The 528,429-nt window shown below is 45.3% G+C and overlaps 1 protein-coding gene and 1 pseudogene across 2 annotated transcripts; both read left to right on the top strand.

The window, feature by feature from the left end:
- The first annotated feature begins 27,277 nt into the window (after positions 1–27,277).
- On the top strand, positions 27,278–28,993 carry LOC144825442 (18S ribosomal RNA; annotated as a pseudogene).
- A 44,700-nt stretch (positions 28,994–73,693) lies between these two features.
- On the top strand, positions 73,694–423,643 carry MACO1 (macoilin 1). Of its 2 annotated transcripts, none has more exons than XM_078682713.1 (11): positions 73,694–73,949; positions 115,194–115,335; positions 117,461–117,587; positions 146,889–147,012; positions 167,299–167,477; positions 203,960–204,455; positions 289,457–289,615; positions 301,886–302,068; positions 312,308–312,428; positions 394,346–394,520; positions 421,049–423,643. In XM_078682713.1, the coding sequence occupies exons 1-11, from the start codon at positions 73,870–73,872 to the stop codon at positions 421,249–421,251; spliced, it is 1,989 nt and encodes a 662-aa protein (XP_078538839.1). In that variant the 5' UTR covers positions 73,694–73,869; the 3' UTR covers positions 421,252–423,643. The 2 variants fall into 2 exon arrangements, with proteins under 2 accessions (XP_078538839.1, XP_078538840.1); XM_078682714.1 differs by having other exon boundaries at positions 73,704–73,949; positions 203,963–204,455.
- The last annotated feature ends 104,786 nt before the right edge of the window (positions 423,644–528,429 follow it).

Raw genomic sequence — 528,429 nt, 5'->3', positions numbered from 1 at the left:
TCCGACGCCACTTTCATTCGAGGCCAGTAGAAATGGGGGACAAGCCGGGCAAAGGTCTTGTCCTGTCCTAGGTGTCCTGCCAATGGTATCTCATGAGCCAGTTCCAGTAGAAAGGCTCTAAAGCATTGAGGGACCACCAAGGCTCTGGCTGAACCGGGGCCAGGTGTCTTGGGCTCACTGTAGAGGAGTCCATCCTCCCAGTAAATCTGGTAGCTCCCTTCAATGTTTCCCGCTGCCTGGGCGTTGGCCTGTTGCCGCAGCCCCTCGAGAGTAGGACACTCTTTCTGAGCTTTGCAGAACTCTTCCCGGGAAGGACCTCCCTCCACATGCCATTCAGTTGGGATGGGTAGGTTTTCCAGGGAAGCAACATTCTCCCCGGTGGACTCCAGATCCACCTCCGCAGGTGGTCCAGTTGTCTCACGAGGTGGAGATGTCGAGGCAGGGTCCTCCGGCCTCCTGTCCTTCTCCTCTCTGGCAGCCGGCTGGGCCATTGTTCCAGGCTCCAGCGTCAATGAACTCCCCCTTCGGGCAGTCGCGGACCTTGTGCTGACACAAGTCCAGTCAGGGGGTCCCAGCATCTCAGAGTGAGTCTGGTATTCCACCCTCCTCCAAGCATTGTGCTCCATATCATTCCCTAACAGGCAGTCAACAGGCACGGCAGGGCTTACGGCAACTCGAAGTGGACCTGCAACCCCTCCCCACTCAAAGGGAACCTCAGCCACAGGATAGTGGCCCAATCTGCCGTCAGCCATTACGGCGGGATGGAGTACATCTGGGATGACCTGCTCTGGAGACACCAGCTGACTCCTTACCATAGTCATGCTGGCTCCTGTGTCTCTCAGAGCCTCCCCTCTTCGGCCATTGATGGTGACCCACTGCTCATACTTAGTAGTATTAGAGGGCAGCTGGGTCTTGGGAACCATCTCTTTATCTCCCAGGGACACTAAGGTGACACCCGCCCGCTCCCCTCCATTAACCAAAGGTATCTCCTCCCCGAGCACTACACTAGTGATTCCCGGGGCTTTTCCTCCAGTGGGAGGGGGTGGTCTTTTTGGGCACCTCACATCTCCTTTATAGTGTCCCACACCACCACACTCAAAACAATGAACAACCCTTGGCTGCTGGCTTTGGCCAGGGGTAGGGTTGCGAGGGGGGTTACTCTTGGGGATGAATCCTCTGCCCCTTCCTTGCGAAGTATTTTGTGGCCCTTTTGAGAACTCCCTCTTAGTTTCCCCTCCCTCTTTCCTCTGGGGGGCGCCCTGTCCTTGCTTCTGGGAATTCCCTCCAGTCCCCTTTGTCGACACCCGGGTACTAACCCAGATGTCCGCCTCCTCAGCAAGCTTCCTGGGGCTGGTCAGCTTGCTGTCCACCAGATGCTGTCTTAGTTCGGGAAGACACTTCTCGAGTAGGTGTTCCTTGAGTATGAGGTCATATAGTCCCTCATAGTCTCCTACTTCGCTGCCTCTTACCCAACCCTCCAGGGCCTTCCTGGCGTAGTCCAAGAAATCTACCCAGTTTTGCGTGCCCAGCTTGTAGCTACCCCGGAACTTTTGCCTATATTTCTCAGGGGTCAACCCAAACTTCTTGAGCAGCGCTGATTTCATAGCCGGATAGTAGGTCTGTTCACTCTGGTCAAGAGCCAACAAAGTATCCCTGCCAGTGGGGGGCATGTATTTGTACAACCCACCTCCCCAGTGGACTTCCAGAATCCCATGGGCCCTTAGCGAGACCTCGTAGGCGGCTAGCCACTTAGCAATGTCGTCACTGGGTACATAACAAGCCATAATATCTTTTGGTAGGTACGGTCTAGGTTCTTTGATGTTGGTCTGGGTATCGCTGCCACCATTCTCTGATTTGGGGGATCCTCGGTTTAGGGCTTGTAAATCCATCTCTTTGATGGTTCGCTCATGTGCCAACCTCCTATCCTCCCTTTCCATGTCCATCCTGGCTAGTTCTATCTTCAACCTCCTCTCCTCCCTCCTATCTTCCAGCTCGGCTTCGGTTAAGCCCCTGTCTGAAACACTGCTGCTTGCCCTGGAAGGTAGCCTGGGACCTGTCAGAAGATTCCCTCTCCCCATTTGGTTCAGCAATGCAGCCTCAGTAACAGTGTCCCCATCACCCACTTCCATTTCTGGTTCCTCCCTTAGGCGAGCTTCTAACCATGCCCTTATGCTTGTCAGCAACTCTCCTTTCTTGGCACCTTTATTGAAAAATACCCCGTTCTGCTGACACCAATCCCTGAGTTGGGCCACAGTATTGGCTTCCAACTCTTTAAGATTCACCTCCAGCTTTGCCATGGTATAAAATTACTCACAGGAGAAAACCACGAAGTGACTTGAGGTTAACCTCCACCCACCACCAGAAGTAAATTTAGAAAAATCAAAAATATAAATTAGGAGGGCCGCAGGGAGAAAACTCCAGGTGAGGTCTTGTGGTTAGCACTGCGTTACTAATAAGTGAGTGTAAGTACAAATCCGTGATCCCACCGCTGAAACACCAATTATGTTGGACCTAGATTACCCAAGCCTACATATGGTAGCTTGGCACAGTAGTGGTCTACAGCTAACTCGAGGCGTTGGCTAAGTACTTACAAGTCTCACCCACAGTAACACAGTGATGAACCACTAAAATAAAGACACAACACCTTTGTTTGTAAAAATACCGTTACCTTTTATAAAAATAATATGGCTCTTTGGATTTGAAATCATACAAGTTACAACATCAATTACTTTTAGGAATAGTCATTACACTTCTACTAGAGAGATTACTTTTCACTCCTCCAGCTGTGGAAAAAGGGCAGAAAACCACATTCAAATAACAAGGTTTCAGTACGATATAAAAGTAACTCTTTTGATAATTTACAGGAAACCCTTTAGTTTCACCTTATGCAGGATTACTTACATTAGTACACCATGTCAGCAATACTTCAACAATACAACCTGCCAATTCACTGGTTAATTTACTACATTCAGGGGTATGCCCTTTATACTTTTATCTGCACCTTAACTTTGTGTTAGCTTACACACACAGAGTGATTTGTAAGAATACCACTGGTTTTACAGCTTCTCACAACCATTACTAGGAGTTTCTGAGGGAAGCTTCCTTCCAGCAAGACCTGTCAGCTCTCTACTGATATTAGGTTAAGTTCCCTACTAATTTCTAGCTTAATAGCCACTTGTCAGAAGCCTACAGAAGTGAAGTTGGGGTCATGTGACTCTTTTTCCCCCCTTTGCTTATTCTGACACAGTTCAGGACTTAACGTTGCTGGGTTATCAGGTCACTCGATTAAGCGCTGTGATTTGTGATACTAGCGCTACACCCAGAACGATTTAGCACGTTCCTTTCTCAACCCCCCTCTCTCCTTACTGTCGTGGCGGTCGGTGCGCCACAGTTCACAGATCTTTACTTGGCGCCCGCCTCCGAGGCTGTGTTGCAGTTCAGCACAATGGTCCGGTTATCATCAGGACGCTAGGGCTGGCCGGTCAGACTCCGCCTTAGGCGCTGGCCTCGTAGAGAGCGCTCGCACGCAGGGGGGGTCACTGTGGACGAGGCGGCGCTCTTGGAGATCTTCCGGCGTCTCCTCAGCTAAGCCGGCAGTCGCGCTGAACCTCCGGGCATGCGCAGACGCTCTCGTACCTCTTCCGCCTCCGCACTCGCTCATAGGAAGGACGCTGCTCTTCACGTTGACGCTGATCTCCTGGGCCTGCCCGACCCTAGGCCCCTCCTGCTCTCGATAGCGGGCGCGCTGGGAGCATGCGCGGAAGCACTACCTGCTCTGCTTGACGCAGCTGGTGCCCCCGGGGTCCCGCAATCCGCTAATACAGCGCCGCTGCTCCTCCTCAGTCACCTTCAGCTCCGGCCTCTCAGGAAGGTTGCGCAGACACGGCGCCCTCGCTCTTCAAGGCGCTAAGGTGCCACAGACGCCCACCTTTCCTACAGCTGATCCACAATACCGGTAAGCACAGCGCTGGATATGGTCAGTCAGGAATACCCACAGTTAAGGGTGTTCTGGGTGGTTTTGCTGAGGCCGCTGAGATAAAAGGATCTTCTTCTTTCAGTAGTTCGATTTCTTTGTTAGTAGGGGTTGTCTTGAGAGAGGGATCGGTCAAAGGCTGAAGGGGGAACAATCCTCTGAAGTAACTGTCAGCCTCAGTGACAAACTAGCTGCTCTCAGTGTGTCCACCTCCTCTCACCACTGCCTCACTCCTCTACTCTGGGGTCAGCACAAAATGGCTGCTGGTCACTGGCCTTATATAGGGTGGCCTGAGACCTGCAGAAGTCTCTAGTCAATTCTAGAAAGTTCCCTAATGTTATCCTATGGACCTGTCCTCCAGTAGTGTCCGTTATGGCAGTTGGTGGACACCATCTTAGGTTTCTGGAGATCCCTAGATTTTCAAGGGGGCTGACTAGGCCTCACAGGTTATGAGGGAAAAATGGCGTCATCGCCAAGGAACACCTAGCCCCCTGACAGCATTAAAAAATTCCTGATGGACATATGTAAAAATAAAAATAGAAACTCTGGGAGGCTAAGGGGGACAAAAATAAATCACGATGGTTAGAGTCTTCCCAGAAGCAGACAGGTCTAACAATAGGTTAGTCAGTTATTTGGATATGGAATGATAGCAGAAGGATAGAGGAGGACAAAGGTTTGTATTTATTTATCGCTTGTTGACGCACGCTATTCAGGAAGCCTATAAAGGATTAGTGGTCAATTAATATGGTGAAATATGAGGAAATTTCAGTGGTGGATATTAGTCTGTTACTTGGAGTGAGAAGGATAGCGGATGGATAAAAGAGGAAGAAAGATTAGCATTCATATAGCACTTGTTACCCCTGATGGGTGTTGAAGCGCTTTTCTGGCGAGTAGCACGCCACTCCGGAACCCATAAAGGATTAGTGTTGAAAATTAGTATAGTATAAATATGAAGTAATTTGAGTAGTAGATATGTTATTCAGGTATTTGGGCAGTATATTAGTATAGTTGAATATGGAATTTGAGAAGTGAACATGTTAGTCTGTTCATTTTTATTGAAAAGGATAGCGGAGGGATAAAAGAGTGAAGGACTTTTTTTTTAGGTCTTAGCAGTCGGAAGAGGCTTTTGGATGAGTAAAAAGGAGTTTTGGAGGGGAGGAGTCAGAGGGTAGAGTTTAGAAAGGTTTGTTTTAGGGGATCGGTGTAGTAAAAAGAGGTGGCAGATGATGCAAGCAGGGGTAGAGCAGGAGGGAGTCTAGGAAGGGTTATTTTGGCGATCATAGTAGTGGTATGGGGTTTGGGATAAATGAGAGAGTGGATGTAGAGGATATATTGATAGATGTATAGGATGAGAGATAGGGTAGTGCATTGGAATGAGTAGTAGAAAGAAGTTTGAGATGAGTCAGAAGGTTGGGCTAGAAGATATATTTAGCGAAGTATAGGCTGAGAAATAGGCTAGTGCGGTGGTTCCCAAACTTTTTTGACCTGTGGCTCCCTTGACCTAATTGGCAGTTGTCCGTGGCTCCCCCCCCCCATTTTATTTACCGGTGGACGGGTGGGTGGGGATGTAAGCCCGACCTCGGGAGTACTTCCTGTGTGCCTTCCTTAAATTAATTGGGATGCATTGAAGGTATTTAATCATATTTGTAACAAAATAAAAAGATAACAGTGGTAAAAGGGGAAAAACATACTATTGTTTTATGTGCTGATACGTTTTCTCTCATCGAGAATGTAAATGCGTCATGAACTCAGGCGTGGGAGGCTGTATTGAAGCCAGTGACCATACTGATGTTTCAGTAATATTTGAATGCCTTCCCCTTTCAGGGACCATCCGAGAGTTCCACTGGGTTTGGTCCAGAATAGACCAGAAAAAGGACGAAGGCCCTGCCTGCAAACGCACACCTGAAGATGTCCTTCAAACAAAACACACCTTACTTTTATCTAACCGTAAATGCATATTCTCTATTGAATATATGGAATATGCATTTACAATGAAATTTAAAAAAAGTGTATTCTGTCTAAAAAACATCCCCAAATGTGCGCCCACAGACAGGGCCATCGTCACTCCTCCAATCCACTCCACCAAACCCAGTAGAACTCTCGTTTAATCTGGAGTTAAATTCCACCAAGTTAAGACGGAGCCACTTAGTGTTATCATTGAATACTGGAGGAAAAATGCACCCAACAGGCAAACACGCACGCAGAAATTAATTTAATACTCCCCCCCTTCAACACTCTCCCCCTGTCTGCCAGAAGCCTGCCAACCCTCTCCCCCCTGCCACCCTCTCCCCTTGCCTGCCAGAATCCTGCCAACCCTCTCCCCCTGCCCCCGGATGTCTCCCCCGTCTCTTGTTTTATGCCTTGTGGCTGGCCCTGCGCTAGGAGTGCCCGTTCTGCTCATGGTTGCTCCCTTCGTGACCTCTCCTGCCCCCTCTACCCATGTCCGTCCCCTTCGTGTCTTGAGACGGTCATTTCTTTCCATGCCTGCTCCTTCGTGTCCTCTGACTTTGTCTTCTATCCATGCTGCTCCCTTTGTGTCCTCGGACTACCCTTCTCTCCATGCCTGCTCCCTTCGCGCACTTAGTCTGCTCCTAGTGTCCATGCCTGCTTCCGTCGTGCCCTCAGACTACCCTTCTGTCCGTGCCTGCCCCCATACCCCTGACTACCCCTTCTGTCCATACCTGCCCCGTGCACTCTGACTGCCCCCTTTGTCCATGCCTGCCCCCGCGCCCTCAGATTTCCCCTTCTGTGCATGCCTCCTTTCTTCATGACCTCCGACTACCCCTTCAAGTCCGTTCCATCTCCATACGTGCCTTCTGACTCCCCCTTCTATCCATTCCTGCTCCCTTCGTGCACTCAGTCTGCTCCTTGTGTCCAGGACTGCTCCATTTGTGCCCCATGATTGACCCATCTGGCAATGCCTACTCCCACTGTGCTTTCAGACTTCCCCTTCTGTCCATCCCAGCCCTCTTCATGCTCTAAGACTACCTCGTCTGTCCATGCCTTTCCTCCATGCCTTCTCCTTTCGTGCCCTAAGACTACCCCTTTCCTCCATGCCTTCTCCTCTCATGCCCTAAGTCTGCCCCTTTCCTCCATGCCTGCTGCCTTCGTGCCCTGAGACTGCCCCTTTCCTCCATGCCTTCTCCCTTCATGCCGAGACTGCCCCTTTCCTCCATGCCTGCTCCCTTCGTGCCCTGAGACTGCCCCTTTCCTCCATGCCTGCTCCCTTCGTGCCCTTAAACTGCCCCTTTCCTCCATGCCTGCTCTTTCGTGCCCTGAGACTGCCCCTTTCCTTCATGCCAGCTCCCTTCATGCTCTAAGACTGCTCCTTTCCTCCATGTCTGCTCCTTTCCTCCATGCCTGTTCTCTTTGTGCCCTCAGACTCAGGTGCGCAACACCCATTGGACTCAAAGGGCTTAAGCCCGCCACCCGCCCCTGCCGCCCACCACCCCCCCGTCATGTGTGTCAGCCGGGGATGAGACAGCTTACCGGGCACACACAGCCGCACCCAAGCACTTCACAGGTCTTTGCATGTTAATGAGGCCTTGCTGTTGTTTCACCCTTCTAAGAGCCCCTGCAGCTCCACTCTGCATGTTGCTTAAAGATCAGACTACCCCTTCTTTCCATTCCTGTTTCCATAAAGGGGCGGATTCTCCATGATTATGCAGGTGGCATTTCTAAATTTCTAGGGCTGCGACTGAAATTTCCCACATCGTGCCGTGGCGCCCCTGGCAACTCATAATGGCGCACCAGGGTGCAGCGGCGCACAGTTTGGGAACCACGGGGCTAGTGCATTGGAAATGCTAAATTAGAAGAAAGTGATAAATATATAGATCCATAAGTACATTGAAAGTATATAGATACATAAAGGAAGCAAGTATATTTAGATTAAATATATTGATAGAGGCACAGGATGAGAAATAGGGTAGTGCATTGGATATGCTTTTTCAGGAGAAAAGTAACAGACACCCAGATCCAAGTACCTGGAAGGTACATGGATGCACAATGGAAGTATGAACATGTAGACCAAAGATGATTTTTATTTATTGATTAATATTATTATTATTATTTTCTTTTTCTTTTATCCTAACAGCATAATTATTTTACATGTTTTATAAAGTAGTACACAAAGATAGGTACATATCTATAGTGAAAACAAATGCTTACATACAGAGAGATATGCTGTAAATTTCTGTTTCCGTATGGTGCTTATGTGGGGAAGAGCCAAATCTTGAGTAGTTTTCTGAAGGTAAGGTGGTTATCGGTGGATCTTATGTTGGGGGGTAAAGAGTTCCATAATTTGGCTGCTTGAACAGAGAAGGATGTGCCACCCATGGGTTTTTTCTTGTATGGTGGGATTTTGAGGCGAGATACTCCTTTAGAGCGGAGGTTCCTTTGTTGAATGTGTTTGGTGATGAAGAGTGGTCCTATTCCATGTATTGCTTTGTGGGTAATACAAAGCAGCTTGAACGTGGATCTTCTGGCAACCGGTAACCAATGCAGGGCTTTCAAGGCAGGGGAGATGTGGTCTTGCGGTTTGATATGCAAGAGTAGTCTGGCAGCTGAGTTCTGAATCCGTTGTAGTCTTTTCATGGTCGTTAAAGGTGATCTGTGTTAGAGTCTATTGGCGTAATCGAGTTTGAATAGAACAAAGGAAATGGTAGCTTGGACCTTGCGTGGAAATCCCAAATGAGGGAAAATTAGTCGCAGCGTTTTTATAGTAGCAAAGCTTGATCTTGCTAGTTTATCCACTTGGGCATTCATCGACAGCTTGGAGTCCATGGTCATTCCGAGGTTTCTTACATCCTTCGATACTTTAGGCAGTGATCCCAGTTCATCAGGCCATGTGGCAAGCGGGTTATAATTTTTCCAATCGCCACACGTGAGTATTTCCGTTTTTGAAGCATTCAATTTGAGATGGCTCCAAGTCATCCACTGATCCACGGCTCTGAGACAGCTAAAAATGGGTGATTTTCCAATGTCTTTGGGGCATTCCAGTTGAAGGAGTATTTACGTGTCATCTGCATAGTTGTAGCACGTGAGGTGAAATTGATTGATCAGTACTGGTAAAGACTTCATGTAGATGTTGAAAAGCATGGGCGAGATGATAGAACCTTGAGGGACCCCTGCTTTTGTGGAGTACAGTTTGGATGAGAAATGTGGGGTATGGATGACATTAGTTCTGTTTCGAAGGTAGGACGGGATCCAGTCTAGAGCAGTTCCCTCTATGCCGGCTTAATAAAGTCTTTGTTTCAGGGTGTCATGGTCAACCGTGTCAAAGGCAGCTGAGAGGTCCAAGAGGAGTAGCGCAGCAACCCCGTTGTGGTCAACTGTATTCTTTAGGTCATCCCAGATGGCAAGGAGGGCAGATTCAGTGCCTCTTCCCGGACGGAATCCTGTCTGGAAATCTGAAAGTATGTTATTCTCTTCAATGAATTGTGACATCTGTCCGAACGCTGCTCTTTCTATCAGTTTGCCCAGGAAAGGTCCATTTGTAATGGGTCTGTAGTTGTCAGGGTTCAGCGGGTCCAAGTTTGTTTTCTTCAGTAAAGGGCGTATGTATGACTTTTTGAGTTCTTCTGGAAATATTCCAGTAGTTAAGGAATCGTTGATGATTCTTCTTACTGGAACGGCAGCAGAGGTTGTTAAAAGAATTGTCTTGAAAGTTTGTGACTGACAGGGGTCAGAAGGGCTGCTGGCAGGCCTGCTTGCTTTGACCAGGTCCATATATTCATCGTGTGAGATGTGTTGGAAGGAACGGAGAGGCTTGATTAGAGCATTCATGGATAGTTGTTTTGTACAAGGGTTAGTGCTGGCGCTTTGTTTCTGTTTTAAGTACGAGTCCAACGTGTCTGCTTTGTCCGTGTAATGATTTGCCAGTTTGTCTGTGAAATCTTGAGTAACAGGATGAGTTCCTTCTATGTGATTTGGTTTTCGAAATTCATTGATTATTTTATAAAATTCTTTATTTGCACATTTACCGTTTTGCATTCTGTCTGAATAGTACCTATTCTTTGCTTTTTTGATAGCCGACTTATATAATATGTTAATTTTCTGTAGGTGAAGTTTGTCTTGTTTGGCGTTTGTTTTGAGCCAGGTACGTTGCAGCTTTCTAATTTGTTGTTTTATGTCTTTTATTTCTATGTTTCTCCAAGGCGCTTTTTTTCTTTTGTTCTGTCGTGTGGTTTTGAGTGGTATCAGGATGTCAAAAGCTTCCTGTAGCCACTCATATAGATTCTGAACAGAATTTATGGTTTCCAGATTTATACTGGATGTTAGTTGAGTTTCCAAGTGTTCCAAATTGAGTATGTTCCATGGCCGATAGGTGGATGGATGTAAGGTAGTTTAAGGTGAGTCGCTTAGTGTTGTTTAATGTTGGAAAGCAAGCAAGTGGTGGTCTGACCAGGTGACTGTAGTTATAGTTTGAAAGGTAACTCGTTCAGTATTAGCAAAAATGACATCTAGGATATGACCAGTGGTGTGTGTTCGATTGTGGACAATCTGATGCAGGTTCAATGCGTCTAGGCCGGTGATTATTGTTTTTGGATGGGTCATATTGGTTTTATCAAACCAAATGTTAAGGTCACCTAGAACGCATAGGTTGGAGTGTATTGTTATCAGGTTTGAAACTGTGTCTAGAAGTGTGTTGTGGAATGTTGCCTTGCTAGGTGGAGGTCTGTAAAGGAGCAGGAAGTTACAGGTGGAAGACGGTGTAGGATTGCATCTTGTTAGAAGAGCCTCACAATTCTTTATGGAGATGTTGTCAACTTTAGTGATATGTACTGTTTGCCTGAATACAACAGCTAGACCATCTCCTTTTTTGGCTATACGATTTTGGGTGATTATTTTATAGCCTCGAGGAATGGCTTCATGCAGGACTGGAGCCATATCCTCTCCCAACCATGATTCGGTTATGAATAGTATGTCTGGTTTTGCATCGGTGAGAAGGTCGTAGATATGATGCTTGTTTTTAGAGAGGAATCGAACATTTATTAGTAGACAGTGTAGAGAGTGGCCTATGGTGATAGTGGGACTTTGTTTTGTAGAAGAGTGATCAGTATTGTGTGGGTATGTAGCAGGTGTGTTTTTAGTGGTGGTATTAGCTGTATTAGGATAGCAATCGTGTAGCTGTTCTGTATCGTGTTCCTCATCCAGCATGCTAAGAAGACATTTTGATGGGTCTGCATGTGTATGTGTTGGAGATGGTGTTTGAGAGTGAGTTGGAGTGCTGTGTTGCTTTTGTGGTGTAACATTGTTGTGAGGTAGACTTGGCGGTGCCTTTGGGCCCAAGAGGGGGCAGCACAGACCACAGACTAGTTTGTTGGTGTGTAAAAGGCTGCTTTATTCGAAACAGGTGCACCTTACACATTTAAAAAGCCTTGGCCTTTACCGTACAAAACTATACCTCACTAAATAATGTCCTCCTATCTTTCCCCCACCCCCTCCCCTAAACATGTTCCCCCTAACCATAACTTGCAATTTCCTAACTTTTCTTCACCTACCTAACTACTTAACTTCTTGTTTTCCTACATAACTGTAACTATAAATCGTTGTACCACAAATTGACCTAGGAAAAGCGTCACTCGAAAGCTCATCACCAATGGCTTTCGACCCCCCAAAACTGGGCCTCCTGATGCTTCGGGTATCTGGACACACCTATAGCCTTGTCTTAAACCTCCTTAAGCTGGACCACTGCGTGACAGATGTACCACGTCTTCCCTGAAGAAATACACCACCGCATAACGCAGCTCTGGATGGACCATCCTTCTAAACCCTTCCTTGTCGCAAAAAACTCTCATGTCCCTATTAATCTTCCTCCGCACTCTGTCTATGGCCGCCGGCCTTTCTGCCCCTCTCCAACATCTCGTAGGGATAAACTCAGACCACATGACATGGCAACCTGCCCACTGTCGCTGAATCTCCAACAAATCCCTCTTCATTTGTTTCAACAACACCAGTCCCTTGCATTGCGCCAAATTGTTCTCACCCAAATGGATAACTAACACATCTGGGCAGGTGCCCCCCCTAACTACCTTACACAAAGCAGGAAATAACTCGTGCCATCTCATGCCCCCTTTTCCCTGCCAATAACAATGAAACAGCGTAGGGTCCAAGTCTAGATTCAAACTCCTGGTCGAGTCACATTCGTAACGCTCAGCTCGTTTCACAAAGGAGTGTCCCAAGATGAGAATGGACAATCCCACCCCCTCTGGCCCCGCCACCGCACCTGCAAAGAAAAAGGCGTGAGACCAGGAAATTATGTCATGCTTCCTCTTCCACGAAAACCCGCATTCTGATGTAGGTCTTATAACAGTCCGACTTCTAGTGTCCCAATCTCCACAGTTCGTACCTCTCCACCCTTGCGGTGCCGCATCCGTCGCCGCCCCTAAGTGGAATAAGTCCATTCCAAAACGTCTGGGATCCTCGCCCATGACCCGGAGGGCGCACCTCATGACTTAAAGCAACTGTGCCGCTGTCACCCCGCTCCCTCCGGCTCGGCAAAAAACTTCCCTGGTCTCCCCCCCGCCCAGGGTGCCAAAACTCCACCCCAAAAACTGGGGCACACTACCCGATCTACCACCGGTTTGAGGACCACCCACTGCCCCACTCCCCGGTGGTCAGTCTTCAAGCGTTGCGAGAGAACCGCTACATCCCTGGTCCGCAATTCTACCTCCCCACACCGCAAACCCTGCTGCCCCTGCAGCCTCAGGAGTTCCGACACCCGGAAAGCCCCAAAATACATCCACAACATTAGCGCAGAAAACAGACTGGCTTCCTCTGGGTTGCGGCAAGTCAGCAGCATGAGCCGTATCAAGCCTCTGAGAGTACCCGCCGTCACCAGGTGGCACTGCATTGTATTGGCGCCTCACTCCCTCGCCCATCCTTCCATCAAGCGTGTACCCAGTTCACCTGCTGACCCAACCACAATTTCTGCATGAATGCAATGGCTGACAGCTTGCCTGCCATCGTCACTTCGGACAATCCTTCGTCCATCATCGCCAAAACAAATTGCACCACTTGCTCTCCCCGCACCCACTGACAGTCGTGCGGCGCCACCCCACTGTCAAAAGATTCCCGCCAAGCTTGCTCATATGCCCTCCAGGTGGAATTGGCCACTGACCCTCCTACCAGTTGTACGAACCTTTTTCTCCTACTGACCACATCCCCATCAGCACCGGTGTATTGCAGTCGTCCTCCGTGGCTAGCCCATGGAACTTCTGCCACTGTGAAGGAGACAAAGCATCCGCTATGTCATTGTCCACCCCAGCACATGCCGGGCCTGAAACAACATGTCATGCTCCAAACATTACAGCACAAACACCCTCAACAACTTGAGTACCTGTGGGTCCCTGGCCGACTGTCTGTTCACAACATGCACCACTGACATGTTGTCCACCTTGAAAATAACCTTTTTGTGCGCTAAATCCAGCGTCCACACTGTCCCTGCCACCACCAGGGGGAACAGTTTCAGGAATGCAATGCTCCTTCCCCGTTCTGCCACTGTGATGGTCAATCCTCTGCGCACCACCTCCCTCGCCAATACAGGCCAAAACTGCCTACCCCCACCGCATCCGAGGAGATGGTCACGTCGCAGTCCCATGGGGATGCCATTAAATCGCTCCAAAAACACCCGCCACATGCGCAGGTCCTCCTTCGTACCTGCTGGCAAAAGCACAGATGATGGTGCGGTATCGTCAAACCGGACAGGGACAACCCCAGTCGTCTGCAAATCGTGCATCCTGCCCTCACCACTCGGCACGCAAAGTTCAAATGCCCCAAAAGAACCTGCACCTCACGCACCGTCACCTTCTGTTTCACCAACATGGTGTCCACCAACGACAGCATGTGCACCTTCTTGTCCCCAGCAAGAGTGCCTCCATGGCCACTGAGTCTAGCTCTATTCCCAGAAATGACAGCACCGTGCTGGGACCTTGTGTCTTCTCTGGTGCCAGGGGCACACCCAGGTAGCCCATAAGCTCTATAAAACCGTCCAGCTGTTGCTGGCAGTCCGCCGAACCGGGCAATCCCACCAGGAAAAAGTCATCCAGGTAGTGCGTCACCGTCTCTTTGCCTGTGCGCCACAAAAAAAAACACTGCAAGAAGGTACTGAAACGTTCAAGCAAAGGGCACGAAATGGAACACTCCAGGGGCAACGCTTGGTGTCAGGTTCTATAAAATTTGTCAATAACACAATATATTTTTTCTTACCAAGAACTTGCACAGGAACAGAGATGCTAGTTCCCGACTCCCTCTCAAGAATGCTCCGGAGATCAGAATAAATCTTGACTCCAGTCCACCCCCAAGGGGGAAGGGGGAGTGGATAAAACAACAAACTAAGAAGAGACTGGTCCTGAAACTGGTTCTCTCTGCTTCCTCTATTTTCCTCTAGTCCTACCAGCAGACTAACGTTTTTCTCTGAAAACCTAGAACGTAAACACAACAATTATCTATTATCCTATCTAACTCTACTCTATCCCTAAGCTGTTCTTACCTACCATCAGTTCCAAGATCTGTGCTTCTCTTCTGTCTACTCTTTGTGTTCCTCTTTTCCAATTCTATTTACACAGTGCGATACTCTGCCTATAAAATAAGATATTTCTGCTTTTATTCTTTCTTAATTTCTTTTTAGGGTATTTATTATTATATCTATGAGTGACTCTCAACTTACTGCTCCTACTGTGTTTCTCTATTCTTATAATACTTATTTTCTTTCTTCTATTCACAGTTTGGCTTAACCTATAAGACAAATGTGTTTCCTCTTTTAACTATAACATCTTCTCTTACTCTATAACTCTATCCAATTCTAGAACATTTCTATACTTACTTTTTCCTACTGTGCTGCTATCTTATTTATGTTTTCTAAATGAATGCCTTTTCTTTTACCTTATTAATAGTTCTAACTGTACAATATTTATAGGGTTTTCAATGCAGTCTTTTCTTTTCTTAGATCAACAACTGTCGACTTTTCTTCAAAATTGCAGGTAAGCAATTACAATATTCTTATCAGCTTAAATAACTTTTGTCACTTAGCTCTGGTTTTCTTGTTGACTTCTTATTTCTGCTCCTTCTTTTAGCTCCAGAAGAATCAGCGTGCGGATACCTTTCTCTCAGAAGCCGGCTTGCGAACTCCTTCAGAACCGGCTGTGAGGAGGAGCGACGAAGTTTTACTCTGACTTGCTCTCTCCTCTATGTTGAGTCAGAAAATAGAAGACGCCGTCAGGAACTGAAGCTCTACTCACGACGAGCAGCGGAACAAAAATACCGAACGGGAACCCGGCGAATATCTCCAACTAAGTTCCTACAGACTCAGAACTCCATAAATGAGGTGCGTTTCACGAAGAATCTTCAGTGTAGTGCGCATTGTTTTCTAAGTGCGCGCTCCACCTAATCTATAAGCACCTGTTAGAATAAAAGCTAGACCGCTAACTCGATTTCGAAATCGGTGGGCATCTTTAAATTCCAATTTCGAATGAGCATTGTCCAGTCATTAATCTTTGGCCATCTTTTACTTGTTGGGCTTGGATATGTACTTATTGCAGCTAATGCTCGATCTGAGGTTCTGACACTTTGACCACAAAGATAGACACGTCGAACTGTATCCCCAGCAGTTGGTAATCCTCCGGGTGTACCGGTAACAGCCGGAAAGTCGACTTAATGTCACATTTTGCCATGAGGTCGCCCGTCCCCACCGTCGCCACCAAACGCCGCGCCACATCCACTGAGGAGTAAGATACCGATGACAGTTCGGTCGCTTTGTAGTCATTGACCGACGCCCCTCCAGCCATGACAGATGCTGAATCAGTAGAAACTGACCAGGGTCCTTCTTCTGCACCACACCTGTGGGGGAGATAATCAGGTCCTGAATAGGGGTCTCTCGAAAAGGGCTTGCCATCCGCCCTTCCTGTCCCTCCTTGCCCAGTTTTTCCCAGACCACCGTCTTAAGCATATTGGCAGATTTCAGATTTTTAGACCCACCTGGGTATTCTCGGACCCTCGTACCCCAGCCGGAAACCCTCCCGAAACCCTTGTCGTAGCAGCCCTGCGTCTTCGGTCCGTGGGTAAGATGCCAAGAAGGTTTCCAGCCGATCCTGTTTAACTGGCATATGAGCCTTTTCTCAAAATCTCCTGTCCTCCCCTACCTCCGCTGCCCCCTGATGGTTGCCCCTTCAGCGCGGACTGCTGACCCTGACTGCCACTGCCATTCCCCCAGCATTGCACCACCGGGTGGCGCTTTGGCATTCGGAGCATTTGTGCCGGAACTTGCAATACTGTCTTGTGCAAGCGCCCTTGTTGTAATCCCAACACGCTCCCAACGTGGCACCGACGGTATTCCCTCCCTGCCGCACCCCACCCCAGGTGGGGCGGGTTGGAAAGGGGTGAGTCGCGAGCAGTAAACCGTTGGCCGTGTATATCGTTTTGCCAAATTTTCCCCCTCTCATGGTCTGCTGGTAGAAATCCGAGTCGATTTCCCCCCATTTCGCCTCCGGGTCCCAGGCCAGACGTGCCCGGAACTCCTCATCATAATGTGACCAAGCGTAACCCCCGTACATTACCTGCACCCACCTGATCACGTCCACGTATTTGAAGAGCGCGACGGACCTGTCAGGGTACTTCTCGCAGTACACACTGGCGAAGATCAAGAAACCCGCCGACCAATTCTCAATGTTAAGGGGCACCCTGGGCCTCTTGACCAACTCCTGCTCCTCTTCCCTGGACCCCACTTTTGACGTCAATTCGCGATGCAGGACTTACAAGATATCTACGCAAACGCCTTTCCATATCTTCTCCTTGGTAGCCAATGACAAGTGGACCCCCAAAGGCTTTGTGATGACCATGTATGGCAGCCTGTGCACCGGGACCTCATGGCTCTCCTTACCTTTTTTACCCTCCTTGCCCTCTTTGGGCAAGGATGGGCCAGGTCCTCCCGAGGCCCCGCCCTCACTTGGGCCCTCCGCCAGTCCCACACCTATATCCCGCACATACGTCCCTTTGCTCAAACGCACCCCCATCCACACCCTCCCCCTTGCGTCAGTGCCGACTGAGTCCACACTGGATCCCGCCACCTAACCAGTAGTGCAGGTCGAGCCGTCACTCTCTCCCCGTCACTCCACACTAGGGACTCTATTTCCCGTCATACCATGCCACCCCCCCGGACCCCTCCCGCTACCCCCACACCTCTCCATACCTTCGACGGCCCCGCTAGCCCCCCCAACCTCCCACGGATGCCCACTGATGGAGGTGGCCCTCCGGTGCTCACCCACACCCCCGCCGCGTCTAATGCAAACATGGATCCCCAGTGCGGAAAATCCCTGCCCCCCACCCCCGCCAGTTCCCTCCGCCCCTCGCCTGGTGCCCCCCACCTCCTGTACCTTTCCGGTGATCCCGCGCCCTCCCCCCATCCATCCCCTCCCCCTCACCCATACTCCGCGGCCTAGGCATCCCCCCTCCCCCTGCGGCTCCTCCCCCACACCCCCTGACACCTCCTGTCCCCCCTGCCCCCTCCCCGTCGTCCTTGCTGTCTATCAGCAGTGGAGAGGCCTCCCCGCCATTTCCCAGTGCTGTATCCCCCACCCAGCCCCCCGCTCCTGCGGTCTCTCGCCAGCTTTGCTGATCTCCATTTTCCCCTTTGTCTCCCAGGGTCTCTGCGTTTTCTCATACTCACAACTAAAGACCAGATTGCAATTTGGATGCAGTGGTATCCCAGGGTACCAGTTCAAGCCAACTAACAGACTCACATGTCCACCGCCCAAATTACTTTCATATTTCCTTATTCTAATTCATCACTAATACTTCTTGGGTTCCCGAGTAGCGTGCTACTCGCCGAAAAGCACTTCGACTCCTCGTCAGGGGTAGCAAGCGCTATATAAATGTAATTACAATTACAATTCTGCTCAATTATAACTGTCCTGGTTTTCCTGCACCCACATTTTCCAGGTGAGGGGGAAGTGAAGTCTGAAGCCAAATTTTACCTGCCTGAATTTCTTTCTGCTTGGGCTGCAGGGTTGCTCCTAGGGTAACCTGAATCCTGGTCCCTGGCTCCTGCCTGGTCCCCTACTACGGGACTTAGAGAGTAGGTGCGTTTCTTTCCATGTCTGTCTCATCCCGAGGTGTCTCTCTGACTCCCCTTGTCCTTCCCTCAAGTTCACCCGTCTCTCTCCTCGTGTCTCCATCGAACACTCGAGTGCCTGTGTTTGCCAAGCCAATCCGTCTCGTGTCTGCTTCCCATAGTCTCTTTCTTCCTAGTGACCCCAATGACCATTTCCAGGGTTCAACCGCAATCACATATTCCTTCCTCGCATTCATTACAGGCCCGATTCAGACAGGCCATTTCCTTGGGCCTGACAGAGGCCTGGGAAAAAAGGTACTTACCCATGCTGAGTTTGTGCATACGTCACAAGGGCTTAAGTGTGTCATATACATCTGCATAATCTACTCACTGGCGTGTAAATTAGTCACACGTCGTATTTGCCTGCATTACATTTGTTGGCATTCAGGTTTGACAGAGGACAGATCAGTTAAATCCTATGTGACAGTTAATCATTCTAATACATTCAACATGTAAGTGACATTTGTTAGATCCAAAAGTAAATGCTACTAGTGTAAAAACAACTGCATACATGCCAGTTTTCACACAAAAACTACTGCAGGAAGTATAAACATGTAAAGAAAAAACCCTAATACAAACTGAAATGAAACGATGTTGGCAGATGCCTGATAACCGTCCTTTAACTACATCCCTGGGACCTATATTTCCTTCGGCGAATCTAAATTATGGAATCTGTCATATAAGTGATATAACCTTGAGCCTCTAGGCATTCGCAGTCACCCTCAAATCCTCCTTCGACCCTCTGACTGAATGCATCCACATTGTACAAATAAAAGTATAACCCCCAAATAAACACTGGAAAAGGAAATAAAAGCTGTGTAATCCCCTAACAATGAGAGCCCATTTCTAACCCCCTCATTCTGCATCCAAGACACTACTCTCCCTGCAAAAAGAATTAGGTTGAAATTAAGAGACTGCTTGTCTGTAGCTGCACCATTCAACATGGCTATCCTGTTTCCCAGCATCACAGAACTTCCAAATGATGGTATCACAGTCTCAGTCTGGGGGGTGAGGGGGGAAATGCAGACACCACCCAGTCGGATCACAAGGGCTCACTGTGCAGTACAAGATTCTCTACTCCCTGAGGGTGAAAAAAGGTTGAGAGATTTAGTGTAGGCAGTGATCAAACCGGAGATATGAATTTTGAAAGTGTTAAATAGGAATAGTGCCAAGGAGAATAAAATGCCAAATATAGTCAATGGTCACGGTTGACCGGGACCTAGTCACAATTTGATGCTGCTGGAGTATCAAATCATGCTTGAGAGATCTTCTGGGGTTTATATATAACACTTGGGCTGAGAATAAAATGGCAAAAGAATTCCTATGTATTTACTGTCTGGTTGGCGGAAAACCCTTCTTTATTCTACCAAGCGTCTGTCTCAGAGATTATTGTGAGTACGGTGGCTTCCCCAAACTGAATTTTAATGTTGAATGTAGGAGGTCACTAGGATTACCATAGTACACTTCCGACACACATCCCCAGCACTCAGAGCCCAAGATTAGTGTGGCCAAAGACTTCCATCATCTTGAAAATGCCCAAAGTGGTTAGGGTTGTCATTGGTTAGGGTGTGGCCAGGATTCATTCCTACCCACTAGCTTTACAAGAGTACTTCTGTGGTGAATTGTGACTTAAAGGATTAAAAAAAGAATGATAAATCTTTGCTAAGGATTAACTTTGTTGGTGTATTCGACCTGCGCTCCATCGTGGTCAGCGTCAAATTGCACCTAGGTTCTGGTTTACTGAGACTATTGACTATCATTGGCACTTTATGTTTCTTGGAGCAATTCCTACTTAAAACTTTAAACATTCATATCTCTGGTTCCCCTTATTGGCTAATTGGGTTTTTGTCATCTTGGAGTCATTTTATTTATTAAATTGTATTCTATGTTTCTAATTCAGTATGGGATTTTTATTGATTTGCATTTTTACTTAATTTCTGTTTAGTACTGCATAAATAGTGTACACATTGTCCTAAGTTAAGCCTGTCTGCTTTGTACTATAGCTACAAGTGGGGCGAGCTAAGGTTAATTTAGTGACTAACTAGAGTTCATCCTGGCAAGGTCCGTGATTATTCCTTGAGGTGGGTAGTCACCCAGCCCAATTATTTAATCCAATTACTTACATCGTAGACAAGCACTAGCTTGGTCAGTAAACATGTTCTGTTTTAAACGCATGTAGTTGTTTACTAACTGCAAAACTGCTAACCTTTAGTTTTCAAGCTTTATAGATTCACTGTGCATAAATCATGGGCATAGTTTTACAATCATTGCCGGAACATACCTTCTCGTTTTTCTCAATACACAGACATTTCCAGAAGTATGCCTAGAAAACGCACCAAGCACAGGCTTCCAGGTTTACTTGTGAGAATGTCACGTGATACATCCCCCAGACTCCTATTCCTGCTGTGCATACTTCTACCTAGGCTGTCACTATGAGTTGTCTGTACATTGGTGTGTAAAATGACAAACCAATCACGAAGTTTTCAGGTGTGAAATTTTCAGAACCCAGTAATTCAGAGGGCCAAGGCTTATAATTTTGACTTGGGGTATTTGACCAGGAGTTGTTGCTCTAAGTGAAACATCCCAACTAGTTTTTAGGGCCATAGTTTAGAATTACACACAGGAGAAAGGGAGCATACCGAACAAATGCACACTTTGTTGTCTCCACTATTTTTTGGGGAGAAATCTCTTTCCCTCCCCTTCACAGCAAATCTAGGAGTGATCCATCCCCTTTCTGTCTTGAAACGGGAGTTACTCCAACCTTTGTCTGGAGGAACTGTATGACCATTTTCATACAAAGGGGTTGGATCGAGTTTGTGCATGCCCACAAATGTATGTTGGTGGGCGGGCGTTCATTAACATACAAGGCAAACCAAGCCCCCTTCCCATCCTGTCATAGGATTTACTACTGTGGAAATCATCACACTTTTGGTGTAGAAATTGACAGCAGCAACTCCTCCACTATGGCGGAGGAGCGTCACCTTCCCCTGCCAGCACCTTCAAAAACATGAACAATCAAATAATAATAAGACGGGTATAAAACCCATTTTATTATTGTTTTCTTTTTCTTCTAAGTGACCGTGTGCCGAGTTTTTGGGGTGGGCCCAGGAGGGTGACAGCACTGGAATGGGAGTGGTAGGGCCTCTAATCAGTGCACGTGACTGTCCAGCCATCTCTGGACAGCCAAACCATCATGCGCCCTGAAGCTCTCTCAAACCCGAACTGCGTTGCCAGGTTGGAGAGAGCAGGCACAGGTTCCCAGTCTGTATGGGAGTGCAAATTCACAGCACTCAGGCCAATCCTGAAGTTGCTCCAGAGCAGCTTCAGGACTGGCCGCAGGATGGTCTGGGAGCCTGTGCTTGCAGTAGAGAGGAGCAGAAGAGCGCGAAGCTGGAGGGCGGCATGTCATTTATTTATTTTTATTTTCTTTTTCTCCGTCTTCCCCCATCCACCGTCCCTGACCTCTTTCCCTGACACGAGCCGCTCCTAGAAATTCCTTGTAATACATGCACTTATGTCACCCAGGTTCATGAGGGTGTGTATTGTAAAGGGCTGTGATGGGCCCTAGGCCCACATGCTGGCAGGCACTCACACACAGACGCAGGACACACTAGAGGTCTGGTGCAACTGGCCCAGAGCACGTGGGCTCGGCCTCTTTTATTCATGCTGTATCACCTGACCAGTGACATCAGTGGTGGGTGGGTGTTCAGTGTGAATACAGGCTTCAGCACTAGACTGCTGACTTATACTGGGCATTACATCCCTTCCCAAATTGGTTAAAAAATTAAACCAAACAGAAAAAGTCCAAAACCTGCGGGAGAAAGAAAACACAGAAAATAACATTGGACTTGCGATTTCAAAATGAGACTCTTTGGCTGCTTGCAAGCCGCAGGCATTATAGTTCTTGCATTCAGGACTAACAGTTCTCGGTGGCACGGTTCGCAGTTGTTCGGCGGGTTCATTCTTTGTTTGTGTTGTCTGACCGCTGTTCTCAGCCCTGCCTTTGCTTCGCTCCGTTGGTGATGAGAGATAAATGGATGACACAGGTGTCAACAGTCTTCTGGTTTTGTTCTCTCTTTTGGCTTTGTGATGTTTTCCGGGCAGGCTTTAGTGTTGACTCTTGGCAGGTGAATAGAGTAGGTGCACACATCGCTCTCACTAGGATGCCCCTCTCGCCGGTATTCTTCTCTCACCAGAAGTCCGGGAGGACCTCTTTGCCAGGCTTCCACTGGGCTGGTGTTTTCGGTCGTGTTGCTCCACCATGACCTTCGGGCCGTGAGCAGGGCGCTCCACGAACCTCACCGTCGTGTCCTAGTTCCACCTGAAGGTTGAGTTGTCGACTCTTCTCATTGCTCGCGAGGCTTTCATCCCCTTGGGTCCTGCAGACGTGCATCTGTAGACCTGTCTCCCGCGCGGGACTTGCTGCCACCAGAGTCCCTCGAGGCCTCTGATTCTGGTTTGCCACGGGCTGGTGCGAGGTGGTCAGGTCCTCAACTTCCGGAGGCCTCAGTAGTCTCGCCATCCAATCTTCCGCTCAAACCCCAGAGGTAGATGTCGCCAACAGTCTGGCTTGCTCTCTTCTGCGATCGCCATGTGGATGGATGGCTCGTAGGTGGTTGTCCTTGTTCTGCGCTGCCGGTGCTCTTGCCAGGCTTGACTTCCATTGCACTCAGGTGTTCCAGTGCCTGTCACCTTGCTTCTTTCCACAGGAGCGGCTTCTTCTTGCAGTGGCAGCGTGCCATTCCGATTTCTCCCTTCTTCTTTTCTTCTTGGTGGCGGTGGCCACTCTGTTCTTTCTTCCTTCTTCTTGAAGTGGCTGCGTGCCACTATGACTTCTCCTTTCTTCCTTTCCACGGTGGCGGTGTGCCACTCCGATCTTTCTTTTTCTCTTCTCCTCTTCTCGCGACGTACCCTGGTCTCCTTTTCTTCATCTTCTCTGGCCCGGCTTCCCCATGCAGCGTGTGCACTCTGCACGTGTCATCCTGGTCTTGTCCTAGTCCTAGGACACTGTCTTCTTGTCACTCACTTCCCAGGGTTAGCGTCGCGACCTTCACTTCCTCCTTCTGTCGCTTTCAATAATTACGGGGTTGAATTTCGTGGGTCCATGTCCTTTCCTTTATGGCGTCGCGCCCTTCTTCTCCCTGTTCCTTCTTGCGACGTGATCCTGTCACTGTACTGCCTTGGTCTTTCCATCCAGTCTTCTCCAGGTAGAGTGCACTCCACCTGTTTCTCTCTGGTCTGGGCATGGCTCTCAGACACTGGTCTTCTCTTCCAGTGACTGGACCGGTTGTCGCCATCTTCTCAGTTGCTTCTTTTCTTTCCTTGGCGACCAGACTGGGTGGTCGGATTTCACCTTCGGCATGAGTCGTCATGCTGTGCTATCTTCTTCGTGGTCGCTATTCACCTTCACGGTGTTTTGCCGTTGGCGCTCCTGGTGCTTTCTTGCGCTTGACCACTGTCACTGTCTTTTCACCTTGCGCAGCTCCTGGGCGTGTCGCACTCTAGATCCTCCTCTTACTCCTTTGGTGCCGTGTGGCGTCGCTGCGCCAAGTTTGCGTTGCTGCGTGGCGTTGCTGTGCCAGTCCTCTACTGCCTATCCCCTTGACCTTCCTTCAGGGTTGGCTTGTAGACAACACTGTTCCTTTCTTCTGTGCTTCTGGCACAGCCTCCTTGCGCGTTTCTGGTCGCAGCAGGCTTTCTTGTCTAGAATATTTTCTGTTGGTTCGTCCAAGGCTTGTTCCTATTCCTTGGGATCCTTCCTTTGTCTGCAATTGCTCCCTCCGGCCACTAGATGGCAGTGCTACCTCTACTCCCGACGGGCCATGTACTTTTACTTTCAGGCTGCGTTCGGCAGCAGCCTTCGAAATCTCCGCTGTGTGCTCAGGTCCGACCGTCCCCCGAGACCTCACTGCCCATTCGTCCTCTCGGGACACACGGACATCTCTGTCTCCCCTCTGGTGAGTTGTGCTCCCTTTCTTGTTTTCCTGACTTTTTTTTTTCTTTTCACCCCTCGCCGCAGGCTTTCAGTCCTTGGGCTGCGCGGGGGGGGGGGTTCGTGTGGGGCTGCTGTCGGGCTATTCGTTCTCGCCGCCCCGTCTGTTCAGGTCGGCCCTGGCAGCTTCCTTCACGCTGCGAACCTTACCGGGCTGAGTTGCAGGGACTAGTGGGCGGAGTTCTTCTCCGACGGCTGCTTTCCTTCTGTTGCCCCTCCGCCGCCGCGGCTTCACTCTCCACATACTGCGCAGCGGGGGAAGGGTGTTGGCGCTATTGTCCGGGCCGCTCTGCCTTCGGACATGCACGGGCGCTGCCAGTGTCCTGAGGCTGCTTCCAGCCGGATGCTGAGTTTCTCGCTTCTCCACCCCGCCGCAGCCTCACGCCACACGCCGCGCAGGGTGGGTGGGGGTGACGGCACTGCTCCTCCCAATCGCGGGTGGGCTCCGCTTCTTAGTCGGCGCCTCGCAGCTTCCCTCACGCTGCGGGCGCTCTCGGGTATCGTTGTCTTCCCTCGCCGCCGCACTTCACACACACACGGCGGGGGACGCTGCAGGCAGGCCGCGGGTGGGCTCCGCTGGTCCTGCTTTACTTCCACATTCATTCACCCTCGCAGCGGCAGCCACGCACCACACATGCTGCGCTGCGGGGGTAGGAGGCGCTACAGGCAGGCCGCGGGTGGCCTCTGCTGGCACTGCTTCCTTCACAGTTCACCGGGGGCCGCCATAACTATGTGGGTGGGCAACGCTCTATTGTTCAGTCATGGGGGGGTCGCTTCTGGCTCACGCGGCCCCCCAGGCAGTCTATCGCCAGGGCTCACCTCCGGCCTACGGGCCTTTCACGTCGTCGCGGGTGGCTCCGCGTTGGTTGCCGAATCTGTGGGGGCATTTAGGTCCACCTCGATGGCAGTGAATGCGGGTGGGCTCCGCACGGCTCTCACTACACCCCAGGCAGGGGGGGCACACACGCTGGGCACGGGAGGTACGGGGTCCGGCTCCCGGTCACCTCTTTTCCTTCTCTGGCCCCGGGGCTCGTCACACGCCTCGTGGGCCTCTCGGCGGCCGGCTCGATTCCTTAGGGGGTGTGCCTTCGCTGCTGGCAGCTCCCCTTTCCTTTTTCCTCGATGTTCTTTAGCCGCGGCACGCGTGGCTAGCGTTACCGCCTCGTCGCCAATGTAAAGGGCTGTGATGGGCCCTAGGCCCACATGCTGGCAGGCACTCACACACAGACGCAGGACACACTAGAGGTCTGGTACAACTGGCCCAGAGCACGTGGGCTCGACCTCTTTTATTCATGCTGTATCACCTGACCAGTGACATCAGTGGTGGGTGGGTGTTCAGTGTGAATACAGGCTTCAGCACTAGACTGCTGACTTATGCTGGGCATTACATATATGAAGTACTGATGCTTAGGGCCTAAAATACATTGGCGAATAGGCAATTCAGGGAAGGCTTGTGCTTTTATGGCGGGGGAGGGAGGGCAGGATGCCTCTCCCCTTGCTGCTGTAGAGCTGCTGCAGGCCAGGTTAGGCTGCTGCCCACAATCCATGCCCCTGCAAGAAACAAGAGAGCTCAGGGCTGTCCGCAATCAGAATTATCCGATCCAGAGTTTGTGAATCTGATCATTCCAGGCCCTGAAACGCTTGGAAATCTGGGTGGAGGAATTTCCTTCACAAGTTTTCGCTCCAGGTGAAATTTCAACACTCATAATGAAGGTCCTGGTACGTAAAAACATGGAGTAAAGAGACAGGGGGCAGCACACACAAAAGTACACTAGAAGACAACATAAATAAAACGGATCTACAAAGATGTATAGCGTTAGCATTTGCAGCTATGCTGAAGGAAAACAAGGCTGCACCTCGGTGCACCAGCATTATGTGCTGCCTCGGAGATCATTTGAGAAGGCTACATCAGTTATGGTATAGTTGATGAGTGGAGAGAACACTTCCGAATTTAAGGTGGACTCCATTCAGGTTGGGAATTTTGTGGACAAGGGACTTAATTTGTATGGCATCTAAATGCATCATGTCTTAAATATCTACCTTAGGATTCATGCTTATAGTTAAAATAATAACATTTGATGTTGGTATAGTATCAAATATATTTTCCGTAATAAATGTAACCATTTTCATTTACCTGTCTGAGGAGTGGTCACTCACAATGTGGAGTGAGTTTCACTATTTTCCACACCATAGCCTTCTTTGTAGGGATTGTCATTGAAAACCCTGCACTCATTAATATACTTAAGCCTAACTAGGAGGTTCCGATAAGAGTATCAATACCATAAGCCAATGTAGTCCACAAGCTCAATGACATGGATCTTTAACTGCCCAGTGTACTTGGCTTTTCAATGTGAGATGTGAGAAATGACACCAATAGCTCCTCTAAAAAAGTAGTGCAAACAGAAATGTGGTAGCAGGCCATCGCTCTGGCATTATATTGGAAAATGAGCAAAATATAAACTCCCTGCCATACAGAAAGCTAATGAACAATTCCCCTGACCCTCTTAGGGCTCTGAGGGAGGCATGAGAGGGGAACATTGGATCTTGTGGACAATGACTGGGTGGAGGCCATTCAGAGTCCCACAGAGGTAGCTAAACATGGCAGTTTCTGCTTAATACAATTGAGGATACTTCATAGATCATACTTCTCTGGATCACTCCTACACCAATTGGGGAAATGTAACACAGCCCTGTGGACAGGGATGTGGTATTCTGGGTTCCCTTTTCCATATATTATGGGATTACCTGGAAACCCAACTATACTGGAAGGGGTGACAGAAGTTATGGTCCAGGTCACCAGCCACATGGTGCCGCTACACCCTCTGTGTCATCTCTTGAATGTAATGGGCGAGGAGGACTAGCCCAAATACCAAAACATATGGCTTGTACTGGCTGCTGGGGCCTCTAAACAGAACATAGCACTGGCCTGGGGAACAAGCTAACCCCCGTGTATAACAGAAAGGGAAACCAATTTGGACTGGTGCCAACATGCAGAGCAGGTGGTATATCAGAGCCGGGGTTGCACAAAGAAATGGGAGAAAGTTTGGGAACAATGCTGTGCCTACAGGGGTCAGTGAGTGGTCTCCATAAAAGATTTAGCAATACTCTGTTGGAGAGACTTGTACTGCACTGTACTGTACTTACACAAATGTATGTCGTAAATTTCCATCTGATTCTACCAACCACTGTGAATGTGCTGTGTCTTTATCTTTGCACTGCCTATAATGCAATTGATCCATCAATTAATTGGCGGTATACTGATTAACTGTTTAATAAAAATATGTGTTTTAAATGGCTCCAGGAGGTTGTAAACATTGATTGCTCCATCTGTTACTTGGATACCTGTGATTATTTTAGAGCTAATACATGCTAATGAGCATTGAGATCCCTGGATACATGCATTTATCAGGCCAAGACCAATCCGGGCTCGCCTGGCCACTTTAGTGACTCAAGATAACCTTGGTCTGATCGCACGTCTCCTTGATGGCGACGATACAATCGGATGCCTGACCTATCAACTTTCAATGGCACTTTCTGTGGCTATCTTGGTGACCACAGGAGATGGGAATCAGGAACTGATTCTGGAGTGAGAGCCTGAGAACGGCTACCTCATCCAAGGAAGGGATAAGGTGTGCAAATTACCTACTCCTGACTCAGGGAGGTAGTGGCAAAAAGTACAATACAGGACTCTTTTGAGTTCTTGTAAATGGAATGAGTACATGTTAAATCCTTTAACTCGGATTCATTGGAGGCAAGTCTGATGCCAGCAGTTGCGGTAACTCCAGCTCCAATGGCATATATTAAAGTTGCTGCAGTTTAAAAAATCATAGTTGGATCTTGGGATTGGGCTGGCGTTCCGCCATGAGGTGAGCTAATGCTTGTCCCAGCGCCTGTCTGTCAACACCCCCTTGATTCTATTGACTGATCGTCCTGGGGTTCAGATCATTTACTTTGAAAAATGTGAGTGTTCAAAACAGGCCATTTGCATGTATACTTCAGTTAGGAATAATGAAATAGCACTCCAGTTCTATTTTGTTGGTTTTCGGAACTGGGGCCATGATTAAAAGGGATGGCCAGGGCATTTGAATTGTGACACTAGAGGTGAAAATCTTGGACTGGCACAAACCAAAACAAAGCAAAATCATTTGCCAAAATGTTTTCATTAATCAAGAATGAAAGTCAGAGGTTAAAAGATGATGAGATACTGTTGTAGTCCTGACCATAAACAAACCTGACTAGGGATCCAACAGTGTTATTCCCATGACCCGCTGAGCAGCTTCCAGGAAATGTGAAAATTAAAGGAATTGGCGGAAGGGCACCACCAAGAGTGGAGCCTGCAGCTTAATTTGACTCAACACAGCAAAACTCAACTGGCCCTGACACTGAGAGGGTTGACATTCTTACTTGGTGGAGTGATTTGTCTGGTTAATTCTGATAACAAAGGAGACTCCTCCATGCTAACTAGTTACATGGCGCCCTGCGGTTGGTGCTCAACTTCTTAGAAGGAGATGTGGCGTTCCGACATATGACATCAACCAATAACAGGTCTGTGATACACTTAGATTTCCGTAGCTGCAAGTATGCTACACTGAATGGATAAGTGTGTGTCTACCCTTCGCCGACAGGGAAGGCAACGCACTGATCCCCATTCATGATAGGCACTGGGGATTGCAATAGTTTACCAAGAACACAGAATTCCCAGTAAGTGCGGATCATAATCTTGCATTGATTAAGTTCCTGTCCTTTATAAACACCATCCGTCTATACTACTGATTAGATAGTTTAATGAGGTCTTTGGATCGGCCCCACCGGGTCAGTAATGGCCCTGATGGAGCACCGAAAAGACAATCCAAGTTGGCTATCTAGAGGAAGTAAAGGTTGTAACAAAGTTTCAGTAGGTGAACCTGAGTAATTATTATTAATGAGTGAGCGGCCCCAGTGCCTGATGATGCCAGCCGGAACCCACGATTAAGGGCCAGGCCCTCCCTTTATGCATCCTGGCACTTGGGTAAGCACTGGGCACTGGAGAGGCTCCTCCACATGGGGGATTCAACTGACATGCAAGGAGTGGGCCGGGTGACTCCCCAGCCCCTCTGATAGGGGCATGATGCAAGAGACTGCCGTCCCAAAATGGAACCCATGCACACCCAACACACACCTTGGGATAACTGAATTGCAGTGGTTCCCCAGTCTGGGACCCCCTAAAGGCTCTGCCACCTGGGCCAACTCCTGACTGATCTCCACCTGCCCAGGTTTCAAGTGACTGTGAAGTGGCTGTGCTTATGCTGAGACCGAATGTCATGAACACTAAAGAAACAATATCCAGCAGAAGAGATCGACTATTCACGACTTGAAGATATTGCAAAGATGTATGTGAAAATACAGTATGTGCCAAATACATGTCCTAAAAAAAGAAAACAAGAAATAAAAGACACAACGAGATTCTGGAGCTACTCCTTGATTGAGAAAAAAGATGTGGTTGGCTAACATACAAAGAACCTTATTTAAACAATAGTTAAGGTGAATTAAGAAAACCTGTTGTAGTATTCGCCATGGATGGTAATGCTGAATTGAATGATGTGTCTATGTTTTACAATAACTTACACAATTCCCTTGAATAAGCATATTAAAGTAAAGTCAATTATTACAGTGAACTATCTCAAGAAATCAAAACTCTCAAAAACTGTTCCACTCTGAAATGTCATTGTTTGAATGTAGGTTGTCAGGAGATTTGGCGTCAATCTAACGATAGGGCGGGGGCTTGGCCAGCCGCTAATGATGGCGGACGCCTGAAGGGAGAGCCCCCGGGCCGGGACCACAAAAACCCGATAAATCCTGGGGCACCACTGCTGTAGCTACAGCGAAAGAACTATGGAACCCATACCTACTGCCCGAGTGACCCGAGAGCGGACCTGCACCCTGGTGAGGTGGAACAGAGAGCAGCAGCGTGACAGGCGTCTGCCAACTGTCACGAGGACGTGGCTTGGGCAGGGCCGGACTGAGCACTAAAACCGGCCCCGGCAAAGTGCTCGGCCGGCCCCCTGGGGGTGCGACCGAGCTCTTTGCCGGGGCTGGTTTTCGGCCGATTTTGTTACAGGGCCGATTTTGCAGCTATGCTGCAAAAACGGCCCTGTAACAAAAACGGCCCCCAGGGCCCAAAACCGGCCCCCACCCTTGCGGCGCACCGGGGGATTGCCCGGTGGCCGCAACAGCCAGTCCGGGCCTGGGCTTGGGGCCTGGGCATTCTGGAAGAGCTGGGCCAGGCCCATTATTACTACGCCCGGCGGAGCGGTGAGGTTCCGCGCTTCCTTGTCACAGCTCCTGCCCCTGTGTGTTGCGGTGCTGTGAGCTGGCCTGGGCGGTGTGAGTCCCTCCCGCCTGTAGACTCATGCACGAGTGTGAAGTGCGCAACATGCACCCTGGTGGTCTGCTGGAGCACTGGAAGTTCAACGCGGCTGGCGGTGGCTCGTGAGGGCATTGATGTGGTCCCGGAGCGCCTACCGGGGCATAGGATACGCCCTCCATCCCAACAGTGAGTGGCTGTGCTGACCCCGTAGGGGGCACCTTTTGTTGAAAGTGAACTAAACGACGGAAGATTGCAGAGGAGAGGGTGCGGTCCTGCACGTCCTTACTGCGAAACGGAACTAACGGCCACATGCATCATTGTAGGATTTTGCGATTCCTAAATTGCGAAAATTAAGGAATCGCAATTTAGGAATTGCAAAATCCTATACATCAAGAAATTGGAAACGTTTTTCCGATTCCTTAATTTTCTTTATTTGCGATTCCTTAATTGCGAATCGCAATTAAGGAATGGCATTACATTGATTCCTATGGGCCTAGAGGCCCATAGGAATCAATGGGAAGGCATTAACTTTTTGCGATTTTCATTTTGCGAATCGCAATTTGTTAATGCATTTCACGGGTGCTGAGGGGGGTCCAAAGGACCCCCCACCTGCACCCTTGAAATGTTTTTTTAAGTGCAAGTTTCACACACACATGTCCAAAGGACATGTGTGTGTGTAACATGACACTTTCAAAAATGCTTTTTTGAGCATTTTTGAAAGATTTCGCAAATTAACACGAGGGTCAACCTCGTGTTAATTTGCACCTCCTATTTTCGATTTCACATTTTTTTTTAAATTCATGCATTGCATTTAAGGAATCGCAAAAATGCGATTCCTTAAATGCAATTGCATTTCTAGAAATCGCAAGAAATTGCGATTTTTGAAAAAATGTATAATGCATCCCAAAAAGTGATTTTGGAATCGCAAACGGCCGAATTTTCCGATTCGCACCGTTTGCGACTCCAAAATCCCTTGATGCATGTGGGCAAAAGACCCTGAGGGCATGAATCCCTCCTGCCATCAACCCAGCACGCTCGGGTAACACACAGCAGGTGCTCCGGTGGTCGGCTGGGGCGCCGGGGAACGGCACGGCGGGCTGGGACCCGCGGCGGTGCTGGTGCTAGCATGTGGTAATTTGCATACATATACTACGCAGCAATGGTGGAGGTCTGTGCTGCCTTAGGGAGGGCCCTTACATAGCCAAGGGGAACCAGTTAGAGAGCTGAGAGGAGGAGGCGCACTACTGGTGGGCGTCTGATTGAAGAGCAGGGGACGGTGTGATCTTCTCCTTGACTTGCCTGTAGTGAAGGCTGGGGGCCAGGATCTCCTTCATTTACCTGCGGTGGTGCCTGAGACTGCCCTGGCCTGGGACTTCCCTTGCTGCAGCCCAGACCAGCGGGCACAATTACTGATGGGGCAGAGATCCCTGTAACATTATTGGGACCATATTAATGCAGCGGAGGCCCTGGCACAGAAGTTGCAGTACCATAATTCTGTGCTTTCTGTATCACCTATGGACACAAATTTACTTACTGGCGCAGATGTACTAAAGACAGACCTGGAATACTGAAAGTCACATGAGTCATTACTATCACGACGCTGGGATTTTTACGCTGCGAGCATATGGCTTCACAGCATGGGGCGGACAAAAGGTAAACCGGTGGACCAAGGCCAGAAGTCAGAAATGGATCCTCACACGCAGCGTGACTCTCCGCCCACCCAGGACGAGATCCCAGATACTCTAATGCAAGAGGAACAGACCCAGGACAAACTTGACAATATTTTGAAGGAAATCCGCAAATCTAGGGCTGTGATGGAGCAATAGCTGGGAAGTTTAATGGTGGATGTGAGTCTGCTCCGAGTGGATCATAAGAAACTGGCAGAGCGGGTGCAGACACATGCAACTACCCTATTAGATATCAGGCCCTGGCGGTAGGTACAGACGGAGACGGTCTCCCAACTTAAGCGGCAAGTGAAGGAACTGCAAGATAAGGTGGACAATGCTGAAGGGTGGGCTCGGAGGAGCAACCTCCAAATCGTTGGTATGCCTGAAAAGAGCAAAGGCCGGGAACCCACCTTATTTGTCGCAAATTGTTTGTGTACGGAGATCCCACGAGAAGGACTGACCACAATGTTCAGTGTGGAGTGTGCTCACAGGGTTCCGACAGGACCATGGGTCTCTGGACTGCCTCCTCGTTCTATAATGGCTAAGATTTTGAATTACAGAGACAGAGATACACTGCTCCGTAAGGCAAGGGAAAAGGCGCCACTCCTATACGAAAACTCGAAAGTTTCTTTGGTTCCCGACTACCCAATCCAGGTGCAAAGGCTATCGGAGGCTTTTTACTGAGTTAAACAACACCTGCAACAGAGAAACCTCCGATATGCTTTAATATTTCCAGCCAAATTGAAAGTCCTACACAATAATGCCAATCACTTCTTTGAAGACGCGGAGACGGCGTGGTTATGGATTGAAGAGAACTTCCACAATTTAGCGATACTGGAGGAACATCGACAGCCGCAAAGCTGAGTCAGCGCCGCAAGCACACAGGGTTGCGCAGCATGTCCAAGCAGAAGACACGTGAGGAGAGAGAACCCACCTTTGAGCAACAACTAGCGAGCAAAAGAGCGGCACTGATGTCCGTCGCTGCATGGAGAGCACCGAGAGGAACAGACAGTAGGCGAGATTCACTGTCAGAGGGAGCGCCGGCAATAGACTCGGAGGCCAGTCAACCATTGTTCCCATCCTTGACACTGCAAACAGCCAGGGAACTGGAGAACTAATCATGTTGTCAGGGTGGAATTTATGCAGCCATGTAAACTACTGGGGCTGTTGGTGGAGGACTCACCCACTTACTGCTCAGCGATACGATGTGATGTGAGATGACGAAGATATGGCTTGAGAGCTGGCACCTGTATTATTCTGGTTGCTGCACTATGTATAGTATATACTGATGGGGGGGGGGTGTCCCAGGCCCATGAAGCAATCTCATTTCTCCTACTAATTGTTGTTTTATCCAATTGTTTAGTGACTTTTCTTTCCTCATATATTTTACATTGTTTTGACAAAGTTTAAGTTTGCTAACACTGCAGTGAAATAGAAACGCGGCGTACAATTGGTGTGGCGCAACGATGCTTGTATGGGGCAGTATGATCCGCGGCTGGCATATCACCTCCCCCCTTGCAAAAGCAGCAAATGAGTTTCAGCTGTTACTGTTTGTAGCAGCTGCTTGGTCGAGCACAGTTTTGGGGTTGGACGTTCAAATTTGGGTAGTTTGGGGATTCACAATAGCAGTTAGAAGGGAACACGTGCGTATGCTCGACAGACAGCACTGGAGACTAGGTACGGGCCGTGTGGCAGGAAGCCGCATGATACATTTCAGATAAATGGAGGCAAGGGCAAAATTTAAGTTCCTCACTTGGAACGTGAAAGGTATAGGCTTCCTGCATAAACGTTACCGCATTCATGCTTAGCTTAGTAGGCGTAAAGCACAAATTGTTCTCCTACAGGAGACACATTTAAATGACAGTGGAGCGAATAAATTATGAAAAAGTGAAGAGGTCAACTTTATAATACAACTTATTCAGCCTTTGCGCGAGGTGCGGCAATATGGATACCGGGGGGTCCCATACAGATTGCTAGAACAGAGGGTGGATGCTGAGGGCAGATATGTACTGTTGAGGGGTGAGATAGATGGGCAGATGCTTGTGATAGAGTGTATTTATGCACCAAATTTGGAACAGGAGGGGTTCCTCCAACGATTGAATAATGCACTGGTTGACTGGGTACAATACACATGGATTCTTGGGGTGGTCTATAATGCAGTGCTGGGCGTGCGGATGGATCATTCTCACCCGCCTCTCCGTGGAGCATTGGCTATTCGGCAGGCCAGGGTGTTAAAAGTATGGATGGACGGATGGGGTCTTCAGGAGGCGTGGCGTGTCAAACATGCATTGATACGGGAATACTCCTTTTACTCCCATGTGCGCGCAGTACAAACTAGAATAGACCATTGTCTTTTGTTCCCCCTCCCTTCTCCAAAAGATGGTGCAAATATCATATTTGGGTAAAACGCTCTCAGACCACAGCCCGCTGGAGATGGTTCTTGAGTGGGGTTATGTCCCAACACTGGTCCCGACATGGAGATTCAATCCCCTGATGCTTGAGGATGGGGTCTTTCGGGCACATATGGCAGCTACAGTTGCAGACTACTTCGTTTGCCTCCGCCCCGCCCCTTTAATAGAATGGGAACCATTTAAGGTCGTAGTGAGAAGTGCTTCCATTGGAGCAGTGGTAGGAGCGTGACAGGAAATAGTGCGCACTGTGAAAGAAGTTGAGGGGCGATTGGAACCATTGGAAAAAGCAGCTGCAGAATCCCCTGAATCGGCGGGTGAACTGCAGAAAATGCGGATAGAGCACGCTGATCTAATGGAATGGATATGGGTAATAGATTATAAAGCATATGTCTAGAGAACACACGTAGAGGCTGATAAAGCAGGTACCATACTAGCACGCATTATTAGGGATCAACCCGAGTGACCCCAATAACACAAATTCGCTCCCCAACAGGAGTTATGGCTATCACCGAAGTTACAATTAATGAAGGATTTTTAGACAGTATTATACCTCTTAGTATAGCGCCCCCGGGCACTCATGTATGCCAGACATTATGAAGTACTGGGTTTTTCGGAACCCAGCGGTGCCAGGGACACACCCTAAGACTTCGGGTCCTTCTTGTTTCAGACTACAGAAACTCAGAGTCTTCTAGGTGAAGTCAAAGATCGCGTTTATTGGCTGCAACCAAGTAACAGGCGTCCTAGAAGTACAACACGGTGTATATTCTCAGGAGACTGCTCAATCTTACAAAGCCAGCCTTCTCTTTTTATACAAAATATTATGCTTCAGGCAAACATTCCTTATTTTACAGTTGACCATTCACATATTTTCAATGCAAAAAAAAAGCAGAGTCATGATGACAAGCCCATATTTCAGTTTGTTCAGCCCACAATCAATTACCCGGCAAGGCCCAGTATTTTCATCAGATATCGACGAAACCTCAATAAAAAGGGCGCCTCCTCCTCGTAAAGCAAGTCATAAAGAAAGAAAAAGAGGCAGGTGTGTGTAAGATTAGGAAGGGTTTGTGTGCGATGAAGGGTTTATGGCACGTTGTGCTTTGATACTATCTCGATCGGCCACTGGGAGAGGAACTGACCGAACAGGTTTTGCCTTGGGCAGTGGAGTCAGCTTGCCCAGGTCGTGCAGGAGTCAGTAAAGGTAAACGTGTCCTTCAGACTCGTTTTTGGCCTTAGTCACCGGCCTATGTGAGGGCAACCACAAAATGGATGCCGTATACAAAATGGAACCCGAGGGTTCAGGACGGAGTCCCTGATTTAATGGTGACTTCGCCGCCCAAATATGACGAAAATTGGAGTATGTAGTGTACTCGTCATTCTCGGTCTGCTGGTACCAAAGTCGTCATGATACGACGATGTTTATGACACAGGTCCAACATTTTCAGTACCGCAGACCCTCCTTTTGCCCTTACATAGGCAATAACCTATACTCATGCTAATCTGAGTCCAGGTCTGTATTCCTAAAATCATTGAGATGTTGCTGTAGCATCATCCTATTTATTAGCTCGTCCCTCGATACAGGTTTCCTTACACACGATGTAGCACAGAGGCCACATATAGCAGGAGCACACTGTATGCATAGACAGATCAGGAAAAGAATGGCTAAGATCATCCCAATGACCATCAGAATCTTCCATCCCCAGGCGGATATCAGTTCCCAGACCCATCCCATCAACGACCAATCTCCTTTATCCACATGAATAGATTCAGAGATCTTATGTAGTTTGGAGATGGCCTGGTACACTGTTGGAGCGTTATCTGGAATGAAAACACAGCAACTCGATTGGATCACTCTGCATACCCCACCTCGGTCTGCAAGTATGACGTCTAACGCGACCCTGTTCTGAAGGGTCATAAGGCGATCCGACTGGAGCTCAGCAGTCAAGTTACTAAGGGCACCGGCAGTTTCATCTACGGTGGATTCAACCACCCTCGTCAATTGCCTTATGTTCCTGCTGTTAACCATGGGTCCCCAAAACGGCAGAAACCCCTTCATGAAGTCTCCAAATTCTTGTCCTGCAGTGTCTTCTTTACTGAAGACACCTCTAACTATCCTTGTCTTGTGGTAATCTGCCGCAGCTGTGTAGGTGGCAGGCAACAGGAACGAAACAAAACATGTGCCCGAAAAGTCAGGGGGCAACCATGTATAGGCTCTATCATGGCAGATGAAATAGGTACCCTTAGCTGCTAAGAACGAAGGGGAAGTCTGAGACGCAAAAACATATGTCTCAATGCAGACGCTCTTCCCTAACTGAGCTCTGGGATTCTTGCCATTACCTTGCAGACATAGGTGACCCTGGTGGGGTACAATCCATATCGGGGAGGATCTCTTTGCTCACTGGTTCTCACTCAGAGTAACTCCATATCCGGTCACGTTCCATCCAATATATGCTAGTGTCTCATCTCTCGGGATAGTCTCATAGGAAGTATCTTCCCTAATCATAACTACTATACCCTTAACTAGAGCACTATTCTTAGGATTATCTTTCACAGAACGTAGGGGGTAGACTTCATGTACGTAGATGAACATTGTTCTGTATGCCCACACAGAACCATTTACGCTGAAAGGCAGGACCAGATAAGGGATACCTTTATCTGTTGTGTGAGGCATAAGACCACACACCCAACAGTTAGTCGTGTTCATTACTAATTGGTGTTGGTGCAAAAGCTGAACGAAGGAGTTATTAATAAACTCTAATCTCCTAACGGACTCATGTTCAGGAAAAGGGTGGAAAGAATGCGAGGAAACAGTAGGAGGAGGTATGGGCAGTGTAGTGGGTGCAAATGTAATTCGAAAAGAGAATAAAACATATCCTATTAAAAACATCATTACACTGAACAACATGAAAATGCATAATATCAAAAAACGTTTCTTGGTCATCATTCTACATATTTTAGCTTTAAAGTTCATTTTTATGGCAGGTCTCTCCATCTCGAAAAACTCCATCCTCTCTAATTGCTGCTCGCGATGGTAGGGTGTTCTATGCTAAGGAATGCTTCTGTCAGTCCAGGGCAACTCCCTTAGACCAACCAGAACTGTCGACCTAACCTCTTCAGCTGCACTCCAAAGACTTGGGCAACCGCGACCCTACAGCTGAACCCGATGGTGGTTCGAAAAACAAAAATAAAAAAAGTTTCTCAGATGAGAGAGCTGCACTTTCAAAAATAGCAAAGGAAAGAAAAATGTATTAGTCCATAGCTCTTGGCCTCAGGTTATAGCGTCTTTTTCCAGGTAATGTCTGGTCTTGAAACAGCAGTTCAGGCTCTGCAGTGTCCAATCGAATTGACGGTGGCACAGCTCCTTGCAAAAGTTTGTCACTTTCCTGTTCAGAAATTGTTCCTTTTATGCGTGCATCACTGAAAGGTAGAAAACGAGGCACAGTCTCAGTCTCAGAGTCAGCAACACCCTCCTGGACCCACCGGTCGTACGGCAGAGGCAAAGGGACCCTCTTGCAGTGTACGCCGTGGATCCAGTTCTTTTTGCCTTCCACTCGCACGGCGGATCTCGTTGACAGCAGGACTAGGTGGGGGCCGGTCCAACGGGGCTGATCATTCTTTGTCCGCTGGAAATTCTTCACCAAAATCCATGAGCCATGATCTATGATGTGACCTGGATCTTCAGAAACCTGAGGCAGAGTATCGTGAACCTGTTGGTGTAAAACACGCAATTTAGCCGTCAATTCGTACAAATAGTCAAGCAGTACAGGGTCTTCGATCTCACTGAATTTTGTCGGCCTTGGCACTCCCCATATGTTGGCCGGACAGCCGAACACGATTTCATAGGGACTAAGTCCCACTCGTGAATGCACAGTCATTCTGGTTGATAGGAGTGCCAAAGGCAGAGCGTCAGGCCATTTAAGGCCAGAGCTCGCTTGGATTTTGGCCAATTTCAGTTTTAACGTGCCATTGTAGCACTCTACTAGTCCAGCTGATTGGGGGTGATTTGCAGCGTGGAATTTCTGTTGGATGCCTAGCCCTTCACATACTTTCTTCATCACTCGTCCTAGAAATTCACTCCCATTGTCACTCCAGACTATTCTCAGCATTCCAAATCTAGGGAAAAATTCTTTGACAAGGGCTTTAGCTGTGGACAAGGCAGTGTTGTCCTTTAAGGGATATGCTTCTACCCATCTCAAAAAGGCACAAACAACGAGTACGTATTTCAAGTTGTTGCACCTTTCCATGTGGATGATATCTAGCTGCAAAACCTCGAACGGGTACGTTGGAGGCGCAAAATGACCAGCTGGAGTTGGGGTTCCCCTACCAGGATTGTATTTCAGACACACCATACAATTCTTGACCACATTCTCTGCACACTTGGGAATTCCAGCATTTTGCCATACTGGAGCCAACAACTTACAAATCCCTTTCACACTGATGTGAGCCATTCCATGGGCCATTGTAACCACTGCAAGCACATATGCATCGGGTAACAACCATCGCTGATGTTCTGACAATTCAACCCAACAACCATTTGCATCCAATTTACCCGTACTCTCTCTCCACACACTCAATTCTTTCTCTGTAGCTTCAGCTTGAATAGACTTCACACTCTCTATCGTGTCTTCACACATTCCAATGTCACCAACCCATCTCGCAGGGCCTGCAACATAAATTCGGCTCATCACATCCCTCGCTGTTTCTTTTGCGACTTCATCAGCAAATGCATTTCCACGACCAACATCATCAGTCACCTTCTTGTGTGCATTGCATTTTACAATCGCAACTTGCAGGGGCAACGTAAGTGACTCGAGGAGCTCATTCACCAACTGACCATGCTGTATCTTAGCTCCATGCGAAGTCAGGAACCCACGTTCTTTCCACAATCGTCCAAAACTATGGGCCACACCGAATGCATACTGGCTGTCAGTATATATGGTCACTTTCATTCCTTTTGATAACACACACGCTCTTGTAAGGGCAATCAACTCTGCTGCTTGAGCGGAATTATGTGGGACACGTGCAGCTTCAACAATCGTATGCAAAGTCGTAACAGCATATGCTGCAGTCGTATCACCATTCGGAAGCTTGAAGCATGAACCATCCACCCATAAGGTACCATCACACTTCACAAGAGGAGTATCCTGAAGGTCTACTCTCCCTTTCGTTTCTTCTTCTGTTCTGAGAAAACAATTATGCTGTTCAGAAGCATCTGTCTCTGTTACAATTGGCAACAACGTAGCTGGATTCAACGTGTTGCATCTCTTTATGTGTACATGACTCGCTAAAAGTGTCAACTCATAACCTGACAATCGAGCACTAGTTAAGTGCTGTGTCTTGGTCCTATTTAACAACGTGTCCACTGCATGTGGAACCATCACAACTAATGTATTATTCATCACTAAACCAGCAGACTGCCGAATAGAAATAGCTGCTGCCGCTGTGGCTCTTAAGCAACTTGGCAATGCTTTAGCTACCGGGTCGACGAAAGTTGACGAAAAATATGCGCATGGACGCTGCTTGTTTCCGAACAACTGTGTCAACACTGACAATGCAAAACCTTCTTTCTCATGGACATACAATGTAAAGGGCTTACTGTAGTCGGGGGTACCCAACACAGGAGCCGAACATAATGCATTGTGCAATTCAGAAAAACTTTTCTGACACTCTTCAGACCTTGGGAGGGGTTTCGGTGTATCTTTACAAGTTAATGCCACCAAAGGTTTGGCCAACAAAGAAAAATTCGGTATCCATTGCCTGCAGTAAGATGTAATGCCCAAGAAAGCACGCACTTCTCTCTGTGTCCTAGGCACACTCAATGTCGCTATTGCCTGAATTCTTTCTGGGGTCAGTTTCCTTCCCTCCTTCGATAAGAGATGACCAAAGTAGGTCACTTCTTGTGGACAATATTGCAATTTAGAAAGAGACACTTTGTGATGTAAATCAGACAAATGACGCAACAACGACAACGTGGCTTCTTTACAGATTTTCTCAGTATCTGCAGCAACAAGCAAATCATCAACATACTGAATAAGTGTAGCGCCATCAGGTAAAACAATCGTATCAAGCTGTGTTTTCAAAGCTTGACTATATATTGATGGACTTTCACAGTAGCCCTGGGGAGTGCGTTTGAAGCGGAAGCTTCGACCTCCTAAACTGAAGCCGAAAATATCCCTACTCTCCTCGGCAATCGGGATGCTGAAGAACGCATTCTTCAAGTCAATCACCGAGAACCAGGTCGCAGAAGCTGGAATCATAGTCAATAGGGCAGTGATATCAGGAACGACTGGAAATTGTGGCACAACGATTTTGTTCACTTCTCTAAGATCAATCACAAATCTGTAAACGGGTGGCTGAGAAGGGTCAGTACGCTTCAAAACAGGCAGAACAGGACTATTGCAAACGTTGCCTCTTGTCTCTTCAATTACATCTTTTTCAATCAAATCATAAATGATCGCTAGCAACGCTTTTTCACCTTCATTAGATATTTTATATTGGGGAATTTGTGGCATTTTAACATTGGCTTTCAATGTCACAACATATGGCGGTATTTCCAATAGACCCACATCATTAGGACCAGTAGCCCAAAGAATATCAGGAAGAAGCGACAATTCTGTCGGAAGTATTTCCTTTGACAAATACATTGGGGAGACCACTTTCTTACCTAGTGTAAGTTGCACTCCTGAAGGAGAACAATACAATGTCGCATACAATCTTTTCAACAGATCCAATCCTAACAAATTTCCACCACAACCTGTTGTCAGAATAAGGGGTGCTTCTAATTCACAGGGTCCAACAGAAAGGGACATAGGACTAGAAATCGGGTTCCTAACCGGGTCGCCAGAAAAACCTACTGAAACATTCATTTCGCCAGACAAAGGTGCGCCAGGGAGTTTAGAGTGCATAATGGAACTCTTTGTAGCACCAGTATCCAACAGAAAAGGCTCTGACACACCTGATGTAATCACCTCAACATAAGGTCCACTCTGATCTCCTGGAACTGAAACAACTCCCTCTCTTTGTCTATGGCTGTCCTAGCAATCATTACCTTCCATATTCTCATCTTCTGCATAGTAGTCATCAGCATAGTACTGAGGCGTCTTACCAGACACGTTATTCTGCTGATCAAAACTATTCATTGAGTTCTGTGGCGGAAAAGATCGCCCGTTCTGTAGGGAATTTCCACGTCCTCTACCTCTAGGCGCTTGTGGAGTACCTCGACCTCGTGCGCTAGAAACACCATTCATACGCTGTAATAAAGCAGGGCAGCTACTTTTAAAATGGCCCTCCTCTTTACAATATGTACACTGATTAGGGCCTACAGGAAAGCGTTGTTGAGGATATTCGGTCCTTTGCATGTTTCTCTGAAACTGCTGAGGCTGCTGATAGTTACTCTGACCACCACGAGGCGGGTACGCCTGCTGTAAAAGAACCTTTGCTTTTAATTCTTTCGTTTTCTTGTCTGCTCTATCTTTCTCATCTTTATCTCGATTTTCGTAATACTGGGCAGTAGCCAATATCTGTGCTGAAGAGGAAACGGCCCACGAACTTTCTGAATCTTTTAATTTCGTACACAACTCAGGAAGCAAATTATGAACGAATTTGTCAACGAACAACCGTTGACCACCTTCTGTACTCATATCTTGACCACTGTGGTCGATAAACGTTTCTTCGAACCTGGTGAAGAAATCAGACACGGTCTCATCTTTCTTCTGCTTACACACAGACAATTTGTCCCAATTCACCCGCATCGCAGGCATCAAAGTCTTCATGTAAGTAATTACCCTACCAGGGAGGTCTGCCACTAAAGGTTCGGGTTTAGCACCACCAACTTGTCTGCCATCAGCAGCAGCAATATTAACCCATGTATCACCTAACTCCTGATCATGATCCGCATGACGAATCTTTCCCCATAAAGGCTGTGGAACAACATTTCCAAACAACATGTCTATATCCGCTAAATTCTGTGACAATTCCTTGTAATATCCTGCAGGATTTTTACGGGGATCAGGCAAAGTCTGCTTAAGGGCCAAAACTTCAGCTCGCTTCCAAGGAACATGTACAAAAACACACTGAAAATGTGCTGGCACAGCTGGGGGATTATTATTTGGACCAGCAGGTACTTCTTCCTTCCATACCGGAGGAACTTCTCTCATGGGGTACTGTCTCGCTTTCCTTTTAACGGAGGAATCATGCTCAAATAATGACCGGGAAACACCCTCACTCCTAAACGACAATAATGTCGCAACTGCTTTTTCAACATCGGAACCCACAATTGTGCCCTTTGCAAACTCGAACCGTATACGACATAACTCAGGCGGATTGGGCTCCAAATCATTTTCCTCTAAATCCTCACAAAGGAAAGTACACATTTTATCAAAAACGTATCTCTGCTTTGGTGCTTCCCACTGATGGAAGACATTCAAAACAGAATCTATCTCATATCTTGTGGGGTCTGTAACCCATTTGTGTGCCAAATAATTTAATGTTTCCGTTCCCTAGAGTCGGGCATTTGACTACGCAACTGTTTGTGTGTTGAAGCAGGGGTCATAATTGCTGCCCCAAAAAGAGGATACAGAAGACTAGCAACTGTATCAGTTATTCTCTGCCGAACAGAAGGAGAAGTCGACGAAAGAACAGGAGTAAAAGCAGATTGAGGCAAGGCAGATGCAGATGCAGATGCAGACGCAGTAACAGTAGGAATATCAGAAGAGGTAGTCGGTGCAGTAGGTAAAGTCGTAAGAAGTACAGGGTGAGCAGGTAGCAAAGTCAGCGGCCCTTGAGGAGGCTGAGCCATAGCAGTAGGAGCCAACTGAAGATGAGCTGGCGGTTGTGGAAGATCCTGGGGCACAACAACCGGAGGTTGCACAACTAAAGGTTGCGGTGGTGCAGTAGCACTCAGCGCATACAGGGGTGGCGAACTTAATAAGTGAGACATTAAAGGATCTTTCTCAAGTTCTTTTGCTGCATCTTGCTGAAGAGGTGGCAAAACTGGATAGCATTTATCGATCGCCATTTTACGTTGCCTGTGCAACTGTTCACTCGCTTGTTCTTCCTCATCATCTTTATATTGCATAGCAGCTTGCATTATCGAAATACCCTTTTCTCTTTTATTCTTTTTAGCTAATTTAATTTCTTTCTGTTTGGCTTCCTTTAGCCATAGGCGGAAAGAGTCAAACATCGCCGGCCGGGCTTTCTTCTTAAAAAGTCTAACCTCTAGATATCTAATATCTCTGTGTCAAAACTACCATATTGGGGCCATTTTAAAACACCATCCTTTCTGGTGTATTGGATCCATACTTCATTATACGTGATGGGGCCCACGCCGTGTTTCACGTAGAGCTCATAGGTTGGAGTTCCAATCGGAGGAACCGGACACGAGTCCTCCAATCGGGAATCCCTATTACAACCAAGACAAAACAAGTTTCCAAGTCTGCTAAGACCAGGCATCTTCGCTCTCTAGTCTAGCTTCAAACTTCAAAGGATTATCGAAATATGATAGTCTCGTGAATACACGAGTCGCTCGGCTTTGGTACTTGCAAGTTCCAAATAAAAGATCCCAAGGGGATACCCAAACTAAGAACCAAACTAAGGATTGGGAGACGCTCCACTTATACTTAACTGAGGTATCGATGACGTCACCAGAAGACTCGTCTATCGTTTCGCTCTACCAATCATCTAGGGTCCAAAACAGGGCGATAGCCAGGGCAGCAGTCCTTCGTAGCCGTCGGGAAGCGGGGAACCTCGCAGCAAAGACTTTCGGACCACGTCGACATGCAGGGGTCGATGAAGTGGCGGCCTTCCTCCAGAATTTTCACACGAAGCTCCTCACGAACCTCTGGCTTGGACCGGTACCGCTGATATCGCCCCACGTTGCGCGCCAACTGAAGTACTGGGTTTTTCTGAACCCAGCGGTGCCAGGGACACACCCTAAGACTTCGGGTCCTTCCTGTTTCAGACTACAGAAACTCAGAGTCTTCTAGGTGAAGTCAAAGATCGCGTTTATTGGCTGCAACCAAGTAACAGGCGTCCTAGAAGTACAACACGGTGTATATTCTCAGGAGACTGCTCAATCTTACAAAGCCAGCCTTCTCTTTTTATACAAAATATTATGCTTCAGGCAAACATTCCTTATTTTACAGTTGACCATTCACATATTTTCAATACAAAGAAAAAGCAGAGTCATGATGACAAGTCCATATTTCAGTTTGTTCAGCCCACAATCAATTACCCGGCAAGGCCCAGTATTTTCATCAGATATCGACGAAACACCAATAAAAACGGGCGCCTCCTCCTCGTAAAGCAAGTCATAAAGAAAGAAACAGAGGCAGGTGTGTGTAAGATTAGGAAGGGTTTGTGTGCGATGAAGGGTTTATGGCACGTTGTGCTTTGATACTATCTCGATCGGCCACTGGGAGAGGAACTGACCGAACAGGTTTTGCCTTGGGCAGTGGAGTCAGCTTGCCCAGGTCGTGCAGGAGTCAGTAAAGGTAAACGTGTCCTTCAGACTCGTTTTTGGCCTTAGTCACCGGCCTATGTGAGGGCAACCACAAAATGGATGCCGTATACAAAATGGAACCCGAGGGTTCAGGACGGAGTCCCTGATTTAATGGTGACTTCGCCGCCCAAATATGACGAAAATTGGAGTATGTAGTGTACTCGTCATTCTCGGTCTGCTGGTACCAAAGTCGTCATGATACGACGATGTTTATGACACAGGTCCAAAATTTTCAGTACCGCAATTAAGGAGTGTCTTCAGGGAGTGCAGCTGCCGAGGTTGGCCACCGCAGACCAAGATAACCTGAAGTCACCCATCACTACAGAGGAAATTCTGACTGCGATCCGTGCCTTGCCGCGGAATAAGACCCCAGGGCTAGATAGCCTACCAGTTGAATTTTACTCCACCTATGCCAAGGAGCTTGTGCCCCCCTTGAGTGCATTGTATAAAGCCTCTGATGAGGGAGGGTTTCTTCCCTAGATGACAAAACAGGCACTGGTAGTGTCACTGCCCAAGCCTGGAAGTGATCAGTCTGATATCTCAGCCTGTCGCCCATTTTCGCTCCTAATGTCAAGGGCCTCACAAGTCTTACCTGTGACTTGCGAAGTAATCTTGCAGAGACGACATGAGCCACCACCACCGGACCCACCTACCTCCCAAGCTGGCTATACACAGGTTAGGATGCTGATGGGCACGGGGAAGGAAGCCAAAAGAATGCTGGGATGTATTTGATAGCTTGGTAAGAAACCTCCCTCTGTTTGGGGACCGCCGTGTATACGGACCACTATAAAGGAGAAATAAGAACCCTTGTTACTACAAAACACAAGCACACAACCTAGCCCCTTCCTTACTCCTCCCTCTATGCACATGCAAGGAATGTACCTGTGGAGGAAGTCATCAGGCATAAACAAGGAATCAGTGCTCCTGCGTGGGTTGGATAGAAGTACGTATGGTCATCCCAGCGTGGCGTGGAAAAATCAGCAAGTGCGCCCTCTGGCGCGGAAAGGAAAATGAAACAAATGCGCTCCAGCGCGGTGTAGTAAATCCCCACAAAATCAGCAAGGCGCCCTTTGGCGTGGAAAGGAAAACAAAACAATGCGCTCCAGCGTGGTGTAGTTATTCCCCACAAAATCAGCAAGGCGCCCTTTGGCGTGGAAAGGAAAACAAAACAATGCGCTCCAGCGCGGTGTAGTTAAGTAGATCAGGGCGTCCCAATGTGCCCCTACTAAATCAGCAAGGTGCCTACTGGCGCGGAAAGGAGAACAAAACTATGCGCTTCAGCGCGTGAAGAGGAGCAGGTGAGCAACTTGTCGGCAGAGCGTCCCCAATGTGACCTAACAGGGTAATGCCCTCACGCTGCGGAAGAGAAGGGGCAGGAACAGCAGCGCGTAATAGCGTGAGTAATACCTGGTATGTTCAGCAAGAAGTTCGAAGGAAGGCAGGCAGGGAAACGTTTCTCAGCGGAGGATCGCCGAATTCGAAATCCGAAGCGCTCAGCGGGGTAAAACCACGGGTCTTTAAGTGGTTTCCCCTGGAAGCGCTTAATGTCGCGGGCAGCCTCCGGAGTACAGCTAGACTGCTGACTCCCTATTAACCGGAAGTGGGTGATAAGCCGACTTCGTTAATGATACGGAGCGGCTTCTTCTTCCGCCTCCAGGCAGGGAAACGCAACCCACCGAAACATGCCACCTAAGCACCGAGTATAAATTCCTAAGTAAGATTGTAGCGACGCTTTTACTGCCATATCTCACCGGGTTGATAAATGTAGATCAATGCGGGTTTGTGCCATGTAGGAGCACGGCACAGAAAGTGAGGCGGTCATATCAAATAATGTGGGCCCCTTTGGAACATTTTCCAGTGGCTGGTTGTCTCTCCCTGGATATGCGGCAGGCGTTCAATATGTTGGGCTGGGACTATATGCTTGAAGCACAGGCATTATATAGGATACCCGTAGAATACATCCATTGGGTTATATTATTATACACCGCCCCGACGGCATGCATTAGGATGTGAGGCCATATTTCCGAGAAGGACGAGGTCCATAGGGGCACAAGGCAGGATTGCCCCCTGTCCCCCATGCTTTTTATACTGGCAGTTGAACCGCTTGCATACAAACTGTGCATGTCAGCCCAAAATTGGGATATACCAGTAGGTCCGTGATGCACGTCATGTTGCTCTATGCTGACAACATAATCTTGCATACTCGCGATTTATACAGTGGTATGCCCGTTGCGGCAGGTGTCAGGTCTCCATATAAATTTTGATAAGTCTGCGGCCTTCGTCTTTAACCGGCTAGAGACCCCGACCAAAGTGGGGTTTGGAGACAACGAACTACAAGTGGCCCCAGTCACGTTTACGTATCTGGGTGTGCATATATATAGAACACAACAAGACAAGATAGACGGCAATGTGCAGAGAGCAATAACTGTGTTGCGGTCTCAAATAGCGTTTTGGACTACTCTACTATTGTCTGTCATGGGGCGCTTGGCCATTCCAAAGATGGTGATGTTGCAGAGAGTGCTGTACTATTTTACAACAATCCAGATTTTCCTCCCTGCGGCCATATTCCGGGTCCTAGATACCTCGTTGATAGAATTGGTATGGGGCACGGGTAGGAGGAGAGTGGCACTTAAGAAATTGCAATTACTAATTACTGCTGGAGGAGTAGGAGCCCCCGATTTCAGGGCCTATTGTATGGCGAGCCAGTTGCAATGGCTTTCATTCTGGCTTGTGGGTCGTAACGTGCAGGAAATTGGATATAAGCCCAGAATGTTGACACATGGTAAACTACATGCGCCGTTATATAGCGCGCGCCCAATTGAGGCAACGGATTCCCCACTATTACAAATAGCGTTAAAATATTGGAATGCTACCAAGAAATACACACATCCTTGTTTACCTTATGTACCAAATATCCCATTTGTAGGATTGCCCCTCCTGTCGGAAGTGGTCACGCGGAGACAGATAATGGATTGGGAGGAAGGAGGGATAGCTACGGTGGGGACACATTTCCAAGAGGGAATAATGAATTCGCCCACTGACTTCACAAATACTAATGGCTTGTCAGATACTCTATTCCTGTTACATGCGGGACTATCTCATTACGTGAAACAGCTATGGGCCCCGGCCGGACATGAGCCACCCACGAACGAAGTGGTGCATATGCTCCAACTGATGGGAAATGGCAGCCATTTAACAAATTGGCTTTATGTAGGTATAAGAGGGACAGTAAGATCTCCAATAGAGGCGCTACAGACTAAATGGGAGTTAGATGTAGTAGAGAGTCTGACAGACAGAGAATGGGCAAAATTACTGGGGTACCCGAAGGTAGTGTACAATATTTGATCACACAAAGAGCATATCTCACTCCACACAGACTCCACAGGATGTTTCCTGCTGCCCCCTCGAAATGCCCATGGTGCGTTGAGGAGGATGCCGGATTTATACATATGCTGTGGACATGTCCAGCGCTATTGGACACGGATCGCACACATGCTTACTGATACAATAGGGGAGAATACTTGGAATTCAGCAAAGAGCAGCCTACTAGGGTTATACCATCGACCATGAAGGAGAGAGAGATATATGTATGTTCCTCAAACCGGGTGGTGACCGGGCTGACTCTGCAGCATACAGGCCACTCACAACGATTAACTCCGACATGAAGGACCTTTGCAAATTACTTGCTAATCGACTGACAGCCTAAATGACACAATTGGTACACGTAGACCAGTGCAGGTTTATCCCGGGCTGGAATAATCGAATGAATCTCAGGCATTTCGCCCATGTCCCCTAACGAAGTTGAGCATCGTAATGAGGAAATGGTGTTGATGTCTATTGACCTTGCAAAAGCCTTCAACACATTGGACTGGGGTTACTTACTCGAGGGGCTGAGTCATGGGTTTTGGTCCTCAGTTTCGTGGGTGGGAAGAGCTGCTGTATATCGATCTCAGTGTCAGTGTGTGCTTGGGCTGAACTCGCTCGGACAAGTGGGTTTTGGGTCATAGGACATAACAGGGCTGCCCACTTGCGCTTCCCCCTGTTTGCGCTCGCGATGGAGCCCCTGGCAGTATGGGTGCGCCATGAGCTGCAGGACTGAGGCACACGCCTGGGAGATGTTCGTCACATCATATCGCTTATACACGGGCCATGCCCTATTTTATCTCTCCTTAACCTGTGTCTCATTGGCAATTCTTCTGCATTTAGTGGATGAGTTTGGGACCTCTCCGGCTCAACCACATTAAATCGCTACTATGTCCTCTCACGTCCCTGGGTGGGATGTGAGAGTGTCCTGGGAGGCGTTGTAACGCCTCCCAGGACATCAGATGGCACTGGGAGCTGGCACAATTTAGACACTTGGGGATCAAGGTTGTGCATACCAGAACACAACAGCTACGCCATAACATACACTGGGGGCTGAACATGCTAAAGACTTCAGAGACCTGAAACATACTGCCCCTCTCTTTGATGGGTAGGCTGGCCATCTCCAAGATGGTTCTACTACCGCGATGTCTGTATGTCCTGTAGGGTGTTCAGACAACTGAGCTCAGTCCTCATCTCCCTGCTGTGGGCAGGCAGGCATAGTAGGTCTCTTGCACATGTCATAGTTTGTGAGTCTTGGGGGAACTGATCACCCATTGCATCATAGGAATCTCAGGTCTCAAAATCACATTGTGCCCTAGGGTGTACAGCTCTCCAGCATCTGGCAATTTCTTTGTCCAAAATCCTAAATGCACCCTCGTTTTCCTTGCTTCTGCCACAAACTCCAATTAGCATAGAGTCCTTGCACTGTCACATTCAGCTCAACATCCCCCTCCCGCACTGGCCACAAATCCAAAGCGTGCTGTATAGCCTCTTTTGATGATTCAAATACAATTTGCTATTGCTCCCCCCATTCAAATGCATTTTTCTTTTGTGTAACTTTGTACAAAGGGGCCCTCAAGTGAGGGATGTGCTGTCCCAAAAACCTAACAATCCAATGAACCTCTGGGCTTCCTTCCTATTTCGTGGCACAGCAAATTCCTTGATCTTTTGTTTCACCTGGGGCACCACCTACCTTTGTCCCAGATGCCATTGAATACCCATAAACTTTACATTTTGGGAGGGTCCTTGTACCTTTGCAGGATTTATCTCCCACCCTTTACTCTGCAAATGCTCTACAATCCTGTCCAACTGAATCTGTACTTGCTCTTGTGTCTCTCCCTGTATCATTACATCATCCATGTAATGGCAAAGCTGTACTCCAGGAATAACTGGTAACTCATCTAAATGCTCTGCCACCAGCTGGTGACAGAGAGTAGGACTGTGTAAGTACCCCATAGGAAGACTTCTAAATATTAGTTGTCTACCATTCCATGAGAATGAGAATTGCTCATGGCATTCAGGAGCTATTGGTATAGAAAATAAAGCATTGGCAATATCAATAGTTGCATACCAAGTCCCAGGATGCTTCTGTATTTTCTCAATTAAAGTAACAGTATCTGGGACAGTGGCAGTCAAAGGAGGTGTGTGCTTGTTCAATTCGCGATAAGTAACTGTCATGCGCCAAATATCGTCACTTTTGCGCACAGGCCACACAAGGTTATTCCAGGCGGTAGTGATTGGAGTCACCCCCCCTGCCTCTATCAAGTCCTGTATGGTTGCACTGCTCTCCTTATGCCCTCCTGAAATTCTGTACTATTTCAAATTAATTACCTTAGTAGCCTGGGCACCTTGACTGGAGAAATTTTCAAGTGACCCACTCTTACGGCACCAACTGAAATGTACCTTTTTGATCCAAATTGATAGTACCCATCTATCAAATACAGAGTCATTCCCTTCAAGATATCAATTCCAATAATATATTCAGAGACGGGCACATTCAATACAGTGTGCTCTCTTTTTGGTATTCTCCCTATTTTCATTTGGACCTTTGTCTGCACTGCTTGTGTCTCTTTTCGGCCTAAGCCTGTGATCATGAAATACTGTCCTTTAAACTTTTTGGGATTTCCATATATCAAAGTGGCCTCCGCTCCGGTATCTAGTAGGGCTCAGGCCCTCTGAACATTACGATGTTTCCAATTAATTTCTATGTCAACATAAGGTCTATTGTCTTTGCGAGCCCATCTCTGTACCTATTTCCTAATCTGCTTTAAATCTGTCAACCTTTGCCCAGGTCATATCCAGGTACATCCTGTCATTCTCTCGGGGGAACTCCTCCCCCTCCAGTTCTCACTGAGCCATTCACTCTCTGAATCTCTCCCTTCCTTCGTACTCAAATGGGCAGCTCTCTCACCCTCTTTTTCCTCCTCAACCAACGCTGGCTTTCTTCGCATTTTATTTTGTTTATTCACTCTCCTGCTTCCTTCCTTTTTGTCCAACCCTCTTTTTCGATACATCTTCTACAGACTTTTAGACTCTATTCCATCTCTCTGCTCTTTCTTCATTCCATCATTCAACAGAGCCAAAAACATGTCTCTTCTAGACAGCCTGTTATTGTCTGTACGAGTCTCAGACCTGGAAGCTCTTCCAGTCCCCAGCTCTCCCAACTCACGGACTGCCTCAATCACCTGTGCCAAAGTATTACCAGTATGACTAATTCGCAAAATCGTCATCACCTGTTTGTAAACAGGGGGAGCCAAACTGATTACTTTATTTGGCACTGACACAGTTAAAAGTCCATCCATCAACTTATGTGCATTATGCAGAAAAATGGCAGTTTTCATCACTTCCTACTTAAGTATAGTTTCTCTCAATGTATACTAGGGTTTATCATTCACTGGCCAGTCTGACTCTGTCGGGTATTTCTGACTGCATCCAACCACTGCCAATTGTAACAGTTGTAACAGGTTAGTTTGATTATTGCCCCCTTAATTCCTAAACTGCTTCTGCACTATGGGATCAGTAATGAGTGTGCAGAATTTCATTGCATCTCCATGGTCCAACTTTACCCCAGAGATACCCATATCAAACAACCGCGCCATCCATGTAAGCAGAGATTCTCCAAGTATCATTAATCTCCTGCTGAGTAAAATCCTCCATAGAATACAATTTGGACCACTCTGTATTTTCCTACGATGTACGGGCCGTGCCTGAATCACTGTGCGTTCTTCCGACTCACCATGACTACTGGCTTGATCACACTCTCCTCTAGAGTCTGAAAACTCTGAAGAATCCCAAATATTCCCATTCCACGTTTCAAGGTCCCAGTCAATTCCTACCTCTGCAATAGCTAAACATACTTTTCTCTTGTTAACCCTTCCCCTCCTTTTCTTGTACTTGTATTGCGCAATACGAACTGCAGCCTTTTCTGCCACAGTCTGGTAAGTTTCCAACTTATCTTGTAATAACTTATTCTGACAAGTTAACATCGTAGAGGTATTTTTGGCTTCAACAAACTGTTTTTCTATTTTGTCATGTTCGTGCTGCAGCTGAACACATTTTTCATACATTTTATGATAAGCACACAAGAGGATCCAGCCTCTTTGCCCTAACGTGCTAAGCTCTTTTCCTTTCTCAACAGGCGCTTTTTGCAAACATGCAACCACTTGTGCTGGCTCAGCGTCAGCTAAACACACTTTCCAATTCTAACTCAGCCCAATGCAATGAGCCCACTTGTGGGCAAGCATACCATATGGCACTACCTCCAATCCAGGTATTTCAATTGGTATCTGGGAATCTGCCTTCGTTTTTCTTGAAAAAAATTTGTTTCCCCTTTTAATTTTCTTTTTGTATCCTGACAAGCAATGCCAAAAAGGTAGTGCTTGTAATTTGACACAATAGAACACACTTGGACCTTGCACTCCCAAAAGGAGGCAGATACACTACTGCACCTTTAAACAACACACGTTAAACAGCACTTCCAAAAGACGAGGCGATAAAACAAGACCCAGCACTCTCTTAAGGCGAGACACGAAAACAAATTCAGGTGTATTTAAAGTGACACACACGTTTATTAATTCAATATTTTAGAAAGGAAGGCAAAATATATCAGTTAAAGCAGACTCCCAAATATCATTTGAAGTGCAAAACCAGAATAAAATGTAGTGTATATACATGTAGAAAAGAAACTTAGAAAATATGTACATAAAGTAAGAAACACCTCACTGATCGATCATGCAACATCCTTGCCAACTCAAGCTGGAGGAGCCCTTCGACAGCCTTGGAAGGATTTCGATTGGGACCCAAGTTCCGTTTGTTTCATGCTGTAAAACAAACGAAACTTGGGTCCCGATCGAGTCTTCGGGGTACGGGTAGGAGCTCATTCACAGAGTAGACGTACTGGTGTACGTCTACTCTGTGAATGAGCTCCTACCCGTACCCCGAAGACTTTCAACTTTAATACGTTTACTCAACGTGAGGCGCAGGTTCTAGAAACTTCACCCCCTTTTTTCTGTTGGAAAAAACCGAGCTAGCCATATTGGTCTGTGTCAAGGTCAAGACAGAAGCTGTCCAGGCTCCTGTATTTTGACTTTGAAACAGAGCCGTACATTCTGCACATTCCCTGAAAGGTACCAAGCACGCATCCCACACATGTTCCAGTTCACTCTGATCAGTGACGTGCAAAAAACAAGTGAAGAACGAAAACATGTCCTTCCTACTTTGCAGCTACGTGCGAGCACAGAAAATGGAGTCTGTTACACAGGATGGAATCAGCACAGAAAATTTAGTCAATTATGCCAAATGGAGCGAATGGTCAATATATCATTCTTAATATCAGTACAGATGCATACTTGCTGTAGGTGCCCTCTGGACACAGCCCCTATCCTCACTCTGGAGGTGACCCTGATGCCCCAAGGCATCAGGTGTGTCAAAAGTGGTGGCGTGTGCTCCATATGCAGGATCCTGGTTAATAGCCTACCTGATTTGTCGTCCTCTGTATGTAACTTCTGTCTATATTGTTTCAGTGTATACTTGTATAATCAGTCCCAGATATCTGCCATGCGCCTGCGCACTTTGTTCTCTCCTGCGTGTCTCAGGGTGGGTCTAAGCTCCACCCTGCATTGAGGCCAGCACCATTTCCTTCTTGCTTAACTCTGCAACTGTCGACGTACCCTGCATGTAAGCCCCAGGCAAGTTCCCCTCAGTACTGCTTTAAAGGCCTCTCAATCCTTGGCCGTGGAGCTCCAGTTAGCCTCCATGCAGTCTGTCAGTGTCTGTGATAGCGCCAACTGTCCAACTGGGTTCACTAGGATGTTGACCAGCATCCTCTAGGACCTCTCACTTCACATTGAGCCTCCCCATTAGATCCCACAACTAACTGGGGAGTGATCTGATAGGAAGCACACTAGGTGTGTTACCTCAATGTCTTCTGTTCGCTGAAATCCAGCCACCAGTATCCTATCCAACCTGCTGAAGGTGTTATGCGTCGTTGAATTACATGTGTATACTCTTTGGGTGGTGAGGGTCATCTGCCAGACATCTTCTAAGTTCATGTTTTGCATTACTCCGATGAGTGCTGCAGTCATAAGCGGTTTAGTGCCCGCTCTGGGTGGTGTTGGTCTAAATTGTCTAGGATGCAGTTTAAGTCACCTAGCCATATCATGAGCGACCAACATACTGCATTATCAGGCCCTGCATGCTCTGGAAGAAGGCAGGGTCATCGCGATTTGAGGCATAAGTCTTCAGTATGATTATGAGTATAAAAAAGGCTTTATTTCGATAAAAACATATCTTAAAAGCATAAACATGGAACAACACTTTAACATCATAACAGAAATCCATTTTTCGTCAGCATGAACACCGAGGTGCCAGCTTCTTACAATTTTCTTAAAAATACACATATTACATCAAAGATAAAACGTAGAGTAGAAAAATAAAACTACTCTCACATGGGTAAAAATCACAGATTAAATACTTTCTGTTAGCCTTTTCGATCTGATGGACCAAGCCCATCTCAAAAGCTTTGATAGTATGTTTAATGTCTGTCTGTCTGTCTGTCAAGGGTGTCCCCTGTAACAAGACATACCACCTTCCCACATCGGCCTCCATGATTATTGGGGAAAATGGCACTCCTGGGCCCACCCAGTTCCAGTAGCCTATGTAGAATAGGAGGAGTGGAAGACCTGTCCCCACCATAATTTAGCTAGTTGTGTGGCATCTATGTCTTCCGAGTATGTTCCTTGCAAGCATGCTACATTGATGTTATGCCGTTTCAAGAAGGTAAGTACCCTGTACCTCTTAATGTATGTTCCTAATTCCCTGACGTTCCAGGTCATCATTTCTTGTGTTAGACTCCTCTCCCCCTGCCGTGACATCACTGCTCCTAACTGCATTTCAACTGTAAACACAAATAAGTAATACAAACCAAACACTCCCCAACCACGGACAAACCTAGTACCACTGTTTGACTATCTATTCACACCCCTTGCTTGTACCAGGACATGCACAGCATCCCAGCCTGTCCAGCGGGGAACACAATCCACCGGCCAGCAACTTGGCCAGCCACTCACATCTGCATACTATATACCTGCTTCATTCCAGTCGCAACCGTTCTCACTTAGCAAGTCTGTGTGCTCTATCTGTAGGTCTTTGAGACACACGATCATGACCTATTGATTCTGTGTTGTCTGGCGTTCCAGTATACCTCCATGTACCGTTGCAGTTACGCCAGAGTCATTAGCTGTCAGTAGCATTCAAACTCCCCAGGTATGCATCATACCAGCCCCTAAATTACTACTTCACTGATTCAAACAGCAGGCATCTTCAGTCAGTCAATATTTTGTAAAGAATGGAGGTGCGCTAAACATAAGATGCACAGTCCAAAATGTTTCTTTTTCTGTTGACTTTTATTTCATAGATGACATAGATACAACAGCCAACGCGTTTCAGTCCTGTATAGACAATTAATAGAACTTCTTCAGGACTCTTTAGAATAGAAATGAGTTCAGAATTCGAGTACTGAATCTTGATTGTAACGTGAATATCTTCTTGTAGACAAAAGTCGGTATGACTCTAAAAAGCAAATGGAGGACCAATCAAAAATTTCAAGTCCGGACTCTTTTTGTAAGGAGCCAATATCGCCTTTAAGGCTCAACAAACAAAGAAACTAATAAAGTCTGTTTGTAGTCCTACTAAGATTTCAACATCAGTTTTCCCACAGTGGTATTAGACCAAATTCCCACGTTTGTGTACCATCCAAAGCAAATAGAAATCTATATATCTGGAGTGTCACAAGGCCTTATTTGGATCAGTTCAAACTAAATCTTATAGCATAGGTAGATCAATTATCACCATCTCTATTCCACAGGGATATCTGAATGGAATGAGTTCTAGTCGGTCGTCTTTTCAATTTGTGAGCACTTTAAATATCAAGCGGCCATCTTAATAAGTGGTTCTGTCCGCTGCAGTTGATCCTCAGTCAGTCATCTCCAACCCCCACCTCGGGGGCAACCGTGGTATCTGGTATAAAGTCCAAGATAGGGCTTGTGGCACCGGTGTAAGTTGCATCAACAAGCAACAGTTTGCCACTGTCCAGTTCCATGTCTTGTGTTTCTGAAGTGCATAGCTGCAAGGTACCCTTCCTCACTGATCATCACCTTCCGGGAGCCCAGGGGGGGTGTCACGTCCTCCCTTGTTGAGCAGTGATGGCGGGCCCCCTCAAGGGCGGGACCCCGGCTTTGTTGTTGGCTGCTTCCCGCTCAGGGTACGGCAATCTTGTCCCAGAGTTACTGCCATTCCCACACCTCCTCCGGAGGATCAAAGAAATGTGCTTCTCCTTGGAAAATGACTTTCAGTCTTGCTGGGTACAAGAGCATGTATTGTAATTGTAGCACTCTTAGTTTTGCTTGACATTGAAACAAGATTTGTGCGGCTCCTGAATCTGTTTTGTAGTCTGGGTAGATGGCTATTTTGCTGTTGCCAAAGACATTTGTTGTGTTGTGGTAATGTTCATATCGGCTGGGCACCATCACAATCCTTTTGGAATGCCTCCTAAACATCAGTGCAATGAGTGAGCATAAGGTTGTGCAGTGTGGCATGCTGCAGTAGACTGGAAAGAAATGTAGACTACATTCCACATCATCTCCTTGCTCCACCCCAAAACACAGTGCCTTCCTTATTGGAGATAAGAGTAAAGTGCTCTACATCCCTAATGGTCTATGACCATTGTGGCATGACTTCCCAGTGATTGATTCCTAATTGGTCCAAGTATTTGTCTAACTCGTCCCCTTGGAATGGGGGCCCATTGTCAGTCCAAATTTCTGTTGATAGACCAAATGTAGTGAATGTTTTTTCATCATCATCATCAAAATAGTCTTTATTGGATGATTTGCAATCATAAAAGACACAAATACATGCAATTTTATTAAATATATCAGATACATTAAAAACACTGATTGAATCACTTTTAAAATCCCTATAAATATGGCATTAAAAGGCTCTTTTGGCCATTAAAATCGTATGTCCTATCGGAATTTAGTATCACCTTTAATAATAAGATTTTAGACAAATTTAATATCCGTTATATTCAACAACAAATAAATTTAAAACACCAAATATTAGGCAATTCCCCCCGAGATGCAATACATACAGGATAGACCAACTAGTTTTATGGGGCGACTAATTATTGGGTAAAGTTTCTGCGGTTGTCTCCAAGTTTTTTCTTCTCAGAGCCCACATCCAGCTAAGGAATTTTGCCATAGCTAAGGCCATATCTTGACGTGTATCAGTTTTCATAATGCGCAAAGCTATTTTACACGCTCTCGTGCAATGATTGCAACAAATCGGCTTGAGCCACATATGTTGCGGACCCCTGTATGCTGGGCATGCAAACAATATGTGGGCTATGGGCTCTTCCACGGTCTAAGCCCCATATCAAATAGTCTACCCGTAATCTGTTGGAGCCATTTAATATTTGAAGACAAGCCAACTTCTCTAATGTGCTTGACTGCGTTAGCATATGATGCTAACTCCGGTATTGTCCAGAGCAGTCTCCAGTAGGCTAGGGTCTAAAATCCGCTGCTTTCTCAAATGAAATGCAACCCAGATCTAGCAACAGTGGTTTAAGGGGAGTTGATTGAGGGAGGCCAGTTAGTGATCTCAAAAACTTGTTTTGAGCAGGTACTATGGATGATAAATTTTCGAATCCCTAGAGCTCTGCACCATAAATTATTGATACCCTGATTTTCCCATTGTATATTGTTAATGCTGGTCCTACCGGTTTGGTGTGGGGACAATCAATGTTCCTTTAGTAGGGCACCTGCTAATTGTTATGTTATGTTATGTTATGTTATTAAAATTTCTAGAGCGCACAGCTGCCCCAGCAAAGGGGCGTCCTGGCGCTTTGACAGATGCTATAACATAACACACTAAAAAGATTAGCCAGAAACTGGAAAGAGGAAAGTTTTAATGGCCTGCCTGAAGGCAAACATATCCTCAAGAGCACGAATGTGGACTGGTAGCGAGTTCCATAGGCCAGCCGCTAGAACCCTAAAAGAACGGCCACCCATCCTGCTCAACCTGAAGCGTGGGCAGACAGCCAAATGGAGACCCTCCGATCTTAAAGATCTCGATGGCACATAGGGTGTAAGCAGAGTAACAAGTGCCGGTGGCGAAGAAGTTTTCAAAATTTTGAAGGCCAGACACAGCGCCTTGAACTTGATTCGCTGTCTGACCGGGAGCCAATGCAAGGCCATGATGGTGCCCGACACCGAACAGTGTCTGGGAAGGCCCACAATGGCTCGTGCCGCGGCATTTTGTACTCTTTGGAGCCTAGAGGCCTCCGCTTGATTCACCCCTAACAACAGTGAGCTACCGTAGTCCAGCCTAGATAGTATTGAGGCCTGAACTACGAGCTGTCTGGTAGGGGGATCAAAGTACTTCAAGACTGGCCTAATACCACGCAGTATTCCATAACATGTGGCAGCCACCTTCATGGTGTGGTCCTTGAAGGAAAGTGCAGAGTCTACCCAGACTCCTAGATTTCTCACTCCAGCCACTGGAATAGGTGTGACACCAAGCTCTGACGGCCACCACTGATTACCCCATAGCTCAGCTTGCTTCCCAAGAACCAATACCTCCGTTTTGGTGGCATTCAACTGGAGGCAGTTGGTGCGAAGCCAGCTTGCTACTGCCAAGAGACCCGCACGGAATCTCGAAGCTGCTACCTCGGGGTCTCCGCTAAGTGTCACCGCTAGCTGTGTGTCGTCCGCATATGAGGCCATCGTAAGGCCCCACTGTTTGACGACACCAGCCAACGGTTTCACATAGAGATTAAATATAGTCGGGCTCAGTGAAGATCCCTGAGGAACCCCCGTCTTCAGGGGGTAAGTAGTGGATTGGCCAGGTGGTATAGCCACTTTAAAAGTACGATCAGCCAGAAAGGACCGGAACCATTGGAGAGCGACATCCGTCACTCCCGCCTCCTGTAAGCGCTGGATAAGTATTTGGTGGGACACAGTATCGAAAGCAGCGCTTAAATCTAATAATATAAGCGCTGCGGTATGACCCATGTCAAGTACCTGGCGAAGATGTTCCAAGATGTAAAGTAGTGCCGTCTCGGTACTGTGTCCTGACCTAAATCCATTCTGGCTGGGGTCCAAGATCTGGTTGCAAGCCAGATGCTCGGACAGAACCGAGTTGACATGCGCTTCTGTTACCTTGGCAATCCACGGCAACAGGGAGATAGGTCGGTAATTTTCTGGCAGTCGGGGGTCAGAATTTGCTTTTTTTAATATGGGGGTAACCACTGCCTGCTTCCAGGCCGCGGGTACAGTTCCAGAAGACAGGGACATATTAATGAGATCCAGTATGGGATTACGACACAGCGGGGAGAGTGTATTAATGAAGGCAGGCTTCAGCGGGTCCGCCGGGGAACCTGATTTGACCTTGAGGCTGAGTCTGTCAAAAGCCTCAACCGACAATTCAGGTAATTGATTATGTTTAAGAACCAACAGATCTATCTGGGGTTTCCAGTTCATCTTCTTACCCATCGTTACTCCCCGATACATAAAAATGTCAGTTTGTTCCAGAGACACTTTATTCATTTCTACTCTGCCTATTACTATTTTATGTTTATGCAACACCATGAACTTGGTCTTATCAACATTAACTACAAGTTCATGGTGGTTGCAAAAGACAGTGAATCTGTCGAGAGCACGTTGCAGACCAGATTGAGTTTTTGACAAAATTAAAGTATCGTCTGCATTAAAAGAGGTACCCAAGAACCAGCAAGAGACGGAACATCAGTTGGGTAAGCATTGTAGTATGAGATAACTTTGTTTATAAACAAGGAGAATAGGGAGGGGGCCAGAACACAACCCCTGGCGAACACCCTTTGTTAACTGGAAACCGGTCCGTTAGTTCGCCCTGTTGTCCCCACCTTACCTGAGCATAATTGGACTCATGCATTTTAATGATGAAAACTAAAAGCTCAGGGGGCATCCCTGCCTCCTTGAGTGTGTCCCATAACTTGTGTCGTGGCGACAGATCGAATGCTGACCTAAGGTCAATGATTGCAGCATATAAAGTCCCCACTGCTAAGATCACAGTGCTCCAATAAACCATCATAAATCTACAAACTTGGTCGATGGTGGTAACATGTGGACGGAAGCCCGCTTGATAAGTGGATAAAATATCCTGGTCTATTATCCATGAGTTAACTCTACCTAGTACTAGTCTGGCCACAATCTTTTGTAGGGTGTCAATTAGACTTATTGGCATATAGTTGCTTGGACTGGCACAAATGTTTTTTCCAATAGAAGGCATACCTTGTGGAAGGCTATTGACACTGTGAGCTCAACCACTGAAAATGTGGGCGTGTCCACCACTAGCACCAGCGTTAGTTGTTCATCTAGGAAGCTGCCAAAGTCTATGAAGACCTTTGTCTATAGTGTCCTCCACGGTTCTTAAGTCAGGATAGGGGCTGGGCGACAAACTCCCCCGGTCAGCTGAAAGGCCCATCATGCTATTACCATGCACTCTACTGCCTCACCCATTCCTAAAAAATAAGTTTCTCCCTCAGGCGTGATTGTTTTTTGCCAATCCCTTGGTGTGGCAACTCCACTACCCTTTTTTGGAGTGTTTGTGGTATCATGATGCATCTCCTGCTTAGAGAAGCCCTCCATCAGTAGCACTCGGGTCCTCCCTCACTCCCCACAGCTGCATGAACCTTACTCTATCAACTGGTTTCCATGATTGAGAGTAACACAGGAAGTTCTTCCATTTGTGTTGCTCCATTGTCTTCACAACTATCTGTATACCTATGTCTTCAAGGGAAGTAGTGGCGATTTCTTCTAGAGTCATGGATTTGGGGCATGTTCTCTGTGCGATTAGGCAAATGGCCTGCTGAGTTTTGGCTTTTGCATGGGTGCTTAGGGATGTCTCGATATGAAGTCTGCTGGATTGCTGACCCCTGCCTTACATAGTATGTAAAACTGTATATGTAAAGCTGAACCATCCACCTCTCAACCCTCGGTGATGGGGCGGGGGTTCTAGAGATGTGTCAGCAAATAGGTAAACAAGTGGCTTGCTGTCCATTATGACTCGGAACTTATCACCACAGAGGTACAAGTGAAAGTGATGACGCCCCTATTTAATATCTGGTCTCAATGGTGGTCATCTGCCTGGTTACAAAAGCGGCTGGCATCAAAACTTCATAGTTATATTCTTGGACTAGAAAGGCACCCAGGTCGCAGGGTTGGCATCTATAATGAGTTCTGTGTCCTTTAGTGGGTGAAATTGTGGAATAATTAAGTAGCGCTTTTTTGATGCTGGTAAACACTTCTCCTGTCTGGGTGCTCCATTCCCAACAGGAGTTGGCCTTTGTAATTGCCCTCACAGGTTCCAATAGGGTGGCCAAGTTTGGCAGAAATATGCTGCAATAGTAGGTTATTCCAAAACTAAGGTCATCACCACTGTCACACTATGTGTGGTAGGAGAGTTTGGAATAACTTCTAACTTGTAGAGGTCCATCTTCAGACCTTGTTTCGAAAAGACATACCAAAGAAATCTATTTGGTTTTCAAAAAAGGAGCATTTTTCTTTGTGTAGGGTCAGGCCCTGTTCCATCACTCTTAACTGATACCCATAGGTTTCAATACTGTGAAGTAAATGAGAATATCATCACTCATGTGAGAATGCCCACAAGGCCTGACAAGGTCTCCTGGATTGCACTTTGGAATACCTCGGCTGCCGAGGATATTCTGAAATGGACACATTTGTACCTCCTTATAGATATGCTGAAAAAGTTATGTGTATGGTGGTTGGGTCTAAAGGTAGCTGGTTGTAACCTACATTGCACCGTGTTGAGGTCTAAAATGATATCATCCATTGTGGGTGTGATGTATCTTTAGTGATGTAGGGCTTTGTAATGTGTCTGCATATTGCTGCATAGAAAAATGCCCCCAGCAGTTTTAGCTTTGTGATAATGACAGTCGGCCACGGTGTGGGGCAGACACAAATTCGATATCCATCTTTTCTAGCTCCTCCAGTTCCTTTACCACCAGATGCACTGGTTAAATGGTATTCATCTGTGCCTGGGGGTTGTTAGTCTTATCAATATCTAGTTTGATGGAGGTGTCCATCAGGCACACTAGCCCTTTGAAGAGGTGGTTGACAATATTGCCTACCCATCATTGGTGTACTTGTCAGGTGAAGAATATGAACCTTAAATCTTTCAGTGTGGCAGCCCAACAGTGTTCTTTCACCCTCTTTAGTAACTTGGAAGCGAGCTTTGGTCTGGACAGCTCAGTTATATATGCCTACTTGGAAGGTACATGCCAAAATCAGAGACTGCTGACATCTGGTGTAGGTGTTGATCTGAGTGCATGTTGAGGTTTGCAAGGTGTGCTGTCTAAGGGCTTGATATTACTTTATGTACATGACATGGACCGTTGTGCCTGTGTCAATCAGCACTGTGTGCTTGTGGGTGCCACCTAATAAATTGGTTGGGACCATTTTTAGGTCTCGCAGACATTGCGCTGGAGCGTGCATGGGCTCCTCGCTCTGCGAGGGCTTTTTGTAATCAATACGCTTTCACAAGGGGACTTGAAGCCCCGCCCATGATTCCTATTGGCTTGCGTCATAGTGAATGGTAAACGCTCGCTTCTCCTTGTAAAGGAGGCTTCTTAGTCCCTCCTTGTTACCACCCTGTCCACTTTTGTCCTGCCCACTCGGACTGGATCGTTTACTGGCAGAGTTACACGGTCTTCTTTATAAATATGTAAGCACTCTTTTATTTTCATTTTCAGCGCGGCCCGCTTTGGCTGCGCTTGTTAATTGTATGCTTCATGCTTGTGTAAGTGCTCCATGCACGTGTGTGTCGCGCCCCCCCATCCTACCCGCCCTCTGTGTTGTCTGCTTTTCTTAAGCATATCGCATGTTGCGCTCCACTATGAGCCTATTATTGCTTCCGCTCCTGGGAATTAGGCAATCTTTGGGGCAGTTATGGGAGGGTTCGAAAATCGGGGGGAGGGGGTTCGTAATCTATGGTAGTAATCCTCAATTGGGGTAACATCGGTACAAGGGTGAATCTTTGCCACACCTTCTGAGCAGCTCTCCGTCTCCTCCACTGCCACGCTGGAATGGGATTCTATCTGAAGATAGTTCCAGTTTAATGTGCGATCCAAATGCAGGGCCACTCTTCGAGTTGTGACTGGGCGATTCCGCGGGCTGAAACTCCAGTGCTGTGCAGTGCTGCCATCTTCAAATTGCGAATATGGTGGGAGCCAGAGGCACGTCAGGCTTTTCAAGCTTAGAATGTGCTCTTCAGTTCACAGAAACATTACAAGAGCATGCTTAAAGTGTCATCATGCATGCCTCTCAACTCCACCCCATTTATGCCATTTTGGGCTTGTGACATCCCTCAAATGGGAGCTTCTTCAGAGCTTTGCGATGGCTTGGTCACAGGGAAGCTCTGCAAACTCGCCCCCAACTTTTGACTTTTAATACACCGTTTTAATGCTGTTTTACTTGTTTACACTGTCTTAATTGTGTTGTGATTATGTGGGTAATCTTCCATGAAGTAGTAAATTTGGGCTGTGAAAATAGTGCTTACTTTCAGCTATGCACTTTTCGGATCAAGGAAAGCAGAGAAAGATGAAAGAGAGAGTTGCATTTCTCAATCAGCTTTTTTCTTCCACAGAATTTCTGTTCTTCAACAGCAGCCGCCATGGTTTTACTTGTGTTTTTAGGCAGAGTCTCCCCAGAGCACAGTAATTGGATGTGAAAAAGTTGTCCAGGGACAGTAGACAGAAAAACAAAATGTTTTTCTGTCTACTTTGGCTCAGATCAGATCTTGAACGTTCAACTCTTAGAAAGGATTAGACCACATAAGGGAATACTCTGTTCTCTTGCTCCCTCGTGGCTCTGCCCTCCTCCTTTTCCCCTGGTTTCCTTATATCCCCCCCATCGCTTTTACTTGCTCAATCCCCTTCACGCAGCTTACTCTCTCCTGAAACTACTGTCTTTCTTTGCAAATGTTTTGACAGCACTTTTCCTTATTCTTTTTCCGCTTTTTCACCTCTCCTTCCTCTTTTCCGCTCCAGATTTGTTTTCTGTGCTGATGCCTTATACATTTTTCTCCTCACAAAAGTCACAGCCCCTTCTAATTTCCTTTCCCAAACTTAATTTATTTCACTTTACTGCAGTAAGGAAACACCATACAATAAAGGGCACTATACCAGCGAGTTAGTATGTCCTAGTAATACAGTGCCCTTGCCTCTGTTCCGTGACCAACAAAAGGAGACCTGAGGTTGCCCTTGCCTCTGTTCCCTGACCAACTAAAGGAGACCTGAGGTCTCTGCACCGTGTAGACTTTGCTTTCTAGAGGTCAACTTCACAAACAAAACTTCACTAGATGTGACTGAGAGGGAAATCAAGTTCTCCAGGGAGGTCAAAATACCCTTGGATAGTTTTCAAGCTGTCCTTGCCTGCCGTTGGCTTTTGAGGTGGCAGCTTCATGTCCCTCATGTCTGTATTTTGGGTTGGTGAAGTCTTGAGTGGGATGGAAGGAATGGTTGGAAGACTGGGAAATCAAACAAAGAATCACCCAATTGTATCCTGTTTTGGCTCACGTCTTGTTGTGGGGTGAGGTGTGTGTGATAGCGTTCTATGTTACGGTGTCATCAGAGTCTTGCTGCACGCAGCTGGCGGAACACGCTGCATGCGTGACCATGCCTTGTAAGCACGTGCACACAAAGGTGGAGGGGTTCATTTAAGGCACAGGGTGGTGCATATTCCTGAAAAACTGTCTGAGTCTCGTTGGCTGTTTGGATATTGACCGTACATTCCTATGGCAATAGGTCTCACCTACGACACAGCTCTTGACTTTGTCAATGTTTTCAGTCATGTTGTACAGCAGCGCGGCTACTGTGCAGTATGATGGAAAGTAACAAAATCAAGCATTTGCAATGCATTAGGTCTTGCAGTTGCAAGAGTTTAAGGTATTGGCATTGTAAATGACAATGCCTTTTATTTATGTTTGAAAAACCAAAACATAACATGGTAATTTACAACGTCAAATATCTTAACATATGCAAATGCGAGACCTATTGCATTTCCAATGCTTGTTTGTTCTTGCTTGTCTGGTGTATGAAACCAAGATGACTTCTTCTTCATTGTCAGTGTAGTCATTCTGCCTGTGAGGGGCCAAGTCAGTGGTAGCGGTTAGTTATTATTCATCATTCAATGTGAGCTGAAAGAGTGTTGGGTTGAGGCATTATCATCCTGGGAGATTTCTTCCTCTCTCACCGCCTGTGCATACTCTTGTGGAGTGGTTCGCCTTGACACATTTAGAGCACTGGGCGGGACACTTGGCTGGTGTGTGCGCTTCTAGACAACAGTTTCGGCATTTTGCTGTTGTGTTGGGTTGCGCCTCTGCCTGTTGTCAAGCTGAGCGTAATAAAGCAGTATAGATTAGCAGCACATGTGTGGAGAGCTCGTGAGATCTGGCCAGTATTAGTTTGTCTTCTAGCTTTATCCCAAGCTGAGGCAGTATTAGGCGTCTAATCAACGAAGATGTGCATCCCTGGATGATCTGGCCTCTGACTTTATATTGATCGTCATCTGTATGCACACTGGTCATTTCTCTAACGCGGGTTTAGAATCCACTGATTCTTTCACCTTTCTTCTGGTGAGTCGGTTGCCGTTTGCAACGTTCGCTTGTTCTCAGGATTGAGCTGTGGTTCAAAGTATGCATTCAAGACAGCTATGGCAGAGTCCTAGTCATGGTCACACAAGGTCCCGTCAGGGTCTCAACAACTTGTAATCTTCCTCACATGCAACGTGTAACAGAAGCAATCTTTTTACTGTTCCATCCTTCTATCTTGTGACATGGAAGTAATTATGGAGGCTTCAGACTCATGTTTTCCAATAAGGACATGCCATAGCTGGATCCACTAAATGAAGTCAATACTGTAAGGTGTCTCATGGTGACGCACCTTGCATTGAGGGAAACAGGGAACTAAGCAGGCACACGACACTCAGTAGTGCAGTAGGGCCAACTGGCCTTGAGCGACCACTACCCTTTTATTAATCGCCTAGGGCCACGCCTGCCCCAAGAACATATCAAGCTCACGCCGGGTGGTTAACTGGATCGCTAACTCATTACATCCCATCTCAACTCAGTCTCTTTTTCTTTTCTTCGTTGACTGGTTGGTGGCTTGGCACCTGGCAGACAAGTCCTTTAGGCGGGAGCTTGTGCAGGATTTTCTCGGAATCCATACCTGGTATGTTGACCTCAACCATAGGGTTGAATCTCTGACCTGGAGGATGTTGTACTGATTCCCTGGTTGACATCGGCACCCCGGGGCGACTACCCTGTGGAGTGCCCAGAAAGTCCCTCACATCCTCCTGCCCGCTTTCTTCCCTCACGGGCCCGCTCTCCCGCCTGTTGTTCAGGGTGCCTCCTCCACTCCTTTGAACCATGAGATGTTCCTGGTCACCGACTCTCCTTCCTTCGCCACAGTGACCATGGTCCCCTTGACTCCAGTCACTGTCCAGTGGCCTGGTTCATAGGAAGTCTGGAACTTTCCTCCTGGTCTCCGGTCCTTGATTATCACCTGGTCCCCTGGCCGTAGATCACAGGGCTTGGTTCTTCTCCTGACCTCTCTCTACGTTCCAGGGCATCGTCCTCATTGTAGTGCGGCGGGGCCCATCCGGGACAGACAGGAATAAGGTCTTGGCACGGACGGTTGAACATTAGCGCCCAAGTAGCCTGGTGAGTGGCGCTGTGTGGCGTACTTCTGTACTCTCCGAGGAACAGTTGGAGGTGGCACTCAGGGTCTGTCTCATCAGCCACTGCAATGCAAAAGACCATGTAAAGGGTCCGCATGAACCTCTCGATTTCTCCATTGGCCTGTGGCCATTGAGGGGTAATTTGGCAGTTTTGCACCCCGTGAAGTTGCATGAAGTCACAGAACTTCCCTCCTTGGAATGGGGATCCGTTGTCGCTCTTGATCTCTTACAAACCCCCGAACATTGCGAAAGTCTTCTCCAACATCGGGAGAATGCGGTGGAGCTGAAGACCTCCACTACCAGGTACTTGGAGTAGCTGTCCATCACGACTAAGGTCATCATGCCATCAGGGAAGCTCCCGAAGTCGATGCTCACTCTCTCCCACTGAGCCTTCCCATGCTGTATGTTCTTTCCCTCCTTTATTCTTATTTCTTTTTTCCCCCAAAACGGCTCCAATGCCGCATGTGTGGGAGTGGGGCTGGCCACGTGTTTGCTGCTTGGGGCGGGTCAGCAGCGCATCGTGCGCGGGCCAGTCTTCTGTGCAGTGCAGGAGGCCGCACTCTTACCAACTATTGTACGTTGTCACCTTGTGCAGGCACCTCCGTGGCCTGGCGGTGGAGGTTGGGGGAACGCAGATGGCGCTTCACCCCCTCCCGGCAGACAGGTGGTGGCCGCGAGACAGGAGGCGTGTTGCTGGCTCCTCTGCATTTGTGCCAGAGCGTGGGCTTGGCTCCTCGCTCGTCGCCATTGTAAGGTGCCTCATGGTGACGCATGGATTGAGGGAAACAGGGAACTAAGCAGGCACCCGACACTCAGAAGTGCATTTGGGCGAACTTGCCTCGAGCAACCGCTCCCCTTTTATTAATCACCTTGGGCCATGCCTGGCCCAAGAGCCTGGGTACGACATATTCGGCTCACGCCGGGTGGTTAGCTGTACCGCTAACTTATTACAAATGCCATCATGAAAGCACGTGGCGTCGCCTCACCACACAAGGAAGTCATGTACAGCAGCCCTCGTGGTTGGACTTGTATAACCTGTGGATCAGTGGCCATGCCAGATTCCATCTGTTAGCACCAATGCGTTTCTGGTGCAACAGGGCACAATTACAGCAAAGCACCTAGTGAAGAGTCATTGCTGGTGCTTCAGGGTACAATACAGTTATCTAGTATTTTAAAGGGTCCCCCATGCATTTTAAAGTAATTAGTGGGTGCAGGGCCGGCGCTAGGCATGGGCAGAGTGGGCAGCCGCCCAGGGCCTCGCGGCTGTGTCACTGTGAGGGGGCCCCTCCACGGGCCCATCAACCTTTGAAATGGTGCCATTGTAAGAGTAACAGGTGGGGAGCCCCCTCCCTTGGGGTTTGCAGCCGTGGTGCAATGCGCGAGGCCCACGGCGGGGGCCCCCTCACTCCCCGGCTGCCATGGACTGAAAGTGCAATATGACACCCCATCCCTTTCAGATGCTGCAGTGCAGATTGGGCACTGATCAGCCTAATCGCTGCATCTGCATAACAGCAGTTAGGGAGATGCTTGAATTGGCGTGAGGTGTGAAGTGAGCCCTGCCCCTGCATGAAAGAAACGCAGAGCAACCTGCAAGGCTCACAACACAACACAACACAAAAAGTGATCTCACATTACAAAAGGCGCTGCTCCTTCTATGGAAGAAATGGATAAAGGGCTTATTATTCTTTTCTTGCAACTCTGTTTTTTTTTTCTCAAACAAGCATGTTCATCCAAAACAAACATAAAAGGAGTTGAACATAAATAATAACTCCAGTTATAAGTGCTTGGTGTTTTATATTTTCATGTAATTTACATGAACCGAAGGAAGAATGAGCAATTCGCTCTTTAAAAGTTAAGTTGAGATGCTAACATTCAGTTAGGGGAAGCGATGGGGGGGTGATCCCACATCCATCCTTATCACCCCAATGGGAGTGCAATGAACCCTCCAAGATACACCCAAGTCATATAACTCCTCAGGCCACTCACCATTCATTGCTTTACGCATCTGAAAAGTAATATGAGAGCAGTTGTGTAACACAAAATGATGGGGTCCCTCACTGCAGAATGTGATAATGGAACCCAGAGTCTCCCACATCTCACAGATATTCATTAGCCCTAGGCTGAATAGGAGGCCCCTGGAGGGATGGGGCCCTCAGAAGTTTTGTGGGCCCATCTGTGCTGCAGGGGACTGTATTGCGCCCAGGCACAAGACGTGAAGCAAGGTAAGAGGCCGGAGAGAAGAGTGGTGAATAGCAGGGTATGTAGGGGAGAGGTGGAAGCTTGAGAAACAGTGAATGGAGAGTAGAGGTGATAGAGATAAAACATGAAGGGGGAGATTTTCAAACCTTTTGTGCAGGTTTTGCGTCATAAAAGTGACGTTAACCAGCGCACATTTTTTTTGCTGCAATTTTCTTTCCAGCGAAAACTTGTTTTGTGCTGGAATGCACCCTCTAAGTAGTGCAAAGAAGCGCAAAGCACTGCTTTGCGTTCCTTTGCGCCGAGGAAGTGGTACATGGGCGTGCCCATGTAACCACCCATGCCCTTTGACACAAAACCATATTTACAAAAATTTGTGAACATGGTTTTGCGACAAAAGTTAACGCCCCTTCAAAGGAGGCGCTAACAAGAGAAATGCTTTCATTTCTCCATGCTTTTACGACTTTGCATGCGCACTATACTGCGCAGCACGCATGCAAAGTGGGAAAAGCGTAGTATTGTACCCAGCATAGTATTTTGCACAAGAAGGGTACCCTTCTGTACAAAACCTATGCAACACTCATGCACACACCCTAGCGCTTCAGCACTAAGGTGTGTGCATGGCGCACAGGGCTGAAATGAGTGACGGTGCAAGGGAAAGGGGAGGAGAGAGCCAAGTGTTTGAAGATATGGTGCTCTCCTGCTCCCTGGCTGTCGCGCAGTGCAGCGCAGCCACACGGGTGGGGGGGGGGGGGAGGGGGAGGGGGAGGGGGAGGGGGAGGCTGCGCTGCGTCACATGACTTTTTTCGAAATATCCCCAAAAGAGTTGAGCATGGAGGGGCGAGGTGGACATGAGGGACGCAGAACCCGTGAACAAAGTAGAAGAGAAAGATGAAAGGCAGTGCTTGGATAGGCGAGGTAGATATAAGAGAAGCAGAACCCTCAGGAAAACTTAAGTGTCATAGAGAGGGAATGGTGAGTGTTGGATATAAGAGGGCAAGACAACCAAGAGCAGGTAAGAGGCTAGGGTAGAGAGGCAGGGGAGAGGTAACTTTCAGAAAGGTAGAACCAGTGAGAGAAGGCTAGAGACTGCAGAGAGATGAGAGGTGAAGAGCTCAGCAGGTAGGTAGGAGGTGGGTGTAATATAGGCAGAATTTGTGAGAAAGGTAAGAGACAGTAGTTAAGATAAAGTGAAGTGTAGAGCATGGAAGGGAGACATGGATTTATGAGACAAACAGTGAGAAGAGGTAAGGGGATCAAAGAGGAGAGGTGGATGCAAAGGGGACAGACCAGCAAAGAAATCTTAGGAGTCTGAAGGAAGAAATGAGAGAAGAATGGCAGTACATGGATGCGGTATGTAGATGTAAGAGAGGCAGAACAATCAAGAAACCTTATACAGAGAAGAGAGAGGGAATGATGAGATGTGGATGTAGAAGGCCAGAATCGGTGAAAAAGGTAAGAGGCAGGGGGAGAGACGAGGCATACATCATGGAGGAGAAAGATGGATATAAGGACATAACGAGAAAGAGAAGCAACAAAGCTGGGGATAGCAGAGAGATTGATGTAAAAGGGGCAGAATCCATGAAATAAAGTTTGAGGAAGAGATGATAATATGAATGAATAATGAATGGAAATAGGCGGTGTAATAGGCAAAATCTGTGAGAAAAGATTAGTGTTCAAGAGGATGAAAATCGAGAGAAGATGGAAATGGGGCAGAACCAGTGACAAAAGTTATAAGGATGGGGGAGAGATGTGCAGTGAAGATAGCGTAGTAGAGTTTGATGGAAGAGTGGCAGAATCAGCAAGAGGAGAGAGGAAGGAAGTAAGGGGAGAGTTGTATGTAATGAAGTAGGAGCAGAAAGAAAAGATAAAAGGAAAGGGAAGAAGTTAAAGGCATGGCTGGATTTAGGATGGCATAACCAGCAAAGAAGATAAAGACTGGGTAGAGAGATGGGATGTGAAGAGTAGGACAGAGAAGAGAGATGTGGATTTAAGAGGGGAGGAATCAGCAAGTGAATATCAGAGGCATGGTGGAAAGATGAGAGGTAAAGAGTAGAGCATGGAGGTGTGAGGGTCAAGATGGATGTAAGAGTGGCAGAACCAAAGAGTAAAGGTAAAAGGCCTGGGCATTGGGGAAAGATAATACGTTAAAAGGAGAGCATGTAGAATGAGGTGGATGTAAGAGGGGCTGAACCAGCAAGAGAAGAAAGTAGGCTGAGCAAGAGGTGAGGTAAAAAGTAAAGCACAGAGGAGAGAGGTGAATGTAAGTGGGCAAAACCATCAAAAAAAAAGTAGGAGGCTGGAGGAGAGGTAAATTGTCTTTGAACTAGCATGTGCTGCTAAGTACATTGAGCCTTCTGCCAAAGTTTTCAATTACCTGCCTCTTTATTTTCCAAGTGCCATCACATCCTCTTATTTGTGCTTTCTGTTTACTGAAGCATTTTCAGGTCGCTCACCCGAACCATCATGGAACCCTTTATGTTGATGTCCATGCCTGCTAAAACCAAATGCCTTAACCGTGAACTTCATTGGTGCAACTGGAGTATTAGGGAGCCACCTGAAGATCCACTGTATAGCTATGGGACAGTCTGTCTTAGAATTTTATTCATGCACTAATCTGGAAACATTGGTTTTGGAGAGATAGAGGCATAGCTTTTAAACCCCGTTTGACGTGTTGCATTTCCACATAATACAGCTTTAAAATATTTGCACTTATTTTATTAGAGCTAATATTTGTATTTTTGTAGCCATCTCAGTGATGTACACATTAGAGAGGTAGCTTCTTGCAAAGCTACTTCAACAGTGCCAAAAAATGATTAGTCAGTGGACACTTCTTATGATGTCACTTGCTGTGATACTACATTTTCTGCAAATTAGAGGGGCCTCACATGTTCCTATCCTGCCCGGGGCCCCAGGAATCCTAGGACCGGCCCTGAGTGGGTGTGGTGCTGGCCACACAGGCTGCACTCTCCACTTAGCGGGACGTTCTGCGCAGTTCCAGCGTTTGCATTCACTTCAGCAGTTGTAACGCACGCTGCGCTTCTAGTCAGCAGGGAGGGGCTCTGCTGTGAAAAATGAAGCGGCCAACCAACCTCTGGCCTGTGGAGTCTGCGCGTGCAAGACTGGTATTCGCCTACCTTAAATTTTAGGCTGAGTAAAGCAGCCGGGCAGATGAATACGGACAAGCTGCAGTGGCACAGCAATACATGATGTACCTGCAGCTTGCGCTGATCTTCGTCGCTCCTGTAACGAGACCGGCCGAAACGACACAGAAAGCACAGACACACACACAGAGAGGACCCCGAGCGGTCCTGGTCCCCTTTATTTACCCATTTGGCTGCGCCCAGCAGCCATCGGGGTGCGTGCAAAATGAGTGTCCCCCATAGGGCAGCAAGGTGGCTCTCCACAAATATGGTATGACCAGTCCCGAAACAAAGATGTTTACACAGGTTACTTGAGCCCCGTTATTGCCAAAGGAACGATTGCCATATTTCCAGTTGGTAGAACGCTCTTCAAGCAGAATCGTTGTTGCCTTGGTCGCCAGCTCTGATAGCAATTGGTGCTGTCTCTGATGGCAGAAGACCCGCCCAACCACTCGAACACACAGTTCCCATGAACTACGGAAGAACACGACCTACCAGTAAAGACAAATGTCCAGGCCCGCCCTGAATCTCAACAATGGGAAGCACAATTGGCTTAAACGCTTCCAGTCAATTGTCATATCACTTATTCGAATGTCCGCCCCAACTTCAACGGAAAGGGAAGGATGATAGTGGCGGCCATCTTGAAAAGGTTTTAGCTTTTCGTTTTAGTCAAATACGTTGCGTAAATAAATAAGGCAGGGATTCAGTGGATGGGAATAGTTTAGATTAACTTTATTATATGTATTTCCTGACTATAACATTTTCATGTATTAAAAGTAAAACATGTCTATAGTAAATAGCACCCTGCCAAAGTATATATTATTCGATGAGGAATTTTACAAGAGTACGATTCGTTTGTTTAGGCGAATTGAAAACTACGTGGAAGAAATATTTTGCTATTAAATCTAGCGCTATTTAAGATTGTGATATGCGCAGGCGCCCGTCTGTCATTGTTCAAAGTGAGACGTCAACTAGTCTTTCTTTTATACTTGCGGCTTTGGCTACCGGGCTTCCACTCTATGTCATTTTTCTATGTCTGTGAATCGGAGGCTTCTGAAGGAACTGCAGATCTGGTCCTTCTTCTACTTCTATGTTTCACTTCTCATTCCCCTTGCTAAGATGATTGGCAGCTAGGTTTCTACACCAGTTGGATAGCCACGCTGTCATTTGTTGGGCCCCCTTCCTCCGCGGCTGCTGATTGGTCAGCACGGCGATCAATCATAATGTTGGCTGGGGTTTACGCGTAGCATGTAGAGGCTGCACTAGAGGATGAGGGAGGGTCCTATATATTTATTTCTTTGTTTCAAACAGTAAATAAAATCTCCTTTTCGGTCCATGTGACTCGCGCCCGGTGCAGGCAGCGCGCGAGGGCAGCCCCGGGCGGGAGGATGAAGCGGCGGAACGCGGACTGCAGCAAACTCCGGAGGCCTTTGAAACGAAGCCGAATCACGGAGGGAATCTACGGCAGGTAATGGGGGCGCAACCCGGCGGGGGCGGGGGATGTGTGTTTCTTTGCAATTCAGCTTGGACGGGTTTGGGAATGAGGCAGTGCAGGCCTGGCGGGGACCCTGCACAGCAGTCAGGTTACGCCTCTTCTTAGATTGCCCACCAGGATAGTACTGACTGCTACCATCCCGAAAAGACAAGCTGCAGACTGCATCCCGACAGCAGTAAACTGCGGATGTCACCACCCTTAAGTCATGAAGTGCACTGACAGCTCTTGCCCCACACTGCCGCGATTTGTGCAGGCTGTCAAATTCACGAGGGCACGCAGTGCACTGCCAACACTCGCTCCACAATGGCGCCACCCTCGTATCATTCATTGAAAACTGGTTTCATTCTTCTAGAAATCAGTACTCGCAGTATACATCCTATATAAGTCACCTACTCTTGACTGTATGGACTGCTGAACGCAATCACACATGAGAAACACTCACTGCAGACCGTTGTCATCCAGCGGAGAGACGGCACAGATCGACATCATTGTAACTGCCTGGGTAGACTTCCACCACCCCACAAGTATTTACTGTGTAGCGAGAGCACCCTGAACACACTTGGGGCATATAGTTTCTCCCGAAGAAAGACTTGCTGGAGACTGACGTATAACCATGACAGCTTTGAGTGGGGACTGTCATAAAAATAGCAATACCCCATTGAATACTCTATCATCCTGCTAGTAGTGACTGCCGAGTGCAACCAATTTAAGAGGACCAATTGTAAACTGCTAATATTGTGACAGCTTTCTGTGCAGACTGTCACCGTACATTCAGTACTTCGTACAGACTGTCTCCAACCTGGCATCTCACAGTACAGTCATTCGGCATACTGACATCACTAAATGAAAGCTCGTGCTCTGATGACAGTATTCTGATCATCCTAATATCACTCAGAGAAGTTGGTCCCTATGCTGGTACCACAGATTGCGTTCTGTTTATTATCTCTGTGACTTAGTTATCGCCAGACTGACATCTCTTAGTTCAGACTATCATGATGTGAGTGAGCACTGATCAACCCTATCCAGACAGCAATCTCTGTAAGCTGTCATTCACCTGACAGAACTAGGTACTTATTGTCATCACCATCCTTGCACACGGTGCAGAATTTTACCACCTTGACGGTACACAGTGAAGACTGTGTTCACCCTAAGTAAATGTTGTGTTGACTATCACCATCCTCTGTGCATTCGGTTGTGTTATTTGCACAGTACTTAACTACCTGTTGCTCTTTTGACATCTGGGTGCCCTTTTTTGCTCAGGGATTCTAGTTGACTAAAGTGTCAGAGTGATCTGTTGTCATTTTATTATGTTTTTTTTTCACATTTAGATTGTGTCAAGCCGAGATTAGGTTAGTGTACTGTTTATTCTGATAGTCTGTACTGGAACATGGCAGTCTAATATGTTATGGATCTGTGTGGAGCATTATGCGCACAGAAGTGTTTATATCTGCTTTGGTGTCGATACTTAGCTTCAGGTGACTTTCATGTTTTCAAGGCATCTTTGCCCCTTATGTGGATGTGGTCCAATGACGTATGCAATATTAACGTTTTTCTGGATGTTTATTGGTGAAATTATATGAATGTGTTGTTGAAGACTTATCCAGCTGCATGGCTTGGAGTGACGTGTGAATGACTGTGCCAGGAGTTGTCTGCTATTATCTTTTGGGTCAAGGCTGTTCACTTTTATAAACTGTCTTCTTGACCTAGGGAAGGGATGTTGCACAAATGTACTTGTCCTGTAAGACAATCCACCTGTCCCTTGTAATGCCATGCAGTTAGGTGACACATTGTGGCAGCGTTCTTATAATGTCAGAGCCTTAATAATAGCCTTTCTGATTATGTTATGACTCTTACGAGGGTTTGTATTTTAGCTAGGCTCCAATTTCACCACCTTCTGCGAATTTACGTACAGGAAGGAGATGGAAGTGAACAGGAAGCAATTGTTCCAAGGTTGTAATCGGGACCACTGAAAGTATGTGATTGTGCGGTTGTTGCGTTTTTTGCATAAGTATACATTTGTTGCATTTGCCACGTAATCCATTATCTGCTCCATAATCTGCAAAGGATGACTGGTCACCTTTCTGTTGCTTATTGCTATAGTTGGGTGTTCAACTGGTACTAATGAGGTGCAACCAATGCCCAGACAGTGTTAACAGGTGTTAAAATTACAAAATATTGAAGTAATGTGGCCACAAAATGTGACACATTATGTCGCATAATTTACTCTACCCTGCCGCATAGCATGGCCCTCCTCTGCCACATAATTCCGGTGGCCATGGTTGTAATACATTGTGCATCCACAACTAACAGGTTTAAGGGTATTCACCATCTCCCCTCTAGTTTCTTCACAAACTGAAAAGGTTGAAAATTGACTCCAGAATAGGGAAGCAGGAGGTGTCAGAATAGTGAATTTTCACTCCCTCACAGATGTTCGCATCAACAAATGTGCACATGTATGTATAATTGCTCATTTGAAAATAGAAATCTCAAAAGTTTGTTTGGAATATGGCTTTAGGGACTGCCTCTGTAAATTCTTCTGAATTCCTGAAAGTTGTAAATCTGCAAATATGCAATGATATAAACTTGCTTGTGCACTTTTGTGATTTTTTTTTCTTGTTGTTAATTTTTTTAATTCTTTAAATAAAAAAATAATAATATATATATTTTTTTTTAAAGAATTAGGGCCTTGATTTATTTTGCTGTTGCCTATAATGGTTTTACACTGATTCTCCATTAATTCATCTTTTTTATATTGGCATGTTTCAAACATGTTTTACTAAATGATGCCTCAGACAAATTGCATTTAAAGTTGCACATTTGTTTAGTTAATATATCGTTTTTTCAAGTTATTTTGTGTACATTTTTATTTAGAAAATAATCATCTATTTTGCTTATGTGCATTTTGCAGCGTAGTAGGAAACATGTTTAAAAATAGCCTCATTTGTTATGTTTTGTAAACGTGTACACATTTTTATACTGGAACGACTGTCAATAATGCACGCTGTGCTCAAGATTCACTGCATTTCCTTAGAGTGCTGATTCCAATAGTAAAGACTTTAGTATCAATGATTCATATATATAAGTGGATTCACATTTTTCACTTAGTGGCACTCAAATCTCTTTCACAGATCCGTACTGTAAACTGGCAACTAAAGGGTGTGTGCTGGGCCTACTTGTCTAGTGAACAAAATAAACACAAAAACTTTGTTGTCAATGGGTGACTATCACTTTATATTGATATACTAAAAGTGGTGCCATTGATTTGTCCGCTAAATGGTTTAATGCTGGGATGTGTGCATGATGGTGGCAGAGTTGTATCTAATGGGTCCTGTTGGCATAGTGCGAAATATTTATCTAAATGTGCTGCTGTGTTGACAAATGCTTAGTGCAGATTATTGTGGGTATAAGATATTTTTTCATGGTTCCAGCCTAACAACTCATTCCATAATGACTGTACTCACTGCGGACTGCCACCTTCCTCCTCTTGGCACATCCTGTCACTATCCTGCCAGCCTTCCGTAAAGACCGTCCCCTTACTGTCAACACAGACTGTATACTGATAGAATCCTCACACCAATACAATCAGGCTTCTATTCCCAGGGTGTTCAATACACTGGCACCAGTCTGAGCATACTCACTGCAGATTGTCCCATGTTCTGATAATATTTACCTCATGCTGATTCTAGTCTTGACTTTATTCACTGTAAACTGTAACCCCCCATCCTTAGAACCCTAAAGACAGACTGACACCACCCTACGTTCTCACTGCAAATGGCCGCCTTGATTGTTAATAATGCAGATTTCCACCCCAAAGCTTTCAGCGACAAAGCTCTGTGCAGACTTTACAATCCTTAACTACACTGTGTAAGCTACCACTATCCTGGCGCCACTGTAGGCGATCTTTCACCTTACTGACAGAGCTGATTGTAGGTTTATATACACTAATAAGTGGTTTACTGAATTTTAGGCAGACATGTTTTTTCTACAAAATATACTCACAAACCATAAAAGGGTGCAAGGGCTTCTAACCGGGGAATACCTTTTTATGGACTCACCTACTACTTCACAGATATAGTAATATATTAGAAGACACCACACCCACAATTGATAGTGGCATACTTCCTCATAGGGCCCTTCCCCTCACTCGGGTACGTAGATACCACGCAATAGGGCTCAAACACTAGTTAGGAGCGTGCTATAACGTTTTATCTCATGGATAAGTGCTATGGTTTTCTAAAAATGACTAGGTATTTGGAGGGTTCCATGTCATGGTTAAAAAGTAACAATTGAGGATGTATTATGAAGAAACGTCCAATCAGTGATCCAAACTGCCTAGTTGTTTCAGCCGATTCCAACTAGCTCGAATGGGTCTCCAGCTTATCAGGGCCAATAAATCCCCTGCCTGTATGGTCCTAAGCTATGGAAAAAATTCAATTAAAAGTAGAGGTGTAAGGCTATCATACCTGTGTATTGCTGGGAAAACAATATTTGGGCTTTTGTTCCTATTTCATCAGCAAAAATTGATTGCGGATTTCCATGTAGTCAAACTTTCATAAAGGGTACAATCATGCTTCTTGCACCTAGTTGTTCTTGCCTCCACTGCGCTGGACTGCACAGCAGAAGTGAGAACAACTTGATTCAGGAAGCAGCACCTATATTCATTAAAAAAAACTAAAACACTGGATCCCTGCACTTATTCAGAAGAAATGCTTTTTAATAAATGGGTTCCAACTAGTGGTTTATCCCTTTCGGGTCGTATCTATCTATATGAATGAGGTGTAAGCACCTATGATGAAGCATGCCTCTATCAATTGTGAATGAGGTGTCTTCTAACATGTTATTTATATTTGTGACGTTGTAGGTAAGTACGTAATAATTTATCCCCTGGTCAGAAGCATCACACCCTTTTGTGTTAGTCATGGTAGGTTTATGCCAACTTGGCAGCATTTTGGGCATATTGTCACCATCCTAGCAGCAGTGTGTGCCATTTGGCATCTCCTTGACAACAGACACTGCAGTCTGCCACCATCCTGACCGAATTGTCTTCTTTCCTATCCTATCAGTAGCAACTAAGTTGCCACCATAGAAACAGTGCATGTCCACTGTCCTCACTCTGTCAGCAGTCAATGCAGACTGTCACCATCTTGACAGCACAGACTGCAGGTTGATGCCATCTTAGTAGGACTCCATGTCAAGTCTGCATCCTTTTGAACACCATTGCAGGCTTTCTGTACTGTCGCCTCATGAATGGCACCATTGGTGCAAACCCCAGATCCATTGTCATATTGCTGTATATATGTTCTTCATCCCCAAACAAAGCTTAAAGGCAAAGATTCTCTTCGTCCGGTGAAGAAGTGAGTGGGCAACCAGGGTGTTCTGCAACAACTGAAAGCTGAGTTTCGAAAAAGTATACACATAGTTAAGGAATCCTTTCTATTTCACTTGCTTAGAGAGAACCAAGTGACCACAAAGAATTCTCTATTTGTGGTTTATAGATTTGAATCAAGCGGTCAACTCTTAATCCATCTGTGATAAAGCAAATACTTAGTAGACATGGTTGTGATGACTCCTTACTGGCTTCAATAGCATGGTTCCCAGCACAGAAGATGCTGAGAATCTGTAATAGATCACTGGGTTATTTTGCACACACATTCTCTTTTAATAGAGACATCCATTAGGGCTGTGGCTTTACTGTGTAGCATTTAGCTGAATATGCTCGCCAGTATTCTGCATGGATTGTTCCTGGACTTCTCCTGCAAGGGTAGTATAGATTACCTAGTGTTGCTGTATTCAGGTGATGAAGTTTGAAGTGCATAAACTCCTACTGGGCTCCACAACCTTCTGTGTATTTTGCAGGTTTTTTCAGTGTAAACAAATCCTTGCTTAAAAGTATTTCCACAGTAAAGCTGATGGTCTTTGGCAGTGGTGCATTTCTGACCATTTGTCACTTGCCAGTATGAGAATTGGGGTGGTGGAGTCACATATATATATATATTTATGGTTGCCGCAGGTTCATAGGCCTGTCAAACAAGGCACAGACCACCGCCCCTTCAGAAAGGTGGCTGGGGGAGTTGTGTCCTTTAACTGCTCCTTTGTGTAACAAGTGATACGAGAAACCCTCCATGGCTACCAGTGGCAGCATCCTCTTGTGCTCCCATGCTGTGGGGACATGAGTGACATTCTGGTAGAAGAAAACCCGTTCGCCCGCTCTCTTTTTGGATTGACTTTGGGGACCCAATGATGTGTTTACAAATGGAATTGCGGGTTGGACTTACCCAAAGCCACCTGGCTTTCAAACCATTGATTCTTTTGTGTAGGCTGTAGCTAAATCCAAAACCCACCATCTCCTAAAAATGCCACTCTGAGATCCATGCAATGGCTTAGCTGTGCCGGGCTCCCTGACTTGGATATTTTAGGAAAACCTGTGTCATAGTCCTTGATCCATGTTCAATCTGGAATGAGCCATTGCAGGGGAAGAGGGGAGGGTTGCTGAAATTGGTAGGTGGGACCCATGCAAAAATAATAATGGAGGCAAAGGTAGCCCTTAGTGAGCAGGCCATAGTCTGCTTTCAGTTTGAGGCAACAGCAGGCTATGAACAATACCTGATATCAGGATTATTTAGTCGAGAAGTTAAGTGATAGATTCCAACATTTCGACAAGATGGAGGCACAAGCTGACCTTTGTCTCTGCCCACTTATTTAAGGAGGCCATTTAATTTTTTAGGGAACAAAATCTTGGGTTACTTAACCACGAGAAAATATTTATGAAGTTAAAGAAAGGAATTAAGAGGGTAGCCATTGTTTTAGAACAAACATTTGCAATGTAATTGGTTTGTGAGAGTTAGAGCTATTGGCTTTGCAAATGACAATGTTTTTTACTTTGTTTTTTTTCTTTGCAGTTAAGTGATTACATTTGAGTAGCGCTATTGCCGTTCGTATGAGTTCACGGTGCTGGAGAAATATGACATCAATGGAAAAAGGAATAAAAAAAATAGAAATAGAAATGGAGTTGCTGTAAAGGGTCGGGGATAATGCATGAAGAAAGAGAGCATGATACCTGAGCAGGATATGTGCGTGAGTTACTGAGAGACAGTAATGTGGAATTCCTATAGTGGGACAACCAGGACATATTGTTTGGGGTCAAGGGCAACAATTTTTTATGTGTATTTTGTCCTTGGGACAAGCAGGCCCAACCCCCTGCAGCACAAACTTTTTGGCTGCCAGTTTGCAGCACCACATTATGGATCAGGGAAGGGCACTATCTGCTGTTAAAGTAATATTTTTGTCCATATGTTAATGCTGTTCAAACTTGTATTTATGGTTCATTAATTGAAAGCGTTTGTTATTAGGTTGAGCGCTCTAAGTAAATGTTGTAAGCTCTGTCTGCACTACTGACAGTCGTTCTAGTATCAAAATGTGTACACACGTTTTCAAAGTTTAGCAATATGAGGCTATGAATAATGCTCCCAGCGTGCTCTGATTTGATGCAAATATTTGCAGAAGCTTGAAAGCAAGATTGATGAGTGCTTTCAAAATAAAATGTTCTCAAAAAAATTAAAGTAGGAAAAAAAAACATTTTGCTTAACTAATGTAAAATTTCAGGTACCATTTTTTTGCAGCATCATTTAGTAAAGTGTTGATGCATGCTAGTATTTCCCAAAAATATTCATATTGGAAAATCAGTGTTTCCAGTTTCAATAAGATTATGGAAACAAAAATAAACCAGTATTGGCAAAGTCAGTATGTCTGAAATTGGTTGTCAGCTTATTAGTTTTTTTCAATGTGTGAATTGATTTGGCATGGTTTTTGTAAAAACGTATTGGCGTGGGAGCTGCTGGGCCCTCACCATTATAACAAACATTGGCAAAAGCAAAAATTGCTTTTGGTCTCAAAAAGTACACACTGCCACAGTAGTTACTGGCACTGAATAAAACTAGTTTGTGTGCCGATATGCTCCTTGTGACAGAGCACAATGCTGTCACTCACAGGGAAGCCATCCGGTACAGAGCGAGAGAGACAGATTTTTATTAACCCAAAAGGTCATGGTAAACGCCAGGCCAAATTAGGGGCCCTATTATTAAAGAAAGTCTCAAAAGTGCACCCGTGGCACATGTCCTTGCACTAAGTGCAGCTATACAGCTTTCGCGAATTCCCAATAATTTACAGAAGTAGGACAAGAAATAGTACTCCTGGAAAATATTTGTGAACTGCATTTTAGCATGAGAAAATCATAGCTGCCAAGGTTTCAGATTGCTATGTGTGACATTTTCTTAAATTCATTGTAATTATGAGTGACATTTCAACCACTATGAGTGACACTTTCTCACGAGCAAAATCTAGCAATGAAAACAAGAAAAACATATAAATTACAAGAATTACACCCATCTAAGCAACAAGGACCTCTAAAACGAGTCACATCATAATCCACAAACTGTATTACGGAGCAGTGTGCCCTGGTCCTGCATGCCGCCCACTACCTGCCAAACCCAACACCCCACTCGCAGTTTGTCACACAGTTACACTACAAGCTCTGCTGACTCAGTGATGCTTGGCGCACTGAGAAGTTACGTTGGCAAGCACCACAGTGGCTCTCACAATCACCTGGACCAGGTGCGAGCGACTACAAACACAGTCACAGTCAGTGAGAAGACAGACTGCTATGTGATGTACAGTCAGTTCTCAGCTGTAACAGGGCAGACAGGTGGCAGCTCAGAAGAGAATCATGGCTGTGGCACAAGAAAACTACTAACTATCAGGGGTATTGCCAAGTAGTCCTGCACACATGAACAAAAACAAGAAAAATAAATATACACAGTGAAATTCGGCCCTAAGCTGAAACTTGCACTGCAGGAAAACTCAGAATACGACCTGCTCAACGAGTCCCTATGACGCCTTTGCAACACGTTATGAGATAACTTGCAAGTCTAACATAACGCCCAGATGAACAGAGTGGGCCCCACACACATTTGTTTTCAGAAGTATAATCGGATATATATATCTCCTCTCCAACCGTCTGCTTCTCCTTTGTCTTCATGAAGGGCAGGTACGAACCATTTATCAGTGCTCCACCCTCCCACATTAGTTATGTTTGGGTTTTATTTACACCTGTGCTTAGTCCCTCTAAAACAGATGACATGGCTTAAACAGAAACAAATCTCAATTCCAAAAATTCCACCTTTGACTGAAGTTCAGGAAGTGTACATTCCGTTCATCCGATCTTCGATCATCGGTATATTCAATACCTTCTCTGCTGTGGTCTGATTTCAGCAACCCCTGCTCAATGGAGACCTTTTTGCACCCCCTACTGCTGCATTTTGGAGGCAGAGGGCGAACGGTCACTCTTACAGTGCAGCGCCTACTCGGCAATTGATCATGTTTAAACCAGCCTAGTTTTCCCTAGACCTGCTCTATTGCTGCATGTAGTATCCAAACTCAATCAAATTAGTAAAATAATGTAGTGGACCGGCAGCACCGTGGCGCTCCATTAATAAAACAAATCGCAGCATAGAGATACATCACAAGGCAGTCACTACTTACAAACTTTGCAACACGAATCTTCTTACGGGCCGGCCGCAGCTTGCCTAACGACTCCTGCAGCAGCAAACACCGGCCTGGGCATGATGATATGGCTCAGCAACTCCAGTGGCTGCCCCTGTCTGTGTGGGGGTCTTAGCTGAGCCGCTGGTCGCGTCGGGCCTGTTGCCTGTTTGATTAATTAACCATTGCACACCTTTGTCATGCTGCGTGCAGCGCTGCCACGAGTTTGTAGCCGCCCCGCAATTCTTGGTTTGCGCAGGCGGTCGATCATCACCACGATGTTTATTTGATGGCGCCTCTGATGCCATGAAAGACTCAAGTGAGTGACAAGTTAGTCACTCGATGCTGGCCGCCTCCCGCCGATCTAACAGGGGTTTTATTGGGCAGAGAGCAGTGAACTACTACCAGGACTCGCCGACACTTGAATTCCCCGCCGTTTCGCTCCTCCAGGACGTGACGAGGTCACATCCAATCCCAGGGCCCCCACGGTGTCAGCTGCCAGTCTGATGAGAGTGCGAGGCAGTGGCGTCGGAAAGCAGCGCCCGTGGTAGGAAATTAAAATGCAGCCAGTCAGCAGGGGAGGCAGATTATAACATTGTAGCACTGACTCCAGAGCTGAACAGTCAGATATTTAACTATTTACTTACGGAGCCAGAGTGCTGCTGGCAACGCAAGTCTGTGGGAAGCAGCACAGTGCCAAGGAACAGAATATGCTATAGGCACCGGATGCGCGCGCCGGCACCACCGCGTAGCCAATCTCACAGTGACATGATGGAAAATGCGTGACAATGCATTTCAGTGCGGTGTTGCGGAACACCACACTGAAATGCGTTAGTGTCACGCCCAATGCGTGACACTTGGCAGGCATGGAAAATATGCATGCGTAAATTTGCTAAGCGAAAATTTAAGTGTTTGCATGTTCACTTTCCCTCCAGCCACTTTTCCCCCAACTTTGGAAGAAGGTTTATATGCCTGCCATTGTCATGAGTACATTTCCAACATTTCTCAATATGGGAAAAGATTAGAGAAGAGTTGTTGAAAACCCTTAAAACATGCACGTTAGTAGGTTTGCACAGACTCAAAAGGACATTCTACCCCTGGAACTATTGCTTACCACTACCATGAGCCCCAGTATGTAGATCTGCGGAAACGTGGCAACATAAGGGGATTACAAGTATTCAAACACTACTATGGTATGAGCCTTGGCATAATCAGAGCTCTTATGTAATGAGATTGTTGCCATCATTTGTCGCCGCACTACATGGCACCAAAGGGATTTTGTTACAGGACAAGTAGATTTATGAAGCAACCTGCCCCATGGACAAGTAGATATTTTATTAAATTCCACACCCCTGGAGAGAGTGAAAGAGAGTTTAGAGAGAAGTGTGCATGAGTAACAGAGAGAAAGGCATAGTAGAGAAGAATGAGGCAGGGGAAAAGGAATATGAGGGGGAGTCGGAAGCAGAGGGCAGTTGCAACTTTGTGAGGAAGAAACTAGAGCAGAATGAATGAAAGAGAGAGCTGGGGGAGTTGGTGCATAGAGGAGAGAGTGAGGAGTTTTTTGGGATTCAGAATTTAGGCGCTAGGCTAATTCCATAATTACGGCATAGTGCTATTTGAATGTGCCATATGAGCTGTAACTTAAAGTGGAAGTAGGGTGGTAACAACTGAATGCTAGGTGTATTTATTTATTTATTTATGGGTTTGTAATGCGCCGGAATCACACCCGGAGGTGTATCTCCGCGCAATGCTGTAAGAGGAGAGTGCGATGAAATGAGGCATTAGTATTGAAACAGCACTGTTTTTAAACTTTTCCTGAAAATTAAGTGGCTGGTGCATTGCCTAAGGGAGAAAGGGAGGCTGTTCCACAGCAGAGGGCCCATAACAGAGAGGGCGCGTCCTCCTTGTCTGGCCTTTCTGACTCTGGGAACCTGTAGTAACAACTGGTTACTAGAGCGGAGGTTGCGTGTGGGGCGATGAGGGACAAATCTATCGGCCAGATAGAGCAGTCCCAGATTATGCAAGCTTTTATGCACCACACAGCAGGTCTTCAATTCGATACGTTTTCGAATTGGTAACCAGTGTAGCTGGTCAAGAAGGGCCCGGGACGGAGTTCTAGGAGGGGCGTTTACCACCAGTCGTGCGGCGGTGTTCTGCACTACCTGAAGTTTGTTCAAAATGCCCTCATTAGCCGCCAATAAAAGACCATTACAATAGTCCAGGCGACTCAGCACGAGAGCCTGAACCAAAGTCTTCCTAGAGCTATCAGGTAGGAGGGGGAATACCTTCCGAAGAAGACTGATGACGTGAAAACAGGACCCCGCAATGATGTTGGTATGATATTGAAGTGTGAGGTCCTGGTCGAGACGGACCCCCAGATTTTTTACCACCTGTTTAGGAGAGGGGGCCGCTCCTAGGCTAGCAGGCCACCAGTCTGGAGTCCACAGAATTTTAGTTTCCCCGAACAGCATGACTTCGGACTTTCCCACATTGCATTGGAGAAAGTTATTGGCCATCCAGCTGGAGACCGCCGTCATGCCGTTCGAGAAAGCTTGCCTTACCGCAGGAGTAAAGGTTTTAAAGGTGAACAACAGCTGGGTATCATCAGCGTAAGATATGGGTACAAACCCATAGGATCTCATGATTCCAGCCAAAGGGGCAACATAAACATTAAACAGCGTAGGTCTGAGACAGGAGCCCTGCGGAACTCCTTTAGTGATTTTGGATGAGGCGGAACTAAATGCCCCCATGTTCACCCGCTGGGTACGATCTGTTAGGAAGCTAGCAAACCACGCCAGAGCAGATTTTTCTAGTCCAATCTCCTCCAGCCTTTTTAAAAGGATGGCATGGGATATGGTGTCGAATGCTGCTGACAAATCCAGCAGCACCAACACCTCAGACAGACCTCTGTCTAAGGACATACGTATGTTATCCGTGACAGATAACAGGGCGGTTTCGGTACTATATTTCGGCCTGAACCCAGATTGGGAGTGGTCCAGGCACTCGACCCGCTCAATGAAACTCAAAAGATGGTAATTGACATGTTTCTCCATTAATTTACTAAGATAAGGCAGGAGAGAGATAGGCCTCAAATTAGACATGTCAGACCAAGGGACTGATGTGTTTTTCCTAATGGGTTTTACTAGGGCGTTCTTCCACTCCGATGGAACTGAACCTTCAGATAGAGAAAGATTGATCAGTGTCTGAATAGTCGGGCTGAGTGTGTCTCCTATTAGATGCATCACTCGGGCAGGGACAAGGTCCGCCGGACATCCTGATTTAACTGTGCCGATCAGATTATTGACATTATCCAATGTGATCTCAGGTATAGAGGACATTTTTATGGAACTAATGTCTACAGTCCCCTGTAATGAACCCCTGGGGAGGGTCACTGGTGTCGGCTACAAGTCTTGATTGAGCGTTTTTTTTCGTAGATGGACTCAATTTTGTTCAGGAAGTATCTGGCAGTATCGTCACAGAGTTGTTGAAGACACAGTCTCAGGACTTTCACAAGCTATGGGTTTGGTAAACGTTTTAAGAACCTGATATAATACTTTCGGGTCCTTACCTGCCTCAGCCAATTGAGAGATAATGTGATACTTCCATGCTGCTCTAATATTTTTATGATAGATTCTCAAGGCAGAGTGATAATAGGTTTTATCTACTATAGTATGGGAGTTTCTCCAGGTCTTCTCCAACTTCCTACATACTTTCTTTTCAGATCGCAGCAGGTCCGAGTACCACAATTCCTGGCGGTGATTAGACCGCTGATTACACGCTCTTAAAGGAGCGATAGAATTCACTGCAGTGTCTAGAACTATGTTGAATTTGGAGAGAGCAATGTCAGAGGTATCAGAGGTAAGAATGCCCGGGGATTTAAAAGTGTCTTTAAAAACCTCTGAAGACACTTTGTACCACTGTCTGCGCCAGAGTGGTAAAAGGGCAGGTTGAGGGCGTTCCTCTATCAGGGTGGGTAAAATGAATTCTATCACAGAGTGATCCATCCATTCTACCTGTTTGGGAGGAAAACAGGTCAGCATGTGGGAGTTCGACAGAATTAAGTCTAGGGTGTGTCCGGCCTGATGGGTGGGGCCATTATTACACTGTTTCAGGCCCAAAGTGGCTAGGTCTGTTAACATAGTTTGAGCTTCTACATTGTCCAAGAGTTCGCTATGAATGTTAAAATCTCTGAGGAGTAAGAAGTTGGTCCCCATACAGATGTGGGGTGCCAAAGTCTCCATTAAAATCGTAGAGGCAGCCATACAGGGGCCAGGGGGACGATACACCAATTCCCCCTTCCAGCTGATCCCCATGTGGTTGCTTATTTTAAAAAACAAAATTTCAATGTCGCTGGTACAGCTTTGGTTCAAGATGGTAATCGTGAAAATCTCCTTATAGACAATGGCCACCCCCCCACCAGTTTTCACGGGGCGATCTAGCCTAATTATTTTATATCCCAATGGAATCCCAAGCGTAATAGCTGGGACCAAATGCGGTTTTAACCATGTCTCAGTACAGAAACAAAAATCTGGAAGAGCAGAATGAATCAGGTCCCAAACCTCAGAGTAGTGCTTGGATAATGACCTAACATTACAAAGAATGCCTGTGCCTATGGGAGAAGAAATCTTAAGGTTCTCCGGCAGTCTCTTATCCAAGCGCTCTTTACTGGGAATGGACTGATATTTACAAATCTTGCACGAGAACGGGCCATCCGGAAGAGGCCATGGGTCTTCCACACAACTCGAGAGGGAGATAAATTGTAAATTGCGTAGTTCTTGGGCTGAATAGCTTATCCTCCTAAGAGAGCTCGGGCATTGCGCAGGAGATGTAGGGATCATGGCCCCTGGCCCCGTCCAGTCGCGGACGGGCGCAGACGGGCTCCTCTCTGGCTCGTCTCAAGCGCGTCCTAGGCGCGTCCTAAGGCGCTCCCCTGCGCGCGACCGCTGCGTGCTCGGAGCGACGAGAGGGCTTAATAGCCCTGCCTGCTGCACAACTAGAGCGCTAACCGCGCGTGAGGCTGGGGTGGGGTGGGGTGACTGGCTCTTCCTGTCCCGCCCTCCGCTCAACGGCACTGGTTGCCGAGTCGGACCGGGGCGGGCAGGTGGAAGATCGAGCACAGCCCCTCTCACTACTGGAAAAGCTCCAATAGACCCCTAGTGCCCCCTGAATTAGTATCAGCAACAGAGGTGAATGAAAATAAAACGATAAAATTACAAAGAGCGAATTTTAAAAATAACACAGCTCAGAGGTATAGGGCAGTTTTTAGGAGCAGTGCGCACTCATGCACTCACGGTCCGCAAATGATGTACAAGCGGGTCGGGGAGACTCTGCCACCGTCCTCCCTACCGCGATTTGCCCGCAGCTCCTCGCCGCCTTAATAGCCCTGCCTACTGCACAACTAGAGCGCTAACCGCGCGTGAGGCTGGGGTGGGGTGACTGGCTCTTCCTGTCCCGCCCTCCGCTCAACGGCACTGGTTGCCGAGTCGGACCGGGGCGGGCAGGTGGAAGGTCGAGCACAGCCCCTCTCACTACTAGAAAAGCTCCAATGGACCCCTAGTGCCCCCTGAATTAGTATCAGCAACAGAGGTGAATGAAAATAAAACGATAAAATTACAAAGAGCGAATTTTAAAAATAACACAGCTCAGAGGTATCAGGCAGTTTTTAGGAGCAGTGCGCACTCATGCACTCACGGTCAGCAAATGATGTACAAGCGGGTCGGGGAGACTCTGCCACCGTCCTCCCTACCGCGGTTTGCCCGCAGCTCCTCGCCGCCTTAATAGCCCTGCCTGCTGCACAACTAGAGCGCTAACCGCGCGTGAGGCTGGGGTGGGGTGACTGGCTCTTCCTGTCCTCCGCTCAACGGCACTGGTTGCCGAAGCGGACCGGGGTGGGCAGGTGGAAGATCGAGCACAGCCCCTCTCACTACTGGAAAAGCTCCAATAGACCCCTAGTGCCCCCTGAATTAGTATCAGCAACAGAGGTGAATGAAAATAAAACGATAAAATTACAAAGAGCGAATTTTAAAAATATTACAGCTCAGAGGTATCAGGCAGTTTTTAGGAGCAGTGCGCACTCATGCACTCATGGTCAGCAAATGATGTACAAGCGGGTCGGGGAGACTCTGCCACCGTCCTCCCTACCGCCTACCTGTATCAAGGCCAAACTGAAGCAACCAGACATAATGGTCACTCAAAGCAAAGTGGCCCGTGGAGAAGTCCAGAACTAGTCAAAACTAGCCACTGGTCACTCTGTTGCACGCATCCCACACCCCATGGTTGGGCTCAGCCTGATTGACAGAATAAAAGGATGTTTGGCGAAGCCAGAGTGCTAAGGGCCCTAATGCAAGCAAAGAAAATGGCACCTGATCACCTGGCTTGGTAGTTTAAAAAAAACGGCTGTAATAGGGTGTACAGGAGGCCCCGGTGCCACTACATATGCGGTACCATTGACAGCTCAAGCATCGGTCCAGCACAGTGTGAAAAAGGGGCTCCCTGCTGCATGGCCCCCACCCAGTAGAACTCAGGTCAGCTTCAATTTACAGACCTACATCCGCCTCTGAGGCAGGAAATTGAATTGCAACTCTGATGGACAAGTAGTCGGAAGAGGAGTGTTCTGTCAATCTGGGCAGCAAAGATGCAAAATACAAGGTGCCCTTCTTCTCTTTTTACCTACATAAAAATGCAGCCTTTTACATTGCACCTCTTCTGCTGAAATAGTGTAGAAAGTTTTTTTCATCTTAGCAATTCCAAGCAAAACATCTGATGAATTGAAGCCAGTCTGTCAGACAGCAGTAGAGCTCTCTCAGCAATGTTCAACAGTCAGACATGAATCGAAGAGAAACATTGAGGTGGGTCTGGGCTTTGTGTAGTTGTGTGTCTGTGTGATGTAATAACTTGCCCTCACAGCTGTAATAGAAGCCAGGCAAGTTTCTGGAAATTGGTGCACTCATCGCAGAACGGAAGTATTTCACCTTCTATTCTGCGCACGCGCCCCCCCCCCCCGTCACTCGGTCAGGTCGGTTGCGGCTCACGGAACGGCAGAACCAGCAAGCCCTTTTCCAGCTGCAGCATTCTGAGCAGCAGACTGCACCTCCAGAAGGTGCATAAATGGTTACTGGGTTCCGTTTCTGTGCCTCTGAATCCTGCATGTGCAAGGGTTGTTTGTGTTTGGTTCATACTTCCTGGGAGCTGAGGCCAGGTAATAGCAGTAAGAAAGGAACACATAGGTCACAGCGCAGTTAGCGACCTTGTTGCAAAAAGAGAGGAATTGTCACAGAAGCAAGGTGAGCTGTAGAAAACAGGTTTAATTTCTGTTCAGGCTCAGAGCTGTTATTCTGTAGCATGCTATCCCCAGAGGGAGAAGATGTGTTGCAGTGCTCAGAGGTGCTTTTTCGGGAGCTGCGGATCAGTGTTTGAGCCACGGCGTTGGCTCCGCATTCTGTGGTTTTTGGCAAATCACATAATCTACCCCCTGCCCGTACTCTACTAATTTAAATTAAACCAATGTTGTGATCTCTGAGGGGCAGGCAAGCAGTGTTGTGGGAGTGGTAAGGAGAGACGACCCAGGGAGATTAAGTGTTAAGTGGTTTTTTAAATTAAAAGAAATAACCTGCACACCTCGGATGAGTGGTGGGTGCGGGCAAGCAGTGTAGTGCTCTCAAAGCTCTCTAAATAACCCTGACGAGTAAGAGCACATGTAACTTGGGCAGTCCCCATGAGAGGATCCAAAAGTCCAAAAGGAGGGACTAATACGTTTATCCACCATACAAAAGGCAACCTTTCCAAAGGACAGAAAGAGAAACCAAATACAAAGATGGGCTGTTCTCCAAGCCCATATTCTAGATACAGGATGTTTGGAAGAGAACGTGCATGTGCTGCCTAGGTGAGACCTAAACATGGAAGGGTAAACCTAATTTGGTATAGGGTAAGAGTAAATTGGATAAAAATAGCATTTAAAGATAGAAGGCAGGGTTGTAGAAAAAAAAAAAATACCTAAGTGCCAAAGCATTGTGTAATGCTTCAGAAATCTACTTTTGTGTTTTGTGCCCTGCAGTTGGGTGACAAATTAAGGCAGTACTCTCATTATGAGGGCTTTTTATAGTACCCTCTCTGGTTATGCTCATATTCTATCGGTTTAGATTCTAGCAAGGCTTTGATTTTCCCATATGTCTGCAAATCTACGTGCATGGGCTGAAGAAGGTGAAAAGCAGTAGTTTCACAGTTTGGCTGCCCAGCGAGTCTTTGAACATCCTCTAATTTGCATGTTGAAGGGTGTTGGAAATGGACCTTTTTAGGGTGTTTTCCCTCAACTTTTTACTTTTGTCCCTCCTGGTTTTCTGCTGATCTACTTGCTAGCCTTCGGACTTTGAGTGCTTTGATACTGCTAGTCAGTGCCATAGTGCCGTGCTTGTCATATATATACTGGTGATTGGTGTACACATGACTGGCTGATTTGAGTTGGTTGTAAGTCCCTTGTCCAGTGGTAAGACATATACCCAGCGAATAACTCAAATTCTACTTAGTGGGCCTGAAGCACTGGTTGTTCCATCCACGGAGGTAGCTCTTCAAATGTACCACAGGTTCGCATGGCGGGGCCTGTGTGTATAGGTTACTGTTGCTCTGCTTGGCATTTAAAAGCTACTTGCCAAAGTTCTACACGTCTTTCTTTCCATTTGAGCACTCCCTGTGGGCAGAGTGCGGTGTAGGAAAAATGGAGGGCATGTGCACATTTGCGCTACATGCCCTAGTTGTGAATACCACCGGATGCTGTGTTCAGTAGTGTGAGGCCTGCTTCTTGCGTTGATTTACATGGGGGATCTATGGAAAGTGTACTGAGCTGTATTTCCTAAGTACAGAAGAGCAGCAGTATGGTGTTTTGTATCGATGGATTGTTGATGGCAAATCCTCTCCGGTAGTGAGTGTGGATTTGATATTACTAACGTGGAAATGCATTTTTTTGGGAAAATGGGCATTTCAGTGCTTGTTGCTCTAGGAGTGGAATTGCCACTTGCATTCCAAGGGGCCTGCCCCCACTAGAGATCAAGCTTCCCAAGGTCGGGTGGCAGACAGGACTTAATTTAGAGGGGGCCTGTGTATTTCAAAGGTGGCCATTTGAACTGATCTCATCTTCAAATGCCATTGTGGGCACAACTACTGGGGCTCTGTTCTCAGGAGTTTAGAGACGCTTTTGGGATTGGAACCACACTACGCTGGCTTGACGCTGGGACATAGACGTGAGGAACCATTGGGGCATGAGAATGGGGCAACTGAATTATCTGCAGACTTGTGGTGGCCTGGGGCTTGTTGTGCTCCAGGAAGTGGACTATGACTTGGTGAATTTTGACTGGATGTTGCTGACCTGCAGCTAATTGCCACCGGTTGTGGCTCGGGTCCTTAAGAATAGCTGCATAATATGTATATTTGGCGACCTGCAGAGCACCGGCTGCGGGAACTCGTACTTGCCTTTTTAGAAATAACTCTTTTAGCGCACAGAAGGTGATTGCATGCAGGATTAGTATTCTTTGCTGCATTTTTATTTTTTAAACACTGCTTGTTTGTTTCAGAAATTGCTTTTAAATCACTCCCCTACCTCTGTGGGTGCCGTTTTTCTCCCTGATCCACTACAACTTGTGCTGATTGAGTCGAGGGAGTTTCTAAACGCGACCTGCTTCAAAAGAAATCCTCACTTCCGGTTGCCTATTAGTAGAGGCCATCTTGGACATGGAGACGGTCTAGTCTCCTGACTGGTTGCCTATTAGTAGAGGCCATCTTGGACATGGAGACGGTCTAGTCTCCTGACTGGCTTGCTGACAATCAACTATTTAACAGGGAATGGCGCCGATGCGCATCGTCCCAGGGCCAGAAGTGCTTTCTCTCCGCTGCCAGAACTGCCCCTCACTAGGGAATTTATATTATCTCTAAACAATGACCTACCTACCTGTCACCAGTTTTTAGACGCTGCTAAATGGGAGGGACCTATCAGCTGCAAAAAAGCCTTTAAACTCACACAGGCACATGTAGTTAAAGAGAAGGCTATATGTAGCGGCCTACGCGGTGGCATCATAAATGAAAGGTCAATGTGTAAGCAAGCTCTTCATATCTATGACTTAATAGTTAATGATGATCTGGATTTCCTCTTTGGCTGAAGGCCTGGTGCAACCCAGACATTGTGAACGCCCTCCCCCCCCCCCATATCTCATCCAGAGGGTAGACAGATCGGTAAACCGTGGGGGTGGCCTCGGAATCATTTACCTGATATTTGTAGGTGCACCGTAGACCAACTACCTGACTTGAAAGGAGCAGAGGGCATTAGTTTTTGCATTCAGGGGGTGGCCTCGGAATCATTTACCTGATATTTGTAGGTGCACCGTAGACCAACTACCTGACTTGAAAGGAGCAGAGGGCATTAGTTTTTGCATTCCGATACACGACTCCTTCTCCTTCGCGGGAGCACTATTTCATCGCCCCCATGGACAGCATAAAGAGTTCCTAGAGAATATTGGAGAGGTGGTTCGTGCTCTAGCTCTCATGTTTTCTAATTTTACCCTACTAGGCGATGTTAATTTACATATCGACTCACACAAGGACCCAGGAGCAATTTGTTTAAGGAGATAATGGACCTACTTGGCCTAGAACAATGCTCCCTATCTCCCACACACAGTGCAGGCCATACGCTGGACTGTATCTGTTTGAACTTGGAAACCCTTGAAGTCAAGCCTCCTGTTGATCAAACATGGACAGATCATAAATTAATTTCCTTTGAGATCTTGACAAAAATAGGCCTCTCAGTAGGGACTGCAACAAGGCCTCACAACAGGACAAGGCGGGATGGAAGTAACTAATAGGTTATCCAGATCTCCTTCCAAAGGCCCTTATGGGCAGACCCAACCTGCTAGGAGACCCTTTAGCAGACAACCAGCTGTTTGGGCAGTGGATACATGCCTCGAAAGATCAGCTGGTACCCCCGGTCTTACTTCACAGTTCATCAAAAAGGAAGCCCTCGGGCCCCATGGTACGCACAATCCCTTAAAGAACTACTAGGACATGTTAGGTTGTTAGAATGCAGATGGCGTCGTAATTACGATGTAAATGAGCTTAATAATTTAAAAACAACTGTTAGAAAATATCATGCCCTGATCAAAACCTCTAAAAAAACATATTATACGGAGGCTATTAAAACCACCAATAACCAGAAAGAGATTTTTAAAATAGTTAATCTATTTACAAATCCTAAAAGTCTACAACAATAGATTCCCCCCTCTCAGAGTCTATGTAATAATATAAAGTTTTTTTCTTTTTGAAGAGAAGGTTCGGATACTACTAAAAGACTTCCCCTCTCCTACTCTCTCTTTTACGAAGAAGGAAGTCTCTGGAGACATAGACAGAGCATGTATGCAGACTTTTAAACCAATTACAATGGAAGAATCGCGCCTGGCGAGCATGTCCATTGAATTGGGATCGCCCTTTGATCCCTGTCCCCCTACTCTATTACACGCTCTTATTGGCATTGTGAACCCTAATATAAATAACATAATCAACTCCTCCCTCTCCACAGCAAAGATTCCAGTAGAGTGGAAACTTGCTGCAGTAAAACCGCTCCAAAAGAAACAAGTGGCGGATCCGACTACTCTCTAACCTACGCCCCATCTCGCTCCTCCCTAGTCTGTGTAAGCTGACTCAAAAATGTGTCAATAGTCAACTTATAACATTCTTGGACAAAACAAATTCACTGCACTCTAATTAATCAAGTTTCAGAGCATAACACTCTACAGAATCTGCACTATTGTGTACGACTGAAACCCTAAGAGGAGCCCTTGATCAAGGAAAGCGAGCAGTCTTGGTGCTATTGGACCTAGTCTTGGTGCTATTGGACCTGTCCACTGCTTTCGACATGGTCTTGCATGTCATTCTTTTAGACCTGCTTGCATCATCTGGCACTGTCCTAAAATGGATAAAGAACTTCCTGCAAGATCGCCGTCAAGTGATCACACTAGGCCAATATAACTCTCAAGAAAAGGCACTTCTTTCAGAAGTACCCCAGGGTTCGAGTCTTTGCCCGACCCTCTTTAATGCCTATATGGTCCCACTGACTAAGCTAATATTGTCCTTTAACATACACACCATCTTGTATGCGGACGATACACAGCTAATCTTGGTCTTGGACAATGATACTACCCAAGCGGAAGAAAATCTCCGCAATTGTCTTACAGCGACTTTCAGATGGATGAATAATAACCACCTAAGGTGTAATTCTGGAAAAAAGCGAAACCCTACCATTAGGCCCACAAAACCATTTCGCACCCAAACTCTGGTGGCCAGAGAATACTAACCACTCCCTCCCCCCCCCCCCAAAACACAGTGAACGTGGTTAGAAATCTTGGAATATAATTTGACATCACCTTATCGTTTAAACAGCAATCCCTGCCAGTTGCCGGTACCTGCTTCCATATCATAAAAAGCCTTAAGAAATTCTTCGATCTAATTCCCTTCTCTGCTAGGCAAACTGTCGCCGTTGCCCTTATCACCTGCAGGCTAGATTACTGCAATAGCCTCTATGCAGGAACTAATAGATCAGTCCTGCACAAGCTCCAGATGGCCCAGCATGTGGCTGCACGGCTGGTACTGAAATGGCCCAGGAGATCTTCCGCAACAGAGGCGCTAGATATCCTACACTGGTTACCAACTCACAAATGCGTTCTGTTCAAAGTCCTTATCATCACTTTTAGGGCCTTCCATTTTCTGGGCCCCCAATATCTTTGAACTGGTTTAAAGCGCTATTTTCCCTCCCGAAGCTTAAGATCAGCAAATGCCAATCTGTTGAAAATACCTGCCTTCAGATTGGTGTCAAAGGGAGGAAAATCGCTCACAGACTTAGGATCAAAGGTCTGGAATAAACTTCCCCCACAACTTCGCCAGATTACATCAGAGTCCCTGTTTAGGAAGGCACTAAAAACCTGGATTTTTGGTGCAAAGGACACTCTCTGCAAAAAGCTGATCTGATCTCCCATCCTTACTGTTAGCAGTAAACCAGCGCAATTTTCCATCTTCGGGTTCCGTCTCAGCGCCAAGATGCTCCTCGGAGTGATAGTAGCGCTATATAAATACACCATTACAATACTCTTCAAGGGCTGGTGATGGCTGACCTTCTGTACGCGCGATTCCAGGGACAGAAAGGATCTGCCCGTTTCCACAAGATTGTAAGGACTGCGCAGGGTGCAACAGAAACCAGTGGAAGTTATTGTTGGTTGGGACAAGGACCGTCCTGACATATGCAGTAATCACACTGTGCAGAGGAGTGTGCTCTTAAAGATCAGTGGCCCACCAGGGGTGTCGTAAAATAAGAAGTTCAAGGAGTGCTGGGGAAGTTTGCAGAGTCTAAAGGACCCGAGCAGGCAACCGTAAACCTGTGCTAGGTCAACACTTTGTAGCGCGTGGTGTTCCGAGGTTTGTTGCGGGATGTGTCCAGAGTCTGCGTGACCAGAGCCGGAAGCCTGGACTGTCTCCGACCTCCAGATCAGGAGGACAACAGTGCCTGACCTTGCAGCCTCAGTTCTTGGTCGCCAGCTTTCTCCCCTCGAATCCACGCCACAAGGTACTCCTTTGTTGGTTACATCATGATTGTACCCTAGGGGTCTCATTGTGTTTTGTGCGCCCCCACCCCCTATCCCCAGCTGGCTTCCTGGAGAAACTGCGGCTCGCACCTCTGCTTGGGAGGAACCATTTCTCCAACTTGGAAGAGTGCCAGCTTCCGGGGTCAGTCTTTTGTCTATGCGGGGATAGTGATCCCGAACTCGTGAAGGTGCTGCTTGGTACCTTCATGGCCTAATCTGGATGGACAGAACCAAGTAACTGTTTCCTTCCGCTTTAGGTGGTCCCGGCAATCTAATCAAAGTGACGGCAGCGGGTGCAGTGTGTATCCTTAACTGGTGTAGTTTGAGTGACTGAGGGGTTTGGTCATGAGGCATTGGCAAAACCTGTGATTTCTTGACCATTACAACTTTACGGGCAATGCAATATTTGGGAATGTCGTGGTTTATGCTAGTGTTATAGCGGGAAAGTGGAATACCTCTGAACAGCCAGCATATATGTTTCTGTTGTTCTTGATGTGGGAGGGTTCGCTTGATTGTGAATACCTCGGGGGAACTGGAGGGGTGGAATACAGATGGGTTTATGTCGCTTTCGAGGCTCGGGGGATAATGGAGCAAGTGAATTCCTATGAAGGGTACATCTTTGTTCAGACTGTTCTGCTGCTAATGGGAGAGTTCGACAGTTGCAGCATATATCCCATTCTGTTGTTTTGATTCCAATTGTGTGTATTACAAAGACCAGTGTTTTATACATACGGTGTGGAGTCTTTTTGTAATGTACTCAGGTTTATGTCTCATGCTACTGTATTCTCCCTTAACAGATTGTCGTCTATCCTAAGGCTGTGATATCCCTTAGGATGAGTGTTGCGCTTTACAAATACTCAGTGTGTTGCGGGGATGGTGCTGTGCCAATACTATATAATTTTGACTCTGAGGATGAACCTGAATGCTCTGTGCCAAGCTACCAGATGTTGGCACAGGTTATCTGATGAGTGTATCGTCTTTCTCCTATCTAGGACAGTGCATTCTGTCTGGCTTCAGTGCGCCCTAGTGAGCTAGAAACCGCTGGGTTTAACAAAGGGAATGTACTAACTCTTCTCCAATCTCTCCCCACACTGGAAAAGGTTGGAACTTTTTCCAGAGTACGAGAAAAAAAGGAGTGTAAAAAAGTGAATTTGCAATATCGGCTGATAAATGCATGAGCAAATATACCCTCCCATAATGTGTATTCCTTAAACCGCATGTTCACCCTAGGGATTCTTGGCACTGAAACAGATGTTTATTTTTACCCAACCCAATGGTTTGCATTTTATTAACCCCAGAAGGATGAACAGTTAAGCCGCCCTGCCGGATTGGAATCCTGTGATCATGTATATTTCCTCATACAAAATTGGATTAGACATAAGGTTGCTGGAAGTACAGTTTCCAGCTATACTTCAGTAAACTTTTGCAAATTCCTAAAATTTCTAAATCCGCACCAATGCGAGGACACATCTGTGGGTGCCTTATGTGTGTCTTCTTTTTAAGAATTGGGCCCTGACCAATTTTCATGTTGCACACTATCGTTTTACACAGGTTCGTCCTCTATTTCAATTAAAAAAAATATATTTGCATGCCTCAAACACATTTATTAAAACATACATCCCTCCTCCCCCTTCACCCTACCCCTTCCCCCTTTCTGCTCTATTCTTTTCCACTTTCCAGCTATTGACCTTTGCCCTCACCTGTCCTTGCTCATAGTTCCCACCCTGTTTATCCACTGGACTTTCTTCTGTGAACTTTCGTCAGTTGAGACCTAGCTATTTGACTGATGCCCGATGGAGCTACCTTGTTTAGCTAAAGGGGAGACAGACTGTGGATTCCCTCCTCTGATGTCACCTACCCAGTCAGTCTTTGGGCAGACTTCTTTTCGTCTCTCCTGCCGTCCTTTCCCTCATACTCACCCCTCACACTTCCCCTTCCCCCCTCCGCTCTATTTGTCTCACCTTTCTTTCCTCTCTCAATGTGTTGCTTATTTTTGATGTAATGTGTAATTGTTATCATTTTCTGTAACAGTGTGTAACCTAATGTAAAGCGCTCTGATACCTACGGGCGTCTAGCCAGCTCTATATTAATCTCTTTAAATAAATAAATACATCATAGAAACGTGTGAAATAGTTTAACAAAACCCTTTTTTCAACTGGCAATTTTTTACGTATATTTTATTATTTTGAAGCAAAAAATCACCAGTCTTGTTATCATGCTTCAGCATATAGTCAGGATGAATTCAGTGAGCATTGCAAGTAGCCTCATATTAAATACTGCAAATGTGTATATTAGCCTCTCATTAAATACTGCAAATGTATATATTTTTATGTATTGGAACCACAGTCCGTAATGCAGAGTGAGCATGCTGCATTTACTGACGTTTAATAAATCGCGTATGTAAGTTTGAACCGTTCACACATATAAATACAAATCTTGCTTTAGGGCTCAACAGTCCTTTCACTGATCGGTACTGTAGAACGGCTGTCTATGGGTTTATGGTTCAGGAGGCTGGGCCTCTTTTCCTTCAAACAAAGTAAACATGATAACTTGTTGGTCTTCAATCAAGCAGGATTTATGAAGTGCTGCTATTCACCCGTGAGGGTATCCAGGCGTTTTGACCCCAAACAATATGTCCTGGGCGTCGGGCGTTATGAGTTACACACTCTTGATGGAAAGTGTATATTAGCGGGGAAAAACCCCCTGCGATTTACCACAGTATTCCCCCTCCCCCCCTGCCCCCCCCCCAATGTTTTGGTGAAAATATATATAAATATTTTTTTGATTTTTCATAAACCTTTATTGAAAAAATTGCACAGCAAAGTTACAGGGTTGCACCATTCCAAGGCATTATGCACTGTCATACAATATATCACAGCAAAGTTTACCTCGAACATGTAACACTTGATAGTAGTATCGGGGAGAAATATCGTGGAGACGCTGAGAAAGTGAAGGGAACAACGGAAAGAGGTACCATGAGTAGGGAAAGGAGGCTGATGGAGCAGAGGGTAGCGAGAGCGGAAAGGGAGCTACTCAATGACCTTCACCGGGGGCCCGGGGAAACGAGGGGTGAAGCTTCCTGAAGACAGCCCTGGGTTGATAGTAAAGCAGGGTGTCCATGTGGCCGGAGTCGGCAGCAAGTGAGGAGAACGTGTTCCCAGGGTAGAGATCCGACACTGTGGAGAGCCCCAGGCGAGTGGCGTGTTTAACCATCCCAGAAGATTGGAGAGGAGGGAAAGCCGGGTGATGAGCGATTGGCATTGTGTTCGCGGAAAGCGTGTCAGAGCCTGAAAATTTATGGAGCCTGTCCAGGCCCAGCGCATGGTCTCAACCGTGTCAATTTCAGTGTGTGGGAGTTTCGCTAGTGCGAATAAAGCGGTTGTGAGCAGCCACAGGCGGCAAAGTCGGCCTCCACCGCGACATGAGGCTGGAATGGAGTGGGGTGAAGCCAGAAGTGAAGAAAACTGGCCTGGCACTAAGGGCATAGAGCTTGAAATCCGGGGCGCCAAGCCCGCCGCACGACATCGGTAAGGTAAGGATATTATATGCGATCCTAGGTTGCTGACCGGCCCAAATCAGGGTGATTAGCAAGAGCACCACCACTTTGGCAATGGCTGTGTACTTGGCTAGAGACCAAGGCAACCGGCTCCAGAGGGGGATCTTGGACTCAAACCGGTCCACTGCGCGGCGAAAGTTAGCTCTCCAGAGTTCATCTACATCCCTACTCAGCCAGATGCTTAAGTATCTAGTGGGCTCTGACGCCCGCACAAAGGGATAGACCAGGGCAAAGGGCACCATGGCATCAGTTAGGGGAAATAGCACAGAGTTATTCCAGTTCACCTGGATTCCGGAGTAAACGCCAAAGCGCATTACCTCACGAACCAGTGGGCTGAGGTTCTCCTGAGGATTGCGGACATAAAGAGTAACATCGTAACATCGTCCATGTACATGGAGACTAATAGAGCGCGAGCTGCAAAGTAGATGTCTCTCTGGGTATGATGTTGTTGGAGTCGAGCTGCAAGGGGTTCCATTGCGATGGTGAAAAGCATGGGGGGGAAAGCGGACACCCCTGCCGAGTACTACGCCTGATGGAGATGGGCTCAGAGATTTGGCTGTTAATACGGAGACTGGCAGTAGGAAGGGTATAGAGGAGTAACACTTGACGTATAAAGACCGGGCTGAACCTCAAGCGGGGAAGGAGATAAAACCGGAAGGGCCACTCTAAGGTATCAAAGGCTTTGGTGGTGTCAAGCAGGGTGGCACTGCCAGGAGCGCTGGGTTTCTTTGATGGAGAACGGAGAAGATGATCCGGAGATTGCGGGAGGTCGCGCTCCCGGGGATGAAACCGGACTGGTCCGGGCAGGCAACGAGCGGCATGAGGGGAAGGAGACGGGAGGTGAGTAGTTTGGAGAAAATGTTATTGTCCGTATTAATTAGTGACAAAGGACTATAGGAATCTTGCACCTCAGGCGGTTTGTCCGGCTTTAGGAGTAAAGTGAGTAAGGCCTCGCGTAGCGTCAGGGGGAACTGACCTGTTTCAAAGGACTCATTACACATGGTGGCTAAATGAGGAACCAAAATCAGGGTGAAGGCCTTATAGAAGGAGGCCGGCAAGCCGTCCGAGCCGGGGGCCTTATCACCGGGCATACCATTTATCGCCGCTAGGATTTTAGTCTTTAGAGAAGGGCTCGTCGAGGAATTCTCTGTGGTAATTGCCGATCCAAAAGAGCTGCAGGGTATCAAAATATTGGTCGAGAACCTCACCTGGACCGGCCGTGTAGAGTTGTGTGTAGAATGCAGTAAAGCACACTTTAATTTCTTCAGGGGAGGTGGTTCGAGCAGGGCCACCATCCTGAAGGGCGGTGATGTATGACGCAGCCCGAGGCGGGCGGAGGAGATTGGCGAGGGTTTTACCAGGGCTATCGGCTTCACTAAAGTGGCGCGCCCGTGCCTTCCTACCAAGAAATACAAGTTCTCTGTTGGCCTCATCGGAGAAGTCGGTAAGTTTCCCACGGATCTGGGCAAGCGTGTCAGGGTTGGGGTCCTGGGAGTAAGAAGAGTCAAGAGCCTTAATTTCCTTTTCCAATTTGTCAAGAGTGCTGCGGATAGAGCGTAAGATGCCAGACTGTTTGGAAATACACTCCCCACGAATGACGGCTTTAAAACCTTCCTAAAGCGTGGAGGGGTATCTCATCACAAAAGACAGAGTCACATAGCGCATTAGGGGGAAGCCGCCAGGAGAAAGCACGGCAGTGGGAATGGGGAAGGCGAAGGCGGGGACATAGGCAAACAGGAGCATGATCTGAGAGGGTGCGCGCCATATGATCAACGGAGGTGAGTCAAACAAGGGCGTCCAGGGTGATGATCCATAGGTCCAGGGAGGACCAACAGCCGCGGGAGCCAGTGATGCTGGTGCCCTGGCGTGAATCGGGGCGAGTGTGGTGCCACACGTTGTATAGGGAATTATCAGTGAGAATGGAGCTGAGAAGTGAAGTCGTGCGTGGGTGAGAGGTGTAGGGGCCGGACCAGTGTAAAGTAGTGGACAGTGTTACATTAAAATCAACCCCCCCCCCCCCCCCCCCCCCCCCCCAATGAGCGCAGCAGGGCCAAGGGCCGAAATGTGATGCCAGACTTGCACAAAGAAGTCCGGGTCGTCACTGGTGGGACCTTACAGAGCAGCGAGTGTCAGGGCCTGGGCCTGCAGGGATATTATATGCGATCCTAGGTTGCTGACCGGCCCAAATCAGGGTGATTAGCAAGAGCACCACCACTTTGGCAATGGCTGTGTACTTGGCTAGAGACCAAGGCAACCGGCTCCAGAGGGGGATCTTGGACTCAAACCGGTCCACTGCGCGGCGAAAGTTAGCTCTCCAGAGTTCATCTACATCCCTACTCAGCCAGATGCTTAAGTATCTAGTGGGCTCTGACGCCCGCACAAAGGGATAGACCAGGGCAAAGGGCACCATGGCATCAGTTAGGGGAAATAGCACAGAGTTATTCCAGTTCACCTGGATTCCGGAGTAAACGCCAAAGCGCATTACCTCACGAACCAGTGGGCTGAGGTTCTCCTGAGGATTGCGGACATAAAGAGTAACATCGTAACATCGTCCATGTACATGGAGACTAATAGAGCGCGAGCTGCAAAGTAGATGTCTCTCTGGGTATGATGTTGTTGGAGTCGAGCTGCAAGGGGTTCCATTGCGATGGTGAAAAGCATGGGGGGGAAAGCGGACACCCCTGCCGAGTACTACGCCTGATGGAGATGGGCTCAGAGATTTGGCTGTTAATACGGAGACTGGCAGTAGGAAGGGTATAGAGGAGTAACACTTGACGTATAAAGACCGGGCTGAACCTCAAGCGGGGAAGGAGATAAAACCGGAAGGGCCACTCTAAGGTATCAAAGGCTTTGGTGGTGTCAAGCAGGGTGGCACTGCCAGGAGCGCTGGGTTTCTTTGATGGAGAACGGAGAAGATGATCCGGAGATTGCGGGAGGTCGCGCTCCCGGGGATGAAACCGGACTGGTCCGGGCAGGCAACGAGCGGCATGAGGGGAAGGAGACGGGAGGTGAGTAGTTTGGAGAAAATGTTATTGTCCGTATTAATTAGTGACAAAGGACTATAGGAATCTTGCACCTCAGGCGGTTTGTCCGGCTTTAGGAGTAAAGTGAGTAAGGCCTCGCGTAGCGTCAGGGGGAACTGACCTGTTTCAAAGGACTCATTACACATGGTGGCTAAATGAGGAACCAAAATCAGGGTGAAGGCCTTATAGAAGGAGGCCGGCAAGCCGTCCGAGCCGGGGGCCTTATCACCGGGCATACCATTTATCGCCGCTAGGATTTTAGTCTTTAGAGAAGGGCTCGTCGAGGAATTCTCTGTGGTAATTGCCGATCCAAAAGAGCTGCAGGGTATCAAAATATTGGTCGAGAACCTCACCTGGACCGGCCGTGTAGAGTTGTGTGTAGAATGCAGTAAAGCACACTTTAATTTCTTCAGGGGAGGTGGTTCGAGCAGGGCCACCATCCTGAAGGGCGGTGATGTATGACGCAGCCCGAGGCGGGCGGAGGAGATTGGCGAGGGTTTTACCAGGGCTATCGGCCTCACCAAAGTGGCGCGCCCGTGCCTTCCTACCAAGAAATACAAGTTCTCTGTTGGCCTCATCGGAGAAGTCGGTAAGTTTCCCACGGATCTGGGCAAGCGTGTCAGGGTTGGGGTCCTGGGAGTAAGAAGAGTCAAGAGCCTTAATTTCCTTTTCCAATTTGTCAAGAGTGCTGCGGATAGAGCGTAAGATGCCAGACTGTTTGGAAATACATTCCCCACGAATGACGGCTTTAAAACCTTCCTAAAGCGTGGAGGGGTATCTCATCACAAAAGACAGAGTCACATAGCGCATTAGGGGGAAGCCGCCAGGAGAAAGCACGGCAGTGGGAATGGGGAAGGCGAAGGCGGGGACATAGGCAAACAGGAGCATGATCTGAGAGGGTGCGCGCCATATGATCAACGGAGGTGAGTCAAACAAGGGCGTCCAGGGTGATGATCCATAGGTCCAGGGAGGACCAACAGCCGCGGGAGCCAGTGACGCTGGTGCCCTGGCGTGAATCGGGGCGAGTGTGGTGCCACACGTTGTATAGGGAATTATCAGTGAGAATGGAGCTGAGAAGTGAAGTCGTGCGTGGGTGAGAGGTGTAGGGGCCGGACCAGTGTAAAGTAGTGGACAGTGTTACATTAAAATCAACCCCCCCCCCCCCCCCCAATGAGCGCAGCAGGGCCAAGGGCCGAAATGTGATGCCAGACTTGCACAAAGAAGTCCGGGTCGTCACTGGTGGGACCTTACAGAGCAGCGAGTGTCAGGGCCTGGGCCTGCAGGGATCCATGAAAGATCACAAAACGCCCCCGGGGTCAATGATCACCTGGGAAGTCTGCCATGGGAGCCCTTTGCGTAGCAGGATGGACACCCCCCGAGTGTAATGAGAATAGGAGGAGTGAATTTCACCCTAGTATCAGGAAAGGAGTCTGGAGGAGGTAACAGGTGGGTCTCTTGTAAAAAACAAATGTCAACCTTGTGCCGAGTGAGATGGGCATGGACCAGGCGCGCCTTGTGGTGATCATTAAGTCCACGGACATTCCAGGTCCAGAGGATAGTGTATCATAGTGCCGTGTCAAGGGGGGTAGTGTCAAGGAAAGTAGTGAGGGAGGTAGAAACGTCATGCATATGCATGAAGCGGTGTCGTAAATAATGGAGGAAGAAGGGCAGAGCAATAACCTTGAAAGTGCAATGAGATAGCATAGTCCAAAGTACAACTAAAGCCTTGTAAGGAGGTGCCAATTCAAACAATACAACCCCCCCCAGTAGGAATTTGGGCAGCAGAGGTGCACGGGGGAAACATGACGTTGAGTCTAAGGGGTGTAGAGGAAGAACTAGCACAAATGGAGTGACGTGTCGTGAAGAAACCAGGTGAATGAACCTGTGACAGAAAGAACAAAATGGCCTCATAGGAGGCAACAAACCTCAGGAACCCCCAACCCAGCCACACTAACCCTCCCCCAAATCAAACAAACCCAAAGGACCCCCCACCCCGCTCCCACTCCAGCCCCCCAATCAGGCTGAGATACCACCCATTCCCACCCGGGAACCCACAACTGGGAAGGGAAAGGTCCATGTCTGTAAAGGGGAATTATCCCGTTGAGGCATGGCATCGCTCAGCGTACACCCCTGCCGAAGAGACAGGGTGGCCAAGCCGTAGGTCATGGCAGACAACAAGAAAAAGACATCTGGGAATGGAGGACGCCACGCCCAGAGCATAGGGATGGAATGGGATGTCCTAGGAGGCAGTAATAACCAAGAGGGCTAACTCGGACCAAGCGCCTAAGTAACATGGAATGAAATCAGCGGACTAGCAACAGTTAACAGCAGTTCAGTCATTATCACTGAGGTTATCATCAGCGGCAGCCTGAGAGTTGGCAGGCGAAGAACAATGCAACCTGTACAATTTCTTTGCAAATGCCAACGCTTCCCTGGATCCGGAAAGATGAGCGTCTTGGAGCCCTGTTTGACACGCAGTTTAGTGGGATATGCCAATGAGTAAGAGACCTCGTGCTTTTGAAGGATCAGTTTTGCTGAGAGGAACTCACAGCGAGCTGCCTGGACCGCAGTAGTGTAGTCAGGGACAGGGAGTTGCCCTGGTGACGAATTTCGCCCTTCTCCCCGGCCGCCCAAAGAATGGCGTTGCAGTCCCTGAAGTTCAGGATTTTGGCAATGATAGGGCGAGCCGGCAAGCCTGGGCCGAAGTGAGGGCCAAGGGAGCGGTGAGCCCGCTCGACAATGAAGAATGGGGAGAGGATGTTGCCAAAGAGCTCGCGAATAAGCTGTTTCACATAGTCCTCCATTCGAGAGATGTTAGTGGATTCAGGTACTCCTACAATGCGGAGGTTGCTCCTGCGGGAGCGCGCCTCCAAATCCTCATTTTTATTCCGAATGAAATCTAGTATCTTGTCCATCAGTAGCAATTTTTGGCGATCTCGAGTGTGCGTCGTGGGAGTCAACTCGGGCCTTTACTGTGTCCATGCGGGCAGACAATTGATCAAGCTGAGCCTCTATGTCTGTGACTGTGGATTTGACGTCCAACAAGATAGCCTTATGGTCATCCTCAAGTGTTGGAGCCGTGTCTGACAAGGCAACAGGGTTGCCTCCATCTGTGACTGCGCCCTCCTGACGCGTCAGATGGTGCTGCACGAAGCCGGTTTTAGGTGGTTTAGGGTCGGTTCTCCCCATGGTCGGTCAGAGGCCAGCGGGAGGCACTGCCAGGCAGCGGAAGGAAGGCTGCGGTGAGCGGAGAAGGCGATTTCGCCCAGGGCGGCAGAGCAGCGACGCTGCGCGACAAGATGGTGCAGGTGCTCAAGCCCACAGGCGGCGTTGCAGATGTGCAGTGGGCAGTCAGCGGTTAGGCCGGGTGCAGGGGTGGTGTGAGAGCCGCAAACAAAACCCCCAGCGATGGCGGGCTAAAGCAGGTGACCGTCGGGCCTACTGGTCTGATGGAGGTGTGGCGAGGTCTGGTGCGTGGTGGATCCGCGGGACTGGCGAAGCGGCAGGAGAGGTAGGTGAAGTGCGGGGCCACCTGATGAGAAGTGGGCACAGCAGTGCCAGCCCCAGCCGCAGGTGTCGCAGATGATGGTGCAGGCGAGGTACGGGCAATGGCGTGGAATGCTCAGAGAGCGGACCGCTCAACGGGACCAACGGGGGGGGAGTTAGCGTTGGAAAGGTCCTGGCGGGGGCAGACAGTCAACACTCCCCCAGTGGGCCACCGTAAATCCAGAACAGGAGGGGTGGGCTGCCTTCAAGGTCATGTCCGGGCAGCAGAGGCCAAGGTGCCCACTAGGACTGTCTCTGGTCGGTCCCGAGCCTGGCAGGAGGAACAAAACAGGCGAGAGATCCCAGGCCAGACGCAAAGTGAGAAGGCGGCCTCAGGAAGTCTACACCTGGGCGGGCGCAGCAGGCAGGCCGCAGAGGTATCGTGGTCTGTGGAGATCAAAGGCCGACACAGCAGCCGGAGCAAAGCGCCTCAGGGAGCCGGGGGCGGCACAGCAGGTGGGGGCAGCAAGTAGCGGGGAGCCACGGGGAGTGCGTGGTGGCGGATCCCGGCTCAGCGGCGTCACAGGAGGGGAAAAGTGGGTTCGGCTTTGCCCCAAGGTTAGGTGAGTGGAGATGGCATGGTGTCGAGCAGCTGCGGAGAATGGGTCTGCAGGATGACTGGCGGATTACCAGCTTGGCTGGCAGAGCCCACTCAGAGTGCGGCCATCTTGCAGCCGTCTAAGCCACGCCCCCCAGTTTGGCGAAAATAATGTAACCAAAAAAACTAGATTAATTACTCCGAGGTTCATCGCTCTTTGACTAATTTGGGAGTGAGTAAAGACACCACCCTCCAAAAAAAAGGCAAATGGAAACTTATTCTCAACTGAGAAGGATCTGTCTGGTTCAAGTTCTCAAGAAGAGGTGCTCAGCACTAGATGGGGTTTTCTGAGTCTGCTGCATGCTACCAGTAACTTGGAAGTGGCATGGTATCTAGCTTTATTGCAAGAGCATGAAAGCAGCACACTCACAAACTGCCACAATTCATAATTGGTCCACAGTAATTTTACCATTACTGGGACGTTTTTAGCCGTTGTAAGGTTTAAGTAGTGATCCCAATGATGTAAGGTATAGGTGTGATTGGAGTTCACATTTCATTCTTGTTTGTTTAATTTTCATAGGATTTTTAAAAATATTTTAGTGTTCTCTTTCAAAGTGTATTTCAAGGAAATATTGATTGATCCTGTAAATACGCATTGGGGTGCCCTCAAGACTACTCTAAGCAGACTTGCACTAATAAGTCTCTCCACTCTTAAAACATTTAATTTTAGACTGCCACTACCTTGGCATCATCCTGACAAAACTCACCTCAGAATGTGAGAGTTGTAAAATCACTCAATCCAGAGTGCATCCATCACAACAGCATGCTTGAATTATTATTTGCATTCAGCCACTTGCTTTTGCATATGTAATGCAAAAATGAGCATAAACAAATACAGGTAAATTACACCAAGCTGTGATCGTACTTTTGTGTGAAAAGAAAGAAGCACGAAAAAAGAAAAGCATGGGAGAAGGGTGAAAATAAGGTAATCCTCTTCTGGTCAGCAACAGTAGGACGCTAAAGTAGTCTGTCATTGTGCAATTTGCTTCAAAGGCAAATATCAGTTTGGGTGGATGGATGCCCCCTGTAGTAGCACCCATCGAAAAATGCTCCAGAGGAAGAGAACCTGTGCAGGGCTGCCTGTTGCCTTCTTCTGGTGACATTACTCACTCCAAAATAACAGCACTTTAAAAAGTCACTTTATAATCTCCACATTAAAAAAAAATAATAGTAACAGCACATGGTCGTCATCCAAAAAGAGATCACTAGAGGCGGTCATAATTTTAACAGTCTTCATTCCAGATAGTTACATCCCATCCACTCTCATCCGACTGGCAACATCCTTACTGCATTGTCCCCAGCCATACACCATGACGAGGGAAATGGTACCCTATTTTCAGTTCCCACTTCGCATCGGCATCAGACCTGGCCTACTCATTACATTGTTTAATTCTGGCATGTTCTCACCTTAAAACGTGCACTATAAACAGTACAATTCGCTGCATTAAAATGAAAAGTAATTCATAAGTTGTAGGTCTTCAGATAGTTAATAACTTAAGGGAATAAAACCTCTGATACCTTTAAACCAGCACCAGTGCACACCACTCTCCGCTGCCAGACAAACTCCATTCTGATAGAACTGGCTCCATTGTGTTACTTCTTGAGATGATTTAGTTCTATGCCCTTTTGTCCCCTTTTACAGACGTCTTGAGCAGAGGTGTGGAAGTACTACAGCCCAACTTTCAGGACATATTGTATGGTGTCAAGGACAACAAGTCTTCACGCTTATTTTGTCCACTGGACAGGTAGACCCAATTCACCTGCAGCACAAATCCTTTTGTCAGGCAGTTTACAGTACCATAGTATTGTGGTAAGAGGATTGTCTGCTGGTGAGGCAAAATAAGCACCCCTATGAGGAAGATGTTCATAGTGGTATATATTGGCCATTTATACAATGCCTTTAGTATTCAGGTGAATTCTCTTAAGGAAATGGGGTAAGCTCAACCTGCTTTTTAGGTCTGACCTACGCAGCGTGCATCACTCAACCGGAGACCTTTAGCCATCGTGCAGCTCTTTTACAAAGCACATACTCGTGCTTGTGGCAGCATACGCCTTGCGGGAGTGTGCCTATCTCTCCCGCTGCAGCCTGCACGCCTTTGTCTTTCTCTTTACCCAATTCCCTCTTGTTTCCCTTCTTTTTAGCACTCTTGTTCTCTTCTGTTGCTTTTTTTCTGTTGCGTCAGGCTGCTGCTTTTCCTGCATCTCTGTGTAAGAGCTTCCGAGGGAGGGATTCCTTCCCCAGGTTGCATCTGCCCTTTCTGCCGCTCTCCTAATGCAGCCGAAAAGAATGCGGCAAAACTTCTTGTTTTCATGGTGCCTGAAAAAAACATAAGCTTGCAGATGGGTGGGCCCGGGAGGAAATAGAAAATTCTCTGCATTTTTTAATGTACCTGTGTGTATGTGTGCGTGCGTGCGTGTTTTCGTGCGAGTCCATGTTAAAATATAGATGAGGGTGCATCTCTTGGCCCTGCTGCCACTAAAAGGTGTGCTCCTTCTTAAGGGTTTCAAAGTTCCCCATTTACTTTTCCCTATTACCAACCTTGTCTCCTGTCCTATTACTCCACTTCTTTCCTCTTTCTTCTCTTCCTTTCTTCCCATCTTGTGTCTCTCCCTCCCTATTCCCTCCCTTCTTCCTCTCTGACATCCTCTTCCCTTGCCTCGTTTGTTCATCCTTATGTTCTTTCTCTCATCATTTTCCCTTTCTCCAATCTTATCATTTTTTCTCTGCATTTTTGTAATCCTTTTCCTCTCCTCCTTCACTCATTTTCATCTATCTCCCATAGTACTCTACCCAAACTTGCGAAGAGTAAACCGACAGGCTCTGGGCTTACCAGTTTCAGAGTGGGTTCTAAAATTACTGCACTAGGTACAGGGCAGGCTCAACTCTAGGCCTGGTGTCACCAGGCAGCTGCACAATTGATCAATAGGCTACTATTCACAAAATATTGTGTAACGCTTCGAAACTTTCCAGATTTTAGGGACTGGTACAAATTAATTCGATTATTCAGTGAAAGTTACTAAATATACATTTGCATGCTAGGCTAAACCATCGCTAGAAATATACAAGCATTGGCATAGCCAATAGGTCTCGCCTTTGGGACCTTATAAGTGTTTAGCCATGCATCAGTTGATGTTGTTTCACCAAGGATATTGTGCTGCATAACAAAATACTTATAAGGTTCCAAAGGCGAGACCTATTGGCTCTGCCATTGCGTGTTTGACATTGCTTCCAGTATAAAAACTTATGTATGCATGTTTTCAAAATTAACGATTTGTGGCTATTTGATTGAATGAGTGAATGAAGGAACATTTAGAGCGCGTGGTTACCCAGGGGCATCCCAGCGCGAAGACACTAGGTAAGCTACGAGGGAATTACTGGAAGACATTTTTTTCACATGTTTTCTGAACTTAAGGTGGTCAGGTTCAGAGCGTATATACAATGGAATACTGTTCCTGAGTCTGGCACCATTATATGAAAACAATCGGCCTCTGCTGCGTGCATATTTGATCTTAGGCACACAGATTAAATCTTTTCTCAAAAATCTATGCTGGAGTCAATCCATACTCCTAAGCTCTTGACTCGATGTTTCGGGGGGGGGAGGGGAGGGGTGGAACGCCCAAGCAGTTAGGCCACAGATGATCAATATTTACAGGAGCGTATTTCCGAAAGAGCATGAGCTCAGTCTTGGATCCGTTAAGCTTCAAGAAGGAGCTACTCATCCAGCCAAAAACTTTCTGAAGGCAGGTGGCCAAATCAGGGTCTAATCGGTTAGATTGCTTTAGGGAGACAATCAATTGAGTATCGTCGGCATAACAAACGACCTGTACCCCAAATGGGAGTACTATTTCTGCCAACGATCTCATATAGACATTGAACATCGTGGGGCTCAGGGATGATCCCTGAGGCACTCCACAAGTCAATGAAATAGGTTTTGGTGAGCATTCTCCTTCAAAAACCGAATACACCCTATCCTGGAGAAAGGACTGTAACCACCTAAGTACCAGCCCTGTCACTCCAGAATCCCTCAATCTTTGTATCATGAGGTATCGAAGGCTGCAAGGGGATCCAACAGGATAAGAACAGGGCAGCCTCCCCGTCAAGGGTCTTCCTGATTTCTTCTACCGCAGCCAAAATGGTTGTCTCTGTTCCTTGTTGGGGTCTAAAGCCAGTCTGTGTAACATGTAGACTGTTATTATTTTCCAGGAATGCCGATAAGATTCAGTTAGTATATATTTCCGCTAATTTACTAACCCCTGGCAGCAAAGAGATTGGGTGGTAATTTCCCCAATTGTCTGGGTCAAGGTTAGGTTTTTAAAAAGAGATTTAACTCTGGCATGTCTCCACTGCGTTGGCACAATCCCACTTTTAAATGATGATTTTTTACAATCTAGTATAACCAGTGACACTACTTCAGAAACTTTTTGGAGAACACTAGGGGGGACAACATCTGAAGGAGAACAGGATTTAAGTTCTTTAAGCAACCTTTGCAAAATCTTGAGATCTCCTTGGTTATATGCAAACACATGCAGTAGTTTGGAAGCAATTTTGGTGACATTGTTTTTTAAGGCAGAGTCTGTGTAGAAAGTGTTATATCCCCCTTTTTAGGTCTGGCATAATTAAAGACTTTTATCTTTTTTTAAAGTAAGTGTGTAGTGGGCTTTGGGTCAACAAGTACCTGCAGACGGTTAATATTTCCGTCTTTTGAAAGTACTGAACTAAACCATATTTGGATGGATTGTTTCTTGTACATGCTTGTTTGGAATAGCCTTCTCAAAACTCTTTCAGACCGCTACTGCCTAGTTTCATAGGGCTGGCATGTTACAGATGGTGTGGAGCAGGCTGTGCAGTTGAAGTGTTTGATGCAGTGGGGTGGAGTGTTGAAGTAGTGGTCGTGGGTTGAGAGTCGCAATGTGGTGTGGCAGTCTTGGTGTGGTTTATGTTTATGGTGAACTTTTCTAGTCCTGAATGAGGCATGTTTCACCTTTGTGCTGTGTTTGGTAACTTGTTAGGTGGAGCCTGTGGTGTTCCCAGATGGTTACTTTATATTGGATGGACATTTGGTGGTTGTTATGCAAGATTGATGTGCCATGGGGCTGGGGTGGGTTTAGAAGGGTGTTGCAGAAAGTTGCGTTGTGTCGCCATGTGTTTGGCATTCGATTGTGTGGGTTAGTATGGTTTCTAATTTTATTTTCCTTTGGCCTAATTTGGGGTTAAGTGGGAATTGAAGTTGATGCTTTTTAACAAAGCACCAGTTCATGGGATATTTCCAGAATGGTCGAAACTCCCTATGTGGTGAAAGTGGTTGCCTGTAGTACATTGCCAACATTGTAATTATGTATTGGAGTTGTGGCATTTATGAAACATGGGTTGGGGGCTTATATCTTGGAAAAAACACATAAATGCCACAAATGTCCACCACTGGCCTAAATGTTATGTTATGTTACAGAGGTTTGTAAATTACAGTGGTAAAACAAACTGAATATTAGTGGAAATACACACTTTCTCACAGACCAAGAAATCTTTCCTTGCCAACACATTAATGATCTCTGTAGCTTTTGATTCTGTTGTAGTTGACTGCTCTACAATTGTTTCAAATGCTGATACAATGAGGGGTAACCGCACCTGGCTCTGCCGTGAAATGTGCTAGTAAACTGATTACATCGTCTCTGTCCGAGAGACTTTGCGTCCACAGTAAGCAATGTTAAGATGGCTGCAGCCCAAAACGGTTTATGTAGTAGATAAAACATGACACTCCCTGTCTGTGGCCACATGCTTCTTCCTGCCTTGCTGATGTACTGATGGCTGTGCTCACCTTTTTAGTGGAAGCGTGTTTCTTCTTTGTCACGTATTTATTTCTCTTCTTGATTTACATTCTATATGCAAGTAGCGATAGTATGCCATGATGCAAAGCTGGGCATTCAAGGTGTCTGGGTAAATTTTTTTATATACATAGTTTATATTTAATTTCAAATTGTATGCAGAAGTTTGTAGCACTATATATGTATAGCTTAATATTGAGTACAAAGCATCGGGGATGAATATATGATGATACAACGAATTCCGTTGCAACGCATGCCTTTACCATGCATGCGTTACAACGGAATTCGTTTACCACGCATAAACATTTCCTCGACTATTAGCGTGGTGACGTCATACGTCGTTAAGAGAAAACGGCATTTTTTTCCCGATTTCTCTTAAACGACTATGATGCCGACGTGACTTATGGTGAGTTGTTTTATTTGGGGGGGAGACCCCCCCAAGCCCCCCCTTTATTTTTTTTACCTTTACCACATATGCCTTTACTACAAACATCGTAGTAAAGGCATGCGTGGTAAAGGCATTAGTGGTAACCACGCATGCGTTGTACTGCATGCGTGGTTAAAGATTACTTGGATACGGCTTCGTTGTAAAGGCCGTTTCCCATCGGGGATGTGCGCAGATTGGAGTACTCTCAGAGGGAGCCAAAATGAGTCCGAATCAAAATATTAGACGTGACTAGACTACGAACAAAATAAAACAGCACAACAAAGAGCATAATCTACTAAAATGAAACCGAAATTGACGAAAGTTACAACATGAGAGGCTACAAGTGTCTGTAAACTCGGAACTAACATTGAAATAGAAATGGGTCAATCAGTAACTGTTGAGCTGAAAAAGGGAATGTCTAGTCTTAAAGGTGGCTAGATCACGGCTAATTTACTAGCTACAAAATAAATATTTAGATACTCGGTAAAAGGTTTTACTAGCTGCAACTAAAGTTGCGAAAAGTAGATCTGCAGGAGAGCAGAAACAAGGCTGCAGAGTAATGAGGCGCAAGCGCCACGTGTCTGTGAGAACTAAGACTATTCGGTTCTACTGATGAGGTTAAAGACCGGCTCTCCTCCAGGACGTGGTGAATAAATGGCCAACAGTGCTCAGCCGTAAGCTAATTCTGCTTAATACTCAAGATCTGGGAAGAAACTGTCTTGTGATAAAGGCAATTCTCGATTAGCGCATCTTTTCAGCAAGCCTCCTAATAGCCTCCTACGGAGCAGAACTGTAGGTTCCTGACTTCATAATGTATATTTGGTGGACTGTATGTGCATTCACCACTAGACAAGTATGACTTTAAGTAATTGACCAGATCTTGCATAAAAATATCTTTAAACAGGATTTGTTATTGGCGAAGAGAAATGCTCTTAACTAATTGGTCCAGCTGATGATCATGTGTTAGCTACTTATTTGTTTTGGTTGTTATTTCTTCCCTAAAACCGTTAGTAAACTATTTATTTTTAATATCAATACATTATTTCATTTTCATCTTCTGCTGCTTTGGAATTGTAAATCTTGTTTTCCTCTCTTTTCAGCACTTTTTTGTATCTCAAATTCCTTGTAGTGTGGGCACTAGTATTGCTGGCAGATTTTGTCCTGGAGTTCAGATTTGAATATTTATGGCCTTTCTGGCTGTTCATCAGAAGTGTGTATGACTCCTTCCGATACCAGGGATTGGTATGTATAACTCCACTTTTGCGGACTTTGAATGAATTGCAACTTTTAAATTTACTTATTTCTTTACTGTAGTGTAATTTTATATTCAGCCATTATAAATAGTTAAGTTTAAGAGAGCAATGCATTTTAATTGTTTCGAAATATTTATCTGCTAGCCAAATATTAAAATGTTTTTACCTTTTGTGTAATGAAATTCCTGTAAAATGTTAATGTTTGTAAATGCACATGTATTTGAAAACATTAAAAAAAAAATGTTTCTGCAGAAAATTCTTTGGCAAATTCTATGATGATATCTGTGGGAATCGCCAAGGAATATTTGATAGTTCGGCATTCTAGAAAAAAAAGTGTAATGTCAAATCTTTTTTAGGTCTCGCCTGGCTAAAGCAGCGCATGCCCTGCTCTCACCATGGAGAGGACCTTTTGCAATCGATTCAGACAAAGCTGAACGCACGCGCGTCCAGATGGACAAAGATGGCTGCTCTCGCCATTCACAAAGCTAAACATGCACGCGTACGGACAAAAAGATGCACGCGCATATGGACAGCCCAACCCCATCTTTGTTTACTTTCATTAGCGTAGGGATGTGCACACACACACGTGCATTTTCTTGTCCCTAAGCGTGCATGGCGGCGTGCTTTCGCAGAAATTGCGTATGATGAACACCAGCGCTTATGTGACTCGTAGTCGAGCAGTCTGTTTAGGGCGACTAGCTGCTGTGACCCATGTGCAGTAAGCAGTCTCATGTTCATGCCAAGAAGGTTAAATCCAGGCTTTGACCCACTGACTGGGTGAAATTAGTGTCATTCAGTTGCTTAATAATATCTATACTTTTTCTTCAGCGCTACGATGCCACTTCTGTAGCAGAACGCGCTATATATAAATTGTCATCATTAAACTTGTGATATCAATTCTCCTGCACATCTATCGCGAGACAAGGTGTTGTATTTGATATCGTGACTCTACAATCGGTATACGTACATGCACATTTTTTTCCTGTAAAAAAAAGACACCTTCGGCTGCAGGGTTTCTTCAATATGATAAGGACAGAACAAAAGAAAGTTTACAATTGCTTTCACCGTCTCTAGTTATCACCTGACTGCCTCTTTTAGTTTTTAAATAATATAGGATCTAGTTACCAAACTCATCGATTCCTAGTTTATCGATTTAGATGAATGAGAAGTTAAGAGTAGCTAACAATGTGATGTTCTATGCATAGACCTGATTGAGCCGCTGCTCACTAAACCACCTGGGTTTACACGCCACATGGACAGACCTGGCTGTAGTTTTTTCAAAAGCCAACAAATGTAATGCATGGCTTCGTATGTGCGTTATTCGCACATGTCGTTTACTGCACACTGGGCAGGCATAAAGGCAGGGAAACAACATTTGCGTCTTGATACACCCCCCACTTATTCAGACTGGTTGTCCTCCTTATATAAGACCTCCAAAACTGATTTGGTCAGATTGCAGAACAGTAGAAAGAAGGCACTATTGGACTGTTTGCTTAACTGGTCTCCTCAGTAGTTCAGGGGTGATTCTAATTGAGTACTGTTGCTTTAGGGGTTTAAGTTGGTGTGTTATCACTTTCGAAAATACATTTTTTTCTTTTCCTTTTTTCCCGATCCTATGATTATGCCTCTTTGAAATCTCTCTGACTGCTGGCTCTTGCTTTCTCTTAGCTGGGCTATCAGCCACAGCCATTGGTTACGATCAACCAGAAGGGAGTGCGACCACCCTCTCCTTTAAAACGAGAGGTCAGTTACATTTTGTAGGTTTTGTCGTCTAACGGTAGGCGGGCGGCATCTTTTGAGGCTCTACCTCGATTGCCTACGTCTCTAGAAATAGAGTAACTTTAACAACATCCTACTTTTTCTGTTTACTGGGTTCGGAGGCGGATGAGGATTGAAAAAAATATATATATGATTTTACTTTTTCTCCCAACAAGAAGGTATGGGTTAGTGATCTGCAATTCATAAATAAGTATTATCACATTGGTACATGTAATGAACGAAAACAGTAGGAACATTGTGACGCCTGTATTTGTTTTGCTTATCAAAGTACTTGCTAAATGCAATGTTATGAAATATTGTGTTCTAATTTATATTTTTGTCTTTTTTTTCTTCAGGCATTTTCAGTATTTTTTGTGTGTGTAGCATTTACATCGGACATAATATGTCTACTGTTCATACCCGTACAATGGCTATTTTTTGCCGCAAGCACTTATGTGTGGGTACAGTACGTATGGCATACAGGTGAGTACAGATGTTTGTCTTTTAAAATATTTTGACAGAGCTGTAATGTAGTGAATGAGATGTTTAGGTTTTCCATAGTAAAGCTGGTTCAGTGTTCAAATCGGGTTGAGCCTTAATATATGAATAATGGTCTAGAAGTTTCAAAATGGGCGTGCTGTGGATGTGATTTATCATCACACAGGTGCAAAAGGTGAAACTGTTAAATATCTATATTTATTACATACCACAGGCATTTAAAAAATATTAACCATTAAGTAAGAGGTGTATATTGGTTTACCCTAGATGAGGAAACACTACCTGCAAGAAACAATTCCCTGAAAAACGCATACTGCAACAATAGGAAAAAAGCTAACATTTTAGCTCAAGGAATCTATAATGGTATAAGGATGGTAACCAAGTTGTAATTTGGGTTTGAAAAGGCAAATCCCAAGTGCATATCTCCAATGCAGGCTGAAAATGGATCCAAGTATTATTCTGAAATAGAAGGGAAAATATGCTCTTGGTAGATCAAAATATCAAATTCTTAAGTATGTCCTATAGCAATTCAAAGTGGTGTCAAAAGCAATAAAAGCAGATGGTGACAATCAACCCTAAAGTCTTATGTTTAATCCGGATGTTTAATCTTGATGACATTGAAATACCTGATGAGTGGAACTGCCACCCTGTGTTAGAAAGGAATTGCACCTAACCTGTAGTGCCTCTATTTAAATTGTAAAGACTCCTACAGATATTTGAGGTTCTGCTAAATTTAACAACTCTTATGAGTTATTAGTGAACAGTAAAAGTTCGGCTACTCATCCATGTTTTGAAATGAGGGTTAGAAACCGATTAGTGTAAAACAAATAACTAAGAGGCTGAAGTCAGTGTTTTTATGTATACTATGTGGGTCAACTCTTTGGTAAGCGTAGTAGTGTATTTCCTTGCTCTAAGCTACTTTCAAGTTAACATGGGTTGGCGGATATTTTATACTACGAATGTTTATGGGTTAATATTGTGGCATACATCACACAGGATGATCACAGTGCATAACCCTGATGCTGTCCCATAAGGAACGCTGGCCAGTTCTTCTCTTTCCTTAAGATCTTTAGATGGCTTTACCTTGTTTGAAATGCTCCAGTGTATTTTCATAATTTTGTAAATCTATCTTGTATGGGGATAGTAATACTGCTGACCGTAACACCGTTTGATGCTAGTGGCGCTCCTCAGATGATTGCACCCTACCGCGAATAGTTCTCAATGGACACAACCTAATTCAACTTTCTATGGCCCTCCAATGTCAGTAAACGTTGATAAAATGAGAAATGCTTAACAATTGTCATTTTGTTTCATTTTCCTTTTTTTTTTTTAATTATCAAATACAGGTATTTTTGGTCTAATTAGTTTCCATTAATTCCCTCTGATAAGTTCAGAAATTGTAGCCAACGCATTTGTTTGTCGCAACCTATTTATTAACTGACATACCTGCATTCGTATTCATTTTCCATGTTAGATCGATTGATCGTCAACGTAAAAACCTTTGTTAGATCATTGAGTTTCGCTGAAAATTATTGAAAACGCAAGATGGATTTGGATGCAAATTTCATCTTAATGTTTGTCCAATTAAAATAGAGTAAGAATAATGTGAAAACGAATTCTGTATGTATTTCTTGTTTGGCCATTATATTTTCTATTAATTCATCATTCCAAACCTAAAATTTAAATGCATACTTCTGAACATTGTAATTTATGGTCTAACTTGATCAGTACTTTATTTGCTCAAGTGTACCTCTCTATATAACTTATGTGTTCAATTAAATAATGTTAATCTCTTCTAAATTCTTGAGTTACACAAGAGCACAATAAATTATGAAAAATACCTACCCATTTGATAACCTTTCAGCTATATTGGACGACTACCATAGGAGTACAGGGTAGAGGTGAACATTTCTAACCCTTTAACTCTCACTGTCCCTCTTGTAGGGTCTAAGTTGTACATTGGCTGCCTTTTGAGGCTAATGCTGCTACATTTAACAGATATCCTACTTTAAAAAAACGGAAGAAAAACGTCATTTGTTACAACCCAAAGAGAATGCAGTGTGTACAGTTTTGATTGAATTTCTTTGCTTAGCGCTGGGCCTGCTTATTCCTTTTGGTCTTAACTGAATCTCGTAGTATTAGGACTCCTGTAAAATGTTATTCTTTCGGGTCCTAAAATGTAAGTAGATGTTTGTGGTATACTGAAGTCATTTAAAAGATATAGGTAGTAAAATACAGGAGCTTACTACATAATCTAAATGCAGTTTGTACCTCTCAGGATGCAGTTTTTCAATCATTGTTTTTAGCCTTGTTCTCCTATCTTGTATCTGAAAGGTGTGGATGAGGCTCAAACATGCTCCTATGTCTAGAAGTCATTAATTACCCACCAGTTGCCCCTGTGAGTGCTCTGCGGCAAGACTAAATGGTTCACTAGCTGGCACAAAAAAACCAGTGTGAACTATTACCAGTCTAGCTTGTTGCATGATTCTTTTTCAGGCAGCTGCACACAGACTTCTACCAGATGGTGTGGATAGGAATCTGATTCCTGTGCAAGCATTTTGTGAAGGAGTAATGGAATGTGTAGCCCGTTGTCTGGTGCCACTATCATCCTTTCTGGTTTTTCTTTGACCATTGTGGCCAAAACCATTCTTATAATGACTTTGACACCAGAGTACTTTTTTGACAGAAAATCCTACCAAGAGGGCTTTGGAATGCGGATTATGGCCAGTGCATGTGCGACGGGCGCGCGCTCGCCATTTGCTCCCCCGCCCCCATCAGACTTGAAAGGAAGCCGCTCGCACACCACCATTTGTCTGAGCCTCGGCATCAGACTTCAAAGGCTGCCGCTCCCCCGCCTACCCCCCGCCACAGCAATGCCGAGAGCTTGTTTCACTCACACGCTCCGCGGATCATAAACAGGACCCCCCGCCACAGCAATGCCGAGAGCTTGTTTCACTCACTCTACCGCCCTCACTCACTCTACCGCCCTCACTCACTCTACCGCCCTCACTCTCTCTACCGCCCTGACTCACTCTACCGCCCTCACTCACTCTACCGCCCTCACTCACTCTACTGCCCTCACTCACTCTACCGCCCTCACTCACTCCACCGCCCTCACTCAGTCCACCGCCCTCACTCAGTCCACTGCCCTCACTCACTCCTCCGCCCTCACTCACTCCTCCGCCCTCACTCACTCCTCCGCCCTCACTCACTCCACCGCCCTCACTCACTCCACCGCCCACACTCACTCTATCGCCTCACTCACTCCATCGCCCTCACTCACTCCCTCACTCTATCTCCCTCCCTCACTCTATCTATCTCCCTCCCTCACTCTATCTATCTCCCTCCCTCACTCTATCCCCCTCCCTCTATCTATCTATCCCCCTCCCTCTATCTATCCCCCTCCCTCTATCCCCCTCCCTCTAACCCCCTCTATCGCCCTCTATCGCCCTCTATCACCCTCTATCTATATATCACCCTCTATCTATATATCGCCCTCTATCTATCTATCGCCCTCTATCGCCCTCTATCTATCTATCGCCCTCTATCTATCGCCCTCTATCTATCTATCCCCTCTATCTATCTATCCCCCTCTATCTATCTATCGCCCTCCCTCTCTTCCACCCACCTCCTTCTTTAACTCCCTGTTCTCTTCTCCTGTGCTGATCTGCTGCTCTCTTCCATGCTGCCTCCTTCTTAACTCCCTGTTCTCTTCTCCTGTGCTTATCTGCTGCTCTCTTCCACCCACCTCCTTCTCTAATTCCCTGTTCTCTTCTCTTCTCCCGTGCTGATCTGCTGCTCTCTTCCACCGCCTCCTTCTCTAGCTCCCTGTTCTCTTCTCTTCTCCTGTGCCGATCTGCTGTTCTCTTCAACCCGCCTCCTTCTTTAACTCCCTGTTCTCTTCTCCTGTGCTGATCTGCTGCTCTCTTCCACCCCACCTCCTTCTTTAACTCCCTGGTCTCTTCTCCTGTGCTGATCTGCTGCTCTCTTCCACCCGCCTCCTTCTTTAACTCCCTGTTCTCTTCTCCTGTGCTAATCTGCTGTTCTCTTCCACCCGCCTCTTTCTCTAACTCCCTGTTTTCTTATCCTGTGCCGATCTGCTGTTCTCTTCCACCCGCCTCCTTCTTTAACTCCCTGTTCTCTTCTCCTGTGCTGATCTGCTGCTCTCTTCCACCCTGCCTCCTTCTTTAACTCCCTGTTCTTTTCTCCCGTGCTGATCTGCTGCTCTCTTCCACCCGCCCCCTTCTCCAACTCCCTGTTCTCTTCTCTTGTGCTGATCTGCTGTTCCCTTCCATCGCCTCCTTCTCCAACTCCCTGTTTTCTTTTCCCGTGCTGATCTGCTGCTCTCTTCCACCCACCTCTTTCTTTATATCCCTGTTCTCTTCACCTGTGCTTATCTGGTGTTCTCTTCCACCCGCCTCTTTCTCTAACTCCCTGTTCTCTTCTGCTGTGCTGATCTGCTGCTCTCTTCCACATACATACTTCTCTAACCGCACACACACATATATATACAACCACGCACACACACACATACAACCACACACATACACAACCACACCACACACCACACACAACCACACCACACACAACCACACCACACACAACCACACCACACACAACCACACCACACACAACCACACCACACACAACCACACAACACACAACCACACCACACACAACCACACCACACACAACCACACCACACACAACCACACCACACACACAACCACACACACAACCACACCACACAACCACACACACAACCACACACACAACCACACACACAACCACACCACACAACCACACACACAACCACACACACAACCACACATACAACCACACATACAACCACACATTCAACCACACACACCCAACCACACACACATATCACATACAACCACACCCAACCAGACACACACACAACCACACCCAACCAGACACAAACACAACCACACCCAACCAGACACACACACACCCAACCAGACACACACACAACCAGACACACACACAACCAGACACACGCACAACCACACACGCACACAACCACACACGCACACAACCACACACGCACACAACCACACACGCACACAACCACACACGCACACAACCACACACGCACACAACCACACACGCACACAACCACACACGCACACAACCACACACGCACACAACCACACACACCCAACCACACACACACCCAACCACACACACACCCAACCACACACACACCCAACCACACACACACCCAACCACACACACCCAACCCCACACACCCAACCCCACACACCCAACCCCACACACCCAACCCCACACACCCAACCCCACACACCCAACCCCACACACCCAACCCCACACACCCAACCCCACACACCCAACCCCACACACACAACCCACACACACACAACCCCACACACACACAACCCCACACACACACAACCCCACACACACACAACCCCACACACACACAACCCCACACACACACAACCCCACACACACACAACCCCACACACACAGCCACACACACACAGCCACACACACACAGCCACACACACACTACCACACACACACTACCACACACACACTACCACACACACACTACCACACACACAAAACCTTACACACACAACCCCACACACACACAACCCTACACACACAACCCCACACACACAACCCCACACACACTACTACACACACACACACACACACACACACACACACAACCCCACACACACACACACAACCCCACACACACAACCACACACACACAACCACACACATCTATCTGTCGCCCTCACTCTATCTATTGCCCTTGACCCTGACCTCGGGTCAGGTCGCTCCTCGCGCCGCACGGCTCCTCTTGTGCACCTGTGACACCCCACTGCTGCCGCTGCCAGGTGCTCGCCGCGGGCGTGCGCCCGCATCCTGGTGACTGTCTCAGTTTCTTGCTACTGTATATCCTGCATTGTTCTGTATTTTGTCTTCGGTATTTTGTATTTTTCCTGTTCACTGTACCCGGTCCCTTTTGCCGCTTGCCCTCTGTGCCCTCCCCGCTTCCCGCCGCTGATCCCCTGCGGCCCGCCCCCTTCCTCTGCGCCCCGTCCCCATTGGCTGCCCCGCTCCTGCCTCCCAGCTGCTCCTCCCTCGCACTTCGCCTCTTATGGAGGACGCCGCGCGGTCGCACCCCTGGGGCAAGCCCGTCTGCGCCCGTCTGCGCCCGTCCGTGCCTGGACTGCGTCCAGCGCCAGAACCCCTGGAACCCGCGCCCCCCACAACGTCAGACTGCACTACGACTCCAGCACCCTCCACGCACTCAACACCGGACGAGACCACCCCTGCTACCTGGCCATCCCGAAGCATGCCCAAGGGCCTTTCACCTGCCGGAACTGCAGACTCACCAGCATCCAGCCCACCAACCAGAGAACTCAACCACCTCCGCTGCATCCTCCTCAACACCCGCTCCGCTCGCAAGCACACCATCAAGCTCTGAGACCTCCTAGACTCTACCGCCCCCGACGTCGCCTTCCTGACGGAGACCTGGCTGAACGCCACCTCAGCACCAGACATCGCCATAGCCATCCCACAGGGCTACAAGATCTCCCGCAGGGACCGCACCAACGGAGTCGGCGGGGGAATCGCCATCATCCACAAGGGCACCCTCAGAGTCTCGACCAACACCGAAGACACCCTCACCACTGCCGAGCACATGCACTTCCAGATCCACACCGACCCCAACACGACCCTCAGAGGAACACTCATCTACAGACCACCCGGACCACGACCACACTTCAACGACACCATCGCCGACCTCGTCAGCACCCACGCCCTCGCCTCCACGGACTACATCCTCCTCGGGGACCTGAACTTCCACCTCCAGAACAACAACAATGGCAACTCCACCGCCCTGATCGACAATCTTGCCAACCTCGGACTCAAACAGCTCGTGACAACACCCACCCACGCTGCTGAACACACGCTGGACCCCATCTTCTCCGCAAGCCCCCACGTCTCCTTCAACTACACCACCAAACCCCACTGGACCGACCACAGATGCGTCCACTTCACCTTCAGGAAACCCACCACACACCACCGCACCCAACAGTTGCCTCGCCAATGCTGGGGCAAGGTCACCATAGACCAACTGACCACCACCCTCGCCCTAAGACCACCCGCCAACCACACCGACCCAGACGCTACCAACCTCAAACAGTGGATCAACGACTGCGCCAACACCTTTGCCCCTCTCAAGATCTCCACAAACAACCACACCAACAAGAAAGCCACCTGGTTCACCGAAGACCTGCGGACCTCCAAGCACACCTGTCGGAAGCTGGAGAAGGAATGGCTCAGCGACCGAACACCAGACAACCACACAGCCCACATGAACGCTATCCGCAGACACCACCAACTCATCAGGACCACCAAGAGGACCGCCTTCAAGGACCGCCTAGACAACATCGCACACAACACCAAAGAGCTCTTCAGCATCGTGAAAGAACTCTCCAACCCCAGCTCCAACACCAACGACATCCCACCATCACAAGACTTGTGCGACTCCCTGGCTACCTTCTTTCACCGCAAGATCACCGACATCCACGACAGCTTCAACTCCGACACCCTCGCACCCACCACCCCTGCGACCTCCACCCGCACCAGTCGCCTGACCGCCTGGTCCAATGTCAGCGACGAAGACACCATCAAAACCATGAACTCCATCCACTCCGGATCCCCATCCGACCCCTGCCCTCACCACGTTTTCAACAAAGCCAGCACAACCATTGCACCCCACCTCCGGAAAACAATCTACCTCTCCTTCGAGACAGCAATCTTCCCGGAAAGCTGGAAGCACGCCGAGATCAACACCCTACTGAAGAAACCCAAGGCAGACCCCAAGGACCTCAAGAACTTCCGACCTATCTCCCTGCTCCTGTTCCCTGCAAAAGTGACAGAGAAGATTGTCAACAAACCGCTAACCCGCTACCTCGAAGACAACGACATTCTGGACCCATCCCAATCCGGCATCCGCAGCAACCACAGCACCGAGACCGCCCTCATCGCCGCCACCAACGACCTCAGGATCCTGATGGACAAAGGAGAAACAGCCGCCCTCATCCTCCTGGACCTATCAGCAGCTTTCGACACAGTCTGCCACCGCACCCTATCAGCGCGCCTACACGACGCCGGAATCCAAGAGAAGGCCCTAGCCTGGACCAACTCCTTCCTCTCTGGCCGAACCCAGAGCGTCCGCCTCCCACCCTTCCGCTCTAAAACCACTGAGATCATCTGCGGCGTCCCACAGGAATCCTCCCTCAGCCCGACGCTGTTCAATATCTACATGGCACCGCTCGCCCACGTCGCACAACAACATAACCTCAACATCATCTCCTACGCCGACTACACCCAGCTGATCATATCCCTCACCGAACACCCCCACACCGCCAAAGCCAACCTCCACAGAGGAATGAAGGCCGTGGCCGACTGGATAAGGGACAGCAGACTGAAGCTGAACTAAGACAAGACGGAGGTCCTCATCCTCATCCTCTGACCCTTCCCATCAGCCTGGGACGACTCCTGGTGGCCCACATCGCTACGCACTGCCCCGGAACCCACCGACCATGCACGCAACCTGGGGTTCATCCTCGACTCCACCCTCTCCATGACCAAGCATCCTGCTTCAACACCCTCCGAATGCTCCGCAGGATCTTCAAATGAATCCCTCCAGACACGAGAAAAACCGTCACCCAGGCCTTCCTCACCAGCAGACTCGACTACGGGAACGTCCTCTACTCAGGAACAACAACCAAGCTCCTGAGACGACTACAACGAATCCAGAATGCCTCAGCACGTCTGATCCTCGACAACCCCCGACGCAGCAACATCACACCCCACCTGAGAGGCCTACACTGGCTCCCCGTCAACAAGAGGATCACCTTCAAACTCCTCATCCACGCACACAAAGCACTACACAACACCGGACCCACATACCTCAACGACCGACTCAGCTTCCACACCCCCACCCGCAGCCTCCGCTCGTCCGCCCTTGCCACAGTTCCTCGTACCCGGAAAACCACCGCCGGTGGCAGATCCTTCTCCTACCTCGCCGCCAAGACCTGGAACACCCTCCCTACCAGCCTACGACAGACCCAGGACCTGCTGGCCTTCAGAAGACTTCTCAATACCTGGCTCTTCGATCAGTGGCAGCCCCCCCTCCCCCCAGCGCCTTGAGACCCTCACGGGTATGTAGCGCCTTTTATAAATGCATGATTGATTGCCCTCACTCTCCTATCTATCTATCTATCTATCTATCTCCCTCACTATCCAACGGGCAAGTGACCGGACCAACGCGTTGAGCAGGAAAATGCAAAAGGGCCACACGCAGCACTCGGTGAGTGTGGAGGGGTGATCTTCGGTGCACGAGCTGCTCAGGGCTGGGGCTTCTCAAACCCCAATGCACAGCTTCGAGGGTGCCTCGGGAGCTGCAAGGTTAGCACTTCGCAGTCTTTTCAAGATGGCCGGGCCCACGCTTCACGTCGCCTCCACGGGTCTCAGATTCGCTAGGACTGTGGATCGGGCTGTTAGAAGTCAGGGAAGCTGGGTCTTGTCGATCTCTGTCGCTCGAGTTCTGGTGGGAACTGCAACAAAGCAAACCGTTGGGTGCTGGATGGTGCCTGTTTGCACAGGGTGGTCACTCCTTGACCACAAGGGAGATTCTTCAGTCTTCCACATGGAGTGGGATGTCGAAGGGTCCAGAATTCTGTATCAAAGTTTCAGTCAGGATTATTTGATGTGCATTGGCACAGCTCCTACCTTTATTCCAAACCAAGGGGCTGGATAACCTGCTAGGTCCCTCCTATGGGTGGGACCCAGGAAGGGGGTGGTTACACCCCTTTCCCTTTGTCCAGTTTCGCGCCAGGACTGTGGCTGGAGTGCCCCAGCACCGGTTTGAACTGGGCTATGCATGGGGAGACTTGTGCGCCCCAGGCCGTGTCTAGTTTCACTCGCCCTGCCTGCCTCAATCCACTATCTCCTGTCTGGGGTGGTGTAACACCTCCCTGTGACAGGAAACCTTTTGTCCAAGCCTCCCCTGCCAAGTTTCGGTCAGCAGCAGGAGGCCAGACTTGTGTCTGTGGTAGCAGCATCCATTTTGTGATGCTGAGGCTCTGGTTAGTTTTAATCGCATTTACTGTTACCCACATGTCTTAGCCCTCTAGAAGGGTGGAATGCTACCCCCGTCGCCAGAACTGGCGAGGGGGTAGTATTCCAAAGTGTATGACACCTTACACGACATGTTTTGATAAAGCCAAACCAAAGTTAGCAATAACCGCGAGGATTATAATGCACTTAAGAGTATATGGTATGGCAATACCCTGGAACAGCCATAAGGAAATGGTTCAGAAAGCTGCAGACAGGCTCAGCTCATGCTAGAGCACCATCTCACATAAAACCAAACACTCTGCCTCCAGGATTGTTAAGGCCTGCCATAGAAGTGACTTATAGGTATATATGTGTCCAGATATAGGTTTAGATATAGGTACACTATATCTAAGCAAGGGGTGATTACACGACCTTGCCCCAGCTGAGTGATCAGCCAGTTGTGTCAGTTTGGATAGCCAGCCAGGGGTGGCAAAAGATATGCTGCCGCCCCTGGTAGGCCTTGGATGCACCTATGCCCTGGGTACCTATAGTACACTGTACAGGGGCTCATAAGGTGACCCAATCCAATTAGTTATGCACCTAGGGTACATGGAGTCAGGGCCGGACTGGCTACCGGGCAGTTGTGTGTGCTGCCGAGCAGGGGGATGATTTCGTTGATGGGGACGGGTGTGTGCAAAACGAAATTCGTTTTGCTTTTTTTATTTCAAAGCGCACGCAGGTCCCCATCAACGAAATAAGCCCACACCAAAGAGAAATCATCCCCCTGCTCGGCAGCACACACAACTGGCCGGTAGCCAGTCCGGCCCTGCATGGAGTCCATTTTAAAGAGAGAGCAGATAGCCTGGGGCCCTGATTAGCAGGATCCCAGGCCAACTAAGTCGAAAACCAGCTAAACACAAGGCAAAAAAATCTGGGGTAACCATAGTCGGGTATCCACTTTCCTACACGCCCTCACTCTATCTATCTATTATCTATCTATCGCCCTCAGTCTATCTATCTATCGCACCACCACAGCATCACTCAGCGCCACCACAGCATCAATCTGTGCAACTATTCAACAACAACTGGTTCAAATATGTCCTCTCAATGCTTCAAGCTTTATTACAAATGTCGCAAAAAGATGTTAATATTTCACTTCTGTTCTTGGATTTTCGTCACAATAAAATACACTGAACATAATCTTTACAAAAGTTTAAGCTATTGACATTATAAATGACAACTTTTATTTCAGTATTAATTATTTAAAAAATTAAAAGGCATTGTTATTTGTAATATCAATACATCTAAGTCACGTAAATACAAAACATGTTGCATTAGTTAAAAGTATTGGCATTGTAAATGACAAAGCTATTAATTTTGCTATTTTCATAACCAACACATAAATACAAAATTTGTCTTTTACAAGACCAATAGCTCAAACTTTCCTAATGCTAGACCTATTGCATTGCAAATGCTTGTTTTGTACAAATAGGTGTTAAGAAACTGAGCTGTGTTCCTGTCAAAAGGTAGTGGCACATTTTCATATTGTACAAGCTATCCCCCTTCTGACATTCTAGGCTCCGCTTCATGCCTCGAAAGAAGAAGAGGGAACCAATGGCTTGGACCCCAAAAGATAGTTGAGCTTTTAAATCACAGGATGGACCATCGACTGTCAACTCTTAGTGAGGTTCTTTGGAGCAAAGAAAGTAAAAGCGGACCATTTTATGATAGATAGTCCTCTTTATTAACATCTACTACTTATTGGCTGAGAAGCAGGCTCTACAAGTTCTGAGGGGTCATTCTACCAGAGCCAAGGCAACTGCCATTGCATTGGCACGCGGAGTGTCTGTCCTGGATATGTGCCAGGCTGCTATGTGGACCTCAGTGCACTTTTGCACAAAGCACTATAGCCTTGGCAGCCAAGTCTGTTGGAATGGGCATTTTTTCCATTTGGTCCTGCAGGACCTTTCAATCTGAGTCACTAGTCATAGACCCACTACCTTAGGAGGAATTGTTTTGAGATCTGTTCACAAGATGAGGAATGGGCTGTAAGAAGAATCTATCAGAAAAACATGTTACTTATTTTTGGTAATACTCTTTTAGGTGGCTAATCGATCTACCTGCAGATTCGTCACCATCCTCCCCATTCTGTGGAATGGTTTCCTTTTCCTTCTAAAAAGGTCCCAATGTAGGAGCCTGATTTACTGGTCCTTCCAGTTTACTGACCCGTTCTGTGTGTGCAAGTTTGGTGCTTATTTACAGCTCTGTTCATCGCCGCTGAAGGGAAACTTACTCGGCGCAGAGCCACTCAGGCCATCTAGCGATGCGCAGAAGCACTGCTTTTTGAGTTTGTTACTAGCCTAAGGCTATTCAAAGGGTTGGAGATCTGAATGAACTTCTGTGGGATACTGAGCCATTCAACTGGCTCTTGATCCACGGCTAATGTTTTGAGGCGGAGTTTTAGGTAAACCAAGCGTTTGAATGCTCACCCCGAACAGCACTAAATCCCGATCTCTCTTACATGTGTCCGAGAAAATAAAGTCTATTTTTCCATGTACCTATAACTTCCTGAAAGAGATTCGCAATGTCTGGCTTTGAATATATCCTCGGTAGATCGAGCGAGAAAAATGGTATGTTTAATAAGGGCACTCACAATGGACCATTAAAGGCTTGGAGAAATCCAAGATTTCCAGGAAAAAGAGCATGTTATCCTTCATTTTTTTTATGGTGCATTCATTGGCCATCTCTGGTGGATGCCTTCCTTCTCCACTGTAAGGAAATTTCTCTCTATGTTTATTTATTTCCATTTCCAGTCCTTTTCAATATGTATGAAAGGTGCACACCTTTGAAACAGTTCTACCAGTTCATGTACAAAATGCCATTCATTCCGACGCCCTCCCCTCTGTTGATGGCTTTGGAAGGTAGATTCATAAGGACAAACGTGAGGTTGTCTCACACTGCAGTCTGGGAATTATGCAGCCTTGATTAGCCTGCCATTTGTAATTTGCACTAAAATGTGTGTTTTTTTCATTGGCCAGTTTTGGCAAGAAAGTTGCGCCTATCCTTTCCTTCTCATGGAAATATGAAACGGTTCACATTCATTTTGGCAGATCTTTTTAGGTCTCGCGCCTAGCGTTGCAGTGCGCAGCCCTGCTTGCACAGCGCAAGACCTCTTGAACGGGGTTCTGAAAGCTGACGACACAGTAGTGCGTGTGATCAGGCTTTCACCCGCTGCTATTGGCTTGCTCGTGTTTTTTTTGTTTTTTTTTACAGAAATAAGGCATGCAATTGGGGAAAGGCGGGTGCATGTCCCGCCTTTGCTCCGCCCATTCCCGTCCGTGGCCAGCACTCGCAGCTGCGCGCGTTCGCGCACTGCCGCGCTCCCTAGCCCCTGCTTCTCTGGTGCGCGCTCACCACTGGTTTCGATTCCTGCTCCTCTGTGGCGCGCGTGCACCACTGATTTCGATTCCCTGTTCTATTTCTCTCGTAGTCCATCTTTGCCTCTCGCCACTGTCGCTGGCTCTACTCTTTTCCTCTCTTTTAATATCCCTTTCTTACTCTGCCGTTACTTGTTTTGTTTTAATTCAGCCTCTTCGCGTAGTTTGAAATTTTCCAGTTGTTCGGCCAGTCCTACCAAGCGTGTTCAAAGCTCTTAGTAAGCAGTGAGTCGCCCACAAGCGCGCTCCTTGTCTCTGGGCAAATTATTAGCCGTGTGCGCTGTCATCTGTGTGGAGGGAAATATGCTTCTTCGCGGTGCCTCCTTGAGCCCTCCCGCCCTGCCGTCTGTCGCTCACAGGAGGCATTATTCATCAACACGTCCCCAGGGCCAAGCGTACCTATTCCATGTATCTAGGAGCTTGTGCAGTGTGTTTTTGGCACAGTCCGCACCTGGCAGCACCGCAGCCCTCTTCGGAACGCGCGGGTAACGCTGAGGAGACGTCGAGCTGAGCACCGCCCACCGCGTGGCGAAGGAGCCTCTGAGAAGACGGCCCTCGCGCCTTCACCCTCTCAGGAGCTACAAGGCGGCACTCCCCTGGGGTTAAAGGCACGCATTTGGGGTGTGTATTGGAATGGAAGCTTTCCAGAGGGCCACCGGAATCTCTGATCTGCATCAGAGCCATGATTGGATAGCGGCTGAGCCTGAGGTTTGTGTGTAGTGCCTAGCGGGGACTCAGGCCACATCCCTCAAAGACACATGTATAGGGAAAGTACTTGAGTTTAGTTTTGGAAAGGCGGGTGGCAAGAGGAGCAGAAGGTGACGAAAACAAAAAGCACTCTAGGCAAACCCTCCCATCCTGGAGTCATATCCCTGTCCTGCACTCTATCTGTGGATTTCTGTGGCCCTGACGGTGTCTCTCAGTGAGCGTCTGCTAGGGCTTGTCTCTAGCTGCATATCACAGCCTCTCTGTCGGTTTCTATCAGAGACTTTTAGTGCCTGTGCATGTCTGTCGCTTTTTGCAGTCCTCCTGTGCCTACTTCTGGTGTTTGTAAGTGATTCTGGCGGGATTCGGTGCGCTGCCCAACCGCTTTGAAAGTTAATATGTCAGCTCCTCACTACGGTCGTCAGTCAGCATGAGTTTGGCTGTGCCTGTTGCCAATCTTTGTCTGCCCCTCCTCTTCCCTCAGCGCTCAGTGCCTGTCTGTCTCCATCTCCCCCTCCTCGGCCTTACCTTTTTCCACCTAGTGTTTCTGTTTATCTATGATTCAACATGCCCCCCCGCCCCAGCCATTCCATCAACTAGAGCCTTCAGACGCCTGCCCCTTTCCTCGCTGGCTCAGCCTGTGTGTACCTCTCCCTTCCTCTCGCCCCGGGCTCTCCTCAGCTCTGTCTTTACCCGCCTCTGTCACACGCTGTTTCCTGCCATTGGCCAATTCCTGATTCCACCGTCCTGCCCATACTGCCTCTCTGGGTGTTCTGTCTGTCAGTGTCTCTCTGTCAAACCCTGCCCTTCTCCAGCGACCCTCCAATGGTATTCCGCCTGTCCATGGTCGCTCTCTTCCCCCATCCGGGTCTGTCTATCCACGTCCCAACTGAGTCAGTCTATCCACATCCATCCCTCCCTCTGCAGCAATTTCCACCCTCCTGTTGAAATCGTATGTCAGACCCTTCCCCTCTATAAATATCTGGGGAGCAATCCTAGCACCCTTTCCCAAGATTCTTGTCAGCATATGCTTGCCCCTCCCCCCTCCACTGTCTCGGTCGGACCCTGGACCCCTCCATCTGAGGTGATCTGTCTACCCCACCAGACTATGCTCCTGCCCATGGACTCCCTCCGCAAGGTTTGCCCCGGGCTGCCCACCGCCAACCTCCGCCCCCACCCTCTTTGTCTCCTGCCATCCAGCGGTCGCTGTAATTTCAGATATTTTCGGTTGAGGAGCGGCATATTTGATATGAAATTCAGCTCAAACTAATGGCTATCAGTTTGAGTGTGCGTGTGTTGGGGGAGGAGGGGCGTTTCAAAGGAGATGGAGGAGTGGAGGTGCATATCTCAAAACAAAGGACTAGCATTTTGACAGTAGAGAGGGGCGAACTGACCACGGCTGCTGCCCATTCCTGGCCCCTCCCGCTTTATTACCCCAACCTCTGTCTATCACCAGGGGAGCTCAGCCTTACCTCGTTCAGCAGGAAGGTTGCACTTGAGTCAGATAAGACATAAAAGAAGCCGCGATGCCCCGAGTCGAGGAGTCACAGGCTCTTCCACAGTACAGCTCCCACTCCCTTCACAACCCACGCTTCCCTCCTCACTCACAGCTCACCACACACTTCTGACAGCTCTTCTCCCTCCCCACATTTCACCACCTATCCACTCTACCCTCTCTCACCCACCCGTCCTCAAGGCGTACCACTGCTGCCTACAGGCAGACCACCCCCCCACAGACCCCCAAACTCCACAACCCACTATTCTCACAGTTCTATCATCTACCTTCCTCACAAACCACCCTCCTCACATACCACCCCCATTCCCACAGGCAGCTCTAAACTCCACTTTCCTCACATTCTACCCCCGCCCTCCTCACTCACGGCTCACCCTCCTCTCCAGTCAACTCCCATCTTCACCCCCACCACCCATAGGTCAGTTCAGCACCCCACATCTCACCCTTTCCATTCAACCCCCCGCCGCCCTTCTCTCTGCCTGCGCGTGCTTCTTCCACTAACGGACTCCTTGGACTCTAAGTGCACTCTAATCACATCGACGTCTGGTTAAGTTAGTGGGATCAAGCAAGATGGATAATATGGGAAGTTGAAATTAAGTTGTGTCTAGAGCACTGTCATCAAGGCGACCACCCATTAATATTATGCACACCTTAAGCAAGGCAAGGCAACGTGTATTGTGGTAGTGGCAGCTTCAAAATGGACAGGAAAGTACTGCTACCAGGCTGGGTTCCTTAAGTAGCCTTAGTAGCATGCCATATACTGTTTTCCACTACCCTTGCACCAGTTAATAGCAATTATTATTTCATGAAGTTAATGTGGCAAGTTTGTTCGTTGCACACTGTAAAGATAACTATCTGTGTTGGTATTCCAAAAAGATGCACCTAAACATAACACCAGGGAAATGTGTACAATTGTAATATGTCACCAAGAGTTATGATGATGTCAGACACTGATTTTGACTGATCGTGCAAAACATGGAACACCAAGACATAAAACATTCAGGGCATGATGCTCGTAATGCTTAAAACCAAAGGTGCGTAGACCCAGACGAGAGCGCACTCAATGAAAGATAAAATAAAATACATTTAAGAAATTTGGGGCTTATTTTTTATTTTATTTTTTTACATTTTAGCAGTGCACTAGCAGCCGTTAGCATGGCTTTGCAATGGTCATGGTAACTGAAAGTGAATTTCCGTTTGGATCACCTATGCGTTTAATTTTCTACTGTAATCATAATTCCAATGGGCCTACTGCCTGGGATTACCAGGCCCGTCAGAATTAACAGGTCACTCTTAATGATCACCCTAGTGTGAAAGGCAGTCTTCCTGTATGTCAGCCGTCTGTAGAGGAAGCACAACCTGTTCCATGGCCCTCCTTAAACAACACATGCCAACCCCTCCATATTCGAACAAGCATTTGCAGTGCAATAGGTCTCGCATAACTGAATGTTTGAGCTATTGGTGTTGCATTATTAGCAATGCCAATAGCTCAAACTTTAATAATGCGAGTCCTATTGCATTGCAAATGCTTGTTATATTTTTCTGCCTAACAGGAAATTCATACGAAATTTGAATACTGACTTGAATTTTTGGGTAGGAGGCCTAACAGCAGATGACCCGCTGTGATGCTAAACCAGAAATGTAGAGCTTTTTGGATGGGTTTTGCTACAACTTTTAAAATGATTGAACTTTGACTTCTGTCCATGGTGTAACCTTATGTGATCTTCTGTGGATACATTAATAATGCATGCATACCCTTCTTTTTTGCCCAATCCCTATTTTATTTTTATATATTTGAAGGTATTGTTCCTCTTTCTTGTGTACTTTTAGTCTTGTGGAAGGATTCTTCATGACTGTAAACTACAAGTACTTTCAAAGTTCTTCCTGTCTTTTGTGCTTTTCTGCCCAGTGCTCTGAGAGTTCATTTCGAGGATCTACCATCTGCTTTTCAGAGAAACTACTCTGAATTGTGCTTTGAAAGTCTTCCTTAAAGATGATGCCCTGTTGGTTCAAGCTGTATTAAAGAACATTTTAGGCTGGCTGCTCCTTGACGGTTTCTACTTGCTTAGAGATCTTTTTTCCTTTTTGATCTCGGGTCTTGATGTAAGAGTAAGAATAAGTTACTAATTTCAGATTTTCTGCTTCTCTTCAATCTTGTCCGATTCAGCAGCACACTTGCCACTCAGCTTTAAACACAAGTATGTAGGTATGTATGTTTAACCTATGTTTTTAGCTGAGCGCATACAAATAGAGTATTGAGGCCATATGGATGCCATCCATCAGCAGAGACAAATGAGCAGGCTTACTCTGGGTCTTAATACATTGAATTATGCGCTTTTCCTGTGCGTCATAGTGATGAAATACTTAGATATTTGTGAAGAATGGTTGTGGTGGGGATCGTAGGAATCTGGCTTTTTATGTTGTGGACCAAAAATAGCTACACTTTGTAAGGAGTCCAGGCAAACCCCAAAGGAATTACAGAGGCACAAATGCTCTCTTTTGTTGTAGTGTGGACAAGCAGTTCAGCATATCAGAGGGTAGTGTTAAGCATTTATTACACACACAAAGGCAGTAAGTGAGACACACACTCAAAAAAGAAATCTGACACCAATATACAAAAATAACATGTACTTTAATATAAATTTAGATACCAAGCTCATCGGAATCGGGTTAGTACTTTTTGAATTATGAATTTATACTGTTTTCAAAAATTAACAAAGTGCAATTTCTGGATCCTTTATGTTATCCTATGGAGGAAAAACATATATATCATGCGAGCACTTAGCAGGTACTTGCAAGACTGGACTTAAGGACTTCAGGTGAGTTAGGGGAAAGGTCGAAGACTACACCAACGGGTCACCTCGGGAGGCTCTGGGGTGTCCAGGTGCAGATGTATGTCGTGTGTGCCATTCACTTCAATGGGAGAACGATCCGGTCAGAAAGAGACTGCAAGCTGGGACCGGGGGGCCAGTCTGGGGGAATCCACAAGTGGCTCGAACTTTGAGCTTCCAGGCACACAGGGATATCCTTGGTCCACTTCTCCTCGGGTTGTGGGGCTCTGGTGCAGTTATATCTTTTGGCATCAGATCCCTTGCTGGAGTTTCTTGTGGTTGGAGGGTGCCTGCAGAAAGAGGCTGGAGGCGGCGACTGGAAGTTCAGTATGGGCAGACCCAAGGATGGGCTTAGCTCTTGTGGGTCCCTGTTGGCCCCGCCTCCTCCCTTGGACTCGGGCTCTGGGTCACAGGTGCATAAGTGCTTTGAGGTGTTGGCGGTCACAGACACACTGTTTGTCTTGGTTTCTGCTACAGAGGGGCAAACCGGACAGCTGGGCCACTCACAACGTGGCTCTCACTCTCCCAAAGAGCCTCGATGTGCAGGTCAATCTTCCTCGGCGTTGTTGGACACAACACGCCTTGGTTGCTGCAAGGGATTCAGTACCCCAGGTATTGGCACTGTGTGGTTCCGATTGGTCCTGGCGTCCCCACACTTGGAGGGTGGGTGGATCTGACCTGTAGAAGAACTGCTACCTTTTCCTGGGTGGCTGCTGCGTAGGTAGTCCCATGGACGGCAGATCGGTGTACCCGGTCTTGCTTGTTTGGTGCCTGCGGCTGCAGGGGAGAAGCTCCTCTACTCCAAGGGAGTTCCTTTGGGAATTTGCAAAGCACTGGTAGCCTCCGGTTTCCTTGAGGTCTGCACAGCGGCAGAATTAATCAGTTGCTCCACAAGTGTCTGGTGCAGCAGGCAGGCTGGCTGGGTTGGTGCCAAGTCAGTCGTGCTCCTCAGTTCAGCAGCCTTCTTTATCTACTTCTTCTTTTGGCCCATAGAAATCTGTAGTCCTCATATCAGGGGGTCTCCTAAGTACTCAATCTAGGGGCGTGAAGGGGTGTGAGGAGTAGTAGCTAATGGGCTACTTACCCCTGGGTTCACTACACCCCCTGGATGACCGCTTCCTGTGTGGAGTGGGTGTCACCCTGTCCCAGAACTCCTAATTCTACCACACAAAAGATGGTGAAATCCTAAAAACGATGTTCACTTCCAGCTTGGTCACCCTAGGCGTGAGCCCAGCCTGGTAGTGAAGCAAGAGTCCTGCATAGCTTATTTTCCCGCCTGTCCTGGCGCCAGATGGCTCAGGGCAGGGGGGTCGGTATTCTCTCCTGTGAGGGAAGCCAGGTTCGCATACTAAAGGCAGTGGGCTCTTTGAAGGCCCGTGCCATGGAATGCTAATATGCAGGTCATCCTGTGGGAGGGGGTGTAAACACCCTTTGCCTGAGCAGACTGTTTCTGACCTCCTTAGAGCAAATACCCTCACCCCTGGGGGTTGGAAACTCGTCTGTGGCGACAGGCTGGCTAAGAGCAGTCCATCAGCACACTAGTCGTTGGTAGGTTTTCAGGGAGCACCGCTAAGGTGCCCTCGGGTGCATGTGTTAATAAATCCATCACCGGAATCCGTGTGGGTTTATTAATATGAGGTGTTTGATACCAAACACCATATGTTTCAGTGAAACCATTATATAGCTGGGGAACTTGTTTTGACCAGTGCCCAGTACATACTTTAAGATGGCTTCTCTGCTCAGTTGTAATATCTAGTAATAGAACTAGACATCACAGGGGCATATCTGCTCATGCAGAGATGTCCTCACATAAAATATAATGCATCCTGCCTTATGGCTCAAAGTCCTGCCATAGGGGTGACTTACTTATATTGGATGCAGTGACTTTAGCATAACATACAGCAGGGCTCGAAAAATCCAGTTGCCCACTCCGCTGTGGTGAGCCAGATTTATCAGGATGAGCTATCTTTTGTAGAGCCTACTCGCAGTTCTGGTGAGCTGACAACCGGTATTTACAAAGTGAATGATAAATAAAGATGCCTTTAAATCTCATCTTATCACATTTGCTCAGCTTTCAAAGACCGAGGTCAAAAGTCAGTTTGTCTTCCTAAATTGACTTTTCTTTCTGTGACTGAAGTTAGAGGATTTTGTAAAGTGAACTGTGTGACAATCGCTCTGTGCAAAGTATGTGAAATGAAAGGCTGCAAGACTTTTCTAACACTACACTGAAATAACTAATAAGTGACCGGTGAACAAATATTTCAAATATTTTGCACAAGTTATGAAGGCACAATTTTATAATTGTGGTGGAAAAAAGATTCTTATAGGATTAAAAAAAATAAGAACACTTTACTTGGTGATGTGCAAATTTTAAATATTCTTGTTGAAACCCAATTTCCAAACATTGTTTATGCGCTATGTAGTTTTATCAGTAAAACTACATGTTAGTGGGAATGTTTTGTGGCCATTTCAATGGAAAATGTGCTATCTGTACATGACAGTGCACTACCACATCATGCTTTAGTAATATATTTATGAAAAGTACATTTTTAAACATGAACTGCGAAATCCTCTTGCTCCCGTCCAGATGTCAATGCAATTAGTGAACTAAGAGGCAAGCCAGGGATCATGTGCACCCTATATGTGGGCCTGATTCTTATTATACATGGAGCCGACATTTAGTCTAGTAAATAACATTTTTTGTACTGCAAAAATTGTGAACTTGCATATTTAAAGGTGCCATTTTGTGATAATGAAGAAAAAGGCGGCTCCATAAGACAAAATATTTGTCTAGGATCACACAATTTGAGACCAGTTCATGGGTCAAGTACATAACAGTTGGGTCGAGTAGATTATTCAAGTTATTTGACCTGCAGGTCTAGAAAAAGTTTTATGATTTTTCGAGTCCTGCACAGGAGTGTGTCATGTCATGTTTTCGCACATAATTTGCACCATGTCACTCAGCCTGCAATAGCAGTCTGTGTGAAATTTTAATTTGGGGCCCTTAGGGTGTCATAAGATATGCTGCTGCCCTTAGGGGAGCCTCTTTAATGACCCTGCCCTAGCTACCTGGAGTACCATTTACTAGGAACTTACAGGGGTGCAAATGTACGTTGCCAGTTGTAGCACAATTAGATAACACCTTGTTATCCAGTATTTGGGTGTCTTTCATAGATTCACATGCCTGAATCATTCCCCGTCGTCGAGACGGGAGCCTCCGGTATATAAAAAGTAATGTCTTAATGACATACATAAAGAAGAATAGGCCCAAAGGTCTCACCTTAGTAGCCTATCCACGTCCTTTTGCAGGAAGGACCAAACAGAGCAGGCCCCAAGGGTCCCACCTTGGTGGCCTATCTGGGTCCTTTTGTAAAAAAGGACCAAATAAAGTAAAACAGCCAATCAGCTACTACCTCCTTCTAGAACCTTCCTGCCAGGAGCCCAAGTCTCTCAGATTTTCTACCGCACGTTGTGCTAGGGAGTCTCCACCTGAGTTCTCCTCAGGAATTTCTCTTTTTCTCTTTTTTCTTCACAAAAAACAACTTTAATTGATCTTACGTCATGTCGGATAGTCAGAAGAAGGGTCTTTTCAGGGCTTGTTCCTCCTGCAGCAAGAAAAGACTTCATGTTGAGGATAAACATGAGACATGTTTATATTGCCTCTACCCTCACCACCAGGCGAAGGACTGCAAGATATGTCGCACCTTCTCCAACAAGACCCTAAAGGACCGAGAAGGTCGACTTCTGTTGTGGCTCAACAGGCTAAGACAAGACTGACGACTTGGTCTCTGAAGGTGAGAGTGTGTCTGGAGTGTCGCAGTTTTCATTGAAAAGGCCAAGGGTTTCTTCCCCTAGCCCCACAGACACCCCTCCTATGAAGACTTCTAAAAAGTCCTCAGAGGGCAAGCCATCTGTGTCTTCCAAAGACCTGCCTGTCCCCAGGAAGCAGCCGCTATTACTGGCGACGACGACGATGGCGTCGATAGTGCATTCAGCACAGAAAACTGTCTCGACGACGACTGTGTCGACGACGACGGCGTCGTCGGCTTCCTCCTCGACGACGAGAATGACACCTTCATTGTCGGCGAGTAGACCTACGCCGTCGACCATCCCGGTCACTTCATCGACGACGACGAGATCATCGTCGAAGACACCGACGTCGACGACCCCGTCGACGAAGACAGCGCCGTCGACGAGGATCATACCGTCGACGGTAGGAAAGCCGTCGACGATGGGAACTTTACCGTCGACGAAAATGACGACGACGAAGCCACAGTCGACGACGACAAAATTATCGTCGTCGAAAACACCATCCACGACACTGTCGACTTCTGCGTCGACGTCTACAGGACCCTGGAAGGAGTCTGCACTCCTGTCCCATGCCATGGATGATTTTCCACCGCAAGTGAGCCATGTCACGTTAAAAATTACTAAACGGCCTATTGCGCCACTTCAGACATCACCGGGTAGGGTTCAGCAAATTCCTCCGGCCTGTCTTCTACAAGGTCAAGAGTCAGACGAGGACTCCTTTACACAGGCTACTAGTCCGTCAGACCTAGTGCTGAAATGCCAAACAACGGACGAGGAGCCGGAAGAAGAGGAAGACCATCTTCAACAACAGGTCCAACCTCCATCCCAGACTCAGATTACTCCTATGGTGTGTCTTCCCGCATCCATCGTCTCGGACCTACAATTCCTCATAAAAGATTACAAGGAAAGGTTCCCGGAGAAACACTCTGCGCCCGCACCTCCAGCAGCTCAGGCGCCAGTTCCTTCATCTCGTCATAGACCCACTCCCCTGGTCCTTGACAGAACGCAGGTGCCAATTCAGGACGCTCCCTCCTCTGATGAAGAGGAGAGGGAACAAGAAGCAGGGGAAGTTGATGACGACCAATCGGACCCGGATGGAGACCAGGACTATGTGGCACATTCTCCGGCCTCTCCGGATCCACAGACCTCGGAATCCCCACCCGCAGATATCGGGGGATTCCACAACATCATTGAGCGGGCTGCCAAGAGGTTCCACATGTCCATGGAAACGCAGGAAACAGAATGTTTCCTTTATGACTTTAAGGAGCCGACGAAGAAAACTTCGAGGTCAATCCCCATTATAGAATATATCTGGAAGCAGGGCAAACAAATCATGCAAGCACCTGCCTCTATACAGGTGATGGTGCCCAGACTTGATAAGAAATACAAGGCCACATCCTCGGCACCGGCATGCCTGACAGGTCACCCTAAACCTGATTCAGTGGTGACTCAAGCGGCACAAAAGAACTCACGCAATCCAGCCTCACCTCTGTCGACGCCACCAGACAAGGAGGGCAAAAAACTGGATGCCGTCGGCAAGCGCTTTACTACCACATCGGCCATGACTGTAAAGGTAGCAAATTCTATAGCCTTACTGGGCCGTTACAATCGCCAACTCTGGGCGGACATTGCTCCATATCTTTCAAATCTACCAGAGGATGTCCGAGAGGAGGCACATTCACTTCTTTTGGAAGGACAGACATCTGCCTCAGAGCTCATAGATTGTGCCATTGATGCCGCCATGACTGGTTTCAGGCAACTGGCAGGGGCTGCAGTCCTGAGGAGACAGGGTTGGCTCAAGGCCACCACTTTCCGCCAGGAGGTGCAGACCAGAATATTGGATATGCCTTACGATGGCCAGCATCTGTTTGGGGAACAGATTGACGCGGCCCTTACCACCATCAAAAAGGACACAGATACAGCCAAGGCCCTGGGTACTCTTCAATTTCGGAACAAGTCCTTTCGTGGCAACAGGGGAAGAGGACAAACTACATACAAAGGTTCCTATCAGAATAGGTCTTCGTACTCATACTCCCAGTCCAAGCCGCAGTTTCAACAGCGACAAACTCAACAGGGATGACAGTCTTCCTACGGCAAATCCAATTACCGAGGAAGGGGCCAAAAACGACCTGCTGGCAATAGACAATGACTTGTCTCCCTGGCTAGCCCCTCCACCATCACATTCTTTCAGACTTGGAGGGAAGCTAAAGTTCTTCCATCAAAATTGGCGATCTATAACAGATCGGTGGGTACTTCAACTCATTCGATTTGGACATTCCCTAGAATTCACCTCTATCCCCCCCAACAACACCACCGTGCCAACGGTCACACAGGCACCTACGATTACTTCTTCAGGAAATAGCTTCTATGCTGCAGAAGGGGGCGATAGAGCGAGTTCCACGAGCCCACGAGAATCAAGGTTTCTATTCTCACTTCTTCCTAATTCACCAAAAAGGAAAGAAATGGCGACCCATCCTGGATCTCAGGGCACTCAACGTGTTCCTAAAGAAACAATCGTTTCGTATGGTGACTCTGCAAGAAATCCTTGGTCTTCTGGAGAAAGGAGACTACATGACGTCCTTAGACCTTCAGGACGCCTATTACCACATACCTATTCTCAAAGGGCACAGGAAGTTCCTCAGGTTTGTGGTGGCAGGACAACATTACCAATTTCGTGTCCTTCCATTTGGCCTCAAATCGGCCCCGAGAATATTCACCAAATGCCTATCTCCAGTGGCAGCATTTCTTCGTCAGCAAGGTCACCAGGTGTTTACATACCTGGACGACTGGTTGGTGAAAGCGCCGACAGCGGCCGCCGCAGCCTCATCCTCCAGCGCCTGTCTGGATATTTTCCACCGCCTGGGTCTGACCATCAACACCGCAAAGTCGACTCTGGAACCCACAAAAGTCATTACGTTCCTGGGAGCGACTCTGGACACGGAGCGTGTCAAGGCTTTCCCCTCTCAGGAGAGAAAAATCAAACTCATCTCCTTAGCCAAGGACGTGGCTTCGAGGAAGACTCTTCCGGTCCGCAAGTTCAAGTCCCTCCTGGGCATGATGTCTTCATGCATACTGCTCATTCCACACTGCCGCCTGAAAATGCGTCCACTTCAAGAGGCACTGACAAAACAATGGACCCAAGCCACATGTTCTTTCGACGACCGCATGAGAGTCACTCAACCCATTATCAACCATTTGCAATGGTGGACATCACTTCGCCATCTGTCAAAAGGTCTGTAGTTCCTGCTCCCCGCAGAGCCGCACGTAATAACTACGGATGCGTCACTGGAAGGCTGGGGGGCAGTCCTCCAGGAACTCCAGATCAACGGCAAATGGACAACACAGGAATCGAAACTCCATATCAATCTGTTGGAGTTACGAGCCGTCTTCCTAGCTCTACGGGCGTTTCTTCCGCGCATTCATCACTCCCCGGTGCTCGTCAGGACAGACAACACCACGACGATGCACTACCTGAACAAACAGGGGGGAACACGTTCCATCTCATTATCGAGAGAATCGCAAAAAATCTGGAACTGGCTTCTGGAACACGAAATAGACTTGAAAGCGGAGTATGTCCCGGGCAAGGACAACGTCTTGGCGGACGCACTGAGCAGGGAGAAGTCTCCTTCCCACGAATGGGAACTGGACATGGAGGTGCTGGACAGTATCTTCAAGGAGTGTGGCACCCCGAACATAGACCTCTTTGCCACCAGAGAGAACGCCAAATGCCTAAGCTTCGCAAGCAGGCATCACCACTCAGGCACCCTCGGGAATGCATTTTCCATTGCATGGCGGAACGTCTTCGCGTACGCCTTTCCGCCATTCCCACTGATACCCAGGGTTATCAGAAAGATGAAAGCGGAACCCTGCACTCTGATCCTCATTGCTCCATCCTGGCCGAGGCAGCACTGGTTCACGGAGCTTCATCGCCTCTCTGCCCGGCCCCCTCTTCGCCTGCAGCAGTTTCCAACCCTGATCACAATGTCTCAAGGGCAGGTTCTTCATCCGAACCTGAGCTCTCTGAAATTGTCGGCCTGGCTCCTGAATACCGTGAATTCAGCCAACTGAACATCCCGCAGGATTGCAGAGATGTCCTTGCGAAAGCCAGAGCTATTAGCACCAACAAAACCTACTCCCTAAAATGGAAACGATTCTGTTCCTGGTGTCTGGATCGTGGCTTGCACCCCTTCAATGCTACTCCACAGCAGCTTCTGCCATACTTGTTACATCTTGCGCAATCAGGCCTTACGCATTCATCCATCAAAGTGCATCTAGCGGCAATTTCCAGGTTCACAAGGACGGCTACAGGCCCATCTTTGTGGGCGGACAGACTCATCAAACAATTCCTAAAAGGCTTATTCAGATCCTTTCCACGACCGAGACCTATTCCTCCATTGTGGCATCTCAATGTGGTTCTTCACCAACTAATGAAACATCCATTTGAACCCATCCATAAGGCAGAAACCAAGTTCCTCTCTTGGAAAACGGCCCTCCTCCTGGCACTCACCTCTGCCAGAAGGGTCAGCGAATTACAGGCTCTATCCATTCAGGATCCTTTTCTTCAATTCAGAGAGGACAGAGTCATTCTTAGGACTAACCCTCGCTTCATTCCAAAAGTCCCCTCGGACTTTCATCTTAACGAACCAGTGGTGTTTAGATCGTTCTTTCCGAATCCCTCCACGGCAGCAGAAAGAACTTTACATTCTCTAGATCTAATGAGATGTCTTAAATTCTACATCGACAGGACACAACACTTTAGGAAGTCATCCCAGCTCTTTATTGGATTCAGTAGGCCAAGACTGGGCATGCCCTTAACAAAGCAGAGCATTTCACGATGGATCTCTTCTGCGATCACCTTTTGTCATGACAAGGCCGGACGGGCTTTAGACTCACGAGTCAAAGCTCATTCAACTAGAGCCATGTCCACATCTGCGGCGCTGTTCGCTGGAGTGCCGATCTTGGACATCTGCAGAGCGGCGACATGGAAGTCCCCGCACACCTTCACCAGGCACTACTGCCTGGATACTGAGCTGATGAAGGATGCAGCAGTGGGCCGAGCAGTGCTTCGCAATCTATTCCAGTAAGGTGAGCCCTACTACATCCCTCCATCCTTTACGGGTATGCACATTCTCTTGTTGTATTTCTATGACATTGCATTTTGTGATTTAGTCATGAGTTATGTATTATCTACATGCTTGTACCTGATGTTCATACAGAATGTGCATAATGTATTGCTCACTACTCTGATTCAGGCATGTGAATCTATGAAAGACACCCAAATACTGGATAAGAAATGCGTTACTTACCTGTAACTGCAGTTATCCAGTATTAGTGTCTTTCATAGATTCACATGCACCCTCCCACCTCCCCTGGCAGGGCTCACCTTTCTCTCTAATGAGTTTACGCCTAACTAGTTTGGTGCGTACGAAAATCTGAGCGACTTGGGCTCCTGGCAGGAAGGTTCTAGAAGGAGGTAGTAGCTGATTGGCTGTTTTACTTTATTTGGTCCTTTTTTACAAAAGGACCCAGATAGGTCACCAAGGTGGGACCCTTGGGGCCTGCTCTGTTTGGTCCTTCCTGCAAAAGGACGTGGATAGGCTACTAAGGTGAGACCTTTGGGCCTATTCTTCTTTATGTATGTCTCTAAGACATTACTTTTTATATACCGGAGGCTCCCGTCTCGACGACGGGGAATGATTCAGGCATGTGAATCTATGAAAGACACTAATACTGGATAACTGCAGTTACAGGTAAGTAACGCATTTCTTTTAGGGAAGGAGCACTGGCGTATGGTATGGTTAGCGGGCCTAAGTGCACTGTCGGAGTCAAAAATCAGCATCTAATAGCTAAAAAGGGGGTAAGAAGTGGGAGGGTAACTGCAACAAGAGCCCAGTTCGCTGCAGGGATTTCTGAACGGCTGGACATATTGCTGACGGGAACTTCTTTTCACAATGTTTAAACATTATCTGCAGTTGTAAAGAAATTTGATGCCTGGGGGGCTTAGTCTTCATGAATTTTTTTTTAAATCTCATTGACTTGATATCTTTCATTCCTTCTTAAAAGTGCAGCCCGAACATCTCAACCTAAAACCTTCTAGGGTTTCTGATGGACATTTGACTGTGCTGTATTTTATTTGTAATAAGAATAATTACGCTATTTATTTCTGATACATACTATTTGGTTAAGTATATGTAATTGTAAATTACAGAATGTTGTGTAATAACATATACAAATGAATTCCTTCCTTTTAAAGCAATACATTCTTGAAAAACTTAATAATAAATTAATACTGAAAATTTTATAATACTTATTTTAGGGTAAGTCAACACAGATGAGCAATTTTTTACATTTCTAGATTCAGTCCCAACTGTGGTCACTAATGGGTTTCTGTAAATTTGTGAAAGTAGGTTTATGTTTAGTCTGTAGTATAATAGTTCTACTATGCCTTTACATGCACTTCATTCACGGATCCTAATCTAATAGTTTGCCGCATCTAACAATAAATTGTGTTTGACTCTGTGACAATACTTCCAGTTACGTCCATTAACACGGCATTTTCCTCACTCCCTCTTACTATCCGCACTCACTTGTGGGGGAGCACAATATTTCCTTGATAATCTGAGAAAGGAAAGTTAGGCAAACGTAAGTGTTGGAAAGGAAACAGCTCACTTGCCTCTGGCATTATGAAATCGAAAACAGTGTGTGTGATCAGGTCAAAAAGTACATTGATTTGCAGTTGTCATCGAGCTTGTCTTTAGTGCTCACAAAAACCAATCCCAAGAAACTCCTCAAATGTTTATTTAAAAAAGCCACTTCAATAAATGTTTTGATAACTGTTTGTTCTACTTTTTGCCCACAGAAAGGGGTGTGTGTTTACCAACAGTATCGTTATGGATACTTTTTGTTTACATCGAAGCAGCAATTAGATTTAAAGATCTAAAGAATTTTCATGTAGACCTTTGCCGTCCATTTGCTGCACACTGGTAAGTTTCAATTGTTTTGTTGTTGCTGCAAATGCATATGTTGATTACATGATCAGACATACTTGTGTTTGCAGGAGTGACCTTTTAACAGCTTGATAACTGCTATACTACCAAATTTTACTTGGCAGTTACACTGTTCTAATGTGAATGGTTAGGGGATACCTTGTGTGTTTTGTCTTGCATGTTCTGCACCTGTGCGCAATAAACGCCTGCATGCCTCTCCTCTCCATGCCATTTTTATTGCCTAACCAGATGAAATAAGTTGTGCCTCTTCCTGGTTTTTGTTTTCCTTGCTGTACATTGCTCACTTTTGCAAGTTGGATAATCTGCTCACTTTTGCAAGTTGGATAATCTGCAAGTGTGCCCCAATGTTAATCAACTTCCTCTTCAAGACTGTTTATTTTTAATACTGATGGTTACATAGCATAAACCTTGCCACATAGACAGTATTTTTATGTAAAAAGGCTATTTATGCTCCGGTTTTCTTTGTTTTGGAGACTATAAGGTAATAGCACTGGTCAAGCTCTAATTATCGCATATCCTGTCTGATTTGTATCATGGTCTGCGCCCTATCCCTTCTAGTAACGTTCTCTGCCTCTAGCTGTGATGGGTATTTTGCAAAACACATTCCTCATGCTACCTTGTCCCTTCCTTCATAAATGTAAGTCATTTGAGATTAGCTGTTTTTTCTGTCTCCATCCTGGTTGAATGAGCAACTCTTTCATTAAAGGCCTTCCCTTCTTTTGAGAATAAGTGGAGGAGATTGTGGGGTGTTCTCATTCAACTATTTGCATGGAGAAATCACCCCTGCTGTCCAAGGGTAGAATGCTTGTTTGTTCTGAAATCCCCATGAAAGCAGAAGAACTTGGATTCTATTGTTATTCTCTCTGCATTAAGCTGCTCTCTCCCCTACTTAGGCACAAAATGTGATGGTTGGAATGGTTAAATTAACCTCAGACACTAAAAACCTCACAGGGTCCCATTCCATTGTCTGTGCTATTAGTGATGAATATATTACATGGGCAACCCGATTAACCCATAGGCCTCCGGGTATAGAGTACAATCAAAAACAAAGAAAATGTAGCCTACGGAATAGTTATCTGTCCATCTAATTTCCTAAGAATGGATACCATAAATTATCCATTCCATGAAAAGTCGTTTTTTACCGGATTTAATCCAAAAAGTTATATGTAAGGAGCATCTCCAATTTTAATAAGCCATTTCAACACACTTAATCTACATGTATATGGTTTAAATATTTCTTTTTATTAAACCATATTTTATCTTAAAGTACTGTTATCTCACATTTAACATTACTATACACACTTTATACATATATACACATACAAATACATTTACATTTATATACACGTTATTTCGAACCCAATTTCTCAGGTTCTTTTGCCCTATTTACTTTTAACCAAGGATGTTTATCTACAGTAAATTAAAAAACATTCCTTATTTACAGATCACCAAAACAAACCAAAATCAAAAAGTGTCACCAGGTTAGAAGCTTTTAACCTATCTCTCTCTAGCACTCCTAATTAGTACTTATTTCATCAACTAAGTCAAAAGAACTTTTTTTGAGTTGGTGTCTTCAAAAAACAGTGTTGACGCGTTTCAGCCTCTTATCAATCCAGGCCTCATCAGGACTTAATGGCCAAATCAAATTCATACATTCAAATTCATGTATGACGTGCGAGTCGAGCACCAATCTCTTCCGGCAGGTTCTTTAATTTGGACTTACAGTGAAAGCCGCCACATTCCACACCCTAGAGGTCCAATTCATCCATTCCGTATGCTCCTTAGGGAGGAATCTTTAAACAGAAAAGCGGAAAACCTATCCGTTCGTTGCCACCGAAACTATTATTGCTATTAGTGACAGCAGCCAACCATATGCAAATCAGCCGTGATCACACTTGAAAAGGGACTTTTCCAGCCAAACTACTCTGCTACCTTCCCTCTGAATGGGAACGCAAGTAACTCCAGATTATTTACCAGTGGTTGTGATTAATTCATGCATTCCACCTAGTACTTATTTTGTTTAATTCCAGACATCCCTGCCAGTCTCTTTTTCCAAAGCTAGTGGTTGCTCTATATTGTTGTAAATAACTTTACATGTCGATGCATGCACTTGCGTGGACTGCTTAGCAATATTGGTTAATACTTGCAGGCTCATAACTCACTAAAACTGCTCCTCATTATATTCACCTCTTGGCGATGAAAGACTGACTGGATGCCAATTGTATGACAAGGTACTATATTGCTGGATCTCCCCTCTTTAAACAAGAAATGAGGCTTCTGTAGTGATAATTATTAGATGAACTATTTTCTGGTCAAGAGGCAATATCCTATACGGTTTCCAAATCTTGGTTATCTGATGGCATGTCGCTTTTGTCCTCTGCCTCCAGTTGAAGATAAGTTCCCCCTCCTTCTGTGGTCCAGTGTGAAATAGAAAGAGTCTGCATTCAAGAAGCAATCCCTGCCTCTATTATCTGTACACGGGTGCTTCAGAAGCCCCTTTTCTCATAGGGCTGTAAAACTAAACACTAAGGGCTATTCTATCGTTTACTTATGTGTGTGTAGGAGAAAAGATTAGGCTGATTGTTGTGAAAGTCAGCTTTGGTTACTCACCAGTAAGCTGAACCTTTTACAGTTTGCTTGCAATTTCAGCTGGCCTGCCATGTAATCTGTTGCTCAGTTGGGCATAACATTTCAATTTAGCAATTTTGGCTATTAAATGATTGATGTGCTAGACCAACAAAAAAACGTAAGTGTCTGTTCGAGGCATGTGTGCTGTAGATGCACATTCGTTGCATAAATCCTCCATCTAGTGTTGGGCTTGGATAATTAAAAATTGTTTTTGTTCCAATACGTTTTCTTTGATTCACCAGGGAGTGTGACTCCTCCTCTTGGGAATACTGCTCATGATCATCAACTTCATCTTCAGATTGATTTTTTTCCGCTGACGGGTCCAGTTGTAGTATCTCTCGCTCCGGTTTGAGTTTCCTTCGGTCTGTTATAGAACTCAACTGCATTTTCTCAATCGGTATAGTTTACGTAGCGGGTTTTCGACTCTAGATTGAGAATGACCTGCTAAAAGAACATACTCCGTTCCGTTTCTGTCCGAAGTGCCACTCCAAATACCCTCACACCGACCAACATCCCGTTTGCAACTTGCGTCTCTCGCCCAAACACTGAGAGGCCTGTAAGTCTTTTTGGTCAATAAAGATTCTTAGAAATCAAAGGGCTAGACGACAAGAAATGCAGCGCAAGCAAATGGACGATGACGACATCTTCGGTCAACAAGAGGAGGAAGAAGAGGCATCAGCGTTGCAAGAAGAATCCCTTTTCATGCATGAGTCCGAGTCGCAATCAGAAGAAGACTCAGCTACTCTTCAGCTAGCACAAAAACAATGTACCACCAGTAAGAATATCACTGCTCCTAAAACCAAATCCTCATCTTCCATAGAGAAAACTGCTCACGGGCTGCCACTTCACACAAGCCATGGCATGCACCACAAACATGACTCTAAAGCCTCGCCGTTAGGCTCTGCTCCAAACGTTCGGCCTACAGAAAGGGCCTTTATATCCCTTCAATCCGAGACCATAACACCTCACTCTTTGGTCTCAGCACCAAAAAAAATGTTCGGGATCAAACCTTCCTTTATCAGAGACAAAGCTACCTCCACCGAAATGCTTGGTTTTCGGTTAGAAATCTCATCCAGAGCAATTTCACCAAAAGCTCGATCTAAAATAGAAATCACTTCAAATTCAGCCTGGAAAAAATAACATTCTGGTACAGCCACCAAAACAACATACTCCTAAGAAGCAGTTGCGTTTTGAGGAGTCTTTGGATGTTCCTGTTCAACCCCTAAAGAAGAAAAGAAAGGATGCTGCAACTAGTCCATTACACACTCCCATTCCTACTTCACCTGTACCACAGTCAACACCTCCACCACCACCTCACTTACCCCAATTATCTTTGGCAGGTAATATGTCTCCTCAATCAACAGTAGATGAGGACCAAGACATCCCAGACGACACACAACCAGGGGATCCTTGGGAAGATTATAATATTGACCCACATGGTAATACTGATCCTGATTTTATATCCTAGCCGTCCATCACCTGATGATGCATCAGCTTATCAGGATCTCAGAGCAGCCACTTTTATTGGGTGGCTTTTATATAAGGACTCAATAGAACGGGGTTTCCTCTTTGAGACCTTATCTACTACACAAAGAGGGGCACAATACTTTCTACTTTTAAAGGGTATGATACTTCATGCAGATGACCTTTTTTAACAACCTGTCAAAGCAAGAATAATTACTCCTCACATTGATAAAAAATACAAACCATCAGACCCCATTTTTATTAGAGGTCAATTAACTCCTGACTCTTAGTGTTATCCAGTGCTAGAAAAAGGGCTAACTCCCCAAAACCTGGAGTAGCACCGCCACCAGAAAAGCAATCCAAATTTATGAATGCCTCTGGTAAAAGTGTTGCGGCACAAGCAGCTAATTATTGGCGTACAGCAAAGCATTACTTGCAAGATATGGCAGGGCCCACTGGGCCGAATTGGAGGGACTTCTCCAACACCTCCCAGAGGAGCATAGAAAAAAAGGTCAAGAGATTGTTAATGAAAGCAAACGTAGCACCAACAACTCTATTAAGTGTGCATTAGATGCAACCGACACTGCTGCTAGAAGTATAAATACCAGTGTCCTAATAAAGACATGCATGGTTAAGGGTGTGGGGTTTCAAACCTGAGGTACAACAGACCATATTAAACCTCCCATTTGATAAGGAACATCCCTTTGGCTCGCAGGTGGAAACAGTTCTTGAGAAACTGTGAAAGGGCACAGAGGTAGCAAAATCAACGGGAACTCTACAAACTAACACCTATAGAAGTTCCTTCCATAAGCCCAATTTCAAACCAAGGGCAAGGACCACTTCCACATATACTTCTGGTTCACAATATAAAACTCAGTGACAAACTTCAGCAACCAAAACCTTCTATGAAGGTTCTTACAGAGGTAACCATTTCAAAGGAAGAGGCAGAGGAAACAATAACCGTTCCTCAAATACCAATAATAAGCAGTGACTCCTTTTTACCTTTCCCCCACAACACCAAACACCGGTTGGGGTCCTCTTCAACAATTTCTCCAAAACTGGAATTCAGTTACAACAGACTTAAACATTATCCAACATGATAATTGTCTGGAGCTCATAACTCCTCCAAATATTTCACCTCAAACAAAAACTATCTATGCAACATCAAATCCTTCTGCAACAAGAAATAACAGGTCTGTTGCCAAAAGGAGCATCGAACCAGTTTCACCACAGTTTCACGAGTCAGGAGTATATTCACTATACTTCCTTATTTCCCAAAAAGATGGATCTCTCAGGCCCATTCTAGATCTCAGACCACTAAATCTTTACATATATCAGAACCTTTCCATATGGTCTCTCTTCAAGAGACCATCCCTTTATTGCAAAAGGGAGACTTCATGGCAACCTTTCGATCTAAAGGGCACATATTTCCATATAGCAAATGATCCTGCACACAGAAAATACCTCAGATTTCTATTTCAGGGAAATCATTATCTGTACAAATGTCTTCCTTTGGGATCACTAGAGCACCAAGAGTATTCACAAAGTGCTTAGCAGTTGTGGCAGCACATCTGCGCAGAGAAAACATTCATGGCTTGCCTTATCTAGACGACTGGCTAATCAAAGCAAACACATTCACACTTTGCAAACAGAACACTCAACCCTAGATTTACTACATCAACTAGGGTTCATTGTCAACCTAAAAAAATCTCATCTACAGACAGCTACTACTCTAGCGTTTCTAGGGGTCATGCTCAACACAAATCTTGTGATCGCATCCCCAAACACAGGCAGAATACGCAATACACTAACCAACAATTTCAAACATGAACTCACATTCCAGCCAAAACATTTCTCAGACTTCGGGGCATGATGGCATCTTGTATTTACATCGTCCCCCGACTAAATATGAGACCTCTACAACTATGTCTCTCCCAGCAATGGATTCAGTCACTTGGTGAACTTCACGATCTAGTGTTGGTAAACAGCAGCACGTATCTACTCTCTGCAATGGTGAAATCCACATAATCTATTTAGCGAGCTGCCGTTTCAAGACCCAGTTCTCCAAATAAATCTAACAGATGCATCCCTGACAGGATAAGGAGCACATCTCCACAACCTTTGTTCTCAGGAACTATGGGATTCCAAACACAAGAATCTCCATATCAATCTGCAAGAGCTGTAATCTGTTCCTCTAGTGATCAAAGCCTTCCTAACTCACCTACAGCATAAAGTTGTAATTATTCGAACAGACAATATGACAACAATGTCTTATTTACAAAAACAGTGGGTACACTCTTTCTCCAATTATTTGGCTTAGCTCAGAATATATAGAAGTTAGCAATACATCACAAAAATCGTCTGAACATGTACCAGGTACAAGCAGTCGGATTGCAGACTTTCTGAGCCGATCACAACAAGTCAGCGAATGGGAGTTTCACCCCAATGTTCTTCAGCCATGCTTTCGCAAATGGGGATTCCCACAGATAGACCTGTTTGCAACAAAAGAAAACGCACAATGTCCACACTTAGCAAGCAGATACCTCAACCACCATCAATCCAAAGGCAGTGCTGTATGGATGAACTGGTGAGGGATATTTGCATACGCTTTTCCACTTCTCCCACTACTTCTGTTAGTGGTCAGGAAACTCAGTCAAACATCGCTCACCATGATACTAAACGCTCCTACATTTCTCAACACTCATGGAACTATCTCTAGTCCCACATGAGAAGCTTCACCTGGACCCAGACAATTTTACGCAGAACCATGGAACATGAAGACATCACAGTCCCAAAGATGGGTATCTTGCAATTTTGCTCCTGAAGTCCTAGAGTTTGGATATTTAAATTTGCCTCGAGTGTACAAACACTCTTAAAGAGGCTGGTAAACCAACTACAAGGCAATGTTATGCAGCAAAATAGAAACGATATGTTGTGTTCTGTCGCAAACAACACGTTAAGCCTCTTCAGGCAAAGGTACAAACACTTACCTTATACCTATTGCATTTACAAACTTCAGGATTACATCTTTCTGCTATTGCAGCTTATCTACAAAACAGACAACACATATCAGTGTTTAAAATTCCTGTTTTAAAAGCTTTCATGGAGGGACTGAAAAGCATAATTCCCCGTAGACTTCCACCTGCCCCAGCATGGAAATTAAACATTGTCCTAACAAAATTAATGGGCCCGCCTTTCGAACCATTACATTCTTGTCAGCTGCATTATTTTTCATGGAAGCTTGCCTTTTTAACCCCTTGGCTGCTAGGCGCCCCCCCCCCCCCCATCCCTGTGCTAAGCCTTTTGGCTATTTGGGGTAGTTTGCGCTTAGGCCTCTGTAACTTTTTGTCCACTTAAGGCATTCACACCATATTTGTGTCTTTTTCATCATCATCTTGAGGGTTCTAAAGGTACCCAGGGTTTGTGGATTCCCCTGGAGGGGACCGAGAAATTGGCTAATTGTTGTTGTGTTTTTTTTGTAAAAATGGGGAAAAAAGGATTCAGAAGAAAGCGTCTGATTTTTCCCTGCAAAGGGTATCCACAAAGGGGTTGTGGTGCTAAAATCACCATATTCCCAGCTTTTAGGAACGTGCAGTTTTTTGTCAGAAAACCACATTTTCTACACAGTTTTGGCATTTTACTAGAATATAGCCTATTTTTACTTTTTTTGTGCTTTCACCCTCCTGGTAGAAATGTGCGGGAAAGCCATAAAGGATACCGGAGAAATATACATTTCTGAAAAGGAGATAGAATCCTGAATTCAGCAAGGGGTCATTTGTGTAGATCCTTCAAGGTTTCTCTATAGAAATTGGGTTGGAAAAAACTGCAGGTTGTGCCAACATTTTCACCTGTAACTTCTTCTAAATATGGCAGATATTTGAAAGCAATATACCGATATGTCCGCTGGCCCCTTCTTATTGCGAGGATGTATAGGACTTGTAGGTTCACAATGAACCTGAGGTACCCAGAGGCAATAACTGAGCTGCGTCTTGCAATGTTTTTTCATTGTGCAACGGGTATATAGCAATTCATTTGGTAAAATATAAAAAGATAAAAATAAGTACCAAGGAAACCTATATATTTCCGAAATGGGAACAAAATATAGAATTTAGAAGCAATGGTTATTTGCACATCTCCGAAATTGTGGGTACCCATACAAGCATGCGAGTTAGAGGACATTTTTCAAAATGGCTTCTTTTTTACACATTGCCTTACATTTGAATAGCAGAAATGCAAGGAAAGTCAATTGGCAATAACACTTGTTCTACTATTCGGTGTTCCCCTAAGTCGCCTGATAAAAATGGTACCCCACTTGTCTGGGTAGGTCTAGTGCCTGCGACAGGAAACAGCCCAACACCCAATGTGGATACATCAAATTTTTCCAGTGAAAACTGACCCTTTTTTGACAATATGCCTAGCTATGGACTTTGGACCCTAGGTCTGCCAGCACCTAAGGAAACCTAGCAAACCTATACATGTTTCAAAATTAGACATCCAGGGGAATCCAGGATGAGGTGACTTGTGTGACTGACCAGTTTCTGTTACCCGAAATTCCTTGCAAACCTTTCTGCGATGGAAAGTTCTGGAATTTGTGTGGATCCGCAAACATCCACCCACCCATCATTCACTCTCTCCCACCCCCTTGCCCCCCTCCCAAAAGTCTCCCGATAAAAATGGTACATCACTTGATCACTTGTGTGGGTAGGTTTAGTGCCCGCCACAGGCACTTCAAAATTATCGATTACAAAAAGACCTTGTTTTGCGAGGGAGTCACCTGCCTTTTTGACATTTTGGGCCATTTCCTGTCGCAGGCACTAGACCTACCCAGACAAGTGAGATACTATTTTTATTAGGAGACTTGGGGAAATGCTGGGTGGGTGGAAGTTTGTGGCTCCTCTCAGATTCTAAAAACTTTCCATCACAGAAATGTTTCTTTTTACAAAGTCTGAGGTTTGCAAGGGATTCTGAGTAACAGTACGTGGTAAGAGCCACACACGTCAATCCATTCTAACTTCACCTGGGTGTCTAGTTTGGAAAAATGTACAGGTTTACTAGGTTTCCCTAGGTGCCGGCTGCGCTAGGGTCCAAATTCAACAGCTTAGCACATTGCAAAAAAAAAAAAGGCCAATGCCTAGTGGGCTTCTGCCCACTAGGCACTGGCCCTGGCGGGGGTCAGATCAGGAGATATTGCCCCAGTATGCCCCCAAGGGGGAAGAAGACTGTAGCCATTTTTTAGAGGGGGAGTGGGGCATTGGCATGGCCATTCTGGAAATCCCCCACCCCTACGTATTAAAAAAAACTGCATAATCCCTGGTACCTAGTGGGCTCTCTGCCCCCCTGGGGGGCTGATGAGGGCCTAATGCCCCCATCTGCCTCCTGTGTAGGAGCAGAAAGACACTGGCAATTTTGTTTTTCCCTGGGGCATCGACATGCCCATTCTGGGCAGCAACCACACCTACGAATGATTAAAAAAAAATCCCTTGTGCCTAGTGGACTGTGGACTTTCTGCACCTCCCCCTTCCCCCCCTGTCCCCCCCCATGGAGGCAGATAAGGGGCTATTGCCCCATCTACCTCGGGGGGAAGGGGCAGAAAGACTATGTCATTTTTTTGGGGAACTCTGAAAAAATAATCCCTGGTGCCTAGCAGGCTTTCTGCTCCCAGGGAGGGCTGATTGGGGGCTACCGTGGGGGCGGGGGGTTCAGAAAGACTGAATAAGCCCATTTATATATAGGGGGAGCAAAGACCCTTGCCCATGGGACCGCTCCACCCATACGTCTAGTGGGCGGATGCCTGCTTGCAGCTCGCCCTCCTGGGGTAATCCCCAATCAGGGATCCACTAGGGAGGGGTACCATTGGAAAGGGGACTCTCCCCTTTTCTATGATTCCTCTCCCCTGTGTTTCGGTGCTCGGGCTTGGATAGCCTCACGAGCACCAAAGCACTGAAACTAGTCGATCGGCTAATTTCAGTTTTATTTCCAATGTAATTACATCAGCGCGCCATGCGCACGATCGTCATTGCATTGGAAAAAAAACGCCTCGGGAGGTTGGGGAAGCTCTTCCCCCACCTCCTGAGGCAAAAAAACAGAAGGAAATCCCTCTGATGTTTACAGCAGAGGGATTCAGTGCACTTGTACACATGATGGAATTGTTCAGTCATGAGCACGCAAGCGCTGGTGCTCATGACAGAACCATTCCGTCATAAGCACCAAAAGGGTTAATTGCTACTTCTTCTCTTAGACGTGTCAGTGAAATTCAGGCATTGACCCAAGAAGAGCCTTTCTTTCAACTACCCAGGGACAGGGGTAGTGCTCAGAACTAACCCTAAATTCCTACCAAAAGTAGTTTCCATATTAATCAGTCCATTGATTTACCTGTGTTTTTACCACAACCAGGCACAGTTGCAGAAAGGGCATTACAGAGTTTAGATGTAAAAAGGACATTAATGTATTACATTGACTGGACTAAATCATTTAGAATAACTAAATAATTGTTAGTTGCCTTTGCACCTTGTTTAGAAACCGCAATTTCTAAATCGGGCATTTCAAGATGGATAGTTAAATGCATACAGACCTGTTATACAAAGGCTAAACGACTTTTTCCTATTCCACCAAAAGCACACTCCACTAGAAAAATTTGAGCTTCCATTGCTTTTTAGGAAACATTCCTATTGCTTGTATTTGCAAAGCAGCAGCATAGTCTACTCCACACACCTTCACAGAACATTATTGTGTCGATGTATTTGTTTGCCAACAAGCCAATGTTGGTATGGCTGTACTTCAGACTCTCCTTCAAATAACTGCAGCCCCCACAAATTAACCACTACCTAGGGGAGGGACTGCTTTACAGTCTATGCACAGCATGCATATCTACAGCACACTTGCCTCGAACGGATTATGTTACTTACCCTGTAAGCATCTGTTCTTGGCCTGTAGTCCTGTAGATTCACATGCACCATCCCTCCTCCTCCACATATTCTTGTGTAGGCTGCAGTTCATATATTTTATTTCATACTAAGGCATGGCCATCTCAATGCTTACATACACAGTATTCTTACATTCTCACCTACCCACGCAAACCAATCTGCAGATGGCGTTGATGGACATGTGCAGCATTACCAAGATGAGGAGTCGCACATCTTCGAGACTTGAAGAAAACTTCTTGGAACAAAAACAGCTTGTAATCATTCGAGCCCAACAGAGGATGGCGGATTTATGCAAAGCATGTGAATCTAAAGCACTATATGACAAGAACAGATGCTTACAGGGTAAGTAGCATAATCTATAATCTCAGACAGTTCAATCATGCAAGTACCTTTGTCATCTGTGTTCACATGAATAGCAAAAAAAGCCATGGTTGTAAATGGTTGAATCTGTTTCAACCATTAGTATTTACTGTGCGTTTTTTGTTTAATTACTTTTTTATTTGAGCTTTTTGGTGTTATTACAGACAGGAACCAACCATTGAATGAGAACACACGCATTCCATGCATGTGGTTTGCCAATTGGCCTTCATCACTGAGGTGTAGTTTGACTTCACCAAGGCACATCTAGCTTCAGGCCCACGCCTTGCTTTCAACATCATTCTACTAAACAGATTGAATCGTGTTTGCCTGGCTGGTTTATCTAACCTAAATATTTGTTGTTACCAAAAACCATGCAGAAGGAGCGGCAGTATCATCAAAATGTTAACAATTAAATATTGAAGTCCATGAATGATCCAATTCCAATGCAAGCTTCTTTTTATGACTGAGTCCAGTCCTTTATTAATATATGAAGATTACTTTTTCATCTTGTTTTCATTCAGAAAATTCTTCAAGAGGACATTTCACAAAATAAATAATTAAATGCACAATGCACACTCCACAGCCTACGCATTTCGTCCCTCTTGGGACATCATCAGGGCTGTAAAAAAAAGACAAATAATAAAAAATCTGTACTTCATTGTCTGATTCACTTTCAGTTTTCTACATATCCAACGTGACCAAACTACAATTTCAGCATGACTATTAAAACTACCAATATTTATAATGCGGAAGCCTGCCTATATGCCATACTAAATGATATTAAATTCAAAATCCTGCCTATATAACAATCTATTTTACAATTGCTTTTAGACACATTACCAATATGGTGGGAACACGTACCAATTATGCTTAATGTTCCTAATTCATAACCGTTCAACATCTTTGACCAAAACCCATGCAAAAGCTTCATAAACTCTTTACATTGTAATCCCCGCTTTATACCTTCCAAATTAGTTAGTCCTCTGTGGAATATCTGTCAGTATGCCTTCCTGTTCTTAATCTGTTTTTACGCTCTCAGATTCTACCATGTCGTTTTCTGAAAATGTAAAGTTTTTATGTATAAATGTTGGGAAGAGGAAAACCTATTTCCATTTTATTCAATAAAATTTCAACACTGTTTAAGTTCTCTTTTTAGTATCACTCACCTCAATTGTTTAGGCTAGTTCTGATATTCCTCCGTATTTTATGCAAAATTTCTATCGATTCAAGCTAAGTATCTTTGTCTGTTAAAAGACAAGAAATTAGGGATATTACATAAACTTCCTGCATAATATACCTCCATTTACTAGCCCCTCTTTTGGGACCATCCCTTCACCTCTCGTTTGCGATCAACAATATCACTGGTAAGTCTTCTTCAATTCTGATACCTCCTATTTTTCCTCCTCCCCCTTCTTTTTCTCCTAACACTTTTTTCTTGCCTCGCTTTATTCTCGACATTTCCTCGAAAAAAGACGAATTAGTGACTGGTCTAGCTCCTAGTGCCCCTGTCACTGGTTCATCACTGGTTGAGATGCTGGAACTGCTGTAATTACCTGAACTTAGTTCCCCCTGACCATCCGTAGATGTAGTTTGGTTGGGTTTCGGTGCTTCATCAAAGCCTCTCGCAAATTTAAAAATCCTCCCCTGACTGTAATCCCTGTCATCCCGTCTAATCTTGCTTAATTTCTTATCTTTAATTTGTAATTGATGACGATTTATTACATGTTTCAGAATTGCATAATTCTTTTCTGTTGCTTCTTTTAGATTCATATCCTGAATCTCCTTCTCTAGTTCAGCTATTTGGCTTTTCAATTGTTCCACTTTCCTCTCTGAATTTTTAATTAAGATGTGCATCATGGTGAAAGATGAGGCATACAGATTCTCTTCCCATTCCTTGAGAAGATCCTCGTCAAGATCATCAAAAGTTAGAACATTTTGAATTCTGAGTCCCCTCGGTACTCTTTTCTTTTTTTATGTCATTCCGCCCACCACTTCGATAATTCAGATTTTTTTAGTCTTTCTAGTTTTCAAAATGTATTGCTGAGGCTGTTTTTTCCTGAATCTTTCTTAGATCCAATATCACTAGTTTTGGTCTGCTGAAATACTTCAGCTGTCAATTTCTCCCGATCATCCTCTACACTATGGAGCAAAGCAACCAAACACTATAGGTACCTTTTAAATTAGGAGCATTAAATCACTGCCATTTTTTCCTTTTTGCTTTCGTTGGTGCCCTGCGGTATAGTGAGGGGTTTGCCATTTGTAGGCATAAATTTTGACAGTGCATGTGTCTAAATCTGAAAAAGAAGCTCCGGGTTGGTGTGTGTGGTGCTTTTTGGCAGTTTGTCCAAATAGTAGCTCAAATCACAGATGTGATTGTAGCATTTCAGTCAGGTATGTGTATTAATAAAGTATTTACTTTGCACGTTTAGAGTTTTCTGTTGTACACCTCTTTGGCTATGAGAGGCTATTGCATCAATTTCCAGATGTGTGCTCTCCTTTAATGAGTTTGGGTACTTACTGAGTCCAGCATAGCAAAAACTTAATGATATAATGGCAGTCTCCATGGATTATGGTTCAAAACTGAACAAGAGATTCAGAGAGACCATTCAGAAATTGGTGTGATTTAAGCATGAAAGTTGAGGAAAACTGCGGCGTAGCTACAGTACTGTAGAAGAGTCATAAATTACCTAATTGGATACAGAAAAAAAGGAAAAGGAGTAGAGCAGTTCAATTTATTTATTGAAGGGGCCCCAGTAAAGTCCAGCAGAGTTCTTGCCGAAGAGAAAGAACCCTGGATATAGTGCAGCTGTCTGAAAGGTGCTGACTCTGAGGAGGAGGAAGAAGAAAAAGAAAAGAGATCATCTAGCTCACTTGAATTCAGGCATTCCTTGTGAGTAGTTATTCAAAGGGGAGCGTTTGGATGCATATTAGTACAGGCCAGTTTCTGTTCTGAAAAGTTCTCTTGGACTGCAGACTGTATTGTTTATATATTTGCCTGAAGAGTGAATTCTGGCTTCTGCAGGATATAAATGGGGCCTCAGTGTGTTAAAATGGACTCCTAGATATTGACCTGGGTAAGAGCTGTTGTTTGTTTCTCTGTACTACTAGTCGTCTAACACTGAATAATTTTGTAACGGTTCACCTACTGGGCAACTATTCTTCAAATGAAGTAACCTTTCCTGACTGAGAGAGTCGCCCCCTATGTGCCTGCCTATCTGTTAATTTCTTCTGTTGTTTATCAAGTATTCACCCTTCTTAAAATTCCCATGATTAATAAAATGAAGAGAACTATATTTTTTAAATGGACTGGCCTCAGTTCACAAAACATTGTGCATTGACTACCAACAATATGTAGTTAAGAAGGTGCTACCTGATGTAGTTTAGTGATGTTATGATGTTGGTATTTTTATAGCTCAGTAATCACCCGTTAGGATCTTCAAGCGCTCTGTAGCCAGTGTGTGAGGCCAACCCTGGAGGCCATACTCAAAACGGCAGGTCTTCAGCTTCTTGTAAAAGTCAAAAGAGTCTGCGGCTCCGGTGGTTTGTGGGAGGTTGCTCCAGGCTTTGGGAGCCATGTATGAGAAAGCGCAGCCCCCTGTTCTGCTTTTGTGTATGTGTTGAGTGTGTGCGAGTGAGACTGGCAGGGGAGTTAGGAAGGATGAATGAAAATGAATGCCGCCATTCATGTAGACAGGGCCTGGTTTGGAGTGCTTTGTAGGTGAGGGTGTGGAGTTTGAAAGATGCATGCTAGTGTATCGGGAGCCAGTGGAGTTCCCTACAGTGTGGTGTGATGTGGGGTTAGGGTGGGAGGTTGAGGACTAGTCTTGGTACTGCGTTTTGGGCAGTCTTCTTTTGAGCTGTTTGGTTATCCCTGCATACCTTTGTTACCATAGCCTAGTCCACTCCTGATAAGAGCTTGGGTCATTATTTTCCTGGTGTCGTTTGGTAGCCACTTGAAGATTTTCTTTAGCATCCTTAGTTGTTTATGCAGGATGAGAACACTGTGTTGACTTGTGAAGCTATGCCCAGTTTGTTGTCTAAGATGATTATGAGGTTTCTTGCTTGTGAGCAAGGCTTGGGTCTAAGGTCTGTTGTCTACTAGGTGAAGACCCCTTGTGGGGTGTCTATCCCAAAGACCACCCTTGCGACCTAGCCTGAGTTCAGTTGGCGGCAGTTGGATTTCATTCAGGTGGCCACTTTGATCATGCATGTAGTGAACTTGTTCCTGGTGTTCGTGTTTTGTCCGAGACAGACAGTATCCTCTGCGTGTTGTTGACATATGCGAGGATATTTATGTTGTGTATGATGTTGGCCAGAAGAATCATGCGACTTTGAAGAGCATCAGGCTGAGTGAGAAACCCTGCAAGACTCCGCAAATTAGTTCTCGAGCTTCAGAGGAGTAGGGCGTATGTTGATGGTCTAGGTTCCAACAGTGAGGAAGGAGTAGATCCATTTGAGGGTGTGTCGTTGGATGCCTGCTTTGTGGAATCATTGGATAAGAATGGGATGAAAGACTGTGTTGATGGCTAAGGATAGGTCTAAAAGAATGAGGGCTGTGCTTTCCTCTTTGTGGAGGATCATCCGGATGTTATCCTTTTCAGCATTGAGGTCCGTTTTTGTGCTACAGTTGGCTCTAAATCCGAAATGAGTGGCATTGATAAGCTTATGTTTGGCAAGGTGGTCGGAGAGATGCTTGTTGATTGTTTTTTCCAAGACCATGGCTTTGTAGGGGAAGGGGGAAGAGGCAAGAGGGATATTAGTAGGGAATTTGGATGGGTAGGCTGAGTTTCTTTAGCAGGGCATAGACTCCTGCGTTTTTCCATGGTTCTTGAAAATTGCCTGTCAGATGGAAGTATTGAGAATGATGGTAAGGGCCTCTCTGATGGAGACCATGCTTTGTCAAAGGCGTGATGGGGCACTGGTGTTTATGGCCTTAATGATTGTTGTGATTTACTCTGTGCTAATGGTGTCCCATGTTGTGATTGTGTTGTCTTTGTTTTGTTCGTCACTGGGAGACTTCTGAAGAGAGTCAGGGAGCCCGGTTGTGGGGTGAAGTTGCTGTATATGGTTGTGTTCTAGCTGCAAAAGAAGTTTGAGAGTTTGTTACACACGTCTAGTGATGTGCTGATGTTGCTTGTGGCAGGTTGGTGAAGTCCTTGATGATTGCGACTATTTCTTTGCTACTGTTGGAGCTGGCGTTTATTCTCTCTGCTAGTGGCTTCCTTGTAGTTTCTCGGATAAGCTGTTGGTACCTTCTCGGAACAGCTTTGGAAGCGTCTTTTTCCTCTGTCCCCTTTGCTGGTTCTCCATTGCTGTTCCTGTTGTTTGCACGGTCACTTGGTCATTGTGAAGTCCTCCTTGTACCACCTGGCTTGTGTTCTAGTTGATGCTCTCAGGCTTTGTACCTTGGGGGCTAAAGTGTTGGCACAGTTGGTGATCCACTTGTTGAAGTTTACAGTGATACATGTCAGGAGGTCTGTAGGTTCAGTTTTGTTGTCTTTGAGGTGGTAATCTAATTCACCTCTGTTAGATTGTTCCAGTATCAACTTGCTGGGCATGCTGTGGGGGTTCTTCTGTGTTGCTGAATGTTCATTGTGAAACTGACTGTAGCGTGGTCTGTCCATATGACTGATCTTGGCGTGTTGATTGTGATGTTGTTGAAGGATGTGAAGACTCTATCTAGGCAGTGTTCGGCGACATGGGTGGGCTCCGTGACGTGTTGAATTAGTCCCAGGTTTCCTAGGCTCTCAAGAAGGGTCGTTGAGCATATGTGAGCCCCGTGGGCGAGAGACGAACTGGTAACATAAGATCTCAATACTCTCTAACTGTGATTCTTGGGTTTTTGTTTTCTTGCTTCTTTTTCCTGTGTAACTCCTGAACCACTATCATGTTGCCATTATGTACCAGTCTGATATTTGTTCTGCCTGTCATGCCGTGTTTTCAATAAAGAGTTATCAAAAATAAAAAAGAAGGGTCGTTGAATTGGGATCGGCCCGAACTTTTAGAAGGGAATTGAGGTCTCCTAGGAGGACGAATTCGCCGTAATCAAGAACTAGGGGACCGATTTAGTTGGCTTGGGTGCCTGGGGAGCTGTAGACTAGGATTCCACCCAGGTTTAAGTTTGCTGTGATTTGTAATTTAAAGTTGAGGTATTCCATATAGTTTGTTCCGGCTGCAGAGAAGGTGGTGCTGTTAAAGGTGTCTTTGTAGATGATGGCCTCCTCCAGGCCTGTTTAGACTGTCTTTCCTAGTGACTTATATCCGGTAGCGAGAGGGTTATAGGGGTAGCAGTGTCTGGTGTTGAGGCAGTGGCCAGTCATTTTTCTATGAGGAACATGAGGTCTGAGGTGGCCGCATCCAGTAGGTCCCATATCTCCATGGTGTGCTTGCTGAGCGAGCCTTTAAGGAGTATGCATGATATTGGTGTGTGAGTGGTGCAAGTGTGTTTGTTGGCAGGTGTTTGAGGAGTTGGGTGTTATGAATATGATCTTGGTTGGAGTTGCGGGAGAGGTGATGCAGGCAAAGCGGCAGGGGGAGCAGGTGAAAGCTCCTTTTGTGTTGTGTGTTGAGGTGTGCCAGCAGAGGGTTGCATGATGCCAGGGTTGTAATGGCGAAGGAGAGCGGCAGGGTAGTGGTGGGTCAGGGAAAGGCCAGAGATTCTGGCGCTTGGCAAGGACAGGCTTGCCTTTGTCGTGGCTGCAATTAAATAAATCCTGGGATGGGGGAGGAGTGCATGGGGTGGTGGGCGGGGTTGAGCAGGATCATGACAGAAGGGAATGAGAGGCGCAAGGGGCAGGCAACGAGCAGCAGGAGGAGGGAGGGGTCCGCAGAGAGCGTGGGTAAGGGGCATGCATAGAAGATGGAAAGACACTGTACAATGGTCAAAAAAAGTGAGAGAGATGGTAAATATCAGAAAAGGAGCAAGAGAAATGGCACAAACTGCAAAAAAAAGCAAAAAGAGCAACAGAAAAGTTTCAAAGAGTGAGAGAGTAGTAGGCACAGAACGATAGAAAAAACACAAAGCACGAAAGAAATAGCAATGGTCAAGAAAGGAGAAAGTAAAATGGTAGAAGAAACAAGAAGAGGCAAAAAGAGCGAGAGAAGTGTCTCAAAGTTCAGAGAGAGCGAGGCGAGATGGGTGCCCGAAGCCCTGGAGCCGGGTCTGAAAGGACCGTGACCAGTCAGAGGGCTGGTCACAGGTAAGTCCAAGGAGGGCAGGGCCTATGACCATCTCAAATGCTGGTCCATGATGCGGGTGTTGTAAAGTAGGTTCTGGAGGTGGGGTGGACTTAGGAGTACCGGGGCGATTATTTGGGCTGAGGAGTGGCTCGATGACGGGGAAGGAGAGAGGTGAAAGGGACAAGTAGGAACTAAGGGAGGAGGGAGCAATCGCAGAGAGTGCGGTAAAGTGGCGCCGGAAGGGGTAGGCAGAGAAGGTGGAGACACACGGCACAAAAGTCAAAGAAAAGAGCTAAAGCGATGGCAAAGTCAGAAATGGGGTGAGAGAAATAGCACAGAGAGCGAAAAAAGGCTAAAGGAATGATAGAAGGGGCACAAAAGTCAGAGGGAGAGAACAAGGTGAGAGGGTGCGTTGTGAGGCAGCAGCAGGGTCTGCAAGGGCCTTGACTGGTCGATGAACCTTTCAAACTATTGCAGTAACTGAGTATTTCAACGTATTAATATAGTTTGCATTCATTATTTTTAAAAAACTGTACATTTCCAATGTACTAGTATGTGTGGGATCGGTAGGCCCGTGAGAGAAAGGCTATGATGTGAATGTCACTATTTGCATGTTAATATGTTTATTAATTGTACAACCAAGATGATATAAGTGTATTTAATTATAAAAAAGTGGGTTAATTTGCCGTTGGAAATATATACACCATATGCCAATCTGCTCTGCCGTTTGCGGGACTTCAGCAAAGCAGTTCACCCTGTATTTGTGGTGTATGCTGGTGCTGCACCTATGTAAATTTTGTCTAGGCAACAGTTTTGTGTTTTTGAGCTTTGAATCGCTGCAGTTGGAAAGTTGGCTTTCCCTCAAGCAAGAATTTGCATACCTACAGCTTGTATCAGGGCATGTGTTTTTAGGTAAAGTACACACGGCATGATTCTTTGGTGTGCAGATTTTCATATCTTTTGACTGTTAAACGTGACCATGTAGACTTCAATTTGGCCTACAGCATTCTGCTTCTTGGGGCATTGCTGTTAGCATTGTAAGCGTTGGCTCAAGAATCTCAGTGTACAAACTGCTATTGGCTATAAAATGCCTATACAGGCTGAACGTGTCGCAAGAGTCCAGTGCGACATGGCAGTTTTAGATTTGATCTTTTTTTTTTTTTGTAGTCTGTGCCAACAATATCTTTGGTTGCCCCCCCCCCCCTCAGAAGCAAAGAATGTTTTGGGGACTTAGCACTCTTTTTAGTTTGTTTTTTTTAACAACATTTTTATGGGTTCTGGTTATTTATTTCAAATATTGAAATAAACAGAATCGCTGTTTCTGTTTGTCATGGCTGGATTATTAAACTGAGCCACCCATATTGTGAATTTATGTTTGCTTTTGTACTTTGTTCAAAGTGCAGTTCATGATTTGATTATGAGTCACAAGGGTCTCCGCAATTGATCGATGTGTATGTAATTAGTTTATACACTCTTCAATAAAATGCATTGTTCTTAGCTTTTGTTTAACCGTTTTATTAAATGCACTGAACTATAATTTTATAAAATTCTAATTTCCTAATGACATGCATACAGTTTTCTTGGATTGTGAGCTTTAAATGCGTGTTGGGTTGCAGCAACACCCAACTGATTCAGGCCTCTGAATCTCGTGCGTTTCAGACACATCTCAAACCGGTATATATTTAATATTTTGTTGTTTCCTTCCTAGTATTGGCTACCCTGTTGTGACATTGGGATTTGGTTTCAAAAGTTATGTCAGTTACAAAATGAGGTTAAGAAAACAAAAAGAGGTGCAGAAGGAGAACGAGTTCTATATGCAGCTTCTTCAGCAAGCATTGCCGCCTGAACAGCAAATGCTACAAAGGCAAGAGAGGGAAGCAGAAGAAGGTATGTTCAATCTTTCCTTTTCTTGTATCCATCAGTACCCTGTTAACAAGGATACCTTGTAATACTGTCTGTGTATTTTTGCTTGAATAGCACTGGTTAGTTTTGCAGAAATAGATCTGTTCAGGTTCTCAACAAATGTTAACTTATTTTGTTGGTGAAGTATGCTGAATCTTGCATAAGCCATTCTTGTCTAAGCCGTCATTCTAGAGCACATTTGAACATTGTTTGCTTTTAAGTAGATTTCAGCTTGGATACAGAACAAAAAAAGTTGCTGAAGGTCTCCATTCTTAAATATTGCATTCTATTATCATGATGAGTCCCCGTAATTTCTTTTCAGAAGGCTATCAAATATGAAAAGTTGAGAAATTGATATTGGATCAAAATCTAAGCTGGATCCTGTTACAGGCATATGTGCAGGTTATTATCACTTGAGCAAAAATTAAATGCAGTGGCGTTTTTTGAAATGTCTATTTCAGAAATGAGAAAAGCAATTTTTAAGCGACCACTATAAAGTACATAATTAATAATTATGTACATTCTGTCATTAAACCACAAATATTACACAGCTGTTAGTTGATTGAGGTGTTTCACTTGCTGTGTCCCATGAAGATTGCATTTTCATATTATTCCCCAACTCATGCACTACATTTCTGATTGGACAGGGTTATGTGTATCCTGGCCTATTGTTGAAATATTTAGGTTATGGTAGGATGAGGACAAAAGTCCCCATGTTGAAGGTTACAAGGAGGACTAATAGGGGACTTGGCCTACTAAAGCACTGTTACGGTTAACATAACTGACTACTGAAGAATTAATGAGGTTTCGATCGGAAATTTGCTTCTGGAATAGGATGCCTGTTAAGGTTTTGATATAGGGCATGCACATTCAGAATGTACAAGGGATTTACGTTCCTCTTAACAGTGCGATACTGCGATTGGCAAATGGGGAGAGGCGTCTAGAGACTAAAACAGTTGGAGATGAGCAGGCAAGAGAGGAACTCATATAGACGAGACCCAGTTAGGTCAGAGCACTGAATGATCAACTATGACTGTGGTGAGACAGCTCAGTGAGGGACCTAGATTGAGGGGGTGGGGGAAATATTCTTAGCTGGCATGGGGTTATGAGAGATCATCATGGCATTGAGGTATTTGGATGGACGGATTATGCACGTCCAGTTAAACATAAATGTTGAAATATCGGCTTACTATGAGAAAGTCTACTCTTAATGAAGTGCATACTCAAACAATTGGTTTTATGTGTGCACACAATGAGGTTAACCGATTTGCCCCCTTTTCAGAGAGAAGAACCATGTCATTGGACGAGATTAAAACTGCAATCTATGAATTGGTGTCTGGAAAGATGTCCAGAGGGAGCGTACTCCTTGTGGAGTTATGTGGGAACCTACTGTAGCAATATTGCTATACATGGATTTAAAAGCGAGGATGAGGACTTATATGGTAATATCAAAGTCACCGTCAAGCCAAAGGGGCACCAGACAGAGCTACCTCCTTTCCTCTTTCCTGCATGCCTTAGCCATGGAGTCCTAGGCCATCATTTCTACAAGCACATGGTGGGGACTAGAAGTTGGAATTACACACATGATTCCCCTATACGCAGATGACCTGCTTTTCAATTGTAAAAATGCAGAGAAAGATTAGGACAAAGTCTTGGATGCTCTGACACAATTCTGCAACACTTTAGGATTAAAGGTAAATGCTAAAAAATAATGTCTGTACCCACTGATGTCAATCAAGGAGGTAAGGGTTGTCCCTGATCTGCATCTTGCCTGGAAGGATGTCACCTTCCGTTATTAGTGCATCCAAATTTATCACAACAATGTAGATTTGGTAGCAGAAATTTTGTTCCAGGTCCTTGCTAACACTGAAAGTTGTAAAGTTTCCTTAAAAACTCGAACACTGGGGAGAATGGTGGTTGATCTCATGTTGGGGGTGAAGAGTACAATATATAGAGCAATCTAGAGGTGAAGCAGATGTTTCTGGTAAATGGGAACACCGAAATCTTGACATGTTTATTTAGAGTTCAGATAAACACGATGCCACGGTCAAACTGATGGGGGTGGCTAGGTAATGTCTGCAACAGCTGTTGTCCTAGACCCGTGCGAAGATGCACTCACACCCAAATTACTGCTGTGGTTCCTATACAAATTTAAGACCGATGTATTTGTTTCACAGCCTACAGCAGGCATACACAGTTCGTTTGGGGTAGTTCTTTACATTTAATGCACTTGTGAGGAAGTTCAGGGGAAATGTGGGCTTTGCTGATGGCTCAACACCCACACACCCACACACACACGCACGCACACACACACACTCTCTCACTCACTCTTTCAATCACTCACTCACTCACTCTCTCACTCACTCACTCACTCACTCACTCACTCACTCACTCACTCACTCACTCACTCACTCACTCACTCACTCACTCACTCACTCACTCACTCTCTCACTCTCTCACTCTCTCACTCTCTCACTCTCTCACTCACTTTTACTGGACATGACCAGGATGAGCCTATTAACATCTGAAGGAAAAGTGGAGCAGAGATATAGGTGGCAAATTAACTGATAGTGAATCTTAGAAAGTGGTGGGGTTTGCTAAATTTCAACTCATTCAGCATAACATATTACATAGATAATATCACACCAGCTACCTCTACAAAACCAGTTTTTATATGCACCCAAAATATTGGACTGAAGGGGCTGACCTGAAACGTGTTCTGGTTATGCCTTTTGCTATTATTGTAATGGACTCCTATCCTAACGTTTATGGAGTGTGTGGCAGACACACATATTTTCCCCATGACCCCAATTCATGCCTATGAAGGTTGATGGGTAGGTTAAAGGAGAATAGAACAATGTGTGGATTTGTAACCCTCGCATTGCGACTGGACAAAAGACAACTGGCAGTGGCATGGAAGAGCGACAGTGCTGCGCAGAGCACAGTAGCAGCGCAAGCTTGTCTCGTGGGGGCAGGCAGAGGGTGATGCCACCTCCTGTCAGCAGAAAAGGGAGGGCAAACAAGTAATGGTGACTAAATGGGATATCCTTTGTTGAAATTATGTATTTAAATTTGATTTTTTTAAACAATTAGTACGGAGATAAAATTATTCAAATCCTTGGTCTGTCGCCCAAGGGTTTATTTTTGGAATATTGCCGAAAAATGGAATATCAAAATAGATACTAGACTCTAGGGCTAACAAGGAACAGCCATGTTTTCAAAAATCTCCTGAACTTCAATCACACAATTCCAGAGCCTAACGACTACTACTGAAATAACTTTGCCACCCAGAGTAGCGCATCAAAATCTGTGCAAAATCACCAGGTGTCTCTTAGAGTGAGAATTTTCATGACAAGTGAATTGCTTTCTAATTATTCAGTTCCTTATGTCCCAGACATACGGTTATACATTTCTCCTTTGCCTGACTGGGAGCCTGTGTAACCTAAATAGTGTAGGCAAAATAGATTCCTACTTCTTGATATTCAGAATCTGTCTCACTGCTGCGTTTTGAATTGATCTAGCTTCAGTTTGTTCAAGAATTTTTCAGAGAGACCCAAGGATATAGAGTTATATTAATCCTGGCAGACACTGAAGAATTCATAATTAGAAGTTATTGCTGAAAGTTGAGGCAATATTTAATTTTGTTTTCAGCAACCTCAGTTGACAGAATCAGATTTTTCCTACAGCGTTTATTTGTTCTCCCATAGTTTGTCTTGAATCTAACCTGACATCAGTGTTCTTTTCTCAGAGAACCAGGCAGGGATTTCTAATCAACAGAGAATATTAAACATGGTTCCAGATTGGCATTTGACAAAACAGAAAAACTGTTTTCATAGAATGTGTTGCTGTAGATACATTCTAATGAACTGTAAAGGGGTAACCCTGTATCCCTCAGAACCTGGGCGTTTATGAAATGAACAAAAACTGGTTCTGTCGGGGAAGGTCAATTACTTAGCATTCCATAATGAATATGCATCAAGAAACACAACTAGACAATAAATATTTGATTTCAAACAGAATGATGTCTTATTCTTTTTTCTTTTTTTGCAAGGCTATCACGCTGATATATTTTACATTGAAAGTGAGAGTACGTGACTTAATGGTGAATAAGTGATCAAGTAGTGACAAAAGTGAAAAGTGAATACCACATACAATGTGTATGGATAAAAAACAAAATGGACAATATATGTATCAAATAACATCCGTCCCTCTACAGAATAATCTCAAAACACCCTAATTCCCTGAATGGAGTCCTTTTTCTACTTTGGGACGAGGAGGGTGTAGGACAAAGGATTGTTTGAGGCATCAATGATTGTTTAGAGGGCGTCAACGTTTCGACCTCTCATAAACAATCAGTAGATGCAGTTACACCCTTCAATGACACCCACGCGATCTTCAGGGTTGAGGAAGGATTTTCGCCCCATAAACCATCCGTCCAATCCCCTCCACCTCTCCCCCTATCCCTGAAGGAAGACAAACAAGACTTTTTCCTCCCCTCGGCAACCTCTGACCCTTGAATGAAGGCCTCCACAAGGGTCACGAGTATGGTAGGCACCTACACACACTAAGCCTCTGAGAAGGCCTTGTGTAGAGACAGAGCACTGTCTCAATGCTGTCGGGCATGGAGCCCACTTAGCTTTTGGGCTCAAGTCCACACTGATCAGACTTTCGAGCCAAAGTCACTTCTGACTCCGGGCATCGACCCTCCTTGTCTGTTGAACTCCAAAAACTTCCATGAGCCCAAATTACCTTTCAGAGCTGAAGACTCCTTCAATGCTGGCACCGAGGCCAACCTCAATCCTCAGACCACTGTCTAAGGCACCTATCAGTGCCGAAGCCACCATTGGCACAAAGTGTTCTATCGACAGCGGCCTCCAATGACTTGAATGCACCTATCCTGGAAAGACAGCAGGAGGAGTTGGATGCAGGCAAAAGTAACTTTTTATCCATCCCCAAATGGGGAAAATCCCCACAAAGTTCCCTCCAACATCATCTCTGGAAACTGCCCTTGAATAGGAAACTAACTTATGAGGAACTGTTGACTTGGGAACCCCTCCAACTCCTAAGCTTAATAAACTCAAGAACAGGGGTAACAGCCCTCTCTAAATTTCACCACCGCCTTCCCTATCACCACTTTCCATATCCCACTTCAATTGCCTTCAAATTCACCATAGGGCCCCCCCCCCCTCCTCCTATTGAGAAGGCAGTCCCTTCAGTCCTGCTAACCTGTACAATGCACCAGTCGACCTATTGCCTACAGATGACCCATGGGACGACAACGATGTCAATCCTCTGAGGTGAGCAAAGCTGGATCATTATCCTATTAGGGCATCTCCTCCGTGTGACATCAGGGCACATCACAAAGTGTTCTAATGGGGGCACTTTCCACAAAGCGAAATGCCTGTCTTCCACATGGAAGGCAATTTATTTGTGGAAACACTCTCTCTAAATTGGAGAGAACTGCCCACTTCCTCCTGATGGTGAAGGACATGCTAAAATTAAACCAAGACGTCTTTAGCAGCCATCGAGACCAAGCTGATAACACCACAGGCAGAAAAAAATATAATACTTCTCCATACAACCTGGACATCAAGGGTCATGTCCCACTGGACTTTCTTATCATCCATAGAGCATGCAAGCCGGCTTTCGCTCAGGCAAAAGGTGATGCTCCATGCCTGATTAGAGTAAAAGACTGGACCTGGTCGATAAGAGGGTGTCGTGCTCTCACCTTATGATGCCTCAAGAGTGCCAGAGAAGTGAAGACAGGTCCACGACTTCCCTCAAAACACCACCATATACCAGAAGGGGAACTGGATATTAATAGCGGTATTCCAGGGGAAGAGGGGAAAACAAAACAAGGGAAGTAGGGGAGAGAGAGAGAGGTTCTGAGCCTTCCGACCAGTAATCCAAGAACTTCTGGACAGACCGTCTGGGAAGTCTTCTAAGAGTAGGGAGATGATATCTTGTCAGCAGACATCAGGGCTCTCAAAAGGAAAAATAACACAACATTGGATATCTGTCCATGTACATAAAGGAATAATAATGTGCGCTATCAATATAATATGTACCTTAGCCTTAGGGTCTTTCTTGCCTGGAATAAACAGGTGGTACAAGGCTATCACGAACTAAGTGGAAATAAATGTAGACAATAAACATCTATATACGTGATGCATCTACTTTGTATAATGGTACTTGAATGTTTCTGCTCTCACCTTAATGCTATCTGATGCACATATAAATCCCCCACAAGAAATATGCACGTTATCACTTTGCTCTTTTCACTACAGAGCATAAAGGGATAATTGCTAAGTAGGTAGATACTCCTAGTAGCCGGTATCTACTCAAAATAACACAATCAAAAGACCAAACAAGGTTCGCCTCAACTACCAAGCAGGCAAGACACGAGGAACGAATAAATATTAAACACGCCAGAAACTCGGCGTTTAAACAAAAGACCGGTAGACGCTCTCGCTACCACAGAAGTAGTACTCGCGATACCACATGGAAGTAGAAACGATAAGGCTTCCTAAACGGGAAAGATCCGAATTCCCGAATCGCCGACTCCCGAAACGCCGTCACCAAACACCGTGACCCGGAAGCACAGTGACCTAACCCGAACGCGAAGCAGAGAGGAAACAGAGAGGAGGGCTTAAGAGCCGCCTCTTTTCTTCATGCGCATGCGTTAGTCTTCGCGCATGCTCAAAACGACTCGGCGGCCATTTTGCCAACCAACCTGTCGTCCTGTTTTCGCCAACCAAGACGACAGGCACGACAGAGGGTAGGTGTAGGTGCTGCTACCCACAGGTGGATAGCTAACTCAGTCAGCTTCCTTTCCTACGGTGACAGGGCTCTGTGGGAAGAGATGCAAGAACTAGTCAAGCATTTCCCTGAAGAATTCAAAAAGCCTGGAGATGGGCATGGCTGTCTTATGGTCTGATTTGATTAGTACTACCTAGTTCTGAATAAGGGGGAAGGAAGGCTTTCAAGCCGCGATGCATAGCATAATCAAGGTAGTTAATGTGGGGTCCCTGATGATGAGGAGCCCACAAGGCTTGAACGATCCTGTGGTCCAAATGTGCTCCCCAGCTGGCTTGAAAGGAGTCTTTAGTAATGGTGACTTCAGGAACGGGGTCTATGATGGGCCTGCCCTGCAACAGATTTTTACTGTTCTACCATGGCAGAGAATTATTGGTACTTACCACCACTATATCTTCCCACTAAGCCTCTGCCTGTGTACGGTGATTATAGGCACTAACTTATCAGCCACATGTAAAGATAGATGTGGCGTACTCGGGCGATACATGAAGCCATCATGCCCAGCAGGAGGTTAAAGGTTCAGACTCAGAGTGGACAATTTGGCTGCAAAAGATGTAAAACATGCTGAAGTCTAGCACCTGCTGTAGATATGATTTGGCTTTGTCTGAAACAGAGTTTAGCACTGCGCCTAAAAAAGGCTGGATTTAAATGGGTTGTAGATTGTAATCTGGGTGTCTACTAGTCCCTTTTGCTTGCGCTCCGAATTAGCTGATCTTTGAAGTAGGGGAAAACATGCGTACCCGCCCCCCCCTTCTGAGGGGGATGGCTAACACTGCTAGGCATTTTGTGAAGACCTTTGGAGCAGTGGGGATGCCAAAGGAGAGTACCCTGAACTGGTAGGTCAAAGGCAGTCCATATTTTGAGTTATAGGCCCCTTTGCCCGAAGCTCCTTTACACCTGTGCTTATTATTGTTGCCTCTATAGGCACCCCTGTTATGCACTTGTGAAGCATTTTGGTGGTATGACTGCTGCTGCTTCTGTTATGAGGGGAAAGGGTCTGGGGAAGCGGCCTTGGAACCTGTCATGTATTGTAGTCAATGAAAGGTGCCCCTATGTGAAGGAAACCCATGGTTTTTGCAGTGTCTGTGTCTTGATTTTTCACCAACATCTGATCAACCTGAGAGTTGAACACTGACTCTCCTTCAAAGAGCATGCTTTTCCGCCTCTCCCACACCTTTCAATCATGGTCTGGAAGCATAGCTGCTTACATGCAAACAGGGAGCCTTCCTTCTCTTTATGCAAACCAGTGGTAAAGCATTCATGGAGGCTTCAAAAGAATCCTCCCTCCCAAGGTTCCCCCTGCACCAGTCTGGAATTTCAATCTAGTTCTCACCAAAGTCAGTGGGCGCTTTTGACCTTCTGCACTCTTGGGCCCTCCAGTACCTTTCCTGGAAAGAAGATTTTTGTGTGTCTATAATGCCTCATAGACTTATTAGTGAGCTGCAAGCCCTCACAGTGCAAAAGCCTTCTTTCAGTTTCATAAAGACAGGATGGTACTCAGCACTAACCCAAAGTTCCTTCCCAAGGTTGTTTGCCATTTCCACCTCAGTCAAACCATAGACCTCCTGGTCTTCTTCCCTTAGCCAAATTCGGTAGCAGAAAGAGCCCATCCCACTCTAGATGTCAAACATGCTCTTCTGTACTATATTGACAGGACTAAGCCCTTTCACAAAGCTGACTAGTTGTTCCTAGCTTTTGCAAAACCACACAAGGGTCAGTTTATCTCCAAAGCAGATATCGCCGAATAGATAAAGTGCATCTAAACTTGCAATTATAAAGCCAAAAGAACCCACCCTGTTACCCCCAAGGTGCACTTAACACGCAAAAAAACAGCAACTATTACTTTTCTATGAAACATTCCATTAGCTGACATACACAAAACATCTACTTGGTTAACCCCAGACACTTGTTACTAAATATTGTATAAGTATTTTTAGCCAGACAATAGAAGTGGTTGATCAGACTATCCTCAGGACACTATTTCAGACATCTGCATCATCCACACTCTAGCCACCTCTTGTAGGGGAGTTCTGCATTACTTATATGCAGAGCATGTGTATATACATCAAGGCATGCTATGAACGGAAAAGGTTACCCTAGAAGCATCTGTTTGTGGCGTGCATTGCTGTAGATTCACATTCGCTCACCCTCCTCCCCGGAAGTGTGTGGCTATGGTTGCAGGTCTCTCTACCAACTTCCCTACTCGGTGTACCATACTGCACTTACTCACCACTCAATACTACTCTCACCAGCTGAAATGGAGAAATATCGAAAACGAAAACGAGTGGCGTGCTGCCACCAAGAGAGCCCAAGGCCCTTCAGTTGGAAGTCTGTGCAAACTCGATCTTTGGAGGTTGTCGCCGAAAGGAACACGCAACAAAGGCTTTCCTGAGGACCAAAATCAAATTACACTATGTCGGCCTGACTAGAAACGTGGAGAACGTGTCGAACGCATAGCCCTGGCAATGCACGTCCCAATCTGATGGCTGAAGAAAACTTTCTAACATAAAGGCGGTACTGATGTGCATTCCCAAAGCGCTCTGATATTCTTCCGGATCTTGTTCGCGCTATATAAAACTTTATAAATAAGGGTAGTGTCACGCTCATCTTGTGACTCAAACGACTTTCTTTGGAGAAAAACAACTTGCAAGTGTCTGATCCCAACACTAGCTGGTGGGACTAGGCAGAGCATGTGAATCTACAACACTACACATGCTTACAGAGTAAGTAACATTTTTATTCGTTTTTTTCCACATTACATTTTTAAGTGGCTTTGTGTCATCAGCCACACATACTATGCATTGGTGCAGTTTTGTCTCACTTGTACTAGTGTCTCCCTGAGTCACCATATTCAAATGAATCAACAGGTATGAGAATAATGACCCCTCTGGCATACCACATTATATTGTGGATGGCTGGGGGCCTAATTTAACCTTCATAAATTAAGAAAACTCTTGAATTAATCAGTATCTCTCATTTCAAAAGCCTCCAGGCTTTCTAATAACACCTAGTGTTCAGGGGTATCCAGTGGAGTTGGTAAAGTCAAAAGAATCAAGGCCACTCTCTTATTTTTGTGGCTAAGTCATACCTATATAACTTAAGCAAATTTCTGCTAGTCACAACAATTACTCGTACCTGCCTATTCACATGCAGAGCTTTTATGTCATAACTAAGTGGGGTAAGAAAATGGTCGGTCAGTGGTACCACGACCAGCAATTTTTTACACAAGGCTTTGTCACTGTACGCCATATCCAGAAGAAGACACTTCTGTTTAATTAAATTTACACTGGGCCAGATTTTCTATAAGGATCATCTATGTGGTATCGGATAAATCAACAAAATTAACTTTTACGTTGAACATCACCTAGGGTGTCTGAAATAAAGAAATAGATTCCATGTGTTCTTCATTAACTCAACTATTCTAACCTCTAATATCTCCAAGTAGAGTTGTAATCTTCAACCATTTACTCACATTTCAATGTTTGTTTGGCACTCACTGCCAAGACCCCACAGCGCTTTACCTTCCAACATGCAGTGATCATTTGATAACCCCGGAGGATCCAGTTCATATATAATCATTCAACAGTCCTCCTTTAACCAGGACATAGTTACACCCACAACACCCTGGTCTCTTTCTAATCTGAAAATTATAGCTGTTACTAACCATGTGTTAATAAGCGCACATTGACATGTATTCTTCTCTTGTAGACATTGACATATTTTGTTTGTCACACATGGTTTACCCAAATGGTTGCGTGGAATGAAAACACACCTGAAAAATATCTAGATGAATAGATGTACAGGGGAATTGAATGCAAGACTTTTAAAGTAAAGTAGAACATGATGTTTATATACTGTACCATACATACAATTTGTAATACAGTGCTCAGAAAATCGCAAGCAATCATGCTGTTGAGCTGAGTACATCTCCAGTCACAAATAATTCAAAATGATTGTGGCATGAAACCGATGCCTGTTAATAATACCCAAAGATAGGCAACAACCTTCTCTTCTGTGTGTGTAAACTTATCCTGCCTTTTTAAAGACCCAGTCAAAGTGGTTCAACATATACGCAGGGCCTATAAATTAAATGCTACTAGTGGTCCTGCAGCACTTGTTGTGCCACCCACTTAAGTAGCATTGCAAACCTGTCTCAGGACTGCCATTGTGGCCTGTGTGAGCAGATCTAAACTGTCATTTCGACCGTACAAGATAAACCGTTTGCCAGGCTAAACCTTCCTTTTTAATACTACATACGTCGCCCCTAAGTTTGGCCTTGGATATCCCAGCGTGCAGGGTGCTGTGTATCTAAAGATTAGGACATGTACTTTTAAGTTCGACTTGTCCTGATCATAAAAAATCTTACATTAATTTTTCAGTATTGCAAGGCCTACCTCTCCCTTAAGATAACAATGGAGTTACCTTATTACATGTAATAAGCTATAACATCCAAATAGGAACAGGTTAACAGTTCATGTTTGGCGTCTTTGGAATTGTAATGAAAAGCCTCCATTTATAGTGAAGTCTTATTTTTCTTTTCACTACAATTTTGAAAATTGCACTTTTAGGGGCATGGCCTGTATGTGGACCCAAGATGGTGTGCCTCACATGAGCTCCAGATCCGAGGCTCTCAGAAATGCCTGTTACCACCGCACAGCGACCTTGGAGGGGGCTGGCAGTGGCCAATCGCCCTGCATGGATCAGCGGGGACTGTTGGGACAGTCAGAGGGGCGGCTGCGCTGACAGGCCATTAGCTGCGGCATATCCAAAATGGCCGCCCGCATCAGAGCTCGTACCTCAACTGCTGTGAGGGGCAGACCCTAAGTGACACTACCCACACCCTTATGGACTCAAGGCCTCGGGCCTGCAGGGCATCTTTGCTCTCCTTTTGCCACCTGGGGACTTCCAGAGACTCCCAACTCACTGTGCCATATCCCACATTAATTTGGACTACAGGGTGCCGGATGATTCCCACACCTATACTAATAACCTGTAGGTGACATTTGGGGAATTTCTGGAACATCTGGGGTCTGCTACAAGTTATCCACACCACTCGCTAACAACGGATCCTTTGAGAGGGGCGTGCTCTCTCTATGGTATCAACGCGTCCCGAGTCTCAGAGGCCCTCCACCATAAGGGACATATAAGTCTGCCACAAAATCATCCAAGAACACTGGCGGCTCGGAGGCCATAAAGGAGTCACCTTGTGGAGACGGCGGGTCTCTACCGCAGTTATATCTTCCTGCGACGAAGGGGGGCATTCAATCCTTACTCCTGGAAATGAGAAAACATCTTGCGGTCATGAGCACAAACTTTACCAAGGTGCTCACTGAACTTAACCATTTGATGAAGGGAGTCAAATCCTTCATGGACCTGGTTGAGGCAGTAGTGCTATAACCGGGCCAAGTTCAGGATGTCCTGGGTGAGATGGTGTCGGCATTGGAGTCACATCAACAGCTCTTGAGCGATGCCCTTCAAAGATACAGAGAATCTCTCTCGCTGCAACACTGTGCGGATCAGGGGGATGAGTACCACCGTCCCAATGCCAAACTGGAAACCTACGCACATTTATTGTTCCATCGTATCCTTCAGGTCTCTGATGGCAGGTTCCTTGCCTTCAACCGCACACAAAGTTTTCTCTGCATATGAGCAGCGGAACCAGCTTGCACCAGATGTTCTTACCAGAGTCCACTTCTATCAAGTTAAGGAAGATATCCTGAAGGTGGCTCTTAAATTGGACTTCATCACCTTCAGGGGCAACATCCTCCCCCTCTTTCAAGACATCTCGCTCCAGATGTTAGCAAGCACCTGGACTTCATACAGGTATTGTCCTACTTACTTGACAAGTAACTTCTGTACCGTTGGGGATTTACGCTGTGTCTGATCTTCACCGTGGATAATAAGTATGTGCCGCACATATGCCACCTGAGGTTCGAGCCTTGCTGCACATTGAAAGTGAGCATTGTTGAAAGTATTGATGCCCAGATGGCAGCCCCCAGTTCTTCAGTGGGAGATGAATGGTAATGGCCATTATCGAAGGAAACCTAAAAGTCTTCCAAGAAAGCTATGTGCTGGCAAGACCAGTTAAAACACCTGCCCCTATCAGACGTTGAATGAAGGCCCACTGCATGCTGATACCTTCAAACTAACAGTTTATCCCTGCGGTTCCTGGTTTGCTGGCCCGCAGGTCTCCCCAGATGTACTGGACAGACCACTGTGTTGGCCCTGATCGTGGTGGCTGCCACTGCCGCCTGAACTATGTGGCCCAATGGTTGTCCTTACTCGATCACCTCACGAGCACACTTTAGCCAATTTATACCATTTGGCTGCCATTTGGCGAGCATGGCATGCAGGGCATTCAAAACCTTCATCTGCTAGATATTTGGAAGCAACCCACGTTGGAGAGTGGGATTACACCCATTACTTCGATGTCCATAAAACCCACACACGGAATTACTTTAAATTGCCTCCTCGCTCCAGCAGCGCAACCACGATAGGCATCCAAATCCTCTCAGACCACCCTCCGGTGTTTTTGTTGTTAGATGCAGGAGCTTCCCTTCAATGGACGATTCAGACGTGGTACATTAACGAAATAGCATTTCTAGACCTAGCACTGCAGGACTTGGTGCAAGAATCTTTGGAGCACTACTAAGAAAATGACATAGAAGAGGTGTCTTATGCCTCTGAGTGAGAGCACAGCCTAGGCGATCCTACGAGGTGAAGTCATAAAGCATACATCCACCTTTGTCAAAGTAGCCAAAGCGGTTCTTGAGGTCCGCCTTTCCTAGCTCGAGACCCAACACAAGGTAAAAAGCTCACATAGGCTCCACAGGGAACTTGGGCAGGTTCATGGATGCAGGACTTTGCGTTCCCTTCATGTTGACCCCATGCTATTCCAGAAGCTGGATGAGCCTATGAGTCCCAAAGAGGTGCGAGCAGTCATTCACCAATTGAAAGCCAATAAGACTCATGATCTGGACAGGTTTTCAGTCTTATTTTACAAGGCTTACTGTTAGCTGGTAGTCTAACTCTTGGATTACGTATTTAACTCTTTCCTTCTCACTAAAATAGTAACACCAGCCATGGTGAAATCTATAGTAACACTGCCATTGAAACTAAGCAAAAATCCCATGGCCCATTCTTCGCATAGGCCTATTGCCCTGCTAAAATGTGATGTGAAAATTGTCACTACTATCCTGATTTCCCACCTCCATTCCATTTGTCCGTTGATAGTATCCAGTTGCCAGTCTGGGTTCTGAGGAATAGCCAGGCCGGAAACACTGTTCAGCTAGCAGTGAATATGATTGATATAGCAGAACGGGCCAAAACCACAACCCATCTTCTCTCTCTCCTTCAAGCGGTCCTCTCAAAGGCCTGGTCCCCCACGTAATGACCAATTTATTGGCCAGTTATAAAACCCCAACATCGCATATCCAAGTCAATGGCGCCCTCAGATACCTCTAGACAGAGGCACCAGACAGTGCTGCCCTCTGTCCCTGCTAATTTTCACCCTTATGATGTCCATAGTCTGGAAACCATCCGTGAGATCAGAGGGCGCAAGGTAAATGGAAAACCCCACAAATTAGCATTATTCGCTGCTGATGGGCTAGGTTTCCTTAAATGCCCAGCTACTTCTCTTCCAGTGTTATTGAAAGAATTAGAACAATTTTAGGAGGCTTTTTACTTCCCCATCAACTACGTGAAGTCCGAGGACCTTGTTGTGGTGGATACTGCTCTCTCCCTTTGGTCTCAACTGGTAGGCTTCCTCCATACGTTACTTAGGGTTCTCCTGACTAATTCTGTTCATATGCTGTTTGACTACAACATACCCTTGCTGCTGGAGGTTCTTTTAAAGAATATCTACTGCTGGAGTAGGTTGAAGATATCATGGCTGGGCTGTTTCAATGCTCTGAAACTCACTTATTTGCCCCCCAACTACTGTGCATGTCACACAACGTGCCCCTGTGGATCCCCGTAACACTGCCACACACACACAAAAACAGCTATTACAATTTGTGTTGCCTAACTCCACTCTCCAAATATTAGCGAGCGACACTGTGAAGAGAATGTCAGATGGAGGGCTGGGATTTCCCAATAAAGAACACCTTCAAAAGAAGAGAGTTTCCCAGATAAACCAGAAAGGACTGGGTATCAACAATCAAAAAGGGGGGGGGGTTCCTTTCTGTGTTCTTCAGTTAACTAATGACCATTTGGCACATAGCAGATATTAAAGAGAGTGTTTTTCCCTTGGCAGACCAATCTTACATAGGACAAACTTAAATGTTTGTCTCAAAACTACCCAATGTGCCCACTGAATCCCCAACAGGATCCTTCTTGTCTCATATACTAATACAACAAAACTAAAATTCATTCATTTTATTAAAACAGGAGGAGAGTTTGTACATTTCCAATCTCATGTTAAAAACAAGTTATACACATATATTAAAATTTCATGAACACATTCATGAATTGCATTAACTCCCGTACAAAAATATTTAAAAAAACAAATTGTTAAAAAAAAACACAGTTTATACACATTATATCGAGCTGAGAAATACAAAAAAAGGAGAGACATACAAAGACATAGAAATTGTCAGTAACTGTTGCAAGTTTTTTGAGATTTTTATCATAGACACTATCCTTGACGTCTATAATTCTTTATCTACGGGATAGGTATTTTTGATCTCTTGATCGTGCAGAGAAGCGTCGACGCGTTTCGATGGTTTTTACCGATATATTACCATCTTTTTCAAGACTATATTAATGAGTCTCTCCTACATATGGCACTGGTTGGTTGCCGTCAGTATAGTTCTCCTGCGGATAAACATATTGCCATCAGTGTTTTGTATGTATTACATTCAGCTTATTCATTCTACAAAACCTCTTCCCAATTCATAATTGTATTACAATCGTCCTACTGGTACATCGTATTCTAATAAATCGGCATTGTCATATTCTTAGTTGCCAAGCGATAGTCTCGATCATTAGTGGATATTTCACAGTAATTTACCCAGAATCATATTCCTCAGTACATTGTATCTTCCCCATTTACATCTTGTTAATTCTACCCCACTCTTTGTCCCGCATTGGCCACTTATTTCCTTCCTTATGTCCCTATCTAATTTCATCAATATCCTCAGCGGATCGGGTGTCTGTCATAGGGAACATTATCAATGGTTTTTTTGGTTACCTGTTCACATATTACACGATTTCCTAGTTAATCCAGTGAACTCCATCACAGTATGGTCCAGGACTGGTTATGCTGAAAAATAGATATATGATTTCACTTTATCACTGCTTTTAGTTAAGAGGACGGGAGGTGGGTTGTTTATCACTACTGATTTATTTACCATATTATCTGCAATCAGATTCTCTTATGTTATAAAAAGAGGATTCCTATAGCTGCCTCCTCTTTTTTGATATATTTGTATTTTTCTTCCTCCCTGTAAATGAGGAGAGAGAGAAAACACAGGAAATGGTGGGGTTACCTACCATTATATTACTACACTGTGTCAGATCTATTTAACAGTGGTATTCTATTCGGTTTTTTACCTTTATTTTTAGGAGAGATAGTCCACTATTTTTACTCTCTTCTTCAATCAAAAAAACATCTTCATTATGTATATGCCGGTATCCTGTGACCAAACGATCTGAAAATAAAAAACACGACCTATTTATTGCCTATACTTTATTGCTAAATTCACTCTAGAGTATATATTGTGCACATCTTACCCCTATCAGTGTGCTGGTTCTAAATTCACGGGGACAGGTCTTGTTAGTCTTTGTGCTTGTTCCTATCAGAAAATGAAAACAAGCAGTGCTTAGAAACGGCTTGGTTTTAGTTGTGGGGCTGAAAACGATCTACTTTGTGGCGAATTCTTACCGTTAGGTTAACAGCCAAAGAGTCTCCCGTGTCCCGTGTAATCCTCGGCTTCCCCTGCAGTGCCGGTCGTCTCGCAAAAAAACGAAGAGACCGGTTGGCGTTTTTTTTCCTCTTTTTAAACTGGGCGTTGGAAACTACCATTGGTTCATATCTTATTGTGATCAGGTGAACCTATTTAGATCTTTTTTCAATTGCACGCATCTACTGCGCATGTGCTGAATTGTACCACTACATTCCTGACGGGTTCCAAGCCTCGTTCTGGAACATGCCGAGCGGATTGCATGTCGCACTTTCACCAGAACCGTCGTGGTTGCTAACCTTAATATGGGTCCCTGCGCATGTGCTGTGATATAATGCAATATTTCTACGTGTTTCAAGCCTCGTTTTGACGAGTGTCTAATAAATCCCAAGCCTCATTTGTAGGACACTGCTATTATTATGTCTACTTAAGTTATTGATTCCATTCCAACTCTCGCTCATATGCGCATATACTGGCAGATGAGTTTACATATTAATAATCAGTTAACCTGTTCTATTTGATTGCAACCAAAAATAATGGAAATAAGCACATGTATTCCATTGTAAAAATCTACAATAATAGCGATTGTCCTCAGTTCTACAATTGTTAATTCGTTATAGGTATATTGTTGTTATTGTCACAAAGTATACTGGATCTCATCATATTGCAGGGGTATGTCGTTAGGGCTGGTGTGTTGTCCCTAGCTATTACTGTCTTGCCACTATTTTCATCCAGTCCTCCCTGGAATTTAGTCCTTTATCAATCGTATTCAGATGTAACATGAACCACTGTTCTCGTGTTTTGCGTATTATTTCCAAATTACCTCCTCTCCTACTGATGCTCACTTTTTCTAGAAAGAACCACATAAATTCGTGACAGCCATGATTCTTGGTTTTGTAGTGGTCTGTTAGTGGGGCATTTTCTTTAAGATTTTTTATCGCAGACCTATGTTCCAGCAGTCTAACACGGAGCTCTCTCCCTGTCTCCCCCACGTAGCCAAGGCCACATGGGCATATCAACAGGTATATCACACTCTTGCTCCTGCAATTGTTTAGGCTCTTGGGATTCAGTGTTCTACCATTGAAATTGCACGTCTTGCTTTCAATACAATTTGGGCAGATTGAACACGATCCACATTTATAATTTCCTAATGCTTTACTGTTATCAGTCAGGGTGGTTTGAAAACTACTTCTGGAGTTCTTATAAGTATGTACCAAAGAATTTCTGATTGTCTTATTTCTCCTAAACGAGAATAGCGGTTTGGGCAATGGTACTGTCAACTCGCTGTTTAAGATTTTCCAATTGCGGTTGACAATGTTTTTTAATTTATTGCTCATGCCTGAATACTGGCTCACAAACACTATCCTGTTCTCCATTTTATTAATTTTTTGTTTATTCATATCCAAAAGTGCATCTCTGTTATAAAATCTAGCACGTTTTAGTGATTGCTTTATTAATTTCTTGGGGTATCCCCTTTCCTTTAGTTTATTCTCCATGATCTCTGCATGGTGGTAGAAATCACCAAGATTCGTACAGTTGCGCCTTAAGCGCAAAAATTCCCCAAAGGGAATGTTATCCTTCTGGGATTTTGGATGATTACTTTGGTATTTTAGGAGACTATTTTTATCAGTGGGCTTTGTAAAGAGCTCAACCTCTAATTTGCCACCTGAGTCTTTCAGTTTGATATCTAAAAAATCTACACTGCTGTTGCTATAATGAGCTGTGAACTTCAGGTTTTTATCTCCCAGGTTTAGCCATTCTAGGAAAGAAACTAGCTCCTCACTGACACCGCTCCAGACAAAAATGATATCATCTATGAAACGGTGCCAGTGGGTGATGTTTTCAAAGTATGGGGCTGCCTCATTGTAAATATGTTTTTGCTCAAAATTTGAGACATAAAGGCAGGCCAGAAATGTTGAACTATTTGAAAGGATAGTAGAGATAGAAGTAAGAAATAGTTTAACTTCCCATACAGGAACAATAAATAATCTGACTCACAACCAAAGAACAGCATTAAAAGACCTACAGAGCTGCGACCAAATAACAATCAAACCCGCTGACAAGGGGGGTGGGGTTGTTGTTTTTAACATCTCTGACTATGACATCAAAATGAGGTCTTTATTAGATGTGAGAGATCATTATATCCCTGTCTCTTATAAATTAATTGACAAATTAAAAAAAGATGTCTCGACCCTTCTTAAATTTGGCCATGAAAATAACTGGATCTGTGACGATGAATACAATTTCATGTTCAATAGTAATCCCATAATTCCAGCAATGTATGGATTACCAAAAATTCATAAGAACGTGGACGATCCGCCGATGCGGCCGATCGTAAGTAGTATTGGTTCGTTACTAGAACCACTTAGCAAGTACGCCGACCATTTTCTACGCCCATTAGTACAGGCCCAAGAATCCTATTTGAAGGATACAGCTCATACTATTTCCATATAAGAGGGTATGGACTTCAATAGGGATACTCAATGTCTAGTCACACTAGACATTGAGGCCTTATATACAAATATTCCCCAGGATGACACCATTATGGTCATATCCTCTTTCCTGGAGGAAATTGATCTTTCACATGGACATAGGGAATTCATTTTAGGTTGTATTGAACTAGTTTTAAAAAATAATATTTTCCTCTTCAAAGAGGACTTATACAAACAAATAAAGGGGACCAGCATGGGGGCTACTTGTGCCCCCAGTCTGGCCTGCCTTTATGTCTCAAATTTTGAGCAAAAACATATTTACAATGAGGCAGCCCCATACTTTGAAAACATCACCCACTGGCACCGCTTCATAGATGATATCATTTTTGTCTGGAGCGGTGTCAGTGAGGAGCTAGTTTCTTTCCTAGAATGGCTAAACCTGGGAGATAAAAACCGGAAGTTCACAGCTCATTATAGCAACATCAGTGTAGATTTTTTAGATATCAAACTGAAAGACTCAGGTGGCAAATTAGAGGTTGAGCTCTTTACAAAGCCCACTGATGAAAATAGTCTCCTAAAATACCAAAGTAATCATCCAAAATCCCAGAAGGATAACATTCCCTTTGGGGAATTTTTGCGCTTAAGGCGCAACTGTACAAATCTTGGTGATTTCTACCACCATGCAGAGATCATGGAGAATAAACTAAAGGAAAGGGGATACCCCAAGAAATTAATAAAGCAATCACTAAAACGTGCTAGATTTTATAACAGAGATGCACTTTTGGATATGAATAAACAAAAAATTAATAAAATGGAGAACAGGATAGTGTTTGTGAGCCAGTATTCAGGCATGAGCAATAAATTAAAAAACATTGTCAACCGCAATTGGAAAATCTTAAACAGCGAGTTGACAGTACCATTGCCCAAACCGCTATTCTCGTTTAGGAGAAATAAGACAATCAGAAATTCATTGGTACATACTTATAAGAACTCCAGAAGTAGTTTTCAAACCACCCTGACTGATAACAGTAAAGAGTTAGGAAATTATAAATGTGGATCGTGTTCAATCTGCCCAAATTGTATTGAAAGCAAGACGCGCAATTTCAATGGTAGAACACTGAATCCCAAGAGCCTAAACAATTGCAGGAGCAAAAGTGTGATATACCTGTTGATATGCCCATGTGGCCTTGGCTACGTGGGGGAGACAGGGAGAGAGCTCCGTGTTAGACTGCTGGAACATAGGTCTGCGATAAAAAATCTTAAAGAAAATGCCCCACTAACAGACCACTACAAAACCAAGAATGATGGCTGTCACGAATTTATGTGGTTCATTCTAGAAAAAGTGAGCATCAGTAGGAGAGGAGGTAATTTGGAAATAATACGCAAAACACGAGAACAGTGGTTCATGTTACATCTGAATACGATTGATAAAGGACTAAATTCCAGGGAGGACTGGATGAAAATAGTGGCAAGACAGTAATAGCTAGGGACAACACACCAGCCCTAACGACATACCCCTGCAATATGATGAGATCCAGTATACTTTGTGACAATAACAACAATATACCTATAACGAATTAACAATTGTAGAACTGAGGACGATCACTATTATTGTAGATTTTTACAATGGAATACATGTGCTTATTTCCATTATTTTTGGTTGCAATCAAATAGAACAGGTTAACTGATTATTAATATGTAAAATCATCTGCCAGTATATGCGCATATGAGCGAGAGTTGGAATGGAATCAATAACTTAAGTAGACATAATAATAGCAGTGTCCTACAAATGAGGCTTGGGATTTATTAGACACTCGTCAAAACGAGGCTTGGAACGCGTAGAAATATTGCATTATATCACAGCACATGCGCAGGGACCCATATTAAGGTTAGCAACCACGACGGTTCTGGTGAAAGTGCGACATGCAATCCGCTCGGCATGTTCCAGAACGAGGCTTGGAACCCGTCAGGAATGTAGTGGTACAATTCAGCACATGCGCAGTAGATGCGTGCAATTGAAAAAAGATCTAAATAGGTTCACCTGATCACAATAAGATATGAACCAATGGTAGTTTCCAACGCCCAGTTTAAAAAGAGGAAAAAAAACGCCAACCGGTCTCTTCGTTTTTTTGCGAGACGACCGGCACTGCAGGGGAAGCCGAGGATTACACGGGAGACTCTTTGGCTGTTAACCTAACGGTAAGAATTCGCCACAAAGTAGATCGTTTTCAGCCCCACCACTAAAACCAAACCGTTTTTAAGCACTGCTTGTTTTCATTTTCTGATAGGAACAAGCACAAAGACTAACAAGACCTGTCCCCGTGAATTTAGAACCAGCACACTGATAGGGGCAAGATGTGCACAATATATACTCTAGAGTGAATTTAGCAATAAAGTATAGGCAATGAATAGGTCGCGTTTTTTATTTTCTGATCGTTTGGTCACAGGATTCCGGCATATACATAATGAAGATGTTTTTTTGATTGAAGAAGAGAGTAAAAATAGTGGACTATCTCTCCTAAAAATAAAGGTAAAAAACCGAATAGAATACCACTGTTAAATAGATCTGACACAGTGTAGTAATATAATGAGTAGGCAACCCCACCATTTCCTGTGTTTTCTCTCTCTCCTCATTTACAGGGAGGAAGAAAAATACAAATATATCAAAAAAGAGGAGGCAGCTATAGGAATCCTCTTTTTATAACATAAGAGAATCTGATTGCAGATAATATGGTAAATAAATCAGTAGTGATAAACAACCCACCTCGCGTCCTCTTAACTAAAAGCAGTGATAAAGTGAAATCATATATCTATTTTTCAGCATAACCAGTCCTGGACCATACTGTGATGGAGTTCACTGGATTAACTAGAAAATCGTGTAATATGTGAACAGGTAACCAAAAAAACCATTGATAATGTTCCCTATGACAGACACCCGATCCGCTGAGGATATTGATGAAATTAGATAGGGACATAAGGAAGGAAATAAGTGGCCAATGCGGGACAAAGAGTGGGGTAGAATTAACAAGATGTAAATGGGGAAGATACAATGTACTGAGGAATATGATTCTGGGTAAATTACTGTGAAATATCCACTAATGATCGAGACTATCGCTTGGCAACTAAGAATATGACAATGCCGATTTATTAGAATACGATGTACCAGTAGGATGATTGTAATACAATTATGAATTGGGAAGAGGTTTTGTAGAATGAATAAGCTGAATGTAATACATACAAAACACTAATGGCAATATGTTTATCCGCAGGAGAACTATACTGACGGCAACCAACCAGTGCCATATGTAGGAGAGACTCATTAATATAGTCTTGAAAAAGATGGTAATATATCGGTAAAAACCATCGAAACGCGTCGACGCTTCTCTGCACGATCAAGAGATCAAAAATACCTATCCTGTAGATAAAGAATTATAGACGTCAAGGATAGTGTCTATGATAAAAATCTCAAAAAACGTGCAACAGTTACTGACAATTTCTAGGTCTTTGTATGTCTCTCCTTTTTTTGTATTTCTCAGCTCGATATAATGTGTATAAACTGTGTTTTTTTTTTAACAATTTGTTTTTTTAAATATTTTTGTACGGGAGTTAATGCAATTCATGAATGTGTTCATGAAATTTTAATATATGTGTATAACTTGTTTTTAACATGATTGGAAATGTACAAACTCTCCTCCTGTTTTAATAAAATGAATGAATTTTAGTTTTGTTGTATTAGTATACGAGACAAGAAGGATCCTGTTGGGGATTCAGTGGGCACATTGGGTAGTTTTGAGACAAACATTTAAGTTTGTCCTATGTAAGATTGGTCTGCCAAGGGAAAAACACTCTCTTTACTTTTAAAGTACCCTATTCCCCTGGTTGTAGGGGGTCTCTCTCTAACTTGAAACACATAGCAGATATTCACAAACAATTTTATACATGACATGACAAAATATTTAATGCAAGAAACTCTATAGGTTCATCATTTTACACAAGTTTATTATTGGCAAATATCTTGGTTAAAATTATACAGTATACAATAAAATAATATGCATTCAATGGCTCAGATCAATAATATTCCAACCCTTGATCTATGAGTCGTTGGTTGCGTATATTACACGAGTTTGAAATAAAACAAAAAAGTTAATACAGTTTAAACAATTATTTCAATTGAAAATTAAAATCACATGAAGTCCTTTTGTCGACGCGTTTCGGTGCTTGGGTTTAAGTCGTGTAAACACCTTCCTCAGGACTGAACTTTATTAAAACCAGATGTCTTCTTTTTTTATTGCTTGTGAATCATAATTTTTCATGGAGTATAGGACCCTCAGGATTATTTTCTAGGTCCTCTTCGTGGGTATAATTCAACCACGGTGCTTCACTGTAAGAAATGTAGTCGTATCGTAATTGACACCATCAAGCTTAATTCTGTAGTTATACTCTTTTCCTGTACTTATATTCCACACTGCTTAAAATCATGGTATTCTCATCAGAACATTAAAAATCTTGGTACTGTGTAAGGATTCGGTGCTTCTGACTTTATTTCTGCGTTTCTTAGCGAGTCCGGTAGGTCTCGGGGATTTTTTGTCTTTCTCCCTCTTTTCCAAACCGGCCCTGCCTTGCAATTTGCAGCGGATACACCTGCGTCACGATGTCATGTCCTCTCGCGGTTCAATCAGCTAGGCTGATTGAACCGCAAGAGGACATGACATCGTGACGCTTATGCGCATACAGGTGTATCCGCTGCAAAGCTGATTGAATCGCGAGAGGACATGACATTGTGACGCTTATAATAAAGTTCAGTCCTGAGGAAGGTGTTTATACGACTTAAACCCAAGCACGGAAACGCGTCGACAAAAGGACTTCATGTGATTTTAATTTTCAATTGAAATAATTGTTTAAACTGTATAACTTTTTTGTTTTATGTCAAACTCGTGTAATATACGCAACCAACGACTCATAGATCAAGGGTTGGAATATTATTGATCTGAGCCATTGAATGCATATTATTTTATTGTATACTGTATCATTTTAACCAAGATATTTGCCAATAATAAACTTGCGTAAAATGATGAACCTATAGAGTTGCTTGCAGTAAATATTTTGTCATGTCATGTATAAAATTGTTTGTGAATATCTGCTATGTGCCAAATGGTCATTAGTTAACTGAAGAACACAGAAAGGAACTCCCCCTTTTTTTGATTGCCCATAAAGAACACTACATTCATACATCACAGTTGCAGTCTGCTCTTGAATGGCATCACCTCCGCCATACCAAGCCTTGGGTACTCTTGGAACAAGCCATCCCCTTACAACACATTATGTGGCTGAGGCCCCGAAACCGCTTCCCAACTTCACACACCTCACTGAATGCTACTGCAGCTCTCATTCGACACTGGAAATAAGTTAACTACTGTGAGGCAGCCACTAAATATCCCGCCCCTCTCTCATGTTAAACACAACCCGAAGTTCATGTCGGGTACGCTGGATACTCTCTTTATGGACTGGGGGAGGGATGTGGGGGGCAGAGAGCCTCCACTTTTGGGAGATTTGTACCAAGTTGGGGTTGCGTTACAGGCAGACTGTAGGCAGCGCTTTTACTAGACTACTGTGGACGAGTCTTGCCGTACCCAACTTCTCCATTGGGTGAAGACACCGTTAGTTAAAGGTTTTTGGTAGCAGAGCCAAAATACCTTTGGGGATTCTCTTCTCGAGGGGGGCCACCCAGGAAGGGTATCACTCACCTGTATGCGCAATAGGTGGCATTTCCCAGCCACTGCAACACCCTTAACAGTCACGATGGGAGCAAGACTTGTGGATCACTGTAGGCTACGACAATTGGTAGCCGGGCTGGATGCGTGTGGCCAGGACCTCTATTTGTCTCCAACATAAGCGTAATGCCTAGACCATACTCACCAAATGGTATTGCACATCTCTCTAACTTCATGAATGGTGGGACCCCCAGATCTTTGCTGGAGGAAGATGCATGGCCAGGGGCACTTACCCAGATGTGATGGCAATTCATAGATGTATTATGCTTCTGGTCGAAGGATCTTCTCCTGATCCACCAAATTTGCTGTGTGACCCTCCCAATAGAAGCCTTGGTGTATTTGCTGGGGAAGACGGGGGAGGACTCCCTTTTCATTGTATAATTTTTTTAAATAGCATTTGTGATTTCTTTAATAGAAATGTTGTCAATTCTTTCTTGTTTTTTGCACTTGGAATAAGTCAAAATCCTTTTTTTTTTTTTAAAGAAAACTAATTGTTTTGTATGTTCCCTCTACAACATTGCATTGATATAAAAAGAATGGGATATAGGAGACCATGTGCAAAGTGAAATTTAATTGTATGTTTTTTTTAATGATCTTTTAATGTTTTTATTTGTTTTTGTACATGCATGTTGAATTACTAGAACAAATATCATACGTTTTTTATATATATTTGGGTTCAGTGTGATGAGAATAGTAAGTCCGTGGGAGTTTGTTGATATATGAATGTATGGATCAGAGTTAGATTTTGTTTTGTAGGGGATTTCTTCTTGTTTATACTGCATTGCACCCTATCCCCTACATAAGTAAGGGTACCTCTCAATATTTGATAATTTTATGAAAGAATACAGGCCCTGGGACCTGATTGACAGGGACCCAGGGCACATCAAGTCAGGTTGCATCAGAAATCTGGCAAAAAGTTAGGGGGCGGGGGTTTTGCAACAGAAACCCACTTTCCCACGCCATCATTTGTCCCTATTCGAAAACAGGCATTCAAGTACCCCCCTCCCTGACAATTCAAGTATAATCAGTTTGCAGGGAGTCCCCCGCAATCCTTCAATGTGGAACTGTATCAGCTGGGACATCACTACTGTGCAAGAGGGGCAGTGGCCGGAGGAGGGACCGGCACCAATGCTCTATGCGCCCATTCCTTAACAAATCCGAAAGTCTTTAGGGCACAGTGTATGACTTATCCATTCTTTCCAGAAAGCGCTCGCAATACTGGCTCTCCACTCTTTCTGGGAAAGCCCAGCAGCCGCAGATTATTCCTCCTTGATTGTCCCTCAGTGTCCTCCACTTGACGCTCCAAGGTGCCTAAGACCTCTGTCAGCCGAGAGACCTGTTGTTTGAACTGTTGGACCTCCATCTGCAGAGAAGCATTCTGCATTCCACCTTCCGCGCACAGAAGGTTCACTTCAGTGGATCCCCTGCAATTTGACATTCAAGAGCCGTTTTAGAGCCCTGTATTGCCACCAAGATGTCACCACGTGATCGTTTTTCCGAATGCTCCATGGAATGTTCCGTCGTGCCCGAGGGACCCTGCCGAGTTAATCTATAGGTGATCTGGCAAGGGGTGATGTACTGAGTAACAGTTTTCCCCTGCTGTTGTCCCTGGGATCTGTCTTTCTCTATACTGCAGGTGCAAGCAGTAAGTACCAAACACTCATTAGACTCCAGGATATAAAGATCCCCCCGTGTCTGTCTGGACAGGCAGTGGTTGCTGCGAGGGAGAAGAAATGTAATATCGGGCCTATTGCCCAAGCGTGCAATCTGCCCCATCAGCGGGCACGGGCAAAGTAGTAGATTTGGGGGGAGCGAAGTACAGGTTCATAATAAGTAATACGCAGTGTCCTCCAGAGGCAGCATCCACATTGGGGCTGCAACGAGATCCAGGTGACCACCACCCATCAGCAGGACAGTTATCCGGCAAAGCAGCCGTCCAGGTGTCACCCCATGCTCCAATGGGTAAGGCTAATTCTGTAATATGAGCAAAGAGCTTAGGGACTGCTCCAAGCCTCATCTTCTCCTGGTCTGTCCAGCAGACTGGAGACCCAAGCGTCCAGCAGGACCCCGGAAAGATAGGACCCAAGGCCTCTCACACAAGGCAGTGTTCCAGTCCAACACAGGGCTCACACATCACCTGAGCACCCCCGCCCACCGGTCGCCCTGGGTGAGAGGGCTCTCCGGCTTCATATTTCGGAGTATATTACAATAATTGCATTTTCCAGTATTTCCAATAGTCGGTCCCCAGAGGGTCCCCTCAGCGATTCTTCAGGAGCACTACAGTGAGTAGGTTGTTGTGTCCACCTCCCCTCAGTCTCTTCCTGCAGTTCCACTGTCAACTGCGCCGCCCCCAGGGTGCCAGGCTGCCCAGTCCGTACAGTCATCCCCAAAAGTGAGGTCTGCCCACCCTCCGGTCATGATGGCCGCTCCCCCGAGGGGGCGCACAACAGAAGGTCACGCATGTTGCCTCTGGCAAAGTCGCTCTGCGCTCGAGCGCTGGCACCTTCAGGCCTCCGCCGCTCTAGTCCCAGGGTCAGTTCGGGCCCTTTAATCTCCAAGTGGCAAAAGGACAGGGGGAGGAGGAATTCAGTACACCACTTCATCAGGAAACCCTGATGGGGCCAGTCAGTCCATCCATTTGGCGTTACCAAGGCCTCACTGTCAGTTGGGGCATTCGAGATCGCTGTAGCAGTGCACCCACACTTCCACAGGGGGCTCTGCCGCAGCACACTCACAGGCCCCTGTTCAGGGCCTCACAGAAGCAGTGATGGCACCCTCTGAGGACTCCTCGCATCTCCCAGGTGTTTGGCCATACCAGTCCCTGGGCTGCGCTACAGTCCCAGTCAGGCTCCTCTGGGACGGTCGCTACTCAGCGGGCGACCTCCCCCACAAGCAGCGCAGGTGTGGGAGGAATGGGTCATACTCGGGTATGAAGCGTCAGTTTAGATAGGATGATGCAGGTTTCTGTGACGGAGCTCCCTGAGGATCTCGTCCTGTCGGCCATTTTGGCTGGCCACACCCTGGCTCCAGTTGATTTCTGATGATGATTGAGCTTGAAGGAGGTAAGAGAGTCAAGTACCCTCGAAGGACAAGTCCCAAAGAGAAAAGAACCTAGCCAACGTTGAGATGATGAAGAGCTCACTGAAGACGGAAATAGATGTACTAATTAAAAAGAAGAAAGTAATTGAGGAATCTATGGAAGATCATAAGGTACCTAAACCCTTGGTTGTTAAGAGACCAAGACCGTAAGCATAACTGCCCAAGTCTGCAGAACCCCCACAAGTGATAGGAGCAGGACAAGAGATGGGGAGGAAGAATTCATATACACACACCCTGAAGCAGTGACACTTTGGGAACACTTTTTAAAGCATATGCTGCCCAGTAGAAGGTATACATTTACCTGTTAGGACCTTCAACACTAGATGATATCTCTGTACCACAGCCTAATGAAAAGAGCTGCCAGGTGCCTGTGGGATACAAGTAGAGGTAGAAAATGAAAACCCCTGTTCCCTTTTAGAAACTTTGAGTCCTGCACTAGAAATAACCAATTCCTGCATATTCTACCCAGTATATTACAATAGGGAAGAGAAGTCTTTAACAAGTAGGCATCTGCTATAGACGTCTCCCCTAACATAAAGAAAAACTACAGGGATTCCACACAGGCTGAAAAATCCATCCATTCTCATGTGGAACCTGAATTCTTGATTTTCACAGTAAGGAAAAGAGCCATGTTGCAAGCATCCATGCCCTTCCTTCCTTCCCCTGGGTATTGTATAGAGTTCACAAAGATGCCATTTGCAATGCCACCAAAACAACAAATGCCAGAGATTTCAGGAATAAATCCTGCAAAAGGAAGTCTAAGCACTAACTGAAAATATAGCAATAAAGACAGTCCCTCTTCAGGAGCTAAACACTACTCTGTGTAATTTTTGTTCCCAAATCAAGACTTGACCATGCAGTTTGACAACAAATTTGTAAAAACCCAGATATTTCAGGTGACTGTACTGCTGGATGTCATACCTCTTTTAGAAAAGGATGACCTGACTACCATAGATTTAAAGGACGCCTACTTCCACATTCTGATTCGTCCATAACACAGAAGATACCTCCTGCTTGTGATAATGGTGGTACATTACCAGTTCTAAATGTTACCCTTTTGTATGAAATCTGCACAGTGTTTACCAGGACCCTGGCCGTGGTAGCCGCCCAACTTAGGAAGCAGTCTATGCATGCAAATCCTTTCCCAGAAAACTGGGCATATGGGACAACCAAATATAAGAGGACAATAGTCGGCCCAGGAGCCAAGCAAGCACATTAGGTACTTGAAGTTGATAAACATTGTTATGTCACCAAAAACATTCCTGTCAAGTTTAGGGGAAGAGACTACAAATTCGAAGAGGTTACACAACTGCTGAGGCGTACCGGAACAAGTGGCCGGGTGGGTTGGGGGAGGTTGCCCACTATCAAAACTAGCTCAGTCTATTTACACGTGGACAATTGCAGAAAAATGCAGTTGGTAACAGACCATGTTCAGCAGTAGACAAAGCTCATGTAAACAAACATTTCCCACAAATGGGAAATAAAACAAGAACTAGCAGATGCAGTATTGCAGCTGGTAGACCTGTTCGCGACCACAGAAAACATCCTTCAGAAAATGTAGCTCTAGTGGTCTGTGATGGTGTTGTAACAGAGCAAATGGTGGATGTTCACGTATGTGTAGTAACCAATAAAATTGGGTGGGGGCTGAGTTATCTGTGGGCTCGGTCATTGGAAGCAAGCAAAGCAATTTAAGGTAAGTTGGGCAGGTTCATTTGTTAAATTCGGAGTAGAGGATGTGAATGAAGGGTGCCCACATTTTCGGATAGGAGTCGCTTTTCTGATCAATAGCTAGAGACAGTTTTTCCGTTCCCACTATAAACCATAATTTATGGAGTTAAGCGGTATGGTCAGGTGCCCTATCAATGCAGCACGGAGAGAGAATCACCTGGTGGGCCGCTCCTAACGCTAGGGCAGTTTCTTCCCTCTTAGGGAGCAAATCGGGTAAATAAGGGGAATACGAAGCCCCTGGATAGTATAGGCCAGGAATCTCAGGATTGCAGTGTTGAAGCCTTTGTGTATGTCGTTTGCTATATGTTTCCAGTAGTGGTCTAGTTTTGGGCAGTGCCATAAAAGAGAACAAAGTGCCTGTATCACCACAACTCCGCCAATACTTTTTCGAGCATTCCAGGTTCCACGCCTGGAGCCGAGCTGGAGACAGGAAACAGTAGGATACTATCTTGTATCCTGTTTCAGTTCTTGCCATGTTGTGTGCTGGGTACCAGGCTCTGTACAAGATGTCCTCCCAATCTTTGTCAGAGAGAGCACTGCCAAGTTTAGTCTGCCATCAATTCTGGCCCATAGTTTTGGATGGTGATGTCCCTTTACCTAGCAGTACGTAGAGCTCTGTGATGAAATGCTGGGTGTCTTTTTTTGAGAATTACCCATTTCTCGAAGGGCATGAGGGGCTTCCCTGCGTGTGGCCTAACAGAGGACTGCACCCTTCACTGTCATACTTGAGTCTTGGATACAGCCTGTCTCATCAAGGGTGTACCCAGATTTTAGGTGTTTAAATGGAATGATCCCTTGGCCATCGAACATACATCCTATGTGTTTACACGCACCTTCTTGGCAGCTCCAGAACCTGTTGTGTTGCATCCCCTGGGTGAAATCTCGGTTAGAGTGAATTGGGGCCATTGGGGATGGGAAGGAGGTCGGGATGGCTTTGGTCACTACAACGTCCCATACTCTGAAAATGGAGCCAGTCACCGAGAAGGAACAGAGACCCCACGTCCACTGGGGTGCCAGGGCTCTTTCCATATACGAGAGCCCGCTACTGCCTGGTCCATGAAGCACCAGTGTTTCTCAGAGGCTGGACAGCTCCACTCCACAGAAAACAGAGCTGAGAGGCCTGGTATTATTATTATTATTATTATTATTATTATTATTATTATTATTATTATTATTATTATTATTATTATTATTAAGCGTTCTTATATAGCGCTCGATTACCCGTAGGCATCTCGGCGCTTGCCTTGGGAACCCGTACTGGTTTTTCCCTGTGAGATACCCGTACTGGGCATCCCCAAGGTGAAAGCCAGGCATCCCGCCGCGGGGGGCCGTAGTGGAGATTAAGCAAGCTGATGCCCAGAGCTGCAGAGTGTGAACCTGTGACTCGAGTAGGCACCGAAACGAGAATTATCGAGTCCGTGGATATTTGGGCTCAAGACCCTGTTGCGTCGGGAATTGAACCCTGGTCCCGGGTCTGACCTCTGCTTCAGGGTCTGCCGCCTCTAACCACTGAGCCACACTTCTCCACTTCTAGTAGAGCATTAGCATAGGCATGGCTAATCTGCCTTCCTGCGTTGGACGATAGAGTTGGTACTTTTGAAAGGGGGGTTTCTTCCCATCCCAGATACATTTGTTGAGTTCTAATTGCAAGGAGCGCAGTGTGTGTTTCAGTGGGGCTAATGGAAGGGTCTGAAAGAGATAGACAATGAGCAGCAGGGTGGTCATTTTGAGAGCAGAGATTCTACCCAGCCATGAAAGGCTGAGGTGGCGCCAAGTGTTTAGATCAGCGAGTATTTGCGAGATAAGGGCAGCATAGTTGATTGTTATTGTTTTCGAGATGGAGCAATCAAGTTTGATGCCGAGTTAGTGTATAAACTCCTTTGCACATTCGAAAGAGAACTCTGAGCGGAGGTGAGCTTCCTGATGTGAGTCTATAGAGAGGTTTAGGATCTGGGATTTTGCATCCTAACTTTAAACCTGGATACCTTCCCAAAAGCCTGGAGTTCTGCAACGAGGGCGGGGAGAGATGACACCTAGTCAGTGATGGCTAGAATCACATAGTCAGCGTGTAGACTGCTGAGATAGTGGTAGCCGCCTAAAGGTATTCCAGAGATTGCTGGGTGTGACCTAATCCTGGGTGCTTGGGCCTACATGTATAGAGCGAATAGAAGAGATTAGAGATGCCCCCTGAAAAACGATCAGCCTCTGGTGCGTTCTGTGACTGGTACACACCAACCTGCCACCTTGAGACATGTTTCTGGACCCCTGGGGTGGGAGCCTTCGCTCCCTAAGCCCAGAAACAAAGCCTTTCCTGGGCGGAGGTGGTCACACCTCCCCCAGGTCAGGAAGAGCCATCTGTGGCAGGGGTTCTTCAATGACCTTGCCGCCTTTGTAATGCTACCCCCAGCCTCTCCTGCTATCAGGAGCAGGCCCCCTTCTTGTCTACCCTCCTTTTTTGGCTGGAAAAATTAGCACAATCCAGAAGGTGTCCCCACCTCTGCCAAAAACCACGCTTTCAGTTGGGGGAGGCGAGGTGAAGCCCACTGTTCAGTGCCCACCATTTTGCAGATGACAGGCACTCTCCTATCAGGATTAGGGCTTGTGCCCACTCCCCCCATATGGGGTGAGCACACCAAGGGTGTAGTCACCCTAAGGTCAGTACCCCTTTGGAGACTACTAAAATAGTATTTAGGGGGCAGCCTTGAACCAAGAAGACCAATTCCCGCAACCTACAAAGGACTCTGTGCACTCTATACCTCATTTTGGTATAGTATATACAGAGCCAACTTCTTACACTGGCCTTCCTCAAAATATCCTCTTTGGTTTGAAAGTCATGTACACAGGCTAAAATGTCTGGCGGTTTGGCATTGGGGCCCCCAGATCAGCCAAACCGGTGTACATTATCCAAATAGAGATCAACATCTTCCTTCCACTCCAGAATGGATCGGAATAACACCTGGGTGTATCCTCGATTATCTGAGCTTTCAGAACCCAGGAGGACACCTCTGAGGCAAATATTGTTGCGCCAGGATCTGTTCTCATGGTTCTCCACCTGGGCCCGGAGGTCGTTGTGTTGTTCATGGAGGCAGATGATCTCTTAGCGCAGCTGTTCTTCTCCTTCGCCTCTCATGGTTTAATTGTCTTCCAGGGTAGCAACCCGCTCTCCCACTGAGGACAGGACTTGTCTTAGTTCACACATGTCCTTAGAGAGGTCCTTTTTGAGGTCATGGATATCAGCCTTTATTGAGTCAAAAAGAGCAGCCAAGAATGCCTGGGTCACCGGGGCCTGGTCTGAGTCGGAGGTCTCCTCTGACGCAGTTTGTGAAGAGTGCTGTGAGATAGAGGCTGAGTCTTTGGCACGGGCTGGTGTGGAGCCGGTGAGCTTTTCCTGCACTGATTGGTTGCGTTTATTTTTCGTTGCTACCTCATTTGTGGGGGAGGGGCTATGTGCAACGGGGCCCTGTACATCCGTTAGTTAGCAGGGCCTGCCTTTGGAGAGGCCCTCTTTACACCGCCACACTCCATAATATCCAGGGCGGTGGTGATCGGAGGATGTTTATGGAGCAGAAGGGTGCACAGTTGCCCTGCGCAGAGGCGGGAGCCTCCCGGCTCCTGCGAGGTTTGGTAAGGCTGACCTTATGCGATTCCCCCGATGGGTAATGTCCCAGACAGCGGCCTTTGCGCCTCTTTTACTTGCCCCATTTACTAAAGTTCATCCAGAGCATTGGGTCCCCCCAACGTTGGGCAAACAGTGCTGCATGCTTTGTACTCCCCGGGTCTTCCTATCCTGCCATAACGGTTCAAGCAGCAGGCTTCTCAATGTCTCACCCTGGGGGCCCCTGGTCGCTGCTCAAGAGACAGTGGGGCCAGCCTTGATGATACGGGCTTGAGGGGCCTTCTGCAGCATCCATTGGCGCTGCTAGTCAGTGGTGATGCCCTCAGGGGGCTCTCCGCAGGCAGGGTCCTCTTCAGTGGGCCCAGGCCTTGACGCATAACTGCCAGGGAGCAGAGCCCATGCCTTCTTCAACATCGGAAACACCTGGCAATCAGGGCCACATGTCTGGAGGTTGCGTCTGTGAGGCTGCTGCTTGTTGCCTCAAGTTCACCAGTGCTGATGGGCAAGGCGGGACTCTTAAGTGCGGGGCTGGGAAGGTTTAGGGCAATGGCCGGCTGCCCGTTTGCTTTCTCCTCTGTGGAAGAGGATAGGACGTTCTGCTACGCGGCCTGAGCCACAATGCCTAGACGGCTGCCAGTGTACTTTTCCGGCGGCATCTAACCAAGCACTGCAGTTGCTGCACAATGTATCTGCAGCCCCCAAATACCCCCCCTCCCCCCACACCCCTTTTCCCCTCCGCACCCGCCGCTCCTGAGCTGTCGCTGTGGTCTATGCAGGGAGATTCACTGCTATTTGTGGGCCAGGAACATCGCTTAACGCAACAAAGAAAGGCCTGGGTGGCGGAGGAACAAGAAAAGCAACCTACTCTGCTGCTATCTTGGCCAGCACAACTCCTACCCCCCAGACATTTGTTTCTATAGTCAGTTCTTCTTATTTTATGAGCAGGGCTAACCATCTCATTCAACAAGCTGACATTTCTTTAGGAAACAAAGCCCAGAATCAGAAAAGCAATTAAACTGATGTTGCAAGGGCACATTGTTTGGGGTTTTCTTGTTATCAGCCTTGTTTCTACAGGCAGTTCATCTTGTACATTTAAGAAGGCAGCCTTGCTCATAGGTGAATGCTTAACTTAGAGTTCGGTAAATTGGAGGTGCATGAAAAAATAACTGATTGTGAGTAAAGTGGGACAGGGTCAATGAGTGTGGGAAGGGGGTGTCAGGTAGGCATTAAAAAAAAAAAATTTCTGTGACTACTTCGTTGGTCTTATAACCTACAGACCTGAAAATATATTGTAATGCATATGCCTTAAAAGAAAAATGATTCCAAATTAAACTAACCTGTGATGCTGCATTGTTTTGGCAGGGAAGCTCAGCAATCACTATAGAATTCAGATGCCTGTGGTTGTAACCGGAGGGTTGTTCCTAGTTGGTGCACTGGGGAAAAGTGGTGCATTTTTATAACGCTACAAGGTCCCATCCTGTGGCAGCAATGCAATTCATCTATTTATTACATACAGTAGGCTATACAATATAAAAAAAAAGATCTGATCACACAATGTAAGCCTAGCTGATGCAAAATGTGTAAAAGATGTGAATTTTTTTTTTCTAGTAGTCTTTGAAAAAGCTGTGTTTCTCTTTTTTCTTCTCCATAGTATCCCACCCTACCCTGTATCCTTCGGAAAGTCACGGTATTCATGCAGCCCTCTGGCACTCTCAAACTACTTTTTGGCCACCGACAAAATGTTTGAGAGTACCTCTGATAAAGAGTAACGTGGCTGAAGGCAGTGTTCCTTTATAAAGTATTGGCTACTTTATCCCTTATAGTACATGGCCACTCAACCACCCCTCCTGCAAACCATTTAAATCCTTGCTGTCTTTCTCTTTCATTTGAAAGGGGAAGTATGGTTGCAGACATAAAGAATACCAGTGGACTCTATTTTGAAATTAATCACAACAGAAAATCAGTCATTAATTTGACGGACAATGATATTCAAATCAGTCTAATTTAAGTCGTAATTAAAAACTTCAGAGACTGAGAATTTCTTGATAAAAGGCAGAGGGAGTCTGTTTTTCCTGTAATTATCTTTAGTGTGCAAAAAATAAACATGTTGCTATAAGTATCTGCTTTCTGCTCTTCACTGTTTATTTGAGAAGAACAGACCACAAGATTCAAATGTCTGTCCTGTTTGTGAATTGTTTAAACTGCATTTGAAGTTAAGCACCTTAACCTGCCTTGCACCTGGGCTGCTTGGCTCTGGCAGAAGGCATCATGACAACAGAACTTCATTATTATAGGCGACTAGAGGCGTCAGAAGGCACATGTGTTAGGACAATTAGTAATATAAATCCACAAGGACATAGTATGCTAAAATAATCAGAATATACCTTTTTCAATTTAAAGCTTAATTCTTGTCATTGCACGCAGTACATGAAAAAGCGAAGTATGATTTAGTAATGCCACCATGTGAAAGCATTTAAAAAAACATTTTAATGTGAAACCTACTACGATTACAAGCTCTAATAATTAATGGAGAGAGAGTGGATGGAATCTGGGATTTTGCATGTACTGATTACAGTATTGTTTATTGTAATAGCTAGCAGAGATTAGGAAAGATATATTAGTAGTGGAGGATGGATGTAAAAAAATCTGTACTTGATTCACAGTTGAAATCTCATGTTTTAATGTATAACCGCATGGAAAGGTAAGGAAATTTATTACTGCACTTCTATTTTTGTGGCATGGAATTTGTTCTGTAATGTGTAAGGATATTGCCTTCAGTTTAATGAAATCTACACTTATGTGTAAGTGTAACTTGTAAAAGAGTTATATAGAATAGATTTATGCATTTGTTCTGAAACAATCTCATTTGAACAACTGTTTTAAAGGCAATAAACCTCTCTGTTGTGGATGGCTAATTTTAAATTTGCAACTTGAGAGCTAGGAAAAATATTTTTCATTGCAACTCAAAATATTGTTAAACTTGACACAGCTTACTAACATTACTATGCCTTATTCTGTTATTTTGCATTCACCTTTGCACCCATTATCAAGTTTCTTGTGCCAAGAAATACAATGTGGCTTTACTATATCTTTTATTCTGCAGCAGCCAAAGGATTATCAGATCTGGATTCTACAATCCTCTTACAGCACAACGGGAGCATAACAAACAGTAAAAAGGTCTCTACAACATTGCCAGAACTTGAATACAGAGAGAGGGCAAAAGAAAAGGACAAGGATGCCAAAAAACACAACCTTGGAATAAATAATAATATTTTACAGCCCGTAGACTCTAAAGTTCAAGAGATTGAATATATGGAAAATCATATCAATACCAAAAGATTAAATAATGATCTTCTGGGAAGTACAGAAAACCTCTTAAAAGAGGACTCATGCACTGCATCCTCAAAAAATTACAAAAATGTTACAGGGGTTGTGAACTCCTCGCCACATAATCACAGCGCTTCTAATGGGAGCATTCCTTCTAACAACAAGAATGAGAAAAAACAGAAGTGCACTAGCAAGAGTCCAAGTGCACACAAGGACATCATAGAAAATTGTATTCCAAATAACCAACTTAGCAAACCAGATGCACTGCTAAGGTAAGTTTGAGGTGGGCTTTGTCTTTGTAAGTTTTTCTTGTAGTATTGTAATTCTAACTTACTGATGCATCTTTTCTGTGAAGCCGGGTCTGGTGGCTTATTCGACTAAGGGGTCCACTGAAGGAGCCTGTGATCGACCTCATTTTCACAGTTTCAAATCCCGGTGGGTCTCCTCAGCATTTCATCCTTCGGAGATCGATAAAATGAATACCATTGAGTTGGGTAACAAAGAACATCTGTTAATCAGTGCCAAGATACCCTTCTGGGTGAACGTGCGCTTTACAAATACACATGTTATGATATTACTTTGTGCATCTTTTCTCATATATCACTTTGTGCATTACCCAGTTAGATGTATTTCACCATGTTATTTCTGTTACAAATTATATGTAGTGTCAAATGTTTAGAAGACGTAGTTTTCCACTGCAGGGTGTCTAGTTGCCTAATGGATTGAGTGCACATTTTGTATGTGTGAAGCTGCACAACCCTTGATGGCAATATGAATTGCAAGTTCTGGCTAGAAAATATTTTTAGCTACTTTTTTATCCCTCTTTGACGTGGGTGGGTGTGAAACTATTTTTCTCCTGCTTGTCTCTGTACACTATTGACCTTTACCACAATCTCTGATTTCACTGACTGTCCACTGCTGTTCTGACATAAGATTGGGGGAGGAGCAAAGGCCTGTAGAATTTGTCACAGAGTCCTATTAACAAGCACTTTGGGAACTCTGTCACCCTTGCCTCAAATCACAAGGATCCCTTGGAGTAGAAATTTGCCTAAACTATCATTGCTATAGAACTACCTTAGCTTTTTGTTTTTGACATCACATCAGCTGAGTTTGGCTTTCAGTCCTTGTGATCTACACTTTCTTCATACGTCTGCAGATGGAACACTAGCGGAGAGCATTCTTCATTCTACACTAATGTGACATATCATCTAAAAAACAATTACTAATCTGGGTATGTGTGGCTATAGATACATATGCTTAGCATACTCCTGCCATCTAGTGTTGTATTCAGACATTTGCAACTTGTTTTTCTTTGAAGAAGTCTTTTGAGTCACAAGGTATGGTGACTCCTCCTATAGTCTGTGTTGCACATGGTCATTGGCTCCTTTTTTTTTTTTCTGCCAGTGGGCATGGACGGCGACCTCAGAGCTCTGTGACTAAAGCTTCGAGACCATCCACGAGACCGTACCAGCTTCCCGCTTTATCACCCTTCGACTGAAGATTGGACAACAAACAATACCTACTAGTTTCCTTCAAGTTCAATCTGCCCGCCTGGTCCCGGCTCAACTTCAGTTTCCATTTCTGCCACCACCTTCTTCCACTCGACGACTCAAAGGGATGGAAAAATGCCTTTCAGTTTCTGCCCCAAGTGCCATGCCAAGTACTCCAGGCAGGATCAGCACTCAGTCTGCAATCTCTGCTTATCCCTGGCACACAACGTCGGGCCCACTCCACCATGCAGGTGCGCCGAGCCAAAGATATGCTCAATATTTTCGTGGAGCAGTCGATAGAGGCGGAAAAAGAACTCAAGGATGCAAGGCACAGGCTGTGCCTGTGGACAGACCCATACTGTTTGCCAGCACCGGCGACATAAAAATCATAAGGGTATGTGTGTACACTGGCAAAAGCCATACAGACTCCCAATAAAAATCCAAGATGGCTTACGGAACGCCACTGCCCTCATGCCACGGTGGTATCTGAACATAGGCAAATGCGCAGGCTTGCGTCCACCTACAAAACCTTCAAAAGGTTCATCGAAAGTTGCCGGTGTTGAAAATGCCAGCTTCAACCTTTGGAAAGCACAAGGCATCGGAACCTTTCCTGAGTTGTTGGAGCGATGAGGCGGTCTTGAGGTGGGCCATGGTGAGGTAGGGCCTAGTTCGGTAGGCTACCATGCGTCGTTCCATGGAGAGCTGTTCCCAAAAATGAAGATATCTGTCTTGTCCGTGTTGCGCTTGAGACAGTTGCCCTTCATTCAGCCGGCGACGTTTATAATACATCTGTGGAAGTTGGCTCTGATGGTGGCGAGGTCTTCTGACAGCGAGCGGATGAGCTGGGTGTCGTCGGCATAGGAGATGATGATGAGTTTGTGCGATCTGAACTTGGCTGAGGTGGGTGTGGGGGGGGTCTATCATTTATTTGTTTAAGAAGGTGGGGCTCATCAGCATCCAAAATCCTGTCAGCACTGAAAATACCCGTGGAGGCAAACACTAAAAAAAATTTCTGAGCCCAAACAGCAGCTTGTGGAGCCAATTCTGGAGAAACTCCAAGACTTGATAAAAAACAAAATACTTTGTTTATTAGCCCCGGCAGAGTAGTGTAGTGGTGAACACCCCCTCTTCCATCAACTGACACTTCCTAAAATGTAGAAGACTTTTAAGGAAGAGATCATGGGGCCAGATCCATCCAAGGCTCCAATGAAAAAGCTTAAATGCAGGGGCACTAGCCCTATCTTTTTTTTTCTTCAAACTCCACCTCCTCCACCCTCTTCAATACCTCTATCTTCTCCCCCTCTTCCTCCTACATTGCCACCACCAGCAATATCCCCAGTTAATATGCAATCACCTTAGCACCTTCATTCAGAACAACCGTGCACCTCACCTGCATCATCAACAGGTGACATGGACACTGGAGATGATATTCAACCATATGATACTCCATAATTTCCAGACCCACAGGGAGAACCGGATACTGTTCATGACCCATGGGATCAATATGACATGGACCCTGTTCATGATACTGATCCCACCTTCAACCCTTACCGCCAGATGATAAAACAAACTAATTAGTAGGACTGCACATTATCAGAATGAGGATGATCATTATCATTATGAAGATGATATCTGGGGGGAAACACTAAGTAGGTCTCATAGGGCAGTACAGTTCTTGCCCATGCCTCTGTATAGCCAATTCTGTAGGCTTACTTTTTCACTATAATACAGCCCAATGGGTTGAGGTACTAGAGTTACTCCAGCATCTCCCAGAGAAATATCGTCAGAAAGGGGCTCAGGTAGTGGAGGAAGACCATTATTTCCATTACCGTCATTCAATATATACTCGATTCAGCCGTTACAAGTGCAAGGAGTGAATCCAAGCATCATTATCCGGCGCCATATGTGGCTTAGAGTCTCTGGCTTTGAGCCTGATGTCCAACAACATTTACGTAATTTACCTTTCGTTGGTAAACATTTGTTCGGACTACAGGTAGATGACATGTTGGGAAATACACAGACACCGTCATAGCCATGGGTGCACTACAGACTTTTCAACATATGGGCTACTTTCGGGGGGAGGACAATATAGAGATGCATCAGGACCTGCCACATTTAGAGACACAGGCAATGCCTAAAATCAGCAAAGTTCCTACTAGTCCCAGTACACCGGAGGGACGTGCTATAGGTCATATTACAAAAATAATAGAGGCAGAAGTCCTATATCCACCTCTAAGAGCACCACCCCTCCCCATCAACATTTAACACCATTAGGGGGGCGGCTGCAACAATACCTGGAACACCGGGCACAAATCACAACAGATCAGGGTCCTTTCCTTCATAAAATATGGGTATTGCTGAGAACTTAGAGCTCCCCCACCCACAATACCACTGCAAACCCAAAAATATGTCACCAGAACACCTAACACTCCACCAAGAGGACGTCCCATCTCTGCTTCAAAAAGGGGCTATAGAATTCATTCCAAAACAAAACCAGTGACAAGGGGTATACTCCCTCCATCCTAAAAAGGATGGGACTTTAAGTCCTAAACTAGACCTCAGGCCAGTCAACAGATTCATCCTTTCAGAACACTTTCATAGGATGACACCACAGGACATGATACCATTGCTACAACAAGCAGGTGTTATGACCACTTTAGACCTCAAAGACCCCTACTTCACCATGACAGTCCACCAAGCGCTTTGCCGCTACCTTCGCTTTCAAGTAAATAGACTGTTCAAGGTGTTGCCATTTGGAGTAGCTACTGCACTAAGAATATTTACAAAATGCCTCACAGTGGTAGCAGCTCCTCTCAGTCTAATCAAGAGCCGACAGGACACTTGAAAGTTAATCAGCCTTCTATACAAATTAGGCTTCACACTCCATACACCAAAATCTCACCTGCAACCTTTGCAAGTGCAGCCGTTCTTAGGTGCAACATTAAACTTGACTACAGCCAAAGCCTATCCCAGTCCAGAATGAGTGCTAAAGTTTCAGTTAGCATTACCTTTTTTCAACCACATCATGTTACAGTGAAAACAGTCACGAGTTTCCTCGGAATTATGGCGTCATGTCTCCCCATAGTGCTGCATACATGACTGAATATGCTCCCCCTTCAACACACCCTTCGATCTCATTGCTCTCAAGCGGAGGGGCATCTACAGAATCTAGTGTTGGTAGGGCCAGTGACCCATCGCTCTCTGCACTGATGGAAAAGCAACATTCTGTTGCAGGGTCGGCCCTTCAAAGCCTCCATTCTGAAAATTGCCATTACCACAAATGTATCCCTGCAGGGTTGGGGGTCACATGCAGGACCTAATAGTCCGTGGCATCTGCCCATCAACTTAGAGACACTTTCACATCAATCATCTAGTGCTTCTTGCCATTCAATTATCTCTAAAAGCGTTTCAGCAACATCTTCACAACAAAGTAGTTCTGATCAGTTCCGACAACATAACTGCAATGTATTATATTCAAAACAAGGTGGGCACACACTACAGCTCTCCCACATAGAGCTAATATGGCACTGGGTCATATGTCACAAATCCACCTCCTTGCAGAATACCTACCAGAGTGGACAACCGCTTCACAGATTTTCTCAGCGGAATGCATCTGCAAGTACACGAGTGGGAGATCGACACAACACTTCTCCACTCATACTTCCAACGGAGGGGGGCCCCGAAGATGGACCTCTTTGCAACCCAGCAAAATACTAAAGCTTCGCTTCTAGTTTTCTTCCTCCTCAATCCAAGGGCGATGCCATATGGATCAACTAGTCCGAGATATTTGCTTATGCTTTTTCCATTCATTCTTTAGGTGGTTCAAATACTAACACAGACATGCCTCACTCTAATCCTAAGAACCTCAACATAGGAACAACAAGCATGGTTTACAACCCTATTACAATTATCAGTAGTGCCATACGAGAAACTGCTCCTCTGCCCACATCTTCTAACTCGAGAACAAGGGAGGGTATTGCACTCAAATCCTACACAACTCAATCTGACGATTTGGCTCCTGAGGTCTTAAAATTTGGACATCTTAATCTCCCACAGGAATGCAGGGACATTCTAAAACAGGCACGCCGACCAAATACGTAAGCCTGTTATGCGTCTAAATGGAAATGATTTGTACATTACTGTGTAGCCAAACAAATCCAACAACTCTCAGCTATAGTGCAAGACCTAGTTTGTTACTTTCCATTTGCAACAAACCTGCCTTGCATATGCCTTTATTAAATTACACTTTGTGCCTCTGGCTGCTTATATATAAAGCAGACAACATATGTTGCTCTTTAAAGTTCCAGTAATTAAGGCATTTATGGAAGGACAAAAAAAGTAATTCCACCTTCTACCCCCAGTCTGGAGCCTCAATATTTTTCTCCCTATACTCATGGGACCACCCTTCAAACTTCTACATTCCTGTGATTTACAGTTTCTCACATTGAAAGTAGCTTTTTTGGTAGCAATCACATCTCTGAGGTGAATAATTTAACTTCAAACTCTCACGCTGGAAGAACCTTTCTTCCAAATCCATCCACCTAAATTGGTACTTCGGTCCAATCCAAAGTTCCTTCCAAAAGTTTCCGCATTCTATGCCAAACAAACAATAGAGCTACCAGTATTCTTCCCTAAACCAGATTTAGTAGCAGAAAGAGCTCTACACACACTTGATATTAAACGACCATTAATGTATTACATCAAGAGGACTAAACCTTTTTGTAAAACACAATAACTTTCTGTTTCATTCTCAGTCAAAAAGGTGCCCCTCTATCCAAAGCTGGAATAGCAAGATGCATAGTCAGAGATATATATACATATTCAAACTTGCTACCCCAAAGCGATCACTACCTGTGAATCCACGAGCTCACTCCACCCTCATGTTTTTTCTTGGAAACATCCCATCAGCGGATTTCTGTAAAGCTGTTACAATAACCCACGTACATTCACAATACTCTATTGTGTTGATGTCTTAGCCAATCAACAAGCTAGAGTGGGTCAAGCAGTATTACCAACACTTTTTCAAACATCTACATAAACCACTAGCTAACCCCGTCTTCTGGGAGCACAGCTTTACATTCTATACTAAGCATATTTATCAACGGCCAACACGTGCTATAAATGGAATATGTTATTTACCAAGTAAGCATCTATTCGTAGCGTGTGGTTTCATACATTCGTATGTTTCCACTCTCTTTCCCGGATGCTACTGGCTTATGTATTCACTTATTTACTAAGACACTTCATCTTATCTTTATTCACAAACTCCTCTTTTCTGTCACTATACTACTCCTATCACAAGCTCTCCAGATGAGCTAAAAACAATCTAACAAAGGAGCTGATGACAATGTGCAATACAGACTATAGGTGCAGTCATCATACCTCATGACTCAAAAGACTTCTTCAAACAAAAACAAGTTGCAAACGTCCGAGCCCAACACTAGACGGCAGGAGTATACTAAGGATATGAATCTATAGCACTACACGCTACGAATAGATGCTTGCAGGGTAAGTAACCTATCCCTTTGCTTTACAAAGATGTGTTTGTCACATGAGTGTAAAGTAATTTTGGGTGCTCACTTATGTGACATCACGTTGATGGAGGATTATTTTGCCTCATGTTTGTTTACTATCACATTAAATGTGATAAAGTAGCTGTGGAGAATGACTCTTCCCGAAACAACTGTTTTGTCAAAATGTGTACAAAGAACTCGGTAACTACTTTTTTTTTACATTGATGCCTTTTTTTCTAGTTTCAGCACCGACTGAAAGTGCATTGTATATGCACTGATGTTTACATTAAATGTGGATCTGGCTAGCATGTCCCTCTTCCACTTGATATAGTGTATGGAAAAAGTGATTTTCTTCTACCATATGGTTCCTGGTGTGTGTTCCAAACTCTGCCTTCCTTTTGTGATGAAAACAAAGCCTTTTCTGTAGTATATGCAAAAATATTTGTACGCTATTAGTAAGTTGAAAAGTGTTACATTATCAGTCTACTATGGTGAATTCACGCTTGTTTTTAGTTGAGAATTCAAGGACTTTAAGGCATTATTTGTGAGTTTAGCACAATATGCTAACAATTTCTGATATGCAAAAAAACTGCAGTTTTTTTCAGGTATCACAGGAAGAAAGAGCTAGCGCTTCTAGAGTATTGATGGCTTCCTCATTGCCGAATCCCGTCCCTCCTTCTCTTTTAGCTTTGGAGCACATGCTCAACAATATTTGGTTTCTTTTTCCGCCCAATTATTTTATTAAAATGCAGTTAATGTTGAAACAATTTAAAAAAAACAAAAAAACTTTAAAGTTATAAATCAGTATGGCATCAAAAATCACTGGGGAATCCATCATTTTTACATATTCTTGGATCCTCCTAGCCCATAAAGTTCAAGTCACCTTTTTCAGCCAGGCAAGTAATTCTAATCCGATAGTGTTGAAGGTTTACTCTTATTGTGTTCACGAGTGATCCAGCTAAATATATATTGAGGTTTTTACCAACACCTTTATGAATTATACTCTAGCACAGCCAGGGGGTGCTATGAGAATGTGGGTTTGTTGCGATTCAGTTTCTTGAAAAGAAAAAAGTGAATGTAAACTAAAAGCAAAATCTTGTTGGGATAAGCCACTCATCTCATCTCATAGTTACCAGCAAACCCCATTTGAACTCTGTACTTTCAAGGCTTTTTTGATCAGATGTTTAAATTGAAAGATGAGCACTAGTGAAGATAGTCTAGACCTCTACCAGGTGCCTCTACAAGTTGGAAAAGAAGCTGAGTATGGAATGGATTACAGAAACTTTTTTAAGGTGCGATCTCTTTCATTCACGTTTATTGAAATGTATGACCTTAAGCAGTTTTATTTATTTGAATACGAGTTCATAATATTTCTGATTATGCTTATACATGGATGGTGCTGCCTGAGACGAAGGACCTGGAGCATATCATTTATTTGGTTGATCTGCAACAGAAATATATTGTTTACATGTATCCTTGCACCTATTCTAAAACATTGTTTGCACTTAAAAATGTATTCTCTGAGTTTTCAGTAATTAAGTTCTAGTACGTAAAAAATGCAATTGTATGAAAAGTATTTGAGTTTGTACTAAGCACAGGACTTTACATTTCTGTGTAAAATGTAGCTTTGCTTTTTTATTTTCTCATGGAATAAATAATTTATGGTATGCTGAATGAACATGGTTACTTGTGTCCTTGCACTTTCCCATTCTCACCTTCTAGATATCTACACACCTGTGCACATGCCTGGGCTTGCCAGTTCCTTTAAGTTAATATGGATTGGACTTTGCTTCTCTTGTGCTTGGTTAGTTCCTAGCATGGGCCCCACACCTATATCCATGAACATTTTTGTCTGCTGTGCAACATCCCTCGTGCCCTCCTCTCTTTTTATAGTGTAAAACTTTGGCTGTTAGCCTTCTGCATTGCGCTGTTGTGTATTTTAAGCTGCTGACTTGCGTGAACTCTTCGTTATTGGGCAACAGTCTTGCATTCTCTTTGCTACGTTTGGTTTGAAATTCCCTCAGGAAATGCCTCTCTTGTATGCAAGAAACTAGATTTCATCTTTAGGGAAAAGAGTTGAGTTGAAAGTACAGGATGCTGCCCTACAGTTCCCCTTATGGGAAGTGAGGTAGTAAGGCACTCCACTGGCCCCTGTATAATTTGTGGGGAGTAACCTCAGGAAAGACGAAAGTATATTCGGACAAGACCATTTTCTCCCCTCTGTACCACACAGCTTATTCAAGCCAGACCCTGTTGTTGTGGCCCAGGAAAGGCAGTCTAATGTGCTTGAGAGCTCAGTGCTTTTTGGGAGGACCAAATACTCTGATCTCCAGAGACCTTTCCTTAATAATGGCTCTGAACACCCAAACACAACAGTCTTGTTTCCTGGCTGCCCTGACACGAGAGGGAAACTGCATCAAAGTATATGTGACCCTCCACCTTCTTAGTTATTCTAGGAGCAGTAGTTTGTGCGCACCTAGCCCCCCCATCCTTCCCACTGCATCTACAGGGCTCTCGCGTGGCCCTTTTGATATCCGTGATCTGTCTCCTTATAACAATGGACACACTCCTTAGTCACCCATGCTCACTTCCTCCTCTGGCAGCGGGCTTGTTAAACCTACCAAAGCCATCAGGCCAAGGGCAGTTGGATGCAGGTTCACTCCAATCCAGCTACAGATTTTTCTCTCATGTTGACCTTGATTCTTCTCTACAACTCTTTCCTGCATGCTCTGATTGCGAGGTCAAAATCTGATTAGCCCCACCGCCTCCCCAATCCTGCAGCCCAAAGTCTTGATACATCGCCCAACCACTCTAGTGCAGCTTCCACAATCCCCAGAAAACCAGCTCAAGGCACAATGCCCACTGTCCCAGCCAGCACCACCATGCCTGACCCTCCAGCAGTACCTTCAAGGTTGTACAAGCCCTGCCATCTTCAATTTATACCCCTAGTCCACCACCATATTCATACAAGACCCTTTCACTTAGCCTTCCCCTAGAGATGCTTGACTCATCTGCATGTGATGAATGCCTATGTTCTATAAAGGCTAACTTTGCTCTAGTCTTTATCACAAGAATTGCCGCAGGAATTAGTCTCCTCCTTTCAGGAGCTGTCGAGCCAGTCCTGTCCTCAGAAAGGAAGCAAAGCCAATACTCCCACTGTATTTTGTAACGAAAGAAGGTGGAGGGATCACCCTAAATTGGGTCTTTAAGATTTAAAGCAGTTTCTCCCCTGCAAAAGTTTAAGCCACTGACAGACTTTTGGCTCAGCTGCTGGCAGCTGCCTAAAACAACAGTCTGCACCCAGTGGACCTTTAGGATGTCTGCTTGCATGTAACTGACTTATAGAAACCAGGAATGTGCTTTATTCGAGAACAAAACTAGCTGTTCGAGGCATATGAGCTGCAGATTTTACACTTTTGCATAGATCGCCATCTGGTGTTGGGCTTTGATGTTTGCATGTTGTTTTTGTCTTCGAAGAAGTCTTGTAGTCACGAGGTTGGTGACAGTGCGCATGGCCTTTGGCTCCATCGTTAGATAGTTTTTTTCCGCCATCGGGTTCGGATGTGACTTGCTGCGCTCCCGGTCGGTGTCGTTATCGAACCCCCTTTCGACGGTATTGTCTCGATTGCGTTCCTTTCGGCGCGCACCCTCGACAACAACTTTCGAAAAACTTTGACGCCTGCGAACTTTGACGCAGGCCATTGGGCCTTCCAGCACCGGTAAAGACAGACGTCGATGGAACGGACTCCTTTTAAGAAATGTCCCCAGTGTGGTGCTAAATTCCCACACTCGGACCTCCATCCTGTTTGTAATCTGTGCCTCTCTCCAGAACATCGAGAGGACGACTGTGAGGCTTGTCTATCATTCAAGTCAAAGAAAACCATCCGGGATCCTCGAGCTCGACGCCACAAGATATCCCGAAGCACAGGTTCCATTCCGGACATCTTCCATCCAGGTCCCGATTGCCTTCCGGAACCAGAACAGAAAGAACAGGTCCCAGACTCTGAAGCAGACGTCTCAGACGCCGAAGATGACACCACTCCGGCTTTAAGGGACGTGAGTATTGAGATCCCTGCCCTGCCCTACCCAAGCCCATACCAAAGGCTCGGGTGACACCTTCGCCAACGGGCTCAGGTCCACACCATAAAAAATATATGCTTGTCCTTCGGCGCCGAAGGACAAACAAAAGCCTTCCGGCTCAAGCCAGCCACCCGGTCCTGAAAAGCCATCTTCAGCACCGAAAGCTAAGTCACTTGAGATGCCGTGCCCTTCTCAGTGGGCACCGAAACAGGCAAAAGTCCCCTTGGCACCGAAGCAGCGGATAATTCCTCGGCACCGAAGCAGCCCGCTAAGACCTCGGCACCGAAGCAGCCGGATAACACCTCGACACCGAAGCACACAGAAAAGACTTCGTCGCCGAAAACCTCGGAGCCGAAAACATTAAAAGACAAGCCTCCCATAACTAAGCCTCCTAAACAAACACCTCCAGAGCCAAAACAACCCGCACTGAAGGTCTCGGAGCCAGGAAAAGCTTCCATACCAGACACTGTCACTAAATAGCCAAGACCAGTTTCCAAGGAGTAATCCTCCACACCAAACAAAACTATCGATGCCGAACAACTTTTTCTCCCCGATCCAAAACAAACCACCATCTTAATCCATCCTAAGACTGGTCATATAATTACCAAGCTACCTACAAAGAGGAAACCAGACCATTTATCTCAGGCACCAGTTCCTGTAAAGCAATTACACATGGCTACTAATACTTCACCACCACCTTCACCGCCTCCACCAATTAACCCTAATTTACTAATTTCTCCACCACATTCTCCACAACCAGAGGATAGTGATGATGCACATGGGGATGGGCAAGAGTATGAAGATATAGTGCCATTAGACACTGAGGATCCTGATGATAGATCCTGGTCTAAATAATGATCCGGACTTCTACCCCTCAAAACAATCTCTGCCAGACGACAATGTGGGTTTTGCCCAACTAATAGGGCCACAACATACCATGGAGTCAAATTACACTCAGACCCTGTAGAAGAGGATTTTCTTCTAGAAACCTTTGACCAGCCACACAGATCTACTCATGTCTTGCCATTGCTTAAAGGTCTTCTTACACACGCACCTGAGGTGTTCAAAGACCCAGTTCGAGCTAGGGTTCTTAACCCCAGAATAGATCAGAAATACATGGCAACTCCAACTGACCCTATATACATCAAGGGTTAACTTCCTTTAGATTCCATGGTTATAGCAAATGCACGCGAGCAAACTCTCAGGGATCAGGTGACACACCACCTCCTGACAAAGAATCTAAATTATTAGAAATCAGGCAAACGTACTGGCGTCTCAAGCAGCTAACTCCTGGAAAATACCCAACACACAAGCCCTTCTGGCAAGATATGAGGGGGCTCACTATGACGAGCTGGAAAAGCTCATTCAACATCTACCTCAACAATATAAGGACAAAGCCAATGACCTTATACAGGAAGGCAAACTAATCACTAATGCATCCATCAAATGTGCCCTCGACGCAGCAGACACCACGTCCCGCGCAGTAAATACCAGTGTTTTGCTGCGCAGACATGCCTGTCTCAGGGTATCTGGTTTTAAACCAGAGGAACAAAATACCATCCTTAATCAACTTTTTTACCAGGAGCACCTCTTTGGCCCTGCAGTAGACACATCTTTAGAAAAGATAAACAAGCATTGGCATAGCCAATAGGTCTCGCTTTTGGGACCTTATAAGTATTTAGTTATGCCACACAATATGCTTGGTGCTGCAACATCAACTGTTGCATGGCTAAACACTTATAAGGTCCCAAAGGCGAGACCTATTGGCTATGCCAATGCTTGTTTTTTTCTTGTTGTAGTGGGAGTTACAGTACACCGTGGGAGTCAGTGGGGCACACAACTCCTGTTAGCTGCAAAGCATAAACGGACCCTTGGAAGCTGTTCCTTGCTCAAACTCACCCGGATTGCGAAGGAGTGTGGACTCTCTGCTGCCCTTTGCGGGAAACGGACCTTCATCACCTCCCGACCAGCATCTCGCCGGACCCGCTTCGCGGGTCCCGCAGCGCGCCATCTGCTGCTGGTGACTGCTGTTTGCTGAGGAGGAGCGCGGGGAAAGGCAAGTCGACCAGCGGGGCTGCGAGCACAGGCAGGGACTCCAGCATCCAGGAGCCCCTGCGCGCCCAACCTGCAACACCTGGGCTGCTCTCCCCGCTGGCCACGCCCCCCGCCAACAGAGTGAAAACCGGGCTTCACTCTCGCCCCTGTGGGACCCTTGGAAGCTGTTCCTTGCTCAAACTCACCCGGATTGCGAAGGAGTGTGGACTCTCTGCTGCCCTTTGCGGGAAACGGACCTTCATCACCTCCCGACCAGCATCTCGCCGGACCCGCTTCGCGCCATCTGCTGCTGGTGACTGCTGTTTGCTGAGGAGGAGCGCGGGGAAAGGCAAGTCGACCAGCGGGGCTGCGAGCACAGGCAGGGACTCCAGCATCCAGGAGCCCCTGCGCGCCCAACCTGCAACACCTGGGCTGCTCTCCCCGCTGGCCACGCCCCCCGCCTATCACCTCACGTACTAACAGTTGCTGACTCAAAAGGAGGGAGCCGCCCCCGCTACGCGGGAGCGCGCCGGGAGAAGCCCGGGACAAGGGCGGGACCGTCTGTGGCCGTCCGGGGCCGCTGGAGGCCGGGCTGGGCTACATCCCCTGGTCCCTTAAAAAGGATATACAGCCACCAGGACTATGGCTTCAGGTACTCGATCCTGTAAGACAAAGAAATCTGCTGGAGACGTTGTTTTAGGTACTATGGACCAGTTCATAACCCGAGCAGTTTCCATAGTTGAGAAGGAGATAATCTTGGCAGAACGAAGGTTATCTCGGGATTCTTTGAGTTTGTCTAACAAGCGCTCATCGCTGGGCGCCATCGCCCTAGCTGACAGCCCTGGTTATATTCCTCTAACTCCATTGTTGATAGTTGATTCTCCAACTGTAGACGAGAGAGTGAGTCGGATTAGGGCCAGTTTAGAAAGGGTAACCACCACAGCACCAAGTATTGTACTTGACCCGACACACTCCCTTTCCTCCGCTCCTAGTATCCCATCTCCAGGGGGCCAGGTTTCAGATAGCAATCCCGAAATCTTTGACGTCCCTAGCCCCCCTGTGCTTATTAGCGAAGCTGTGAATTCCCCATCCACTACAGGACATACTGTTATTAACACTCTTAGAGTAGTAACTTCTCATACTGCACCTGTAGGGAACCCAGCCCTAGGCATAGTCGCACAAAAGAAGAGAAAGCGTCCCGCTAGCCCCCGCAGGGGAGGATCTCTAAAACCTTATAGTAAAGTAAGTAGGAACATTCCATCAAAAGGGGGTACTACTCCGAATCAGGTTCCTTACCTAAAACCTCACGCACCCCTGACCGGAGACTCCGCCTTGGAGGGTATTCCTGGCCAAATGGCTCCTATAGATACTAGCATTTTCCCTCAAGTAGAGAGCATCATTAAGTCCGTGGTGATGCCTCTCGTAGACAAGATTGACGGTCTCACTCGCAAATTAGCCTCACTTGAGCAGTCAATGCTGGACAACTTTTATGCAGTGAAATCGTTAGTTAAATTTCACGCTAAGTCCCAGGTTGAAGAAATTGGAGGGCCAAGGAGGGGTGCTCTGACATTAGTTCCCTCTATTTCTACAGCCCCCCCTGAGCCCACAACTTGCCAAAAAACACCCGCCATGGAAAAGGTTCCCCAATCGAAGCAATGCAACACTGGAACCATACCCCCCCCTCCCACTTCTACTCCTGAGTCTAGTTTGGCCCGTCCAATGAACAAATCTAGTACCCAGGCTCCCAAGGCACCTAAGGTCAAACTTGTTGCAAATCCCAAGCCTATAGTCTCTAACACTAAGGTAATTGGTGACATAATGACCGTAAGTAAGGGTGTTACAACCCCATCTACTCCAACTCCTGTTACACAGGCTGTGCCCAATCCTCCATTGAAAACCACGGTAAAATCCCCGGCTAAAGACAGGGTAAAGCGGCACACGCCAAATGCTAGCCTTCCCCCTGGCTGTAAGCCTTATGTGGTAATTTTAACAGGGGTCCCCGAGCTCGAAGAGGGTTCTTGTGAGTCCTACTCTGACCTTAAACACAAGACGCTCTCCTGGCTAAAAGCTAATAGACCCCTCCCAGGGCACATTGATGGTAGAATAGCCTTCGTCCGACGCGTGGGTTGTATTGGCAACAGACGTAAGGCTATTACTGGGGACTGTGTGTTGATTAACTTCAATGATCCGAGAGCAGCTGGTATGATCTGTAGCCAGCAGTCGTATCACAATTTCTGTGACATACAGACTAGGGATTTGGGGTACTTCTATCACCCCCCCCCCCTTGATGGGGCTAAACAAGTCCCCTCAAGATGGGGGTAGAGGAGCATGGCTCCCTCATTATCCATCCATGGACCCCAGAGCAAGGGTATGGACCCCTATTCAACCAGCCATTCCTCAGGGCTGGGGTTGGTGACTTGACAATTCAGCGGCTATTAATGTCTCCCCCCCTAGGGTTAATAAAATAAGCATAGCTGGGGAGGTACCCTTGTTCATTAACGTTGTACCCCAATCCCCGCCTACCGTTCCCTTAGGTGATGGGACAGATAAAATTGAGATAGTGGTAGGAACTCAAACCCCAGGTCCACAGGGGGGGAATGGTGGTTGCAATGAGCCCCAGCGTCATACATTCCTGAAAACCATTAGCTGGAATGTGGCAGGCTTAAACAGCAAGCTAGATGTCCCGGACTGGGTGGCGCTCATCGAACCCCACTCAGTCTGTGCATTCCAAGAGACGTGGTGTGTAGAACCAAGGTACCGAGTGGGTCATGCTACCTTCTTTGTCCCGGCAGAAATTCCAACTTCGGGAAGAGGTCGCCCCTATGGAGGTCTCTTGGTTTGGGTAGACATCTCTTTGGGATGGAGGGTACACCACCACCCCCAAAAATCTCCAGATTTGATGCGTCTCACTGTAACTTGTCCGAGGAGAGCTGAAAAGCTGGAGATTATTAACATCTACACACGAGGGGCCTCTGGGAGAGCCTTGTCACCAACGCTCTCGGACCTGGAGGTAACCCTGGGCGAGTGTAGCAGTGACTCTTTAATTTTGGTCATGGGGGACTTTAATTGTACATACGAGCCTTTGTTGCCCGATGAACCCCTGGATTTATATGATGAAGATTCTAGGAGAGGTGTCCCGTCACTTGACCTTCCCATCATAAACAGTTGGACCCCCAGAATCATCCAGCTAAATTCCCTCACTCTGGAGCACGGCTTAAGAGCAGCCAATGGGAGGACACCATCAGACTTAGCGGGGGCCCACACATATAATAGGGTCGGCCACTCATCCCGGATTGATTACATCCTTTTAAACTTTTCCTTGTGGGCACATATGAAGGATATGGTAGTCTTACCTTCCCTGGATAGTGACCATAATGCTCTTTCTTTGACCCTATCAAACTGGTGGAAAGAGATTACCCAAGCAAGTGGAATCCATGATACACTAGCAATAGGGCCATTGGGAGGGGTGGTTGCATCAAACTGCTTAAGACGTCTGAAATGGGACAAAGTGGCAATAGATGAGGAGAAATTGGCATGTATCAGAGCCGTTACTTCCACAGCCTGTGCCATTTTGGAAAGTGAGCCTGTTTGCCCAAATCAGATTACAGCGTTCTTTTGCGAAGTCTCGCTGTCAATTGGGGACCTTTTCAAGGCTAAAGTAAAAAATGGAAAGACTAATCGTGATAACCGGCATGGCAAGCCAGGATGGTACTCGAAGGAGTGTCGTGCCTTGAAGAGAGCTCTGATAGCGGCTGTAAAAAGTGGAGATGCTACCCTAATAGCATCCAGTCGGAAGAGCTATAAAACGGAGCTTAAAACAGCAAGGAGAGACTGGGAAGACAAATTTTGGCAGGATCTCCGAATTGCCAGCACCGGAAAAAACGCAAAAGGTTTTTGGGACTTAGTGCACAAGAAAAACAGACCCCTTGATACAGTCATAACCTGTAACATAACCGAGGAACTATGGTACTCACATTTTTCGAATTTGTACACAGCAACCGCAGCTGAAGCGACGGATTTCGTAGTACCACAGCCCTCACGAGTGGAGGAGAGACCCGAGGAAAGCCTGTTTTCTAAGAAAGAAGCGGAGGGTGCAATAAAATCTCTCGTCCCGCGTAAGGCGGCTGGTCCTGATGGTCTTCCGGGTGACCTGCTCCGTGTTGACCTAGATGATTGGAGTACGCTGATTTCATCTGTATTGAACGCTGCCATGGCGGGTGCTCCTCTGCCTGCTTCCTGGATGGCCGCTGAAGTGGTCCCCCTGCACAAAAAAGGTTCAAGAGAAGACCCAGGGAATTACAGGCCAATTAGCCTGATAGACTGCTCACAAAAAGTAGCAGGCAAGGTCCTTTTAACTAGAATACAGCAATGGGCAGATGAAAACAGGGTACTTTCGGATCTCCAGGCAGGGTTCCGTACTGGCACAGGAACAATTGAACAATCGTTAAGGCTATTTATGATTTATTGGAAGGTCGTTACGATTGGGAAGGGCTCATTATATCTTGCTTTTATTGACCTCCGAACGGCCTTCGATTTGGTCCCCAGAAATAACTTATGGAAGGTTCTTAATGACCTTGGCCTGCCACCCTATCTGCTTCATCTGATCATGAAGTTTCATGAAAATAACTATGCCCAAATCCGCTGGGGTCCTAATGGTCAAAAGTCTCGAAGAATAGATGTGAACAGAGGAGTGCGGCAAGGGTGTGTTCTTGCCCCAACACTCTTTTCGCTCTATGTCAACGGGGTGGTGGACCACCTGTCAAGGATACCAGCAGATGCCCCTCGCCTGGCAGGTCGTTCTATTCCCACCCTGCTTTTTGCGGACGATACTTTGCTCTTGTCAAAATCGCCAATGGGCCTACAAAAGCTTCTTTCGGGCTTTGACGATTTTTGTAAACAAAGAGGACTCTGTATAAACACAGATAAAACAAAGTATCTCATTTTGAACCCTCCGCAAAAGCTTGGCCCTCCGCCAACATTGGGCTCTGTGGCACTGGACAGGACTAAGACCTTCGATTATCTGGGTGTCAGGCTAATGGATACTATGAAATGGGACCAGCATTTGACTAAAATGCTGTTAAACCTAAAAAGAGTAACCGGGACCTTGCTGAAAGAGCAGAGAGCAGCTTCAACCAAACCCATAGCTGCAGTTATGGACATCTATGTGGCCAGAGGAGTAAGTGCCGCTTTGTACGGGGCGGAACTATGGGGAATGTCGAACTTGAAAGACCTCACTCGAGCTGAGAACATCTTCTTGAGAAGCCTGATGTCCCTTGGCCCCTCTGTCCCCATCTTGCCACTGCAATTGGATATGGGCTGTCGGGCGATTGAAGATCTAGCAAAATTACGCCCTTTGCTTCTGTGGGCCCGCATCTGGAGAGTCCCCGAACTCTCAAGTTATGCGGATGGACTGCGGGAGATATTAAGATCGACAGGTTGGGCGAAAATAAAGTGGCTAACGGACATTAAAGCACTACTCACCAACCTGGGGCTGGAAGAAGCATGGTTCCAACAGACAGCCCCGCCCAAATCAATAATAAAACAACTTTATTGGAACTGGGTGACAAATAGAAGGAATTCTTCCACCTCGATTTGCAAGTCGACCAGAAATTTCATGGAGTCTAAAGATACTCCTTTTAGAGAACTGTATTTGGACATAATCTCAGCACCTTGGGATAGGTCCCTGTATTTTAAATTTAGAATTGGCCTCCTCCCCGTAATGGAATTTACTAGTCATTGGAAAATCCCATACCAGACTGCTCCGTGGTGTCCTTTCTGCCCACAGCGCCAAGAATCCGTCCCCCACCTTTTATTTGAGTGTCCTGCATACAAAGTCCCACGGTCAAAATGGTTAAAACCCATGTGTCGCACATTGGGTACTAGGCATTGTAACGTGGCCTTAAGGATTCTTCTTTCAGACACTCGTACCTTTTACGCATGTGCCACCTCGAAGTACCTTGGGTGGGCATGGCGAATTCGGTCAAAAAGACTCAGACAAATTGTTTAATTATGTTTTTTATTAGTGTGTATCTAAATCTGTGGTTTTTATCTCTAAATGCATTGAAATGAATTTTATTGTATGTATGCTTTTTAAGATATTTTTATATGTCGAAATAAAGCCTTTTTGACTTGACTTGACTTGATAAACGGAAACATGTGACGCAGGCGAAATAGTCAAAAACAGATGTTTCACAGTGAAGCGACAGAGGCCAAGATGGCATAGGTTTAGTATTTGCAATGTTGAGGCTGACAGCACCACTGTCACTCCAGTTCGTCAAACTCAAACTGCAATAACATGCTTGCCTTTAAACCAGTGCTTTATTTTTATGAGGGCTCCAAACATTTAATACCGTTAAAATTACTAACTGCTGTATTTGCGGTTATACCATCTCGGAATTAATTTCAGCAATCTTATTCGTACCTGCGCTTGTGGCTCCTGTATCAGGGTTTGTAAGAAGATCTCAAAAAGGTTTCTCTCCAACAGGTCAAAAATATTGAAGAAAGAACCTCATAAAAACAGTCCAGACTGTAGGACATGCATTCTATGAATAAAAATAGGCGTGGTGCCAGTCAACCACAGTCATACACAAAAGCATCTGTTTGCACATGCACATCGCATATTTCATATTTTGCTCATGGAGAAACCTTTGTCTAAATCGCAGCACCACTCCACATCCAATAGGCGATGCTGGATCTGTTGTCATGACCCAGTGCACCATTGACCTTTGGTGTTTGCAGATCCTATTTAATGTGCTCAGATTTACCAGGTTTACTAGGGAATAATTTAGTGCTTTGTGTCCTCATTAACACGTCTGTGTTTAGTTTGCAGCATGACAAATTGTAATAAATATTATTAAAGTAACGTCGCAGTAAATTTGCGTGGTAAAATGTATGCAGATATGTCTTTTGATGCTATTATTTATTTCGATGTCAATAAAATGATATTACACTGGAAAGGAGTCCTCATTATACGACATAGGCGGGCACTCACAATAAGGATGTAAAAGATGAGTAACAATTCAGTCCATCATACTTTGAGAGCAATTAAATGACTGCTATCTAGAAATGCACTCACAGTTATTCTCCATCACATTTAAAAAAAATACAAAATATGTGTGAATAACGGATATTTGTGCACATACGGTCAGTCCATGAAGTTTAGTTATTTATACATGAGCGGTTCACATTTCTGTTGTAAGGGTGCAGAGTGAAGCCTTTTTGGTACATGTTGGTGACATTTCACAACTTTGCTTCATGTTAATATTTCCAGTCTCTCTCCTCGTGCTTCCGCCTAAACTCTAAAACGGGCAAAGCTTGTGTGTAAAGGTAATTTATAAACAGGATGACTCATGATGTCACGTGACATTCCCTCAACTTGCGCTGCGCGCGTAAGCACTTAATGAGCCATGACGGCTCGTAACTGTAAAACAATGAGATAAGAAAGGCAGATGGCGGCTGCGCGCGTTCACGCGCACATGCACGCAAGCTTTACGCCAGGGTAGCACTTTGAATCCCCCTTACTAAAGTCGAGCAAACCGCGCATGCGCTGCTCTAGGCTCGACCTAAAAAGGACACAGAGACTGCCAAGTCTATGGGAGCTCTACAGTCACCCTCTAACAGAGGCTTCTTTTGGCGTTCCTTCTATAGAGCAGGCTCCAAAACAAATACAACAGAACACCCGTCCTCATCCTACAAATGTCCCAACCAGGGCTCTTTTTCCAGAAGATACACTAGAGGAGGTTACAGGGACGACAACAACAAGGGCAGAGGCAGGGCTAATAATTCCTGCAGCTCCCCTAATACCAAACAGTGGCTTCCCTCTGACCATCCCACTCCTGACGGGGGACGCCTCTCACAGTTCCTGCCTTTCTGGAATTCCATCACAGCAGGCAAGTGGGTAAGACAAATTATCCAGTGTGGTTATTGCCTGGAACTCACTTCTACCCCTCCCAACATACCTCCCTAACAGCGTCCAATGTTATCAGAACATCTGGCGCTTCTCAAACAAGAGGTTCTTTCACTATTACAACATGCAATGGAGCCAGTTCCCTTGCCTCATCAAGGCACGAGGGTCTAGTCCCTCTATTTTCTAATTACAAAAAATGACGGCTCTCTCAGGCCAAAACTGGACCTTAGACCGCTCAACTTCTACATCCAATCGGACCACTTCCACATGGTCACTTTACAACACGTGCTTCCACTACTTCAGCAAGGCGACTTTCTCTCCACTCTATATCTAAAGAACGCCTACCTCCACATTCCCATTCATCCCGCTCACCGGAAATATCTCAGGTTTGTGGCAGATGGTCAACACTACCAGTTCAAAGTTCTACCATTCTGGGTCACCACAGCACCCAGGGTTTTCACCAAGTGCCTCCCAGTGGTTGCAGCCCATTTGAGAAGACAGCAGATTCATGTCTTCCCTTACCTGGGCGACTGGCTCATAAAAGCAAAATCCCACAACAGCTGTGTTCAACACACACTCCTACAATACAACTACTTCACAGTCTGGGATTCACAGTAAATCTGAGCAAATCCCATCTCCAACCGTCCACAATACAATAATAACTAGCAGCTACGCTAAATACTTCCACAGCCCTAGCATATTCCAACCCAGTCAGGAAAACCGCTATACAGGCGCTAGTTCAAAGATTTCAGCAACAACACTCACTACCAGCACAAGTGTTCATGCAACTAATAGGTATGATGGCCTCTTGCATTTTTCTAGTTCCTCATGCAAGACTACAAATGCGTCCATTACAAGAGTGCCTAGCACATCAGTGGAACCAAGCTCAAGGTCAGCTAACCGATCTGGACGACCGCACCCATCGCTCTCTGCAATGGTGGAACACACAGAACCTTTCCAAAGGGCGGTCGTTCCTCAAGCCAGTCCCACAGATAGGGCTAACAGGCGCATCGCTCACCGGCTGGGGTGCTCATCTGCTAACCCATACCATATGAGGTATCTGGACCTCCCAACAAAAATAATTTCACATCAACTACCTGGAATTGTTAGCAATCTTCCGAGTGTTGAAATCTTTTCAACTGCAACTTCTAGGCAAAGCTGTCCTAATCCATACAGACAACATGACCGCAATGTATTACATACAGAAGCAAGGGGGGACACACTCCCTACAGCTATCACACCTAGCTCAAAGCATATGGAGATTGGCCATTCTGTAAAAAATATACCTCTTGGCAGAACATCTACCAGGGGTACACAATCAGATAGCAGACCTGCTCATCCGTCAAGCACAACAGATCCACGAATCGGAACTTCATCCTCAAATTCTTCTTCCATTCTTTCGCCTGTGGGGACACCCAGAAATAGATCTGTTTGCCACACACCAAAACGCAAAATGCTCAAACTTCGCATCCAGGTATCCACACCCATTATCTAAAGGCAATGCGCTATAGATTAATTGGTCAGGCAAATTTGCTTACGCTTTTCTGTCTATCCCACTCATTCAGTTAGTGGTGAAGAAACTCAAACAACATTCCCTCACAATGATCCTAGTTGCTCCAACATGGGCAAGACAACCATGGTTCACAACTCTGTTGGAACTATCAGTAGTACCACATCAAAAGCTACACCTCTCACCCAAACTTCTTACTCAGAACCATGGAGAGATAAGACACCCAGATCCCAATCAACTCAACCTTGCGATCTGGCTCCTGAAATCTTAGAGTTTGGCTACCTCAATCTCCTGCCAGGCTGTATGAACATTCTCAAAGAGGCCAGACGCCCTACAACAAGGGAATGCTATCCGGCAAAATTGAATCGATTCATCATTTATTGCACGCACAAGATCAACCCACTAGATGCTTCCATTCAAAACATTATATGTTACCTCTTGCATATACAACAATGTAACCTAGCATATACATCTATTAGGTTACATCTAGCCGCCATAGTGGCCTACCTACAAAATAGACAACACTTGTCTTTGTTTAGAGTTCCCGCTATCAAAGCTTTTATGGAAGGACTTAAAAGAATAATTCCACCAAGAGCTCCACCCTCTCCGGTGTGAAACCTTAATGTAGTCCTTACCAGACTAATGGGTCCTCCTTTTGAACCTCTCCATAAATGTGAGCTACAGTTACTCACTTGTAAAGTAGCCTTTTTGGTTGCTATCACATCTCTCAGAAGAGTGAGTGAACTCCAGGCTTTAACCATACAAGACCATTTTTACAAATCCATCATGACTCCGTGGCAGAAATAGCCCTACACAGCCCCCCCCCCATTCCTGCTTGGTACCATCCAAAAGGATGCATGTTGTAGGGGCTGTTCTCCTCTCCAGCATGTCAAAAGTGTTCTGTCCTCTACTGAAGTTAACAGTCAGACAATGAATCACATTTTGACCAACAAAACCCTGACAGCTGTGTGTTTCCAGAGGCTTTTGAGACTGCAGGTCTTATACACAGACTTGGTTCCCATGTAAAGCTCTGCATGCATTCCCTGCAGCTTCATCTGGTGGTGTGCTTTGAAACCTGCACCTGGATAATTAGTTAAGCCCAATCCTGTTCACTCAATCCTGGGTCCACACTTGTGACAGTGGGCGAATGCGTCCTAGTGGGTGGTGTGCCAGGACTGCTTCTTCCGTTCGTCGCTCTTGACTGTTTTGACTTTTCTGAATGTACGTGGTAAGTGTAGTATGGAAGCTCCCCCTCAGTACTTTTTGAGGCATGTTGGATCCTCCATGCATGTGAACATGCTGAAGTGTAACACAATCCAAACATTTTGGATGCCAGTGCTAGCAATACTAGGTGGTGACACTGATACGATTCTACAGGTACAACACTAGAGTGCTGTTCGTGTGAGTAAACCAACATCCCCCCTCCCTGAAGCTTTGCTGGCTCGCAGTGACTTAGTGGGCATTGACCCTGAAGCTTACCATGTTTCTGTGATGTAGCTTTTTCTGAAGGGTCTTACCATAGCAGTCCTGTGGAGTTAAGTCCTATAGCCAACAAGGCTTCAATTGACTAAAACTTTTTACTTCATGGCAGACTTTGTTTACGGTCATTTCATTGCAGTATTGCTAGGTACATGATGGTACTTAGAACTCCTCCTTCATCCCAGAATTGCTGTTGCAGCACTGTCATGACAAAGATCTTTATCTTGATAGTTCTCCTCTTGTGCTGCTGGAGTAGTATTGCTCTGTGTGACATTTGAAAATTAAAATGTCTGCCTACCAACATCTAAGGCCATCATTGCTAATATAACCTAATGTATCAAATTGTTGCACCTGCCGTAAAGTCCAAACTCAGCCAGTATCCAGGCACACTTCCCAGGGCTAATGCAGCATATGTGGCATTCTCCAGGCATTTAGCAGTCCGTCGCGATCGCGAGCGGGAAAAAAACTCAGCTGCACATTGCAAAGTGGAGTGTTCTGCACTCTGCGAGCTCTGCAGAAAACTCCACGAACGGAGCGAAGTTTCCCGCTCATGCCTACAATTAATGCAATGCGTTCTGCGTGAGTGGCTTACGTACACCCTTGACAAATGCATCCCTGCCAAATACACCTACAGCTGTAGAATACAGACCTGTCCTTGTATTCTGCAGAAGTACCCGCTACATGGAAACACTCCAAGGTGATCCCGTTGCTAAAAAAACAAAACAGCCCTCAATAACTCCAAGCCAGAGAATTTCTGCCCCATCTCACTTCTTCCTTTTGTGGCTAAAATCACTGAGTCTAACCATATTTGTAGATGCCAATGAATATCTAGACCCCTTGCAGAATGGCTTCAAACCCTGTCACAGCACCGAATCTGCCCTGCTGGCAGTCACCGAACACCTGCGAAGCTCCCTGGACGAGGTCAATTCCTCCGTTCTGATCCTCCTTTACCTGAGCGCGCTTTTGATACTGTTGCATCAGATTCTTCTGTGGCGCTTACAGGCGATAGGTATTGGAGGTGCTGCTTTAAACTGCTTCACATTATTTCTTTCGGAAAGAACCTTCCAAGTGGTATCCCTCCCCCCCTTTAGCTCTCTGACACATTCCGTGGACCAAATTGAGGTGCATAGAAGATGTAGCAGCAGACCTTCCAATGCCGCACCTGAAACCCAGTTCCAAAATTTAAGAATTTGTGTGTGCAGCCACCCTCGACGTCAGCTGCTAATTGGCGTCGCTGTGCTAACCAGATCACAGGTAGTTTGTTTGTCTTGTATGAGGGCGCACCACAAAAGAAGCACAGTTACATCTCCCGCATCAGAGTCACGGCGTGGATGGTTCCAAAGCTTTGGAACCATCCACGCGTGACTTTGATGCGGGAGATGTAACTGTGCTAGGTTCATCACACTTTGAACCTACACCCATTCGTGTGAGTAGGAACTGATTCAGCTTCCCTCACTTTGACCACCAGCACCGGAGCGTGACAGATCACCATTAGAAAATAGAATATATCTTTACTGTCATATGGAGGATCATGACTAACTTTAGGTGGAATTGAGACACTTTGCACATATTACCACAGAACCGACAGGACGACTGGAAATCAATTCTGTGAGAGAGAAAAAATCTGTTTATGAAAAAATCTGTTTATGACCGTAAAGGATTTGGGCACGCGTTACCGGTTTAAATGTCCACGCCCTGAAGAAACTCCGTGGTATGGAGTGAAACGCGTTGGCTGATTTTTTGTTGCAAAATAAATTATGACTGTGACTTTTTTAAAAAAAATGAACATTCCAGAATAAAGAAACTTTTTTCACACATCTCATATTGACAGTTCTTTTTGGACTTCTTTTGTGGTGCGCCCTCATACAAGACAAACAAACATTCCGTGGACCAGGCGGTGCATCAGGGATTAGCGCTGAGCCCCACGCTATTTAATATTCACATTCAGCCACTAGCGGCTGTTGCGAAAAGTAGGGGCCTCTCTCTGGTCTCCTATGTAAACGACACTCTTGTGATTGCTTTATCTAATGACTCGGACCAAAACTTGGCTACGACCAGGATGATTTGGTGGCCATCGCGGATTGGATGGCAGCCAACTGCTTACAGCTGAACGCTAACAAATCTGAGTTTCTTCTCCTGGGAAGAAACACCAATTTATGCAGAATTCACTGGTGGCCTGCTGCGCCGGGGCCCCCCCATCACCCAAGAAGGCCGTAAAAAATCTGTGTGTCTAGGTTGACTGTGCTCTGACTTTTCAGGCACAGACTAAGTCTGGCTGGTGTCTGTTTCGGGCTGCTATGTGCACTTAAGCCCTTGCTCAGAATTGTTTACGCCTTAACTCGCCAGATCATTATTGAGTCTACCATACCTTCTAGACTTGATTACTGCCATTCCCTGTACTTGGGCGCCAACAAAGTAGGGATTCATCGCCTCCAGAGGGCACAGAATGCGCGGCTCGGACACTCTTTGCCCTCCCTAAATTCTGCACAGTTTCCAACCTTCTACGTAAGCTCCATTGGCTTCCGATGGAGAAGAGAATCCACTTCAAGGTACTGTGCATCTCACACAATATTCTGCATGCCCAAGCTCCCACCATTCTAGCCAACCTCATCATTCCTTACGTCCCTAACCGCTCGCTGCGCTCAGAACCATGGGGCTTTCTGGAAGGCAGCAGAGACCGGGCTTTTTCCAGGATAAGCTTACACCTTGGACTTCTCTTTTGTCTGGTCTTTTTGGAATCCGCGCTGGAACGCCCTGTTGCTGGGGCAGCCATGCGCTCTACAAATCATGTAACATAACAGGTTTAACCTATCCCAATGCTGCCAGGATTCCTAACTTTCAAATGCTTCTACTACGACTCCAAAGCAACCAGTATCTAACAGTCAGAACTTTCATGCAACTCCTAGGAATGATTGCATCATGCATTGCCATAGTGCCTCATGCCAGATTAAACATGTATCTTCTACATGAATCCTTAGTATGTCAATGGAATCAATCATAGTGTTAGCTAAAAGATCTAGTGTTCGTAGACAGCCGCACCCATCGCTCTCTGCAGTGGTGGAATACACAAAGCTATCCAAAGGGCGGCCTTTTATCAACCCTGTTCCACAGTTCGTGCTCACAGCAGACACATCCCTCACAAGGTGGGGTGCCCATCTACAACATCTACCAGTTCAAGGTCTCTGAGACACCAAACACCAAAATCTCAACATCAACTACCTAGAGGTTCCAGCTGTTCACCTAGTGCTAACAGCATTTCTACCTAACCTGATAGGGAAAGTTGTCCTAGTCCGGAAGGGCAATATGAAAGCTGTGTGCTATGTACAAACACAGGGGTGGGGGGAAACACACTCTAAAGTTATCACACCTCTCCCAGATCATGTGGCGTTGGTTGGGAAATACATCACAAAATCCAACTGCTAGCAGAACACCTTCCAGGGACAGACGATGAATTTGCCGACCTCCTTAGTATGATTTGGTAACAAGTCCACGAGTGGGACATCCACCCCAAGTCCTCCTCCCATACTTTCACAAATGGGGGGGTTCCACAAATATATCTCTTTACAACAGCAGAGAACTCAAAATACCCAAACTACGTCTCTAGATTTCCACACCCTCAATCCTGAGGCAAGGCCCTATGGATGAATTGGTCAGGGATATTTGCTTACGCTTTTCCGCCTCTCCCTCTTCTTTCATTTCTGGTTCGGAAGCTCAGGCAAACATCTTTCACCCTTATTGTAGACTCCCACATGGGCTCGTCAAATCAGAAGCTTCACTTCACCTCAAACCTGTTCTCCCAGAACCATGGAGAAATCGGACATCAAAACCCCAGGGAGCTCAACCTAGCAATTTGGCCCCTGAAGTCATAGAATTTGGATAACTAAATCTACCACCAAATTGCATGACAATTCTCAAGGTAGCAATGAAACCTACCACTAGAGCATGGCTATGTAGCAAAGTGGAATAGGTTTGTTATATATTGTATTAACCAGACAATTGGCTCACTAGCTGCTTCTATACAACAAATAATTTGTTATCTATTCCATCTACAACATGCAGGCCTTACCTACAGATCCATTCCCCTACACCTTGCAGTGGTGGCTTCATATCTCCAAAACAGACAACACTCCTCCCTATTCAGAGTACCAGTAATTAAAGCCTTTATGAAAGGCCTTAAAATAGTGATACCACCAAAAATTCCACCTGCGCCTGCATGGAACCTTAATATTGTTCTAACTAGACTATTGGGTCCACCTTTTGAACCATTGCACAATTGCCCACTGCAATTACTTTCTTGGAAGGTTGTTTTCTTGATTGCTATCATTTCACTAAGACGTGTCGGCGAGCTTCAGGCACTAACCTTGGAAGAACCATTCTTCCAGCTCAATAGAGACAGAGTAGTTCTTTGCACAGACCCAAAGTTCCTTCCAAAAGTAGTCTCTGCTTTTCATATTAACTAATCAGTTGAGTTACCTGTTTTCTTCCTTCAACCGGATTCTGTAGCAGTAAGTGCTCTACATACATTAGATGTCAAAAGAGCATTATTGTATTATATTGCTAGAACAAAAGATTTTCACAAAACAACTTTTTGTTGCCTTTGCTCCCCCTCATAAATGGAAAGAAACCCATCTCTAAATCAGGTATTTTTAGATGGATAGTTAAATGTATCAATATGTGTTATATTAAAGCCAAAAGAACTTTGCCCTTACCTCCTAGAGCACATTCTACTCATATAATAGGAGCATCTGTGGAATATTTAGGTAACATTCAAATACCTGACCAGCTGCATGGTCTACACCACACACATTTATCAAACACGATTGTGTGTATGTATTAGCATATCAACAAGCTACTGTTGGAAAGGCAGTGCTAAGAACACTTTTTCAGACAACTACAACGCCCTCTGGTTAGCCACCACTTTGCGAGAGTACTGCTATACAGTCATTGCAAAGCATGTGTATCTACAGCACACCTTCCTTGAACAGATTATGTTACTTGCCCTGTAAGCATCATCTGTTCTTGGCATGTAGGGCTGTAGATTCACATGCACCCTCCCTCCTCCCCTTACACCTTTGGTCGTTGTAGTTATTATTCCCATGGTACATGCATGAACATCTCTGTACTACACCTACTCCATTCTCACCCTTCTGCGGTAAAACCATCTTAACAGTGGAGTCGATGCCTATGTGCAGTATCACTGAAAGGAGGAGTCACCTTACCTCGTGACTGGGAAAGACTTCTTCGAAGAAAAACAACTTGCAAACATCCGGACCCAACACTTGATGGCAGGAGTATGCAAAGCATGTGAATCTACAGCCCTACATGCCAAGAACAGATGCTTACAGGATAGGTAACATACTCCTTTTGGAGTCCTTGCAGCCTTGGCCCTCAGCTGCTGGATGCTGCTTTCTCTTCTTTATGATTTTGAGTTAGATATTGAGAATGTGAAAAAGGCAAACGCAAGTAGATACTGGACGGAGCGCTGAAACTTTTAAGACTCTCACTCCCAGTCCCAAATCTGAGTTGAATCCATCATCATTCTTTAGCTCACTTCGCCACCTCAGTTCAGACCCAGCTATATGCAAATCAGTCTTGACCCTGTGCCTCATGGCCAGCCCGAACTGCTAAGCCATGTCTTCTCTGGACTGGAAACCAGCATCCTGGGGCCGGTTTCGGGCTAACAGCGCTCATCAGTCAGGCTAGCTTAAATCCAGTGGCAAAGTGAGCATACCCTGCCAACTTAGGGAAAATTAAGCAAACACAAGTAGATGATGGACGGAGCGCTGAAACTTTTCAGACACTCACCCCCAGTCACATATCTGGGTTATCCATCATCATTCCCTAGAATGTGAAAGAGCCAGGATGTAAGAGCTGGATTAGGTTACCTGTTTGATGGCTATGTTGCCCTTAGAATGTAGACCTATTCCTACTGTAAATACCCTTCCCCCGAGCCATCAACTTGCATAGTTAAGCTCTTTTTATTTTTTAGGTGAGGGTGGATACATACTAACTAATTAGTCATATTAGTTACATCTTACAATATTCACCCGTAAGGTCTAAAATAAATTTGATTGTGTGAAAATTGTCATACAAAATGTCACTTTCTAACAGAGATGTGTACACAAAAGAACAGTGTCCCTATAATATTGTGAGATATTCACCAATAGCCTCTGCGCTGGACAGCCATGTAGACTCTTTTTGCCATATTGGCTCTGATGCCGCCCTTCCTAGCAACACGTTACTAAGTGACCAACCCAGGAAGTGGTACTCCTTACATGTTTCTGGTGACACTTTTAAGTACCTCCACGCAAATGTCTTACCAGTGTCCCTTTGAAAGCCAATTTTTATTTACTTATTTTTTGTTTTATATAGCATAAACATGACCCAGATTGGTATGAGAGTACTTTACATAATACCAGCAGCAACTGCATGTAAGCAGTTCACTTAAGCTGTTTCAAAGTTAAAATACAATTGGTAAGCCAGGTTAAGATTTTCCTATTAACATTTTGAGGGCACCGCCACTGTCCGCTTCAAAATGCTCTATTATAGCAGCTCTGAAGGAAATGGAAGGGGTGAGTTGATCCTTATTACCCAGTTCTGCATGTGTGACAAAATACAATATCTGCCATTCTAGGTGGGCGGCCATTTTTCCCTCCAGCATGGCCTCTGCCATTCAGACTAGGTTTGTATTTTGTAGGAATAGTTCAGACTGCAGACTAGTTGCTGAATGGGAACCCCATCCCTGCTATGGTGACCTCTGAAAGCAAAAAGACCATGCATAGCCTACTTTACCTCACCGTCCATCTCCATCCATTGCGTCCGCTCGTCATCAACTCCCCACAGAGTGTCCCTATGTGGCTTATAGGACAAACAGTGAGAGCAGCCCATTGCCCATGCTGTAGACAACGTCTGCAGACCTAGGATTGAAGAAACTTTGTTACAAGGGAGAGTAGAATGCTCTCTCTGTCAACCTCGTTTCCCTTACCTTTCCTTTCCTCTTTACATTGAGGTACAAACCAGTTACATTTATATGGGTGGACTTGTTATGGTAGGAACTTTCTTTTTGTTTTCTGAGTTTTTCTAGCACCTAAGTAGACACAGTGCACACCCAGGGCCGCTGCCTTAGACCTCCAAACTCCCTCATTTCAACATAAAAGGAATATCGCAGTTGTTGTTGAAAATCACTGGGAAATGAAAACTATTATCTACCTCTGATGTGCTCTGTTTGAAGAGTTTGTTTGTTTCGTGATCCCTCTGTATTGACCACTCATGGCTACCTTTTTATTCCTCATTGATTACAGTGGGTAGGTAGATCACATGAGTCTTCCCTTTTCCTGTCTCCTTGTGACCAGTCTGGAGTACCTCTGCTTCCAACAACTGGCAATATGTAGCCTTCCCTCAAGAGGCCACTTACTTGATTAAAAGCCCATTAAAGTTTGCCCGGCATTACTATTGTTTTACCTGTGATGCCCCGCTGTCAACTGCATCGTCTACGTCTGGGTAAAGGCATTCATATTGTTTGTGTTACAGTGACGTTTTTAGATACAGCACATATTATCAACAGTAATGCCAGAAGTAAAGTCGGAACACTAGTTAAAATGGTTATTAATAAAAAATTGAAAATATGGAACAATGACTTAAAAGTCCCCTTGTAGAGCATTATGGCGGTGAACACTCTTAAAGAGCGAGCGTCTGCTTCCAAAACTGTGCTCTTGGAAGGGAGATCCCATGAGTGTGTTTTGTTCATTAACCTTAATGGCTTCTTGAATTCTGAGGCAAGGGTACTACACATAAGTTTATGCCGAACACATAAGCACCTATAGTCAGTCTGATTCTGCTTGACAAGCATATGACTATTCCTTCAGACATATGCTGTCACCCGTGTTTTAGGCAAACAGTAGTTTGAAAAACATCTTTTAGAAGCCCCTTCTTAAAGGAAGTTTGTGCAAGTGTGAGATTTACAAAAGCTCCTTAAACAATTTCCAAACGAGCTGCAATCAGATGAAACCTTCTTTAAACAATAAAGATAGTAAACGGTTTTTTTGGACCTTCTTGTTAAGAATCTCTTCTAGCAAAATCCCCTATAGTTTGTACTTTTAAGTTCCCTGATATCTTCTTGGCCAAAAAACGTAACAAGCATCTGATGCGAGTGGGCTGAACACAACCAAATACTGGCATTAGTAGTGGCAATGAACAACTGTGTATGCATGCCATAATTGTATGTAGGCACGCTTACTGATTTTCAGAAGTCAGTAAACCATCCACCCCAACAATAGTATACTCTGCAGAGGACTTGAAGCCCAAACTCTGAAAATTGATGATAGTTAATAGGGGTCAGTGGTGAATAATACAAAGAAGGGGAGATCCCTGCTGGGCTGTGCAATTTAATGTAGTATGGCAGATGGGAAGGCCAGTATTCTTACTGCTTTTGAACTGCTGGCCTGAAATGACTGAAAACCTGGTTGGCTTGTGACCGCTCCGGCCCCTGAAATCAGATTATATAAAAGGATTGAGTGGCCACACAACTCACTGCAGTGCACAAAATCAGCAGCAAAACATTGCTAGGTGTGTTTTGTCCATGACATGGTGGATATTTTTTCTGATATACAGGAGTGCAGTCTTTGTGCTGTATTGGGACTAACTTGGATCAAAAAGATCATAGCTGACTTGTATATACATTCACAAGAACTTTATGGAGGACTGGCAAACCAACATTGGCAGTATTTCTTTCTGTCATCCTTCAGACCCATGTTTTATTTATTTAAAAGCTGGTTCAAGAATGACCTGCTCAAGTGAAAATGGCACATGACCCTTTTGGAGGAAAGTAAAAGTATTTGATGACTTAAATTTTAAGAGAAATGATTTGTAGGGTTGAAGAGTCATCCTCCATGGTAGGAGCAGCATTATGGGCATTGTATTTGGATTTTAATTTACCTCCAATTATTTAGTTTAAATTATTTTCTTGTAAAAGCAAATTCAACACATCTGGTACACTAGACCCTACCAATCTATTTCACAAACTGCTCAGCACCAAACTCTTTCTCGGTGGGCCCAATCATTTTAGTAGCTGCTAATACAACCGAATAAACAATGAAACTGCTGTGTAGCTCAGTTTAAGCATCTCCTTTATAAACCATAACTAAGAAAATCATTTTAGCGGGCGTGGAAATGGGAAAAGGAACTCCAACCATTTTTAGGTGAAGGCTGCAGGAAGAGAGCTGGAGGTGTACATCTACTTGAAATACCACCCTTATGTGAAACTAGCCTAAAGAGAAACCTCTCCAGTTCTTCACATCAACAGACCATGACTAATGGGGGTTTGAAGAGGCCAAAACAAAGTTTAATAACCCCTCTGAAGGGCAGTAATGGGGGCACCAAGTTCTGTCTTTGCCTTAACTGCATCTGAAAGCAGTTGCTCCTCCTTCGGTAGAAAGAATGAATGCCTTTTCAAAACGCTCCATTTTAGTTTTTCATGTTTCCACAATGAGGCTGTGGCACCAAAAGGGCATTGAGACTGCCGTTGCCTTTGTTGTGTAATCTAAAGTCTGAGAAGAGTGGTACTTTCTTGACTTCCCACTCTTCTAAGGGATGCGAGTTTGCACATAATAGGTTCACAAAGTCTGGGTCCTGCAGCACAGTCATAACAGTACCACCATTAGGGGACTTAAACCAGCTCCTGATTCTTTGACAGGAGGCTATTGGTCGTGTAAAGTCCTCAGCACTTTCCATTGATGATACCAGGTGGGAACTAAAAAAGGAGTTCACTGAAATCATAATAAATGTTTTTGGAGGATTCTGGGGGAGCTCCAAGACGTAAATGTTGACCAATCACTTTGCCTCTATTTTACTTTTTAGTGCTTGCCATTTTCTTTCCCTTTTGCCTTTTAGTTACATCGTTCAACTTTTTAGATTTATCTATTTTTTTCAGTATGATGTCGAGCTCTATCATCTCTTTGATCATGGGCAGATCACCACCGTTTCTCCTTTCTCATTTACAGCAATAGCTCTCTTTTGGAGTTCCACATTGAACCTGTATGTCTCTGTTTCTTTCCCGAATGACTCCTCCCACCTAGGCCTAACTATGACCCACAGTTGGCCTGGGCCTCACAGTATTCTGCCAACCCCAATTAAACTGACTGTACCCTTTTGGTAATGGAGGACCTCATTTGAAGTCCTCTGCTCTCCTGCTCTCACGAGAGGCCGTGTTTTTACATTTTAACTCTTATACCAACGGAATCTGAGTTTTGATGCCGGAGTTAACTCTGGGAGGGACATAATCAAAGAAAAAGCAGACCGTTTTTTTTGTCTCCACTCCAAACGCTTTTAGCTGACTGCAAAAGGCTTTTTGGGGTCCATACCAAAAACATACAGCAGGCTTAGACCTCACCCATTGGTTGGCTTTACTGTCACTCTCATTTGACTACTTCTTCGTAAACAGCTTGCCCCCCTCTTCTTGGTTGTCCCCGTTCTGGATCATAGCCTCTTTACCACCCTTGTGATTGTCGACTGGTATCCTTGACTGCTCATATTTATGTAGCTACTTTTTTTCTTTAAGCAGTTCGGGAGTGCATGTGTTTTCCACCCCTCTCTCTCATGTGTTGCTTCCCCTTCACCAAATGCCTCCTGCTCTCCATGTTGCTCACCCAGTTACTCTTGCACTTGTACGCATACGTCATCACGCATGTTCATTCTCTCTTTTTTTTCTCCTCCACGTCACAGGTTTCCTCAACTTTTGCAGGCCTCGCCTAGAGAGTGCGTGCCCTGTCTCATTAAAACATTGTTTACTATCGGTGGGCTTATAGCCCTCCCGTTGCTTACAATCGTCGTTCGTAGTCCGTCTCGTATGCCTGCTTCTACGTGGTCAGTTTGTGGCGGCTTGACTTCATTTCCGTCTGCCTTAACCTTACCATGGAGCATGGCCCAATTAGTTGCATCTTTCATCAGCTTTTCTTGTGGGAACTATGTTTTTTCTTTAGCTTTAAACGGTCCTTGCAAGTGCCTTTCACCCACATTCTGAGTTTTAGCAATTTGATTTTTACATTCTTTTATTTCTTCATGCCTTCTGTATTTTCAAACAGTTTTTCGTGCAACCAAATGTACCATATGCCTTCATATTTCCCCTCTGTTGTAGTTGTCCATGTCCTGAGGTTTATTTTATTTTCCACATTGCCCGTTTATTTTTAATTAATATAACTTCCTTTTATGTACACTCCAGATTCTTACTGTAAATCATTCTATGCCACTGCACTGTGCGCCACGCCACTGTACTCTGCTCAACCCTATTTTGAACCACTCTATTTTACGCCACTCTGCTCTACTCTGCTCTGTTACACTCTGTGCCACTCTACTCTATGCCATTACACCACTCCTCACCATTCTATTCTTCCACTCAGCACCAGTCCACTCTATGCCAGTCAGCCACTTCACGCCACTGCACTCCAAGTCACTCTACTCCACACTTCTATACTGTATTCATTCTACACCATTCCAATTCACTCTCCGCACTCTACTCCGCTCCAATCTACGCCACTTTTTTTTTTTTTTTTGCAGAGTTTTATATAGCGCGAACTAGAACCGAACCGAATCAGTTATCAGAGCGCTTTACATAGCACCAGTTACGTTACATGAGGACACACTTTCATTTTTTTTTTTAGGCACGGGGAGATTAAGTGATTTGCCCAGAATCACAGGGGTTTTTTGGCGTCGTTACCGAGACTCGAACCCAGATCCCCAGGTCCGAGGTCGAGCGCCTTAGCCGTTAGGCCAACCCCTCTCCCCTCTCACTTTACTCTTTGCTTCTCCAATCTACGCCACTCTACTCTTTGCCACTCCTTTCCACGCCACCCTGTACCACTCTACTCCACTCTGTGCCACTCCGCTCTGTGCCGCTCCTTGTGCCCACTCTGCGCCTCTCCATTCACATTTGATAATTTGACATTTTTTATAAACAATTTTATTGTTTTCCGGTTACATATATCACAATACAACAAGTAAAACATACAGTCGCACCTTTGTCCCATTCACCCCCCAAATGGCCCTCCGTCTATATATCGTTAATATCGTGAGATCTAAGTAGCCTGTCCATAATATTCCATCCATTTGCCCCATATCTAGGCGTCCTTCCATGGAAAACCTCTGACAATGCATAAGGGTTTTTCAAGTTGCGAGCACCAGTCTATTTCCCTGCGCCACTCACAAAGAGAAGGTGTAGTGTCTGTTCTCCACTTCCATCGCATTTTGCCACCATCCCAATCAGGGATTGATCTCCACGGTAGTTCAAACCCTGTCCAATACATCCAGGGCTGCCTGTGTGGGTGTAAGAGTAATGTGGGCATCCAGTAACCGGTTCAGGTCATAAGTGATTTTTTTGCCAGTAGGATGCTATTGGGGGGCATTGCCATACCACATTATTCAAGAAAGGTGTTGATGTGCGTTTGGTACAGCTCTAGAGCGTGCCTCAGCTGATGGTATTTATGAAATTGCGTTTTAGAGAAAAAGAAGTGTGCTGCAAGTTGTGGAAGGTACCAACTGAACCACCTAGTAAGAAGTCCCCAAGTATAGCAATACTGATCTTGTCCCACTTAACAAAGCTTCACAGCTGTGTTTGCGAGGCGACGGCCCTGCTACATTGCCAGTAATGCTGCTGTACAACAAGGCTAAGTCATTGGCAAAGCCATTAGCTCTTGTATAGGTGAGACCTATTGGTTTTACCAGTGCTTGTCCTCATTCCCTGTCACACCTCTCAACCCTATCTTTCATTGTATTATATTCAGTGTTGTATGTAAGGGTTAGTGGGCAAATAAGTCAGTAGTGGATTTCGCGTGGGGACATTACTTTTGGTGAGAGTTCTGCTATGAAATCCTCACCAGCACGTCCATAACAATAGCAGGAGGAGAACTTCAGCATTAGTTTTATGTAAGCCTGTTGCAGAGTGAATGTTTTTGCATAAGTTGTATTAAATAGTTTGTCATTTGTTACAGAAGTATTTCAAATGACCTAAACGTAGAAACAAAACATTTAAAAGTCTAACCAGACGATTCTAGTTAATAAGACAAAGTTTAAAAAGATAATCTTGTAAAGAATTTCTGGCCCTAATCAAACACAAAATATGTTACCATTGTAAAGCTGATTGTGAATTTATATACCAGTATTAAAGCCAAGCAAAGAAGATAAGACCTTATATATTTAAGAAATGCTCCATGCCAAGAATATGAGAGGATTGAACACATTACATTTTAGTGTAAACATAGACCTGGCTGAAATGATTGAATTTCTTGGATAATCTATTAGGGGATACAAGTGAAGTACCCTTAAAAAGGACATAAAGAGAGAATAAAGCTAGAGATGAATTCCAATAGAGAATTCCATTTGAATGTGGGGGAGGTGAAGGTTTCATTTTTCACTCTTCTGTAGCCAGAATCATTTCAGTCACCAGCTCCAGAAATATTATAGACCAGGTTTAGTTTTCAGCAGTAGCTTTCTCTTTTTTTCAGAATTAAGTGGACTTTTCAAATTTGCTGTAATTATTGTTCATTTCCAACACGGTCTGATTTGGGATGTTTCCATTTATTTAAAAGTCTGAAGTCAACTTATGATATGGCGTGTGCAGTGTAACCAGACCTGTGTACATTGTGCGGGTTCACCACTTTCCCCACCATTTCTTACTCCAACGTATAGGCCAGCATACTTCTTTGACATTTTATTTTTTTGCCTACAATTATATTATTTTCCTTCTTTGATCTTACCATTCCTGCCCATTTGATAAATGGTGCAGGTGGGTGATTGATTGCATACAGTTGACCACATGTATCCAGCCAATAAACAAATGGAGAGGAACAAATAGAATTCTACTTAAGAGTTTACCTGAATCCTTTCTCCAAAGATAGCAATCGTGTTCCAACCTTGCCGCACCACCTACACACTTATGTTTTATGGCGTGAGAGTTGACCTAGCCACTTGGAGAAGAGTTGGAAAAGGAAGCTGTAGGACACTAGTGACCATGTTCAGTAGTGAATTCACTGGGCAAACACAAAGCATGATTTGCATTGCATGCAGGAATGACTAACTTCGATACTTGTTATCGTAGACGACTGTCTATTTCAAAACTATTCTCAAACTTCCTGATAGTCCTGTTCTGATGATAATGGGATTCCAGATTAGTTGATATGTTTTTCCTCTAAAGGAATCATTTTCAATTAGACAAAATTTGGTAATGAGCTCGAAAAACAAGATAGCAGGCTAATATTTATAAAACAGTGCCCTCGCTGAGCATCTTTTACATCTACCCTTATACAGCTTTAGGGTGTCTCTGGACTATTGTAAAGCCAAAATGAAAAAAATGCACACAGGCTACTGGTCAGGAGGCCTCTTCAGTTGGTATGTTAAACTGTCAGTCACATTTTGCTTCTGCCCACCCCACTGTACAGCATTGGGCAGTGGGTCCGCCCACTTTACCCTTTGGCTTCCTTTGCTTTGCATAAATACGCAACGCCTGTGTTCACATCTGCCAAAAATAGTTCCTTTCCGTTCAATTCCAATCAATATTCTATTTAAATTCCAGCACTCCTTTATTAAGTTTGTTATAAAGTGTTGGTGACACTGCTAAATTGTAACTGCCTGTGCTTGGTTAGATGGCAATTTATACTGACTCCTTCTTGAATAATAGCAATAAAATGGATAGTACAACTGAGAGGTGTTTTATTTTTTAAAACAAATGGGATGAATGTATGTTTTTTAAAATTTATAATTGCTATTGTAAGTGCAAGTTGGCCACATTTAGGTGACTGCATATTTTTGGTTTTTATGGCACATAAGTACAGTATTTGTTTTTAATTAGCGATCGGAACAGCTTGCCAAGGCCAAACATACTGACTTTCCCGGTGCTTGTTGTTATTAGGAGATACACGGCATATGCAGCGGTTCTCACACATTCACTCCAAGGGTCTTTGAACAACACACTGTGAGATTATGCAGCACCCTGTCTTTTTTTTTTTTTCAACAAACTTTATTGAGAAACCGTAGCAGTTTGACAGCATAAAGTTATCGCAATACGGTCATTTTCTTCTTTTTTTTATCCATGTTATGGACATATGGAAATAATACAGAGTAGGAAACCATTATACAGTGGTACAGATAATGTAGTTGTGGAGGATATGTGATCATTTAAAAGTGCAAACGACTTTAAGTACCATGCTGCATTATCATTCGAACATTTGCACTATAAAACAGAGTTTTCCTCTTTGAACTGAAATCAACAATCCCAACTATACTCTCCCACCCTTCCCAAGCTCCTGGTCTGAAGTATGGTAATGCCATTAGCATCTAAGGGGGATCTAGACAGTATTTACCTAAGGGAATTATATATCGCTAAAGTCACTGAGTGGGGGTGGTCTGGGGTTCAGGGGCTTCTAAATACGTGGTGGAAGGGTCGTGACTATGTTGTCGGGGTACCATGTAGGGGCAGGGGGTCAAGAAGTTCAAACTCCTGTAGCATGACATCCCAGTCCATCCTTAGGGCTACACTTTCAGCTTTCCCCCACTGTATCATGTCATCTTGCCAGCTAGACAGCGTTGGGCACCTGGGGGACTTCCATCTAATAGTGAGAGCTCGGATTGCCAGGACTAGGGCCAGGTCTGCAAATCTCAATTGCACCTTCAGTTTACTTGAACGTCTACGAAGACCCATGAGACAGTCTAGAACGTTATCTGTAATGGGAATGTGTGTGATCTCATCCAGACAACCCCTCACACTATCCCAGTAGTCCTGAATGCGAGGGCATGACCATAGCATGTGAAGGAAGTGTGGCTCACTGGTTAGAGGAGGCAGACCTGGAAGCAGAGGTCCGCCTGGGACCAGGGTTCAATTCCCGGCTCGGCGGGGTCTTGAGTCCTAAAATGTCCATGGACTCGACAATTCTCGCTCCGGTGCCTACTCAATTCACGGGTTCACACTCTGCGACTCTGGGCAATAGCTTGCTTAATCTCCACAACGGCCCCTCGCGGCGGGATGCCTGGCTTTCACCTTGCGGATACCCTTATCTCACAGGGGAATACCAGGACGGGTTCCCTAAGCAAGCGCTTAGAAACCGCTTGGTGATTTGCGCTATATAAATTCCTGTACATTTACATTTACAAGGAAGTCAGCCTTATCTCCCTCACAACGAGGACAATGATGGGGAGCCTCAGGAAACATCCGGTGGATCCGCTGTGGGGTGAGGTATGACCTGTGTAAGACCATGGTCTGTATAAACTTTAGTCTACAGTTACAAGACACTCTCTTTGGGTGTTCCAGCAGGCACTTCCAGGCCTTGTCCGAGATTTCCGTACCGGAGTCTTCGGACCATCTTGCTCTAAGGGATATAAGTGTTACTGCAGCATGTGTGCGAACACCTGTATAGAGCCATCTGACCAAGTGACCCCCATTCCCCATATAATGTAAGAAGTGAACCAGGGTATGCTGTGGGGGTTCAGTATGTTGCGGGGCCCAGGTGTTTTTAATGTAGTGGGAGACCGTAGCATGCAATAGGTATAAGTGTGTAGGTGCACCTGTGGCCTGTACAAAGGATTCGTGGTCCAGAAGGATTCTTACCCAAAAAAGGCCCCAACGTCCTCCACACCGTTCTCCACCCAGCCACGGATCCTGTTCCCTGAAATTCTGCCCTGTGGTGTGGGAATACCCAGTAGGGGAATGTTCCCTGCATATGGTGCTGCCGTAGAGGTATATGACAATGCTTTTCTCTGGCACAATAATGCTGATTTCAGGAGGGGCGGGCTGTCACTAGGGATCTAAGCTTTAGGTAAGAGCAGGGCATGTAGCGCTCTCCGATCCAAGTCCCTGGGAAGTATCCTATCTCATGTAAATTCCTACCAGCAGTCTAATAGGAAAGCTATAGTAGTAGGCCCTCAGGTCAGGAACCCCTAAACCTCCACATCGAGTGTCTAACTGGGTTTTCTGTAAACTTACTCTCCTACGGCCTTTCCCCCATATAAGCTCCACGAGTATAGTATTCAGGGTTGTGAAAATAGACTGAGGGATCACGATGGGCAGATTCACAAAGTAATACAGGACGCGCGGAAGCAGTACCATCTTTGAGATGGCAATGCGTCCCATGACTGACAAGGGCAGCAGCACCCTGTCTTGAAGGTATTTTTTTCCATATAATACTCAGTCCCATAATGCAGGTCACCCATATTTGTGCCTTAAAATACTCACTGGTTTTAAAGAGCATTTGACTAATTGGGTCACCTGTAGCTGCAAACACTGTTGTATATTTTTCTACCATTTGCACAACAGCTCTCATTTTAATCCAGAGGCTAGGAAACACTTTTGATATATAGGATCCACAGAACCATACAATGAATCATAAGGAACGTGTAAGAAAGCCTTGGTTGCATGTCATTTAACTTTGTCTGAAAGCCAGATGCTGTTGTTTGAGTCACACACCAGTAGACTACTGAAGACTTACTACTTGTCCGAAGCATTATCTTTTTCGTATACTTGTGCGACTCTGTGGAATCAGCTAGCAGTGTCTCTTAGATACATTTGCCAACATTGTCAGACAAAACCAAGCTAAAAGGAGATCAGAGTCAAGCACCAAATAATGTTTTATGATGAAAAGCTAACATTGAAAGTATTCGAGCAGTTTTGTATACCTGTATGTTTAACAAGTAAAACTGATGCCTTAAACAGAACATTTTTCATAAAGTAAAGATATAAAAGTAATTGGTGCAATGGTAATTATTGTGGACCATGTTTCAGTCCATCTTTTTTTGCTCATCGAGCCACTACAAACTAGACTTTCCATATGAAAATCAACCTTGGTCTGCGAAGCCATCGTCCCTCTTGCCCACTGACTCTGACATTAGCAACCCAAGACCCATTTGAGTTCTGTGGCAGGATATGGGATCCACTTGTGAGCATTCCTGTCAGTTGTTACATAATAGTAATCACAATCATAACATCTTGGTAAGTATAGGGCTGTAAGGAGCACCATACATCACAATGCTTATAATAAACAGTGACAAACTGGTACAGCTATAAGGCATCATAATTACAATTCAGATGCACAAATTAAGGAGTAACATTCAGCAGATCAGGATGCTCTCGTAGATATGTAGTTAGAGGCTCCCAGTAATCCGATGGTTTAGCAGCAGTGGGCAGTTCTTCTGCATGTATTGAAAAATTGTCTCTACAGTAGACAGCATCCCGAATCCAGCGTGTTAGAGTGGGGGCCTGTTTACTATCCCAATGCATCGCTACTCTACATTTCTACAGGAGCAGCTTGATAGCTACTAATTTTTTCTTAGCAGATTTCACAGGTATCTGATGACCCAGTAAGCATAAGTGTGGTGTGCAGGTCAACGCGCATGATATGATTGCTCCCAACAAGCAGGTCACATCCTCCCAATATTGTTTAACCTTAGCACAGCTCCATGCAAGGTGTGCAAAGTCTGCCTGATCCAGCCCACATCTTTTACAATTCGCACTATCCCGCAATCCATATTTATACAGTTTCAATGGAGTGTGATAGATTTGATGCAAATATTTGTAACGGATGATACGGAGATTACCATTGGGTGTGAGTAATAAAGTGAGTGAGCAGCTTGACGTTCAATCGTCATCTGTCATGGGGTGTCCCAACAGTCTATTCCAGCTGTCACAGACTTTCAGGGTGTGATCTCCAATTTCCGTTTGTATCAGTATGTATAGTCAAGAAACTATATTGGAGTGAGTGGATGTGGCTACCATTGTCTGCAAAGTGTGTAATGCGGCAGGTTCAGTGGGGTAGGTGGGATGTAAAACTCGAATGGCAGCTCTCAGTCTGTGATAAATAAATCTGAATAATAACGTTTTGTTACTTATATATGACAGGTTGTTAGAAGTGAGAAAGGTTCCATTTGGATATAGGTCAGCCATTGTAGTAAGACCTACTTAGTCCAATATCCTCATTCTATTCTGTTCCGGTGTGACTAATGATTAGTAAGTGGCATATTCGGAGCATATACAGGAGTTTTATGCGCTAATTGACTAATGCATGTCCATGCCTGTGAGGTAGTTTGTATTGTATTTATTTCACGCGGGGAGAGATGAGGCCGTGTATCTGTGAGTATACTGGGATTGGGTCAGTGTCGCCATCTTCCATTGCAAGGTGCAATAGATATTGTACCGGGTGATACCAGTAATGTGCGTACTGAGCCTGGGCACATAGATAAAATAGGTAGATATCAAGGACTGCAAATCCGCCCGCTGCATTCGGAAGTGTTAATGTGTGAAGACTTATATGTGCTTGCTTACCAGCCCATATAAGTTTGATGAGGCTTGCACGTATTTTGGTGAAAATTGAGGCGGGAGAAGTTATTGGTATATTGGCAAAGAGGTAGAGCAGTGTTGGCAGGACCACCATTTTTATCAGTGATATTCTATCAGCTATGGAAAGGGGGAGAGTTATCCATCTAGGTATTTGAGTTTCAATGATGTCCACTACTGTGCCATAGTTGTATCTAAGTACCAAGTCAGAATCACGATGGATCCAGATTCCAAGATATTTAATGGGATCCACCTGCCAAACTAGAGGGAACTCCATTTGCGGTGCTTTTGTTGGCTCTGTCAAGGGCACTACCGCCGACTTGCTCCAATTAATCTGCAAACCCGAATATCTCCCGAATTGAATGTATTCTCGTAATAGCGGTGAAAGGTTCGTATCAGGGTCCCTAAGGTATAGTACCATGTCATCCGCATATATGGATATACTAATGGGCCTTAAATTAAAGCTTAGGGCTGAGGGTGCGTACTTCTGACGAATTTTGCAGGCTAAAGGCTCTAGTGCAATGGAAAACAATAGGGGAGATAATGGGCAGCCTTGACGGGTGCCGCATTGTATTGATATAACCTCTGATAAATGTCTATTGACTTTAATACGGGCAGTGGGCTTATTATAATGAAGGGTAATCCAGTTGATTAACATAGGTGGAAATCTATTTTTTTGTAGGATCGTAAACATATAGGTCCATTGACTGAATCATAGGCTTTAGCCGCATCTAGTAGCTCTGCTACAGCTTGTAAATCAGGATTTAACAGTTGGGCGAGATGGAATAACTGCAGGTCAGGGAGCACTATAGTGGACATGAGCGGCTGTAACCTAGTGGCAATAATCTTTGCCAATATTTTAACGTCTGTATTTATTAACAATAATGGTCTGTAGGACTCAGCCTTTTCCGGAGGTTTGTCCGGTTTTAACAGTGTCACTATAAGCACTTCTCGCAGCGTTGGGGGAAGGATTTTGTTATTGTAGGCTTCATCATACATCTAAAGCAGATGCGGGCTTAATAAATCAGTGTATGTTTTATAGAATTCACTAGTATACCCATCTGGACCAGGCGATTTCCCATTAGGCAAAAATTTTATTGCAAGCTGTACCTCTTCGTCCATAATTGGTTGGGCCAGATACTCGCGATGACCATCCGATAGCCACACCAATGCTATATCTTCTATATATTGCAGTATGGCTGGTGCCAGCGCTGTGTGTTGTGCGGTAGAATTCACTATATGTGTCTTTAAAGGTAGTCAATATGCCTTGGGTATCATAGTGTAAGATCTGTTTATCATCTTCTATACGGATAACAGTCTGTTGCTTGTGCTCTGTATGCACTTTCTATGCCAGTATCCTGCCGGGTCTGCCACCTTCCCCCATCGTACGTGCTATGTACCTTCTGGACATGTATTATATCTCATCCTCAGCTAATGCATTATATTTACCGATTTCTTCTTGGATGTTGCCAAGTGTAGGTGCACTGTGGGTGGTGTCATACTCTGCTTCTAGACTTGTTATACTTTCTTCACATATCTTTAATTGTGTGCGGATGTCTTTTAGAATGCTTATACAGATACCCCTTAGGGTCGCATTAAAAGCCCCCCAGAGCGTACTCACTCTTTCAACTGAGTTTTTATTGTTTGCGAAGTATTCCACTATCAACGAGTGTATCGCATCTTTGTAAAGTGGGTCTAACAGCGCAGTGGCATTAAAGCGCCAAACAAATGGTGGGGGTGCATAAGTCTGAATCTGTATGGTCAATAATACAGGTTTATGGTCTGAGAGCGTCTTTGGGAGGTGAACAATATCCTGAGTCCATGTACAGGCTTGTTCAGCAAGAAGCCAATAATCGAGCCTTGACCAACTGTCATGCACTGTTGAGGAATGAGTGTTACCTAGTGTTGTCGGATTCCGCACGTGCCATATGTCGTACATACGGAACACTGTCATTCCATTTAATATAATTGAGACTGCATTTTGGTGATGTTCTATCGTGTTATGTGATCTATCATTCAGTGCAACATTTATGTCTCCGCCCCATAATAATTCTAGAGCTGGCAGGTCCCTTATTTTTGCCCAGAAGTCAAGGTCATCCGTATTCGGCCCGCATACATTCATAATGCCTACTTTTGTGACTCTTAGAATGCCTGTGACAATTATGTATCGACACTGCGGATCTATGAGTTTTTGATCTGGTAAAAATTGAGTGCCTTTTCGTATAAGGATTGTCACTCCACGGGCATACGAGGAGGAAGTTGCTGATATTGCTAGTTCGGCCCATTTGCTACCCAATTTATCTGCTTTTTGTTTGAGTAAGTGTGTTTCTTGTAACAGTGCCACAATTATGCGATGCATGTCAAGGTAAGCGAAGACGTGTCTGATCTTCCTGGGATTATTTATGCCTCTAATATTCCAGGTTAAAACATTCAATGGTTTGGCTTTAGTCATAATCCTCGGTTCATGTATCTCCTTATTGTACAGATATGGCTGATGTGTTACCTGCAAGTGTGCACGCTATATGTGAGTGTGATACTGGTGTGTGTAGATTGCCATGTGGCTCCATCATATATGTGATTACCGATATGCCAACCAGTCGCCCTGTCCCTCCCCACCTCCCACTTCACCATCCCAATCATGGCAAAGACAAACCCCATGAACACTGATTCAGTCATTCCCTCCTTAACCTGTCCCTAGATTAAGAAACAAACAAACAAAGAAAAACAAGAGTTGTGGTATACACAGGGAGGCAGGAGCCGCCAGCCAACAACCCCAGTGGTAGAGTGACTGGGGGATCGAACCATAGTCAAATGAAATTGACAGTTAATATAACCTGTGCATCATAACCTAATATCAATAGACAATTACCTGCTCAGCAGAGGCAACATACCAGTTTGGTATAGACAGTCATAATAATGATCTATATGGTATTACTCTTTTTTATTTTTTTTATTTATTTATTTATTTTTAATTTTTTATTTTTTTTTCACCTGGTATGAGACTACAAAACATTCAAGAAAAAAATAGATTCAATTCATCAAGTAAATACACAATCAAAGCATAAATAGATCATTTTTCACGTTGTTAAGTAAAATTACTAGACAAAAATCAGAATACTCAGATACACAAATAGCAATCTTGCATATGTAAGTTCAGTTCTAAGGTCCCCCAAATTTTCTCAAATTTCCTTAACGATCGGACACCCCTAAGTTCTGCCAACATACACTCCATAGTTTTAATTTCATTGACCAAATACCACCATTCTAGTGCGTTAGGTGGATTAGGGTTAATCCAGGCCGTAGCTAAGGTTAGTTTGGCACAGGAAAATAAAATTGATAAAAGTATACAATGTGGTTGATTTGTCAAATGTGGGCCTAGTATTACCATAGGGGCTGTTATTGGTGAGCTGCGAATTTTTTTTTCAGCTAAAATTTTTCCCACTTCATCCCAGAATTTCCCAAGTTTTGGACATGAAAACAGCATATGAGCGAGATCTGCCGCATGCTCATCACATTTCGGACATTTGGTTTTCTCTCCCATGATGTTGTTTGAGGACCATTTAGAAATTTTTTCTGGGGTATAGTATAACATGTATATAGTTCTATATTGTTGTAGTCGTAAGCTAGATGATCTTACATAATTAGTGAATATTAGTGTAAGATTTACTTATTTGTTTTCCTGTTAAATTAGTTCCAAGTTTTAAATTCCATTTATTAGCTAGTGCATCGTTGTCATCAGATCTTAAACCTGTAAAGAATTTATATGCCGAGCTGATTATTGATTTCTCTTTTTTAGAGTTTAAGAGGTCCCAAATACCCCCACTTGACAAGGTGTTAATTCTATTCTTCCGCACGAGAAAGTCATATATTTGCATGTATTTAAACTTGTGTATATCGGATAATCCATATAGTTGTTTTAAAGTAAGAAAATCCATTATGCCTTGGGAGTTATATAAGTCACCCAGAACCATAATTCCTTTCAGTTGCCACCTACGAGATTCCCCATCGCTGAATATACTAGGGAGCCCAGGATTGTCCCACAAAGTTAATTGAGAATGAAATATAGTAGTTTTACAGTGGGTAAGTATATCTTTCCATATTCTTACTATGTCCCGTACGGTCTTGAATTTAACCCTTTTATAGTAGTTGGGGTCTGTACTACGGAGTAAAAATTGTTTAGAATCTTCCTTTAATGATAAATGATGGTAGAAAAGCAAGTCCTCTGCATTCAGTAATGATCGCATACGTCTTACAAAAGAGGCCCAAAAGTATAATTTCATATCGGGAAAGTTAAGACCGCCAGATCCGATTTGGTTTTTCAACATCTTTAGCGATCTCCTGGCCTTCTTGTATCCCCAGATAAAGTTACAGAAGATCCTATCTAATTGTTTAAAAAAGAGCCTATTCTGTACCAAAGGAATTTATCTAAATAAATATAAGTATTTAGGTATAATTTTCATTTTTATCAGATTTATCCTACCGATTAGATTTAGTGGAAGTCGGTGCCATTTTTTTAAATTCGTTATGGTAGTTTTCATTAAAATATTATAGTTAATGATGTTAAGTTCTTTAATGTTTGAAGTGATTTTAACTCCGAGATATGTCGCGATCTTACATATTTCAGACATTGAATGAGGGGGGACGAAATTAACTATTATTTGGGTTTTATGAGCATTTAATTTATAGCCTGATACATTGCCGAATTTGGATGCTTCAGAATTAATGGCTCTTAGAGAGTCAATTGCTTCGGTCGAGTAGATAGCAATGTCATCCGCATACGCAGTGATTTTTAAACTTTGCCTTTCAGTCTTAAAGGGTGTTATTCCTGGCTGAGTATCCAGAGCTTTTAAAAACGGTTCCAATGAGAGGGCAAATAATAAAGGTGATAGGGGACACCCTTGACGTGTGCCCCTCCTGATTGAAAAACAATGTGACGTGAGACCACCATAACTAGTATATGCTATTGGGTTATCATAGAGTGCCCGAATCCCTTTTAAGAATTTTCCACCGAACCCCATTAATCCCATTGTATGCCATAGATAGTCCCACCCCACCCGATCAAATGCCTTTTCGGCGTCAAGCATTATCATAGCAAGGGGAGTAGTCTCTACCTCTGCTATGTCAAACGCTGTTATTGCCGTGTTAACATGGGCTGATGTATCCCTCCCTGTTATAAACCCGTGTTGCTGCGTATTTACAATTTTAGGCATTAGTGGTGCAAGTCTTCTAGCCAAGCATTTTGCAAAGATCTTTGCGTCAACATTAATCAAGGAGATCGGTCTATATGAGCCCATCTCCTCTTTAGGTTTACCCTTTTTATGAAAAAAAATGATTTTTGCTTTATTCCAAGAGCGGGGGGCTGATCCTGTTCTGCCAATATAAATAATTACTTCTAGAAGGAAAGGTATTAGCTCGTCCACGCATGATTTATAAATTTCCAGAGGGATGGTATCCTCACCGGCGGCTTTTCCTAATGGCAGTGATTTTATAGCCTCCTTTAGTTCTTCACTAGTTATTTCTAATGCCAGTTCCTCTGCTTCGTTTATTGTTATCTTATTCGTTAAATTTTCTTTTAGATAATTCTCGATTGTATGGTCGCTAGGCATATGTTCCGGTGTATACAAACTTTCATAATATTTAGCAAATTGTTGAATTATTTCATCCGGCTGATTATATCTTTTATTATCGACCCCCAGAATTTGAGAAATCATAGACTGCGCTCTATCCTCTGCTACTTTAAATGCTAAAATTTTTCCAATTTTGTCACCACCCTCATATTGTGAGAATTTATATTTATGGATCTGTGCACTCCTTTTCTTTAAAAGAGTTTCTTTGGTCTTACATTTTAGCTGACTAAGGTTTGCACTGATACCCAGAGTGGATAGGTTATCTCTTAGAGCTTCTACAAGTTTTGTCTCCTCAGCAGCAATATCAGAGGTCAGGGCTAGATTATGTTTGTATCTTTCATGATTCTGTTTCAAAACAAAGGTTTGTGTAAACCCTCGGATACTGGCTTTACATGTATCCCATACTGTTAAGCATGAAGCAGTGTTTCTATTAAAAGTCAAAAATTCTGTGATATGTTGTTTTAGTTGTGAAATGAAAATCGTATTCGATATTAGATTCCTGGGAAATGTGAAAGCTCTTGGAGGTTTACGATTCAAAGAGGTAGTAAATTCAATCATAATGGGATTGTGATCGGATGTTATACGTGGATATATTACCATTGTTGTAGATCTCATCAGTGAGTCTGATATAAAAGCCATGTCTAGACGTGAACATAACCTGTGGGGAGCTGAGTAGTATGTATAGCCTGGAGAGTTTGAATATAGCGAGCTCCATACATCTCTAACATTATGTAGCTTACATATATCTAAGATAGATATTCTAGTGTTGGGCATTCGTTTATAATTACCCGGACGTGTTGTATCCGTCTGACAGTTCAAAATGCAATTAAAATCACCCATAATTATTACTTCTCCCTCCCAGTCTAGTAAAGCTATATTTAGCTGTTCAAAAACTCTAGGATCTTCTTTATTAGGCCCATATACAACACATGCTACAAGCTTCACATTGTTAAAACATAGTTGGGTAATTGCCCACCTACCCCATTTATCAGCTTGTGTTTTAGTTATTTCTACCTTAAACCTTTTGTCTTTTAGTATAGCGACCCCTCTTATAGGGGAAGCAACTGCCGAATTGATTATCATCTCAAAACCCAGTTGGTTTAGTAGCTTCTTATCTTTGTCTATAATATGGGTTTCTGACAAAAATACTAAGTGGGGGTTGTATAAACTTAATTCTTCGGCCACTAAGTGCCTCTTACGTTTGTTGTTTAACCCTGAGACATTCCATGCCAAACATCTAATATTATGCATCTCTAATATAAAAAGTGATGTCTATAATCAGCATTATTTTGTGTAATTCCGAATAAGGAGTACATTTTACAAACATAAATCTCTCATCTAGTCTTTCTACCAGGTTGAAAATATTTTTTTTCCATTTTTCCCCAACCCTCCCTCCACTTCCCACGTCTCCCACACCCTCCCCAGACTGCAAAGGCCTACCCCCCCCCCTTACCTACTGCTGCCGTTGATGAGGCAGCACCTGCGGCGGTAAGCCAAGGGTCCTTCCCCCCTCCCCCCGTGATGTCAACTAATGATATTGCTTCCTCAACACTGATGACTAAATATTGTGAAATAGAAGAAAAAAGCCCCAAAAAAATAATAATAATAATTTTTTTTTCCCTTCTCCCTTCCCCCTCTCAATGTTTTTTCTTTCTCTTAATGTTATATCTATCTGAAATTTCTATATCTCTTGTGCAAAAAAGGGTTAAAGATCTCCTCTGTTTCCTTCAGTCTTTACTCCTGTTACCACAGGTTGGGTATGACTGTACCTCCCTTACTTCAATCATACAGAAGAGAAAAAAATATAAACCCCCTCCTCTATCTTTTCAATCTTTACTCTTGTTGACACTGGCTAAAAATGCCTGTGCTTCCCGTACTTCGCTAAAGAAATTTGTGCGCCCATTCATAATCACTTTAAGTCGGGCGGGTTCTTGCAGATATGCTAAGCCTCCCAATTTATTGATTGGATCGATTAATTTACGCATTTCCCATCTCTTATCCATCGTGACTTTGCTAAGATCTGACCGAGCGAAAATGGTAAGATTGTCAATAGTTATTGGAGCGTTAGGTTTAGCTTTTTGCCACACAGCTTGACGGAGCAGAAAGTTGCCAAAATGAATCAAGAGTGGACGTGGAAATTTACTATTCTGGCGTTTTTGACCAAGTGGAAGCCGATGTGCTCTTTGCACTTGGGAGTCCCGGTCCCAGTCTGAGAGATCCGGGAAAGCGCGAGGCATCAGTCTCACCAGAAAGGCCCTTGGGTCGGACCCCTCTAGCCCTTCCGGAATTCCATAGAGTTTGAGGTTGGATCTTCTCTGACGATTTTCCAGGACCTCGACTTTCCCCTGGAGTTGTATTAGTTCTGTATCGTGGCGCCCCACAGTGGTATCTAACCGTTGTGTTCTTTCTTCCACCAAGACTGTGCGTTGTTGGAGCTCTATTATCTCCTGTGTAACGCCCTTTAGTATGGAGGCTATATCAGTTATGGAGGTTTGCAATCTTACATTGTCGCTTTTCAATTGCTGATAGTGTGCCTCCGATTCTACCCTCTGATTTATCAAGAGTTTTAGTATAGTGTCTAATTGCGGGTGACCAGTGTTTCCCAGCCTGTTCTCTTCCGTTGAATTTGTATTCATATTTTCAGCAGAAGATTTGTTTAGGTCAGTATCAATACCCACAGATATCGGTAGATCAGACGAGGAAACAATTAATTGGAGATCTTTTTCTCCTGTAATCTGCTCATTAGATACATGCCTGGGAATTTGCGTCATATAAGACCCTATTTCAGGGACTTGCAATGTCTCATTATCTGTAGGACTGCCCCCAGAGAGCCGTAAGGTCATACTCTTGACTAACCCCTTAGTCTCAATCCATTTTCTTAGCGGACTTTTATGGGTAACCATTTTTTTTTTAATCAAGGGGGCTGCTCCTGTAGCCAAGCTAGATAAGATTCTCCCTCTCTTCTTGTGAGTTGTCTTGGCTTTACCTCTGCGTCTCTGTGGAGGTAGCTTATTCAAGGTCTTATCTGTAGACTTATCCAATTCCTCCTCTGTGTCATAATCACAGTCCTCAGAGGAGATGTGTTCCTCAATCAATTCCAAAGTTTGTTCCGAACCAAAATTACCCACCGGGCACATAGCGTGACTGTTATTCTCTTCTGCTGTGCTTCTGCCTTTGTCTGTTGAGTCTTCCATCCTTGAAAATATAGCTGCAGTCTTAGGAATATAGTCTGAGGTAGCATCTGATAATGGCTTAACAATGTTTAATGATTGGGGCCTCCCATTTGCCACCTTTATCCCTACTGTTGTCTCAAGGCTTTCTAGTATCTCCCGGGTCTCGTTGTCTTCAGTAGGGGTAGGAGATATAGCTAACTGAGCAGATAGAACAGAGTTATCATCATGATTTATATTAGCCATTATCATAGTATTTTGAAAACATACTAATGCTCCATCTCCCCCTGAAGCCGCTCCAGCTTTAGCACTTTCATTGATGTCTGCATCTTTTTGTATCGTTTTTTTGATTGTCCCGCAATTCAACAGAGGAGGGCGCAGAACCGTCTTACCTATTGCCTTCCTGTCGCTCTCCTTCAAAGTAGTAGCCTTATTAAGAATGTCCGTCCCTCCTTGGACCAGTGTGACCAGCGTTACCGCTACTGCGTTCGCTACCATTTTCTCAGCCCCTCCCGTCGTCATATCTTCTGAAGTCTCTACAATCGTATTAGTCGGTAGAGAAGGGGAAGGGGCTGGGGCTGCAGCTGTCGGTGTGAGCGTAGGCAAAGCGGCGGCCGCTGCTGCTGTTGCTGCTATTGCGGAGGTTTTAGTGTTCCGCGTTGTACGCGGAGGATGCTTAGGCGACATACCTTCTGGTGATGCTGTTGCAAGCCGCGTCTTAGCCAGACCCAACACGTCGACTCCAGAGCGAGCGAGCCGTTTCTCAAGCCAATCCCTCACCGCTCGCCAGATTCTTGTCGAAAGCCACAACATCAATCAGTGACCCGTTAGGACGGTGTGAAGCGTGTTGTGGAGCGCAGGATACCTGCCCCAGGTGAGTGATTCGGTAAAATACTCTGCAGCAATGCTCTAAGCCGCCTGATTCATTCCGTCGGATTTAACCGTATTCTTCCCTTCCGGTTACTCCTCGCCGTGTAAACTATCGATAGAATCACACTCTTTTCCCCATTTCTGCACTCTTCGGGGGGCTCTAGTAGTCCGCTGACACCACTGAGTGGAGGGAAAGAGCTCCTGATCCGCCGCAAGCAGAGTCCTCACTCCGCCATCTTGGACTCCGCCGTCTATATGGCATTACTCATATAGTAGACATAGCTCTGTAACTCGCGCATGATAGACTGAGCATAGGAGACCTAGAGATGTGCGTCATAGATCATCTTTTACTGACACAGAGGGCCAGAAAGTCGTTGGTATCATTCCACATCTGAGGTGTGGCCCAGTTCAGCAGTGGTCCCTCTCGGGAATTTACGTCGAAGAGCTTGTGGATGGGTTGATTGCTGATATTTAATCACTTCCTTGGGTTCATTGACGATTTTACTCTTACCGCCCTCCGTGATCTTTAAACGAGCTGGGTATAACATTGCATAAGAAATATTGAGTTCTTGCAGTTTCTTTTTCACTTCTATACATTCATTTTGTGCTTCCTGCACATGTGACGTGAAATCAGGATAGATGAATATCAACATTCCTTCATAGTTTAATGTTCACGGGCTTTGCGGAGCGCAGCGTCTCTGTCTCTGTAGTTTAGTATTTTGGCTATTATGGGGCGCAGCTTCGTCCCAGGCACTGGAGCCGGTGCGAGTGTTCTGTGCGCTCTTTCAACTATGAATATTTCAGAGAAGGTTTCTCTACCAAGAAGAGCTATTAATAGTGTCTCTATGTTCCGTTCCAAGTTACCTGTCCTTGTGGATTCTGCCACTCCCATTAAACATAGGTTACAGCGTCTTGACAGGGCCTCTAGATCCTCAGATTTGGCTTTCAGGGATTGCAGTTCTTTATCTACTTTAGTTTGTTTCAACTCAATTTGATGTTGCACGTCCTCTGCATCAGATATTTGACGCTCCGCCATGTCGAAACGTTCTTTATACTTACCTAACCTCTCCGACTTGCGATCGACACGGTAGGATAAAGTGTCTATCTTCCAATCAATATTGGATAATGTTGCTTGAATGGCTACGGATATTGCGTGAAAATCTACTGTTGTATCTGAACCTGACGTAGGGTGTTTGGCTGACTTTGCTCAAGGGTGTAAGTGCTAGACTCCGTATCTTCCGTTGTTGTTCAAAGTGTAGTTTCGGCTGATTTTTATCGGGCTTCCCCATCTTGCATGTACTGTATAGGTTTCTGAGGGGATGGCGCTTCTCACGTGCTATTTCTGAGATTGCACAATTGATTATCTGCTTAGAGGTCAATGGTACAGAGCAGAAGGTTTTACAACATCGCCCCGCGTTAGGAGCTCGGTTCGGACCCACTCCTCCCTACTATTAGTGTGTTGCACAGGGGATGAGTACTCTTTGCGCTGATAGATTGATGTGCACCGAGACCTCTCATTGCGTAGACTCGAAACACAGCAATCCATCCCACAAGGTGGTCCAGTAGTCTAATCCTTGGGAGAACGGTGGAGCAGCGCTGAATCGGTGTGCCTGCGTGCAGATTCAAAAATGGCACAAGTCCAGTGCAGTCGCTGGGTCTTTGGATGTGTGTCTGTTTCCCTCGGACAAGTAACTGTGCAGCATAGGTTGGTTGTGACGCAGTAGCTTCAGTTTTTTTTTTTTTCTTTTTTCAATTAGACAACCTTTAGTAGCTTCAGTTTTAAGTGAGCAATTAGTGTTCATAGACGAGGTAGCCTATTGCAGTCAACTTTTATCTGGCCGTTTGACGCGTGCATCGCAATTCAGTTCAACACCGGCATCACGCTCTTTATGGGTTCCGTGAGTAAGGCAGTACTCCGGGATCAGCACTCGTGTCCTGATACCTAAACACCCAGCCCCCATATTTGCCGGCTCACACTGCTGTCCAATCGCACCCGAGCTCCGTACCTTATGGGCCGTGCAGCGTTGCCAGATGTCGACTGCATAGTCCTCACATCAGAGCACCTCCACCGTTTTGACATTGGCCGGCACAAAGAGTTGTGGACCGATGGTGTGCTTGTCCCGTCGCTGCACAATCTCGACCACTGATGCAGCACTCGGCGGTAACTGGGGCCATCACACTCGCTGTCTGTAGTTTGAGACTGTTGTCTGCTCTAAAGTTGGTGGCTGCGACGATGGCGCACCCCCAACAGTCCGCCACGCTCCCCACCCAGCAGGGCCAATGGTGTCTTCACGTCCTGCAGGCCTTCAGCTCTCGGGTCGCGCCTCACGTCCTGCAGGCCTTCAGCTCTCTGGTCGCGCCTGGGACTCGCGTACTGATTACACCGGAATGTGCGCGTCCATGCGCATCAGGCCGCACCCCGGCCAAGCAGTATTTACATATATTAATGCTTAGTGGGCTGATTTTTGTCGCAAATAAACATCAAATTCTGCTGCTGGTGTGTTCCGCCGTGCAGTCGCTTAGTTTTGGCATTCTATTCGTAGGTTATTTATACAGGATTCATGAAGGATCGTGATTGGATCAGGAGAGCTCGCCTACAGCCCAGCCATTTCCCAGCATGGCTAGCTCTGCCCCCATTAGCATTCCTGTCATACTTGGGGTTTTTCACTCCGGATAATGAAGTGATGGGTTGAGTAGACTTGCATCCATCATGGGTTGCAGTTGATCAGTAACCACCTTTTACAAACATTGTGATGTGTGTGGCAAAATGGAAATGTGGCGAATACTGTTCATATTCTTGTTGTCACTGGTAGGTCCCCAATGATGAGATGCTTGGAAATGTCTACTGTGTTGCACAAATCAGATTCTGTGACACTACATGGGTATCGCACACCTTAAATAGCCAGGTCATTTTATAGATGCCTTCTTCTACATGCTTAGTCTTACTAGTTTATTTTGTCTTCTAATTCACTCAGGTGTGTACCCAAGATATTTTATCTAGTTACGATATCATAGTGAAAGACCAGAACCTAGCCCTGGGCTACATCACAAGTAGTGCAAATGCCCATTTTTAGATTGCATTTATCACATCGAATATCAAAAAGCTGCAACCACTTATTGATCTTGTTTAGTAGTCTCCTTGCTGCACTTTAGCTGTGTGGAGTTTTGTGCCATATATATTCAGTTACAATTGCTATGTTAACTGTTGAATCCAACTTGCATCAAAAAGTGCATTCTGTGTCACTAGTATTAAATAAACCCAGGTGACCTAAAACAGACATGTTTAACATGGGATGCTTTACTTCTAATTGTGTAATTCATACATCAGCTCAAAATATTTTTCTATAACATCCGTTTACTTGCAGATGTCCAAGTCGGAAATCTAGGTACGTTTTTAAAAATGTTTTAGGGGTATTTTAGAATTCTCTTGTTTGCCCATAGTAAGATCTTTAAAGGTAGCCCTATTATCATTCAGGTAAACATTCTCTGCACCCCTTAAGAGAACACGCTTCAGCTTAGGTTCCGAGCCTCCTTCCCCTGTGCTGATTTTTCTTTTAATTAATGTTTGGAGAATTGTGCGATTAAACCTTTGTAACATTTTCCCCACCCTTAGTTTGAAGATTCTAAATGTATACAGGGATTGTAAATTCCCCTCGAGGGATCTGGGGAAATAGCCAAAATATATCAAGTTACAATATAGTGTGTAGTTCCATTAAAAAAAATATGGAATAAAAAATGCTGTGCTAAGGTCACCCTCGTCCCAGGTTTTATGAATATGCAGAGTTGTTGAAACATTTTTTTTAAATTAGATTTTCCTAAGTGGTAGTCAGTTTTTCCTTCTTTTGTGGCTTTTACCTACCTGCTGTGGTGGAAACAGCTGTGAAGCCCATGGGCGAACCTGGAAAACTAAATATTTCTGAAAATTAGTTAAAAATCAGCAAGTGTTCATTTGTATTGATTGATCATGGTTTCCCAAAGAAACTAATTATTGAAAGAAAAAAAGAAAAGAAGTAGGAAAGAAATAGGGGATAAGGTTTGCCCCGATTACCGATCTGCAGAAGTAGTTTCACTTAAATCCATCCGACAAGTTTGATTGCATTGATATATAGTGTTGGTTGGTTCCACATAAAATAGGCAATAACCAGAACCAACAACTGAGCTGCAGCTTATGATTTTTCATTGTGTACCGACCAGGCATCAGTTAATATAGTAAAATCTAATGATTGAAAAATGAGTAGTAAGGAAGCCTATGCATTTTTAAAATGTTCCCAAGATACAGAGTTTAGGAAAAGTGGTTAATTGTGCAACTCTGAATTTAGGGTTTCCCATACTATCATGTAATTCAGGTGGCATATTTCAAAATGTATTCTTTCTTGCACATTGTAAACAAAAAGGAGAGAATTTTAATGCATATGACATTTTCCTCTATTCTACATTCCCACACTTCTGATAAAAATAGTACCCCATTTTTTTGTCTCGACCTTTCGCCTTGAAAATTGGCACATTATGGATACCTCCTATATTAGGACTCTGGGTGGGCTGCAATCCAGGTAAACTTATCAATCCAGACATTTCTGAATACTAAACACCCAGGTGTACTTGCATGGATCCCACTACATATTCTTACCCAGAATTCTTGCAAACTTCTAACTTTGGCTGAAATGACACATCATCTTTGAAATCGGAAAGGAACCACAAAATTTCTACCACCCAGTGTTCCCACACTGTTCCTCATAAAAACAATAATCCACTTGTGTGGCTGGTCCTATCACTCATGACAGGAAGGAATTGGTCAAAATATGGACCTTCTGAAGTTAAAGTGGTGTCAGTAATATCTTCACATAGTTTAAGCTTTAGTCCGTTCTAATGCTTAGGTCCACCCACGCGTGGAAAGCAGCTTTTCTATCTGAAGCATGGGAGCAGAGGGTGGTAAGGCTTGAGCAGTTGGCTGGAAGTGCCTTAGTTTCCCCTCTATTCGCAATGAAAAAAATGGAAATACCAATTGTCACAAGTAGTTTTGGGAATGTCCTATACCACTTAATTCAAAAAGTACATTGGTCACGACAATATTTTGTCTTCTAGTGGTCTTCATATTGTAATAGCTACAACTATCTATGTACTGTAACTTCTTATGTTTATATAGTTGGACCCAGTTCTCTAATTAGGAATTTTCTTTCTCATTCTACTTCTGTTGCTAACTATTTGACAATATCTCTTATCGATGTCACTCTTGAGACCGTCATTTAGGTTTCAAATTTAGTACAGCTGTCCTCATGGGGAGTATTGGACTGAGCATTATGAATTGTTTAGTTACTCTCCCTTTCTGCCTCATTTGGATAAAAACCAAACCACAACCATTCAGGCGTAACGATGTATTATTATGCAGTATTTCACTTTCATATTCTACCACATTGCCCAAAAGTTCTGCCACTGCAGACGGGACTAAACTATATACATGAAATTGACTACGCTCTTTTCATCGGGGAAGCAGGTGTCCGAGCCAGGTTGATCTTTTCTTATTCTATACAGTGTGGTGTATGCCTGGTGTACGTAAGTAAGCTACATCAATTTAAACCTGGCATTCCTTGAGACATATTTGTGCCCAGTGAATCAGGGGAACTAGAGGCACAAAGCAAGTAAAAGCACAGCACCACCCTTGCTGTAATAGAAGTGGGACAGGGCCAACAAACTCTCTCACCTCACATCTCATTGACTGATTCATAAGGAATCCCACCATAACTGTATTGATTGTGCATTCTGGTGCTGGACACATACCACAGATGTTTGGCTGTTGAGGCGGTCGGTCATCTCATTCCTGCCAGCCTCTTGTGCAATCTCTTCTTCCAGTTTCTGGCAAAAATGTCCACTGTTAGGTAGTTTGCTTCAGCATTCCCCGATGATTTTGCAGTCTTGTTAGATTGTTGGAATGTTGGCTGTACCATAGCTTGGTCATACGCCCTCTAAAACTTTTAATTGTAAACAGTATGTCAACTGGAGATTAGTGATTATTGGTTCATATTGTTCTGCCACACCAGGTGTTGAATGTATTTTCTAATGTGAGTTCCTCATACCTAGTCACTTGATTCTTTACAAATTTGTGCAATTTGCAGTTTTTTCCTGTTGCGAATCGCTGTTCTCTACTTTTGTCCACACCCTCTCTCCCATTTCTACGCCCTGCACCCTTACCTGACAGCCACCTACTTTTATTTACTTGCTTTCGTTTTGCTACCCTTAAGTTCTTGCAGGAATGTCCAATTCATGACCTACATGTCTATCACCCTAGCACTTTGTCATGAAATCAGTAAAGTTCCCTTTTCCTTCCAAGGGGTCGCCATATGATGTGCTGCTGACTTGGATGAAACAATGCAGAAGGTAGTCTCTACTTCCCTTATCAATTAAAGGACCAAGCAATTTCTGTCTTTCAGCACGTACTGCCTTTGGGTGGTTAAGTCTCTGGATAAAACTATAATAGCCGCTGTCTCAGCTTCTCTATCCTCAGGCTGAAGGCAGAAGAAGAAATGGATGTCTTCCTGTGGCTAGCCCAGTCTCTGGCTGTTGGTTCCCACACATAGCTGGCTAAGAGTCGGCGCTTCTCCATGCACTATGCCGTAAACCATATTAGGACAGAGGACCAGAGCTTCCTTCAGCCTTATTGGCTTACCACCAGCCTTGGGTAACATTGCAGCATCCAGGATGCTGTTTCTGTTGACATTTTTTTATTGTGTTTGCACCCTTGAAATGGCCCATTAGTCTGACTGAAAAGACTTTGACAGGTATTTTTTACTGACTGGATTTGTATTGCTTTGTTTATATACAAACGTGCTTCCAATATATTTGGTTACATCCCCCTGCTTGCACACTCCTTTTTGTCTCTGTCAGAGAGATTCAATAAAGTTCAGAAAAAGTTCAAAAAAGTTCAGTTTTAGTTTCAATCTTCTTTTATTGTTTTTGCAAATGTAACAACCGCGTTGTGATTCCCTGCGGGGACAAAGATTTGTGGTAAACGTTGTTTACCATTTGGTACTGCTGTTGATGACTGTTTTGACTGTGTGACTTACTCTGTGATACATACATCTGACTCCTGCTGTTTGACACAGTGAGCAGATGACACATCCATGATGGTGGCCCTTTACTTGTGGTAAATCCCACATGTGTGTAATGATCCTTCTGTCAGTGCATGTGTTCGGGATGAAAGCCTGCACCAGCGCTCCTTACTAATTTTTGTTTTTATTTATTGACTTATATTTTCAATACAAACAGCATAATAGAGTCTAAAGGGTTGTGAGCATCTCTAGTTTTTCATAGGATACTTGAGATATATATATTCTTTCTGACATCTTAATTTTTAGGTCTCTACTGGAGGTGGCTTTAGCTGCCTATAAGCAGAATATTGCCTCCAGTACATTAAATATACTTAAAGTGGGCTTTGTGTCAGCTTCTTGCTCGTGATTGAATAGTGTTGTTATGCATCCTAGTTGCCTGCTCTTGATGATCGCTTTCATCCCTACTCTTGTGATTGTCACCACACCCTAGAGCATTTCGATTGTATCCTTCCACTACATACTTGGGGACTCCTCTTTTGTTTGTTAACTTACCCTTGAGCACTCCAGTAGAGTCCCTGTGCTTCCCTGCTTCCCCTACACCCTGTTTTGTCCTCTGTATCCCCCTTCAGCACCCGCACTCTACTTTCCCCCTCCCAATTCAGTTTCTTTTTTGTTTTAAATACATGGCGCCTACATCTGCATAGTGCTATTATTATATTATTTTTTTCTTCCAGCAGCCACTGTCTTATTTTCTGTTATTTTAATTAATCTTTTTAACAGGGTTGTCCGCCAAGTTAGAGCGCTAAATTAAAAATGTCTGCCATGTGCACACATGCATTATGATCCATGTGCTCACGTGCCTCAAGTTAAACTTGAGCATGCATCACAGTGCATGCAGGTGCTTTTTCGGCAATCTTGGAATATTTATTCTGTAACAGAAAGAACATTTTAAGATTGCTGCAAATTAGTGCACATGCTTCTTAATGTGTATTCAATACTGTGATTGGCAATAAGCGGAAGAAAACTCAATACCTCATACTGTTAGGGTTAGGACCCTTTTGCTTTGCTAATGCTCGATTTTCCCAGGAAATTTTTAACAAGAAAAGATATTGCATACTGTCTCTTCACAAATGTTATAATACAATATGGCATCTCATCATGTATCAAGTAGACCTTTTTAGAGAGTTGGCACAATTCCTTTCACAGTAATAAATCCCCATTTATTGGGCTTCGACTCAAAGGTTTTTGAGAACTCCCAAACCTACATCACTGAAGGTACTTCCTTGTGGTGCTTTTATTTCCTAAGCAACATATGTGCTTGATCAAACTTTATCTCCAGAATGAGCTAATATTTTCTGGATTGATGTATTGTTAATCATTTTAACTGACAGCCATGTTCTGTGTATAAACAAAGATCTGTTATTTGAAATTGAAACAATTATGACTGGATATTCGAGTTTATTGTTGATTTGTGCTTTACTGTATCTAGGTTCCCGACCTACTGCAGCCTCTAAGACTAAGCCTTGACTGTTCCACTCATTTCCCATAGTGAGTAAAGTATCCAAAGGGATTAACTTTGTTATACAGTTGGATTTGCAAGAGAGTCCCTGAAGCCCTGGGAGATCAGTGGCAAATAATAGGATCCCTGACAGATACAGCCCGGTAACTACTGACTACCCCAAGACGTGGGGTGGGGGTATGGGACAGACCAACTCTGTGTGTGTGTGTGTCACTCTCTCTCTCTCTCTCTCTCTCTCTCTCTCTCTCTCTCTCTCTCGCTCTCTCTCTCGCTCTCTCTCTCGCTCTCTCTCTCGCTCTCTCTCTCTCTCTCTCTCCCTCCCTTCCTCACTGTCTGTCTGTCTTTCTCTCTCCCTCTGTCTCTGTCTCTCTCTGTCTCTCTCTCTCTCTCTCCCCCCTGCCCCCTCTTGTAAAGACCAACTGTGTGTGCATGTCTCTCTCTCTCTCTCTCTCTCTCTCTCTCTCTCTCTCTCTCTCTCTCTCTCTCTCTCTCTCTCTCTCTCTCTCTCTCTCTCTCTCTCTCCTTCCTCACTGTCTGTCTGTCTTTCTCTCTCCCTCTGTCTCTGTCTCTCTCTGTCTCTCTCTCTGTCTCTCTCTGTCTCTCTCTCTCTGTCTCCCTCTGTCTCTCTCTCTCTCCCTCCCTGTCTCTCTCTCCCTCCCTCTGTCTCTCTTTCTCTCTCGCTCTCTCTCTGTCTCTCTCTCTCCCTCCCTTCCTCCCTCCCTCCCTCCTTCCCTCTCTCTCTCTCTCCCTCTGTCTCTCTCTGTCTCTCTCTCTCTCTCTCTCCCTCCCTCTGTCTCTCTCTCTCTCCCTCCCTCTGTCTCTCTCTCTCTCTCCCTCCCTCTGTCCCTGTCTCTCTCTCTCCCTCCGTCTCCGTCTCTCTCCCTCCCTCTGTCTCTTTTAAAGAGCGGCTTGTCACCCGGGGGCGTTCGCATGAACCTAACATTCTTGATTAAAGAACCATGCCTTGAGTCTTTTCCTGAATTCATCAAGTGACGGGCGGGTCTGCAGGGGGAGGTCATTCAGGACTTGGTGGCGAAGTAGGAGAAAGACCGACAGCTGCATCGGCTCCAGCGGATGTGTGGGGTGTGGGCGAGGGCGGAAGAGCGGAGCTCCCTGGTGGGTCGATGGAATGTCAGACAGTGGTTGATATAGGTGGGTCCGGAGTTGAAGAGGACTTTGTAGGAGTGTCAGGTGCTTGAAGCTGCATCTATTCCATGCTGGGAGCCAGTGGAGGGCTCTGAGGTGGGAGGTGGTGCTGGTTCTCCTGGGGAGGTTGAGGAAGAGTCTTGCTGCAGTGTTCCTAATGGGCTGGAGGCTGTAGAGTAGTTGCTTGGTGGTACCGACATTGAGTGTGTTGCTGTAGTCGAGGCAGCTGGTGATGAGGGCTTAAGTGACTGTTTATCTGGTGGAGGTGGGGGATCCATTGGAAGATCATGCTGAGGGTTTGGAAGGTTTTTCATGGTTGGTTGGTTGGCTGTCCAGGACGATCTCAAGGTTGCGAGCGTGGTTGATGGGAGCAGCAGCGGGGCGGAGTGTGGTGGGCTACCAGGAATTGACCCAGGGGAGGAGGAGTTGTTTCTGAAGATGAGTACCTCCGTCTTCTTTGAGTTGTGTTTCAGGCAGTTGGTCTTCATCTAGTAGGTGTTGAAGAGGGTTTGGCTGTGGGAGTAGTGCTGGAACTCGCGCTCTCCCCTCCATCCCTTCACATGTCCAAGAGTTGATGGAGGCCAGGGACCCCACTTACCGTGCCTTTTTGGACCTTTACTGTGAAAAGCTGTTATGCAGTCCCCACATAGGAATATGGTTTAAAAAGCACTGTGCCCCTAGGCTAGATTGACACTGCCACCACTGCATAGCCTGCGTTGATGACAGTGGTTACTCAATTAGAATGACATGCACACTAAGGGAGATGGCTGACTAGGCTGCAGAATGCATAGCTTAGTTTCTCTGTAATTGAGCTTTTGTGTCTGAAGTAGGAGGTACTAGAATTTGCAGTTTTGTAAATGTAAATTGATACTTGTATAGCGCACTACTCACCTGCAAAGGGTCTCAAGGCGCTTGTACGAATACCGCTGTGGAACCCATCCTGGCTTTCCCTGTGAGGTGTCCACTCCTGGGCACCCCCAAGGTGGAGGCCAGGCATCCTTAGCGTTGTGGGGGCCGTTGTGGAGATTAAGCAAGCTATTGCCCAGAGTTGCAGAGTGGGACTCCATGATTGGAATAGGCACCGAGACGAGAATTGTCAGGTCCGTGGAATTTTGAGCCCAAGACCCGCCGAGGCGGGGAATTGAACCCTGGTCCCGGGCTAGACCTCTGCATCAGGGTCTGCCGCTCTAACCATTGAGCCACACTTCTCCACTTCTTCGGATGTTGTGGCATCTTGCTGTGATCTGGCATTTTTGATGAGGAAAATTCGCTGTTCTGGTAACTGAGGGGAAGGTATGTATGTTGGTTATTTGAACAGTAGCTAATCTCAGGTTAATGTTAATCGCTGGATACATTTTTGCTATACTTTTATGTGATCTAAATAACAAAAGTTATCGTGTTCCTGTAGCTACCCTGTAGAACCCTATTGCATAGTTCTCACTATGTAAACTTGTACATGGAAAAAAATTGTTGAGTAACATGTATGCATCTCCCAAAGTGGGTGCATCCACAGTGACGAGTGCAGCCGGTGAATGTTCCACTGGATCAGGACAAGTGCACACCTTTGGGACACTTATTGTAAGGCGTAGGGGGGCTCCTGGAGATCTCAGTAGACTCCCACCAGTATTTACAGTATGTGTTGCCTTGTTTTCTCTTCAGTCTTAAGCAGATACCACGGCAGGCCTCAGACCATCAAAGATCTCTTTTGTGCACGGTTCCCTTTGCAATTTGTTTCCATTTACAGCAGCAGGCCTCTTTTTTAAACTTTGATTATGATTATGTGTGATAGAGATCGCGGGTCACCCAACCAATAATTTCACCAGACACGTACTAGGCCCATGTACTTCTCTCCAATTAAACCCATATACATTAATCGGGTGACCTTTCACTCTCTACTACCAGTAACCCTGGGTTCCTTCCTATGCAGTTCTGTTGTACCCGACTTACCAATCCACCGTTACGGGTACCTATGACCACAATGGATCAGGGAGCTAGCTGTGAAAGAAAAGGCAGGCATCCATAAATACCAAATTTATATCTTTCTTTGTACTCATAAAATGACCACAGACGACTGAAAAGTTTTAAAGATTTATCTAAGATTCAGTTTCGGAAAACATTAAGTTTACAGTCAAAAGGCAATCAATAATTAAGATAACGAAAAACACATAACCATATAGGAAATAAATCAAAGCAACTATTTATGAATTCTAATATGAGATGAGATCAGGGAATACACTAGGCAGATTTAAAAAATGGAACTCAATAATGGACATCTATAAAGGGGCAAGCTTATGTGCGTACTAGAATTACACTATTGGGACGTACTTCATGAGAATGAGTAAAAATGAGGAGTCCTATATTTCTATAGGAAGGGGAAAAATTGGAACACACTATAAATCTAACAATTTTACTTCAATCAAATTGCAAGGGAAATTATAAACCACATCTATAGTTCATAGACAGTTTGAAGAGAATGTACTCTAAAAGGTAGGGAAACATAGGAACATGCTAGGGAAATAATTGCATGTACATTTCATTTAGAAGATTGCGGAAAGCATGGAAAACTTACGAATGCAAAGGTATGTCTTTATTGAAGCAAAGACAGAAAAATAGAAGGTGCAGGATAGAATTTCAGCACTATATATTTACATAGAATGGTGTGAAAACCAACCCCGTCCACGGATCAGTCAAGGACAGGAAATACCCCAAGGAAGGATAGTCATCAATGGGACAGCAGGTGCAGAATGGACACCCCAGGACAGGACAGGATAACCAGATTAGGATCAGGACAGGACCAACAAGGCACGACCAGCACCCGCAGTTCGGAAGCAACGCCTGCGCTCCACCCTCTCTGCAGCTATCAGTCAGAACCCCGATTGGGTTAGCGAACTTCTCAGTAAAAGTGCTTCGCCAGCACTTAAGGTTTAGTAAAACCTTACAGTCTATGGTCAAATTCGGACAGAGTGCTCCGCAGCGCTCTGTATTCAGTCACCTATTGAGTGCGTTGGGTCAGTGACAGGTCAGCTATTCAGACAAGTCGGACAATTTCTCTAGCTAAACCTAGGCTAGATATACTGTTTTCGGGTCAGTGTACCACCCCCCAATGTTGCAAAGTGTCAGAATCCCCAATTTCGATTGGTCCCCAAGTAGGATAGGTTAACACACCAATCAGAACAAACTTCTACAAGCTCGTATTTGCATGTTATGGAACCGCCTAGTAGATTTGGGGTTCCCATGACCTATTCTGCAGAATACAATAGGAAAATATACAATTGTATCGAGTTAAGGACAGTTTAGCTCCATCCTTCTGGGTCAGAGGTTGTGTCTCAGGAGCATCTTGACTGTGACTGCCAGCTGGCTGAGTTCCACTGCTCAAGGTTGCTTTCTCCCTGGCTGCGCGACATGCGCAGTAGGGACCTTCAAGATGGTTCACGTCTCACTCCGACCCCCCCATTTATCGCGGTGCATGAAAAGTAAGCGAAAACAAATTAAACATAGGAAATAAATGATTTTACTACATGTCATGAGTAGCTACTTTATATTTCTTACTATAAAAATATACTATGCCATTATGGATTAGTGCTACAGACAATAACACGAGAGCATCTGCGCAAGCTTCACCATGTGAATTTTCAGACAGCCATTTTAGAGGCGAATACGCATGCGCACATTTTCCCACCAGAACTGCAACTACGTCACGTCATGTGAGTGTGACTAACGCATGCGCAGTAGGAAATTCCCAAGCGGCGGCCATATTAAGACAAGGGTTATTCGTTTTAGTTAAACACATAGGCAAGCGTCACTAATATACACGTACATCCAAAATAAAGGAAATTAGTAAGACATACAAGTTGAATTACAGGGTTATAAATGATTCGAGGTTCTTGACTCAAGCAAGTCGCGTAATATGCGAAATCTTGCTCTATCAATCCCCTCTTTGATGATAAATTACTATCATCACAAACAAATGGAACCAGATGCCAACTTTTTCACACTTTGTACATTTCAATCTCCTCCAACAGGCGATTCATTTTCTTTCACCTCTTTATTAGGGTGAGAATTTTTCACCTTTTTATAAATCTGATTATTTAAGTCTTCCAATTCAAGTTCATCCACACTTCGTTTCACACCTCTTCGATTCACAGTGTATTTCTTTGTGTGTTTGCAACATTTGCAACAGACAAATATGAGGAAAATGATGAAACTTATCACTCCAATTGGCATCAGTACCTTAAACAATAAACCTTTACCTAAATTAGCAAACCAATGACCTACATTGGAGAGACCATCAACTAGTCTCTTCCAGGCACTATCAACCTCCAGTGGTTTGAGTTCTTTTTCCAAATTAGTAATGTTTTTCACATATCTTTTGATCTGTACACTTTTATCCGGTATGTAAGTGCAACAATGTTGCGCCTTCAGCATCCGGCAGACTCCGCCCTCTTTTGCTAATAAGGTGTCAAGCGCAAGTCTGTTCTGCAAAACCATTGATCTGATCGCAACCATTTCGGTATTGACCAATAGAAATCCATGAGCGGTGTCAGTAGACAACACATCCACTATTGTGGATAATTTGCAAATTCTGTGTGTGTTCAGAACCACTCCCACTCCAGGTATCAGTGCACTAAAAATACTAGCCGTTATTTCACCTACGCTTTCTCTTTTACTACGCACTAAGCCATTAGTGTTTTCATTGCTTCCAGCAATTTCATTCACATGGTATATTTTCGGGAAGACAATGCCAAAATAGCAGCTTCCATATCAGTGATCCGGCAATTTGAAATAAGCCTTGTCTCCACATATATAATAAATTCCGGGAAACACAGGCTCTGACCCATTTTTGAAACCCCAACCTCCAATTACCTTGTAATTGTGTTCACATTGACTGGAACCAATGAAAATGTTATTATAATAACTAGTCTTTTCACGGTGAAGACAGAGTTTCCCTTTTCGCTCGAAATCCAGCAACAAAGCAGGACCCGCCCCACCATTTGAGGTGCTTTCCATGTTTTCAGCCCATTTAGGCGTTTTCTGTCTTTTATCATTTGCCTTTCTTTGGAAACTCTCCCTTCTTTTCTCTGCCATGTTTAAAAACATTTTCTCTTGCTCATGTAATGAACAGGTCAAGTTTTGCAGCGTGAATCTTTCTGGATTCACTATGCTGTGCATATTCCGCCATCTTGTGGTTGGAGTCGGAAAGTGCTTTGTATTTTTTTTTTTTTTGCTGTGGGAGGTTGCGAAACCTGATCCCTCTGGTGATGCTACAACCCCCATCGTGTGTGTGCAGGCTCTCAGATTATTTTTTCCGCCATGGAGATCGGAGGTGCCCCGAAGACTTCGGTGAAAAGACAGCAGCAGATGCAGCAGGCAGAAGAGGCCCACCAGAAACTCCAAGGAGATAGGTGGTAATAACAGAGTTGCATGAGGGAGAAATCTTGAGCAAAGCAGCTTGTTTGGCGCTGCTCACATTATTCCTCATGCAGCAAGGCAAGCACACTTGGTTGCCTTTACAAAACTGTCCCCAGACTGTAAGGGGATTTTCTGCACTGAGTGAATACTTCATCCACAAAGGAGGTAAGATTTGCATCTTGAATGTATGATAGCATCATGACGGATGAAATGCTCCACGCACAAGCGCAGGGCTTTAAAAATGTAAGCCGGATTTATTTAAACAAATTCGGAATATAGACTAGTCTGTGTAACCTGCCGGTATTTACAGCACTGTGCGGGTACGCATGCAGGATTTGGGTACTGCAGTTCAAAAGCACAAATATTCAAAAGGCTTCATGGGAAGGGATAATATCCCAGCCTTTATTTCATTTTCAAACATGTAAGGGGTGTAGTCTTGCATTAAAAGACAGTTTAACCCCTTAACAGTGGCCAGCAAGCAGGGTGCTTAATTCCCGACTATCTACCTAGTGGGCATAACAAATATTTAGAAACAGCACCAAGGGACGCAGCACGTATAGGAAGTTCAGAAAATATCACGTCTGAATTAGAGTAGTAGTACTGTAACGGTCCTCTTTTGTAAAATAAGCTTGCTAAAATACTACAGGAAATTCCATAAGTCAGGGGCAGGTGATGATAAGTCACGCCTTCAGCTACAGAGGTAGGTAGCTTCATGCAGACATAGCAGTCTTCTATCTACATAGTTTCTACGTAGTGTACTAACAGGTTTGCGAAAACATTTAAATGAGTCTGGTTCTTAACTCCGTGGTAATGTAGTCCTTCCTCATCTGATGCTTCTAAGTCTTGTTTTGTTTGTCTGAGTGCTTTTTCACGTCTTTCTACACTTCGTGTTGTCAGTTCTTCAGTGTCAGTAGTTAGTCTGTGTAGGATCAATATTAGTATTTTTGCTTATCATATATGGAATGAAAACTGTTAGTCCTATCCAAACTATTAACACTATAGCTACACTACATATACATACTTTGCAGCATGTTTTGCAACAACTGCGTCTAGGCCTTCCATTCACATTTGAATCAGACATTTTTCCCAGAAGAAGTTTTCAACCCCTCTTTGTAACTTTACACAGGTAGCTTACACTGGGCAACTTCAAGTGAGTTCGTCTTCTTCGGCAGACAGATCAGCAATCTGTTCTTCGTCACTTTCGTCAGAGATATCAAGATCCTCAAATTCCTCCAAAACTAAGTATGTCCATTCAGGATCTTGGTATTTTTCGTTCAGTCTTTTTTTATTCGATCACTCCTTCTTTTGGAGCTTTCTCCAGCTTGCTCTGCAATTCGTGGACTTTTCCTTCTTTCTGCAAGTTTCTCTTCTACTGTTTTTATTCTCAGTCTCAGTCTTTTAATGTATCTTGGCTCAGTATGCTTCTTTTTCTTGAGTCTTTTAGCTGGCACTGTGATTTGGCTTTCTTCTAATGCTCTTTTATTTTCATGTGTTTTTGGAACTTCTGTTTCTTCCCTTCCTGTCTGACTAGTTCCAGGTCTTGTATCTATTTCTTCTGCCTGGTTACTAAGCTGGCCTTGTTCAGGTATATTCTGGGTTTGACTTTCGAGTGTCTCTGTCTCTGGGTCCTGAACACGTTTTTCTAGTTCTATCTGATCCTGTTCAAGCACTTCGATCTCTTGATTTTCTTCTGCTCGAAGTTTTACACTAGTTCTAGTCTGACCCTTTTCAATTTCAGGAGTTAGTGGGGGTGTGTCGATCACTTGCTCTGTCCCTGTCTGACCTTCCTCTTCCTCAGATTTGACGTGAATCTCAATAATCTGAGGATCTTCGCCTGTGTCTATCTCTTCCTCTCTATTCCACCCTCTATCTTCATAGATTTGACTTCTTGCTCTGATGGGGTCTTTAGTCAGATCGATTATGGGTATCCAATCCTCTTGACTGGTGCTCGGTTGTTCGTCATCAGCTAGTTCAGGACCAACGTCTGCAGATCCCTCAGCTGGACAACCTTCAGCGTCAGTTTTCTCGTCTGGAATCACCTTCTGTGTATGGCTGGCATGGATCCACTTGGGAACGCCTGCACACTTCACCGCTGTCGTGGTCACCAGTATCACTTGGCGCTTTTTCCCCCACCTTGGTGCCAGGCAACTTGAACGAGTATGTTTCTTGAGTACAACCCAGTCACCTGGAACCAATTTGTGGACTGGAGTTGTTGGATTGGCGACGGCGTCTTCCCCAATCTGGCGAGAGATAGAACGCACTTGGTCACCCAGTTGCTTGCAGTACTCAAGTACCAAATCATCAGAAATGTTTAACAGTTTGTATCCTGGTACCCATGCTTGTCTCATCACTCTTCCCATCAGGATTTCATGAGGGCTCAGGCCTGTCTTTCGGTCTGGAATACTTCTGAGTCCCATCAGAACAAGAGGTAAAGCATTTATCCAGTTCATGCCAGTAGAATCACACATCTTTCCTAATCTCGATTTTATAGTGCCATTGATTTGCTCCACTACTCCAGAAGCCTCTGGACGATATGCACAGTGCAGCTTTTGTGTGATCTTGAATGCTTTACAGAGCTGACCGATTACCTCATTCTGAAAATGTTTGCCTCTATCTGATTCAATTGTGACTGGCACCCCGAATCTAGGTATTAATTCTCGTAGTAACAATTTAGCTACAGTTATGGCGTAACTCTTTTTGGCAGGGTAGGCCTCCACCCATTTTGAAAACAGGCAGACAATGACAAGGACATATCTTTTTCCCTCACAACGAGGCATGGTAATGAAGTCAATCTGTACTCTCACAAAGGGACCCCCTGATTTCCCAATTTTTCCTAATTCAACCGCTGTTCTTTTCCCAGCGTTGAATTGCTGACATGTTAAGCACCTCTGGCAGACCGATTCTGCTACCTTCCTGAACTTCGGATTGTACCATGTTTGTTGGAAAACCAGAACCATGGCGTCCCTGCCAGTGTGTGAATCTCCATGTATCAGTCTGGCCATAGAAGCAAGCAGATGTCTAGGCAACACAGGCATACCATTTGGGCCCACAATGACACCATCCTCACTTCTCGGTCGACAACCAAGTTTCCTCCACTTTTCTTTTTCTTTCGATGGCACAGCATGCTGCCAATCTCTCACCTCTTCCCAGGTAGGCACCTCTTCAAACACCATAAGTTGGCAGCTGTTTCCAGGTCCCCCCAGTTTAACATTTACAGACATGCGATTTCTGGCACAATGTTTGGCCACTTCATCAGCAAAATTATTTCCCAAAGTTACATGGTCAAGGCCCGATTTATGAGCAGCACATTTGACCACTGCCAATTCTTTTGGTAATTGGATTGCCTCCAGTAAATCTTGTACAACCTTCCCATTTCGAATGGGAGTACCTGATGAAGTCAGGAACTCTCTTTGTAGCCACAGTTGGCCGAAGTCATGCACAACCCCATAACAGTACTGACTGTCAGTATATACTGTTATTCTTTTGTTTTTCCCAATTTTACAGGCTCTTATCAATGCAATCAATTCGGCTACTTGTGCAGACTTTCCTCCAAATAAACAGGATGCTTCTTTAATGCTGTCTATAGTGACTACAGCATAAGCAGCACTTAGACCTACTAGTTCGTGTCTCATACATGAGCCATCCACAAACAGCTCCTCATCTTCAACAGGCAAAGGTATTTCTTTAATGTCTGGGCGGGGTTTAGTACTGAATTCTGTCAGGTCAATGCAGTCATGCTCGTTCTCTCCCTCGGCTTCTACAATCATTGAGTCAGGGAGTAGGGTGGCTGGATTCAGGATATTACACCGAGTAATGACTACATTTGCAGCACCCACGAGAATCCTCTCGTATTTAGTCAGCCGACTAGGGGTGAGATACTGAGTTTTAGTTCGGGTTAATAAAATCACAACTGCATGAGGAACATACACAGTTACAGGATGTCCCATTACAATGGATTCACTCTGTTCCAAACTTGTGCAAGTTGCAGCTACTGCTTTCAGACATCCAGGTAATCCAGCAGCCACTGGATCCAAAGTGGCAGGAAAATATGCCACGGGACGTCTAGTCAACCCATGCTCCTGAGTTAGGACTGACAATGCACAATTGTCACGTGTGTCACAGAACAGGGCAAACTCCTTAGAATAGTCAGGCATCCCTAAAGCAGGGGCTGTACACAGACAATCTCGTAATTTAGTAAATGCTGTTAAGCTTTCATCATCCCATTCCACTGGGTCCTTTGCTCCTTTCTTTGTCATTTTTATCAAAGGCTTTGCCAGGACTGCGAATCCCACAATCCATTGCCTGCAGTAACCTACCACTCCAAGGAACATTCGGACTTCTTTCTGAGTACGGGGTAACTGCATCTTTTGAATTATTCTGACTCTCTCTGAGTTGACTTTTCTGATGCCTTTTTCTATCTGGTGCCCCAGATATTTCACTGATTTTGAACAGAACTGCAATTTTTAGGGGCCACTTTATGTCCCTTTTCACCTAGGTGATTCAGTAAAGCAATGGTGTCAATCACACAATCTCTATGACTTTTGGACGCCACCAAGAGGTCGTCGATATATTGCACCAACACAGACTTTCCAGGTAAGACTAAAGATTCAAGGCACTTTTTCAGGATCTGATTAAAGATAGAGGGGCTTTCTGTGTACCCCTGGGGGACACGATTCCAAATATACACGTGACTGTCGAAAGCAAATGAGAAAAGAAATTTGCTGTCTGGATGCAATGGGATCGAAAAGAATGCGTGACATAGGTCTATCACAGTGAACCACTCAGCATCCCAGGGAATCTGATACAGGATCACTGCTGGGTTCGGGACAATAGGACAGCAAGGAACCACAATTTTGTTTACCTTTCTCAGGTCCTGCACTACCCGGTACTTGCCACTAGGTTTCTTGATTCCAATATTGGGTGAGTTACACGGACTACTCATCACTTCTTGTATGATGTTTGCTTCTAGCAATTATTGTATTTCAATGGCGACTCCTGCTCTCACTTCGGCACTCATTTTGTATGGCTTGGTATTGGGGTAAACTGCATTTTCTTTCATGGCTATTTGTATTGGGTCTACATTTGCCATTAATCCTACATCCTTTCCAGTAAAGTCCCATACTTCTGGTTTCACTGTCTTTTGGAGTTCTTCGGGTAAGTCTTTTATAGTCATTCGTTTAATTTCTGAGTCAGGTCTGATTAACATTAATTTGTATATGCCATCCTCGTCTGGGGTTTGAATTTCGACGCCTTTTGGTGAGCAAAAGATGGTACAGTTCATTTTGCACAACAAATCACGTCCCAGTAAGTTTACTGGACTGGTATCACACACTACAAATCTATGCATTTCTTTGAAGTTCCCTATTGTAATCTCCATGGGCTCAGTAACTGGGGTATAATCAATTGATTAGACACACCCACTACTTGGATTGCTTCTCCCGAGAGGGGTAGGTTTGGAACGTCCGCTGTTCTCACAGTAGAACGGGTAGCACCAGTGTCCAATAGAAAGGTGACATCATTTCCATCAACCTTTCCTTCAATGTATGGCCCTGACTGGTCTACCGGCAAGGAGGCGCCAAGTACACACTCCTCGTCCTCCCCTCTCAGGCCCCGTCAGTACTGGTCGTCACAGAGAAAAGTATCATTCAACAAAAACTGCGAAGTTGCTGCATTTCTATTCTCATTTCCTCCCCAGATTTCTATGTCGTCACCCTGCGGTGATTTTCCCTTATAATTTGGTTTTGGCGCTCGGGGCAATTGACTTGCCTTTACCTGATGCTGGGTCTTTCTTAGTTTTTCATTCTGCGTCTGTGGAGTTAAATCAGGGGTTTGGGTATTATCATGCTGTAAATATGGAAACTCGTCTCTCCAGTGCCCAATTTCTCCGCACTGGTGGCAGGGAAATTTCTTTTTAGCTTCTTCTCTGCTCATTTTTACTTTGGGCTTCCCCCCACCCCCAGAACCTTGATTTTGGGTATTCTTATTCATTTTATTCAATTGCTTTTCCTGTTGCTCTGCTAGCTTCACTTGTGCCCACATCACCTTTTCCTTTAGAGCCTTTCGCTTTTCTGCCATCTCATCCTCACAGTACTTTGCGTACCGTAGGACCTCATCCATTTTCTTAGACTGCCAACAAATTTTATTATCTTTAATCCACTGGCAAATTTCAGGTCTCAAACCGTTTACAAACCTGTAAATGAAGTGGGTCATATCCTTCATCTCGATGTTATCTATACCACTGTATGTTTTAAACACCTGTAACAGTCTTTCATAAAAGGAGTGGACAGTCTCATCCCTCTCTTGCGTGGTTCTATCTATCTTGGTCCAATCAGTTTCCTTCGCAGGCACCTTTTGCTTTAGGTGTAGAATTACCTGATCATATTTTTTCATTACTTCATCAGAGGGTGCTCCTGTGTTAGGGTCCCTCGGGTATTCCTCACTAGGCCAACCTATGGCGATCTTACACTCGGTCCATAAATCCACAGGGACCACTATATCAAAGAACCCATCTAAGTCTTTCCACAGGCATTTTTGCACCTTTACAAATCTTTCCACCTGCCTGTACCAGTCCACAGGCTTCTCTCTCAATTTTGGAAAGTCATTGGTAAAGGACACAATATCCTGTCTGGACCATGGAACATGCACGTATTTTCCACCTGGCACTTCGCGCATAGGATATAACTGTTCTGGTTTGTCAGCTTCTTTTAGAACGAATTCAGGAGTCGCTTGTTTGGATCTAGCCTCATCTTTCTTTTTGGCCCATCTGGCTTTCCATCTTTCTACATCTCCCCATTTCTGTAATACTGTCAATAATTCTTTGACCTGTGCCTTTTTACCTGACACATTCAGGCTTTCCAAATCTTTGTCTGAGAAATCTGCTCTGTACGGTTTTTGCAATGGTTTTGATTTTGAAATATCTATTCCCATACTAGCTGCAGTGTCCGTTAGTTTTTCATGGAGTACTCTGGCATTTCGGGTAAGGCTTTTGCAGATAAACAGCAGTTCTTCCTCAGAGCAGGTATTTAATTGGTCTAACCCCACATTTCCTGCCATCAGTTCTTCCATTTCTACTCTCAGTTTGTAGAGATCTAAAGGTTTCGACTGAGGAACTTGTTTCTCTAATTCTCGACTCCATCTTTCAATTTCTTCAGGAGTCACTAATGTGACACTCTTAGTACCTGAAGTTGATACCATTTGAATCTCCCTCGTATTGAAAGGATTGTCTTTTCTGCATCCTTTTCCCTGTGTCCCTAATGGGCAGATCCATTAGCGAGACCTCAGACTCGCACTCACTGGTCTGATCATCTACGATTAAGGGTTCTGGTCTCGGCTGTGCTATAACTGGGGTAATAACTGGAGTTTTTGGACTCCCTTGCCGGTCCCCATACAACGGAACCACTGGTCCAATAGTTACCGGGATTGTCAATGCTTCAGGGCTTGTATTTAACTGGGAGATTTTCTGAATTATCTCAGCTCTCTTCTTTGCTAGAGCTTCCCGTTCCCTTTCCTCCAATATTCTGTCTAATGATTTTTCATGTAATACCTGCGGGGTCAAAGTTGGAGCATAACTCGGGGCAGTGGGATGCGTCTCACTTGGTCCTTCACCATAATTAGGTTTTGGGAACAAACTTCCCGTCCCTAGGGATCTTGGTTCTTCCTCATATGGAGGTTTTAAGAACGGAATTCCTGAACTTGATGGTCTTGCCTCACCTTCGTAGGAAGGTCTAGAGTAAAAATCTCTTTCTCGTGAGTATCTTGCTTCCCATTAACTGGTATCCTTGGATACATATCTCTCGTACCTATGGGTCCCAAACCCTCGTTCTAGGAAGGTATTTGACAACCTCCTCCTACACTTGCAGATCTGGCCTCATCCTGGGGAGGAGGTTTTCGGGAATTATCCCCTTCACTAGAATGTCTGTGTCCTTCTTTATAAGGAGGCGGACTTCTATTAAACATGTCATCCAACAGTTCATCATCCGACTCCCCAATGGGCACCCAATGTTTGCATTTTTCTGTCCTCTTCTCCCCTGTAGGAGGACCACCCATTGGCATCATGGGAAACAGTCCTTCTACAATCATATTCTGTCTCCACTGTTTCATCTTTTTGTCTCGGGTTTCCTGTTTCAATTTCGGATAAAATTTTGTTAACCCTTTATCCATTCGGGGCTTATCCCTTTCAAAAGCCTCGATTTCCCATTCCTCTAGGGCTTCGTACTGCGTTAATCTAGGTCTGGGATGTAAATCATTCATTCGGGTTCTTAAATTAAATAGAATCCTGCCATTAAATGTACCCTCCAACGGAAAAGCCAATATTCCGTCATCTTTTGTGTATTCCGCCCAGTTTTCCAACCATACACATGAGTGGTACCCTTTATCAAACATCATGAAAGATGCGGGAGTATTAGGTGGCGGAATAACAACACCTTCTCTGGTTCTAATCGGTTTGTCCTTTTTAAAATAATTCTTTACTTTGTTTACCAGGGATAATTTTCTCTTATTTCCGTACATAATGCTGGTGTTATGTCCTTTCCACTGATCGTTCTTAAACCCTAAGTGTCGAGGATCAGGTCTGGTATGCGGTCTATACGAGTGCCACATACGATTTCTGCGAGTGACTTTGTTTACAAACTCACTTCCAATCCAAGTGCGTCTTTTATTTTTCGTGCGACCAATGAAATGCACGAATTCAAATAATCTCGACCAATGGGTGCGTGGCCTTTTTCGCGAGACAGTTCTCACGCTTCGGCACTCACCCCTCCTTTACAATTTCAACTCCGCTACACACCCGCTGCGTCTACCAATCCCAGCGCGGCACAGAGTGACGTCAGAGCAGCTTCGCAACTGACTCCCTCCTTCACAAGGTAACGGAAACTTAATTTCTCTCTAAAGTGCAAGTGCTTTGTTATTTTACAAACTAATACACATTCGCCACTGTACCCAAGTGTCTAGACAGCAAAGCTTTGTTTCACTGCAAGTAAACTACTTCCATTTACTTTTCATACACTACGGATAGATCTCTTCTGCCTACCCTCTTTAATGTCTATGTTTCATCTCTGGCCGACATTGGAAGAAAGTGGGGCATCGGCATATGTTCTTATGCCGATGACACACAGCTGAAGGTGACAATGGAGGAAGGGTCGGAAACAACGAAGAAAAAACTTCACAGTTGCCTCTCCGAAATGGCAGAATGGATGCGTAACCATTGCCTAAAACTAAATGCCGGGAAATCGGAGATACTACTGTTCGGAGGAGCCAAACTCTCATGGAATGATACGTGGTGGCCACCGTCTCTGGGATCAGCCCCCATCCTGAAACAGTACGCCAGAAACCTTGGTATCATGATGGATGACGCTCTGTCCATGAAGGACCACATACGCATACTCTGGGGCAAAGGTTTCGCAATTCTCAAACTCCTAGCAAAAATTTTCTCCTGGATACCTCTGGATTGTCGACGCACAATTACCCAGGCCCTCCTGGTCAGCCGCCTGGATTACGGCAATGCCCTGTTCGAAGGGATGAACGAGCAACTGTTCTCCCGTCTACAGGTCCTACAAAACCAGGCGGCTAAACTGGTCTGTAACAAAGGCAAGCGAGACTCGGCTTCCGCATGCCTTAAAAAACTTCACTGGCTACCAATGCGTCAGAGGGCCACCTTCAAACTACTCTGTCACGCGCACAGAGCCCTCCACAAAACGGGTCCTACCATCCTCCAAGGGAAAATCGAATTTTACATCCCTAACAGGAATCTAAGATCTAACAACTCAGCCCTGGCGAAACCCAAGCGCATTTACAAGGTAAGGACAGGCGGACGCGCCTTCTCATATTTAGCGGCCAAAAGATGGAATGAGTTACCGGCGGACCTCAGACACACCACAGACCTCCTCCAATTCCGCAAACAATTAAAAACCCAACTCTTTCCCGAAAACTAACTTCCTAGCACTGTCTCAGCAGTCTCCTTTTTCTTACAGCGCCCTGATATCCCACGGGATGAGTGTTGCGCTTTACAAATACAAGAAATAAAAGAAATAAATACCCTTCACTCAAGCATTAGGGAACCTGCTACTTCTTTGACTCATCCACTTCTTTTCGGGATATATTCTAAGTCCAACTGTTCACCAGCAAAACCCTTTTGCTATCACTCAAGCTCCGACGAACCTGCTACTTCTTCCGATGTGACCCTTACTAGGTTTATATCACAATAGACATTTGCCAGTGATCTCGTCGCTATCATTTATTCAAACATACATTCAGAAAACCCTAGTTAGTGCTTCCAGTTCTGCCTAACCTGCACCAACTTTCCTAAAGCCAGTGACCTCAAAGCAAGTGGATTCTCTTCACCACTCGCTATTCAATTCCCCGGGGATTCCCAACAAACATATAAAACTTTACTTAACGAGTGGGTTAATACATATATCAGTACACTAATAAGAAAAACAATTTAAAACATTTAATAATTTTTCAAAGAAAACATTTCACGTGAGTGATCAGTTCACCAATGTTCACCTTTTTAGCAGCATAAACAAAAACTTTTAGCAGCATCCAACCTATCTAACTTTAACTAGTCCTACCTAACTTTAACTAGTCCCTAACCATCACCTCTGCTACCAGAAAATTACTGATAGAGATCGCGGGTCACTCTCTACTACCAGTAACCCTGGGTTCCTTCCTATGCAATTCTGTTGTACCCGACTTACCAATCCACCGTTACGGGTACCTATGACCACAATGGATCAGGGAGCTAGCTGTGAAAGAAAAGGCAGGCATCCATAAATACCAACTTTATATCTTTCTTTGTACTCATAAAATGACCACAGACGACTGAAAAGTTTTAAAGATTTATCTAAGATTCAGTTTCGGAAAACATTAAGTTTACAGTCAAAAGGCAATCAATAATTAAGATAACGAAAAGCACATAACCATATAGGAAATAAATCAAAGCAACCATTTATGAATTCTAATGAGATGAGATCAGGGAATACACTAGGCAGATTTAAAAAATGGAACTCAATAATGGACATCTATAAAGGGGCAAGCTTATGTGCGTACTAGAATTACACTATTGGGACGTACTTCATGAGAATGAGTAAAAATGAGGAGTCCTATATTTCTATAGGAAGGGGAAAAATTGGAACACGCTATAAATCTAACAATGTTACTTCAATCAGATTGCAAGGGAAATTATAAACCACATCTATAGTTCATAGACAGTTTGAAGAGAATGTACTCTAAAAGGTAGGGAAACATAGGAACATGCTAGGGAAATAATTGCATGTACTTTTCATTTAGAAGATTGCGGAAAGCATGGAAAACTTACGAATGCAAAGGTATGTCTTTATTGAAGCAAAGACAGAAAAATAGAAGGTGCAGGATAGAATTTCAGCACTATATATTTACATAGAATGGTGTGAAAACCAACCCCGTCCACGGATCAGTCAAGGACAGGAAATACCCCAAGGAAGGATAGTCATCAATGGGACAGCAGGTGCAGAATGGACACCCCAGGACAGGACAGGATAACCAGATTAGGATCAGGACAGGACCAACAAGGCACGACCAGCACCCGCAGTTCGGAAGCAACGCCTGCGCTCCACCCTCTCTGCAGCTATCAGTCAGAACCCTGATTGGGTTAGCGAACTTCTCAGTAAAAGTGCTTCGCCAGCACTTAAGGTTTAGTAAAACCTTACAGTCTATGGTCAAATTCGGACAGAGTGCTCCGCAGCGCTCTGTATTCAGTCACCTATTGAGAGCGTTGGGTCAGTGACAGGTCAGCTATTCAGACAAGTCGGACAATTTCTCTAGCTAAACCTAGGCTAGATATACTGTTTTCGGGTCAGTGTACCACCCCCCAATGTTGCAAAGTGTCAGAATCCCCAATTTCGATTGGTCCCCAAGTAGGATAGGTTAACACACCAATCAGAACAAACTTCTACAAGCTCGTATTTGCATGTTATGGAACCGCCTAGTAGATTTGGGGTTCCCATGACCTATTCTGCAGAATACAATAGGAAAATATACAATTGTATCGAGTTAAGGACAGTTTAGCTCCATCCTTCTGGGTCAGAGGTTGTGTTCTCAGGAGCATCTTGACTGTGACTGCCAGCTGGCTGAGTTCCACTGCTCAAGATTGCTTTCTCCCTGGCTGCGCGACATGCGCAGTAGGGACCTTCAAGATGGTTCACGTCTCACTCCGACCCCCCATTTATCGCGGTGCATGAAAAGTAAGCGAAAACAAACTAAACATAGGAAATAAATGATTTTACTACATGTCATGAGTAGCTACTTTATATTTCTTACTATAAAAATATACTATGCCATTATGGATTAGTGCTACAGACAATACCACAAGAGCATCTGCGCAAGCTTCACCATGTGAATTTTCAGACAGCCATTTTAGAGGCGAATACGCATGCGCACATTTTCCCACCAGAACTGCAACTACGTCACGTCACGTGAGTGTGACTAACGCATGCGCAGTAGGAAATTCCCAAGCGGCGGCCATATTAAGACAAGGGTTATTCGTTTTAGTAAAACACATAGGCAAGCGTCACTAATATACACGTACATCCAAAATAAAGGAAATTAGTAAGACATACAAGTTGAATTACAGGGTTATAAATGATTCGAGGTTCTTGACTCAAGCAAGTCGCGTAATATGCGAAATCTTGCTCTTGTGTATTCGGATGTGTTATGTGTTTTTATCCACACAGGTCCTATATGCAGCTTTCCATGGCGAAGCCTTCTCAACTGCATCATTTCTGCCTGTCATTAGAGGATTTGTAGAATATATTCCTTGGTATGCATGTGCACATATTTATAACTGTCCTTAAGATTTCTAATGTCTTAGATTCTCCTTTAAAGCCCTACCTGTGGCCCTTGAGTCGGCCACAGGTAGGGCCAACTGAGAAGAAGGGACATGTCTTTGACTTAGTTTGGTTCCTTGGTAGGTCACCCTGGTTTGCCGCTGAGATGGATCACAGCACTGATCAGATCTTGTGTTTCGTATTCTCATCCCTAATCTTGCTGCCTTCTTATCCAATTTGGCTTGGTGTAGATGTGCAAAAAAGTTAACTACACGTTGTATTATAAAAGTAGCTTCTTCGTTCTTGTTGCAAATGGCCAGATACATTGGGACCAGCATGTCCCACCAGGCTATGCTAGCCTCTCACTCCAGCCTAGAAATTATATCAGTGCACAAGTCTTGGTACCCAGGGATTTTTGAGGAAATCTAACACTAACAATAAAAACTAGAGCATCACTGCTGATGGTAAACTTTTGGAACTCAAAGGTGGTCTAGAAACTGGTACCTTAAATGTTTGACGGATGACCAGATTACACAACAGCCACCAGAAAACCTTTTGCTGGGTAGTGGATTACGGTGTCACATTGGCTGTCATATTTCTCATGAAGTAGGGCCCTCCAGGCTGGGGTATAAAAGTATTTTCTTTATTTCAATTGGAGAAAAAGTATGCTCGTACTAAAGAAGTTCCACCAGAGCTGGCACTCTTGCACTCCATGTTCTTTGTGCAATTGCTCTGGTTGACAGGTTACACAGAGCACTTGTGCACCCCACATACCACGCCATCATTGCTCCGTTTGTATTATCACTCACTCAGAGAATCATGCCTAGCTAGAGCACACCTACCTTCAGTCACAGCCACTTTGACAAAGCAAAACTCCAAACGTAAGATACCACCCAAATGACCTGGTCAGTCTCTGCTGCTGTCCCACTGGTAATCACATGGATATTGTTAGAGCCCTTTTGTCTTCTGATCTCTATCATAACCGCAGCGTCATTCCTCCCTTTACTGTAGTGTGCTAACAGGAGAGGTCTCCTTTTCCATGGCTCTCAGTGGTTATTCTCCATCGTCTTTGCTATATTGTAAACTTGTGCATGGAAAATATTTCTGTCTGTGCTCCATATACCTCAGGAAATCTAGTAGACACGTTGAGGCTTCTTCTTTGTGTGTGTATCCATTGCTCTTTTTGTCTATGATATTGAATATATATATCCCACTATAAAATATTGTTGTAGAAATGTTAGTCCTAACAAAAACTCCCTTTTTTGGGTTCACATAGACAGCTGTCTGTTGTTGAAAGACCTCGTGGACTGAGTCAGTCCATTGCTTACTACTGGTTGGCTAGTTTGTCCCTCTAATTTGCTTACTTCTTTTTCGATGTCTTTCCTTCTAATTGTATTAGTCCCTCAACTGGAGCATAGCCTCTGTACCATACTTTTGATTCGATGACTTCCACTGATTACATTCATGGAACTTTTTAGGTCTCACCTGAGCCAGCGTGCATGCTCTGCGAGGCTTTTAGTAAGGACTTTAAACTTTGAACACATGCTCGTGCGTGTTTTTCTTTTTTGGCTCACCCGCTATTGACCTTTGCGTGCGTCTTTCTAAGAAAGACATCATGCAATTGGGCAAAGGCGGGTGCATGTCCCGCCTTCTCTCTGCCCTGGCCTAGGGAGCTCGAGAGCAAGCATCTGCGCCATCTGTTTCCAATTATCGCGCCCGCGTTTCACGTTCGCGGTAATTGGAAACAGATGGCGCTGGCCAGAAGACTAGCTTTAGTAAGAGGGCTGCAGTCAGTGTCGCGCCATCTTCAATATAATCGTTGACATCAGTGCTTGCGTTTTCCCTGCTCCAACACTCTTATTCGCTTTCTTACATGACAGCGTGAATGAGTGCCCTTTGTTGTCTGCCAGAGCGTGCTGTGTAAGTGCTGTAGGCTTTAGTTTAGTATGTCAAAATAAAAGGCATAATTGCTAAATATGAAGGTGTCACGCCACAAAGCTTCAAGGCGCTGCTCTAAAGCTACAACGCCTCACAATGTCAAAGTCAGAAAGGCTCGCGCAGCTAACACCACAAGGCCTTGGTGTGGGGACTCCTGCTCTGGCTTCTGGACTTTACCTCCAGATCACTGGTCACTTCCGGCCAGGGATCACAGAAACTTGTGTCCCCATTGCTTCACGCACACGAGCAAAATTTATTATTTTATTATTTATTTAGCGATTTATAAAGCGCCTGGTGACCCGGAGGCCTCCCCGCGCTAATGATACAAGTGGAGACCAGAGGGGGAAGGGGAGCTTATTTGGGGAAAAGCAGAGTTTCCAGTTTTTTACGGAAGAGGAGGTGGCAGGGTTCCAGTCGCAGGCAGCGGGGGAGTGAGTTCCATCCTGCAGACGCTTTTACTGCGAACCGTCTACCGCCAGTGCGTGCCTTCCTGAATCTCGGGACGGTGGCCAAGCGTTCGTTGTCAGAGCGTAGGAGTCTAGGGGCCTTGTAGGGGGTGACCATGTCTCTCAGGATAGAAGGGCCAAGACCATTGAGGAGTTTGTGGGCAGTGCACATCGCCTTGAATTCTACCCTCTGCCGCACTGGAAGCCAATGTAGGGCCTTCAGCGCTGGTCTGGCAGAGGTTCTGGAAGGGAGGCCCATAAGGAGCCGGGCTGCCGCATTTTGAAAAAGTACACATAGCCCAACAGGAATGCTCTTTGGGCTGGGCGTTCTGCTGGCACAGCTGGATTCCGGGGCGCAGGGCATCTGCTTTTACCCCGGTTAAGCCACGGCCCAGCTCCAGCCTGGCTAATGGGCCGGCTGTTTGTCTTCACCACCGGGTGAAAGGATGTGGGCCTCGGTGGGATTGTGACAAAAATGCCACTGTTGTCTTTAACTCCACTCTGAACACTGCAGCTTAATTGATGATTTTTACACATGGACAGTAAGAAAAAAAAACATTTCCAAAAGTTCACTTTCAATTAAAGTCCTCGTTAGAAAAAAAAAGTGCTCATGCATAGCTCAAACCTCACAAAAGCAGAGAGGGAAGGCAGGCACCTTTTATCTGAACCCTCGGTTAAAGTTTTCATTAAAAAGAAGCATTGACCTAGCCAGTAGGTCTCGCCTTTGGGACCTTGTAAGTAATAAAAAAAAAACACAGAAGTACAAGTGTTCACGTTTACATTCACTTCGTATTTAGGATGCAGTAAATGTATACGTGAAGTCTTACACTTCAGATTTTTTTTTTTTGTACTTACAAGGTCCCAAAGGCGAGACCTATTGGCTATGTCAATGCTTGTTTCTTTTCTTTCAGCACTCCTTGAAAGTGAATGATCCTTCTTGCTGTCCTTTTTGTGATGCTTCCCTTCACACCTGCTACACTGCATGCTCTGTGTTGCTTTGTCATCCCTATACCTCAGCTTATCCATTGCTTTCCCCACGCCTCCCTGGCTTTTTTGTTCCTCTCTTGAATATATTCCCTTGTCCAGCTTCAAGTACCCCTGCTGCTCCTCTCCCTACTTCTAGTTTCTTCTTTTCTTCTCCCACACCTGCGGTGACTTATCCCATTTGCGCTCCTCTGTTGCTCTCATGGTGGTCGTTAAAAAAAAGGTTATTTTTACATTTATGGCATTTGCTACGGTGGCACTCCTTTTTCCAAATGTGCTTTTGCACACATTTAAATTGGGTTTTAAGTTATCTGCTCCACGTTTGGCTTTTGCCGTCATGGAGCAGTAAGTAAAAAAAAAAATGGTTGATGCCTCTTTGTGTATGTGACCACATGGGTGGTGAAGAATGTATGCGTATAGGTGATCTCGCATGGTGCATGCATTCAAAACATAGTTTTTTTCCTTTTTGCGGATGTCGAACAGAATGGACAAATGGTATTTGTAAAGCCAACTGATCAAAAAAACGAGACCTATTGTCTTTGTCAGTGGTTGTTACTCTTCTAACCAATGAGACAAGCACATTTATAATTTGGTAGGCAGTCAACCTTGTCAGTTGAAATGAGGGATGGGGCTTTTCCGTTCCTTCTTGCTACGCTCTTAGATACTTTGCTGCAAGTTGAATATCCTAGCCCAGTTTCTTTCAGCACATATATTACCTGCGCATGGGCAATTGTTAAAACTATAATTTCTGTTGAAAAGATTTACTATATTCATAGCATCGTTTATAAATAAAGAGCTTGACAATTCACTTTATGAATGAGAACATGTCCTCCAAACAGTACAAGAAAAATATCCACTGTATATTAGTAATAAACCACACAAGCTGTTCCAAGAGTGAATGAATAATTTATCTTTTTGCTTGCACTGAGTTTTCTCTTCTGGTGGGGAGTTCTAATTGCAAGGCATCACATTACCATTAAGCTCCAGGTATTTTCCCTTCTAGGTTGGAACAAGACATCAAAAAATTAAAGGCAGACCTGCAGGCAAGCAGACAAATCGAACAGGAGCTTCGAAGTCAAATCAGTTTGCTGGGCAGCACAGAGAGGGGAATCCGTTCAGAAATGGGACAGCTCCGCCAAGAAAACGAACTGTTGCAAAATAAGTATGTATAATGCAGTTGATTGACTGTGAACAACGTTAGACGGGTGGAGCGGGAGGGCTAGTGGGAGGGTTGAATTGTAGTAATATTGTCCACTAAACTCACTCTATGTATACTGCAATATTTCTGAAGCATTTTTTTTGTGATTAATAAAAATAATTTTTGTTAAAAAAAAAAGTATGTATAATGCAAAATTAAATGTTAACGTTTCACACTTTTAATTTATGGCTGTAACAAGCAGTATATTTAGAACAGATAATCTTGTAATGAAGACCAAAAAATCTTTTAATAGAGTTTTCTGTATTTTTTCCAAGCAGATCATCTTTCTTTATAATCCTCAGTTTGTACTAAATGTTTAGATTGTGTTTAGTACAGTCATAGATTGTGTTTGGTGCAGTTATAGATTATTCTGAGGTGTACCGTAGCCAGATATTGGGGTTACAAAGAAATGTTTCTTAGTGTATGCACCTATTTTGCAAACTGGGTTTCTCAACAGAGATCAGAACATTTTATTTTAGTATTTTTATAGAACTTATCGTGAAGACGTATTGTGAAAATAATGCAGTTAGACAGAAAAAGGTGTTCATCAAACGTATATCTCACATTAGAAGATGATCAAATCATTTAGAGAACCCCTATATTATTATGTGGTAGTTGAAGATAAACCATTCGCACTTGATCTGGGTATATAGTGCAAATGATGAAACTACACCAGTGTTGTCACCTATCCAGCATCTGTAAAAAAGCATTCTGATGCTCATTTGCGGGTTGTTAGGAAATGAGAAATGAAAGATAGTTAAGGCAGAACAGAGACTGCATATAAAAGAAAGCAGGAGGAGGAAAGAAAAGGGATGACTTACCACTGTCGAAGTAAAGGGGGAATTATTGATCTGTTGGAGGTTTCTATCCACATTGTTAAGGTATCCTGTCTATTTGCTTGTTTGAGATTATTAGCGTATTAGTGCAGATGTTAAATTAAGAAAGCTAGCTCTTCTGAAAATGAAGCTTGTCTCACAGCTTCCTTCCAGGAATATCTCTGAAATGTGGCATATGTGGATGATTAGTTGCATCTTTGTGCATAACATATCCATGCCCACCAAGATTGGTAAGATAATTGATGTCTTTCCAGCTGCAAAGAATAGATTTTGAGGCAAAAGAAAGAAGAGGTGACCCAGAAGGTGCAAGTAATGCATATTCTTCACTATGTAAGGGGAGTTTGAAAAAGTCTCCAAGCATGCTCAGACTGGCCTAATTTTAATATGGAATTCAAATACCACCTTTGTTTTGCTTTACATCGCTTCCAGGGGGGCTTCACTTTGTCAAAATGGTATGTCATGTGGAGTTGTTTTTATTGAGCAGTGCAACAACCGCAAGAGATCTTGAAACTGCAAATCCTATTTTTAACTTTTAACAAGAGACTAGAAGGTCCAGTAGGTTAACTTGTTTCTATAATTCACAATTTAAACCACAGAAGAATCTTTAGGCTACAGTTTTCTTAGGACTCCTAGATTTAATGACCATCCATGATATGTTGGCTGTCAACTTACTGAGGGGTATAAATACTGAGATCTACTTCTCTGCCGACCCAGCCTTCGAGGCTAAGGCCTAGCCTACAGCCAAGTGTTGCACCCAACCCAATGCACACAGCCAACCCCTCCTGCATACTCTTTGGCCACAGGCCCTGCACCTCATCCTCCACAGGCCATCAACGCCTGCTGCATACTTCCATAAGTTTTTTTTTTATATATAATTCTGTCTGTCAACAGAATTAATATGCATTGTGAGAGTAGATTTCTGATGTGTTTATCTTTGGTTTAAACATAAGTTAAGGACTTATTACTAAAGCTAACCAAAACTTAATTTTATTCCAGGGTTTGTGAATCCCAACAGGGTCCAGGATTCGCAAATATAGTTCATATTTACCCTGCCCACTTGTTTTCTATCTCAGCAGAGTACTTTGTACAGTTTATACGGCAGCCCTTGAAAAATGCAGTGTTAAAACCTCTTCTTAAGACACCTTCTTTTAGGACCTTCAGATCTCAACAATTTTTGATCTATGTCACTTATACTCTTATATTTCTACGGCGTTAGAGAAATTGGTTTTCCACTGACTATTGAATCTTGTTGAGGCAAAGCTGATTCTTGATCCCAGCAGAAGCATTGGACAGGTAGTGGTGGTATCGGTCCTGGACGACTTTCATACACACATGAATGCCAAGGGTCCAGGGGCCTTGGTGTTCCAGGCTCTCTTCTACCTTTGAGACCATGGACCATGAGATCCTGGTTATGAGACTCAGAAATTGGCATAAATGGAAATTGGACTGTCATGGATTATAAATGTTTTGACCAGTTCCTAGAAAAAAGTCTTGATCTTGCCTTTTTGGTCTGAGTCTAAAACCATTAATTGTGGGGAATCCCAGGGATCCATTTTGTCATAATTTTTAACATTTGTGTGAGATCCCTTGTCAATGTTTCATCAAATGGGTACCAAATACTGTAATGTAAGCTGATGGTGTGCATTTTCTCTGTGATCTTTCTGCCTTGGTTGAAACTATTCAGCACTCTAGGTCTTTGCTGTCAGATAGTCTTCCTGCCCACCACTAGTGGTTGTTAAAACACTGTTTAAAACAGAACCTAAATAAGACTGGGATTCTCTTAACTTGACCAAAGATCCAGGCACAGGACCTACTTTGGCCTGCTGTACTTGGTCCCCCTCCCAACCAAGCCATCTGACAAAATTTGAAAATTTGGCCTTTATTTGAACTCGGGTCTTAGTTTTTGAATCCAATGTTTTGTATGTTGACAAAACCTGTTTTGCCCACCTGAGAACCCTAAGGAAACTGTTGCCTAGCCTAGATACCTCACAAAAAATCCCAGTGGTCAACTCACTGTTCAGTCCTGTTTCGACTATAGGAATATTAACTGCTCCCTAGAGGCTGGTTGCACGCATGCAGCTTATAAAATCACTGCCTGGCTTGTATTTAGCCTTAAAGGTTTGGCTCAGTCTCCTCAAGGTAAAGCGAACTATGTTGGCTTTCGTGTCATAAACGAGTTATATTTAAAGCCATTACCGCAGGGTGATTCACACAAACATATCAGAATTTCTGCCTGATAAGTTCTGCCAAGTAACCAACGAGATACCTTCACTTTCGCAGTTATGGAAACTTTAAACTCTTCCGAGAGGAAGGGAGAGAGAGAGAGAGAGAGAGCTCCCTTGTCCAATGATGTGCTTCTATTTTTGAATTGCGGATCCTCCATGCATTTGGAGATCTGCATTGTGTACACGCATTGATGGTCCTGATATTTCTAAAATTCAACCTGTTCATACATTGACAAGAACAGTTTTAAGAACTATTTTCTCAAACTACTGAACAGAGTTACAGTGACCAAGCATAGGCATTCCTATGTGTAAGGTTCTGCACATGTGCCAAGATTGGTGTAATTCTGTATCGAGGAGCAAGAATCCTATGGGAGGCAAAATGGGAAATGTCGCTTTACGGACATCGCAGTCCCTCCTAATGCGCCCAAACAAATCCTTCCCCAGCACCTTTTTATTATATCTTATTAATCGATAGATTACAAATTCTGTAGTAGGGGATCTCTGTGTATAGTCATAATCTAGTGAATAGTCCCGCCCATGTGCGTGGACCCCGGAGCAATCAAAAATAATCTCTTAGAGTGTCGAAAAATGCAGAAATGCACAGACACTTAAGAGAGAATTTAAAGACAGATAATGCAGCCTAAAAAGGCTACACTGTCCAGTATTTCAACTAGAAATTCCACCAAAAAAATCCACAAAACAGCAAAGTCTGTACAGATTTCCCTTGCTTAAACAGCAAAAACCCTCTGGAATGATAGAGAGGAGGACCTGGACAGACAAGCCCCATAGGCTGCCATTATGTGGCTCAGAACAGGATACTGTGCCTTTAAGAGAACTTTCCAGAACTTCACAGTATCCCAGAATGCACTGCAGGTCCCAGTTACTTTCAGTTCTTTTTTTCCGGCTCCTGCAAGCAGGACCCTGGAGCATTGAGCTCTCCCTTTTCAAGGGTTTATTGGTGTTTATTCACTGAAAAATCGATTTGAGTACTTTATAAGTACTTTTGGGCTTTTCTTCTTGGTTTTTGCACTCTTTTTGTGTCAAATATGCCTTCATTATTTGACAAATGCCCGGAGTGCTCCAGGAAGATGGCTAAGTCAGACCCTCATGAGGTGTGTATCCTCTGCCTGCCCTCTTCCCATGTTCCAGAGGAGTGTGAAATCTGTAAAGGCTTCTCTGGCAGGACCCTGAAGGACAGAATGAAGATCAGACTTCAGGGCCTCGAGGAAAGAAGGCAGAAGGCTCAAGGTGGGTCTGGTGGGGCTTCATCTGCCCATGCTGAGGCCTCTGGGGGGCTCCCCAGGGGCAGGAAGTCCAGCAAACGTCCACAGTCTCCGTCGGGGTCGGTAGCGCTGACCACGGCGTCGAGAGAAAGGTCCACGGCCAGTTCCCGGTCTCCCCAGGGCTCTGGGTCGAGAAAACGTCGCCCGTCGACGTCGAGGGACTTACACAGACCGCCGTCGAACCCAGTGATGATTTCATCATCGTCGACGTCGAGTGAACGACGTCGACGGGCCCGGCGTCGGCGCTCGCCGTCGACGAACAGGACATCATCGTCGTCGAGGGGATCCTAGTCGTCGAGGCTGCCGTCAAAACGGAAGAGGTCGCCATCGAGGCTGAAAGAGATCTCCGGCGAAGAAGAAGTCGACGTCGAGGCGGTCGAAGAGGTCGCCGTTGAGGCGGTCGAAGAGGTCGCCGTTGAGGCGGTCGAAGAGGTCGCCGTCGAGGCGGTCGAGGTCGCCGTCGAGGCACGAGAGATCGCCGTCGAGGCATAAAGGATCGTCGTCGAGATGGTCTGGATCGACGTCGAGGCATAGAAGCCGTTCGACGCCGAAGCATGGAAGACGGTCGACGCCGAAGGGGCGCTCGATGTCTAGGGACCTGCGCTCGACGTCTGAACACCATTCTTCGACGTCGAGGGGTCGTGCGGACAGGCCTAGGACTGTGGGGGGCTCCCCTCAGTCCGGGAAGGATGGCGGGTCACCGGGATCGGTGTACTCGGAGGTGTATACTCCGAAGAAGTCTGTTACACCGCCGCCTCCGTTGCCAAGAGGTCCACCGCCAAGGGCTCCAACCCCACCTCCTCTGCCTCCGCTTCCAACAGGACCACAGACCCCTGTGCCTGTCAAGCCTCCACCGGTTCCACCGAGGTCGGTCTCGTTGCCCAGGCTTCCGACCCCTCCCAAGAAGACTCATAAGTCCAAGGAACCACCTAAGCCCAAGACGTCCGCCCCGGGGAGACCGGCAGAACGTCCCAGGCCCAGGAGATCGAGGTCTCACTCCAGGAGGAGAGAAATATCGAGGAGCAGACACAGGTCCTCCACTAGATCCAGACATCGCCACAGGAGGCATAGGTCCAGGTCCCGTTCAACCTCTAGTACCCGTTCCTATTCACCTACGTTGTCGGACTCCCCGGAGACTAGGGTGTCTCCGATCGATGACATTGGCACGTTCCAGGAGGTTCTCCTGAGGGGGGCTGCGAAGTTGGGTATCACGGTGACGGCTCCTACACCGACGACGTCCGTGATATTCGAGACTTTGCACAAGAAGCACCTGTCTCGCCCCCTACTACCGTTGGTGCCAGGACTGGTTGAGCCTGCTGAACAGCTTTTTCTTACGCCAGCGGTGGTGAAAGCCGCTCCCTCCAGACTTCTGAAGAAGTACAGGGCGCCTGACTCGGACCCGGCCTTCCTAAGGATGGATCCAGTGCCCGATTCGGTGATAGTGACGGTGGCCAGGAAACTCCATTCTACCTCCCCGTCCTCCACCGTGCCTCCGGATAAGGAGAGCCGCTGGATTGATTCGGCTGGACGGAAGGCGTGTGGGACTTCTTCCACGACTTTGAAGGCTTCCAGCGACTCGGCGTTACTGGGGCGGTACGACCGTGCGCTGTGGGATTCCATGGAACAGTTCGCTGACCTTGTCCCGCGTGACAGGAAAGAGGACTTCATGGAAATTGTCAAGGAAGGGATGCTGGTCTCGAACCAGGCCATCAGCGTCGCGGCGGATATCTCCCTGTTGGCCGCACATGGATACTGCCACGGTATCAATCAGCGACGCCATGCTTGGCTCAGGCTTACGTCACTCAAGCCTGAGGCGCAACAGCGAGTGGCTAATCTGCCGTTTTCCGGTGATACTCTATTCGGGAAACATGCAGACGACGAAATGGCCCGGATGAAGGCCGAGGCTGAAACCCTGACGGCCGTGGGCTTGGAGAAGCCCAAAGACAAGAAACCCTACCGCCAGTTCCAACGACGGTTTGGCTCGCAGGGGAAAGGAAGAGGACAGTCTTCTGGGCAACAGCAGCAGCAGCAACAGCAGCAGCAACAACAGCAGCAATTCAGAAGACCCTTCCAAAAACGTCAGAGGGGTAGAGGTGGACAGCAGTTCTCTACCGCGAACAAGGGCCCGGCCGGGTCTCGACCCTGAGCGGTTACTTCCCCTTCGTCCGTTACCCGCTCCGGTGGGGGAAGGCGTTCAATTTTTTCTGGCAGAGTGGAGAAAAATTACTCAGGACAAGTGGGTGCTGAATATTGTTTGCAATGGATACAGTCTTCGGTTCACCAGCCCGCCCTCCATCGATTCCTCCGGTCAGCTCGCAGTATCAACTGCGCGAGCTCCAGGCGGAGGCCGATATCCTGTTAAGGAAAAGGGCGATAGAAGATGTACCTCTGTCTCAAAGAGGAAGAGGTCTGTACTCCCGGTTCTTTCTGGTTCGCAAGAAGGACAAGAACGAGTTCAGGCCCATGCTGGACTTGCGACAGGCGAACAAGTGGATTCGCAGAGAAAAATTTCGCATGCTGTCGTTGCATCAGATTTATCCTCAGCTGCAACAGGGGGACTGGCTTTGCGCCATAGACCTACAGGATGCATACTTCCATGTGCCGATTGCACACAAACACAGGAAGTTCCTGCGATTTCAAGTCGGCGCCAATCACTATCAGTACACGGTACTTCCGTTCGGGCTGAAGTCTGCGCCCAGGACGTTTTCGAAGTGCATGGCAGTGGTAGCGGCACACCTGAGGAAGAACAAGGTGTTTGTCTACCCGTACCTGGACGATTGGTTGATCAAGGCCTCCTCCTTCTCGGAAGCTCAAGCACACTTCCAGAAGACGTGCGTTCTCTTGAACAAGCTGGGGCTGCACATCAACATGTCCAAGTCTGTCCCGACTCCGGTCCAGTGCATCCAGTACTTGGGAGCCTCCATCGATACGCTGTCAGCAAGCGTGTCTCCTTCGGAAGAGCGATGTTTATCACTCCTTCGGAAGGCTCAGGCTCTCGTGTCCACTCCATCTACGACGGTGAGGACGGTGTCTTCCCTACTGGGATCGATGGCCTCTTGTATCTTCCTGACGCCACATGCGCGGCTGCACATGAGACCGCTGCAGGAGTGCTTGGAAGATCAGTGGGACCAGAGGAAAGGATCTTGGGACGACAAAATACGACTGTCTCTACATGCTCTTCAGTCTCTGAAGTGGTGGTGTTCAGCGGAGAATCTCCTCATAGGGGTTCCCTTCCACAAGGACATTCCCACGCAGAATATCGTGACGGATGCTTCTCTCCAGGGCTGGGGAGCGCACTCCGGAGACCTACAGAATCAAGGGACGTGGTCCCCGACGGAGTCCACGTACCACATCAATTTCCTGGAACTCAGAGCTGTTCACTTGGCACTGAAGGCCTTTCATCCGTCCTTTCAGACCAACTCTCTGCTTGTACAGACTGACAACACGACTACGATGTATTACCTCAACAAGCAGGGGGGCTCGAGATCCCGCACTCTGTCGCAGGAGGCGCAGGCGATCTGGCACTGGCTTCTGGCCCGAGGACTGTCGATGACGGCCGCCCATCTGCCAGGTGTGCAGAATGTTCAGGCAGACGAACTGAGCAGACTGATTCAGGAAAACCACGAATGGGTCATAAACGACGAAGTACTAGGAGAAGTCTTCGCAGGTGGGGAACTCCAGACGTAGATCTGTTCGCCACCGCCGAAAGCAGCAAATGCCGAGGCTTCGCCTCCAGGTACTACCAGCCGGGGATGCTGGGGAACGCGTTATGGATCAACTGGTCGAACAGCTTTCTGTACGCTTTTCCACCCATTCCCCTGATTCCGGCGGTTCTCATCAAGCTGTCCCAATCCAGGGCGAGGATGATTCTGATTGCCCCATAATGGCCCAGACAGTGGTGGTTCACGGACCTGCTTCACCGGTCCCTCCTTCCTCACATGAAGCTGCCGTGAAGGCCGGACCTTCTCACGAAGTTCGGGGGGCGGATGGTGCACCCCAACCTCTCGTCTTTGAGTTTGGCGGCATGGCTCCTGAAATAGTGCAATATGGCCATCTGAGTCTCCCAGAGGATTGTATGGACATACTGAAGGAGGCTAAGCGACCTTCCACTAGGACTTCTTATGCTTACAAGTGGAAGAGGTTTTGCATCTGGTGCAAGTCTAAGAACTATGACCCTACGACATGCAAGGAGGATGTCATCCTTCCATATCTGCTACATCTGGCGCAGTCTGGCCTTAATGTTCATTCCATTAAGGTTCATCTGGCTGCTTTGACTGCCTACAGGAAATGCCCTTCACAGACTTCCTTTTTCCAGATTCATGTGATTAAAGATTTTCTGGAAGGCTTGAAGAAAGTGTTCCCTCCTGTCAGGCTTCCTTCGCCTTCGTGGGACTTGAATGTGGTGCTGTCCAGGTTGATGAAGGAGCCTTTTGAACCTATTCATAAGGCTTCGTTGCAGCACCTGTCCTGGAAGGCGGCGTTCCTCGTGGCCATTACATCGGCCCTCAGGGTGAGTGAAATTCAGGCGTTGTGTTGCCAAGAACCTTATACTGTATTTCATGCTGCTAAGGTTGTTATGCGTACTCACCCTAAGTTTCTTCCCAAGGTTGTTTCTGATTTTCATATCAACCAGACTATAACTTTACCTACGTTCTTTCAGAATCCTTCATCTCCAGCGGAAAGGTCTTTGCATTCCCTGGATGTTAGGAGGGTGTTGAAATTTTATCTGGATAAAACCGAAGATATTCGTAGGTCAGACCAATTGTTCATCAATTATGGATCAGTCAGGACAGGTCTTGCTACCTCTAAACAGTCCATCTCGAGGTGGATTGTGTCCTGCATACAATTGTGTTACTACAAAGCTAATAAGACCTTAGGGGGCAAACCTAAGGCTCATTCCACCAGGGGCAAAGCTGCCACGACAGCTATGCTTCGTAATGTTCCCATTGCAGAAATCTGCAAGGCGGCCACTTGGAAGTCGGTCCATACCTTTGCTAAGCATTACTGCCTGGACTCTGATGCCAGGGCAGACGCTCAGGTTGGGCAGGCTTCGCTGCGGAATCTGTTCGCACAATAGTGGCGTTATTTCGTCTTTCTCCACCGCCGCTTGGTGTGGGGATGGGCTTGCCATTCTATTCACTAGATTATGACTATACACAGAGATCCCCTACTACAGAAGGAGTAGTTTCTGTCCTGTAACTCCAGTTCTGTAGTAGGGGTATCTCTGTTATAGTCATAAGCGCCCGCCCTCCTCCCCGGTGGAGAGAGACATTCATGTACGGAATGCTACAGGTCTGGCGTGTTACGCCTTCAAAAAGAACTGAAAGTAACTGGGACCTGCAGTGCATTCTGGGATACTGTGAAGTTCTGGAAAGTTCTCTTAAAGGCACAGTATCCTGTTCTGAGCCACATAATGGCAGCCTATGGGGCTTGTCTGTCCAGGTCCTCCTCTCTATCATTCCAGAGGGTTTTTGCTGTTTAAGCAAGGGAAATCTGTACAGACTTTGCTGTTTTGTGGATTTTTTTGGTGGAATTTCTAGTTGAAGTACTGGACAGTGTAGCCTTTTTAGGCTGCATTATCTGTCTTTAAATTCTCTCTTAAGTGTCTGTGCATTTCTGCATTTTTCGACACTCTAAGAGATTACTTTTTGATTGCTCCGGGGTCCACGCACATGGGCGGGACTATTCACTAGATTATGACTATAACAGAGATACCCCTACTACAGAACTGGAGTTACAGGACAGAAACTACTCCTTACCTTGTGATATGGTCCAATATTGCCCTGGAGGCATCAAGGGGTTGTGGCGACAACTTACTCCATTAAGCTGAAGGCTGAGGGATTTGTTTGTTATCGAATCCCTAAGATGGCAAAATAGGACCACATTGCCCGTTTTTTCTTTTATGTGTTTATGTTCGGGTTAGCCAGCTTGAAAACTTTGCTTTCATCAAAGTACATCTAAGAATGGCCACTGATTGGACTTGGAATATTCAAGGTTTGTTTACCTTTCACAAACAATTGGTTGATAAAACAGAGGACAGTGATGAGAGCCAATGGATTTGTGATTCCAACATTTGCTGCATAATTATGAATTTGGTACATAATTTGCAGATTTCACACAAAAAAATGCTTCTTGTTCAAATGGCTAAAAATGATACTGGCAAAGAATATGCTGCATTTTGTGCTGCATAATTTGGATATCCTGGTCATATAATTGTGCCCTCCATGCTGCTTACTTACATTTTTAGCCAAGGTTTCTTCAAGGGTGCTGCTGTATCAATAGATAATCTAACACCTAAAAAACGTCTACAGTGACTCAGTTAAGCTACTGATATAACCTTAATTCCCATCCATACCATGAAATATGAAACCTTAAGTGAAGATGAGATTTGGTAAGACTTTGCTTGAGTGTGAGAGTTTTATTATGTTTGCGTCCGAAACTAAATCACTTGGTAACTTGTTAGTTTGTCACTATAGCTATTGTTAGTAAATAAAAATGTGACATTGAAGATTTATTATTCCTATCGTGTGACATCTACATTTTTAAATGATTATTTCGTTACATTGAATTTGTGCTTGGCATTTGATGGTGGTATTTACCTTATTTTCCTTCTTAAAGTGTCAATCCCTCATTGTGTCAACATAAATCACATTATCAGTGACAACATTCATGTAATTTGGTATGTTTTGTGAAATCCTGTGTGAGGTTATAAAGCCCATTGGAGGAGTTTAGGTTACCTCATTACTTTAACTAGTATCCTTTGTGGCAAAGTGTTCTTGATTCGGTCTCTACTCTATTGCCCTCTGCTAACGGTAGCTATTGTTTTCATTGAATTTCAAAGTTTTTTTTAATTATTTTTTTTATTTTGATGATCTCCCAATACTGCTGAGCCTGCTGTACACAACTACAACAAAGTGCACCATTTACTAGGCACAGGTTGTTGACCGAGCCACACTATGCACTCAGTCCTTCTTCCCTGTAGACATGGCACATGACGTTCTGCTGTGTTTTCCAGTCTTCAAATTCACTCTACCCAGCTTTCGTCCATGTGTTGCGATATAGGGCACAGGATGTGGCCTTGGGTCATGCCTTGCACTAAGTCGATGCCGCCATGCCCACTGTACAGATCCTTGGGTCATATTTGGTCGCCCATCGGTGCAGGGCTTTTGGCCACGCTTAGCGGCAAATGCGGGCTGGGTGTGCCCTACACCTTCTTTTCAGTATTCATTTAATTTCTTTTTTAATTGAACTGGCAATTTGAATTTTTGAACAGCAGTGGCTTCTGAGTCTTGCTGCTGTTTCAAGATCAATAGAATCCCTTTTAAAATGAAGAGCATTCTCAAACTGGTTAAAACATTTCAATTATTTTAAGGCAGTCGTTCTCACCTTAATCCACAGCGTGTAGTATCTTTAAAATTGAGTATCACCTCCCCATACCACAACTGCTTTAACGGAAGATCCAACAGAGTGTGGGGGGATTACAACACTGCACCCCCCACCCTTTTCAATAAAAAGCTTTGGTGCTTGAAGGAGCTCTGCTGTCCAGCAGATAGAATTTACATGGGAAATGTTGTGAAGCTCCTGAGCTGCCTTAATTGATCCAATAATGCTGCTGGACACTAAATTTGAATGACTGAAAATTCATTACCAACCCTGGATACTTGTGATGCCTGTCACAGAGCTCTTGTTTTAGTCTTCTGCAGGAGCTTTTACATAGCCTTCTTCTAATGATGTAGTATCTTTCTGCTGAATCTGCCTAGTAGACTGTACCTTGTCGTTTTCCAATTCATGCACCTGCCCCTCGGCCAGTATTAGTTGCATAATCTACATGCGCACATTCAGCTGTTGAGTGTGTCTCATCCCAGTTAATGTATTTCTATTTCTTTGCAGATTACACAGTGCAGTTCAAATGAAACAAAAAGACAAGCAGACCATCAGTCAATTAGAGAAAAAACTGAAAGCTGAACAAGAAGCGCGAGCATTTGTAGAAAAACAACTACTAGAAGAAAAAAAAAGAAAAAAATTGGAAGACGCCACTACTGCTCGTGCAGTTGCAATAGCTGCTGCATCAAGGTATAAAACACATATTTTAAAAAAAGTCTTTATTTATGTGAATAATATATCCTGTCCCCCTGCCATGCAATGTTTAACAGTTCCACATAAACTCAAGCAGTGCAAGAAGCATTTGAGACTTGTCAATGACTTGTTGTTTGAGTCCTTCTTTTGAAGTGAAATTTGGACCTAGATGTGGATATAACTCCGTCACTTAAAGTGAATCACCTGCACAAGGCATGCCAACACATTTTAGAGTGACTCACTCAAACAATACAGAACACAAAATATCAGTATGAAGTATAGCACATATTGTGTTCCCTGAAACAATGTAAATGTGCAAATGCACAACTAAATTTGTTCGAGGTACCGTGGGCTTTTTCAGCTTTCTTTTCCTTTAACAGGAAATGTCCAGGTTGGTGGTTAGCCGAGAGGATTTTTCATTGTAAAGTATTCTTAGAGTGGAAGTCTTGTTATTTTTTCTTTGTGAAACCATAAATACTCCCTTGATAAAAATAGCTGTGATGCAAATATGTTTTTTTTATGTACACATACTTATTTTCGATTTGTTTGCCTTCTGATTTCTCCATTGATGAATATATATTGTGTGATTGTGAAATCAGTTCACAGAGGGTGATTGTACTTTTATTGACAAAGACACTATTGGAAAACGTTTATGTCGGTCCTTTATCCATGTGCCTTTCTGCTGAAAGATCAAGTCAGGATCAGGTGTGTGACTCATGCTGCTCTTCTAAGCCACCTAAAAGAGATGACCAGACTTTGTTCTGCTTTCTCCTTCTGAGGCCTGACTGAGACCCCATCAATGTTCAGTGTAAGCCTTCAGATGAACGCCTATCATTTCTGCTCTCTGTGTATCTTTGAAGGGAACTGCTCTTTGATGTAATCTTCCTGTCAGTGTTGTGAAGTCCTTTTGTGCTGGTATCTCTACTCTAAACCTTTTTCACATGGACTCGCACCATAGACATGGAGATGATCAAGCAGTAGCAGCACCCCTCCCCACATCCCCCGCGCCTTGAGACCCTCCGTGGTGAGTAGTGCCCTCTACAAATATACTGATTGATTGATTGATTGATCAACACTTTAGTCTTCGATATTGTGAGCCAGGCTGCCAAAGTAAAGAGCCTTTGCAAGTATCCTTCCCAGTCAAAATAATGTTGACTAAGAATACAGACGGGCATGGGTCTAGATTGATTGGCAGTGCTGTGTAAAGGCACTCTATTTGTCACTGCTGAGAGCTACACTGTCATAAATGTAAAGCAGAGACATCTGCATTTGTCTCTTATAGTTTCTGACCTGATACAGGAAATGGCACAGTGCCCAGCATTAAACAAAATGTAAGTGTGTGAAACATTGCTGTTTCCTGATCCCATCGTACACTCATTCGCGAAAGGTGAGCTACACACCTTACAATATTGCAAGAGTGAGGCTTACATAATGACTCTAAGTTAAGGCTGGAGCCTGCTGTGGGGATCTTTTCATCAGTGTCTTGTGGAACATTGCAGATTTGTCCCTCCACATAAACATATTGGTGCTGATAGTGGATGTTTCTGGCCCTAAAAGCCTTTATAAAGTGTTGGATCCATGTAGGAATGGTCCTCCCTAAAGCCCTCTTCTACATTTGTATGCAAGGTAGTACTTATTCCCCCCATGGATTGCTGATATTAGAAATGTGAGGGTGGGCTGTCGTCCAGGGCATGTTCCTGCTGAGGTCCAACAAAGCAGGGATTGACAACCAGAGAACAGACAGCCTGAGTAGGTGATTTCACACCCAGATGATTGGGAACTTCATCTGGAATTTCTCAGCTCCATGTTTGAAGGATGAGGGCACCCAGGCTTTGCTGTTGCAAACAGGTGACCATGTGGCTAGTCAGAGGCCCCTAATGAATTGGGAAAGGGTGGTGGACAAGAAGATCACTTAGAGATGGGCTTTCCTGTATCCTTTTTCTTATACACTTCTGAATCTAGATGTTCGAGGCATGTGGGCTGCTAAATTCATATCTTAGCATTAGATCGCCGCCTAGTGTTGGGCTCGGATGATTGCACATTGTTGTCCTGGAAGAGTCTTCGAAGTATCCTGAGATAGGTGGCTCCTCCCCTGGACTACAGTGCGCATGGGCATCGGCTCCATCCCCAGATTGTTTTTTTCCGCCATTGGGTTCGGATGTGGTTTCGACGTCTTACTGTCGGAACCAAGTAAAACTATCTTTTACCGGCCAAAAGGCCTCGATTTTCTTGCGTCGGTATTGTCTGCGCTCGGTCTCGAGTCTTCCGTCTCTTGAAGCCGGAATAAGCGGAGTTTTCTTCGCTTTCTAAACTTTGAGGCCTTCTCATCGCGACACGACAGCAAGCCTTTACGGACATGGAGCGGAGCCCGTTCAAGTACTGCCCGCTCTGTGGGTCTAAGTACCCACACATCGATCTACACCCTGTGTGTAACAAGTGCCTTTCACCGGACCACGACGACGGCAAGTGCAAGGCCTGTGCACAGTTCCGCTCCAAGAAAACTCTCAAGCTTCGGCGCGCGGTGCGCTTGGAAGCTAGGCAAGCGGCCCCGGATCCGGAGAACATCTTCGGCGACCCGGAAGAAGAGGTCCAGGGTCACCTTCTACAAATCTCCCCCTCACAGTCGGAGGTCGAGGCGGATCCGGGTGACGACGACGGAGTCGCGGGTCCGGTCCTCGAGTACGTCGAAGAGGTAGGAGACGACGATGAAATTTATGGGGCCGCGGCGGACAGCTCTGCGGACGAGCTCTGCCCCGAAAGTTTCGAGGACGACCGGGACACGGGATCGCCTGTCGGCCTTACCCTGGACCCGTTGCCGCAAGCCACAGCCCCGCCTTCAGGCCCGGCTTCGGACTCACTTGCTGGGCACGATGTTTCGAAACCGAAACTGAAACCGTCGGGGTCGTCAACACCTAAAATGGCCGACCCGAAATCGAAACTGAAACCAAAGGACTCGAGTGTTCCTAAGATGGCTGCCGTGCCTGTGAAGAAATCGGTGCCCGTCACCCCGTCGGCTCCGTCGACCTCCGGTCCGCAGAAGCCGAGGAAGTCGGTCGATTCCGACGCTCCGAAATCGAAGCCGACGCCCGATGAAGGGGCCCCCAAGAAAGATGGTCGGCTCGGATCAACGGCTCCGGCGCCGTCCAAGCCCGCCAAGGTCGGCTCCAAAGAGGCTACGCCCAAGAAGTCGGCGCCCCGGCCTCAAGATTCGGAGGACCCGAAGAAGGTTTCCGCGCCCAAACCGCACAAGGCCCGCGAGGGCGTCGGATCCGAGGGACCGCTCAAAGCATCCTTGTCGGCGACAAAACCAACTGGCAGTGTACCGTCCCCTATTGCGGAGTCACTGCAGAGAATCAGGGAGAAGGCCCTTGCTCCATCGGCTCCGATGCCATCACCGCAGCCGCAAAAGGACGCTCCGGCTAAGCCTTCGGGGAAACTCCTTTTTCTCTTGCCACCTAAGGAGGCGCCGAAAGCGTTTTCGACGAAATCGGCTCCGAAGCAGGTTTCCTCACTGCCAGACCCTCTTCCACGTCGTGTACTCGAATCGGTGGACGATTCAGAGCATTTCATCGATGCTGCCACCGGCAAGCTGACCCTCTATAAACGGAAGATCACTTCGGAGCCGGTGGACCCCTACGTCATCCCGTTGAAGAAGAAGAGGGTGCCCCTTGACGCCGTAGGCCTCACGGAGCCGATTCAGCCTCCTCCAAGACGGAGCCCTACTCCCTCCCCAGAACACTCTGTGGGTGAGGAAGATGATGAGGATGAACAGTACAATTTCCCCATCGATGACCCTGATGTACAACCAGATTCATACGACGACTCTGGTGACCAAAACACCCAGGGGGCGGGCCAAGACCCGCAGACCTTTAATGCACGTGCATCCCCGACTGAGGACTCAGCAGGATTTCATGCACTAATTGAACGGGCGGCGGCCAATCATGATGTGGACATGCATGCCGACCCGGTTGAGGAAGACTTCCTTTTTGACACCTTTGCCATATCTGAGAGGACAGTAAAAACACTTCCTATGCTGAAAGGTGTTCTCAAACATGCTGGAGACATTTTTAAGGAGCCTACGAGGGCTAGAGTGGTCAACCCTCGCATTGAAAAGAAGTACAGGCCTGCTCCTGCGGACCCCGTCTACATCCGGGGACAGTTGCCACTGGACTCTCTTGTGGTTGCCAATGCCAGGAAACGTGCCAACTCCCAGACAACGGGTGAAGCTCCTCCCCCGGACAAGGAGTCCAAAGTGCTTGAGGCAGGAGGCAAAAGAGTGGCTGCACAGGCGGCAAACTTTTGGCGCATCGCAAATACACAGGCGCTCCTGGCGCGTTATGATAGGGCGCACTACGACACCCTAGAACAAATTATACAACACCTGCCCCCACAGTTCCAAGAAGGCACCAAGATGCTTATTGAGGAAGGGAAGCTAATATCAAACGCAGCCATCAAGTGTGCACTTGACGCTGCGGACACAGCTGCTAGGGCTATCAACACTAGCGTTATGCTGAGAAGACAAGCCTGGCTCCGCATCTCAGGGTTCAAGCAGGATATTCAGACGACAATTCTGAATCAGCCGGTCAATCCTGATAGTCTGTTTGGTCCGGATGTTGACACCACCTTAGAGAAGATAAAGAAGGACACGGAAACTGCTAAATCTATGGGGGCTCTGCAGTCCCAACAGTTTCGTGGCGGCAATTTTCGTCGCTCAGGTGCACGTGGAGTCACCAGAGGACAGATGGGTCAACAATCCCAGTTCTCCAAAGGTGGGGCGCAAGCCTCGTTCACTAAGCAGACCAAGGGAGGTTATAGGAACAACAGCAACAGAGGTCGCGGCAGAGGAAACAACAGCTCCCGCACCTCTACTCCGAGCAAACAGTGACTCTCTGTCACTGCCCCCCGACCACCTAACACCTGTCGGGGGGAGACTGCAGCAGTTCCTGCCCGTCTGGAGAAACATCACCACAGACAGGTGGGTGCGACAGTTAGTTCAGTATGGTTATTGCCTAGAGTTGAAGTCCACTCCACCCAACATCCCACCAAGGCAAAGGCCTATGTCCGCAGAGCACTTGCACTTATTGCAGCAGGAAGTAGTGGCGATGCTGCAAAAAGGCGCAATCGAGCTCGTGCCGGTGGGGGAGGAAGGCACAGGGGTATATTCCCTGTACTTCCTTATTCCAAAGAAGGACGGTTCTCTCAGGCCCATTCTCGATCTACGTCCCCTCAACCTGTACATACTATCGGAACATTTCCACATGCTTACACTGCAGCAGATTCTTCCCTTGCTAAACCAGGGAGACTTCTTAGCAACCTTAGATCTCAAGGATGCTTATTTCCATATTCCACTACACCCGTCACACAGGAAATATCTCAGGTTCACTATTCAAGGCAGGCACTACCAGTTCAAAGTCCTACCCTTCGGAGTCACAACAGCCCCGAGGGTGTTCACCAAGTGTCTAGCGACAGTGGCGGCGCACCTCAGGAGGCAGAATATCCATGTCTACCCCTACCTAGACGACTGGCTCGTACAAGCCAAGTCGGAGCAACAGTGCGCCGCAGACATGTCGACTACAATTCGCCTGCTTCACGATCTGGGTTTCTCCCTGAACTACCCAAAATCGCATCTCCAGCCGGCACATGTCCGGCAGTTCCTGGGTGCTACGATCAACACCCTGACAGCCATGGCTCAGCCAAACCAAGTCAGAATCGACAGCATTCAGTCGCTGATCCAACGATTCAGACCACAACACTCCCTGCCAGCGAGAGTGTTCATGCAGTTGATAGGCATGATGGCCTCCTGCATCTTCATAGTCCCTCACGCACGGTTGCATATGCGCCCGCTCCAGGAGTGCTTAGCGAATCAGTGGACACAGGCTCGTGGGCAATTGACAGACCTAGTGTTGGTTACCAGTCGGGCATACGACTCTCTGCATTGGTGGACTCCACACAACCTTTGCAAGGGCCGACTGTTCCAAGAGCCTGTGCCGCAGATTATCCTGACAACGGACGCATCTCTCCAGGGATGGGGAGCTCATGTGCTCACTTACACAGTGCAGGGACTATGGACGACGCAGCAACAAAAGATGCACATCAACTATCTGGAACTGATGGCAATCTTCATGGCGCTCAAGTCCTTCATTGTACATCTGAGCAACAAGGTCGTGCTAGTCCGGACGGACAACATGACCGCGATGTACTACATTCAAAAGCAGGGAGGCACCCACTCGCCACAGCTGTCTCATCTGGCTCAGAGCATGTGGAAGTGGGCCATTCAGAGGAACATCTTCCTCATGGCAGAACACCTCCCGGGCAAGGACAATCAGATGGCGGATCTGCTCAGCAGATACAGCCATCAGATGCACGAGTGGGAGATACACCCTTCTGTTCTCCACCCGTTCTTCCAAAAGTGGGGTCATCCGGAGATAGACCTGTTCGCAACAAAGGAGAACGCAAAATGCCGACTCTTTGCCGCCAGGTTCCCTCACCCACAATCGCAGGGGAATGCGATATGGATGAACTGGTCAGGCAAATTTGCATACGCTTTTCCGCCAGCCCCTCTAATACCGCTGGTCGCAAGAAAGCTAAGGCAGCACTCCATGACTCTCGTCCTGGTTGCTCCAACGTGGGCGCGCCAAGCTTGGTACACCACGTTCCTCGAACTCTCGGTGGTGCCGCATCAAAGACTGCGCCTCACACCCAGTCTTTTGACGCAGAACCATGGAGACATTCAGCATCCAGATCCACGACAGCTCAACCTGGCGATCTGGCTCCTGAAGTCCTAGAGTTTGGATACCTTAACCTACCTCCAGAATGCATGAGTATCATCAAGGAGGCGAGGAAACCTACTACTAGAGCATGCTATGCTGCTAAGTGGAAGCGTTTTGTCATCTACTGTACGTCCAATGACATCAACCCGCTAGATGCATCTATTCCCAACATCATCTGTTATCTGTTACATCTCTACAAGTGCAATCTGGCGTACACTTCCATTAGGATACATCTCTCAGCCATAGCGGCTTATCTTCAGAACAGGCAGCACCTCTCTGTCTTCAGGGTGCCCGCCATTAAAGCCTTCCTTGAAGGTCTGAAGAGAGTCATTCCCCCAAGAACTCCACCAGCTCCGGTGTGGAACCTCAACGTCGTTCTCACCAGACTGATGGGGCCACCATTTGAGCCACTGCACTCGTGTGAGCTCCAATTCCTTACGTGGAAAGTGGCCTTTCTGATAGCTATTACGTCTCTGAGGCGTGTCAGTGAGCTGCAAGCGCTCACCATACAAGAGCCGTTCATTCAAATTCACCCAAATAGGGTGGTGCTACGCACTAACCCTAAATTCCTTCCTAAGGTGGTGTCACAGTTTCATCTTAATCAAACTATTGACTTGCCAGCATTCTTTCAAAACCCGCAAACGGTGGCGGAAAGAATGCTCCATACCTTAGATGTACGGAGGGCGTTGATGTACTACATAGACAGAACACAACCCTTTAGAAAGACAAAACAACTCTTTGTTGCCTTCGCACCACAACACAAAGGCAACCCAATTTCTAAAGCAGGGATAGCCAGGTGGATTGTTAAGTGCATCCAGATATGTTATCAGAAAGCCAAGCGCACTTTAACAATACCCCCCAGAGCGCACTCCACACGCAAACTGGGGGCATCCATGGCTTTCCTAGGGAACATTCCTTTAGAGGATATTTGCAGAGCAGCCACGTGGGTCACACCACATACCTTCACAAAACACTACTGTGTTGATGTGCATTCCAAGCAGCAAGCAGCTGTAGGACAGGCTGTTCTCAAGACACTTTTTCAGGTTTCTGCAGCTGGCACGGGCAACCGCCGCTGATGGAGGGACTGCTATGTATTCTATGCTAAGATATGAATTTAGCAGCCCACATGCCTCGAACTGAATATGCTACTTACCAGTATGCATCTGTTCTTGGCATGTAGGGCTGCTAACATTCATATCGCCCGCCCTCCTCCCCGGTGCCTGTCGCAGCTGCAGATATACTATTGTATTTATTCATTAGCATGGACATCCTTTACACTTTCACTCCATCTCCTGCCACAATGGCGAAAAACAATCTGGGGATGGAGCCGATGCCCATGCGCACTGTAGTCCAGGGGAGGAGCCACCTATCTCAGGATACTTCGAAGACTCTTCCAGGACAACAATGTGCAATCATCCGAGCCCAACACTAGGCGGCGATCTAATGCTAAGATATGAATGTTAGCAGCCCTACATGCCAAGAACAGATGCATACTGGTAAGTAGCATATTCAATCCTTTAACCACCATCCCATCCCTGACTTTTGGTGACCCTTTTGTGGTGGTCCCATTTAGGCCTTGCAAGGTCTACTCATTTAGAGAGAGGCTTTCCTTTACTATTTTCCTCATACACCTCTGAATCCAGAAATCCTTTCACCACCATCCCATTCCTGACTTTTGGTGACCCTTGAATCATGATGGTCCTAGTTTGGCCTTGCAAAGTCAGGTTCTTAGACTGCCCACTATCTTTTCAGGAGCACACATTCACCTTCACCAGAGAAAGGACCTCCTGCCTATGGGAAAAGGAAGAATGTATCACCCCTCACTACCATTGCTCAGATGGAGTGCCTGTTTCCTAAAGAGTTGGCTTTGGATCACTTTAGCTTCCCTTCATAGAACATGGTTCTTCTGAATGAGAGCTTTCTGCCACCAGAGCGTAGTATGGAAGCACATGACTTAAGTTATTGGATCCTGCTTTTCCCATTTCACACCTGCTCTTGCTTGGTGGATGATTCTTTCCTTTCAGAGCTATCTTGACGAATCCCGCAACCAGGTTGATGCCCAGTTCTTTGTGTGGAGTTCTATAGAACATTTTTGTACAAGTTTATATCACTCTTTGCTGCTTTTTCTCTCTCTCATCTTTTTATTTATATATGTATATATATTATATATATTTGTTTGGGGGGGGTCTGTGTGATGGATTTGAAAGGGGAGTCTGGCATGGGAGTAGGGTAGTCTTTGGTGCAAGTCCATTATTAAGGCACTCCTACCTGCTGTATGCAAACTACTATTGCAGTTTTAATTTCTTCAATCGGGGCACCAACCCCTCTAGGTTAACAGTGGGTGAATGTTTCCTTTTATGTTTCTCCTGCAGCATTGAAGTGCAATAAGTTTGACATTGTTTTTCTATTTTACTTGAATTAAAGTGTTGGAGAAAGCAATTTTCCACCATCATTTGAGGTGATACATTGGATTTTAATTATTTTTATAGTTGCCTTTCAAATGGCACATCCTTGCGAATAGGCATCCATCTACCGTAAATATGTAGTCCTTACAGTAAAATATTACACGGTGTTTCTTAAAATGCATCTACTAAATTGTTACTACTAGTGCGAAATGTAAATGGTTTTGTATGCCCGTTTACATATTTACCTGCATTATAATAAGAGTCCTTGATGGAACGGTGTCTGCAGAGGAACAAAAGACATTTCATGTCACTTGGCTCTTCAGACCTTTTTTACCAATGATTTATGCCAGTCGTGAAAAGGCTTATTTTAATAGTTGTCCATTATTAACCAGTATAGTTCCCTTAAAGTAGAGCTTACAAATAATTTGTTTTAATTTGCTTCCAAGATTTGATCAGGTATTTATTGTTAGCTGTTCCTAATTGACAGGACAGAGAGTTACCACTTGTTCTTGTAATCTGTCCTCAAGTGACTGCACCCGGAAAGCAAACTTAAAATCGGTACCTAAGCCTTTAGTTAGCAATGGTTTAGCAGCAGAATTTAATGTCTCAGATCAATCCAATAGTTAGTATTACAACAGGAGACCTAGCTTTCCTTGCTCCTTGGGTTTTCTCACAGAATACAGTTCTCATCTATTGTGCCTTGAAAGAAGGTATCCTGAAGTGCAGTATAAATTCTTCAAGTCTATTGTGTTTTTCTGTGAAAAGCATTCTGTTAAACAATCCACTGCACAAAAGCACATTCCAACATGTTTTTCATCCAGTATTTATGGTTGGAATGCAGATTAGCTTAATTTTATGCAAAATGGTTAAAATATGCATATTTCCATATGTTAAAATGTAGACCGGGTTAATCAAGAAGAACAAATGCTTCTGTAATGTATTTAGAGTAGGGATAACATTTGTATCATATTCTTTAACACAGCATGCCTGTAAACTAAGTACAAGAACCTGGGTTTTTTCCACAAAGTTACGTTATCTTACCGTTGTGTTTCTCAAAACAGAGGTGAATGTACTGAAACTTTAAGAGGTCGTATCCGCGATCTTGAAACTGAATGTAAGAAGTTAACAATCGACATGAAGCTAAAAGAAGATCAGATTCGTGATCTAGAAGGAAAAGTCCAGGTAATGGGGTGGATCTCTTTAAAATCTGGTTTGTGTATTGCCATAGTTCAAGAAGTTATGAAGACAAGTGTTTTTGTTCATCCCTTGTTTTTGATTATTGTTGTATGTTATAAAAAATACTGCTTTAGATTACATTATGTCTAAAATACAATTGTTAGGACTTTCTTGCATGCAGTGTTTTTCAGAGCTCATTATAAATGAGACCGATTGGCATATATAGCATGAGAGCTCATGTAGAGCAATGTTCTGCTGTGGGATTGCATGTTGTCCAACAAAGGTCTGGAATGAGAAACATTGTTAGGCATGTTGACTCTTAAGGGTTTGCCATTGAGCTCCTCTGACGGAATAAAAATCTAGCCCTGCAGTAGCAATCTTTCTCAGAGAGTCTTCTAATCGCAGATTCCTGACCATTTCATTGTTTGGTTACTCTTTTGTTGTTTGATATGATTAATATAGGGATATAAGAGTAACTTTTTGACCCTGTTCTCTCTTGTTGTTTAGTTGCATTTGAATACTTCAACATGCGTCAGACTGGTTCCAAAAATCTTCAGCAGTATCACAAGGGCTTGAAAATGGCACCAGTGGCTCCGCTTCAGCGTAATTTTGGGCCAGAGCTGATGTATGCAAGCCCATATACAGGGATATAGCTTAGTCAGTGCGATTCGGGGAGGGGCGGGGGATGTGAACCTCACATTTCCCAACTAAAAGTAAAAGTGGGGTGGAGGGGTGAGATGACCAGTGCTGAGGATGGACGGTTTCCATGAGTTCTTATTGGCATTAGGTGTACCTATGTCCAGGGTGGCACAGTGGCTGAAAAACATGGGTTGGAATGCTACCCCGAGCGATTACCACTGCTTAGACTACTTGCAAGCATACATTCCACCTTTTGGGTGTTTGATTGCCTTTAGTGGGCTTGGAAACCTGAAAGTGGCACAACTTTCCAAGCTTAATATTGCCAATGTTTGTGAATTTCAAAAAGTAGTCAATTTGCATCCATACAAGGAGTACTTTTGTGGGTGCGTATTTATGATTTTCTTCAGTATACCAGTGATTATATATTTGTTTCTGCTCCAAAAAATGAACAAATGAAAAGCTCTTAGTGAAATGAAAATGACAAGAAAAACCCTCATGTGTAGCAGACCTGACACAGGGCCTACACACCCATCTATCAAGCCAAGAATGCTTTGCAGGGTGTCAGCCCAAACGTTCCACTGAAGCTAAGCCCCTGGGCCTGGTAGCTTATGTCTGCAATTACCTACCACACAACAGCCTGGAGTACCTGCCCTGGGATCACTCATGTTAAATGTATTTTCACTGCAAACACCTCTTCTGCTATGAGAAGCATTGATGGTAGAGTTGTCGAATCAGTGCAGGTGAGCAGGGCTCCAGGTTTCTAGTCCTCACCTTTTACAAATCACTTTATCAAGTGACTGACGGCCCCATTTACTAATCCCGAGTATCAAATAGAGGTGGGTTCACCAGCAAATTAATAGGAAAAGCCTGGCCACGGGCCTGGCTTTGCTGTAAGAGTCCATGCACGACCCAACCCATAAAAACATTTCGTATATATATATTGTGCAACAAGCAAATTGTAAAAATATGATCCAGTCTTTTCAAAATTCAAACAGTGTATTAATGGCTTGCTCCCTCCTCCCTGCCCACCTAATGATAATGCCATAAGAAGCAAGTCAGCAATCCCTCAAACCCTAAACATGGACTAAGTTCTCATTATAGATGGAGCAGCATTATAGTCTTTTAGATTGGACAAAAGAGGTGCTTGCACAGGGCATATCCTGAACTGGTATTTAAAGTGCTCTCAATTTGAGATAATAAAAAAGTCTCGGAGAAAATAACGTTTTTATCTGAAAGAAACACGTAGTGATAGATTCCTTACCTTCGAATTACCCCCAGGTGTCAGACTGAATCCGGAAAGTTTTCGTCAGCAGTACCCCTGCGCTTTGGAAGGTGGCGTTGTGTGGCTTTGTGTCGGTCGTTGGCATCGTGGTCGCCGAAATGGCATCGCGGCGGCTACTTAGACGCCGCCTTTGCGCGCTGACGTCCGTTCTTTCTTTTTCCGTGCCAGCAATTGCAGATCCGGAGAGAGCGGTACCCCCAGTCATTTTCTGACTGAGTTTTTTTAGGCTTTTTGTGTCTGTTTATCCGAGTCCATCGATTCCTGGTGCTGTAGGGATGCCCAGCTTCAAGTCTTGCGGGGACTGTCATCTCATGATGTCTGTGACGGACCCGCACCACGTGTGTCTCTACTGCCTGAGCCGTGACCACGACCCCAAGTCGTGCCCCGACTGCCGGGCCATGGCGCCAAAGACTTTGCGGGAGCGGTCCCAAAAGTTGCTTGGAGTCCAGCAGTCTGCTCCGCACCGCTCAAGGTCCCGGTCCCGTGGGAGGTCGAGGGACCTGTCACGAAGCCATCACCATTGTTCGTCGGGATCGAAGTCTTCGCACTCGGGGTCAGGTAAGGCGAAGAATCGCCATTGCTTACCGTTGTGTGGCGCGGCAGAGGCCGCAGGTGGTGCCTCCCCCGTGGCTCTGGCGGAGCCTACGCAGTCGCCGTTGGCCTACCCACCCTTCCTGGGTTCGTCGGCAACTCCGGCCCAGCTGCAGGAATTTCTGTCCGCCACGGCCCACCTCTTTGGTCCATCGTGCCCGCCGGCGTGCCTTTGAGCCTGCGGTGCGCGACTGTGGTTCCTCGCCCTTCACTGTCGGCGGCTCCGGCATCGCTGTCTGCTCCAGACCCGCAGAGACCCCATGGATCCAGGCCTGGATCCTGGTCGACGCCGGTTGACCTGGTCACACCTCAACCGACTTAGACCTCTCTGGCACCACCTCCGAAGTCGCCCGTGGTACTGGATGACGTAGGCCCCGGTTTCAACGCCGATCTGGACATGGCGTCGCTCGATGCCGATTCCGATGGGACCCTTCTTTCCCTATGTCCAACCTCCGTATTTTTGGCCTGTGCATCAGCCTTCGGAGGAAGGGGGCACTGGGAGTAGTCTGAGGACCCTCTCACAGCTCAGTGTGAGTTTGACCCGGACAGCGGGCAGAGGAGCTGGGGATGCAAGTGGTCTTGACACCTCTCCTGACTTTGGCATGCTAACTCCTCCTACCGTGGCTACGCAGGAGGGTGCGGTGCTAGTTAACCAGTGGTGTTGCATAGGGTGGCCGAGGCTCTTCACCTCCAACTCTCTACAGTGGCCATCAGGACTAACCTCCTGACAGAAGTGCTTCAGCCTGCGGCTACCTCTGCGGAGCCACTGCTGCCTTTTAATGACGCAGTTTCTGACGTTCTTTTGGGCACCTGGTCCAGGCCCAACACAGGGGCTCCTGTGGATAGGAACATGGCCCGACGCCATCGCCTGACCCCGGTCGACCCCCTTTTCCTCTCCCAACGCCTCCACGTCCCAAAGCGCATTCCCTACCTCACCCCTGGGTAGGGAATCCAAGAGACTGGAACAGTTTGGGAAGAAGATTTTTTGTTCCGCCAGTTCAGGGCTGCTGTCTGTGAACACCGCGTGCCTCTTGGGCCGTTATTCCCACTCGGTGTGGGATACGGTGGCGCACGTGCTGCCTCAGTGTCAGGAGGAGGCTTGGACAGCTGGACAGTGCTCTCTCAGGCTATTGCTGAAGGGAGAGATGCAGCCAAGTTCACAATTCGATATGGCCTTGACACCGCCAACTCGCTGGGCAGAGCGATTTCCACGACAGTGGCGCTCCATCGCCATGCCTGGCTGAGGACTACTGGCTTCTCTAGGGATGTCCCGAACACTCTCAAGGACATGCTCTTTGAGGGCATTCGCAAAGTCGTTGGGCCTTTCGGCCACTCTGCCTCCTCCGCCTTCTGCTACTTTCGGGGTCATGGAAAGGGCACCCCGACACGTTCGCTTCAGAGCTACAGGCCTGCGCAGCAACCGCCCCAGCACGGCCGGGGATGTGGGACCCGCCGAGGTGGGTCAGGGGGGCCGGCGGGCGGGTCAGTCCACCTCCACCCTGGCAACCACTGCCTCCAAACCTTCCTAGTCTGGTATTTCAAGCCCATCAAACGCCAGTGGGTGACAGGATTCACCATCGCCTCCCCCACTGGCACACAGTCACTACGGACAGGTGGGTTTTACAAATAGTCTGAAGGGGCTACTCCCTTCCCTTCGAGACTACCCCTCCTGCCATGCCACCCCAGTACCACCGCATGTCGGAGGAACACTTGGCATTTCTTCAACAGGAAGTTGTGGCCTTCTTGGCTAAGGGGGCCATCGAGGCGTCCCTGCCCCAGAAGTAGGTCGTGGTTGTTACTCCCACTACTTTCTAGTGCCCAAGAAGGACAAGGGCTTGCGTCCTATCTTAAACATCGGCTTCCTCCGGAAGGAGAAGTTCAAGATGTTAACTCTGGGTCAAGTCTTGTCTGCCCTTGACCCTGGAGAATGGTAGCGTTGGATCTGCAGGACACATGTTTCCATATTCTCGTCCTGTTGGCCCACCGGCATTACCTGCAGTTTACGGTAGGCCACAAGCACTTTCAGTTTATCGTGCTCCCTTTTGGCCCTACCAGGGTCCCTCGGGTGTTCACGAAAGTGATGGCGGTGTTCGCAGCTTATTTGCGCAAATAAGGGGTTCCAGTCTTCTATCTCGACGACTGGCTGTTGAAGGCGGGATCGCCCCAGGCAGTCGTCTCCCACCTCCAGACTACGGCCGACCTGCATTTGCTGGGGTTCTACATCAATGGTCCGAAGTCGCACCGGATTCCCTCTCAGAAGCTCCTCTTCATCGGAGCAGTTCTGGATACGACGCTCTTTCGGGTCTATCCTCCCGAACGGCGAGTCCAGGATATTCAGGCTCTGATTACTATCTTTCAGCCTCTATCCTAGGTTTCGGTCAGGATGACCCTGAGGCTGCTGAACCTCATGGCCTCCTGCATCCTGCTGGTCGATTATGCCAGATGGCAAATACGGGCTCTGCAGTGGGACCTGAAGTTAGAGTCCGTTCAGATCTCAAGAGGGCACTGCACGACAATTGCTGTGGTGGCTCACAAACCGGCATTGGGTTAGTGGCAGATCCCTCTCCCTTCCCCAACAGGAGCACACAGTAGTGACAAATGTGTCCCTCCTGGGATGGGGCGGCCACATGGGAGAGGCGGAGATCAGAGGCCTCTGGTCTCCGGTGGAGTCCTGGCTCTCTATCAACCTTCTGGAGCTCCGGGCGATCCAACTTGAGCTCAAGGCATTCCTTCCCAATGTCGAGGGGAGCGTACTGCAGACAACACCACCACCACCATGTGGTACTGCAACAAACAGGGCGGGGTGGGGTTGTGGACCCTATGTCAGGAGGCTCTGCGTCTCTGGACATGGCTGGAAAATCAGAGTGGTTCAACACCTGGCAGGTTCACTGAACGCCAGGGCGGACAAACTCAGTCGCAGGCGTATGATGGATCACCAATGGCGTCTTCACTCGGACGTGGCTCAAGGTCTCTTTCAATAGTGGGGAGAGCCTTCGTTAGATCTATTCGCCATCGAAGAGAACGGGCAATGTCAGCAGTTCTGCGCGTTGGACTTTCTAAGGCGGCACTCGCTCGGCGACGCTTTTCGTCGCAAGTGGAGTTGCGGTCTGTTGTACGCCTTTCTGCCTATACCACTACAGCCCAGAGTGCTGAAGAGGATTAGGCGCGACCGGGACCAACTCATCCTTAAGGCTCTGGACTGGGCTCGAAGAGGATGTTATCCCGAGCTCCTCAGTATGACCATCGTTCCTCCCTCCCAAAGAAACAGTCGGATCGATCTTCTGTCGCAGCAGCAGTGGACGGTCCTCCACCCAAACCTGTCCAGTCTCCACCTCCTTGCGTGGCGATTGAGCGGCGCCAGTTGATTCCTTTCGTCTTGCCTCCTGGAGTTGATAATATCATTCTGGCAGCCAAGCGCCCCTCCACTAAGTTGGTATACGCCTGCAGGTGGAACAAATTTGTGGCACGGGGCACAGTAAAGGCTGTGGATCCCCTTTCTGCCCCTCTTTCCTTTTGTTCCTTCTTTCTTTGGCCCAGTTGGGTTCTGCTCTGGGCATTATCAAGGGCTATGTTTCTGCTATATCAGTCTTCCACAGGCTCCCTGATCAGCCCTCTCTTTTCAAGTCCCCTGTTGTAAATAGATTCCTCAAAGGCATCACTCACCTTTTCCCTCCTATTCTTTTTGTGATACCACAGTAGGACTTGAACCTGGTTCTCACATATTTGATGTGCACTCCCTTTGAGCCTCTTCACAACTGTCCTCTACGTCTATTAACGTTGAAGACTGCTTTCCTGGTTGCCATCACCTCTGCTAGGAGACTGAGTGAGCTCCCGGCTCTTCTTGTGAACCTCCTTTTCTATCTGTCTATCCGGACAAGGTTCTGCTCAGAACCCATCCATCCTTTCTGCCAAAAGTTGTCACTGCTTTTCACATCGGGCAATTCATCACTTTGCCCACCACCTTTCCGCATCCTTCCAGAGAGGAAGAGAGGCTCCACCGTCTAGACCCAAAACGTGCGCTCTCATTTTACTTGCACAGCACACAACAGTTCCGGGTGGATGACCAGCTCTTTGTCAGCTATGTAGGTGCCAAGAAAGGTCGGGCCGTACTCAAGCGGACTATCTCCCGATGGGTCGTTTTGTGTATGAAAGCCTGTTATTCTCTGGCACAGAAGGAGCCTCCATTGGGGCTGCGCGCCCATTCCACTAGGGCGACGGCTGCCACTACAGCTTTGGGACGTGGTGTCCCCTTACAAGACATCTGTCAGGCAGCTACGTGGGCCTCGCTGCACACTTTTACTAAGCCTTACTGCCTGGACAGGCAAGTGCGGAACGACAGCTTTTTTGGGCGTTCAGTTCACCGGGACTTCCTGGTGTGATCTTGGTTCGCAGACCCACCACCGGGGTTGGTATTGCTGGGGTATCTATTCTAAGGTAAGGAATCTATCACTACGTGTTTCTTTCAGTTACTTCCCTTCGGTAGAGATATATTTGTAAGAAACATTAGTAGTGGTAGATTCCTTACCACCCCACCCATCCTCCCCGTACTGCGAACCGATTTCTAGGGTTAAGGTCATCCATTTCAGGGCCCTAGTTTCAAGGCACTAATGGTCATTATCTTGCATGGTTCTGCGTTCCTGGCACGGAAAGTTGTGTACAGAACTGACGTCAGCACGCGAGGACAGCGTCTAAGTAGCGGCCGCAACGTCATCTCGGCGACCACGACGCCAGCGACGGACGCGGAGCCGCACAACGCCACCTTCCGACGCGCAGGGGTACTGCTGACGAAACCTTTCCGGATCCAGTCTGACGCCTGGGGTAGTTCTAAGGTAAGGAATTTATCACTACTAATGTTTCTTACAGATATATTGTTACCGAAGGTAAGTAACTTGTTCACCAAGAATCCCACAATTTGGGTAAGCAGGGAACTGGTACTGATTTCAAGTTACCTAGCTTGACATCTTGAAACAGCCACCAGATGTTTATATCGGTTTCTCTCTTCCCTGTGTTATATCAAAGGTCACTGTTTTCTCTTTTATTCCTGGCAGAAAAATTGGCCAGAGATAGCAGACCCGACGCAGGGCCCCCAGACTCCACTACCATGCCAAGCATGCATTTATTTGGTGGGTGTCATTGTCTATATAGGTACCAGCCATGCATGCTGGCATGAGTTTCTTTCTTTACTCACCAACAGATGTGGATCAGAGGCTACCCCTTGTCTCATCGAGCCAAATTCTAAAACGTTCTGAGAAAAAATTCTACAGGGTTCAAGGAATGTCTCCACTCCGATTTACAGGGTTCAAACCCTTTGGTTGGAGAATGTGGCAAGCAAATGTCTGTGACTGGACCCACATGCGGTTTGCCTTTGGTGCCTAGGATCGGACCACAACTCTAAGGCCTGCAGTGATTTTGCCTTGGTGCACCTCAAGGAAATTCAAGACCGGGAAGCTATGCTCTTTGTGGCAAAGCACTACAATTCCCCTTGCCGAGATTAGTTGAAGCCCAAAGGTAGGTCGTGGTCCTACTCCTCAGGTCGCTCCTGCAATCCCAAAGAGAAGAGCAAGAAGTCCAGATGGGACTCAGCCCTATCCCGCCACTTTTGATTTCCCAAGATGGCGCCATGTCGTCATCGTTCCTCTGTGTCATGCTCCCGAAGTCACTCTACTTCAGAGTGGATCCTGGCCTGTGTTCTGCGGCAACCAGAATTTCTGAGACCATCTGTGATGCTGCAGCAAGTTCCAGACTTCAGTGAATCCATGGTGTGGCATATTATCAGCTTCCTTTGGTGCAAATGGGGGCCCCAACGACCTGAGAGGCTTACCAGCTGGACTACTGTTGACCGTTCCACACTGTGCTCCAGCTGGGCCCTCTAGATCCGCTCAGGCCTCCAGACAGACTTCAGTATCAGTCCTCTCCCTGGTGTCATAACCCAGGCAGGAACGTGATCCACTGATGCCGGCGCCATCGATTCAGGACAGTGGAGGCCAACCCATAGTTCTATCCGGAGTAGAGACCGAGGTCACGCACTCCATTATCTGAGCAGGTACCCATTTACCACAATAAAAATCTGTTATTCAGCACCAAGATACCCTTGGGTGAATGTGTACTTTACAAATACGTGTGTTATGTTATCTTACATGTGCCTCTTCCTTCTTGAAAGGCTCATGTTCTTCGTGAATGATCCAGCACAGACTAATAGTGGAGCTATGATGTTGGAAATGATATTGCACAGCCTTACTAAGAGGAAAACTGGTACTAGGACCTACAGGATGCCAGTGGTCTGGATACCTCCTTTTACACTGGACAAGTTCTCCAAAGGCCTGCACTCCCCCAAACCCCCTGCAGCTTTACCACCATAAGATAGCACCACCTTTGCGATGGTTGTGCAGAGAGCGACAGAGGGTCTGGACCTTCAACTTCCTACTCAAGAAGTTAAGACAAACGTTTTGATTTCAGGTACTTCAGTCTCTCTAAACAAGTCCTGAGGGTCTTCTCCCATTTAATGAGGCTCTCTCTGACACGCAATTGGGAACCTAGGCCAACCTTTTCTCGGGCCTCACTGTTAATTGTCAGATTGCAGGCATCATCGCCCTACCCCGGGCGGTTTGTATTTTCTTAATCAGCACCCAACAGCTTAGAAACTTGTAGTACAGGCTTCAGCCAGAAGGGTAAATCTAAACTTGTTTCCCACTACTCCCCGGACAGAGAACAAAAGAGAATAGCAACTTTTTGGCAAACAGGACTTTTCATCCACAAGTTTACCGCCACCCCCTCCCCCCCCTCCCATTCTCCCTCCTACCCCCCCGCCCCCCCCCCCTCCCCCAGCGCTCTGTAAATGCATGTTGCTTTTTCAGCCTCTACTCTCACGCTTTGTGGAATTCAGTAGCCCAGCTGCTGCCCATGGCACCGTAAGAAGCCTTCACCATCCTTTCCCAGGTTCTGCAGGATGGCAGCCATGTGGCCAAATTCACCTTTCGCTGTGGGCTGGATACAACTGACTCCCTAAATAGGGCTTTTAGCCCCAGTGTGGGCCTTTGCTGCAATTTTAGGATGAGGGCCCCTGGCTTTTCAGGAGACGCCCAGGCTAGCCTCATGGACATGCCTTTTTCCGGATAAATTTGACTTGGGCGTGGAGCGCTTCAAGGATGGAACAGCTCACATGGTGCTCCCTGTGCGTCTTTGCTCCTCTGCACCAGCAGGTTTGCCCTCTCCATGGCTATGGTAGGGGTTTCCGGCATCACAAACAGGCCCAACAGGTACAACAGTCATCACAGGCTTTTCGTGGCCAAGGCACCTACAAGGGAGGGCAACAGGAACAGTCTGCAGCCCGGTCTCTTTCTCATCCCCCCACAGCTGCCACTCCTCCCAAGGCATTAACATGCCTTTGATGCAAATAGCCACCCTGTCTGAGACAAGATTTGACATTTTCTGGTGTGGTGGCACGTGATAACCTTGGACAAGTGGGTCCTGCAACTTGTTCAGCAGGGCTACGCTTTGCAGTTTCTCCACACCCTGCTGCACCTTTCGCTGCCATCTGTTGCCTGTGCATCATTTGTATGGTTCATTTGACCAAAGAAACCATAGAGAGGGTCCCGGCGCCCGAAGTTGGTCATGGTTGCTATTTGAGCTATTTTCTGGGGCTGAAAATAGACAGGGGCCGCCATCCTATTTTAGACTTCAATGACTTCCAATTCAAGATGCTCACCCTGGCCCAGGTTTGGTCTGCCATTGACCCTAGAGACTGGATGTTAGCGCTGGCCCTGCATGATGCTTATTTCCACATCCCCCCCTCCAACAGGCCCACAGGTGTTGCCTGCAATTCACAGTAGACCACAACCACTTTCAGTTCGCTGTGCTTCCTTTTGATTTTATCAGCCCCCATCGAGTGTTCACAAATATGGCGGCGATAGTAGTAGCACATCTTTGGTGGTCAGGGTGTTCCAGTCTTCTGCTACCTCAACAACTGGCTGTTGAAAGCAGGTTTGCCCTAGGCAGTCATCAATCACCTTCAGACTATGGTGAACCTTCTGACATCCTTGAGGTTCACTATCATTGTGCCGAAGTCACATCTCAGTCCTCCGCTTCATTGTTTCTATTCTGGACATAGTACAGTTTCACACCTATCCCCAGAGAGGAGAGTCCTGAACATTCATGATGTGATCTAAATGTTTCAGCCTCTGTCTTGACGCTCAGTGAGGATGAATTTGAGGCTACTGGGACTGATGCCATCTGTATCCGGCTGGTCAAGCATACCAGATGTAGGCTCTGCAGTGAGTTTGGAAATCCTTGTGAGCTCAGCACAAGGGAGATCTTTCCCATCTTGCCCAGATTTCGAAGAGACTGCAAAAACATCTAAAGTGTTGGATACGGGACCACGATTGGGTCACCGGAAGAACCTCTTCTTACCCCACCTAGATCTTACAGTGGCCACTGATGTAACGCATCTGGGATGGGGAGGCCTTCTGGGAAAGGTGGACTTCATAGATGTCTGTTCTCTGGAGGAAACCAGCTTCATATCAAACTTCTGGAATTGAGAGCCACCCGCATGTCTTTGAAACCCTTCCTGCCCTCCATCAAAGGGAAGCTGGTGCAGGTGCTCATGCACAACACCACCACCACCATGTGGTACTGAGCAAGCATGGTGGGATGGGATCGTCAAAACTGTGAAGATACAAAAGGTATGCTGTTCCTAATATCGAGACATGGGAAAACTGGTTTTATGTGGTCATGAAGTGTAGGAGGATGAGGATTCCTCCTCTTGGAATATAGGGTCCTCACACACCAAGCAAGGTGTCATGCTTCATTATATGGGCTGCTGCTCGTCAGGTCGGCGCTGCAATACCGGACAGGCTCCCTATGAGGGGCTCTTTGGTGGAGAACTTTTATTCCAAATGCCGTTTGGTGCTGAGGGGCCTAATTAGTGTGGATGAAAGAGTGGAGGTGTATAACATGAAAGAAATTTTAAAGCAGGTAAGGGAGTACCAGCGAAGACTATTTTAATCAATGGGTCTCCGACCCTGATTACAAGAAACAAAGGCGCATGTCTGAGATTATGTCTCAGGTAGCGCGCTCTATTGTGCGGTCGACAAGTTTCTTGCCTGGTAGTTAAACAGTCTGGTGGCGATTCGTCAGGACCTAATAAAATAACCGGGGAAAGGGGCCTGAGCGTAGACTTGAAAGGGGCCGCTGGCAAAGTAGGTAACCCAGCATCAGCCTGAGAATCATCACGTGGCCCAGAACAGGTAGATAAACTCAAAGGTTCAGTAACAGCCTCCACCAAAGATACGCTAGTGCCGGCAGATGTTGGATACAAGCTGCTAGTTGGAGACCTTGAGAGGCGTCTGTCAACCAGCTCAATCTCTTTATCAATTACAGCTGCTGCCCTCAGCAAAAAAGAATCCATAGTCATAACTGTGGCATTGGTGCTAGCCTCAGCCCTTACAGGGGCTGATGGTAACTTCCACCTCCCCATAACTTAAAAACTATTATGTAACCCGTAGAGCGTCACAACAGTATTCATGCAAGAATAACCGATATATAATCCTGAATGAAAAGTCTGCTCATGAGGGTTATTCAGCACTCCCACCACAGTCCCCATCAAATGTCTTTGTGAGGATCGGTAAGTCCTAGGAGGAGCACCAAACAACAAGAATAGTCAATCCTACCTCCTCCTCCGATGACACAAGTCCTGATTGTAAGGGTGACCGCGGATAGTAAATGCTGGAGCTAGTAATAAGATGCAACCAAGAGGGTAAGCCCAGCCTCTTCCAGTCGCGGACGGGCGCAGACGCGCCCACCCTTGGCCCACTTTGGAGGAGCCCATAGCCACCTTTATGCGTCTCCTGGTGTGAGCTGCTCGCGGTAGCGCCCCCTTTCCACCCCCCCCAGTGCAGGGGATGACGGGAACTGTAGTCCTTGGCAGCCGATAAAGTGTCAGCGTGCTTGGAAATGCTAGTGCCTGCTCTGGTCCACTAGACCGCAAGGTGCTGCTGCTGTCCAGAATACAAGGTAAAAACGGGCTCCAGAAGGTGAGGAAATGGCAGTTAGAAGTCTCTCTGAAACTCATAAAGTTGCATACTTTAGGTAAAGCTAATCTGGCACAGACTATATCTAACTACATATTCATCACTAACCCTCCCACCCACCCCTCACCATTCCATGAACTGGTCTCTTCACATAAAAATATTCCAATTTAGGAAGCTGCACACTGGTCACGACCAGTCTGATTGGCTCTGTATCTTCTGGAGAAGTGTGGCTCAATGGTTAGAGCGGCAGATCCTGATGCAGAGGTCTAGCCCGGGACCAGGGTTCAATTCCCTGCCTCGGCGGGTCTTGGGCTCAAAAATTCCACGGACCTGATAATTCTCGCCTCGGTGCCTATTCTAATCATGGGTCCCACGCTGCAACTATGGGCAACAGCTTGCTTAATCTCCACAAGGGCCCCCACAACGCTAAGGATGCCTGGCCTCCACCTTGGGGGTGCCCATGAGTGGACACCTCACAGGGAAAGCCAGGATGGGTTCCACAGCGGTATTCGTTCAAGTGCCTTGAGACCCTTGCGGGTGAGTAGTGCACTATACAAGTATCAATTTACATACAAGTATCTGGCATAGAAGTATAAAGAAATCAGCTGATGTCAGATAGCATGGGTGGAGCCTAAATAGGCAGCACACTTCACATCTGGCGCAGAAGGTCATCAACACGGAGCTGCTTGCACCGCATGCTAGCGTGCAGGGGTACTGCTAAAGTCTTTCCAGATCCAGTCTGACCCCTGGAGAAGTATTCAAAAGGTGAGGAATCTGCAGTCAGATAGTCTCTCTCAAAAAGTGCTTTACCAAAGGTAAGTAACTTGTTTGTTTATGTTTTTTCTGCTGTCAACGGGGGACCCAGAGGTTTCTCAAACCCTTTATGCTGGTATAATAATGGTTTGTGACTGCACTGGTACATTGATCAGTTCTACTCATAAAGTAATTGGCTGATGTCTGAACTCAAATCACTGTCCATTTTGGGATGGGTATTTCAGTAAATTACCGAACTATTGTGAACAAAATAATACAATTTCATGAAATGTCCAGTTTGACGCATAATCAAATGTCATTCTCTAATCCATTACATTTGGTTGCAGTTTTAAATAGCTTAGGTTAACCTTATAGGAAATTCCTCTTTTAGTTAGGTTCCCTAGGTATTATTAAAAGAGCAAAGGAGCATGTTTCTGGGCACTGTTACCCTCGCATCTGTTTTACTGCCAACATTCAGGGCTCATTCACCCTGATGAATGCCTGTGACTGTATGACAGTTTATGGGCAGAACCATATTGGCAGGAAAATAGATGTGAGGGTCACAGTGCCCAAAAACACCCCCTTTGCAGGAAAATTAATTTGAGGGTCATAGTGCCAGAAACATCCCCCTTTATTCCTTTGAGTGTGTCTAACAATAGATAAGTTTCCTTTAGGGTTACCCTAAGGTATTTCTGTCTGGATCCCTGCAATTATCCAATTATAGTTTATCAAGCACTCCCTCATACCTGTGAGATTGAGTCCGCCCTGGTAGTACCATCTTACGAGGGTGGGTGAGGATGCCTATAGTGAAGCATGCCTCATTACATGGGTGAGGCTTATCATCCAGAAATACTTGAGCTGGCCTTTAATCTTAGGGATACTAAATATGGAATATGATTCCCTTCTTTATACAGCCGTGCTTCCCAAAACATAATGTGTTTGGAAGTGTGAACTCTTCAGATGATGTACAGTATGCACTTTAATTGCCTCGTGATCTTCTAGTGTGATTGCATTTTTCAGCAGCCAGACGGGATACTCAAGAGTTGTATTTGGCATACTGTTCTCTTCTGTTCATATGCACCCCAAGTATTACATGTGGCTCAGCAGACCTGTCAAGCAGGATTTGACACTGTACTATCAAAAGGAGGCCCTCAGCCCCACCCTGCATATTCTTCCGTCCTCAGAGTCCTCATCTCTACCCTTTCAGGTCAGACTAATGTGTGCTACTAGGAGGCATTTAACCTCTTTTTCACACTTACCCAAGGGCTAATCGCTGCCTGGGAGCTGGCAAAGGATTATGCTAAATATCTGGCTGACGGTTCAGACAGGTAAAGGTTAACTTACTAAAAGTTACTTTTTCATAATATTTATTAAAAATCCGACTCCACCTTTGAATTTTTAATACCTATTAAAAATAGTTGTTTAATCATATTTCTAGCTGTTTCCTAACCCAATATAGCATTATTAAATGTAATGGTGCATCCCAGTGTTTCTGTACGGATTAGGAAGCTTTGCTACAGTGAAAATAGCTTGCGTAGGCTAGTCACTTTAAGGACATGAAATCTTTACATGTTCTATTTTTACATATCATGCACCTTGCCTTATCGACTATTAGGCCTACATAGGGGTGAACTATTAATATTTAATAGAATGTTTTGACTTATAAAAAGAGTTTGACAGCTCGAATTGCAGTTTTTAAACTGCTACAGTCAGGCTACACAGGTAGACATAAAGCCATGTTTGCACTGCCACTGAGGTGGATGTCACAATAGGTGCTGCAGTCTGCTAATGGCATTTAACTTCTATTCCCTGGTTACACTTGGTCCCACATTCTATGGATTTATAGGCCTGGTAAATATACAATTTAAGAGTATGCTGCTAGTTACCAGGAGTAAGTATGCAGGGTTCTTAACCCAGCAAAAATATATGGTCCAGTAAAAGGCAATAACATCTGGGGTGACCATGAAGAAAAGTAGGATTTCCTACATTAAGCATCAGTAATGTTTCCCTTCCATTTCCAGCCTGGGAATTGTGTCAAATTAACTTTCACATTGGCTGGTGTCTTCAGGTTTCTAGTAGACGCAAGCCCTATGCATGTAGTCTGTTGAGTTGTCTTACTCAAACCTATTATTTCTTTGTGAATAATTCATGGTCTAAATAAAGCCTCTATACCTTTAATTTGCCAACACATTGCTCCCAAAATACTTTCTCCATTTATATATTCTTTCCAATGTTTATAACTTTGAACAGCTAGTGATTTGGTGGTTAGAATCTTTTGCCGTTCTACTGGTTCCTGGGCATCCTAAAAGATGGATGAATTTGGCTTGTCATCACTGTTGAAATACGGGAAACATTTCTGTAAACTTTCTGGACTATATATCACTGTGTCGCTACAGTGACTCCTCAGTACTGTTTATAATCATAGTTTCCTTTGACATGCACACTCAAAAGGCCTCCCTCTAGCACCCAAAAACACTGGCAAAGCGCACGCCACCAAAATCCCATAGCTCAACCACATGCCTAAACATATGATGTTGAGCGGCGGTAAAACTGTCACTTTCTTGGCGAAGTGCGAGGAGCAGTGGTGGCGCTTTTGTAAGGCCAGGCGGAAAAGCAGCTATTCTGCCACAAGCACATTTGAAATGCTGCAGGTTACAGAGCCCACAGCTGCTACAGCTGCTGTGCGCTCTGTTAATGTCTGGGGCTGCAAAGATCTGCAGCGACTGTGTGGCATAATTGCAATTCTTCCGCATTTGGAACAGAGGAACCGAGTTAGAGTCCAGTCTCACATCAATTTTATTTAATGTGATCGCCCCCTTGCCTTCAGAATAATCAATGATTTGCATGTAATAATTGAGAAACTGGTCCAGCGAGTCTGTATTTAACCTAATGGCTCTGAGTGAGGGGCTGTTAATGCTGTAATTTAAGGGCATCCAGAACATTAAATCCAGGGGCGGCTAGTCCTGTATGAAAGACTTGTATTATAAAAAGTTAACCTAAAATGAACTCTGCACATACAACTTTCCCTCTTCTCCCAATAAGCCTGGGGGGGCGGGGGGGGAGAGGGGGGAGAAGCAGTGTTAGCCTCCAAGAGAATATGTTGCCAAGCTGTGCATTTTCAACATACTGTGACTTTGGGCAAATCACTTAATTTCCCCATATCTTAACAAGCATTTACAATGCAACGGTTTCGCCTTTGTAAAAGTTTGAGCTTATGGCATTGTAAATGACAAATTTTGTATTTATGTGTTGGTTTTGAAAGCAGATAAATAAATGCCATTGTCATTTACAATGCCAATAGCTTAATCTCTCACAAATGCGAGACCTATTGCATTTACACACACACACACACAGACAGAGCTACACACACAGACAGAGCTACACACACAGACAGAGCAACACACACAGACCGAGCAACACACACAGACAGAGCAACACACACAGACAGAGCAACACACACAGACAGAGCAACACACACAGACAGACATTTTATGTGCCCAGACACCAACTGGTGGATAATATATTGTAAACAGAAGCTTTGTCGTTTCTCACAGTTTTTTCACGACACACATTGGCTTTAACCCACAACGTACTATGTAACAAGCCTTTATAACCCACATCGGGTGGGTTCCAGACTGTATCTTGTTACACATAGACTACTACTTGCACTCCAAACTTTATTGGTTTGTAAATGGCCCACAACATACATAATTTTCAACATGCACAACCACACCTGTCTCCAGTTATTCACCTATTTCCATTCTATACACCCACACATGTACACACAGTAACTCAATTTTGAATGTGGTGTAGTGGCTTACCTGCACACAGGCACAAATATGGTGACAATCACATAGAGATGCTGCAACATGCACCTCCAGACAACAAATGGCATCAGATTTCACGCGAAACATACACACCAGCTATTCCTAACTAGATAAGATCTGCCCAGAACTGTTTGCAAGCCCAATGCCAGAATGTGCTGTTAAGCCACAAGTAACAGATGGTAAATAATTAAAACATCGGAATTATATCGTTAATGGTAAGCCTAATGGGCAACATTACAGCCGGTAAACCAAAGCACACAGAATTCTATGGTACACCAAAATCAAATGATTCAATGTTGTAAAACGAAACAGAGTTTGAGGTGGACTACTTTTTAGATCAGGTTATTACAATATGAACCTCAAACATCGTATCTACTGGAGACCAAAATGTATATTCATGTTCAAACTCAAGTTCCTGTTTGGCATAAAGGGAAGTCATCTGGTTTGTGCAACAGGAGCATTTATTTGAGAAATGTCGTTACATTTCGTCTTCTGTCACTTGAAAATAAGGTACCACTGCTGAACTTCATGCCGACAAGCATTTTAATATGAGCATCTCACTTGCACCCTGTTTTATGAGGCTGAAACCTTAGTAAAAACCTAAAAGCTATTCACTGGAATTTTGGAATTACAAATCTTTTAGGAAAGGAATGGGTGCATATGTAGGTCATTCTCCAAAAGGTTATCAAAAGTGTATAAAGTGCCTTGCTACTGTAGAATGACAACATAGGACGGCAACAACAGACGCATCTGATATTTAACAAAAAAACAGAGCATTATTCCCACTCATCAGCTATGTGAATATCATCATACTAATAATTTTCTGAGTTCTAGTGATGTACCGTGCTCTCAGCTGGAGTGTTAATTTAATAAATATTGGTCCAGGCACGAATGGATATATTTCATGCCTGTTAAGTCTTTTTACCCATATTTCTAAGTGAGTGAATCCCTTCAATTAATGACACTCGCTTTTTCAGTCCTGGTTAGCCATATCTCTCTCTCCTTTGCTCTTGCCCCTTCTCGTTCCTTCCTACCTTACCCCTCTGTGTACTTTTTTTAAATCTAGTTTCCCTATCAAGTTTTTAGAAGCTCCCCATTTACATTGTCCTTCTATGTTAAACCCTTCTATTTAATTTATTTCTAGAGACATCCCATTCTTTTATTCCATTGAGGCAATGTTATCCTCCATCCACAAAAGTATACAGATTCCTGACATTCACCCCTAACTTCTCAAACATAACACTTAACATTCCAACTCTACCACTCCTCCTTGTACCCCATTCACACGTTTGTGGCAATCGCCTGTTTCTTTAACATTTCCTCACTCCTCTTTTGTCATTATCGGTGCAAAATGCACTCACCGAGGCACTTGTAAGTAACTGAACGAACTTGACACACAGCCCTTAAGTGGCATGGTCGATTTGGCCTCCACACAAACTAATTCTATAATGAGGTTTAACCAGTATTTAATGAAAAAGGTAACTTGCATATTTCAAAGGTTGAAGGGGGACAATTTAGTTATCCGTAAATTGTTTAAGAGCACAGTATTGTTTGTGCAACAAAAAAAACACATTTCAAGAGAAAGAGACCAGAACTACTGGCTTCTTTCCATGACTTTTCTCCTGTGTGTCCGCCAAATGCTTTTATATAATGTTAAGAAAATTACCCTTTTGGCAAAAACAAAATCCTTAAGAGAGTTCAAGTTCTGTCAAGCACTGCAGATACCTTCACAAACAGATACATTAAATGTGATCATCAGCAATTACGTTAAGACCATTTCAAAATGTCAAAAGACACCCTCTGTATGCTGCAACCAAGTTCTTGGTCTTAAAATCAAGTGTAGGGATGGAACCGATATTTGGGTGCTTCCAGTACCACATTCCTCCATCATGAAAAAATAGGGAATTGGGGAGCAGATATTCTTGTATCAAATTAAGTCATCTTAGGGGCATTCTTAACTACCTATGCATCTTGCTGTCACTGCAACACGTTGGTAACACCTCGAATACCTCAGAAAGCATGAGTAGTCTACAAAACAGGAAGCACTCTGGAATATTAATTAACAATAGTGAATATTTGGGAACTTGCCAACATGTTCACTCACGGAGAATATCACTGGCAATACTATTTTTCACCACCGTTTTCCTCTTACACGGTACCTGTCCAACACCGAAAAGTGCTACCACTAGATACTTGAAAGAAATTAGTATGCTTCTGTTTCGAATAACAAACTGTCTTAATAGGCAATTAATAAATCTTGGCAAATACAAAAAAGCCATCTACCTTGATTCAAAACACAATAAAGACCTTCAGTTTACATGGTTACAGTATAGCCATTCACTGAACAAATATGCTACAGATGGATATTTCTTCTGGATATAGTTAAAGACGTACATGTCAGTCTGTTGAACACCTCGCTAAGAGAACTGCACTGTTTAAATGAAACGCGGTTTAGAAAAGCACTTTAAAACGCAATTTGAATCATCTCTAATGGAAGGGTTGTCTTCTTTGCTGCAAGTTTCTTCAGCTTGTAGAAAGGGTGGAGGTTACCACATTTATTTACTACAGTAGTTTTACTGAAAGTATCGGAGAGAGCAACGATGAATCGAAGAAATGCGAGCCTGAATCCGACAGAGTATCCAACGAAGTTACAATGCACAGTTATGCATGTTATTATTACACTATGGTGGCCACTGAACATCTGTATTTACGGTTCTATTTACCTAACCACGAGGACGGGACACGAACATCTAAAGGGAAGTCCTGTCCTAGCGTTGAGGAGGCAGTTGTTGCCGAGCAGCCCCGAGCTGCAGGAGAAACATTCCAAACAGCAGCGCCATCTTAAGAGCAGATACCAAAGCAGGGGGAGGGGAGCACAGGCGCCCTTGACGGTTTCCATGGCTCTCCTTACAGCGGCCCGGCGAATTGCGATATGTGGTCTCTGCTGTTATGCAAATAGCGCAATTGTTACGGAGATTTATCGAAGAACATTTTAAGTATTTACTGTAACATATTTATTTGGTACAACAGTAGGAATCATACTCCACGTTCTATTCTCGCAGAGAAATAAATTATGTGGTATTTATCACTATCAATAAATTCCGACTCGGATGTAATCGGATTCGGGGGCGTGCTCTCCCCTTCCCATTGGCTGGAAGGTAAAATTCCAGCCAATGGGAAGAGGAGAGGGCGGGACTTAAAAAAAGACCCAGAAACGCCCCCGAATCGCGTCAAGGCGGGCCCTGAACTGAGTGACGCTCCTCTCCTCCAATGGCTGGCCAGCATTTACGAGGCCAGCCAATGGAGGAGAGGGGCGTCTTTAGGCCCCCATACTACAGACATAAGATTTCGGCTCCGCCCACTGCTTACGCAGTGCGACGGTAGCCGAAACCTAAAAAAAGAAATGAATGTGTCTGTAATGCAACTGGTGCTCATGTAAAGCGCTCCGAGTTTTCGCTATATAAAACTTTAAAAAATAATTAGCAGCAGCGTTTGGGGGTACAATCAGGGCACAAGTCTTAGAAAAAGAAGTGGAGGGGCGCTGACGTCACAACAGGAAGTGACGTCACGAAAGGTGGCTTTCACCATCAGACTCATTGCCTCCCCACGCTCACTCCTTAGATGTGATTGCATCAGAGAAGCCAGCGCGTGAGCAGCGTTCTGAATGAGCTCCGATCTCACCCCAGAGAGGCCAAAGAGTGAATGTGTGGCTGCATTTGCTCCAGTTATCGAGCTCCCGGTAAAATAAGTGGGGGAACGCCGTCCACCCGCGTGGTACCCCGACTCGAGCCATGGGTACAATGCAGGAATGAACGTGTTGTACACAACATTTATTTATTTATTGCAGTGGGATTGGCCTGCATTTCATTCATCGTAGCTGCTCCTGTTATGTCAGTGACTGTTTCTCAGTTCATGTTTTTAACTACTTTGTTTTAATAAATATTTTCTAAATATTACTCGAGGGTATTAAAGAGAAACACTTCCGCATGTTAAAGAAATAAATTTCCTTGAATATTGATTGCAACCATATCATATTCGTACAAGATGTTTGTTGAATGTTTTACGTTCCAAATACTTTTAAGGCTCAGCTTGTGCAAATACGGGTGCAGCCCTTTACATATGGTGCAATTAGAACTTGGGGAGTTAGGGGAATCAATAGCTGTTAGACTTTTATCCTGTGAGTGCCGATTTTAGAATGACATGTACTTTTTTGCCAATTCACCATGAACCCACTACACAGACCTCATTGATGTGCGAACCCATGAATTGATGATCTAGGCGTGACAACAGAAAGGGGGTGCAGTCATGAGAAACGAAGTCATGGAAATCGGTCTGGCTGTCAACTTATAAATTTTTCTTTTTTAAAACTCTGCAGCAGAGAAATTGGCAGACAGGCCAAATGTGGCAGTAAATCTGTTAAGTCTTAACTGATCATAGAAGATAATCACAAAGGCTGATCACAAATGCTGCATTTTAAAATATCTTACGGGGTAAAGACACCTTATGGTGAGATTTCGGTGTGCCCAGAAAATCTCAGGCGATAATAATGCTGCACAGAGGGTTAATATATCTCCTGTAAAGCACACTGTGTAACATGCAAATCACAAATTTTATTCGGAGCTTGATAAGCAGGTTTTTACTTTTGACACATATCCTTTATTACTTGCAGTTCATATTTTGCAACCTTCTAACATAGAACAGTCAGCCATGATCCAACACAAACCAGCTGCTTGCAAACTGCAAGGCATGGGTTTAGAACCTTATTGTTTTCTTTCTCAGTTTCTTACGTGGCTGCTTAGGGTTCCATTGCGTAGTAATTGAGTCTTATAAATACAGCCCCAGCACTGTAACATTTTAAATCCAGACTTCTTGTTTCTCCCAGTTATGCACTCTTAACATATACCTACCATCTTACAGGACATGCGTATAGCTTATATACAAGGGGTAAACAAAGTGAAAAACCTACCTCAAATGTTTCTCTTGAGTACTTGACTTGTAAAGTGATAATGTGTACATTTGTTTCCCCTCCATTGCTTTGGCGTATATGTATTAGGCTCCAGGTGACTCCCAGTCTCATTCTTGAATAAAGGTAGGGCTAATGGCCCTTTAAATGAGGCCTTTGTTTAGGGCCAACTTAAATTGTAAATTAGAACACCCCTTCACAGACTGCATCTTCTAGTTCAGAACAATAAATCAGACAACCTGCGGGCCCTGGTGTCGGCAAATTATACTGGGAAAAATGTCAGCATATTTCACTGGATCTCGGTTCAAGCTCAATAATAGCTGCCTCCTCCTAACTGCTTGCATCAACCCTGCTGTTCCATAAAATCTTATAATGGTTCAACCTTCTATGTGCTGTCCTTTTCTAAACCTAGGGGTGTAGGTGCTACAGGAGTAAACAATTGTCACGAGGGTATGTAGCTACGTTGCAAAACTGTCTTAAGACCCTTTTAAGCAGAGCTGTGTGTGTGTGTAATGCACCTGTTATCTTTCTTGTGTTAAACCGAAATTTGTAGTGGTAATTGACACACATTTATATTGCTTAGCACAGCACTCACATGCATGATCAGTTGCTTGGTGCACATAGCCTTGGTTGCAGCGAACAGAGATTTTGCACCGCCACACCCACAGGAAAAAAGAAAAGAATTTGGGGGAATGTTGTTTATAATTATGTATTTCTCAGAGCGGTTTGTTTCATGAATGTAATCATGTCCATAATGATGAAAACAAAACCACTCTCAATGATCTTCAGCATTAAAATAATGATCTAAACTGTCAAATATAGCATATGATTATAGGTACGATACCAGTTGTTTAACATCACTTATGTCCCATTAATTTTCAAAGGGGCAATGAACTGTCATCTAGGGATATTTTCAAAACTTAGGGAATTTGAATAATTTCTGTTAGACCCGTAATCTGATAGGAAAACATTTCCCAAACAACACCGTCCAGCACAGGATACACAGTGATGCTCAAAGCATGATAGTCCTGATGTGCCCTTTGAGAAGAAGAATGTGGCTGCAATTCCTGAACAGGGGACAGTACTCTCTCGCAAAAAAGAAAACTTACTATTGACATTATACTCTGCATCAAAAGGGGTAAAATACTAGTAGCAGTCCACATGTAGGACCACGGTAAAGAAAGGTATCTGTTGCGAAATCAACAGCAAGCAATAAGCCATCTTGTGGTTGACTGGAGAAGGATTTATTATTTCTCTTCATCAGAATAATTCTCATACAGTACACTTTATTGTATCCATTTCAGTTGATTTTTACTCTGCCTGTGGGTCATAATGAACCACAGAAGTAGTTACAATAGTTGGGATTCTTTCAATCACAGCATAATTTTCACACATGGAAACTGACACTTTGTGTAAAGTTGGAGGTATACCAAGCGTCTCAGTTCTAGAATAGGGGCAGGACTTCAAAATGTCTGTAATCTTCTTGAGATAGCTCTTACAGAGTTGGTGATTGCATGTTCTCATCTCCTTTAGAGGTACCTTTGTGTCAGCAGGCATCTGCTGTAAGGTTTTGTGCACGTAATGCTTTTTGATGTGATTGATTGAAATCTTCCTGTTTTTCGTTAACAAGGTAATGGTGGCAGAATTACTCGAAGTAAAGAGTCTGATGTTTTTTACTCTGGCACCTTTCCAGGGACATCAACATCAAGCACTTACATTGGTATCCCAAAGAGCATCTCATACGGGATGTGACCACCTAATATGCCTGTAGTCAAATTATTTAATGCTATCCGAACTCCACACAAATTATGCAGTCATCTCAATATTGTATCTCATACCCTAGTAATCAAGACTTTTTTGAGCATACCGTTGAAAGGTTACTTAGCTTTGTTGATGCCTTATCTGGTACAGACACTATCTAGCCACATCGTACGTGCCGGAAGTGATGTATGCTTCACCTATGTAAGCGCCACCTCTGTGCACTGACGTCACACCACTTTTTCACGACGTTCCACGTCAGAAGCGCGTAACCATGAAGTGTACTGATATTGGTGTGTTTGAAAACTAGTGCCCTGAAATGGATCAGCCCTGACCCTAGAAACCTGTGTTCAGTGCAGGGAGGATGGGTGGGTCGGTAAGGAATCAGCGGCTAGATCATGTCTCTACCTGATACCAATGGTATGAAACTTGTTCATCTGATGGAGACACCTAACCACAGATTCCTTACTAGACAATCCTGCAGGACTGAGCAGCCAAAATGGGCGTCCCTGTAAACTTGACTGTCTAGACAGCAATGCTTGGTAAACGTGTGCAAGGATGCCCACATTGCCACCTTACAGATGTCCACGACTGGGACTCCACATTGCAACGCAATACTAGCAGCGTTCGCACTGGTGGAATGAGCCCATAAGCCTTCAGGAGGCTGCTTCTTTTCCAGAGCGTAACCAATCCTGATGCAGAGGACTACCCATCGTGAGATGATCCTCTTCTGCACTGCCCGACCCTTCTTCGCTCCAGTGTACCCCACGAAGAGTTGGTCGTCCACCTGGAACTCTTTTGTGCCGTCAAGGTAGAATGACCACGCTCTTTTTGGGTCCAGAAGGTTGAGGCGCTCCTCCTCTTTAGAGGGATGCGGAGGAGCATAGAAAGTATGTCAAGGTTGTTGGTGGTTTTACCACTTTCGGGAGGAAAGAGGTCTTGTCAGGAAATATCATCAAAAAGGGAGGCTTGAACGATAAAGCCTGCTGCTCACTCACTCTTCTGGCAGATGTAGTTGCCTTTAAGAAGGCTGTTTTTATTGTGGGCAGCCAGAGAGACAATTATGCAGGGGCTCGAAAGAAGCGCACATTAGGAAAGTGAGAACCAAATTAAGGTCCCACTGAGGCATAATAAAAGGGTCAGATGGGAACATATGTACAAGGCCTTTCAGGAATCTATGTACAATGGGTGATTTAGATAAAGCAGGTCGGTCTGTCAACCTCAGGAAGGCAGACAAGGCTGAATGATAAACTTTCAGGGTGCCCACAGCAGAGCCCTGCAGGGCAAGTGTCAAAATAAAAAGCAACACATCAGAAATAGGGTCAATAGACTTTTCTGTATAATATATTACGAATTTCTTCCATAGGCAGGGGTACACTGTCTTGGCGGAGGGATGCCTGGTTGCCAGAGTAACATTACAAGCTTCGGGAGGAAGGTTGAAAGCTATTAACTGCCACTGCTCGATCTACACGTAAGAAGGCTTAGAGTTGGCAGGTTCTGTTGGAGGACCCTCCCCTGCTGTGACAGAAGATCTTCCCGAAGGGGCAGCCTGATCGGACAATCAGTGCTGAATTGCAAATGCTCAGGATACCAGACTCTACGTGCCCAATCTGGAGCCACAAGGATAACTTGGACCAGTTCTCCATTGTGAATTGGCGAATTTAATGAGTGGGTACAGCAGGCGGCTTCCGCCGCCACTAAGCAGACCACGTTGGCCAGATCCAGACGCTCCCCGTCCCAACCTTGGTTTTCCCCAGAATTGAGGGAACTGAAACTGGGGTGTAAAAAGCTTGAACGAGCGTGGAGATGTGCTTACAGCCCTGAGGCTAAATCCACTCTACGGCTTGCCCAAAAAGATTACTACGCAGCCATTAAGGTTGCTAAGGGGAACTACTATGCTGGGCGCATCGCCAAGGCAGATAACAATGGCAAAGAGATCTTTGCCATTGTTAAAAGCTTTGTGGCACCCGTCGCGGAGGCTGTTTCCCACCCGCCCTCGATGCAATGGTGCGAGGAGTTGTCCTCCTTTTTTATTACCAAAATAACGATGATCCAGCAAGACCTTTCAGCAGCTCTTCCTGCCGACTGCTCTGCAGCTGACCCTTGTCCCTCCCTATGCCCTAGTTCCGGACAGCAGTTTACGAACTTTGTGCGGATTGTAGAGGACGTTACTCTCCCTCTACTCCAGTCCTTGAAATCTGGCTCTCCAGCCGATCCGTGTCCGGCCCGGGTGCTTTCGGAAGTGGCAGAAATGGTCTGCTCTGAGATCACGCAGATAGTGAACCTCTCACTGGCTACGGGCGAGGTTCCTCTTGTTTGGAAACAGGCCAAGCTTCTGCCACTTCTGAAAAAACCAGGACTGGACTGGACGGCCCCAGGGAATTACCGACCCATCTCCCTCCTACCGGCACTCACGAAAATCTGTGAGAAGGTGGCATTTCAACAATTAGAGAGCTTTGTTGAAACTTCCAACGCCCTCCACCCTGCTCAATCGGGCTTTAGGGCTGCATACAGCACCGAGACTGCCCTGTTGGAGATGAGCGAGTCCATTCGGGTGTGGTAAATAAATAAATAATACCTCTATTTTTGAATGGATAAATGAATAACAGATAGCTCAATAAATAAGAGTCAAGATTCGAGGTAGTAGGAGTTTGCAGGTTTATTACAGCATAAAGGACAGGAACAGGACAACCTGCATAGGAATAGGATGGCAGAGCCTGACAGGGGGGCCCCGACAGCTGCCGGGCTGGATCTGGGATGAGCGCGCTAACATTTAATAACAATACACGATCATATATACTAAAACAGTTGCATTACAATACATACGATAGGCGGAGCAGTGGGTGTGGTCAATAGCAGTCGCGAAAGATAAGGGTGAAAGTAGGTGTAATAGAGGCGTATACATAGACATGTGATGAAAACGTAACAGAATATGTCATGAATGGGGCGGAAACATGGAGGGGGCTACCTAAGGAGCCGGGACCTCTAACCTAGTGGTGCGCGCAAACTGGCAATGACGTGTTACTAGGAGAAGCTGGGGGCTACGAACTCTGTGCTAGGAGTAGAGACTGAAGTCTGGAGAGTCAGGGCGACATGTACCTAAACGGTATCTAGTATCTGATGTTTAGAGAACATGTTGATATAAACTAGAAGTCAGGAGGGGAAAGGCTAACTTGATTCTAAGACTGGAGCATGCATTATTCTACATGTAGTGCGTGATGAAGAATATTAAACGACCATTAAATGCAGTATTTCTCTTACATGGAGACGTAAAGGCTAGACAATGACGGAAACTATTGATGCGATTCTGTAGCTTAGGAATGCAGAGAAGGAGGGCTGGACTGATAACTAGAATCATAACATACTCTTGGCACACTCAGAGGCAGAGCCAGGCTGAACCGGGCACTGTGAGGCAGGAAGTAAGTGAAGGGTCGAGGAACACAGGTGGGGGCTGTATCGCTCCTCAGCGAGGCTTCAGGAGACAGGAGCTGAATCTGGTGTCCAGGCCCTTTTGAGGCCTAGAAACGGGGACTTTACAATGGAATAACGTGCACACTGAGAAACGTGGCAACGTAGCTTTACATAGGCCTGATATTCGTAGTATTCACGAGAACTGGAAACTGACATACTAGAGGTGGATACAACTGTAATTGCGTCATTAATCGAACATGGGGAATGCATATTAATCATGCACACATAACATATGATGGAGGACGCGTAGGGACACAGAACATGACAAAATTTACTTTTCCACATTCCCTCCTTGTCACTACGTTTCCATCAGGAAACATCAATATTCATGATACCATCTATCATTTCATACAGTATCATTTGCTCGTCTCGAATTTTCTTGGAACGGGATTTAGAACGGGACTTGGGACTAGGAATACAAGAGGTAGCACAAATGCCGCAAATCGCAGGGCCACATTGTATACAGAGGCAGCAACTGAATATGATCGCTACTGCAATACCTAGAAAGGACAAGACTTTCCATCCCCAAGCGGAAATTATATTCCAGAACCAACCGGACCATGTCCAGGTGCCTGGATCTTGGTGTAACAGATGGGCAATTTTATGGAGTCTGGTTATAGCTGAATAAACAGACGGCGCGTTATTAGGAATGAAAATGCAGCAACTAGATCCGATGACTCTACAGGCCCCGCCCCTATCGGCCAATATGACGTCAAGGACGAGACGATTCTGTAAAACGACAAATCTCATAGCAGATTGCTCTTCAGTTAAGTTACCTAGGGCAGAGGCAGTCTCATTAACTACTGCTTCAAGGGTTCTGGTTAACCTACGAATTAGCTTACTATTCTGGATAGGTCCTATAAAGAAGAAGAAACCTCTATTGAAATCTGTATACTGTTCTAGAGCAGTTTCAGTATAATCGACAATGGGGGACTCCCTTCTATGTCTAAGGTGTACTAGATGTGTGTTTCTATGATAATCAGATGGGGCTAGGAAAACTGGTGGCAGTAGGAAGGCAATGTAACAGGTTCCCTCCCAATCGAGGGGCAGACGAACATATGCGGTTTGACCACAAATAAAATAAGAATGACATGAAGCTTTGAAAATAGATTTCCCACTGTCACTATATTTGACAATAGTAGTACAATTGCTATGTCCTACATGTACGGAACCATTATTTCTAACACATAATTCGCCTTTGACTGGTAATACTGAAATAGCAGGTAAGTCTGGAGTGGAATCAGACTGAACATTCAGGACCATGAAATTCGAAGAATAATTACCTAAATTGTAAACTTCGTTTTCTAGATCTAACCCTGTTCTGTGGGGAAGACCTTGCTTGTCTGGGAAACATGTACTGTTAAGAAAAGACATATCTGTTGAAGATGACGTTAACATGGACCATGCTCCACACGAACCATTATGTGAAAATGGATAAGGAAAGAGTGGCAGAACTCCCTTCGGGGTCTGGAAAGGGGGGAGTCGACCACACACCCAACAATTAGTGGCATTGCTGGTCTGGTGTGAATAATGTAACATGCGGATAAAAGAATTGTTACGCATAGCGAGGCGGTAAGAGAGTTCATGAGGAGGCAGATCACTAAACGTGTGCTCTACTGTAACATTAGAAGACTTATTTACATGAGGAACTGAAAAATACAGATAAAACGCATAACTGGTGCAGGAAATCATAATACTGAGAAATAATATGAAACATAGAAAAACGATACATCGGATTGAGTTTTGACTAACTCTCTCACTATGGGGGTCTATTTTATACATGTCAGAAACCGGTCTAACCGTTTCACCTAGGGGAGGACTTAGACAATCAAACTGGCTGACTTATTTTACTAGACCTTAACTTCTTCTTATACTCCTGTTGCGGAGTTGTCTCTAACAGGGAGGGTGCAGTATCATTGTCTTTTGCGGGACAGTCCTTAAGAATAGTACTTTGGCAGTCCTTTGAATCCTCGGAAATGTTCTTTGAAACTGGTTTCAATCCATAAAATTTCTTGATGTGCGAAAGATGCACCCAGCCTTTGCGTCCCTCCAACTTCACGGCTGTGCGGGTGGCCAGGAGGACCTGTCGGGGCTCCTTCCAGCGAGGCTCCAGCGGACTTGAACGATTGAAATTTCTCACTAAGACCATGGATCCAGGAACGATTTCATGCGGTGCCACCTCGGTATTGTCTGGAAATGCGGCGGCAACCTGTGAACGACAAGAGTTGAGGGCAGACATCAAGGAAGCTAGGTAATCTGTCAGCATATTACTTGAAACATCGGTAATACTTCGGGGTCTAGGAGTACCCCACATGTTAGGGGGGCGGCCGAAAACGACCTCATACGGGGACAGACCTGATCTGGAATGTGCGACCATGCGCATATAGAACAGGGCGACCGGCAGAGCTACTAGCCAGTCCACACCTTTCTCTTGACAAACCTTTGCAATTCGAATTTTCAGAGTCTGATTATGTCTCTCTACGAGACCGGCTGCTTCAGGATGGCGTACACAATGGAACTTCCACTGGTACCCTAACAAAAGGGAAACGTGTTTCATTAGCTCGGATGAAAATGGCTGGCCGTTGTCAGAATATACGACTCTAGGGAGTCCGTAACGGGGGAAGAACTCACGAACCAACTGCTTGGCAGTGGTCGCGGCTGTGTAATCTGGGACTGGATATGCCTCCGTCCACCTAGACAAAGCGCATACAACTACAAGGACATACTTGAAACCTCGACATCGCTCCATCTGAATGTAATCCATCTGGAGGACTTCAAAAGGGTGGTCAGGGGGCTGGAATCCACCTTGTTCCACCGGGACACTTTTACCTGGATTAAACTGGCAACATATCATACAGGTACGGACTTTCTGCTTGGCTGCAGCTCGTAAATGCTTGTTGAACCAAATATTCTGGATACTGTCTAACATGGCTTTTTCTCCTAAATGTGCTGGACTATGTGCGGTATTGATAATGACTTGAACCATAGAGTCGGGGAGAAACCATGTGGCTCTACCCTTCGTTAACCATCCTTGATCTGTCTGGACCCCTCCTTGTTCGGACCATTTCTTGATTTCATCGGGAGTAGCATGTAACTGGATATCTACGACATCTTGAGTAGGGTCTTTGACTGTCATACATGTAGTCGGATCTGGAGTGTGTGTCTGTGTCGGATTAACTGAAGTGTCTGGAGTCTGAGCTGTAAGCTTGGCTGTGCGATCTGCTAGATCATTACCTTGGGAAATAGTGTCAGTAACTTTCGTATGTGCTTTGCACTTCATGATAGCAATGGATGTCGGTAAATGTATGGCATCTAACAGAGCCTGAATAAGGAGACCATGCTGAATCTTGGTTCCATGAGAAGTCATGAAACCTCTCTCTTGCCAGAGCACTCCGAAGTCGTGTACAACTCCAAATGCGTAATGTGAATCTGTATAAACATTAACTTTCAGGTTCTTGGCGTGTATGCAGGCTTGTGTCAGAGCAACTAGCTCTGCTGCTTGAGCAGACAGGGTGTCAATACGGTGTGTTTCAATAACTTCAGTGTCGGTAGTCACTGCATACGCGGCTACTAGTTCTCCTGTACTTGTTCTCATACATGAACCATCCACATAAAGTGTCAGGTCTGGATCTGGTAATGGAATATCTGTCAGGTCTTGTCTTGGCTTTGTCATGATGTTAACTACTTCCACATAGTCGTGTGTGGCAGGATTCGAAGTAACTGATGGTAACAATGTAGCAGGATTTAAAACGTTGCAGCGTCTGATTTCTATGTGTGGCTGGAACAGTGTCAATTCATAACCTGTTAATCGTGCAATTGTCAAGTGCTGAGTTTGTGTTCGGTTTAAAAGAACTTCCACGGAGTGTGGAACTTGTACTGTTAGGGAGTGTCCTAACACTATGGAATCACTTTGTCTGATAGCTAGTGCTGTGGCTGCAACTGACTTAAGGCACGCAGGCAGAGCCTGGGCTACAGGATCTAATGTGCTCGAAAAATAAGCACAAGGCTTGTATTGTCCTGCTTGATCTTGTGTGAGAACAGATAATGCTGTACCTTCGCGTTCTGTGACGAAAAGTGTAAAAGACCTACTGTAGTTCGGTGTTGCTAGAACTGGAGCTTGACATAGGGCTTTCTTTAACTCATTAAAACTAAATGTATGTTCAGATGTCCAAGGGAGGACAGTCGATACGGCTGCCTCCTGTGTCGTTAACTGTATCAGTGGTTTAGCTAGAAATGCATACTGAGGAATCCATTGTCTGCAATAAGAAGTAAGGCCGATAAAAGCACGTACCTCCTTCTGGGTCTTGGGCTGAGGAAGACTCGCTATTAACTGGATACGGTCTGGTGTCAACTGCCTACCCCTCTTGGACAGTAAGTGTCCTAAGTAGACCACTTGCTGGACACAGAATTGAAGCTTAGAAGGGGACACCTTGTGCCCCATCTCGGCTAGGAAATACAAGACTGTAAGTGAGGCTCGCTCGCAAGCATGTTCAGAACGGGCTGTGATCAGTAGATCATCGACATACTGGAGCAGGGCAGTGTCAGTTGGCATGTGAATGTTGTCTAGTTGTCTCTTGAGTGCTTGACTGTAAATACTAGGACTTTCTGTGAAACCTTGAGGAGCTCGTGTGAACATATAGCTCCTTCCATTTAAACAAAATCCGAAAAGAAACTGGCTGTCTGGATGAATGGGGACACTGAAAAACGCATTCTTGAGGTCTATGACTGTAAAAAATGAGGCTTCGGAATCAATGGCTGTCAATAGGGAAGAGATATCTGGGACAACTGGGTACTGGGGAATAATACATTTGTTAAGCTCTCGGAGGTCAATCACTAATCGATATACTGGGGGTGCATTTGGATCCGTACGTTTCATGACTGGAATGATCGGAGAATTACATACATTGGAGTCAGTTTCTACAACTACTCCTTGAGCCATGAGCTCGTCAATAATTTTGGATAAGGCTGCTACAGCCTCAGGTGGCAATCTGTACTGTCTGATTCGTGGTAACACTACACCTGGCTTGAGAGTCACACGATGGGGTGTGATTTGCATATAACCAACATCAGTTGGACCTTGCGCCCATAGATGCTGCGGAACATTAGACAATCTGGGATCAAAATCTCGTAATACATAGTGACCCTTGAAGTCACGTAGGAACAATCGTATTCCCTCTGGGGAACAGCATATAACTGCACCTAACTCTTTCAGTGTCTTAATGCCTAATAGATTTTCTGGACATGACTTAGTAAGTAACAGATCAGTAGTGCGGGACAATGGACCTACTTCTAGAGTAACTGGCTTTGATATTTCATTTACAATAGGTTTTCCTGAAAATCCAAGGGAAACATTTCTAGAGCCTGAGAGCGGAGCCCCTGGAACTTCGGCGTGACTTATAGTGGTCCTACTTGCCCCTGTATCAATCAGAAACTTTCTGTCTTTCCCTAATACTTGACTGTGAACATAGGGACCTTCTTGATCTACAGGTATCTCGATGAGAGGCAAGCCTACCTCACTCTCTAGGCTGTTTCATGAATATGGCTGATACTCTGGATACTCAGACTGTGCATACTGGTACATCTGCTGTGTAACATGCTGTGTTGCAGCGATAGGCTGCGGTGCTGTAACTGTCTGTGGTGCATTCTGTGACTGAGGAGTCTGTGTAACTTGTTCTTGTCTAGGAGGACGTGGTCTTTCTTTAGTCTTACCGGTAGCTATGTTGTGTTTCAGAACTGCACACTCGTTTATAAAATGACCTGGCTGTTTACAATAATTGCAGTTTCCTTTAACAGGAGCTGCAGGATGACTGGCTTGATTCGGACCCCTCTTCTGACTGTCTTGAGGAACAGATTGTGCAACTAGTACTTTCATTTTCGTGTCTTTCATACGTTTTCTCTCGTGATCTTGCTCTTCTCTGATTCTATTCTGGTGATATTGAAGCATCTGTAACATTTGGGACGGGGTATTAGCTTGCCAGGTACTTTCGACTTTCAAAACTCGGTTTTTAATTTGTGGACTTGAATTCTCGACTAATTTAGTAACAAAAAGATGAGGGTATGACTCGCTACTTGTCTTGAGGCCACTGTTTATGGTAAAACATTTCTCAAATCTGGAATAATAATCACTAATATCTTCATCTTGTTTCTGTTTACATGCTGAGATTGCATCCCAGTCTTCTTTTCTAGTTGTCAATAACCTAGGCAAAACTTGTATTAATAATTCTGGTAATTCTTTACATTTATCTCCAAGACCGGTACCTGGTACTCGTGCCTTATCTTCAGCTTCTAGAACTGTCCAATCGATCTTTTTCTCTCCCACCTCCCATTCTTTTTCTTTGAGTTTCTCATATACCCCTGCGGGCAACAAGACTTTTAACATTTTAATAATATCTGGATACGTGTATTCTCCCATACGGAGCATGTCTTTTAATTCTCGGTGGAACCCTGCTGGATCTTTGTCATGACAGGGAATTAATTTTTTCATCTCTAAGAGTTCCATCTTTGTGATAGGGGTGTAAACAAACACTCGTTGCATCTCACCACCGTCTGTCTTAATTGGATGCACTTCTCGTAACGGATTCTGTCTGTCTATGTAAAAGGGTTTACTTTCTGGGGGTGAGACATGAACAAAATGTGGGTTCAGAAACGTTCTGTATTTGTGGCGTTGTTCTAGAATGACACTAATCAAATCGGTACCTAAACCTTTCCATCTATACTGGAGTAACTTATTCAAGACATCATGTAACGGACCTGGATCAGAATGTTGACCCTCATACAATGTGATGAGGTGCTGGATCATATACATACCCACCAGTCGTTGCTCGGCTGGGGGCATTTTCAGAAACATTTGTGCCACTATTTCGTCTGGAAAAGTGGTAGAATCAGTAATCCATCGGACTGCTGATCGGGCTAGTTCTTGTTCATGCATAGTACTTAATTCACTGTAACCGATTCGTGATTTCAGAATATGGTCGGTAGCTTGAAATACTTGTTCTAGGGAACCTGGTTCTGGTGCTGGATGATGTAAAACTGACTTGTGTTCTAGGCGCAAATGGCGATCTGGAAATCTAGATTTTCCTACATACGCTATTCTGTCGGGATTCTCGTCCTCTACCTCTTCCGCAGAGTCATTTTCTTTCTCGCTTACTTGTGCTTCTTTGCGTTGTTCATGTATCCTTATTATTTCTTTACGAATCTTCTTGTACATACTCTCTATACTACTGATGGTCTTATGCTTACCCTCGGCTATATTATCACTCCACCTTGTCAGGATTTTCATTTCGGCCTGATCTTTAGTCGGGGAATCTTGTTCTCTTATTAGACAATTAATCAGGAACTTTAATAACATGAGCTGGATCTCAGCTTTCCTTTGAGACATGACTTCACTAATACTTTCTGGATCATCCCCTGTACGGATGAAACGATATATTCTGTCTAGATCTTCTTTCATATTTGGTAGGGTGACTAGATACTCGGTCACCTTTCTCACGCGTAATGAATATAAAACCATATTATCCTCGCCTGGGACTGGATCATAGCCACATTCGGTAAGAGCTTTTCTTATTTCTGCCACAGACTGATATCTGGGCGTACGCTGTGACGCTTGTGCATGTAATTCGGCTAACGTTAAACGCTTGTGTGGCGGCGGGGTTCCTGGAGGACCTCCCCCTGCGGCCCCTAAACTAGAGTCGTCTACTGATGCTCTTCGTCCTGGCAGAGTGGGAAATGGAAATGCAGGCTGGACTTGTATGGCGGGCTGGACCGGGGGTACCGTAACAGGTACTCCGGTGTCTGGAGGAGCGGGAAGTGCCTGATTTACAGGGACTGGCGGAGCGGGATTTGCATATTCTGGGACTGTGTCGTCCAAATAGGACGAAATGAAAATATCAGCTGCGGTCGGTTTGTGACGTAGCTTGGTCGGAACTAGTGGTGGCGGGAAATTACTGGATGCCTCTGGGGTCGCTTTTGGCAAGCCCTCGGCAAGAAGAGGATACATACCCTTAATAAGAGCATGCCTCTGTCTGTCTGACTGTTCGGTTTTGACTCGTTCACCTATCTCGATTAGTTCCCTTTCCTGGGCTCGTTCCAAGGATTCTCTACTTAGTTCTGACTTTCTGATTTCTTTTTCGGTTCTTTTATGAGATTCTTTGCGCCATAACTCGATGGCATCTTTCTGTGACTGTCTGGCTTTCTTTTTCCATAATGCTTCTTCTACTCTCATGATGCACTCGGCATCCCATGTACCCGATACGGGCCATCTATACTTTTCTTCTAACTGTTTGGTATACTCTACCCATAAATCTAGATATAGTATGGCACTTATGCCATGCTTTTGATACATAAAATGACCTGGACTGTCCCTAGGCGGGACAGGAACTGCTGCTTCTAGCAGACCTTTTCTGGTTTTTAACTGACGCAGTTTTGAAAAGAGCGGCATGACTGAACTATAATCTGGACACAACACAATACACAATAAACACGATAATTACTTCACACTCATACCACGACATTAAAATACATGAATAACATTCAGAATAACAGTTCGAACAGAATACTACCTGGAATACGGAAAACAGAATACATGAATTTTCTCGAGAACAGAACTGACTAGAACAGAAACTAGATGCACTGCTGAAACAGTACGAAACTTACCGGTCTCATACAGAGACACGTCTGGACCCGCATCCACCGAAGTGGACACTTCGTTTTGTGGGTCTGTGTACCACCAACCCACGGACCAGAGTCAATTAGATTGACCCTGTCTAGATACTACCCCAGCAACGGTACTCACCGGGCAGCAAGAACGGAAGGCCTCGGACTGGACTGGATTGCTTCGACGCCGGACGGACGAACTTCGAACTTCTGTTACGGGTGGGCCTCCGGATACCTCGGACCTTGGACTCTCGGCTTGGGCTCTGGTCGGGACTCGCCGCGTTCCTCCACCGCCTCGTCTGGATGCTGGACCGCCTCCTCCGTCTCCTCCGTGGGCCTGAGGGATACTTGAAGCAGAAATATCTGCACGTGCACGGTATGGTTCCGTCACGGCTGCAGAGGGTCAGGGGGCCGGCGTGGCTTCACCGGCGCGTGGGGAAAGGGCAAGTCCCTATTCGGGCGCCATTATGTGGTAAATAAATAAATAATACCTCTATTTTTGAATGGATAAATGAATAACAGATAGCTCAATAAATAAGAGTCAAGATTCGAGGTAGTAGGAGTTTGCAGGTTTATTACAGCATAAAGGACAGGAACAGGACAACCTGCATAGGAATAGGATGGCAGAGCCTGACAGGGGGGCCCCGACAGCTGCCGGGCTGGATCTGGGATGAGCGCGCTAACATTTAATAACAATACACGATCATATATACTAAAACAGTTGCATTACAATACATACGATAGGCGGAGCAGTGGGTGTGGTCAATAGCAGTCGCGAAAGATAAGGGTGAAAGTAGGTGTAACAGAGGCGTATACATAGACATGTGATGAAAACGTAACAGAATATGTCATGAATGGGGCGGAAACATGGAGGGGGCTACCTAAGGAGCCGGGACCTCTAACCTAGTGGTGCGCGCAAACTGGCAATGACGTGTTACTAGGAGAAGCTGGGGGCTACGAACTCTGTGCTAGGAGTAGAGACTGAAGTCTGGAGAGTCAGGGCGACATGTACCTAAACGGTATCTAGTATCTGATGTTTAGAGAACATGTTGATATAAACTAGAAGTCAGGAGGGGAAAGGCTAACTTGATTCTAAGACTGGAGCATGCATTATTCTACATGTAGTGCGTGATGAAGAATATTAAACGACCATTAAATGCAGTATTTCTCTTACATGGAGACGTAAAGGCTAGACAATGACGGAAACTATTGATGCGATTCAGTAGCTTAGGAATGCAGAGAAGGAGGGCTGGACTGATAACTAGAATCATAACATACTCTTGGCAGACTCAGAGGCAGAGCCAGGCTGAACCGGGCACTGTGAGGCAGGAAGTAAGTGAAGGGTCGAGGAACACAGGTGGGGGCTGTATCGCTCCTCAGCGAGGCTTCAGGAGACAGGAGCTGAATCTGGTGTCCAGGCCCTTTTGAGGCCTAGAAACGGGGACGTTACAATGGAATAACGTGCACACTGAGAAACGTGGCAACGTAGCTTTACATAGGCCTGATATTCGTAGTATTCACGAGAACTGGAAACTGACATACTAGAGGTGGATACAACTGTAATTGCGTCATTAATCGAACATGGGGAATACATATGCATATTAATCATGCACACATAACATATGATGGAGGACGCGTAGGGACACAGAACATGACAAAATTTACTTTTCCACACGGGACTGTTTAGACGGAGGTGGCAGAGCGGTCCTAATCCTATTGGACCTCTCTGCCGCGTTCGATACCGTCCCTCATGAGCTTCTCCTTGGCCGGCTGGCCGACATAGGCATTGGGGGGGTTGTGCTAGACTGGCTGTCCTCCTTCCTTTCTGATAGGACTCAGCAGGTCTGGTTGCCTCCCCATGCCTCTGAGCCCAAACCTCTGCTTAGAGGTGTCCCGCAGGGATCCACTCTTAGCCCCTTACTGTTCAATGTCTACATCACCCCCCTGGTTTATCTAGCGGAACAGTTCGGGGCTAAGATCATAGGGTATGCAGATGATACCCAACTGCTGTTCACCTGGCCAGATGATAATCTGGACACATCTATAGTCCATCTATGTTTGTCCTCTGTATTTCGCTGGCTAACGAAGGCTCAGTTGAAGTGCAACGAGGACAAATCCGAAGTGCTTTTTTATGGTTCTTTTCCCCCCTCGTTCATGAGCACTCTTTGGCCTCCTGACATTCCCAGCCCGAAAGAGATGGGGAGACCTGCAAATAATCTTGGCATCTGGTTCGCAGAGGACCTTAGATTCGAACACCACATAAAAAAACTTACTGGCACCTGTTTTGCCACTTTAAAAATGCTCCGCAAATTCTTTCCCCTGCTCCCAAGAGATGCCAGGGAATCTGTTGCTCGGGCACTCATACTGGCCAGGTTGGACTATGCAAATGCATTGTTCAGTGGCATTCCCTCTTATCTAGTAAAACGACTGCAAATTATCCAGAACGCGGCTGTCCGTCTACTATTCAACATCCCCAGATGGAAGAGCGTGCGCGCTGAGATGCGCACACTCCACTGGCTTCCTGTTGCACAGCGCATCTTGTTTAAATCTCTGGTACTGGCGTTTCGTGCTACCCACAATCAGGGTCCCCAGTATTTGAGAAAAAGATTTATCAGTTATGCCCCTGCACGCACCCTAAGATCCTCCACTTTGTTTAAATTGACCCTTCCCCGTTTTAAACGTGCCAGACTTGGCGGCCAGTCGATTTCTGTGGTTGTGGCTCGCGCCTGGAACGCTCTTCCTTTTCATCTGCGCTCCACACCTACAGTTGCTGCCTTCAAAAAACATCTGAAAACACATCTGTTTAATAGGGTAAACTAAGGTTCTTTCCTGTGCTCTGTTGTCTGCTTTTCTCTTTTTCCCGCGCCAGGATACTCTCCAGTAACGGAGCGCGCTATAAAATGGTTTATACTATACTATACTATACTATTGTGTTTCTGTAGGTTGCTTTGCTGCTTGAGGTCGGGTGCGCTGCCCCTCGTAGTGTTGTTCCCGGACCTTTTCTCGCCTTCCTGCCCCTGTCCTGGGGCTGGAATTATTCTGAGTGCTCCTTTGTCAGATGTACACTGCCCGATCTTCTGGGGCCCTAGGCTGTTCTTTTTGCTTTTGGCAGCTTATTACTCTTGGTGCTGTCCTGGCTGGCCTGTTGCCTTCCATCTGGAGGGGGGCTTGCCTACCTTTCCCTCTTTCCTTGGGCTCTCTGGGCTTCTTCTTCTTCTTCCTCCACTTCCTGCCTTGGCATTGGATAGAAGCTCTGTTGCCTTGTGAGGGAGTGGGGTGCTTTGGCCTCTCTGGCCTTGTCCTTGGTTCTTCTGCTGTGAGGGTACAGGCCTCTTTAGTCTCCCTTTCCTCATACACCCTCTGGGGTCAGTGGGGTTCCTCTTGCCTGGAGGGGATGAAGTTTCTCTTCTGGCCGCAGATCTGGTTCCCTCTGGGACCTTCTGTTCCGTCCAGGCTGGTGAGATCCTTTCGCAGACCCTCCTTCCCCGTGGGTATTGCTAGGGTATCTATTCTGCGTGAAGGAATCTGCAGCTAGTAGTCTCTATCAGATGTATGAGTTACTTATCTTCGAGGTCTTATGTGACCTTGGTGACGTCACGTACGCGGACGACGCCTGGGCGGAGTCACGTGGTGTCGCACGCCCCCCCAGCGCACAGGGATGCTGTGGCAAAGGTTTTCCGGATCCAGTCTCACGCCTGGGGATAATTCTACGTGAAGGAATATGCGGCTAGAATCGTTACTGAAGTTAAGTAACTCGTACTTCAGACCGAATCGCCGTTCGTTAGCCGCCACTGCAGGTCTTGTGCAGTTCCCTCCAAGGTCTGTTGGGGAGATTCCCCATATGCTGTGCACATTGGAACTTCAGGTCCCACTGCAGAGCCCGCATATGGCAGGTGGAACTAGAAGGGTGGAGGAGGCCGTGAGCCCCAACAGCCTCAGAGTCATTCTCACGAATTCCAGGATAGAGGGGAAAACATTGGTATCGTAGCCTGAATATCCTGGACTCACAGCTAGGGAGAATAAACCAGAAACTCCACTGTTGTCCAGAGCTGCACTGATGAAAGGGAGTGTCTGAGAGGGAGCCTGGTGTGACTTCAGCACGTTGATAGTGAACTCCAGCGGATGCAGGAGGTTTGCCGTAGTCTGGAAGTGGGAGACGACAGCCAGGGGTGAGCCAGCCTTCAGCAGCCAGTCGTCAAGATAGGGGAAGAGTGACACCCCTGATCTGCACAGATGAGCTGTGACCACCCCCATCACCTTGGTGAACACCCAAGGAGAGCTGGTAAGACCAAAGGGGAGCATGGTGAATTAAAAGTGCTCTTGGCCTACCGTAAACATCAAGTAGAGTGGATGGGCAGACAGGACGGGAATATAAAATAAGCATTCTGCAAGTCCAATGCCACCATCCAGTCTCCCGGGTCTAGGGCAGACAAGACCCATGCTGATGTGAGCATCTTGAATTTCTCTTTTTTGAGGAAGTAGTTGAGGACTCAAAGGTCTAGGATAGGGCGAAGACCCTGGTCATTTTCGGTACCAAATAGTGCCGAAACCCTCTCTTGGCCAAGAGAGTCATGGCTTCCTCTTGAACCCAAATTAAATGATCCTCTGTCAGCCAGTCATAGGAAGGAGTGGTCTTGAAGGGGAGGGAGTAGCCTCTTCGGATGATCTGGAGGACCCACCTGTCCGATGTGACAATGCGCGAGTGGTTTAGGTGATGACTGATCCTGCCAACAACTAGACGTCCATGATCCGGAAAGGCAGGACCAGGAGGCTGGAGCTGGCGTTTGGTGTTGGTGTGACCAGATCTCTGGCTACCCGACCCTGTGGTAGGAACAAACTGCACACTCTTTTAGGCAGGGGTTGTTGAACTTGTGCGGCTTCATGGCAGGGATAGGGTTGGCACGGTTAAAAGCCCCTTCCGTAGGTACTAAGGGCAGACTGGGAACAGTGGCCAAGTGAGAGGCGCAAGAACTTGGCCATAGTCCGGGATTCCTTAAAGCTCTGCAGCGCCATGTCTGCATTGTCTCCGAAGAGACTGGTGCCATCAATGGGCATGTCCATGAGCGTGGCCTGGACATCACCCAAAAAGCCAGATGTTCTCAGTCAGGCATGGTGTCTTTAACAGCCACCGTCATGGAAATCGCCCTGCCCAGCGAGTCGGTCTTATGTAAACCACATTGGATGTAGAACTTGCTAAACCTCTCCCATGTATTACTGCTTTGGAGAGGATGGTCTGTCCTCCTCCAGGACCTGTAACCGCATTTGCGCAACAGTTTACCACACTGAGTGGGAATAATGGCCCAATAAGCATACAGTGTTAACCGACTGCAATGCAAGGCTGGTGGAAGAAAACTTTTTTTGCCAACTTTCCAACCTTTTGGAATCCCTGTCCGGAGGGAACACACCATGGGAAGTGGAGGCTTGGACTACTAAGCTGTCTGGGCTGGGGTGGGTAGTAAGGACGGTGGGGTCGCCCAGGGCAGGGCCTTCGCAGCGGGCGATCATCCGGTTGACAGGAGTCCCTGTGCTGGGTCTGGACCAGGTTCTCAGAGAGATGTCTGTGAGGGCTTCGTTATTTGGTAGCAAGAGTTCCAAAGAGGAAGCTTCCTTCTGTAGCACCTCCATCAAGATGTTAGTCTTTCAACTGCCACTGTGGGTAGCTGACGATCAAGGTCCTCAACTGCCCTGCATACCCCATCACATAATATGTACCCTCCTTCGTAGCCACGGCAGGAGGAGAAAGCATGCCCGTATCTGGGGAGGTATTCAGTCCACAGGCCTCACCCAATTCCTCATACCAGTCCATGTCTAGATCGTACTGCTGGCATTTTAAGGGTTCCAGAGACACCTCCCATTCGTCCCACAAGCCTGGACTGTCCAAATAAGTCTAAGGCCACAACTACAACCAGTGGGCCATGATGTCACTGTAATCTGTGTTGGTCGACGTGTTGCCAGCTCCGTATTGTATAGGGTCAGACTGAGGCTGGCACCGGGATCCTCAGCACCAGTGTGGCACACCTGGAGCTGCCAGCGCAGAGCCTGAAGGACCCCCCCTTCTGACCCTACAGGGCCCAAAGTCGTGCCTGAGGAGTCAGGCCGCTCAAAAAGTTAGGCGCATGGCAGCATAAAATTCTTTATTTTTGAGCAGAGATGGCTCTGGCTCCTGCAAAAGGGGGGAGGCTTGGAGTCGACCCAGTCGCAGGTTCCGCAGAACGAGGCCTCGAATGCTTCGACTTCTTGCGCCTCTTAAATGATCGTCAGTGGCATGTAGAGGACTTGGGACTCTTGGAGTGGTGTCGGGACCTTACTCTCGACCAGGATCGTGACTTCCAAAGAGTCAGGGATGGCGTCACCTGACCGGCTGCAAGCAACTGTAGAGAGCACTCCCTCAAACACTTCGGAGCCATGGCCTGGCAGTCCGAGCACAACTTGGATTCGTGGTCGTGCTCCAGAAACCATTGGCAAACCAAATGCAGGTCCGTCACCGACATGTCACATTGACAGGCGCTGCACGGTTTGAACCCAGAAGTTTTCCTAGAGGACGTGACTACAAATAGTGGTCGACAAAAAAGTTGAAAAATCCTGTCAAAAATGACAAAGGGTAACTTTCTTCGCTGATCAGCATTTGACCTGCATGGACAGAAAATAACTGACTTTAGCGTTCTGAGGTGGCGCCTATATAATTGATGTGGACATCACTTCTGGTGCGGACAATGCTGATGACACCATGCAGAGCCGACCGACCACACCTGCTGGCGCACAGGGTTATTGCTTCAAGAACAGTCTTCTGGATTCAGTTTGATGCCTAGGAAATTCAAAGGAAAGACATTTTACGGCAAGATGTCTCTATCAGATGTCTCATTTTGCAACCCATTCAATTATGGGTAGAATAGGTGTGAGTATAGCAGTTCTACTCCCAGAGCAGATATAGCATCTGTAAACGCCTTAGTGGCGAACACAGGACCACTGTCTGAATTAAAAGTGTTTACTGCTCCTATACTTAAGCACTACAAGTCTTTTATGATGGCTTGATCAGTGGCAGTCATTTGTGGCCCAACCCAAAGGAATCTGAGACATGACATGGCCGCAGCCAATATATATTTATATTAGTTAATACTTTGGACTGGAACGATGCAGTCGAGAAAAATTATCCTGAAGGGTTAATCAGTGATAGTAAGGCGAGTCTGTGTTGTTTTGTGACAGTTGAATGCTTTCTGTTGACAAATATTCCATTGATGCTCATTTTTTTGTAAGAATTGGTAAATAAGGCTCACCAGTATTGTTGTTGTAACGTTGATACAGTAGAGCTAGAACCATTGTGTGCAGTGGCTGTCTCCTTTTAAGCTCATAATAACGATGGGAACATTATCTTCAGTGAGATTGTAAGAATATTTAGAATGAAGGCGTCTCCCTTTTGATGTTGTCTGTATCACTACCAAAAATCTTGGTTTGGAAGATGGCGATCGGGATGGCTGCATAACTGCTTGGCTCCGTGCGCCCTCCCGCCCCGCACATATATCCTGTCGACAAACCTGAGCAGTTATCGCTAATTTAAGTAGGTGAAGGAAAGCATTCCCTTACCGTCTGCTTTTGAGGCTCCTCCGCGCAGTAGACCCGAGGAACTGTCCCCGTTTCTTTGGCGGCCTTCGAGGTGCTGAGACCGGAGTCTCGAGTGAGGGGAGTGTCCGGCCGCGATTGCATCGCCAACGGCCTCTGGTTGCGAAGGGGGGCCGGTCGGAGAGAACCTGAGAGCTGCGAACCGGGAGAGAAGATACCAACCCACTCCCAGTAGTGGGTTGCCCTGCGAGAGGTGTGAACCAGCTGGGACGGAGAGAGTCCACGATGCCCAGCTCCCCTTCGATGTGATGCCCGGGTATGTTAACAGCCCCCCCCCCCCGGGAACCGGTGGGTGACTCCCGGGCAGCAGGGAGTTTGTTTAGCCTTTCGGTGACTCTCCTTTCTGCTGCCTGCCTCGACTATTGAGATCCCGCTGTGAAACCTGCTGACTCCGGGTGTCGTGCCCGGTCCTGGGGTGCGGTGGAGGGGAAAGAGAACGTGACGGCTGAAATGGCGGATGACACTTTCCCGTGCACCCCTTACCCGGGCAGAGAGACCGATGCACACGAGAATCCCGGGGTCTGGCTTTGCGAGACAGCGCCCACGCCCAAACATATACTGGCTGCACTAACAACCCTGCAGACAGCCCTGATCCGGGAGGCCCAAGGTTTGGGACAAAGGATTGCCGCCATTGTTGTCCCGCCATTTTGTATCGGCACGGTTCTCTCTCAAGGAGGCGCCGATGTGTCTGCCACTGCTTCATCGACGTATTCCCCGGATGAGTCTACATCCTTCGAGACGTGTATAGATTTGGTTCATGAACTGCCTGTAGATGCACCTGTGGCGCATGTGCTCGTCTCACCGGGGCCTTTCTCTGATCGGCAAGTGGAGGAACAGCATCGATACACGGCTTGGGCGGCCCCATCGGGGTTTTGGCGCTTCCCGCATCGTGTGTTTTTCCTCCCGTGTCTGGCGGTGTTCGGACTCGAGACTGTTGGCGGTGTTGACATTGTTCCGATCGGACTTCCGCCATGCAACATCGGCGAATTTTCGGTGGCTGGGATCCTATGGAGCGGCGATATTGCCTGACCCTTCCGGTGTGATCGGACCCTTTGTGCTACTTTGTATCCTGTTTGAAGGCTGGTTCGACATTGGTACTATTGACAAACGAGGCCAGGGGTGAATCCGCTTGGAACATAGAGGGACTCATGGCTGGTTGATGGTGACTTGAGGGGCGCTTAGAGGGGATGTCATTGATTGCGTTATGCATGATTGTTGCTGCCTGTACTTCTTTTGCCATTACTCTTTGCACAACTTTTGCACGCAGAGGTGGGAGGGGCCGGATAACCAGATTGGGGGCCCTTCTCCTGTATTTTTTCTTTGCTTTTTCTCTTTTTCTTCTCTGTATTTCGGGTCTCTTTTAGGGCGACAGGCACGCTGCTGGGGGGTAGGCCGTAGCCTTTTGCAGGGGTGCAGGGTTGGGGGTTGGGGGATGGGCTTGTTCTTTTGTTTTGTTTCTATGGCCCTTTGCCCTTTTCCTTTTTCGATTTCGTCGTCTTCCATGTCTCCCATATTGTGTTTCGCCTTGAGGGGTGGGGCTAGTTCGCCATGATTGCTTAGTGTTTATTGCATCTATCCTGATTCGTATACCCCTTCCCCCGTCTTTTTCATCTATGCACTTCACTGGCGTCAAACTTTTTGCTTTTCGTTAGCTGTATCAGGGGTGTATGTGATAATGCGACATTGATTTCACTTTCTTTTTCGTTATTACAAAATGAACCGTCACAGATCCGTATTCTTGCATGGTACCTTAATTATATGATGTAACCTGGATGCCACTCAGCTTTGCACTCCGGACCGCTGTATTTTTATACGATGTTACTTTTAATCGATTTGCATAGCGGCTGGCCGGATCGGTTGTAGGCCCTTGTTTGTATCTCCGTACTATGACAATAAAGGTTCTTTTAAAAAAAAAAAAATCTTGGTTTGAGATTAGGTTCTAGCTGCCACTTTACAGGTTCACCTCATTTTTTCCAGCCAGTTTTGCTGCACAGTTCCTTTTAGCTTAAGTTCCTTCACTTTTATGGGCCGTGGTGTACTGTGCTTGGACCAAAGAAAGCTTATCTTGTAGAATAGCTACTTGTCCCCAGAGTTGCTTACTTTTTATTAACTTCCTTTTTAAATCTCTGAATCTGTTTAGGTGTCAATATGGTAAATCCACCTTATATGCTTGAAAAGAATGCGACCCAATAAGACTAAGAACTGACTGATCTGCCTTCTGTAGAGCAAGTAACAGTGTATGTATTTCTCCAAACTGTGTTGTGGAATCACCAAAAGAGTGAGTGAGTGAGATATATATATATATATATATATATATATATATATATATATATATATATATATATATATATATATATATATATATATATATATATATATATATTGTGTGTTAGTGCCTTGAAGTCGCCATTTTCAAACATTCCCTGTACTGCAGCACAAGCCATGGAGTATTTCTGTTTAGTACCACAGGCTGTGCAGAGCTTTTTGCACTGGACATGCTCCTATACACCTGAATGGGTAAAATATTTGGAGTTTGATTAATATTTTGTGTCAATTGCAAATATTGTGTGCTAATGTAGGGTCATCCTCAAATTTTACGTCTAGATGTAGAGCGCAAGCATTAGGTATACTTGCTTTTGTTGCTATTTCAAGTGTACACATAGGAGAAACTATAATGATTTATTTCCCCTGCGCAGAGGGCACTGTTTGTACTGCAGTGAGATTTTCTTCTGTTGAAGTAAAGTGATCTTCAGCAGAGGAGTACAAATGTGATCTGTAACCTATAAGAGATGCTCGTCCATTGGCATTCAGTAGTAGCCTGAGGTGGTGGGACCAACCCCAACTGCTAGCTTGTCGGGCAGGCACCCTGGCGGTCTGAAACTGTCCGGCCTAACGTCGGCGGTTTTGACCTCTGTATTACGATGGGCAATGTGAGGTGCCTGCCACGAAGTGCAGGGATGTTTAGGGGGCACCTATCACCCGTAGTGAAGGGGAAGGTGGCCCTGCTAGGGGACCCCAAAAATCACTTTCTGGCAGCCTTTCCCTGTCAGAAAGGCCAACATGAAAGGGCTGTCGGAAACTGTCATTATAACTCCGACGGCGGAGTTGAGCCTGGCTCCACCGTCATTAGGGGATTATACTGTTTTTGACAGCCTCCTGTCAGAAGCGCAGCGGACGGTCTTCAGCGGGCAGACCCCAATATCAGATGTCAGACAGAACTCACCCCCCCCTCCCCAACGGTCGGTCGATAGCGGTCTGCATGACATCATAATCCAGCCCCTTAGCTATCTTAGATAGTCTGCAAGCAGACATATAAAAGACTATGTGTGTTTTCGTCCAATGTTTATCAGAAAGCATGGCAGCGATTTAAATTATGTAAGGGCTTCACTCTCAGCTTAATGTGGCAGTTCTGCCGAAGTTGAGAAACCTCATTAGGGAATTTAACTTCCTCAAAGTATTTGGAGGTTATAAATAATCGGCAAGGTGTAAAGTTTTTACTCTCACTGGATAGCTCATACCCAAGAAAAATCACATTAAATATGTAATTTTAGCCTTTAAAATTGATTTAATATTTATGTCGGGCCAAAAGAGCCACTGTCCTGTCCACCATAGCCAGGTGTTCTGTTATGTGATTGTCACGGTGAAGTCATCTTCTTCAATGTGTGTATATTAAATATATGCTAGCATCTCTGGATCCTCTTATAAGATCTCTATGATTCTTGCTGCATAATTTTTTTTTATTTTTGGTATACAATTTTATTGGTTTAAACTAAAGGTCATATTCAGGCAAAGTTGTATGGTACAGTGACTATCACCTGTATTGAACAAAGCGTATAACTTAGAATTCAAGACATCTACATATCATCCAAAGACCATTTCAGTATCATTTTCAGTACAACAGGTTCACTGCCGCCATCCCCCACCACTTGTTCCATATTTTGTCATATTTAGCAGGACAACCTCTGGCCTTTTACACAGGTCACTCCTGATAGGCACACCAGTCCAGGTCACGCCTTCATTGAGACAATGTAGGAGGCCTGCCAGTGGGATGCAATATTTCATTTGGCCATCATAGAGCTGTACCCATCAAAGCTCGGTGAGTCCATGTGCCTTCCAATCGGTCAGGTATCCCCCAGCAGTATCTGCAGCGGGAAAAGTTCTACCTCCCATCCCAGCTCAGTTGTTCTGATAGTTCCACAACCACTGCTTCCCAGTATCACTTTATAATCGAACAGGACCAAACCATATGTTAGAAATCTGCAGGGCCCTGGGAGCAACGAAGGCATTTGTGGTTGGCAAGGAGACCTGCCTTAAACAGATAGTCAGAAGTGAGAGACTCCAACAATAAAGGTAGTATGTTTGCACCAGTCAGAGTCTGGAGGATATTGTGATAACTGTAGGGGCCAACAGTGCATCCCGCCAATCCACATCCTCGAAGGGTCCCACCCAGCCCTCCAACCTAGTTCTAAGGTGGCTCCTTGTATCCAGGGCATTGATGATTAATGTGTGAGACACCACCTGTCCCCTAATGCTCCCATCATGAGCTTTCCCTCAACAGGGCTACATGCGGGGAGTTTTGTGCCCTCATAGATGTGCTCGTGAAGCACATGCCGTAATTGCAGATATTTATGAAATTGTGTCATGGACAAAGCATACTCCGCTTTAAGTTCCTGAAAGAAGCGCATATGTGTGCCCGACCAAACCCCTTCCAATTGTGTGATCCCAATGGAGTCTCAACAATTAAATCCTTCCAGTGCCGCCACCCCCCTCAGCCACGTGCGCTGTTAGAAAGGAGTCTGCTGAGTAAGCGCAGAGCTCCACCACCAAGGGCTATTCTTATACCCAATCTTGAATAGGTGTACTGACATCTGCCAAATAAGAAAGCAGTTGAGGCGCTATATTTTGAGTAAAGAAATCATTATCATGTCCAAAGTTATTTTATACTTTTTCCTCACAAAGTTTGTCATAAGCCTACTACTGTGAGCCTTTTTTACAGCATGTGTGTATGTATGTGCCTTTAAATGTCTACAATCTATGAAAATTCTATAAACTATTAGACTTTAATGCTAGGAAAAAAAAGGAATACTCATTGTGAAATGACAAGACACTATTATACTCTAATATTTTAGCTGATCCAAATTAGCCTTTATAGTAGTAGTATGAGCTTTATTCGATACATAAAATATCATAAAAGCATACACAATTGTTAAAAAGGTTAAAATGTTAAAAAGAATGTACACCAATTTAAGATACAACATGCATCATACTATACTTTACACTTCTAATTTACATATTAAAATCCATTCATTAAAAAGGTGCCGACAATTAAAACATAGACCATTTTATAAGGTAGAGCACTATAGCAAAAACATAGCAGCAATTAAATTGAACATGTGGCACTCTAAACCCAAACTCTATTCTCATAGCATGGCGGAACTGGTGGGGCATACTGCCTTTTTTGCCAAGATCTAATTTCTTATCAGCCATGCACAGCCTAAAAACTTGGCCACCCCGCAAATCAATGTCCATGAAGATGTATCTGTACACAGGATGCGGAGTGCAGCACGATGGTTTATTGGGCCAATCAATTGGGAGACCGGTTTGAGCCACTTGGCTCTGGCCGATCTGTAGACTGGGCAGGCGAATAAAAAGTGCGCAGTTGACTCATTGTGGTAATCGCAACCAGGACAGGGCATAGGTATCTAATTAGGCCCTTTCCAAGAAACAGTCACACTATTGATGGGAAGAATCCCTAATCTCAGCTTCACAAACAGTGCCCTATACCTAGGGACCTGTATGAAGTCCAGATAGGGTTCCAGTCTACAGATAGATTTATGTTCGAAGAACCCCTCAGTAAGTTTCCCTATTTTGGGGTTCAAAATCTCATGTGTCTGGACCCAATCCCAGTAGGCTCGCTTAAGATCCTGCTTTGACGGTGGGGCCTGGCTAACCCAGTCCTCCCTGAGGCCTATATCTATTAAAAGCTGTCGGAGGGCAGTTATTCATTTAATCCTGCTCCCCATATCAGCTAATATCAATTCATCCAGTGCTGCCGCATACTCGGACAATTCAACGGTCCTTCTTATGCGTGCCCAAAAAAGGAGGGGACACAATCGTACGATTTCATGAATGGAACGCCTTCCCATATCATAAAATAAAGGTTTCAAGGGGGTGGAGACAGGGAGGGAAATAAGATCTCTCATGAATTTGTTTTCAGATTTGGCAAGCTCAAAGACGTTCTCGAAGCCCCAAAGTTCGGACCCATATAGGGCCGAAGGAAGTGCTTTGCCGTCGTAGACTGCAAGCACAGGGGCTACTGGCCTACTCCTAGATAGATGTTGCTCTCTAATGATAGCCCCAGAGACCAGCTTGTGGCTTAGGAGCATCTTGGTTAGATGTGAGCCCCACCTCATATTCTTAGAGACATTGATTCCCAAGTAGTCAAAAGACTCAACAGTGTCCAAAGGGGAATCATTCAGGGTAATGCCATTTCTAAAACGTTTTGATGGGTTGATATTCATGAGTTTTGTTTTTGTCGTATTAATTATCAACCCCCGAGAATTGCAGAAGTCGCCAAACCTGTTCAGAAGTTTCTGGAGTCCCCCTGGTGACTTAGAAATCAGAAGGGTATCGTCTGCGAACAGGAGGGTCGGTGTCTTCTCCCCCGCCAAGATGGGAGCATCTGCTGGTTCTTGCCTTAAGAAATCAACCACCCCGTTGATGTATAAAGAAAACAGGGTGGGAGCCAGCACGCATCCCTGGCGGACCCCCCTGTTCACCACGATCCTCTCTGTCAATTGCCCCTGTGTTCCCCACCTGATTTTTGCATAGTTGTCATTGTGCAAGCGTTATAAAATATCAAGAACCAGGGGGGAAATACCTAGTTGTTGAAGGACATACCAAAGTTTTTCCCGGGGCACCAGGTCGAACGCGGTCTTCAGATCTATGAAGGCCAAATACAGACTGCTTTTCCCTAAAATTACTGTTTTCCAATAGATCATGAAGAATCTAAACACCTGGTCCGTTGTTCCCACCTTTTGTCTAAACCCCGCTTGAACATGATGCTGCCATCCTCCATCCATGCTCCGATCCTAGCAAGGAGAACCCTGCCGACCACCTTCTGTATCACGTCGATTAAACTAATCGGCCTATAGTTGGCAGGGTCCTCCCTGTTCCCCTTTTTAAAGATTGGAACAACCTCGGCTCCTTTCCAGGAGTCTGGGACGGGTGATCCCCTCGCTATTAAGTTCATTGTCAATAGGATGAAGGAGGCCCAAGGCTTAGGGTCATACAAGAGCAGGTCTCCGGGAAGGCCGTCAGGACCCGCCGCCTTACCGGGAGCAATACTATTTATTGCTAGTTCCACCTCTTGGAGCTCGAAGCAGTCTGAATTGTGATCGGGACCAATGGAAATTAAGGGGAGGTCAGATGCTAGAGGCACAGAGCATTCATCACCCGAATATAGATTGGAAAAGTGGTCCTGCCATTGTCGGGACGTAATATGGTTGGGGATTGGGACAGTACTACTTCTAATCCTGCTGTTAATTAAGTCCCAGAAGTATTTTGGGTCCCTCTGCTTAGAGGCATGTTTTAATTCCTGCCAATGATCTTCTTCCCAATTACGTTTAGCTTCCACCTGAGCCCTGGAATACTCCTTACTTGCTATTCTGATCGCTGAGGAATCTTTTCTCCTAACTGCAAGAGATAGGGCCACCCTCTTTTCCCTACAGCCCTGGGAAAACCAGGGGTTGGAGGGCCTTGCCTGGTCACGTCTTGAGCCCACTTTCCCCTCAACAATAAAAAATGAGCTCAATTTATCAATTGAATCTTAATAAATCAGATGGAGGTTGGGTTGGGCCCCCATTTCCCTAGAAAGCACCGCAAGTTCCTCTAGAACTTCCTTAATGCTTTCCAGTTTATTTTCCTGCTTGGAAACTTTAAGCCATTTAAGGCGTCTGTTACAGTTAGTGGGAGTTACCTCTCTGGTGGACAAAACGGGGGGGCTGCGAGCCTCAGCACCAAAAGACAGCCAGATTATTATTAATTTTTAAGCATAGGGGATTGTGGTCACTATCTATGGAGGGTTTGACTTCCATATCTATCAAATCTCTCCATAATCGGACATCCATAAGAATGTAGTCTATTCTGGACGGGGAGCTTATCCTATTAAAGGTATTTGCCCCATGTGAATCTGAGCCTGTTCTCCCATTTTCAGCTCTTAGGTTGAATTCCAGAGTGAGTGCACTAATTTGGATTGCCCTCTGAGACCACTTCTTAATAGGTACTAAATTAAGAGCAGGAATATCCCATTTTGCATCCTCTTCAACAATACCCAGGAAATCCTCAGCAATAAGCGGTTCGAACATACAATTAAGGTCCCCCCTACAATGATATTAGAGTGGGGTGGGTGCAGGATAGCATGCTTTCCAGAGATGTTACAGTCGGCGAGAGCTGGGCACCCACGGAACCCCTTGCGTAGATGGTAAAAAGTTCTAATGCTGTGCTGTTAGGTGCACCTCTAGCGGTTATGTGCAAGATGTCCCGTGAGATGGACTTATTGACAGTAATTATCCAGTTCAAGTTAATGCTGACCCAAATTTGAAGCCCCCAGAGGGGCAGCCCTTGCCTGAACTAATAGCCGGAATGAAATAAGTGATGTAGCCTGATTTGTGAATGGGGGTTAGACTCCACGTCTCCTCAAATAAACAAATCTCAAACTGTTCGATAAATATATTCCATTCAGGGAGCAATAATTTCTTCTCTAGCCCCGCTACATTCCAGGAAAGGAGATTAAGGGTGTTCATATTAGTTTCAGCCGCTACAACTATGTCCGCTAGACCATCACAAGATTCCCACCTTCCTTCAACCACCTGACTCTGGGCACTTGAAGGTCCTAGAGAACAAGGAGCAACTGAGACATTAATCTCACTACGGCTAGATGGTAATAGCCTTTATATATCATGCGTAGTTCTGGCTTCAAAAGATGTAGGCTTGTACCTGGGTCATGCTCCTCAAAGGAATCCCAAATTGAATGGATGCTTTGTCCTATCCCACCTGGTTTCTATTCAACACACGAGCGTGATTGAAAGTCCATTCACCTGCATATTTTTTCTGAGTTCCTCTGGTACTAACGAAGAAAGTGTTTGCATTGTCACCTCCTCACCTCGAGATGCTGCCCTGATGGAAAAAAAGAGAGCAATCCTCTGCAACAATGAGCCCATAATCCTCCGATAAATGAGGGCAGAATATAGCTTTCATCTTGTGTAGTACATTCCCTCCATTTATATTTCTATAACACAAACCCTATCTAGAAGGTTTACATGCCCATTCAGTCTCTCAACCTATATGTATTTTTTAGGTTGAGTCTCTACCAGACACTGGTAAACTGTTGTCACTTCTGCTGCTACTGCTCAAGTTCCATTCTGCAAAAGTGTCCGTAGTTTACAGGGCATGTGTTTTTTGCTAGGCCAGCACTTTTTTCTTTTTAAAGTGAGTCTTTGAATCTGAGCCTTTCTTTTCCTTTCGTGTTCTTCTTTGCACTCTCTTGTTCTTCTTTGCACTCTCTTCTGCTTAACTGTTTATCTTTTCTGTGATACTCAGTACTGTACTTCTGTCAGCCCTTTTACTGTCCCCAGAATACTGAAAAAAAAGAACTCGAAGATCAAGCTATCACAATACTGATAGCAATGCAACCTTTCTGATTTTGTCAGAGTCTCTTAAGTAAAATCCACCCTGTGTTGAGTAAAATCCACCCTGTGTTGAGTGATGTCCAGTCCTTGTTTCTGTTTTACTTACTGCTTTGTCTTCGGCTCCTGCACATCTTATCCCTTGCTGGAACCCTTACTCTAATTTTTTGCTTTGAGGTGCGATTTAATAGCCGATGAGCCTAAAGTCTTACAGCCCACAGTGGTGTAAATTTCGGAAATAGTTATTGGACAATCTCTCACGATCCTAAAGAGAAATCACTGGCAACTGCTGGCATTCTGCCCAAAGTGCAGCTTCTCTGCGAACATTACTCCGAACTATCAAGGAGACGGTCTTTGAAATTTCCAAATAATGTCATCCTTAAATCAAGAGCAGGTGCGGTTCTGTGCTCCTCTTGTACTTTTTGTACTTTTTTGAACGTCTCTGGTAGCACCGCAAATTAGCGTGTACCATGCATATTAGTATAAATGCTTGCAAATACTGTCCCCCAAGTCCAACACTCTTCTGCAGGTGGTGCTATCAGAGGAAGGCATATGGTTAAGTCTATATGCCTGTCCTGATGTATCATAAGAGGATAAACTGTTTCCAAATGATTGGTCTTACAAGAAAATCAGAATAGAATATAGTCTTTGTCCATGATTGCATTAATAGTCCCTGGACTAATTACTGCGGCATGCTTGCGTTGTGAGGGTCAAGAAGCAACTGCTCCTGTACCAGTTGTTTGTAGGACATACTGTTGAAGCTGCCTGATGAAAGCCACATTTTGAGTTAGTAACTGTCTTTCTTCTGCAAGTGTCAAATTTGCTGTCAGGATATGGTGTATCCCTAGCCAGTACAGGTGGTCTCACATCACTTAAGGGACCCATCCTGATGTTTTGCGCTACATGAGATATTTGACCACCAAATGTGGTCAAATACCTCATGTTGGTGTTCTTGATATTTTATTAGGACTTCTAAGGTGTGATAGGGTTCATAATTAGGTGATAGTGCTGAAGGTTTGTATGTATGAACATTCCAAGTGTTGGGATCTGTAACATCAATATGTATCCATGACTAAAAGATTTCAAAGGTCAATGCAGTGCATGCATTTACAACAAATGTTACCCCAACACCTGTGTTGTGGGCACCCCTAACATTGAGATGTTATGTGACAGGATCCCTGAAATGTAGCACCATATTAACAGAAGCTTGCACCATTTTCAAAAAGCAGATTAAACAATGGAGAAAAAACCAAAGTGCCTGACAAACCTACACCAAATATGCAGTGCCTATTGAATATGTCTCTACTAACTATACTACTTGCTTTCTTGAGCATGTCTCGAAAATGACTTAGCGAGAACACATAGTTTGGTTTTCTCGACTCCCTAACACTAAGACCTCCGTGTGCCAACCTGTTGGAGTGCTATCACACCACAACCTACAAAGCAATATTCGAGTGAGATATGTTTCTGGTAACTAGCAATCCCATGAGACATGATAGGGAAAATCTAAGGAGCCCCAACCCCTCTTTCATTAAGGAATACCACACTCAAGAACACTAAATTGCATAGGACACATTGTGAACATTTGTTTTTAAAATCAAAATCCTATCCTAGTGCACACAATCTGAATTATAACTACAAAAAATAGATTGGTAGCGACAGTATTTGTTAAGTCGAACAATAAGGCTTATGCTCCGTATAATAGCAAAGCCTGCTATTTTCATCGCATGATACCAGATGAGCTGATAAGCTAAGCAAGCGAAGGCTGAATGCCTCCCCTGTAGCCTTTAGTTAGAGTGGGTAATACGTTTCTGCATGGTCTGTCTAGTTTAGCACAAAGGTTCCTCTTTCACACTCCACACCCTGTGCCTGGCTTTTATATCATTGTTTACTGTTGAACCTTTTAGGATAAAAATAGCCTGATGCCTTTTACTTAGTCTTCCTCTGCGAAACTGTTCTTTGAATATTTACAATAAGACACTAAATTATCAGCTTTCCGTGAAACTTTGCACATAATGCTTTAGCAATTATTTGGATCAAAACAGAAGAGTAAACAGAATATGTTAGGCAGACTTGATAATTCAATCGCAAGGAAATAAAATGCACTGCACTCTATATTAGCCACAATTATTGACTTGTAATTGATTAACATGTGTCACCTGAAAGTGAATCCCTGAAGAGAAAAACATGATAACCAATAACACTTCCACAAATGCAATGATTTCATTTGTTGTTAAGGTTACCCTCTCATGTGTACAAAATCGGTTTCATGTATGATATGTAGCTAGAAAACAAATTGTGCAAATATGCAATTGTCATGAAGCGCACCGTTAAAGCTCCCATTCTGTACAACATAACTCAAGTTAGCACCCTCTCATTCAGGGACCAAGATGAGACACGATGATGAAGCATGGTGGGTAAGAGTCTAACCAAGAAAACCTTTTGGTTGACTGAAGCAGGGTATATTTATCTGTTTATCCATTTTTTAGTATACTTCTGGTGTGTACGATATTGCTTTTGGAGAGTGTATCCTCTATTAAAAATATCTTCTTTCCTTCTCAAGAGATGGTCTGATGACCACTGATTCAGGTCCTCTGTACACTGACCGGGCTTTGCTCCGCCGGTGTGCTGCTGGTCCGGGCTTTGCTCCGCCGCTCTGCTGTTGGGCTGGGCTTTGCTCCGCCGCTCTGCTGTTGGGCCGGGCTTTGCTCCGCCGTTCTGCTGTTGGGCCGGGCTTTGCTCCGCTGACCGACCCGAGGGGTCGGACTACACTTCCCAAGTCTCCCGGGACCGGCGAGGACGCCGCACACGTCAAGCCCCAGCGCCAGGAGGCGCATAAAGCTCTGCTGGGATCCTCGCCCCTCGAGACGCGCGCGGGACGTGCCGGACGAAGCCCGGGATAAGGGCGGGCCGTCTGTGGCCGAAGGAGGCCGGGCCGGGCCACCCCTCTTACACTCATGGTTGACCAATAATAGAGACACTAACAAGTAAGGTGTGAGACATTGTAAGACAGTGGTACACCAGGGCTACAGCTCTGACAGACCTGGGTTAAGATTTCTGTTTATTAACATTCTGGTGTACTCTAATGCATTGTCATGGCTAAAGCTAACCCTAAAGTGTGTTCGGGAGGTGGAGCTGTTGGGACTGTGGATGCCTTCCTTAACGGGCCGAATCTGCTGTGGCTAAGGAAATTAGACTTGTAGAAAGGAGGTGGTCCCTGGACCCATAATGTCATATTGTTCCCCCTATCTTAATGCCAGGGTCGTTGGATTGTCCTATTGTTTTATCTGGTCCCACAAATCTCCTGCAGGTTACTAACGGGTCAGTTCTAGATGACAGCTTGTCTATCAGCTCGGTTCCTTCTCCTGTTATCAGCTTACCTCCCTCACCCCCGGCAACACGCACTAGGCAATATCGGGCATGCCGATGAGTAATGCTAAAACTATAGTGGGTAAAAGAAAGGCCAGTAATGCTCCCAAAGGAAGCCGGCAACAAGCTAAACAACAGAGGAATGTAAATTCCTCATCTGGGCTGGGTGGTAAACAAGATAAAGTTCCACCCGTGACCATTGAAGGCAGACTGTGCAAGAAGTAGTGGCTAACGAGGGATGTGGTATGTCTGAGTTTATTAGGCTTATGGACAAACGGCCTAAGTCTTTTATTTCTCCACTTATGGCCAAACTCGAGCTAATAGACGGAAGATTGTGTCATCGAAAAACACTTCCGAGCTCAAAAAAATACAACACCTGGGAATGATCCATCTGTAGCTCATCCTTTGAGTACAATTACAACCAGAGTAAATGATTTGGTGGACTCTATGATCCCTCTGCCTCAAGTTACAACTCAAGCAGTAGTATCCACTACGTTATCTCCTGCTTCAGGAGCTAGGGAGGGAGTAAAACACGGTCCTCGCGGCCCTGTGGGGAGATTAAGTCCACTGACAAAGCCTCCCAAAAAAGAGTTTTCATTGCACCTCCCCCCGGAGGCATGCCCATACTCAGTAATTTTGGCATATGTTCCGAAAACCCAGGATGGTCGTGAAGAACATTGGACTACATTAAAGAATAAAGCCCTTTGTTTCCTGACCACCAAAACTGTGCTGGGTGAACACTTGCACAATAACTTTAAAATGGTGAGAAGGGTACCGTGGGTGGGCAAGTCCAATAAAAGTATGGAAGGTGATTGTGTCGTGGTGAGTTTTGGCTCCCCCAGATTGGTGGATGATATCTTGAGGCAGGCAGGATCATCTAGAATTCACCATGACTATGTAAACCTAGTCCCATTGAGGGTTTTTTTACCACCCCCATAATATTGGAATTATCGGTAAGGGACAGCCCAGTCCTCAAGTAGCTCCCTATATTGACCCAGTCACATTAAGTAACAGATATGAGGCACTGAGCTCACTGGCTACTAATGACTGACTCAAGGATGATAACATTAAGACTCAGAGAAGGTTGTGTTCAGTTGATGTAGTTAGAGTGTGTTCACCAGTGGAAACAGGGTTGCAAATTTCATCAGCACAACTAATAACCACCACTGGGAACAGGGATCCAGAAATAATAGAGATAAGGAATAGAATCACTGAACAACCCATGGGGGACAGAGGGTCGGTCCTAGGGTATGCCGGAACCTCTGACGGAAAATGGACTATTAGTGGAACAGGGGAAGCAGCGGAAGTAGTAAGAGTTATCTCTTGGAATATAGCTGGCCTGGCATCTAAATTTAACAACTCTGAGTGGCGACAATACATCACCAGGTACCAGATAATCAGCTTTCAGGAGACATGGGTGGTTGACAACAGCCCCTTTCACATCCAGGGGTACAAATGTTTTTTTATCCAGGCACTGAAATCACGATCAGGTAGAGCGATGGGAGGACTCTCTATCTATGTAGATCTGAACCTCCAGGGCACATGGTCCAATATGGACTGGTGCTCGCATGCTCTACAGGCAGTACGGTTTAGGGGCAAAGGACTAAGGTTGACCATGTTTAATGTTTATAATAATGGGGCTAGTGGAGATCATAACACATTTATAAGGGAACTGGATGATAGATTGAGACAAGAAACCATAGTCAGGGAAGGGGCTTATGCCCCTACTATACTCATTATGGTAGATTTTAACTGCCACTTATGCCCGGCTCTAGTTCCTATAGACGCTGAATGGTCACATTGCCCCGTGGAGGACGGGCCGCATTTTGATCATACACCAGAAGGTCTCGCCTTTAGTAAACTCCTACATAATCATGATATAGAGCACACCATTAATATGATGGTTGTCGAGTGGGACGGTAGTTTACCCCCGACATTTAAGGGCAGAGGTTGTTCCTCATATATTAATTACATCCTGGCTTCTAGAGCCTTAATAAACAGAATTTCAAGTGTAGGGATAAAATGGAGCTCATTTAGTGATCATAATCCTTTAGTACTGGAGTTCTCCTACTTGGCTCGGCCCAGGTGCAGACAGCCGGGTACGATCATTGAGAAGGTAACGGACCAGGGTAGACGGCTGAGGTGGTCTTAAATAGACGGGGAAACCTTTTACAAATCCTTGATGGACACTGGGAAATTCGCTGTTGAGGGCTGTTTAGATACGTCAGTAGAAGGATTGGCGTTACTCTCAGCATTTGGACAGATCGCTAGCTTAATAGACTGGTTGCTAAAAACAAGGGTGCCGATGAGGAACAACCGTCAACCAAGATGGTTTGACAGTGATTGTTCCCAAGCGCTAAGGGAGCTTAAAAGTAGCCTTAAAACTAGGCCCAGGAATACCCAACAAGTAGCAATGTGTAGATTAAAATACAAGCGCGAGACTAAGAGGAGGAAACTAACCCTACAGGGGGAAGCATGGGCTGATTTAAGAGTGGCAGGAGAAAAAAAGGATTTGTCTGAGTTCTGGAGAATCATCAATAGACCAAGCTTCCAGGATGACAATGCCCCCGAAATAGGGACAAATATTTTACCGGAACAGTGGGTTACACATTTTAAGGGGCTGTACAACCATGAAGCAGGAATGATTGAAGAGAAGGCAGGGATGGTGCAGCAGGGTCAGCAGGGTCAGCCTGTAGTTTTTTCCATCAAGGAAATTATTGCCGGAATTGAGGGTCTGTCAAAAAATAAAGCCCCGGGCCCAGATGGGATCCCGCCTGATTTGTTTCTGAGCTGTGTGGAGCTGTGGGCCCCCATAATGACTAGAATTATAAATGCAGCTATTAGCTGTGGATTGCAGTTTTCATGGTCAACGGCCATAATTGTCCCTATTTTTAAAAAGGGCAATAGGGAAAATCCCCAGTGCTATCGCCCGATTTTCACTGATTGATGTGTCTGCGAAACTTTTGGGTCGAGGAATCCTTAATCGCCTAGCTGAGTGGACCGAGGAAAATAACACCATCTCGAACACCCAGTACGGCTTTAGGATAGGGAGGTCTACGAGCGACCAATGCCTGAACCTCTATATGCTGACTGCCAAATACACCAAGGCCAGCAACCAAGTTATCTATATGGGGTTCATGGATTTGGCAGCTGCATTCGACCACGTGAATAGGGACAAGCTCTGGGCCATGATGACTCTTATGGGCCATGATGACTCTTATGGGGATTAATGTTGGCCTGATTAACATCTTAAGGGAACTTCATAGTGACACTTCTGCAAAAGTACGCTACAATAAGTAGGGTGGGCTGACAGAATCATTTCCATGTAGGAGCGGGGTACGGCAAGGCTGTATTCTCACCCCTTTTTTATTCTCTCTCTATATAAATGGTTTAGAGCAGTTCTTGTTAAATTTGAAGACAGACTGCCCAAGATTAAAGTCTTGTTACATCCCTGTGTTACTTTACGCGGATGACGCGGTCCTGCTCACGCGCACGCCAAAGAGTCTACAAATTTTAATTGAGGGATTTGTTAAATGTATGGAATCCTTAGAACTGTCCGTCAACCTAGGTAAGTCTTACGTGCTCTTGGCAGGCAATAAACCTTGCACCAAATCCTCCTTCAGGATAGGAAGCCACAAAATAGAAAAGGTTAAAACATTCTCTTACCTAGGCTTACTATTTGATGGGTCTCTACAATTTAATTCACTGGTGGAGGAGCGTTGCTGTAAAATGATTGCCACTAACGGCGCTATTGCAAGCTATGGGTAGAGGGTAGGCAGATGGTGCCCCGAACAGGTGATGAACCATTATGGCTCTATGTGCTGCTCCAGAGTCATCTATGGGGCAGAGGTATGGGGCTTTGCTAAGATTACGCAACTTCCAGCGGGAAGAAAATAAATATTTACGATCCATTTTAAAAACCCCACAAAGTATCCCCGCTGTTATAGCACACAGGGAATTAGGGAGGCCATACCTCGAAGATTTGGTGAAGCTCAGACCCATCTTGGCTTGGCTGAAGATTTGGACAAATCCTAAGGCGTCCCTAAGTAAGGAAATTTTAAGTGACTGCTTAGGAAGAGATAAATGTATGAGCATCCCATGGCTCAATTATGTAAAGGCCACCCTAGAAACTCTGGGCTATAAGAATCTCTTTGTCGATCCGGCTACAATTGTACCCCAGGACAAAGTGATCGTAAAGAGAGCCTTTTTAACCCAGAAAATAAAACAAAGAGCAGAGGTTGAAGGGTCTAAAAAAACTGTGAGTGCCCATTGTCTGGTCAAAAGCACTGAGGGAATGGAGCCATACTTATACCTCATGTAGGATAGGTTTTTAATGTGTCGTTTTGGGCTCAATTTACTACCCTATTTATTAGCGTCCCCATCAGGGTTTTTAACCACAATTGAGCAGAAGGGATCCTGCGGCTGCGACAATAGGTCTCCGCAGGATTCCCTTCATTTTGTATTATTGTGTTCTTTTTATTCAATGCCTAGGCGTAGATTCCTGGTAGATATTTTAAAACAAGCTAATCTGAAATCTGCTAGAGCTGCTATAATTTATTTACAACAAGCGACTGACCCTTTTACATTATGCTGTATTATGAACTTTATTAAAGTGGCGGTTAGATTGAGGATAACTAGAGGGGGGGATTGATTGATAAGACTTATAATGAATTTATATTGTTTTTCTCCCTTTTTTTGAAATCAGATTGTATAACAAGTTGGGTTCTGACAATGATTTAATGAGATTTTAATCATTTGTATATATATGTGCTTTTATGGTGATTTTTAATCATCGAATAAAGAACTCTTGACTTGACTTGACACTGATTCAGGTCACCGTTTTGTGTTTTTTTTTACACAGTGCTTCATACTACACTTGGGCTGTTTCTAAAAAACAAATGTTGTAATTAGCCATTTTAAATGTACTCTGTTTATTAACCTCATTGCAAAAGAGACAAAAAAAGAGGTATGACTTTCAAAGAGCGACTGTAGTATGATCATCTTGAATTTTTGTATCTTTACCAAAGATATCATCCTATTTATGGAAGATGGTGACCTCATTTCATTACTGTTGCAGTAGAAAGAGGGGTGTGCTTACACATCCAGATGTGTTCTTGTCACAAGATGTACCCACAGTTCACTGCAGGGCTTAAACAATTGTGAATTCACAGTTCTGCCTTTAGGTGATTGTAAAAGTTCCATCTGAGGTGGTTGTAGTTCTCAAAAAATGTAGTGTGTGTTTATCACTACTGCCATAATTTGTAACTTGCTTGTCATATTGTTTGGAGGCAACGGCTATGGTCCCAGACCTGCAAATTCTTTCGGTGGAAGTAAAGACAAATGTCCTTACTGAAGTTTGCATTCTGGTCCAACCTTGTCTGAACCCTTATTTCCATTTAATGAAGCCATCACTGATAGCCTTATGGGCACTTAGGTTGAGCCTTGTTCTTGCCCATTGGTAAACAAGCAGGTAGCCAGACACACCAGACTGGTATCTGGCGACCCTCATTTTCTCATGCAGCATTGTACTGCTGAGAGTTTGATGGTAAATGCGTTATCTAAGACTCCACCTGACAAGGAGTTGAAAAGGACTTATGTGTTTCGGAGAGCAAATGTTCTCATTCAGCTGATTGGCAATGACGTTGGTCAGTGCGGTCTGCTTATTATGCAGTTGTACACATCCCTTGTGGGACATGGCCGGGAACCTTACTGGCAGTCCTGTAGGAGTTTCAGGATGTTTTGGCTCAAACCAGTACAGCCAAGATGCATCCAGTATGTAATTGGGACAGGCTTGCATATTACTGATTGCTTGGCGCACGCAGTGGGCAATGACGCGGTGCTCTAGCGCCATGTGTGGTATTGATCTACTGGCATTTTTGGTGATGTGCAGCCATCCTTTATGGATATGCCTTTTGATATGTCCTATCAATTGTGAAGGCCAGGTCTCAGAAGTGACCTGGACAAGGTGTGCACCACTATAATGCAATATTCTGTTAAACGATTGGTCGTTTTGCTATGTAAATTAATAACAAGATCAGACCAAAATGTATTTATTTCTGATTAGTCTGTTCATCAACAGTTCATAACATCAAGTGACATAAAATGGCCTAATTTGTAGGCTTTTTAACGTGGAATCAAAAATCAATCCATTTCACATGTCGGATGCCCAATGTATTTTGGGACTTGGTGTTCCTTCGTCAGGGGCATAAAAAAAACATAAACAAAAACTCCAATGTACAGATATGTTCGGATACCTAATTATATTCAAGAATACAGGAGTAGGGACTCAACCCAGTGCATGCAATCATACTCCAAATAAACAATTTGACAAACCCCAATTGTTGATGTGTTTGTCTGTGTGACTGAGCGACAATCAGACTAAGTATCGAGTGCTCACCAAAGAAATCACTCTGTTTTTTCAAACCACAAAGTTGCCCGGACTTAAAGCATGGTGCTACCTAGAGGTATGAAGCCCTGTGCAAGGTCGAGTGTGCATGCAAAAAGGAACGTTTGTGACGTAAAATTTCTGTCAATATAGGCACATGAAACTACCAACTTAGGAAATATACGGAATCTAGTTCAGACTGCCGCAGCACCTCAGATAGGGTTAATCTCCTAGTTCCTGTATCTGATGCTGGAAAAAACTGACACGCTAACTGTGCAAGGATGCCTAGGTGATGAACCACTGGTTGATCAAGCTAGTAAATCATTTCAGCTCCTACCTCTGAATGCGGATGGAGTTGCCAAAAAACGAATCCTTATAAATCCGGGGTACGTTCCATAAAAGTCAGTGGTCAGATCTTTGGATCTCTGTAAAATGACCGAGAGACATTGCCAATCTACATTACTGTTCGGGTGATTAAAAAGTACAACACTAGCCTCAGTTTACTTACTGTACAAGAGCAGAGATGTCACTATATCTTCGGAAAATCAACGGCAAACAATGCTGTGTGCCTTAGGAGGTTGCCCGCAATCTTAAACGCGGTCTTCAGGTTTTCTAAAGTGCAACATGCAAAAATTACAAAATCGTTGCAAAAACGATCGAAAAAAGTTAGTACAGCGCAGTCCCCTGTATCATTTACTTTGGCAATTCTGTAATATCTCAAATCAGCGTGTATCACCAAACGCTGTGTTGGCGTCTAGAACGATTCATAAAGGGGGTGGTGATGGACAGAGTATCTGAATTAAGCAGAACACTCCTACCCAGTCAAGAGATCAGGGCTTGATCCATCAACGTTTTTTAGCTCACTGCACCATCCCAGCTCAGAACCTGGCTACATGCAAATTAGTCTGACCCTGGCCCAGTGCATCATGGGAACAGGGCAGACCAAACTACCAAGCCAATTCTTTACTGGAAAGGAAACAAGCTTCCGGGGACCGGTTTCTGGCATCACAGCCGTCTTTGGCCCGGCTTGCTTGAATCCTGATGGTGCAGTGAGCAAGGGACTCGCATCTAAGCATACCCTTCCACACTTGTGGTGGCCAAAACGATTCATAAAGGGGGTGGTGGTGGACAGAGTATCTGAATTAAGCAGGACACTCCTACCCAGTCAAGAGATCAGGGCTTGATCCATCACCGTTTTTTAGCTCACTGCACCATCCCAGCTCAGAACCTGGCTACATGCAAATTAGTCTGACCCTGGCCCAGTGCATCATGGGAACAGGGCAGACCAAACTCCCAAGCCAATTCTTTACTGGAAAGGAAACAAGCTTCCGGGGACCGGTTTCTGGCATCACAGCCGTCTTCGGCCCGGCTTGCTTGAATCCTGATGGTGCAGTGAGCAAGGGACTCACATCTGAGCATACCCTTCCACACTTGTGGTGGCCAAAATGATTCATAAAGTAAAGTAAAGAATTGGCTTGGTAGTTTGGTCTGCCCTGTTCCCATGATGCACTGGGCCAGGGACAGACTAATTTGCATGTAGCCAGGTTCTGAACTGGGATGGTGCAGTGAGCTAAAAAACGGTGATGGATCAAGCCCTGATCTTTTGACTGGGTATGAGTGTTCTGTTTAACTCAGATGCTCTGTCCATCACCACCCCTTTTTCTGAATCGTTTTGGCCACTATAGGAGTGGCAGGGTATGCTCAGACATGAGTCCCTTGCTCATTGCACCATCAGGATTCAAGCAAGCCGGGCCGAAGACGGCTGCAATGCCAGAAACCGGTCCCCGGAAGCTTGTTTCCTTTCCAGTAAAGAATTGGCTTGGTAGTTTGGTCTGCCCTGTTCCCATGATGCACTGGGCCAGGGACAGACTAATTTGCATGTAGCCAGGTTCTGAACTGGGATGGTGCAGTGAGCTAAAAAACGGTGATGGATCAAGCCCTGATCTTTTGGCTGGGTATGAGTGTTCTGTTTAACTCAGATGCTCTGTCCATCACCACCCCCTTTTCTGAATCGTCTAGAAGCATGCCGTAATTCAAAGCAATTAAAAACCCGGAAACAATGTTACGATGACAGACTCAGTAGTCACTTTTGTGTCAATGCTGATAGATGAACATAAGCGCCATGTTGGAATGGAGTTATTACTGCACTAATAAAATGCTAAAAGGGGTATTATACATTTCGCAAAATTAGGGATGCATACACTCATTTCCACCTAAAGCATTGTGGTCAATGCGTAAAAAACTACCAGGATTAAGAAACAAAACTGTGAAGAGAACTGCTACACCAGTCCTCTGTGATCTTTTGATATGTCGTGCCAGCTTGGAAAAAAGACTGATTCTTCCCTGTAACACTTTTAAGGGAAGCAGAAACCACAGTTTGTTCCTTGGACCGTTCTACCCCTGCTTGCCAAATTCATTTGATTCAGACCTCCTAAGGCTACTCCAAAGGGTTGGTGTATATACAATGCCAGGCCACGTGCCCATCGCAGCAGCCATCACAGTGCTTTCGTGGCTGGGAATGGGGATCAAGCTGACCCGACAGGCCACATAGGACACTCCTCTTCTCAGTCTCCTACCCCAATGGCAACAGACCCTAAACTGCTTTAGTGTGCTTTTAGTGGCTCACAACCATCCTGAGGAGGGCAGATTCAACATTTTCTCCCAGGGCAGCAGTCCCTCACACCTAGCAGATATGTCCTTGAGATTGTCCACCAGGAATGTGCCCTCCTGTTTATTTTTGACCCACCATAACTTCCTCCCACATCAGAGCGCCTTTGAGAGGAGAATCTGTTTATCTTGCTTCAAGCAGTGTGTGCTGTTCTGGAAAAAGGGACCGTCAAGAGAGTGCAGGCCTCGGAAGTAGGAACAGGTTGGTACTTCTGCTATTTAATTGTGGCGAAAGACAGAGGCCCTTGTCCTGTTTAGATCTTCGCCCTTTGTATGTCTTCCTTCTGAAGGGCCAATTGAAAATTCTCCCAAATTCTGTCAGTCCTCGATCCGGGTGACTGCATAGTTGCCTTGGACGTACAGGACGCGTAGATTCATGTGCCCAGCCTGCAGTCCCACAGATGTTGCCTATAGTTCAGTGTTGGCCAGGTGCATTATCAGTTAGCTGTTCTCCCCTTCAACCTTACCAGTGCCCCTTGGATGCTCACAAAATTGAACGTGGTGGTCGCTGCCATCTTCAAATGTTGGGGATACCAGCTTTCCCCTATCTCCATGTCTGACTGTCGAAGGCAGGCTCGCCACTGTCATTTGTAGACCACCTTCAGACACATCCAACCTGTGATATTGTTGGCTTTTTTGATCAACATGCTGAAATCACACCAGACTTCTTCGCAGAGGCTTCTTTTTATAGGAGTTATTCTGAACACAGTGCACTTTAGGGCCTTTCCTCCTTCACAGCGAGTCCAGGTCATTCACGCTATGATCCTTATGTTTCAGTCTCCGTTTGTGATCTCAATGAGGGCAGCTCTGGCTTGCTTGGCCTACTAACCTTGTGGGCATATGCAGGCTCTTCAATGTGGTCTGATATCTCAGTGGACCCAGCATGAAGGACACCTATCGGGTGCTTTCTGAGCTTCAAATGAGATTGCACAAGATCTGCAGTGGTGGCTGCTCGAACACACCCTGACTAGTGGTAGACCCCTCTCTCTTCCTCACCCAAAGCAGATGGTGGAGACTGATGCATCCCTGCTGGGCTGAGGAGGTCACCTGCAAAATGTGGAGCAAAGAGAAACCCCAACTCTATGTAAATGTGTATTAGTTGCATGCCATCCGCCTGGCATTGAAGGCCTTCCTGCTATCCATCAAGGGAAGGTTGGTGCAGGTTCTCATGGACAACACCACCGCCATGTTGTACTTTCACAAGCAGGGCAGAGGTGGGGGTCTTGGTTCCTGTACCAGGAGGCACAACACAATGGAAGTTGGCTGAAGTATCGGAGCATCTGGCTGATCAGGAATCCCCTGGTCAGGAACCACCTGGTGGGATCTTAAAGCACCAAGGCAGATGAGCTCAGCCGGTGAAGCCTGGTAAATCACGCGTGGCAGTTGAATCCATAGATGATGCAGTGCGGAGAGCCATAGTTAGATCTTTTCGCCACCATCAAGAATGCAGTGTCAAAACTCCTGTGCGTTGAGTTCCCTAGAATGCTCTCTGTAGGAAACTCGTTCAGGCTAGAGTGTAGCGTGGCATTCCTGTACGCCTTTCCGCCACTACCTTTTCTACCCGAGGATCAAGAACTAACGGGCCCAAGTCATCATAGTGGTACCCAGAATCTCTGGGTTGAGTGTCTGTCCTCCGAAGCTACCTCTTCAGAAGGATCTTATGTCTCAGCAGCAGGACAGGGTTCTGATCCGAAACCTGTGCAATCTACTCCTCCAGGTGCTGTAATTGAGCAGCGACAGCGGACTGCATTCGACCTACTCCCTGAGGTTTTGGTTGATATCCTCACTGCTAGGCATCTCTCTATGAAGTCCATCAACGCCGGGCGCTGGGACATATTTGTGACCTTGGGTGGAGTCCATGACGCAAGGCCTTGCTGGGAGCACTATTATAGGTTGTTCTTCTGCCTTTTTGGCCTTTTTGCCTTTGCGGGGCAGCCGTCCTTTGTAAATTACCTGTTGAAATGCAGTTCATTAAAGGTTTGACACACATGTTCCCTTCCAAACATTTGTGATGCCAAAGCAAGTTCTTAATTTGGTCCAGACATTCCTCATGTGCATCCCCTCAACCCAATCCACAGCTGCTTGTTGCGCCTGCTGACTCTCAAAACTTTTTTCCTCAATGCAAACACTTCAACTAGTCACATGAGTGACATCCAGGCCCTCTCAGTGCAGCCGCCCTACACCATCTTTTTTCAGACAAACTGTTGTTGAGGACCAGGGCAGGTTTTTGCCAAAAGTGGTAAATCCTCTTCACTTTGGCAATCCATCACCCTTCCAACGTTCTTTGCTCCACATCACTCCTTGAAAGAGGGAAAATTCCATTGGTTGGACCCCCAAAAAAAGCCTTAAGCTTCTATGTAGATTGCATCAAAGACCATCGCTTGGATGTTCAGCTTCATATTGGGTTCTCAGTTGCAAAGAAAGGTAAGGCAATACAGAAATGGACTTTATCAAGGTGGATAGTCCTCTGCATTAAACTCTGCTATACATTGACCAAGAGGCAACCTTAGTCCGTTGCCAGCACTTAGACAGATGGTGGACCCACAGCACAATTGCACAATCCTCTTTAAAAATGCCAGACGTATTTGGTGAGGCCAACCCATTGGCACTGACGTAGAGGAGGAAGCATTGGGCGAGTGGCCCACCCTTCTGGCACACCAGCCCAGTCTTATGTTTGTCAACTCCGATGTCTTAAAACCAGGTGAGGTGGAGCTCTTGGAAGATGAAGACACACCCAAGGATGCTCCTTCCTCCTCAGTCGGCTCTAGGCCACCCTTGAAGACCACACCTCACTTGAGTACTGTCAACATCCCAACCCCTCTAAAATCTCTGAAACTGCCACAAATGAGAGCTGAGGACTGCTCCTCCTGGATAGGAGTCCTGAGCCCCGTGCCGAAGCCACTGCCATTTTCAAGTGCGCCACTGCCATTTTCAAGTGCCCCACTGCCATTTTCAAGTGCCCCACTGCCGCCAAGCATTGGTTGAAACCGAAACAATTCTTCAGAGCTGTGGAAAAACCCTTCCAGGGCCTTGACCCCCGACCAGCCTCGTGTCGGCACCAAACCTTCGAAGTCTACTCCATCATTGAAGCCGAACACTCCACCTGCACCACAGCAGTCGCTGTCGGCCCTGAAACCTCTGTCTGCTTTGAAACCACTGTCTGCTCCAAAACCCTCCACTGTAGACTTTAAGAAATGCCCTATCCTTGAGAGGCATACAACACGCAACTTGCCTGGACCACAGTTATTTAAAGGAAAAAACCTTTTTGGGGAATGGGAAAATATTTATTCAATCCAAAACCCGGCAATTTTCATTTATTGCCAATTATTTTGTTATTTTTAAACATTATTTCAACTCTGAGTGACAGAAAAAACACTGTACATATTTTACAATTTTGTACATAGAAAAACACAGAGTCAATAAATCAACATCTAACATCATACAAAAAATGAAACAAAAAAATATTAAATACATGAAACTAGAAACATAAATACATAGGTAGTTAATAACTGAGAACAATCTAATGCATGGGGAATAATGTCAAGTGAATCACAGTGATTCAATTCTATCTGGACTGGTGGGTCCTGATTATCTTTATTATTGAGTTGTTCTTCCACCAAAAAGCTGCCGACGCGTTTCAAGACCAGGACAGTCGTGCCTGGTCTCTCATCAGGGCTTAAATTCTTTGTATCTGTAAGATGCAAAGAAGAGAATCGTTTTACTTGTTTTATTGCCTGTTGGCCTCTGAGCTCATCACATGTGCTGTGTTTATTGATTTCAAAGAAATATTTACATACCTGGCTTTTCATAGGGAGGAGGAGATGTGTTATGGAAGGCAACGAGGGACTTTAGTGGTTTTATCCGGACAATCTAGACAAGGAAACGGAAGTTTTGTAAATCAAAGCGATACACCGCCTATTCAGTGTATTCGGTATCGTTTTTGTAAATAGAAGGGGCACTGACCTTCGTTGTGCCGTCTGGCGGCTTATTCACACAGGGGCGTTACCATCAATGTGTTTCCTATAAAGAACGTTTAAAGCTGTGTCATTACCAAGCTAAAAGCGGGCCAGATGTTTTTTATCGAGTGCGGAATGGCGCAGGGCGTACCTGTATGTTGCTTACACATCAGTAAATTGGAGTCCCTCGCACTTCTGAAACCCTTTTTCCAGGTCCACAAACACAGAGTGGTTCTTAGAACCAATTCTAAGTTGTTTTCTAAGGTGGTTTCCCCTTTCCACCTTAATCAAACCATTAAGCTTGAAGTCTTTTTTTTCACCATCTTGACTCTGTAGCTAAAACCACACTCCGTATGCTTGATGTTAAGCACACTAATCTAATATGTAGATATCACAAAGTCTGTCTGTAAAACACTACAACTTTTTGTAGCTTTTTCACAGCCTTGTAAAGGCCACACTATTTTCAAGGCACGGATTGCCAGGTGAATCAATACATGCATCCAAACCTGTTATGCTAAAGCTTAGGAACCCTGCCTTCCAGCCCAAGCCACACTCCGTCCACAATCAGAGCTTTTCTGGGGAACATGCCCGATAACCGTAGAGGTGCCACGTAGTCCACTCCACACACATGTAGAAAAGATTACTGTGTGGACATCCTGGCAGAGAGCAAGGCAGAGTTGGTCAAACTGTTCTCAGGACCTTGTTCCAGTCCTCTGCACTCACCACGAGTTAGGGGAATACTGCTTTACAGTTAATACGGAGCATCTGTATCTACAGCCACACATGCTACGAATCGATTGTTACTTATACTGTAAGCATCTGTTAGTTGCATTTAGTGCTGTAAATTCACATGCTTCCAACCTCCTTCCCGGTAGCCAGTGTATGTTACAGGCATCTTTCACTTTCACTGCTGTGTTCCCCGCTCCATCCCTACTCTCACTCGTTGGGGCAAAAAACAATCTAACAATGGAGACAGTTAGGAAGCAGGAGGAAACAGCGTCTCCTACAGCCACACCAGGGAAATCTTCTGGACAGATCTCCACAGCATCCACTTCTCCTTCAGAAAACCCGTGCACACAAACACCCCCACCGCCTCCCCCGCAGAAGCTGGAACAAAGTCACCGAAGACCAGCCCAGCCTTCATCAACACCCCACCACCAATGACAACAGACGCTAACACCACGGTACGCAACCTCCACCACTGGATTCTAGACTGCACCAACACTCTGGGCCCCCTCAAGAAAGCCACAGGATCGCACATCAAGAAAGCAAGCTGGTTCCCCCCTGAACTCCAGAATCCAAGCACTCCTGCCAACGACTTGAAAAAACATGGAGGAACACCAGAACCCCAGAAACACGCACCCCCTACAGAGCAGCCACCACAGCACACCACCAACTCATCAAATCCACCAAAAAGTTCCTCCAAGACCGGATCATCACCAACACCCAAAACACAAAATAACAGACTTCCCACCCTCCCAAAACCTCTGCAACAGACTGCGCACCTTTTTTCACCTCAAGATTGAGATGATCTACGACAACTTCACCAACCAGGCATCCACTCCGGAGCACCCTCAGACCTGTGCCCACCCCACATCTTCCACAGAGCTGCCACGACCATAGTCCCAGAACTACCCCGGACGATCCACTGCTCCCTCGAAACCGCCTCATTTCCCGACGACTGGAAACACGCCGAAGTCAACCCTCTGCAGAGCCAACGGACCTCAAGAACTTGAGGCCCATCTCCCTGCTTCCATTCGCAGTCAAGGTCATCGAAAAGACGGTCAACACCCAGCTAACCGACTTCACCTAAGACAACCACGTCTTGGACATCTCCCACTCCGAATTCTGCAGCAACCACAGCACCAAGACCACCCTACTCGCCATGACTGACATCATCCCTACCTCCTCTACCAGGGCTAAACAGCAGCCCTCATCCTTCTGGATCTCTCAACTGCCTTTAACACTGTCTGCCACCGCAAAACGCCTGCATCAGTGGAAAAGCCCTGGACTGGGTGTGCTCATTTCTCACAGGCAGAACTCAGTGAGTCAGACTACCGCACTACCTCTCGGAACCTTCAGAAATCAGATGTGGAGTGCCCCAGGCATCCTCCCTCAGCCCCACCCTCGTCAACATTTACATGACCCTCCTCGCACCCTTCATCAGAAACCACAGACTCGACAGTCTCCTACTCCGACGACACCCAGCTCATCCTCTCCCTCACCAAAGAAGCCAACATCACCGGGCACAACTTCCAAGAAGGGATGAAAGCCGTCGCCACCTGGATGAAGAACAACTGCCTGAAACAACTCCCAGAAAACAGAAGTCCTCATCCTCGGCTCCACCCCCTCTTCATGGGAAAACACTTAGTGCTCCCCCCAGATTCCCCCTCACCCTGTTAGACCACGCACAGAACCTCTGCATCATACTTGACTCATCACTCATGATGAACGATCAGATCATCGCCGTATCTTCAACCTGCTTCAATACCCTCTGCATACCCCGAAAAACGTTCAAATGGATCCCACCTGAATCCAGAAAAACGGTCACATAAGCCCTCATCACTAGCAGATTAGACTGCAGCAACGCCTTCTACCCCGGAATCAACAAGACACTCCTCCACTAAACTCCAAACCATCCACAACACCGCTGCCATACTGATCCTAGACATCCCCCGTCACAACCACATCACCCAACACCTCTGCGATTTCCACTGGCTCCCCATCGAATGAATAACCTTCAAGCTCCTTGCCCACGCATGCAAGGCCCTCCACAACATCAGACCAGCATATCTAAACCACCGCCTCTCCTTCCACGTACCCAAGAGATACCTCTGATCAGCCAACCTCTCTGGCCACCATCCCACGCATCTACAAAATCAGAATGGGAAGAAAGTCCTTCTTCTTCCTCGCAGCCAAGGTCTGGAATGACCACCCCCTACACCAAGTGCCTACACTGCCCCAGTTCAGAAAGGACCTCAAGACCTGACTCTTTGGATGACCCCAGCACACAACGCAGCTACCCCCCACCCCCAAAGCACCTTGAGACGCTCACAGGTGAGTAGCTGCATTTCACAATTCCCTGATTGATTGAGACAGTGCCCATGTGCATCCACGACCAGAGGAGTACCTTGTGACTTCGACTGCTTTGAAGAAAAACAACTTGCAAACGTCTGAGCTCAACACTAGGGGGCAGAAGTATGCAGATCATTTGAATCTACAGCACCACATGCAACGAACAGATGATTACAGGGTAAGTAACATAATCCTTTTGGTGGATACTCCATCTAACTTCAAATTCCTCACCACTCTCCCACCTCCCTGGTCTGTGGACTGCCTTTCTTTTTACCATCTAAAGAGGTCCCAAATGAAAAATCTTCACATTTAAGGGCGTGGAAAGAGTCAAGCAAGAAGCTGATGTTGACTTTCAGGGATGATGCTGATACGCAGCTCCACTCCTTCACTTCTGGGCTGTAATGAGGCCAACGTGGAGCCGCACAGTGCCACTAAGTGGCTTGCTAGAGCACTGCTGTGCGTTTTTGTGGATCCAGCCTAGATAATCGTCTCAAGGTGAGGAATCTGCGGTTAGAAGTATACAACAGGAATATGTTGTCCTCCCTTCAAGGTAATGATCGAGTTTAATCCACCAATAAAGACTGCTCCCCTGTGCTTTGGAGATTACAGATATACTGCCTTAGATGGATGGGCAGCAGCCTAAACCGGCCCGAAGGATGACTGCAAGGCAAGGTTTTCTGTATCTATATCTCTGTGGAAGGAGACCAGAAGAACTGAGCCTCCCCAGTAGGCTTGAGAGCCTGGAACCAGCTGCCATAACTATGCATAAGACATCTTCACCAGAAGATCCGAGGCATCCTGGAATTAATGTGTGTGTTGTCAACTCTTCTGATTTTGAAGCAAACTGCATTCCCTTACTGATAGAAACACAAGTATGTTTTTTTCTCACCATTATCACAAATGGGGTTACCATATAAAGTCAAAAGGACCTGGGTATCGTTAAGTACAGATAAACAGTGGTCCTAGACTATTGTAACTTGAAATTCAAAAAATTAGCATAAATATACTTGTTTTGGCACATGAGATCATAGGAACACATAGAAAATTAGAAGCAATATAAGGCCACTTGCAAAGAAGGCTGATAACTCGAATTGAATCATTCAACCATTGAGTTATATTGTAGAAACACACTTTGGTTATTTCTGATATACAATGTTATATCCACACGGTTATTACCAGAGAGAAGGAGATACGTGAAAAGGTAGTGCTCAGGTGAAAGAATAAATGGAAAAGGAATAGCAATGGTAGTAGCATAGGGGATCCTTTCAGGGCCGGACTGAGAACCAAAACAGGCCCAGGGAAAGTGCTCGGCCAGCCGCCTGTGGGTGCGTCCGAGCTCTTAGCCGGGGCCGATTATGTTACAGGGACGATTTTGCAGCCCGAGGGCCCAAAACCGGCTCCCACCCTTGCAGTGCACCGGGGGATTGCCCGGTGCCCGCAACGGCCAGTCCGGGCCTGGATCCTTTAAATATTTACAAAAAATATAGATATGGAGCCAACATGGGTTGTAATGGTCTCCCTTCAGAAACAATTCGGCCTACCCACATGGACACAGTTGCATACAAAGTGTTAATTAGACTGTTATTCGTCACAGTGAAACATCATCTGTGCATCATATGTAGGGGGCAGATGTAGGTTGTAGGCCTATTCCGGGGCGTCGACGTTTCGACCCTATTGCAAAAGGGTAAGTGAGATCCTCAGCGGCGGGTTTGCTCAGGACCGGGGGTGGGGGATATAAAAAAACGGAGTTAGGTGAGTACCAAAGGTATTGGCCTCAAGGCAGGTAAACAGTAATTATTCCAGTGAATACATCTTGGAAGGGGAAAGCCATTCCCAACACTGCTGTGTATAAGGACGGCGAGGGGGTCTGGCATGTTTGTTTAAGGCAGTGCGATACTCCTAGAGACAATTACTTCGTGATTCTGGTATATGCTGGAAGGTCGTTCCATAAGTCTTGTCCGGTCAGCGCGCTGCATCAGTCACGCTCGCTGTGGCAGATCACAAAGTAATTGTCTCTAGGCTTCCCCTTCCAAGATGTATTCACTGGAATAATTACTGTTTACCTGCCTTGAGGCCAGCGCCTTTGGTACTTACCTGACTCCGTTTTTTTATATGCCCCACCCCCGTCCTGAGGAAGACCCGCCGCTGAGGATCTTACTTACCCTTTTGCAATAGGGTCGAAACGTCGACGCCCCCGAATAGACCTACACCCTACATCTGCCCCCTACATCTGATGCACAGATGATGTTTCACTGTGAAGAATAACAGTCTAATTAACACATTATATGCAACTGTGCCCATGTGGGTAGGCCGAATTGTTTCTTAAGGGAGACCATTACAACCCATGTTGGCTCCCTATATATATTTTTTGTAAATATTTAAAGGATCCCCTATGCTACTACCATTGCTTTTTCTTTTCCATTTATTTTTTCACCTGCGCACTACCTTTTCATGTATCTCCTTCTCTCTGGTAATATCCTTGTGGATATAACATTGTATATCAGAAATAACCAAAGTGTGTTTCTCCAATATAACTCAGTGATTGAATGATTAAATTCGAGTTACCAGCCTTCTTTGGAAGTGGCCTTTATATTGCTTCTAATTTTCTATCTGTGCCTATGATCTCATGTGCCAAAACAAGTATATTCATGATAATTGTTTGAATTTCAAGTTACAATAGTCTAGGACAACTGTTTTTTTCTCACTGGAGGTCCTCGGGCGAGTCTGGCACCCTGTTTCCGAAGACGTTTTTTTCATTTCAAAGTATTTTATTACATTTTACAAGCAGGTACATTCGCTTTACCGTTACAGGGTACCATAAACATCCGTCTATGATGTATGTTTTTGGAAATATTATGGTTTAAAGCTGTGACTGTAAATCCCATTTTCCTATATACAGGATGTAACCTGTGTGCACTAGACACCCAAAATATGTTTGACCAGCGAGTTAAAGGATAGAGGCCCCAAAGGTTAAGTACACCATGCGACCTACTTTGGATGCTAATACACTTTCAGTCCTACTACTCCCTCATCCCCCCCTCTTCCTCTCTAACTTTAACTCTGCATCCATTGTGAGATGTAACTGTGCCTTCTGTTCTTGTGTTTACTCCCTCCATATCAACAAGCTCTGGATCTCTGGTGACCATGGATATTTTAATTTGCACCATTTTCTTTTTATCGCTCATTTTTTTAGTTTATAAATTCCAGTTCACTTTCAGATGGTGGGCTTTTTGTTTTGGCATTGTGAGGTGTTTGTTAGTCTAATACATGGGCTGAAACCTCCTGACCTCTTTAGCCTGGGCTACTTAGAAGGTGAGAGAAAGTATTGTGGTTCCTAGTATGTTTATATCTTTATGCCTGGCACCTTTGGTCATTGAGAACGTTGCCCAGGGTAAAAAGAAAACAAGCATTGGCATAGCCAATAGGTCTCGCCTTTGGGACCTTATAAGTATTTAGTTACGCAGCACAATATCCTTGGTGCAACAACATTAACTGTTGCATGGTTAAACACTTATAAGGCCCCAAAAGCGAGACCTATTGGCCATGCCAATGCTTTTATTTTTCTTTTTTAAAGGACAAGCAGTCCTATTAGGCTCCGACTGCCACTTAGAGGTGTAGAGAGAGAGAGGTATGTAGAGAGGGAGAGAGAGAGGTGTGTCAAGAGAGAGAGGTGTGTCAAGAGAGAGAGAGGTGTGTCAAGAGAGAGAGAGGTGTGTCAAGAGAGAGAGGTGTGTCAAGAGAGAGAGGTGTGTCAAGAGAGAGAGGTGTGTCGAGAGAGAGAGGTGTGGAGAGAGAGAGAGGTGTATCGAGAGAGAGAGGTGTGTCGAGAGAGAGAGGTGTGTCGAGATAGAGATGTGTGTCGAGAGAGAGAGGTGTGTCGAGAGAGAGAGGTGTGTCGAGAGAGAGAGGTGTGGAGAGAGAGAGAGAGGTGTGTGGAGAGAGAGAGAGAGGTGTGTGGAGAGAGAGAGAGAGGTGTGCCGAGAGAGAGAGAGGTGTGCCGAGAGAGAGAGAGGTGTGTCGAGAGAGAGAGGTGTGTCGAGAGAGAGGTGTGTCGAGAGAGAGAGGTGTGTCGAGAGAGAGAGGTGTGTCGAGAGAGAGAGAGAGGTGTGTCGAGAGAGAGAGAGAGGTGTGTCCAGAGAGAGGTGTGTCCAGAGAGGGGTAGAGAGCGGTAGATCGAGGTAGAGAGATAGAGGTAGAGAGAGAGAGAGAGGTAGAGAGAGAGGTGGAGAGAGGTAGAGGTAGAGAGAGGGGGTGGAGGGAGAGAGGTAGAGTTAGAGAGAGGGGTTGGAGGAAGAGAGGTATAGAGAGAGAGGGTGGAGGAAGAGAGAGAGAGAGAGGGTGGAGGAAACTGCAGCCTGATTGCTACATAGTCTCAGTTGTTTCTCAGCCAAAGAAATGCAAACAGCAGATTATTGCAGCCTAAATTGTAGCCTGGCCATCTGCGGGATTTGCATAATGAAATGCTGAGAGGCGATCTGGCTGATGTGTTATTTCAGAGAGGGTTTAACTTTAATACAATTCAATTTCTGAAAGGTGTGTCACTCAAACCAACCTGCCATTTGCAAACAGAAACAATTGCCAAGGTATTCCGGTCACGCTGCTATTCAGGGTTACGTGGCTCTGCGTCGTGGCCAAAGATGATAGGCGTATACCCTGTTTATGTTGCAGCACAGAAATAACAGAATGGAAAGTCCAGGCAGGTCCTTCAATTCCCTCTGAATTTAAGGACAGGCAAAAGTAGGTCTGGGGAAAAGGACATTGCTATAGGCAGAGTAGAATGAAGTGGACATTTGGCTAATTGCTTTGCCATATCTCATTGTACAAACATCACGTGAAAGAGAATTTAGAATGCCTAGTGATAGACTAGTGACGTCCGTGCGCAGACGTGAACCGCAATAGCATGGTAGTTGCCGCATCCTCCTGCAAAATACACGCAATCTATGATGAACGATACCGGCTTCGAACTTTGAAGCTGCTGTCTACAATCAGGGTCAGTGTTACAACCATGGCATAATGTAGTAGTGACTGTCATCCACAGACGTTGAGAGATTGAGGGGTGACAACGAAAGAGTGTGTGAGAGAGAGAAAGAGAAACGTGAGGATGAGAGAGAGGATAGAGAAAGAGAATGGGAGAAAGAATCAAAACATACTAAAATAAAACAAACTACAGAAAAGATGGACATGTTGTCCAGATCGAAAAGCCCCTTTACAAACCGTAAATAAGTTGATTATCACTGACAAAAGTAGAGTACAGCATCATCCAGTGTTAGTTTGTGGGTGCCCTCCGTGCAGAGGGGCTATGCAGCAGGCATGTTGGACATTTGTGAAATGCATGGTCACATGACCTGGTGTTACATGCTGATTTAATGTTGTAAAAATGTTTTAAATAAAATCCAGCAAACTATTCTGTTTCACGAAGATTAGCAAGGGGGAAGGATTAATTCAGACCAGATGTAGAATGTTGGCGTGTTCTACATTCGGATAATCTCCCCAAGTGTTCTCTTTAGCTGCCTGTGTCCAGATGGGTACACAAACGAGTGGCTGCGGTTTCCCCACTCAAAGGATGCAAGCCTGGAGAACGCCTTGCTACCTCTACATTTTCTCTGTGATGTTGCTCAGACACCAGGAGCAAACAGTTTACCTGACTCTGCTTTTACCAAGAAAGAGGTGGGGGGAGGGGATGGCTTAATTGCGCCCATAATTGTAATAACGGCCACCATTGTTGTCTCGGGTTTGGTTGTAGTTTCCAGTGGGGAGTGCAGGCAGACATGTCGCTAGCACATTAAAGAGACTGCGCATCTTCCCATGTATTATTGAATAGCTGCAATATTGAACCACTCGTTGAATAGGGCGGCCGAGGAACATTTGGCGCATGCCTCTTAGATTTATATAGACTAAAAGCAAGGGGACGAATTGTTGCAAACCCTGTAACAGAATTGCTAATGTGTTCTTGCATAAAATGTAATAAAACATGTTGAAATTAAAAAATTTAATAAAACATGTTGAAATTGAAATGCGCGTCTTAAGTTAGAGTGTTTTAATCGTCTTCGCCGGGTCAGCAGCTGTGTGGAGGACGACACGCTGCGTGGTTGGGGTAAGAATCCAATGAGATAGAGAAAAAGAGAAGCAAATCAAGCAGAGAGGCGACTGAGGGAGAATGAGCGATAGGCGGAAGACGCGCTCTGTGGTGGGGGAGAGGGGAGCGTCTTGTTGGCCAATTGAAATGCGCTTTTAATCATCTTCGCTGGGTCAACGGCTGTGTTGAAGCGCGCGCTTGGGAGAGCAAGCCCGCGAGGAATGCGCTTTACTGTGCGCGTAACAACGTGCTCTATGCCACCAAAAAGCTGTGGTCTGCTTTTTAAAGCCCCACTTACTAAATGTCTCGCCAGAGCAGCGCATGCGCTGGCTCAGGCGAGACCTAAAAAATGGACTCTCGAAGATTTCTGGAGGCCGCAAAGGACCTGTGATCTCAAGCCCACAGTAGCATAATGTTCCATTGGCTCTCATAGACCCGGTTATGATTATAGTCCTTTACCGCATAAGCACTGTGAATCTATTTGGGAACCTGTGGTAATAATTTGTTTTGTTTTTTTGTTAGCAGTCAATAAAATCCTGTTTTTGAAAGTAATATCTGAAAACCTACCTAACGTTGGGTTTGAGTGAGATTACAGTGTGCAACCCGTAGTGACTTCAAAATGTGCTACTACCCCCTGGATTAAGCTTCGATAACTCATCCTAATTTCCCTTGCAGAGGCGAGCGTAGAAATGCGGTAATTTGTTGATCTATATCTACCTCAATTCAATTGAATTGGGACACCAATGGTATACAACGGTACACGCCACGTATACTCCCTGATAACCAATGACTGCTGCAGGACCTTTAGAAGTTCAATTACCAAGTATGGTTAGATAATAAATAAAGCTATTACTCAATACCAGGCGTAAAGAAGCCCGTTTCTAAAATGGCTAGATAGCATTTGAAAAGCATAGTCAAGTTACAACCGTTTCAACCAGCTTATTGCCTTAAAAGACTGTAACCATGCAGGGAGCATCGTAGGAGTACAATTTAATAATATCAACATCTGTTTAAAGATGCATTACATCTCCAGACCTTCCAACTCACACCATGCAACAGTGTGCCACATGATATCGCCTGTCCTCACACGGTGGGAGGGAAGCTGCTGGAGACCACTGCACAATAGTTTCTTTTCAGCTGTTTTGGGAGGCTCTGAGTAGCTGATGTCAATTAAGAAGTGTGAAAAGACCCCAGGACATCGTCTGCAGCTCAGCAAGCTTTTGTTACTTGTTTTTTGTTGTTTTTTCCTCAAGCGGAGGCATTCAAGGGTGGGTGCCTGGACAGAGTGCCTCTTACAGAAGCAGTTCTCGGCATGAAGCCCGCCCCTTTCAGGGCCACGCCTCCGCCACAAACGGTGAAATGTAATTGATTCTGCACAGGGTTTTAGGGTAGCAGGCAAGTGGCGCTCGGGCAGGTAACTTTACAGGATACTGACAGAATGGGGAACAAAAGCGTGTGGGGCTGCCAGGTCAGAGGAAGAACCAACACCCCTGAATGAGGGAAGAGCTAATAGCCCTTCGCCAAACAAACATGAACAATCCTGGGCACAGGTATAGACTCAATAGTTAGTACAATTTTGGAAATATGATGCAGTCGACACCGGTGGTTTTCTTATTGTTTGTTATGTGAAGATGTTCAAGAGGAAAACAACGCCAGCCGACACGTTTTTCGTCAACAGGTCAATGCCTGTGACTCTTCAGGGCTTAAAACGCGAAGTACAGGTATTGAAAGACCGGTGAGAATTCCAACCCGGTGCACGGGTGTCGAGGCAGACGTGGTTTGGCTGTCTGGTAATGATGAGATAAACGGGCGGGTACGTCCGTGTGGGTGTGGAGCCTGGTGGTGCAGGGTCCACGTCGTTGCTCGTCTCTGGCGAGAGACGTACCCGCCCGTTTAATCTCATCATTACCAGACAGCCACACCACGGCTGTCTCGACACCCGTACACCGCGTTGGAATTATCACCGGTCTTTCAATACCTGTACTACGCGTTTTAAGCCCTGAAGAGTCACAGGCATTGACCTGTTGACGAAACACGTGTCGGCTGGCGTTGTTTTCCTCATGAACATTTTCACATAAACAACCCTTAAGAAAAACACCGGTGTCGACTGCATCATATTTCCAAAATTGTATTAACTATTGAGTCTATACGTGTGCCCAGGATTTGTTCACAACGGTGAAATGTATTAAGTTGGCAGGTCTGCAACTCAAATTTTTATTAGTATAATTGAATAGAAATAAACTCAGTATAGCTAGAGAAATACACGAAGACTAAAAAATACAGCTACATTAAATTGAAATACGTGGTGGTAAAATTGGGGAAATTACATGAAGAGCAAGGAATTTTGCATCAAGCTTGTAATTGAACTATAAAATGTAATTGTTGAGTTAACCACAGCTTTGCCGTTTTTTGCTGTGCTGTCTGACAACTTTGGATCAAAAGTGAAGATTTTTTAAAGCCCGTTCTGTCTTTTTAACATATTAAGTGCTTGGTCATTGTACAGAAGGGTGGTGAGGTCCTACAAAGTGTGCTAGGCTAATAATTAACGTGATTGATGCAGGAGGAGTGTATGTGTTTTTAAAATTCCATATTAAAGTGCACGCACAATTGTCCACCATTTTATGAGCTTTATTGTTATTTTGATGTGCTTTTTTCTTTATTACTGGATGGATTGCTGAACAATTCGTTTTAATAAAAACAGGGCTAACAAATCATTCAATGTACCCATTCCCTCGGTTTTACTTTTTTACATTTCTTTTACTAAATGCAGTTCTTATTACACCTGCTAGATTGCTGGGTAATGCACAAATGTGAATTCATAAGGTATCAACAAAAAAACTCTTGCTGCTGGTATGGCTGGGTCTTCACTGGCACTCTCATGAAAGTGTTGTACACACGCAACTCTGTAACTCTTCAGGCTCAAAAGTTAGATTGTTTTGACTTGAAAAATGGCAGTAGCAAGCAGTATTGAAAAACGTATTTTTCAACATGTAAAGAATTAATTACTGTAGGGTCTTTGTGTAGCACCCAAACAGTGGATTGTGCATGAAACTGCCGTAGATACATTTTCTATTACATTTTAGGTACACTAAAGACCACCATCATGATGAAACTTTTTTTTTACTTTTCAGGAATTGCGTAAATATAAAGAAAACGAAAAAGATACAGAGGTGTTAATGTCAGCACTTTCAGCAATGCAGGATAAAACACAGCACTTAGAAAACAGCTTAAGCGCAGAGACCAGAATCAAATTGGATTTGTTTTCTGCGCTAGGTGATGCAAAACGACAGCTTGAAATTGCCCAAGGTAAGATCTTTTTACTTTAATATGTAATTAAAATTCACTGTCGATTATGCTGCTAAACCTCTCTAATGCTTAAACAGTGGTCTGTAGATTGTGTGGCCTTTAATGGTTTTACAAAAGAAAGGGCCATGAATCATAAAGCAACCTTTACTTCTTCTAATGTTCGATTAACAGAAAATTTTGTTTAATATTGAAACCAGGCGTACGACTCCTTTTAAGTCTACGAGGCTTTCAGGAAGTCTCATGTCCTCGCTCCTTTCTCCCTCCCTTTCCACAGTGCTTCTTTTATCTACCACTCCTTCAATTGTCTTTTTCACCCTCTAAAATGTCCCTTTATGCCATCTGTCGTCCAAGCACCTCATCTCTTCTTCCATATCCCTTACTTTGACACATTTTCATTTGTTCTTCTTGGCCTAACGATCTGTCCTTAACTCAGTCCATTATCAGCCTCTCAGTCCCTTCTGTCCGCTGTGCTTCACTGCCACTGCATTATCCATGGGAAAAGAGGCACATGGGAGGTCAGGGTGTGAATCAGAGAGACAAGGTATGGTGATGGCACATTGGGGGTTCACCATGGGATCCTGAATAACATTTTCTATTGGAAAAAATATTTGAGACTTTTGGTGCCAAGAAATATCAGTCAGTCTTTAGTGTCAAGTTCCATCTTGAGATGAGATAATCTGTGTTCTCGAGACACTGGCCATTGCCACATCCGCTCCTATTCCTTGGAAGTGTATCACAGAGTTGTTGCTTGAGATGCAGGATACGATGAAGTCACTTGCAAACATGCCAAATAAAGTGTAGTCTGGACACTGTCAGCATTCCAGCAAAATTGCCATATTGGACATTTGAAAAGACGGCAAGTGAAATCGCCCTTTAGCTGAAGAATTCTTGGAGACCCACATAATATTTGGATTGGCCAATTCAAATTAACTGAAATCCTCTCTGGAAATAAGTATATTTAAACCTTTTGAAATATATTCACTCTGCAGAGCATAGTTGAGTGGACTGTGACCAAACAACACGACTCACCTGTTTATGACTGGGCCAAGTCTGCGGAGTTTGTAGATGGGATGTTTTCCATCTTGTGAAGATTTCAGCAAAAAATACTTTGCGGAGGCGCTGGTGAGCGCACGGCAAAATGGCTGCACTGTAGTGCAGCTCTGCCAGTTGAGAGCTCATTATCCGTTTATAATCATCGAGTTCGCTAATATAACAGGATGCAACCAATCGGCAGCTGGTGGTGAGAAGGCACGACAGAGCAGGCACAGCTATGGGAAGCCACAAGATACTGGAGGACGGGCTGCGACAGGAGGCCGCGCCAGCTAAGATGGCGGCAGTCGGACAGAACAGCGGTGCCTCTCATGACCTGGCATTGAAGGAAAAGCGGTGCTGCTGGGAAATTTGCAGGGCTTTCCTCGACGACGACAGTGGCCAGACAGGAGAGGACAAATGATGAGGTGAGAAGCTAACGGGCCCCTGAATAATCGGATGAAAGCTGCAGGCGGTGGTGCAGCCGGGTAGCATAGCCAGGGACAGCGCGGTGGAGAGAGACCGCCTCCGGCACTTAGCCCAACGCAATTCAGGACTGCCCTGGGGGACCTAACGTGGTTGCGCTAGCCGCAGTGGCATTGAGTTCAAGAGCAGGGCGAGGCACTGTGGGTCAGAAGTCTTGCCAAGGAGAGCGAACAGAAACCGGCTGTGACCTTCGGAGGTGGCACGCCGGTTGTCTCCAGATAGCAAGTCGGCACGGAGTGCTAAGCGGGGCTGCGGTGGGCCGATAGACCTCGAAGAGAACCTCCTTGACGATGGGCGGAGCAGCTGAAAGCACTTTCCTGAATCTCTGGGATTGTTTGCGACCCCCTGGATTGGGGGGCGGAAACTGGCTGCTGCCTCTGGTGGTTTGCCACGCATTGGGCTTCGGGCTCCAGGGCGGGTTGCGGCCATTGCAGAGGGAGGAAAGGAGCTCCATTAGACCAAGGAGAAATGCCCTTATCCGGGAGGCGGCAGCAGCGGAAGAGAACGTGAAGGAGACAGTTGGCAAGAGCGCTGGTGAAGACACTAGGAGCAATCAAAATTGATGCAGCTTCAAAAACGACAAATAAAAACATAACTAACAAATAAAAAGCCTGTACTAAATGTAAGCGAACTGCAGCAATATGGTGAGGGCTACTGCCAAGAGCAAGGCTCACATCTACAGCGCAAGAGGAGGCCAAGAGCAGCAGATAGACAACAACTAGATACTGCCCATTAAGGGTTGGAACAGACGCGGGGGCTGCGTGTGGCTCAATGCCTGGGACTCGGTGAGTAGACATGGGAACCTTCTCTGAGGACATGTGTGAAAAACAGTATTCCCTGCTCTAAGGAACAACGTCGACAAAGAGGGTTCCCATGGGGTAAACTGATAAAGCTCAGTGTAAGCTCACATTTGAGCCCAGGAAAAGCAAGAGAAACCCTCCAGATAAAGACCCTGAGCCAGAACCGGACAATACGGGCCAGAGTGCAGCTACACTGAAAAGTACATTATTGGCAATGCAGCAGAGTCTACACTTCATAGGCGGGAAAATAGACCGATTGAACCTGCGCATGGACCACCTGGCCAATAAGTTGGAACAGCATGCAACCAGACTCGCAGAAACTGAGCAAAGAATCTCCACCGCTAAAGACAATGTCCAGACACTGCAGGGCAAACATCTGAACATAGAAAAAGTACTTGAGATCATTAAGCCAAAAAACGAAGATTTAGAAGACTGGTCACTGCAAAATAACTTGCGTATAGCTGGAATACCAGAAACGACCAATACTGGGAACATGGCACTGAAGCAATGTCTAGTGTTATGGTGGTTGAGAGAGCACACCGCTCGTTGGTGCCTCGCCCCCCTGCCTGGAGCTGTGCCGAGGCCAACCATCACCCGACTACTCAAATACAGAAACCGGGACGCGTTCCAGAAACTTGCACAAGCCAAGGAGGAAATAAACTATCAAGGGAACCTAGTGTTGTTTTTCCTGGATTTCACGGTGACGGTGCAGGCGGCACGAAAGTAATATCTGCCGGTCGAAAAGAAACTATAAGCCGTGAAAATAACGTACGCCATGCTGTATCCCGCAAAGCTTCGAATTGCACACCAAGGCAAATCCAAGATGCTCCAGTCCCCTCAGGCTGCGATGGACTATGTTGACAAGATATGCTCCAGAAAAATGCAGACGCAACTAACTTGGAAGACTAGAATTGACCTGAGTGGTGTCTGGTCGCTAGTCCGCCTGGAAGTCAATTCTATAGATTGTATGTGAACTTGATGCTGAGTGGTGAAGATGGGTTGAAATACTTAATGCCAAGAAGGTGAGGGGGGCGGGAGCTTTTTTCGGAGGGACTCCTTCTCTACAGCCAAGCGGCATACTGTCTGATTACTAGGGCAGTATTACTGCTCTCGACCACCCCTGTACAGCAGAGAGACCTGGGCACCCAGTGGCCCTACACAGGTGCATCCCATTAGGTTATGAGAGATAGACTAATAATGCAACTATTGACTAATAATTGCTACTATGGCGAGATCTTTAGCATATTTTGGGAGGCTGAAGTGGTGGGGGTGGGAAGTTGACTTTCTTGAAATATTTTTGCTTTCTGCAGCTCTACCGTGTGCATAGAGGGGTGGTAGCTCGAAGACAGATCAGACATAGCAGTACAGTCCCTGTTTATAGAGAGACAGGATGAATAGAAATAGGGAGGCTCACACTATCACACTGTTAACCTGAAATGTGCGAAGCCTGACTAACCGTCAAAAAACACGTCGGGTATTAGCATACCTGGACAGACACAATGTGCAAATAGCCCTACTCCAGGAGAAACACTTAGCAAAGACCACAGAAGGATCAGTGGGAGCAAGGTGGGCGGGGGCCAGATTGGCATCATCGTATTCTACATACTCAAGGGGGTGCTGATACTGGTCAAGAAGGGAGTTTTGTTCACTGTCACTCATGAACACACAGATGAGCAGGGTCGATATGCAATCTTGCAGGGATCATTGACCAGGACACTAGTCACCATGGTTAACATATATGGGCCTAACACGGACGACCCCTCCTTCTACACTAACAGATGGAACTTGTTCAAGGACCCACCTAAGTCGGAAATACTCTGGGGTGGAAACCTAAATCCGACATTAGATGTGACGATCGTCACTTCCACCTGGCTCAAGCTCCAAGAGCACTAAAAGACGGGATGGTAGACTTCAATATGGTGAATGATTGGGGGGTGCATAACCCAGAGGGCCTTGAGAGCATGTTCATCTTGGCTATGCATGCCAAGTGGTCCTGACTTGATTACTGGATGACAACCAGAACGGCTAGCAACTGGGTGACTGACATACAGCAGCTTGCATGGGCACTGTCGGACTACAATCCAGTTAAACTGCTGATTGAGATTTCCACATACCCCCTCCCCCAATTCACATGAAGGTTGAGGTCATCCACTTTGCTGGATATGTTCTATAAGGAGACAGTCCGGAAGTCCAGCCGCAAATATTTTTATATTAATTAGAACTCCGTTACGGAAGCAGGAACTCTTAAGGGAAACCTTCAAGTTTATGATAAGGGGAATTTGTATAGGCACTACTCTGGGGATACTAAAGACATTCAAACGTAGATTACCAGATTTAAAACAACAATCCAGCAATCAGAAAGTGAGTACGAAAGCAGGCCCAGCAATGCCACTTTGACAGCCATTAGAGATCACATATTAAGCTATCAGGATCTGGTTCAGAGGGCACGTGGCACGCTTTTACGAAGAGGGCGGAAGACCTGGGAAGACAGCGGCAGCCAAACTGAGACCTAGCCGGGGTCATGACACAGGTGATAAAAATAGTAGATGATAATGGGGTGGGACATTATGATACACCAGGCATCCTAAAGGAGTTCATGGATTTCTATGGGACCATGTACACCACGCATGCATCGTCTAAGACAGTTGAGATAAATTCATTCTTATAAGACATTGTCCTGGCATGGCTTTTGCCAGGACAACGAGAATATCGGTCACAACCTATAGAGTTGAATGATGTGCTTGAGGGTATAAGGTCTCTACCCAACTGGAATGCTCCAGGTCCAGACGGACTAACTGGTGAATTCTATCAAGAATATGTGGATATGATCCCCCCCGCCCCCATCTCCATGCAATGTATATGGAGTCGTACAATAAGCAAATTCTCCCTATGACGCTGCATGATTCCCTGATAGCCACCTTGCTCAAGCCAGATAAAAAGTCGGAGCGATGTGACTCCTACAGACCCCTTTCACTCATCAATGTAGATGCAAAACTTTTAGCGACGATCCTCGCCTATAGATTACAACCACTAATGCTGCATGTCGTGCTAACAGACCAGTTCGGATGTCTTCCAACGCGATCAACTGCTCAGAACCTGTGCATGATATTTGCGCTTCACACCAGTTGACCCTAGAAGAAGTGGCAATACTGCTGGACGCCACCAAGGCATTTGATTCAATAGAATGGGAGTACCTTTTTACGATCCTGCAGCGCTTGAATATCCCAGATGGGTTTGTGAGGTCGATTAAACTATTATATACAGATCCGATGGCAAGGGTCCGTGTAAACGGCATACATCGCCGGTACTGCACATATATAGAGGCACCAGACAAGGTTGCCCTCTCTCACCACTCCTCTTTACAATAGAGATGGAACCACTGGCATGTGTTGTGCGCAAGAGGCATGCAGAGGTGGCGCTCAGATTGAGCCAGCGTCCAATACGAGTGCCATTATATGCAGATGACATGGTCCGGTACTTCATGAAACCATGTACACATCAGTCGCCACTTCTAAGGGAGTATTTCCGATTTGAACGGTATTCTGCTCTCAGTGTTTACTGGGAAAAATTGTATGTGATCCCGTTGACAATGTGTACACAGCCTCAAGATTTAGACTATCCGTTAAAGTGGTGTACAGATCCGATTAAATATCTGGGGGTGCGATCCATCATGAGCCCGAGAGAGTGGTCAGGGAAAACTATGGTCCAGCCATGGATAGGCTGGAGGAACAAGTGGAAAAGTGGATAAGCTGGTTATTGTCCTTTGCAGATAGTGGCCATAAGGAAAATGGTAATACTACCACGGTTCCTCTTTTTTTCAGCAACATTCCCATTGAGTTACCATAGACCCTCTTCAAAAAATTGCAGACGCAGTTGATTTGTCTGCCGTGTGCAGGAAAGCAGCCCAGAATTGCTTGGCAGGTGCTGGTACTGCCGTATGAACGGGCTTGGTTTGGCACACCAGGTCTTTATTTGTATTTTGTGTGCAAGTGCAATATGTGCACTACTTGTATCAACCTCCAGCTTTTGCTTCTCATCCAGCAGAAAGAGCGCACCCCATACTGCTATGAAATATTGTCCTCCACACCCACAGGGTGCCCCACGCACCGAGATAGACACATTTCACTGCACCATAGCAGCATGGCATACATTAGGTGCGAAACACACAAATTGCCCATATATGCACCTTCACTTCCCCTGGGATATCATCCGGCCCTCTCAGAGTCACAAGACGAGGGCAGTCTATCGACCCATAAACAGGTGAGCATTACGACAACGGGGGACATGTATTTGAACAGGGATTCATAGAAATTGGGGCTTGGCCTTCATAAGCAATAAGTCCCTGCTATTCCGTCCAGGGGAGGAGCCACCTATCTCGTGATACTTCGAAGACTCTTCCAGGACAACAATGTGCAATCATCCGGACCCAACACTAGGCGGCGATCTATGCTATAGATATGAATGTCAGCAGCCCTACATGCCAAGAACAGATGCATACTGGTAAGTAGCATATTCAATCCCATGTTCCCTGATGAGCCCCCTGCTCTTGATGCGCTACAGATACTATTTACTAGCCCAACCCGCAAAAACATGGTCACTAAACTGTATAATGCTATACAGGCGGACAGTTCAGTGCGCTCAGACACGGCACTAAGGAGATGGAACCGCAGCTAGACACGCCTCAGACATGGGAGGAATGAGTATCCTGCTGTACACTTACTGAACTACTGACCCCCCCCCACCCAATTGCAATTTATGACTCGTACATTTTAAATATCTGCAGCAAATGTACAACACTCCTGCAAGGCTCTGTAGATATGGTCCCGCGTGAGGAGGCGCAATGTCAGAGGTATGGGGAACAGAATGCAGATTTCATACATCTAGCATGGAAATGTGCAGATATCCAGGGATTGTGGCTGAAGGTGGTAGGGGAACTGGGTTTGATGATGGGAACTTGGGAGACTGCAGGATTCAGGTATGTTTGCTGGGACTGCTCACGAAGCTAAAATCTCAAGAACACCGGTTTGTGTCAGTGGCACTTCTGCTGGCCAAGAGGCTGGTGGCGGTACACTGGGGCCAACGCAATGTTCCAAAATAGCAGCAATGGTTGCAAGATATGATATATTGTAGAGATACACTAACAATGTACGCAGAGGAACTGCCTGTGGCATCATGGCCAACGGACATAGGGCCCCCCTCGCTACATACATACTTGGCTGCCACTGTGTTGCTGCTAGCATCTGGTGCACATGACTTCCTCATTGTTCTTTCAGCCTCTGTTTGTTCCACTGAAGGGGAAAAAAATATATATATGCTCAATGCATATGAGCTGAAGAATCTATGCAAGCATAGATCACCATCTACTGTTAGGTCCGAATGTTTGAACTTTGTTTTTGTTCAAATAAGTCTTTCCAGTCGCGAGGTAGGTGACTCCTCCTTTCGGTGATAGTGCACATGGGCATCGACTCCATCCTTAGATTGTTTTTTTCCACCATCGGGTTCGGATGTGTTTTGCTGCGCTCCGGTTCGGCACCATTTCTTGAACCCTTTCAGCTCGCAATCCATATCCTTGACGGCATTGTTATCGACCGCAATTCCCTATTCATCGCGTATTGTCTCAACTGTAAAATCTTATATCGGAAAACTCGTGGAAGGCCGTCGGGCCTACTCGCGCCAACCGTTCTAGCAGGTGATGGAACAGACTCCATTCAAGTTATGTCCCAGGTGTTGTGCTAAATTTCTACGCACCGACTTGCACGAAATGTGCAACCTCTGTCTGTCCCTGGAACACCACGAGAAAGACTGCGGCGCGTGCTGATCGTTCTAATCGAAAAAGACTCCTAGTGATCGTTGGACTCGACGCCACCAGATGCAACAGCAAAGCGGCTCCCCACCGGACATCTCCGATGAAGAGTCCGACTCTGAACATCATGCCTAAGGAGCCGAAGTAGAGGAAGAACATTTCTCCGTGTTCGAGGACGACTCGGACATCGAAGAAGAGGAGCAAGTTACTCCTGGTCAGAGTACCGTGAGTAAAGCCAACCCCTTGCCCCCCCACACACACAACCTAAGACAAAAGCTCCGGTCCCTCCTCTGCCTTCGAGCCGAGGTCGGCACCGACAAAAGGTTTCCCTTTTTTTTTTTTTAATATCTTTATTAAGATTTTACAACAACTGTATTTTAACCCACGCCCCTCACCCCCCTCCCTCCCGGGCAGACAAGTGTGCCATAATAAGAAAAATTAGTGCAGGTTAACACCAAAAGAAAGAATATACACACAGTGCAAACTGTACATATTAAAAGGGATACTTGGAAAAATAACATGAGTAATTCGTAACAATATCACAAAAAAAAGAGGACACACTACTAATCTAGCCAGTAATGCCCTTATATGCTTATACTAATACTACAATTTTCGACCTCACTCCGAGCAGCCTAAAGATTGACGCCAAGCAATCAGAGGGGACCAGATTTTATACCCTTTTTCCGTCGTTTCCTGCCCTTGCGTTTATAGATAGCAATTTCTATATTAGCCAAAGCGAGAAATCTCGCTAGCCATTGTTGAAACGTGGGGGCATCAGTCTCACGCCATACGGAGGCAATGCAGAGCCTGAACACTGCCATTGCAATAAAGGTAAGTTCATGGCCTACATTAGAGCCTCCGGGGTCTGCAGCCCCCAATAAAATAACCCCATTAGAAAATACAATTGTAGTATTTAAAATTCTATATAGAAATTTCTCTATCTCTCGTTTTAACAGCTTTTAGTCCCTCGCAGGTAGAAAAAATATGTATACAATCTGCACAATATAGCTTGCACCTGGGGCAGCATCTACTCAATCCGGTCCACCATTTTGCAATTCTATCAGGAGTGTAGTACAGAAAAAAGCATGTTTTAAAAAATTGTGCCTGGAGCTTGGTCGACATTAAAATTGTTTGTGACAATTCATAAGCATAGTTAAACTCATTATTTGAAATTCCTGCTTTCTCTGACCATTTCTGCGATATTTTTTCCATATCATCAGGAAACATAGCGTTATTGGCTAAGTAAATGCCCCCAATCTTATTCCTTATGCCAGATAATAATGTGTCTATTAAATTTACTTTACCAATACCTCCCTTCCCACCTGTCTTACGTGTCAAAAAATCTCTAATTTGGAGATATTTAAAAAAGTCGCGCCAGTCCACCCCAAATTTATTTTTCAGTTCTTCGAAAGAATAGATCCCTACAGAGGAGAAGAGACAGCCTACCTGTGTAATTCCTGCCCCATGCCATTTAAGCATATAATTATCATTAAAAATGGCTGGGAGATCAGGATTATTTTTTAAGGGAGTATAAAACGAGAATCTTCCTATCCCAAACATTTTCCTGATATGTTTCCATACTTTAAGCCCATTGAGTAATGTTTTAAATTTAACTTTTTTGAAGTGGCTGTCATGTAAGTGTCTCCACCAATATCCACTACTCTCCCTTCCTAGCACCAATTGGAAGGTGGAAGGCGTAGGGGCTACCCCTTCTCCCTCTGCCCAGTTATTCTCCAACAGTTCTTTGCTGTATAACAGAACAGTTGCCCAATAGTATGCCTGCAGATTCGGGAGACCTAGCCTACCACGTTCTTTTTGGAGAATAGGGAACTGCTGGGCTCGCCATGGTTGTGAATATGCCCAGATAAAGCTGGACAATAGCCGATCAATTGACTTAAACCAGGTTGTCGAAAATTCTAAAGCAGATTGTTCTAAATAAGTATAGAATTTTGGGGAGGAAGACCATTTTAATCGCGTTTACTCTGCCTATAATAGAAAGATGTAAATTATCATGACGTTTAAGGTCTTTCTGGATTGCAGCAGTCATCGGTTTCAGATTAATATTGACCAGATTATCAAGATCAGATGTTATACAGACCCCAAGATAGGTTGCTTGGTCCACCACCCGTACATCTCTCATCACGCATTTTTTATTTAGAACAATCTGAGTTTTCCCCTGATTAAGTGCGTATCCAGAAACTTCTCCAAATTGCTTTGCCTCATTCTCTATTGCGGGCATGGCCAAATTTGGATCAGTTGTCACAATAGCGATGTCGTCCGCATAGGCTAATGTTTTAGTAGGAAAACTATTAGAAATAACCGGCTTAATTGCGCTTCCTCCACCAATCGCCTTAAGAAATAATCAATATAAATTGCAAAGAGCAATGGGAAACATGGGCAGCCTTGTCGTGTCCCCCGTGTTATTACTATTGCTTCTGTTAGATTGCCATTTACCATTACTACGGCCTTAGGACTTGCATACAATTTACAGCCTGAATATAGCCTCCTTGGATCCCAATCCTGGACATTGCTGCCCAGAGGAAGTGCCAGGAGACCCTATCGAACGCTTTTTCCGCTTCCAGCAAAACCAGCGCCATAGGGTCCCCTGCCACCTCCCTACCATCAAACAGAGTAATTACTCGGTGAATATGATTGATGGTGGATCTACCACGAATAAAGCTGTGCTGGCTTGGAGAGATTACTTTATGAATTAATGGGGCAATACGATTGGCCAGGACTTTCGCATACATTTTAGGGTCTGAATTGATAAGGGTAATGGGGCGGTATGATCCAAGCTGTTCAGGATTTTTTTTTGGGGGAAAGACGATTATCTTTGCCCGGGATCAAGAGTTTGGCGGGCGCCCCCCCTTAAAAATATGCGTGATAAGATCGACCAAGACATTTTTGATCTGGCTTAAAAATACAGCATCAAATTATGATTGGATGCAATCTAGCCCAGTAGCTTTCCCTCAAGGTAGATTTTTAACTGCGCTTAATATTTCCTCCTCCGAGGGTGATTCCTCTAAGCTATTTGCATCCTCTGTATTGAACTTAACAAGCCAGAAGTTATCCAGGTAGTCCTCAATTCTTGCTTGATAGACCCCCCACCCCCCCGGGCTTCCGAATATAATTCTTGATAGAACCGCCAAAAAGCGCCTCTTATAAGTTTAGGATCCTCGATTCGAGGGCCCCTGAGATCCCTGAATTTCACGAATTAAGTTGGATGTGGCCTGTTGCCTCATACGCACGGCTAGCTGATGTCCTATTTGTTCATTGACTTCATAAAACATCTCTTTTTGGGCTAGTGCTTTTTTATTGCTTTTTCAGTGAAAATATAAAAAAATTGAGCTTTCACGATTGCCAATTGATTCTGCAGTTTTTCGGTTTCTTCCTTTCTATTTAGGTTATTGTCACTTGTACCACTTATAAGTTCTTCCTCAGACTTTCTAAGATTTTCTTGTAGCCCCTGCATAGCTGCCCTGGCTTGTTTATTATTTTTAAGAGAGTATAGCAAAGTCTCCCCCCGTATCCCTGCTTTCAGCGTGTCCCAGATGACTTCAATTGAGGCACTTCCCTCATTATCAGACAGGAAATTTGGGATCCACTCCCTCATATAATTACAATAATTCTCATCTAGCAGCAAAGCTTTCTCAAAGGTCCATGTGTTAAGTGTATTATTTCTAGTGTCTACTGCAAGAGAGCAGATAAGAGGATTATGATCCGAAAGGATCCGGGGTAATTTCGTTACCTGGCATTTTGATTTAATTGAGTTAGAGATAAAAAAGTAAGCGAGTCTCGCATGGGTGAGGTGTGGGTTGGAAAAATATGTAAACCCCGGGTCATTAGGGTTTGAAATCTGCCATCCATCAACTAGACCATGACACAAGCACAGTTGTTTCAGAGCCTTAAAACCTTGGGTTTACGCCATATGTAGTGCCACCCCTCATTTAGGGACCAAGTGCTGGGCAGATTAGTATTAAAATCCAGCAGACCATCAAAGGCAAGGGCCAGTGCATTAGTTCGTTTGAGATCTCTTCAATAACTGATGCATCATCATGGATGCTTCCATATATGGCACACAAGGTCAGCTTTTGCCCACTCCCATACTGACATTGTGTTATTGCCCAACGACCAAATTTATCAACTTTGGAATGATTAAGGGTGACCCCCTTACCCCTAGCTAAAATTGCGACCCCCCCTTACCCTAGCACCTTGTAATGTGGCACATAGCCGATATCCCAACGAATTAAGGATATGTCTTTGTGGCCTTTCGATATGAGTTTCTTGCAAACACACAATATTTGTTCCCCATGTTTGAAGTGCTACTATCACCGTTTGTCTTTTCTTAACATCATTTAGACCGCAGATATTCATGGATAATACTCTTAAAAGATCCATCTTATTAGATTAATGCATTCCGTGCTTATGAACACTATCACATTCTCCTTCACCTCCTACCCTTCCCTTTTTTAGTTACACCCTTCCTGCCTGCCCCATTCCCCTCTGTCCCCCCCACCAGCCCTACCCCCCACCCCCCTCCACCACTTTTGGAAGTTACCTGGCCGCGCCAGGGGTGTGACTTCCGACATACAGAGTCCCGTGAGCCCGCTGGGTCTCCCCCAACTTCTATCTTTTTCAAGAGACTCCTGAGACATTATGTTGTAAGATAAGCAAATTTTTTTCAGAAAGCAATTACTTCCCCGAGGAGAGAGAAGAGAGAAACCCCCCTCTACCTCACCACAAAAAGAAGGAAAAAAAAGCCCCCAAAACAAAATCAAACATGCTCTCCGCCACCCTTAGAAAAAGCCATGCAATAAGTCTTTGGGACAATAGCAACAACAATACTTCCAGTCCACGGCCTCAGAACCTATCTTGCTAAAGACAGTTCACTTAGGTTAGAGATATACTTGTGTTCCTAAGACATATTACTTTTTGTGTCCCGAAGGTTCCTCAAGTTATTTTTTTGTGCCTGTATCTCCGAGACAAAACTGCGGAGAGCCCCCTTAAATACTATTTCAGCCTGGCTAGTTTCTGGAATGGATCAAAAAGCTGCCGGAGCCTCCACCTACGCTCAGGTCATGTAAAAAAAGTTACTCCCTCGAATGTTTGTTTCTTTGTTGTCCTAGCCAGGTCAAACAAGGTTTGGCGGAGGATAAAATTCCCCAAAAATAAAAGCATTGCCCGCGGGTGTTGTGATGCGGATGCATGCTAGCCAGGAAACAGGGGAAACTTATGGACTCTTTGAACCTCCCTATCCAGGTCCCATGATTGCAGCTCTGGGAACGCTCCTTTTAGCAGGTTGATCATAAATTTCCTAGGATCATCTTTCTCTGCGCCTTCCGAGATTCCTATGAAGCGGAGGTTATTGCGTCTCTGCCGGTTTTCTTGTCCCTCCATCTTCCACATCAGATCTTTTACCAATCCCTTATGTTCAACATGCTGTGTCTGGAGTGTAGATACCTACTTTTCCAACTGCTCGGTCCTCCCCTCTACCATAGTCATTCGATCAGCTATGTCGGCACAGGTCTTCCCCACCTTTCTGACAGCCCCTTGCTGTTTTTTTAGCGGCCATGCGGGATAGTCGGTTGTCAGCCTTGACTTCATCCTGAAAGCTTTTTATGGACTTCAGAACAACTGACAAGGTGGCTTCACCCAGCTCCACCGTCTTACTGCTGTCACTACCGATGCCACTGCCGTCATTCGCTGGTACCCCCGAGGCCAGTATGAGAGGGGTATTAATATAATCCCACTTCAGCTCACTGGGGCTCTCATCCCCCTATAGGTCTTTCCCTCCCTGCACCCTGTCGCTGTTTCATTTTTTGTGTAGCCTTTTGGTGCCTTCTCTGGGTGCCGGTACTGTACCAATTCTTGCCGTCTTCCCCACTCGATGGGGAGATACTGCTGTCTGTTACTTCAGTTAGCGAGAAAAACTTGTCTTGATTATCTGGCGTCTTCTGACTCTAGTCTAGAAGTGAGTGAGCCACGTCCGGTGCTGGAGGGTGGTATTCCCGGTAGTATTTTTAGTCGGGGTTGTAGCACTCGTTTGCACAGATGTGCTACTGTGATTGCTTGCCACATTACCAGCGGAGCCAGCAGCTCCCTCTACCACTGCTGCCATGGTTACTTCCACTGGACCAACTAATGCGGAATTATCAGAGCCATCCTTTTAGTAAGCTGCAGACAGCCTGTTTAGCATTCCTGAGGTTTCCCACAGCTGCAAAACTAGTGGAGATTAAAGGTTGAGAGCTGTCGGTTGTTTTAGTTGTACGAGTGTTATTCCTTTTTTCTCCCCCCGTAGAATTAGTGGTTAAGTCTTTCTCTTGCAGGGGTTTACTCCCATTTTCCCCTTTCTCACCCCCTCCTCTACCTCTTGCACTCATGTTCGTGCTGTCCTGCTTTTTAGCCAAGCGTGTGAGTGCTAATGAGGTATTAGGCTGTACTGCGCCTTGCTGTGAGGGTATTGGAGCAATCTTACCCTTGCCTCCTCTCGCCCCTTTGCCAGTCATTCTCACTTGTGTGTCCTGCCGGGGAATGCGCTGGTTGAAGCCCTGTATCTCTGCCCTGCTTTCCACACCGCTACCTCCTCTGCTTCTGGAGCGGATCCTTTGTACGCCTCGTAATCGCCTCCTCTGTTCAACACAGAGAACAAACAGCTCATTCAGAAGCTTTCCATAGTAAAGATGCGCTTGGAAGGAGCTGCGCAGGTCAGCCCTCACCCAGGAGCTCCGAGCAGGCAGTGCGCCCTCGAGGCAGGGATAGATTGCGGCTATAACGACCAAAGGTGGGTTTTTCCCGGTTGCAGTTTTCAGCCGCATTTCTCTCATAGATTTTTCATCTTTAAGTGAGTCTGAAGTTTCACGATTGCTTTGGAGATTAATTATCGTGTCTCCAGTCTCAGTTGCGCTTCAATCAGGGGAGGCTCAGCGGTGCTCCCTCGCGACGCCGTTAGCTGTTCGCCATCTTGCCTCCCAAGCTAAAAAAAAGCTACAAAAGGTTTCCAACACCCCGCCTTCGGGCTTGGCTCCGAAACATAAAGAAAAGCCTTCCGGTTTGGGCTCGAACCGACCCCAGCTCGGTGCCACCCCAACACCTTCGGCACTGAAGCACAAGTCCAAGCCACAAAACCGGCACCAAAAGGCTCAGAGCCAAAACCTTCGGCGCCGAAACAGGCAACCAAGGATTAAGAGACTCCGTTGAAAGAACCTCGGCCCAATCAATCAATTTCGGATCTGAAACAGAAGAAGTTGGTGATTCACTCTGATACGGGGCATATTCAGGCCGCTATACCCAAAAATAGGAAATTGGATCTACCAGAGGACTACCACATTCCTCTAAAGATGAAAAATGTGGGTACTAACCCATCTCCTCCTTACATTACACCTACTTCTCCTATTAATCCTAATTTACTTATTTCACCTGAAAATTCACCACCACCACCAACTTCACCTAACCCACAAGATGATGGGGCTGGGGAGGACGATCAAGATCCCCCACAGGACACTGATGCTTGGCAGGACTATCACACTGATCCAGATCAAGATAATAATCCAGATTTGTATCCCTCCATGACCCTCCACACCAGATGATACATTGAGCTCCTAATCGGGCTTCTCAATACCACGGGGTGAAGTCACATTCAGAGACATTAGAGCAGGATTTCCTTTTTGAGACCCACCAACCCTACTTACATCAAAGGCCAGTTACCTTTAGACTCTCTTGTAGTATATAATGCTCGCAAGAGAGCCAATTCCCAAACATCAGGTGAAGCTCCTCCTCCAGATAAGGAGTCCAAGATCATTGACGCCTCAAGTAAAAGAGTCACTTCACAAGCAGCTAACCATTGGCGTATTGCCAATGTTCAAGCTTTTCTGGCTCGTTATGACAGGGCTCACTACGATGAGTTAGAGAAACTCATGCAGTTCTTACCAGACAAACATAAGACTAAGGCTAACTACCTTATTTAAGAGGGTAAGCTCATTATAAATACATCTATCAGGTGTGCCCTAGATGCGGCACAAACAGCAGCCCTTACAATTTACACCAGTGTACTGTTGCGAAGGCATGCTTGGTTGAGAATTTCAGGTTTCAAACCTGAGGTACAAACCTCCATCCTCAACTAACCCTTGGATAAGAAACATCTTTTTGGACCAGCAGTGGACACCTCGCTGGAAAAAATGAAAAAAGATACAGAGGTAGCAAAGTCCATGGGGCCTTTGCAGTCACCCACCAATAGGGGTTCCTTCCGCTGCTCCTTTTATAGAGGTGGCTCTGAAAACCTATACACGATACTGCCTCTTCTTACAAAGGTAATAATCAATCCCCCTCACCAACAGGTTACTTCAGAGGAGGTTTTAGAGGAAACAATGGTAAGGGAAGAAGCAGAGGCAACTCCACACGCTCCTCCCCCACCAGCAACAAACAGTAACTTCCATCCCATACCCCCTAATCATTCCACTCCTGTCGGGGGACGTCTCTCCCAATTTCTCTCTGTCTGGAACTCCATCATTTCAGACAAATGAGTACTGCAAACTATCCAATATGGTTACTGCCTGGAACTTGCAGCCAATCCCCCATATATCCTTCCAAGACCACATGCAATGTCATCAGAACATCTATCACTTGGTCTACACCACACACATTCACAAAACACTATTGTGTAGATGGGTTAGCATCACAGCAAGCTAGTGTGGGCCAGGCAGTTTTACTTACACTATTTCAGACGACTGCAACAGCTTCAAGTTATCCACCGCTCTGGGAGATAACTGCTCCGTAGTCTATCCTTAAGCATATGATCTACAGCTCATATGCCTCGACTGGAAAATGCTACTTACCCAGTATGCATCTGTTCTTGGCATTTAGAGCTGTAGAGCCATATGCACCCACCTGCCTCCCCGGGTACCTTTACCTGTTGCAATAATATCTTAATTAAATACTTTATTCATGGACATCTCTCTTTACTACTCTTACTAACTCCATCATCATCATTTACGTCAAAACAGTCTAAGGATGGAGTCGATGCCCATGCACACTATCTCCTAAAGGAGGAGTCACCTACCTCGTGACTGGAAAGACTTCTTCGAACAAAAACAAAGTGCAAACATCAAGACCCAACACTAGATGGCAACCTATGCTTAAGCATATGACTCTACAGCTCTATATGCCAAGAACAGATGCATACTGGGTACCTTCAAGAGGGCGGCAGGATCTGAGCTCGTGTTGTGGAAAGCTTCCTGGACTCTTGGGCGCTGAGGAAGGCAGACAGAATTGCCGAAATGCATTCGCCATTGCAAGAATAAAAGCAGCTTCCCTAATGTTCCCCGGTGTGGTCTCTGCTCATTTTTCGCAAGAAAGGAGTTTTGTTATGTATTTGCGTGTCAGCCAGAGACACGATACAGAGATTCCCGCCTCATTTGCTGGCCCTACCGTCCCTGGCTTTTGCTGCGTCTGTAGCTGTTTGTGGATCCAAGTTATTGGAAGGACGGAACCCGCCACAGACTTTGGGAGAAGAAAAGCTGTGATGTGGTTATTAACTGCATCGTGGGAGGCGTGTATTCACATTGCTGCCCCCGCTGAACATTTCACCCGAATTCGAAGGCTGAGGCGGTTTGGGGACCTAGGGAAGTGTTTGGTCCTATTTACAAGCAGGAAAATCTGGTTTTCTATGTGCACGAACTTTCCTGTCAAACCCACAATACTAACTGAACCCCTGTGCAATACCTACCTGGACTGAAGCTGACACATTCTGGGTATTGCAGTCCACTGATACAGCGTGAACTGCCTACAGGTGTGCAGACATCCTTGGGGCGGAGTTTGCCCTTGACCTTCAAGAGGGCGGCAGGATCTGAGCTCGTGTTGTGGAAAGCTTCCTGGGCTCTTGGGCGCTGAGGAAGGCAGACAGAATTGCCGAAATGCATTCGCCATTGCAAGAATAAAAGCAGCTTCCCTAATGTTCCCCGGTGTGGTCTCTGCTCATTTTTCGCAAGAAAGGAGTGTATATATATATATATATATATATATTCACTGAAAAAAACATAGGTTATAGACCATATATAGTTAGGAATTAGCATTTACAAAACCTTGAAAATTCACTGAAAAAACCATAGGTTATAGACCATATATAGTTAGGAATTAGCATTTACAAAACCTTGAAAATTCACTGAAAAAACCATAGGTTATAGACCATATATCGTTAGGAATTAGCATTTAAAAAACCTTATTTTACCCACACAAAACCATTGAAATTCCATATATAGTTAGTTGCACTAACTATATATCGCGCACCCGCAATCCACTGCTGATGATGTCACATATTACATCATTCATGACATGGTCAGTGACATCTCAAATGACATCACTGATGACATGACTGATCACAACATCCAGTGATTTTTTTGTTTCTGTAAAGTTTAAATATGTCTTACATATTGAAGAATGAGTGGATGTGTAAGTGTCTGGACGAAGGATTTAGTAGGTGCATGACTGACTGTATGACTGAGTGATTAAATGTGTCTCACTGAGTGCATGGGTTAGTGACTAAACTGTCTTAATTTGTGCATCATTATGTCTGTTGTTCTATAAACTGCTGCATGTGTTGATCAGTAGCTATATGAGTAACTATATGGGTTATTGATTGATTGCCCAAGTATTTGTATGGGAGACTGAGTGTGTGTGTGGCTGGCTGGGAGGTGTATGACTCTGTGCAGATCAATGTGTACTTGTATCAATGATTGTATAAGAAGGTAAGTATGTGTTAGTATATGTTTGAAAATGTAAGGTGCTCTATGTTTAACTGTATAGACAAGAAAATGGAAGTGTCATTGATTCTTTACAGGACTGACTAGGTGTGTGAGTAACTCCATGGATGAGTGGCAGACTGTGAGTGTCTGTATAGGTGTATGAGTGCATATGATAGTGTTGTAAAGATGAGTGATTGTATGTATGAATGATTGTATGGGTGAATGAGTGAAGGTGTGTGTAGACGTAGGAATCAGTGAGTGCGTATGTAGTAACTAGTATTGGTGTGTCAATGGTTTCAAAAATTATACTCTGTATTTAACACTGGGTGAAACAGAGGTTATATTAAAATGTGAGGAGATGCATTGTATTGTCACATGAATGATATCATCAGTGATGTGGTCATTGATGTCATCAGTGATGTCATCAGTGATGTCATTTGAGATGTCATCAGTGATGTCATCAGTGATGTCACTGACCATGTCATGAATGATGTAATATGTGACATCATCAGCAGTGGATTGCGGGTGCGCGATATATAGTTAGTGCAACTAACTATATATGGAATTTCAATGGTTTTGTGTGGGTAAAATAAGGTTTTTTAAATGCTAATTCCTAACGATATATGGTCTATAACCTATGGTTTTTTCAGTGAATTTTCAAGGTTTTGTAAATGCTAATTCCTAACTATATATGGTCTATAACCTATGGTTTTTTCAGTGAATTTTCAAGGTTTTGTAAATGCTAATTCCTAACTATATATGGTCTATAACCTATGGTTTTTTCAGTGAATTTCAATGGTTTTTTAATAGCAAATATCATAAGCTGTCGAATGTCAAGTACGTGGTAAGTAAAAACATTTTCGTGTTTATGCACACTGATCTGCTTTGAATGCTGCCCCCCCCCCTCATTTCTATTAGGAGTACTCTCTCTTTGCAGATAGTGAAAGGTAGTTAACGCAGGCCTTTGCCCCCGTTGTAATACGTCGTGCCTGCTTCTCTCTCCATTTGATTGATTGTTATCCAAGCATTTACTGTTTTAGAATTGGTTCTCTTTGGTTCATTCTCTATTTACAAACAAACACAGAGTCGCAATACTCTGTTTAGTCTTTGCAGATAACGAAAAATCGTGTAAAAAAACAAAAGGAATCGAGCAAAATCAGTAGGCCACTAATGGGATCTCTTTTTGACCTCGCTAAAATAGAAACATTAAGAACAACCCCTCATGACAAATACGAAACTAGTGAGATGAACTGAACTCCACACCATGATGGCTGCAATACAGCTCGGCTCCGCCACCCACCCCGCCCAAAATAACGATAAAGAGCGGCTGCCATGATTGCTCGCGGAATGGCCACGACGGAGCTACGAAATGGTGGTGCTCTCATGCTAACCCCAGCTTCAGTCTGAAACATCCAGAAACACTGTAGACTACCAATTCGATCAGTTCCGGTAGCGCCCCAATGTAACCCGGTAGAGAAGAACTAGCCCTCCCCTCTTTGACTGATGGTTCTTGTTGCCTGTCCCTTCTGTTGTCAATTAACAGAACTATTTAGCCTGCTGAAAGGGGTTGTGTTCCGACCGCTGGTTGGTGGAGACATTTTGACTATATTCTGGACCTGCGTTGTCGCGTAATGCGTCATATGACGCGCCGCGTTAGCGCATCCGGAAGTCATCCGGGGCGCGACGCGCAGCGCGTAACGTAAGCATAACAGGTCATGTGACTTGTTAATAAAACTTTTCATTGGTTCATTTTACTTTTCTTATTCTAATGATGAAAGGCTTGGTCATATGACCTAAAAATTACGCTTTTTATTACTTCCGAACATTATTTTTTCTTAAATATATGTTATAATGTTCCAGGCTAATGTACTTTCCCGGAAAATTTACAACTGTCCTGCAAGTAAAATATATTCTTTTTTCGAGAAAAAGGGCGTTTCTTCGTCCCATGACGGAGCCGTTGAGCAAAAGAGGGTCGACCTGCTGTCTTAGTCGCCGATACGCCTGAATATGAGATTCTTATCGATCACTTTATGTTGCAGGAGTAGAAAACACAACAGCCCTTGACCATTTATCTTTACTGCGTTCCTGCGTATTATACCTTTTACCCTTCATGTAATTGGTCTGCTTTATTTCACTTGCCTTTTAATGATTCTAAAACAGTGACTATTATTAAAAACTTTACCAATGTATATACTACTACCATGTTTTCTTTTAAAAACCTTTATTGTGAAAATTTCATTATACAAATACGAGCCTATAACCACGTGGGCCGGCCACGGAGCAAACTGTAATCGTATATGATGAGTAGACATTTACACTGTAGAAGAACGTAACGGGCGGGCCATTAGGTTGCAAGAACTAAGGTGTCTAACAGTTGCGGAATCGGTGGACGTACATTTTATAATTAAAATACGACAGGGCCAGTTACAATAAAATTATCTAGATATACATTTGCGGGCAAGTACCATGCGTGACGTTAATTCGAACTTTCAATAGTACAGTAATCAATAACACATCAGAACTTAATATCAATAGGGATGTCGAAATATTCAATCAATTCTCGTCCCCGCCCGCCATGTGCTTCAAAACTGCATACGTATCTCGTGATTTCAAGGTTCTGCAACCAGTACACAACAAGGAGTTACGAGTCCCATTTATTCCGGCGCCATTTTGGGCGAGGACGGGCAGGTCCAGGATATAGTCAAAATGTCTCTACCAACCATCGACTATGATGATGTTCATATGCTGTATTTATTAGAGTAACACTCATCTGTCCACATGAAATTAATTTGCCACAATCTAAACATGTCATTTTAATCTTTCCAAAGTTCTTCTAAATATTTGGGACCGTTTCCCTTGCCTCTGATGCTGTCAGTGCCACTTCTTTGATGAATGTACTGGCAGGTCGGGGGTTCTCCTCCAAATCTCTCTTTTATGCAGCACTATAATTAATTGGTGCCACCTCTCCATATGACGATGCATGGTATAGTTACCATAACTATATTTTTTTTCGGTTCCTCTGGAGAGTACATTGTGGCAGATGAAGCGTATAACGTACCGGGCATTTACCTTTTTTTGCATGTAGAGGAAAGGAAAAAAAAATCGAGCGTCCGAGTTCTAAGGTGTCCCAGGGCCATTTTAGTGGACCAGGCCCAAATCCAAAGAACAGGCCGCCATTTTGAGAGTCCTGTTGCAGCCGCCTGTCGCTGTAGCATCAAGAGCGGCCGAAACTCAGCTGAATGGCAACTGAAACGGTAAAGGGGCGCCCCACTACAGCAGACGAGCCTCCACCTAGGAAGGCCCGTTCACGCCGCCTCCCCCCCCCCCCTTCGGGCACCCCACGCCGTTATTCGGAGCAGTATTGTAGGATGGCCACACCAGTGCAGCAACTTGCTAGACACCACCTCGGTGGTAACCGAATCTCAGCGCCTTGTGGTGTCTTCTATTCAGAAAACATTGTTGTGCTGCCTTCGACCTATTCGCCGCAAGTGCGCACGCAACTCAGCTGCATAGCTTGCTAGACACCACCTCGGTGCTAACCGAATCTCAGCGCCTTGTGGTGTCTTCTATTCCAAAAATATTGTTGCGCTGCCTTTGGCCCCATTCGCACATCGGTCCGCTACTGCCGCCATCTCACAGGCCAACGGGGCGCCCCACGCCGACTTTCAGCATTGTAGGATAGCCACACCAGTGCACCTTACTAGACACCACCTCGGTGCCATCCGGATCTTGGCATCTCAGCGCCTTGTGGTGTCTTCTATTCAGAAAATATTGTTGCGCTGCCTTTGGCCCCATTCGCACATCGGTCCGCTACTGACGCCATCTCACAGGCTAATGGGGCGCCCCACGCCGAGTTTCAGCATTGTAGGATGGCCACACCAGTACAGCAACTTGCTAGACATCACCTCGGTGCCATCCGGATCTTGGCATCTCAGCGCCTTGTGGTGTCTTCTAGTCAGAAAATATTGTTGCGCTGCCTTTGGCCCCATTCGCACATCGGTCCGCTACTGACGCCATCTCACAGGCCAACGGGGCGCCCCACGCCGACTTTCAACATTGTAGGATGGCCACACCAGTGCGGCAACTTACTAGACACCACCTCGGTGCCATCCGGATCTTGGCGCGTTGTGCTGCCTTCGGCCTATTCGCACATCGGTCCGCTACTGACGCGAACTCACAGGCCAACGGGGCGCCCCACGCCGACTTTCAGCATTGTAGGATGGCCACACCAGTGCTGCAACTTGCTGGACACCACCTTGGTGCCATTCGCACATCGGTCCGCTACTGACGCCGCCTCACGTGCCAACGTATTTTCTCCGCATTTTATACCCTATGCCGCATAACAGGTCATGTGACTTGTTTATAAAACTTTTCATTGGTTCATTTTACTTTTGGTTTCCTAATGATGGAAGGCTTGATCATATGACCTAAAAATAACACTTTTCATTGGATGAAAACTTTTTTTTTCCCAAACGATGAAAGCCCCACCTTGTTTCTCGATGTTTCACACTGAAGCTGGCGTCACCATGAAAGCACCACCATCTCGTGGCTCCGTCGTGGTCATTCCGCGAGCAATCATGGCAGCCGCTCCCCACCAGAAGCCTGCAGGAGTCGGGGGCCCCCAAAACTTTTGTTGAATCCTCAAGGCGGAGGGGACGCTTTCGAGAATGGGGTCCAAGACCTAACAGACAAGCGTCCGATTTCCAAGGTGTCCCAGGGCCATTTCAGTGGACCAGGCCCAAAAAGGAAAGAGCCTGCCGCCATTTTGAGAGTCCTGTGGCAGCCGCCTATCGCTGCACCGCAAGAGTGGGCGCAACTCAGCTGAATTGCGGCTTTTGACACAGTGGACCAAAAGCGGACGGAATGGCAACTGAAACGGTAAAGGGGCGCCCCACTACAACAGACGAGACTCCACCTGGAGAGGCCCGTTCACGCCGCCTCCCCCCCCCCCCCCCGGGGCGCCCCACGCCGTTATTCGGAGCAGCATTGTAGGATACCAAAACCAGTGCGGCAACTTACTGGACATCACCTTGGTGCCATCGTTCTGCTGCCTTGGAACTATTCGCACAACAGTTTGCTACTGATGACCCACCCCCCGCGACGCCCCACGCCGGATGCCGAAATCAGTGCGGCACCCAGGCAACATCACCTGGGTGCCGTCCAGAAATCTGGACGTTGTGCTGCGTTGGGACTATTCGCACAGCCGACCGCTACTTCGTTGTTTTTCCCTAAAAATGTTTAAATGTTTTTACTGTTTTTGTTTTGTTGTATATATTTATAAGTTATTAAAGTTTTATAATCTTACTACTTTGTTGGAGTGCTATATATTTTTAATGTGACACATAATTGTAAAAACTTTGATGTAAAAAGAGTCATCCCTGGAATCTTCCGCTTCAGGCTCGGTCCCCTCCCCAATCACAATACAGGATGGTTTTCAGATAGTAGGAACGCGTGTGCTGTGACGGATCTCATCGAGTGTGGGCCTTGATCTACTATAACTCCTTTGAAGAGGGGTGATTATTTACAGCTGGGGCCATAAACTACTTCTGCAGGGCTAGCTGATAGCCTAGGACCGGCCTGGACAATCGGACACAGAGGAAAAGGAGTGTCAGAGGGTGCGGTAGTGAATAGGGCGAAAGGGAAGTGTCGGGCGGGCACAGGGTGTGATTCTCAGGGAAGAGCAGCGCAGATGGGGGGAGGTTTATTACCCATGCATAAGACAGAGAACGGGGGTGACCAGTGCCTGGGGGAGATGCTTGCGAGGGTGGGGAGCCATGCTAAGGATCGACAGCGTGCAGAGAGTGGGTCTGGTCAAGGCATCTAAAATGACTGCCGTGCACGACAAAAGTGTGGCATTTGAAAAAAGGCAAGATGGCGCAGACAATGTTTTTCAACACTTCCTGATTTCCTTCGAATCGAACGTTAACAGACGTTGGGGCATATTACCAAAGTTAAGCGATATTTATCCCTAACGATGCTTAGCAACGAATTTTTTACCGCTAAGCATCGTCAGAAATTATCGCAGATAAACCTTGCTATTATCAAGGTTTATCGCAAATGCCATAAAAAACGACCGCAATGCATTAATATCGCTGAAAACTCAGCGATATTCATGCATTACCGAGCTAATGCTCTTAGCCATGTTATCCACCTCCCATTGGATAACATGGCTAAAAACTGCTCAGGGCAGGTGGTAGCTTTTGGAGATATTCGCGCTTAGCGCGAATATCTCCAAAAGTTGGTAATAGGAGATAGCGATGTTAGCGACTGTTTCCAGTCGCTAACATCTTGGCATGCCCACTTTGCATGTCATTAGTGATAAATATCACTGACATGCAAAGTGGGGCCCAAGATGGTCGCTATCTCCTACTAGCGGTCGCTAACTGGTGTTAGCAACAGCTAGGTAATACAGAGAAAATTTTATTTCCGCGAAGCGGAGCGCTGTTACAGATATATATCTTTTTTTGAACGTTAATTTCTCAAAATCCACTGAAGCACATATATTGAGACCTAGCAAAGGCACATCGAGCTACCAGTCCCTACAATTTTGCCAAGTTTCGTGCAAATCCATTCAGCCGTTCGATTATTATTATTTATTTATTTTTTGCCCCGCGGGGCCCTTTTAAAACCTCCACATCAAACCTAGAGGGTCAGGGAGGATCTACTATGCCCCCTTATGGTCATTTGCCCCTTCGCTTTGGCCTCCTCTTGTCTCTCGATCCTACCGAGAGACAAGATGGCGGCCGCTACGGACTGTTTGGAATGTTTACAGACGCCGGAGAACCAATCAGCTTCGCTTCACAAAGCTCCGTAACGCGTAAAGTCCGCGAACCGGAGCGCTGCCTGGTCCGCTGTTACAGATATATATCTTTTTTTGAACGTTAATTTCTCAAAATCCACTGGAGCACATATATTGAGACCTAGCAAAGGCACATCGGGCTACCAGTCCCTACAATTTTGCCAAGTTTCGTGCAAATCCATTCAGCCGTTCGGGCTAAAAGTGAAGCCAACCGCCCTATGGAAAACTCAATGTTAAAAACACGTTTTGGGACCCCCCTTTTTTCTCGGCCCCCCCTTGACGAACCCCCCCAAATTTTCAGGGGCTGCTCAGAAACAAAATGTTCCATTTTCCTGAAAATTTCAGCCAATTCCGTACACAAACGCCAAAGTTATTAGACATAGAATTTTCAAAAATCCCATAGAGAAAAAATCCTAACTATATATACCTACTGGCGACCGCCAGTAGGTAATATATATATATATATATATATATATATATATATATATATATATATATATATATATATATATATATATATATACAATGACATTTGTACATGTGCTAGTCTCGACCTAAAAAGTACACTAAAATAAGCCCTTCCTTTGTTATGAATGGGGGAGTGTATCAAACAAGCTTGATCTCAGACCTTGTGCGCACCTATAGTGAACATGAATAAATGTGAAAAGAAAAGCTGAATCGGCAGGTAAGTGTAACTGGTAAGTCATGCAAGTGCTTGGTCGAAACCCAATTTACCCGCCCCTTCCCCCGTACCACCATTCTTTGCATAACCTCATCATCCACAATCCTATAAATGGAGTAAAAATTAAACATGTTAAATGAAGGTGAGACTGCCTTATCCCATTTAAATACATTCTTTCTATCTTTTATTTTAGGGCAAATCATTCAAAAAGATCAAGAGATCAAGGACCTCAAACAGAAGATTGCAGAAGTTATGGCTGTAATGCCGAGCATTACGTATTCATCAACAACGAGCACTCTGAGCCCTGTTTCCCCACATTACTCTTCCAAATTTGTGGAGGCCAGCCCTTCCGGACTTGATCCCAACGCCTCTGTTTACCAGCCCCTCAAGAAATGAATGCCAACCTTGGTTTACTCTACAAATGTGTCCCTCTGAAGGCAATTTCGCAAGAGCATCTCATGCAGTTAAGAAGGAATTGTATTGTTCAAGACCGTTGTAGTTTAAACAGAAAAAGACACAAAGATTTGACTAGAACTGCCCATCATTTTCTCTTGTACATTTTTAGAAAACCTCACAGAACTTTGCAGTTATTTATTTTTCTTTCGGGTTTTTTTTTTTGGGTCAGCCCATGAAAGCAAACTTCTTGTTACAAGTAGCCAATTCTGTCTCTTGGGCAGTATTGTAATGGTTTCCTCTTGAAAATGCAGGGCTTTGTTATTATCCGGACCCCCTTATCATACAATCAAGCGACACACACAAGAACCTGATCCTTGCGGTAATGGTAACATTTAGGAGTCAAAGGGTCTTCTAATGCAACCAGACGCTGAGATTTAGTTGCATTGAATAATGATATGTGAAAGATACGTTGCAGGAAATTATTTGATTACCCCCTCAGTGGACCAAACAAATTTTTGGGGCAGTATTTATATTTAAAAGGGAAATAATAGCTACCAGAAATACCTGAAAATGTATTGGTTATTGTTGTGTGAAATATTTATTCCCGTTGATGTTTTAGTAATTGAGAATTGCTAACCGTTTTGTTCACAGTGCCTTGGGAGAAGACATTTCAAGGGGAAACTTGATGTTAAAAATATTTTTTTTTCTTCTCCATCACCCTAGCGTCTTTTCCAGCCTCATTACAACATCATCTGCAAATTTCACACAATAGTGTGCCTCCTCTTTTACAGCAGATATTTACTTACTACAGGTTGCGTTTTTTTTTCATGTGCCCAATTTTGCCTAAAAGTAGTAACTTGTGTACACAGACGTGCATAATACCGATTCCCACAGGGTCTTAATCAAGAAGTTTACCCCATTCTGCTATGAGCAGGGAGCGTGTGATACGTTTTGCAGCAGCGATGTGGATTGGCTGTGTATTTTGTAAACATTTCTATTGCCTTTTGTGGTGAAAAGGACGGCACACATATTCTCTATTTCGCACTGTTGTTAAAGAGAAGGTAGAGAATATTTATGCCCTATCGCAATAACACAAAGAGTTCTCAGAAAAGTCTGCTAGTATATAGGTTTGCACATGACTCCATGTCATTTTGGAAACCCTGCTCCAGTCATGGCTTCCATCACTCTGAGAGCTTCAGCTGAACCAATCAGATTCGAATTATAGATTGGATTGTAAAAGGAAAGCTCAGGACTGGATGAGAGTTTCTCAGTGACTGGCTCATTAGTTGAGGTGATTCTTATCATTCGACAGGAAGAGGAACGTTAACCTGTACATCTCCTCATGCAAGATTTAAGCTCAAATTAAGCCAAAAAATCTTCAGTGTTCTTTTACTTGCCTTGAGTAAAACGTATCCTGAAAGGCATGGTAATACTATTAAAAGCATTATTGTGAATGCAAGTGTGTGCATATTAGTTACTTGAGGGAGAGTACTGGGAGGAATTCACTGCGTCTACCGGGACAGGCCTGCTGCCCTTCCATCTTTGGAGCCTAAGTAAGTAGAATTGTTTTGACCCAGCCAGTTCTTTCCCTCTGTGCCCACACTTCCACCACATTCACCGAAAGAAGTGCAACTTCTAAGGTGTATAAACACCACCTTGTGGGCAAGGAGTACAGCATAGGCTTGAAACTAGGTGGGCTGCTTTATTTTTCAACTACGATTCAAAATTGAAATCAGATTGTGTTAACGAAAATTAACGGAGCTGGTGATTACTCAGCTATTGTGCCAAGAAGGTTTTTTTAAGTTAAAATAAACGAATAAAGGGAATTAAAAACAGTTCAGTTAAAACGTGCATTTTGCATTAGTAAAGTGTTTGCGCTGGAAACTGTTCAAGTGTTTGAGAATTTTAGCTAAAAAGCTAATTGTATTGGAAATTTGAGAACATTTAAGCCAAACATTATGCTTCTGCACACCTGCAGTAGATTCTGGAAGAACCATGTTCTTCTAAACCTGTAAGGATGTAATGTTAATTGGCATGTTCGCTCATTAAAAAAAAAAAACAATGAAGTAGAAAACAACTGTTTGTTCAATTAGAAGTAATACTGAATCACAGCGTTTCTTTTGGGTTAAAACGTTTAGATTTAGCCAGGTGTGTATGTTGCTGTCATTTGCATTTTTGAATCATCTTGTGTAACCTGTCGCCATAAAAGTGTTATTTAAACTTGTCATAGGTTTTTCAGCTTTGTGAAAAACATGGAATATTGTCACTGACTTTGTGTTAAAGTTCCCGGATTCTGCTGCCTTTTTGGCACTTCTTTCGTTGAATTCTTTGGTCTTGGCTGCACCATTTCTTCTGTGGGGTTTACAAAGAATAAACATTTTCTTGCAGATAATTTATTTTGCCTTGTCTATATGCAGTGCATCAGCAACTATCGAAGGTAATGGGAACATGTGTGCATTTGTCGAAATGTTTTATTGTGCATAGGAATGCTTCTGTTTGAGAATGATTTGAAAACTCAAATGTTTGCTTACTTATAAAACGTTGATGTGCAGGAAAAGCTTGATTGCTTCTCCGTTGACAACTTGGTGTGATTTTGGAAGCCAGAGCCGAGCCTTCCTAAGATTGAGTGCACCACTTTATGTAATTAAGTTTTAGTATATCCACACCTACCACTGAGAATTTGGAAAGGTTGGCATTATCGCCATGTTTAAGCTGCACCTAGAACATTTTACTTCATTCGTTGTATTTTTGTTGTTTATGAAGCACAAGTTACTCCCCCTCAGACTGGCGCATCCCATACTTTTGTTTTTATGTGGATGAGTAAAGTCCTATTGGTAGCATGTTTTGGCTGCAGATACACATGCTATGCATACTCCTGCCATCGAATGTTGGTCCCGGACTCTGCAAGTTGTTTTTCTAGAGGAAGTTTTATGATCTGTGTCATTTCTCCTCCCCCTAAAGGTATTGCACATATGCAATGGCTCCTCTGTTAGAAAGTGTTCGAGGCATGTGGGCTGCTAAATTCATATCTTAGCATTAGATCGCCGCCTAGTGTTGGGCTCGGATGATTGCACATTGTTGTCCTGGAAGAGTCTTCGAAGTATCCTGAGATAGGTGGCTCCTCCCCTGGACTACAGTGCGCATGGGCATCGGCTCCATCCCCAGATTGTTTTTTTCCGCCATTGGGTTCGGATGTGGTCTCGACGTCTTACTGTCGGAACCAAGTAAAACTAACTTTTAGCGGCCAAAAGGCCTCGATTTCATTGCGTCGGTATTGTCTGCGCACGGTCTCGAGTCTTCCGTCTCTTGGAGCCGGAATAAGCGGAGTTTTCTTCGCTCTCTGAACTTTGAGGCCTTCTCATCGCGACACGACTGCAAGCCTTTTCGGACATGGAGCGGAGCCCGTTTAAGTACTGCCCGCTCTGTGGGTCCAAGTACCCACACATCGATCTACACCCCGTCTGTAACAAGTGCCTTTCGCCTGACCACGACGACGGAAAGTGCAAATTGTGTGCGCAGTTCCGCTCCAAGAAAACTCTCAAGCTTCGGCGCGCGGTGCGCTTGGAAGCTAAGCAAGCGGCCCCGGATCCGGAGAACATCTTCGGCGACCAGGACGAAGAGGTCCAGGGTCACCATCTACAAATCTCCCCACCAGAGACGGAGGTCGAGGCGGATCCGGGAGACGACGACGGAGTCGCGGGTCACGGCCTTGAATACGTCGAAGAGGTAGGAGACGACGATGAGATTTATGGGGCCGCGGCAGACAGCTCGGGGGACGAGCTCTGCCCCGAAGGTTACGAAGATACCGACCGGGACACGGGATCGCCTGTCGGCCTTACCCAAGACCCGTTGCCGCAAGCCACAGCCCCGCCTTCGGGCCCGGCTACGGACTCACTTGCTGAGCAGACTGTTTCGAAAACGAAACTGAAACCATCGGGATCGACGACACCTAAAATGGCCGACCCGAAAACGAAACCGAAACTTAAGGACTCGAGTGTCCCTAAGATGGCTGCCGTGTCGGTGAAAAAGACGGTGCCCGCTACCCCATCGGCTCCGTCGACCTCCGGTCCGCAGAAGCCGAAGAAGTCCGTCGATTCCGATGCTGCGAAATCGAAACCGACGCATGAGGAGGGGTCCTCCAAGAAAGATGGTCGGCACGGGTCAGCGGCTACGACGCCGTCCAAGCCCGCCAAAGTCGGCTCCAAGGAGGCTCCGCACAAGAAGTCTGCGCCCCGGACTCAGGAATCGGAGGCGGTGAAGACGGGTTCCGCGCCCAAAGCGCACAAGGCCCACAAGGACGTCGGATCCGAGGGACCGATCAGACCATCCTCGTCAGCGACGAAACCCACTGTGAGTGAGACGTCCCTCATCGCAGACTCACTGCAAAGAATCAGGGAGAAAGCCTTTGCCCCGTCGGCTCCGATACCATCGCCGCAGCCGCAAACGGACGCTCCAGCAAAGCCTTCTGGGAAACTTCTCTTTCTTTTGCCACCTAAGGAGGCGCCGAAAGCGTTTTCAACCAAACCGGCTCCGAAACAAGTTTCTTCGCCGGCTGGCCCGCTTCCACGTCGGGTACTCGAATCAGAAGACGATTCAGAGCATTTCATCGACGCTGACACAGGCAAGCTGACCCTCTATAAGAGGAAAATCACTTCGGAGCCAGTGGACTCCTATGTCATCCCACTGAAAAAGAAGAGGGTGCCCCTTGACGCCTCAGGCCTCACGGAGCCAATCCAGCCTCCTCCAAGACGGAGCCCTACTCCCTCCCCAGAACACTCTGCGGGTGAGGGGTATGATGAGGACGAGCAGTACAATTTCCCTATCGATGAACCTGATGCACAACCGGATTCATACGATGACACTGGTGACCAAAACACCCAGGGTGTGGGGCAGGACCCGCAGCTCTTTAATGCACGTGCATCCCCGACTGAGGACTCAGCAGGCTTTCATGCACTACTTGAAAGGGCGGCAGCCAATCATGATGTGGACATGTATGCCGACCCGGTTGAGGAAGACTTCCTTTTCGACACCTTTTCTGTCTCTGAAAGGACAGTAAAGACACTTCCTATGCTAAAAGGAGTCCTCAAACATGCTGGGGACATTTTTAAGGAGCCTACAAGAGCGAGAGTGGTCAACCCTCGCATTGAAAAGAAGTACAGGCCTGCACCTGCGGACCCCGCCTACATCCGGGGACAATTGCCACTGGACTCTCTTGTGGTCGCCAATGCCAGGAAGCGTGCCAACTCCCAGACAACGGGTGAAGCTCCTCCCCCGGATAAGGAGTCCAAAGTGCTAGAGGCAGGGGGCAAAAGAGTAGCTGCACAGGCATCAAACTTTTGGCGCATCGCCAATACACAGGCGCTCTTGGCGCGTTACGATAGGGCACACTACGACACCCTAGAACAGGTTGTACAACACCTGCCTCCACAGTTCCAAGAAGCTACACAACTGCTCATTAACGAAGGGAAGCTAATCTCAAACGCAGCCATCAAGTGTGCGCTTGACGCTGCAGATACAGCTGCTAGGGCTGTCAACACTAGCGTTATGCTGAGACGACAGGCGTGGCTACGCATCTCAGGCTTTAAACCGGATATTCAGACAACAATTCTTAATCAACCGGTCAATCCTGATAGTCTGTTTGGTCCGGATGTTGACACCACCCTAGAGAAAATAAAAAAGGACACGGAAACTGCTAAATCCATGGGGGCCCTGCAGTCTCAACAGTTTCGTGGCAGCAATTTTCGTCGCTCAGGTGCACGTGGGGTCACCAGAGGACAAATGGGTCAACAATCCCAGTTCTCAAAAGGTGGAGCACAATCCTCGTTCACGAAACAGAACAAGGGAGGTTACAGGAATAACAGCAACAGAGGTCGCGGCAGAGGAAACAACAACCCCCGCTCCTCTACTCCAAGCAAACAGTGACTCTCTGTCACTGCCCCCCGACCACCTAACACCTGTCGGGGGGAGACTGCAGCAGTTCCTGCCCGTCTGGAAAAACATCACCACAGACAGGTGGGTGCGACAACTAGTCCAGTATGGTTATTGCCTAGAATTGAAGTCCACTCCACCCAACATCCCGCCAAGGCAAAGGCCTATGTCCGCAGAGCACTTGCTCTTATTGCAGCAGGAGGTAGTGGTGATGCTGCAAAAGGGAGCAATCGAGCAAGTGCCGGTGGAAGAGGAAGGCACAGGGGTATATTCCCTGTACTTCCTTATTCCAAAGAAGGACGGATCTCTCAGACCCATTCTAGATCTACGCCCCCTCAACCTGTACATACTATCGGAACATTTCCACATGCTTACACTGCAACAGATTCTTCCCTTGCTAAACCAAGGAGACTTCTTAGCAACCTTAGATCTCAAGGATGCGTATTTCCACATTCCACTACACCCGTCACACAGGAAATACCTCAGGTTCACTATTCAAGGCAGGCACTACCAGTTCAAGGTCCTACCCTTCGGAGTCACAACAGCCCCGAGGGTGTTCACCAAGTGTCTGGCGACAGTAGCGGCGCACCTCAGGAGGCAGAACATCCATGTCTACCCCTACCTAGACGACTGGCTCGTACAAGCCAAGTCAGAGCAGCAGTGCGCCGCGGACATGTCAACTACAATTCACCTTCTTCACGATCTGGGTTTCTCCCTAAATTACCCAAAATCGCATCTTCAGCCGGCACATGTCCGGCAGTTCCTAGGTGCAACGATCAACACCCTGACGGCCATGGCTCAGCCAAACCAAGTCAGGATAGACAGCATGCAGGCCCTGATCCAAAGGTTCAGGCCACAACACTCGCTTCCAGCGAGAGTGTTCATGCAGTTGATAGGCATGATGGCCTCCTGCATCTTCATTGTCCCTCACGCACGGCTACACATGCGCCCGCTCCAGGAGTGCTTAGCGAATCAGTGGACACAGGCTCGTGGACAATTGACAGACCTAGTGTTGGTTACCAGTCGGGCATACGACTCTCTGCATTGGTGGACTCCACACAACCTTTGCAAGGGCCGACTGTTCCAAGAGCCTGTGCCGCAGATTGTCCTGACAACGGACGCATCTCTCCAGGGATGGGGAGCTCATGTGCTCACTTACACAGTGCAGGGACTATGGTCAACGCAGCAACAGAAGATGCACATCAACTATCTGGAACTGATGGCAATCTTCATGGCGCTCAAGTCCTTCATTGTACATCTGTGCAACAAGGTCGTGCTAGTCCGGACGGACAACATGACCGCGATGTACTACATTCAAAAGCAGGGAGGCACCCACTCGCCACAGCTGTCTCATCTGGCTCAGAGCATGTGGAAGTGGGCCATTCAGAGGAACATTTTCCTCATGGCAGAACACCTCCCAGGAAAGGACAATCAGATGGCGGATCTGCTCAGCAGGTACAGCCATCAAATGCACGAGTGGGAGTTACACCCATCTGTCCTCCACCCGTACTTCCAGCAGTGGGGTCATCCGGAGATAGACCTGTTTGCCACAAAAGAGAACGCAAAATGCCAACACTTTGCCGCCAGGTTCCCTCACCCACAGTCGCAGGGGAATGCGATATGGATGAACTGGTCAGGCAAATTTGCGTACGCTTTTCCGCCAGCCCCTCTAATACCGCTGGTCGCAAGAAAGCTAAGGCAGCACGAGATGACTCTCATCCTAGTTGCTCCAACGTGGGCGCGCCAAGCATGGTACACCACGTTCCTCGAACTCTCAGTGGTGCCGCATCAAAGACTGCGTCTCACGCCCAGTCTTTTGACGCAGAACCATGGAGAAATTCAGCATCCAGATCCGCAACAGCTCAACCTGGCGATCTGGCTCCTGAGGTCCTAGAGTTTGGGTACCTTAACCTGCCTCCAGAATGCATGAGCATCATCAAGGAGGCGAGGAAACCAACTACTAGAGCATGCTATGCTGCAAAGTGGAAGCGTTTTGTCATCTACTGTACAGCCAATGACATCAACCCGCTTGATGCATCTATCCCCAACATCATCTGCTATCTGTTGCATCTTTACAAGTGCAATTTGGCGTACACTTCCATTCGGATACATCTATCCGCCATAGCGGCTTATCTTCAGAACAGGCAGCACCTCTCTGTCTTCAGAGTGCCCGCCATTAAAGCCTTCCTTGAAGGTCTGAAAAGAGTCATTCCCCCAAGGACACCGCCAGCTCCAGTGTGGAACCTCAATGTCGTCCTCACCAGACTGATGGGACCACCATTTGAGCCACTGCACTCGTGTGAACTCCAGTTCCTTACGTGGAAAGTAGCTTTCCTTATAGCTATTACGTCTCTGAGGCGTGTCAGTGAGCTGCAGGCGCTCACAATCCAAGAGCCATTCATTCAAATTCATCCAAATAGGGTAGTGCTACGCACTAACCCCAAATTCCTTCCGAAGGTGGTGTCACAGTTTCATCTAAACCAAACTATTGACTTACCAGCATTCTTTCAAAACCCGCAAACGGTGGCGGAAAGAATGCTCCATACCTTAGATGTACGGAGGGCGTTGATGTACTACATAGACAGAACACAACCCTTTAGAAAATCAAAACAACTCTTTGTTGCCTTCGCACCACAACACAAAGGCAACCCAATTTCCAAAGCAGGGATAGCCAGGTGGATTGTTAAGTGCATCCAGATATGTTATCAAAAAGCCAAGCGCACTTTAACAATACCCCCCAGAGCGCACTCCACACGCAAACTGGGGGCATCCATGGCTTTCCTAGGGAACATTCCTTTAGAGGATATTTGCAGAGCAGCCACGTGGGTCACACCACATACCTTCACAAAACACTACTGTGTTGATGTGCATTCCAAGCAGCAAGCAGCTGTAGGACAGGCTGTTCTCAAGACACTTTTTCAGGTTTCTGCAGCTGGCACGGGCAACCGCCGCTGATGGAGGGACTGCTATGTATTCTATGCTAAGATATGAATTTAGCAGCCCACATGCCTCGAACTGAATATGCTACTTACCAGTATGCATCTGTTCTTGGCATGTAGGGCTGCTAACATTCATATCGCCCACCCTCCTCCCCGGTGCCTGTCGCAGCTGCAGATATACTATTGTATTTATTCATTAGCATGGACATCCTTTACACTTTTCACTCCATCTTGTGCCACAATGGCGAAAAACAATCTGGGGATGGAGCCGATGCCCATGCGCACTGTAGTCCAGGGGAGGAGCCACCTATCTCAGGATACTTCGAAGACTCTTCCAGGACAACAATGTGCAATCATCCGAGCCCAACACTAGGCGGCGATCTAATGCTAAGATATGAATGTTAGCAGCCCTACATGCCAAGAACAGATGCATACTGGTAAGTAGCATATTCAATTTTTTCCACCATGGCGCTCGGACGGAGTGTGTCGGAGCTCTGCAGAAGTTCACGTGGCCTACGGTCAACAAGAAGGCGATCGCAGATCCAGTAAACAACACCCAAGGATTCTAGGAGTCGGGAACTGATTACACAGCACCCAGTACTTAAGCACCCGTCGAGAATGACTGTCTCCGGGTGATGGAGATGAAGAAGGACCTCTTCTGATGGTGCCCTTGGTGCAGGATCAAATACACTCAGATACACAAGAGATGGTAAATGTATGCCTCTCTCCAGAGCTTAAAGAGGTCGAGTGTGCGGTTTGCGCACTATTAAAAAACAAGGAGTCGATTCGAACCTTTAGGGATCGGCACGTGGCACACACCGTGGAACTGGCGGCTGTGGCAGAGTTCTCGCACGACAGAGACGTGGAAAGTGAAGCAGGTACTCCAGTAGGAGGTGGGGTGATTGTTGCCAGCCCCAACTTCATCGCTTCCAATTCCTCTTCTGGAGAAGAACACGCTGTGGTGTATGAAGACGGACCCACATCTCCGAGTCTGCTCCCGTATAAAGAAAATCTTACACTCCCCTCCACCATCCCTTCCACACCATGGTGCGCCATAGCCCTCGGGCTCAGGCCACCATGCTCACGCCTCAGAACGGAGAAGGGGCGAGAATGTTCCTGATCCCAGCTGGGCAACCAGGCCACAGCATGGGGACACTACCGAAGCTTAAGTCAATGTCAATAGAGCCACCATCACTGAAGCTTAAGTTTTCATCAACTGACACACGGCATCGAAGCATAACCCTGCACTGGCGTACATATCGTCACTGAAGGATGCCAAGCAGGCTGTGGCCCCAAGAAAATCGTCGAAACGCTCGAGCATCGGAATCAAAGCAGACCTCCGTTCCAAGGACTGAAATACAGCAAAGGCACTCTTCTGACCAGAAGAAATGTCTCAGCCATGGGGTTTCACAAAGTTTCTGAGGACACACCACCAGCTGTAAAGAAACAAAAGACTCAAACCCACACAGTTGGTGACGAACAAGGCATGTTCTTTGAGGGACTTCAACAATTTATTCATGAAAGACTTAAACAAAATGCCTAAAGGCAGGCTCAGGCGCAATCATTGCCACAGCCTCTGCCAAAAAAAGTGGCACAGGATAGAGGGCCTTAAGTCCAATGACCTTCACTTCCCCTGAGTCACCACAAACCCAAGTACCTCCCCACAAGAGGAGTACGAGGAGAAGATACAGGACACAGACTCCGCAGGAACACAGGATACTCAACATACCCCTGACCCATGAGATGATTATGTTGTGGTCCAATAACCACCCAAATATAGAGCGCCAGTACCTACTAAAGTATCACCTCCAGGAGACCCATCCTCATACCACAATGTCATCCAAAGAGCAGCAGGGAACCACGAGCTCTCCATACACACTACAGAAGAGCCTACTGACTTCCTAGTTAAGAGTTCTGTGCACAGTTCAATATCTTCCAATCATTGGCTCCGTCCTCAACGTAGTCAAATACATTTTCAAGGACCCAGTCAAATCCAGGCTCCTACCTCCTTGCATAGAAAAATACTGACCATCTTCAATTGACCCTATTTGCATACGAGGACATCCCCCAGCAGATTCCCTAGTTGTCGCCACAGCCAGGAAAATAGCTGCAGCCCAAGGTACTGGTGAGGTGCCTTCTCCAGACAGAGAGCATGAGAATTAAGGCAGCAGGCTTAAGAGTAGCAACAGGTCATGCAAACCACTGTAAGATCTCCAATTCAATTGATCTACTCTCCAGATACAGTAGGGCAACCAGGGACAAGATGCAAGATCAAATGCAACATCTCCCACAAGAATACAACAAACAAGAAGACTTAGTAAATGAGAGGAGACAGATTTCAAATGCAACAATCAAATGTGCATTAGACAGAGATGATACTGATTCAAGTGGAATCAATACATTAATCATGCTCCGTAGACATATCTGGCTATGCATATCCGTATTCAAACCCGAGATGCAGCAGCAATTTTTATTGTCTCATTCAATGGGGAAAACCTCTTTGGCCCAGCTGTAGACACACAATTAGAGAAGATTTTTTTTAAAAGACCCCGATATAGCCAAATCCATGGGTGCCTTCCACGTAGCACCTGAAAAGCAACATCCCTTTCGACATTACCAGGGGCAAGTGGGCAGCAAAGGCCAGTACTCCAGATAACACCACATAACAGCAACAGCAATATCTAGCAAGGGCATGGATATTATCTTGAATGATAAAAAAACAAGGGCAGAGGTAGAGGTACACCCAGCAGGGGTTCCTCTACACCACCAGCTAAATGACTTGTCCACACTTCCCCCTGACTACAAAACATCTGTCGGGGCAAGGCTACAACATTTCCACCAGTTGTGGCCAAACATCACATCAGATCAGTGGGTATTAAAATAATCAAGCAGGGATAGAGTTAACTCAACAACCACCAAATATCCCACCAAAACGGCATATGTTAAATCAACAACATCTACATCTGCTAAAAGAAGAAATAAAGGCATTACTACAAAATTGGGTCCATAGAACCAGTCCCACTCAAACATGGAAACAAAGGAGTCACTCTCTATTTCCTCATACCAAATACAGACGGGGCACTTCGGCCCATTCTTACCGCGCAACCACTCAATCACTACATAATATCCAAATACTTCCACATGGTCACATTACAAGATGTAATACCATTACTACAGAAAGGCAACTTCATGACTGAATTAAATCTGAGGGACGCTTACTTCCACATTCTATTCCACCCAGCGCACAGCAAACACCTACAGTGTGTGGTAAATGGACGTAATTATAAATTCGGAGTGACAGCAGCCCCAATGTTGTTCATAAAATGCTTAGCTGTTGTAGAAGCAAAATTATGAAGAGAAAACATACATGTCTTTCTGTATCTTGACAATTGGCTAATCAAGAGTCCAACCAAAGCCAAATGTCTAAAAGACAATCAAAACACTATAGAGCTACTTCACCAATTGAGTTTCACTATCAATGCAACACAATCACATTTTGAACCACTCCAGGTACAACCATACCTAGGAGCAATACTCAGTTCAGTATCAGGAACAGCTTACCACAATCCACAAAGGGTTCTCAATCTCCAAACTGGGTCTTTGTCAGCCACATTGTTACCTACCAGTCAAAACAGTGATGCGCCTATTAGGGATGATGGCATCATGCATAGCAATAGTGCCACATGCAAGATTACACATGGGACCTCTCCAAGGATGTTTAGCATCGCAATGGCCACAACTAGGGGGTACATGAAAGATCTAGTGTTGGGGTACAGTGTTAAAGTCATCAAAACACATGCAGATAGCTTTCAAGTAATAGTTGTCGGGTCCTCCATTCGCTTGCACTTTATCAACTTTTGCAATAATGATTTCTCAAGTATCCTAAACTCTAGGATTCTGCCTCTATTCACCTTCATTCAGTCTAAGGGATGACACAGCTTCAAGATGACATCCATTTTTATTTCTGCCTGGCTGGAGATTCTAATGTCATTTCCAGTTTATTGGCAACCCAGCCCAAATTATTTCCCGCTGACATTAATTCATGCATTGACCTTCGAGGCAGCGACCTGCTTATTTATCTGGCTTCACTAAACATTGAAAATGAGTTGGCCATTGTGACACCAAACAGTGAGACTCCCACATATAAAGGCAGAGGACGCCCCCCCATAATAGATTATTTTTTTCACCAGCTAATTCTACTAATTAAAACATCATCTCACCTTCCCACAAACCCTTGGGGAGCACAAATTGAGTTCTCAGACATGGAAATGTCCCCTAAAAAGAGACATGCCAGCATATGCAATTGGTGACCTGTGGTTCTAGAACTCAAAAACAAGGTTAGAAATTCAATAATAGAAGATTTTGTTTTTATTTGTAGTAGCTGCTCCCAAGAGACCTGTAATGAGCAATCACATTTTGTAAGGAGTATGTTACTTACCCTGTAAGCATCTATTTGTAGCGTGCAGTGCTGAAGATTCACATTCTATGCATACTCCTGCCATCAGGCGTTGGGCCCGGACTCTGCAAGTTATTTTTCTCAAGGAAGTTTTATGATCGGTGTCATGCTTCCGTTCTCCTCCCACTTGAGGTATTGCACATGTACAACAGCTCCTTTTCTAGATAATGTTTTTTCCCCTTGCTATTTATGGAGTAAGGATGTAGTCTGCTAAGTTAGTATTTGCTGTTGCATATGCTGTATTTGTGTGTATTATTCCCACCATCTAATACCTGCTGGGGAGGCAGGAGGGTGTATGTAAATGCTACAAATAGATATTTACAGAGTAAGTAACATACTCCTTTCATAGTATGTGTTGGCTGCACATACACATGCTGCATAGACTGTAAAGCAGCACCCCTCTCACTATAGCTTTAGGCATGAGATGGTGCATTAGTTTGAAATAATGTTTGAAGGACTGTTTGTCCAACTAGAGCTTGTCTTGCCTGAACATCCACACAATAATGTTTTGCAATTGTATGTGGGTTCATTCATGTTGCTGCTTTTCAAATGTCATCAAGAAGGATATTTCCCAAGAAAGCCATGGTTGCTCCTTCATTCCCTGTTGAATGAGCCTGTGTCATAGTTGTCAATATTCGTTTTGCTTTAGCATAACACATGTGGATACATTTAACAATCTTGCTTTCTATTCCTGCTTCTGAAATCGCTTTCCCTTTATGTGGACTTGAAAACGAAACAAATACTTGTGTTCTCCTGGAAGGTTTGTACTTTCCAAGTTGTACAAACGTGCCCGTTTAACATCAAGTGTGTGTGCAAGGCACGCTCTGCAACTGTATCTGGTTTTGAAAGAAAACAGGTGATTCCATAGTTTGATTTAAATGGAAAGGTGATATAACTTTGGGTAAGAACTTTGGGTTGATGCACTTGATGCATAAATGCACTTTGCTTGGGAACACTTGAAAGTATGGTTTTTCCACAGTAAACGCATGTATTTCGCTTACCCATCATAGGTTTTTTTATTGCCATGGGCTGTTGCTTGTTGGATAGAATTTTCTTAATATTTGAGGTCCTTCTAAAATTAACAACCACACAGTTCCCCTAAATATTCTCCTCAGTATGGCCCAACCAGCCCATTCTTTGCACCATTAGGATTTCACCAGGAGCTTGATGTGCAAATATTTTCTGTGTGAGCAGCCAATGACTAACTTTCTGTTTCATCTGGTCCCAAGATTCCTGTTGTCCCATCTTTAATGCCTGGACACGAGCAAATATTAACACATATGGACAGGCTGCAGGTGGGAGATTCGAAATATCTTTGGAGCAATGGGGATACTACTCATGTTTGCTTTTACCAGATTGTTTATATTCGATGGAGGGCTGGGGATAGTGGTTTCAGCTACTTTAGCCTGGTGGACTGTTGGCACTGCCGGATAGGAGCCCTTCAGATGGGGTACTAGTAATCCGGGCCATTGTAAGCGATCCCTTGCCTGGTCGAAGTCCCCTGGAGACTGAGGGCAGGCTCCGGTAGTATATGAGATGAGGCTGTAAAATGAACAGGAGCAGGTTTTAAAGGAGGAACCGTAGTCGGTAATTCAGAAGCCCTTACTTTGAAAAATTTGTTAACCAGGGTCTATATGCATCCAAGTCGGTCTACCAGAGGCTTCATATACTCAATGAGCTCCTATAGTCATTGAAATACTACATTTCCAGCCATGTTCTGGCTTGCTCTAACTAGTCCTCCTTATTAAACAACTTGTTTGCTTTTTGCCACTCTTGAGGCCTTTTTATTGGGAGTATTGTTTGGCTTCACCCAGATTCTGTCCATATGTAATGTCACTGACCATGTCATGCGTGATGTAATATGTGATGTCATTAGCAGCGCATTGCGGGCGCACGAGTTATAGTTAGCTGAACTAACTATAACGGGGTAATTTCTATGGTTTTGTACGAGTGAAATGTCCAACTAACTACAATGCCCCTGAAACCTATGTTTTTTTTTCAGTGAATTTCTAAAGTTTTTTTAGATGCTAATTTCTAACTATAGCGTGCCTGAAACCTATGGTTTTGTAAGTGAATTTCTAAGGTTTTTTAAATGCTAGTTTCCAGCTATGCCTACATAGATAGGACATGTGAAGAAAGAAGAAAAAACACACAGAAAGAAGCAAAAGAAATGCAGAAAGAAGCAACAGAAGTCCACAAAGACGAAGAAAAGTGCAGGGGGGTGCTAGAGGGCGCGCAAGCAGAATGGCTGAACTGCTGTGAGGCTCCTGCTACCTGCAACAAAACCCTCATTTATCCTGGTCAAATGAGCTGTAAAACTGCTGAAACTTGGCCACAGTGGGGGTCTAACTGACCTTTCCGCTCGGTGTTCAGAGAGGAGAGATCGGCTATTGCATGCCTTAGCGCTGGGCTACGAAAGAAGCGACTGCGACGACCGCCGGAGCTTAGGGTGAATGCGGGGCGGCGACTGCTGCAGAGCAAGTCAGAGTCATCACACAAGGCGGCTAGGCAGCACGGAAGGCGAGCAGTGTGAGTCGAGCACATCCGTGCGGGAGGTGGCTGGAGACCTGCACCGCGTGAGAGAGCAACGAGCGGAATCGGAAGGAGCGGCGGGAGCCGGACTGACACCCGGGCTGCCGCGGGAAGGAGTTGTGTGCTGGATTGGTGGGCGCCATTGATGCGGCGGCCGGCAGCGGAACCGATGTGGATCTGCCGCCGAGACCCCCGAGGTGAGAGTCAGCGAATGGGATCCCGTGACACCGCTCCTTGAACGGAGCAACAGACTTGCATGCTGGACTAATGTGGAAGCAAGGCCGGGCAATCTACACACAGAGGCCTAGAGAGGGCACACGGAGAGCGGTGTACTGCAAAGCAGAAGTGGGGAAGTCCCTCCCCCAACCGTTTACTGAAAAGAAGAGCTGCAGGCTTGGAGGTGGGTTGCTTCTGCGGGTGTGCCCATACCATATAACGCTGGGGGCTGAATAATACCGAGCCTGTCACCCACTAAGAGGCGGAATTGAGGGAGAGTGGGCAGGCCTGCTGTTTGGGGGTGAAGGATGAAGGGCACCCAGAAGCTGTAACGACCGCAGGGGCCCTGAGAGAGAGGCACAACCCGCTCCTGGGAGGACTTGGCCTGCATAAAGCGCCCCCCACTCTGCCTTATTGGACACCAGAGATATTTAGCGACTGCAACGCGCAGAAATAGCTGGAGGAGGGTGGCTCCTGCAAGTGACAGAGGAGAGGATACGAGGCTGGGAGCAACAAACCTCGTCGAGGGGAGGCTAAATAGCACGGCCCGAACTTGTGAACACAGACCCTGGGAGGCTAGAGACCGCTGTATTAAGGCGCCCTTGCACGCCTGAGCCCAGTTCGGCAACAACTGAAAGGAGAGCAGCGCGCTGTTGGCGAATTCACGCGGCATTTAATCGGACTTGTGAACTGCGGGCGAAATGGGGAAACCTGACACCAGACAACTTAAATTGAATTTTGAAACGGCGAGGAAAGTGAACAGGCCCACGCAGGATGATCGGGACTCGGAAAACGCAGAACAGACCGGCGACGGGGTCTCCTCGCAGGCAGCAGATATACATAGAATTTTGCAAGAGGTGCTGCAAGGATTCGCGACGGTGGTAGACAAAGTAGATCGCATGTCGTCAAGGACAGACGCTATAGCACTCAAACTTGACGGCCACGAAGAACGCATCAAAGAGACAGAACGGCGCATATTCGACAACGACGACACCACCGCCAGCCACACTACACAACTCGCAAGAATGGATAAGCTCTTAAAAATAATTGCAGCCAAGAATGAGGACTTGGAAGCCCGCAGTAGGCGCAATAACATCCGCGTAATTGAAATTCCAGAATCGACTAACACCGGTAGGATGGAAGATTATATTGAAAAAATGCTGCTGACGGCTATTGGTAAGGAGGCATTCTCCACGCAGTTCATAGTTGAACGAGCTCACAGAACTCTTGGGCCGAGACCGACACCTGGTAACCCCCGCGGCCTATCATCGCAAGACTGCTGAATTATAGGGACCGCGACGTGGCCCTTCGTGCAGCACGAAATAAGCAGACGCTGACGTATCATGGCAACACATTCTCGATATACCTGGACTTTACGCTCATAGTACAGGAGGAGAGGCGTAAGTTTATAGACGTCAAGAAAAAACTGCGTGCTGCACAAATAGATTATTCGTTGCTGTACCCAGCAAGACTCAGAGTTACGCATCAGGGGAAACAGCGATTCTTTACTAATCCGCAGCAAGCAGAGGACTTTCTCCGGTCGGTGAAGCACACGAATCAGAGCGGCGGAGGCCAGGGCTCTTTGCAACAATCCAACTCCACAGGAGCTGAAGAGGATTCGCAATGAGACTCTTCTAAGGACAGTAATCCACGCTATACGAGGACGGTAATTAGATCGATGTGTAATAACATACTATGTGGCTGAATAGAGGTGAGACATTACCAGTTGACTCATTTGATCTAGTAACACTGGGTTCCAGGCTCCACTCCCCCCAAACCCCCGATAGAGCCCGGGCATCACAACTAGGAGGGCTTGAGGGGTGAGGAGTATTTGCGTTGCCGACTAGACATGTCCCCCAATGGGCATTTCCCTCAGGGATGAACATGGCACATTGCGTGCAGAGGGGTGAACAAGTCTTTGTTTCAGTTGGGGGAGGGGTACGGATTCTGGCAAAGTTGGGTTGCTTCAGTGGGTGGTGGGAGGGAGGGGAAAAAGTTGGGAAGTTTGTTATGTGAGAAATGTTGTGCAAGAGCTGTTCCCTTCGGGGTGTAGATTGTTGATGAAAAGGGGCACTGACCAGCATCAGAAGAGCGCTACATCAAATGTATGTGGGCAGGTACTAGATTAGGGAAGTATTGTCTGGACAACTAACAGGACGAGGATAACTAATTGAAAACATGGCGAAGGCAGATTTAGGTACACTAAACATTATTACATGGAATGTAAGGGGACTGGGCGATCCCAGAAAGAGGAGGCATGTAATATCATACCTAGACAGACATAATGCGCATATCGCTATGCTGCAGGAGACCCATTTTGCTCGTCAAAAGGCAAATTACTTCGCCAGTAAATGGGCGGAATATAGAATCTTCTCCTCTTACTCCACATATGCAAGGGGAACAGCGATATTGATAAAGAAACAGGTGCCCTTTCGGCTGGACGGAGCCACATGGGACTCAGAGGGCAGGTATTGTATTGTATGGGGCCGGCTGGGAGCGAAGTCTGTCTCGCTGGCATGCTGTTATGGGCTAAACACAGATGAGCCGGGGTTTTTTGATACGCTGTGGGCTAAGATCTTCAAGGTGGACTATACCCATGTCATTTGGGGAGGCGATTGTAATGTTGCATATTGTCCCAGTATGGACAGGTCACACCCCGCACCACAACATTACACTAAGGCGCAGGCAGTGCTGAGAGACACCATCTCTGCTTACCACTTGACTGAGGCCTGGCGACATCTACACCCGAACGCACAAGAAGGCACACATTTTACGGCACAGGGGAAGTCATGGGCTCGGCTAGACTACTACTTAGTAACAAGAGGGATGGCCCCTGCGATAGCCGCAGTGAGGCACTTGGCTAGAACCTACTCGGATCATGCACCAATGGTCTTGGCACTTTCTTCCGCTGACTTTAATACACCACGCAGCCCCTGGCAACGCCATGCCCCTATCTTACTTGACACAGTATTCCAGGAAGAGTTACGGGAGGAGATAAGTGACTATTTTAAGCGGAATAAAGACTCTGTGCATAGGGTTGAGATCAAGGTAAGGGGATATTGCATAGTGAAAGGGGCCAGAGTTCTTAGGGATATACAGAATACCCTGCGGACATTAGAAGCAGACCTTAAAACACTGGAAGTAGAACTTGCACGGGACCCGGAGGGCTCCACACGAGCTACATTTAGAGATAAGCTAACAGAGTACATGGAGGAAGCACAAAGAGAAGCGGGGGTTTCGGGGTAAATATTGGGTGGCCCGACAATATGGAGAAGGATATAGGCCTGGAAAGGCACTGGCGCAAAAAGTGAAGCAGCCTCGCTGCAACAACTATGTAATTGAAGTGGTTGACCTGGGAGGAGAGGCATGACGGGATACACCTAACATACTGAACGCCTTCTTGAGTCATTACAAAAAACTCTATTCCACAACTAGAAGAGGTGACCTCGATCTAGATAGCTTTCTGGGAAATGTGTCGCTGAGCTGGCTGAGCGATGTACAGAGGACCTTTTTATGCACGCCATTTGAACTAGAAGAGGTGCGAGAAGCAATAATGGGGCTGCAGTCTGGGAAGGCCACAGGGACAGATGGAATACCAGCAGAATTCTACAAAACGTATGTGGATCAGATGGCCCCTATACTTAAAGAAGTGTATGAGGATGCGTTAGAGGTGGGACATCGACCTGCCACTATGAGGGAAGCGCTCATACTATCGCTGTTGAAACCGGGGAAGGCACCAGAACAATGCAACTCATATAGGCCATTATCACTCCTGAACTGCGATGCTAAAATTCGGGCCAAATTGATTGCGACACGCCTGGGCTTGCTAATGGAGAATTTGATCCTGCCTGATCAATCGGGCTTTGTACCCAGCACGGCTACCTCCCATAATTTGAGAACGCTGTTTGCTGTCTTAAATAATGTTTCACCTGACCTCCCGCTAGCAGCAATTTTTTTAGATGCTACGAAAGTGTTCGACTCCATAGAATGGGACTATATGTTTGGGGTAATGTTATGCATGGTCTTCCCCCGCTGTTCTTGTCGTGGATTAAACTGTTATATTGCCTGCCGGGGGCCAAGGTCCTTGTAAATGGGCACACATCACAGTATTTTAGCGTTACAAGGGGAACCCAGCAGGGGTGTCCCCTCTCCCCATTGCTTTTCGCCATTGCGGTAGAGTCGCTTGCGGCGAATCTGCGACAGCACCACAATGATAAGGCCTTACGACGCTGCAACCTGCGCCAAATTCTAGTATCATTGTATGCGGATGATATCACTCTGTATGTTCGGGACCCACAGCAAAACCTAAATCCGATACTTGGAGAATTCATAGTTTTGGACAGCTTTCGAGAATCCAGATAAATTGGGGGAAATAAAGTATCTTTCCGCTGCAGCCACGACGTGCTTCTTGCCAGACTATCCCTTAGAGTGGTGTGAGGAGGAACTGAAGTATTTGAGTATCAGAGTCACCAGAGATAAGGAGAAACTTTGGAATGGCCATAACTTGAACAGCAGACTGTGTCATGCGTTGGGTGGCACTACCCCTCTCCATGGCGGGCCGAACATCCTTGATTAAAATGGTAGTACTCCCCCAATTGTTATATCTGTTTTTAAACATCCCGTTTTATCTGGGAACACAATTTTTTAAAATACATAAGTGGGAACTGATACGGCTTGCCTGGGGGGGTAAGCAACATAGACTGCAATGGGAGGTAATGACGCAGCCCTAAGCGTAGGGGGGATTCCATACACCAAACTCCGAGCTATATTTTACATTTGTGCAGGCCCACTACGCGTTCTGGGTGAAAAGGCCGAGATATATGCCTCAGGTCGCAGCGGAACACTGGCTTGCGTATCCCACGCCAGTAGAAGGAGCACTATATGCACCTGTAACGAATAGAGACAGAACACCCAACGCCCTCACATACACGATAGCAGCATGATAGCGCATAGGACATATGTTGGATGTCCCCATGATATATTCGCCCTTGATGCCTCTTACTTACCATCCTGCTATGCCGTTGTTGCAGGAGGGTTTTTTTCTTTTTGAAATTTTAAACAGCGAACCCACATTTTTACCTGGGGAGACCTGTATCATGAGGGCCAATTCCGCAATATCAACCACGTGCTCCAAACTGCCCAGAGGACACCACTAGATGTCTTTGTGTATATTAGACTGCGGCAAGGTATACGTTCACTTACTCCTGAGTTCCCTGCGGAACCGCAAGTGCTTGCCCCACTACAACTCATACTAGAGAGAGATACGGCTAAAAGGCTGGTTTCACTGATATATAAAATGGTACATACACAGACGGCATTGCCACCCACACTGTCACGCACAAAATGGGACGAGGAACTAGGACAAGCCCTGACAGACAAGCAATGGGAGTGGTTCTGTCTGCAGACCGAACGAGTGTCGGCCAGCAGCAGACTTCGGATAATACATTATAAATTCCTTCACAGGATATATTATACGCCGGCCAAGATGTATACATTCAAGTTGAGAGATGATGATAGGTGTGATAGATGTCATGTCGGATTTTTTACATCCAGCATGGGGTTGCTCTGAGGTGAATGAATACTGGGATCAAGTGTTTCAGGCATTACGGATAATGATAGATACACCTGTGGAAGCTATGCCATTGATGGCACTCTTGGGATATGTCAAGCTTCTACGAGCTGAACACTGTAAATTTGCTGCACTGGTGCTCCTAATGGCCAAAATGAGGGTGGCTTGCAGATGGAGCAGGGGGCGGGCACCCAAGTTCAAGGAGTGGATTGCGGACCTGATAATGTACCAGGAGCGACTTATGACCTATGCAGAATTGCTACCCATAGCCTCCAGGCCCAGGGATGTGTGGGCCCCACTGCAGTGCTACTTGATTGCTCATCCGAGAGACGAGAATTAAACAGACACAGAGAATTGTGGTATGGAGTTGTATGGGAATGTGTTCCTAGTAATGGGGTGCAGTGAAGGGAAAAGAGTACGATAATAATTATGCATCATGATGATGAATGTGGGAGGAAAGGATAAACTGCTTCAGACATGTAGGTAAATAGATGTTCAGATACACTTCAATGAATGTGACGTACTCAGGAAAATAGTAAACCGAAGTAATGGCTGGGTGTCCAATACCTTGATATGTGTGCAGTTATCCCTATAATGTTGTACCACTGATGTAATCTGTCAGAGAAGACAAGAAATGTATGTATTGTTGCAATGAACCTGACCTTTATATAAAATGGATGTAAGATGCTGATACGGAACCTGTTGACCTGAAAAATCAATAAACAGAAGTTTTTAAAAAAAAAGACGAAGAAAAGTGCAGGAAGAAGCAAGAATTGCAGAAAGAACAAACAGAGGCGCAGAAAGAGGCGTTGTTGCAAAATCATCTTGTGCACTCTACTTTTTCAGATGGGTACTAGTGGTAACTGAGTCTGACTAACCAGGCCTGGAGCCAGTGCTATGCTAAAAGACACTTAGAATACAGTGAAACACCTAAATACACTAGGGAACACTATGCGTTGGGGTACCCCTGTGATTAGCATGACCCCCGCTGTAAGGCCCTAGTACATAATAGGGCAGGGGGATTAAAACTACCTCCAAGTCAGAGGTGCAGAAATGCCCCACCCCCTCCTTCACCACATTGCAAATGCGCCCTGTGGGGCGTTTTAAGTTGGGGGAATTAAGTCCCCTTGAAAACTGAGGGTCCCAGGGGTCCAACTAGCTCATCGGGTACCTCCAGTAAGGGCCACAGAGCTGCGTTGCAGAGAGGTGTAAAAAGGGGCATGTCCTGGACCACCTCTGCAACGCAGGCCTCTGGCAGTTACTAAAGGTACCTGTGGGCTAGTTGGCCCTCAGGATTGAAGGGGAATTAATTCCCCAAGCTCAAATGCACACATGTCACCTCAGGCCCCGCCCCCTCCAAGCAACATTCTGCAAACGCGCCCTGTGGCGCGTTTTAAGTTGCAGAATTAATTCCCCTTCAATACTGGGGTTCCCTGCTGGCCAACTAGCCCACCAAGTACCGCCAGTAAGCGCAACAGAGCTGCGTTGCAGAGAGGTGTAAAAAGTGGCGTGGCCTGGACCACCTCTCTGCAACGCAGCCCTGTGGCGCTTACTGGAAGTACCTGGTGGGCTAGTTGGCCACCAGGGACCCCCAGTATTGATGGGGAATTAATTCCCCAACTTAAAACGCGCCACAGGGCATGTTTGCAGAGAGTTGCTTGGAGGAGCGGGGCCTAGGCACGATCGTGTTTGTTTGTATTTTCTTTTTTTGTAAGGGGGGCTGTGTGGCCCCCCCTTCTTTTTACTTTTTTGGGGCGCTTGGGATCCCATCACCCAGGGCCTGATCCCCAATTAAAAAAAACGGGAAGGGGGCAGTGTGGGCCCCTCTTCCGTGGCCAATTCCGGGCCCCATGGACCTCATCCCCCGGGGCATGGCCATATTTTTTTTTGATCTATGGAGGGGGACTGCGTGGCCCCCTACTCAGGCCATTTATGGCCCCGGGGACCCCATCCCCCGGGGCCGGCCTTTGGGTTATTTTTTTAATTTATTTTTTGTAAATGATTATTGGGGAGGGGGGCTGCGTGGCCCCCCTCCCGGGCCACTTCTGGACCCAGGGACCCCATCCCCCGGGGCCTGGCCACCTCATTTGGGACCGTGGGGGGAGCCCCAATTCCCCCACTGGCCCGGCCGGCTCCCCGCATCCTGCGGGAGCCGGCATTGCTTTTCCACATGGGGAGCTGCTGACATGCAGCTCCCCTTGTGGAAAAGCAAACTGGTTTGGATTTTGGAAGAGAGAGCAGGTTTCCTGCTCTCTTCCAAAAACCTAAAGCCCAGTTTGCTATGACAGGGCGGGAGCCACGATGCTCCCGCCCTGCCATAGCAAACAGCAGTTTCCCTGGGGTGGGCACCCCAAGACACTGCAGGAGCCGGCCTTGGGGGGTGGCTGTCCCCAGGGCCATCACAGGCTCCAGGTGGGGGGCCGCGCGGCCCCCCTCCCATTACATTGGCAAAGCCGCAGGGAGGTGGTGGACCCTGGGGCTCGCATAATTAATGATACAAGGAGATGGTGGTCCCCGGGGCATGTGGTGGGGCTTGAGCCCCCCACACAGGTATATGTATTTTTGTTTTTAAAAGCCCCGGGGTGGCGATCCCCGGGGCAGCGGGTGGGCCGTGAGCCCCCAGCAACATAATTACAGGGGTGGTGGTCCCTGGGGCTTGGAGGCCCCCCACACCTAAAAAAGAAAGCCCAGGGGGGGTGGCGGTCCCGGGGCTGCGGGGGGTTGTGAGCCCCCGCTAATAGTTACTGAATGTCCCGGGGGTGGCGGTTCCTGGGCATCCGCAATTTCAATTTGACATGTCCCCGAGAATTGGCCCACCCGGGGGCTAAATAATAAGGAAGCATGGGAGGCCGCGCTTCCTTTATTATTTATTTTATGCCGAAATTCACGCTGCGTGTGCGAATCGAGGCAATTTTTTTAAATTTTATTTGTAAATGCTTTTTTTGGCCCTGGGGGTCCTTGTGGGACCCCCTGAGCAAGCCTAGGGGGTCAGGGTGTTTCTACCATGCCCCCATCTCTTGTTTTATGCCTTTTTTTTTTTACTGTTCTCTTGTGCCTCGGTTCTACCGAGGAACAAGATGGCTGCCAACACTTCTTGGTTTGGAGTGTTGACAGCCAATTAGAATGCAGCTTGTGATCGGCAGGGTGCGCGGATCCATCGCACCTCTATATAGCGATATGTTTTATTTTGATTTTCTACGCAAATACTCAACGGATTTACACCATTTAACAAAAAGAGTTCTTTCTGAACCAAGATCTACCTTTTTTGCCAAATTTGGTGTAATTCCGTTCAGCAGTTCGGGCTGTAGCCGTGTCTAAAGTTTCCTATGGGAATTAACATGGAGAAAACATGTTTTGGGACCCCCCTTTTTTTTCTGCCCCCGCTTGCCGAATCACCCCGAAGCTTTCAAGTGAGGGCTGCGTGGCCCCCATCCTGAGGCTTCTTAAAACCCCGGGGACCCCATCCCCGGGGCTCTGCCTCATTTTTTTTTCTTTTTTTGGGGAGAGGGGACCGCGTGGCCACCCTCCCGGGCCACTTCTGGCCCCGGGGACCTCATCCCCCAGGGCCTGGCCTCTCGTTGGGGACTGTGTGGGGGTCCCCAATCCCCCCACGGTCCCAGCCGGATCCCCGCCTCCTGCGGGAGCCGGCATTGCTTTTCCACATGGGGAGCAGCTAACATGCTGCTCCCCATGTGGAAAAGCAATCTGCTTTTCTTCTTTGAAGCGAGAGCAGATTTCCCTGCTCTCGCTTCAATGAAGCAAAGCAGTTTGCAATTACAGGGTGGGAGCCGCAAGGCTCCCGCCCTGTCATTGCAAACTACAGTGTCCCGGGGGTGGGCACCCCGGGACACTGCAGGAGCTGGCCCTGGGGGGTGGCGGTCACCAGAGCCATGACCGGCTCCAGGAGGGGGCCCCCCCTCACACCACTTACAAAGCCCCTGGGGGTTGTGGTCCCCGGGCGTGCTGGTCCCCGGGGCTTGAGGGTCCGTCATGGACTACCTAATTAGAATACTTAGTGCCAGGGGGAGGTGGTGGTCCCCGGGGCGTGGGGGGGGGGGGGCGGCTCAAACCCCTCCACACAGGTTTTTTTTTTTTTTTTTAAAAAGCCCTGGGGGTGGCGGTCCCCGGGGCTGCGGGGGGACAGGAGCATGTGAGCCCCCCGTACATAATTTTATAAAGCCCCGGGGGTGGCGGTCCTTGGGGCTGGGGGGCGCCCCCCCATGCACGTAAGAATATTGACCCCTGGACTTGGTCCCCCCGGGGGCTAATTACCAACGAAGCGCGGAAGCAGGATCCCCGCACCCTCCGCGGATTTTGCCGTTTAAAAAAAAAACTAATTTGTTTGGGCTTTGGGGGTCCTTGTGGGACCCCCTGAGCAGGCCTAGGGGGTCAGGGTGTTTCTACCTTGCCCCCTTTATGCATTTTGCACGGTTTTTCTTCTGTTTTCTTGTGCCACGGATGGCTGCCAACACTTCCTGGTTTGGAGTGTTGACAGCCAATTAGCATACAGCTAGTGCTCGGCAGGGTGCGCTGAGGGTGCACTGATCCTCTGCAGCCATAGATATATATATATATATATATGTAATTTTACTTTTCATTTTCTCAGGAACTACTGAACGGATTTACACCATTTAACCAAAAGGCACGAGTCTGAACCAAGGGCTACCTCTTTGCCAAATTTGGTTTAATTCCGTTCTGCAGTTCGGGCTGAAGCTGCGGCTAAAGGTTCTTATGGAAAATTGCATGGGGAAAACGCGTTTTGGGACCCCCCTTTTTTCTCGGCCCCCGCCTGACGAATCACCCCCAAACTTTCAGGATAGGAGCGGACCAGAGCCCCCACGAGTTTTGAAAATTTTGCGAAGATTTGTCAACCGGCGCCAAAGTTATTGCAATTAGAATGTTGCGGATTTCATATGGAAAATAGGTCCTAACTATAACTACCTACTGGCGACGCCAGTAGGTAATATATATATATATGTATACAAAATTGTTGTTTAATAAAAAGCTTTATTAAAGTGAAATACAAATGTATAGAATTATCTGTTGGTTAGAGTGAAAATCGGGTTATGAAAGAGACTAATAGAAAAAGGAATAAATATTTCAAATACAAAAGAGAAAATTGTACAATAAGCTTATTAAGATAATACCATAATCTTCCACTTATATCACATTTTATGTATTTGGAGAAAAGAGAAAAGAAGAAGAAAGAAAACAGAAGATGATAAAACAGGAGAAAAGGGAACAGAGCAACAAGAAAAAGGAAAAATAAGACAATGTGTATTACTTATCTGTACATATATCACATAATAAAGCTTATATCATATAATGGCTTATTCCATATAGTAACTTCATGACATATAATAACTTATCTTATATAATGGCAAAATAACTATGCATGCTATTAAACAGGAAAGGGAAAAGCAGTCATTGGGTTTGGAAAACCATCGTAGAATGATTGGAGGGTTTAGGCTTTTTGTTTAAGTAACCAATGAGCGGAGACCAAAAGATTCATATTTGGTGGCATAAGCAAAAGGAAGATCAAATTTGGTTTGAATTTCCGAAAAATTAAGAGGAGTCATGTCACACAATAATTGTTTGATTTGAATGATGCCTGTAAGAACCCATGGCCTCCAAAAACTAGTTCGATTTGAAATTGTGAGCGATTTATTAGGCAATCTAGAGGATTTCAGGAATTCTTGTACCGGGGACATGGACCTTGTAAAAAGACAGGAAGATACTATAATAAAGTATTTAATAGATGGAGCAGAAAAAGCCCGAGGAGGTTTCGAAAAATATGGTAAAGAAGAAAAAGGAAAATGTGACGCAAGTGAATCCTACAGTCTGTGCCAAATATTATTAGGTGAAGAATCAGTGTCCCCAATACAGGGTAGAACTTGTTTTCAAATAAAAGCAGTATGGTATTGTTGAAAGTTTGTAAAAACTTACACCACCCAACTCTTTGGGTTTACAAAGAGATGTTAAAAAGATGCACGTTTTTTTCCCCATTCTATAAAAATGTATTTAATAACATAACATTTTTTAAATAAAAGTTTAACAGGCAACATGGACAAGTAAAAATGAATGGCAGGTAAAATCATCATCTTTATGGGGGCTATTCTTCCCTACCAAGACAAATATAAAGAGACCATTTATTCATCATTTGAAGAATTTTATGGTGGACATCATCTAAGTTTATCTGAATTGTCTTTAACAAGTGCTTGTGAATTATGTATTCTACTTCCATGGCAAAGTGTGAAGACCATTTAAGCCCAGTGCTATCAAACATATCTTTCTGCCAATTCTCATTAAGGGGGAGTACCTCAGATTTTGAAAAGTTCAATTTATATCCATATAGCTTAGAATAAGAAGATACAAGTTTAGTAAAAGTCGGTATTGATGATTCCGGTTCAGAGACATAAAGGATCACATTGACGGCTTAAGCTGAGAATTTATTCTCAGTATATTTATCAAAAGCCCTGAAATGATGAGGAATTACGTAGTGTGTGCAATAGAGTTCTATGGATAAAATAAAAAGCAAAAGAGATAAAGGACATCCCTGTCTGGTACCCCGTATATGAGGGAAATATGAAGACTTGAGTGCCATTTAAAAAAATAGACTTCATCGGAGAGGAATATAATATAGCTGTATATTTGAGAAAAGTTGGACTAAAACCATGCCATTTTAGAGCCCACAAAAAACGGGGGATTTTACCTATGCCTCTGTTTGATTTCAAATATTTACTCTTTATAAGGATGAACCAAGATTCAATTAGTTATCCTGACATGTTTATAATGTCATTTTATTTATCCATCATTCATTTTTTGTGATTCATCAGAGAAAGTGCAATATCAACTCAACGTTTTGCCATACATTTTTTCAAAAAAAATCCAAAAACAATACTGGACATTACACAAAACACAATTCACAAACACAATACTAGTTGTATACAAATTATGATCAAAAAAACAAATTCATACAGTTACCAAGGGACAGTTGGAAACACAAAATTGTTTATGCAATGGTAAATCAGTGACCATCATTTGTTGCTTAATACAGAGCAACAGAGTTTTTTTTACAACGTAAACAATGTCCCTACACTCTGAACTATACCATATTTCATCAAAATGAATCAGAGTGTGAAATGCCAAATAAATCCGAGCATAAATGCCAAATTAATCAAAGCATGGTGGCTCAAAGTGAATCAGAGCGCGGCATCCATTTACCATTGCATAAACAATTTTGTGTTTCCAACTGTCCCTTGGTAACTGTATGAATTTGTTTTTTTGATCATAATTTGTATACAACTAGTATTGTGTTTGTGAATTGTGTTTTGTGTAATGTCCAGTATTGTTTTGGGATTTTTTTTGAAAAAATGTATGGCAAAACGTTGAGTTGATATTGCACTTTCTCTGATGAATCACAAAAAATGAATGATGGATAAATAAAATGACATTATAAACATGTCAGGATAACTAATTGAATCTTGGTTCATCCTTATAAAGAGTAAATATTTGAAATCAAACATAGAGGCATAGGTAAAATCCCCCGTTTTTTGCAGACATAGAGGCCCTACCTACCCTCTTTCCCAAAGGGCCCAAACCCCCCCTCTTTCTAAAAATTTTAGAGCCCACATCATAATTTTCCAATTAACACGGTCAAAAGCATTTCCATCATCCAAAGTTACACCAGCCCTAGGCATATTGTTAAGCCATGTGTAAATTATCCAGAAACATCCTAGAATTGTCAGTCATGTGTCTTCATTTAACTAATCCAGTTTGTTCAAACCTAACCATATCTGGAATTAGATGAGAGATTCGAATAGATAAAATCTTGGCAAAAAGCTTGCAATCTAAGTTAATAAGCGAGGTGGGTCCATAAGGAGAGATCCTTATCCTTTTTAAGGATTAAACAAATCATAGCTTCCAAAACATCCCCTAAGCTTGGTCCTATGAGAGAAAACACTGATAGACAGTAACTATATGCAGGAGTAAGAGATGTGAAAGAGAGGAATAAAACTCAACAGAAAAACTATCCAGACCCAGCACTTTATCTTTGGGTAGTGCATTAAGGGCCGATTTTAGTTCAGAAATTGAAATGGGCTCTTCTAGATAAAAAAGATCCTGTGTCTGTTGCGGCCTTGGTGGGAGAGAGTGAAAATAGGAATCTAATGCCTCATCTGTGGGAAAATGATGTGGTGTGTAAAGATTTGTATAATAGTCAGTAAAACACTTCAAAATGTCATTGTTTTTAACATGAGGAGTCCCACTTTCGTCTATAATCTTTAATATTTTAGACTTTTGAGATTTAACTTTCAGGAAATTGTCAGATAATTTGCCGGCCTTATTTCGTCCACCGTAAAAAATGGAATACATTTTTTAAGAGTGTTCTGGCAGCTTCCTCTGCTGACCTTTTATTGAACTTAAATTTAGCACTCATTAAACGTTGTAACACATTATCATTCTTGGTTGTGAAAAATTCATGTTCTAATTGCTTAATAGATTGAAGCAGTAATAAAAGCACTCTTTAGCTTTTTTTCTTTTTGGCCCTGACATAATTAATTATAGGTCCTCGGGCAGAGGCCTTAAAGGCATCACTAAAATATTAAATTAAATTTCAGGTGTGACATTATGCAAAACAAATTCCTGTGGAAAACATTCAAAATTCTGCACAAATGCTTTATCTTTCAATAAGCTATTGTTGAAGCGAGAACTGTTCGGTTTAGAGGTCTCCAGTAATAAATCCAAATCTATTATAACCGCTGCATAATCTGAAATTAGTATTGATCCAATTTCAGTGTGTGCGAGTGTAGCCACTTGGGGGGGGGGTGAAAAATAAATAATAGATTCTGGATTGGGATTTAGGAGTTGGTGAATAAAAGGTGTATTCCAATGTGTGAGGAGGATATAGTGTCCAGGCATCAACTAATCCTCTAGAGCATAGGTACTTACAAACTTTCTGTTGGGGGCCAAAATTAAAGTGTGGTTTGTGGCCAAGGGCCACACCGGTAGGGGTGGGGGCGGGGGTGGGGCTAGAGTGAAGAAAATCAAACCTGTTTCAAAACATTAGACAATGCGATAATGCTGTATTTCAAAAGCAGATGCAACTACAAAGAGCACATTTTGATAATAATGTTTTATTAGCAGACAATAGCATTCCGAAGAGGCATTGCATAGATTCATACACACCTTGACCCCAATTCCATCACAGTCTCTACCTGTCAGTCAGTCTCTCTCTCTGTCAGTCAGTCTCTCTTTCTCTCTCAGTCAGTCAGTCACTCTCTCTCTCTGTAAGTCTATGTCAGTCAGTCAGTCTCGGTCAGTCAGCTTCTCTCTGTCAGTCAGTCTCTCTCAGTCAGTAAGTCTTTATCTGTCAGTAAGTCTCTCAGTCAATCAGTCTCTCTTTCTGTCAGTCTCTCTGTCAATCAGTCTCTCTCAGTCAGTCAGTCTCTCTCTCGGTCAGTCAGTCACTCTCTCTCTCGGTTGGTCAGTCAGACTGACTGACAGAGTGAGAGACTGACTGACCAACCGAGAGAGAGACTGATTGAGAGAGAGAGACTGAGAGAGAGTGACTGACTGACCGAGAGAGAGACTATCAGGCACTCTCTCTCTGTCAGCCAGTCTCTCTCTGTCAGTCTCTTTCCCTCTGTCACTCTCTCTCTCTCTCTGTCAGTCTCTCTCTGTCTGTCAGTCTCTCTCTCTCTGTCTTTGTCAGTCTTTCTCTGTCAGTCAGTCTCTCTCTCAGCCAGTCTCTCTCTGTCAGTCTCTCTCGCTTGTGAGTCAGTCTCTCTCGCTTTCTGTCGGTCTCTCTCTCTGTCAGTCAGTCTCTCTCAGTCAGTCTCGCTTTCTACTCTCTTTCTCCCTCTCCACTGTGTTTCTCTCTCTCTCTCCCTCCATTCTCTCTGGGGGGGCCATGGATACATCACCTGCCAGGTCCACGGGCCACCAAGGAAGGCCTGCCAGGGCCACAGCTCTAGAGTGAATAGATTTTATAAAAGTTTTCTGCATTATGTTAGGAACATATTTAACTTGAGATTTTCTATCTAAAAAAGAGTCTACAATCTGATTAAAATCACCACTTACTATTAAATTTGCATTTGAACATGAGAGTAAAACAACTAACATTTGTTCCCAAAATTGTACATCAATACCAGTAGGACCATAAAAATGAAGAACGGAAGTAGGCGTGTGATGAATGGTGGCATGTACTAGAACCCATCGACCCTCCACATCTCTTTCCTCTGTGTCTATCACCAACGGAAAGGATTTGTGAACCAATATAATAACCCTGTGTTTATGGTCAAGGGCTAGAGAACATAAAACCTGACCAACCCAATTGTTACACAATGAGTTTAAATCTTTGTCAAGTAAATGCTTCTCTTGTAATAAAGCAATATTACATTCAAGCCTTGCTAAATGAGTGAGGACTCACTGTTTTTAAATAGGATTACGCAAGCCCTTGACATTCCAAGAAATAACCTTAAGGGAATTTACTATTGAGGTACATTAGCATACTTAGTAAACCATTGTATCTATAAAAGGAAACCGGGACAACAAACCATTTGAATGCATATAACTCAAGAAATAATCTAACATTCATATTTGATGAAGAACTGTAATGTATAATGAAACCACAGAAAAGGAAAAAAGAAAAGAAACCAAGAACAGAAAGAAAAAGAAGAAATTAAAAGAAAGGAAAGAAAGGACAAATGACTGATAAAGGCAATAGAGATGAGAAAAAAGCTAAGAACCATCAGTCATGAATAAAGTAAGACAACCAGTGTGAAAAAAATATGATGGAGGGGTAGAGAAGCACAAAACTGAAGACACTAAAATCGAAATAGATTGGATAACAATAGCGGCGTAGACAATCATTATAATAGAAGAAAAACAGAGAATATGAAGAGAAAACAGAAAAGCAGCACAGCACCTAATCATGTGACTAGGACCAATAAGACAACAATACAAATAAGTCAACAATAAGAGTGCATTGCACATAAATGACCAATACATATAACTTACCAAGACACGAGTAAAATATGGAAACAGTAGGTCTAGGAAGGGAGAAATCTAGAGGGACAACACATCAGAGGAGGGAATCAGGATTAGGCAACAGACAACTTCAAAGAAGAATATATAAATAGCAAGGTTAAATAAGAGGGCAAATTAGCTAAAACACATCAACAATATCACAAATACCTTTAACCGTGAACATTCTACAATGAATGATGATATAAACTCCTTGAAGCAATAAATACATTCAATTCAAAGATGAGGACCAAAAAGCATAAGCAAAGAAGAGGTTATGCAGCACTAAATGAAGAGTTCAGGTTTTACCAAGATCCATTGCTTCACCCTTGTGTTGGAGAATACATTTCCTTAGGACTTCTAGGCAGTCGAATGAGAAAGTTGGTTCCTTATATGTGACTTTAAAGCAGTATGGGTGCACAAGTTCATATCTCGCATTCATAGACCATAGAGTAGGACGGAAGGATAAGAAATCCTTCTGACAAGCAGTTCTATGTGCTACATCCTGGGAAATAAAAACCCTCTGACCAGACCATAGTATTTGTTTCCTTTCCTTAGTTGCTGATAACACCATAAGCAGCTCAGTATACTCTAAAAAGAAAGAAATTATTCCCCTAGGGCGGCATGAGCTTGAGGCATTGACAGATTTGGGGCCAATACGGTGAGCACGTTGTAAGCTGAGAGGTGTTCCTTCCTTCAGGCCCATCATCTTAGGTATATTGACTCCAAGAAATGCAAGCATGTCTGACCCCTCCGCTCCTTCCAGAAGGCCATAAATGCCTATTCCAATTTTCTAAATCTTCTGTTTGTTATTTCAAGAGTGCAATCTTTTTAGACATACCATCTATTTTGACAGTTTCATCTTGTACTTCACTAGTACGTTGTTCAACACCTGACACTCTGGACTCCAGTGTGGACCACTTTTTCTCAATACGTTGAGGTGTGACATTGGTCTCATGACAAAAGGTTTAAAAATGCTCAATCTCCTCCATAAGGTCCTCCAAAGTCAAAGGTAAAGGAGACTTTGTAGGGGATCCAGGATCTTTTTTCTGTCTCTTAGTAGGAGCATTTGAGTCTTTTTCATCAAGAGCCCAAATGTTCACATTCATCTGGTACATTGTCAGGTATCACACGCCTGGGTTGGCCACCATAATGCTAATGATGTCTAAAATATGCAGAGTTTGACCATCGTTATGAGCGATTGCCACCATGAAGCCAAGGAAGCTCATGTTATTCCAAGATGGCAAGATTATGCCAGGACTGCAACTTTGCTAGGGCTGAACCCATAAGTCAGAGATTAGCCATGTTTGTCAGCAGCCGCGGCCCATGGAGGGAGTTACGGTGGGGCAGGGAGGCGGGGAGGGAGAGGGGCAGGGTGGAGAGTGCTAAAAACCGACATATGGATAATTGCAGGTAAGTACACAATTTAATTAATAAAACGAAATTCGTAGCGCGCACAGCATCGCATTTTGCCATGCAGTGCGCGCTACGAATTTCGTTTTATTAATTAAATTGTGTACTTACCTGCAATTATCCATATGCCGGTTTTTAGCACCCTCCACCCTGCCCCACCCCGCCCCACCTTAACTCCCTCCACGGGCCGCGGCTGTTTGTCAGGCGTGGTGGCGTACCAACCTGCACATATTCCACACCCATCCTTTAGAAGTAGTGAAGACATGTCTCGGCAGACATTCTTCCTTGTTGTATTGTATTGTAATTGCATTTATATAGCGCTTACTACCCCATACGAGGCATCAAAGTGCTTTTTCGGCGAGTAGATACCCTGGAACCCATTAATTATCAGTGTTTAATTAGTATAGTGAAATATGAAAGTAACTTGAGTTGTGGATATGTTAGTCAGTTATTTGAATTCAGAAGGATAGCTGAGGGATAGAAGAGGGCAAAAGGTTTCATTTATATAGCGCTTGTTACCCCTGATGGGGTGTTGAAGTGCTTTTTTGGCCAGTAGCACACTACTCTGGAACCCATAAAGGATTAGTGTTGAATTAGTATAGTGAAATATGAAAGTAATTTGAGTGGTGAATATTAGTCAGTTAGTCAGTTATGTAGATTAAGAAGGATAGTGGAGGGACAGAAGAGGAAAAAAAGGTTTGCATTTATATAGTGCTTGCTACCCCTGACGGGGTTTTGAAGTGATTATTTCGACAAGTAGCACGCTACTCCGGAACCCATAAAGGATTAGTGGTGAATTAGTATAGGGAAATATGAAAGTAATTTGAGTGGTGTACATGTTAGTCTGTTATTTGGATTGCAAAGGATAGTGGAGGGATAGAAGAGGGAAGGTATATAGACTTTTTTCTGTTTGTTTTGGAGGTCATAGCAGTAGGAGGAGGCTTGGGATGTGGAGGGGAGGAGTCAAAGGGAAGGGTTTAGAAAGGCTTGTTTTGGGGATCGGTATAGTAAAAGGTATGAGATGATGCAAGGAGGGGTAGAGTAGGGACGAGTCTAGAATGGGTTATTTTGAAGATCATAGTAGTGGTATGGGGTTTGGGATGAATGAGAGAGTGGAAGTACAGGATATATTGATAGAGGTATAGGGCGAGAAATAGGGTAGTGCATTGGAAAGAGTTGTAGAAAGAAGTTTGAGAGGAGACAGAGAGTTGAGTTAGATATATTGAGAGGGGCATAGGGTGAGAAATAGGGAAGTACATTGGATATGCTGAATTAGCAGAAAAGTAATACATATATAGATCCAAGTACATGGAAGGTATATAGATGCATAAAGGAAGTAAGTATATGTAGATTAAAGATGCATTTAACACATTTTGGCTTTCAACTGCTGCCGTTGTTGTGGCTTCCAAAATAATTACTCCAACTAGTGATTGCATCCTCAACACACTATGTTGCTGACTTCATGGGATTTTGCAGCATAACTGCCACTGTGAGACCAATGCTCCCTCCTGTATTTTGTGTCTGGAGAGAAGCAGATTCTGTACTGGGCTGGACTTCATATCCGTAAGCTGCTTACTAACAGCTGGCAAGCTACCAATGGCCCCCAAGCCACTTGTTGGGTATCCTTGCCTGTTTTAGAGACTTTGTCAGACACAACAGTATGGGACTGTGGTGAAGTGAGTGAATTCTTTAATTTTAGGACTTAGTAAAGATTACATCATATTTAGTCTGTACTTGAGGATGAAGGATTCTCCTTTTTTTTTTTTAGATTCCACAGTATATTAACAGCTAAAATGCGTATATCCATTTATATCACTTCAGGCATATACATGCATATGATCGGCAAATGATCCCCATATACCAATACCAATCTTACGTTTTTTCACCCCTTTAACTGCATATAAACTAAACTCAAGATGAAATAAACTATACATTCTATTCCTCCATCGTACGAAATATGGAGCTTCCAATTGGAGCGTTGCTACGGTCATCGCAATAAATATTAAGTATCGATGTTTAAATAAAAGGCCCCCCCTCATAAATTGCGGCCCGACCTCAACAGCATAATTGCAGATGTTATAACAATCGGCTTCCCAATAATTCTAGTTAAAAAAAATTCAATATTGGCGATAAAGTTTCCCAAATGGCCACAACAACAAAAAATATGTAGCATATCAGCATTGTCCGCCCCACATCGGAAGCATTTTCCATCTTGTCCGGATTTCCACTTAGACATAAGTGCCGGGGTGTAATACAAATTAAAAAACGTTTTATAATATTGTGCTCATAGATTGGCAGATAAAAGCGATTCCCTTGACATTAAGATAGCATAGTTCAGAGATACATTGTCAACCCCCAAGACTTCAGACCATTTATCAGCGTGTTTCTCTAGGTCATCTTTTCTATATGCCAGCAATAACTGGTGCACCTCTCCAATTGGTGCCTGTTGTTGCGTGTCCTTTATAACTAAATTGTGAGTGAATGAAGTCCGTTGCCGTATCATAAAATCTCGAATTTGCAAGCATTTAAAGAATTGTTGCTTCGGCAAATTAAACAGTCGAGACAGATCTGCATAGGATATTAACAAACCATCTGTACCTACAAAATCCCCCAATTGGACAATACCTCAAGCCCGCCACCCAGCAACCACAGCATCCCAAAAGATAGAGGGTAAAAGTTTTATGACATTGGTAGGGGTGTACCAAGATAATTTCCCCACTTGACATAACTTTCAATTTTTTTTCCATACATTAAACGCCGCTATTAACACCTTAAACCTAGTCCGTTTAAAGTAGCTTCCATCTATTTCTTTGAATAGGCATTGTCTTGCCTCCGGTCCTAACAGTATTTGGAAAATTGAGGGGGCCTCCGCTTCATTAACTATATCTTCTCCAGTCAACAACATCCGCATTCTTAACAAGATACATGTATAAAAATAAAGAGAAATGTCAGGAATAGCTAATCCCCCGTTCAATTGGTAGGGTCAAAAATCGCATAGCCCTTCTCGGTTTTCCGGGTGCCCACACAAATTTGGAACAAATAGACTGTATCTGTTGAAGTTGAAGTGCAGTGAATTCTAAAGGAACCCCTCTAAACAGGTATAATACCTTGCCTAATACATTCATCTTAATAACATTCGTCCTGCCGATCAGTGTAATGTGCAATCGTGAGCACTTATCTAATGAATTCCTAATGTTAGTTACTAACGAGTCCCAGTTAACCTCCAATATTTCCTGCATAGAGCATCATCCATTATAACAGTCTCTGAAATTAATACTTGTGTTTTAGTTGCATTTAATTTGTATCCTGATGCTTGACCAAAGGTTATAGCCACTCGTTCTATCTCTTGCAATGCCAAATAAGGATCCGAGGTGGCTATTGCGACATCGTCAGCATAAACAAATACCGAATATGGGATATTATGTACAAAAAATGGTTTAATCAAATCATTGTTGCATAATAGATCGATGAACGGCTAATATAAAGTGCGAACAACAATGGTGAGCAGGGGCACCCTTGTCTAGTGCCCCTTGTGAGGTTCACTGTCTCAGATGTTAATCCCATGGTAGAGATATTAGCGACCGGTGAAGTGTACAAAACCTGTAGGGCTGTGAGAAAGCGTTGACCAAAACCCAGATGACGCATTAATTCCCACAGGTATGCCCACTCCACATGGTCGAACGCTTTTTCTGCGTCTAATAAAATTAGACCCAGATCACGTTTCTCGACATGTGCAATATCAAATAATGTCACTACCTTATTAATAGGGAAGTACATTGAATATGCTGAATTAGCAGAACAGTAATACATATATAGATCCAAGTTCGTGGAAGGTATATAGATGCATAAAGGAAGTAAATATATGTAGATTAAAGATGCATTTAATACATTTCGGCTTTCAACTGCTGCCGTTGTTGTGGCTTCTAAAATAATTACTCCAACTAGTGATTGCATCCTCAACACACTATGTTGCTGACTTCATGGGATTTTGCAGCATAACTGCCACTGTGAGACCCATGCTCCCTCCTGTATTATGTGTCTGGAGAGAAACAGATTCTGTACTGGGCTGGACTTCATATCCGTAAGCTGCTTACTAACAGCTGGCAAGCTACCGATGGCTCCCAAGCCACTTGTTGGGTATCCTTGCCTGTTTTAGAGACTTTGTCAGACACAACAGTATGGGGCTGTGGTGTAGTGAGTGAATTCTTTAATTTTAGGACTTAGTAAAGATTACATTATATTTAGTCTGTACTTGAGGATGAAGGATTCTTTTTTTTTTTTTTGATTCCACAGTATATAAACAACCAAAATGCATATATCCATTTATATCACTTCAGGCATATTCATGCATATGATCGGCAAATGATCCCTCATATACCAATACCAATCTTACGTTTTTTCACCCCTTTAACTGCATATAAACTAAACTCAAGATTAAATAAACTATACATTCTATTCCTCCATTGTACGAAAGATGGAGCTTCCAATTGGAGCCAGTCTGCCGCAATACACAGCCTTGCTACGGTAATCGCAATGAATATTAAGTATCGATGTTTAAATAAAAGGCCGCCCCTCATAAATTGCGGCCCGACCTCAACAGCATAATTGCAGATGTTATAACAATCGTCTTCCCAAAAATTCAAGTTAAAAAAATTGGCCGATATGAGCCTACTAACTCCGGGTCTTTACCTTTTTTATTAAATACTACAATAGTAGGTTCAGCAAAAGATTTCGGCGCACATCCCTCTTGTGCAACCCAAAATGTATCCAACATATCAGTTTTGATTAGGCTAAAAAAGAGCTTATAAAGGATGAAGGATTCTCATCTTCAAAAAAATCACATATTAATAAAATGTCAGTATTATTCAATTTGTGCCAGCACACAGTTGAACCCTCCACAATGATTTATTAATTGTTCCAAAGTGGAACAGAGGTAGTATTATCATTCAGTGGAATATGGGCTTGTTGGCTATTGTCTGTAGTGCATCAGAAATATCTTTAAATCATTTTGATTGTGAGGGCATGACCAAGATGGCGCCGTAGTCAGACACCGCCAGAACTCCAGATGCAGTTGAGTTGCTTTGGTAGTTTACCACACCAGATGGCACCGCCGGGGATGATGTCTGCTCTCTGGGTGCAGAGCCCAAACCACGGAGATTAGTGGAGCTGCTTATACTCCTGCAGAGAGGCAACCCTGCCTGTATGCTGCGCCCAGGGCCTGCGAATCCAGGAGTAAGCAGCGCCGTTGAGGGAGTTGTAGTGTGCAGATGTTGGACTGACCAACGGCCCCATTGAAGCGCTGCTGTAGGAATATGTCTGGGGCCCCAGTGCGCTGCAGAAACTGTGCGATGATGCCCTCATGCATGAGACAGGGCAGGAGATCTGTAGACTGCTGCCACTGAAGATCCTGGGTGCGCCTGCTATTGGGGAGTACCCGCATCCCTTGGTGCCCTCTTTGTGCACCCCCCTGGTGGCCGGAACATCAGGGGAATGAAATGTCCTAGGTTTAGAAGATGTGAAAACACCGGTAAGGCCTAGATTACAAGCCTGGTGATTTATTAGCCGTCGCAGTTCAGATGGGTCTTCCTCACATAGGAGCGGCTAGCCTGGCTACACGGAGTAGGCCTGAGGGATGACGGTGCGCCCCACCTGGGTAAGTACTTAAGCTGCTGGCTTTCTAATACATGAGGGCCACTGTCTGTCTTGCACAGGTGGCAGAGACGTGACCTGATGCGAACAAAACACTGGCTGTTGGACGCAACTAAGAGGCCTGTCCTAGTTACCAAGCTCAGTCCCTAATTTGGAGCTTTTTCACTTGTGCCGACAACCGACATGAGCCAAGATGGTGGCACGGCTCAGCCTTCTGTGGCCATGTCACACACTAAATCTGAGGTCCTGGAGAACCTCTGCATCTTTAGGGCCGAGCTATGGGACGAAATTCGGCAGGATCTGGAGAAAACTGTCATGGACCTCCACTCAGATCTGGGGTTGAAATTTCTAGAGTTTAGGTCAGACATCAAATCTGTTGGTCAGAGAGTGTTGCACGCTGAAGCTAAGATAAATTGGATAGAAGCGCAACAGGAAGCCGTCTCTTCCCGCAAATCCACTCAAGCGCCAACTAAGAGGAATATTGGCTAAATTGTAAGATTTAGAAAATTGTCCCAGACAGGAGAATCTCAGACTTTGGGACTTGAGCAAAGATCGAGTAGATAACAAACGTACGTATTTGTGACTGGCCTTCTGTTCTCTACGATTAGGGATGAGCACATTGAAGTCTATCTTGACTGGGTCAATCAAGTCGGCTCAGGAAATCCCCCTCCCCTACACAGCACCAACCCTGTGACATCCTGTAAAAATGTCACTACTACTCGGAGAAGGAAGCAGACTTTCAAAAAGTTTGGAAACTGGTCACAGGTTTCTTTTCAAAATTACTTTTGCGCGATACACCAGGATGTCGCCAAACGTACTTGCCTGCGCAGCACCGAGCTGAGGCCTGTCACAAGTTATGAGAAGAAGGCATCCAGTATAAATTGACTTTCCCCTTTGCTCTATTTTTTTTATCTGAGAGCAAAAGACAAGTGGTGTCTGATACCGCTACGTTGGTCTCTTTTTGTGTCAAGTGAAGTTGAGCTCTCATCATTGGTTACCATGCACCAATTCCTCACTCAAGTACCACAGGCAATACTCCCTTGTGTAATTTTTGATGGCTAGTTTAATTACTGTCTATGCGAAAGGCTTAAATTCCCCACATAAGAGAGGGGTTATATGGAAGAGTTTTAAAAGTGCATCCCCAGATGTAGTGTGTCAGCAGGAAATGTACCTGTTGAAGAAAGACCAGGGGAAATTGAGACAATTGAGAAATTACCCAGTGATCTACAACTCTTCTGCATCCACTAACCAATGCAAAGAGGCAATACTCATTAAGTGAAACTTTCCCTTCAGAACCTTTAGTCAGCACACAACAGACTGCCCACTCACTCACTCTAGCTACAGTGTACACACCCAATACAGTGCAAGATAACATTCAAATACACTTTTTGAGATGAGTTTGAGCTGTTGCTTACCAGGAACTTTACTGTGGTTTGGGACCCCCATAGGGAAATGGATAGGGGTAGGGAGAGATCCATGGTGGGACAGGCAAGTTTGGTTTCTAGACACAGAAATTTCTTTGTGAATTGGGCTTGCGTGATGTATGGAGGGGTTGAGCGATACCCTTCTATTTCGCTTGGCTAGATAGTCCATGAAATACCCTTGTGTGAATATTCCCAGAAACCTGGGAGAACTTTTTGATGTTAATTGTCCCCCCTGATGGCATCTATTAAACAGGATGTACAGTCTTTGAATAACCTTTTCAACTTGTGGATAGCTAGGAGCAATACAGTTAAAATTAATATCCTTCTGCATCTACTTTATGTGCATCCAGTCTGGTTGGCTGTTTGCTATTTAAATCAAATTTAGCGACAACTGTTCATATGGAGGGACAAACCACCCACGCTGTCCAGCAGCCTGCTTACACAATGTAGACAGGTAGAGGAATGGCGATGCCCAGTATTGGACATGACATGCTTTCATTGGCTTTCCCCCAACTTTTTGCCTCAGTCCTCCTGTTTTTACTTACTCCGTTTTTGCTGGCCACAGGACCCTGGAAACTTTACCACAGCCAATCAGTGCTACAGTGATTGTGCTCTCTTCTTTAAACATGTTAAAATTGGCTTACACCCAATTGGCACATTTAATTTACTTGTAAGTCCCTAGTAACATGGTACCACTACATGTACCCAGGGCCTGTACATTAAATGCTACTTGTGGGCCTGCAGCACTCCCTTAAGTAGCCTTTTAAACATGCCTCAGGCCTGCCATTGCTGCCTGTGTGTGCAGTCTTAAACTGTCATTTCGACCAGGAAAATAAACCTTTTGCCAGGCCCAAACCTTCCTTTTTAATACATACAAGTCACCTCTAGTGTCAGCCCTAAACAGCCCATAGGACAGGGTGCAGTGTATTTAAAAAGTGTGACATGTTCTGTTAACTTTTACATGTTTTGGTAGTGAAAACCTCTTACATTTCTTTTTCACTATTGCAAGGCCTACTTCTCCCACAGAATAACATTGGGTTACCTTATTGCATTTAATAAGTGATAACTTTCAATTGGGGGCAAGTAGGAATATTGAAGGCCTGCCACTGTGCTACTTGAATGAGAACTGTACCTGTACCTTCAACCCAGGACCACCAGAGTGACCTCAAGGGCTAGTTGGCTGGCCTCATGATCAGAGCTTTAGGGACAGAAGAATGCTCCAACCACCTTTCACCATGCACCTGGACTCTACCTGCTGTGGCTCTTGCCCACCAAGTAGTACCACTCCAATCCTGGACCCTTGGAAGTGGGCCTGAATGTGCTCTGTCAACCCAGCTGTGGTATGTTTGGCAGAACTGATGCAGCTCAATACATTGCATTGCAGCTGCACACGATGCAGGACCCCCTCAGTTCTTCAAAACCGCTGTTGTGCGATGCAAGACCTCTCACTGCAGCCCCACAACTCCTCGGAACTGCCACTGTGTGACGCATCCTCGGTGCAGGAGCTCAAATCGCAGTCGTCCGGAATCACCGCTGTGCAACACATCCTCAATGCAAGAGCTCGCATTGCAGCCTGCAGCTTATCAGAATAACCACTGCACAACGCATCCTCAACGTAGTATCTTGCATCATTCCACAACCAGCATTCAAGATACATTATTCAGTGGACCTAACTTGGTCCCTGAATTCACCTCTCGCCCCATTTCAGTCAGCCTAAACTTAGGACTTTGTGCCGGTCCGGCATGACCCGATGACCACAGTTGGAGCATTGTGTTTTTTGGTACAAATTCTATTTAAATCTTTAAAATTGCATATCTCCAGTTTTACTAATTGTATTTTTGTGGTTTTGGTATCAAATAATTAATTGAAATATAGTCTATTTATTTTAATTGGTGTGGAATTTTCCTGTGTTGTGTTTTTACTTTATTGCGTTTTGAAGTACTGCATAAATACTTTACATATTGCCTCTAAGTTAAGTCTTACTGCTTTTGTGCTAAGCGACCAGAGGGTTGAGCAAAGGTTAATTTGGGGTTTGCTTGTGTTTCACCCTAATAAGAATTGTAGTTGCTGCTTCAGTAGGGTTTGGCCCCCCTCAATCAGTAACCCCATTTTCTACATTGGTGTTCAGCGATGAGATTTAGTACTTCGTTTTGTTTTATTCCAAATTTACCCCCATTCTATGTGACTGTCTGTGGCAACACCTGTAAGGATGGCATTTGAGGTGGCTGGCCGGCCAATCTGGATAACTACACTTTGTTTTAGTTTAAGGAGTTCTGTAAGGAGAGGGGACTTCCAGCCAAAAGGGACACTAGGAAGCTAGAGCTCTAGGTGGCTCCGAGGGCCTACGTGGAAGTTCATCAGTCACTGGCAGCAGCAGAGGACGGCCAGGAGGGGGAGAATGACATGGATGAGCAAGTTGAGGAACTGGACACAGGTCTTGAAGTGCAGAATTGGAATTCTCTCCCAGTGCAGTAAGAAGTGTGTCCTTCCAGGGCCTCTCCTCGGACAAGCTGATGGACAGGAAAGTTGAAAAGGAGTTTAGGCTGCCAATGGCCAAACTTAAGATGGAGTAAAAGAAACTGGCAATGGAGACCGAGCAAAAGAAGGCAGAGGTAGAAAGAGCCTTTGATGAGAAAAGTTACTTCTCATTCTTGAAGAAAGCATGAAAGAGCTGGAACTTAAGGAACAGAAAATTAATTCCAGCATCAATCGAGGCAGGGTACCCACAGTACTCTTTGGAGACAAAAGGGTCCACATTTCTAAGGATCTGGTGCCTACCTTGGTTGTGGAGGGATGACATTGGCTAATGGTTTGAAGTATATGAGGTAGCTCTGGAGATGCATTGGGTTTGTGAAGATGATTGGGGTGGGACACTCTCTGGAAGCACATGCCTAGTGAAGGGAGGATGGCACTGCTGGCCCTACAGAAGGGAGGGCCCCCCTGCCTGATGAAGGACACCCATATCAGGAAGTATGGCCTCACTCCGGATAATTACAGGCAATAGTTTAGGGAGAGTGGTTGGACTGTATGGATTCCTTTTGCAAGGTACTGGATGGTTGGGTGAAGGGCCACGAAGTGAAAGATTACTGAGATGGTGGTTGGAAAAGAACAGCATCCATATGGCAGTACAGAGATCTCTGACTGCCGTCCGAAATACGATGTGTGTTTCCGGCGACCCAACTGTGGCAGTCCGACCGCCTGCCTCAAGTCATTGGAAACCATGGATATGGGGTGCATACTCACCCAAATCAGCTTCTCCCCGACAGTCTCTGGCATGGATCCTTCTCTCCAGGTTACCCCAACACTGCGGCAGCTGAACCGCGAAGACTACGACCCTGTGGGCACCAGAATACAGGTAAGTCCATAGAAGACATATATCCCCATTGACTGGACTGTGCACAGATTGCCACACTCCATCAATGGGTTATATGGTGCACAAGAAAATAACCATATATGTCATACATGTGTGTGCATATCACATGTTTCCTGTGATTTTGCATGCACTTGCAGCGACATATTTGGGGGTATGTGCACCGCCATAGATGAGACCTCCACAGTAGCAGTGGTTGCATGATAGTACGGCGGGGGGAACTTTCCTGGCCTCGGCAGTCGGAATCGGATCACAGCCACGGCAATTGGATGCTTGATCCGACTGGCATCGTAATCGGCCCTAAGACTTAAGCTAAATCCATCCCTGAGCTGAGGAGCTCATCGATAAGTTGGGGGCTGCCAACTTCCTCAGCACGTTTGATCTCCGTACGTACTGGCAGATCACCTTGACTGAGGGGGCCAAAGGAGAGGTATGTGTTCTCTACCCCTGAGGGCCGCTTCCATTTCTGAGTGATGCCCTACGAGTTGAAGGATGCCACGTTCCAGAGGTTGATCAATCATGTCCTGACTGAGTTGGAGAACTTTAGTGCCGCATACATATACAACATTGCAGTATTCAGCTCCTGCTGGAAGGACCACCTATGACACCTCAGGGAAATGCTTCAAGCTCAGCAAAGGGCAGGCCTGACTATCAAGGCTAGTTAATGCCAGATAGGGCTGGATTCTGTATCTGCTTGAGTCACCAAGTTGGAGGTGATGAGGTACAACCCCTCCAGTCCAAAGTTCAAACCATTATGGCTTGGGAACCCCCAAGATCCAGACAGAGGTGAGGGTCTTCCTGGGACTCACCGGGTACTACAGGAGATTTGTCAAGGGGTATTGTACCATTGTTGCTCCCTTGACGGAGCTGACTTCCAAGAAGCAGCCCAGGCAGGTGATCTGCACAGAGGCATGACACCCCATGTGCACGTCACCCGTGCCCAAGGCTCCTGACTTCTCCCAAACATTAATCGTGTGCACAGATGCCTCAGAGCATGGTGTAGGGGCCATGCTCTCACAGCTAAATGAAGAGGGTCTAGATCAACCTGTAGCCTTCATCAGCAGGAGATTCCTTCCCAGGAAAATTAGATGGAGTATAATAGAAAGGGAAGAGTTTGCAGTGGTCTTGGTAACTGAAGAAGACCAAAGACCCCTCAGATAGCTAATGGAGATGATGGGTGAGAATCTCAAACTGTTGAGGTAATCTATCTCCCTACAAGGAATGTAACACATGGTGGAGCATGGCCCTGGAACACTTCATGCCAATGCTGATTGTCTCACCAGGTTCTTCCACTTTAGTGACGAGAACTACCATGAGGTTGGGTAGTTCTCTCTGCTTTCAGCTGGAGGGGGACACATTTTCGACCTGACATCCTTGGCATGGTTCCCCCATCCTTTTACTTTCAATCTTCCCGGCTTTTGTTTACTTCGTTTTTACTTAGGACTGCACACTTTACCACTGCTAACCAGTGCGTGTGCTCTCTCCTTTAAACCTGGTAAAATTGGCCTACACCCAATTGGCTCATTTAATATACTTGTAATTCCCTAGTATAGTGGTATTACATGTAACCAGGGCATGTAAATTAAATGTTTCTAGTGGGGCTGCAGCACTGAGTGTGCCTCCACTTAAGTAACGTTTTAAATTATGACAGTGGTTATAAGGTGGGAACGATACTTGCCTCCAAAGCCCACATAGCCCTCATTCGCCCAGGCCCCACAACCTGGGCTATCTCAGAACAGGCCAAACAATCTGCCTTTCACAATTTCTATCAGCAGTTCTACACATGGGCTACAAAAGACACCCAGGGGTCACATCCTGCCTTAAGTGTGTAACTGAACACTCATTACAGAACACCACAGGAACTTCGTGAAGACGCATACATGCCAAAATTGGGTAAATCTCCGGGACCGAATGGGTTACAGCTATCATTTTTACAACATATTTCTTACGCTATTTCAAGATCATCTACTAGATCTCTTAAATTGTTTTACTTTCTGCTCTAGACTCACCCCTACCATGTACGAGGCAGAGATTGTGTTGATCCCCAAACGCAACACACACCCAACAGACAATTTCTTTAGCCTTACAGCTTTTCTGAATACAGATGCTAAACTCTATATGGAAATTCTGGCCATAAGATTGGACCCACTGCTCGCCACTCTGATCAATCCTGATCAAGTTGGCTTTGGGAGACATCACCAGGGTGCTGACCCCCTCCGCCAACTACTGCACCTGGTAAACAAAGTATACAGACAGAATATCCCTGCTGTGATTCTCTCACTTCATGTCAAGAAAGCATTTGATCGAGTGAGCTGCACCTTTCTTGAGGAAGTCCTGGAGAAAATCCACCTTGGACCTAAGATGAGGGATAAAATATTAGTGACATACGGTACCACGTCGTCAGTTATCAGGGCCAATGGCACACCCACACAGCTTATTACGATCACCAGTGGAACTAGACAGGGATGGCCCTTTTCACCCTACTATTTGCTCTAGAGTTTAAGCCTCTCGTAATTAAAATCAAACCACCCCGATTAGTGGTGTTACCTTTGGGGGCAGTGCTCACAGTATAAACCTCTTTCCAGATGATTTCCTCGACTTAACCAATCCCTCCACTTCACTACCTGCACTAGTAGTGGCCCTAGGGAAATTCAAAGTTGTCTATGGATTTAATTTCAACATAAAAAAATTACATCTTCTCAACCTGACGATCCCTTCATGGGACATCCCTCTTTGGCAGGCCCTAGCGCCATTCCAACAGGCCCCACACACTATTCGCTAATTGAGCCTCAACATTTCCTCTAACGTTTAGGGATGGACTAAAGCTAATTGAATAGAATGGTGCAGGCAGATCCTCACAGATGTCAGGAGATTGAAGCCACTTTCTATATCTTGGCTAGGATGCATTAGTGTTGTGATGATGAACAATGCTCTTATACCTACTTCAGTTCTTCCCCATGCCCATCACCACCGCTGATATTTAATTACTCCCTCCTATCCTTCATAAGAGAAGGTAAGACATCACGTATCTTGGCGAAACTCAATTCTACTGAGAAATAAAGGTGAATTGGTATGCCCCCAACCTGGTTGACTATTATAGAGCAGCACACCTATGTTACTTATTGTAATAGGTGTTTACGAATAGCAAAAAAGCTTGGTTCCACATGGACAGAGAGGTGGAGTTTCACCCTTTGTGGGACCTGCCCTGGCTTTTGCGCCACCTCTGGCCCAAAAGCCCATACATAGCCATTGCCACCAAGACAACGCTTGGCATCTGGGATCAAATAGTTGTGTAAATGGCCTTACCACTTTGGGTTCCCCTAACACTTCGATTGCCAGGGACGCTAACCCAACCTCGTTGTTTTCCAAGTGGGAGTAGGGACAAATGCAGGACACTAAGCAACCTCATCACTGGGGTGGCATTAAATCATAAGAATAATGCAAAACTGAATACATTCTAACCAAATCTTCTCGCCTTCAATACCTTCAGCTACGTCATTGGGCCTTCCAACGCCCCAATGTCCAGGCTGCTTTCCAGACCCTTAAACCCTTTGAGAAAATTATCCACTCGTTCAGGAGCATGAAAGGCCTCATATCCAACACCTACTGGGCACTGCAAGATTGCAAACCCCCCACAAGTCACTCGTAGCAAATTAGATGAGAAACCACTCTGGGAACTCCTATAATAGGCAAGCAGTGGGAGGTATTTTAGAAAGAATCCCCAAAAGACACAGAAGCAGCCTACACAGGGAAAACACATATAAAATAATGTTGCAATGATACCGCTCCGGCTTAACAAAATGTTCCCCACTGCCTCCACCCTATGTTGGCTATGCGGCCAGGAAGAATGGGACATCCTACACATCTCGTGGTCCTGTATAACCATCCAAACATTTTTTAAAGAAATATTAGGCCATATAAGAACACGCTAGGCTTTCCCATCCCGGCTGATTTAGCCATACTACTCTTGGGCTTAAGGCCTACAGCCCACTCATTCTGACTGGAAATCTCTGAGCTACATGAAAGGGGCAGCAAAAAAAACTTATCGCTGAAAAAAGAGGCCCCAGCAATAGAACTGTGGATCAGATTGGGCATGCCCTAGGGATGGAACAAATCTACCATTCATTAATATTTACTGGAAAGAAGTTCACTGCAACTTGGTGCTCTCTCATAGGCTATATGTGTAGACTCAAATATTTGTGCTTCTCACCTCCTCGCTTATGTGCTCAGCAGCTTTTCGAATACCAGCAAGGTACCCCATTGTGGGAACATCCCTCTTTTTAATGGCCAAACTACTACAGGAGAGAGATTTACTATCCGGAACTGACCTTCCAGGTTGACCACACTCCTCCACGCCCCAACACCGGAAGGGCTCCCTGTTATATTTACACCCTTCCTTACCCTCTTTGCAGATGATCTCCTCAACTTAACCAACTCCTCCACTGCACTACCTGCACTAGTAGTACCCCTAGGGGCATTCCCTAGGGGAATTGTTTTCTACGTGTATTCACACTTATATTTTGACTTTTTTCTTTCTTTTTCCTTTTCTGTATTGGTTTATTGGGCAAACATTACGTCTCCCCACTACACAAGGGAAGTTATGGAAATAACATATATCCGACATTACTTCCCTTATAAGTGTTTAAGTGGATGCAAGCATGCGTACACCTAGTACACTTCTGCTGCCTACTGAAGCATGTTGTAACATTGTTGTACCTCTGATAACAGATTTGAGTAAAAAAAGGAGTCTTTTAAACATGTCTCATGCCTGCCATTTCAGCCTGTGAGTGCGGTTTTAAACTGCCCTTTCGATCTGGCAAAAGAAACCTTTTGCCAGGCCTAAACCTTCCTTTTTAGTACATATTAGTCAGCCTAATGTAGACCCTAAACAGCCCATATGGTAGTGGGCATTTTATTTAAAAAGTTGGACATGTATTTTTAATTTTTACATGTCCTGGTAGTGAAAAACTTTTACATTTGTTTTTCATTACTGCAGGGCCTGCTTGTCCTATAGCATAACATTGGGAAAGTGGGAATGGTGGTTGAATTTTACGTCACAATTCTGAATATGCCACTAATAAAGAGAGATGGCATTTCTTGTCTCATCTATTTGGTGCCTGCAGCCTGTATCCTGGGCCACATGACTAGCTGTAGCTGGCAGTCAGTCATTGTGTATGGTTATCAGACACTCAGACAAAGGTGAATAGGTGTTGGCAGGATAGGCCATATCTGAGTTGATAGAGGGCAGAGCTGCCACCTACCACACCTGCCTATCACAAAGACTCCACCTGAGCACACTCACATAGGGTTTCACACTAGTCTTTTGTGGGGTCAGACAAGCTGGGGCCAGGGCATGGAGGAAGGAAATTCCAGACACCTCTGAAGGGGGACACTCCAGGACCTTCTCTCACTTCATAGCTGGCACAGGTAAAAAATTGGACGCTCAGACCCAAATCTTCAGTACACAATTGACCTGTGGAAGATCAAAAGAAGGACTTCTATGCTGCTCGAAGGGTTGAGCACTGGTTAATTTGGGGTTTGCTTGTGCTTCACTCTGACGAGAATTGTGGTTGCTGCTTGAGTACGGTTTCACCCTCCTCAACTAGTAACCCAATTTCCTACACCCTGCATTGTCCAATATTACACTGTTACACAACTGCAGACTATGGCGAATGATCCATGCTTGAATTAGAGAAGAACTGAGGCAAATGGATCACCCCATTGTCCGTAGACCGCTATGAGATCTAGTTTGGTTGGAGAACTGACATAGACCCCGTAATGCATACTTGATAATGCCGGTTGGCACCACCCTGAGGGCTTGGTACTTTTTTGTGGCAGCTAGAGGGTTGGTGATGTATCCTTTGCCTCATGCAGCCATACTCTATACCGATGCCTACACTCCACTGTAGAATGGGTCCCGTTTTAGGGCTTGGTGGAAGGGTGGTTTCTGGTGTGGCGCCTAAAAGAGATTGTCGCACTTGGGGCCACCAGCTCTAAAGCCGGCCCTGCCTGTAACTGTATTATTTGAAGGTATACGTGGTACTCTGACTTTGGAATTGGGTGAAATTGTACTAAAAACATTAATAAACAGAGTTACACAAAAACTATTTTGATTGCAATTTGATGTGCGTTCAATTTCAAGGATATGATAGTGTGGTCCTAAGAGCTAATATTCAATAGTGACCCAGAGAAGGACATCCATTTCAGTCGGATCAGTTATTAGCTTGTTGCACATGGGTGAAGTCCATTGCCCCCAACACATGCGGAAAACCAGCAATGACATAAGAGCCTTGCTTGTTGGTTAGTTGTTCTTGCGTAGTGTTGGGGAAGTGGAGATACTGCGGCTCAGGCTCAGGATGGCAACCAGGAGTGTGGGGAGGAACCTGGAGAAGTATGCCTGGGAAACTCCGGCCACTCTGGCGGTGGTCGGCTGAAAAGTCTATGAGGCCAGCATGTGCAGCAAGTAGCTTTGTTTGTGGAGGAATGTCCATGCTGCGCTGGGATGTGGCCTGCAGCCAACTGTGTGAGGAGGCGGAGAATGGAGCCCCTTTTCAGCCGGAAATGGGCTATGACCTCCTCTGGCCTGAGGTGTAAGAGGGTAATCATCTGGCAGGAGACCCGCTCTCTTCGGCGGCGCTGTCTCTGTGGTGGTGGTTTTCTCGGTGCTCCGAGTTGCAGTAGCAGAAGCTCCATGGCGTTGTTGAGGTTGTCAATGATGATCTAGGATTGTCTTCCTTAAATACAGGTGTTTTGCATAATTTTTAAAAACAGGTAAGTATTGATGTTAGAAAACTGCTGCTATTTGGACTTTGCTGCCGTTGTTTTGGTTTTGCGACGTACAAGGGAATCCTTGTAAATGTTGTGTTGTGTGTTTTACTGTAGTTTTTATGCAGGAACACCTACCTTGCATCTAATTTTCAGTAAGCCACGCAAACAGAAGTGGCGATATTGAAAACTCACGTTTACGTTAGAAAAATAACGCTAACTGGAGTTAGCGGTAGATTGTAAATAAAAGCTGCCGTAGCATCATAAAATTGATGCTACGGCAGCGTAAAATCCTTGAAAATATGCCCTAAAATGTAAAGCAGATTTCAGAGAGAAGGTTTCGCAAAAATCCAGGTCAAAGTAAAATAAGACAAAAGAGAGGGAAGTGTAATTTGTTTTAAACAAAGAATGTTTGTTTTAGGTGTTGTTTCTCTTCACACATCTCCAGTGGATGTTCGTGTTCTTCCAAATCAGCAACGTGTCATATTTGTGGTATACAAGGGCATTTTGACAATGTTTTTCAGAGCAGTACATGAATAAGTTGTGTGTTGCATGAAAAAAAGGACATGGGTTCAGATGAGAGGTCTACTAGAGACGTTATTTTAGTTATTAAGGAAGATTCTGGTAAATGTGCTGATCTTTCTACCATATTTTCAGTGAATGATAGCAATCTAAGCCTTTTCATTGATTCTGGTGCTAGGATGACTATGATTGCAAAGGAGCTGTTTGAAGAAAACTGGAGCGACAAGGAGTTAGAGCGACCAGATAGAAGTCCTGTTTCTTACAAAGGAAGGAAAATTAAATTGCAGGGGTATTTTGTTGTTAATTCTAGAAAAGGTTTATGTTGCTAACAAGGGTTTGAACATTCTGAGTTGGTATCATCAAGGAATGCTTGGGATGACATTAATACCAGGTACCAAAGAACAAGTGTCACTTGGGTGTGAAGAAAAAAAGTGTGACAACAAATTGGATTGATGCTTACAAGGTTGTATTGTCAGACTGGCGCAGAATTAAGGTTGAAGCAGGTGTCACGCCAGTCAGACATAAATTGAGAAATGTCCTATTCAGAGTAAGGAGAGATTGGGCAGATAAATTGAAACAGATGAGTGATGGGTATTGAGCCAAGTGAATTATCGTTGTCTCCATTGGCTGTGGCAAGACAAAATGTAGCTTTGAGAGTGTGTGTTGATCTACGCAGTCTAAACAAAGAGATATAGATTGACTCACATCCTCTGCCAAGTCTCTATGGTATTGTGACCACATTTGCTGAAGCCAAGTATTTTTCTTGACTTCAGCATACCATCAAGTAGAGTTAGATCTTGCATCTAAGCATCATACAACTTTTGTCTCTCCAGTGGGCACTCTTCAATGCAAGAGATTTCCTTTTGCACAGGCATCTGCTGCTTTAGTTTTTCAGAGGATTATGGAAAATGTGTTGTATGGTATTAAAGGTGCAGTGGCATTTTAGGATGACATCTGGTTGCAGGAAAGGATAGGTTTGAGCATGATGAAAACTTGAGCAAAGTCATATTTAGGTTGATTAATGCAGTGATTGTAGTAAAATAAACAAAAATATGTGTTTGCGAAAAACTACATTTGATATTTGGGACTTGTTATTTTTCAGGATGGGGTTGAATCACGACCAGGATTGGTAGAAGCAATTGTTGAAGCACCCAGTTCTGCCAACAAGGAACAAGTTACATCATTTTTGGGAGCTTTTGAATTTTACTCCAAGTTTGTCCCAAATGTTGCTACAATAACTGAAAATCTGAGATATTTGCTGAAGAAAAATAAGACTTTTGAATGGAATGAAGTATGTGAAAGAGAATTAGTACAACTTAAAAAAAGTGATCTTCCCAAAAGGTACTCTCTCCATTTGAACCTACAAAGATTGTATTGTTTCCGTTGTTGCGAGTTTGTGTTGTTTAGAACGGATGATCACTTGAGTGTACCATTGTGAAGAGCGCACTGGAGGATTTGCATCTAGAGCCCTTCGTCCCAGTGAGAAGAACTATTCTGTAATAGTGAGAGAGCTACTGATGTGTTGTGCTGTTGAAGGATTTAAGAGTTTTTTTTTTTGTGGGGTATGCCTTTTCTATTGTTGACAGACCAGAAACTTCTTGTGTATATACCAAGAGGTAATGTCATTAAGGATTCCACACCCAGAATTGCTAGTTTGTTAACTAAATTGCTTCCATATATATTCAAGGTAAAACATATACTTAGAGGTAAGAATATTAGAGCACAAATTGTTTTATCAAGCTCTCCTATGCCTGCGATCAGGAACAATGATGTTAATGATGAAGAAGAATGTGTAGTAGCTGCCATTGATTCTTGTATAAGAGACGGATTTTCAGAAGAAGAATGGGTTACTGAATTGGGAAAAGATTATGTTTTGAGCGTGGTTGCTGACTAAATGTATGACGTATTCATGCATGCTTTCACAATGCATGCCTTTACAACACAGCAATACAACAAACGTGGATACCATGAATTCCATTACAATGCAAGTCGTTACAACGACTTGCCTTAGGGAAGCGCTGGAGTTTGGAATAGTATATTTTACTTTTCCAACTCCAGTCTGTGCAACAGTAAGGAAGATGTTGGATTTAAAATCCAACAATGAGTTCCCTAAAGCAAGTCGTTGTAATGGAACGTGTGGTAACAACGCGTTTGTTATAGTGCCTGCATTGTAATGGCACTGCATTGTAATGGGCAAGATGGCCGCGGAGGTAGCATCGGGAAAACGGGTTCTTGGGTTTGGGATCACTTTCGTGTAAATCCCACCCAGCCCGCTCTCCCCGTTCACCTCGCCTCAAGACATCTAACCCCCGTTCTCGACTTACCGCACTGGTATGCTGGTCTGCGCGTCTGATCTGCTGGCTTGCCCAAGAACAGGGAGCTGCTTCTGTGTCTCCTAGGCTTGTCGGGCCGATCTTGCGCCACCAGTGGGACTCAGCTTGTGCCTATCGTGGGTACGATAGCCGCTCCGCCGTGGAAGAGTTCTGGCAGCAGTGAAGACCGGGGCGGAGTGGAGAGACTCCCGAGGCCCCCACCGGAGACAAGTGATCTCGCGTTGTGTCCTTTGCGGCCGCTGAAGAGCAGCGCGGCTGCCCCTTTCCACAACGGAGGACACAACACGCAGGGGTAAGGTGCCCCCCCCCTCCACGCACCCGCGCTTCATGGTGGGACTGATCCTCTCTCCTCACCGCTACAACTGGGGACTACACTGATCCGGCGACGCCTGACCCTGAGATGGCCACCGCCCAAGACATACATTATCTGTCCTTCCTCAACAGAGGCCACAACAAGCAGGGGCAAGGCGCCCCCCTCCCCCCAGGCCTAATTCATCATTCCCGCACCCGCGCTTCATGGTGGGACGGACCCTTTCACCTCACCGCTACAACTGGGGTTTACTCTGATCTGGCGACGACTGGCCCTAAGATGGCCGCCGCCCAGGACCTACATCATCTGAAGGGTAGATCGTAGAGGCTGCCTCCACCCTACCGATTCATACAGTGAGCTTGGGCAAGGCCCCCCCATCCCCCCACCCTCCGACATGATGGGCTCCTCAGGCCTAATTCATCATTCCAGTGAGTTGAAATCGGCTGATTAACGGTGCCTGACCCTAAGATGTCCGCCACTCTGGACAGAAAGTGACATAGGGAAGATCGATCAAGCAATGCCAGATCGCGGTGCGGGTTGAGGAAAGGCCCGCCCCCACCTGCTGTTCACGGTGGGCTCCCCTGGCCTATTAATTCAACAACAGTATGGAGCTAGGCTTGGACTGATGGACAACGACTGTCCCTAAGATGGCTGGCTCCTAGGACGCCGAAACAGCAAGAGTCCGCTCCTGCGCAAGCTGGGGCGCGGCCCTTCCCCACCTGCCCCCATATCATAGTGGATAGCTCCCCCCACCCCTCAGGTAACCTACCCATGAGAAAGCTTAAGTAGGATGGTAATCAATAAGGTCTACCCTCCGCCTACCACAATGAGGTTATCATCTTAAGGACAGTTCTAAGGTTTCAATCATCCGCACGTCGCCCTCACCCTCCTGCAATATTCACTCTCATTCCTCAGCCTACGCCCTGTCCCCCACACTACCTCCTAACCCTCTAGTCCCCTTGTTCAGCTCATCCCCCCCCTCAGCCCGCAACAATGCCACCAGGCACGTCACCCTCCATCGTACCTCCTACCTTGTCCCACATGAAACCTCACGGCGTGAACGCCTTCGTGATTAGCTTCCCCCTAACCTCTCTCCAAAAGCGAGAAGAAACCACAAACACAACTTAATCAGACAACACCCAGAAACTCTATTTGCCGACACATACCACTGCTCCTCCAAAGGACAGTTTAAGATGGACCTCATCTTCCACACAGATAGTCCGGAAAGCTGGAACTCCATATTGAGAATACAACTTCACATATCCAAAACAACGACCACCTCACACAGCTGCAAATTGACAACCTTCCTACCTAACCAAGGAAATAAAAAAGGGAATACTTCAGTGACCATTTACTCAAATGGCACAGTTTTGGTACAGGCCAAAAATGAGAACCTAGAGGCCTTCGACTCCCTCTTCCCCACCCTTTGCTCAGCACACCTACAGTCACGGCGTCCTTCTCCACCCCATCCTAATGCCCCGAGCTACCTCCCTCTGCAGGAGTTGGAAATATCCTCCTCCCCCCTCCAGACACGACACCCCAGTCCCCCCTCAGAAACCCCCCTCAACACGCTGTCCCTGTGAACCACATCCTTCAGGTCTCTAAAGACGACCAACGCCCGCTTCCCCCGCTATCTTATCCTCCTCGTCATCACTCTAGCATCCCACGAGATCAGCCCACTGACCCCTATCAACCTACCAGAGAAGACCAAGCTCCACCGCCCCAGCAATCTTACCCGCGCCAACAACATAACACCCTCCCTAGAGCCCGGTCTACGGACCCCCGCATCACCCTAACCAACCCACGGAGGAAGAGCTCAAGACCTAACCCCCGACCAAGGGCTTCTAATACTAACAGTCCGGGTGACCTTCCCAGCATTAAACCCCTAATGGGGTTCTGGCCCCCCTTCCCTCGAGATGCCCCTACCCATAACTGCTCATCACCAGCCCTGAAAAATATGGCGCACCGGTTGTCCCTACTAGAGAGTCAGCTTGAAATGATATGCAGTGGCCTGGAAGACATCCTTTCCAATCTTGATAAGACTCGTAAGCCCCGACATGTCCAACACAGAGCTGCTGATTCGACTGACTCTTTTACTCTCAATTTCTGTGCTGACAACTTACCTATGCCCGAATCAACCACCAAGGCCCCTAGAACTGACGCAGGGATCCCACTTCATTCTCCCTCAAGAACCTTAGCCCCGCATCTGAAGCTCAGACTTACACTAGTAAAGATGTGGAGACCCAATCAAATAGACCTCTCAGATCTGCAGCAACAATGTCAGATGAAGAAGCTATGGAACTAGCCTCCACCTATGTTTCCCAACCCCCAATTGCCTCCAACGCCAAGATTCAAGTGATCACGGGCTTCGGAAGAGATTTCACACCTGTGACGCTTACCAGACCTCCACCCGCCCTCACCTTCATACCGAGGGCCCCTTTAGAAAAGCAGTCGACCAAAAACAATATTCCTACCAACTGCATGCTCATTAACTGTAGATCTGCCCACAACCATGCAACGGAACTTGCCGAAGCCATCCTCTCTCAGGACTTAGACATTGCGTTCATCATGGAGACTTGGCTAAATTAATGCTCCCCACCTTCGTTTGACATGTTAGTGCCCCCGGGTTTCAAACTCATCAATAAAGACAGAATAGACCAACGTGGTGGAGGGATAGCCATCATCCATAAAGAGGATATTGACATCACTGTAATGGACCCTTGCGAATATAGCTCCTTTGAATGTTTATCGGTCTCTGTTCAGCTTAAAGACAACAGCCCTTTAGTAGGTCACCTTCTCTACCACCCACCCGGCAACACCACTACTTTTGGGGAACATCTTTCTGACCTGATTGCCCATTGCGCACTCAAAGACACTAACCACATAATTTTGGGTGATCTCAACCTACGTTGGAATGAATCCAATAACGCCCTAATCCAATCGCTTAATACTCTCCTTTGTGACAATAACCTTTCCCAACACTGCTCCGAAGAAACTCATAACAAAGGAGCGACCTTGGATGCCATCATTGCTCAACAAGACTCAATTACAATCGACAACATCCTCCCAGTGGACTGGTCGGATCATCACATGATCTTATTCCACATTAACCAAAGAGTCCTATCCCTCCCTCCTGTGCAGGATCCCCCCAAATGGTCGAGAAATTTCTCCCAGATTCCGATGGAAGTCATGGAAGATAGGCTAAAGTTGCTCCTTCCTAACGACAAAAATCTATCCACAACCGATCTTACCTCACTCTACAACATCAATATGCTAAACCTCCTCGACCATCTAGCACCATTGAAACAAAGAAAGATCCGAACCATTCCGTCCAGATCTTGGTTCGACTCTGACACTAATGAAGAAAGGAGACAATTAAGAGCTGCAGAAAGACAATGGAGAAGTGTGCCTACTATCTCCCACCGAGACAAACTGAGATCCATCCGGAAGAAGTACAACAACCATATTAAGAACAAGAAATCCATGTATTTCAGATCTGCTCTCAAGAACGCAAAAAACAGACCCAAGGAGCTCTTCAGCATTATTAAACAATAAACTTCCAAACCGGTTTCCTCGCTTGGAGAGGCCTCCAAAGAACGTTGCGACAACTTTGCCAACTTCTTCAATGACAAGGTCTCCAAGATCGAGCGCTCTCTGGTCATCAACTGCTCTCCCCGACCCTATAGCATGGGGGGGGCTGCTTGGTAGCGCTCCACCACCAAATACTAAACCATGGTCACTCTTCCAGCCCATTCTAGAAGAGGAAATAGTCAAACTTATCTCCACCTCGAAACCTTCATCTTGTACCCTGGACCCCCTTCCTGCTCTTCTAACCAAAAAACTGAAACTCTCCCTAGCCCCACTTTGGTGCAGGATCATCAACAGCTCCTTAAAAACCGGAACCGTCCCAGATTGCCTGAAAATGGGACAAGTCACCCCATTGCTAAAGAAACCAGGCCTTGATACAAATTACTTCAGACCAGTCTCAAATCTTCCTCTCCTTTCCAAAATACTAGAAAGGTGTGTTCTCCAACAACTAACACAGCACTTGAACAATACCAACCTCCTTGACTCACATCAGTCAGGATTCAGGAAACTGCAATCCTTAACATAATTGATGTTATACACAAATCACTGGACCAAGACCAATGCTGCCTCCTCATTCTCCTCGACCTATCTGCAGCATTCGACACAGTTGACCATTTTCTTCTCCTCAAAGCCCTCGAAGAAAGGGCTGGACTAGACGATGTGGTCCTCAATTGGTTTGCTTCTTTCCTGCATAATCGCTCACAAAGAATCAAAATGAGAAGCTTTGAATCCGACCTTCATCCAGTCAATAGAGGAGTTCCACAAGGTTCAGTGCTCTCCCCTCAACTCTTCAACATCTACATGGAACCCCTCTCCACCCTACTCAGGAAAGCTAACATCTCCTTCCACCTCTACGCAGACGATACTCAAATCTTCTTGGAAATCTCCTTCGCTAAAGACATTCACAGACTCAACGAAACACTAAAGGAAGTCCAATGCTGGCTGTCAAGCAACCATCTAAAGCTGAACCCTGACAAAACTGAATTACTCCTCATCTCAAACAAAGAAGAGAACCCACAAATGATCGAATGGCTAAAAGATATAGACGCGCTCAATAGAATCTCTCCCTAGCGGACTCCGTCAAATCACTAGGCATCACACTTGACTCCAAACTAGATCTGACCAAACACATCAAGATCTTGGCTAAGAGCGCCTTCCTTAATCTGAAGCTACTAAGCAAAATAAAACCTTTCATCCCACCCAATGATCTCAAACAAGCCACCCAAGCATTGGTGTAATGAAGACTTGACTATGGGAATGTAATCCTCTCCGGAATACCCAAAATACATCTTGCTCCACTGAAAACAACCCTCAACGCGGCTGCCAGAATGGTCACTGGAATAAAGAAATTTGACCACATCTCTCCGGCACTAAAAGAACTCAAATGGTTACCAATTGCGGGCAAACTTTAGAACAGCCTGCCTCACCCACAAAGCCCTTCACACTGGCAAACCTGAATATCTGGCGGCCAAACTTAAAAAAGCGGGTCAGAACAGGAACCTCAGAAGCTCTAACACCCTACTCCTGATCCCACTAAAAACTCGAAAACAAAAAACCAAGGACCGGTCCTTTGCCGGGTATGCACCCAAACATCACCCCCTGACATCAGAACTATTCCTTCTTTCCCTAAATTCAAAAGTCAGCTCAAAATCTTGTTCCTTGATCGCGCCTTAACTATCAGATAGGATCACCCTGGAGTGTCCTAAGAGATTCTGCTCTCCGCCCGGACGGGGATGGCCAAAAACCATGTAATGGATCTCTCCCTCTTCCTCCTACTGTGACTCGCACCTTGAATGTCTCTTTGCACTGTATTGTACTTTGCTATGCTCTGTTTGCTTTCTTTGCACCGCCTTGTAATTATGTGAAGCGCTCCGATACCTTGCGGTCTGGCTAGCGCTATACAAAACTTCCTAAATAAATAGTTCTGTCTGCATTGTAAACGCTGTTTCCCTTGCTGAACACATAATCAATGGTTGGCCAAAAGAAAAGTATATGATATCCAGTCATTTTAAAAATATCTGATAAATTGTCCTTGGGGGGGAAAAAAACATGATAATGTGTGGCGATAAATTTATTCCAGCAATAGGTTTGAGATTGCGAACCATAAAGGTAATTTGGTCAAACTTTTACAAATATATACGAATAGACGAATTCACAATGTGTTTTGAGGGCCACCTATAGATACCCAGATATTGGAATTGGTTAAAAGGTGTGTGTTTGTTTAACCAGTGACAAGCCTATGAAGACATACACTTATTCCGGTTAGCCAGTAGAGTTACCGGATGGTCCTTGGATCAAATTAGTAGTTGATTTTGAATGGCCGTTCCACATGTTGCCAGTGAAATAAAATGTACTGTTGGGTTGGCAGAATCTTATAGTAAATGGTGGTAAATTGAATTCATGGCTAATCCCAGAACCAAGTGAGTCATAACATTTTTCCAGAAAACATTTCCTAGAGAGGGATTTTTCAAGAGAAGTAGTGTTCCACAACAGAGTACAGTTTGTGTCAAGAGAAATGGTTAAACTTTTGAAACAGTCTCATATTGTACATCATAGAATTGCCCTTTAGCACACCAAAGCCAATGGTTTCATGGAGGGGCTGAACCATATGTTAGTTGAATGTGTACAATGGGCGGTGAACAGCAGGATGGACGTGGTAGAGGTGAAGGGGAGCATGTTGTGTGCACATCGCACTACACCTAGGCACATAACAGGTAAGAGTCCTTTTGAAATTTTGAGAAGGTGATTTGCTACTTATGCTAGGTGTCCAGCCTGGATGACAAAAATGGTGTTCAAGAGTCAATTATGAAAGGGACATTGATGTAGAGATTAGGCCGCGGGTTAAGGGTTTTCAGATGGATTCAAAAGAGAATTTCGATTTTCAGACTAATGTAAGAAGTAGAATGCATAAGGAGAAGGTGGGTGATTGTATCAGAATTAAACATCCAGTAACAGTGCCCAATGGTCTTTCTAAATTTAGTGCCCTGTGAAGGTGGGTGCTGTCAGTAGTCAATTAATTAATGGGAAGGAATGGTCGAATTTGCCCAGAATTTGTAAGGCGCCCTATGAGCAACCAGTTTTTCAAGGTCTGGATGAATGCCCTGATGAGAGGGAATGTCAGCCTAATGGTTTCCGCAGGGGTGCCACAATGGTGAAAGTTCCTTAAAGGTCGTGTTGGGTTTGATTAGAATGAGTGTAAAAATGAAAACTATTCTTTTCCTTTGGGATGAGATGTATTTACATAGTTAGTTTTTTGGGGGTGAATGGTTTGTGGCATAGTAATATTAGGTTTGTTTATATATCCTTTTTCTATGTTTAATAACCATTAGTTGTCTTTTTAAAAAAGATATATTTATTGAGATTTTCTGGTGCAATAAAAAGAGACAAATATGAGGGCTGTCTTCATCCATCGAGGCTGTCCGGGTAAATGGGAGGGAATATGAGGGCCTGGAACAGGTTCAGGGGTTGTATTTGCGAGCCACCACGTACCACTGGGGAGGATGAGGACATAGACTGACCGAATGTAGACATTTCGCCGAATATGTAGTTATGATGCGTTATGTTATGTATCCGCTTATGTTTCTTCCCCGTAAAGCCCTGGACTACCAATGACCGATATGTCCCCGCTGACTTACATGTGCATGATGTACCGTAACGGACATAATTTTGAGAAGCTGTCCTAACTGTTTTGTTAAGAGGAAAATAAAAAAATATAAAAAAAGAGACAAATACAAATTAATTATTCCTTATAGAAAAAAAAGATTTCATCATACATATTCAGAACAGTTATTGAGTAATAAAAGCCCAAAACAGGTGGTAAAAACATATATAACATAAGAACGGTTTTTAGCTAAAAACTACCACAGTGTTAAAATTCCAACAATTAATATAAGCATTTAGCGTTCGTTGATATAACATTCTATTAAAGTCTTGAATCCCTCCACTTTTTAAGTGCTGCCCAGATACTTCTACCCATTTCACGAGTTTTTTTGCTCTTTTGTTCATATAGACTAGACTCTATATAATGCATGCCCAATAATCTAGCGAGCCACATTTGGAAAGAGGGAGCGGTGGTATCTTTCCAACCCGTGGAAATGAGGATCCGGAGTACCGCCACCGAGATAAAAACCAAGGCTTCTGCTTCCTTTCCCAGCTTCAGCTTACCATCCATGCCTAATAACATCAGGGTAGGGGATAGATTGATTTTATGATCTAGCAGCCCCTCCCAGAATTTCATAATCTCCCTACGAATTGGGACTAGCATATCACAATGGTAGAACATATGTAATAGATCTGCAGGGCCAACATTACACCTAGGGCATCTATCATCCTCCCTAACCCCCCAAACAAACAGCTTCGCAGGGGTATGATAAAGGTTAAACAATGTTTTATAATGCTGTGCTTCCGCTTTCTCCAGGTCATCTTGAATTCCCAACAGAAGATGATTGTATACTATTTTTATCTTCTTGCCCCCTTTTACTAAATAATTGATCATTGGATTACCTGTTATCAGAGAAATCCTGGGCCTGAAAGCCGACAGGGTACGTACAATCCGACCATACAGGAACCAATGATTGGGAGAGATACCATACTTCTGCTGAATCTACTACCATAATATCCCCTAAAATCTTCACACCATGCACTTTCATGCTCTTTCCAGAACACACAATTCCTATTCGCACCAAGGTGGGGAAAAAGATGAGTTCTACAAATGAAGGTGTGCGTTTATCTTTGGGATATTCAAAAACTTTTGGGTCGCCTTCTAAGTCCCCCACGCCCCTTCCAAGATCTTATACCGGGCCCTCTTATAGTACCTACGGTCAACTTCACACATCACTAGACCAATAGCCTTTCTCCCCAATAAGAGCTCAAAAATGGAAGGCGCCCGCTGATTATCTCCTTTACCAACAGCCGGGCTTAAATCTGATTGAAAAAGGATAGTCATTTGTGTTAAGAGGCATGTCCAATGATATAACCTAAGATTTGGCATGGCCAACCCGCCCCTTTCCCGTGGGAGTGACATAAAGTTCGTGGAGCGCCTGACCTTACCGTACTGCCAAATAAACCTTATAAAAATTGATTCCAGGTTTTTGATTACTCTCTCCTCTAACAAAAGTGGTATAGCCCACAATAAATACAAGACTTTGGGAAACATTGTCATTTTTAAAACGTTTCAAGTCGGCTTCTATCGTTTTAATAAGTGGCAGATAGTTATCTGCGACAACCTTATCGACTGAGGAGTTAACTCTCACCCCGAAATATACAGCCGAATCCACAAATCTAGCATCTGCCTTAATTATATTTTTAGTATAGATTATTTGTGTTTTACCTTCGTTTAGTGAGTACCCTGACCGGCTGACAAAGTCCTTCGCCAATTGGGCCAAAATTGGCATCGCCTGGTGAGGATCAGTAGTTATTACCGCCAGATCGTCAGCATAGGCTAGCAATTTGTTTACATATCCATTAAGCACCACTTGGCTGATCTGTGGACAACCTAAGATTTTCTGGATCAGGGGATCAATGTATAATGAAAAAAGAATCGGGGAGCAGGGGCATCCTTGACGTGTCCCCCTCTTAATTACTATCTTATCTCTCCCATTACTAAAACTCGGGCTACCGCATCTTTATACATTACTTTAAGAGCTCTCATAGCTTTAGAACCAAAGCCTCTACCGGCCAGAACACCCCAAAGATAATCCCAGACCACGCGGTCAAATGCTTTCTCCGCGTCGAGGAGGATCATGGCCATCTCCCCCACCCCCCCCCCGCAGCACCATGGGCATCGAACAGCGCTATAGCTTGTCTAGTATGGTCCGTCGTACCTCGCCCTAGAACAAACCCATGTTGCCACGGGGAGACGAGACCGCCAATGATCCTGCCCAATCTTTTAGCCCAAATTTTAGAATACAGCTTTGTATCTGCGTTGATAAGCGAGATTGGGCGGTATGACCCTGGGTTTTCCTTTGGTTTCCCCTACTAAGGAAATACGATTATGTTTGTTTCCTTCCAGGAATCTGGAATTACACCTGAACACAATATACCGTTGAAGAGGTCCAACAGCAATGGGGTGATCTCGGTTTCAATGCTTTTGTACACCTCCAAGGGAATTCCGTCGGGGCCTGCAGCTTTGTCGGCTGCTAACTCCTGTAATGCGACTGTAATCTCACTCCTAGTCAGATCTCTGTCCAGCTCTTCTCTACCCTGTTCATCAAATATTGGGCCTTCATCACCACTCTCCTCACTCTGGCGGCTAGAGCAGCCCTCCTCGTCATGTAATGTTTGATAAAAGTTCTTAAAAACCAGCAGTATTTCCTTTGGCTCAGTAAACTCTTTGCCATCCTCATGTATACTAGAGATTATATACTTGACCTTATCGTGTCTAAGTCGTAATGCCAGAGCCCTACCTGCCTGCTCCACCCATTACATATCGCTTTGCCCTAGAGATTTGATATTCACTGATTGCCTTCTGCGTTATCATTTTCTGTAGCTCTGCTTTAATAATCATCAGTTTTCTTTGGCTCTCAACACCATCCACCCCGTGTCCAATATCATTGATATGCTGCTCTTCTGCTTCCGCTAATTCCCCCATGAGTCTCTCTACCTCTCTCCTATCCTGTCTCCTTAACCTTGCCGAACAACTGATGGATTCTCCCCTTAGGGCCGCTTTAAATGCTTCCCATATGCCATTTCGCGACATACTGTACCGGTTTGCATCAAAAAATTCCCCTGTCCATTTCCTGAGATGTTCTACGAATCTGTTATCCGCTAATAGCCTCCTTTCAAAGGCCAACTAGTTTTTTTCCTTTCAACCTTATCCAATTCACAGGACAGAATCAACGGACTATGGTCCGAAATTGCTTTCGGGAGTTTCCTAATGCCAACCGTATTCAATTCTGAAGAAGAGATTAAAAAGTAGTCTAGCTTGGTGTATTTCTGGAATAGATTCGAAAAAAATGTAAAACCGGGGTTGTGCGGCTCCTTATCCCCCCCAAACATCCTTCAGCCCATGTGAACTGATGAGAGCATTCAATGCCTGGAACACTCAAGGTTTCCGTCCTACATATACAGATTGATTATACCAATCGACAGAAATGTTTAGATCTCCACAGACTATAGTGGGGGTGGGCCAGCTGGCTAGCTCACCTTCCAAGATATCATAGACCTCCGGATCGTCTTGATTTGACCCATGGAATACACACAATGTGTAACTTTTGTGGAGCTCAGCTATTGCCCATCTCCCCAGACAATCAGCTTTAGACCGCTTGGCCCCCCCTAAGGATGATCTTGCTAAAATTGCAACTCCCCTGATTGACGACGTTTGCGATGAACATGCCAACGGCTCAAAACCTCTAATATACTTCAGGTACCTTTTTGCCCATGGTAGGTGGGTCTCTTGAAGACACAGTACATCAATTCCATTATATTTGACAAAATGAGCCAGCCTTTGACGCCTCCTCCAGTCATTCAGCCCGCCCACATTAACTGTACAAATTCTAATGTTCAACATTTTGTTGATCTAGATTACCATCTTAACTTTTCTGAAACATTTGTAACCAAGCTTTACCTCGGCCATTACCCAGACCAAGCAAGAAACAAAGAAAATCTACAAAGCACCAAATTATCTCATTTTTTAGTTTCCCCCCCTTACCTCCCTCCCCCCCCATTCCTACCCTCTCCACCCCACTCAACCCCGAGCCCCCCCCCCTGTAGCCACCCCTGCACCCTCTCCGTGAAGCGCTCAGACCTAGTTTGTGCACGTGATGGTTTACGGTAGAAGCAGTGAGGACTATATTAAGAAAAACTAATACAAATAAGCTTGTTGCCCCTTATAGCCTTCTATCGATACCCACAGCCGTTCAATGCTTGGCTCACCCTCCACCTTTCTGTGATATGCTTAAATATACTGAAAATATGTACATAATGATAAGCTAGTTGCCCAGAGAGTCAAGATACTCCTTCGCTTTGATTTCAGATGCAAAGTATTGTGTCCTCCCTTCGTTCATTATCTTTAGTTGGGCTGGATTTATCAGGTAGGCCTGCATCTTCTTCTCCTGAAAGGGCTTGATCATTTGCCTCAATCTCCAGCGTCTCTCTACGGTTGTATGACAAAAGTCTGGACGGACAAAGAATGACACCCCTTCGTTGGTCCTCTTCGCATCTGGTCTAGCCTTTTCTGCAATGGTCTGCTTCAGAACAAAGTTACCCAGGAAGATTAAGATCGCCCTGGGTTTATCTCCTTCCCTCGCGTTTCGGCGCATTTTAAAGGGAGTACGGTGTGCTCTCTGGATTTCCCCAGACCAGTTACAGCTGGAAAGCTCAGGAAATGCCTACTCGAAGAGTTTGATAATGTACGCTCTGACATCCGATCCTTCAGCCCCCACAGGTACTCCTAGGATCCTAAGATTGTTCCGCCTGAGCCTGTTCGCCATATCTTCAAGCTTCCACTGGATGTCTGCTACTTGAGAGCAGTGAGCATCGACCTTGCTGGTGGCAGCCGCTACCTCGGTTTCCATTGATACCACTCTCTCCACGAGGTTTGATATTCTGTCCCCCATATTAGTGCAGGCTTTAGACAGCTTTCTCACCACGCCCTGCATCTTTCTCATCGCGGCTTGAGATTTGCGACTGTCCTGGCGTGTTTCCTCCCTGTGTGCGATAATTTCTTGATGGATTACCTCCAAGAGAGAGATTTGGGTTGATTCAACACAGGGGCTACCTTGCAAATCAATCATGCCATTTGTATAGCGCACTACTCACCCGGGAGGGTCTCAAGGCGCTTGGGGGGAGGGGTATGCTACTGCTCGAACAGCCAGGTCTTGAGTTGTTTCCTGAAGGCGAGATGGTCCTGGGTCAGCCGAAGGTGGATGGGGAGGGAGTTCCAAGTCTTGGCAGCCAGGTAAGAGAAGGATCTTCCTCCGGCGGAGGCTCTTCGGATGCGTGGTACGGCTGCGAGGGCGAGGCTGGTGGACCGTAGCTGGCGGGTGGGCGTGTAGAAGGTCAGGCGGTCGTTGAGGTACTTGGGGCCCAGGTCGTGGAGAGACTTGTGTGCGTGGGTGAGGAGCCGGAACGTGATCCTCTTGTCGACGGGGAGCCAGTGCAGGTTCCTCAGGTGGCTGGAGATGTGGCTGCGTCGGGGGACATCCAGGATGAGTCGGGCGGAGGCGTTCTGGATGCGCTGGAGTCTTTTCTGTAGCTTGGCTGTGGTTCCGGCGTAGAGGGCGTTTCCGTAGTCCAGTCCGCTAGTGACGAGTGCCTGGGTGACAGTCTTCCTGGTCTCGGTCGGGATCCAGCGGAAGATCTGTCGAAGCATACGCAGGGTGTTGAAGCACGATGAGGAGGCGGTGTTGACTTGTCTGTTCATCGAGAGGGAGGGGTCCAGGATGAAGCCCAGGTTACGTGCGTGGTCGGTTGGCTTGGGTGCGGTGCCCAGGGCTGGGGGCCACCAGGAGTCGTCCCAGGCGGAGGGCGAAGATCCCAGGATGAGGACTTCCGTCTTGTCCGAGCTCAGTTTCAGGCGGCTGTCCTTCATCCACTCGGCGGCGTCTTTCATCCCTTCGTGTAGGCAGGTTCTGGCGGTGTCGGGGTCTCTGGTGAGGGAGAGGATCAGCTGGGTGTCGTCGGCGTAAGAGATGATGTTGAGGTTGTGCTGGCGTGCGATGGCTGCGAGAGGTTTCACGTAGATGTTGAAGAGGGTGGGGCTGAGTGAAGATCCTTGCGGGACGCCGCAGATGACTTCGGTGGCCTCGGAGCGAAACGGGGGGAGGCGGACTCTTTGTGTTCTTCCGGCGAGGAACGAGATGATCCACTCCAGTGCCTTCTCTTGGATACCGATGTTGCTGAGGCGCTGGACTAGGGTGCGGTGGCAGACCGTGTCGAACGCAGCGGAGAGGTCAGGGAGGATGAGGGCCACTGTTTCCCCCTTGTCGAGCAGGGTCCGGATGTCGTCGGTGGCTGCGATGAGGGCGGTCTCGGTGCTGTGGTTGGCTCTGAAGCCGGACTGTGAGGGGTCGAGGGATCCGTTCGTCTCGAGGAAGGCGGTCAGCTGTCTGTTGACGATCTTCTCGATGACTTTAGCAGGAAAAGGGAGGAGCGAGATGGGGCGGAAGTTTTTGAGATCGGTGGGGTCCGCTGTAGGTTTCTTCAGGAGGGCGCTGATCTCGGCGTGCTTCCAGCTCTCCGGGAAGGTGGCGGTGTTGAAGGAAGCGTTGATGATGTTCCGGAGTTGGGGTGCGATGGTGGAGATCGGCCTTGTTGAAGACGTGGTGTGGGCAGGGGTCGGTCGGTGATCCGGAGTGGATGGTGTTCATCGTGCGGGCTGTGTCTTCGGTGGTCACCGTGGTCCAGGTGCAAAGGGTTCAAAAAGGGGGGTGGTGATGGACAGAGTATCTGAATTAAGCAGAACACTCCTACCCAGTCAAAAGATCAGGGCTTGATCCATCACCGTTTTTTTAGCTCACTGCACCATCCCAGTTCAGAACCTGGCTACATGCAAATTAGTCTGTCCCTGGCCCAGTGCATCATGGGAACAGGGCAGACCAAACTACCAAGCCAATTCTTTACTGGAAAGGAAACAAGCTTCCGGGGACCGGTTTCTGGCATTACAGCCGTCTTCGGCCCGGCTTGCTTGAATCCTGATGGTGCAGTGAGCAAGGGACTCACATCTGAGCATACCCTTCCACACTTGTGGTGGCCAAAACGATTCAAAAAGGGGGGGGGTGATGGACAGAGTATCTGAATTAAGCAGAACACTCCTACCCAGTCAAAAGATCAGGGCTTGATCCATCACCGTTTTTTAGCTCACTGCACCATCCCAGTTCAGAACCTGGCTACATGCAAATTAGTCTGTCCCTGGCCCAGTGCATCATGGGAACAGGGCAGACCAAACTACCAAGCCAATTCTTTACTGGAAAGGAAACAAGCTTCCGGGGACCGGTTTCTGGCATTACAGCCGTCTTCGGCCCGGCTTGCTTCAATCCTGATGGTGCAGTGAGCAAGGGACTCACATCTGAGCATACCCTTCCACACTTGTGGTGGCCAAAACGATTCAAAAAGGGTGGCGGTGGGGGGCGTTGGTTCGACGGTTGGGTGCGTGGGTGGGGCGCCGAAGCTGTTGTGGATGTCGGCGATCTTGCGGTGGAAGAACGAGGCGAGGGAGTCGCAGAGGTCTTGTGACGGAGTGATGTCGTTGGTGCCGGTGCTGGGGTTGGAGAACTCCTTGACGATAGTGAAGAGCTCTTTTCCTGTCGTGGGCGTTGTTGTCCAGTCGTTCCTTCAGGGATTTCTTCTTTGTGGTGCGGATGAGCTGGTGGTGCTTGCGGGTAGCGTGTTTGAGGGCGGTCATGTTGTCGGTGGTCCAGTCGAGGAGCCAGGCTTTCTCGAGGGTGCGGCAGGTCTTCTTGGAGTCCTTGAGGTCGTCGGTGAACCAGGATGCCTTCTTGCTTCTGGGTCTGCTGGGAGGGTTCTTTAGTGGCGCGAGGTCGTCGGCGCAGGCGGTCAGCCACTGTGTGAAGTTGCGGCCTGCTTCGTTGGGGTCCGTTGTCTTGGCGGGTGGGCTCTGGCTGAGGGAGGTGGTGAGCTGGTCTGCGGTGATCTTGCTCCAATTCCTGTGAGGTACCTGTTGCGGGTGGTGGTGGGTCGTGGATCTTTTGAAGCTGAAGTGGACGCAGCTGTGGTCGGTCCAGTGGAGTCCGGTGGCGTGGCTGAAGGTGATGTACTTGCTGGAAGAGAAAACGGGATCAAGCGTGTGGCCGGCGTAGTGGGTGGGGGTGTTGACCAGTTGCTTGAGTCCGAGGTTGGCGAGGTTTTCCAGCAGGGCGGTGGTGTTGCGGTCCTTGTTGTTCTCCAGGTGGAAGTTGAGGTCCCCGAGGAGGATGTAGTCGGTGGAGGGGAGGGCGTGCGGGCTGATGAAGTCTGTGATGTCTTCGCTGAATTGTGTGCGTGGTCCCGGGGGTCTGTAGACGAGGGTGCCTCTGAGGGTCGTCTTAGGGTCGGTGTGAATCTGAAAGTGGAGATGTTCGGCTGCGGCGAAGGAGTCGTTGGCGTCGGTCGTGATGCGGATGGTGTTCCTGTGGACGATGGCAAAGGCATTGCGGATGAGTGATTCCATCTTAGCTCACGTTGAGGATGTTCTTGCCCCTTTGATACAGCAAAAGGTCTAACTGCTGTCGCTGGAAGTTCACGCTCGGGGTCACTCTCAGATTCCGGGTTGCTGTCCTCCAAGTAGGAGCTGCGATCATCGTCCTCATCAGACCACTCGGCCCCCTCAGATACTGAAAAGAAGTATTCACTAGGGGCTTTCTCTTTCTCTTTCTCTTTACCAGCTACCAAGGTGGCATTACTAATTTTTACATCCAGACCGCCAGCATTAAACGTGGCTCCCTCATCAGTCAAATCCGCCCCCTTACTTTGTGGGTTTCTAGGGCTGGCTGAGCCTCTTGAACCACAACAACTGACACAGCCAGCTCATGCTGCTCTTGGGTACTGTTAATTTCAACCGTGGTTCCCGTGATTGTGGATGTATTTGTAGCAGTTTTCCCCATGTCCGATCCCAGAAGACTCTCTCCCGACTGGGGGGTCCCTTCGGGGGCTCTCTGAGTGGTTGCCTTTGCTGGGGGGATGGCTGTGGTGTAATCTGTTTCTTCGGGCAGTGGGGGGGTAGCCTCCCCACAACACTGTCTATGAACCCCTTGTCCCGATCCTCCACCTCCTGAATTATCACATCACCACCAGGCCGTGAGGCATCCTTAGCCTCCTTCTCCTTACCGCCTTTAGAAAACATATCGGCAATTGACGCGGTAGCCTGGCGGGTCCTAGCCGCTACCTGTTGCTTCTTCTTCACCAGCTCCGCCGGGGGCGTTTGACTTTTTCGCGGGATTTCGCCTTCCTCAGCCGCCACCGCCGCCCCTTCCATCCCAGCTTTCTTTTTCGACAGTGCTGCTTTTGCCCCCGTATTCACTTTTGGGGCCATGGCTCCCCTTCGCCTCTCGCTCCTACGGCACCACAGGCTTTGCAAGCCCCGACCCCCGCTGCCTCCTCTGGGCTCCGCACTGAGCTCCGCTCCGCTGCCTTGTGCGAAAGCTCCGCCCTCTTGTATTCACGAGGAGCCTATGGCAGGGAGAGAGGACAGCCATGGCCAGCGCCAGCACACGCATCAGCTGTCTTGCCGATCCGCGACACGTAAGGGCAGAAATCATCGTCATCCGGGCATCAGATTAATACCATTTACTTTCGATGTGTGAGATTTCGTGGCTGCATTATACCGGTTCCTTAAGGCTCTGTGCCCTCATCCTCACTGCTCCGCTGTAAACGGCCACAACTACGCGGCCGCGATCTTGCTTCCCAGGTAATAACCATTAGTTGTCGTGGTTATATTATATTCTTGTGTAGATTGTTTTAAGAAGTTGCTTGTTTTTTAAGGGAATGGAGTTGTGGTGGTATGCATATTGTGACATAAATGGTGTTGTATTCGGAATGTTTGCATTTGAGTTCTCTAGGAGTTCTTAGTCTGTTCGATTCCTGGGAAGCTTAAAGGTTGTTGTGAACAAATGGGCACTCCTCCACTTGTTTTTGTGTGGCATAGTGTATTACTACAATAATTTAAGAATCTTTTGGACAACTTCAAATTTCAAATGGTGCCCCTCTCAGGTACTCTATATAGGTACTCCACTCTTTTGACACAACTATTCAAGCGGAACCGCTTGACCTAACGCGCACTGTTGCACTTCCAACTGGAATATTTTTTGAACGTGGTACATGTGATACAGTTTCATAAAACAATTTCAAGTTCAAATAATCAGCAAACCATCACTCTATGTTGACAAGTATTTGTAATTCACTGTATCTGCTTGTAAACAAATAACAAATTTTTTTTTCATATTGCATACTGTTACATCATAAACATTGCATTATTCATGACTTATGACAATCACTTTCATGTAAATCTCATTTTACGTTGCCCGCCCAATGCATTTCGGCCTCCAGGCCCTTCTTCAGGGGCTGTATCTAAAAAATAAACATAACCAAACATTTTGTATTGTAATGTTACGGTCCTTCGTGCATACACAGTGAGCAATCTCTCAACAGTTACCACTATGTTGCTATGTGCTTATTTTACAACCAATAATCAGTGAACCTTGTGTGGGTAAACTCAGGTGGTTAACTGGAATAATTAGGGAAATGAAAATACCCGTGCATAGGAGGAATATAATGACGAAAGAAATGACCATTAAGATATAAGGTGAACCGAGAATAAAACCCAAAAGTGCTCAAAAACTCTCCGCAAAACCTATGTGCCAAAGGAAATACTACAAACACCCTGGTGTGCTGCTTAGGAAAAAGCTAACGACTTCTGTACTGACCTTGTTGTTAGGTGATTGCACCAATACGGAATAAATAGAAAGATGCGTCCTGTATCCTACAATACACCGGTACCTCGTTAGCACGAGAGATATTACCAAAAGACATTACCAAAAGACAAGAAATGTGCTTGAGAACTAAAACAAGTCGTACCTTGTAGTTCATTCGAGATACATGGGCTTGTTATTCATGTATCAAAATGATGCTCACTTAATATATTCTATATACACTCTATGAATGCTACCTCTGCACCTCACCCCTAACTTTTTTAACAAAATCAGATAAAAGCCTAATTTATTACCCTGGAAGGGGATGAAACCAAACATTCCATAAACCAAACTGCAACTTTTAAAAATATGAGTGGCCTCAATTTTTCAAATGTCAAAATATTCACTTAGCCATAGACTATTGCAAGCACAACTTTGGTTCCTTACCACCTTGACACCAGTACGAAAATCATTAATAATCACATGCAATTGACTGGGACTAGCAACTCACAATTGCTAAATAATCCCCTATGGTTCAACACCGACATTTGAACCATATGTCTTCAGGCCTGCTGGTACACTTGCATGAAGGATTCTGGGAGGCTTATTTACAAGCCCCGGCGTGCATCTTCAAGCCCTTTGGCATTTTCGGCAGCCCTGCTGAGAAGACAGCACCCCCACGAACAAGGAACATGTGGGACCATGGGGCTTGTTCACCATTCAAGCCCCCTTGTGGGAAGAGCAGCGAAGCCACAAATATTCCTAATAGACTGAACCAATGCTATATGGGGCACACCAGAGGGGTTGGGCAACATTATTAATACATTAATGGAGTGGAGCAGCACCCACCAGAGGGAAAAAATCGCTACGAGCACTACAAGGACCATAATGCATTGGACTGCCACTCACCTGCGAGGCCCACCAGAGGGCGTGCAATTCTGTTCAATTCAATATGAATCAAATGCTCGTATATGCTGCAAACCTCCATTTTCACCCTGTGAACAAGGAGCCAGGGGAGCTCCGAAACGCGTCTGGGAAATGGATGCAAAATGACATCAGAGAGCAGACGCCGGTCGCTTCTTAGCGAATAAAGGATTACAACAATCACACTGCTGTGACGTGCGTCTTCAAGCCCTTGGTCATTTCCCCACCTATAATATATGTATGTGTATATATATATATATATATATATATATATCCACGGATTCCTCTTCAATTCAGGAAAAGAGGATGACAAGCCACACCACCAGGTACCGGAAAGATTGTTTATTTCAGGGCATAAACAGACGAGTTTCGAGCTCACGGGCTCTTGGTCACATGACCACCATTTTTTTCAACCTTGCTTAAGTAGTGCAAAATAATGAAAAGGAAAGAAAGTTTCCGTGTTTACAAACACCACACGGAAACTTTTTAAAGTGCAGTTTCTAAAAATAAATAGAATTTAAATAATACACATTTCCCAAACGTTTGGTATTAAATTAGACAAACAATCAGTGGGTTTTAAACTCAGAAGACAAGCGAACAAATCGCATAATGGTATAGTACCCATATTGCCTTATTGAGAAGACAGGTTTAGAGAAAAAGAGGGAGCGAGAGGAGTTTAAGGGAGGTATGGATAAGTTAAGAATGAATGGTAAGTTTTTAAGTTGGAATAACCAGAAGTAAGTAGGAGGAATTGCAAAATATTGATTGATTTGATCAAGTCGCTTGGGTCTAGTACCCATTGTATAATGCCTCCATAATTAAGTATCCATCTCATGATTCAGTATAAGTCAGTAGGTGGCTATAGTCTATCTAGTCAAAAAAAGGAGTGGATTAAACTATTTCATAGTTGATATTTTCCCGAAATATTCTATCCCGTGCTCATAGTCGTACTTTGAATTTCTCGTGTAGCAGTAGTGCTCATAACGGTATTCACTATTAGTGGTTTGTCGCTTCTTATCAGGACAGAATACATCACTGTAGGGAAAGTAAGAAAATGGAAAAAATGGAAAAAATCATTAGTTCAATTGTGAACGTGACACATATAAACTATTTAGACTTGATAGCATTTGTCACATCGCTCTCCTCTCTCGAAATTTCAAGCTGTCTAATTACCATAGTTCATCAAAATACATTTGAAATTGTGTCAACCAAACATTATTAGAATCTAAATCATAATTTTAAAAGAATTTTTGAGGTATATGTCATGGAATAGGAGTATCAATGAAGGGGGTTTGGGAAGCTCACAGTTTAATTATTTACAGGTGTACATACATCTCCTCGTCAATGTTCATCCCAATAGGTACGATACATCCTGCTTGTAATATGAATTTGGACTCTGCTCTGCGCAATGCTGTTAGACGGTCCCCTCCTCTGATATGTTTGGGGATCGAATCAAGAGCGAAGAATTTCGCTTTGGTCCAGTCTCCATCGTGGTGTTGGTGGAAATGTTTGGCCGTGCTATATGCGAAATCTTTATTCGTGATTGCACGCCAATGTTCCAAGATTCTCTTCTTCACAGGGAAAGTAGTTGAGCCGATGTACCATTTGCCACAAGGGCAGGTTACTACGTAGATGACATAGTCAGTGGTACATTGGATGTTTTTACCATTTTTTCTTTATTCTTTTGAGTTCAACCTCCCTTACATTGGTACTGTGGCTACAGGCCTTACATTTTCCACACTTGAAAAATCCACCCTTTGCTGCCAGCCATATTTTTTTCTTGTCTAAGTGACTTTGCACTATAAGGTCTTTGATGGATCTGCCTTTTCTGTATGTTATAGAGGGGTGTGGGTCTAATCTTTCTTTTAACACTTTGTCCTGTAAAAGGATATCCCACCTCCTTCTTATTATTTGGCTGAACGCAGAGGATTGTGTATTATAGGTGGTTATCAGTCTTATAGGAGATTTGGGACTTGGTTGTCTGGCTCTAGAGTCTTTAAATAGTGCATCCTTCCGGTCAATGAGGGCTACCCTATCTTCACCTTTTTTCAGCATGTTAGCGTGATAACCTCTCATTTTAAACCTTTCATGCATTGTTTTCTTGTGTTTCATGTATGTCTCATCAGTGCTGCAATTTCTCTTGGCGCGCAAAAACTCGCCAAAAGGGATTGCCCATCTGAAACTGGGGGGGAGACAACTTTTGGAGTGGAGCACAGAGTTTCCTGCTGTTGCTTTCCTAAAAATCTCTGTTTCAATCTTATTGTTCTTGATATTGAGTTTTATATCAAGAAACTCGATTGTTTCCTGGCTATGTTGCATGGTAAATCTCAAGTTCAAGTTGTTTAAATTGAGTGCATCCACAAATTTGAGTAGCTCATTTTCACTCCCCTCCCACACAAAAAAGACGTTGTCTATGTAGCGGAGCCAGACATTCACGCATGTAGTCCAATGTTCCAGGTCATCACTCCTGAGCACCTGCTCCTCCCACCAGCCTACCAGTAGGTTGGCGTAGCTGGGGGCAAAGCAGGTGCCCATCGAAGTGCCCTGGATTTGTTTGAACAGAGACCCATTAAACAGAAAGACATTTTCTTCAAGACACAATTCGATCATTTGGAGTAGCATTTTGGAATGGGCTTCCAAATGCCTACTTCTGGTTCTCAGGAAATATTCGCAAGCCTTCAGGCCATCCCTATGTCGAATGGAAGTATATAGGCTTTCTACGTCTAGACACACAAGCCAAAAATGTGACTCCCAATTGATATTCTCTACTTTTTGTAGAAAGTCTTTGGTGTCTTCTAAATGTGAAATCAGATCTTTAACATAACTTTTGAGAAAGTGGTCAACATAGTGCGAAACATTTTCTAAGAGGCTGTTTATGGAGGACACAATTGGCCTTCCAGGTGGTTGCGTCTGATTTTTATGGACCTTTGGTAACAGATAAAAGGTGGGAGTGGTGGGATTTTCATTGATGAGAAATTTAGTCTCATCCCAACTCAGTAGTTTGTTCTTCTCCCAATCACGGATATTCTGGTGTACCCTATTCAGTAGTTTACTCAAATAGGAGTGGTCCACTCTGGTGTAGCATGTGGTGTCAGATAGTTGCCTCATAGCTTCTTTTATGTACATTTTCTTATCCCACAAAACTACATTTCCTCCCTTATCTGAGGGTTTGATGACGATTGAATCGTCGTTCTTTAGCTCATTTAATGCCACCCTCATTCCTGGTGTAATATTCTGTTTGCCCAAGGGTCTGTTGAGAAGTTTCAACATGTCACTGTTGACTAGATCATGAAATAGGTCTATGTTGTCCCTGGGTAACTGGGGTCTGTATCTAGATTTGGGTCTGAACGGCGTGGTTACAGTAGAAACATTTACTTCTAAGTTGGTAGATGATAAATCATCAGGTGCGGAGACAATATCAGTGCCCTCTTGGGTGGCAGGGACCTGGGATTGCGTCAGATCTATCCTACCTTCCTCATGCAGGGTAACTAAGACATTTTGCAAATCACTGTTTTGGCTTACAATTTCAGCGGTATTACTAGACAATTCTGGATCACATTTCTTGTGCGAGTGTATTTTGTGTAACTTAAGTTTTCTCACAAACATGTACATATCTATACGCGTCTGCGTATAATCAAAATGAAGGTCAGGACAAAATGTTAATCCTAGTCTAAGAACTTTTTTGTCATCATCAGTTAATTGTCTATTGGATAAATTCATTACCGTTAGCTCTGAAGTCTGTACATCCATTACTTGGTCTTCTGTGTCTGGCTTTTGTTTCCCACTCCAGTAGTTCCTGAGTTTGTTGCGTCGTTGCCGTTGTTTCTTGCTTTTACCTTGCCTCCTCGGCCTTGATATCGGGTTCTCCCCCTTATGGATTGTTCGTTGGCCTCCATCACGAGGCGCATCTCGTCGGAAAAAAACGTTACATTTAAGTTGTCTTGTGTATTTGTATCGGTTGAACTTGCTTCAGAGCTCAGGCTGGTTCCAGATTGCCACCGGTCTTTATCCGCCATTCCAAGTGCTTTGTCTCTTAGTAGTGAAGAGCGTGCTTTTCAAACTTTTTAGCAAATGTCAGGATTCTTCCTGACTTATAATCCCGCTCATCACGCTCAAATTTGCGTTGTTTCCTCGCAATCAAATCTTTTTCAAATTTCTGTATTTTGTCATCCACAATTTTTAAGGTTTTTGATACCTCTGTTTGGTCTGATTCCTTTGCTAATTCGTCAAGGAGCAATTGTATTTCTTTTAGCAGTTCCTCATGCTCCTCCCAAGCATTTTTAACCAAAATTTGCATCATAGTTTTCGAGCATGCATTGGTGTTCTCCCGCCATGCCTTCAAAACTTCAGGTTTTGGTTTATTTAAAGTTGGAACAATAAAGATACGCAAACCGCGAGGGACACAATCCATCTCTATATAGTTCTGTAGAGATGTCGCCTCCCACCAGCGGCTTAGTTCCTTTTTTCTCAGGCGTTCCAGTGCATGTCCTTTCTGTTTCAGTGATGCCACACCAGGGGGGAGTGATTTCAGCTGACCCGGTAGCTGCAGTTCCATCGGGTCCTTTCTGTTTCCTGAAAACGTTTTCTGCCGAGGCTTCCCGCTCCTTCAGATACTCCATCGCCCAGAATGCAGTTCGGTCTTCCGACCGTGTTGGTACCTGGATGCGTCTTCGACAATAGTTGTCTGGCGTACCCTGGCTGCTGCTGCTGCTGCCGCGTGTTACACTTCTCGTCAGGCGCGGTTGGTGCGGTCAGCCCCACGGCGTTAAAAGTGCAGAAATAAGAGATTCCAAGTCTTAGTACATCATAACAGCTTATGGCAGCCGGCGGGCGGGGATCTTGACTCCACGTCAATTTGAAAAGTTTGCGCTATTCCTCACCCTTCCAAGCGGGTCGGGGCTGGTCTCTCGAGCGGGCGCCGCCGCTCAAACACATCCACGGATTCCTCTTCAATTCAGGAAAAGAGGATGACAAGCCACACCACCAGGTACCGGAAAGATTGTTTATTTCAGGGCATAAACAGACGCGTTTCGAGCTCACGGGCTCTTGGTCACATGACCACCATTTTTTTCAACCTTGCTTAAGTAGTGCAAAATAATGAAAAGGAAAGAAAGTTTCCGTGTTTACAAACACCACACAGAAAATTTTTAAAGTGCAGTTTCTAAAAATAAATAGAATTTAAATAATACACATTTCCCAAACGTTTGGTATTAAATTAGACAAACAATCAGTGGGTTTTAAACTCAGAAGACAAGCGAACAAATCGCATAATGGTATAGTACCCATATTGCCTTATTGAGAAGACAGGTTTAGAGAAAAAGAGGGAGTGAGAGGAGTTTAAGGGAGGTATGGATAAGTTAAGAATGAATGGTAAGTTTTTAAGTTGGAATAACCAGAAGTAAGTAGGAAGAATTGCAAAATATTGATTGATTTGATGGCTTAATCTTAGGAAATTGGAGTCCAAATATATAATCAAGTACAATACGATGCAACCGATAGGTCACAACCTGGGGGAGGAACTAGCTGTTCACCTTAGAGAATAAGGTATTCATCCCACAGACAAGATTACGATATTATTCAATGTGATTGGTGGTGGTTGTACATTTTATGATCTATGAGGAATAATCATCTGCTGTTTTCTTAGATATTACTGCTAACTTTTAATGAGAATCATGATTTTAATTTGTACGTAATAAGTATATATTTTTCTGTGGACATACGGGCTAAAAGAAGATTGTCCTTTTGTTGCAGGTGAGGGACTCCTCGCCCACTGGGGCTGCATTGTGGAAACAAATAGACTGGACTATTTGAAAGACTTTGAACACCACTTAACTGATGCACCACATTATATATGCCCACTTGGGCTACTATTTGCTTGTTTCTACAAAATAAGTGGTATTTGTGAAAAACATTTTTTTCGTGTGCATCTAAAAGTATCTATGGTGTGATTACTACAACACTGGACTTAAGTTCACTTGGTCGGATATCTAAAGCCACAACATTATCTTTATAAGGAGTCTGCTGTTTTGTTACAGCCCACTAGGGCATTATTACGCTGCGGGTAACCTTTTCTATAATTATGGTTATATCTGCTTTATCGACCTCAAGTATTCATGATATATCATGTTGGAATATATAGAACATCATAGCGAGGCTTGGAATTGCAACAAACAGACTACAAGCAATATTATTTAATGTGGTTTGAGCAGTATGTCTGACCCTTATACATTGTAGCCCTAAGTATGTCTTCACTGTTTATCATCACGTGTCACATGATACATTGTGTTGTTTTCACTTTAAAAGTTTGGCGCGCTTACCTGTACTCCACCCGTGAGCAAGAGGTAGGCTTACCTCGAAACGCGTAGGGGCTGTTTTTTCGCCAATAAACCTGAGCACTGAAATGTAATTTGGGCTTCGACTCTGGTGTTTGAGTAATCTGCAAATACGCCAGGAATTGTGCATATATCTATATATATCTATATTCACTGAAAAAACCATAGGTTTTACATACGTTATAGTTAGGAAGTAGCATTTAAAAAACCTATGAAATTCACTGAAAAAACCATAGGTTTTACACCAGTTATCGTTAGCTCGAAATTTTACACGCATAAAACCATTGAAATTCCCACGTTATAGTTAGTTGGACTCACTATAACTTGCGCGTGCAATGCACTGCTGATGACGTCACATATTACATCACTCATGACATGGTCAGTGACATCACTCATGACATCACTGATGACACCATCCAGTGAATGTGTGTCTTTCTGAAAAATAAATATTAGTGAGTAATGTTTAAATATTTAAATATATGTATTAATGTTTCACTTTGTGTATAAGTGGCTGCATGGGTTGGTGAGTAGGTTCATGTGTATGTATATGGGTTATTAAATGTTTTTCTTAGTATCAGTATGAGTGTTTGTATGCTTTGGTGGGGGTATTACTTAGCACATAGATGCATGAATGACTGACTCTCTCTTTGTATGTGTTTTGAAGACAGCATATGTGCAGGACTGTATGGGTGGATGAGTGTGTATATGTGTGTGTTAGTGAGTGAATGACTGTCTCACTAGTGTCTTTATCAGTAACTACATATGTTTTAATCTAGTATATGTGAATATTGATGTATATAAGTGAGTATATGTGAGAGTGAGGGATTGTAAGAGTTCCTGTTTAAATTAGTATGTGTTTCTATAAGTGATTGTTTAAGAGAATAAATGTGTAAATTTTGCTTAGAAGTAAGGTGGTAGTGTGAGTATAGCTCTATATGCAAATAAATGGATGTTCAATAGTTTATTTGCATGTGTGAGTATGTGTGTGAGTAACTTTTGGATGACTGTCGGTGTGTAACAGGATGTATAGGTGTATCACTACATATGATGAGTGAGTATATGTATGAGTGACTATATAGAACTGTTGGTGAATGAGTGGATGTGTATATAGATGATGGAATTATTGAATTGGTTGTTGTAACTGGTATGGGTATCTCCATTTTTTTGAAAATTTTAGTTTCTGTTTTTGAATATGTGTTTCAAGGGTTACATTACAGTGAAAGGAGGTCTGTTACTCTGTCACAAGGATGGTGTCATCAGTGATGTCATGAGTGATGTCACTGACCATGTCATGAGTGATGTAATATGTGACGTCATCAGCAGTGCATTGCACGCGCAAGTTATAGTGAGTCCAACTAACTATAACGTGGGAATTTCAATGGTTTTATGCGTGTAAAATTTCGAGCTAACTATAACTGGTGTAAAACCTATGTTTTTTTCAGTGAATTTCATAGGTTTTTTAAATGCTACTTCCTAACTATAACGTGTGTAAAACCTATGGTTTTTTCAGTGAATTTCATAGGTTTTTTAATTGCTACTTCCTAACTATAACGTGTGTAAAACCTATGGTTTTTTCAGTGAATTTCATAGGTTTTTTAAAGGCTACTTCCTAAGTATAAGCTCTTTATAACTTATTTTTTTCATTATATTTCATTGGTTTTTTTAATTGCGAAATATATATATATTTTTTAATGTATTCTATAGTTTTATCATAGATTTTCGAGAAATGTTTTCATAGTATTACAAACTTTTCTTCACTGTCAGAATTGCTTGGGGACTCCTTGTAAGTCTCAAAAGGTTTACAAAATCTTTACCTTACCTTCATTTTACCGTTTTCAGACTTGTCACTAAATGTTGAAAAACGTACTGAGGTGCGCGACCGAGTGCGCGCACCCCGGTATTTTGAAAGAATAAAAAAGGTTTGAAACTTTATCGGCATTGTTCTTGTAACCCCATATGAAGGTATTTAACATTTGAGAATGTATACCTTTCCTCCTTTTCACATTTTAAAACTTCATTAAATTAGACCGATACTTCTAATTGACGTAGGTGTCCGGAATACGTCACCGCGTATACGTCCTAATACGCGCATGTCAAATCATGTGACTTGAAAAGAACACTTCCTATTGGTTCATAGTAGTTTCTATTCTGCAATTTTCCAGAAACCACCAACTTCCCTCACTATCTATTTGGCGCTGAAGAGAGAAACAACCTTTATCATCTTTCCTGAGACTTCGCTGAAATGGCTGCCGCACGCAATTCATCTTTGGAATCTGAAGAAAATGTTCATCTTCCTTTAAAAAAAAAAGAAGGAATCTTTCATTTGGCAATTCTTTACCTTTCCTCAGGATCAAAAAAAAGTAAATGTTCCGAAAGTAACTTGCACAATTTGTAGCTCAGTACTTTCAAGAGGAAATCCTTCCAAAAAATATTCCTTTTCAATTCATACCATGAAGAGACATATGAGCCAAGTCCACCTTGTGCAATATGCACAGGCAGCGACAAGAGCTCTGGCAACAGAACTACCACCAGCTGAGGCCAGTACTTCATCGACCAGACGACCTACATCTCCATCTACTGCAGAGATGGAGTTGAAACCATTTTTGTCGAAAGTGCATATAAAATGCAACAAGTGTAAAGGATTGATTGTGTACGGGGAGCAGAGCCTCATTCTTGTTGAAAGAAGATATAATGACCATGTAAGATTCGAATGCGGCTAATTTTTTAACAACTTCCTATGTTCCTGTTTTACAGTTCAAAAATGTGGTTCCAGTTTTACAAATTATAAAGAATAAAAAACTTTAAAAAAAAAAACAGTTCTTTTCAGAACTACCTCATTATACCAAAAAGAGCTTTATTCATAAGCTAAAGTATCGCCGCATTTTCAGAACAATAATTAAAGAATGCAGCAATACTTGGGGCATATTATGAAGAAGACGTGATAATTTATCATCGCTTTTATCGGCAGAACGCAGTAACAAAAGCGCCGATAATCACCTTCATAATATGAGCCATATTATCAAGGACGGACGATACAATATCGCCGCTTCTATCGGCAGGAAACTACCGATAAAACGGCGATAATGGACTTGATAATATGCTGTATGGAATTCCTATCGAAGCCCATATTAGATGTTTTCACATCTCACATGGGCTTCGATAAGATTTCCATATGGCATATTATCAAACCCATTATCGCCGCTTTATCGGCAATTTCCTGTCGATAAAAGCAGCGAAAATGTATTGACCGTCCTTGATAATATGCCCCTATGTTCTAAAAAATTCAAATTGAAACGTATGTTATAAGCCTTTATATCTAACATAACGTTCGACTGCAATTTATAAAGCATATTATGGACGCCGTTTTCGCTCCTATATCGGGAACTTCCTGCCGTTCAAGGCAGCGATAAAGTCTTCCGTATCCTTGTAAATGTTCCTGAACACCTTTGTTAGAACGTCATAACACCGCCTGCGGTAAAAGCACTTTGCATGTGTGCAGCACAGACAGTTAATGACATGCATAGTAGGCGTATGTTAAACTACAAGCAAAATCTCTTTGAAGGCGAAAATACTATCACGTACACGGCTATTGTTAGAAAAACAGTTTAAATAAACTTGTTTATCGTACGAGTTGCATGGGCTGCTTTGATGAAGCATTTGGCAGCGTTAACATGGAGGTGTGGAAAATAAAACTAAATCAACCCCCTCTCCTAATTACAAAGCACACATTAGTGCATAAAAACAACGCTTGTTTTCACACGGTAATGTTAACATGCACTATCATCACTAGAAGTAAAATCATAGTCATAGTCTATTTTTATTTAATGTCCCGTTTTTTGCGTTTAGAAATCTACTTACTGTAAACAACTAGCAATAATTATCACTATGTTGGTTTACTTCCAATAATTTTCCGTCAACCAACGGCGATTTTTAACGCTTAGGAGTGTTAAATTTATCAAAGTTTATTTCTAAAACTACTGATTCCCAAACTGTGCACCGCGGCTCCACAGTCCGCCGTAATGAGGTGCCAAGGGCACGGCGCACACTAGGGTGACCAACCGTCTGTAAATTCCACAGACGTCACTACCCTGTTATGTGTAACTGTATCCATCTCAGAGAGCTGCGCGCTCCTCCCCTGTGATAAGGCTCACAGCCCATGCTAGAATGGCCTTGGATTTTACTGCACCAGAAGCACCCCTCCCGCACATTGGAATTCTCAAAGGAGCTTCCTGCCTCAACGAACAGAAGGCATTGCCTTAGATAAAAAAAGTAAAACCACCAGCATGCCATATTAGGAAACACTCTTTCTTTAAAGAAGACTATGAAAGAAAATTAAAAAAACAGATTAACGTTCTTTCATTCTGTCATGAATTTTGAACAGCAGTATTTTCATTAACATATTCAACAATGCCATGGTTACTGCTTTTGTACTTAAAGGAACTAGCACCTAATGTCAAAGCCAATAGTCTTTGCTTATTGTTTGTGTGAAGGTATTTCCTGTTCTACATATCTGCATGCAATCAGACATACACCATACCACCAGTCGAGCACCACCCTATGCTAGACGCATATTTGTAGTTTAGGTGCTTTAATGTGCCCACGGAATTACATCCAACACCTCCTTTGAAAAGATCCCTCCCTTTTTTTAAACAATCCTTAAAGCCATGGAAACAACACCATCTAACAGTAACCTCACATCCTGTTACTGAACATCATGTATAACTGATAACTTCTACGTTTTCAGTCTGCCTATGTAAGGAAGTATTGTAAACTCTCACCCACCGCACCCCACCCTTTGCTGTAGGTTGTTCTTCACAGGCCTCTTCTCCCTACAACTCTGCAGAGAAAGACTCAGGTCATAAAGTACAAAGGTGGGTGAGTAAATAAGTTTGAAATGTCTAAATGGCTGGATCGATTACTGAAAGGATGAATGAAAAGAGAATAGTTATATAATCTCAGAAAACATGCATGAATAAATGAATGAATGAGAGCAAGTATAGATCAGAGAAAAAATAAATAGATGAATGTATGGCTGGAAGGCTGCTTGAATGGCTAGAAGGATGGATAGATATGTTAAAGGATGGATGCATCAGTAAAAGAGCACGTGATGGATCAGTGATTTAGTGAATGGATGTGTGAAAGGATACATAGATAAATAAATGAAAGGGTAGATGATGGTCAAGTAAATGCGTGGATAGATAAATTGATATGTGAAAAGGTAAAAGAATAGTTAACTGAAAGGGTGATTATAAAGATAAATTAGTAAGTGAAAGGGGGTCGATAGACAAAAACATAGATACATCAGTGAAGTAAAAGGGTGGATAGTTAAGAGAGCGGATGGCTGGATCAGTGAACAGATGATTGAATGAGTGATAGAAAGTGTCCCAATTACTTTAATAAAGGTAACAGGATGTAAAAAGCACCTACCAACTGTTAGATAAAAGGGTGTGGAACCACTGTAAACTGCTGAGTAGGTCAAGAAACCCACAGGTGAACATTGTATGCGAACCACTGTCCTAAGTGATAAAAATCGGTCCAAATAAATAAATATTGTTGTAAAGTCAGCAATATTCATCCATTACCAAACTATTTGTCTTAGTCATGTTATCTACCTACCATTACATGACATACGTAAGAACTGCTCAGGGGCAGCTATTAGATTTTTGAGATTTTGGAACATGGCACAAATAGGTTTCAAAGTGGGTAAAAGTAGATAGCAATGTTAGGAACTGTTTCCAGTCACTAACATCTTGCAATGCTAACTTTGTATGTCAATTATATTAAATTTCACAGACAAACAAAGCAAATCCCAATGTAGGCATCATCTATTATTAGATGTCGCTAACTGGTGTTAGCATCTGCAACATACAAGAGAGATAATTTTATCTCTGCTATCTTGGCTTTTAAATTCAAAATTGCAGAATAAAACCCCATTGATAATATGCTCTAAAGTTCTGTAACACATATCATTTACCTGTAATGTTTTGACACATCCGCATTTGTGAACTAACTCACTGAAATGTTGCTGATTTCTTAAATTAATTTTTAAGAGGCTCCTTGTGACCGTGCAGCCAATCCTCCATGGAAGTGCTCACATAAAACACAACACTAGTATGACCAGGATACTCAAAGAAATGACACAGTGTTGAAAAGGTATTTTTATTATTTATACTTACCTAAGAAATAGTAATAAAGAAAAACTTAAAATCTTTGAAAAGCATGGTATCTGTGGAAGGAAAGTACAAATATGGTTATAGTGTTATTTTATAAAACAAAACAAAGTAGAAGTGAATGAAACAGAAAGTGAAAGAAAAGAAGACTGAGGGACAGAAAAAGACCGAGACAGAATAATTTAAAAGAAATAGTATCACTCAAAGAATGACTGTCTAAAGGAAAGTAAAGTGAGAGACAAAATGAGAGTATGATCAGTGATAATACACGAAACAAACAGTCTGTGAACTAAACAGACTAAGAGTACCTAAATGTCTTAAAGACATAGATAAAATAAAGAAACAACACTAACAGAAAAAGAGTGAAAAAGGTTGAGTAACAGAAGATGAATGGAATACAAACAGACATAGAGTGTAAGAGAGACAGATAAAGAGAAAAGAAGTAGGGTGAGAGAACTAAACTATAGATTTTAGCTTGGAAATTGAGTATAATTAAAAAAGCAGAGTAAGGGAACAAATTGTAAGGTACAGTAAGACAAAGAAGTTAAGATTCAGGAAACAAAGGTGATAAAGGATCAATAAAGGTGACTCTCTTTAAAGCAACACAAGTAACAAACTGAAGAGTAAGAAAGACTGAAAAGAATACTAATAGAAAAGATGTAAGAGAAAAAGCATGAGTTAAAGGGAATAACCAAATGTAAACACCACTAACAAAGGAAGAGGATGAAAAAAATAAGGATAAGACACAGGTACACGAAACTCTCTGATATGATTAGTTGTTCTTACCTTAAAAATGTAATATCTGTGGAAGACAATAAAGAAATCTGTTATAATACATATTTCTAAATCCTATGTAACAAAATAACTTAGACAACATATTTACTGGTTTATTTTTGCTGTCCTCAGATAAATTGATTTTCACTATAAACAGTGATTTCAATAGTAATCATCATGTGACAGCGGGGAAAAAAAACCACAATCAAAATGATTGTATTTAAAAGAAAAACGTACAAGATCTCTATACATACCATAAATACCTAGAAAAAAAAGGTCTTAAATGTTTTTCTCTAAATCGCAATTTCTTGAGTAAGCACAGCACATACTCCACAATTACAAACTAATTAAAGTATACCAGTTACTTTTAAATACCTCTCCACAAATAACCGTGCAACTATGTTCTTAAAACATTTATCTCAAGTCAACATTTTGATATCTCATTTTTTTCCGCATGGCCAAATACTATGAGTTAAGTCGTTATTTTTTGAGTACCTCTCAACAAACTTGCGAGTAAGTATGTTCTAGAAACATTTATCTCAAATCCAGATTTAGATATCTCTTACTTTTCCGCATGGCCAATTAGTATGAGCTAATTTGTTTCTCTTGAGTACCTCTCAACAAGCTTCCAAGTAAGTATACTCTAAAAACATTTATCTTAAGTCCACATTTTCATAACTCATTGTTTTCCGCGTGGCCAAATAGTATAAGTTAATTCCAACATGTCCTGTACCATCAACATTAAGGAAACCTTACCTTATGCTATCTCTTTGGCACATAAAAGTTTCATTTCTATATTTGAACACCCTTAAACACATGATATTTCTAAACAACACATTTTCATATCTTTACAGTATTACTCTGACTAGACCAAGTAATTTCACTGAAATTTTGGTTGCAAAAATATCAGATAAGAATTTCTTAACTCAGAAGGCAAACGATACTTAAAACTTAATTGACTATCATTGCAGAGCGTCCAACCAGTTGGACACTTCAAATAAGCTATGTAATGTCCTGATGATATTGATGGCCCTTCATGAAAAATAATTGCTACAGTTACAAATGTTCTTCTAGAAATAGATATTTGAGAAGCCACATAGTTTTTAATTAAAGTTGACAATTTACTTCCATCAGCTCTGCATCGTTGAAGCATTAAAATGACATACTGTCCATATCTATGGATAAATAAGGTTGATAACATTTCTGAATTACATTGAGAACAAACCATGTTCTGACACGCATCTTTAACTAGTTTATTAAAGGACACTGTTTTACAATCAGGTAATGTTAAATATATAAATCTTTCTGTGTGTATGTCAGTACTACTTGTAAATGAGCAATTATCGCAAATATGTTCCCATTCATAAGAAAGGCCAAAAAGACTATCAATACCTACACCTTCTTCTTCCAAAACTGTAAGCATATACATAATAAATTCATCACAATCTTGCTGAATATTCTGAGAAAATTGATTTAGTCCTGCACATATGTCTAAAACATTCCTTACTTCTGAAACACTTCCTACTTCACTATTACCACTGGTACATTTTTCAAACACAGAATTTAAAGAACAACAAAATGTTTGCTCCTGATTTTCTCTAATCTGTTGCTGTAAACTTTTTAGAAAAAACCCCCACATTAACCACTACATTTGCATAGCAGTTGACACCAGACCTATTTTCAAATTTAAATCCAACAATCTCTGTAGTACTAACCTTTTTCTTACTCCTACCAATGACAGTCTCATCTTTTTTTCTTCGTTTCTCTACTACTTCAGTACATTGTTCCTCATTTCTCCTTTTCTGACCAACTATACTCTTTTTAATTAAAGGATATTGAGGTAAACTTGGAGCATATTCTCTTCTTAACTTATTATACTCCTTCACACATTTTAAATCTGCACTGATCTTTGTCTCATCAAAATCAATTAGATAAAGCCCAGATAAAGTTCTAACTCGTGATAAAGCAACATATCCCATACCCTCTTTGAATACACTATTTCCAATATTGACCAAAGCACAATCTACACTTAAACCTTGCGATTTGTGAATAGTCACTGCATATGCCAAACAAATTGGAAATTGTTTCCGACGGACATACAAGTCTTTCACAAGTAAAAAACGACTTGAGCAGCGACTGATTTGTTGAACTTCCTCAATTCCATCAAATTTTATTCGTAAAAATTCAATCTCATCTCTATTTGGATAATTTACAAAACCAACAACATTACCCATTGCTCCATTCACCAGACCTCTTTCTACAAGTACATTTCTGCGTAAAATAATCCGACAATTTAAACATACATACAGATTCTTCTCTAAACCAGCAGTTTTAGATATAGATTTCTGTAGACTATCCAATTTTAACTTTAATTTATCAGACAAAACAATAGTACTTCCTTCATGCTCTATTTTATCTTTTGCTTCCAGTTTCTTAATTTCTTCATTTTCCAACTTCAACATTTTCTCATTGAAAACTGAGCATTCTTTTAGAGTTGGCATCAAGCATATGACTGACTTATCTTTTACCTCTTTACTATATATTTTCTCAGGTACATTATCTTCATTGGGAAACAACTTACAAAGTAATCGAGTTTGTAGAGTTTCTTTTGCATCTTCAGTTAGTCTTCCAATCCTTATATCTTGAAGAATATTTCCATATTTAGTATCCTTTGCCTGTCGCATATTTTGTATCAGTTCAGTATATTTGAAATGTGACCATATATTAACATTTCCAATACTGCCAAGGCACTTTCTGGTGTCTTCATGTGTAACAGTTTCAAATACAGATTGTCCTTTCACAGGAGTTAGTTGCAGTAGATCTCCAAAAACTATGACATGTTTCCCTCCAAATAAAACATCATAGTCAGTTTTAAGTATCTGCTACATTCTTAAATGTACAAAAGCAAGCATTAAATTGGATACCATGCTTACTTCATCAATAATGAGAAGTTTCATTTCTTTAAGAACTCTAGAAACTTCATAACAAGCGTCTCCAGATAGCTTGTGATATTGTAATTTATTTTCATGTTCAACTGGCAGCATCAGTAAACGATGTAAAGTAATACCTTTAATATTATGTGCTGCCAATCCAGTTGGTGCTGTTACAACACAAGACAATGGTGACTGAGTTCTTTGCTGTAGATATGTAGTAATTCCTTTTATAAGAAAACTTTTCCCTGTTCCAGCTTCTCCACTTACATATAGTCGAATAGGGTCAAATGACATACATGCGCATTCTTTTTTGTCATGACGAAAACCATGCTCAATATGCTCTATCACTTCGTCATATATCTGTCTTTGCTCAAGATTAAATTCCTTCTCCAATTCTTCTAAATTTATTATATCCTCTTGAGCTTGCTGCATTGCTCTTTCCACCTCATCCATGGCAGTGGCTGCTTCATTTCGGATAATTGGTTCTCCCAGTGGATCCTGACTCAACGATGCTGAACTTTGAGTGTCTTGTGAACTTTCTCTAGCAATCTCCGCTGCAATTGTTGCTTCTTGCTCTATTTCGTCGTTCAACATTTTAAGATAATTACTAAAAACAGGACATTCTATACTACTTTTAGATGCGTTAAAGGAATCTTCATAACTAACAAAGTCTCCAAGTAGTTCCTCTTCAGTACGCCATGGTTTAAAGAGTTGCAAAAGAGCTAAATAGTAAAATTCTCTTTTGTCTGGATTTTCGCAACTCAGTTTTCGGTGATTAATCAAATGTCCTTTTGTTTGTTTCACCAGACATCCTTCCTGTCCAATTACAGCGTATATACCTTTTTCAACATTCTCTCTAATATTCCTTTTAAAAGTGTATTTTTCAAGTACTTCATACAGACAAATATTTTCAAGCAGAGTACTTCTATTTGGATAGTATTTATCCAACATATTTGTTTTCAGAATGTCTGTACTGTCTGGTTCTTTCTGTGCTAAATATTCAATTTCTTGCACAGTTTTCAAAACACGGTTTCGTGTTCCTGCTAGACCTAAACTCACCCACAGGATACTTCGAGATTTCGCATAAAGACTTGCTGATGATAATCGATCACAACATTCATATGCTCCAATTTCTCGATGTGATAACATCTTCAAACTGTATGTATACAATTTCTTGCTTAGGCTCTTTTCATGAGAAATATCTTCCCACATCTCCTTCAGTTCCGTCTTTTCAGATTTCGTGATGTAAGACGTTACATATCGAGCCACAGCAATAGAGTTGTCCGCAACATATTGTATATCCATGTTAGCATTCCACATGGTCAAAACGACAGGGTTGTAGTCATTTATATATTTGGACTCTTCTCCTCTTCTTAAATTGTATGTATTTTTGGGTGATCTTCTTGTGATATTATGTCGCAAAGATGACTTCAAATTGTTGAATCTTCCTTTTGAAAGCACCGGTCGTGCAAATCCAAAACGACATTTTGTATAGAACTTATCCTTTGATTTGAATTTTCGCAGACAATATTTTCCACAACGATGTCTTTGAAACCGTAACACTTTTCCTCTTAAGTCTTTATCAGTTGTACTGTTAGGTATGTCACAAGTGGCATATTGTTCAATAAAAGACAGTACAGTGTCATCGGAGTCTTTTCCAAGTTTGGGAGCATCCTTGATCCATAGTAACATATGAATATGAGGAGCACCTCTTGCTTGGTACTCTTTTCTCCAGAAGAAATCCAAAACTTCACCAAGCGGTGGATTCTTCTTGTTTGTAATAAACGACATCATTGCTTCAAATCTATGATTAAAATATCTGCAAACATTAACCGGATCCAACAAACACAATTCTCCTGGTGTCTTGTAGTTTATATTTTCAATATTTACATTCGCCTCTCGAAGATATTCAAGTAAATCTTCCCAGGCATACTCTGCACAGCTTAGAGTTAAAAACCATGTTGGTGCTCCCAAGTTTCTTAGCATGCATTTTAAATCTCCATGACGACGGTACCAATATTCATTAGTACCACGCTGACATGCCATTAAATTAATTAGGTGAGAATCCAAAACACTATCTTTCTGTTGCACTTTATCCATAAAATCCTTTGCTGAAACATTTTGCAGATGCACTCCACTTTTTAAGATATGGTTTACTGCATAAGAAAGACCAGATAAGTCACTCTCAAACAGAAGATGAAACAAATATGGAATACATTGACAAAATCTGGGATCTTCTGCATATAATCTTGTTGTCCGGTACTCAGATGCAGGAATCTGCATAGGTCGATCATCATATCGCGCACCTTCACCTGTTGGGAATAACTGTGGGAAACAACGACCTTCCAAACTTTTTTCCCACACACTAATAGGACTTCCTTCTGCTTTTTTCATCTGAAATAACTCAATAGCATTCCCCATTACTTCTTTGGAATGCAGTGGATGAACACTGTAATGTTCATAAATTTCTTCAGTTCTGGACATGTCGACTTTTTCAATTTGTCCAGTAGACAAATCATTATCCTCTTCATCACTTACATCTTCTTCTTCTACATACACATTTTATAGTATTTATTATTTTTGACTAAATACAACGTTGCCTTTTTCACTTTCCTAACATCCACTAAATCTTGCCAGATTTTCTTACTCTTTTTAGGTACACCATTAACTAGAATAACAAGAGGTTCCTCTTCGATACCAATTGTCTCCATATTTTTTTTAAATCAAGTGGCAAATATACAACTCTACCCTTTAATCCTCTTTGTAAATCTGTAGGATTTAATTTCCCAGTCTTAGGCTCCATACGAACAATAGCCTGAAAAGGATGTACACATTGAATCAAAATAGTCTCATAAGTATTTAAATCCTTCAGTTCCGATGGAATATTTATCAACTCAAGATTATTATGAACAGCTCTAGCAGGCATTTTATTTTCATTTAATTTATTATAACAATATTTACAAATACGTTGCTCAAAACCCAAATCAAAATACTTTTCTACCAGCAAATAAGTTGCAAACTCTCTACACTGAGTATTATCTTCATCTTCACTTTTTAAATATAAATCAACTAACCTAGTTTGACTTTTGTAATAAATGCGTCGACAACACACACAAGTTAAATTTGGTTTTTCACCTGCAATCACCTTAAATTTTGTTATTTCCTGTTCAAATTCTTCAGTATTAAAATGTCCAACATTTTCTAACACATTTCCTTCTATAACTATATCAGTTTCTACATTCTCTTCATTTCGACCAAAATAACTTACCTCAATTTCTGCACAAATATTCTTCACATCTAATGCACATCCATGCAAAAGAGCACTATTTAACTCTTTAAGTTTAAGTGCTGGAGAGGGGGGCGTGGCTAGCAGGCCAGCATGGCGGACGGAGTTTGCTAGTGCTCCGGTGCCGCTGGGGGAGGATCGCTCCTGAAACCCACGCCGTGGGACCGTTTACACCTCAAAACGGCTGCATCCTGAAGCTTTTAACCCCCGACTGCCCCGCTGAAACTCCTGACGCTCTAGCGACGGGGACCCCGGAGAGGCGCCGTGGCTGAAAGTGGGGCCTGGTGCCGCGCTGCAGACCGGGGCCTCGAGTGGCGGCGACGCCCGGTGGGAGGGGGCCGAGAAGGGTCGGCACACCGGAGATCCCGGGACCGGAAGTGGACCCCTGGGGCAGAGACACCGACCCCGCGACGGCCGAAAGGTACGGCCGACATCCTGTGACCCCGAGTGTCGAGCGGAGGGTCGGAGACTGCAGGCAGACCTCTGCTGCAGCCGGGAGCGCCGGAGCGCGAACGCTGTGGCCCGAGTACTCCCGCCGCCGGAGGCGACCGCTGGATGAAGCGTCCCGCCCGCGAGGATTGCCGGTGAGAGATCCGGGGGAGAGAAGGGGGATCCCTGGAGACCCTGAGCTGGACGGAGGGCCGGGACCTAGGGTAGCGCTATAACCCCGCAGCCTGAAGAGGGCAGACTGTGGTGGATAGAGACCCCTGGGGCAGAGGCCGGGCCCGGCTGAGACGCCCTGACTGCCCGGCTGCGTTGCGGAGGGGCTGAGAGTGTATGGGCCTACCCCACGAGGCGGACTGGGGGTCGGAATGCAGGAGAGGCCTGGGAAGGGACTGATAGTACCACTGAGGTGCCTACACTAGTCCATTACCGGCAAGGCCCCAGCTACACATCACCCATACCGTGCTAGAGACTCAGGTGGGGTGGCACCCACTTGATCCTACTTTCGCTCTTGGCCCCTGCGGTACGCCAGACCGGGAGACGGACATAGCACCTCGAGGGGGATGGCGCTGCGGAGGACCTCGGCGCCCTTATAAGCTGGGCGGGGCCAGAGGAGGCTCCCTCCCCCCCGACGGGGTCACGGCAATCTTCAACAGATACCCCAAGCTGTGAGTGCTAAGAGAGACCAACGACGGGGCTACTTAGACAATAGACACGCCTCGGACGGCTGGTGTCTGCCCTGGGGCGCGCTCCTGCCGTCACCTGAACACCTGGCATTTACCATGGGGCGTAGAGGCGTGAAGAACATGGAGGGTGGGGAGGCACCGGTCATGGGCCCTACCCAGGATGAGGCCCCTGGGGGCTCTGCGCCACTGACGTTGACTTCCACCCTCTCAGAGAGTCAGCAAGGTGATAAGCTGGACCTTATACTTAAGGAGATCAGAGACTCCAGAGCTGTGATGGAGACACAGATGGGCACCCTTACCACTAACCTCTCTTTGCTTAAGGCGGACCATGAGAAACTAGCGGACAAAGTTAAGGACCAAGGTCTATCGCTGGCTGAAACGCCCCGGCGGTGGCGGAACACACGGACTCCATCCAGCTGATCCAGCGTCAAGTCAAAACTCTGATGGAACGCGTGGAGGATGCAGAAGGGCGCAATCGACGCAACAACATTCGCGTTATTGGTCTGCCGGAAAGAAGCGAGGGATCACGCCCGGCTGAGTTCATGGAACAATGGTTCCGAGATAACGTTGCCCCTGAAGGTCTGTCACCGTTCTTTTGTGTAGAGAGGGCCCATAGGATCCCGACTGGCCAGCCTAAACCGTGACAGACGCCACGACCGCTCATAGTTCGGATCCTAAATTACCGAGATAGGGACATGCTGCTTAATCAGGCCAGGATAAAATCGATCATACCGTGGGAGAATAAAAGAATATCACTGTACCCGGACTACACCACTCAAGTGCAAAAACAACGATCGTCATATTATGAGGTGAAACAGAAACTCCAAAAGGCGAAGTTACGCTATGCTTTACTGTTCCCTGCGCGCTTGAAGGTAATCCACGACAGGAAAACCCACTTTTTTGAAAGCCCCACAGATGTGGAAGAATGGATGGAGGTGATGGACATTGAGGAAAGAGTGGACCCGACACAGACTTCCACGGACGGCAGGGCCAAGGAAAGCCAGTCTCAGGAGGAGGACGAGAGCGGAGACCGACGCATTCACCCAAAACAGCGTAAACCGACTGCCCATCAACAGAAGCAGGGACAGGTGGAGGCAGTGGCAGCGGTGGGCTCCTTCAGAGTCGACCGAGGGACAATTAACACAGACACTGAGGATAGCACAGCCCACTCGGACTCGGACAACAGTATAGTCCTGTTCCCGACGGTGACACCTAGAGCCGCGGACGAACTTCTGGACAATGCCCAAGAGTAATGCCTCCTATGGACCAGACCTGAAACTTGAGTACACCATGATATCCTTTTGTTGTTTTTTTTGTGTGTGAACTGAGGGGGGGTGGGGGTGGGGGGGAGTGGGGGGGATGCTCGGGAGATGTATGTGGCCCCCTTTTTTGTGGGAGACCTCTGAGGTACCTAATCATGGGTGGAGAAGAGAACTCAGCTGCAGGGGCCGCGGGATGGGACTCTTGCGTCTCCTGAGATCCTACGGCACTTGGCCGCTGTTTGCTGACTGTACCAGTGTGGAGCTGGCTTTGTTTCCCCCGCCCTCCCCTAACCCTTTCTCCCCCCTCCCACAAGACGTGGAGATATCTCTCGAACAATCCCGAAAGGACTCCCCCGGCGGCGCCGTTGAGCCAGCGCCTTGACCGGACATGGCACTATGGACGCGGCCAGCGCTTGGCCGACCCCCCACTAGCGTATGCAACGTTACCTGTTTAATTACGTTACAATGTTTATGGTTCGGCACAGCAGAGTTCAGAGGCTGCGCCTCCACAGTAGGGGTTTGGGATAGGGAAGGTACTGTCTCCTGGTTGACACGGGCGAATCACTCACTAGGACATATGGGGACACTCATTGCGACACCTACACAGGGTTATGGCTGAAGCACAAGGCAAGTATAGGCTGGTCACCTGGAATGTGAGAGGGCTGGGGGCGGTGCAGAAGAGGCACAGGGTGCATGCTTTCCTGTTACGACAAAAGGCACAGATAGTGTTCCTGCAGGAGTCACACATGACACACTCCGAAGCACATTCATCAAAGAAGAGGGATGAGGAATTCTTGTCCCGTTCAGTTCCCCAGGGATAGTATTTTGATTAATCAATGAGAAAAGGACACTTGTATCTACACGAACCATTGGTTCGATTTGACAACCCTCATAGACGCTGAAGATATTAACGATGCGGTATATTTGTTTTTCCGCCCCTCATCTAGCGTCATGGCATAGTCATTGGGTGGTCAAAGGTAAAGTATGCCTGCCTCACCCGAGGCACCTCTGGAAAGTGTAGAAGTGTCCAGAGATCAGAAGTGGTACCTCCAAATGGAGAGGAACACAAGGTCAAACTATGAGGGAAATAATAAAAAACAGTTTGCACACAAAAGGTAAATTTATTCGAAAAGGTGAGAACTGTTGGCTAAGACAAGTTGGGTATATTCGGTAATCGTGTAACTAGATTATCATATACGGTTTGTTGATAAAAGTCGACATGTTTCAGCTCCTTATGGCCCAGCCGGGTCTGTGGAGCTTTCGTCAGGACAAATACAAAGGGGGAGTTTACTTACACAACTTGTGCAGTATTCATGTGCTTAGGCAATCACAGATTCATTTTCCTGATTACTCGGAGAAATTCTCCTCTTCAGGGTGCTTAGAGCCGCTAGGAGACGTGGTCTTGGCCACGTGTATGTCCGTCAAGTGCCTGTGCTGACTCTGCCCCTGGAAGCACCCTGAAGAGGAGAATTTCTCCGAGTAATCAGGAAAATGAATCTGTGATTGCCTAAGCACATGAATACTGCACAAGTTGTGTAAGTAAACTCCCCCTTTGTATTTGTCCTGACGAAAGCTCCACAGACCCGGCTGGGCCATAAGGAGCTGAAACATGTCGACTTTTATCAACAAACCGTATATGATAATCTAGTTACACGATTACCGAATATACCCAACTTGTCTTAGCCAACAGTTCTCACCTTTTCGAATAAATTTACCTTTGGTGTGCAAACTGTTTTTTATTATTTCCCTCATAGTTTGACCTTGTGTTCCTCTCCATTTGGAGGTACCACTTCTGATCTCTGGACACTTCTACACTTTCCAGAGGTGCCTCGGGTGAGGCAGGCATACTTTACCTTTGACCACCCAATGACTATGCCATGACGCTAGATGAGGGGCGGAAAAACAAATATACCGCATCGTTAATATCTTCAGCGTCTATGAGGGTTGTCAAATCGAACCAATGGTTCGTGTAGATACAAGTGTCCTTTTTCTCATTGATTAATCAAAACACTCCTGCTACGGAGGAAATGGAGGGGTACTATATTCTCTACCGCGTACTCTGCTTTCTCCAGAGGGGCCACGATATGGGTGCGCCACGGCACTCCATTTGTAGAACTGGAGAGACGAACAGACGAACAAGGGCGCTATGTATTGGTGAGGGGCACCCTGGACGGGGAAGTGGTAGTGCTGGGCAGCATCTATGCCCCGAATTTCGACCAAGATAAGTTTCTAGTTGCGGTGGGCCGGGCATTGATGGACTGGGTGGACGTCCCCTGGATCTTGGGAGGTGACTGGAACATGGTTCTGGATGTGACCCTTGACAGATCGCACCCCCCCCTTCAGGCGGCGGGAATACATAAACTGTCTGAATTGTTTGGGACGTGGCTTCGGGGCTGGAGGTTGGCGGACATCTGGCGCACACTGCACCCAACATATAAAGAATACTCATACTACTCCCCTGTACATAACCTGCATACCAGACTAGATAGATTTGTGTGCTCTGCCTCAGTCGTGACTAGATGCAACACGTCAGATTACCTTGCTAAAACGTTCTCGGACCACCGGCCACTAGCACTTGACCTACACTGGGGCAGAGTGCCCTCGCCTGTCCCTACCTGGAGGCTAAACCCTAAGTTGCTCGAGGATGGCCCATTTCGATCACACATAGCTGAAGCCTTGACTGGCTACTTCGATACAAACTGGAACTCTGCGTCCTCGAACCTAGTGGTGTGGGATGCAATGAAAACTGTAATACGGGGGGCTGCTATAGGCCATCTAGTGGGAGCCAGACAGGAAATACACAGTAGGCTATGCGAGGTAGAGAAGCGCATGCGTGAACTTGAAAACGCGGTGGGGCTAGACCCTGGCCGACGGACTGATCTACAGCAGTGTAATATTGAACATGCTGAACTACTGGAGACCCTGAGAGTGATAGACTACGGGGCCTATTTGAAACGACAACAGTCAGAGGCGGACAGGTCCGGGGCTCTGCTTGCCCGGTTGGTCCGGGATGCCCCTGAGAGCCCTACAATAACATCTATCCGAAACGCGGCGGGTGACTTGATACACACTCAATTGGGAATCAACACTGTATTTAAGACTCACCTGGAGAACCTCTATGCTCCCCCCTCTGTGGTGGACAGGGACGAAATGACGGACTTCCTGGATGACCTGACGCTCCCAGTGCTGGCCCCTGGAATCCAGGAGGCTCTAGCCGGACCTATAACACAGCAGGAAATAAAGGTAGCAATCCACTCGCTTAATCGGGGCAAAACCCCGGGCATGGATGGCCTACCAGGGGAGTTTTATCAGACATATGCTGATGTACTGGCCCCTGTCCTGGAGAAAATATACACCACGGCGTACGAGGCTGGCCATCTACCGGCTACCACCATGCAGGCCCTGGTGATATCTATCCCGAAACCCGGTAGGGACACTCAGGATGTAGGTAATTACAGGCCCCTCTCCATGCTCTCCACGGAGTATAAGATCCTTAGTAAAGCTATTGCCATGAGGATCCAACACCACCTCCCTGGCCTGATCCACACTGACCAATGTGGCTTTCTCCCAGAGAGGAGTACCTCCCAGAACTCGAGGCGACTCCACGCTCTCATGACAACTACACCCCACAACCTACCACACGCTGGTTGTATAGCACTAGACCTCCGTCAGGCGTTTGATTCCCTGACGTGGAACTTCATGTTCGAAGTTCTACATCGCTTTGGTTTCCCGGAAGGCCTTCTAAAGTGGATCTGCTTATTATATACAGGCCCGACGGCCAGGGCACGCACGGGGAGACACACGTCGGACAGTTATGAAGTCCACAGGGGCACCCGACAGGGCTGCCCACTGTCGCCACTACTGTTTGTGCTGACGCTGGAACCCCTGGCTATTGCACTTCGCGATAGAGCTGCGGAGGACGGCATACCGGTAGAAGGCACCGACCACATGATCTCAATATATGCCAACGACATCTTGGTGTTCCTCCGGAACCTGCGAGGAGACCTCGGTCCTGGCAAATATATTTAGACGATTTGAGGTCATATCTGGGCTGGCTATAAACCCAGGGAAGTCCCTGGGTTTCTTCTTTCGAGAGGGCCGACAGCCCCCCCTTCTACAGTTCGGGGCTCACGAAATCCAAGTGGCGCCGACCACGTTCAAATATCTCGGAATACAGGTCTACCGGGACCCGGAGGCCCAGATTGACGGTAATATCCGTAAGGCCATTAATGGCCTGCGAGGCAGCATAGGCTTCTGGACGTCCCTACCCCTATCAGTGATGGGACGAGTGGCGGTCTCGAAGATGGTCCTGCTTCCCCGCATACTGTATTATTTCGTGAACCGGCCGGTTATGCTCCCGCGTCAGATTTTTACCATGCTAAATACACTACTAGTCAGCCTTATATGGGGCTCGGGGAGAAGACGGATCAGCCTTAAAAAACTGCAATTGAACACCAGACAGGGCGGCCTGGGAGTGCCAGACCTGCGGAGTTACTACTATGCCAGCCAACTCCAATGGCTCACCCGATGGGTGGCGGGCAAGGATCTGCATGAGATCGCTTACACGGCGGACAAAGTAGCACGTGGAGACCTGCACTCCCTCCTCTTGCCCAATGCTAGGATCCCTAGGGACTGTCACCCCCTTTTGCACGTGGCCCTGACCTGCTGGAAGAAAGCTCTGTCATACTCGACTGGGACCTCCCCATATGCGGACAATATACCGCTACTGGGACTCCCGACACCACAGGGGACCCTGACACTGCGCAGATTATGACCCTGGACGGAGACTGGGGTGGACAGGGTGGGAGACCTGTTCGGCGACGACACCATGCTGGACCACACCTCGTTTATACAAGCCACGGGAGCACCCTAACGCTTATACCTACTACACGCCTCAGTGACACACTACGTGCGACGGGCTTGGGCCCCACAACGTACAAAACCGGAACAACATGAACTAGTACACCTCTTATACTACATGGGCACGGGGGGACACTTAGTGAAGTGGCTATATGTTGGCGTCAGGGAGCATGTACCTTCGCCGATTGCTACACTCAGGGAGACCTGGACTGCGGACTCGGGTGAAAACATAACGGACGGGGAATGGAAACTTATTTTAGGCCATCATAGACGGGTGTCCAGGAATGTTAAGTTTCAGTTCATACAAGCCATGGTTCTCCACAGAGCTTACCTTACACCCCAGAGGCTACATAAGATGTTCCCTGACACTGCACACTGCTGCCCGAGATGTTACCAAGACGAAGCACATATTCTCCACATGCTATGGTCATGCCCGAAGTTACACACTTATTGGGAGACGGTCAAGCATACGCTACACTCCATAACAACACTCCAGATCCCTGAGGGAGCGTCACCGTGCCTACTGGGGAACAGGAAACGCCCCAAGACATGCAAAGCACAGCTGAGACTTATGGACCTGGCACTGGTGCTGGCGATCAGGGTACTCACCATGCGATGGAAGTCACCCAGGGCCCCCCAAATAGACATATGGCGCAGCGACTTACTGAAACGGGGCAAAGCAGAATCCGCGGCACTGCGAGAAGAGGAGAGCAAGGGCCAGCGCAAATATCCTATAGCTCTGGAATGGGACTCGATGCTGCTGGACCTGGAAGAGACAGACCTAGCCAGCTCGGGAGACCCTGTGGGGTGACCTCACATAGGTGGCGGGAGGGGGCCGAGGAACACGAGCACCACTGCGACTCACAAGGGCTAGACCAGACCTAAGGCTTTTACCACATTACAAATAGACAGAGCCGCCTTGCCCTGAGGTGGAGGGTGCACGAGTGAGAACGACCAGGAGACAGAGGGTGGGTGGGCGGATGGGGAGGGAGAGACAGTTGGGGTGTGATGCTTATGTAAGACATGATTCTGGAGTTTACAGAATATATATGGAACGTATCCGGGGATTGATCTGACAAGCAACTTATAACTGAAATGTAATGCTCCCACAAGTTAATGGTTATGAAAACGGAAAAGACTGATGTAAGCTATGATAAGAAAATGCACAGAACTACTTGATATCCTGTAACAGTCACGAATAAAGAGTTTTAAGAAAAGTTTAAGTGCTGGACTTTTTGCATAATACATATTTCTGACTAATTTTCTCATTTTGGTATGATGCACTGCTAACATCCTAAAGTGATGAAAAACACTCTGGCATATTTTTTTGACAGACAAGCCAGAGAATGGCCTTGCAAACCATTTTTTTCTCTCACTCTGCAACGATCTAATTCTTGCAACATTACAATTTTTTTTTTTAGACTTTCCTTACTGTACTTACGTAAGAAATTGCGAAAGAAATCAATTGAATCCTGTCGTACACTGCAAATACTGCTACAATTCCAACTATAAACAGGAGCATGAACACGTCCCTGTAAAACTTCTCCACCTATTTCCTCTTCTGTATTTCTGACCTCAATTTTCTCTTTCTCAATAGGACAGCCATCCTTCACTTCATACGCTCGACCACTGGTGTCAACTGCATGCAACAAATCGTTACTTTGAAAGTAACTCTCTTCATTAAAAAATGGCTCCGATTTTGAAGTATGCATCCATTTACCAGAATTTTTTTTACAAAAATGAGTTCTATTTATGTGTCTCTTCCATTTACACTTAGCTTTTAAAACTCTGATTGCCTTATTTAGTGTATTTATTCTTTTAAGCACTAAAATAAACACATTTTTTTTTGTCTCGAACGCATCATCCACAACTTCCTCTATATATTTCTTTTTCTTATAAAAAGCAGATTTCCTTTTAGAAACTTTTTCCTTTTGTAATAAATTTATAACAACTCTCTTATGAAAGATACGTTTCCTTATTTCCGCAAACTGATTCGTACGTCTTTTACTGTACATACTTTCCTCACCACTGTTTTCAGACACCGTTTTCTTTTTTCTTCCATTTCTCCTTGTAGATACTGAAAACTGTTTTTCCTTTTCAACATTATCCAATTGACTTTTCCTTTGACACAATTTTTTTTTAAATCCTTGCTGCTCTTACCAGGAGCACTCTTGTTTTTCTCCGTCCTTTTTTGATTAGGTAAATCTTGTGCCTCTTTTCTCTTCAAATGGTATGTCTTTTTATACAGCTTTCTTTTTTAATTTCTCGTTGGCATAGTGATTGATGTTTGTGATATAAATGACAATCTGTTTGGAAAAAAGTTAAAAAATATTATAGACCCCTACTACCATATAACATACAAATTATAACCACTGCTTGATTTTATAACTTGAATAAAGACAAAGAAACAGTCTCTGGTCAGAGTAGAAGATCCTATAGTGAATATTGTTTCTAAATTTATGACACTCCATATCTGTGTTATCATTACACATGTATTGAATGAATGTAATTTTTCAGGCATATAAGTACTATTCTAACTTTCAAGCATTGTAGTTGTTCCTAATGCTTTTTATTTCTATAACTTTAATCTTTTATGCACCTCATCACAACTTTTACTGTCATTCTCAAGAAAGAGAATACCGATTAATAGTACAACAATAATGTTTTGAAGTTTTTTTTTAAACAAAAATAATTTTATTAATTTAATAATTCATATTCCAGAAGCACATGTAGCATCATTTCATCAGATACTTCATTATTGTTTTCCTCTTCCAAATTCTCTTCTTCTTCCACCATTTCTAAATATGCACTATCAAAAGTGCAGTCCAAAAACTCCTCATTTTCTGTTGTATTTTCCTCTTCAAATAGTCCTTCTATTAATTCTTCAATCAGTTCAGTTGCCATTTCAAAATGGACATTCATATTTTCTGAGTAATCTTCCATTTTATTTTTTATTTTCTATCTTCTGTGTCCTTTTAAAAAAATATAAAGACTAAATTATATCTTTTTTATGATTAGTTAACCAAAAATTACCTTAACTAAACTTTGAACTACATACATTTTCATACTTTTTAAGACATTAACTACATTGATTAATATAGGACCTACCTCTTTATTTTAGAAAGAAACTGATACTATGATCCTAGACATTAACACTATCCCTTTTAATTTCTTTAATTGAAATTATGCTGTAAAAACACATTTCAAAGTGAAATTTGTTTTCTGCATTTCTGTGCTGTAGAACTATGTATAAACTGTGATTCAAACTACATGCAAACTGAAGGAGTGACTCACAATATACCAATTAAACATTCACTAAACAGATTGCTACTTCCCACAGAGGCAGTTGCTTTTACCTTTAACAGCATACTCAACATATAAATTTCATCTAATGGAAAACATTTCATCATAACCATATGAAACCATATTCAGCCGCAACTCGTTGAAGGAATTATGGTGGGGCAGGCAGACGAGGAGGGGGAGGTCTACGGTGGAGGGACCTAAAAACCAGGATATAGATAATTTGTAGTAAGTACATAATTTAATTATTTAAATGAATTTTGCAGTGCGCACTGCATTCCAAAATGCGATGCTGTGTACACTAAAAAATTTATTTTATTAATTGAATTGTATACTTTCCTGAATGTATCTATAGGCCACATTTTAGATCTCTCCACCCTACACCTCCCCCTCCCTGCCTCCCTGCCCCACCGTAAGTCTCTCCATGGCGTCCGACTGACCTCATCATAATACACCTGTGCAAATGCATATAATAGAGTGCAAATAGATAGTACAGTCACAAAAATGCATCCGAAATGCCCATCACGCCAACAGCCATGTCATAATACACCTCTATAATTTCAGAAAAATGACTGTACACAAATGATACAGCATAAGTTAGAGACATAATGATGACTTAGCAAAAATTAATCCACGTAAACAGCAAACTCTTACAGTCAAAGAATAGATGAACCAAAACTGCATAGAAAATAACACATGGACCCGACCCATAAAAAGGTTGTAGCAATAAACAATGGAACCGTATTTCAAAATTCATATCTACTACAAGCATGTACAGACATGTTTATAATAGAAATTAAAATCCTCCTGCAAAAGAGAAGCAGTGTAAATTTTCTTAAAAAACATGCATATTATGGTAATCTGCTCAAAAATTAAATTATCATTTAAAAATTATCAACTCACCTGTAAAAAAGGATTTTCTGTTTGTATACTCTCACGTTCACCTCAGGTTGTTGCTTTTCAGCACCAAACACTCTTTAAAAAAAATAAACAACTGAATTTTACTTAACATAATACAGACATATGTATTAGACAACATACACCCATTCTACCAAATATCATGCCTAACAGATACATTCCCTAATTTTCTATCCAATATATATCGTAAAGCCTAAGTTTCAGATTTCTTTGTGAACCACATTTATTTACCAAATTTTTCACCCACATTTTTTTAAAATCAATCATCATTTACAATATAATCTACCATACATTACCAGGATACTACATGCAATATTTTTGATATGCACTGCTACACAATCTTACTTTCTATATTTATTTCCTAAATACATATAGATTATGTGCAGGGTGTTTTTTAACAAAATGGCGGTCAACACTTTCTGAATTCCCCCAAATTGAATCTTTACTGACGTTAAACAGCAAATCACAATGCCATTCACGCACACCCGCATAACTGACTAAAAAGGAAGAAAAAGTGTCTATGCATTGAATGTGCAAAACCGAGAAACAATCCTGTGTAATGAAAAGGAAACGTGGTTTGTAATTAAAATTTAATGGTGCAAAAGGAGAGGAGACATGAAGATAGTTTTAGGTCTTAAAGTTTTATAATTTTGGCTTTTTTTCCAAATATGCAAAAATTTACAGTAAGCGGAATTATAATTTGCTGCTCAACGTCTGTCAACATTCGATTCGGAGGAAATGAGGAAGTGTTGTCCGCCATTTTGTTAGTGCGAGTGCATATATTCTACCGAACAAACGGTGAGAACATGGAAAGAGAAAAAGGTACAGATTATTTAAGCGAGTACGTTTTCTCAGGGGGTGCAGTATAGACCCTGAACGCGAAAAAAACATTTTTTTTTTCTGAAAAAGTTACGGGGTGCGCGCACTCGGTCGCGCATCCCTATTTACAAGACTGTGATTCACGTGGTTTATAAATAAAATTTAATGGTGCAAAGGCAGACGACACTTGAAGATAGTTTCAGAACTTTAAGTTTAGTTATTTTGCCTATTGTTTAAAATTGCAAAAATATACACTTTACAGAATTCTGATTTGCTGTTTAACGTCTGTCAACATTGGAATCGGAGGAAATCAGAAAGTGTTGCCCGCCATTTTGTAACTGCGAGTGAATGTATTCTACTGAACAAAGGGTTAGAACATGGAAAGGAGAGAAGGTACAGATTATCTAATAGAGTAGGTTTTCTCAGGGGGTCCAGTATAGACCCTGAACGCGAAAGAAACATTTTTTTTCGCCGTAAAAAGTTACGGGGTGCGCGCACTGGGTCGCGCACCCCTATTTACAAGACTGTAGACTATTGCCTTTTCTCACAGATTATTAGCTGCACATGTTAAATAAACCTTAATTTACTTATCTCACTAATGTTTATCAAACTTCAACTAACAGTCCCGCTGACACTATAGCAATATTCTCATACCTAAGTTTGTTAAAAAATAAAAAGTATTCCATACTAAATGTAACTCTCTTTAAAGGTTTTCCGTTCCGTAACTACACTACACTCACCTAACATCATTTCATTGCGTCACTTCTCCGCTACTCATAAGTACACAGTGTCAAAAATATCAATGCTGCACATAATCGTTCACATCCAGGCACTACCAATTGCATGACTTAATTAACAGGAAGCGCTGTAATGTTGCATGTGTTTTCAAAGGTACACCGGTATCTCCTATAATGCCGAATTTTACCTTAACACTCAGCAGTAATTATTTATTTTCAAGCAATGTCAATTACTATGACTTTTTAAACGACAAGCTTTAGTCTGTAATAGTCACTCCGCATATGCCTCTCTGTAAAAATAAACTTCATCCACCCACGCATGGGAACCTTGATGTTTCCATCTGGCCGCAAAATACGGCCTTGAACTCAAAGTTCCATCCCAAGACTTGAACAACAGCCTTATTGTCCCAAAATGAAGCTACCCGAGCATCTGTTCACAAACATATCTCATTCACTTAGCTAACACTCGCAAAAAACTGCATACCTTATTAAATAGTGACCTTCCTTTACAATTTTCTAAGGTGACTCTCATAATCTTTAATGCTCCTCCACTTCCCAGCTGCACTATTTTTTTTGCAACTACTAACCAATGGTTTGGTGATTTTTTTGCACCAAATCTTTTAAAGGCATTCTGCTACTCTCACTCCATACTCTCAGATCTATGTTTCTGAACTTCCTCATCTACTACCAGCAGCTGCAACTTTTGTAGTCCTATTTTCATTATTACAAAATGGATGTCCGTCCTGCCTTCGCAAACGAGCTGGAACACTTAGAACTATTTCGCCACAGGATGCTTGACCAGTATGGCATTCTGCCACTCGCGACTTTGAGTGCATCATATGGATTATCGTTTCGATTTTCCTATTTCACCTGTGTGCAGCCTGTATTTCATTGCCTGAGCTGTGATTTCATGTGGGCCCTGGACTTATGTCTCTGCAACTCCGTACCTCCTGAAGTGAATTACAATCATCTCATGAATCCGTTACTTGATCATGAACAGCTTTGTTCCGACGGAGGGCCGACGGAGGGATTATGGCCTTTGCAGCGATACATGGAATTCTGGGTCATTGGAATATTTTCGCAGCGGCGCAAGATTTCTTGGCACACAGCTACATTGAAAATTCACCGAGTTCTCCTCTGATGCTACTAGAGGCTCCGGTAATTAATTACCATGTATGTTAATTTCCTCTTTTCAATTGGATGGCTGACTTGTTTTCAGATGATAACAATGACTTTCTTTTAGAAGCGGTTGCCACTTATTTTGCCTATTCAATGGAAGGATAACTGTTATGCAAGCCATTTATATCTTGACTGTTTTTTCCCTTCCTAATTTTTCTTATTATTTTTTTATT

Source organism: Lissotriton helveticus, chromosome 3_1 (assembly GCF_964261635.1).
Source record: "Lissotriton helveticus chromosome 3_1, aLisHel1.1, whole genome shotgun sequence".
NCBI lineage: Eukaryota > Metazoa > Chordata > Amphibia > Caudata > Salamandridae > Lissotriton > Lissotriton helveticus.
Note: the sequence above shows the minus strand (reverse complement) of the source record. Positions and strands in the feature narration are given on the sequence as shown.

Excerpts from the sequence above, each read along its gene's own strand:
- MACO1 (XM_078682713.1), top strand. The coding sequence starts at position 73,870 with ATGAAGCGGCGGAACGCGGACTGCAGCAAACTCCGGAGGCCTTTGAAA. Across the intron at positions 115,336-117,460 it reads CCTTCCGATACCAGGGATTG|GCATTTTCAGTATTTTTTGT; the intron begins GTATGTATAACT and ends TTTTTTCTTCAG. Across the intron at positions 204,456-289,456 it reads AAACCAGATGCACTGCTAAG|GTTGGAACAAGACATCAAAA; the intron begins GTAAGTTTGAGG and ends TTTCCCTTCTAG.